Source organism: Grampus griseus (assembly GCF_964374135.1).
Source record: "Grampus griseus genome assembly, chromosome: 19".
NCBI classification, from domain to species: domain Eukaryota; kingdom Metazoa; phylum Chordata; class Mammalia; order Artiodactyla; family Delphinidae; genus Grampus; species Grampus griseus.
The window spans coordinates 44,573,439-45,116,945 of record NC_139013.1 but is presented as its reverse complement, the minus strand read 5'-3'; the positions used below and the strand labels follow the sequence as shown (position 1 = coordinate 45,116,945).

At 40.9% G+C, this 543,507-nt stretch overlaps 3 protein-coding genes and 1 pseudogene across 4 annotated transcripts in view; all 4 read right to left on the bottom strand.

Annotated features, from left to right (window-relative positions):
- Nucleotides 1–25,767: 25,767 nt before the first annotated feature.
- On the bottom strand, nucleotides 25,768–66,102 carry LOC309837368 (TBC1 domain family member 14-like; annotated as a pseudogene). Its single transcript has 3 exons — nucleotides 66,090–66,102; nucleotides 26,147–27,023; nucleotides 25,768–25,938 (listed from the first exon to the last, which is right to left on the bottom strand). The product of its transcript is annotated as a TBC1 domain family member 14-like (transcript).
- A 6,569-nt stretch (nucleotides 66,103–72,671) lies between these two features.
- Nucleotides 72,672–79,438, bottom strand: LOC309837367 (protein VAC14 homolog; the record flags this gene model as incomplete). Its single annotated transcript, XM_082677829.1, has 6 exons — nucleotides 72,672–73,074; nucleotides 75,989–76,213; nucleotides 76,501–76,610; nucleotides 77,159–77,266; nucleotides 77,876–78,026; nucleotides 79,434–79,438. The coding sequence occupies 5 exons, from the start codon at nucleotides 79,436–79,438 to the stop codon at nucleotides 76,006–76,008; spliced, it is 582 nt and encodes a 193-aa protein (XP_082533955.1). The 3' UTR covers nucleotides 72,672–73,074; nucleotides 75,989–76,005.
- Nucleotides 79,439–113,940: 34,502 nt separating this feature from the next.
- HYDIN (HYDIN axonemal central pair apparatus protein) lies at nucleotides 113,941–456,190 on the bottom strand (the record flags this gene model as incomplete). The annotated part of the gene is made up of 85 exons (XM_082677828.1): nucleotides 113,941–114,634; nucleotides 116,233–116,457; nucleotides 125,655–125,885; nucleotides 130,287–130,437; nucleotides 131,282–131,445; nucleotides 132,304–132,516; nucleotides 134,491–134,710; nucleotides 135,458–135,735; nucleotides 138,374–138,532; nucleotides 140,300–140,498; nucleotides 142,352–142,521; nucleotides 142,968–143,189; nucleotides 143,662–143,869; nucleotides 144,299–144,446; nucleotides 146,954–147,119; nucleotides 148,167–148,305; nucleotides 148,764–148,976; nucleotides 150,147–150,354; nucleotides 151,108–151,205; nucleotides 153,522–153,682; nucleotides 155,881–156,099; nucleotides 158,367–158,509; nucleotides 159,991–160,269; nucleotides 160,496–160,598; nucleotides 164,215–164,404; nucleotides 164,517–164,668; nucleotides 166,572–166,807; nucleotides 167,505–167,709; nucleotides 174,358–174,475; nucleotides 176,097–176,335; nucleotides 176,853–177,021; nucleotides 178,609–178,708; nucleotides 180,393–180,492; nucleotides 184,288–184,473; nucleotides 185,089–185,274; nucleotides 185,379–185,538; nucleotides 188,629–188,748; nucleotides 189,633–189,815; nucleotides 190,009–190,217; nucleotides 192,104–192,325; nucleotides 194,377–194,997; nucleotides 197,386–197,544; nucleotides 199,430–199,575; nucleotides 201,799–201,982; nucleotides 203,676–203,813; nucleotides 214,556–214,773; nucleotides 218,187–218,357; nucleotides 221,231–221,404; nucleotides 221,876–222,055; nucleotides 224,829–224,997; nucleotides 229,255–229,494; nucleotides 233,458–233,607; nucleotides 233,923–234,114; nucleotides 234,265–234,392; nucleotides 234,612–234,748; nucleotides 235,174–235,301; nucleotides 236,948–237,066; nucleotides 238,737–238,914; nucleotides 247,986–248,123; nucleotides 250,324–250,533; nucleotides 250,777–250,896; nucleotides 252,510–252,591; nucleotides 253,251–253,388; nucleotides 282,362–282,675; nucleotides 292,326–292,469; nucleotides 297,051–297,194; nucleotides 299,033–299,306; nucleotides 302,429–302,667; nucleotides 327,437–327,589; nucleotides 328,986–329,150; nucleotides 332,041–332,176; nucleotides 334,559–334,659; nucleotides 337,158–337,393; nucleotides 344,649–344,716; nucleotides 349,436–349,659; nucleotides 360,598–360,716; nucleotides 376,749–376,848; nucleotides 392,662–392,845; nucleotides 399,390–399,591; nucleotides 418,641–418,765; nucleotides 427,465–427,664; nucleotides 440,926–441,060; nucleotides 444,293–444,412; nucleotides 454,145–454,270; nucleotides 456,056–456,190. 85 exons carry the CDS (start codon nucleotides 456,188–456,190, stop codon nucleotides 114,152–114,154), a joined length of 15,339 nt encoding a protein of 5,112 aa, XP_082533954.1. The 3' UTR covers nucleotides 113,941–114,151.
- An 84,400-nt stretch (nucleotides 456,191–540,590) lies between these two features.
- Nucleotides 540,591–543,507, bottom strand: part of CMTR2 (cap methyltransferase 2) — a gene marked incomplete at its 5' end in the record, with an annotated part of 3,485 nt that continues 568 nt past the window's right edge. Inside the window, one exon of the mRNA XM_082677595.1 lies at nucleotides 540,591–543,507. This exon is cut by the window's right edge and continues 568 nt beyond it. Within this exon, the coding sequence (XP_082533721.1) occupies nucleotides 541,775–543,507 (1,733 nt within the window). The 3' untranslated portion in view covers nucleotides 540,591–541,774.

The following is a 543,507-nucleotide window of genomic DNA, read 5'->3' as shown; positions in this document are numbered from 1 at the left end:
GTTTGAATTGCAATTAAAAACAGAATAATCTGTCTATTGTGACCCCAAAAGTGGGTTCACCTCTTGGTGGGTATTGAGCCAAAAGTCACAACCAAGCCAAAGTTAGGGAGAAGGAAGCATTTATTATTTCTTGCAGCAAGTAAGGAGAACACCAGTGATCTCTGCCAAAGCAGTGTCTCTCCCAACAGCAAATTTGGGGAAGTTTTAAGCTAAAGGTACATGGGTATTCATGAAGGGGCTTGAGCAGTGGAGAATTCAGCATAGAATTCGGGCCACAGTCGACCGAGTCCAAGCTTTAGTTGATTGAAGTCACGAGGGTCAACGTCATCATTCCATCCTCCTCCTAGGTGGGGGCCTTAGTTCTTGCAGGACTCAAAGACCGTATCAGATTGTTATGTACATCCCTTGAGGAGGAACTAGGACTCTGTTTTATAGTTGAACTGTTTTACTTGACTGCTTTTCCTTTGTTCTTGCATTCCCTTACTTCCCTTAATGATTACTGAGACCTGTACCAGGGCAGGCATTGTGGCCAGATTTAGGTCACAAAACAGCTTAGGCCACTTCTCTTATGTCAAGAAAGCCTTGCCTGGTACTCTTTCTCCAGGGACCCCCTACTCTACCTGCTTATACTACCACCTAAAATCTCAGGTACCAACAGTGGTTGTCACCCCACCATTTGGGACTCAGGATGTGTTATCATGCTCTGCTACCTTGGAGGGCTGGGTTACAGACAGCAGAAGCCCCAAATGTGTTGCTTGCAGGCCTCCAGATGGATCCACTAGAAAGCAGCCCCTCCAAGTGCTTTGAAGTGTCACATTAAATCCTGAAACAGAAATTGAAGTTATGTGCTAAAAATTTTAAAAGCACTTTATTGATTCAGTGTGGCTAAAGATACAGTAACAGGGAGATGCATCAGAGTTCCTTATCATAAGCTTCCGCAGCGGACAGGAACTTAGGACAAGGCTATATCACAGTGGAACCCAATGAGGACTAATATTGTTAAAAAACAAAATTCAGCTGAGTAAATTTGAGGATATAATTGGATTTATTCAACAATTTATGACTCTGGCAGCATCCCATCTAGCAGACAGGAGTTTCAAAGAGCTTCAAAGACTTTTATACGCAGAAGGGGGAGGGGGCTGGGAAGGAAGTGGATGGGTTCAGGTATGTCACCATCCTTTGGAGAAGGGGGGTGTTTATCATGCAGATTACCTCACCAGAGCTGATCAGGTAATTTCAGATAAACTAGTTAAAAGTCACATTCCTGGGAGAAGCTGAAACTACAATTAGGTTAGATATTAAGTCTTGATTTGCTGATGTGGGTTTAGCACAAGTGAGTGACTCAGTTTGGGCTTGTTCTTTTTTTTTTTTAACAATGTGAACATAACACTGGTGGTACTTTTTTCTGAGTGAAAAGCACTCACTTAAAGCTTATAACAGTTTTGAAAATGGAGTGTTATTCTCAATCCGCAGATCAGAATCTATGGGACACAAGTGAGGGGCTATAGGTGGGTGGAATTCTGAGATGGCCCCTAAGAATCCCTCCCTTTTAGGTATATGCCCTAAAACCCCTCCCTTCAATTGTGATTGAGTCTTGTAAATATGATGGACTGTCATTCTAACAAGTATTACGTTATATAGAAGAGATTTTGCAGATGTAATTGAGGTCCCTAATCATCTGACTGTGAGTTACTAAAAAGGGAGATTATTCTGACTGGGTCTGACCTAATCATGTGTGGAGTTAAAAGCCATTAGAAGAGATTTTAAGTGGGAGGGAGATTCTCCTGCTGACCTTGAGAAGTCAACAGTAAGATGCAGCTGGCTGGTTCATTAGCAGGGGGTTTTGAAGATGGAATTTTAAGAAAAGGATTGGCAGGTATCTAAACACATATAGATCTAAGCTTTCATAAATGCTTCTCTGCCTTAAGTGTAGAGGAAGAAATTCTACTTGATAAGCCAGTAAGTTCTGCTGAAGTTTTCTTTTAGATTTTGGAGACAAGAATTTAACAACAACTTTGTGGTTTGTTACAAGATGTGTTTCAAAGCTGTAAGGTTTTTTTTTTCTAAGAACTACTTGTCTGTAGAAAGCCTTATTTCTCCCCCATCATTTCAACAATGTTTACTTTCTTTCATAAATGAGACCTCTGTGAGACCATCAGCATTGAATGAGATACACATTGAACCATGTTCGGCATCTGGTTTATTTTAGATTCAAGTGATGATCTAAGAAAGGAGGAGCCTCAGCTGAATTAGTTTGATTCTTCTAACGGTTTGGACTCAAAGCACCTGCCCATTTTACCATCCGCCTTCAGATTTAGGTGAGATTAAGAACTTAAGGTAGAGAATCTTTGAGACTGTTACAGAAAATTTAAAAATTCAGGTCTTTGTTCGTTAACCGGTCAGATGGAATTTTGGGGTCAGAAAGAACTAGAATGGTAAATTTAATTGTAACTCAAGTTGCACCCAATATTTAAAGACTACTAAATGTGCACGATACAGTAAAAATTCACAAGGTAAGAAATTACTAAATGTTTAGAAATCCACATTTTCACCCTTTTCTGTTTTTAGTACTCGCTCCCCGGGAGACAAAGTGGACTCAAGTTTCCGTTACCCCTTACCCAACAAGGGGTGGTGGTACTACACGCTTACCTTGGGGAAATAGCTTTCACTTTATAACTGGACAGGAAAGTCGTTTGGTGAGAGAGAAGGCTAAAGGAAACGGAGGCCGGTGGCGTGACCGTAGCACAGGCCCACGGTTACTCTTGAGGAGACGGCCTCAACCCCAAACCACCTGGACCACCTAACAGGACCGCTTTTCGCGCCGAGTCTCGCCCTCTGGCCATTATCACCACAGCCCGCCCACCCGAAGCCGTCGTCGTGGTAACGCTGTTTGGTCCCACCCCATCCCTTAGCCCCGCCCACCTCCTTTTATATTTATAGCCAGCCGGGCTTCGATTGGTCTATTCGTCCTTCACTCTGGGAGAATTTCCGGGCTGCGGGACTCCGGAACTCATATTTGAATTTGTGGCGCCGGGAGTGCGTGAGGTGCGGAGTGGAGCTGGGCGTCTTGCTGGAGCCGACAAACTCGGTGGTGAGTGACCTTGAGGGGAGAAGGACGATAAGGGCGGCCGAGGTGCAGGGACGCTGAATCAAACAAGCCGCCTCGAGATGGGGGGCTTCAGCCGGGCTGCTTCCCTCCCTGAGGCAGCCCCTCTGTTCGCTTCCTCGCAGCCTCTAGGTTCTTCTATCACGTCGTTTTCCTCGCGTCTCAGAGACAACGCGCCCGCCCCTCTTTTGTCGCCCCTGGAGGGAGGCTCCTCCTGACGCTCCCTTTTCCTCTTCTTTCGCGGTGTCTCTCAGTTCCTTCCCTCCCCAGTAGCAACCCTCCGACCCTGCCATGCTTACACCTCCCCCAAGCGTACTCGACTCTCCCGACCTCCATCCGGCTTCCTGCTCCGGCTCTCCATCACCAACACTATCAGAAACTTTTTACCTGCCCTTGACAGTGTGGAAAAGACTCCTGAGCAACTTGAAGCGCGGTATAAAGCGCTACAAAAATGTAAGCTCTTGTCTCAGTTGTTGACTCGAATATGACGCATAGAAATTTTATACCGATTTCAGGGAGTTTTAAAGTCCACTTTGAAGTATGGATATCCGAAGGACTTCAGTCCAGTTCTAGAGGTTTATTTCTATTTTTCTAAAAAGTAGAAGTAGTTAAACAGCCAAAGTAGCTAAGTGTCTTACTTGTAAAAAATGGCCGTCGTTTAATTTGAGTTCTTTTAAGATTTGTACTTCTCAAGGAAGTGGGGATTGAGAAGGCTGAAGCAGTTGTATTAGTGTTGCCAAAGCAAACTTGTATTTGCTCCACCGTGCATAGTAAAGCCAATCTACTGACACTGGGTTGTGGTGAAGGAAAGTGCAGCATTTATTGCACGCACCAAGCAAGCAGTCAAGGTAGGTAATGCTCAAAAGGCCCAAATTCGCTGATGGCTTTCAGGGAAAGGTTTTTAAAGACAGGATGAGAGAGAGGGTTGCGGGGTGTATGATCAGCTCATGGACATTCTTCTAATTGGTTGTTGGTGAGGTAATTGGGAGTCGATATCATTAAATCTTCTGCTTCCAACTGGTCTGGGTCATCATGCAGTTAACTTCTTCCACCTGGTGTGTGTTTCAGCATCTGCAAAAGAGCGCGAAGGATATAGCTCAGAACATTATCTGAGTTCCTCCCTTGAGGAGCTAAAGGTCCTTGACTTTGTTTTATGGCTGAACTATTATTATTTTGTCTTGCTTGATTGTTATCCTTTGTTTCTGTTTTTTCTCACTTCTGATTAAATTTTGTTCTTTGGGACTTGGGGAAGGCCTAGGAGGCTGAAGCTTTTCTACAAACTAGAGGCAGGTGGAGGACATGGGGGAGGGGAGAATCTGTGCTGGGAAGGCCCCATAGAATCCTACTCAGATACATTAGTAGCATAGCTTCAAAATGAGCACTGAGTTAAGAATTTTAGGGAAGACACTGAAAAGCTTTCTAAAGTTACAGGAAGGTCATTCACAGTTGAGGGTATGGGCACACAGGCATACAGGAAGAACATTGGTAAGATTTTATATCTTTTTGAGTTAACATAAAAAGTAGGAAAATTCTTTTTTTATTTCAGAGTTCAATTTGATATTCAATTTTTACAAATTTTTTATTGGAGTATAGTTGATTTAGTTTCAGGTGTACAGCAAAGTGAATCAGTTATACATATAAAACTCTTGATCAACAGGGAGTTAAAATAATTTATGTGGCTTAATTTTTTGGATGTTTTATATTAAAATAATTTTTTTTTTTTTTTTTTGCGGTATGCGGGCCTCTCACCGCTGTGGCCTCTCCCGCCGCAGAGCACAGGCTCTGGACGCGCAGGCCCAGCGGCCACGGCCCACGGGCCCAGCCGCCCCGCGGCACGCGGGATCCCCCCGGACCGGGGCACGAACCCACGCCCCCTGCATTGGCAGGCGGACCCCCTACCACTGCACCACCAGGGAAGCCCCCTCAAATAATTTTTATAAGAAAATACAAAGGACACAACAAAATGGAGGTAGAACCTGGAAGGAATAAATAAGGTAAAATTTTTCTCCTTACAAAAGAGCACAGGGACTTCCCTGGCAGTCCAGTGGTTAAGACTCCATGCTTCCAGTGCAGGGGAGGCGGGTTCAATCCCTGGTTGGGGAACGAAGATGCGGCATGCGCGGCCAAAAAAATAAAATAAAATGAAATAAAATAAGCCCTGACGACTCTAATAAAAAAAAAAGCACAATAGCTAATGTACCACTGAGGATAGATAACGACCACTTGAGAAAAGGATATTGGGGGAAGACTGATTTGCATTCACGAAGTCGTAATCATATAACTTCTTTTAAAGAAGTTGTGGTTTCCTTTGGAAATACTACACCAAGCAAAAACGCAAAGCATGATGACCTGAACGCAATTTCACAGGCTCTGGACGCGCAGGCCCAGCGCGTCCAATATTTTAGAATATTTCAAATAATTTTATTTTATTTTATTTTTTTTCGCGGTACGCAGGCACGAACCTGCATCCCCTGCATCGGCAGGCGGACCCTCAACCACTGCGCCACCAGGGAAACCCTAAAATAATTTTTATTGTGAAAAAATAACGTGTCCTGAATATAATTTCTATTGTCAAGCATTATTTTTTTCACAGTAGAACTTTAGTTCACCTGAAACTTAGTTTGTGTATGATGTGATAAATAGCTTTTACCAGAACCCTTTCATTGTTCCGTTGCTGTTGAGAAAACCTTGGCTCATGGGCCAAATCTGGCTCACCATCTGTTTTTGTAAATAAAATTCTGTTGGAACACAGGCACATCCATTTGTTTACTTGTTGTCTGGCTGTTTTTGTGCTACAACGTCAGAGTTGAGTAGTTGTGACAGAGACTTACTATATGGGCTTCAAAGCTTAATATATTACTGTCTGGCCCTTAACAGAAAAACTTTGCCAACCCCTGAAATATGACATCCTTTCCTCACCAATTGGATAATGTCATGTTCCCATATAGCTTCAATATATATGTGTTTTGTTTTTGACCTTTTCTAGTCTATCACATGTGTCTAGCTCTGCACATATAGCAGTGTTTTAAGTACTTTAGTGCTAAAATAAGTCAATATCCAATAGGTTAACTGCTTCCCTTACTCCCTATACCAAGTTGTTCTTTGCCTTATTTATTCTTGGCCCTTGGATCCTTCATACTTTTTTTTTTAATTTATTTTTTTAAATTCATTGATTTATTTTTGCGGTACGCGGGCCTCTCACTGTTGTGGCCTCTCCCGTTGCAGAGCACAGGCTCCAGACGCGCAGGCTCAGCAGCCATGGCTCACGGGCCCAGCCGCTCTGCGGCATGTGGGATCTTCCCAGACCAGGGCACGAACCCGTGTCCCCTGCATCGGCAGGTGGACTGTCAACCACCGCACCACCAGAGAATCCCTGTAAGTGTTTTTTTAACTTGAAAATGTTTTTAGTTAATATATATTCCTTTAAAGGTGTGACTCATGTTTTGTATTATGGCCGACTTGGCCCTTTCCTTCCTTACCTCTGTCACATCCAGTTCCTTGCCTAGATGTTTGGAATCTTGTCTCTTCTTCCACATCTTTCAAAGCATCAATCCCCACTACTCCACTCCTCTTTAGAGTCAGCTCTGACCTCAGCCTCACTTGGGGCTTAAGGTTAAGTGTTTTGAGAACAGTGGGAGTAGCGGCATGTGACCGTAGAAGGAGGGGCCTGAGAACTGGACCCAAAATGACAATCAGTTTTGGACAGGGAAACGTAGGAGATGAGTAGGAAAAGACAGACAAAGAAACAGAACACATGGGAGAAGCCCATGAGGGCATTTGTGTGCACCCAAAAGAAAATGTGTGGGAATGTACCTGCAAAATTAATCTTAAAGGAACCATGTTTTGTGCCAAAAAAATATTAATTCCCTATGTGACCTCAGGCAGTTTTTTTCATCTAGAACATAAGCTTCTCCTTAAGATGAAGGGGTAAACCAAGTTGATTTCTGAGAACCTTCCAGAGCTAAGATACTGTGACAACGACTGTGGGTCACAGAATTGATGTGAGTGAATGGACTGCCTTTAATGAGTCTAAACCCTCAGCCCAGGGAGCAGAGATCCAGGGATGAACTGGAGGGTAGGGAAGTGGAGGAGAGAGGAACTTGAGTACAAAACTTTGTGTACATGTGCACTTCTCTGACAAAGGGTCCAGAACTATCAGCGAGGTCGGTGGCTCAAAGGGTCTGAAGACCTGGATCTTGGAGACTTTTCTGTTTTGGAAACTGCATGGCTCCAAGACCACCAAACGCAGCCCTCACCTTCCCTTCCAGCTCCCAGTAAGTCAAAATCTATTGATCCAGGGAGAGAGGAGGTTTTTCGTTAGATATTTGGAGTCATTCTTATCTTTGTTCTCCTGTATGTAATGTCTTTTATTTTTTTTCCTGGCTGCTGCTTTTTTAAAAAAGTCGGTTTTATTGAAGCTTAATTTACATATGGTAAAATTCACTTTTATTAGGAATATAGTTCTTAGAGCTTTGATAAATGTAAACAGTTGTAAACTACCACCATAATCAAGATATAGAAATCTGTAAGTTTATAAAGTTCTGTCATGCTCCTTTATCAATTCTCAGACCCCATACCTATCCTCTAGCAATTGCTGATCTGATATCTGCCACTATAGGTTTGCATTTTGAGAGCATCATGTTAATGGAATTCTGTATGCCTTTTATGTCTGGCTTCTTTAACTTAGCATAATGAATTTAAGATTCATCCACGTTGTTGCATGTATCAGTAGTTTATTCCTTCTTATGTGTGAGTAGTACTCCATTATACATATGTACCATAATCTGTTTATCCATTAGCCAGTTAATGGACATTTGGGTTGTTTCCAGGCTTTGGCTATTAGCAATATAGCTGCTCTAACCATTTGCCTACAGGTCGTAGATCTTTATTTTTGCTGGGTGACTACGTAGGAATGAAACTACTAGGTCATATGATAAGTGTATGTTTAACATTCTAAAATACTGCCAAACTTTTTTCCAAAGTGGCTATTCCATTTGTTTTCCTATCCACAGCACATGACAGTTCTAGTTATTCTACATTCACATCAGCTCTTGATGATGTTAGTAGTTTAAATTTAACTCTTCCATTCTATCAGTGTATATTGATGTTTCACTGTAGTTTAAAAAAATTTTTTTTAAAAAATTTTGGCTCTGCTGGGTCTCTGTTGTGGCACAAGGGCTTCTCTAGTTGCGGCACACAGGCTTAGTTGCCCCCCCCCCCCCCCCCCCCCCCGGCATGTGGGATCTTAGTTCCCCAGCCAGGGATCCAACCCACATCCCCTACATTGGAAGGCGAATTCTTAACCACTGGACCACAAGGGAATTCCCTCATTGTAGTTTTAATTGCATTTCTCTGAGGACCAATGATGTAGAGCATCTTTCATGTATTTATTTTCTATATGTATGTCTCCTTTGGTGGAGCATTATTAAAATCTTTTGCCTATTTTTTGGACAGCTTTATTGTGTTATAATTAACTACAGCAAATTACATATAATTAATTCATAGTTTGATATGTTTTGGCATATGGATACACCCATTAAATCATCACTACAATCAGATTAATGTACATGCTACAACATGGATGGACCTTGAAGACGTATGCTTAGCGAAAGAAGCCAGTCACAAAAGGCCACATACTGTATGAGTCTGGTTACATAAAATATCCAGAATAGGCAATCCATAGAGACAGAATGTAAATTAGTGGTTGCCAGGCACTGGGACAGGGGAGAATGGGGAGTGGGTATGGGGTTTTTTTTTTTTTGGAGTAGACATGGGGTTTTGGGGTCATGATGAAAATATTTGGAATTAGATACTTGTGATGGCTGCATAGGTTGTGAATATTCTAAAACTACTGAACTGTGCAATTTAAAAGGCAAATTTTCTGGTATGTGAATTATATCTCAATAAGGCTGTTCAAAGAAAGGGAAAAAACTACTAGTTGTGATCCATTTATGGGTTATTCAAATAGCATTGTTTATAATTGCAAATACATGGAAACTAACTTAATGTCCATCAGTAGACGAATGAATATAGGAATGGTTGCATACTCTCAGAATGAAAAAGTGAAGAAGGTATTAAAATAATGAAGTGAAATATGTATCAGTATGATGAACCTCACAGTCATAGTTTGAGCAAAAAAAAGATTGCAGAGTAATCTCTAACAGGTATAATACCAAATTAAAGTTTAAAAATATGTTGTAGAACACAATATAATTTATTAAAAGTATAAAATTGAACGTGGGGATCATAAACATCAGTTTCCAGGTAGTAATTAGTTGTGGAGATAACTAGTGGCATTTACTTGTAGTGGAGGAGGGCAAGAGAGGAAGAATGTCATTAAGGAAGAATTTATAGTGTGTTTAAGCTGTATTTGGCAATGTGTTATTTCTTAAGCTGTATGATAGGTATATAGGAGTTAGTTTTACTTGATTTTTGCTTTTAGAATATTTCAAATAATTTTTATTTTATTTTATTTTTTTTTGCGGTACGCGGGCCTCTCACTGTTGTGGCCTCTCCCGCCGCGGAGCACAGGCTCTGGACGCGCAGGCCCAGCGGCCACGGCCCACGGGCCCAGCCGCCCCGCGGCACGCGGGATCCCCCCGGACCGGGGCACGAACCCACGCCCCCTGCATTGGCAGGCGGACCCCCTACCACTGCACCACCAGGGAAGCCCCCTCAAATAATTTTTATAAGAAAATACAAAGGACACAACAAAATGGAGGTAGAACCTGGAAGGAATAAATAAGGTAAAATTTTTCTCCTTACAAAAGAGCACAGGGACTTCCCTGGCAGTCCAGTGGTTAAGACTCCATGCTTCCAGTGCAGGGGAGGCGGGTTCAATCCCTGGTCGGGGAACGAAGATGCGGCATGCGCGGCCAAAAAAATAAAATAAAATGAAATAAAATAAGCCCTGACGACTCTAATAAAAAAAAAAGCACAATAGCTAATGTACCACTGAGGATAGATAACGACCACTTGAGAAAAGGATATTGGGGGAAGACTGATTTGCATTCACGAAGTCGTAATCATATAACTTCTTTTAAAGAAGTTGTGGTTTCCTTTGGAAATACTACACCAAGCAAAAATGTAAAGCATGATGACCTGAATGCAATTTCACTAATGCATATTTTGTAAAGTGGTTCTGCTCTCAGAAGTCAATCAAGTAGTCTCGGAGGAAAACAAGGATGTGGGGTGTGAGGAAAAGCCATAAGGAGATCTTTCTTACATGGCAGAGGAGCTCAGTTAAAAGGTAATCACCTAATCAGGAGGTCCCATGAAAAACAGATAACACAGCTGAAACGAGGGTAACTTGAATGGTTTCTAGTTTATTGGTATCAGTCCCTATTCTGGTTTTAGGGAATTATAAAGGTTTGATCCCTGCCCTCAAGGAGGATAGGAATTTATTCTAACTACACCATCAAGCCTGTTACCTGGAAAGATAAATTTTTGTAGAGAGAGCTTTATAGGAGTTGTAAATTCAGAGTGCTAGGGTCATTTAAAAAGCACTACTCACAGAGAAATGAAGCAAACAGGAGGCCCAAGGGACTTCCAGAAACCCAGACCTGCAGAATATGGATAGAAATTATTAGAACTCTGTACAGCTTCTTAAATTTAGAGACAGTCTCTGGTGTGGGTTGAATTGTGTCCCCCCCCGCCCCAAAACATGTTTAAGTCTTTGACCCTTGTTATTTGTGAATATGATTTTATTTGGAAATAAGGTTTTTGAAGATTTTATCCAAGTTAAGATGAGGTCATACTGGATTAGGGTGGGTCCTGATCCGGTGTCTGGTATCTTTATAAGAGAAAGAAGAAGGAGATTTGAATAGAGACACAGAGAGCACACACACACTGAGGGAAGATTCTGGCCATGTGATGATGGAAACAGATTGGAATTATGCAGCTGCAAACCAAAGAACACAAAGGATTTTCGGCAACCACTAGAAACTAAGAAGAGGGAAAGAGGGAGCCTTCTCTCAAGTCCTCAGAGGGAGCATGGCCCTGCTGCTACCTTGATTTCAGACTTCTAATCTCCAGAACTGAGAGAGGATAAATTTCTGTTGTTTTAAACCTCTCAGTTTGTATGGTAATTTGTCATTGCTGTCCTAATACATTCTTCATCTTCATTACTTTTGCTAGTCACTGCCTAGTTCCCTACAGCAATTAGCAATAAAATACTTTAAAATGCAAATGACTACTGTGCTTGCTTGGTGAGACATAAATTAAAAGAAGAACACTGGGCAGGTAAGATTTTTTGTTTTTGCATAATGGAGGAAAAGATAACGTAAAATACCCTCTCCTACAAACATATATATAAAAAAGTAAAGTCCCCAGGGTCCAGAAACAAAGTGCTGGAAGAAAAGAGCAGTAAGCCTGCAGGCTGATCAAATTGCTATACTGAGAGTAAGGAGATACAGGTCTCAGTAATAAAGAGGCTTGAGTTTTGTTTTTTTTTAATTAATTTATTTTTGGCTGCATTGGGTCTTCGTTGCTGTGCACGGGCTTTCTCTAGCTGTGGCAAGCGGTGGCTTCTCTTGTTGCGGAGCACAGGCTCTAGGGGCGCAGGCTTCAGTAGTCGTGGCTCGTGGGCTCTAGAGTGCAGGCTCAGTAGTTGGGCCGAATGGGCTTAGTTGCTTCACGGCATGTGGGATCTTTCTGGACCAGGGATCGAACCCGTGTCCCCTGCATTGGCAGGCGGATTCTTAACCACTGTGCCACCAGGCAAGTCCCGAGGCTTGAGTTTTAGAGGCATACAGCCTCAAGAGATGAGGTCTTGGGGTCCTGAAGAGTCAAGTGGTTAGAAATCAGATCCCTGCAATTGGCCCTTCTTTTTTTTTTTTTAAATTTATTTATTTATTTATTTATTTTGGGTGTGCCAGGTCTTAGTTGCGGCATGCGGGATCTTTTAGTTGTGGCATGCAGACTCTTAGTTGTGGCATGCATGTGGGATCTTGTTCCCCGACCAGGGATAGAACCTGGGCCCCCTGCATTGGGAACGCCGAGTCTTACCCACTGGACCACCAGGGAAGTCCCTGGCCCTTCTTTTTTTAATATAATTACTAACATATTAACAATTAAAAATATGTTGATTTGATATTTACCATCTTATTATTTGTCTCATTTTTTTTCTTTTTTGCTTTTTGTTGGATTGATTTTTAAAATAATTTCATTTCCCCCCTCTGTTCTATATTCTTGATTTATCAAATCTATCATTGCCTTACATTTACACTCATGTTTTCATATTTTGCTATTATTTTATATTTTAATTTTCTAGATGTTTAAAATCCCCTATGACGTTACCGTTATTGTAGATTCACCTTTTTTTTGTGACTTTTCATTCCTTCCTCTCCTACCTTCCATTGGTGGGATCATTTTCCTTCTGCCTGAAGAATGCCCTTCAGTATTTATTTGAATATGGATTTGTTGAGGACAGAGTCTCATAATTTTTCATATATCTGAAAAAAGTCTTCATTTCACCTCCATTGATGAAGGGTAGTTTTGTCAGTTATGGATCGATAGTTGGAATTACACCCTCAAAGGGATGGGAAAACCAATAGTCTTCTGGTCTCTACTGTTTTTCCTTACAAGTTAGCTATCAGACTTACTTCTACACCTTTAAAAGGAACTTACCTCTTGGACTCCGTTTAAGCCTTTCTCTTTTAGATTTTCAGTAGTTTTATTATGATGTGCCTAGGCTTATATATTTTTTATAATGCATACTGTTTATCCTTTTGTAGGGTTGAATCATGGCTTGATATATTTTTACCAGTTTTGTAAAATTCTTGATCAGTTCTTCTCAGATATAGCTTCTTCCCCATTCTCTCCCTTTACCCCAGTAAGTTCTCTTGTCCCATTTTCAGTCATTTTCTATCCCTTCCCCTCCAACCCTAGGCAACCACTATTGTGCTTTTTGACTTTATAGATTTGTTTTGACTTTCTCTAATGTCATATAAATGAAATTATACAGTATGTACTGTTTTGTATCTGGTTTCTTAGTATTATGTTTTTGACATTAACTCCTATTTTAGTGTGCATCAGTATTATGGTATTTCTATGGAATGAAATTCTTTTTTTTTTTTTTTTTGCTGCGCCGCATGTGTTGCGGGATATTAGTTCCCCACCCAGGGATGGAACCTGTGCCCCCTGCAGTGGAAGCGCAGAGTCCTAACCACTGGACCACCAAGGAATTCCCTGGTGTTTCTGTATCTATATTTATATATTATAATTTATCCATTCATACGTTGATTGACATTTGGATTGTTTCCAGTTTGAAGCCATTATAAATAAAGCTGCTGTGAACATTTGTATGCAATCTTTGGGTTAAGTATCTAGGAAGTGGAATTGCTGGATCACACAGTAATTGTTCAATTTTATAAGAAACTGTGAAACTGTTTTCCAAAGTATTTATATGATTTTATGTTCCCTTTGGGAATGTATGAGAGTTGCAATTCTCCATACCCTTGTCAACACTTGGAACTATTAATTATTTGAATTTTAACTGTTCTAGTGGATATTTACATCTCTTTGTGGTTTTAATTTGTACTTTACTGGTGTCTAATGACATTGACCATTTTTTTATGTGTTCATTGGGTATTCAGGTAGTGTTCAGGATGTGTCTTTCCAAATCTTTTGCCAATTTAAGAACTGGCTTGTCTTCTTTTTATTGAGATATAAAAGTTCCTTAGGGGCTTCCCTGGTGGCGCAGTGGTTGAGAGTCCGCCTGCCGATGCAGGGGACGCGGGTTCGTGCCCCGGTCCGGGAGGATCCCACATGCCGCGGAGTGGCTGGGCCCGTGGGCCATGGCTGCTGGGCCTGCGCGTCCGGAGCCTGTGCTCCGCAACGGGAGAGGCCACAGCAGTGAGAGGCCCACGTACCGCCAAAAAAAAAAAAAAAAAGTGCCTTATATATTCTGTATAAAAGTACTTGGTCAATTACACATGTTCAGAATATCTTCTAGTCTGAGACTTGCATTTTCATTGTTTAATGATGTCTGTTCTAGAGGAGAAGTTTTTAATTTTGATGAAGTCCAGTTTATCCGTTTATAATTTCATGATTGATGCATTTTGTGTCATAAGAAATCTTTGTCTACCTCAAGGTCACAAAGATTTTCTTTCTGGGATTTATAGTTTCAGCTTTTGTATTTAGATCTCTGATCTATTTTGTGTTAATTTTTTTTTTTTTTTTGCGGTACGCGGGCCTCTCACTGTTGTGGACTCTCCCGTTGCAGAGCACAGGCTCTGGACACGCAGGCTCAGACATCAGACATCAGAAGCAGACATCAGAAGTATGCTCAATAATATAAAGGGAAATTTGTTGTGATAAATTAAGAAATAGGAAATCTCACCAGAGAAGTAGAAACTATTTTTAAGAAGTGGTGTGGGACTTCCCTGGTGGCGCAGTGGTTAAGAACCTGCCTGCCAATGTAGGGGACACAGGTTTGAACCCTGGTCTAGGAAGATCCCACATGCTGTGGAGCAGTTAAGTCTGTGCACCACAACTACTGAAGCCTGTGCACCTAGAACCCGTGCTTCGCAACAAGAGAAGCCACCACAATGAGAAGCCTGCGCACCACAACGAAGGGTAGCCCCCGCTCAGGGCAACTAGAGAAAGCCTGCGCTCAGCAACAAAGACCCAATTCAGGCAAAGATAGATAAATAAATACATTTATTAAAAAAAAAAAAGTGGTGGGGAATTCTAGAGTTGAAAAAAACAGCACCCCCCACCCCCCAAATCAGTAGATGTGCTTAACAGCAGATTCACGTAACAGGAGAGTTAGTGAACTTGGAGACAGACCAATAGATCCAATGTGAAGACAACAGAAAAAAGACTAATCAAAAGTGAACAGATGGGAACTATACTCAGTATTTTGTATAAGGGAAAAGAATCTGAAAAAGAAATGTATACACATATATATGTATGTATATTAATCTGAATCACTGTGCTGTATACCTGAAACTAACATGACATTGTAAATCAACTATACTCCAATTAAAAAAAAAGTGAACAGAGCCTCAGTGACACATGGAACAATATCAAGATATCTAATACACACCTAATTTGAGTGCCAGAATAAGAAGCCAAAAGAGGGGCAAAACAATAATAAGAATATGAAGAGACAATGAAAATTTACTAAATGAGGTGAAAGACATAAATTTACAGAGTGCAACAAAAAGCAGGGCAAATACAAAGAAAATGACAGCAAGGCTTGAGATTGTAGTCAAACTGTTTGAAAACCAAGATTAAGAGAAAATATTTAAAGCATCTAGGGTAAAATGACACATTACTTATAGAACAGAACAGTATGAATTGGCATTCATTTTTCTCATAAACAGCAGAGGCCAGAAACCAAAGGAATGATGTCTTTAAAGTATTGAGAAGGAAAAAAAAAAAACCAAACCAAACCCTTGTAAACCTTCATTCTCTCTTCAGCAAAAATATCTTTTGAGAATGAAGGTCAAATAAAGCATGCTTTATTTATTTTTTTGGCTGTGCCACATAGCATATGGGATCTTAGTTCCCTCACCAGGGATTGAACCCGTGCCCCCTGCAGGGTAAGCACAGAGTCTTAACCACTGGACCACCAGCGAAGTCCCCAAATAAAGCATGTTTTAGATAAGTAAAAACTTAGAGAATTTTCTGCCTGCAGGTCTTCACTATAAGGAATGCTGAAGGAAGTTCTGAAATACCTCGGCACCTTTCTTGAGAATCAATCAACCTAATGTGCATTATTCTATTCCTGGACTCACTATTCTGCTGATTTATATGGCTATCCCTTATGCTGCTGCCATATACTGTTTTGAAATTAGGTATAATAATTCTCTAAGTCTGTAATACTTAATATCTAGTAGTGTCCCTCTTTTATTTATTATTAGTCATCCATTTTATACACATCAGTGTATACATGTCAATCCCTGTCTCCCAGTTCATCACACCACCACTCCCACCCGCCACTGCTTTCCCCCCTTGGTGTTTATACGTTTGTTCTCTACATCTGTGTCTCAATTTTTGCCCTGCAAACCGGTTCATCTGTACCATTTTTCTAGGTTCCACATATATGCGTTAATATATGATATTTGTTTTTCTCTTTCTGACTTACTTCACTCTGTATGACAGTCTCTAGATTCATCCACATCTATACAAATGACCCAATTTCATTCCTTTTTATGGTTGAGTAATATTCCATTGTATATATGCACCATATCTTCTTTATCTATTTGTCTGTTGATGGGCATTTAGGTTGCTTCCATGACTTGGTTATTGTAAATAGTGCTGCAATGAACACTAGGGTGCATGTGTCTTTTTGAATTATGGTTTTCTCTGGGTATATGCCCAGTAGTAGGATTGCTGGGTCATACGGTAATTCTATTTTTAGTTTTTTAAGGAGTCTCCATACTGTTCTCCACAGTGGCTGTATCAATTGACATTCCCACCAACAGTGCAAGAGGGTTCCCTTTTCTCCACACCCTCTCCAGCATTTGTTGTTTGTAGATTTCCTGATGATGTCCATTCTAACTGGTGTGAAGTGAGACCTCATTGTAGTTTTGATTTGCATTTCTCTAATAATTAGTAATGTTGAGCAGCTTTTCATGTACTTCTTGGCCATCTGTATGTCCTGTTCGGAGAAATGTCTATTTAGGTCTTCTGCCCATTTTTTGATTGGGTTGTTTGTTTTTTTAATATTGAGCTGCATGAGCTGTTTATATATTTTGGAGATTAATCCTTTGTCCGTTGATTCATTTGCAAATATTTTCTCCCATTCTGAGGGTTGTCTTTTCGTCTTGTCTGTAGTTTCCTTTGCTTTGCAAAAGCTTTTAAGTTTCATTAGGTCCCGTTTATTCTTGGTTTTATTTCCATTACTCTAGGAGGTGGATCAAAAAAGATCTTGCTGTGATTTATGTCAAAAAGTGGTTTTCCTATGGTCTTCTCTTAGAGTTTTATAGTGTCCAGTCTAACATTTAGGTCTGTAATTCATTTTGAGTTTATTTTTATGTATGGTGTTAGGGAGTGTTCTAATTTCATTCTTTTACATGTAGCTGTCCAGTTTTCCCAGCACCACTATTGAAGAGACTGTCTTTTCTCCATTGTATATCCTTGCCTCCTTTGTCATAGATTAGTTGACCACAGGTGCATGGGTCTATCTCTGGGCTTTCTATCCTTTTCTATTGATCTATGTTTCTGTTTTTGTGTCAGTACCGTATTGTCTTGATTACTGTATCTTTGTAGTAGAGCCTGAAGTCAGGCAGTCTGATTCCTCCAGCTTCGTTTTTTTCCCTCAAGACTGCTTTGGCTATTTGGGGTCTTTTGTGTCTCCATACAAATTTTAAGATTTTTTGTTCTAATTATGTAAATAATGCCATTGGTAACTTGATAGGGATTGCATTGAATCTGTAGATTGCTTTGGGTAGTATAGTCATTTTCACAATATTGAGTCTTCCAATTCAAGAACATGGTATATCTCTCCATCTGTTGGTATCATCTTTAATTTCTTTCAACAGAGTCTTATAGTTTTCTGCATACAGGTCTTTTGTCTCCATAGGTAGGTTTATTCCTAGGTATTTTATTCTTTTTGTTACAATGGTAAATGGCAGTGTTTTCTTAATTTCTCTTTCAGATTTTTCATCATTAATGTATAGGAATGCAAGAGATTTCTGTGCATTTTTTTTTTTTGCGGTACGCGGGCCTCTCACTACTGTGGCCTCTCCCATTGTGGAGCACATGCTCCGGACGCGCTATGTTGAGGTAGGTTCCCTCTATGCCCACTTTCTGGAGAGTTTTTATAATAAATGGGGGTTGAATTTTGTCAAAAGTTTTTTCTGCATCTACTGAGATGATCATATGGTTTTTAATTCTTCAGTTTGTTAATACGGTGTATCACATTGATTGATTTGCGTATGTTGAAGAATCCCTGCATCCCTGGGATAAATCCCCCTTGATCATGGTGTATGATCTTTTTAGTGTGTTGTTGGATTCTGTTTGCTAGTATTTTGTTGAGGATTTTTGCGTCTATATTCATCAGTGATATTGGTCTGTAATTTTCTTTTTCTGTAGTGTCTTTGTCTGGTTTTGGTATCAGGGTGATGGTGGCCTCATAGAATGAGTTTGGGAGTGTTCCTTCCTCTAAAATTTTTTGGAAGAGTTTGAGAAGGATGGGTGTTAGCTCTTCTGTAAATGTTTGATAGAATTCACCTGTGAAGCCATCTGGTCCTGGACTTTTGTTTGTTGGAAGATTTTTAATCACAGTTTCAATTTCATTATTTGTCATTAGTCTGTTTCTTCCTGTTCAGTCTTGGGAGGTTATACCTTTCTAAGGATTTGTCCATTTCTTCCAGGTTGTCCATTTTATTGTCATAGAGTTGCTTGTAGTAATCTCTTAGGGTGCTTTGTATTTCTGCGGTGTCTGTTGTAACTTCTTCTCTTTCATTTCTAATTTTATTGATTTGAGTCCTCTCCCTCTTTTTCTTTTTTTTCCTTTTCTTTTTTTTTTTTTTTTTTTGCCGTACGTGGGCCTCTCACTGTTGTGGCCTCTCGCGTTGCGGAGCACAGGCTCTGGACGCGCAGGCTCAGCGGCCATGGCTCATGGGTGCAGCCGCTCTGCGGCATGTGGGATCTTCCTGGACCGGGGCACGAACCCATGTCCCCTGCATCGGCAGGTGGACTCTCAACCACTGCGCCACCAGGGAAGCCCTCCCTCTTTTTCTTGATGAGTCTGACTAATGGTTTATGAATTTTGTTTATCTTCTCAAAGAACCATCTTTTAGTTTTATTGATCTTTGCTATTGTTTTCTTTATTTCTATTTCTTTTATTTCTGCTCTAATCTTTATGATTTCTTTCCTTCTGCTTACTTTGGGTTTTGTTTGTTCTTCTTTCTCTAGGTGCTTTCGGTGTAAGGTTAGATTGTTTATTTGAGATTTTTCTTGTTTCTTGAGGTGGACTTGTATAGCTATAAACTTCCCTCTTAGCACTGCTTTTGCTGCATCCCATAGATTTTGGATCGTCGTGTTTTCATTGTCATTTGTCTCTAGGTATTTTTTGATTTCCTCTTTGATTTCTTCAGTGATCTCTTGGTTATTTAGTAACGTATTGTTTAGGCTCCATGTGTTTGTGTTTTTTACGTTTTTTTCCCTGTAATTGATTTCTAGTCTCATAGCATTGTGGTCAGAAAAGATGCTTGATATGATTTCAATTTTCTTAAATTTACTGAGGCTTGATTTGTGACCCAAGATGTGATCTGTCCTGGAGAATATTCTGTGCGCACTTGAGAAAAAAGTGTAGTCTGCTGTTTTTGGATGGAATGTCCTATAAATATCAATTACATCTTATCTGGTCTATTGTGTCATGAAAGCCTATGTTTCCTTATTAATTTTCTGTTTGGATGATCTGTCCATTGGTGTAAGTGAGGTGTTAAAATCTCCCACTATTATTGTGTTACTGTCGATTTCCTCTTTTATAGCTGTTAGCAGTTGCCTTATGTATTGAGGTGCTCCTATGTTGGGTGCATATATATTTATAATTGTTATATCTTCTTCTTGGATTGATCCCTGATCATTATTTAGTGTCCTTTCTTGTCTCTTATAACATTCTTTATTTTAAAGTCTATTTTATTTGATATGAGTATTGCTACTCAAGCCTTCTTTCGATTTCCATTTGCATGGAATATTTTTTTCATCCCCTCACTTTCAGTCTGTATGTGTCCCTAGGTCTGAAGTGGGTCTCTTGTAGACAGCATATATATGGGTCTTGTTTTTTTTTTGTTTTTGCGGTACGCGGGCCTCTCACTGTTGTGGCCTCTCCCGTTGCGGAGCACAGGCTCCAGACGCGCAGGCTCAGCGGCCATGGCTCATGGGCCCAGCCGCTCTGCGGCATGTGGGATCTTCCCGGACTGTGGCATGAACCTGTGTCCCCTGCATCGGCAGGTGGACTCTCAACCCCTGCGCCACCAGGGAAGCCCGGGTCTTGTTTTTCTATGCATTCACTGAGCCTGTGTCTTTTGGTTGGAGCATTGAATCCATTCACTTTTAAGGTAATTACCGATATGTATGTTCCTATTACCATTTTCTTTATTGTTTTGGGTTTGTTTTCGTAAGTCCTTTTATTCTCTTGTGTTTGCCACTTAGAGAAGTTCCTTTAACATTTGTTGTAGAGTTGGTTTGGTGGTGCTGAATTCTCTTAGCTTTTGCTTGTCTGTAAAGCTTTTGATTTCTCCATTGACTCTGAATGAGATCCTTGCCAGGTAGAGTAATCTTGGTTGTAGGTTCTTCTCTTTCATCACTTTAAGTATATCATGCCACTCTCTTCTGGCTTGTAGACTTTCTGCTGAGAAATCAGCTGTTAACCTTATGGGAGTTCCCTTCTATGTTATTTGTCGATTTTCCCTTGCTGCTTTCAATAATTTTTCTTTGTCTTTAATTTTTGTCAATTTGATTTGTATGTGTCTCGTTGTGTTTCTCCTTGTGTTTATCCTGTATGGGACTCTGCACTTCCTGGACTTGGGTGTCTATTTCCTTTCCCATGTTAGGGAAGTTTTCGACTATAATCTCTTCAAATATTTTCTTGGGTCCTTTCTCTCTCTTCTCCTTCTGTGACCCCTATAATGCGAATGTTGTTGGCTTTAATGTTGTCCCAGAGGTTTCTTAGGCTGTCTTCATTTATTTTCATTCTTTTTTATTTATTCTGTTCCGCAGCAGTGAATTCCACCAACCTGTCTTCCAGGTCTCTTATCTGTTCTCTGCCTCAGTTATTCTGCTATTGATTCCTTCTAGTGTATTTTTCATTTCATTATTGTATTGTTCATCTCTGTTTGTTTGTTCTTTAATTCTTGTAGATCTTTGTTAAACACTTCTTGCATCTTCTCGATCTTTGCCTCCATTCTTTTTCCAAGGTCCTGGATCATCTTCACTATCATTATTCTGAATACTTTTTCTGGTAGGTTACCTATTTCCACTTCATTTAGTTGTTTTTCTGGGGTTTTATTTTGTTCCTTCATCTGGTACATAGCCCTCTGCCTTTTCATCTTGTCTTTCTGTGAATGTGGTTTTCCTTCCACAGGCTGCAGGATGGTAGTTCTTGCTTCTGCTCTCTGTCCTCTGGTGGATGAGGCTATCTAAGAGGCTTGTGCAAGTTTCCTGGTGGGAGGGACTGGTGGTGGGTAGAGCTGGGTGTTGCTCTGGTGGGCAGAGCTCAGTAAAACTTTATCCTCTTGTCTGCTGATGGGTGGGGCTGGGTTTCCTCCCTGTTGGTTGTTTGGCCTGAAGCGAGCCAACACTGGAGCCTACCCAGGCTCTTTGGTGGGGCTAATGGTGGACTCTGGGAGGGCTCACGCCAAGGAGTACTTTCCAGAACTTCTGCTGCCAGTGTCCTTGTCCTCACAGTGAGCCACAGCCACCCCCTGACTCTGCAGGAGACCCTCCAACAGCAGCAGGTAGGTGTGGTTCAGTCTCCTATGGAGTCACCACTCCTTCCCCTGCGTCCCAATGCGCACACTACTTTGTGTGTGCCCCCCAAGAGTGGAGTCTCTGTTTCCCCCAGTCCTGTCAAAGTGCTGCAATCAAATCCCACTAGTCTTCAAAGTCTGATACTCTAGGAATTTCTCCTCCTGTTGCCGGACCCTCAGGTTGGGCAGCTTGATGTGAGGCTCAGGACCTTCACTCCAGTGGGTGGAGTTCTGTGGTCTGAGTGTTCTCCAGTTTGTGAGTCATACAGCCATCAGTTACGGGTTTTGATTTTATTGTGATTGCGCCCCTCCTACCGTCTTACGTGGCTTCTCCTTGTCTTTGGATGTGGGGTATCTTTCTTCGTGAGTTCCAGTGTCTTCTTGTCGATGATTGTTCAGCAGTTAGTTGTGATTGTGGTGTTCTCACAAGAGGGAGTGAAAGCATGTCCTTCTACTCCACCATCTAGATCCTTTCAGTGTCACTCTTTTAGCTTTTTATGTTTCTTTAAGACATCTTGGTGATTGTTGGCCCTTTCCCTTGTAAGTTTTAGAATCAACTTGTCAATTTCTACAAAAACCTGTTTGGGAGTACCCTGAATCTGTGTTAGACCAATAAGTTGGTAATTATCTCAGTAAGAAATATGAGTTTTTCAGTCATGTGGTATCTTTGATTTGTTTGCATCATCTTTAAATTCTCTCAGTAGTGTTTTGTAGTTTTTCTTGTATAGGTCTTGCAGAAATTTTGTTAAATTCATCCCAGAGTAGTTCATTTTTCTTGATAATATTGCAAATTTTGTTTTCCTTTAATTTTTTGCTAATTGCTAGTATTTAAGAATGCTTTCAGGTTTCCCTGGTGGCGCAGTGGTTGAGAGTCTGCCTGCCAATGCAGGGGACACGGGTTGTGCCCCGGTCCGGGAAGATCCCACATGCCGTGGAGCAGCTAGGCCCGTGAGCCATGGCCGCTGAGCCTGCATGTGCAGAGCCTGTGCTCCGCAACGGGAGAGGCCCACAACAGTGAGAGGCATGCGTACCGCAAAAAAGAAAAAAAAAAATTTATCTGTGATGTTTTACTTCTTTCTTTCCAATATATATGTCTTTTATCTATCTATCTATCTACCTTTATTGCATCATCTTGGACCTTCAATATGATGTTTAATAGAAGTGACGGTACATCTTTGCCTTATTCCTGGTCTTGGCGATAAAATGTTCAGTCTGTCTCCATTAAGTATGATGAAAACTACAGCTGTTTCATAGTTGTTCTTCATCAGGTTGAGGAAATTCCCTTTCATTCCCTATTTTGCTGAGAGTTTTCATCACTAAGAGATGTTGAATTCTGTTGAGTGGTTTTCTGTATCAGTTGAGGTTATCATATGATTTTCTTCTTTATTCCATTAATATGGAGAATTACATTGATTTTTAACTGTGAAGCCTACTTTGCATAGCTGGAATAAACTCCATTATTATGTGTTATTATTACTATAATTATTTTTATATTGCCAAGTCAGATTTCCTATGTTTTGTTAAGAATGTTTATGGCTAATTTTGGGAGAATATTGTGGTTCTCTAATTTTCTTTTCCCCTGTAGTGGCTTTGTATGATTTTGGTATTGTTGGTGTCATAAAGTGAGATGGAAAGTGTTTCGTCCTTTTTATTAAAAAAAAAAAAAGTCTGTGAGGAGTTAATGCTACTTCTTCCTTAATTGTTTGGTATTATTAACTGAGTGGAACATACAGAGTTCCCATATACCCTGTGTTTCCACATATGCACAGCCTCCTCACTGTCAACATCCTGCACCCAGCGTACATTTGCTTTGATTGATGAACCTACATTGACTCATCATTATCACTCAAAGTCCATAGTTTACAGTTTGTGTCCACTCTTTTTTTTTTTAAGTTATTTTTGATGTGGACCGTTTTTAAAGTCTTTATTGAATTTGTTACAATATTGTTCTATTTTATGTTTTGGTTTTTTGGCCAGGAGGCATGTGGGATCTTAGCTTCCTGACCAGGGATCAAATCCACACCCCCTGCATTGGAAAGTGAAGTCTTAACCATTGTACTGCCAGGGAAGTCCTGGTGTTCACTCTTGGCGTTTTGTATTTCATGGGTTTTGACACAAGGACAATGACATATATTCACCATTTTAGTATCATACAGAATAGTTTCACGGCCCTAAAAATCCTCTGTGCTCTGTTGATTCATCCTTCTCACCCCATCCCCCAACCTCTGGCAACTTCTGATCTTTTTATTGTCTTCATAGTTTTACCTCTGCAGAATATCATATGGTTGAAATCATATAGTATGTAGCCTTTTCACATTGGTTTCTTTCACTTAGTAATATGCATTTAAGGTTTCAACATGAGCTGTCATGCTATGAAAAGACATTTCGTTTAAGCCTTGAATAAAATTTCATTGTATTGATGTACCACAATTCATCTGTCCACCTGCTGAAGCGCATCTTGCTTGCTTCCAAGTTTTGGCAATTGTGAATCAAGCTGCTATGAGCATCCATGTGCAAGCTTTGTGTGGATGTGAGTTTTCAGTTCCTTTGGGTAAATATCAAGGAGCACAACTGCTGGGTCTTATGGTACGAGTATTTTAGTTTTGTAAAAAGAAAAACTGCCGAAGTATCTTCCAAAGTTGCTGTGCCATTTTGCATTTCTACCAGCAACGAATGAACGTTCCTGTTGCTCCACATCTACACCAGCATTTGGTGTTATTAATGTTTTGGATTTTTGGCATTCTTATAGGTATATAGTGATTTCTAATTGTTTTCATTTGCAATTCCCTAATGCATTATCATGTTAAGCATCTTCTCATATGCTTTTATTCCATCTGTTTATTTTCTTTGGTGAGATATCTGTTAAGATCTTTTGCCTGTCTATTAATGGGTTCCTTTTTTTATTGTTGAGTTTTAAGAGTTATGTTCAACAACTGTCTCTGGTTGGTATTGATAGATTGTCTTGGGGGGGGGAGACCACTTTTTGTACTGGTGAGCTCTGAGTAAGTTCAATAATAACAGCCTTACATGTGAAGTCTTTCATGTCCAATAATGACCCTTCTCTGGGAACTCCAACTTCTTGGACTGCCAGACTTGGTTGTGGCTGTTGTTTTTCAAGATTCCTGTGTACCTGGGGATGGGCAGATGAGCACAGGGAAATTAAAATGCCACAAAGCTCATTGTTTTTACTGGGATTCAGCTCTTTTCCTTGAATAATCATTCCCTAGATGGCTGCAAGTCATTGGTTAATTTCTAGCATTTTGAGAAAGTTGATTTTGACAGTTTTTGCTAGTGTTCTCATTGCTTTTGTGGAGGAAAGTGTTTTCAGAACTTTTTACTCTGAGATTTTCAATGATGTCCATTGTCCTTTTGTGAGCAGTAACCTAAATTTGTAAGGTAGTGTTGTGAGAACTGGACGAAATTCCTTGCCTGTAGAACAGGAGGACAAGAGCTCAATTAAATGACCAGGGAAAGTAATATATGCACATCATGTCACATCATGTCAGTTTTTAATATATTTTATAGGTGCTGGATCTAGATGAGTCAAATTTTACTCGGTTAATAGTGAGTAGTTAAATCTCATCACCGTATAACATGTAATGGTTTGTATCCTTTAAAATGAAATGAGGAATTACTATTTTTTTTGCAGGGGGGTCACAACATAAAATGTATTTCCTTTTTCAAGTCAGGGTGAAAAAAGTTTAAAAGACACTATTCTAGGACAGTGTTTTCCAAACTTCCCTTTAGCCTGGAATCATAAGAATCTAACTTGGGGGCCTAAAATAGATAAGGTAGAAGCTGAAGACTCTGGTCCCATGTGATCCTCTCCTAACACCCCCTCCCCAGGGGTCACAGGCCCCAGGCCTGGGAGTCTGCGAGTTCAGGGTTCACAGTCAAATTACAGCACAGGTGCACCAACAGGGGTGCAGAGGGACAGCCTATGCAAGAGTTGAGTGTTCCTGTTGTGGAGAAATCATTTTTTGGTTAAATTAAGGTGGCCTTTAAGGCAGGCCCCAAACACTCCTGCCTGGCACAGCTAGACAGGCCAGCCCAGCACCCCCGCCAGCAGCCACTTCATGGCCTGATGTGTGTACTATTCCACAGTGACACCAGCACTTGTGGCCTCAGCTATGAGCTCTCACCTCCAAAACCTTGTTCCCAGCGAGAATTCAGCAGTGTCAGAACAGTCTCAGGGTTTGGGACAGAAGCAACAAACGCCGAGAGTCCCAAAGGCTTGCTCCCAAGATTTGTCTATAGTGCAGACAAATCGGCTTTATTTAAGGGACTGAGCCTTGTTTCAGATGACGTTCGGACTTTACCTTCTAGAAGTAAGCCTTTTGTCGCCAATCAATTAGGTAGATGTTTGGAGTTAAGTTGTTTTTCTTGAAATGAGCAAATAATTTTGTTGTTTATTTTTTTAATTTTTTTTTTGCGGTACGCGGGCCTCTCACTGTTGTGGCCTCTCTCGTCGCGGAGCACAGCCTCCGGACGCGCAGGCTTAGCAGCCATGGCTCACGGGCCCAGCCGCTCCGCAGCATGTGGGATCTTCCCAGACCGGGGCACGACCCCGTGTCCCCTGCATCGGCAGGCAGACTCCCAACCACTGCGCTACCAGGGAAGCCCATGAGCAAATAATTTTGGCAAATTTTCTTCAACAAATACCTCAAACGCAGCAGAATAAGTCAACATAAGGCCGTGGTCCACTTGGAAAAAAGCCATTTGACAGGGTTTATTCAAAAGATTGGAAAAAGCAATGAAGGCATCTACAGTAAGTTCAAGATCAACACGGCTGCTATGAAGGCCATTCCCTGAACATAACCCACATCCGGTCGGTAACAAGTGTAAGCTTCCAAAATGCTGTGCAACATGTTTTGATACGGGCCACCTTGCTGGAAAATGCAGAGATTAGGGAATGTTCTGGAAATGTCTAGTTTAATAAACTCCAGACTGGCTTCTCTGTCTTCTGCTGAAAAACCAGCATCTTCATTCTCCACTTCAGAGCCTCCCGTACTAAAGGACCACCCCTGCTCCTTGGCTTGGGCAAGACAGATGTCAGAGAGCTCCGGGGTGATGTTTAACTCATTGCCAATGGCTAAGCTCCAGACTTTGCCTCTCACACTGGGAGGGATTCCCTGCCACCGGTTAGGCAAAATCTCATTATTCCAAGTGAGGACGGCGTTTCCAATACTTTCTTCTAATCTGCATCTTTCTTCTAGCTGCTTTTTCCTTCTCTGAGCTTCTTTCAACTCTCATTTTTTTGGCTGGAACCACCGTTTCTTCATACTGTTGCCTGTGTTACTGAGCTTCTTCAGCTGGCTTTGCTGAGAGATTTGCTGGTCTGTCTTCCAGGATGAGTGTGATGGTGGAGAGAGGCTCAAAGTCAATATTCTTCCTCACATTCTGCTTTGGTGAGGGTGGCCTGCTAGGTCGTCCAGGCTTGTTTTCATATTCCAAGAACGCCGAGGGGCTCAGAGGCGTGCGGCCGGCGGCTCCAGGCCCGAGTCAGCGAGCGAGTGGGGCTCCATGGCGGGACCTTGGGCTTGGCTCTGGTGGCCGGGTGGGGCGAGGAATTACTATTTAAATCATAATCTAATATTCTCTTCCACCTGAAACTTTTTGCCATCTGAAATATCTCTTGATAGAAAAGGTACATATCTTGTTTCTTTCTTTTCCCTGAATATAAATAGTGTTATATTTAAGATTACAATCAGGTTTTCATTTGAATTTCCTGAATGTATAGCAGGGACTTCTGATTCTTTATTACTAGATATTTTTTTTCTCCCTAGTTGTTGCTGCTTATGGAGTATTATGGGGAGAGAAGAGGGGAGGATTGATTTGTGAAAGATAGGTTGTCTTGGCTAGACAAGTCATGTGTAGGTCAAGTTGTTTGAGGGTGACCTGCTAATGTTGTAGAAGGATTTCATTGTAGTTTTATATTTTATTGAATTTAATTATACACACAGGGCAAATGAAAGGTGTAATGCAGTTGGTTTTGTGGTGTTTCATTCAATGTGATGGACATTTTGTAAGTACACTGAAAATACTGGGGAGAGGATTTTAAATCTGTCTACTTTTGATCATCTATGAATTTTACACAGAACTACGGTATAGTTAATCATTTAAAATTCTAGATTTGTTTTGCTCTATTGAATTTGATTGAGTTATATTTGAGATTTAAAAGTTAGAATGGAGCTTCTCTGGTGGTGCAGTGGTTAAGAATCCACCTGCAAATGCAGGGGACACAGGTTTGAGTCCTGGCCTGGTAAGATCCTATATGCCACAGAGCGTGTGTGTATATATATATATATATATAATCTCCAGATCAAGATATAAAACATTTTCAGGGATTTCCCTGGCATTCCAGTGGTAAGGATCCATGCTTCCAATGCAGGGAGCGTGCCCTGGTTGGGAAACTAAGATCCCACATGCCACCATATTTACAAACGAAGCAACTGACAAGGGCTTAATTTCCAAAATATACAAACAGCTCATACAGCTCAATAACAGAAAAACAAACAAACCAATCGAAAAATGGGCAGAAGACCTAAACAGACATTTCTCCAAAGAATACATACAGATGGCCAACAGGCATATGAAAAATGCTCAACATTGCTAATTATTAGAAAATGCAAATCAGAACTACAGTGAGGAGTCTTATCACCTCACACCTGCCAGAATGGCCATCATCAAAAAATCTACAAAGAATGAATGCTGGAGAGGGTGTAGGGAAAAGGGGACCCTCCTACACTGTTGGTGGGAATGTAAATTGGTGAAGCCACTATGGAGAACAGTATGGAAGTTCCTTGAAAAACTAAAAATAGAGCTACCATATGATCCAGCAATCCCACTCCTGGGGCATATATCCAGAGAAAACCATACTTAGAAAAGATACATGCACCGCAGTATTCATTGCAGTACTATTTACAATAGCCAATACATGGAAGCAACCTAAGTATCCATCAACAGATGAATGGATAAGGAAGATGTGGTATATATGTACAATGGAATATTACTCAGCCATAAAAACACGAAATAATGCCATTTACAGCAACATGGATGGATGTAAAGATATCACACTAGCGCGAAGTGAGTCAGAGAAAGACAAATAGCATATGATATCACTTATATGTGGAATCTTAAAAAGTGATACAAATGAGCTTATTTACAAAAGAGAAACAGATTCACAGACAGAAAACAAACTTATGGTTATCAAGTGGGAAAGCGGGAAGAGGGATAAATTAGGAGTTCGGGATTAACAGATACATGCTGCTATATATAAAACAGATAAACAAGGACCTACTGTAGAGTAAGGGAACTATATTCAATGTCTTATAACAACCTATAATGGAAAAGAATCTGAAAAAGAATATATATATATATGTAAAGAATATATATATGTAAAGAATATATATATGTAAAGAATATATATATGTAAAGAATATATATATGTAAAGAATATATATATGTAAAGAATATATATATGTAAAGAATATATATATGTAAAGAATATATATATGTAAAGAATATATATATATATATATACATATATATAACTGAATCACTTTGCTGTGAAACTAACACAATATTGTATATCGACTATACTTCAATTTAAAAAAGACCTGTAGTGGGCTTTCCTGGTGGCACAGTGGTTGAGAGTCCGCCTGCTGATGTGGGGGACACGGGTTTGTGCCCTGGTCCGGGAGGATCCCACATGCCGCGGAGCGGCTGGGCCCGTGAGCCATGGCCGCTGAGCCTGCGCGTCCGGAGCCTGTGCTCCGCGACGGGAGAGGCCACAGCAGTGAGAGGCCCGCGTACCGCAAAAAAAAAAAAAAACCTGTAGTACCAAGGAACCAAGAAAAAAATTTTTTTCAGCTACTGTATATTTACTTCATATAAATGTCTTGTGAACATTTTACATCATGAGTTTAAATTTTCTGTTCTGTGGATTTATTTTTACACTTTAAAAATTATTTTAAACATATTAAACATGGTTACCAAATAATCTGTGTTTGATAATTCCAAAAAATGAACTCGTATTTTGTTTTTGCTAGTTTCTTCCATAATGCATAGTTTGTTCCACCAGATAACATTTGTGTTCATTGCAATCTGGCTTTTTTCAGTGTGACTAGTCGCATACAACTAAAAAAAACTTTTTTTTATTGGAGTATAATTGCTTTACAATGTTGTGTTAGTTTCTGCTGTACAATGCAGTGAATCAGCTATATGTATACCTATATTCCCTCCCTCTTTGACCTCCCTCTTCCCACCCCATCCCACCCAACTAGGTCGTCAGAGAGCACCGGGCTGCGCTTCCTGTGCTTTATAGCTTGTTCCCACTAGCTATCTGTTTTACGCATGGTAGTGTATATATGCCCATCCTAATCTCCCAATTCAACTGACCATCCCCTTCCCACCCCGTTTCCACATGTCCGTTCTCTATGTCTACATCTACCTCTCTATTCCTGCCCTGCAAATAGGTTCATCTGTACCATTTTTCTAGGTTCCACATACATGCGTTAATATATGATATTTGTTTTTCACTTTCTGGCTTACTTCACTCTGTATGACAGACTCTAGGTCCATCAACATCTCTACAAATGACCTAATTTCGTTCCTTTTTATGGCTGAGTAATATTCCATTGTATATATGTACCACATTTTCTTTATCCATTCATCTGATGATGGACACTTAGGTTGTTTCCATCTCCAGGCTATTGTAAATAGAGCTGCAATGAACATTTTGGTACATGACTCTTTTTGAATTATGGTTTTCTCAGGGTATATGCCCAGCAGTGGGATTGCTGGGTCATATGGTAGTTCTATTTTTAGTTTTTTAAGGAACCTCCAATACTGTTCTCCATAGTGGCTGTATCAATTTACATTCCCACCAATACTGCAGGAGGGTTCCCTTTACTCCACACCCTCTCCAGCATTTATTGTTTGTAGATTTTTTGATGATGGCCATTCTGACTGGTGTGAGGTGATACCTCATTGCAGTTTTGATTTGCATTTCTCTAATAATTAGTGGTGTTGAACATCTTTTCATGTGCCTCTTGGCCATCTGTATCTCTTCTTTGGTGAAATTCTATTTAGGTCTTACACCCATTTTTTAATTGGGTTGCTTGTTTTCTTGATATTGAGCTGCATGTACTGTTTGTATATTTTGGAGATTAATTCGTTGTCTGTAGCTTCGTTTGCAAATATTTTCTCCCATTCTGAGGGTTGTCTCTCCGTCTTCTTTATGGTTTCCTTTGCTGTGCAGAAGCTTTTAAGTTTTATTGGGTCCCATTTGTTTACTTTGTTTTCATTTTCATTACTCTAGGAGGTGGTCAAAAAAGATCTTGCTGTAATTTATGTCAAAGAGTGTTCTTCCTGTGTTTTCCTCTAAGTTTTATAGTGTTTGGTCTTACATTTAGGTCTTTAATCCATTTTGAGTTTATTTCTGTGCGTGGTATTAGGGGGTGTTCTAATTTCATTCTTTTACATGTAGCTGTCCAGTTTTTCCAGAAACACCTATTGAAGAGACTGTCCTTTCTCCATTGTATGTTCTTGCCTCTTTTGCCGTAAATGAGGTGACGATAGGTGCATGGGTTTATCTCTGGGCTTTCTCTTGTACCATTGATCTATATTTCCGTTTTTTAAAAAAATAATTTTATTTATTATTTTTGGCTGCGTTGGGTCTTTGTTGCTGTGTGTGGGTTTCTCTAGTTGTGGCGAGCGGGGCTACCCTTCATTGCGGTGTGCGGGCTTCTCATTGTGGTGGCTTCTCGTTGCAGAGCACAGGTTTTAGGCATGCGGGCTTCAGTAGTTGCAGCATGTGGGCTCAGTAGTTGCGACACGCGGGCTGAGAGCTCATGGGCTTCAGTAGTTGTGGTGCACGGGCTCAGTAGTAGAGACTGTTTCACGGTCTCTAGAGTGCAGGCTCAGTAGCTGTGGCGCATAGGCTTAGTTGCTCTGTGGCATGGGGGATCTTCCTGGACTAGGGATCAAACCCATGTCCCCTGCATTGGCAGGCGGATTCTTACCCACTGCACCACCAGGGAAGTTCTATATATTTCTGTTTTTGTGCCAGTACCATACTGTCTTGATTACTGTAGCTTTGTAGTATAGTCTGAAGTCTGGGAGCCTGATTCCTCCAGCTCCATTTTTCTTTCTCAAGATTGCTTTGGCTATTCAGGTCTTTTTTGTTTCCATACAAATTGTAAAAATTTTTGTTCTAATTCTGTGAAGAATGCCATTGGTAATTTGATAGGGATTGCACTGACCTTGTAGATTGCTTTGGGTAGTATAGTCATTTTCACAATATTGATTTTTCCAATCCAAGAACATGTTCTGTTTCTCCATCTGTTTGTGTCACCTTTGATTTCTTTCTTCAGTGTTTTATAGTTTCTGAGTACAGGTCTTTTGCATCCTTAGGTAGGTTTATTCCTAGGTATTTTATTCTTTATGTTACGATGGTAAATGGGATTGTTTCCTTAATTTCTCTTAGCGTATAGGAATGCAAGAGATTTCTGCGCGTTAATTTTGCACCCTACAACCTTACCAAATTCATTGATTTGTTCTCATCGTTTTCTGGTGGCATCTTTAGGATTTCCTAGGTATAGTATCATGCCATCAGCAAACAGTGACAGTTTTACTTCTTCTTTTCCAATTTGTATTCCTTTTATTTCTTTTTCTTCTCTAATTGCCATGGCTAGGACTTCCAAAACTGTTGAATAAGAGTGGCGAGAGTGGACATCCTTGTCTTGTTCCTGATCTTAGAGATTTCCTCTAAGATTTCCTTTCAGTTTTTCACCATTGAGAATGAAGTTTGCTGTGGGTTTGTCATATATGGCCTTTATTATGTTGAGGTAGGTTCCCGCTGTGCCCATGTTCTGGAGAGTTTTTATCATAAATGGGGGTTGAATTTTGTCAAAAGCTTTTCCCGCATCTATTGAGATCATATGTTTTTTATTCTTTAATTTGTTAATGTGGTGTATCACATTGATTGATTTGCATATATTGAAGAATCCTTGCATTCCTGGGATAAATCCCACTTGGTCCGTGGTGTATAATCCTTTTAATATGTTGTTGGATTCAGTTTGCTAGTATTTTGTTGAGGATTTTTGTGTGTATGTTCATCAGTGATATTGGTCTGTAATTTTCTTTTTTTGTGATACCTTTGTCTGGTTTTGGTATCAGTGATGGTGGCCTTGTAGAACGAATTTGGGAGTGTTCCGTCCTCTGCAATGTTTTCTAAGAGTTTGAGAAGGATAGGTATTAGCTCTTCTCTAATGTTTGATAGAATTCGCCTGTGAAGCCATCTGCCTGGACTTTGTTGGAAGATTTTTAATTACAGTTTCAATTTCATTGCTTGCTATATGTCTGTTTATATATTCTAATTTTTCCTGGTTCAGTCTTGGAAAATTGTACCTTTCCAAGAATTTGTCAGTATCTTTGAGGTTGTCCGTTTTATTGGCATATAGTTGTTTGTAGCGGTCTCTTACAGTCCTTTGTATTTCTGTGGTGTCAGTTGTGATTTCCCCTTTTTCATTTCTAATTTTATTGGTTTATGTCCTCTCCCTTTTTTTCTTGATGAGTCTGGCTAAAGGTTTATCAATTTTGTTTATCTTTTCAAAGAACCAGCTTTCAGTTTTATTGATCTTTGCTATTGTTTCCTTCATTTCTTTTTCATTTATTTCTGCTCTGATCTTTATGATTTCTTTCCTTCTACTGACTTTGGGTTTTCTTTGTTCTTCTTTCTCTAGATGCTTTAGGTGTAAGCTTAGATTGTTTGAGATTTTTCTTATTTCTTGAGGTGAGAATGAATTGCTATAAACTTCCCTCTTAGAACCGCTTTTTCTGCATCCCATAGGTTTTGGGTCATCGTGTTTTCATTGTCATTTGTTTCTGTGTATTTTTTTTTGGTTTATTTCTTCTTTGGTTTCTTCAGTGATCTCTTGGTTACTTAGTAGTGCACTGTTTAGCCTCCGTGTATTTGTGTTTTTTTACAGGTTTTTTTCCCTTTAATTTATTTCTAATCTCATAGCATTGTGGTTAGAAAAGATGCTTGATATGATTTCAGTTTTCTTAAATTTATTGAGGCTTGATTTGTGACCCAAGATGTGATCTATCCTGGAGAATGTTCTCTGTGCACTTGAGAAGAAAGCGTATTCTGCTACTTTCGGGTGGATGTCCTATAAATATCAGTTAAGTTTGTCTGGTCTGTTGTGTCATTTAAAGCTTGTGTTTCCTTATTTTCTGTTTGGATGATCTGTCCATTGGTGTAAGTGGGGTGTTAAAGTCCCGTACTATTATTGTGTTACTGTCAATTTCTCCTTTTATGATTGTTAGCATTTGCCTTATATGTTGTGGTACTCCTATGTTGGGTGCATAAATATTTATAATTGTTATATCTTCTTCTTGGATTGATCCCGTGATCATTATGTAGTGTTGTTCCTTATCTCTTGTAACTGTCTTTATTTTAAAGTGTATTTTATCTGATACGAGTATTACTACTCCAGCTTTCCTTTGATTTCCATTTGTGTGGAATATCTTTTTCCATCCCCTCACTTTCAGTCTGTATGTGTCCCTAGGTCTGAAGTGCGTCTGTTGTAGACAGCATATATATGGGTCTTGTTTTTGTATCCATTCAGCCAGTCTGTGTCTTTTGGTTGGGGCATTTAATCCATTTACATTCAAGGTTATTATTGATATGTATGTTCCTATCACCATTTTCTTAATTGTTTTGGGTTTGTTTTTGTGGGTCTTTTTCTTCTCTTGTGTTTCCCACCTAGGGAAGTTCCTTTAGCATTTGTTGTAAATATGGTTTGGTGGTGCTGAATTCTCTTAGCTTTTGCTTGTCTGTAAAGCTTTTGATTTCTCAGCTGAATCTGAATGAGATCCTTGCTGTGTAGAGTAATCTTGGTTGTAGGTTTTTCTCCATCACTTTAAGTATATCCTGCCACTCCCTTCTGGCTTGCAGAGTTTCTGCTGAAAAATCAGCTGATAACCTTATGGGGATTCCCTTGTATGTTATTTGTTGCTTTTCCCTTGCTGCTTTTAATGTTTTTTCTTTGAATTGAATTTTTGTTAGTTTGATTAATATGTGTCTCGGTGTGTTTCTCCTTGGGTTTATCCTGTATGGGACTCTGCACTTCCTGGACTTAGGTGGCTATTTCCTTTCCCATGTTAGGAAAGTTTTCGACTATAATTTCTTTAAATATTTTCTCAGACTCTTTCTCTTCTTCTTCTGGGACCCCTATAATTCAACTGTTGGTGTCTTTAATGTTGTCCCAGAGGTCTCTGAGACTGTCCTCATTTCTTTTCATTCTTTTTTCTGTATTCTGTCGTGCAGCAGTTATTTACACCATTCTGTCCTCCAGCTCACTACTTGTTCTTCTGCCTCAGTTATTCTGTTACTGATTCCTTCTAGTGTATTTTTCATTTCATTTATTGTGTTGTTCATCTCTGTCTGTTTGTTCTTTAGTTCTTCTAGATCTTTGTTAAACACTCATTGTATTTTCTCAATCCATGCCACAATTCTATTTCCAAGATTCTGGATCATCTTTACTATCATTACTCTGAATTCTTTTTCAGGTAGCTTGCCTATTTCCTCTTCATTTATTTGGTCTTGGAGGTTTTTACCTTGCCTTTTCATCTGTGACATATTTTTTTGTCATCTCATTTTCTTCTTGATGGGTGGGATTGTGTTCCTGTCTTACTGGCTGTTTGGCCTGAGGCTTCCAGCACTGGAATTTGTAGGCTGTTAGGTAGAGCCACGTCTTGGTGCCAAGGTGAGGACCTCCAGGAGACCTCACTCTGATGAATATTTCTTGGGGTCCGTGGTTCTCTGTTAGTCCAGTGGTTCTGACTCAGAGTTCCCACCACAGGAGCATAGGCCTGAACACCAGCTCTTGAACCAAGATCCTGCAAGCTCTGTAGGGGGGAAGAAAAAAGAGCAGAACAATAATAAAGAGTAAAAACTAAGATTAGAAAACTAATAGATATGTTAGAAAAAATAAAAATATAAATGAAACAACCTTTTACCAAAAGGTAAAATAGAATCACAGTAGCAAAAAAAAAAAAAGCCAGAAAAGGCCTTGGCTGTGGGGGATGGGGCTTAGGCAGGGGTGGGATTTAGGTAGGAGGCAGCCCTATTATTAGGATCCAGAGGGCCAGAAAAGGCCCCAGGGGTGGGGCTGGGGTGGGGACGGGGCTTAGGCTCAGTGCCTCACCCAGGCAACCCACCCAGGAGAGGCCCAGGAGTGCCTGTGGCCCAGGAGGGTGGAGCACCAGGTCTGGGACCCCAGCAGGCTCCCTGGGCCCGAGTGGACAGGGGAAACTAGTCTCCCCTGGTCCTCCGATCCCGGAGGGCCCTCCACCTCACCTTTTCTATTCTTGGCCCCTCCCCACCCATGCCCCTACGACCCATGGGGCTGTAGGGAGCCCTGGAGGGCGAAGGAAGGGATCTCAGCAGGCTTTCCAGGACCTGAGTGTGGTGTGTGTGTGTGTGTGTGTGTGTGTGTGTGTGTTGTGGAAACGCCCACTGTGCCTCCCCTGATTCTCTGATCCCAGAGGGGGTCCCTTTACCTCAACCTCTCCTCTTCTTCCCACCCCTCCCTCCTACGCCCCAAGGACCAGTGCAGCTGGAGGGGCATTGGAGGGGGAGGACCTAGCCTGGGAGCCCAGCAGGCTTCCTGGGGCCGATTGGGCAGGGGAAACGCTAGCTACACTGCCCCCTGATCCTGCAAGCCCCCAAGGGTCCCTTCAGATGTGGGAACCCCTCCCCTCTCCCAGCCACCCCTCAGGGGCACTGGTCCTGTCTGGCCTCCACTTCTCCTCCCCCCTCAGTCCCCCCATGTCCTACTGGGTAGCTCGGGGGTTCCTCCCATCTCCTCGGGCGTGGAGGACCTCCATCAGTGTCCCGTAGGTGCCCTAGTTGTGGGGAGATGCAAACTCCGCATCCTCCCACTCTGCCATCTTGACTCTGCCCTTCCAGTCACATACAACTTTATTTATTTATTTGGACCCATTTGGGTGATGTGAATTTGGCGTGTATATTTATTTGACTGCTAGGTTATGTTTACAACTTGTGTTTTATGTTTTCTTCTGTTTTGTTCATCGCCAAGATAGATTTCCTTACAGTCCCTTAAGCCCAGACTCCTGGATTACCATTACTTTGTGGGCCTAACTCGTTGAGTTCCCAGCTTCATGGGAGGAGAGCCTCTTGTTAGACTCTTAGATGGTGTTTGTGTTTGTTTTCTATCCTTCATTCCAAACCAGATCTGTACATTTTAACTTTGGTCAGAATGGTTGACCAAATATACTTAGGGCAAAAGCAGGTTTAGCAGTACACTTACCTTCTCTGATTTCCCAGTTTCCTTTAGATTTTATATTAATAATTTCTTACTATTTTTATCAACTGGGATGCTTTTAAGATGTTTTTGTATATTACCTTGCATTTTTAGTTGTTTTCAGTGATGGAGTTGGTTCAGATGCTCTGTTTCTCTGCTTTGCCTGAAACAATATTGTTTGATAATAAAATTTGGAAAGCCATTCGTAGGAACTTGCTTCTCTTAACATTTTCCTCCCACTACACACCCACATACCCCACACCCAAACTCACACCTTTAAAAGGAGTTAGATTCTTGTACTTTAAAAAAAATAATAATTTTTTGATGTTCCTACTACCTGGTTTCTTTTATAAATTTATTCATTTATTTATTTTTGGCTGAGTTGGGTCTTTGTTGCTGTGTGCAGGCTTTCTCTAGTTTCAGCGAGTGGGGGCTACTCTTTGTTGCGGTACATGGGCTTCTTATTGCGGTGGCTTCTCTTGTTTCAGAGGACGGGCTCTAGGCACGTGGGCTTCAGTAGCTGTGGTTCGAAGCGTCTAGAGCGCAGGCTCAGTAGTTGTGGCGGACGGGCTTAGGTGCTCCGCGGCATGTGGGATCTTCCCAGACCAGGGCTCGAACCTGTGTCTCCTGCATTGGCAGGCAGATTCTTAGCCACTGTGCCACCAGGGAAGCCCAGAGTCTTCTACTTTTAAAACTTAACTTTTAGGGAAAAGGTTTATGAAGTGCATCTGGTGTTGTCTGTAAAGTTGAGTTTTATTTTTTGATGCAAGACTATAATTATTATTGGTAACATTCCTTAGACTCTATGAGGCCCTTAAATAGTTTGCAAAAGGTAGACATTTAGGCTGCAATCAACGTATCTGCGATATTTGTGTAATTCTGTACTCAAGTCATATTTTCTTTAACAGTGAAAAATAAGTAAATGTTTTGCATGAAAAGCAGGAACAGTCTCCCTTTCTATTTTTGTTCCACCCTTAGCTCTATTTGCTGAATGGTTAGAAATGTGGTGAATTGATGGAAGTGTTTTATGAGTTTGTATACTCATGTGATTAAGTTTTATAAGTAGTTTCGGAATTTATTTTATCTTTTTTTTGAATTTTATTTAATTTATTATACAGCAGGTTTTTATTAGTTATCCATTTTATACATATTAGTATATATATGTCAATCTCAATCTCCCAGTTCATCACACCACCACCACCTTCCCCCACCACTTTCCCCACTTTGTGTCCATACGTTTGATCTCTACATCTGTGTCTCAATTTTTGCCCAGCAAACCGGTTCATCTGTACCATTTTTCTAGGTTCCAAATATATGCATTAATATATACTTATTTTTTTCTCTTTCTGACTTACTTCACTCTGTGTGACAGTCTCTAGATTCATCCACATCTCAACAAATGACCCAATTTCATTCCTTTTTATGGCTGAGTAATATTCCATTGTATATATGCACCACATCTTCTTTATCCATTCATCTGTCAATAGACATTTAGGTTGCTTCCATGACCTGGCTCTTGTAAATACTGCTGCAGTGAACATTGGGGTGCATGACTCTTTTTGAATTACAGTTTTCTCAGGGTATATGCCCAGTATTGGGATTGCTGGGTCATATGGTAGTTCTATTTTTAGTTTATTAAGGAACCTCCATACTGTTCTCCATAGTGGCTGTATCAATTTACATTCCCCCCAACAGTGCAAGAGGGTTCCGTTTTCTGCACACCCTCTCCAGCATTTATTGTTTGCAGATTTTCTGATGATGCCCATTCTAACTGTGTGAGGTGATACCTCATTGTAGTTTTGATTTGCATTTCTCTACTAATTAGTGATGGTGAGCTGCTTTTCATGTGCTTCTTGGCCATCTGTATGTCTTCTTTGGAGAAATGTCTATTTAGGTCTTCTGCCCATTTTTTGATTGGGTTGTTTGTTTTTTTAATACTGAGCTGCATGAGTTGTTTATATATTTTGGAGATTAATCCTTTGTCCGTTGATTCATCTGCAAATATTTTCTCCCATTTTAAGGGTTGTCTTTTTGTCTTGTTTGTAGTTTCCTTTGCTTTGCAAAAGCTTTTAAGTTTCATTAGGTCCCATTTGGTTCTTTTTTGTTTTTTTTAAAATTTCCATTACTCTAGGAGGTGGATCAAAAAAGATCTTGCCGTGATTTATGTCAGAGTGTTCTTCCTATGTTTTCCTCTAAGAGTTTTATAGTGTCCACTCTTAAATTTAGGTCTCTAACCCATTTTGAGTTTATTTTTGTGTATAGTGTTAGGGAGTGTTCTAATTTCATTCTTTTACAGGTAGCTGTCCAGTTTCCCGAGCACCACTTATTGAAGAGACTGTCTTTTCTCCATTGTATATCCTTGCCTCCTTTGTCATAGATTAGTTGACCACAGGTGTTGGGTTTATCTCTGGGCTTTCTATCCTGCTCCATTGATCTATATTTCTGTTTTTATGCCTGTACCATACTGTCTTCATTATTGTAGCTTTGTAGTATAGTCTGAAGTCAGGGAGTCTGATTCCTACAGCTGTGTTTTTTTCCCTCAAGAATGCTTTGGCTGTTTGGGGTCTTTTGTGTCTCCAGACAAATTTTAAGATTTTTGGTTCTAGTTCGTGACAAAATGCCATTGGTAATTTCATAAGGATTGAATTGAATCTGTAGATTGCTTTGGGTAGTATAGTCATTTTCACAATATTGATTCTTCCAATCCAAGAACATGATATGTCTCTCCATCTGTTTGTATCATCTTTAATTTGTTTCATCAGTGTCTTATAGTTTTCTGCATACAGGTCTTTTGTCTCTGTAGGTAGGTTTATTCCTAGGTATTTTATTCTTTATGTTGCAGTGGTAAATGGGAGTGTTTCCTTAATTGCTGTTTCAGATTTTTCATCATTAATGTATAGGAATGCAAGAGATTTCTGTGCATTAATTTTGTATCCTGCAACTTAACCAAATTCATTGGTTAGCGCTAGTAGTTTTCTGGTGGCATCTTTAGGATTCCCTATGTATAGTATCATGTCATTTGCTAACAGTGACAGTTTTCCTTCTTCTTTTCCAATTTGTATTCCTTTTATTTCTTTTTCTTCTTGATTGCCATGGCTAGGGCTTCCAAAACTATGTTGAATAATAGTGGTGAGAGTGGACATCCTTGTCTTGTTCCTGATCTTAGAGGAAATGCTTTCAGTTTTTCACCATTGAGAGTGAAGTTTGCTGTGGGTTTGTCATATATGGCCTTTATTATGTCGAGGTAGGTTCCCTGTATGCCCACTTTCTGGAGAGTTTTTATCATAAATGGGTGTTGAATTTTGTCGAAAGGTTTTTCTGCATCTATTGAGATGATCATATGGTTTTTCTTCTTCCATTTTTTAATATGGTATATCACATTGATTGATTTGAGTATATTGAAGAATCCTTACATCCCTGGGATAAATCCCCCTTCATCATGGTGTATGATCCTTTTCATGTGTTGTTGGATTCTGTTTGGTGGTATTCTGTTGAGAATTTTTGCATCTATATTCATCAGTAATATTGGTCTGTAATTTTCTCTTTTTGTCGTATCTTTGTCTGGTTTTGGTATCAAGGTGATGGTGGCCTCATAGAATGAGTTTGTGGGTGTTCCTTCCTCTGCAGTTTTTTGGAAGAGTTTGAGAAGGATGGGTGTTAGCTCTTCTCTAAATGTTTGATATAATTTACCTGTGAGTCCATCTGGTCCTGGGCTTTTGTTTGTTGAAAGATTTTTGTTTTGTTTTTTTTTTTTGCGGTATGCGGGCCTCTCACTGTTGTGGCCCCTCCTGTTGCGGAACACAGGCTCTGGACGCGCAGGGTCAGTGGCCATGGCTCACGGGCCTAGCCGCTCGGCGGCATGTGGGATCTTCCCGGACTGGCTCACGAACCCGTGTCCCCTGCATCGGCAGGCAGACTCTCAACCACTGCGCCACCAGGGAAGCCCCTGTTGAAAGATTTTTAATCACAGTTTCAATATCAGTGCTTGTGATTGGTCTGTTTATATTTTCTATTTCTTCCTGGTTCAGTCTCAGGAGGTTGTGCTTTTCTAAGAATTTGTCCATTTCCAGGTTGTCCATTTTATTGGCATATAGTTGCTTGTAGTAATCTCTTACGATTCTTTGTTTCTGCTGTGTCCGTTGTTATCCTTTTTCATTTTTAATACTGTTGATTTGAGTCTTCTTTTTTTTCTTGATGAGTCTGGCTAATGGTTTAACAGTTTTATCTTCTTAAAGAACCATCTTTTAGTTTTATTGATCTTAGCTCTTGTTTCCTTCATTTCTTTTTCATTTGTTTCTGCTCTGATCTTTATGATTTCTTTCCTTCTGCTAACTTTGGGGTTTTTTTTGTTCTTCTTTCTCTAATAGCTTTAGGTGTAATGTTAGCTTGTTTATTTGAGATGTTTCTTGTTTCTTGAGGTAGGATTGTATTGCTTTAAACTTCCCTCTTAGAACTGCTTTTGTTGCATCCCATAGGTTTTGGGTTGTCGTGTTTTGGGTTCTCATATGTTTCTAGGTATTTTTTGATTTCCTCTTTGATTTCTGCAGTGATCTCTTGGTTATTTAGTAGTGTATTGTTTAGCCTCCATGTGGTTGTGTTTTTTACAGTGTTTTCCCTGTAATTGATTTCTAATTTCTTAGTGTTGTGGTCAGAAAAAATGCTTGATATAATTTCAGTTTTCTTAAATTTACTGAGGCTTGATTTGTGACCCAAGGTGTGTGACCTATCCTGGAGAATGTTCCGTGCACACTTGAGAAGAAAGTGTAATCTGCTGTTTTTGGATGGAATGTCCTATAAATACCAATTAAATCTGTCTGGTCTATTGTGTCATTTAAAGCTTGTGTTTTCTTAATTTCTGTTTGGATGATCTGTCCATTTGTGTAAGTGAGGTGTTAAAGTGCCCCACTATTATTGTGTTAATGTCGATTTCTTCTTTTATAGCTGTTAGTAGTTGTCTTATGTATTGAGGTGCTCCTGTGTTCGGTGCATGTATATTTATATATAATTGTTACATCTTCTTCTTGGTTTGATCCCTTGATCATTATGTAGTGTTCTCCCTTGTCTCTTGTAACATTCTTTATTTTAAATCCATTTTATCTGATACGAGTATTGCTACTCCAGCTTTCTTTCGATTTCCATTTGCATGGAATATCTTTTTCCATCCCCTCACTTTCAGTCTGTATGTGTCCCTAGGTCTGAAGTGGATCTGTTGTAGACAGCATATGTATGGGTCTTGTTTTTGTATCCATTTAGGGAGCCTATGTCTTTTTGTTGGAGCCTTTAATCCATTCACGTTTAAGGTAATTATCAATATGTATGTTCCTGTTACCCTTTTCTTTATTGTAATGGGTAAGTTTTTGTAGGTCCTTTTCTTCTCTTGTGCTTCCCACTTAGACAAGTTCCTTTAGCATTTGTTGTAGAGCTGGTGTGGTGGTGCTGAATTCTCTTAGCTTTTGCTTGTCTGTAAAAGCTTTTGACTTCTTTGTCGAATCTGAATGAGATCCTTGCTGGGTAGAGTAATCTTGGTTGTAGGTTCTTCCCTTTCATCACTTTAAATATGTCATGCTACTCCCTTCTGGCTTGTAGAGTTTCTGCTGAGAAATCAGCTGTTAACCTTATGGGAGTTCCCTTCTATGTTGTCATTTTTCCCTTGCTACTTTCAATAATTTTTCTTTGTCGTTAATTTTTGCCAGTTTGATTATTATGTGTCTAGGCGTGTTTCTCCTTGGGTTTATCCTGCCTGGGACTCTCTGCGCTTCCTGGACTTGAGTGGCTATTTCCTTTCCATGTTAGGGAAATTTTTGAGTATAATCTCTTCAGATATTTTCTCGGGTCCTTTCTCTCTCTCTTCTCCTTCTGGGACTGCTGTAATGCGAATGTTGTTGCGTTTAATGTTTTCCCAGAAGTCTCTTAGGCTGTCTTCATTTCTTTTCATTCTTTTTCCTTTGTTCTGTTGCACGGCAGTGAATTCCACCATCCTGTCTTCCAGGTCACTTGTCTGGTTTTCTGCCTCAGTTATTCTGCTATTGACTCCTAGTGTAGTTTTCATTTCAGTTATTGTATTGTTCATCTCTGTTTGTTCCTTAATTCTCCTAGGTGTCCGTTAAACATTTCTTGCATCTTCTCGATCTTTGCCTCCATTCTTTTTCTGAGGTTCTGGATCATCTTCACTATCATTATTATGAATTCTTTTTCTGGAAGGTTGCCTATCTCCACTTCATTTAGTTGTTTTTCTGGCATTTTATCTTGTTCCTTCATCTGGTACATAGCCCTCTGCCTTTTCATCTTGTCTATCGTTCTGTGAATGTGGTTTTTGTTCCACAGGCTGCAGGATTGTAGTTCTTCTTGCTTCTGTTGTCTGCCGTCTGGTGGATGAGGCTTTCTAGGAGGCTTGTGCAAGTTTCCTGGTGGGAGGGACTGGTGGTGGGTAGAGCTGGGTGTTGCTCTGGTGGGCAGAGCTCAGTAAAACTTTATCCACTTGTCTGCTGATGGGTGGGGCGGGTTCCCTTCCTGTTGATTGTTTGGCCTGAGGCGACTCAACACTGGAGCCTACCCGGGCTCTTTGGTGGGGCTAATGGCGGACTTTGGGAGGGCTCACGCCAAGGAGTACTTCCCAGAACTGCTGCTGCCAGTGTCCTTGTTCTCTCAGTGAGCCAAAGCCACCCCCTGACTCTGCAGGAGACCCTCCAACAGCAGCAGGTAGGTGTGGTTCAGTCTCCTATGGAGTCACCGCTCCTTCCCCTGGGTCCCAATGCCCACACTACTTTGTGTGTGCTCTCCAAGAGTGTAGTTTCCGTTTCCCCCAGTCCTGTCGAAGTTCTGCTATCAAATTCCCCTAGGCTTCAAAGTCTGATTCTCTAGGAATTCCTCCTCCTGTTGCCGGACCCCCAGGTTGGGAAGCCTGTCATGGGGCTCAGAACCTTCCCTCCAGTGAGTGGACTTATGTGGTATGTGTTCTCCATTTTGTGAGTCACCCATCCAGCAGTTATGGGACTTGATAATATTGTGATCGTGCCCGTCCTACCGTCTCATTGTAGCTTCTCCTTTGTCTTTGGATGTGGGGTATCTTTTTTGGTGAGTTCCAGTGTCTTCCTGTCGATGATTCTCCAGCAGTTAGTTGTGATTCTGGCGCTCTCACAAGAGGGAGTGAGAGCACGTCTTTCTACTCCGCCATCTTGAACCAATCACTCTATTTTATCTTTCTTAAAGCATGAGTACCCCAACAAAAAGGACTTGTTTTAAGATGATTTTTAAATAGTTCCCCATTATGAAAGATTACCTAATCAGTGTTAGTTGACAGAGTTATTTTATGGTAGAGTAATAGGTAATTTTAATGTTCTTTTAGTATTTGGCTTTTTCAGTAAATATGAACAGTGATTATCTGAAAACTTTCTTAAAATACACTTTCTTCTTTCCCCAGAGAGTAGCAAAGTAAATAAAACCATCATTCTTTTCTAATCTTCATGAATAATTTCTCACTGGCCCTGTCTGAGAGGATGTTTCCAAGGCCATACTGTAATATCTACAGAGATACAGCTGAGATCTTGCAGTTTAGGCCTCTGTGAAAATGCTTCTAAATTACGGAAGTAAAGAGATCTTACACTTAATCTTTGGATAATGTCAGTTGTGGACTTCAGAATGAAGTAGCTAGGGAGGAAAAGGTTTCTTATTAGAAGCATGAAACCTACTGACTGTATCTTGGCCACTGTTCCCTTTTTTCCAATAAGATGTCTGCTCTACAGAGGTGTATAACCCTAGTGCCTTGTTGTATTCCTTTAAAAGGTATTGTACAGTCATTGAAGAATGACACTTTGATCAATGCTATTAAAAGAATAATTGTCTTGACACAGAAAAGCTTTCCTGCTGCAAGTTTAAAAATATGCCTTTAAAAGCTGTTTATTGTATATCTTTGCATCCCTCAGAAATGTGTCGCCTTGGCATGAGGTTACTCTGAAGTATTCCACATTGTAACTTAAATGTAAAACCTCCTATTTAACTTTAGAAGTAGCAGACAAACAGGTATTTCCCGACAAAATGGAGCTTAAAGACATGGTAGCATCTTAAGCCACTGTATCTGATCTAAAAAACAGAATTATTGTAAAGAGAAAGATGAAACCTAAATTATTCCTTTTTATTTTGTGATGTATTGATTTTTTCCATGCTGCTATGTTTAAACTTTGTGGTTTTAATTTCGCTTTGGATTTAGGAATTATACCCTTCCACCCGGTTCAGAGATCTTTTCTAATCACCTGGGAACTGGTTCTTTTAAATGGTGATATGTTCGATGTGTTTTTCTACTTTCTTTTTCTTTTATTATATTTTTGATTAGGAGTTTATATAAACCATGTCATATTAGAAAGTCTTCCAAAGTTGATGGTTTCTTCTATGCACAGTGGGTCTTTTACAGATTTTCTAATGTACTAATGCTGTAATTTTAGCTTTATTTCATTCTTTGTAACACTTCTAATATTACCTAACTTCTGACTTTATACCATACTTTTCTGACTTGTGAACTGAGTCCAATACCCTGAAAACCACAATTTTCTTAAATATCTCACTATAGAATGATTATTTACTTAAAAGATTTTAAATTTTGTACTTTAAAATTTGACATTTAACCCCAATCTAATGAACTTTACTTACATGGGTATATTTTAAGATAGGTGGCATTGGTTTTTATCGCATGTTGCCTTTGTCATCTGTTTTACTTGTAAAAGCAGGTGTTTTGTTTTTGCTGTTGGTTGTGGTGGTGGTTTTTATTATTCACTATCCACTAAGTGACAGGTAATTGATATGTAGTATTTTTTTGAATTTTATTTTATTTTTTTATACAGCAGGTTCTCATTAGTTATTCATTTTATACGTATTAGTGTATATATGTCAATCCCAATCTCCCAATTCATCACAGCACCACCACCCACCCCCTGCCACTTTGGTTGGTGTCCATACGTTTGTTCTCTACGTCTGTGTCTCAATTTCTGCCCTGCAAACCAGTTCATCTGTATCATTTTTCTAGGTTCCACTTACATGCGTTAATATATGATATTTGTTTCTCTTTTTCTGACTTACTTCACTCTATATGACAGTCTCTAGATCCATCCACGTGTCTACACATGACCCAATTTCGTTCCTTTTTATGGCTGAGTAATATTCCATTGTATATATTTACCACATCTTCTTTATCCATTCATCTGTTGATGGGCATTTAGGTTGCTTCATGTCCTGGCTATTGTAAATAGTGCTGCAATGAACATTGGGGTTCATGTGTCTTTTTTTTTTTTTTAACTTTTTTGCATTTTATTTTTTAATTAATTTTTAAAAAAAATTTTTTAATGTTTTTTGGCTGCATTGGGTCTTCGTTGCTGTGCGTGGGCTTTCTCTAGCGCGGCAAGCAGGGGCTACTCTTCATTGTGGTGCACAGGCTTCTCATTGTGGCTTCTGGCTTCTCTTGCTGCAGAGCTCTGGGTGTGGGGGCTTCAGTAGTTGAGGGTGCGTGGGCTCAGGAGTTGTGGTGCATGGGCTTAGTTGCTCTGCTGCATGTTGGATCTTTTTTTTTTATTGTGAACATTTACATATAATTAAAGTTCTTCAAAATCAGAATTTTTCAGAATCATACTGTACCATTCCAATACAATTTTTTGTTGAACTTATATCCAGTTTTTTACATTATAAATAGAAAGTAAAGAATATTCCTGTGCAAAAAGCATTGTCCACATCTGTTTTTCATTTCATTTTTCTTTTTTTCTGGCGGTACGCGGGCCTCTTACTGTTGTGGCCTCTCCTGTTGCAGAGCGCAGGCTCCGGACGTGCAGGCTCAGCGGCCATGGCTCATGGGCCCAGGCGCTCCACGGCATGTGGGATCTTCCCGGACTGGGGTGCGAACCTGTGTCCCCTGCATAGGCAGGCGGACTCTCAACCACTGCACCACCAGGGAAGCCCTCATTTTTCTTTTTTTATTCAAACAGAAAGTCACAAAAATTATAATCATCCTCATCTGTTCACTCAGTCCCATGTAATTAATTTTTTTATCTTGATCTTTTGTCAGCACTTTTATGAATTCATCACTTTTCCATTACAGTTCTGAAAACGCTTATTCATTCAGTTCAGCAGTATAGTCAGTTACCAGAAACCTGTACTTGTCAGAGTCTTTTCCATGAATTCCTTGAAGATGAAACCCTTTTATAGGAACATTTTTGCAAAAGCATCAGAGTACACCCAGAACTCTCTATAAATGACAAAAGATTTAAAAGTGACCACAGTTAAAGATTTGATGAAAGTTCATAATAATGCAGCTGACAAGGAAATTCAGTCATTTCTGAGATACACATTTTAAGGTAATAACTAGAATTATGACTTATAACATTATACCAGAACATATAAGATTTTTAGGAATTTCTTGTAATGTCTGAAACATTTATATTAACATATTTCCATACAAGTAACCCAAAGAAAGTTTAGTATTAGTTTTTTTGTTTTTAAAAAATTTTTGAATTTTATTTTATTTTTTTATACAGCATGTTCTTATTAGTCATCAATTTTATACACATCAGTGTATACATGTCAATCCCAATTGCCCAATTCAGCACACCACCATCCAGACCTCCCGCAGCTTTCCCCACTTGGTGTCCATACGTTTGTTCTCTACATCTGTGTCTCAACTTCTGCCCTGCAAACTGGTTCATCTGTACCATTTTTCTAGTTTCTACAAAAATGCATTAATATACGATATTTGTTTTTCTGTTTTTGACTTACTTCACTCTGTATGACAGTCTGTAGATCCATCCACGTCTCAGTGACTCAATTTCATTCCTTTTTATGGCTGAGTAATATTCCATTGTATATATGTACCACATCTTTATCCATTCGTCTGTCGATGGGCATTTAGGTTGCTTCCATGACCTGGCTATTGTAAATAGTGCTGCAATGAACACTGGGATGCATGTGTCTTTTTGAGTTATGGTATTCTTTGGCTATATGCCCAGTAGTGGGATTACTGGGTCATACAGTAATTCTATTTTTAGTTTTTTAAGGAACCTCCATACTGTTCTCCATAGTGGCTGTATCAATTTACATTCCCATCAACAGTGCAAGAGGGTTCCCTTTTCTCCACACCCTCTCCAATATTTGTTGTTTGTAGATTTCCTGATGATGTCCATTCTGACTGGTGTGAGGTGAGACCTCATTGTAGTTTTGATTTGCATTTCTCTAATAATTAGTGATGTTGAGCTGCTTTTTGTGTGCTTCTTGGCCATCTGTATGTCTTCTTTGGAGAAATGTCTATTTAGGTCTTCTGCCCATTTTTGGATTGGGTTGTTTTTTTTAATACTGAGCTGCATGAGCTGTTTATATATTTTGGAGATTAATCCTTTGTCCGTTGATTCATTTGCAAATATTTTCTCCCATTCTGAAGGTTGTCTTTTCATATTGTTTGTAGTTTCCTTTGCTTTGCAAAAGCTTTTTAGTTTCATTAGATCCCATTTGTTTACGTTTGTTTTTATTTCCATTACTCTAGGAGGTGGATCAAAAAAGATCTTGCTGTTTTTTATGTAAAAGAGTGTTTTTCCTATGTTTTCCTCTAAGAGTTTTATAGTGTCTGGTCTTACACTTAGGTCTCTAATACATTTTGAGTTTAGTTTTGTGTATGGTGTTAGGGGGTGTTCTAATTTCAGTCTTTTACATATAGCTGTCCTCTTTTCCCAGCACCACTTATTGAAGAGACTGTCTTTTCTCCATTGTATATCCTTGCCTCCTTTGTCATAGATTAGTTGACCACAGGTGTGCAGGTTTATATCTGGGCTTCCTATCCTGTTCCATTGATCTATATTTCTGTTTTTGTGCCAGTACCATATTGTCTTGATTACAGTAGCTTTATAGTGCAGTCTGAAGTCAGGGAGTCTGATTCCTCCAGCTCTGTTTTTTTCCCCTCAAGATCGCTTTGGCTATTCAGGTCTTTTGTGTCTCAATACAAATTTTAAGATTTTTTTGTTCTAGTTCTGTAAAAGATGCCATTGGGAATTTGATAGGGATTGCATTTAATCTGTAGATTTCTTTGGGTAATATAGTCATTTTCACAATATTGATTCTTCCAATCCAAGAACATGGGAACTCTATCTCTTGGTATCATCTTAAATTTCTTTCATCAGTGTCTCATAGTTTTCTGCGTACAGGTCTTTTGTCTCCTTATGTAGGTTTATTCCTAGGTATTTTATTCTTTTTGTTGCAATAGTAAATGGGGGTGTTTCCTTAATTTCTCTTTCAGATTTTTCATCATTAGTGTATAGGAATGCAAGAGATTTCTGTGCATTAATTTTGTATCCTGCAACTTAACCAAATTCATTGATTAGCTCTAGTAATTTTCTGATGGCATCTTTAGGATTCTCTATGTATAGTATCCTGTCATCTGCAAACAGTTATAGTTTTACTTTTTCTTTTCCAGTTGGTATTCCTTTTTCTTCTCTGATTGCAGTGGCTAGGACTTCCAAAGCTATGTTGAATAATAGTGGTGAGAGTGGACATCCTTGTCTTGTTCCTGATCTTAGAGGAAATGCTTTCAGCTTTTCACCATTGAGAATGATGTTTCCTGTGGGTTTGTCATATATGACCTTTATTATGATGAGGCAGTTTCCCTCTCTGCCCACTTTCTGGAGATTTTTTTATCATAAATGGGTGTTGAATTTTCTCAGAAGCTTTTTCTACATCTATTGAGATGATCATATGGTTTTTATTCTTCAATTTGTTAATGTGGTATATCACATTGATTGATTTGTGTATATTGAAGAATCCTTGCATCCCTGGAATAAATCCCACTTGATCATGGTGTATGATCCTTTACATGTGTTGTTGGATTCTGTTTGCTAGTATTTTGTTGAGAATTTTTGCATCTATATTCATCAGTGATAATGGTCTGTAATTTTCTTTTCTTTTCTTTTTTTTTTTTTTGCGGTAAGTGGGCCTCTCACTGTTGTGGCCTCTCCTGTTGTGGAGCACAGGGTCCGGACGCGCAGGGCCAATGGCCACGGCTCACGGGCCCAGCTGCTCTGCGGCATGTGGGATCCTCCTGGACCAGGGCACGAACCCGTGTCCCCTGCATCGGCAGGCAGACTCTCAACCACTGCGCCACCAGGGAAGCCCTATAATTTTCTTTTTTTGTGGTATCTTTTTCTGGTTTTGGTATCAGGGTGATGGTGGCCTCATAGAATGAGTTTGGGAGTGTTCCTTCCTCTGCAGTTTCTTGGTAGAGTCTGAGAAGGATGGGTGTAAGCTCTTCTCTAAATGTTTAAGAGAATTCACCTGTGAAGCCATCTGGTCCTGGACTTTTGTTTGTTGGAAGATTTTTAATCACAGTTTCAATTTCATTACTTGTGATTCTTTTGTTTATATTTTCTATTTCTTCCTGGTTCAGTCTTGGAAGGTTATACCTTTCTAAGAATTTGTCCATTCCTTCCAGGTTGTCCATTTTATTGTCATATAGAGTTGCTTGTAGTAGTCTCTTAGGATGCTTTGTATTTCTGTGGTGTTTGTTGTAATTTCTTATTTTTCATTTCTAGTTTTATTGATTTGAGTCTTCTCCCTCTCTTTCTTGATGAGTCTGGCTAATGGTTTATCAATTTTGTTTATCTTCTCAAAGAACCAGTTTTTAGTTTTATTGATCTTTGCTATTGTTTTCTCTGTTTCTATTTCATTTATTTCTGCTCTGATCTTTATGATTTCTTTCCTTCTGCTAACTTTGAGTTTTGTTTGTTCTTCTTTCTCTAGTTCCTTTAGGTGTAAGGTTAGTTTGTTTGAGATGTTTATTGTTTCTTGAGGTAGGATGTATTGCTATAAACTTCCCTCTTAGAACTGCTTTTGCTGCATCCCATAGGTTTTGTATCATCGTGTTTTCATTGTCATTTGTCTCTAGATATGTTTGGATTTCCTCTTTGATTTCTTCAGTGAGCTCTTGGTTAGTTACTAACGTATTGTTTAACCTCCATGTATTTGTGTTTTTTACGTTTTTTTCCCTGTAATTGATTTCTAGTCTAATAGCATTGTGGTCAGAAAAGATGCTTGATATGATTTTAATTTTCTTAAATTTAGTGAGTCTTGATTTGTAGCCCGAAATGTGATCTATCCTGGAGAATGTGCCGTGCGCACTTGAGAAGAAAGTGTAATCTGCTGTTTTCGGATGGAATGTCCTATAAATATCAATTAAATATCTGGTCTGTTGTGTCATTTAAAGCTTGTGTTTCCTTATTAATTTTCTGTTTGGATGATCTGTCCATTGGTGTAAGTGAGGTGTTAACATACCCCACTATTATTGTGTTACTGTTGATTTCCTCTTTTATAGGTGTTAGCAGTTGCCTTATGTATTGAGGTGCTCCTATGTTGGATGTATATACATTTATAATTGTTATATCATCTTCTGGCTTGATCCCTTGATTATTATGTAGTGTCCTTCCTTGTCTCTTGTAACATTCTTTATTTTAAAGTTTATGTTATCTGGTGTTAGTAATGCTATTCCAGCTTTCTTTTGATTTCCATTTGCATGGAATATCTTTTTCCATCCCCTTACTTTCAGTCTGTATGTGTCCCTAGGTCTGAAGTGGGTCTCTTGTAGACAGCTTATATATGGGTCTTGTTTTCGTATGCATTCAGTGAGCCTGTGTCTTTTGGTTGGAGCATTTAATCCATTGATGTTTAAGGGAATTTTCAATATGTATGTTCCTACTACCAATTACTTAATTGTTTTGGGTTTGTTCTTGTAGGTCCTTATCTTCTGTTGTGTTTCCCACTTAGAGAAGTTCTGGTAGCATTTGTTGTTGAGCTGGTTTGGTGGTGCTGAATTCTCTTAGCTTTTGCTTGTCTGCAAAGCTTTTGATTTTCTGTCGAATCTGAATGAGATCCTTGCTGTGTAGAGTAATCTTGGTTGTAGGTTCTTGCCTTTCATCACTTGAAATATGTCATGCCACTCCCTTTTGGCTTGTAGATTTTCTGCTGAGAAATCAGCTGTTAACCTTATGGGAGTTCCCTTGTATGTTATTTGTCGTTTTTCCCTTGCTGCTTTCAGTAATTTTTCTTTGTCTTTAATTTTTGCCAATTTGATTACTATGTGTCTCGGTGTGTTTCTCCTTGGGTTTCTCCTGCCTGGGACTCTCTGCACTTCCTGGACATGGGTGGCTATTTAGTTTTCCATGGTAGGGAAGTTTTTGACTATAATCTCTTCAAGTATTTTCTCGGGCCCTTTCTTTCTCTCTTCTCATTCTGGGACCCCTATAATGCAAATGTTGTTGCGTTTAATGTTGTCCCAGAGGTCTCTTAGGCTGTCTTCATTTATTTTCATTCTTTTTTCTTTATTTTGTTCTGCAGCAGTGAATTCCACTATTCTGTCTTCCAGGTCACTTATCTGTTCTTCTGCCTCAGTTATTCTGCTATTGATTCCTTTAAATGTATTTTTCATTTCAGTTATTGTGTTGTTCATCTCTGTTTTTTCTTTAATTCTTCTAGATCTTTGTTAAATTTTTCTTGCATCTTCTCGATCTTTGCCTCCATTATTTTTCCAAGGTCCTGGATCATCTTCACTATCATTAATCTGAATTCTTTTTCTGGAAGGCTGCCTATCTCCACTTCATTTAGTCATTTTCCTGGGGTTTTGTCTTGTTCCTTCATCTGGTACATAGTCCTCTGCGTTTTCATCTTGTCTATCTTTCTGTGAATGTGGTTTTTGTTCCACAGGCTGCAGGATTGTATAGTTCTTCTTGCTTCTGCTGTCCGCCCTCTGGTGGATGTGGCTATCTAAGAGGCTTGTGCAAGTTTCCTGGTGGGAGGGACTGGTGGTGGGTAGAGCTGGGTGTTGCTCTGGTTGGCAGAGCTCAGTAAAACTTTATCCACTTGTCTGCTGATGGGTGGGGCTGGGTTCCCTACCTGTTGGTTGTTTGGCCTGAAGTGAGCCAACACTGGAGCCTACCCAGGCTCTTTGGTGGGGCTAATGGTGGACTCTGGGAGGGCTCACGCCAAGGAGTACTTTCCAGAACTTCTGCTGCCAGTGTCCTTGTCCTCACAGTGAGCCACAGCCACCCCCTGACTCTGCAGGAGACCCTCCAACAGCAGCAGGTAGGTGTGGTTCAGTCTCCTATGGAGTCACTGCTCCTTCTCCTGGTTCCCAGTGCGCACACTACTTTGTGTGTGCTCTCCAAGAGTGTAGTGTGTGTTTCCCCCAGTCCTGTGATGTCCTGCAATTAAATCCTGCTAGACTTCTAAGTCTGATTCTCTAGGAATTCTTCCTACCGTTGCTGGACCTCCAGGTTGGGAATCCTGACGTGGGGCTCAGAACCTTCACTCCAGTGAGTGGACTTCTGTGGTATACGTGTTCTCCAGTTCGTGAGTCACCCACCCAGCAGTTATGGGATTTGATTTTATTGTGATTACGCCCCTTCTACCATCTCATTGTGGCTTCTCCTTTGTCTTTGGATGTGGGGTATCTTTTTTGATGAATTCCATTGTCTTCCTGTCGAAGATTGTTCAGCAGGTAGTTGTGATCTATACGTAGTATTGATAAAAGTAAAATCTGTTGCCATTATTATGTGCCATGTTCTGTGCTAAAGTCCTTTCTATGGCTCAGAGAAGTTATATAACTTGGTCAAATGGTAAGTAAGTTGTTAGGTTGGGATTCAGAGGTTGGTTGTGTGACTGCCAGCTATTGTGGTATTCTAACCCTTTTTATATGTTATTTATTTGTCCTAGGTGGTTTTACCCCCATTTTACAAGTGAGGAGCCTGAATTCAGAGTCAGTACTTTGCCCATTGACACATAGGGAGGGAGTGACAGAGCTGGCTCTGTTAGACTTCAAAGTATATTTTCTACTACATACTACTAGTTATTTTTCCTTTATCCTTTTCAACACATCTCCTGGTTTTTGTTAGAAATTTTGGAATAGGAATTTGTCTCATGATTTTCCCTTATGATTTTGGAGAAAAGCATGTTGAATAGATAACTGGAGTAGGTATCAGGAGACTTGAATTCCTATATTATCTCTGATACTGGCCATATGACATTGGACAAATCAGCTTTTTAGGTCTTATTTATAAAATGAGGGGATTGGATTGGATGATTTTAAAGGTTTCCTCAAACTCTAAAATCTAATTTAACTCTATTTTGATTTAATTTTTATACTTGTTCTTTTTAGCACAGATAGAAGTTTACCACCTATATTTCCACATATTAAATATTATATTTTATTAAAGTTAGGGGTCAAGGAGCTCTTGTATTCTTTACTTGCACTATTGTATCCAATGTTGAAATTCAATAATGGGAAGAAATTCCATATAAAGTAGTAATTAGGACTTCCCTGGTGGCACAGTGGTTAAGAATCTGTCTATCAGTGAAGGGGATATGGGTTTGAGCCCTGGTCCGGGAAGATCTCACATGCCATGGAGCAGCTAAGCCCATGTGCCACAACTACTGAGCCCACGTTCTACAACTACTGAAGCCTGCATGCCTAGAGCCCGTGCTCCGCAACAAGAGAGGGCACCGCAATGAGAAGCCCACACACGGCAACGAAGAGTAGCCTCCGCTCACCACAACTAGAGAATGCCCGCTCAGAGCAACGAAGATGCAACACAGCCATAAATGAACAAACAAACATAAATAATAAGAAAAAAAGAAGTAATTAATCTCATATAAGGACACTCTTTCTTTTAAACTATTCAAGATTGTCTTAGTTTTTACAGTCAGAAAGAGAGGACACGCAATGAGAAGCCCGCGCATGGCAAGAAATAGTAGCCCCCAATCGCCACAACTAGAGAAGGCCCGCGCACAGCCACAAAGACCCAACACAGCCATAAATAAATAAATAAATAAATAAGGAAGGAAGAAAGAAAGAAAGGCAGGAAGGAAAAAAAGAAGTAATTAATCTCATATAAGGACACTCTTTTTTTAAAAACTATTCAAGATTCTCTTAGTTTTTACAGTCAGAAAGTATAATCCTGGAAATCTTAATATTATAAAAGGAAATAAATGATTTTTAATAGAAAATGTGTCCACCAAAGAAGGCAGGAATGGGTGACTGCCACTTTCAAAGCACTTGCAAGTTCTTACCTGTACAATATACTAATAGCAATTATAGTATAAGTAACATTTATTGAGAATTAATTTTATGCTACGTATTGTACTAAGTATTGGATTGGCCAAAAAGTTCATTCGGGGTTTTCCATAACATGTTAGGTAACATTATATATAATTAATATATATATACATTGCATCATTTAGTACTCATGAAAACCATATGATGTAGGTACTATTTTTTTTTGATGTAGGTACTATTATTGCTCCCATTTTACATAGTAGGAAAAAGAGAATTAATGAGGTCAAGCAATTTCTTCTAAAGCTACGTTGTTTATAAGTGGTGAAACTGAGATTTGAACCTATATAGTGCCACAGAGTTTGTCCTCATATTTACAAAATGGAGCGTTAATTGTAAGAAGTGACCAATTCTAATGCTTGTCAACACATGAAACTTTTTGGGAAAGAGTGGGTCTGATGATTTGTGATGAATGGTAGTTTCCATGTTCTCAGATTTGATCACGGCCAGTTACATATTTTATACAGTCATAAAACAAGTAATAACTTTTGGATAATTTTATAACAGCACTTCTGAAGAGTTAATAAATTTCTTATAAGTTATAGGAAACATTCTTTGGAGTTTGGGATGTAGATTGGTGTGTGGGGGGGTGTATGCACCCAAGCACACGCATGTGCACGGATTGGGATCTGTACATCAGGGTAGCTAATCATCCCAGTTTGCCTAGGCTTGGGTTTCTAGATCATGGAACTTTCAGTGCTAAACTAGGAACCTTGCAAAAACAGGTTAATAGGCAATTATGTATCTTCATATACTTGTGTGTGTGTGTGTGTGTGTGTCTGTCTGTCTGTCTGTCTGTCTGTCTGTCTGTCTAAAGTGATGGTAGTAGAGCTACAAGGAATTCAGATCTGGCAGAGCATAAAACAGCTCTGAATTCAGTGCCTAGACTGTTACCTGTCTGTTTTATTAGCAGAAAGTTCCGCCTCCTGTGTTTTCCCCATTTCAGATAACCTTTTCTTGTCATGAAGAAATTAATTTCTTTGTTGGAATCGTTGCAAGTAAACTTGATAGCAGTAGTATTATTGAGGCAGCTTACTCAGTGATTTACTAAGTACAGCCTCTTCATAAAAGGTGAAGCAGAAATAAATTTATTGATCATTACCAGGATTTCAATAACCTGTTGAACTACCTGATTTTTTCCCCTTCTCATAAAGCCCACTATTTTTATTTCTCTTTATACCTTTGCGTTAGTTGTTTCTTTTGAAAACATTTTTACATGTATTTTCACATCATGTAAACAGTTTTTTGTGTGTATTTGCTTTCTTCTAGAGTATAGTTTGAATGTCTAAAAAGCTGTTATTAGATTAAACTACATGAAATTGCCAAGATTTGACTGTTTTGACCTATAGCAATGGCATCTTCATATGGATCAACTAATAGTTAATTCATCTTTTGGTCATTTGAAAATATTAGGCTACTAACTTAAGTCTAAGCAGAATATTCCATTGAAACCCTGGTTAATGTTATGGAGGAACTGAGATGAACTTTGGGCTTATGACTCTGTGCTGCCCATTTGCTACAAATACATTTTGAAAGGTATAACTCATGTGGAAAAACTGAGCATTGCACAGCCATTAGTACTAGTAGAGATTTAAAAATTTATTTTAACCAAAGGTTAAGACCAAATTTAACGACTATTCTTTCTCTGTTTAAAAAAATTGGAATATAATTGCTTTACAATGTTGTGTTTAGTTTCTGTTGTACAGTGAAGTGAATCAGCTATATGTATACATATATCCCCTCCCTCTTGGACCTCCCCCCGTCCGCCATCCCACCCCTCTAGGTCATCATTAAATGTGGTAGTATGTGTACTACACGTGGTAGTATATATATATGTCAAAGCTAATCTCTCAATTCATCCCACCCTCCCCTTCCCCCTCTGTGTCCACACGGCCATTCTCTACATCTGTGTTTCTATTCCTGCCCTGCAAATAGGTTCATCTGTACCATTTATCTATATTCCAGGTATATGCGTTAATATACAATATTTGCTTTTCTCTTTTTGGCTTACTTCACTCTGTATGACAGACTCTAGGTCCATCCATATCTCTACAAATGACCCAATTTCATTTCTTTTTATGGCTGAGTAATATTCCATTGTATATATGTACCACATCTTCTTTATCCATTCATCTGTCAATGGATATTTAGGTTGTTTCCATGTCCTGGCTATTGTAAATAGTGCTGCAGTGAACATTGGGGTACATATGTCTTTTTGAATTATGGTTTTCTCAGGGTATATGTCCAGTACTGGGACTGCTGGGTCATATGGTAATTCTTTTAGTTTTTTAAGGAACCTCCATACTGTTCTCCACAGTGGCTGTATCAATTTACATTCCCAGCAACAGTGCAAGAGGATTCCCTTTTTTCCGCATCCTCTCCAGCATTTATTGTTTGTAGATTTTTTGATGATGCCTATTCTGACCAGTGTGAGGTGATACCTCATTGTAGTTTTGATTTGCATTTCTCTAATAATTAGTGATGTTGAGCAGCTTTTCATGTGCCTTTTGGCCATCTGTATGTCTTCTCTGGTGAAATGTCTATTTAAGAGTTCCGCCCATTTTTTGATCGGGTTGTTTGTTTTTTTGATATTGCGTTGCATGAGCTGTTCGTATATTTTGGAGATTAATCCTTTGTCCATAGTTTCGTTTGCAAATATTTTCTCCTATTCTTTGGGTTGTCTTTCCATCTTGTTTATGGTTTCCTTTGCTGTGCAAAAGCTTTTAAGCTTAATTAGATCCCATTTGTTTATTTTTGTCTTTATTTTCATTACTCTAGGAGGTGGGTCACAAAAGATCTGGCTGTGATTTATGTCAAAGAGTGTTTTTCCTATGTTTTCCTCTAAGAGTTTTATAGTGTCTGGTCTTACATTTAGGTTTTTAATACATTTTGAGTTTATTTTTGTGTATGGTGTTAGGGGGTGTTCTAATTTCATTCTTTTATATGTAGCTGTCCAGTTTTCCCAGCACCACTTATTGAAGATGCTGTCTCTTCTCCATTGTATATTCTTGCCTCCTTTGTCGTAGATTAAGTGACCATAGCTGCGTGGGTATATCTCTGGGCTTTCTATCCTGTACCATTGATCTATATTTCTGTTTTTGTGTCAGTACCATACTGTCTTGATTACTGTAGCTTTGTAGTATAGTCTGAAGTCTGGGAGCCTGATTCCTCCAGCTCCATTTTTCTTTCTCAAGATTGCTTTGGCTATTGAAAAATTTTTTGTTCCAGTTCTGTGAAAAATGGCATTGGTAATTTAATAGCAATTGCATTGAACCTGTAGATTGCTTTGGACAGTATAGTCATTTTCACAATATTGATTCTTCCAATCCAGGAGCATGGTATATCTCTCCATCTGTTTGTGTCATCTTTGATTTCTTTCATCAGTGTTTTATTGTCTTCTGAGTACAGTCTTTTGCCTCTGTAGGTAGGTTTATTCCTAGGTATTTTATTCTTTTTGTTGCCATCGTAAATATGATTGTTTCCTTAATTTCCCTTTCTGATTTTTCGTTGTTAGTGTATAGGAATGCAAGAGATTTCTATGCATTAATTTTGTATCCTGCAACCTCACCAAATTCATTGATTAGTTCTAGTAATTTTCTGGTGGCATCTTTAGGATTTTCTAGGTATAGTATCATGTCATCTGCAGACAGTGACAGCTTTACTTCTTCTTTTCCAATTTGTATTCCTTTTATTTCTTTTTCTTCTCTGATTTTCATGGCTAGGTCTTCCAAAACTATTTTGAATAATAGTGGCCAGAGTGGACATCCTTGTTTTGTTCCTGATCTTAGAGGAAATGCTTTCAGTTTTTTACCATTGAGAATGATGTTTGCTATGGGTTTGTCATATATGGCCTTTATTATGTTAAGGTAGGTTCCCTCTCAGCCCACTTTCTGGAGAGTTTTTATCATAAATGGGTGTTGAATTTTGTCAAAAGCTTTTTCTGCATCTACTGAGATGATTATATGGTTTTTATTCTTTAATTTGTTAATATGGTGTATCACGTTGATTGATTTGCGTATATTGAAGAATCCTTGCATCCCTGGGGTAAATCCCACTTGCTTACGGTGTATGGTCTTTTTAGTGTGTTGTTGGATAATGTTTGCTAGTATTTTGTTGAGGATTTTTGGGTCTATGGTCATCATTGATATTGGTCTTTAATTTTCTTTTTTTGTGATATCTTTGTCTGGTTTTGGTATCAGGGTGATGCTGGCTGCATATAATGAGTTCAGAAATGTTCTTTCTTCTGTAATTATTTGGAATAGTTTGAGAAGGATAGGTATGAACTCTTCTCTAAATGTTTGGTAGAATTCACCTGTGAAGCCATCTGGTCCTGGACTTTGTTTGTTGGGAGTATTTTTTTTTTTAAACATCTTTATTGGAGTATAATTGCTTTACAATGGTGTGTTAGTTTCTGCTTTATAACAAAGTGAATCAGCTATACATATACATATATCCCCATATCTCCTCCCTTTTGCATCTCCCTCCCATCTTCCCTATCCCACCCCTCTACGTGGTAACAAAGCATCGAGCTGATCTCCTGTGCTATGCAGCTGCTTCCCAGTAGCTATCTGTTTTACATTTGGTAGTGTATATATGTCCATGTCACTCTCTCACTTTGTCCCAGCTTACCCTTACCCCTCCCTGTGTTCTCAAGTCCATTCTCTACGTCTGTGTCTTTATTCCTGTCCTGCCCCTAGGTTCTTCAGAACCTTTTTTTTTTTTGATTCCATATATATAGGTATTAGCATACGGTATTTGTTTTTGTTTTTCTGACTTACTTCACTCTGTATGACAGTCTCTAGGTCCACCCACCTTGCTAATGTTCGGAGTTTTTAAATTACTGATTCAATTCCATTACTGGTGATTGATCTGTTCATATTTTCTATTTCTTCCTGGTTCAGTCTTGTTTCCTGAGATAGGCTTGTATTGCTTTAAACTTCCCACTTAGAAATGCTTTTGCTGTGTTCCATAGGTTTTGGATTGCTGTGTTTTTGTTTTCATTTGTCTCCAGGTATTTTTTGATTTCCTCTTTGATTTCTTCAGTGATCCAGTGGTTTTTTTTTTTTTTTTTTTGCGATACGCAGGCCTCTCACGTTGCGGAGCACAGGCTCTGGACGCGCAGGCCCTGCGGCCATGGCTCACGGGCCCAGCCGCTCCGCGGCACGTGGGATCCTCCCGAACCGGGGCACGAACCCGTGTCCCCTGCATCGGCAGGCGGACTCTCAACCACTGCGCCACCAGGGAAGCCCGATCCAGTGGTTTTTTAGTAGCATATTGTTTAGCCTTTACCTGTTTGTGGTTTTTTGTTTGTTTTTTCTTGTAGTTGATTTCTACATTGTGGTCGGGAAAGTGCTTGATACGATTTCAATTTTCTTCAATTTACTGAGACTGGTTTTGTGGCCTAGCGTGTGATCTATCCCAGAGAATGTTCCATGTCACTTGAAAAGAATGTGTATTCTGCTGCTTTCAGATGGAATGCTCTATAAATTTCTGCTGCTTTCAGATGGAATGCTCTATAAATATCAATCAAGTCCATCTGGTCTAATGTGTCACTTAAGGTCAGTGTTTCCTTATTGATTTTCTGGCTGGATGATTTGTTCATTGATGTAAGTGGGGTGTTGAAGTCCCCTACTATTATCGTGTTACTGTTAATTTGGCCTTTTATGTCTGTTAGCATTTGCCTTATATATTCAGGTGCTTGTATGTTGGGTGCATGTGTATTTACAATTGTTATATCTTTTCTTGGGTTGATTCCTTGATCATTATGTAGTGTCTTTCTTTGTCTTTTGTAACATTCTTTATTTTAAAGCCTATTTTGTCTGATATAAATATTGCTACTCTGGCTTTCTTTTGATTTCCATTTGCATGGAATACTTTTTTCCATCCTCTCACTTTCAGTCTCTGTGTGTCTTTAGATCTGAAGTGAGTCTCTTGTAGGTAGCATATATATGTGTTTTGTTTTAGTAACCATTCAGCCAGTCTGTGTCTTTTGATTGGAGCATTTAGTCAATTTACATTTAAGGGAATTATAGTATGTTCTTATTGCCATTTTGTTAATTGCTTGGGGGTTATTTTCATAGCTCATCGTTTCCCCCTTTTTTTTGTTGTCTTGTGAGTTGATGACTATATTCAGTGTTATGTTTACATTCCTTTTTATTTTTTGTATGTGTATCTTTTATAGATTTTTGGCTTTTGGTTACCATAAGGTTTTTATGTAGCAGTCTTTATATATATGTGATTGTTTTGAGTTGCTGATCTCTTAATTTCAAATGCATTTTTTAAAAACCCCTGCATTTGTACTCTCTTCTCACAATTACTGTTTTTGATATCATATTTTACATAGAATAGTTTTATGTATCCCTTCACTACTTATTGTGAATATAGATGATTTTACTACTTTTGTCTTTTAATCTTCCTGCTAGGGACTTTGCTGTTGATGAGGTACACCTGTAACGTATTGTACATCAACTATACTTCAGTTTAAAAATTAAGGGGACTTCCCTGGTGGCACAGTGCTTAAGAAACCTCCTGCCAATGCAGGGGACACGGGTTTGAGCCCTGGTCTGGGAAGATCCCACATGCTGTGGAGCAACTAAGCCCGTGTGCCACAACTACTGAGCCTACGTGCCATAACTACTGAAGCCCACTGGCCTAGAGCCTGTGCTCCACAACAAGAGAAGCCACTGCAATAAGAAGCCTGCGCACTGCAGCAAAGAGTAGCCCCTGCTCGCTGCAACTAGAGAAAGCCCACATGCAGCAATGAAGAACCAATGCAGCCATAAAAACAAACGAAAAAAAGCAAACAATCTTCCTCCTAAATTTCTGCATGGGTGATTTTATTTTTTAACTTTTATTGTATGTTTGCCTTTACCATTGAGCCTTTTTATTTTGTAATTTTCTTTTTTTAAAAAATTTATTTTATTTTTATTTATTTATTTTTGGCTGCATTGGGTCTTTGTTGCTGTGCGTGGGCTTTCTCTAGTTGTGGCGAGCAGGGGCTATACTTGGTTGTGGTGCATGGGTTTCTCATTGCGGTGGCTTCTCTTGTTGCAGAGTATGGGTTTTAGGCGTGTGGGCTTCAGTAGTTGTGGCATGTGGGCTCAGTAGTTGTGGCGCATGGACGGGCTTAGTTGCTCTGCGGCATGTGGGATCTTCCTGGAGCAGGGCTCGAACCTGTGTCCCCTGCATTGGCAGGTGGATTCTTAACCACTGTGCTACCAGGGAAGTCCCACATTTTGTAATTTTCTTGTTTCTAGTTGTGTTCTTTTCTTTTTTGCCTAGAGAAGTTTCTTTTAAAAAATAAATTATTTATTTGGTTGCACCGGGTCTCAGTTGCGGCAGACAGCCTCCTTAGTTGTGGCTCGTGGACTCCTTAGTTGTAGTACATGGGCTCCTTACTTGCGGCATGCGGGCTCCTTAGTTGTGGCATGCGAACTCTTAGTTGCAGCATGCATGTGGGATCTAGTTCCCTGACTAGGGACTGAACCCGGGCCCCCTGCATTGGGAGTGTGGAGTCTTATCCACTACACCACCAGGGAAGTCCCTTTAAAAAAAAAAAAAATTATTTTTTATTTTTGGCTGTGTCGGGTCTTAGTTGTGGTGTGCAGGCTCTTTGTTGTGGTGTGCGGGCTTTTCTCTAGTTGTGGCACCTGGGTTTTCTGTCTCTAGTTGTGGTGTGCGGACTCCAGAGCACGTGGGCTCTGTAGTTGTGGCACGTGGGCTGCAGAGTGCATGGGATCTGTGGTTTGCGGTACGTGGGCTCTCTAGTTGAGGTGCGTGGGCTCAGTAGTTGCCCCACGGTATGTGGGATCTTAGTTCTCCGACCAGGGATCAAGCCCACGTTCCCTGCATTGGAAAGTGGATTCTTTACCACTGGATCACCAGGGAAGTCCCTAGAGAAGTTTCTTTAACATTTGTTGTAAAGTTGGTTTAGTGGTGCTGAAATGTTTCAGCTTTTGCTTGTCCTAAAGGTTTTGATTTCTCCATCAAATCTGAACAAGAGCCTTGCTGGCTAGAGTATTTTGGCTGTAGGTTTTTCCCTTTCATCAGTTTAGATACATCATGCCACTACCTTCTTTCCTGCAGAGTTTCTGCTAAAAAATCACTTGATAGCCTTACGTGAGTTCTCTTGTGTATGATGTGTTGCTTTTCCGTTACTGCTTTTAATATTCTTTTAATTTTTGTCATTGTAATTCCACTGTGTCTTGATATGTTCCTCTTTGGGTTCATCCTGTATGGGACTCTCTGCACTTCCTGGACTTGGGTGACTGTTTCCTTTCCCAGGTTAGGAAAGATTTCAGCTGTTATGTCTTCAAATATGTTCTCAGCCCCTTTCTCTCTCTCTTCTCCTTCTTGTACCTCTATGATATGAATATTTTGCACTTGATATTGTCCCAGAGGTCTCTTAAACTGTCCTCATTTCTTTTTGTTCTTTTTTCTTTTCTTTGTTCGGCATCAGGGATTTCCACTACTCTTGTCTTCCAGATCATTGGTTTGTTCCTCTGTGTCATTTAGTATACTGTTGATTCCTTCTAGTGTAGTTTTCATTTGTTTTATTGTAATCTTTTTCTCTGGTTCTTTATATTTTCTAACGCTTTGTTAAAAACTTCTAACTTCTCCCTCTGTGCATCCATTCTTCTGCCGAGTTCTTTAATCAACTTTACAGTCATTACCCTGAATTCTTTCTTGGGTAGATTGCCTATCTCCACTTCACTTTGTTCTTCTTCTGGGCTTTTATCTTGTTCCTTTGTCTGGAAGTTGTTCCTCTGCTGCCTCATTTTGCCTAGGTTGCTATTTGTATTTTAATGTATCTGATAGGTTAGTTATGGTTTTCTGACCTTGGAGAAGTAGACTTCTGTAGGATACATCTTCTGTGTCCCAGCAGCACGTTCCCCACTTGTTACCCAAGCTATATGCTCTTGGGGTTCCCCCTCTGAGGGCTGTGTGGGTCCTTCTGTTGTGGTGGGATGACTATATGGGTGGTCTGGTAGGCTTTGTTGGCCCCTAGCCCTGTTGGTTGCCAGGCCCTGCCTTGTGCAGAGGATGCCGGCTACTGGTTACCAGGGACTGGTCCAAAGCAGCTGACTGCAGAACCCCAGGGGGCCCTGGGGTAGTGCTGGCTCACTGGCGGGCAGAGTCAGGGTCCAGAAGACGCTGGGGCTGTTGCCCGCCTGTTGGTGGGTGAAGCCATGGCTTGGGGTTAGTGCTGAACTACTGGCAGGCAGAGCTGAGTCCTAGAGTCTGGGTGCAGGGCCCTGGGATCCCAGAGCTGGTGTCACACAGCTCACGGGGGGAGAACAGTTCCTGACACAGATGGGTCAGGGTCCAGGGTGTCCCAAAGCCTGTGTTGACCTGCTAGTGGACATGACTAAGGCCCAGCTGGTCATAGGGTAGGGTCTGTCCTGTGGGCAGGTGGTGTCTGCAGTCTGCAGGACTGTGGTTTCCTTGTGTCTGGTGTCTCACCTGTGGTGGGTGACGCTGGTCTAGAGGCTTGTGCAGGCTTCCTGGAGGGCTGGGCCGCTGCCTGCCCACTGGTGGGTGGAGCTGTGCCTTGGCCCTCTGGTGGGCAGGGCCGAGTCTAGAGGCATGTCTAGAGGTGGCTGTGGGCTTAGGAAGTGTTTAGACAGCCTTTCTGCTGATGGATGGCTCTGTGTCCCCCCGTCACCCACCAGTTAGTTATTGGCCTGAGTCATCCCAGCATTAGCACCTACAGGATGTTGGGTGGAGCCAGGACTTGGCATTAATGAGTTAGAGGGAGGATCCCACGGTGGCACCTGCGCACATGAGTGTCCATGCAGTAGAGAGCTCCTAAGAATGCTGCTGCCAGTGTCTGTGTCCCCAGGGTGAGCTGCAGCTCCCCTCCTGCCTCTCTGAGAGGCTCTTCAAGACCAGTAGGCTCCTATCAAATTATTGCTTTTGCCCTGGGTCCTGGTGTTAGTGAGATTTTGTGTGTGCCCTTTAAGAGTGAAGTCTCTATTTCCCCCAGTCCTGCGGGACTCCTGAAATTAAGCCCTGCTGCCCTTCAAAGCCAAATGCTCTGCGGGCTCATCTTCTTGGTCCAGGACCTCCAGGGTGGGGAGCCCAATGTGGGGCTCAGAACTCTCATTCCTGTGGGAGAACCTCTGCTCTATAATTATTCTCCAGGTTATGGGTCACCCACCCTGGGGGCATGGGACTTGATTATATCACAAGTCCACCCCTCTTACCCGTCTTGTGTGGGTCCTTCTTTATGTCTTTAGTTGTAGAAGCTCTTTTCTGGTAGGTTCTGGTCTTTTTCATCGATGGCTGTTCTGCAGATAATTGTGATTCTGGGGTGCTTGTGAGAGGTGAGCTCTCAGGGTCTTTCTACTCCTCCATCTTCGCCCATCTCCCATGTATTCTATTTATAATACGAAAAAAACCCTGGATACTGACATAGTCTTTGCTGCTTCTCTCGTCTTTGTAGCCTCTTCAATGCAGCAGTCTGACTGGCCTTTTTACAACACAAAGTTACATCACTCTTCTCCGTTGGCCATTGCAGAGGAAACGCTCTGGCTCCTACAGTGGCCTATGGAACCTATACAACATGCCCCTTTGCCTTATTTGGCCTTTTCTGCTACTTGCCTCCCTCTGACAGGGCTCTGCTCCAGCACACAGGCCTCAGTTGTTCATATTTAAGAGGAAGGAAATTATGTAATACTGCACTCTACAGTGTGGATCATATATATTGATCTTTTCTTCTTGGATGATCGGGTTCTTCATATACAAGTGGGCATACCATGATATGGGAATAAACTGTACTGCATGGAATCACATGACAGAGTGTGGTGGACTTGTGGTTCAGTGGCTAACCCAGTATATAAGCACAGTTATACCCATGGATTAGGGTTACAACCTCAGGTATTTCTGTTACTCTGAGAATGGACAGTGATCTCTTATAATTCTCAAGTAGAAAAGTAACTAACCATTTTCTCTAAGCCCTTATAAGGTAAGTATTTCATCTCAAGGTTGAAAGAACCCCTGTTTATGGGCTCAGATAATGGTATTTTATTAATTTAACTAAACTGCTTTAATGTATCAGTTTTAGGGAGGTGTTTTCTTTGAAATGAAAAGACTTGATCACTCACTCAAAGGTGGCATTGGCGGCTATTCAGTTGATCATTTTCATATCAACTATAGGAAAGCTTCAAGCCAAACCTTGCCTGGCCTTCTAATTTGTAAGCATAGCTACCTAGTGACCTCTGACATGCAGGTTTTCCTCTGCTATGGTATTTGGATAAAGGGGATGTCATTGCTCTTGAGAAAGAGGATGCAGGTGAAAAGAAGTACAGAGAGCTCATTCAGTAACATTGTACAGATCAGGGGAGTCACTACTGGGCACTGTAATAGTTACAACTATAAAACAGAACAAAAATTCTTTGAATTTAATATGAGAATCTTGATACAAGGAGGCAAGAATTTTACATAGGCTCTTATGGCACATGGAATGATTCAGGTCATATAGAGAATCAGCACACAATACAGAATAAGGGTGACAAAACATGAGCATCTAAAACAGGATCAGGATGGGAACGTTCCTTTCATCCATACTTACTCTTTAGTAAAGAGCAGAGGGAGTTAACATTGGAATCACATTCTATGTTATTTATAATTTATGGAGTAAGTTTGTTGTATATGTTGTATGTGTATACTGATTGATTAGTAAACTAAGAAACAGGAAAGAGGTGGGAAGTTGTGACTTTTCCAAGAGCAGAATCTATAAAAAGCTAGAGTAGAGGAAAGAAGGAGGAAAGTAGTAGGCATTAAGGAAGAATCTTCATTAAGATCATAAGATGCCCCCCGGCCTCATTTCATCCTAGTATTTAATCAGATCCTCCTCTCATTGCCTTCTCTTTGTGACCTGGTTTTCTTTTAACAACTTTATTGAGATATAATTCAATACCATACAATTCACTCATTTAAAATGTACAGTGCAATGAATTTTTTGTTATTCACAAAGTTGTGCAACCATCACCACAATCGATTTTAGAACATTTTTTATTTTCCCAAAAGGAAACCCCATACTCATTATCAGTCACTCTCTATTCTTCCCCAATATTCCAGCCCTAGGCAACCATGTGATCCAAGTTTTACAAGTTATTGATTTGAAATTCTCTGCTGCCTTCCAAGGACATTCTACTTCAAACCATTTGATTGATCACACAGGTACAGTCAGAAAACTGTAACTAATCTTTGTTGATAAAAGTCTTGTAAATCAAAGAGAGTGACATATAACCGCATTCTTAGATATATCTCATTATATACAGCTTCTTAATCATGATTTTCAAGTGTTTTTTTTTTTTTTTTTTATCATAGATGTAGACCTGTTAAATATACCCTCAACCTCAACCCCTGACTGATCCTATAAGTAAGCTGTAGGGGAAGCTAAAGTGTCCTCAGTAAGTTGCCTGGCACATATGGAACCAGAATAAGGAGGCTAGTTAGATGGTTCAAACATGGAGTGGCACCACTCTCTTAGTCAGAATGTGGTTGGCAGAATAATGCCCCCACCAACCCCCATAGATACCTGTGTCCTAATCCCTACAACCTGTTACCTTACACAGCAGAGAGGACTTTGCAGATGTGATTAAGTTAAAGTCCTTGAGATGGGGAGATTAGATTGGACACGCCTAGATAATCCACTGTAATCACATTTCTTTATAATGGGAGAACCTTTCTGTGGTGAAAGGGTGATGGGATTATGGAAGAACAAGAGATAGGGCAGTATGGGAAGAGCTCAACCCACCACTGCTGGCTTTGAAGATGATGGCGAGAGGCCACGTGCCAAGGAGTGCTGGTGGCCTCTAGCAGCTGGAAAAGGCAAGGGAGTAGATTCTCTCCTAGAGTTCTCAGAAGGGAATACAGCCCTGCTGACACCTTGATCTTAGACCAGTGAGACTCATGTCAGACTTCTGACCTATAAAACTGTACAACAATAAATCTGTATTGTTTTACGCCACTAAATTTGTGGAAATTGGTTACAGCAGCAATGAAAAACTAAAACACAGACCTTATAATGTGGATCTAGGCAGTTAAGCCTTGGGCAAGCACACCTTCTCCTAGAACAGTGCAGGTGGGCCTTGCCCATGTTTGCCTCAGTGGCTCTTCTTTCTTTGTATCTCAGGTGTCTTCCTTGAAGCCCTTTCTTGAATGACTTATTTATTAAAATGCATTTAATGAGAACATAAACTTAAGAGTTAGGTGGGCCTGTGTTAAATTCGGGCTCTGCCATTTTACTAGCTGGATAACCTTGGACAGGTGATAATATTCTAAGCCTTGGTTTTTATGAACAAAGTGAGAATAATAATACCTACCCTTTGGGGATATTTGGAGGATAAAATGATATAATATATGTAAAATAGCACGATGCTTGATATATAGTGAGCCCCTAATATATGATAGCTGTTACTATCTTCTCCTAAAGCCTAGAAGGAATTTGCCAATAGCATGCATTCTAACACTTGCTCAGATACAAATATATTAAGAACTATTCGTACAGCTGTTGTGTTTCGGTGACTGTGCCACAGGATTCTGTTCATAGCCCTAAGGGTCCTGATATTGAGCCTTTTAACTGAAAAAGGCTTACTTTTGGAAACTTCAGTAAGTTAAAACCACCTTTGGTTTATAGTGCAGTATGTAACACCTTTTAATATTTCCTTTATTCTTCAAGCTAAGGTGAAATAGAATGTTAAAGAAAACCTGGAATTGTTTCTACAGTTAAAAAAAAAATTCCTAATGACTGGAATAATTTCTTCACTTTAAATCCCTACTGCCCAGCAAATGGCTGACACATAATAGGCAGCAATAAGTGTTTACTGAACTGAACTAACCTGGCCTCTAAGCATTATTCTTTCACAACCTGTTTTATCTCGTTTGTTGCTAGTCTAATTTAGGCCTGTTTTTTGGGCCTTGCCTATTAACAGCAGTTTTGAATGGCTCTTTTTGCTCCTTGTCTTTTCCCTCTTGATTTTCCACAGTACCAGCAAACTAGGCAATGACTGTTGCACAGTATATCCTCTTCTATTTAGTCTTCTTTTTCTTTGACCCATCACATACTGCCTAATAGTCATATTTTAAACTCAATGTTTCCCAACTTTTTATGGCATGGTACACTTAGAAAATGATGATATTTGTGTGGTACACTGGGGTAGGAAGCAAGCCGTCTTATGACTGGAGGTTTTGGATTCTAAGGGCTGAGTCACCCTCTCAGTACAGCCGTCACCTAATTTGGGCACACCAGTATGCCTTGGTATACTTACTGGGAAGCTCTGCTTAATCTAGCATTTTAGACTAGCTGCAGTTGGAATTCATTCTGTCTTTTACATAGATAATTAATGAGCACTGTTTGTGTCCACGCTAAGCTCTAGGGGAAAGGAATTGAGAGCACTGTATCAGGCATTCTCCTACATGAGCTCTTAGTTCCAGGCAGACAAATCTGTTTACTGGCCTCCAAATGGGCCTTCAATATTCCTCTCATACATTTGCTTATGTCTTTTTTGTTTTTGAATAACCTGTATTTCCTTTGTCATCTCTGAATCTTCCTCCTGTCTTCTCCATGATGCTGTCCCTAATACAGTTAAAGTATGGCAGTTTTGTTTGTTGTATTCTGTTACATTTATTAACTCACTCAAGTTTGGTGCCCTCTGTAAAGCCCGTATTCTTTCTTTGTATTAATTCTTATTCACTTACTTTCTATCTTATATTTGTCAGCATTTTCCCTTTATAAATGTTCCTATTGTTCTTATGCTGATATTTATCCTGCTCACTCTTCCTACAACTTTGTGTCATATAAATTCTGAGGAATATTTAATACTATTACAATAAATATAAAATAATATTCATTGTGCGTATATATTTATCAGGTAATAGCAAATGTTTTTTGTGCTCTTATTTGGACCAGGCATTATTCTAATAGCTTTATGTATATTTAACATATTTAGTCTTCACAGCAGCCCTATAAATATAAAATATTTTTACATCTCCATCTTACAGATGAGGAAGTTTGAGACATAGGTTAGTTAAGTAACTTGCCAAAAGTTGTACACTATTAAGTATCAACGCCAGGATTGAAATGTAATCAGTTACAGTGGGCAGTGTTGACAATGAGCCCATACTAATAAAACATTCTGTAATACTGTGCTGCAAAAAAGCCAAGTTATAGACGTATGAGCAGACCAGTAGGTATTTAGTACTAAACATGCCCGCTAAGGTGAGTTAGGCTATATTACAGGAAGAAAGAGAAGTTGCAGTCATAAGAAATATACAATCTGGAGAGTACGATAACATGTAATACCAGCAAATGGTCAGTGATATAGAAATCAATAGTTAATATTATTTATGGAGGATCAACTGTATATGCCAAGAAATGAACAGAGTACTTTGCATATATTATCCTATCGAAGCATTATCATAACACTATTGAGTAGTTGCTATCAACCCTATTTTATAGATGAGGGAAAAGAGGGACTTCCCTGGTGGTGCAGTGGTTAAGAATCTGCCTTCCAGTGCAGGGGACATGGGTTCTATCCCTGGTCAGGGAACTAGATCCCACATGCATGCCGCAACTAAGAGTTCCCATGCCACAACTAAGGAGCACATATGCTGCAACTAAAGGAGTTGGTGAGCTGCAACTAAGACCTGGTGCAATCAAAATAAATCTCAAATAGGTAACCTGCCCAGAAGTTACTGAGCTGGGAAGTGGTAGAGCTGAGGCTGGAATCTGGGCCCATCTGCCCTGTTTTCTTTTCACTGTGCTGTCCTGCCTCTCTGATGGTAGGTGCCCTGGCAGAAGGGCAGAGACATGCAGGCGAGCCACTGTTAGAATGTAGTTAGAGCTGTGCTTAACTTTGGAAAACAGTAGTGATAATGGTACTTTTTTTCTTCAAATTAGAATTTGAGGAAGGAATATAACCAACATTCTGGAATAAACCCAGTAAAAGTATTATTCATTTTTGTTAAACCATTACCTTGTGATCTTGGCTAAGCTTCTTTCTCTTTTTGTACTTCAGCTCTATCTTTTATAACATATATGTGGTTAATAGGTATCTACTTATATCCAAAGATGTTTTATGATGTTAGGAGTACTGTTCAAACTCTGGAAGTAAGTAGTAAGTACTACACAAATACTAAGTTTTAGTACTTAGTTTGAATATTGACATTTGATACCACCATGTTTTTCCTTTATAGCATCACACCTTTTTTTTTTCATTCCTAGGCAATATGCACATAGTTTATCAACATGATCACAATTTTTAGAGAAGCTAAAGTTTTAATGGAAAATGGGGAGAAAACTTAAGGGGTACATTTTTTACCATGCTTTATATTATTGTCCTGCCCATTTCCTTTAGAATACAAACCAATTCAAAATGCCCTACAGAGCATTTTAAATTTACAGAGCCTGTGGAACACTGCCCATTTTTGCAAATGGAAGGTCAGAAACAGTTATTTGCTATACAGCAAGCCCCACACAGGCAGCATCTGCATCTCGGTCATATTTGTATTTCCCAAGAGGCTTTGCACGAGGGGGGTACTTAATAAATATTGGTTGAATAATTGAGTTGTTGTTTTCTACCTTTCTTTAACCTTCACAGTTCAATTTGTTTGCTTAAAAGAACTTCTCATCACAATTTTTGAAAGCTTAAACACTAAGGTTTATGTTTATATAGGTATGTAAAATGACAATTACAAAATACTGTTTTATGTTTTAGCTAGTGAAAAATGATGGCCTCTCTTTTATGACTTCTATAAACCAGTAAGAGATCTGAGCACCCAAAGGCTTATGTTATTGTTTAAAGATTCCTTTGAATTTTCTAATAAACGTTAGAAAAAAAAAAAACCCTCACAATTGCACAGAAAGTCTGATGTTTTATTTTTTATAAATTTATTTATTTATTTTTGGTTGTGTTGGGCCTTTGTTGCTGTGCATGGGCTTTCTCTAGTTGCGGCGAGCAGGGGCTACTCTTCGTTGCAGTGCATGGGCTTCTCATTGTGGTGGCTTCTCTTGTCGTGGAGCACGGGCTCTAGGTGCACGGGCTTCTGTAGTTGTGGCACGTCAGCTTCAATAGTTGTGGTGCGTGGACTTAGCTGCTCCGCAGTATGTGGGATCTTCCTGGACCAGGGATCGAACCCGTGTCCCCTGCATTGGTAGGCAGATTCTTAACCACTGCACCACCGGGAAAGTACCCTTAATTTTTTCATTGAAGTATAGTTGATGTACAATATTATATGTTACAGGTGTAAAATATAGTGATTCACAATTTTTAAAGGTTATGCTCCATTTATAGTTATTGTAAAGTATTGACTATACTCCCTCTGTTGTAAAATATATCCTTGTAGCTTATTTATTTTATACCTGATAGTTTGTACCTCTTAATTCCCTACCCCTATCTTGCCCCTCTCCCCCCCTCCATTGGTAACCACTTGTCTGCTCTCTGTATCTGTGAGTCTGTTTCTTTGTTATATTCACTAGTTCATTGTATTTTTTTAGATTCCACATATAAGTGATATCATACAGTGTTTGTCTTTCTCTGACTTATTTCATAATAAGAATATGAACTGTATAATACCCTCCAGGTCCATCCCTCTTGCTGCAAGTGGCAAGTTTTCATTCTTTTTTACAGCTGAGTAGTACTCCACTGTATATATACACACCACATCTTTATCCATTCACCTGTTTTTAAAAAATTTTTATTTTATATTGGAGTATAGTTGATTAACAATGTTGTGTTAGTTTCAGGTGTACAGCAAACTGATTCAGTTATACATATACATGTATCTATTCTTTTTCAAATTCTTTTCCCATTTAGGTTATTACAGAATATTGAGCAGTTTCCTGTGGTATACAGCACACCTTTACTTTGCTGTCTTTTTTTTCCCTCCTGATACTGACAAAAGAGATTTGTTCATAGAGAACTGACTCTGAAGATGACTCTCAATGGCTTAGGCTCCATATGCAGTTTCTTCTCTGTCTTTAATTAAACTTGTTTTTTTCAGTGCTGTAGCTGGGAGCACTGTGTTGACACAACTCATTCTTGTACAGAACAGATTAAAATGTCAGTGTTCCAATGTTCTCATCTGTGAGAAAAAGAAAATATTTGGGATATTTTATTTATAACTTTTAAAAGACTCCTCTGTGAAGAAAGATTACTTGTAGGTTGGAAAACCATTTGACAGTTAAAGGACAGAACTCTAATATTAGTCTAACAAAAAAGGGGAAAAAGACTGAAAGTTTACTAGAACCCTTTTCTAGGGATTTAGAACACATCTTTCTATTTCCTTCTTAATTTTCACTTAATTTTATCTTTTAATTCCCTAGAGTTCTGCTTAATCCTTCTAGATGCTGTGTATGCAGAATATTGACAGTTTCCGCAAAAGGCAGTTAGTCAGTCATTACAGTAAACACACATATTATGTGGATGGAGGGCTACTAGTCAAGGGAAATGGAGTTGGCGTATTGAGGCTTTAACCTTCATATCGTAAGTCTAAATGTATCTGTTTTTACAATGGAGTCTTTAATATTTGTTAGCTAGTTACTGGTGAATAGGTCCGCAAGTTCACCTTGCTACAGCTTGAGACTCTTTTCTGCCTATCAGGTGTTCACAGGATATAAGCTACATCAGTTAATGCTGGGTGCTGTGCAAATTTTAGAAGTCACGGTAAAGAGACAGGCTTGCTGCAAATTGATAAGGTAGGGACTTAATAAGAGGAGCCAATACTAATGGAACACTTGCATGCATCTAGAATATTTAAAAGTGTCTCTGTATTGATGTATCGACTGTCTAATCCGCACAGCTCTATGAATAGGTGATATTATCTTTGCTGTACAGATGGGAAATGGAGGCCTGCAAATGTAAAGTAACTTGTGCAAGGCAACACAAGAAATGGAGAAGCTGGATTTGAATCCAGGGAGTCTGGTTCTGTAGCCTATTCTATTAGAGAGTTTCTGGAAGTTTATTAACTCTTGATATTGTACGGTTTGGGAGCTTTTACTCTGGTGATGTTGCCTGAGTGGCGTCCTGAGAAGTAGGAGCTTGCTGTGACTCCCCTCTTGCCCTTTTCTTTTGTCCTCCATTACTTGCTGAGGCCCATTAATTCTAGACAACATCTCTCAAATTTGTCCCATCTTTCCTATCACACTGCTGCTACCTTAGTTCAGGCATCTTTGGGACATAGCAGCAATCTCCGGATGTCCCTCCTGTCTCCATTCTAAGTGTCTCCCTGTCTACCCCCGCAACTGATTATCCGCATTGATCCCATAGTAAATCTTTATAAGAAACCAATCTGATCAGGTCCTTCACAGGATTAAATGTAAAATAATACCTAGTTATAGGCATATATCACATTTTACTCATCCATTCTACCAGTTGATAGAAGTCTGGGTAGCTTCTACTTTTTGGCTATTACGAATAACGTTGTTATGAACATTCATGTAAAAGGTTTTGCGTGGACATAGGTTTTCATTTCTCCTGGATATATACCTAGGAGTGGAGTTGCTGGGTCAAATGTTTTTTTTGAGGAACTGCCAGACTGTTTTCCAAAGCAGCTGTCCCATTTTACATTCCCACCAGCAGTGTATAAGGTTTCTAATTACCCCACGTTCTTGCCAACATGTTATTTTCCTTTTTATTTTATTTGATACTTGCCATTGATACTAATGGATGTAAAGTGGTATCTCATAGTGTCTTTGATTTGCATTTCCATGATGGCTAAGGATGTTGAGCACCTTTTTATGTGCTTTTTGGCCATCTGTATATCTTCTCTCGAGAAATGTTTATTCAGATCTCATTTTTTAAAACTGAGTTTGAGTAATGAGAGTTCTTTATATATTCTAGATACAAGCCCCATATCAGATATATGATTTACAAATATTCTCTTCCCTTTTGTGGAACTGTCTTTTCACTTTCTTGATAGTGTCTTTTGCTTTTTTCCTTCTGTTTTTTGGCTGTGCAGTGTGGCATGTGGGATCTTAGTTCCTGGACCAGGGATCAAACCTGTGCCCCCTGCAGTGGAAGCACGGTGTCTTAACCACTGGACCACCAGGGAAGTCCCTTGATAGTGTCTTTTGAAGCATAAAAGTTTTTAATTTTGATGAATCCCCAAATACCTATTTTTTCCTTTTGTCTTCTCCCATGTGCTTTTGCTGTCATATTTTAGAAGCCATGGCTCAACCGAAAGTCATAAAGATTTACCCCTAAATAGAATTATATAGTTCTAAATATAGTACTTAGGCTTGTGATCTATTTGGAGTTTTTCTTTGTGTGTGTATGGTGGCAGGAGGGGGTCCAACTTCATTTTTCTGCATGCAGGTATTCAGTTGTTCCAGTGCTATTTGTTGAAAAGACTAATTCCCCCACTGAATTGTTTCGGCACCTCTTAAGAAAAATATCTGACCATAAAGGTTTATTTATGGATTCTCAGTTCTGTTTGATCTATCCACATATTACTGTAGCTTTGTACTAAGTTCTGAAATTGGGACGTATGAATTTTCCAATATTTTTCCTCTTTTGAAAGGTACTTTTGCCTATTCTGGATCCTTTGCATTTCCATATGAATTTTAGGATCTGAAACATTTCTGAAAAAAATGCAGCTGTTATTTTGATATCGACTGAATTGAATATGGAGATCAATTTGGGAAGTATTGTCATCTTAAGTCATCTAATCCATAAATGTGGGATGTCTTTACATTTATGTTGGTATTCTCTAATTTTTCAATGTTTTGTAGTTTACATTCTATAAGAATTGAGGAACACTTTTGCCTAAGTTGTGGGACTGTATTTTATTTGGGTATCTGTTTTTCTAAATTATATACTCAAGTATCATAGCTTGTTTATATAGTAAAAAGTTATGCCATAAGGAGAACACTGTTAGTATTACTATGGATTGCTAAATCATGAATTAGGATATATAGTAAGGTCCCCCATTTTTAATTCCTGAACTTGGTTAGTTATGCCTTTGTTAGAGAATTGGAATCTCTCCCACAAAGACTCACCGCTCCAGGACCCGCTGTCACATTGATTCACACTCCCAGGAGGACTCTCTCTGAGATGGGGAGACAGAAAGGTGCTTCTGAGGAGGTGGTGGTGGCCTTGGGGCCTTTACACACTCACCCGTGGTCTGGCAGTGGATCACCAGGATGTTGGCCATCTCAGCAAACTTAACACTGGAAGGGTTCTTTTTAATTTCCTTCAAGAATTCTCCAAGGACCACCTCACACCTACCAATGAGCAAAGGAGAAAGGAGACAGCTCATGCAGCTAGAGCCAGAGGAGTCTCCACCAGTGGTGCCACGTCTGCTGTGCTCTGTGGGACACACTTGTCACATGGACATTTTTCCGAGGCTGGGGGTGGATGATCTCCTAGCTCCTCAAAGCAGGAAGCACACGAGCCAGGAAGAGGATGGTGAATTTTGTGCTCTCCTGCCGCCGCCTGTCTGTTGGGTGTGGGGTATGCGTACGCGCCGAGGGGCCCCTGCAGCCGCCTGCCCCTCTCCTCCTCCACTCACATTTTCCGAATCTCTTTGCCGTTGTCGCCCAGGATCTGGAAGAGTCCATCCAGGATCTCCGGCAAATAATCCAGCAGGTTAATGTCTGGCACGGACTCCAGAACCAGGATCTGCCCCAGGGGAGGAAACCATCAGGGAAAGTCACCAGCCAGAGAACCTGCATCTCCTCGCCCATCCTCTGGACTGGCCAGCGAGAAGGGGCCCTGCTGAGGCATCTTTTCACGGCAGTGTCCCGTGGGGGAGCAGGTGCTAGTAGCTGTTGTTTCTGTTCAATGGGCAGGGGAACGGCAATTTAACCCCAGGGCAGTTCAGATGCCCGGGGGCGGGGTGTGGGGTGTGGGAGGGAACCCATGGGAAAGGTGGGCAAGGCTAGAAGAGGTGTGACAGCTGGAGGAGCACAGCTGGCTTCAAAGGTAAATCTGGGTGTTTCCGGAGACAAGGAAGGAACCACATCCTCTGCAGAGGCAAACGTGATGGGCTTTGGGGGCAAAGCTGAATACATGTGTCTTCGGATGATCTGATGTCATTGGCTCCTAGAGGGATAACAGTGAGGCACCCCCGCAGCCACAGGAAGTGCCCAGGTGAGCCAGAGAGCAGACCTCACTCAACTAGAGGCTCCCTACAGCTGGAAAAGGAGCGTCGCGGGGCCGGACCTTACCCAGGAGATGATGAACTGCCGGGCGTACTGGTTGTTGGAATAAATCCTCTCCCGCAACAAGGGGATGAAGCCCACCAGGTCGAACTTGTTGCTCTCCGTCACGATGTCCTGTGGGTCAAAGGCATGAGAGCTGCCTGCTGGGGGCGGGGCTGCCTGACCTGGCTGAATCCCCGGCCCGGGCTGGCTCCAGGGGTCAGGCGGACACAGAGGAAGATGACGGAGCCTGAGTCAGGCAGGAGAGGCCCCCGGAGCATCCCTCCTCACACAGGCCGAAGGACCAGCAAAAAGGATGCACTGAAAGCAGGAATCAAGGTCGAGAGAACTAATCAAAAGGCAAAACCCTGCATCTCTGTGGTCTGGCTCGAATGCCCTGGTGAGCTGAGCATAAACTGCCCTGTCACTGGGGGCAGGGTGGGGTCGGCATGAGGGGCCATTAGGGGGACAGAATGGTTCTGTATTTTGATCCTGCTGTTGACATAACTCTATACTCTCATCATAGAGCTGTACACTATTCCATTAACTGTTAAGTGAAACATTTTTTTTTAATTACCAAGAGCATCAAGACCCACGGTGCAAGGCCACAGAGCCAGCCTTCAGGTCTGAGATGTGGAGAGAATGACAATAAAGAAATCACAAGTCTGCAACACCCTGCTGGGGCTCGGGGGTCAGGGTCAAGGCCCTGGCTAGTGTGTAGGTCCCTCCAGGAGAAGGGCTCACCTTGCCCAGCGCGATGGAGCAGGCAGCCAGGCCGATGAGGCCCCTTTTCTGGCTGTGTGGGTGCTGGGACAGGGCAAACTCCTGTGACAGCGTCTGGATCACATGCTTGATCTGCACTGTGTTGTTCTGGGCCACGAACTCCCAGACCAGCCTGGAGAGGGAGCAGAGAGGGGCTGCAGGACCAGCGGGATCAGGCTGCTCCTGCTACTGCCGGCTCTGGGGCCCGGGGCTGGGGTGAGGGAGGGAGATGACCTGTTTAGAAAGTGGAATTGGGAGTCAGGCATCTCAGGGCAGGGCTTTCCCAGTTCTGCTGCTGACTGGGAGGCGTTGGCTGGGTCACGGTCCTTTCCCTTTTCTGGGTCTCCGTTTCCCTTTGTCTATGACAGAATGAAGAACAGTGGTGAACAGTGTCACTTCTGGGAATCTGAGAGAATGCAAGTGAATGTCCTGCTGGGGCCTCAAAACTGTAGTGATCCATCGTCTTCATTCAATACTTGCTCAGTGTTGCAAACAGCTCATGCACCCAAGTGGTTCTCTGTGTCTGTGTCATTGTTTCTGGGGATCCACAAACAATCAAGGATGTGTAGCAACATGACACAAGCAACACCACAGAAGCAAGAACGCCGCAGGTAAGTCTCCCTGGGCTGACGGGGAAGCGCCATCTGAGTCGGATCTTAGTACCATTACCAGGCCTTTTCCAGGTAAAGAAAGGAAGGCAGGGAACCTCAGGCACAGGGAAGAGCCTGGCTAAAGGCGGGGGCCCCGAAAAGACATGGTGTATTTAGGGAAGGGTGAGGAGTCCGGTGTGTGGAAGGGGTGGCTGGGAACAGTTAAAGAAAAAGACGAGCTGGTGAAAGGTTTCCAACAATGGGGTGACATACTTATGTCTGTGTTTTGACCAGAGAGGCTGCCTCAGGTGGAGGTGGCCTGGTTTGACAGAGGGAGACTGCAATATCTCCAAGGGAGAACACTGCAGTGCTCAGGGTCAGGAAGGGAGGCCTGAAATACAGCTGAGGCAGTGGGAAGCAGCAGGGAGAGGGCAGGAAGGGTAGAGACGCCTGCAAGGTGCCCACCTGGGGGGTGATGCTAGCAGGGAGAGGGGGTCTGAGGGAGGCAGCGCCTGTGGTCACCCTGGGGGGATGCTCCCAAGGCAGGCCCTGCCCGAATGGAGGCGAGCACAGGGAGGCCCAGCTCCGTCAGGCACCAGGGTCTCCTTTCAGAGCCCAGTGGACGTGAAGACACTCTGCCCTTCGGAGGCTCACAGCATCTCTGCAGTGAGAAGCCTCCTGAGGGCCAACGGTGGCATGAGGGGCCCAGATAACCACTGGGGAGCTGCGGCCTGGGGGTCAGGGACATCTTCCCAGGAGTGGGAACTGAGCTGGACCTCGGAGGAGGCAGAGACCCTGAGAGAAGGAAACAGGTGTTCCGGGCAGGAGGAAATGTGTGGGCAAAGGCAAGGAGAGAAAAATAGCCAAATTTGCCTGGGGTCCAGAGAACAGCAGGAAATCAACTGGGATGAGCTGGCCCGGCAGCTCAGATTCAGGAGAAGGGATCTCACATCATGGGTGACAGGGAAGCTGCTCATGGGTTTTGAAGAGATGGTCAGAGTGTTTTAAGAAAAACCCCATGATCATCTCATTAGATGCAGAAAAAGCTTTTGGCAAAATTCAACACCCATTTATGATAAAAACTCTCCAGAAAGTGGGCACAGAAGGAACCCACCTCAACATAATAAACCCACCTCAACATAATAACATCATTGTCAATGATGAACAATTGAAAGCATTTCCTCTAAGATCAGGAACAAGACAAGGATGTCCACTCTCACCACTATTATTCCACATAGTTTTGGGAGTCCTGGCCATGGCAATCAGAGAAGAAAAAGAAACAAAGGCATACAAAGAAGGAGGGGATATAGGTATACATACAGCTGATTCATTGTACAGAAGAAACTAACATTGTAAAGCAATTATACTCCAAAAAAAAAAAGCTGTGAGATGGATGGGAAGGGGGAGACTGTCTCATCATCAGGTGGGAGGGACTAGGACCCGTGTAGCAGCTGAAGTTGTGACGAGGGAGGCCTAGAGATAACAGACTTTTCAAAGTAGTTGCCTGGACTCATTGCCTAATTGCTCTGTGCCCATCACAGCAGGTACACTGCTCGCCTATGGCATAAATGGGGGTCTCAAGCTGGCTCAAAGAATTTTAAGGACAGTCAAGTCCAAAAGGTATGAACTGGTTTGTGTGGTTTCAGATCAGTATCAGGAACCTGCTAGTAATTAGCGTTGTTTAACTAAATGTGCTGTCCTGTGAGGCTGTGACCACTCCTGTAAAAAGGCTGTTCAGACTTCTGGGAAGATGGCAGAAGAGTAAGACTCAGAGATCACCTTCCTCCCCACAGATACACCAGAAATACATCTATGCGTGGAACAACTCCTACGGAGCACCTACTGAACGCTGGCAGAAGACCTCAGACCTCCCAAAAGGCAAGGAACCCCCCAAGTACCTGGTTAGGGCAAAAGAAAAAAATAGAGACAAAAGGATAGGGACGGGTCCTGCACCAGCGGGAGGGAGCTGAGAAGGAGGAAAAGTGTCCACACACTAGGAAGCCCCTTTGCGGGCGGAGACTGCAGGTGGCGGAGTGGGGGAGCTTCGGAGCCACGGAGGAGAGCACAGCAACAGGGGTGCGGAGGGCAAAGCGGAGAGATTCCAGCACAGAGGATCAGGGCCGACCGGCACTCACCAGCCGAGAGGCTTGTCTGCTCGCCGGACGGGGTGGGCGGGGCTGGGAGCTGAGGCTCCCGCTTCTTCACAGGTCAGACCCCAGGGAGAGGACTGAGGTTGGCGGCGTGAACACAGCCTGCAGGGCGTTAGTGCACCATGGCTAGCCGGGAGGGAGTCGGGGGAAAAGTCTGGACCTGCTTAAGAGGCAAGAGACTTTTTCTTCCCTCTTTGTTTCCTGGTGCACGAGGAGAGGGGATTAAAAGCGCGGCTTAAAGTAGCTCCAGAGACGGGCGCAAGCCGCGGCTAACAGCGCGGACCCCAGAGACAGACATGAGACGCTAAGGCTGCTGCTGCCGCCACCAAGAAGCCTGTGTGCGAACACAGGTCACTATCCACACCCCCTTCTGGGGAGCCTGTGCAGCCCGTCACTGCCAGGGTCCCGGGATCCAGGGACAACTCCCCCGGGAGAACGCACAGCGTGCCTCAGGCTAGCAATGTCATGCTGGCCTGTGCTGCCGTAGGCCTGCCCCGCACTCCGTGACCCTCCCTACACCCCCGGCCTGAGTGAGCCAGAACCTCCGAATCAGCAGCTCCTTTAACCCCATCCTGTCTGAGCAAAGAACAGACGCCCTCCGGCAACCTACATGCACAGGCGGGGCCAAATCCAAAGCTGAGCCCCTGGGAGCTGTGAGAACAAAGAAGAGAAAGGGAAATCTCTCCCAGCAGCCTCAGAAGCAGCGGATTAAAGCTCCACAATCAACTTGATGTACCCTGCATCTGTGGAATACATGAATAGACAATGAATCATCCCAAATTAAGGAGCGGTGTGGATGAAAGGCTCTTGGTGCTGCAGCCAGGAGTTACTGCTGTGCCTCTGAGGTGGGAGAGCCAACTTCAGGACACTGGTCCACAAGAGACCTCCCAGCTCCACATAATATCAAACGGCAAAAATCTCCCAAAGATCTCCATCTCAACACCAGCACCCAGCTTCACTCAACGACCAGCAAGCTACAGTGCTGGACATCTTATGCCAAACAACTAGCAAGACAGGAACACAACCCCACCCATTAGCAGAGAGGCTGCCCAAAATCATAATAAGTCTACAGACACCCCAAAACACACCACCAGACGTGGACCTGCCCACCAGAGAGACAAGATCCAGCCTCATCCACCAGAACACAGGCACTAGTCCCCTCCACCAGGAAGCCTACACAACCCACTGAACCAACCTTAGCCACTGGGGACAGACACAAAAAAACAACAGGAACTACGAACCTGCAGTCTGCAAAAAGGAGACCCCAAACACAGTAAGATAAGCAAAAGGAAAAGACAGAAAAACACACAGCAGATGAAGGAGCAAGATAAAAACCCACCAGACCTAACAAATGAAGAGGAAATAGGCAGTCTACCTGAAAAAGAACTCAGAATAATGATAGTAAAGATGATCCAAAATCTTGGAAATAGAATAGACAAAATGCAAGAATCAGTTAACAAGGACCTAGAAGAACTAAAGAGGAAACAAACAATGATGAACAACACAATAAATGAAATGAAAAATACTCTAGATGGGATCAATAGCAGAATAACTGAGGCAGAAGAATGGATAAGTGACCTGGAAGATAAAATAGTGGAAATAACGACTGCAGAGCAGAATAAAGAAAAAAGAATGAAAAAAACTGAGGACAGTCTCAGAGACCTCTGGGACAACATTAAATGCACCAACATTCGAATTATAGGGGTTCCAGAAGAAGAAGAGAAAAAGAAAGGGACTGAGAAAATATTTGAAGAGATTATAGTTGAAAACTTCCCTAATATGGGAAAGGAAATAGTTAATCAAGTCCAGGAAGCACAGAGAGTCCCATACAGGGTAAATCCAAGGAGAAATACGCCAAGACACATATTAATCAAACTGTCAAAATTAAATACAAAGAAAACATCAAAAGCAGCAAGGGAAAAACAACAAATAACACACATGGGAATCCCCATAAGGTTAACAGCTGATCTTTCAGCAGAAACAAGGGAGTGGCAGGACATATTGAAAGCGTTGAAGGAGAAAAACCTGCAACCAAGATTACTCTACCCAGCAAGGATCTCATTCAGATTTGATGGAGAAATTAAAACCTTTACAGACAAGCAAAAGCTGAGAGAGTTCAGCACCACCAAACCAGCTCTACAACAACTGCTAAATGAACTTCTCTAGGCAAGAAACACAAAAGAAGGAAAAGACCTACAATAACGAACCCAAAACAATTAAGAAAATGGGAATGGGAACACACATATCGATAATTACCTTAAATGTAAATGGACTAAATGCTCCCACCAAAAGACACAGATTGGCTGAATGGATACAAAAACAAGACGCATATATTTGCTGTCTACAAGAGACCCACTTCAGACCTAGAGACACATACAGACTGAAAGTAAGGGGATGGAAAAAGGTATTTCATACAAATGGAAACCAAAAGAAAGCTGGAGTAGCAATTCTCATATGAGACAAAATAGACTTTAAAATAAAGACTATTAGAAGAGACAAAGAAGGCCACTACATAATGATCAAGGGATCGATCCAAGAAGAAGATATAACAATTGTAAATATTTATGCACCCAACATAGGAGCACCTCAATACATAAGGCAAATACTGACAGCCATAAAAGGGGAAATTGACAGTAACACATGTATAGTAGGGGACTTTATCACCCCACTTTCACCAATGGACAGATCATTCAAAATGAAAATAAATAAGGAAACACAAGCTTTAAATGATACATTAAACGAGATGGACTTAATTGATATTTATAGGACATTCCATCCAGAAACAACAAAATACACATTTTTCTCAAGTGCTCATGGAACATTCTCCAGGATAGATCATATCTTGGGTCACAAATCAAGCCTTGGTAAATTTAAGAAAATTGAAATTGTATCAAGTATCTTTTCCGACCACAACGCCATGAAACTAGATATCAATTACAGGAAAAGATCTGTAAAAAAAACAAACACATGGAGGCTAAACAATACACTACTTAATAACCAAGTGATCACTGAAGAATCAAAGAGGAAATCAAAAAAATACCTAGAAACAAATGACAATGGAGACACGACGACTCAAAATCTATGGGATGCAGCAAAAGCAGTTCTAAGAGGGAAGTTTATAGCAATACAATCCTACCTTAAGAAACAGGAAACATCTCGAATAAACAACCTAACCTTGCACGTAAAGCAATTAGAGAAAGAAGAACAAAAAAACCCCAAAGTTAGCAGAAGGAAAGAAATCATAAAAATCAGATCAGAAAGAAATGAAAAAGAAATGAAGGAAACAATAGCAAAGATCAATAAAACTAAAAGCTGGTTCTTTGAAAGGATAAACAAAATTGATAAACCATTAGCCAGACTCATCAAGAAAAAAAGGGAGAAGACTCAAATCAATAGAATTAGAAATGAAAAAGGAGAAGTAACAACTGACACTGCAGAAATACAAAAGATCATGAGAGATTACAACAAGCAACTCTATGCCAATAAAATGGACAACCTGGAAGAAATGGACAAATTGTTAGAAATGCACAACCTGCCAAGACTGAATCAGGAAGAAATAGAAAATATGAACAGACCAATCACAAGCACTGAAATTCAAACTGTGATTAAAAATCTTCCAACAAACAAAAGCTCAGGACCAGATGGCTTCACAGGCGAATTCTATCAAACATTTAGAGAAGAGCTAACACCTATCCTTCTCAAACTCTTCCAAAATATAGCAGAGGGAGGAACACTCCCCAACTCATTGTACAAGGCCACCATCACCCTGATACCAAAACCAGACAAGGATGTCACAAAGAAAGAAAACTACAGGCCAATATCACTGATGAACATAGCTGCAAAAATCCTCAACAAAATACTAGCAAACAGAATCCAACAGCACATTAAACGGATCATACACCATTATCAAGTGGGGTTTATTCCAGGAATGCAAGGATTCTTCAATATACGCAAATCAATCAACGTGATACACCATATTAACAAATTGAAGGAGAAAAACCATATGATCATCTCAATAGATGCAGAGAAAGCTTTTGACAAAATTCAACACCCATTTATGATAAAAACCCTGCAGAAAGTAGGCATAGAGGGAACTTTCCTCAACATAATAAAGGCCATATATGACACACCCACAGCCAACATCATCCTCAATGGTGAAAAACTGAAAGCATTTCCACTAAGATTAGGAACAAGACAAGGTTGCCCACTCTCACCACTTTTATTCAACATAGTTCTGGAAGTTTTAGCCACAGCAATCAGAGAACAAAAGGAAATAAAAGGAATCCAAATTGGAAAAGAAGAAGTAAAGCTGTCACTGTTTGCAGATGACATGATCCTATACATAGTGAATCCTAAAGATGCTACCAGAAAACTACTAGAGCTAATCAATGAATTTGGTAAAGTAGCAGGATACAAAATTAATGCACAGAAATCTCTGGCATTCCTATACACTAAGGATGAAAAATCTGAAAGTGAAATCAAGAAAACACTCCCATTTACCATTGCAACAAAAAGAATAAAATATCAGGAATAAACCTACCTAAGGAGACAAAAGACCTGTATGCAGAAAATTATAAGACACTGATGAAAGAAATTAAAGATGATACAAATAGATGGAGAGATATACCATGTTCTTGGATTGGAAGAATCAACATTGTGAAAATGACTCTACTACCCAAAGCAATCTACAGATTCAGTGCAATCCCTATCAAACTACCAATGGCATTTTTCACAGAACTAGAACAAAAAATTTCACAATTTGTATGGAAACACAAAAGACCCCGAATAGCCAAAGCAATCTTGAGAACGAAAAACGGAGCTGGAGGAATCAGGCTCCCTGACTTCAGACTATACTACAAAGCTACAGTAATCAAGACAGTATGGTACTGGCACAAAAACAGAAAGATGGATCAATGGAACAGGATAGAAAGCCCAGAGATAAACCCATGCACATATGGTCACCTTATCTTTGATAAAGGAGGCAGGAATGTACAGTGGAGAAAGGACAGCCTCTTCAATAAGTGGTGCTGGGAAAACTGGACAGCTACATGTAAAAGACTGAAATTAGAACACTCCCTAACACCATACACAAAAATAAACTCAAAATGGGTTAGAGCCCTAAATGTAAGGCCAGAAACTATCAAACTCTTAGAGGAAAACATAGGCAGAACACTCTATGACATAAATCACAGCAAGGTCCTTTTTGACCCACCTCCTAGAGAAATGGAAATAAAAACAAAAGTAAACAAATGGGACCTAATGAAACTTAAAAGCTTTTGTGCAGCAAAGGAAACCATAAACAAGACCAAAAGACAACCCTCAGAATGGGAGAAAATATTTGCAAATGAAGCAACCGACAAAGGATTAATCTCCAAAATTTATAAGCAGCTCATGCAGCTCAGTAACAAAAAAACAAACAACCCAATCCAAAAATGGGCAGAAGACCTAAACAGACATTTCTCCAAAGAAGATATACATAGTGCCAACAAACACATGAAAGAATGCTCAACACCACTAATCATTGGAGAAATGCAAATCAAAACTACAATGAGATATCATCTCACACCAGTCAGAATGGCCATCATCAAAAAATCTAGAAACAATAAATGCTGGAGAGGGTGTGGAGAAAAGGGAACCCTCTTACACTGTTGGTGGGAATGTAAATTGATACAGCCACTGTGGAGAACAGTATGGAGGTTCCTTAAAAAACTACAAATAGAACTACCATATGACCCAGCAATCCCACTGGGCATATACCCTGAGAAAACCAGAATTCGAAAAGAGTCACATACCAAAATGTTCATTGCAGCTCTATTTACAATAGCCCAGAGATGGAAACAGCCTAAGTGTCCATCATCGGATGAATGGATAAAGAAGATGTGGCACATATATACAATGGAATATTACTCAGCCATAAAAGGAAACGAAATTGAGCTATTTGTAATGAGGTGGATAGATCTAGAGTCTGTCATACAGAGTGAAGTAAGTCAGAAAGAGAGAGACAAATACCGTATGCTAACACATATATATGGAATTCAAGAAAAAAAATGTCATGAAAAACCTAGGGGTGAAACAGGAATAAAGACACAGACTTACTAGAGAATGGACTTGAGGCTATGGGGAGGGGAAAGGGTAAACGGTGACAAAGCAAGAGAGAGGCATGGACATATATACACTACCAAACGTAAGGTAGATAGCTAGTGGGAAGCAGCCACATAGCACAGGGAGATCAGCTCGGTGCTTTGTGACCGCCTGGAGGGGTGGGATAGGGAGGGAGGGAGACGCAAGCGGGAAGAGATATGGGAACATATGTATATATATAACTGATTCATTTTGTTGTGAAGCTGAAACTAACATCCCATTGTAAAGCAATTATACTCCAATAAAGATGTTAAAATGAAAAAGAAAAAAAAAAACGGCTGTTCAATGGGGATTACAGGGCTTGATAAAGATTCAATCCCGCAAGTCATAAGGGGCATCTATTCTGTGCCTGGGACTGTGGCCACAGGTGAATCAAACAGGCCTGACTCCTGAGCTGGCGGATGTGGGAGCAGAAACAGGGATTCCAGGAAGGGGCTATGCAGATGGTCTGTGAGGGCCCTCTTGCTTTGATCTTTATAGGGTGTGATTCCACCAAGCCCACCCCAGGGGGCTGAGGGCTGTGGATGAACCAAGGGCCTCGGGAGGAAGCCAGTTCCATAAGCGCCCCCTCCCTAAGCAGTGTAACAAGGCGCAGCAAGGATGGCTCTACATAAACCCGCTGTATTCTCATACAGGACAAACCAGCCAGACGGGGCCCAGTGATGTGTCAGAGCTCTCTGACTGTCATGACAGACACAGCCTCTTGAGAAAAGCCCTGCAGGTGTGCCAGAGAACAGCCAGAGCATTGGTGGTTCAGTGGTAGAATTCTCGCCTGCCACGCGGGAGGCCCGGGTTCGATTCCCGGCCAATGCAGTGCTGCTTTTTGGCCTCTTCCTGGCAAGCTCCCCCAGAGATGCTGCTGCAGGATCCAGCTCCTCAGTCACGCCCAGCCTGCAGCAGCCAAGGGTGCTGCGAATCTCCGAGCGCACTTCCCTGCTTCGTGAGCACGAACAGCAGCTGGCTTCTCCACAGAGGCACCACTGGCTGCAGGACCCTTCCCCCCATAAAGGGACTCCTGCTGCACCCCCTCAGCCTTGGCCAGTCTCCAGCAGGAAGCTGTGCTGAAGCCTGTGAGCTGTAAAACAGCTCAACACACCACGTGAATGTGGGATGGGAGGACCCACACTTCAGAGAGGAGGAAGTCCCCAGAGTCTCAGTGGGCTTTTTGCTACTGAGAAGGAACGACTTGAGCTCTACTTCCTGTCCTGACGTCTGAAGGCAAATCAACTTCTCACGCACACACATAACGCACACACATGCGCGCTTGTGCGCGCACACACACAGCCTCCTCCTGCCTTCTCTCCTGCTCTGGAGGCTAAGCCTCTGCCGTTGCAGCTGTGCTGATGTGGCCTTCCATTCTGTGAATCAGCGTACAGACAAGAGGACTGGGGTTAAAGGGAGGTGCTCACACAGCTGTTCACAGCTGGAGCACTGGTGGTTCAGTGGTAGAATTCTCGCCTGCCACGCGGGAGGCCTGGGTTCGATTCCCAGCCAATGCAGCAGCAAACTTTTTTTTTTATCATCCTAAGAGACTGGATTTGACATTTCACACTGCCTACAGCATTGGTGATACAGTCTGAAAAACCTAGAATGACTTTTTTCTAGCCTGAGTTTTCCACGACTGTTTCCTAACCACAGAGACCTAGATCTTGCATCCCCTTGTTCTTGAGGAGTCCAGGATGTGGGGATCACCAAAGCCGCTGCAAGCAGCTGTGCCTCCCCTCCTGCCCAGACAGGCTGCCCGGGGACGCTAACTGCAATGCCCCTGGGGAAGCCAGGCCGTGTGTGTTTCTGCTCCATCGGTGTTAGAGCAGCCCTGAGAGTGGGAGTAACGACATTCATGAGGCTCCAGCAGGGCAGCAAAGACCCAGCCCTGCCAGCAGGGCAGCCGGTCCTGGAACCACCTCCTCGCCTGTCTCCTTGTTTCAGGTCACAAACGGTCCCTGAGCCACCGGAAAGGGCCCTCCTCCCCACTTGAGAGACAGCAAAGGGGATGCATTCCCTGCCCCTGAGGGGCTCTCTGCCAGAATCCCATGGAGGGGAAACAAGAGAGGCCTCAAGGACTTTCATGCAAAACAGAGAAAAAAAATCTGGTGAGGACAGTGCAAGGTGAGGAGGGGGCAGGCGAGAAAGAGCACAAGCGGCAGCTTTCGTGGGGAGGGAGTGAGGTGTGGCTTCATGAGGGTCAGCTTTTGAAAGGGGTTCTGAAAGATCAGTAGGTGTTCATTCAGGGTGAGGAAGCCCAGACAGAGGGAACAGCATGAACAAAGGCTCAGAGGAAGGAGAGGCACTTGGATTGGCAGCACAAAGGACACAGGTGGAGGAGACGTGGGTGACAGGGCCAGAGAGGCTGCGCCCACTCACGTGCTTGGCAAAGGAAGTGGCCTTTGCTTCTGGTGGCCGTCAGCAGCCACGGAAGGTACGAGTGATCTGCAGCGGTGGGTGGTAGGGATTCGAACAGCGTTTAGGGAACTCTGAAGACTGCAAAGGCTGACAGAGACCAAACGGTGGGAGAGCGTGAGGAATGGGGCACTAACGACGGGTGACAGTGGGCAAGTGTAACAGGGTCTCCTGAAGGGGGAGGAGATGGGCAAGGGGAATATCTGTGTTCAGCACCCCCCGACATTCCCGTTCGCTCTACACCAGCTGCAAGGTCCCCCCACCCCGAATCTTACCAGGACGCAACTCAGGGCACCCCAGGCCACTACAAATACAATGGCCCATTCAGTTCCCGAGGGCCTGGAACCCCAAGTCTCTATCTGCTCTCGGAGGAAGAATATTATCAGTGTCCAGGAGAGCGAGACAATGACAAACAGTGGTTCCCTGTGGAGGGAAACCCTGAGAACATGTTCTCACCAAAACCACCAGTTCTCAGAGCACTGGGCCTGGCCCTGTGGCCCCCTGTGGGGCCACAGCAGGAAGACCTGTCCCACGACCCGAGCCCACGCTCTCTACCTGACAGTCAGGGTGATCAAGACAGGGCCGGCTGACCTCTGCAGTCTCACTGCTCAGCTGCCCAGCACAACTTTCCTCTCCAGTAAGGGCTTCTTACTGGGCCCTGCTATGCTACTCCTTGGACACTTCCTGTGGGGAAGCTCCCACTCCCGTCCACATCCTAGCCAGCCTTAAGTCCAGTTCACATCCAACCCCCTGCTTTTCCCGACCATCCCAGGAAGGACCACCACTCCTCTGAACGCTGAAGGACTCGGCCACCCCGCAGTCTGTGCCCAGCACTGCACCATGGAATGTCACGGGTTCTTTCTCACGTGTTTTATGTTTCTAGCTCCACAGCTCCAGGCCAGAGTCCCTGAAGACAGACTGGTGGCACGATTCTCTGCCTCTTGAGCGCCAGCCCTCTCCCCGCGTCTAGAGCTCCCCACACAGTAAGTGAGGAATCAGTAAGCATCTGCCCAGGGACCCATCTGTGCCGGTGGGCGGGGCCGCAGGGCAAGCTGTAGGGAAACACGGGCAAAGCCCCACGCTGCCGTACTGGTGACAAGGGGTGGCCTGCTCATCTACACCTAACCTGTTGGGTAAATCAGAACTGTACTTGGACGGGCCTAACCCCTAGTTTACTATTCAAGTTAGGAGGGACAAAGGGCACCACTACCAGGATCTCAGAACGCACACTGAGAAGGACCAGGTACCCAGGGCTGTGGCTGGGGACAGATGCCGATGCCAGGATGTGACTTGACATGCGTTTGCCTAGGGGTGAACCAACCCCTTGGGGGCGCCCCAAATAGCCCCCGTCAGCAGGACCTGGTCTCTCCACAGGGCACAGGCAGAGAGAAAAAGCAACTACAAAGGGAAGCAGAGGAAGTGAAGTTTGAAATCCGGGCGTCCCCAGTTCCAGGCTAGTGTCTCTTCAAAAGAACACCCCGTCTCCTCTTTCATCTCCACGTTGTGAGCCACAGCTGGGGGATCTCAACTAGTTCTGAAGTTAATATTTGGCCCAGATCACAAGTCCCAGTGACCTTTGCTGACATTAGGGTCACACGCATCGCTGTTCTGTGCCACAGAGAAGAGATCTGCTTCTGCTTCATTTCTCTAAAAACTCTGGCTGACGAAGTATCCTCTAGAGATTGCTCAGAGCCTCCATTCTCAACTAGTCAGAGGTGTCGCAGGATGGCAGCAACACCCATTCCCCAGGAGGCACAACGCCCAATGCTGGCCAACTCCAAGCTCTCTACCCTGCTCTCAACTTCACAAAGTGCCACACCGACTACCTTGTCCCTGATTGAGAAGGAGCCACAGACAGGCCAGGATGTGTCTTTCACCCAAGGAGAACCTGGGGCCTCGTCTCAGCAACACAAATGAGACAGGAACGGGGCAGGGCACAACCTTTACAAGAATGCCATAGCCATTGAGGACACGACATAAACTGGTTAGAAACAACTAGGTTCAAGATGACAGATGATTGACTTCTACTAACCTTGAGCCTCAGTACAGGTTCACTGTAACACATCAGCAAGCTAAATGACACACCCACAGGCGCCATGTCAATTCCGAGGCGGACAGTAAAAGGCCAGAAGTGGGCGGTGGCTCCATTCCTGGAATAAGCCTCTCACTCCTTAGCCTATGAAATTACCCACCCCTATAAAAACTGACAATCCCATACCTGGGGCCTCTCTCACCTTCCGAGATGGCTCACACTCTGTCTGTGGAGTGTGTATCTCCCTGAATAAACCTTCTTTCACTTTACTATGGCTCGCTCTTGAATTCTTTCCTCCATGAAGACAAGAACCCACATTCGGCGGCCGTCCCAGGGACTCACCTGAGACCTGGGATGTGACCATCCTCTTGCGCCCCACTTCCTTTCTTGCAACAAAACCACAGCCCCACACTGGGACCCTCGGCCTCTGTAACGCAGCCCGGGGACAACCACAGGCTGCATGAGGACTGGGGAGCTGACCACTTCCCAGGAACACACTCTAAGTATTCCAGGGGTTGGTTATTCCTCACAGCAACCTCCTTCTGTAGTTATTATCATCTCATCATTTAGATTTGAAACAGAGCCTCAGGGAAACCAAGTCCCTTTCTTGAGGTCACAGAGGATCTGAACCTTGGCACCTACAAAGCCCAGGCCCCCTCAACTGTACACCAGTTCCTCCCGCCCATCTTCTTAAAGCACGTCAGCTGCAAAGTGCACACACCCAATTACAGAGGGTGCTTCCCTCGTGCAGAACTCAGGCCCCAACTGAAGTGCAGCTTTCTCCATGCATTTTCGCCACTGTCTAGTGTTAGACATCTCTGAAGCATTCCTCCTCCACACACGGGTGTACATACAGATGAGGTACACATTTGAGATGCTGAAATGAAGGTCTAGGGCTGGTTTTCTACCATTAAGACAGGAAAGAAGTAACCATTTCCTGAGCACTTACTACATGCTAGTAATGTGGTGGATGCTTTACACGTGTTATCTCATTTAAACCTTAAAATAAGCCACGGAGCTAGGCACTATAATACCCATTTTACAGATGGGGGGAAATGAGGCTCAGAGATGTTACGAAACATACAAGGTCACACAACTTATGGATGGGAGGTGCAGAAATCAAACCTAGATTTTTCTGACAGCAGGTCTGAAATCTACCAGGTTACATTATCCTCTCTTCAAACATCAAAGCTCCCACCTGTTGGATGCCTCCTGGGTGCCAGGCACTTTACATGCATTATTCCGTTTAGCCCTATCTCGTTTCATGTGTTGATGTCCAAATGGCCCGGCCAGGAGGTGGCAGAGGTTTCAGCCACTGCATGCACATTTCTGTGTCTTTAGCGGAGACAGCCCTGGCTGTGACTTTGCACTGTTTTTAGAGAATTACATAAGATAATGCATGCAATGTGTTCTGCACTGCATATACTCATGTAACAGTATTAGTGCAAAGTCACAATCAGACAAACTGTGATCTTAAACACACCATACAAGATCATATTCATTCATTAACTGCTGACTGAGAACCTGCTTTGCTCCTGGCTCCAAGTAGGACAGAAAGGTAATCCAGAGTTGTGTTTGTCCCTGTGCTGTAAAAATTTCAGCCTGGACTTTGGGCTGCCTTTTTTACCCTGGCAAGTCCAATGACCCACCTCAGTTCTGTATGTGACACGCTGTAATCGGGCAACATATCCAGGCAGTGATTTCCCAAACAGAAGCTGGCAGGCAAACATCTCCTCCATCTGCTTTGCTGAGTATTTAAGTAATGTGGTTTCCACTTGCTCACTAGTCTCCAATAACTGAACAGGAAAAGCGGAACATCTGCCTCTGAGGAAAGGCCCAAGAGCTTCTGAAAAAGCCCAAGAGTGAGTTAAGTAACAAAATATACTAAGCATCCACTGGGTATAATCAGTGGAAAAACTGTAAAGAAGGAACGAGTCCGAGACAGCAGGAGGCATGTTTGGATCTCAGGTGACAGTAACTGTGACCACTGAATAAGCACTGTCCTCACACTGTAACACAACCTACAGGTACTCTTATTTTTTAAAATTGAGATATTATTCACATGCCATAAATTCACGTGTACAATTCAGTGGGTTTTAGTATGTTCACAAAGTTGTGCGACTGTCACCACAATCAATTTTACGACATTTTCATCATCCCACAAAGATTATCTCATTAGTAGTCACTACCCATATCCCCCAATCCCTTCCCTAAGCCCTAGGCAACCACTACTCTACTTCCTGTCTCTGTGGATTTGCCTATTCTAGGCATTTCACATAAGTGAAATCATACAATACATGGCCTTTTGCGACTGGCTTCTTTCACTCAGCATGTTTTCAATGTGCATTTTTTTCTTTTTAAGATGAGTTAACTGAGGCAGAGAGAGGTTAAACCCAAGGTCACAAACTCAAATGCTTACAGGGGCCAAGAAAGAGACACAAGTGAGAAGGCCAAGGGAGGTAAGACAGGCTGTGCTGAACTTGTCAACACAGGAAGCAAACTGGGGAGCCCAAGTCTCGGCTGGGGTAGGAGGTTGGACCCCTGGGTCCCCTGATCTTCTATGTGGGAATGTGGGCCCCACAGAGCCACATCTTCCCATTCCTTAAGAGAACCCAGAAACTCAAATTTTACTATGAAATTTGTCAGTTTAAAAGACCCTGGGATCCAGGCCAAACCAAACAGGTCTGTTGGCCGGACACAGCCCCTGGATACCAGTCTGTGATCCCTGAATGAAGCAATTTGCTGAGGTCCCACTGCTGGTAAAGAGCAGAGCTGTGTGGAATTCTGACCCACACTGTAAAAACTGCCTTAAGCCAGTTGGTAATAAATAGTGTCTCCCTGCAGAGGTGGTAGGCTCCAAAGAGCTAGGTCAAACTCAGCAGTTCAACCTTGATCTGATCACAAAGCCCCAGGGTTCCCTTAAGAGATGCCAGAAACCTGAAATTCACTGTGAAATTTCTCAATTTATAATACCCTTCAGGGGCTTCCCTGGTGGTGCAGTGGTTAAGAATCTGCCTGCCAGTGCGGGGGACATGGGTTCGACCCCTGGCCCGGGAAGATGCCACATGCTGCGGAGCAACTAAGCCCGTGCGCCACAACTACTGAGCCTGCACTCTAGAGCCCATGAGCCACAACTACTGAAGCCCGCGTGCCTTAAGCCCGTGCTCTGCAATAAGAGAAGCCACCGCAATGAGAAGCCCGTGCACCACAACAAAGAGTACCCCCGCTTACCGCAATTAGAGAAAGCCTGCGCACAGCAACGAAGACCCAACACAGCCAAAAATAAATAAATAAAATAAATGTTTTAAAAAATTAAATACCCTATAAAAAGTCAGCAGAAGGAAGGAAATAATAAAGATCAGAGAGGAAATAAAATAGAAATTTAAAAAAATTCTAAAAATCAATAAAACCAAGAGCTGGTTGTTTGAAAGGGTAAACAAGATGGAGAAACAGGGAACCCTCCTACACTGTTGGTGGGACTGTAAATTGGTACAACCACTATGGAGAACAGTATGGAGATTCCTTTAAAAACTTAAAATAGAACTACCATATGATCCAGCAATCTCACTCCTGGGCATATATCCAGAGAAAACCATAATCTGAAAGGATACATGCACCCCAGTGTGCACTGCAGCACTATGCACAATAGCCAAGGCATGGAAGCAGCCTAAATGTCCATCAACAGAGAGGTGGATAAAGAAGATGTGGTACACATACACAATGGAATATTACTCGGCCATAAAAAACAACAAAATAGTGCCATTTGCAGCAACATGTCTGGACCTAGATAGAGATTATTATACTAAGTGAAGTAAGTCAGACAGATAAATTTCACGTGATATCATTCATATGTGGAATTTAATTTAAAAAAAGATACAAATGATCTTATTTACAAAACAGAAGCAGACTTATAGATATCAAAAACAAACTTATGGTTACCAAAGGGGAAACATGGTGGGGAGGGATAAATCAGGAGCTTGGGATGAACACACGCACATATAAGATAGATGACCAATGGGGACCTACGGTACACCACAGGGAACTCTACTCAATATTCTGTGATAAGCTATATGAGAAAAGAATCTGAAAAAGAATGAATATATGTATATGCATAACTGAATCACTTTGCTGTACACCTGAAACTAACACAACTGTATATCAACTATACTCCAATAAAAAATTTTTTTAATAAATATATTTTTGGCTGCGTTTGGGTCTTCATTGCTGTGCACAGGCTTCCTCTAGTTGCAGCGAGCAGGGGCTACACTTCATTGCGGTGTGCGGGCTTCTCATTGTGGTGGCTTCTCTTGTTGCAGAGCACGGGCTCTAGGCGCACGGGCTTCAGTAGTTGTGGCACGTGGGCTCAGTAGTTGTGGCTCACGGGCTCTAGAGTGCAGGCTTAGTAGTTGTGGTGCACGGGCTTAGTTGCTCTGCAGCATGTGGGATCTTCCCAGACAGGGCTCGAACCTGTGTCCCCTGCACTGGCAGGTGGATTCCTAACCACTACACCACCAGGGAAGTCCCAATAAAATTTTTTTTAAAAGATGCTCAAAATCGCTAATTATTAGAGAAATTCAAATCAAAAGTACAATGAGGTACCACCTCACAACAGTCAGAATGGCCATGATTGGACGAGGGGAAGATGGCGTAAGAGTAAGACGCAGAGATCACCATCCTCCCCATAGATACACCACAAATACATCTACATGTGGAACAACTCCTACAGAACACCTACTGAATGCTGGTAGAAGACCTCAGACCTCCCAAAAGGCAAGAAACTCCCCACGTACCTGGGTAGGGCAAAAGAAAAAACAGACAAAAGACAAAACAGACAAAAGACAAAACAGACAAAAGACGGGACCTGCACCAGTGGGAGGGAGCTGTGAAGGAGGAAAGGTTTCCACACACTAGGAAGCCCCTTCACGGGCGGAGACTGCGGGTGGCGGAGCGGGGGAGCTTCGGAGCCGCGGAGGAGAGCACATTAACAGGGGTGCGGAGGGCAAAGCGGAGAGATTCCCGCACAGAGGATCGGTGCCGACCAGCACTCACCAGCCCGAGAGGCTTGTCTGGTCCCCCACCGGGGCAGGCGGGGCTGGGAGCTGAGGCTTGGGCTTCGGTCGAGCGCTGGGAGAGGACTGGGGTTGGCGGCGTGAACACAGCCTGAAGGGGTTAGTGCACCACGGCTAGCTGGGAGGGAGTCTGGGAAAAGGTCTGGAGCTGCTGAAGAGGCAAGAGACTTTTTCTTCCCTCTTTGTTTCCTGGTGCGCGAGGAAAGGGGATTGAGAGCGCTGCTTAAAGGAGCTCCAGAGACGGGCGTGAGCCGCGGCTAAAGCGCAGACCCCAGAGACGGGCATGAGACGCTAAGGCTGCTGCTGCCGCCACCAAGAAGCCTGTGTGCGAGCACAGGTCACTATCCACACCCCTCTTCCGGGGAGCCTGTGCAGCCCGCCACTGCCAGGGTCCCGGGATCCAGGGACAGCTTCTCCGGGAGAACTCACGGCGCGCCTCACGCTGGTGCAACGTCATGCTGGCCTCTGCCGCCGCAGGCTCGCCCCGCACTCCGTGCCCCTCCCTCCCCCCCCCGGCCTGAGTGCGCCAGAGCCCCCGAATCAGCGGCTCCTTTAACCCCGTCCTGAGTGAAAAACAGACGCCCTCCAGCGACCTACACGCAGAGGTGGGGCCAAATCCAAAGCTGAGCCCCTGGGAGCTGTGAGAACAAAGAAGAGAAAGGGAAATCTCTCGCAGCAGCCTCAGAAGCAGCGGATTAAAGCTCCACAATCAACTTGATGTACCTGCATCTGTGGAATACCTGAATAGACAACGAATCATCCCAAATTGAGGAGGTGGGCTTTGAGAGCAAGATTTATGATTTTATCCCCTTTTCCTCTTTTTGTGAGTGTGTATGTGTATGCTTCTGTGTGAGATTTTGTCTGTATAGCTTTGCTTCCACCATTTGTCCTAGGGTACTATCCGTCCGTTTTTTTTGTTTGTTTTTTAATATTTTTTCTTAATAATTAATTTTAATCATTTTATTTTATTTTATTTTATTTCCTCCCTCCCTCCCTCCTTCCCTCCCTCCCTTCCTTCCCTCCCTCCCTCGTTTAGACAATGAGTCACCCCAAATTGAGGAAGTGGACTTTGAGAGCAAGATTTATGATTTTTACCCTTTTCCTCTTTTTGTGAGGGTGTAGGTGTATGCTTCTATATGGGATTTTGTCTGTAGAGCTTTGCTTCCACCATTTGTCCTAAGGTTCTATCTGTCCATTTTTTAAAAAATTTTTTTCTTAATAATTATTTTTTAATTTAACCACTTTATATTTTACTTTATTTTATTTTACTTTATCTTCTTTCTTTCTTTTTTCCTTCCTTCCCTTCCTTCCTTCCTTCCTCCCACCATCCCTCCCTCCCTCCTTTCTTTCTTTCTTTCTTCCTTCCTTCTTCCCTCCTTCCTTCCCTTCCTTCCTTCCTTCCTTTCTTTCTTTCTTCCTACTTCTACTAATTCTTTCTCTCTACTTTTTCTCCGTTTTATTCTGAGCCGTGTGGATGAAAGGCTCTTGGTGCTGCAGCCAGGAGTCAATGCTGTGCCTCTGAGGTGGGAGAGCCAACTTCAGGACACTGGTCCACAAGAGACCTCCCAGCTCCACATAATATCAAACGGCGAAAATCTCCCAGAGACCTCCATCTCCACACCAGCACCCAGCTTCACTCAACGACCAGCAAGCTACAGTGTGGGACACCCTATGCCAAACAACTAGCAAAACAGGAACACAACCCCACCCATTAGCAGAGAGGCTGCCTAAAATCATAATAAGTCCACAGACACCCCGAAACACACCACCAGACGTGGACCTGCCCACCAGAGAGACAAGATCCAGCCTCATCCACCAGAACACAGGCACTAGTCCCCTCCACCAGGAAGCCTACACAACCCACTGAACCAACCTTAGCCACTGGGGACAGACACCAAAAACAATGGGAACTACGAACCTGCAGTCTGCAAAAAGGCGACCCCAAACACAGTAAGATAAGCAAAATGAGAAAACAGAAAAACACACCACAGATGAAGGAGCAGATAAAAACCCACCAGACCTAACAAATGAAGAGGAAATAGGCAGTCTACCTGAAAAAGAATTCAGAATAATGATAGTAAAGATGATCCAAAATCTTGTAAATAGAATAGACAAAATGCAAGAAACATTTAACAAGGACCTAGAAGAACTAAAGAGGAAACAAACAATGATGAACAACACAATAAATGAAATGAAAAATACTCTAGATGGGATCAACAGCAGAATAACTGAGGCAGAAGAACGGATAAGTGACCTGGAAGATAAAATAGTGGAAATAATGACTGCAGAGCAGAATAAAGAAAAAAGAATGAAAAGAACTGAGGACAGTCTCAGAGACCTCTGGGACAACATTAAATGCACCAACATTCGAATTATAGGGGTTGCAGAAGAAGAAGAGAAAAAGAAAGGGACTGAGAAAATATTTGAAGAGATTATAGTTGAAAACTTCCCTAATATGGGAAAGGAAATAGTTAATCAATCCACGAAGCACAGAGAGTCCCATACAGGATAAATCCAAGGAGAAATACGCCAAGACACATATTAATCAAACTGTCAAAAATTAAATACAAAGAAAGCATATTAAAAGCAGCAAGGGAAAAACAACAAATAACACACAAGGGAATCCCCATAAGGTTAACAGCTGATCTCTCAGCAGAAACTCTGCAAGCCAGAAGAGAGTGGCAGGACATATTGAAAGTGATGAAGGAAAAAAACCTGCAACCAAGATTACTCTACCCAGCAAGGATCTCATTCAGATTTGATGGAGAAATTAAAACCTTTACAGACAAGCAAAAGCTGAGAGAGTTCAGCACCACTAAACCAACTTTACAACAAATGCTAAATGAACTTCTCTAGGCAAGAAACACAAGAGAAGGAGAAGACCTACAATAACGAACCCAAAACAATTTAGAAAATGGGAATAGGAACATACATATCAATAATTACCTTAAATGTAAATGGACTAAATGCTCCCACCAAAAGACACAGATTGGCTGAATGGATACAAAAACAAGACCCATATATATGCTGTCTACAAGAGACCCACTTCAGACCTAGAGATACATACAGACTGAAAGTAAGGGGATGGAAAAAGATATTCCATGCAAATGGAAACCAAAAGAGAGCTGGAGTAGACTTTAAAATAGACTTTAAAATAAAGACTATTAGAAGAGACAAAGAAGGCCACTACATAATGATCAAGGGATCGATCCAAGAAGAAGATATAACAATTGTAAATATTTATGCACCCAACATAGGAGCACCTCAATACATAAGGCAAATACTGACAGCCATAAAAGGGGAAATCGACAGTAACACATGTATAGTAGGGGACTTTAACACCCCACTTCCACCAATGGACAGATCATCCAAAATGAAAATAAATAAGGAAACACAAGCTTTAAATGATACATTAAACAAGATGGACTTAATTGATATTTATAGGACACTCAATCTAAAAACAACAGAATACACATTTTTCTCAAGTGCTCATGGAACATTCTCCAGGATAGATCATATCTTGGGTCACAAATCAAGCCTTGGTAAATTTAAGAAAATTGAAATTGTATCAAGTATCTTTTCCGACCACAACGCCATGAAACTAGATATCAATTACAGGAAAAGATCTGTAAAAAAAACAAACACATGGAGGCTAAACAATACACTACTTAATAACGAAGTGATCACTGAAGAAATCAAAGAGGAAATAAAAAAATACCTAGAAACAAGTGACAATGGAGACACGATGACCCAAAACCTATGGGATGCAGCAAAAGCAGTTCTAAGAGGGAAGTTTATAGCAATACAAGCCCACCTTAAGAAACAGGAAACATCTCGAATAAACAACCTAACCTTGCACCTAAAGCAATTAGAGAAAGAAGAACAAAAAAACCCCAAAGTTAGCAGAAGGAAAGAAATCATAAAAATCAGATCAGAAATAAATGAAGGAAACGATAGCAAAGATCAATAAAACTAAAAGCTGGTTCTTTGAGAAGATAAACAAAATAGATAAACCATTAGCCAGACTCATCAAGAAAACAAGGGAAAACACTCAAATCAATGAATTAGAAATGAAAAAGGAGAAGTAACAACTGACACTGCAGAAATACAAAAGATCATGAGAGATTACTACAAGCAACTCTATGCCAATAAAATGGACAACCTGGAAGAAATGGACAAATTCTTAGAAATGCACAACCTGCCAAGACTGAGTCAGGAAGAAATAGAAAATATGAACAGACCAATCACAAGCACTGAAACTGAAACTGAAACTGAAACTGTGATTAAAAATCTTCCAACAAGCAAAAGCCCAGGACCAGATGGCTTCACAGGCAAATTCTATCAAACATTTAGAGAAGAGCTAACACCTATCCTTCTCAAACTCTTCCAAAATATAGCAGAGGGAGGAACACTCCCAAACTCCTTCTACGAGGCCATCATCACCTTGATACCAAAACCAGACAAGGATGTCACAAAGAAAGAAAACTACAGGCCAATATCACTGATGAACATAGATGCAAAAATCCTCAACAAAATACTAGCAAACAGAATCCAACAGCACATTAAAAGGATCATACACCTTGATCAAGTGGGGTTTATTCCAGGAATGCAAGGATTCGTCAATATATGCAAATCAATGTGATAAACCATATTAACAAATTGAAGGAGAAAAACCATATGATCATCTCAATAGATGCAGAGAAAGCTTTTGACAAAATTCAACACCCATTTATGATAAAAACCCTGCAGAAAGTAGGCATAGAGGGAACTTTCCTCAACATGATAAAGGCCATATATGACACACCCACAGCCAACATCATCCTCAATGGTGAAAAATTGAAAGCATTTCCACTAAGATCAGGAACAAGACAAGGTTGCCCACTCTCACCACTCTTATTCAACATACTTTTGGAAGTTTTAGCCACAGCAATCAGAGAAGTAAAGGAAATAAAAGGAATCCAAATCGGAAAAGAAGAAGTAAAGCTGTCACTGTTTGCAGATGACATGATCCTATACATAGAGGATCCTAAAGATGCTACCAGAAAACTACTAGAGCTAATCAATGAATTTGGTAAAGTTGCAGGATACAAAATTAATGCACAGAAATCTCTTGCATTCCTATACACTAATGATGAAAAATCTGAAAGTGAAATCAAGAAAACACTCCCATTTACCACTGCAACAGAAAGAATAAAATATCTAGGCATAAACCAATCTAGGAGACAAAAGACCTGTATGCAGAAAATTATAAGACACTGATGAAAGAAATTAAAGATGATACAAATAGATGGAGAGATATACCATGTTCTTGGATTGGAAGAATCAACATTGTGAAAATGACTCTACTACCCAAAGCAATCTACAGATTCAGTGCAATCCCTATCAAACTACCACTGGCATTTTTCACAGAACTAGAACAAAAAACTGCACAATTTGTATGGAAACACAAAAGACCCCGAATAGCTAAAGCAATCTTGAGAACGAAAAAAGGAGCTGGAGGAATCAGGCTCCCTGACTTCAGACTATACTACAAAGTTACAGTAATCAAGACAGTATGGTACTGGCACAAAAACAGAAAGATAGATCAATGGAACAGGATAGAAAGCCCAGAGATAAACCCATGCACATATGGTCACCTTATCTTTGATAAAGGAGGCAGGAATGTACAGTGGAGAAAGGACAGCCTCTTCAATAAGTGGTGCTGGGAAAACTGGACAGGTACATGTAGAAGTATGAGATTAGATCACTCCATAACACCATATACAAAAATAAGCTCAAAATGGATTAGAGACCTAAATGTAAGGCCAGAAACTATCAAACTCTTAGAGGAAAACATAGGCAGAACACTCTATGACATAAATCACAGCAAGATCCTTTTTGACCCACCTCCTAGAGAAATGGAAATAAAAACAAACAAAAAAAAACAAATGGAACCTAACGAAACTTCAAAGCTTTTGCACAGCAAAGGAAACCATAAACAAGACCAAAGGACAACCCTCAGAATGGGAGAAAATATTTGCAAATGAAGCAACTGACAAAGGATTGATTGCCAAAAATTACAAGCAGCTCATGCAGCTCAATAACAAAAAAACAAACAACCCAATCCAAAAATGGGCAGAAGACCTAAACAGACATTTCTCCAAAGAAGATATACAGACTGCCAACAAACACATGAAAGAATGCTCAACATCATTAATCATTAGAGAAATGCAAATCAAAACTACAATGAGATATCATCTCACACCAGTCAGAATGGCCATTATCAAAAAATCTAGAAACAATAAATGCTGGAGAGGGTATGGAGAAAAGGGAACACTCCTGCACTGCTGGTGGGAATGTGAATTGGTTCAGCCACTATGGAGAACAGTATGGAGGTTCCTTAAAAAACTACAAATAGAACTACCATATGACCCAGCAATCCCACTACTGGGCATATACCCTGAGAAAACCATAATTCAAAAAGAATCATGTACCAAAATGTTCATTGCAGCTCTATTTACAATAGCCCGGAGATGGAAACAACCTAAGTGCCCATCATTGGATGAATGGATAAAGAAGATGTGGCACATATATACAATGGAATATTACTCAGCCATAAAAAGAAACGAAATTGAGCTATTTGTAATGAGGTGGATAGACCTAGAGTCTGTCATACAGAGTGAAGTAAGTCAGAAAGAGAGAGACAAATACCGTATGCTAACACATATATATGGAATTTAAGAAAAAAAATGTCATGAAGAACCTAGGGGTAAGACAGGAATAAAGACACAGACCTACTGGAGAACGGACTTGAGGATATGGGGAGGGGGAAGGGTGAGCTGTGACAAAGCGAGAGAGAGGCATGGACATATATACACTACCAAACGTAAGGTAGATAGCTAGTGGGAAGCAGCCGCATAGCACAAGGAGATCAGCTCGGTGCTTTGTGACCGCCTGGAGGGGTGGGATAGGGAGGGAGGGAGACGCAAGCGGGAAGAGATATGGGAACATATGTATATGTATAACTGATTCACTTTGTTATAAAGCAGAAACTAACACACCATTGTAAAGAAATTATACCCCAATAAAGATGTTAAAAAAAAGAATGGCCATGATTAAAAACTACAAATAACAAATTCTGGAGAGGGTGTGGAAATAAGGTAACCCTCCTGCACTGTTGGTGGGAATGTAAGTTGGTGCAGCCACTGTGGAAAAACAGTATGGAGGTTCTCAGAAAACTGAAAATAGAACTACCATATGATCCAGCAATGCCATTCCTTGGCATATATCCAGACAAAACTCTAATCTGCACCCCTATGTTCACAGCAGCACTGTTCACAATAGCCAAGACATGGAAACAACCTAAATGTCCATCCACAGATGAATGGATAAAGAAGATGTGGTACATATATACCATGGAATAATACTCAGCCATAAAAAAGAATGAATTAATGCCATTTGCAGCAACATGGATGCAACTAGAGATTATCATACTAAGTGAAGTCAGAAAGAGAAAGACAAATACCATATGATATCACTTATATGTGGAATCTAAAATATGACACAATGAACCTATCTACGAAATGGAAAGAGACTCAGGGACACAGAGAACAAACCTGTGGTTGCCAAGGGGGGGAGGGATGGAGTGGAAGGTTGGGATTAGCAGACGTAAACTATTATTTATGAAATGGATAAACAACAAGATCCAACTGTATAGTGCAGAGGACTATATTCAGTATCCTATGATAAACCATAGGATATTTTAAAAAAAGAATATTTAAAAAATATTTTTAAAAGAATATTAAAAAAGAATGTATATTTATGTATAAATGAATCACTTTGCTGCACAGCAGAAATGAACACTGTAAATCAACTACACTTCAAAAAAATAAATTAAAAAAAAAGCAACACCCCCACCCCCAAAATAAAACAAACAAAAAAAGACAATAGCAAAATCACGCTTACCTCAAACAATGAAAACATGCCAACCCTTCTACAAGAGAGGCAGGAAAAAAAATATTATTAAAAAAAATACCCTGGGATCCAGGCCAAACCGAACAGGTCTGCCGGCAGGACATGGCCCCTGGCTGCCACTCTGTGACCCCTGGATGAAGCAATCTGTCGGGTGGAATTCTGACCCACACTCCAAAATCTGCCTGAAGTCACTTGGTAATAAACAGTGTCTCCCTACAGAGATGGCAGGCTGCAAAAGGCCAGGTCAAACTCAGCAGTTCAACCCTGATCTGATCACAGAGCCCCAGGGATCCCGGCTCCCCATGCCACCCTCCCCACCCTGCCTTCCCCAGGAGGCAGGGACTCATCCCTCAGGAGCTCTGATCCTGGAGCCCCTCCTTGAGCTTCGGTGTTCTCAGGGCGCAGGGCCTGGGCACCTCCACTTGCTGGCTTTAGGAACTCAAAGTTCAGGAACACCAGAGACTTGCCAGTGAGCCCATCCCTGGTCACCACGAAGGGCATCATCTCTCCCAGCCTGCAGTGAGGGCCCTGTCACCGCAGTGAGGGAGCACCCACCACACTTATCAGAGCGCCTGCTGGCATTTCTCCCCCACGCTAGACTCTCCCGGAGGGCAGGGCCTAGGGTCTCACCATCCCTGTCCTCGGGACTCATCAGGGACTATAACCCCTGACGCCCAGGGCCCGCAAAACCTGCCACAGCCATTCTAAAATCTTAGCCTCAGGGCCTTATCCTTGAGAAAGCTGTGTGGGTGTGCTGGAGCCAGGCTGTGGGGTAAAGGCTCTCCAGGACTGTGCACAACAGGCTCACACATTTCGCCATCAGATCCTGGTCACCTACCACAGCCCGGTCTTGAGAGTCTAGAGTCTGGGGTCCTTCAGTCGAGCCAAGCATCCATCTCTGCGTTTTCAGTGTCTGAGAGGCCTGTCATCAAGATAAAACACCCTCCTCTTATTAGGAATTTTAATCCCTCACTCCAGCACCCCATGCAGTACTGGTTCTGCCACTCCAGCAGACACATGGTTTCCAGAATACAGAAAGTGGCAGTTAAAACTACCATGGGGGCGTTCAAGTATGAAACTTACTAAGTATATGTTCAGCTTTCGGAAGGGAAAACGATTCATGTAGTGGGGAAGCCTTTTGAGACAGAAGAACCTGAGTTTTTAGATCCAGGTTCTAGCTGTGAAAGCTTGGGATGATTCCTTACCCTCAAGGAGCCTCTGTTTCCTCATCTGTGAAATGGGGTAACACTACCTAGCTCGTAGGGCAGCTGGGCAAAATAAATGAGATGAGGGATGTACAAGGGCCAAATCCTCCTCCCCCCAAATGAGGCAGACAGCGTTTTACACGTGATCACTTTTTAAAATGATCAATGGTATGGACTGAATTTTTCCACCCTGCCCCCTAATTCATACAACCCTGGTGGCAGTATTTGGAGAGAGGGCCTATAGGGAAGTAATTAAGGTTAAGTGAGGTCATAAAGGTGTGGCCCTGATCCAATAGGATCAGTGTCCTTATAAGCAGAGACACTAGAAAGCTCCCAGGTGAAGCACAAGTCCCTCTGTCCCTGATATCAAACAGGACACTCCTCATCCCAAACATGTCTGAAGAAGGCTCCAAACTGAGTGCAGAGTCTTCTAGGCCAGTGCTCCTCCAACTCTAATGTGCACCAGGGATCATGTTAAATATGCAGATTCTGATCCACAGGTTTGGGGTGAGGCTGGAGAATCTGTTCCTAACAAGTCCCCAGGGGATCCTGATGCTGCTGGTCTGCGGGCTACACTTTTGAGTAGCAAGGTCCTTAGACTGCAATGTTATTTCCCCACCAAAAATGTATGAACATTCATTCATTTAGATGCCAACCGTCAAATGCTGCCAGGCACTGTGCTAAATGCTGAGGATAAATAAAACAGGGTCTATGCTCTTAAGGAGTTTATAGTCCAGTGAAGGCCCTAAGGGGTTTCCCTGATTCCACAAGCCAAGGGCAATGTCAAACACAAAATGAACCCCATTAAAGACAAAGCCCTTCTAGAACAGCCTGCAGAGTGAGAGCACTTACACAAGATGTGTTGGAGGCAACAATAATGCTGAGATGAACACCCCTATTCAAGGACTCAACCGATGACTCAAGCTATGATAAAACTGAACACTCCTGAGAAACAGAGTGGGTGATGGACAAAACAGGTGTCACTGTCGCGTCAGCTGATAAAACCACGGCTATGGAGCCAAGTCTATACATCAGCTCTGGGTCTCCTACTCATTATAGCAATACTTATCATTACGACTTGCTGGCACTGGCGAGAGTCAGGGTAACCACCACTAGTGGTGGGAAAAGAGAGCATTCAAGAAAGTGGTGCTTGATGAGAGAAGCAGCTAGGTGGTTCTGGACATACTGGATGTTAGAGCTGAATGTGAGGGTCCTCTTAGCAAAATCCAAACCCTTTAGCCGAGGAGGAAACTAAAACCCAAAGCAGTTAAAGCAGTGGTTCTCAACCGGGGTGACTGTCCATCCCCACGGGACATTAGGCAGTGTTTCTGGAGAGATTTTTGGTTGTACAACTGATGGAAAGCTACTGGTGTCTAGTGGACAGAGACCTGGGATGCTGCTAAAAATCCTCTAGTGCACAGGACAGCCCACCACAACCAAGAATTATCTGTCCCAAAATGTCAACATTGCTGAGATTAAGAAACCCTGAGTTAAGGAATTTGCTGGAGGTCAAAGAATGTCACACCACAGACTAGATTAGAGGGGTCCAAGAGAGCATTCGGTAGAGCCGGAAGTGTTCCAAACTCTACACTGTCCATTATGGTCTCTGACAGCCACATGTGGCTGCTGAACATGTCAGATATGGGTAGTGTGACTGAAGAACTCGATTTAAATTTTTTATTTTGTCTTTAATAATTTAAATGTAAACAGCCAAGCATGGCCAGTGGCTACCCTATTGGACAGGGCAGGACTACAGTCCGTATTTCCTGACGCCCAGACCGGCATTCTTTCAGTTTCACAGCCTGCTCTTTTCTACTCTTCTGCAATGACCCACCCACCAGACTTTATCACAACGATTTGGCTGGAAAAAATACAAAAGTAAGATAACAGCAGACAAATCTTAAAATGTTCACAAACATTTTGTTTTGTAGATTGCGAAAAAAGCAAAACGTCAGATCATGGTTACACATACAGTGGTCCCCCGTCATCCGAGGTTTCAGTTACCAGTGGTCAACCGCAGGTCCAAAATATTAAATGGAGAATTCCAGAAATAAACAATTTCTAAGTTTTAAACTATATGCTGTTCTGAGTGGTGAGATGAAATCTCCTGCTGTCCCACCAGAACATGAATCATCCGTTTCTCCAGCACATCTATGCTGTATATGATATGTACCCATCTAGTAGGGTTATCAGATCGACTGTCAGTATCGCAGTGCTTATGTTCAAATAGCCCTTATTTTACTTAATAATGGCCCTAAAGTGCAAGGCTAGTGATGCTGGCCATTGGGTTATTCTCTTACTGTGCCTAATTTATAAATTAAACTTTATCATACATATGTATGTATAGGAAAAAACAGTATATAGAGAGTTTGCTACCATGCAAGGTTTCAGGCATCCACTGGGTGTCTGGGGACGTATCTCCCACAGATAAGAGGGTCCTACTGAACACGTAATAAGACTGCAGAAACAAGAAAGGTCAAATTATTCCTACTTCCGCTTGCACGGAAGCGTGATATGACACAGGTAAAACAAACAGCCCTCTGAGCCTTGAGGTTTTGGCTTATTTCTCCACTTGGTCAACTAACTATCCCCTTCACTTCTCAGAAGCTGGGTAAGAAATGAGGCAGGTCAACATCCTTAGCAAATTCTCACGCTTCCCATCTCCCTCGCATCAGAGGCCAGTCTCTGATTTGCTCGTTTTGATGGAGACCACACTGAGGACGCAGCTGTGTTAAGCACCAGATATACGTTACGGCGCTACATTCTCACCGCAGCCCTAAGCAGCACACATACATTACGTCGCTTCATTCTCACGGCAGCCCCTTCGGGGTACCAGGAGGTTAAATAATTTGGCCCACGTCACACAGTCAGAAGCAAAGCTGGGACTGCCAATCTCCTGCTCTTAAGCACGGCCCTAAGGGCCTGAAACCTGGAGTACCAACACTGGCTGCAAAGGCGTGAGGAGCTGCCCGGAGGAGCGGGACCCCTGCAGAACCAGGACGGAGTCCCGGCTCCGCTCTCCACGCCTATCCCGGGTGCCCGCGGCTCTTACCTGTCTATCTCCAGCGCTGCCACCACCTTCAGCTTTCGTAGAGCTTGTCACTGAAGGCGCGCATGGTGTTGGGCGTGAGCAGCGCGAAATCCTTCTCGGGGTTCATGGTGGCAGCTCGGGGCGTTCCCCGGAGCCCCGCGACTCCTCAGCCCGCGGCAGCCCGGGCCGCGCCGGGGCTAGGGGAGTCTGCGGCTCCGCGCTGCCTCCGGCGCCGGCTCACGGACCACGCCGCCCCGGGCCGCCTGACTCGCTCCGCCGCCGCCGCCGCCGCGCGCCGCCTCGGAACCGGGGCCAGGTCCCCGTCTCAGCACACCTGCCCTCGACCGCCCAACCGGTCAGGAGTCCCACTTGGAACCCGTACCGCAGCTCTTAAAGGGTAACAGCCATCTTACTTGAATCAGGTGACTCTGCAGCGCCTTCCGCCTTCCGGCGCTAGGACCCGCCCCTCTCCAGCCACGCTTCCGCACGCACCTGCAGGGTGTTTGGCCACGCCCCACACGGCTTCACCTTCTACCCTCACACTCCAGCTTTCGACCCCAACAGCCTGAGTCTGGTTTGAGACCTGCTTAATTGGGCCTGTATTACATGCAGTCAACTGCCCGCACGTGGTAGGCTTGGCACTTGGTGGGCTTCTGTAGATGTTCGTGAGAACGAAGGGGCTCCTGGAGCCTGACTCGCTTAGGATAATTTATTCTATACTTGCTGAATCTGCTAGTTCATTCACTACTTAGTCACCAGTCAATATCTCATATGCCAAAGTTTCCCGCATTGGAGTAACACCATCTTGATTTTCGCTATGTCCTAGCCACTTGTACTGTTATTTTAAAAGTACTTGCTAATCAACTCACTTTAAAAAAATCTTAAATTCATTCTTTAGCCTTGCTTATGCCTTAAAATCATGGGTTTGAGTAGTGACATATTTTTCTAAAACATATAAATTGCAATTAAAAACAACTATCTGCCTACCATCTAAAATCTCAGGTACCAGCAGTGGCTGTCACCTCACCATTTGGGACTCAGGATGTGTTTATCATGCTCTGATACCTTGCAGGGCTGGGTTACAGACAGCAGAAGCCCCAAATGTGTTGATTGCAGGCCTCCAGGTGCAGCCACTATAAAGTGGCCCCTCCAAGTGCTTTGAAGTTTCACACAAAATGGTGGAACAGAAGTTGAAGCTGTGTGAGAAAAACCACTTTATGGATGCAGTGTGGCTAAAGATACAGTAACAGGGAGATGCATCAGCGTTCCTTATCATAAGCTTCCATAGTGAACAGGGACTTAGGGCAAAGCTATAATACCACAGTGGAACCCAATAAGGATTAATACTGTTAAAAAACAAAATTCACCTGAGTAAATTTGAGGATCTAATTGGCTTTATTCAACAATTCATGACTCTGGCAGCATCCCATCTAGCAGACAGGAGCTTCAAGGAGCTCAACAAAATGGAAGGCTTTTATAGGCAGAAGGGGGTGGCAGCTAGGAATGAAGTAGATTGTTTCAGGCATGTCACCTTCCTTTGGGGAAGGGGGGTGTTTATCATGCAGATTACTTCACCAGAGCTGATCAGGTAATTCCAGATTAACTAGTTAAAGGTCATATTGCTGGGAGAAGCTGAAACTACAAGTAGGTTAGATATTAAGTCTTGGTTTGCTGACATGAGTTTAGCACAAGTGAATCAATTTGGGGCCTGTTTCTTTTTTTTAACAATATGAAATAACACTGGTCGTACTTTTTTCTAATGAGTGAAAAGCAGTCCTGTAAAGCTTATAACAGTCTTGAAAATGGAGTGTTATCCTCAATCAACAGATCAGAATCTATGGGACACAAGTGAGGGGCTATGGTACATAGAATTCGAAGATGGTCCCTAAGAGTCCCACCCTTTTTGCTATACACCCTGGGCAATCCCCTCCCTTCAACTGTGATTAAGTCTTGTAAATATGATGGACTGTCATTCTAACAATTGTCATGTTACATAGCAGAAGATATTTTGCAGATCTAATTAATGTCCCTACTCAGTTGACTCTGAGTTACTAAAAAGGGAGATTATCCTGGGTGGGCCTGACCTAATCAGCAGAGGCCTTAAATGAAGTTAGGAGAGATTTTAAATGGGAGAGATATTCTTCTGCTGGCCCTGAGGAGTCGATAATAACAACAGTGAACTGTCTATGATGGATCACTTGGTAAGGACCTGAGAGTGGTCTTTTGTTGCTAAAATTGGTCCCCTGTTGTCAGTTGCCAAGAAAATGATACGTCAGTGAAATGGCTGCCAGGAAATGAATACTGTCAACACACTGAGGGAGTTTGGAAGATCATCTTTCCCCAGTTCAGCCTCCAGATGAGGATGCAGCTGGCTGGCATGTTGATTTCAGCCCGTGGGAGCCTGAACCAAGAACCCAATTTAGTACCTTTTGGACTCCTAACCCATGGCAACTGAGATAAGACATTTGTGTTGTTTTAAGCTGCTAGATTTGTGATAATCTGTTATGCAGCCATAGAAAACAAATACAGGAGCCATCCCCCAACTCAGCAAGTCATGGAGTAATTGTGTCTAGAAAAATCTGTGAAAAATGTGCTTTCCTTTACTGGTGGGATTTTCACAGCTTTTAAAACCCTTGCCAACACAATCTGACAAATGAAGGTGGGTGCACCGACAACCTGAAAACTGCCCCCAATACAGATTCATCTCCAGAAGAAAATGTATTGCTTAATAGGTTCCTCCCCTTACCTTGATACCAAGTAGCACTGATAAGGACATTTCTAAATGTCTTGCAAAGTTTATGTCTTTAGAATTTTGATGATGGTTGAGGTAAAACAATGCAAAAAAAAAATCAATGGGAATGATTTGGATCTATTTCTTTAGTGTGTATTCATTTCCACTAGATCCATATCTAACATAATATTTCATCTGTTTCTTTTGCTGTTTGGTTTGGCTTTTTCTTAAAGGTGAACTGAATTTCCCATGGGTCATAATGTGATACAATTTTTTAACAATTGAAACAGTAAGGAAATGTTTTTTTACCAGAAGGAACTCTTTTCTTCTGTAATCATATTCTGGCCTAGGTTGCTAAGAAACCAGTTTCTCATTCAAGGCTAAAACCAATGCTTTGTCCTACCTTTAGTTCAGAAGTTCCTGAAAATAACGGTTATTTTTTTTTCTGACATCTTGGAAAATGTCAGCTAGTTAAGGTTATTTATGCATAATTGGACTGGCGTTGGTACTGAGAATAAAGCCCAAGGGCCACCATTGCCTTCTCTATGTGCTCACTTCTCCTCTGTCCCTGGTGGCCAGGCCTGCCGTGCTCAGACTCTTCCAGACTAGTGGATAATTAGTATGTCTGGTTGCACAGTGGCCATCATGTCACAGTTATAACTCATCTGCACATACGTGTGATGAGGCCTGGTTGGTGTTACATAACTTATGGGCATTGTTGCAAGAGGGTGCTGGTGACACTGTAAGAAACTGAACCCGAATCTTGAATTGCACAAAGCAGTTTCTCCAACAGCAGTGTGGTTTTGCTGCAGTGTCAGGGCAACATGTTGAGGCCCAGTATGAGAGGTTTGGGAGATCCCAAACTTGGGATTTCTTCAGATCCAGCAGGCCCTCATGACGTCACAGTATCATCACCTCTGACCTGAGGCAGGACTCGCCCAAAGAAGTGGTTAGACTTAGGATGCCACACTCACCAGGGCCTCTGTGTCGAACAGTGTCAGGGGCCTCATTCACGTTGTTTTCCGTGCACAATGGTCTCTGGGATTGTGCCACCTGGGCCCTGATATTTTCTGAACACCCCCCAGTGAGATGTCTCCTGGTTTCCTTTGCTGAGAATGCGTTCTTTCAAATGTAACTTCTATTAGCTTTCGTCAGAATGCTTGTTTTCACTAAGCCTCCCCTTCAGCTCTCTGCTGAGCGACATTCCAAACTTGCCAATATGAAACGATTTTGTCATTGCCTTTTTTGAGGCCAAGAAAACATAAGAACCACCTATAGGAAAGCGATGTACCCCATCTCAAGTCATCCGGGAAGGGGGTTCATGCTGGGGCAGGGTCTGAGCTGGTTGCTTGGTCCCAGGGAGGCCGGTCTGCCTCCTCACTCCAGGCCTGACTGAGGCTTGGGCTCTAGACTCAGTGGCTTGGGGGGAGCTGGAGCGGGGCTGAAGGAGGGGAGCTGCCCCTGGCCACCTAAAGGCACCATTTTGCAGGTGGTGACACTGGGAAGTGGCCAGTTTCTGTAGCAGCCAGTGTCTGGGGTGGTGGCTGGAGCCCTGCAGCCCCAAGGGAACATATCTGAGTCCTGACCTTCACAGTTAGAGGAATCTTTTTTTTAAAATTAATTAATTTTTGGCTGCGTGGGGTCTTCGTTGCTGCGTGTGGGCTTTCTTTAGTTGCGGTGAGCGGGGGCTACTCTTCGTTGCGGTGTGTGGGCTTCTCATTGCGGTGGCTTCTCTTGTTGTGGAGCACAGACTTCTAGGTGAGCGGGCTTCAGTAGTTGTGGCTCGCGGGCTCAGCAGTTGCGGCCTGCAGGCTCTAGAGCGCAGGCTCAGTAGTTGTGGTGCACAGGCTTAGTTGCTCCGTGGCACGTGGGATCTTCCCGGACCAGGGCTCGAACCCGTGTCCCCTGCATTGGCAGGCGGATTCCTAACCACTGCGCCACCAGGGAAGTCCTAGTTAGAGGAATCTTGAGTCTCATCACGCTCCGACTGTGACCGTGGGTGCTTTAGCCAACTTCTTCACGGCTTCCTCCGTCTTTCCTGCAGTCTTAACGATTGTTTATCATACTAGGTTTAGAAGTGTTGAAAAGGCACCCGTTTAGAAGAAGGTGGTGGTGGGCCAACTGCTCCCCTCCCCCCAGCTCTGCCTCTGGGGAGTGGGCGGGAGGAGGGACTTTGCGGGGCGGGCAACCATTTCATTCACTTCGTCTGAAAGCAGAGTTGGTGAGATCCTCTCCAGGGCTCTAATGAAGAGCGTTAGGGCTGTGGATTCAGCAAAGTCTCAAGTTCTGCTGGTGCCTTTAAAGCAGTGCTCTGCACTGCAGTGTGCACACAACCCCCCTGGAGGTGTCATTAAAATGCAGATTCTGGGGCTTCCCTGTTGGCGCAGTGGTTGAGAGTCCTCCTGCTGATGCAGGGGACACGGGTTCGTGCCCCGGTCTGGGAAGATCCCACATGCCACGGAGCGGCTGGGTCCGTGAGCCATGGCCGCTGAGCCTGCGTGTCCAGAGCCTGTGCTCCACAACGGGAGAGGCCACAGCAGTGAGAGGCCCGCGTACCGCAAAAAAAAAAGGGGCCCCAGAGTCATACACTGCTAAGTGCTGTATGATGGAAGGTCATGAGTGTAAGACCTGTGTCATCTTATTAAACATGAGCATTATTACATAGTGCTTGGGCTTTGGAGATATATTAAGAGACTAAATGAAGAGACTTGTCCTTGTCAAGTAAAATATAGCTGTTTCGTGTAGTTACCATGTTTAATATGGAATATCTATATTTCATACAGATATCTGGAATTCATATAATGCAGAAATAAGTGCCCCTGTAATTGAACTGGAGGATAAAACAGTACCTTTAGAATTCTGATTATTTTCTCTATTCTTCGCAGGGCTAGAACCACACATAGGTATTAAGGCTGAGGAGACGGCTTTTCCATGATGCCGCGGGCCCTGGTTCCCACTAGGGGGTGATCCCCTTCAGGTAATAAACCCATTTAATTCCAGTGTCGCTGCCTTCGCCGGGAGGGCAGGCTACAATCAGCTTGCTGGTGATGGGTGTTTTGCTGCCTGATGGGTTTCCTCCAAAGTAGACCGTGATGTTGTTGATCTTCTTGGGCTTCACGGAGTCTATGGCGCGGACAGAGAAGGCCGGGTTCTCCACCGTGAAGGAGAAGGTGACCGGGTGGTAGAAGACGTTCTTGAAGGAGATGACTATGTTGCACCCGGCTCGGATCAGGAAGGGGCCTTGCGGCTTGGGCGGCAGAGCCACTCCGAAGAGGGGGATGATGTACTCGCCACCCACGAGCGATGACAGGCTCAGGATGCCCTTGCTCTCGCCCAGGCGGCTGGGCTCGAAGTATACCTCCACACTCGCCTCGGTGCCGCCCTGCACCCCGGGGGCCGCGGAGATGAACTTTTCCGTGTGGAAGTCTGGACAGTCGGTCTGAAAGGAGAACAAACGCGCTCAGCTCACCCAGGACTCTGAAGAGCAAACCAGCAGTTCATGTCCGTCCCCAGCCCTCCACCCTCCGCCATGAGCAACCTACGCTTGCGTGAGGACGGGCAGGTTACACAAAAGCTGTGCCCTTAAAACTCCCTTGAAGAGTAGGTGTTACTAGTTTATCCCCGTTTTACTACAGAGAAACCAAGGCCAAGAGATGTTAAACAGACACACAGCGGGATGATATGGGCGGCAGTCCTGGGTGCTGCCCCCCCGTATCCCGTGCTTCTTTCCTTCCACTGCCCCTGGAGGACCGGAGACTCTGGCTCCTCGTGGACGGGTGGGACTAGTTCTGGACAATAAGTTGAGAGGAGAAGTGCAAAGTGTCCCTTCCACACTAGAGCATTTATTTGCCAGAGCAAGTCCCTCTGGGGTCTTTTCACCCCTCTGCTGCTATGACTGGAAACATCTGAGATAGTGGTTGCCCCTCAGCCTGGATCCCCGGGTGGCTGTGATGAGCAGAGTCCCCTGCTGACCTTCCCTGGATAGAGAAGCACGAATGGGAGGCAAACCTTTGTTGTTTTAAGCTACTGAGATGTTGGGGCTGTTTGTTACTACAGAATAACCAGGCTTCTCCTGACGGATGGGGATGATCAAGAGCCTATGCCTCTTTAAAAATCGTGAATCACTACGTTGTACACCTGAAACTTACAAAATCCTGTACATCAACTCTACCTCAGTTAAAAATAGAGCCTATGCCTTGTGACCATGGCCATGGGACTCTGATGATAACTGGGCACACGGCCACCCAGTGTAAGGCTACACTCCTAGCTCCCCTTGTTGCTGGGTGTTGTCACATGAAGTTTTCTTCAGTGGAATGTGAGTGGCAGTGATGTATGCAGCTTCCCCGTTTTCCCCAGGTAGCTGGCTGCAATGTGGATGTCACAGTAAACCATCTTGGTCTGTGTGCACCGCAGCAACTCCCTATAGAGGGAAGAGCATCAGGAAAGAAGGGTCTGGGTGCCTGATGTCACGGAGCTGCCATTCCAGCCCAAACTGCTTTTGCGCACACTGCTATCTGAGAGAGGAATAAACTACTATTTTGTTGGTTTGCGGGGCTTTCTGTTTCAGTAGTTAATCCTATATTCACACTGATTTAATAGCTAACACATATGGAACACTTACTATGGGCCAGGATTAGTTTTATATACCTATTTAAAAATCCTGACAGCTATCCTGTGAGAGTGTTAGTAAACTATTCATACAAAGAGTAAACGGTGAAGCCAGGATTCAAATCCAGGTCTGCTGGATTCCACAGCCGGTACTCATGACCACTAAGCTCTATTGTCTCACTGTACTGACCACTGAGTATGTTGTGGGAAGCAAAACTCCCCCTACCCCAACCCCAGCTTGTTACGCTAGAAAGTCTGTGAGGAAGAACCCAGGCCTGGTATTCTTTGTTTCTAGCTGGGAGTTTCCAACTAGATAAAGCACTTGAGTCTGAGTTTCACATTTCTGCACCCGCCGTGTCCCCCTCCCATTATTTTGGAGCCCAGACTTCTGGAAAGCATAGGGCAGAGGGTGAGGCAGGGGCTGCTCACCCTGCAGTAGTATTCTGTCTTCTGCCGGGCGTAATTGGTGAACTTGGCAAAGATGCTCTGGCCACTGCCGAGAACAGCCTGGAAGTGGACAGGCTTTTCAGGCAGTGCTGGCGTGGTCTTCAAACTGAGCTCATATGGGTAGTAACCCAAATCACTGTTGTGCAGTGTTAGTTTCCCGGAGGTTTCTCCAGCTTTCAAGGGCTGGAATTCAAATGAGAATGTGCCCTGCAATAGAAGATGAAGGCTCGGGTGACGCTGAACGTCTGACCCATCCTCTGCCCCCCGGTGACCTCACAGCAGGTTGGTAGCAGATGCTCATACTGACCTTGAGCCTGGGGGACCTCTGTCCAAACCAGCCCACTTTTCCTCCTATGGACCCCTTCTACCTTTCCCTAGTCTGGGTATTTCTATATCTGGAATCTCTTTGAATCTAAAAAAAGGTACTGGATCCTCTCTTGAGAAGCATAATTATGGAGATGGGGGTGGGTGGGCTGGAGGGGCAGGAGGGCTGAAGGTCAGGCAGTTCTTTCTTTGCTCGTAGCCCATCTCTGAACAGTTTCCTGGGTTCTATCATCATTTGGGGGAGGCCTTCTCCTTCCTCTATTATCATCCAAAGCAAAACAAAACAAGAACCAAGGAGTACTGCTTATAATAGCAAAACAAGGGAAACAATTCAAATGCATTAGCAGTAAGAGACTGGGTAAATAAAGTATTCTTTATTCACGTCAGTGGAATATTACGTAGCCATTACAAAGGAAGAGGCAAAGCTCTAAGCGTTGAAATAAAAGGTGCTGGTAATATTTTAAGTGGAAGAAAGAAGGTTCTAGAAATGTATATAAAGCTCTAGAAATGTATATGAGCTTATTTTTGTGAAGAAGATTATGTCTATGTATGTACAGAAAAGAGACAAGGGTATGTCGAATTGTTACCAGTAGTTATCTTAGGATGGGGGAAATGGGACTGTGGGGACTTTTACTTTCTATTTCATGTACTTTTGTAGGGTTAAAATTTTGTTTTTATCATGAGTAGGTATTGTTTTTGTTTTTTTTTAAAAAAAAACTACTTCTGGGCTTCCCTGGTGGCGCAGTGGTTAAGAATCTACCTGTCAATGCAGGGGACATGGTTTGAGCCCTGGTCTGGGAAGATCCCACACGCCACGGAGCAGCTAAGCCCGTGAGCCACAACTACTGAAGCCCGTGTACCTAGAGCCCGTGTTCCGCAACAAGAGAAGCCACTGCAATGAGGAGCCCGTGCACTGCAATGAAGTGTAGCCCCTGCTCGCCACAACTAGAGAAAGTCCGCACGCAGCAATGAAGACCCAGTGCAGCCAAAAATAAAATAAATTAAATTTATAAAAAAAAAAAAAAAGAAAACTACTTCTTCCTGAACAATAAAATAAAGAGGATATCACTAAAATTACTGTAGATGTTTAACAGAGAATACAGTACAAAAATTTACATGATCTTACCACAATTAAAAAAATTTGGATGAAAATGGACAAATGTATAAACAAATATAAATTACAGAAACAGACTCAAAAAGATAAAGAAAACCCATATAGTCCTATAACCATGAAAGATATTTAATCAATAATAAAACAAAAAATTTCCCTTAACAAAATTCCAGATCACAAAGCTTTACTTTTAAGTTCTACCAATCTAATATTCCACAAGTTCTTCCAGAGAAAAGAAAAAGAGGAAACCTACCTCAACTTGACATCAGAATCCAACAAGGAGAAAGGAAAATTGGATGCTAGTTTCCCTACTGAACATATATACAAAATGTCTAATAAAAATGTTATCCAACTGATCCAGCAACATATAAAAAAGAGAATACTACATGACTAAGTTGGGCTTATTCCATGAATGAAAAGTTGGTTTAACACTGGAAAAACCAATCAGTTGCCACATTAACAAATTAAAAGGAAAACAATCAAATGAGCATCTCAATAGATGCAGTAAAAGTATTTGATAAAACTCAGCATCCATTCATAGTGTTTTTAAAAAAGCTCTTAGCAAACTAGGGATAGAAGGAGATACCCTTAATCTGATAAAGGGTACCTATAAGAAACCCAAAACAAACATCATAATAAATGGTGAAACTTTGAAAGCTTTCCCTTCAAGATCAGGAACAAGATAATGCCTTCTGTTGCCTTTCTGGTCAACATTGTTCTGGAGGTCCTAGATAGCCCTATAAGGCATGAAAAAGTACTTAAAGGAAAAGGTTTAGAACGGAAGAAACAAAATTGTAATTACTTACAGATGATATGGTTGTACATGTACAAAATACAAGAATCTACAATTTAAATTATTATTAAGTGAATTTTATTTATAAGCTGTTTGGGTAAAAGGTGATATACAAAAATCAGTTACATTTCTAAATGATTGCAACAAATATTTAGAATATGAAAATTTAAAAAGATGCTATTTATAATAGCATCAAAATATACAAAACCTAGAAATAAATCTAACAAAAGATGAGTAAAGCCTCTACGTAGAAAACAAAAAACATTATTGAGAGAAATTAAAGAAGACTTAATGGAGATTTGCTCATGGATTGGAAATCTCAATACTATAAAGATTCAAATTCTCCCCTATGACAGACAGGCTCCAAGATGGCCCCCAGTAACCCCTACTTCCTGGTATTCACACCCTTGTATAGTCCTCTCCCACACTGAACCAGGTTGGTCTATGTGACCACAAGTATGTGGCAGAAGAGATGGCGTGTCACTTTTGGGATTAAGAGGAAAAGACTGTGGTTTCTGTCTTGTGCATGCTCTTTCTTCTTTGCTGCCTCACTTTCTTTTATTTTTTTAATTTTTAATATTTTTGGCTGCGTTGGGTCTTCGTTGCTGCGCGCGGGCTTTCTCTGGTTGCGGTGAGCGGGGGCTACTCTTCGTTGCGGTGTGCGGGCTTCTTATTGCGGTGGCTTCTCTTGCTGCAGAGCACGGGCTCTAGGCATGCAGGCTTCAGTAGTTGTGGTACGCGGGCTCAGTAGTTGTGCCGTGCGGGCTCAGTAGTTGTGGTGCATGGGCCTAGTTGCTCCGTGGCATGTGGGATCTTCCTGGCCCAGGATCAAACCTGGGTCCCCTGCATTGGCAGGTGGATTCTTAACCACTGCGCCACCAGGGAAGTCCCCTCACTTTCTTTTAGATCGTTCACTCTTAGGTACGTGAGCTGCCTCGTTGAAAGCAGCTCGCGGGAGAGGCCACACGGTGAGGAACTGAAGCCTCCAGCTAACAGCCAGCAAGGAACTAGGACCTTTCCAACAACCAACCACATGAGTGAGTTTGGAAGCAGATTATCCAGCCCCAGTCAAGCCTAGGGATGCCTAGAGTCCTGGCTGACAACTGACATCCTCATGAAAGCCCCTGAGCCAAAACCACCCGGTTAGGCGGCTGCTCTTCGATTCCTGATCCTCAGAAACTGTGGAGGTAATAAATGTCTGTTGTTTTAAGTTGCTGAGTTTTGGAATAATTTGTTGTGGATCAACAGAAAACTTATACATTCTTTTTTTTTTTCCTTCTGCACCACGCAACTTGTGGGATCTTAATTCCCCGACCAGGGATTGAACCCAGGCCCTTGACAGTGAAAGCGTGGAGTTTTAACCACTGGACCACCAGGGAATACCCCAGAAAACTTATACATTCTTAAAATAATCTATAGACTTAATTTAATCCCAATCAAAATCCCAACAGAGTTTTTTTTTTTTTAAGGAACTTGACAAGCTGATTTAAATATATATATGGAAATGCAAAGGGCCAAAAATGCAATGCTATTCTTGCCAAGGTACCCTTGAAAAAAAAGAATATAAGAGATTATTAAGTCTTAATATAAAGCTAGAGTGATTGCTTGCTTGGCCATATATCAAACTATACTATAAAACTGTGATAATTAGGATGCCGTGGTATTGGTACAAGTTCAGAAATTGAGTCATTATTATATTATAGGAAACCTAGAACAGATCCATGCATATATGGACACTTGATTTATTTCACAAATGGCCGTGTAAATCAGTGCGGAAAAGACGGTCTTTGTAGTAACACAGTCTGAGATGATTATATTCACTTGGAGAAAAAGGAAACTTGACTCTTGCCTCACGTCATACATTAAAACCAGTCAGGTTTTGAGCAAGCCGCTGCACAGTCTTCCCAAACCCCCACAAAACACTCAGACCAACCAGCTTAACGACAACATCTATAACATAACTAAGAGAAAAGATAAGCTACCAACTCCAAAAGATGGGTGAGTAGGGCTGATTACTCACAGCCATGAGACTGGTGTGAGTAAGCCACTGTCTGAGAGGAGTGGGAGAGAGAGCAAAGGAACATCAGTCTGAGAGCCAGAGAATCACCCTAGATGGAGGGTCCCACTCAACCTGGGAAACTCGACGGGACAACTGACAACAGCAGCCTAAGCTGGAAGGATGATCTCAGGCTCTAGTTTATCGCTAACTGCAAACATGTCACAATAAGATTGGGTGACGTGGGGCAGCTTAAAACCAAGTTACTTTAACTACCTTCTAAGACAAAACCTTGTGCTGAGAGAAACCTCTGAGAGTAGAATCTATTTGACTGTGACTGAGACACTTAGGGCAAAGGAAAGATAAAGCTCAGATAAAGGTGGGGAGAAAAAAGAAAAAAAACCCTAAAAAGTACAAAGCTGTATTTTAAAAAATATTTGTGGTAACAACAGAAGAGAGAATGTTAGTTACGTGAAGCTACAAAAGGTATCCAGGGCCACCTTTTCCTTCTAAAAGCATGGAAAAAGTTAGAATGAACAACAGAAAAGGAATAAAAAAGGTGAATGATGAGCAGAATAATATTGCTATAGACAATGAAGACATGCCAGGAAGAGATCACTACAAAACAAAGAGAAAAAGAAAACATAGAACAGATAAGATAAACAGAAAGTACAGATTTGCATGTACACCTGAATACGTCACTATTTACACTCAATATAAATGATGTGAATGCTCAAGTGAAAAGGAAGCCTTGCTAGACTGGGTTAAAAAACCAAATCCATCTCATCTGTACACCGTTTATAAGAGACACGTTTAGATTATACGGATAGAGAAAGATTGAAAGTATGATTAAAAAAAACCCACACCATGCAAATGCTAACCAAAAGAAACCTATATTAATATTAGACAAAATAGATTTTAAGGCAAAAAGTGTTACTACAGACAAGGAAGATCACTTTATAATGAAAAGAGTTTCAAGTCACCAGAAAGATACTATAATTTTTATTTAACTAGTAATATAGCTTCAAAGTATATACATAAAGCAAAACATGACTGAACTACAAAGATAGACAGATACACAATCATAGTAGTATATGTTAATATACTCTCCTAAAACTGATTAAACAAGCAGACAAAACTATCAGTAAGGGTAAAGAAAACTGAACAACAAAACAGCAAATACATTCTTTTCAAAAAGAGAAGGAGGATTTTAAAAAAAGACTATATTGGGCCATAGAGCATGTCTAAAAAAATTCTAGAGTACGGAAATAATATGGAATATATTCTCTGACCACAAAATAATTTTAAAAAGTGGTAACTAGAAAAATCCACATCTTTGAAAATTAAGAAACTTCTAATAAACCAGGAGTCAAAAAAGAAGTATTAATAATAGTGAAAATTAGAACACTTTTGAACTTAATGATAAAAAATACTACATATAAATATAAAAACTTGTATGCTGCAGCTAAAGCAGTACTTAGTGGGAGATTTATAATCTTAAGTGTGTATATTAGAAAATAAAGAAGACTACAAGTTAATTCCCTAAGTGTTTATCTTTGAAATTAGTTAAAGCAACACTAACCCAAAGGAAGCAGAAGGAAGGGAATAACAAAGATAAGAGTGGAAATCAATCAACTAGAAAGCAACCATACAATAGAGCGTAACAACAAAGCCCAAAGATGCTTTTTTGGAAAAAAACAGTTGAGAAACCTCTAGCAAGGTTGATCAAGAAACAAAGAGAGAAGGCACAATAACCAATATTAGAAATGAAAAGGGGACGTCACATAAAAAAGGTAGTAAGATTCGTGCTGTGAGACCTAAAGTTCTTATGAGGTTGTCTAAAATGAAAAAACACGTCAGCCGGGCCTCTGGTAGCTCCCTGTGTGCTAAATGTGTCAGTGACAGGATCAAACATGCTCTCCTTATTGAGGAGAAGAAAATCGTTGAGAAAGTATTGAAGGCAAAAGCACAGAGTCAGAAAGCTAAATTAAAAATGAAGCTTTTTTTGACACTCTCTTCAATAAGTGGTGCTGGGAAAACTGGACAGCTACATGTAAAAGAATGAAATCAGAACACCTCCTAGCACCATACACAAAAATAAACTCAAAATAGATTAAAGACCTAAAAGTAAGGCTGGACACTATAAAACGTCTTAGAGGAAAACATAGGCAGAACACTCTTTGACATAAATCACAGTAAGATCTTTTCCGACCCACCTCCTAGAGTAGTGAAAATAAAAACAAAAATAAACAAATGGGACCTAATTAAACTTAAAAGCTTTTGCACAGCAAAGGAAACCATAAAACGAGAAGACAACCCTTAGAATGGGAGAAAATATTTGCAAGCAAAGCAAATGACAAGGGATCAATCTCCAAAATATACCAACAGCTCATGCAGCTCAATATCAAGAAAAACAAACAACTCAATCGAAGAATGGGTGGAAGACCTAAATAGACATTTCTCCAAAGAAGACATACAGATGGCCAACAAACACACAAAAAGATGCTCAGCATCACTAATTATTAGAGAACTCCAAATCACAACTACAATGAGGTATGACCTCACACCAGTCAGAATGGCCATTATCAAACACTCTACAAACAATAAATGCTGGAGAGGGTGTGGAGAAAAGGGAACCCTCTTGCTCTGTTGGTGGGGATGTAAATTGATACAGCCACTATGGAGAACAGTATGGAGGTTCCTTAAAAAACTAAAAATAGAGCTACCATATGATCCAGCAATCCCACTACTGGGCATATACCTTGAGAAAAACCATTCAAAAAGACACATGCACCCCAATGTGCATTGCAGCTCTATTAACAATAGCCAGGACATGGAAGCAACCTAAATGTCCATCAACAGAAGAATGGATAAAGAAGACGTGGTACATATATACAATTGAATATTACTCAGCCATAAAAAGGAACGGAATTGTGCAACTTGCAGAGAAATGGATGGACCTAGAGAATGAGTGAAGTAAGTCAGAAAGAGGAAAACAAATATATAATATCACTTATTTGTGGAATCTGGAAAAATGATACAGATGAACTTATTTGCAAAGCAGAAATAGAGACACAGATGTAGAGAACGGATGTATGGATAGCGGGGGTGGGATGAATTGGGAGACTGGGATTGACATATATACACTACTATGTATACGACAGATAATTAATGAGAAGCAGAGGAACTCTGCTTGATGCTCTGTGGTGACCTAAATGGGAAGGAAATCCAAAAAAGAGGGGATATACGTATATGTATAGCTAATTCACTTTACTGTACAGCAGAAACTAACACAACATTGTAAAGCAACTATACTCCAATAAAAATTAATTTTAAAAAATGAGGGTTTTTTGAGTACCAAAAAAATCAAAAAACAAAAAAAAAGGTAATAAGAGGATAGTAACAATGTTATACCAATATTTTCAGTATATCGATGAAATGGAAGGGCTCTTATTACTGACTCAAGAAGAAACAGAACATCTAAATAGTCCAATAACCCACTGAAAGAATTGAATCAGTAGTAGACGATCTTCCCACAAAGAAAACACCAGTTCTCAGTGGCTTCACCAGTGAGTTCAAAGAAGACATAATTTCAATCTTTTATAAACTCTTTCACAGAATTGAGAAAGTGAGAAAATTAGCAAAAGTGACACCCAAACTGAACAAAGAGTATGAGGAAGGAAAACTGTGGTCCATTCTCATTCATGAGCACAGAGGCAAATCTCCTACACAGACTATTACCCAACTAAAATCAATCTGTATGTAAAAAGGGAGTTATCAGTTTATGAAGAGTCTATCAGATTGGTAAACTTTAAAAAATTCTGACAATACCAAGGGTTGGTGAACTCGCATTGCTGATTGGCAGTTATCTACTGATTGGCAGTTAGAGGCAGGCGCATCCTATGACCCAGGGATTCCACTCCCGGGTGTACACTGTGGAGAGATACAGGCGCATGTGCATCAAGAGGGCGCTTGTGCAAAAAGAACCATAGCAGCATTTTCCACGATAGCCAAATGTTGAAACCAACACAAATGTCTGGCCATAGTAGGATGGAGATCTAAATTGTGGTCTAGTCATTTAGGATAGTCTACAGCGGTGAGGATGAATGAACCTCAGCTGTGGGCAACGGCATGGAGGACCGTCACAGTTCACAACTCTGAGCGAAAGAAATAAAACATTACAGAATGTATATAGTATGATTTCTTTTGCATAAAGTTCAAAAACAGGCAAAACTAAACTATATTGCTTAAAAGCAAGACATGATCATTACAAAATAAGGATAGTGGCAACTTTTAGGAGTCAGGGAGAGAGGGGTGTCTGGGGAGGTGGCAAGTTTTAATTTCTTGGCCTGGGTATTGGTTTAACTGATATTTATTTCATAATTTTTTGTTTAAACAAACATGTTTGCATGCATATACATGTTTATATGTACACATACATATATGTATATGTATGTTTTATATACTTTTCTGTATCGTTCACAGTGAAAAATATAAAAATACAATAAAATAAAGGGCATGGAGACTCTCTCTGAAGAACAAAACAGATAACTAGATTCTGAAAGTGAAGGAAGAGACGGAGTGGGAGTGCAGGGAACAGGCCTGGTGGGCTGAAGCTGGGGAAACAGAAGAGATTTTGATGGAATCCGGACAGTGAGAGTTTGGAGTGACAAACTGATGAAAAGAGCATTTATCTTCCCACCAGTTCATAACTCCGGGCCATGTCTGCCCAACCACTGTCAAAGTCTTCTTGGGCCACCTCCCTGAAGTGGTCTGCGCATAAACAAGCACATAGACAAATGTGTGTGTTGTACACTTGATACACTATTATGTGTCCCTTGCTGTCCTTTTCACCACATATATTCTATGTGACTTTTGTAATTAGGAAAACCAAGAAGAATATTTTAAATTTGAGCAAGGCAAACAAACACATAATAGAGACAAGTCCCTTTTACATGCCTGAACCGAAGCTCTATGTGGCCCTGGTTTATGTGAGGACTTGGGCAGCAGAGGAAAGGAGAGAACAGGAGCGCTGTCGACCAGTCGATCATCCCCTGCCCTCCCGACCACCGCCAAGGCTGGCCCAACTAAGGGATGCAGAACGTGGATCCAGAGGCCCCCTGGGCGGAGCCTCCAGCACGGATATGGGGGCGGGGAGCCCCTGGCAGGCAGGGCCATACCTCAGAGTTGGCCGGCACCACAAACTGGGAGGGCAGGCTGATGTCGGGCACCCTGCATTCCGTGGAGAAGGTCACCGAGTAGGGCAGGGGGTTCTCCACCTTGATGGAGGCCGACGTGCTTTGCCGGACAGGGCTCACCATCTCGATGGTTTTGATGATGCCTGAAGGGATGACCTTGAAACTCACCACGTAGTATAGGAACTCGTTGGTCACCTCGTTTCGGAAGATCACCTGGGTTCACAGAGAGAGTGGGAGGAAGTGGGGCAGAGCAGAGGGGTTAGCCCAGGGTCCTCCGCCGTCTACACGATCCTTCTCCCTGTTCGCAGTGCGTGAAGCACAGGGACCAGGCTGACACAGGCCCTCCCAGCCCCTGTGAACCCTGCCAGCCAGCCCTTCTCTTCAGGTATTCCGCTCTGGCTTCTCCCAGGTGAGAGAGCATGAAGAAGCCTGGGTTGCTTTAGGAGAGGCTAGAGCAGCACCATCTAGTGCTGAAGATGGTGTCCCCAGTGGGGACAGCTGAGTGGCCCTGGAGAACAAGCAAGACCTCAAGAGGTTCATGTTGTGGTGGGCTTCACTCCAATTCCTGCTGCTGCTGGAATAGTTAATAATAACAATAATGATAATGATAGCATCTAACACTTGATTACTGTGTACTAGGCACTGGAAGTACTTATTTAATTCATACAGCTTGTAGGCAACATGACTATTCCCCTCACTGGTTTTTCTAAACATGAGCAAACGGGCTTAGCAAGTTATTATCTTGTCACCTGCAGAGTGGTATCAGAACCAGGATGAGAACCCAGGCTGGCCTGACTCCAGAGCTCACACTTGTAACTGCAGTGCGTTGTCCCCTCACCCCTGTGTCTGACCTGTTGATAAGCTGCTCCCCTTTTTCAGTTCTTTCCCTGGATGACTGATGATGTTGAGCATTTTCTCATGCGCTTCTTGGTCATTCACATATTTACTTCTGTGACCTAGAGTCTACTCCAGTTTTTTGCTTTTTTTAATGCCTTGAGCTATTTATCTTATTACAGTAGGTGGTAATAGTTCTTTACATACCTGCCTTTTTACTTGCAATCTCTTCCTGTCTTTAAATTGAGAGTGCTCTGATACCCTCTGTATTTTAATTGGAGTGTTTAGTCTTTTACATTTAAAGCAATCATTTATGTGTTTGGGTTGAAGCCAGCCCTTTTGCTATTTCTTTTCCATTTGTCTCTTATTTTTTCATTCCTTGCTTGCTACTTTCCTGCCTTCTTTTGGATCAATGTGTAATCTTTTGTAATATATTTCATTTCCTCTACTGGCTTCTTACCTATATTTTTAAATAATAGATTTTTAGTAGTTGCTCTAGAGCTGACAACACAGCAGTCAGGAAATTGTCACAAGCCAGAGAGGACAATCACAGGACTCACTGCATAGGTTTCTCTTCTCTCTGATGGACTGCAGTATTGTGCTGCCTGCTGTCCGATGCTTAAGAAGAGTTACCTCAGATATTTTGTCCAGTTTTATGGTTGTTCATCGTGAGGGTCTAGTTACTCCAACATAACCAGAAGTAAAAGTGTTTTTGACTTTTAAAACACTTTTAGGTTGTTATTGTTCATTTCAGTATATATGTTACTGTAAAGAGATCCTGTGATCTGGGTTTGTTGTCATTTTTACCCAAAATTTTACTTGTATTTTATTTATTTTTTAAAAAATAAATTTATTTCTTTATTTATATTTTTGGCTGCGTTGGGTCTTCATTGCTGTGCATGGGCTTTCTCTAGTTGCGGCGAGCTGGGGCTACTTTTCGTTGTGGTGCACGGGCTTCTTATTGCAGTGGCTTCTCTTGTTGCAGAGCACGGGCTCTAGGCGCACAGACTCTAGAGCGCAGGCTCAGTAGTTGTGGCGCACGGTTGCTCCGCGGCAATGTGGGATCTTCCCGGACCAGGGATCGATCCCGTGTCCTCTGCATTGGCAGGTGGATTCTTAACCACTGCACCACCAGGGAAGTCCCTTCACTTGTATTTTAATAAATATATTTACTGGTATTTTTCTGTTCATACCTACAGTTTACAAATAGCTCTAATTCTCTTCCTACCCTTCTCTATGAATGAGAAAATCTCTTATCTCCCCATTTGCTTCCAAACGAAAGAAAATTTTTTTCATTGCCTTATTTTATCCCTCCCCTTGCTATTTCCTATATTGAGGTCACATGAAATATTAATTTCAGATTTCTTTTCAACAATTATTTGAAATTACCTATCAACTTAATTTTGATTCTTTGTTCATTGTATCCTATACTTTCCTCTTGGATTCATTTACAAGAGGAATCATTTTGCTAATTAGAATTAATGTTTCATATTTTCCACTGTATCTGTTAACGTAAACATAAATTGTGTACAAATTATAAAAAGAGAAAAAGAAAATTTTTAAATTTTGTAGCACTTCTTTCAGATAGGGATTGTGTATATGGGTTGGTTACTTTGAGTCTCTGCATGTTTAAAAGTGTCTTTATTTTGCTCTCATGATAGTCTTGTCTGGAAAAAGCATTCGAAATTGAAAGTCATTCTAAACAGTTTGAATAGCTTACCCTATTGCTTTTGGTATTCAGTGTTTCCATGAGAAATCTAATGTTATTGTGAATATTACTTCCATCTATTTTCTCTAGAATTATTTAGGACTTTCTCTTTTATCCCAGTTTTCTGAAATTTTGTTCTCATGTACTTAGATGTGAGTCTGTTTTTCCTTGGTTGGCAACTTGGTGGGTTCCTTCAGTTAAAGACTCAGACTTTGTCAAATAGCTCTGGACATTTTTTTTCTTCAATTATTTCATAGAGTATTTTCTTCCTTTTATTATCTTGTTTTTCTGTTTCGGGAGCTCCTATTAGATGGGTATTAGAACCTCTTGATATATATTTTATGTCTCATATTTCCTTTCAGCTTTATTGAGGTACAATTCACATGCTATACAATTCACCCATTTAAAGTGTACAATTTAGTGCTTTTTTAATATATTCACAAAGTGATCCAACCATCCCCACACTCAATTTTAGAACATTTTCGCCACCCCCAAAAGAAGCCCTGTCCCCAGTAACAATCATTCCCACTTCCCCCTAATCCATCCCTTATAGTCCTACGCACCACTAGTCTACTTTCTGTTCCTATAGATTTGCCTATTCTGGACATTTCATTTAAACAAAATCATATAATATGTGGCCATTTGTGACTGACTTCGTTCACTTAGCATAATGTTTTCAGCATTCATTTCAGTGTTGCATGAATCAGTACTTTGTTCCCATTACCTTTTTTTTTTTTTTTTTTTGCGGTTCGCGGGCCTCTCACTGTTGTGGCCTCTCCCGTTGCGGAGCACAGGCTCCGGCCGCACAGACTCAGCGGCCATGGCTCACGGGCCCAACCACTCCACGGCACGTGGGATCTTCCTGGACCGGGGCACGAACCCGTGTCCCCTGCATCGGCAGGCGGACTCTCAACCACTGCGCCACCAGGGAAGCCCCCCATTACTTTTTATTGCCAAATAATATTCCATTGTATTTATCTATTCAGTAAATTGATGGAAATTTAGGTTGTTTCCATTTTTTGGCTTTTATGAATAATGATGCTATGAACATTTATGTACAGGTTTTTGTGTGGACGTATGTTTTCACCTATTTTGGGTATAAATTGCTGAATTCTATGGTGACTCTACGTTTATCCATTTGAGGAACTGCCTGACTTTCTTCTAAAGCAGCTGCACTATTTACACTCCCACCAGCACTGCGTGAAGGATTCATGTTCTGCACACCCTTGCCAGTACTTGTTATTATTGCCTTTTATTCTTGCCGTTTCTTTGTGCTCACGTGCTACTTTTTCACTTTAAAATCTTTCCCTAGGTGGTTCCATCCTCCATCTTGGCTTCAAGTACCACCTGTAAGCGGGTAATTCCTCTGTAATTCTCTTCAGCCCTGACCTCTCAGTGAGCCACTGACCCATATGCTCCTTTTCTTTACAGCACTTAGGCCATTTTATAAGTATGCATTCATAGTGCAATTATTTGATGAATGTCCATCTCCCTCCACTGGACTGTGTGTTCCAGGAGAACAGAGACTGTGCCTACTTTTGATCATTGCTGCATTACCAGCACATAGTGTATAGCATATGGCGCATGTGCTCAAGAGATGCTTGTTCAATTGACGAATGAATTAGGACAAACCGCTCACGTGTGAAAGACCCTGAGGAGTCTTAGAGTCGATGGCTCTAAGCTGAATCCTGGCTCTGATGTTACTAGCTGTGTCAAGGGCTCAGCATGATGCTGGACACTCTATAAGCCCTCAGAAAAGGGATCTTTTGTTACTATTTTTGTGGTCTGGTGTTTGCTGGTCCACTGTTACCTACTGCTTAGAGATTTTCATGATTCTGCCACCTTGAAGGCTTGGAATGGACCTACACGTTGGCTGGCTAGCCCTGCAATCTGGTCTCATCTTGAAGAGTCTGGGAATCCTGAATGCCTTTGCCTGGTCCCTCTAAATGGTCAGCCTAACAGGATGACGCTAGGCTGGCTGTGAGAGGGCATCTTCACTCCCAACACGGGGATCATCAGCCTCAGGGTCAAACCTCTGGGGTCCCAGGGCAGTGCCCTTAACAGGTGGATACCTTTGCTGTGTACAGTCCCTCCTTGTGGGAAAAGAAGTTCAGCTTGTAGTCTTTCTTGGAGGCAGACAGCACATCAATATAATCAAGGCCCTTTAAGGTGACACCTAGGTCGGGCTTCTCCGGTTTCAACATTTCCACAATGACCTGGAATCTGGGGGAGCACAAGGGTGCAAGAAGAGAGGACAGACAAAATGAGACAGTTTGCCCAAAGGAAAGAAGGCAAGGTGCCATCTCCACTCTTGATTTCATGGAAAGCACACGGGTCCAGGGTTCTAGTCTTCACTCTGTCACTAACAATAACAGTAACTACCATTTACTAACCGCCTATTTTGTGCCAGAACTGAGTTGGTGCACCACGCGTGTTACATTACAGGCTTTTAGTCCTCACAGTGCCTGTCGGAGGTACCTCTCGTTATCCTCTCCATCTTACTAGGGAAGAAATTGAGGCTGAGAGAAGGAAGATGACAGCTCATTTAACAAGGCCTAGTTACTGGCAGAACTAGCATTTCAGCTTGGGTCTGGGCCTTCATCCACTATGCTGAGCAGGCAGTTCTCTTCTCCCAGCCTTTGGCTTCTTTTCCATAAAAGAAGGGGACCAGGCTGGTTGGCCTCAAGCTCCTCTAGGTCTTCTGTTCTCCTCCACTCTCACTGCAAGTACAAGACCCAAGGGACGTCCTTCTCTGGCCAGTGGCTTAGGTGATAAGACAGGGCTTTCAATAATAACAACCACAATTATCGTTTTGATAATAATAATGACAGCTAACATTTACTGAGCACTTATTTTGTGCCAGGCTCTGTTCTAGGAGATTTTCAAGTTATCAGCTGCTCACAGAGAGCGCTGAACAGGAGACTCTCTCTGGGGCTCAGTTGAGCAATGCCTGGCCGCAGCACAGAACTTTGACTCTTTAGCCCCCACTGTCCTCTAGGGGCCCTGACCAGGGGAGGGGCTAGGCTCGACGGTGCAAGTCCTCCCCCCGTCTCCCCCACTTCCTCACCTCTGGGGCTTGTTCAGCCAGTTGGTTATTGGCAGGAGCTCAGTGTAGGGCGTCTTACATGGCACTTCACGGTAGATATTGGCCACGGCTTTGGGGAGCTCGGGAGTCCCATGCAGTACATACAGCCAGCCGGTCCCATCTGGGAGGGGGAAGAAGAGGGTGCCCTAAGAGAAGAAGAAATGTGGTCAGAATGACACAGAGGGTCCTTTATTAGCTACCTCTCAGGCATGGCAGTAGCACAGGATTAGTGGAGACTCTGCAAATAAGCATAACACTTTTGGAAAGCAGCTTGGGGATATGTTCCCAAGAGTCATAAAAATGTTCATGTGTATTTGAACCAGGGATCCCATCCCAAGGAACTTACTGAAGAAAAACCCCTACAGCAGAAAAAGTTACATGTATACATACATGTGTATATTAGAACCACTTATATTGATGAAAATTTAGAGATAACTTAAACATCCAACAACTGGGGGATGTTAAATAAATTATGAAACTGTCATTCAATGAAATATTAGTCGGTCGTTAAAAATGATTATCACAAAGATTACATAGTTAAATAGAAAAATGCTCATGATATAATGTAAAGTAAAAGTAAACAGGATGCAAAACTGAGGATGCTGTGATGGTAGCTATGGCTGTATTTGAATAAGGACTGGTAGTGAAGACGGAAGAAAACAGCTCTTTTTGGGGAGGGGAGGTGGAAGACTGTGGCTTCTTTTTTTTTTTCATTTTTATTACAGTCACTATGATGCTATTTGTGCACTTAAACTAAGTATCAATTGCTTGATGCTTAGTTGAGGACTCCATTTTAGAACTGAGCCCCTGGTTCCAAGAGAATCCCCTAAACATGAAAATACATGGACGAAAAGGGAAGCTGTGGACTTGATAAGCTTTGGACATGATTCCCCGTGGATCCAATATCATTTGTGGGGTCCCCTCTTGTTTTAACATTCTCTCTCACACAACTCCTTCCTCCAACCATGCCAGGAAAACAGTGGGGGAGGTGGGGCTCAACCTACCTGATGCTTGCGGTTCTCCACATTCAAGGTGCGGGGCCGGTAGGTAATCTCATAGGGCTTGCTTTGCTGATGGGGCTCCAGGGTGATGAAATCGGGCCCCTCCCAGTGCTCGCCTTCAAAGATGGGGTGCAGATTCCAGGTTTGGTTGGTGTGGTTTGAAAGCATGATGGTCTGTGTGTGCTTGGAGCGTACCTGGCAGGTGAAATTCACCACCTGGAAGAAAACAGGCACCTTAAGCAGGCAGTGGAATTTACAAATCTGGAGTTCAAGGAAAGGTTCAGGCCATATATATATATATAGATATCTATATATCTATATCTATATCTATAGATATATAGATATCTATCTATATCTATCTATCTATCTATCTATATCTACCTCTCTCTATATATATTTGGGTGTTGTCAGTATAGCAATGTTTTTTTCAGGCCAAGAAACTGGATGAAATTATCAAGAAGTAAGTGTATTTAGGAAAAAAGAAGGAATTTCAGGACTAATTCCTGACTGGCGTGTTCCAATGTTAAGAAAAATCAGAAGAAGAGACAAGAAGCGGCAGCTAATAAGGTGGGTGGAAAGCCAGGAGAGGGTGGTACCCTGGAGGCCATGTAATGAAGGAAGTGCGTGAAAGAGGAGGGGCTTGTTCAAGGTGTCAAATGCTATCGACAGGTCAAGTAAGATGAGCCATGAGAACTAGCCATTGAGCTTAGCAACGTGGACAATGTCGCAGTGGTGTGAAGAGAGTTAAAGAGATCACCAGTGGGACGAGAACAGAGTTTAGCAAGAGACCCACACATATATTATCAATTGGTTTCTGACCAAAGTACAAAGGCAGTTCGGTGGAGAAAGGATAATCGATTAAATAAATGCTGCTGGAACTGGATATCCATGTACAAAAAAAAAATGAATTTTGATTCCTGTCTTACACTACATATGAAAATGAACTCTAAACAGACTGAGGATCTAAATTTAAAACTTGTGTCCTGAATATACAGAGAGCTCTCAAAACTCAATAGTAAGAAAACAAACAACCCAAATAAAAATAGGAGATCTGAACAGACACTTCAACAAAGAAGATATATGGATGGCAAATAAGTACCTGAAAAGATGCTTAACATCATTAGTCGTTAGGAAAATGCAAATTAAAAACCACAATGAGATATCACCACGTACCTGTTAGAATGACTAAAATTAAAAAAAACTGACCATATCAAGTATTGGCAGGGATGCGGCACAAGTGGAAATGTCAGACGTGGCTGATGGGAATGTAAAAAATGACACAACCACTTTGGAAAACAATTTGGTAGGTTCTTAAAAAGGTAAACATATACCTACCCTATGACCCAGCCATTCCACTATTACATACTTACCCAAGGAAATGAAAGCATGTATTCTTGCCAAGACTTGTACATACACATTTATAGCATACTGCATGATTCCATTTATATAACATTGTTGAAACAACAGGAGATGGAGATCAGGTGTCTATGACCATAAGCAGTGTTGCCAGGAACTATCAGGTTTCCACTGTTAGGTTTCCAGGAACAGGGCTAGCAGAGGATTAACCCAAGCCCATTTTTTTCTTCCTTCCTCCCTTCCTCCCTTCCTCCCTTCCTTCTTTCGTTCTTTCTTTCTGTACGCGGGCCTCTTACTGTTGTGGCCTCTCCCGTTGCGGAGCACAGGCTCCGGGTACACAGGCTCAGCGGCCATGGCTCACCGGCCCAGCTGCTCCGCGGCATGTGGGATCCTCCCGGACTGGGGCATGAACCCATGTCCCCTGCATCGGCAGGTGGACTCTCAACCACTGCGCCACCAGGGAAGCCCCCCAAGCCCACTTTTTAACCATAGAGAAAGCGAAAGGTGTTCACCCCTTACTTAAAGAGCTTATCACAGAATTTGATCTAGCCCAAGATGTCAATACAACCTTCCCTGAGAATGAGATGCTTGAGTTGAGAGCTGAAGAATAAATAGGAATTAACTAGATGAAGAGGGGGAAATGAATATATCAGCGGTGGGAACAGCATGTGCGAAGGCCCTATGGTAGGAGGGAGCAGGTCTACATGTTTGATGTGGGCACCAAGGACTGTTTGAACAGGGCCACTTGTTTCTAGAAGGCCTGACTGAGTTCTCCTGTGGGGCTTGCTGGGCCCACTCTGGCCACTGGCCCATCTGTGGGCAGCACCTACTGACCTCTTTTACCGAAGGTGGTCCCACGCAGACTCCAGACAGGGTTAGGCTCAGAGGACTGCCACCCTGGATGAAGCAGAGCAAGTTTTTACGGAGGGTCTCCTTGCCCACCTCAGTAGGATGGTAAGTCACTTCGAAAGAAACCTCCATGCCTGCGGTGATATAGCCCTCTTCCGGGCTGATGGAGAAATGAGGCTCAAATTTTCTGGCATCCCATTTAAACCTTTTCCAAGACAAAAGGAGACAAAGTAGTTTACTAATATCCTTGGGGTGTCCTCAATCCTGCTGAGAAAAGAGATTTTGCCTGTGCTTTTAGCTGGGAGGTTCAGACTACTGGGCAAAGCAGAGGCAGTGGGACAAAGGCCAGGTCATTCCTGGGTGGGATCTCCAGGCTCTCCCTTGGGGCTGAGCAGGGTGGGAAGTGGCACACTGAGGGGCATGTGCGTGAACACGCTTACACGTGTACCCGAGGTCACACAGCTAGGATGTGGTCGGGCCAGGACTGGAACCCTCCTGAGACTGTGGCCATAGCTGCTCCCTGCACTGCCTCTCAGGTCTGACCAGGGGGGTGGAGATGATCCCTTCACATGACAGTTGCCCCTATTCTTGGTGGCACTGGGATCCGATGGCCCTGTGTGGTCACCCCCTCTGTGGTCTGGCACTTGGTCCAGGTAGGACACAGAGGGTGGATGGTGCAGACCAGTGCTTCCAGTGCCAAGGCTGCCATACCACAGCCTCAGGGCACTGTTCAACTGAGGTCGGTGTGAAGGGTGCCCCCTGCAGGTGTGTGGTGTGCAGCGGGCACGGCGATGGCAGCATTCCCCAAGTAGTGCCTGGGTGGGTCCCTGCTGGCAAGTCATATAACCACTTTGAGCCTCAACTTCATCTGTGAAATGGGGACAATATCTTAACCACTTTAGAGGGTCCTGGGATAGTTAAATGGGAATCCAGGCCCAGAGGGCTCTCCTACCTCGCACCCACGTCGCCTGTGTTCAACATGAGGACGTGACGCGTGGCTTGTGTCTGACACACGACTGTTCCGAAGGGAAGATGTTTCTGGTCCAGGGAGATCTCCAGGGCCTGGCAGCAGCCGCTGAGGAGGAAGAGGGGCCGCAGGAGCCCCATGCACTCCATGAACACCTCTTCGGAGAAGGGAGGGACACGCTTCTTCGGGGCGAAGTTGACTTCCAGCTTCCGGACCTCTTTGGGCTTCAGGGTGATGTTGCGGGATGGTGTCAAGGTGATGACCTGGATAAAATGACAACGAGCCTCAGCAGCTGAGGGTGGGGTGCTCCTGAGGCTCCGTTTCAGGGGGTCCTGCTGCTGGGACCGTATCAGGCCAGGTGTAATATCATTCTGCCCTCTCACCAGCTGTGTCACCTGTGGTGAGTTACTGAAACTTTCTGTGATTTACTCTACGGTGAAGACCCAGACCACCCGTACAAAACGTGTGGCACGTAACAGGCATTCAATCAGTGTTAATTCTCTTTCCAACCCCTGTTCTCTGGTGGAGGAAACAGTAAGAGCAAGTACAAAAGACTCAGTGCTCCGGTGGTTTTCAAGGCGCGCTCCCTGGGCTCCCTGCATCACATTTCCCAGTGTGCTGGTTAAAAGGCAGACTCTTGGGTCCTGCCCCAGCCCAAGAGAACCAGTCTCCTTAGGAGAGCTTGGAACCTGCATTTGAGGACTCATGTGTTCTAAAGTTTGAGAACCGCTGTTGGAACTTGAATATAAGGGGCTGCTCTCTCCCCTTGGTCCTGGTAAAAATCAAATCAAAATCAGCTTGAAGGAAGTCAAGCCCTTTTCATCCTTGAGCTCCCTTCCGTACCACCGGAAGTGGATTGTGGCGGGCAGGGAGGGGGGCGGGGGGAGTGAGATAACGGCTGAGAATCACAATAGGAAAGTGACCTTAGAGATTTCTCAAAACACAATGATGGAAGTGACCCCCCGGGGTGACAGTGCCGGTCCAGGCCATTCTGGCAGCTTTCGTCTCACCACCTCAAGAGGCAGAACTGGTGCAGCCGAACTGTGAGGGGCCCTGACCCACTGGAATGAGGAATTTACTTTGGATTAATGAAGAAAGGGAAGCAGCAAGTTTTCCCTCTTTCTCTGGATGGCAAAGTGGGTGATGTGGGGTCCAAGGACGAGATGCCCACTGGGTCTCCTGCTTTGGTTGGCCTCTCACAGCCAGTGTTCCTGTATCCTGCAATCCTCAGATGGTCCACAACACTCCTACCACATTGAATCACACCTAGGATTCCAAAAGCATCAACCCCTTTGAGCCTATATAATCTTCCCTGCCAGAAACACTCTTCCTCAACCTGTCTGCCTGGGAGATACCTCTTCATCCTGTAAGACGCAGTTCAGACCTCTCTCCACTGTGAGGCCCTCCTCTGAGCAGCCCTGGTCCTGAATCGCACCCTGCTTCTGCAGCTTCTAGGCTTTCCTGGGACTGTTCATGTGTCTGTGACCCCAAAAGACTGTGAACTCCACCAGACCAAAGTCTATGTCATATTCACCTTACTATGGACTGAATTGTGTCCTCCCAAGTCCATATGTGAGTAGTGTTTGGAGATGGGGCCTTTGGGAGGTAATTAGGTTTAGAATGAGGTCAAGAGAGTGGGACCCTAATGATGAGATTAGCGCCCTTATAAAAAGGGACACCGGAGAGCTGGAGCTTGCCGTCTCTCTGACATGTGGGGACACAGCAAGAAGGTGGTCGTCTGCAAGCCAGGAGGAGCGTCCTCACCAGAAACTATGTTGGCACCCTGATGTCAGACTTCCAGCCTCCAGAACTGTAAGAAAATAAATGTCTGTTGTTTAAGCCACCCAGTCTGTGGTGTTCTGTTATGGCAGCCCAAGCTGACTAAGCCACGCCTTTGTATTTCCAGCACGTAGCACTGACTTACTGAGTAAATGTAAGAATGAATTGAATGAAGGAATGGATATAGTCCATCCTCAAAATGAAATACACCTGGTCCATCTTCAAAGGGCCACCCAAACACTGTGAGATGGGTAGACGGCAGCCAGGACTGTAGCTTCTCTATTTAGGGAGCTCGAGGACATGGATTTGGCAACAAGCATGCTTCTTTCACACAGCGGATTGAAGTGGAAGGAGGGACAAGCTTTCGGGGGCAGATGAGTGACGTATATCGAAACATACTCTTCCTTTTGGTCCAAGGAGCCCACTCCTAGGAGTATGTATTAAGCAGAAGGTCATGGATTCACACAAAGTTTTGTTTACATGGATATTACAATGCTGCTTATAAAAATAAAAAATCAGGAACACCTGAGATGAGCAGAAACAGAGGATTGGTCCATCTGCATAATGGAGGTATAGAGGCACAAATGACATTGAATGTTTAGGAGCTATTTCAATTTGGGAAAAGCAGGTTTCAAAACAATCTGAATGTTAATATTTTATTTTAAAAATGTGTAGGAAAAACAGGGGAAAGATAGGTACCAAAATGTTAAGTGATTATTTCTGGGTATGAGATTATAGGCGAAATGTTCTGCTTTGTGATTTTCCGTATTTTTCAAATTTTCTGCTGTGATGATATATGTATATTCATTAGAGCCCAGATCTTCTGAATCCAGCAAGGGCACTTCTCTTTCTACATCACTGTTGCCCTCTAGAGGCATGCAGCCTCTCCAAGCCTTGGTTTCCTTACATGTAAAATGAGAATCGTAGAAGCACCACCCTACACTGTTTCTGTGAAGGTGACCAGAGGCAGCACAGGGAGAGCTCTCAGAACTGCCCGGCACACTGAAGGTGCACGAGAACCGTGAGGTGTCAGTGTTGCTACTGTGGCCATCCCTGTCATCGGGGCAGGGGGTGGGGGGAGGGATGGGGCATGAAGATGCCACTAGGGGCCCGAGCACCAACCTTGGGGTCCTGGAGTTCTGGAATCGAGAACAGGGCTGACAGGTCAAATGTGAGCTGGGCTTGGCTGTCGTTCATGATGGAAATCGTTTTCTTCGCCACCTGTCCAGGCAGGACAGCTCCTAACTTCACAGTCCTATTGGCTGGATTGAGGACTAAAATCTGTGGGACAAGAAAGAGCGCAGGGAAGGAGGGTTCATCAGTTAATGAGAAAAAGAAATATGATATGGGTACCCTGGTGAGGCAAGGCTGCTTCCTTCTCTTTCTGTGTCCCTCATTCTTCACATTGGATGGGCATTCGCCCACTCAACAAACATTTATGTGCTTAAAATGCCCACTAAACAACTTGTTGCACAATCACATAATTACGGCTGGGTTCAGAGATGTTAGGAAGGAAAAGCTCAGGGTACAAGGGGCTGAGGCAGCCTGGGGGTGAGGGAGGCTTCCCTGAGGAAGGCATGTTCCTACTGAGAGCTAAAGGAAGGGTGGGATCCTGTGGGTTTGCGTCAGGGGGGTGTGGGGCTGGATCCCGAGGGAGGAGACAAGCTGTGGCGAGGCCCTGAGCTGGAGGGAGTGGACTGGACTCCCAGCCCGTGGCTGGGAGCGAGAGGGAGACACGGGAAGACAGTTCGCAGAGGGGTCAGGCTTTCTTCTGGGAGAAGTGGGAAGCCAGTGCAGCCTGGAGCAGCCCCATCAAGTGTGTGTCTTGGGAGGGTGCCCTGGCTCACTCCTCTGTGGAGATGGACTGGAAGAGGGCAGGAGAGAGAGCCTTTAGGAGTGAGAGGTGATGGTGGCAGCGGAGGTGGGAGAAGCACGTACATTTCAAAGTCCTCATCTGAAGTACTGATCAAAATGCTGACCTGGATCAGGCCAAGGTCAGGCTGGGCCTTGTCCTCCAGGATGACGTGACCCACACGAATAGCACCCACTGGTCACTGTCATTTGACCAGTCACTAAACTGCACCCCTCCCCTACACGCTCTTTCTATCCTGCCCATATGTTTCCATTTTGTGTACAAAGGCAAGGGTCTCCAGCCCCACCCTGTGAACTCCTGGAGGTGAGAGAACACGCTTAAGCCTCCTCTGCAGGATTTCTGCAAGCACCTGACACAATGGGTGCTGAATGAGTGATGAAAGAATGAACACTCGAATGAATCAATGACATCAGAAGAGACCCCATCACTGGCGCGGGTGCAGACACACCAGGTGGCCTGGTCCTGTTGCTCTCCGGCTTGATGGGAAGGCTGCCGGAATACACCCCTCCCATTTTCTCTTGGCTGCTGAAACGTCCCATGCATTGCCGAGGATCTTGGAAGGTCTTCAGTTTTCCAAAACTCCCTATGAAACGCAAATACTCCTACCAGACAGACACTTTAAATGTTAACCAGACACTGGGAAGAAAGGGATTAGCAGCAGGACAGGACCAGTCCCTTCCTAGTAGGAGCACCTGGTTAGAAGGAAGGCCCTCAGTCAAATAGGATCCTGGGAGTTGTGGCTGGCTGGAGAATGTCAGTCTGTGTGGTGTTAAGGAAAAATGTCCCATGACTGAAAGGTTTGTCTGCATACAGAGCTTAAAACAAGTCTTACCTCGTAACCTGAAAACACTACACGCCCTAATGTGGGACGAAGAGGACATGCTCGGGATGCTGCATCTGATAGTCTCAAACTTCTCCAAGAAAAAGAGTGTTTCTCCAGTGACCTCCTGTGATTACTTGTATCCTTTGATACAGTAAAGTTTGGTATTGAATGAGATCTATGTGATTCACTTGGGTCTGATCTGACGATTCACCCCTTGGTGGGACTGGTTGACCCCCTGACAGAGCAGCTTGGGGGCAGGAGACTTGGAGGGGGTGGAAGGTGGGCTCAGGTGGGCAAAGAAGGGCAAGAAGGAGGGGCGCCCAGCCCGAGGATCTCCCCAACTGGCTCTTACCTTCATTTCAGTGCCTTTCCCTTTGATTTCAACTACTTGTTGTGAGAGCCCATTGATTTCAAAGGGGATGAGTTCTCGATAATTGATACTTTCTCGAGGATAAAAGATGATGGGAATCTCCAGTGTCTTTCCTGGCTTCACCACATCAACTCGGAAGTTCACCTCGAGGTGGCTGGTGTTGGTATACAAACACTCTAAGCTGGAGAAGATCAGGAGGAAGGTGTGTAAGCTCTCGGATGCCTGACCCAGTGGGGGAGATTTTGTCCCTTGTTTCTCTGAGCTGGATCCACTGCTTGATGTCCTGCCCAGTTTTCCTGGAGTCCAAATGTAAGGGCTGGAAGGGACTTCAGCAGTGATCCAGCCCGTGGTCTCCCGGGCACTGTCGAGTTACTTCCCCCAGATCACATCCAGAGGTCCTGGCAGAGCCAGGCCTCAAATGCAAAGTCTCATGACCTTTTGCCCGGTGCTCTTTTCACTTTCTTTATCCTCTCTTCCTTCATAATGCAGCTCATGGTTTTGTACCCTTTCATAAGAAGGGGGGGCTTCCTGAAGTAACTGGGTGGTAAAGCACAGTGGGGAGGAGTATGTGTCCAGAGTCAGACAGACAGGAGTGTGGATCCGGGTTCTATCCCTAACTAGCCATGTGACCTGAGAACAGTTTACTCAGCCCATCTGGGTCTCTGTTTCCTCCTCTGTAAAATGCGGGTAGTGATGGCTACCTCATAAAATTGTTGTGAGGATTAAATGAGATAAAGTGACCAAATCAGTCACTAGACAGGGTACAGAGGAAACATTCCATAAAGGTGAGCTCTTATTATTATTGCTAATTGCTCAACTAGAAGGGACCTTCAAAGATCATGTCCACCCCCCTTCACGTGTGGGCAGGAAGCACGTAGACCTCCATTACAGCCCCTCCTCATCTGCCTTCCGGGTATTTAGAGAAGGACTCTGGCTGAGGCAATAAAATAGAGCGCCACGCCTTAAGCAAAGCAAGACTCAGATTAAATCAGGCAAGGAGGAGTGTAGGTAGATAAGATTTTAAATTAGTATTTAAAAGTACATGACACTCTTGTAATTTAACATTCAGGAGAATCATCATCACCAGCACCATCACCACCATCACCGCCACAACAGTAGCAGCAGATAAAAAAAACTGAGCATTTCCTATGTTCCGGGCACTGTTCTAAGTACTCTCTCTAAAGGAACTAATTTAATCCTTTTAATAGCCCTGTGGGGAGGTACGACTATCCCCCACTTCAGGCAAGGAGACAGAGGCACAGAGAGTTTAAAAATTTTGCCCAAGGTCACATAGCTAGGGAAGTGCTGGGATCTGAACCTAGACCTGTGCTATGTGATATGGTAGCCACTAGACACACGTGGCTCTTAAAGTTAAAATTAATTAAAATAAAATAAAATGAAGTTCTGTTCTGCAGTGGCACTAGCCACATTTCAAGTGCCCCACAGTCACGTGCAGCTGTAGGCTACCGCACTGGACATTGCAGACATACAACATTTCTGACGCTGAAGCAAGTTCACTTGCAGAGTACTAACCTGGAGAACTTTGAATAAACATAGGTCTCTGGGCCAGTTTTGTTTTCTTAGGTCTGGAATAGGGCCCAGAAACCTGGACTGGAACATTCTACACAGGGATGGCAAAGAGAGGCTGGATTTGAATCAGTTTAGATCTCAGTTTAGATCTGCCATTTACTGCAAGGTCACTTGCCTGAGAAATTAACTTTTTAACTCTCCAAACCTCAGTTCCCACATCTATTACATGCGGAAAATAAATGGAAGCCATCGAACCTCTTGTCAGGTCACTCGGCATTGCCCTCCTCATTTCCAGAAGAGGATTTTTTTTTAGCAGAGTAGCTCATGGCTATCCAAGTATGAGTGTTAGCGGCGGGGAAAGGAGACTCAGGATTCACGCCCACCTGTGTCTGAGGCTTTCCCAGAATCCTTCCTTTTCTGTCCTGGCAGGACCCCACCTGTGTGGAGGCTGTAGGACCCACAGGAGTGGCAGAATCATCTGGAAGCTCTGGGAAGTCTGCTTACCTCATAGACGTCTCTTCCTTGCTGGAGACAACTAGGATTTGTTTGTATGGGGGCATCCCAGCTTGGTAGATGAAGCAGGTCCCAAAGTTGTAGCTGGTGAAGGAGAAATGGACGGCTGGGCTCACGGCACAGCCCGAGATGCTGCACAAAAATGTTGGACCGTGGCTGATCTGTGGGAAGGGAATGGCAGGTGGAGTGTGATTACAAGTGAGAGGAAAGGGCCCTTACGCCCTCAGGTGAAGGAGGGGAACAGTCGAGTGCTTAAAAAAAATTCAGGTCTCAGGGCTCCATCTGCAGAGATTCTGATAAACAGTTTACATGTTTATTTAAGGAAAGCAAGGTGGACTACTCTGCACCTGGGCCCGACATTGGCTCTTGCTTTGCTCCTGCAGCGATGATTCAGCCTGAAGGCGGAGGGGTGTGCAGAGACTGCCAGTCCTTACCCAACAGCTGCCTCCCAGGGCCTCCTCATTAGCAGGACTCTGGCTGCCAATGTGCCTGGGAAACATGCTTGACTTCCCATCCTTCCTTGCAGCTAAGGGTGGCCATCAGACATAGTTCTCAAGACAGAATGCTGTGAATGTGTTCAGTGTTGGACAATGTTAAATGGTCTCACCTTGATTTTGAGTTCCAGGCCCTTCAAGACACATTTCTTAAATGGCTGGAAAGACAGGGAGGCCTGTGCACTCTGCCCCACATCCACACTGCCATCCATGGGTGAAAATTCCAAGTACTGCAGCAGGGACTTGGGGCCGGATAGCTCTGCCTGGAAGCTGAAGTTGAACTTGCCGGTGTTGATGAAGCTGAATTCACACTGGACACATTCATTCAACGCCACCTGAGAGAGAACAGAGTTGAATGTTGAGTGAATGCAAACCATGCTTCCCTTCTGTGGGGTCAGGATACGCAACACGTTGGGGGAAAACACCCTGTGGGAAATAGTGAAGGCAGATGATTTTCGCGAGTTGAGTTTCATTAGCTCAGAGAGTAGTCAGAGAGCCCAGCAAGAGCTACTAGGTGAGAAGAGTGAGATGACAATTTAATTCCTAGATCTCACTTGGTAGCAAAACATCCTTCTGTAGGTTTAAGACAAGCATTTCCCCCTTCTCTCCCATCTCTCCACCCTCTGGAAAGTAAAATAAGCTTTCACATCAGAACCATACACATTCTGGGGGTGGAGCTGCTCCTGGCCTGTTTCTGTTCTCCTGGTCTCCCCGGCATTTGAAACAGAGATTCAGCGACTATTCACTTGTACTGCTTTTCCCAGCCAGTGTGGAAACAGAGAGAGCGAGGCCCTCTCTCATCTTTACCTCATAGAAGTTGAGAGTCGTGGTCTGGTTGGGAGTCAAGAGAGTGACGGTGCCAGTCTTGTCCTTGCACTTGACCTCTACATTCATAGAGTAGCCCTGAGCCTTGACATTTAAGGTCAGAGGGTGGGCTTTCTTTTCCACATTGCAGATCAAATTGAAGTTCACTTCTCCTTCCTGCTTCGGTGTGAAGAAAATATCAATTGGGAACCTGGTTGGGGACGAAGACAGCAGATTAGATGACTAGACCAACCTGTTAAAGAAGGCTAATACTAAACTATTACACACTAGGAGGAAAAGGCATCCTAACTCCAAATCACGATGAATTTTGAAGATTTGCCAGGCACGGCAGGCCACTGCTTTATGGATTTGCAAACACAGTGGATAGCAAGGAGAAGAATATAAACATAAGAAAATACTGAGAACAAGAGCTTAAAGTTCTCAATGCTCTACAATTCACTAGGAAAATTGACAACAGGGAATAAGTAGGACAGAGATGGAATTGTAATATCTAAATTTTAGAGTGGGGAGAGACTTCAGGGACGGGGCACTCGAAGGGAAACCGATTCTCCTGGCTGGTGGGCCTGGGACCCTGCCATGTTGGGCGAGTGCAGTCCTGGGGGCCTTCCTTTCTGTTTACCTGGACAGCGGTGGGACCCAGCCTTCCATGGGACACACGACCAGGCTGCTGCTGAAACCTTCAGAATATCGGGAGGTGTCCTGGAAGGCAAAATGGAACCTCTGCTCCTCCTTGTTGATGATCTTCACGGTCTCCCTGGCCTCTCTGCCTGGAGGGGGAAACACTGCCCTCAGGGAGGCCTCGTGCCTGCTCCTGGTCCACCTCAGGAGGCACGAGGAAGCCTTCGTAGAAGAGGCTCCGCAGCTTCTTTCCCTTCCTCTTCCCAGCTCCTCGGCCTTTGGCCTCCTCTCTTCCTTCTTTTTGCTCTACAAGGATCCTTCCTCCCAAAGGGACTCTACCTCTTCCTTCTAGAACTTTACCCCATCAACTGCCTGTTCCTCTTAGGTGGCTGCTCTGCCTGGGTCACAGCTCTCCTGGGATCCTCCTTGTTCCTTCAGACCCGATGCCTTCCTGCTTTTGTTAATGGGGGCTGGTAGGCCCCTCAGCCCTGCCCATATCTCTGTAAACAACCCCTGCGTCGGACTCTTTCGAATTAGGCTTTGGGTATGTCACCAGCGTGCTGACAGGGCCCTGACTAATACATCTCCTATCACTGTTTTGCTTTTTCTTACTTTCCTTGACTATTGTAGAGCATTTATTTTTCCACATGAACTTCAGAATCATTTTTTCCAACTCCTCCCTCACCCCAATCATTTTGGAACTAAGGTTGCCAGATTTAGCAAATAATTTTTTAGTATAAGTATGTCCCAAATATTGCATATTGCTTGGCATTCTGAACTACTATTCATTGTTATCTGAAATTCAGATTTAACTGTGCATCTTGTATTTTACCTGACAACCCTAGTTGGGATTTTAATTGAAACTCGGTTAAATTTGCATTTAATTTTGGGAGAATTGACAAATGTTCAGATCTTGTTTGGGGGCATTTTAATAAGATTTTATAGTTTTATTCACATAGGTCCTGTGCTTTTCTCGTTACATTTATCCTTAGCTATCATATAGGTCTTATGAATGGAATTTTTTGTTTGTTTCTAGGTGCTTACTGCTAAAAGAAAGAGAAACCATTGATTTTTGCACACGTCTTGCATCCAGTCATTCCTACATTATCTTGTTGATTCTAGTAGTTTGTTTTGCTTTTCTCTAGAGTCTCTTGAGGTTATCTATGTATGCAGTCATCAGCAACAGCATAATGAGATAATTTTGCCTCTTTTTTCCCCAATGTTTGTCAATTATTTAATTTTCTTGTTCTATTGTATTTGCTAAAATCACTAAGAAAGTGTTCAATAATGACGGTGATAATGAACATCCTTGCCTAATTCCTGACTTTAATTGAAGTGACTTTAGTAGTTTATTACCAGATAATATCTGCCCCTTGACTTTGGTTAATCTCCTTTATTCACGGTTTCCCCTCTATTTCTATTTTACTATTAGAGTTTTTGTTGAGAATGTCTGCTGAATTTTAGAAATGACTTTTCAGTATGTATCAGTATGATCACCTGGTTCTTCTTTAATCTGTTGATGTAACAATTATATTGAAATGCACCATCATTGCATTCCTAGATTAAACCCTGTTTGTCTTATTATTCTTATGCTACCTTGCTCATTTATTTGTTCAAAACCTTACTAAATGCCACAATCTCCTCCTATCTGTTTATATGTATCAGTATAAGAAATGTATGGAAGTAATACACATCACATTGTTAACACTGGCTTCCTTTGACAGAAAGGAAAGGATGAGATAGAATGGGGGGGAATGATTATTACATTTTTCCTTATACAACACCATATTGATTGATGTATAAAGAATATTACTTTTATAAATAATAAAATCTAATGAATTACTAAAAAATCCTCTGACTTTAGTTGTATTTTACACACACACACACACACACACACACACACACACAAAACATCACATCCATGTGATAGATTCACAGTGTTATAAGGGACTTGCCAATCACTTCCTTTATGTCCTTCAAGTCTCACCTCAAATGTCACCTTCCCACTGCCCACTAGCATTCCTTATTCCCCTACCCTGCTTTATTCTTCTCTGGAACACTTATCAACATCTGACATGCTATACATTTTGCTTTGTCATGTTTTGGTAGTCTGCTTCCTGCTACTAGAATGTAACCATCATGACGGTCGGTACTTGGGCTTTGTCCATCGCATTCCCAGCTCACAGAAGAGTGCCTGGCTCACACAAGGGGCTCGGTAATATTTGTTGAGCTGGATAAAAGTGTGAAAAGGTGGCAGAGAAATGTGATCACTTTGGCACAGAACAAGAAGCAAACAGATACAGCCATAATCTGGGGGCACGTGCAAGCAGGATGGGGCTGACGTGGGGATCTGGAAATAAACATAGTCAGTCCAGGCCCCAAAGGAATCTTCCAAGTAGGCTCTGTAGCAAGCCTCCTAAATTTCCTTAGGTTATTGGTGTGTGGGTTTAGAAGACACTTGATGGAAATTAGATTGAGAGGTTGAATATTTTGTGGCCCTGTGAATAGTGATAGAGGCCCTCTGACATGCTTCTGGAAGGCACCAGGAAGAGCTCCCTGCCCATGTCTGCTCCTGCAGCGCATTGCTGGGGTGGTCCCACGCCCCTTCCCCACAGGTCATGCCAATTCTAAATATAAACCAACAGGGCAGCCTTACCAATGAGGAGACAACTGAAGTTGAGATGTGACTGGTCCAGATTGATGAGAGGGTCAGTGGCTTTGCCTACCAGCAGGAAAGGGACTGTGATGTTGTGTTCGGGGATTAAGAAAGTCCAGAATGCTTCCGAGATGTCCAGATGGAAAGGTGTGAACTGGAAGATAATCTGAGAAGACAGGTTGGAGCAGAGCAGTTAGAGGCACTTCTGTGTGTTTACTCCATGTGCCCTTAGAGGCTTGCCAGCCCTGGGGTTATGCGGGTGGACACTACCAGGTCATCACTTCCTTTCTACCCTCTTTGTAAGGGCACGTAAGTTTAGCTGTAACAGCAACATCAATCTCTGTTTGCCCAGCCCACCAAGTATTTCTCAGGGGGTCTACCCCACTCACAGGCTCTGCTGGCTAGGCTACCATATTTCATGCCATGTCTCTGGATGGCATGTAAAAATGGAAAGATTCAAGGTGGAAGCTTGTAATTTGGGCTTTTCCTGAAAAGTCTGGGAGAACCAGCAATGCTGAGCCCATTGCTCTGTATGGTGACCTTCCAGAGAAGCACTGTGGCCAGCCAGCCCTGGTGCCCATCATTCCCTATCACTGTCCCCTTGGCCTGCGTCATTCATTTGTATGGTCTTCCTGAAGGCAACTGAATTCGGAATTTCTGTTTCATGGATTTATTTCTGCCTCCAAGATTCTCTGTGGAATTTACAGGATATAGAGTCCACAGATCTGTTTTGGCCAGCAAGTTCGTATTTCTTTAAGTCTGTCCCTCTGCTCCAAATCACTGTGTGGACATTAGGACTAAACCATGGAACATGACTCCACTTTTCTGTTTTGCCCTTTGGCCTGACCAAGTAAAAATACATCTGTGTCCTTTCATTGCTGTCAGTCCCTTGGACAAAAATAACTCTTTACTTCTTATTCTTGTATGAGTCCTAGTAGAGTCTCCAGGCATTGGTGTCCAACTCTCCTTTCCTTGCTTTAATAATCTCAATTTTTAAAACTTCTGTTTCTCCATGGCCAACCAAGAGAGCTCGGGTTTGTCTTGTCCATGAGGACTGCCTAACACATAGAGTAGCCACTCAAGAAACACTTGTTGATGGACACACCCTTAGGCTGTTCTCCCTAACTCTACCCATGCTCTACCGCAGACCTGCTATGCAGAGGGGCATAGAATTAATAAAGTCCTGGGTCAAGCGGTCCCCATTCATACACACCTCAGCTTTCTTTTCAGGGAGGATGAGGCCCTTTTCTGTAAGGCATGTGAAGGCTGGAGGGTTCTGGAGACTTTCAGTTTCTTCAGAGACCCAGCAGAAGGAGTAGGTGCTATTGGTCGGGTTCAGTATTGTAAAAGTCCTGGCCGAGGGGGGAAGAATCGATAGCAGAGAGTGAGAGAGGGGCTTGAGGATTAAGAGAAACTTTTCTAGACTGTTCCCTAGCACACTTCCTTTATGTGGGAATCAGAACTGTTCTGAGCACTTCGTTGCTGCAGAAACAAAAACTGCATCTCACTTGGGGATCCCAAGTGTGGCTAGAGTTCTGGACTTTGGAATAATAATGACACCAAGGGCTCTTCTGTTCCAGTGATCCTCTGTGGTCAAGGCAGTGGTCAGGGATCCTATTTTTATGTCTTCCAAGTTTTCCAGAGTGTCAAAACCAGGGAGACAGAAGACAGCTTCCTCACGGAGGCAGTTCTCTGAAGTCAGACCCCAGGACAGCAAGCGTGCTTCTACGTGTCAGTGTAGCTTGCTACTCTGAGTTTTTAGAAGGACTGACGGATATGAACTCAACTAGTGCAAACCTAAATGACTCACCGGAGATACTTCTCTCCTATGCCCACGCTGGTGAACTCAATCACCCGGGTGTTTGGATCCAGAGCCCCACCACGAGGCCCTGGGAGATCTGGGTTGCGCCGATGACCGCTGATGTAGTCTGAGTCTTTCAGGTCAAAATGGCAGAAGGGCAGGGAGCTCCGCCCTTTTGCTGACAGGACTGGGCCTTGCTCTCCAGGTGGCAGGTTAGGAATCCTGAGGGGATAAGGTTATTTTGATCTATTTTTAACTTTTTAATCGATTTTTGCTTTCGTGGTTGTAAATGAATATGACACCCATCAGAATGTGAACTCCATGAGAGCAGAGGCTGGGTCTGTCTCGGTCAGCAATATAACCTCAGTGCCTTGAACAGTACATGGTACATAGTAGGTGGTCACTAATTAATTGTGGAGTGGATGGATGCATGAATGGGCTGAGTATGAGAGGCCTGAATTCTGGTTCCTTCTGTGTACCTTACTATGGCCTCAAGTTACTTCCTTTGCCAATGGTGAGAAAACCTCCCTGCTGTAAGGTCAGCACAGAGTTTTTCCCTCTGGGCTCTTTCATAGGCATCTAGTGGGATACAGAAAAGGACTCAGACATCCTTACAAAACTACCCTGAGCTCCTTGGAGAAAGCACACTAGATGTGAGCAGACCTCGAGCCCCAGCACCAAGCTTAGGTGGCCCAGGTGTGGGAAAGGTCCCTGCAGTGTGATTGCAGGGTTTCTATAGGTCTTATTGTTCACATAGGTCTCTGCCACCCTATGCCATGGATCACAGACTTCCTCTAAGGTAGGTGTTCTCCATGGAGCTGGCCGGGGAGTGGGTACCACATCAGGGACTTTCAATGCCAGATGTTACTGGATTGACTCTCCTCTATCTGGACCTGGGTCCCATCTGTCCCTCGCTTACTATGTACCAGGTCCACCTCCTCCATCGCCACCACCACCTAATGTTTATTGTACTTATTGCGTGCCAGGCACTGTTCAAAGCTCTTCACTTGAATTAGCTCATTTAGTCTTCACAACTCTACAAGGTGGGTATTGTCATTTGCATTTTACATAGGAGGAAACTGAGTCTCAGAAAAGGTACAAGAAAGCTTTCCCAAGTTCATGCTTGCCCCAGGACTGGAACCCAGCTGGCTGCCCACCATCCTGTTGCCCAGTGGAATCCTGTACGTGGCCGGGAAGGGGAGGTGGGCGGGAGGCAGGGTCTACAGAGGGTTGATGAGCTATACAAAAGAATGGATTCTCCTTGTCCTCCAAAGGGAAATGTGGCAATGTGGGGCTGAGGAGGGGTCTGGGGCTGGAAAGAATGGTGGGAGTGGTGGGACAGAAGAGGGGCTAGGAGCTGCAGTGCTTTGTGCTGGGAGATCATCTCCTTACTGGCAGAGAAGATTGCTCTCGAAGTCTCCAACCTCCATTGGGGAGAATTTCACTTTGAGCTTCTGGGTCTTCCCCACGGGCACCATGCCTGAGACGGGCTCCACAGAGAAGGGTGGCAGGGAAGCTTCGTTCCAGTGGTCCATGGCACTGTCCAGGGTGCTGCCTGTGTGCAGCGTGCCCTGGCTAAGCTGGTCATTTTGGGAGAAACCTGGGGGCAGATAGAGCGCCAGTGATATTCTGCACCTGCCATGGGAGAGCAGGTATAGGGCAGCCCACTCACAGGCCCTAGGCACCCTCTGTGGGCTCACCTCTGCTAGCAGGTATACTTTGGGCCCCAGGGCCCAAAGAATGGGCTCCCATCTCTCACATGAGACTCATGAAAAACACTTCCATTAATTACATCAAGTTTTCATGTTTGTTTTCTTTTGGCTCAAGGGGGTGGGTCAAGTAGATGTCTGTGGGTCACGTGCCTCAAGAATAATGGGCTGTGAACATAATCTTTGGAGAATCATTGCTTTAAAGTAGGGGTTCATAATCTGGGGGCCCATAGAAAAGGGCTCATTAGGAAGGTCTGGGAAACTCCAAGTTGAAAGAGAATTAATGGATAATTGCCCACTAAGTGTTGGGCTCTTTTTAAAGTGCAAATTGGGCATGGGTGTGTATTTTCCTGGGGAGACAGTTCATAGCTTTCATCAGTTTCTCCAAGAGTCTGTAATCTTCCAGAAGGTTAAGATCTAAAAGAAAAGATTCCTAGGGATCTGTGTGGGCCCCAGGAAGGCAGATCTCAGCTCTTGAGTTTCTCAGGCCCTTTTGGCTCTGCAGATGCCAGGAGGCCTCTGCTCTGCTTCTCCTTTGCTTCTTAGGGGGCCGTTGGAGCAGTGCTTGCTTCTCCATGAACAAGCCTCTTGTAATAACTGGGGACCCAGTTCAAGCCCTGGGTTTTACCCGTCACTGCACTTACCTTGGTTGTCTGGCATTGCAAAGCTGACAGCCTTTGCCGTCTCTTCTGAGATCCAGCTGAATTCCAGCTGCACATTTCCTGAATTAATCAGTTCAAACCTGCAAACAGATCAGGGAATGGAATTCAGAAACGTGCTTCAGATTTTTGTCCTGTCTGCACATCATCTGTACCGTTAACTTTTTTAAGTCACTTGGTTTCTTAAATATTTCTTCAAAGACAAGTTTTAAGCAATTTTATCTGAAGTCATGCATGCGATATACTTGTTACATTTCCTTCTAAAACACACACACAAAATATATATATAGCTATTAAAAGTAAAAGTATGCAGATGTTTAGCACTTAAATCATCTTGCATACTACTGGCAGCCTGTGCAATGAGCTCTCAGCCTGCATCATGGTAATCCTGAAAAATTCCCATGAGAGAGGAAACAAACTCTATTTCACAAGACAGCACCTTCCTCGGGTGCAAATTCCAAAGCCTCTCCTTTCCTGAATCACTTTCCACCAGAAACAATGTCCTTGTGGTCAGAAACCATTTGACCCCTGCCTCAGATGTCTTCACTGGCTGAGACACATACTTGTCTCAAATTCTCAATTAGTGGAGACTTTTCTTGTCTCAAGTTTCCCTGCTCTAAGACAAGAACTGGGAGATAGAAGCTTTTTCTGGAATCACGATTAAACTTGATCACAGTCACAGCAAGAGGATGAGGCCCTGATGTAAGAAAATGGTTGTGCAAGAGAAAGAAACACACACGCTCTTCCCAGTTTTAGGGGAGAAGTAGGAGCTGAGAGTTGCGGTGGGGCAGTAGGTCTAAAGGTGGGGTTTAGGGGTTAGATTCCCATTATCCGGTCCAGGTAGACCATGTAGCTGTGCCTGAAGTCAAGGTGCTTTGGCCTCAGGGGCTTGTGTGAATTTATGGATTGTGTGAATTTATGAGCACTGGTCTTTATCCTAAAGTAAATTTTTATAAAGAGGAGAAATCTCAGCGGAACAGAATACTTTTAGTAAAAACGCATTCTTGGTTTAGGTCCAGGAGTGAACAAATGCTCTGTAAAGGGCCAGAGAGTAAGGTTTTTGGCTTCGCGTGCCAGAGATTTCTGCAGCAACTGCTCCCTCTGCTGTGGAAGTGCAGAAGCAGCCGTGGACGATAATAAACAGACGGGCACAGCTGTGTGTCCACATAACTGTATCTGTAAAAATAAGCAGCTGGCTGGGTTTGGTCCACGGGCCAGAGTCTGCTGACCCCTGCTGTAGGTGAAATGGCCGTCAGCAGAAGATACCACTTCCTGCTTCCTACCTTTTGGTTCTATACTAATTTGAGAGGACGCCTTAAGTGCCACAAATGCAGAATGAGTTGAACAAGTTAATTACTAATTTTTACAATGCAGAAATGTCAGTGGCTTACGCTTTTGTGTTTGTAATTCTCAAAGAACAGTCACAGGCTTTCTCTCTGTCTGTGTTGCTCTCTCTGCCTGAAGGCCCTTTTTCTCACTTCCTCACCTGGCCACCTCCTATTTCTCCTCCAAAGTTCAGCTGGGCCACCACTTTGTCCACACTTGTCTCTCCCTATATCTTGGTCTGCTTTAGGTATGCTTCCTGCAAACCCAGAGCACTGTACTGCAACCATCAGTTGAACTATTTTCACCCATTCCCCCAACACCCACTACGAGCTCTTTGAGAGCAGGACCCACAGCATCCTTGTATCACCTGAGTGTGGATAAAGGGTTAACATAACCCTTTCTCCTTCTAAGGACAATTTCAACTTTGAATTAATTTTCTAGTTCTGTTTCCGTGGAAGCCTGGTAAGAGAGAAATGTCAGCCATATTATTAGACAACTTTGTTTATAGTAAAAATGACGCCTGATTGGTAACTTGCTTTGGGCTGGACTGCGAAGAATCGTGATTCCCTGGAGGGAGGCCATAGCACTGGGGTTCTCTGAGTGTAGTGACTCTTGTAACTGGGCACGTCCCCTGCAGGGATCCTGGAAGCTATAGCCATGGAGTGGTTACGAGAAATGTTGGCTTCTGTTGGTCACGGCCTTCTAAGCTAAGATGGACCCCATGCCCGCTAGCGTAGGTATTGTCCGAGCTGTCACCTGGGGCAGGGGCAACAGGAATAGTTCCTGGGTGGTGATACGGGCTGTTGCAAGGACTCTTCCCACCGAAGCCCACTGCCTGATGCCACCTTCCCGGTAAGACTGTGTTTCCAGGTCTACACCTTGATTTCAAGTGTGAACTTCAATAGTTTTGTGGGTCTGAATGTTTCATTGGACCTACAAAGACCCTCTGGTGCGCAGATGTGATGTCTGGTCTACGCTGTTGTGGACACTAAATAAATGTTTGATGAAGGAGCCAGTGAATGATGGAGTTAAAGAACTTCTCTGAGAGTGTCAGGAGGCTTTTGATGACTCACTCAAACACTCGGGTCTGGTGAACCAGTGTCTCCTTAAAGTGCACATCGCTCGTCTGGCACTTGTATGAAGCGAAATTCACGTGGGCACTGATCTGCAGCTGCAGTTCTTGGTAGTTTTCTTCTAGTACTGAGTAAGCAGGCTCAGGATCCGTCTCTATCACCTGTAACAAAGGCAGCCGTGTCCTCAGTGATGCAGAGACACCTGCCTCACAGGAATAATGGGGAGATAAAACAGTGCTTCCTACCCAGGCAAATGAGAACCAACTCACAGATTCAAGTTCCAGAAGAAATGATGAGGCCAAACCTAAAATGACTCAGAAATAGGAAAGGAAGAAATTGAACAAGAAATTACTGAGAGCATCACGACTGCACAGGCATGAGTTTTGGGGTCAGATACACTCCAAGAAGGTAGAATAAAGGAAATCATAAAGGTAGGAATAGATATTAATGAAACAGAAAATAAATCTAAAACAGAGAGAACCAATGAAACTAAAAGCTGTTTATTTGAAAAGATTTAGAAAACCTGTGGTGAGAATGATCAAGAAGAAAAAAAGAGAAAATACACATCAATATCATAAATGAAAAGGGAGATATCACCATCCATCCTACAGACATTTAAACAGACGATAAGAAAATACTGTGAATAATTTTATGAAGATGCATATGAAAACTTAGTTGAAGGGAAAATTCCTAGAAGAATAATTTAATAAAATGGACTCAAAAACAAATTTAAAAAACCTAAAGAGTCTTATTTCTATTAAAGAAAATGAATGGTAGTAAAAAAAAAAAATCTTTAAGAAGACCTAAATAGAGAGATATACCTTGCTAGTGGAAAGGATGAATTATGTTATAAAATTATCAATCCTTCCTAAACTGATATATAGATACAATCCAATTCCAATCAAGTGTCTATCAGGGTTTTCACAGTACTTGTTTAAATGGATTAAAAAATTATTTAGAAAAGTAAAGGGCAAAGAATAAGCAAAATACTTCAGAATAAAACAATATGGAGATAATCATGAAAAGATTCATTAAAGTCAAAATATGAGTGATAAATATGGCAAGCACGTTTGCAGACAAAGACAGGAATAAAAGAGTGTATCAAAAATAAAATGACTAATACTCTTATTTTTCTAAGATAATACCCAAGTGCTTTCCAAAGTGGGCTGTACCAATTTATACTCCTACTAGCAAAGAACCACTTTGGAAATGCTTGGGCATTTTCTTGGGAAGCTGAGCATTCACACATCCTGTGACTCAGCAATTCCACTTCCTGTGACGCAGTTTAGGAATATAAACTCCTGCAAATGAACACCGTGTGGCATGAACTATAATGCTCACAGAAACACTGTCCACAGTAGCAAACCCCAACTAATTTTCAAAAGAAGAATGGGTAAATAATAATGCACTTCTATATAGCAGGGACACGGGTGTGCTACAGCCGCCTGCCACGATACAGATGACCACACGCAATGACCTTTAAAGAAAATAAAGTTAAAAACTACACCTAAACAATATGCTTTTTAGAATGCATAGGTTAATTTTAAAAAGAAATAAAAACAAAAATCAAGGGAATGAGATCCCAGGGTAGCGACCACGTCTTAGAGACAGGCAGGGGTGGGATGGCTGAGAACCACCCAGGTAATCCTGGTTATACTTCCTGTGTTGGGTGTGGGTTCGTCCCTGTTTATTATATTATTAAAAAGAAACCAACGAAGGGATAATTAAAGGAGGGGCACGCATGGACCAAAGATGGGATTCTGACACAAGAAATAGATTATAATTAACTTAATTCTGGACACTGAGGGGAAAAAGGAAGTAGCTAAAAGAATAGCCATGAGGTTTCTGAAGAAGAAAGAGGTGGGAGGAATTTGCTCAACTAGAAACTAGATATCAAGACTTAAATGAGAGGGACTTCCCTGGTGGTCCAGTGACTAAGACTCTGAGCTCCCAATGCAGGGCGCCTGGGTTCAATCCCTGTTCAGGAAACTAGATCCTGCACACCACAAATGAAGATCCCACAAGCCACAACAAAGATCCTGCATGCGGCAACGAAGATCTTGCATGATGCAACTAAGACCCGGTGCAGCCAAATAAATAAATAATTAATTAATTAAAAAAAAATCCTTCAATGAAAGCTCTACCAATTAAGGTGTGTGGTTTGTGTGGTCCATGTAGTGTGGATGGCAGGTGGCTTGCTTGGAAGTTCAGTTCACCGCTTTGGAAACCCAGGTCAGGTGGAACAGGGACCATTTCCTTTATCCATGAAAGAAGGAAATGATGAGACACTGAGCTTGAGGGCAGAAGGCATCCAAGCATGGCAGGCCTGGCCAGACTGGGGCTTGGTGTCCCTACTCACTTTTTGTTTTGTAGTGAAAGTCCCGGGCGTGTTTCTGAGCACATCCACCCACTTGACCGTGCGCATGCGGTCGTCCCAGTCGGGGACCTGGTCTGCAGGGAGCTGAAACATGATCTTGGAGAGCTTGCACTCGATCCCCATCTTCTTCAGGTTGATGGGCACGTCTGACTTCATGGTCACCGCTATGTCCTTGGCACAGCCAGGGTGGAGGTGGCCCAGCTGGGGAAGAGCCTTGCGTTAGTATTTTGGGGAGTTCAATCCTGAGGACTCTTGATGCCTCATGGTCCCACTCTAGGGGCAGGGTCAAAAGTCTTGGCAAAAAATAATGCATCATTCAAGCCCGTATACGTAGACCATCTTAAATAGGTACAAGACGTTCTTAGATAGAAATTTAATCATAAGAACAACAGCAGCTGGGCTTCCCTGGTGGCGCAGTGGTTGAGAGTCCGCCTGCCGATGCAGGGGACGTGGGTTCGTGCCCCGGTCCAGGAAGATCCCACGTGCCGCGGAGCGGCTGGGCCCGTGAGCCATGGCCGCTGAGTCTGTGTGGCCGGAGCCTGTGCTCCGCAACGGGAGAGGCCACAACAGTGAGAGGCCCGCGTACCGCAAAAAAAAAAAAAAGAGCAGCTAATATTTACCAAACTGTTACATGCTTCAGGCACTATACTAAACCTTCACAAAATTCTACTAACCCCCACGACAGCCCTATGGGATGTACAGCTACCACCCCTATTTGATAGACAAGGAAACTTGTAACTTGCTCAAGGTCATACCATTAATGTTAGAAGATCTGGATTCAGACCCAGGCAGTATGGCTCCAGGTACCACACTCTTAACCACCTGTACTTCTCAACCATATGACCTATACAAATTATGGACCGATGTACACAGTACCTTAGCAGTTCTCAGAGTGTGATCTAGTGACCCTTGGGGGCCCCGAGGTCTTTTCAGGAGTTCACAAGGTCAAAACTATTTTCATCATAATACTAAGATGACATTTGACTTTTTCATTCTCATTTTCTCGTGAGTATATAATGGAGCTTCCTAGAGGTTACATGACATATGATATTGCATCAGATTGAATGCAGAAGCAAATATGAGAATCCAGCTCTCTTCTACTAGGCCAGATATTAAAGGGACTTGTAAAAATGTAGAACATTGCTACTCTTCTCGCACAATTTTGTTTTGGAAAATAAAGCCGTTTTCATAAAAATATGGTATTTATATTAACATGTAATGGGTTTGTTATTATATTTTAAATGAACAAATACATGTTTTTAAAGATTCTCAGTTTTAACTTCTAATGTAAATATTGATAGACATAACCCACATAAACAAAAGCTCTTTGAGGGTCCTCAGTAATGTTTAAGAGTATTAAGGAGTCCTGAGACCAAAAAGGCTGAGATTTGCTGAAGTGTTCCAGATATATGGGAAATCCAATTTGGTTTGTAGAATAAAATCATTTGTGATTGAACATGCATAAATGCACATACACATACCAAATATATACTATATATAGTCCTATATATAGAGTCCTTTCATGTTTCTAATAGATAAGAAACCCCTCCTCCTCTGGAAAGTGAAGGGAGAAGAAAGTTTAATACTTCTCAAGGCTACAACTATGAGTGTGTGTGTGTGTGTGTGTGTGTGTGTACACACGTGGGTGTATACCCGAGTGTGTGCCCGTGGGTGTGTAAATGGACCATAAGAAGCTTATCTCTACCTTCTTTGACTATCACTTCATATCTCTCCAGGAAGCAAAACACTTCTTCCTGAGAGCACCCTAATTTACAGGTGACAAAGTAGGGTCCCCAACCCTCCTCGCTCCAACCCCCTAGAGTTCTGTGCTTGAACAAACTCAGTGGCTGAAACAGAGCAAGAGGCCATGGATACATCCGGTGTCCAGGGAACTCAGAAGTGAGCTGTCTATGAAAAACAAGTGCTGGCCAGAGGTGAGGCTCTGCTGCCACGTGGTCCTAGGCCTTGTTCGAGGTCGAGCTTTGGTTAGCAAATCGTAAAATGTGTGCTGTGAGACACTCAAAGAAGGGGTTAGAAAATTCCAGGTAAAACAAAGTTGACTAGGTTTTAATATGCTGAAGGGCATCTAGAATCTGTAGGAGAAAGATGTAACATTTTCTAAATCTCTGTTGTCCACAAAACCCACCACCCCCGTTTTAGCTTTTGGTGAACCACTTTTGCAGGAAAAATGCTCCAAAGAACACACACCATGGGGGACACAGGTCTACACGTGGGGATGGGAAGACTGGGACCTGTCTTCATCCATGGAGGTCTCCATGGAATTCCTCAACATCAGTCTTGGTGACCTCATTCTCTGCTCTTAGGCCAGAGGGGACATTTCTGGTACCAGGTCGGAGTGAGGGATGCATCCATCCCATCCTATGTATCTGTGGGAATGGGCCGACAATCAAACTGGGGTTGGCTCAGGCCTAAGGGAGTGCAGAAAACAAGGACTGGTTTTCACTTACCTGTGGGGAGAAAGAAACTGTGGCTAAAAGGGGCCATTCGAACCGTATCACATTCACTTGGCTGTGATTAGTGATTGTGAAGCTCACGTTATAGCTGTTTCCAATGTGGCAGTCCCCAAACTGGATGTGGTTCACCAGAGCAGCTAAGGGACAGAAGCAGGGGGCAGTGAGTCCCCTCTTGCCTCCTCTGCAGGCTCACTTCCCCACGGAGGCAGGTCCTAAAAGACATTGTGCCTCACCCTCATGCAACTCCACCTTCCTTGGATGGTTATACTGGAAACGCCTGGAGTCCTTCACCAGCAAGCTTTCTCTCCTATAGTCTACTTATCCACCCATCCATCCACCCACCCACCCACTCTGGCCCTCACCTCCATTTGTACAAAGGAAAACATAGCTCCCCACTGCCCGCCCGCCAACTCCATTTGTTTGGTGAAACAGTACTATTAAGGGCTGGAATTGCCACACAGAATACACAAGCCCCCATTAAATTTGAATTACAAGTAAATGATGAGTAATTTTTAGTATAAGTATGTCCCATGCAAAATTTTGGGACACAAATACACTAAAAAAATGGGGACTGCTGTGTTCTGACTTTCTAAATCTGGTAACCCTATTGTAAGTATGAAATCTGATGTCTGAACTCGGGTTCACTGCTGGCTCCTGCTTGACCCCTGATAAGAAAGTTGCCACCCTGTAGCTACAAACAGGTGAAACACCAGATACATGAGGAGCACTGATTTTAACCCATGTTGTACGGACTGCCTAGGGCTACACTCCAGGACTATAATTAAGCTCCTAGAGAAACTGTGAGACTGTGTTTATAACTCACTTCATAGCAGTCAGCCACACAATTAGGGTGTTTAGCAAATGCATTTTGATAATAATGAAGAAGTAAATATTCTCCTACCCAAAGAATATCATCAACCAAATGAAGCCGCAGTGCTTGATAAACTGCAGAGCAGCATGTCTTAAGCTCTAATGTTCACACAGATCACCTGGGGATCTTGTTAAACGCAAATTCTGATTCAGTAGGTCTGAGGTGCTGGGGAGGCGTGTGAAATTCGCATTTCTAGCAACTCCCAGGTGATGCTGATGCTGTAGGTTCTCAGCGCATTGAGTAGTGAGGCTGCGGAGAACGGTCTTCTAGAGGTGGCACAAACCTACACCTTCTCTAATTAAACCAGCCCGCCATTTCTCTTAGAATGTCTAGGGTACATGATACAGATGAAACAGAGGATGCCAATGCAAGCCAGCTAAAAGATACAGACAGGGAAAACTACAGAGAGACATGTATTCACTTTTCAGCTAATCTGGAACTTGAATTTCTCTTATTAGCTAAATGGGAGTTTGAGCTCAAAGAATAAGCTCCCTAAGGGACAGACTCTCTCATTAATTACTCTTTGGAACTCCAGGCACATGCACACTGATGCTCCACAACTGTTCTTTGAGGGAACACGTGGATGAATGCAGTGACTGAGTCAGGCATGAGGGAGCATACGGTAACAAAGAGGAGATTCAGTCCTAAATTCCCAGGAAGCTAGCCAACCTGTTATTTAAATTTCATTCTTATTTAAAATGAACCACAAGCCAACAGGTGTCAACACCTCACTGCTGCTTCTCTCACCTGCCACGAAGTCTTCCATCATGTTTTCCTCGATGATCTCAGAGATATCTGAGGCCTCCTGGCTGGAGGAAGCCACCAGCCCGTGGATGTTGTCCAAGGTGATGTCATCCTCGTACCCCTCTCCCACCATGTGGATGACTGTCTCCTCGTACCGGTTGTTGATCACTGACAAGTGGATGTTGCCTGCCATTCTCCCAACCTTCTGGGAGTGGAAAACAACATCAAATTCAGCTGTGTCTCCAGGAGGAACAACCAGGGAGGCTGTGTGAGCCTTCTTTGCTGCAAGGAGAAGAGAGAGACATGATCTAGAACCAGATTAAAGGAAGATGTATCCATAAAGACCTGGACTCAAGGGATAGCAGCCCTCATGTGGGAATGTGCCTCGCCTAGAGAGGCCATTGGTGACGAGACTGGGCATCTGACTCTGGCTGGGTATACGTTAGTCCTCTAACAAAAGAGCTACTGGGACCCATTGCTCTCTAGAAGATATACTTGCCCTACTTACATTTTGCTTGTGGTTTGTTTTCCTCTATGATGTAGATGTAGGAGGTGGACGGCTTCCCCTTCAGGGAGAAGACTCCTAGTTGGTCCTGCAGGTCAACATGCAACTGGCATAAGGGAAATAAGATTGAGTGTTAAGCTTACAGGCTGCTCATGAGTTCTGAACTGCAGTGAGATACTGTGCTGTTGGGGGAGTACCCCAAAAAATCATTGAGCCTAGTGCCCACTTTTTCGAGTTTCTTACTAAGAGAGATATAATAAATATTATACCTGGAGAGGACAAACAAAAATTTAGCTCAGCCCTTGCTATTCAAATAAGGAACCAGAGGTCCAGAGAGTATAGGTGACTTTGGGATTACCCAGTCAAAATGGGGTTGCCAAGGCCTCCGTTATTGACAGAGGCAGTTGTGAAATATACACTAGACTAGTAAAATGGAAATGAATATTCGTCATTCTGTGAGGGCCTGCATGAATGTGAGTTCCTAAAAACCAGTATCTGCTAGGTACTAACACATTAGTTGCCTGAGAGTGTCATGCTGAGTGTCCTACCAAGATAAGAAGAAAACCAAGGTGGACATCTGACGTACCTGTAGAAAAGGGATGCTTTATAGCCCACTGGAAGCCATGTAGCTGATTCAAAAAACCTAAAGCCATATATCATATTTTATGTATGAGGAACCAGCAGACATTTTTAGAAGATAGTAATGCTGGCACCGTCATGAATAAGATTGAACAATATAAAAAATGAGGCACGAAGAAGGAAGAAATAGTGACATCACACAGGAAGCTTCTGAGATAAAAATATATACATTTAGAAATAAACTTAATAAGAAACTATACAGAGGAATCATATGAAAAAATATTGACATAAAAGAAGATGTAAATAAATGGGCTGGAATCCTACATGTTGTTCCTGGTGGAGAGCCTAAATACTCTAAAAGTAGCAATTCCCTCCTAAATAATGCATAGGAATCCCAATAGGATTTTGTGAGGAACATTATAAAATGATGTCTAACGTTCATCTGAGAGACTGTTAAAAAATCGCTAAGATTAGAAAAACAGGGAATGGGTGCTAATACCTTTTATAAAGCTACAATAATGGAAACCATGCAGGGTAATGGTAAACTAGGAAATATTGACTCAAGACAATAAAGAAATGCAAAACAAAAACCAAACAAACAGCCCCCCCATCCCCCCCCCCCCCCCCCCCCGATTTCAGAAGCATCACAGAGCTAAGAAGATAATGAAGAGTAACCAGACCAAGATCTGGAATGTCTAGAGAGGCCAGCCTAACTTTCTGGGCTGTTTTTTTTTTTTTTTTTTTTTTTTTTTTTTGCGGTACGCAGGCCTCTCACTGCTGTGGCCTCTCCCGTTGCGGAGCACAGGCTCCGGACACGCAGGCTCAGCGGCCATGGCTCACGGACCCAGCCGCTCCGTGGCATGTGGGATCTTCCCGGACCGGGGCACGAACCCGTGTCGCCTGCATCGGCAGGCGGACTCTCAACCACTGTGCCACCAGGGAAGCCCTCTGGGCTGTTTTTGACCTGGGTCATTTGCCAGTCGGGAAGAGGCAGATGGGAGGCTGAACTGTGCTTTTCTGACGGTCTCTTGGTGTTAAGAGGGCAAAAGTCCTGTGAGGGGTGGGAGTGTTTTCTTTGCTCTAGACTAGGACCCCAAAGGTCTGCACAGTAAGACAAAAGTTAGGCTGGATATAAAGCAGCTCTTGCAAGGATAGCAATCCTGCTCAGAGTTGTCTGTCTAACACAGAAAATCTCAAGCTCTAAAACCAGTTTAAGGTGATCCTGTATTTCTAGTGCCCCCAAGTGCTAGGCAGAAGCAAATGCAAATTGCCTCTGAATAAAAATACATCCTTAGCCTAATTATTTCTAGATTAACTTTTCAAATAATACAACACATGATAAAAAATAACCAGGCACATGAGGAGACAAGACAACATGGGCAAAAATGAACAGAAGCAGCAGATATCAGAATTAGACCCACTGGGCCTTCAGATTTTGGAATTATCAGGTATAGACTGCAAAATGGCTGTGATTACTGTGTTCAAGAAATAAAAGTGACAATTTTGGCATGAAACTAGAAATCATAGAAACTGGTTATACAGACTTGAAAAACAATCGAATAAAAATTCTAGAACTGAAAAATATAATAACTTAAGAACTGAATGGAAGGTTTAATAGAAAACTAGATATAGCCAAAGGGAGAGTTAATGACCTGAAGGCAGAACAAAAGAAATCATGCAAAATGAAGCCCAGAGAAAAATGGATGGAAAATATAGTGAGGTTGTGAGACACAGAGGATATAATGAGAAGACCTTCCATACATTGACGTGGCTTCCCACAAGGAGAGACGAAACAGAATGGAATAGAAACAATATTTGAAAATACATATAGGAATTTTCCAAAATTGACTCAGAACATCAACTGCAGAGTCCAGAAGCCTGGTGAATTCCAAGAAAAATCAATTAAAAGAAATCCATACCTAGACACATCATAGTAAAACTGCAGAAAACAAATACAAAGGTACAAAGCCAGGGGAAAAAGACTGCCTTAGAGGAACATTTTTGACTTATAAGCTGACACCTCAGCCATAACAATGGAAACCAGAATACACTGGAATAATATCTCCCACTTGCTGAAAGAAAACAACTGCCAACCCAGAGTTCTACAGCCAGCAAAATTTACGTTAAAAATAAAGGATACATTGAGATTTTCAAATAAAAACTGAGAGAATTCACCACTAGCAGACTTGCATTAAGGAAATATTGAAGAGTATTCTTCAGTAGGTAGAAAAAGGATCTCAGATGGTAGGTTGGAGATGCAGGAATGGAGAGCAATAAAAATGGTAACTTCTGGGTGAAGCTAAATGGGTCCTAACCACATCGACAACAACAGTAATAATGTCTGGTAGAATCCAAAGCCCTCCACAAACTGTCCCCTCACTCTACCCTTCTATTTTTTTTTTTTTTTTTTTACCCTTCTATTTTTATCTCTCACTGTTCTTCAACCTATACCCTATGCTCTCACAAAGCTGGTGTTTACTAGTTCCTATTTGTACCTTATATATATATATATTTTTTGCTTCTGTGCCTTTGTCTTTGCAGTTTTCTTTCTCCGCCTAGGCTTCACTCACCGCAGTGCCCACTTACGAAGCCCAGCTATACCCTTCGACGCCCAGCTCAAATGTCATTTTATAGTGAAATTTTCCTGGATTCCCCTAGATGGGAGTAGATTATTTTCAAAAGTCCTACAGTTCTTTGTATAACACTTACACAATTTATCACTCTTTTTTTTTTTGTAAAATAAAAACATAATTGCTGAACCAAAAGTCCCTTCTGATGTTATATCTCTCACCCCTGATGGAGTTCCTTTCTTTTTTCCTTATTACAAATGCAATGTTCATTACAGAAAAAAAGTGAAAAAATAAGGAAGACACTCAGAACACCCATAATCCTACCCACTCAGCTTGGTGTATCATCATTGCTCACTGCCTTGCACAGTAATTATCAGTGTACCATGTATCAGTGTACTATGTAATCAGACCACGCCTAATTCCCCTCTGAATGTCCCATGTTTTACCCAGGTTAACGTATGAGGAACATCAAAGAAGTCCTCATGAGTTAGGGATGGCAGAAACCCCAAAGTCAGAAGTCTTGCTTCTAAATGATTCTCCCTTTTCACCCCATGCTTCGCCCTCCAGCAGTACCTTGGCAGGGATGGTGCCACTGTTCTTGAGGACAAGAGGCAGCGTCTCTGAATGACCAAGCAGAAGCCTCTTAAAGAGGAGCAAGGGGTTTCCATGTTGGTTGTAGAGAATCGGCCGCACAACGGTCACTCGAGGGAGGTTCCCCTCTCCAACAATGTCAAACGTGAGGCTTTGATTCTTGGCCAGGTTGCTGCAGGGAACAGAAAGATCAAGGCCTGTCAGCCTAGCACGGCAGGAATGACATTGCACAGAGAGTGTGGCCTGCTGCCCTGCTGGAGGAGGGGGAGCTGGGGAGCTGGTACCTGGGCAAGCCGTCCAAGGTGGCCTCAAAGATACACTGGTAGGTCTGCATGGTCTGTGGGGTGAAGGACACCGTGGCAAAGGCATGTGAGCGGCTGGCAACACACATCTTGTTGGGTTCCACTTCAAAGATCTCAGTGATGCGGGCAAAGATCTGGATGGGGGCGGGGAGGAAGCAGGGATCGGGGTGTGTGCCCCTTTGCATTTGCACAAGGCTTGCTGCTCACCTCTACAAGCCCTGCTGTGACATCTCCCTCCTCTAAGCTCTGCAGTAGGCATGTCCCACTGCTGGCACAGTCATGATTCTGGAAGGAGCGGCCTGGGTACTCAGGGACCCGCCCCTGAGCAATAATCGGCCAGACCTGTGATCTTGGACTCAAACAGATGAACTAAACCATATCTCAGATAGTCAGATGCCCTGGCCACTCCACCACCACCCCCACACAAATAGATTAAGATGCCAGAGACCCCTGGTGGCTGCTGACGTGGGGCTGAGGTGGAAGCCAGACTAGAGAAAGGAGCAGTGGAGACACCATGTGTGAGAAACCCGTGGCTCCTGGCAGATGGGGAGCCACGGCTGGTCTTCTGAAAGCTGGATTTCGGGTGACAGTTCCAGTCCCACAGACCTCTGGCTACACGCTGTGTTCTGCCCTGCGTGTGAGGTCTCGGATTCACTGAAGCAAACCTTGCTATGCTGGGGCCATCTTGAGTGGGTCTCTGCTCCTTCTAACTCCAAGAGCTTTGGCTTCTGCAGCACTTTCTCTGCTCCTGTCTTAGGCCAGTGTTTGGGGAAGACTGTAGGGACTGTAGGGACCCCTGGAACGGCCTCAAAAGGATTTTTTATTCTCACGGGAGGCAGGTGGGATTCAAGACTGACTATTCCTTCTTGTGCTTAAGCTGAGAGCATAAGGTTTCTTTCCTCTTTCCAAGGAATAATCTGCAAATTAAGGAGGAAGATGACAACATGATGCCTGCAAATCCCTGTTAAAAACCGACCTTTGTTTAGAAATCAGGCTTGCTCACTTTTTATGTTTTTAGAACAGAATAGGGAGAAAGCTGCCCTTTCCTGTCCCCAAAAGGTCAGAAAGTGATAACAGTCTCTCAAGCCGTCTCTCAACTGTCTGCGGTGACAGTCTCCCGGAAATGCACACTACTTTTGGCTCTAGACTAGACCAGCCCTCTTGGCCATCTCCCTACCGCCATCAGCCATGAGAACAAGACCAACTCTGGGGCACAAGGGCCACCTGGGCCGAGATTCTACCTTCGGGCAGAGAACTGACGTGGCTGAGCTGACACTAGGCAGTGTTTGCAGTACATCGACTGGAAATTACGGGTGAGTGAAACCCACTGACTTAGCCCTCTCTTTTGGTACCCTGAATTTTCTGTTCCACTGCGAGGGAAAAGGGTCTCAGTATGGTCTGACTTAGATAGGGAAGGCAGTTTTGGTCTGGAAGACCCTGAGATGGACACTTATTATTTACCTTGCATGTAGATGAAGCCTGGCTTTAAACCCAGCCTTATATCCCTAGGCTCTGGGACCTAGGGGAAGAATTCAGCATTTCTGAGCCTCAATTTCCCCAACTATAAAATGGGGATAATAATACAAAATCTGATACTACAAACTTCTGAGGATGAAATGAGATAATAAATGAAAATCACTTAGCACAGTGCTCGACATACAGCAGGAGGTCAATAAATGCTCACCATTTCACCTTACACTTCTAGTCTGACACCCCCCAAATCTCCCTCGCCACCAACATGCCACCTGAGCAGGCTTCATGACCCGATCTTTGGCTCTCCCCACAGTGCTTTGTCCTGTAGACACGTGAGTGTCTGATGGAGGAGTGCACTGCTCCGTCGCGTGAACCAGTTTATCAGAGAGGTACCCAGAGGAGACGCCCACTGGGATAAACATATGCCCCCTCATATAAATTCCAGGGGGCCTGAGAGCCAGATAATCCCCATTCACAATACAGGCTCCAGAGCAGGGGTTTCCAAGAGCTCTTGCCCTGGCTTTATGCCAACCATGGTGGGCCGGGGCCACTGGGGCTACTCACCTTGTTGGAGACGGGCTTAACCACAATGTTCACGTCACAGGCGATCTTTCCCATGTTGCAGATCTTGAACCGAGCCTTGGCCTGATGGCCCACCAGGACATTGCAGAAGATGAACTTGTTCTCGTCCTCCACAAACAGTCCCCCGCTCTCTATGGTCTGCAGGATGCTGTACAGGTTGGCGCTGCTCCAGATTTGGTGCTCCTCAAATATCAAGGTGGTGTTGTCGGTCACGAAAGCTGGGGAGTGGAGGGAAGGCTGTGAGATGAAGGCTGAGAGCTCGATTCCTGCTCTCTGCAATTCCTAATTTGGAGGTTTAGACTCCAGCAAAGGGCAATCACAGAGGGGAATTCACACAAGAAGGTGTGAGGGATGGGACAAATTCTGTCTTCTCTTCCTCTTTTGGACTGCTTTTGCTTCCCAATGGTAAGGAGGATAAGATCCGGGGTGAGCTGAGGAAGGGAGGAGGCATTTGGCCCACTTTGGTGAGAGGCTGCAGGGGACCTACAGCCAGAGCAAGAGGAGCTGTCTCCGTGCTTCATCTGAGCTCTTTCTGGGTTAAAGTTGTAATACACTCAGTCATTGACCACTGTTCTCTGTGCATATGTTACAGGGAGTGGCCTGGCCATGAGCAGGATTCAGTGTTTCTGGGTTCTGTGCCATATCCCATTGCACTATCATTCCCAGGTAACAATATCCATCTGAGAATCCCAGACCAAACTCAGGAAGACCAGGAGTTTAAAGCTGCACATCCCCTTCTAGGTGTGCATGCCCTGTAAGTCTATAAGGAAAAATATGGCTGAAGACACCACAGGAAGATCTAAGGTCCCAAAGGAAGAAGCCCAGCCACGTCTATTAGGCATCTGCAAGGGAGGGGGTTCTTACAGAGGAAGGAAGGTCTTTTAAGGGGTGCTGTCCCATCTGAGTGCCCAGTACCTGGCTGACAGGCTTCGGCCAACAGGCTGTAAGGAATGCCAGTGGGCTGGTCTCTTGGGTCTCGGTCAGAGATATCAATCGCTAGAGATTCCTCACATCTTCCCACAGGGTCAGCCACACAGTCAACGGTCACGACCTGCATTCCTCCGGAAGGGATGGAGCCAAACCCAGGGTACACGGTGAACATGCCGAGGGTGCAGCGAGCCTGCAGGAAGGGTGGGAGGGGCAGGAGGGGCAGAGGCAGAGTGGGTGGCAGAGTCTGAGCCCTTCCACCAGAGTCATGAGATGGTGTCAAGAGGGACTGGATGTGGGGGGGGGGGTTGGGGGGCTCTCGCCACAGGCTCTCTCTGGGCCCAGCTCTTCTCCTGGAGGCAGGGAGAGTCTGGGGGGTCTCCAGGGACAGGCTTTCTCGGCACTTCTTTCTATGCACATTCCTTCTGAACAGTCATGGTTAAGTGGGGGTCTAAGGGAACAGACACATTCTACATAGTACAACACTTACCCAGATGGGAAACAGGGGTTAGGATTATGGACTTTTGAGTCAGATGCTCCTGGGTTTGAATCGCAGCCCTGCTGCGTATTAACTGTTTGACCTTGGACAAGTGACTTCTCTGAGTCTTAGTTTATCAGTAAAATGAAGCTAAACACTTTACCCTGAGAGCACCAGAGGCTTCAATAAAAGAATGTGTATGAAGCAATTAGCAAAGCATCTGTGCTCAAAACATGGGGTGTTATCATATACTTCTCTGGTTCTTAGGAGCTTCCTTCCTTTCTTATTTTTTTGCCCTCAGGCTTATTGAGATATAATTGACATATAACATTGTATAAGTTTAAGGTGTATGACATGATGATTTGATACCTGTATATATTACAAAATGATTACGTCAATGACTTTTAACAGCTACCAGGAACAGCAGGATTTCATTCCTCCATCTTTCTGGAGCCCCTCCCTCCATACACACCTTAATTGTAGTGTTCAGCATGTTGCTTGTCAATTGCTTATTTACCCTCTGCTTTTTATAAGTGTTTAAAATATTTCCTCTACATCCTTTTAGAACCACATCAGACAATGTTATAACTTTTTCTTTGATAGACGTAATTTAGAAAATTCAAGAGGAGAAGGAAAGTCTATTGAATTTACCCACATAATTGCTTGCCATGTTTTTTCTTCCTTCTTGATGCTCCATGATTCCTTCTTTTATTGTTTACTTTTTGTTTAGAGAACTTCCTTTAGCCATTCTTTTAGGAGAGATCTGCTGGTGACAAATTTAGTTTTCCTTCATCTGAGAAGATTTTGATTTTCCATTCATTTCTGAGGGATATCTTTGCTGGATATAAGATTCCGGGTTCACAGTGATTTGCTTTCCACACTTGCAAAATGTTGTGCCATTTCCTTTTGGCCCCTCTGGTGTTTGGTAAGAAACCTGCTGTCATTTAAATAGTTTCCCCCCCTATATGTAAGTATGTAAGGAGTCAGTCCTCCCTCATTGCTTTCAAGATTTTTTGTCTTTAGTTTTTAGAAATCTGACTATGATGTGTGTTGGTGTGGATTTCTTTGGGTTTGTCCTGTTAGAGATTTTCCCAGATTCTTGTATTTGTAGGTTTAAAAATTTGCCAAATGTGGGAAGCTTTTAGCCATTTTTTTCCTTGAGTACCTTTTCAGCCCTACCTACTTCTTTTTCTTTTCTTTTCTCTCCTTTTTATTTATTTATTTGTTTTTTTGGTGTCATGATCTTTATTTATTTGTGGATTTATGTTATTAGTTATGTTTTAGGACAAACATGAATTTCCATTCTTTGAAAACAAAACAGCTTTGTAGAGGTTTATTCTGAATTATTTTACACAAAATAAAAATAAGGAAATATTTTTGTACATTCACATGATAGGACATTTCATAGGAATCAAAATTATATTTATGAAAGGTTTTAATGACTTAGGAAAATGCTTATGAGAAAGGTAGGTGAAAAAATAGTATAAAGTTATTAATATATTACCTCAATTGTGCACATATGCCAAATATTATCAGTAACTAACTCAGGGTGATGGGATTAGGCATTGTTTATGCTTCTTTCTATCAATATTTTACTTTTCAACTAGAGTAAGAAAAGACTATTTTCCTTTTATAACAACACTAAAAAAACACTAAATGAAGGAAATAGATAATCAACAAGGACACATTACATAGCACAGGGAACTCCACTTAATACTCTCCAATAACCTACATGGGAAAAGAATCCGAAAAAGAACAGACACACATGTAGGTACAACCAAATCACCTTGCTGCACACCGAAACCAACACAACACTGCAAATCAACCATACTCCAATATTAAACAAAACAGAACGAAACACTAAATGAGAGATTCACAAGGAAAAGCCTCCATCTATGGTTGCTTTCCATTTATCCAAAGAGATGAGACGGAGAAGGCAACGTACCAGGTTTATTCAGGCTGATCAGTCCCACCAAAGGGAAGAGAGGCAGCACGCTCAACTCTCCCCACATATGCCTTCCTAGTTTGGCTCCTAACCCTTCTCCAAAGAATCTCACTCCTTCTTTCTCTCCTTTCAATATCCCCTACCCTGACCCCCCCACCACCACAAATTCCATCAGACTTTTCTCCAGGGTAGAATGAGCTAGTCCACCATTGCTCGATGACCAGTTATCATTTTTCTTCATTTGCATATGCTTTTAAAATAGCGTATTATACATCCTCCGCATTATATGTACATATATCCTATAAGGACATTATAATATCCTTAAACTAAGTGGAGACTCTGTAACAGAGTTTGGGCTGAATCCTCTGCTCCATTTGCTTGAATGCCAACTGTGTTCTTTCCTCACTTCACTGGTGAAGTAGTAGCTAGACTGTAAACAGCCATCCACGAGCACCGCCTCCTTACCCTACCTGTGTCTATACAGGGACTTTCTGACCTTATTCTCTCAAATGCACTAATGTAGTATATTTCTAATAACATGGCATACACATTTTTACATGATCATAGCTCTACAAACACTGTAACCCAATAAAGGTTATTTCTTGAACTATTAAGCAACTTAAGTAGTGTAATTACTAATACATTTCCCTCTTTAATACAGTACACTTTCTTTCTGAAGGTAAGAGTGGAGAAGTAGAGCAGAGAGGAAGGAAGGAAGAAAAGAAGAAAGAGGAACCATGGAGAGCGTCCCGAAGTTGTAACTAATTTGGGAAAGTAGCATAAAATAAAGCCTCTCCAAAGTGACATAAAAAATAGAATGCTTCTATTCTCTTTGTGTCACTCATCACCCAGTAGTCCTGGGAGGCCCTGAACTGCAGGGTAGGAACCCCTGCTTGAAGCAAAATAAGAAAGAGTATTGCTACACCTTCTGATCAATTTTAATTAGTGCTGTTCATCATATATTTTTAGCTTTTTGAACACACGGTTATTACATTAAACTATGTGACTTCTTTAGTCAATGAATTGTGAGCAGAAGTAAAGGGCGTCACTTTCAAGAGGTAATTTTAAGAGACAATGTGTAATTTATCACACTGTCCCCTTCTGTCTGCCATGGCAACCCAAAAGCCTGGGTCTGAGTGTAAGGGCAACCCAGCGCAGTGTCCTCCTTCCTCCCCCATAGACATTAGTGAGAAATACTGAATAGAATTTTGTTGTTTAAAGCTATTGATAACTTTTAGGGTTGCCTGTTACCATGAGAATAGCAGACCCTGACTGATACTAATGCCGGTTTAAGTTAATAGCAAACGCTGGCTTGCTCCGCAGCCCTACCTATTTCCTACCTCTTTCTGGAACTCTGATGACAGGGTTGTTAGATTTTTTGTTATAGTTCCACAGGTCCCTGAGGGTCTGTTCACTCTTTTCCCATTAGACTAAACAGACTTTCAGTAGACTCAAAACAGTCTATTTTCTCTTTTTCTTTATATTGGGCATCCTAAGACACCTAAGATTGGACATCTCTTGTAAAGATGTCAACATCCTAATCCCTGGAACCTGTGAATATATTACCTTACATGGCAAAGGGACTTTGTTGATATGATTGAATTAAGAACCTTGAGATGGGGATAGTATCCTGTACTATCCTCGGCCCAATGTAATCACAAGAGTCCTTAGAAATGGAAGAAGCAGACATAAGAGAGTTAGAGGAAGATGTGACTATGGAAGAGGCTGGAGTAATGTGATATGAGAAGGACCCGATCCACCATTGTTGGTTTTGAAGATGGAGGAAGGGAATCATGAACCAAGGAATGCAGGTATCCTCTAGAACATGGAAAAGGGAAGAAAGTGGATTCTCTCCTAAAGTCTCTAGAAAAGAATGCAGGTATCTTGCCAATACCTTGACTTTAACCTAGTGAGACCTGTATCAGACTTCTGACCTACAGAACAATTTAAACAAGGGAAACAATTTGTATTGCTTTCAGCCACCAAGTTTCAGGTGATGTGTTATGGGAGCAATAGGAAGCAGACACAGGAATTTCTATTTTTCTGGCTTCAAGTTCACTGAGTCTTTCATTTCCTCCATTCTGTTGTTGAATCCATCCACTGAGTTGTTTTTGTTTGTTTGTTTGTTTGTTTGTTTTTTTGTGGTACGCGGGGCCTCTCACTCTTGTGACCTCTCCCGTTGCGGAGCACAGGCTCCAGAAGCGCAGGCTCAGCGGCCATGGCTCACGGGCCCAGCCGCTCCGAGGCATGTGGGATCTTCCCAGACCGGGGCACGAACTCGTGTCCCCTGCATCGGCAGGCGGACTCTCAACCACTGCGCCACCAGGGAAGCCCTATCCACTGAGTTTTAAACTTTGGTGATTCATCTTTTTCAATTCCAAAATTTCCATTTGGTTCTTCTTTATATTTTCTCTTTCTTTGCTGAGACTTACTGTATTTTTATTTCTTCCAAGTATATTTGTAATGGCTTTTTGAAACATTATGCTGGTTGCTTTAACATCTTTGTCAGATAATTCTAACATCTTGGGCATCTCGGTGTCAGCATCTATTGCTTATCTATTTTCACTTAGTTTGAGATCTTCCAGGTTCTTGGTATGCTGAGTGATTTTCAGTTGAAACCTGGATATTTTGGGTATTATATTATGAGACTCTGGATCTTATTTAACTTCTGTTTGAGCTGGCTTTCTCTGACACCACTCTGGCAGGGGAGGGGGGTAACACTGCCTTGTTACTGCCAGGTGGGGATAGTAGTCCAGATTCTCCACTCGGACTTCTTAGGGTGGGAGTTCCAGTTCCCCACTAGTCTTTGACTAATATTTCCCTTGTGGGGAGGGGTAAGAGTGTCTCATTACTGTTCTGCTGATTCCATGGGTTAGGAGGTCCCCTGGGGGGGATGAGAAGGATGTCTCATTACCACTGGGTTGGAGTGGAAGTCAAGGCTCCCCATGTGGTGTTGCTATTGACAATGGTGGAGGTGATGGTGGGTAATGAATGTCTGGCTCCCTACTGAGTGTTCTTGGACATCACTTTGGCAGGGGGTCAGGGCACCTCATTATAGCCTGGATTGAGTGAGAAGTCTCGGCTCCCCACTGGCCTTTGCTTGAAATATGTGGGGTAGGACCACAGATTTCTCTGTCATGTTTGACTGTAATATTACAGTTCTTATCTGAAAGTTTTCTGTCTTGCTAGGCTACCTTTTCCTGGTCCTTTGGCTAGTGGGAGAAGGCTTTTGTTGGGGCCTTTTTTGGTCCGTGCTTGTTGATGTTTCTGGATTGCTGGCTCCCTCAGCACCCGATCTAGGGTATACGAAGCAAAAAGAAGTCAGGGAACTCATCACTGTGATGTCTATTGGGTCCCAAGGACCCTAGCTGGTGTGATTTTTTCTCTCCATTTTTCAGTCTTCTGTGTTTGTTTTATACATAATGTCCATGGTTTTTAGTTGTACTTAGTTGGAAGACTAGGGAAAAAGATGTCTACTTCATCTTACCAGATGTAAAAGTCTTCAAATCTCCTTTTATTTTTTTGACAGGGAAAAGAAAGTAGAGTTTATTGGTGGGCATGGGTAGGGAGGGGGCGGCTCCAAGGCTCTTATGAGTGCAGGGCTCGCCATTTGTCCAGGGGGCCACGATTAGGGATGTACTTGACCCCACAGCCAACTGGAATGAGCCGCTTTTCTGCCACCATGTTTTCAAATTCATCTGCATTAAACTTAGTAAATCCCCACTTCTTGGAGATGTGGATCTTCTGGCGGCCAGGGAACTTGAACGTGGCCCTGCGGAGGGCCTCAATCACATGCTCCTTGTTCTGCAGCTTGGTGCGGATGGACATTATGACCTTGCCAATGTGGACCCTGGTCACTGTGCCCTGGGGCTTTCCAGAGGCACCACGCATACCTGTCTGGAGCCTAGATTGGGGACAGCATGCCAGTCATTAATGTCCACTGGAAAGGGCTGTCTCCAAGGTCCCTTAGGGCAACCCGTACAGGCAACAGGCCGCATACACTACCGAGGAGGCTGCTGTTTGCAGCCCTTGTGCACCGGGCCCCCATGGGGAAAAGAGCACAGTCGGCTTAACTGGCTGCAATCTCCTTTTATTTAAGCCAATCTGAATGGGCTTCTATTTCATATCAACAAATGATTCTTGATTGAAATACTTATGAAGAGTAGAAACTAATTTTAAAGCAATGAGGAGCCAATGAAGGTTTTAAAGCAAAAGAGGATATCCAAATTAAAAGCCATAACTCCTTATTTCAAGAGGAAAGTGATATTTCATTATAACTATTTAATATTCCTGCCATAGTAGGAATATTCAAAATTCAAATCCCACTATCCTAGGGAGGTATTTGTTGCTAGAACTAGTTGGCAGGTTTCTGTTGCTAGAACACAGGGGTTTCTGTGAAAAAGGAAAAGGGTGCTCACCTGGTTTGTGGCATTTACGTCTTTCTGAACAGAGTCAGAGAACTTGGTTGCCTTAGAAGGTCCAGTCCTGTAGAGGCTCTCTCTTTCCCGGGATCTTGCATGTCTAACACGGCTGACGCTGCTTAAAGAAGCAAGAGCATACCCTCAGGTTGGGGTGGTCATTAAATACCACCTGCCTGTCTGCTTGCAAGGTCCCTTCTCCTTGGAATGGAGGAAAGGGCCTTTCCTTGCCCAAGAGGGCATCGGGGAGCATAGCCGGCTTATTCATCATCAGCCAAACTCATTGAACAGTTGTGAAAGAAGTAGGCAGAAATTATACTTATTAACTATGATTCATAAGGACATTGACGTTTACTGCAAGTAAATAATAATTTTAAACGTTTACTTGAGTTCACTGGAAAGTTGTGTGTGGAAATTATTTGTAGACCTCAAATCTTTTATCACTTAAAAAGTGCAACGGCAAATAGATTAAATTCTGTCCCTCTTCTTCACATTTAGAGTCACGGTGTTTTTAAGACTTAGTGTAAACAATAGCACAAACACAGGTTTTGGTAGGTGTTCACTTCACTCGAAACTAGTTTACCCAATAATTGGTTTTTTAGAGGCCAGTTCACCTAAAATATTCAAATGTATTTGAGGTACAATTTTAAACTTTTGAGAGTTTTATATATTTGAGAATTCACTTGCTTAATGACCAGAACAACTGGAGTTTGAGTGCTTTGCATGAATTTGTGTATGCTAAGATGAAAAATAAATTAAAATTAAAACCAATTTAAAGCAAAACAAAATTATAATACCTATAAATAAACATTATTAAATTATAAAATAAGTAATAAAAAATTAGGTTGAAATTATATTTGGAAGAAAGAGACTTTAGACAGTTTAATTAAAAATGTCTTAATATGTTCAAACTTTGCCAAAATGGAAGAGGAGATCGACAAAAATATAAAACAATTACGAACAATGTAAAACTGTATGTCTGATTTAAAACAATTAATTAGGAAGTCAATCTTAAATTACTAATTATTTAGAAAGTCAATTCATTTGAAAGTCAAGACAAAGTACCTGGGAACTGGTAAAAACAATCCCTAATTTGTCAAAAAGGAATATGACAAATAAAAGCCAAAAGCACTCAGAAAGGTAAATGGTTTTGATTAATTGATTGACAGCCACCTTTTGAAGAATACAGAGTTTTGCTGTTGGAACAATTACTAAGTTAGCTGTTGTGATAAAGTGTCTTCATGGGGAGAAGGTAAAAACAGTCCCGGGAAAGAAGGCCCTCACCAGGCTTTCTCTAGTCCAAATTTCCAGGGTACCCTTTGCCATCCCCCATGATGAAGCACAGCTATGATTCCTTTTGATTTAGCTTGCTGTTATAAATCCTACAGAATGACAGATAGGACAATGACTTACTGGTAAGTAATGCAGCACACTAGGAGCACCAGGACAACAGACACAATCCCATGCAGAAGATTTTACATTTGTTCAATTAAAATGTATCATATATTGGACAGCAGTTGGAAAGCATGTGAAGTTTGGAGTCAGACATGTGGGTTCAGAACTGAGATCCACTGATGATTTCTTCCATAATCTTGCAGGAGTCACTTCTAAACCTTAGTAACCTTACCCACAAAAGGGGATTGGGGGTGAATTTAGATTAACTATATGAAAGCTCATTGTAAAATATGAAGTACTGATTAACCAGGGAACGGTGTGAGTTAAGAAAATACTTGTCTTACATTTTCTTCTGATGGAGGGCGCTCTCCCCTGTCAGCCTATAGAGGGTGTATTTGAAATCGATCACACCTCGATTTTCTATGGTGAAGGAGGAGCTTTTGCGCGTGCCACAGATCAAAGCCCCGAAGTTGATGATGGAGGAGGGGATGATGCTGTATCTGGAGAACACGGCATTCACAGAGATCTTAATTGGGATGCTGGAAATGACTTTACCTCCTTCTGAGATACTGGGCTCAATAATCTAGAAAGGGAAAAAGGATTGGGAAGATGTCAGCCACCAGCATAACTCCAGAATTTCCATGACTGTCCACTTCATTCCGTATTTCCTTCATTGACATGAAGCCAAGTTCTCTGTATCATTCTCTTCATATTATTGCATCATCAATACGAGTAAATGCTAACATAAAACTTAACGTGTACCAGCCGTGGGTCAAAATGCACCACGTGTGTCTCCCATTTTCACTTCCCTTCTCTTCACTTTGACTTGAAACTCAGTTTCCCTATCTCTGGTCTTGTCTCTTCCGAAGACCAGGGGTCACATTTCTGCTCTGGGGTTGTCAATTTCTGATGACTCTGCATACCTCCCACCCGACCTACCCGTGCCTATAGTTCCCTAAGCCCTGGTGTATCCTCTCTGGTTGCCACCAGGCCAGCACTCCCTTTCCCCCCCGGAGCATGGGTTAGACTGCGTACGCTTCCTTTAGGCGTGAGTCCCATGAGCCTGCCACCGTGTGAGTCCTCCCTTTGAGCTCGCTTACCTGACAGCGCAGAACTGGCTGGTGCTCCATCTTCACTTCCTTTTTTGCACGGAAGAGCACCTGGACATTTGTGGGTTTTTCCACTGCGGTCAGTGAGCCCTTCTTGGGTTGGACTGAGATCATGGAACTTATATTCGTTGCTGAAATCCCTAAGGAGTCCACAGAAAAGCTGAGAGGCAAGAATAAAAAGTCAGTTTTAGTCATTATCTAGGGAACCCAAGACACTAGAGATGAGACTCTAGACGGTTAAGTGCCTGCCATGTCCCCAGCCCTGTTTAACCACTATGCGTAGCAGTGTTCACTGTGCTTTGTACTCTGTGACCACCCCTCCTTAGCCAGGATTGACCAGGCCAAGCATTGGTGCTTGAGGCAAAGACAGCCATCTCTGGCCTGCGGTTAAGAGGGGTCCTTGCAGGAGAGCTGTGTCTAATAGGAACATGTGATGCTGGATAAGGACCAACTAAATCAATTCATTTCTCTCCCTCCCTGTCTCCCTCTCTCTCTTTGTCCCCCTTCCTTCCTCCCTCCCTGCTCTGAGACTGAATGCAGCACACACAGAGGCAACAGTGATGCAGAAGCCAGAGGATCTAAGGGAGGAGAGAAAAGGCGGGGGCAGAAGTCATGCAACAGAGGTGTTCAGAAGTGAGGCCACGGCCCAATGCAGGTGAGGTGAAGGGTCACAGAGAAAAGCTGACTCACGAGATGCCAGGGGGACTGGAGCTGGAGCAAGAAACTGAAGCTGAGGCGAGACACCTGCAGTTGCCGTGGGGACCCACATGTTATCCCCAGTAGGGTCCAGGAGACCTGGCCCTTCGTTGCTATGTGCATGGTGCCTGTGCTTCCTCACTCCCCTGCACATCCCTTCAGTGAACCCTGATCACTTACTCCAACCCAAGGGTGCCTCTGTTCCATGAAGCCTAAAAGAGCAGAGCTAACGCACTGTCATAATCTAAAACAAAACTCACGACGGGCAGGATTCCAGTTTAGCTTTTATTTATATTTATTTATTTCAATTTAGGGTTCTAAGGAACGGTAGTATTGAGGTGGGACTGTTCTAATTTCGGCAATATTTGAACTAAAGCGAAATTATCATGAATAGGCTGAATGCCTCCAGGTCTGCCGGGGGAAGTTCCTTTATCAACTCTGAATTCTTCTGGGGGACGGAGGACCTTCCATAAAATCGATTGGCCATAGGTGCTGGCACTGCCTGAGGGACCTCCTCCCCCCCTGCACCCAGCGTCACGCTTTCCTCTCTGAGGAATCTCCCTTATTTAGTGTTTCATTTTTAATCTCAAGGATGAGCACAAGCTGGAGCTCTATTCCACCAGGCCACCACTTGGAGTCTATAATACAGTAGTTCTTAAAATTAAAAAAGAAAACTGGAAAATCCCTCGGTCTTTACATGAAATCCTATGTAGACTGCCAACTTACGAAACAGAGAGGAGCTGAGAGGAGGGCAGGATGGCTTAAGGCCAGGGCCGCCACCTCCGGTCTCTCACTCCACCCCTAAGACCATACCTCACCCCAGTATCTCCTCCTCCCAACCTCCCCCTGAGGCTCTCCCCCGACCCCCAGACCCCTGTGGCTCCAGGCTATAGAGCAGTTGGGATTCTATTCACCTGAAGCCAAGAGGGGCTAACAGCAGAGATGGTTCTTATGATTTCCCTGATCGACTTTTTAAAAATATCTCTCAGGCAACACACTTCTTGCCGTGAGTGGATGTGGATGACCACATGCTGTCTGATTTTTAGGTTACCTGAACATGACCTCGTGTTTCCCACGGTTCTTCAGTTGCAGGGGCTGTTTCACCTCCTCCATGACCCTCACAATCCCAAAATCGAGGCCTCCTTCAGTTCCTGCAGAAGCCAGGGGCCGGGGTGGGAAAGGGTGGGATGAGTGGGCATGGCAGTGAGAAGCAGGGGAGCTTCCAGTTGAAGTTCACACGGAAAATCCACGGCGACAATTTCAGAGAATCTGTTTTCTGAAAACACTGTGCCTAGAAAAGCCTCTTGTAATTGAGCCTTAGTAAACAAACAACAGACACTGCTCTTGCGCCCAGTTCAGTGGGGTGGCTCCCTCTGGCTTCTATCCTAGGACTACTGTTCTTCCTTTCACGTCTCTCATTAGCTAAAACTCCCAGTGTTGAAAAAGATTTTTGAATCATGTGTATAATATTCAGAATTGGGATATAACGTATACATCTGTATTGTTATACTTTGCATTATGTCATAAACATTTCCCCAAACAATTAAAAACTCCCAATAAGTGTGATTTTTTTTTTTTTTTTTTTGTGGTATGCGGGCCTCTCACTGTTGTGGCCTCTCCCGTTGAGGAGCACAGGCTCCGGATGCGCAGGCCCAGCGGCCACGGCTCACAGGCCCAGCCGCTCCACGGCATGTGGGATCTTCCCGGACCGGGGCACGAACCCACGTCCCCTGCCTCGGCAGGTGGATTCTCAACCACTGCGCCACCAGGGAAGCCCCATAAGTGTGCTTTTAATGGCTGTATAATATGGCTGTTTCATAATTTACAATATTATTCCTATAATAATAATATTTCATTATAGATAGACATTTAGGGTATTCCTAATCTTCCATTATTATAAATAATTCTGCAGTAAGTGTTGTTGTACATAAGACTAATGACATCCAGGCAAATATGTAGCTTTAACATTCTACGAGTCTTGCTGAGTAGGAGACCTATCGGAGGAAGGAGGGCCCTAACCTGGGTGTTGGCGCAGTGTGGTAGGCAGGATAATGCCCTGTACCACCCCCACTCCCTCCCCTGCAAGATGTCCACGTCCTAGTCCCTGGAACCTGTAAATATGCTAGCCTACATGGCAAAGGGGAATTACGGTATTAGATGGAATTAAGATTGCTAATCATCTGACTAAAATAATGGAGATTATACTCGATTCTCTGGGTGGGCTCCAAGTAATCACAAAGGTCCTTAAAAGTAGAAGAGGGAGACAGAAGTGGGCGAAGCAGAGAGATGGCAGCGTGAGAAGAACCTGACCCAACATTGCTGGCTTTGAAGATGGAGGAAGGGGACCATGAGCTGAGGGACGTGTGTGGCTTCCAGAAGGTGGAGAAGGCAAGGAAACGGGTTCGCCCCCAGAGACTCCAGAAGGGGACGCAGCCCTGCCAACACTTTGCTTTTAGCCCAGTGAGATCCATTTCGGACTGCTGACCTAAAGAACTGTAAGATAATAAATATGTATTGTTTTAAGCCATAAAGTTTGTGGTAATTTGTTAGGGCAGTGATAGAAAAACAACACAGGCAGGCAGATAAGAGCTCACTCTCAGATGACTGTTCAGAAGAGAGCTCTGCAAATTTTATATTTTGACCACGCCTTGTTGTCTCCAGTTGGAGAAATTAAGATTCATAGTAACATTGCTAACATCACTTGAACTTGCGTGATTACTATTTACCTAAATTCCACCTCTCTCCCCAATAACCACTGATCTTTCTCTACACAAGAAACATACTGCCTAAAAGATGTGACCTCTAAACACCCTTTCCTTGAAGGGGTCAACAGACCTTTGGGGAAGCTGATGTCCAAGGCAACGTCATAGGACTCTGCAAAGATCAGGATGTTTTCAATCTGAACGACACCAACGAGGTTGTCTGGATCTAAAACCTGTCGGGGTAAGAGAAATTCTTTTGTAAAAGCAAGACCCACAAGGTGCTTGGAGCCTGAACTATGGAACATGCAGGAGGAATCATGAAGAAGGGGCTATGGTAAGGAACATTTTTGAAATGTATTCAGCTTTTGTTTTCACTGAGCATTTGGTAGGATGAGTGTTCTTCGTAACACCCTTTGGGGAAGGCTGGTGTAGACAATCAATACAAGGATGGGGAAATGGGACTGCATTTTCCAACCTGTCCACTTACTGGGTTTCAATTATTTGCATGATTGTCACGACCTTACTGAAGTTTGGGTTGTGAGTGTACATTGCAGGAAAGTGTTCTTTGAACTTTCAAGTCAAATAAACCTGAAGAGCATTTTTCTGACAGTTGAAATGAAAAACACTTATATTCTAAATTATCCTTGCTTTACTAATTTTATAAATCTGAACCGTTCTGTTCTGTCTCTGATTCAACCTGTGAGTCAGATTTTTCATATAAAATAAGTGCTAGATTTTTCATACAAAGTAAGCGTTTAATGTTTCTCTTTTGGAAATTTCAGATTTTAAAAAAACGAACATCATTACTATTGGAAATGTGAAAAAAAAGCAAGACTCCTAGCCTCCATCGCCTCCCTGTCCCTTCTGCTGTCACCCCTGGTGGTAGCACCTCCCTCACTGTCCTGAAGAACGTCTGAACTGGTATCAGCTCTCAGCTGGATCCAACTGTTGACTTTTGAGACTAATGATGGGCAATAAAGGGTCTATGTGTCAAGGGGAAGAGCCACTGGGCAGTGGGTGTGGCCCTCCTGCATCCGCCTGGACACCACCTGCCTCTCTGCTGAAGCCTCAATTTGAAAAACTAAGCAACTAAGTCACCAGCTCCCCATTGCTTGTGTTTTAGGTGCCAACGGGGATATCTGTAGCTGTCACCAAAAATGTTTTAATGCAGAGTTTCCATCTTATCTTCCATCAAGCATTTTGCCAGTGCTTCACAGAGCAAATCTGACTGCTTAAGTTCACCTTCCTTCTTTTGATGCTCAAACTCTGACAGAGATGACAAGAAGGGCTGGCAGCAGGAGGGAAAAATAAGACAAAGAACTTGGTTTATCAGATCCAGAATTTATATAGTTCTTTTCTACTGATAGATACCAAGTACCCAGAGCATTCTATTTCCTTTGCTTCCCTGCTTGGGAGTGGGGGGCAATTAAATTTTGTAATTGAGGAAAATAAGAAGGAAAATTTAAGAGGTGCAAAAATCAATTAGAGTTCACCAGAGCGCTTTTCAAAGGGACCAGAAAGCAAGGCATTTCCTCGTGTAGATGTTGAAGGAATGTAACCTGGGGAAGGGAAGCCTTAGACCACTTTGGGGGCCTGAGGGGAGATCCACTATGGCTGCTTTGGTTGGAACATACGGGAATGTGACGTCAGTTGTTAAATTACACAGATGTTTCCATACCAGTTGATAAATAGCTGTCATGAGGACTTCTCCAAGTGTCCCCTTGACGCTTGCCTCCTGCACTCTCACACTTCACCATGGGAAGCCCTGGGATCCATTAACTAAAGGATGAAGGTGGCACAGCTGGGACCCTACACCTGCTGTGTGGCCTGGATTCATTGTGCAGAGACCCCCGTCTGTGTAGAGACGTGTTAAAAATGCTGACTGTCGGGCTTCCCTGGTGGCGCAGTGGTTGAGAGTCCGCCTGCCGATGCAGAGGACGCGGGTTCGTGCCCCGGTCCGGGAAGATCCCACGTGCCGCGGAGCGGCTGGGCCCGTGAGCCGTGGCCGCTGAGCCTGCGCGTCCGGAGCCTGTGCTCCATGACGGGAGAGGCCACAACAGTGAGAGGCCCGCGTACCGCAAAAAAAAAAAAAAAAAAAAAAAAAAAATGCTGACTGTCACCTCTGGGATTCATATACATTTGCGGATTGAACGAATCTATCAATATCTGTTTTCAGCTATAGGAAGGGCTGTCAGGGGTAGGTGATAAGACAGATTAATGCGATCCATTGACTGGCCCCAAAAAGTAGAAACAGGATTAATGTGTGTAAATTACAGGGAGAAATCTGAGTGCAACCGAACAAGGCATCAATAGTCAGACATGTTCAAAGGAAGATCAGGCTACTTGGAGATACCTGGTAAGTCTTCTATCCCTGGGGGTATTCAAAGAGAAGCTTGGGCGACTTCTTGCTTGTTGCATCATCAGCTCAGCCATCAAAAGTCAGTGACATTCATTCATTCATTCGTTCATTCATTCAACAGATTTTACTGAGTGCCTTTTACATCCAGGCCTGTGCTAGACACTGGGGATATGATAGGGTAGTGAGTTGAATGATGGCCTCCAAAAGGTATGTCCATGTCTTAACCCCTGGAACCTGTGAATGTGACTTCATTTGGAAAAAGAGTCTTGGCAGATGTGATTAAGTTAAAGATCTCTAGACGAGATCATCTTGGATTATCCAGGTGGGCCCTAAATTCAATGACAGTGTCCTTATAAGAGACAGAAGAGGAGAAGACACAGACGGAGGGAAAGGCCATGCAAAGACTGAGGCAGAGATTGCAGTGATGCAGCCACAAGCCAAGGAACATCTGGAGCCACCAGAAGCTGGAAGAGGCAAGGAAGGGTTATCCTCTGGAGCCTTTAGAGGGAGCATGGCCTTGCAGATACCTTGACTTTGAATTTCTGGCCTCCAGAACTGTGAGAGAATAAATGCCTGTTGTTTCAAGCCACTCGTTTGTGGTCATTTGTTACAGCAGCCCTAGGAAACTAATACAGATGATGAGCAATTCAGGCAAGATCTTGCTCCAGTGGAGTTCACGTAAGGAAGTAAAGAAAGAAACAGGATAATGTCCGAATGGGGTGGGTGCTCTGAAGGACAGAAGACAGGGTGAGCGATTGCACATAATGAGATTTCCTCAGTGGGATGATTAGGAAAAGCCAGCTGAGGCTGTGCTGTTGAGCAGACCCTAGGGCAGAAGCCAACCCCCACAGAGCATAGGGACAACATTCCTGGCAAGGGTGCTGCAATGCCAGGGCGCTGACGCAGGAAAAACCTGATGTGGATACAGAGGCAGGCAGGTACTCAGAAGTAGGTGAGGACCCTGGGCTTTATTCTTAGTACAATGGGAAGGCAGCCTAGTGCTTTAGGAAGGAGTGACCTGGTTTGACGGACATTGTAAAGATCCCTCTGGACACCTGCGGGGAGTGGGAAGAGGCAAGCCGGCTAGGAAGCCTCTGTGGAAGTCCAGGTGAGCGACACAGCAAGTGGCCTGCATGAGGGTGGTGGTGGCAGTGCAGACAGGGAAGGGCATGGGCAGGAGATACACTGGGAGACAGAACTGACAAGACTTGTTGGAGGACTGGGATGGAGGGGGAGGCCAACAGGAAAACGGAGGAATCAAGGATGACTCCTGGGTGTCTGCTGGGAGCAACTGGGTGGAGGCTGATGTTTACTGAGTTAGGACTCTGAGGGGTGACTGGGTTTGGGGGTCTTAAATCAGAAATCGAATGCTTCTCGAGGAATAGTAACACCATTCATTCATTCATTTACTCATTCATCCACTCTGCACTGATTGAGTGCTCCGTTCTTGCCACTGGGAAATCAGCCATGAACAAGACTGCCTTTATGGAGCTTACAGTTGTGAGCAGAGCAGGATATTGTGGGTTGGGGGGCGTCAAACGGGGATCAGATGGGACCGTGTAACACGGAGACCTGGCTTGGTGGGTATGTGTGTGTCGGTGTGTGTGTGTCAGGGAACCCAGTGTGTACATACTTTGGTGACCAAGTCTGAAGACGTATGAAGCCTTACCTCCAACCGAATCGCCTTCTTGATGTTGATGGGTTTGGAGGGTTGGAAGCGCACTTGTAGGCTCTCCTCAGCCTTGGGGGCTATGGTCCCCTGCATCGCGGACACGGTGACGTCTTCGCCCAGGTGCTCCAGGCTGGTGATCCTCCAGGTCAGGGGAAGTAGTGTGATGTTGCGGAGAAGAACTACCTTGAAGTCTTTCCTGCAGAGACCAAGAGAAATTTTGCCAGTTTCAAATGATTTTGATTTATTACGGCAGGTCAGAAAAAGCACGTCTGGTTATTCTATTACTGCTAGTTCACTAATAAGTATTTATCAGGGAATGGGGCCTACCTGTGATGATCAAGGAATGCAGGATACATTATCAACATTCTCTCCCAGCTTCCTCAGAAATAAACATTCTCTATTTAGAGTAATACAATTCCAGTGAATGAATATGTAAGTTCTAGGTTTGGTCTAGTGTTCTGTGTTTGTCCTCTAATTTCTAGAACCAAGATTCTTAACCTTTTAGGGTAATGGACTGAAAATCTGGAAAAAGGTAGTCCTTCTTCTGAGAAAAATTCACATATGCACACACTTGGATCTTAGGGGAGTCCTTAACCATTCTGAAGTCCATTCACTGAACCCAAGGTGACAACCTGTGAACTCAGAGGGTTACTAACTATTCTGATTTGCACAGGACCAGAAGTCTCCCAGCATGCAGGACTTCAAATACTAAAACCAGGCAAGTCCCGAGCAAATCAGGATGAGCTGGTCACCTTAGAACTAAAAGTTCTTTAAACGTCATTCCGGTCCTGGTATCACCCAGAACTCTGACCTGTGCAGCAAGAGCCGGTCAAAATGCAATTGTCTGGGGTCCAGCTCCAGTTCTGGGCGGACCCCCTGGCAGCTTAATTTGAAGACGGCTGGCTTGGGGTTCTCCTTGATGCAGCAGACAATGCTGTCTTCAAAGACACCAACTGCAGTAGGGTAGGCCCAAACGTTCAGCTGCTAATGGGAGAGTCCAAACAAAGTACGTTTATACCGAGGATACCAAGGCCTCAAATTTCCCAAGAAAGCCTTGCCCTGGTAGACTTGTATCCATGTGACTGTACCTGCTTCTCACTGGGTTCCAGAATCATGTTGACAGGCTCCAGGAAGTAGGTGTTTGCTTTGACATCGTTCTGAAAACAGAAGGACACCTCCACGACCATTGGGGAACTGTTGAGGATTGTCAGTGTCTCCATGTTTTCTGGGAACAAGGATGACTTGTACCTGGAAACAAACAAAAATTAGGGATGTGGATGTGAGGACTGGCTGAGAATTCAGGTGGAAAAGGAGACTGTGAGGCGTAAGGCAATTTCAAAGGATGATGTGGCTACACAGAGGCAGTGTCATGGAGGCTAGGAACACAAGCTTTGTAGTTGTGAAGACTTAGAGCTGTGATGTGACCAGCCCCCGCTCCCATCCCAAGCCTTGGTATCCTCATCTCTAAGATGGGATGATAATATCCCTTAGGATTTCCATGACTATTAAATGAAATAGTGCACCTAACGCTCTGAGGACAGCTGCAGATATCAAATACCCAATAAATGGTTGTTATTACTATTGCAAAGATTTCTGACTGAAAAATCTGTAGCTCTCTCCTTCCCAGAGCTTATACTTCCAGGAGAGATGATAATCTGAGCAACGTGTTATTTCGTATCTGTCTTAGAGATGACCTCATTTACCACCTTCTTCTACACCTGTGCGGGATGCTACTGTTCCGACACGGATTGTAACTGTTCACTGTTACAAGGTTGTTTCTGTTCCCTTAGTGCCTTAGGGAGAGATCCATGGAGTGGAGCACTTTAAGCATTGGAAGCTGCCCAGTTAATGGAACCAAACAGGAAAGGAGCCACAGAAGGCACAAGGAAGATTAATGAACACACACATCGTAGGAGGTCATAGCACAGGTCAGGAAAGCAGGGCACCATAGTACCCACTGGTGCCCAGAAACAGTCTGAAAAGCTCTCTGGACAGACTAAGATGGAGGAAGGAAGGAGAGGGCATTGCAGAGACTAAATCAAAGTCCGAGAGACAGAGCACTGTCTGTGTAACTGCCAGAGTGGTGGTGGCCTCCACACCTCGCTGGTAATCACCACGACTGAACACTCTGCTACAAGTTCCATATGTACTAACCAGTTCAGTCTTCCCCAAACTGTGCAGTAGGTGCTATTATTTTCCCACTTTGCAGATGAGGACATTGAGGCTCAGTAAGACTTAAAAGAATAGATGAAGAGGGCTTCCCTGGTGGCATAGTGGTTGAGAATCCGCCTGCCAATGCAGGGGACACGGGCTGGAACCCTGGTCCGGGAAAATCCCACATGCCATGGAGCAACTAAGCCCGTGCGCCACAACTACTGAGCCTGCGCTCTAGAGCCCGCGAGCCAGAACTACTGAGCCTGCGTGCCGCAACTACTGAAGCCCACGTGCCTAGAGCCTGTGCTCCGCAACAAGAGAAGTCACCACAATGAGAAGTCCGCACACTGCCATGAAAAGTAGCCCCTGCTCGCTGCAACTAGAGAAAGCCCACACGCAGAAACGAAGACTCAATGCAGCCAAAAAAAGAAAAAGAAAAAAAAATAGATGAATAATACTTGTTTCTGGACCACTGTAATTGCCCTCCTGGATCCCCGCTGTCTGGCCCCATATCCTGGTTAATTCCAGTGCAGCTCTGAATACATGCCTCTCTGAATGGCCATCATTTCCCTGAATCCGACCTCCAGGCTGCTCTGTACATCATGTCCATCAACCTGACTCCCACTCCTTCTCTCGCCTAAGTCCTTCTACTGGGCTTTGAAGATCCTCTCCATCAACAGTCAACACCCTTCACCTTCATTTACTAGTTCAGCACCTTAGGAAATAAACTGGTGGTTATGAAGGGAATGGAGAACTAAGTTGGCTCATTAGTTTCACCAAGTAGGCATAGAAATAATCATTCTCTACTTATCACAATAAATGCTAGGCTGAGACCCTGGTTCTATTTTTAGTCTTACCTCCCTGCCTATACACTAAAAAACTTATATATAACTGAAAAAACTAGTATTACTAAATATTTCTGGTCACTGACCTTACCTGGGCCCCTGGTTCTACCTGATAATCTTAATCTATTTCTCTAATATTGTCCCTCTCCCACTTTGCACAAAACCTGTTTCATACCTTCTCCATTTTCTCAACATTTTAAACTTCCTTCCACTTGCCTCACTGTTAGGGATGACCTCACATCATTCATCATGGAGAAAACAGTTCCATGGGAACCTCCTCACCATGCCAGCCAAATCTGTAAACCTACCTGCACCTGAAGCCGTCTCACCTCCCTCCAACCTAGCATGAGATGATGGTCCCTCTTCCTGGCAAAGGCCATCATCTCCACATCTCGTTGTGTTGTTTCAGGGAGCTGCACCACTGTTGGCCCTTACGTGCTCTGGAAACTCTAGCCGCTTCCTTGCTACTTCCCCTTGACATCCAAACCTCGTAAGAACAAGAGCGAACGAACAGCCTTCCCTGCACTCCACGTCTCCCTCCCGTCCTCAACTCCCTCCATCTCCCTTCACAGCCAGGCTTTCCCAAAGAGCTATCTCCACACTCTGTCTCCATTCTCTTACTTCCCACTGACTCCTCAACTCACGTTACCTGGGCTTCATCCTCAGAAATCCCCCACAAAGGGCTCTTGCTGAGCCTCCTATGGCTTCCATGTTGTTGAACCCTGTGGACGCTGATGTTCTCATCTTTCCGCCCTCTCTGCCGCAATCAACATAGCTGACCACACCCTCTTCTCATGGCTCCATGACACCACCCTTTCTTGGTTTCCACCCATAGCTCTGGCCCTCTTTCTTATCTTCTTTGCTGGCCTCTCCTCTTGTGAGCGGTGGAGTCCTTTGAGGCTCCAACCATGGTCCTTCTCTCCTTACTGTGTCCTCTCATCTTAGGTGGTCTCATCCACACCTGTGGCTTTTGTTGTCTTGAAGATAGGCTCTCCTCTGAGAACCAAAACCGTATAGACTATGCCCTGCTTTACGTGGCTACTGGCTGTATCTCCCAAGCATCTCAAACTTAACATATCCCAAAGTGCACACTTGACCCTACCTTCCCCTACCAAAACCTGGTCTTCTTCCAGCTTCCCCATCTGGGAAAATGGCACCCCCATTCATTTGGGACCTTAGCAGAAACTTGGGGCACAAGAACCCAGTTCTCCTGATTTGTGGTTCTGGGCTAACTGAGACAATGTTAGTAAAAGCTACGTCTCCATAGGAACCCTGCTTGTCCTATTCATAAGTCCAACCCAGGGGTCTGAAATCTGCTTTGAAATAATGGAACACTTACTTATCTCTTGGTTTTCCACAAAGCAGTGGCCCGAAGTAAAACCTCTCCAGGCTCACAATATACTTCTTAAAGATGACCTCATTCGGCTTCATGTCCCTCTTGTGCTGAGGGAAGACCACTCTGAACACAGGGGAGGAAGAGGAGAGGAGAGCTGTCTGAATTGCCTCCACACGAGGTACACATGAACCCAACACTCTTTGTTCAGCAAAGGGTCCAGGTGTCTGGAGACAGAACGACTCTTAATTTGAGGACATTTATTGAGCCTTTATTCCTGTACCCTCACATCCCCAACCCCGAGTGAAGATAGTACAGTGTGAACTTGAGAAAAAAGATTCCCAGCGGTGTCTTTCACCGCTGATGATGGGTGAGCTGGATCCTTTATCAGCTGATGGGGCTGATGATGGAGCTGAGCTGGATTTCCTGTTCTAGTGTGCCCAGCTAGAAAAAGTCCTGAGAAACCCTATGGAAAACTAGTTCTGGTGGATCTTAACCAGCTTCTGAATTCGCTGTCCAACGTGGTCCCTTGGCGAGAACTGCAAAAAAGCTCCTCTCGGTGGACAAGCTATAAAAGGCCCCACTAGCTTGCTCAGTCAGGTGCATTTATGTGGTGCATAAGGGACTCAGTGTTTGGTAGCTCAGGGAAAAATCTCCTGCCTGTGGAGATTCACACATATATGGATATTACAGGATAAAAAGTCCTACAGTAAACACAAAATCTGTTTACATTTGCTATATAGTTAAATAAGCAAACTAACTTGTCACAGGAAGACTTTTCCCCCCTCTTCACTCCTATTAACTTTCTCTTTATTTCAGTCTCATGGTACCATATCATTCCTGTGACTTAGTCAATGTCACAGGACTTTGACTTTGGAGCCCAGTACAAGAGGGCCTGAGATGCTGTCCCAGTTCCACATTTGTATTAAGAGGCATCTGGTTCAGGGCATCATGGGGGAAAATGAAAATGTATCTGTCAACCTTTTCTTTTCAAAACAAAGTACACTTACTTTGGGTCTTGGCAAATGTATGGGTAAGTGCAGACACCTCGGCAATAAAGCTGGTATTGGCGGTGAGTTCCAAGGATCTCAAAGTTAAACATTTGGTCAAAGATCCCAAGATCATTGGAAGAGAAGTGCACTTGCAATGTCACCTCACCATTCGCTGGTACGATCCACCGGAAATGGTTCAGCCTGAAAATGAACACAGGCTTTTAAAGTGAGAACGCTTCCTTCGGGCCAAGAGAAGACAGGATTGGTGCCTGGGAGGAGTCTGGTCCTGCTGGGGTTATAGGCATGACCGCCCTGTTCCCATCTGGTGCTGTGACAGCCACACCCTCCATCTGGGGCTTCAGCCTTCCCCTCCCTGGGCTGCTCCGAGGCCCACCTGGGGAATTTCTCCTGTGAATGCTGCTCAGAGAGGTTGTTCTCCTCTATGTCTGACAGGGGAGCAGTGGTTCCAGAGGTTCCCCCAGAAAGGCCCTTCCTGTCGGAGGCCGTGCGACGTTTCTCCTTCTGAGTCTCGCGGGTCTGATCTGTTTTTTCTTTAGTTTTCTGTCTGCTCCCCTTAGATGAGGTGGTCTGCTCCTCCTGGGTCTTAATTAAAAATGAGCACCGGGTCTTAAACATTCATCTTATGAACACAGGAGCAGGAGACAGAGACGCCCATGCCATATGCCTACAGTCTGCGGTGACTGCGCTGCAGGTTCAGGAGGCTGGAGGCTGCCTAGAGCAGCAGGGCCCAGCCTATGACACTAGGGTACAAGGGAAGAGGTAGAGTGGAGAGAGTCTAGTGCTTTCCTTGGCACCTCATTCCCTGAGGAGGAGGCCAAAACTCCAGAGAACGCTTGAAGCTGGCAGGGAGTATGTTCCTATATTGCATTTTGTTGTTGCGTTTCCTTAATATCTTTTAATCTAGACCCCTCCCTCCCTCCCAATCACACTGACTTTTGGCAGAGACCAGATCCGTATTCTTACAGAATACTCCATAGCCTGCAAATTTCCTAACTATTCTCAGAGTGTCATTTAACTTATTCCTTTATTTGCCGCATTTCATGTAAACTGAAAATTAGATTTAAAAGCTTGATTAGATTCAGAGATGATGCTGTGTACACCGCACTCCATCACGATGGGAGACAAATAATGTCAGGCTGACCCCTGATTATAGACGCAAAGTGTGTCTGTGTGGCTGCAGCGGTGCCCGCCAGATCGTGGCCATGGCAAAGTGGACCTTCCCCTTTGTAACCAGCCGGTCACCTGTGGGGTGATGCTCTGGCTCAGAGTGAGAGTCTTGTTCCCTGACAAACCAGCACTGTGGGTATCCACTGGCGCTCCTTAATCAATTATGTCCTTGGGTACACCAGTACTTTTTAAATTCTACCATGCCTCCTATAGTTTTAGCTGCCATTCTTCTAGAAAGAAGCGCTTTCCTTCATCCGTTGGAGATGAACTAGAGTTCCTCCTAAAACCGTAAGTTAAAGAATGCTAAACTCTTGCCTCTTAGTGGTCAGTTTTCAGAAAAGAGGTTGGTGTAATAGTCACCTCTGATGGTGGCAATATTTTCTTCTTTATCTTTTTTATTGGACTCTGCTCAAGTAAGGCCTGCCCACCAATGCTGGGACCTCAGATGTTGATTTCCGACTTACTTATTAAACTGAAGTTTGGGGCTCTCTGTTACCTAACTGAGCTGTAGGCAGGGGCTAGAGGTGACTTTATTTGCTGCTGATTTTATTTGTTTTTTGCTGACATGCATGGTTTATACGAAGGAGGCTGTGTGGGGAGATTCAAATTTTGGGCCCCCATACTCCTCTGGGAATAAAAAGCCCCTCCCTAATTTTTAATATCCATGCATTCTGCATATGATCGGTCAAATCTATTTTCGCTTTGTGATTTATTCCACTAATTGTATATGTAATATATATTTTCTACTTTTACATGATTTCATTTTGATCGCTTATATTTTTAATCCAGGTGGAATTAATCTTACTGTATTGTGTCAGGCAAGGAGATTAAAAAGCAACTTTATCCAAAATATCCAATCTTCCCCATATAATTTCTTTAATAATCTGTCCTTTCTCTAATGGTGCGTGTTGCCTTAACTTGTATCTGTTGATGCTTGTATTCTTATGCACTGTGTAAATTACCTTGGATTCACAATACATTCTGATATCTCTTTAAAAGAGATAGTCTTGCTGCTTACTTTTTCTTGTAGATGAGCTGCAGAGTGATTCGGCAAGTTCCCTAAACCATCCACAGGAATTGCAAAGGTTGGAAGGTAAGAATCGGTCATTTTCAGTCTCTTCTTAGGGGAGTAGGAAGAGTCAGACCTGGGGAAGGTGCAGCTTAGGGAGTTTCAGGCAGAATCCCCAGAGAGTAGAGGGAAACACCCCAGTGAGTACGACACCCAACACTGCTTTTTCTGGCCACGTGGAGGGCCCGACTGAACTCCCGCCAAGGTCAGGAGGACAAGCTGCTCCCTTTACCTTTGAGGAGGTTGGGGTGGCTGAAAGCTCTGCTTCTGCTTCCACTTCTCTTTTCTCCTCCATCAGGGAGAGCTCTTTGGACGGTAGAGTTACAAACATGAAATGCTCCAGGATTTCTGTCATGGCCAAAGGCAGCCGCTTCACAGGGTAGGAGATGAGTGAGAATAAGGTAGGCGGCGGGATGGGTGGTCCAGAGGACCCCAGGCCCAAGAGGTCTAGGATCTAAAGGAAAAGCCCAAGATTAATTTCCTGTGCAGAGGGTGGGCTACCCCTAACTGCCTCCCTGAGTGAGCACAGGACGCTCAGACTCTCCCTCCTTTCTGTCAACTTTCTGATGCCCTGAGATGGGCTTGGGTCAGGGACAGCATGTAAAGGGTCTCTGACACAGCTCTGCAGGTCCTTCCAGATCCCTACGCCCCCAGACCCGGCTGGGGCTCTTGCTGTGGGCTGCGGGCTCCCTCTCTTATCATAACACTTGTCATTTTATTATAACTGTCTGTCTTTGCAACTGGACTGTAAAGCCCATTAGGACCGGAACCAGGGCGATATAGCACATGGCCTAGCACACAGTAGGCACTCAAAAACAATCTCCGTTTAAAGAGACCAGCTCCTCAGGTTCTGATGTCTATAGCATAGAGTTGTTTCATTTATTTTCAGATCCCCTGTTAATTTTTCTTTTACCTTTAAGTGTTCTTTCTTTCCAAAGGTGAAAGAGAGTTAGGGCTGGAGCAGGTCATATACAGAAAAGAAGAAAAAAAAAAAAACCCACCAAAGGTTCTGGGAATGGGTTAAAAGATGGGAATGAAGAGAAAAGTAAAAAAAGAGACTTGAGAGAGAGACAACTTATCCCTATAGCATTTTCCTATTCTACTCTGATATATGATAAATGAGCGCATTCTCCAGAGCAGATGGCTTGAAAATCTAGTAGTAACTTCCCTCTCAGCTTGTAAAACCCTGCGAATAAGGATGCTATCCCCTGATTAATTGTTGTCATCACAACAATTAGGCCATCTGAGTGCCCATTCTATGGACTAAATGGGCTGTTAGGCCTAGCAAGTAACTACCTTCATGTAATCTTGTGTTTCTAATTCTCTGGGTCAGACAGCAGAAGACACTTCCTGACTAACATGTAGCTAGAGTTAACTCCCAGGATTTAGAACGTCTGTGAGGAAAGGGATGAATAATTTGTACCACTTATTAAATTAACAGAGGCAGGGAGTTCTTTAAGCTACAGTCTGACCTAGGACTCCTCTCTGGCTCCACTCCCTACCTTTTAAGGTTGCATCTAGTTTCTGATAAAATCTAAACCAGAGGGACTTCCCTGGTGGTGCAGTGGTTAAGAATCCGCCTGCCAATGCAGGGGACACGGGTTCGAGCCCTGGTCTGGGAAGATCTCACATGCTGCGGAGCAACAAATAAGCCCGTGTGCCACAACTACTGAGCCTGCACTCTAGCTCCCATAAGCCACAACTACTGAGCCTGTGTGCCACAGCTACCAAAGCCCACGTGCCTAGAGCCCGTACTCCGCAATAAGAGAAGCCACCGCAATGAGAGGCCCGTGCACCACAACGAAGACCCAACACAGCCAAAAAAAATTTATTAAAAACAAAGACAAAAACAAAAAAACTAAACTAGAGGTGGGCAAACTGTGGCCCTCTGGTGAAATCTCACTTGCTACCTGCTTTTGTAAATCAAGTTGTATTGGAACAGAGTCACGCCCATTCATTTACATATTGTTGGGGATCAAGACAGAGACTGTATGACTTGCAGCCTCAAATATTTGCTTTCTGGCGTTTCACAGAAAAAGTCTGTCCCTGGACAAAAGGCTATCGTAATCATCCCCTCCAAACCACTGCCAAAGGGGCTTCTAGATATGCAATGGTTTTGTTTCTAGCAACAAAAAGCTGTCTGGTAGTATAATTTCTGTCACTGGAGGAAGCCTGTGGGAAAGAAATTTTAGAATAGTTGAGCCACTTGCGTCACCCCAAAGTATACCTGCCTTGCCAACCCCCAACATAAGACTGTCAATGTTAAAAATCAACTTTACAGGTGGCTTTTTACGAGGCTAGATGGAATAGCTGAGATCTGTGGAACCCTCTGTGGATGTTTCACCACATAGAAAAAGGTCCTTTTAGGCATTATTGTCTTATATCCAAAGGGGCATCAGAGATTAATGGAATAAAGGGGATACGGATTTTGTGTTGAAAGCAACACTTTTACGAGGATTAGCACCGCACAGCTCCCTGGCTCCCATCCTGGAGAAGAGCCTGTACCTGCTCCGCTTTGGGAAGCCTGTCATTCTCCAGGGCCTGCTTCCAGCTCGAGCCTTTGGAGTCGGGCATCTGGATGTTTATGAAGGGCACACCGAGATCCTTCTTCCCTTCGTGGTCCTCCTCCTTGCTCTCGCCCCCCTCGCTGCGCTCCTCCTGCGTGCGGAGCTTCTCTAGCCGCTCCCTCTCGGCCCTCGCCCGCTCCAGGCGCTCCCTCTCTGCGCGCTCCCTCTCCCGGTCCTTGCGGCCTCGGCGACCACCCGACGACGACGGCGGAACCTGGCGCTGGTCGGTTCCGGACTCATGGCTCGCATCCTCGGCCGCGGTATGATGCAGCAGAACTCCTTCCTTCCGGTCCCAGTACGTGAGGATGTTCTGGATATCCTTCAGAGACAACTCATAGGTCTTAAACTTCTGGGCCACGTTCTTGTCAGTGTCCTTCCAGAAGTCCCCTTCGCTGTCCTCGTGTTCCTGTGCAAGAGGAAACCCAAGCATGCTGATATCTGACAGCTGGTTCTTCTTCTTCTTGCTCAATTCTTCCTTCTCCGCAGCCACCTGCTCCCTAACAGAGACTTTTCTTTCTATTGCGTCATTCTTCAGCTCTAGTTTGGAAAAAGTAAGAATCTAGGAGGCAAAACACATAAATTATTCTTAAAAGAGTTCTTTAAGGGAGAGCAAATCGCATAAAGAAGAGCAAGAGGGTGTTTAGTTTTGTAAGAAGGCCTCATACAATTCCAGGCACCTCGTATTCACACTAGGGCTGTGCCTAAGAATCGCCTGGGGGCCTTTCTCAAAATAGCCGTTCTGTGGTCCTTCCTTGTCATACAGCTGGCTGGGGCCTGGCATTATGCACTTGGTAAAAGGTGCACAGCAACTGTGATGTGCACTTGTGGTTGAGAGCTGCTGTTTTGAAGGATCAGCGGGAAAGGATCCCCAAAATGATCCTCTCTTCGGGAGAGGCCAGAGTGTAGAGGTCCAATCCTGGTCGCACGGCCTGCTAGCTGTGTGATCTTGGGTGAGCAATTCACATCTCTGTCCTATCTGTATAATGTTGATAGTAATATGAATAAGTACCTCACAGGACTACTGAAGATTAAATGTGTGAATACATGTAAAAAGCTTATAATAGCGTCAATCCCAATTCCTCCCACCCCACCCCTCTCCCCCTTGGTATCCATACATTTGTTCTCTACGCCAGTGTCTCTATTTCCGCTTGGTAAATAAGGTCATCTGTACCATTTTTCTAAATTCACATATATATGTTAATATATGATATCTGTTTTTCTCTTTTTGACTTACTTCACTCTGTATGACTCTAATTGACACATATACGCTGTTGATACTATGTATAAAATAGACAACTGATGGGAACATACCGTACAGCACTGGGAACTCTGCTTATGCACTGTGGTGTCCTAAATGGGATGGAAATCCCAAAGGGAAGGGATATATGTATACGCATGGCTGATTCGTTTTGCTATGCAGTAGAAGCTAACACAACGTTGTAAAGCAACTATACTCCAGTAAAAATAATTTTAAAAAAGCTTATAATAGTGTCTGCCACAGAGTAAAGGGTCTCTTAATGTCAAGTTATTAAAATTATACAGGTTATGTATATAATCAGTATTGTTGGGAACAGATGAGGGTTTAGAATCTGGCTGCACTCCAGCCTTTTAAACAAACCTGCATTTATATAATGAAGCTGGCATAGAGAAGCCAACCTTATTCTCTTTCTTACTGCCCTTTTAAACCTGCTTTGTGGGCTCTGATTTTCTCTTCTCCAATGAACTCCTCTGGGAGGCTTCAAAGGCTTTTGGGTCATTCTTTGATGACATAAAGTCCAGTTCAGTCTAATGATCACTGTCTGCAGTACAGCCCAGTGACAGCTCTGTTCCTGCCTAAGTTCAGGCTTGGAGGCAGCGGCCCAGGTTGGCTACTCACCTCACCGCACTGCATCAACTCCTCCTCCACCTGGCCCTCTCTACAGCCTTGAGAGAACCGCTGGCAAGGCTGTCTGCCGGCGGGGTGGGGGTGTCTCACCTTAGTTGTGTAGGGAGGGGAGGGGCTTGGCGCCTACTGTATTATTCCCCATCTGTAGGTCACTGCCAAGACACTGAGAGTTCTGTTTGGACACCCTGTTCTAAGCAGAAGTGGATTTTGCATGGACGAATAGGCCTGCCGAGGGGAGGACTTGTACCTGGAAGGTTGCGGGAGTCTGAACTCCAGGTCTGCTTGTTTCTTGTGCCTGTTTTGGTGCCGAAGTTCTGTGCACTCAGACCCTGCTCCTTCCTGAGCTCTACCTGATGGGGATCCCTGGACACGGAGTCCTTTGCCCTTATGTCTACCTCCTGGGATCGGTCTGCACCTCGTCTGGGAGTCTGGCTTTAGTTTCACCCTCAGAACTCCCGATGCTGGCATGGCCGCTGTGCACACCAGCTAGCCACACCCCTTGGCCACCAGCGCCATCCTGGGCACAGCTCTGGCCATTCTGCCCTTCCCGTATCACGGAGGGCAGAGACGTGACAGCTGAGCTTGGCAGGCTGATAAACGCAAGGACAGCTTATGCTGGAGCATCTCCCTTGACTGTTGGCAAGGATCAGCCCTTGGTTGAACACACTGACTTGGTGGCTCACTGGAGGCAACTCTTTCCTACTAGCCTATTTAGCACCATCCAGGGGACTGCAGGGGACAGTGGAAAGAGCCAGGTCTGTGCTCACACACAACCGGTATGGCTTTATCCTGTTCAACCTCAGATGGGGTTCATGTCTATGAAGCTCCGAGGGACAGCAGGACGCAAAAGGGCAGGATTAGGCGAAGCATAAGACAGCCCTGGAGGCAGAGTCAGTGATCAACAATTGTTGGTCCCTTTCCTCCTACCTTCTGCACCACCACAACATCTACACAGTCTCCGGTCAGTTCTTTGGAGGGGAAGTGTGCTGGGCTGACTGGCCGGGTGCAGTGGTGGACCCCTCTGTGCCTGCCCTTTGCTAAGGGACGAGTGAGGGCTGCTACCTGCCGACTTGGTGTCTGAGATTTCTTCACGGGCTGCTCCTCCTTCACGGGTCCCTGCTTTGGCTTTTTGTTCCTCCGTTTTAGCTCATCTTCTTCCTTCTGCCGCTCAAGCTCCTGCTGTAGCTTCTTTTCCAGCATCTCCTTTGACAGTCTCTCCAGCTCCCTTCATCAAGCCAGGCAGAGAAAACAGAGTCCAGAGGCCCTCCTGCCCAAGCCCCTCCCCTGCCTGGGATCACGTGGTGGGAGGACATGGGGCAGAGCTTTCTCGGGCATAAAAAGAAGGAACAAAGAAAGCTGGGTATACAGGAAGGAAGGAAGAAGGAAGGGAGGGAAGAGAAGGAAAGAAGGAAAGAAAGGAGGAGAGGACGGCTCACGTCTATCTTTGAATGGTCATTCAGCAAAACTGATAATTGAAGCTCAACTAAGTGGAATTCTCAACTAATCTGTATTTCTATTCCAAACTCCTTTCACAGGAGAGTGAGGCAAGGGCTGGAAATAAGCTTGATGTTAGCACTTTTAAAAAGCAACTTTCAAAGATCGTTCTGATATCGGTACAGATGAGGCCCAGCTTCCTTCCTACACTCACGTCGTAGGTTTAGATAAGAAGAAATGGTGTTTTTAAGAGCAGTCCCCACCCTGGCTAGCTCGGAGCCATGGTGCTGGAGCTGAAGGCCACATTCCTCTCTTTCCTTCTCTTTCTTTCCTTTCCAGCTATGGATTCAAACGTGTTTGCCCTGCTGCTAATGGCAGAGAGGGCACCAAGCCTGGGCACCAAGTACAAACAAGAGTGGAGGGGATAGCATTTCTGAAGATATGAAATCCATCTATTTTCATCTCTGGGAATCCCTAGTTGTCCCCAGCTGCTGTGGCTCTCTGTCCACTGAAGCTGACTCATCATGACTTCATTACTTCGCGTGTGTGTGTGTGTGTGTGTGTGTGTGTGTGTGTGTGTGTGTGAGAGACAAACAAGTCACTGCTGACCTTGGAGGATCAGATTTGCATTTCCTAAGTCCACTGTGAGATGAACGCCTGAAAGTAATGAACTGGATGAGAAAGAAAAGCGACTCCTTTGAAATCCCAAAGCTGGGATTTGCATACCTCTGGAGGACTGGCCATATTTACAGTAGACCATGCAGGAGAAGAGATGAGGGTATATGTACTGCATACTGCAGAGGACATGAAAGCTCTTTTGGGGCCAGTGGGAGGAGTCTGGAGGTGGAGGGAGAGGACAGAAGGGGGTTAAATTGTAGGCAGGCATCTTGGCCTTCCCCCTCCAATGTTTGGAATCCTAAGGAGGGATAGGAAATAGGACCCCCTCCCTTGGCATGTGTGAAGACCTGAGGGCAGAAAGGACGTATTTCTCGCTGTCCACCTGTATCTGAGATGGCCCGAGATAGTGGCCTAAGTGTCTTGGGTGGTGTGGAGGGGATCCAGTCGTTCCTGTGTGGTCCCCAGGGATAGGCACAGAAGGTGGCTGAGAGGACTGGCTTGGGAGCCTGCCCAGGGTCTCTGATGAACTGCCCAGGCTGAGGATCAAGTGAGAGAGGCGGTCAGACCTCAGGGAATGGACAGCACCACCAAAGGCCAAGATGGTAGCCAGGGAAGGAGGAGAAATGGCTGAGTTATGCAGGGGCAACCACCATGCCCATGTCACAAGAATGTCCCCTGGGTCACCAGCTGTGGACACCTGAGCACAGAAGTTGATGAGCCACAATTGTCACGGGGAGCCAGCAGGAGCCCCAGGACAGCACAGGGGCCAGAAGCCCCTCCCCTCATCAAATTACATAACCTTTCCCTGAGTCCCAGCTGTCCCCAAGAAAGAAGGAAGGAGAGGAGAATGGAGACCTGGCAAGGCTGCAGCAACCAGCACCCTGGATGTGTAAGATATGTGTCTCTGCTCTCAGCAATTCATCCTCCTGGGTCTCCTGTGGCCACTGCTCCCCCGCTCCTCCACCCCGGATGACCACGGTCTCTGGGATGGGCCGCGTGCCTGACGGAAGTTGCTCCCCGGGGCTGCGCTTCCGTTCTGACAAGCCCCTGACACTGACCTTCTCTTCCTCTCCCGGAGGGCCTGCTGAACCTCTAGATTGAACACTATTTTCTCCTCCTCCGTCAAGGCATCATATTCTTCCTCATCCATGTTTTGCAGACGCTCCTTCTCTCTCTGAAGCGCTTCCCTGCGTTTGTGTTCTGTCGGGGGAACAAACAGGAAGGTGGGGAAAACTCACTCAGCAGCTTTGGCTGCAGGGTTCCCCTGTGGTTTAGCTCTCAGCCTAAACAGGCTGCGGAGGGTGTGTGACAGTGAGAGGTGGCTGGTGCCACAGGCGGCATTCCTAATCGCTGGTGGGGTTTCCTGCATTCACACAGTTCCCAAATTGGTTTCCATCTGTGGCAGGCTGAATAGAGGCCCCAGAGAGGTCCCCGTCCTAATACCCAGAACCTGTGAATATGCTAGCTTACATGGCAGAAAGGACTCTGCAGATGTGATTATATTAAGGACCTTGAGTTGGGGAGATTATCCTGGATTATCTGAGTGGGCCCAATACAATCAAAGAGGCCCACTAGAGGGAGGCAGGAGGGTCAGGCTCAAGAAGATGTGACGAAGAAGCAGAGGGAGAGAAGCAGATGTGACGATGGAGGCAGGGGTCAGAGAGCTGCGAGGCAGGGACCACGAGCCAAGAAATACAGGCAGCCTCTAGAAGCTGGAAAAGGCAAGGGAAAGGAGTCTCCCCTAGAGCCTCCACAGGAACGTGGCTCTACTGACACCTCAATTTTAGGACTTCTGACCTCCAGGACTGTAAGATAATAAATCTGTGTTAAGTCACCAAGTTTGAAGTAATTTGTTATAGGAGCAAAGTAACATACCACGCACTGACTTTACCTATTATTAACATATGCCCCCAAAGTGCTCAGGGCGAAACAACCACTTGCAGACCAAGGGGAACCGCCTTCCACACCCTACAGGTCCTGAAGTGTGGCTCACCCTCGGCACGAAGGCACTCAGCTTCTTCTGCACCTTCACCAGCACCACATTCTCACCTGACATTTCTGTAAGGTTGAGCTTTGGCCTCGGAGATCTACATCCTGAGTTCTTTCTCTGACACTTACCGAGGGATAGTAACAAGTCAGAATGATAATTCCTCCTTCATAGGGCTGTTGTGGAGATCAAATAAGCAATCGTGTAAGGTACCTAGCCCAGCGCCTGGCACATTCATAAATGTTCAATAAAAATTAGATTTTAATATAATAATATTGCTACTGTACGCTCCCTCTGGATTTTTAAAAATGATTCAGGGACTAGGAGCCCATATGGAAACTGTGAAAAACTAAAACTTCAATCTACAGATGATTGAGAAAATGAAAAGAGATACTTTTTTCTAAAAGTTGATCACTGAGGGGAAATGAGCTTTCTGGAAAACTAGGAATCTAGATGTTGAAATACTGCCGAGAGATGCCTGGTCGTTCCTTCTAATTTTTCTCTGCATGAGAATAAAAGGAAGCAATCTTTGAGTTCTGTTTAAGAACTAAGAGAGCTCAGTGTTTGCAAATGTCTCCTTAAATGGAAAAGCATTATGATTGGTGTAGATTGTTCTAGAAGAGAGAAGTAAGGCTGAGTTAGGAAGGGCAGTGATGCGGCCAGCTGGGTCTGCTTCCGACTCAACCAGGAACTTAAGCTAACATTACTTTCTTTGTGTGTGTGTATGTACTTTTCAATCGTTGAAAACTTCTTCCAGGCCACTGATGTAATGACAAAAAAGAAAAGGTTCAGAGTTACACAGATCTTACTGATTTGCGATGTGACCTTACACAAGACTTTGGATACCTCTGAGCCTCATTTTCCTCATCTGTAGAACTGGGGCAGCAATCTTCATAGGGTTGTTGTGAGCATTAAATGACCCAAAGTGTCATTTAAAGACATTTACAGTGTACACCCTGTCTGCTGCAGTGCCTGGTACACGGTAGGCTAAGATGTAGAAATTGTTTCATAAAGTGATCAGCACCGCTGGTCTTACAGGAAATGCACAGTTGACTTAAAACCGACAAGCTAATGCGTCAACTGAGTCAGGATGGGACCTGTGATCGCGTCCCCTCAGCTAGGCTGTAATTACAGAGAAGATGAAGGGATGCAGTGTGATGGGGGAAAGAGGAAGGTGCCTGCAGTCAGAAGATCTGGGTTCATCCTTCCTTCTATAATCTCTCAAAAGGTCACTTGTGTCTCAGTTCGTTCACATGAAAAGTAGAAATAAGAACTCCCAGCCACCTTCCAGGGCAGAGGCGGGGTGCCAATGAGATGGCAAATGTAATAGTTTCATGTAAACCATGGCATGGAAGGACTGTAAAAAGCCTAGAGCTCTGTTTAAAGGAAAGACCTGTAGGGCTTGGGACGGACAGCCTAGGAGGGTATGGGCTTGCCTTCTTGCTCCTTTTTGGCCTTCTCCTCTGCCTTCATGGCTGCATAATCTTGGGCCACGTTGATGACATAGATATGCTCCCGGGTGCCAATGGCCTTCAGCAGGCAGAGGAGAGCCGAAGCCGCATTCTGAGCAAAGAGCGTCTCCAGGCTGTCAAACACCACTCCTCGGTAGCAGTCACTCAGCTGAAACCAGAGAGCAGAGACAGTTACTGTGGCCACAAGATCATCTGTTCTCTAAGGAGAAAAGTTGCTTGTTCTTTTGTTGGTGCTTTTACTGGTGCTGCAATTGGTTCTGCAGACCTACTGGGTCTGGATGAAAATCCCATTCAACTGCCCTTCCACCTGCTAGATTCCAGGGGCTGTAATTAAATAAGAGAGAAAAATAAAAACATTTTAGCAGTCATGAAAGATCTTTACCATACATATTTGTAGAGTAAAGGATTTATTCTGTCTCTATAGAGATAAAGAAGACAAACTAAATGTTAAAGCGAGGGTCTGGGAAGATCCATGAAGTACAGGGAAGGAAGATGCAAAGGAAAGGTGTCCCCATGCAGCAAGGGCAGCTGTAGCAGATGGGCCATTTGTATCTTCCTTAGTGGTATTCCTGCCTTGGAGTGTAATGGTTTTGATAACATTAGCTATTGTAGAACAGTCTTGGCTGTGCAGCAGTGTTACTTAAAGTGTAGTGCACAGACTAGCCACCATTGGCTAGGAACTGAATACTACCAGTTTTTGACGAGACAAGAATCTTGTGTCAGAAAATCAACTACTACAATCAGTAAATACACTATTTAGTTTAGCTGCTGGTTTTCTTTGCCTTGTAGGAAGGCTTTGTCAATAAAGGAAGCAGGGCCAGCTCCGAATCTCATCAGAGGCCAGTACTTTGAGTAGCACGGCTCTCCTGGCTTACTGTGGGCTTTACCAATGATTCTCAGCCTTTATCTGGGTGCAGGAAACACCTGCACACTTACTAGACCGCTTAGCTCAAATCACCTGAGAGCAACAGTACCTTTAATGCAGTAGTGAGTTCAAACCTTAACACGAATCACTTCTGGTGATGACATTCCTCCTCTTCCGGGAAACTCAAGTCTAATTTTGTTATATTTAAATGCGCAATTAATAGTGTGGCCCATTTTCGAAAACCAAAGCAAACACAGAACTCTAGGACACGGTGAACAATTTAGTTCTCTGTAAGCCATAAGCAGCAAACACTCCCAAATCCTGCTGATCTAGTTTTCTTTTAACTGTACACCACTTATGAAAAATCAAAGCAAAAAGAAACAGTTATTGTGCTTCTGATTTTAACAGCAATATATCATTATAAAATAATTCAGAAATGTATGAAGGTTATAAACCTATAATCTTGCTATTCAAAGATAACCACAGTTAACATGTACTTTAAGTGTTTTTACTATGTGTATGATATACATTTGTAAATATTTTTAGAGAAATATAATTGTGCTTTACATACTACTTCATAATCTGCTTTTTTCAGTTAACAACATATTGAAAACTTACCTTTACCACAATTAACATAGCTCCAAATTCTAACTTTTCATGGCTCCACGTTATAATTTTTAACATACCACTGTAGGGCTGTACCATGAGTCTGTCTTTGTGTGTGTATGTTTTGAAGGTGCTACCTTCTGCCCACTGGTCCTTTAAGGTGAGTGGCTTCAGGTAGCAGACTGAGCCAGGGTCAGAGACTGACAAGGGCTGTGTCAAAAGGACAAAAGAGGGTGAAGAAACCCATCTTTCCTCTCCAAGACCCCTGGGTTCTGAGCTGCTGTGGGTGGGTGATGGCTCAGAATCTCAGCTCACAGCATGGGGACGATGTGTGAGCCCTGCATCTCTGTGCAGGTGGGTGTGGACGTACCTGAATACGCTCGGCCAGGATCTGAGTGAAGAGCTCCTCAGGGAGCACGCAGCTCACAAGCCCGGTATCACCTCCAATACTGGTGCTGAGGCTGAGCCGGCGCTGTGCGGGTCCTGAGGGGAGAGGGCTGGAGGAAATCTGTTCAGAGAAAGAAGGATCAAGAGTTAGAACCCAGCTTGGTGTTCCAACAACTCGTACACTTACGAGCCATGTTACCTCGGGAAAATCATCTCATCTCTCTGGGTCTCATTTCCTCATCTGTAAAATGGGGATTGCACTGTAAAATGGAAGATTCCTATCTCACTTAAAAGAACTGCTGTAACCTTCAAGCAGGAACACTGTGGAAGGTGCTTTATACGTGTACCGAACAGCAAACATTTGTTCGTGCATTCAACAAATATTCATTGAACACTTTTGATGCACCAGGGACCCCTCTAGTACCAGGGATACAACCACAAACGAGGCTGGCAGTGTTGCTGCCCACGTGGTCCTTGTGTTCAAATGGGGGGCGGGAGACAGAAAAGGAGCACATGAATATACAGATCACTGATATAATATCAGATAGTGATGAGTGCAAGGAAGAAAACAATCAGTTAAGGGAATAAAGAACCATGACAGGGTTTAACAACGGCTATTTAGAGACCAGATCCTGAGAGATGGGTCTTTGTGAAAGGGAACAGCAAGGTCCCTCATCATGAGTGTGCTGTGGGTGTGTGGGAAGCACACAGGAGCCCAGGGCGACTGCAGCTGAGTGAGCAATGGGGAAGATGGTCAGGCTTAAAGTCGAAGATACAGTCAGGCCAGAACATGCAGGGCTTGCAGGACGGTAAGGAATTTGGATTTTATTCCAAGTATTATGGGAAGTTGTTGGCAAGTTTGAGGCAGATAAATGATCCTGTTTTGCTTTTTAAAAGACCACTCTACCTGCACAGGATAACAAGAGTGAAGCAGGAAGATTAGTTAGTTAGATATCTCTGTGGTCAAGGCAGCAGATGATGGCAGCAGGGACAAGGACAGTCATGATGGAAGTGGCTGATACAGGGTATATTCTGGAAGTAGAGCCAATAGGATTTGGCAAGGGATATGAAAGAAAGAGAGGCATCAAGCATGACTCCTTGAGTTTTGACCTGAGCAAGTTGGAAAGTGGTGAAGTTATTTATTAAGACAGGAAAGACTGAAGGAAGAACATTTGCCTTCTCTTGTTTTGTTTTTTTGGGGTAAATAAGTGTTTTGTTTTTTTGGGGGTAAATAAGTGTCAATTTTTGGACATATAAATTTTGAGACATCTTGAAGCCATTCAGTAGAGATATTTAATGTGAGTTTGGATATATGAACCTGAGCGTGGGGAGAAATTAGAGCTGGAGATAGAAATTTAAGAGTCATAAGGATACTGAAAATATCTTTAAGAAATGAAGTGGATGAGATCATCTATAAAGAAAAGAGTAGATAACTTAGTCCTAGCCTACTCTGAAAACCTAGGAATCTGGAGGAGATGGAGAAACTGGGGGAGTGGAGAGAGTCATTAATGAGGCAGATGGGAAAGTAGAAGCGCATGGTGTTCTGAAATCCAAGTAAAGAAAGCGTTTCCCGGAGGAGGGGGTTATCAGCTGCCAAAGAGGTCACGTGAGGTGAGGACAGAAAACTGGCCACTGGATTGGACAAGATGAAGGTCAATGACCTTGAGAAGAGTAGCCAGTGCAGTGGTGAGGACAAAGGCTCACTGGAATAGGTGGAAGAGACAATGGTGGTGAGGACAAGGACGCAATCATCCAGCAACCCTTTGGAGGAATAGCTATGGAGAGGAGCTGAGAGATGAGGTAATACCTGTAGGGGGATCTGGGGCTGTAGGAAAGTATTTTAAAGTTGGGAGGTAATGCAGCATGCATAGATGATGACAGGAAGGATTCAACAGACAGGGGAGATAAACAAATGAGAGAGAGGACACAACTGCAGGGATTGAGCCCTTGAATGAGAGAGAAGGGGTGGAGTCCAGTGCTCATGTGTAGGGGTAGGATTTGGATGAGAGCAGGGGCAGGCTTTGGATGAGAGCAGGGGCAGTTACTCTGGGGCAGGGAAGGCATAGCACCAGGTGAGAATGAAGGTTGGCTGGTAGGTTTGGTGGTTGGAGGATAAGGTGGTTGTCTTCTGGTTGTTGCTGTGCCCTCCATGAAGCCAGAAGAGAGATCAGTAGCTGAGAATGAGAAAGAGGAAAGTGTCTCAGAGGTTTGGAGAGGGGTAACGGCAATAAAACAGCTATCTTGAAGAGATGGAGGGCAAATATACTAGGGCAGATCTGAGAGTCCACTTGAGATTTGTGGTCTTAAATTTATTTATTTATTTAATTTTTAATTTAATTTATTTTTTTATACAGCAGGTTCTTATTAGTCACCAATTTTACACACATCAGTGTATACATGTCAATCCCAATCGCCCAGTTCATCACACCACCACCACCAACCCCCCTGCCGCTTTCCACCCTGGATGTCCATACGTTTGTTCTCTACATCTGTGTCTCTATTTCTGCCCTGCAAACCAGTTCATCTGTACCATTTTCTAGGTTCCACATATATGCGTTAATATACGATATTTTTTTTCTCTTTCTGACTTACATCACTCTGTATGACAGTCTCTAGATCCATCCACGTCTCAACAAATGACCTAATTTCGTTCCTTTTTATGGCTGAGTAATATTCCACTGTATATATGTACCACATCTTCTTTATCCATTCCTCTGTCGATGGGCATTCAGGTTGCTTCCATGACCTGGCTACTGTAAATAGTGCTGCAATGAACACTGGGGTGCATGTGTCTTTTTGAATTATGGTTTTCTCTGGGTATATATGCCCAGTAGTGGGATTGCTGGATCATATGGTAGCTCTATTTTTAGTTTTTTAAGGAACCTCCATGCTGTTCTCCATAGTGGCAGAATCAATTGACATTTTAACCAACAGGGCAAGAGGGTTCCCTTTTCTCCACACCCTCTCCAGCATTTGTTGTTTGTAGATTTCCTGATGATGCCCATTCTAACTGGTGTGAGGTGATACCTCATTGTAGTTTTGATTTGCATTTCTCTAACAATTAGTGATGTTGAGCAGCTTTTCATGTGCTTCTTGGCCATCTGTATGTCTTCTTTGGAGAAATCTCTATTTAGGTCTTCTGCCCATTTTTGGATTGGGTTGTTTGTTTTATTAATATTGAGCTGCATGAGCTGTTTATATATTTTGGAGATTAATCCTTTGTCCGTTGATTCGTTTCCAAATATTTTCTCCCATTCTGAGGGCTGTCTTTTCGTATTGTTTATGGCTTCCTTTGCTGTGCAAAAGCTTTGAAGTTTCATTAGGTCTCATTTGTTTATTTTTGTTTTTATTTCCATTACTCTAGGAGGTGGGTCAAAAAAGATATTGCTGTGATTTATGTCAAAGAGTTTTCTTCCTATGTTTTCCTCTAAGAGTTTTATAGTGTCCAGTCTTACACTTAGGTCTCTAATCCATTTTGAGTTTATTTTTGTGTATGGTGTTAGGGAGTGTTCTAATTTCATTCTTTTACATGTAGCTGTCCAGTTTTCCCAGCACCACTTATGGAAGAGACTGTCTTTTCTACATTGTATATCCTTGCTTCCTTTGTCATAGGTTAGTTGACCATAGCTGCGTGGGTCTATCTCTGGGCTTTCTATGCTGTTCCATTGATCTATGTCTCTGTTTTTGTGCCAGTACCATATTGTCTTGATTACTGTAGCTTTATAGTATAGTCTGAAGTCAGGGAGTCTGATTCCTCCAGCTCCGTTTTTTTCCCTCAAGATTGCTTTGGCTATTCGGGGTCTTTTGTGTCTCCATACAAATTTTAAGATTTTTTGTTCTAGTTCCGCAAAAAAATGTCATTGGTAATTTCATAGGGATTGCATTGAATCTGTAGATTGCTTTGGGTAATAGAGTCATTTTCACAATATTGATTCTTCCAATCCAAGAACATGGTATATCTCTCCATCTGTTGGTATCATCTTTAATTTCTTTCATCAGTGTCTTATAGTTTTCTGCATACAGGTCTTTTGTCTCCCTAGGTAGATTTATTCCTAGGTATTTTATTCTTTTTGTTGCAATGGTAAATGGGAGTGTTTCCTTAATTTCTCTTTCAGACTTTTCATCATTAGTGTATAGGAATGCAAGAGATTTCTCTGCATTAATTTTGTATCCTGCAACTTTACCAAATTCATTGATTAGCGCTAGTAGTTTTCTGGTGGCATCTTTAGGATTCTCTATGTATAGTATCATGTCATCTGCAGACAGTGACAGTTTTACTTCTTCTTTTACAATTTGTATTCCTTTTATTTCTTTTTCTCCTCTGATTGCCGTGGCTAGGACTTCCAAAACTATGTTGAATAATAGTGGCGAGAGTGGACAACCTTGTCTTTTTCCTCATCTTAGAGGAAATGCTCTCAGTTTTTCACGTTTGAGGATGATGTTTGCTGTGGGTTGCTCGGATTTGGCCTTTATTATGTTGAAGTAGGTTCCCTCTATGCCCACTTTCTGGAGAGTTTTTATCATAAATGGGGGTTGAATTTTGTCAAAAGCTTTTTCTGCATCTATTGAGATGATCATATGGTTTTTATTCTTCAATTTGTTAATATAGTGTATCACGTTGATTGATTTGCGTATATTGAAGAATCCTTGCATCCCTGGGATAAATCCCACTTGATCGTGGTGTATGATCCTTTTAATGTGTTGTTGAATTCTGTTTGCTAGTATTTTGCTGAGGATTTTTGCATCTATATTCATCAGTGATATTGGTCTGTAATTTTCTTTTTTTGTAGTATCTTTGTGTGGTTTTGGTATCAGGGTGATGGTGGCCTCATAGAATGAGTTTGGGAGTGTTCCTTCCTCTCCAATTTTTGGGAAGAGTTTGAGAAGGATGGGTGTTAGCTCTTCTGTAAATGTTTGATAGAATTCACCTGTGAAGCCATCTGGTCCTGGACTTTTGTCTGTTGGAAGATTTTTAATCCAGTTTCAATTTCATTACTTGTGATTGGTCTGTTCATATTTTCTTTTTCTTCATGGTTCAGTCTCGGAAGGTTATACCTTTCTAAGAATTTGTCCATTTCTTCCAGGTTGTCCATTTTATTGGCATAGAGTTGCTTGTAGTAGTCTCTTAGGATGCTTTGTATTTCTGCAGTGTCTGTTGTAACTTCTCCTTTTTCATTTCTAATTTTATTGATTTGAGTCCTCTCCCTCTTTTTCTTGATGAGTCTGGATAATGGTTTATCAATTTTGTTTATCTTCTCAAAGAACCAGCTTTTAGTTTTATTGATCTTTGTTATTGTTTTCTTTGTCTCTATTTCATTTACTTCTGATCTGATCTTTATGATTTCTTTCCTTCTGTTTACTTTGGGTTTTGTTTGTTCTTCTTTCTCTAGTTCCTTTAGGTGTAAGGTTAGATTGTTTGAGATTTTTCTTGTTTCTTGATGTAGGCTTGTATAGCCATAAACTTCCTTCTTAGAACTGCTTTTGCTGCATCCAATAGCTTTTGGGTCATCATGTTTTCATTGTCACTTGTCTCTAGGTATTTTTTGATTTCCTCTTTGATTTCTTCAGTGGTCTCTTGGTTATTTAGTAGTGTATTGTTTAGCTTCCATGTGTTTGTTTTTTTTACGTTTTTTTCCTTGTAATTCATTTCTAATCTCATAGCGCTGTGGTCAGAAAAGATGCTTGATATGATTTCAATTTTCTTAAATTTACTGAGGCTTGATTTGTGACCCAAGATGTGATCTATCTTGGAGAATGTTCCATGCACACTTGAGAAGAAAGTGTAATCTGCTGTTTTTGGATTGAATGTCCTATAAATATCAATTAAATCTATCTGGTCTATTGTGTCATTTAAAGCTTCTGTTTCCTTATTTATTTTCATTTTGTATGATCTGTCCATTAGTGTAAGTGAGGTGTTAAAGTCCCCCATTATTATTGTGTTACTGTCGAATTCCTCTTTTATAGCTGTTAGCAGTTGCCTTACGTATTGAGATGCTCCTATGTTGGGTGCATATATATTTATAATTGTTATATCTTCTTCTTGGATCGATCCCTTGATCATTATGTAGTGTCCTTCCTTGTCTCTTGTAACATTCTTTATTTTAAAGTCTATTTTGTCTGATATGAGTATTGCTACTCCAGCTTTCTTTTGATTTCCATTTGCATGGAATATCTTTTTCCACCCCCTCACTTTCAGTCTGTATGTGTCTCTAGGTCTCAAGTGGGTCTCTTGTAGACAGCATATATATATGGGTCTTGTTTTTGTATCCATTCAGCAAGCCCATGTCTTTTGGTTGGAGCATTTAATCCATTCATGTTTAAGGTGATTATCAATATGTATGCTCCTATTACCATTTTCTTAATTGTTTTGGGTTTGTTTTTGTAGGTCCTTTTCTTCTCTTGTGTTTCCCACTTAGAGAAGTTCCTTTAGCATTTGTTGTAGAGCTGGTTTGGTGGTGCTGAATTCTCTTAGCTTTTGCTTGTCTGTAAAGCTTTTCATTTCTCCATCGATTCTGAATGAGATCCTTGCCAGGTAGAGGAATCTTGGTCGTAGGTTCTTCCCTTTCATCACTTTAAGTATATCATGCCCTCCTTTCTGGTTTATAGAGTTTCTGCTGAGAAATCAGCTGTTAACCTTACAGGAGTTTCCTTGTATGTTACTTTTTCATTTTTCCCTTGCTGCTTTCAATAATTTTTCTTTGTCTTTAATTTTTGCCAGTTTGATTACTATGTGTCTCAGCGTGTTTCTCCTTGGGTTTATCCTGTGTGGGACTCTGTGCTTCCTGGACTTGGTGGCTATTTCCTTTACCATGTTAGGGAAGTTTTCGACTATAATCTCTTCACGTATTTTCTCTGGTCATTTCTCTCTCTCTTGTCCTTCTGGGACCCCTATAATGCGAATGTTGTTGCACTTAATGTTGTCCCAGAGGACTCTTAGGCTGTCTTCACTTCTTTTCATTCTTTTTTCTTTATTCTGTTCTGCAGCAGTGAATTCTACCATTGTGTCTTCCAGGTCACTTATCCGTTCTTCCGCCTCAGTTATTCTGCTATTGATTCCTTCTAGTGTATTTTTCATTTCAGTTATTGTATTGTTCATCTCTTTTTGTTTGTTCTTTAATTCTTCTAGGTCTTTGTTAAACATTTCTTACATCTTCTCGATCTTTGCCTCCATTCTTTTTCCGAGGTCCTGGATCATCTTCACTATCATTATTCTGAATTCTTTTTCTGGAAGGTTGCCTATCTCCACTTCATTTAGTTGTTTTTCTGGCGTTTTATCTTGTTCCTTCATCTGGTACATAGCCCTCTGCCTTTTCATCTTGTCTATCATTCTGTGAATGTGGTTTTTGTTCCATAGGCTACAGGATTGTAGTTTTTCTTGCTTCTGCTGTCTGCCCTCTGGTGGATGAGGCTATCGAAGAGGCTTATGCACGTTTCCTGATGGGAGGGACTGGCGGTGGGTAGAGCTGACTGTTGCTCTGGTGGGCGGAGCTCAGTAAAACTTTAATCCACTTGTCTACTGATTGGTGGGGCTGGGTTCCCTCCCTGTTGGTTGTTTGGCCTGAAGTGAGCCAACACTGGAGCCTACCCAGGCTCTTTGGTGGGGCTAATGGCGGACTCTGGGAGGGCTCGCGCCAAGCAGTACTTCCCAGAACTTCTGCTGCCAGTGTCCTTGTCCTCATTGTGAACCACATCTAGCCCCTGCCTCTGCAGGAGACCCTCCAACACCAGCAGGTAGGTCTGGTTCAGTCTCCCCTGGGGTCACTGCTCCTTCCCCTGGGTCCTGATGCGCACACTACTTTGTGGGTGCCCACCAAGAGTGGAGTCTCTGTTTCCCCCAGTTCTGTCGAAGTCCTGCAATCAAATCCCAGTGGCCTTCAAATTCTGATTCTCTAGGAATTCTTCCTCCCGTTGCCGGACCCCCAGGTTGGGAAGCCTGATGTGGGGCTCAGAACCTTCACTCCAGTGTGTGGACTTCTGTGGTATAAGTGTTCTCCAATCTGTGAGTCACCCACCCAGCAGTTATGTGATTTGATTTTACTGTGATTGTGCCCCTCCTACTGTCTCATTGTGGCTTCTTTGTCTTTGGATGTGGGGTATCATTTTGGTGAGTTCCAGTGTCCTCCTGTCGATGACTGTCCAGCAGCTAGTTGTGATTCTGGTGTTCTCGCAAGAGGGAGTGAGAGCATGTCCTTCTACTCCACCATCTTGGTTCCAATCCCTGTGGTCTTAAATTTAAATTAAGACCATTCAGGAAAGATGACAGTTTTTTCTAGCTACGTTCAACTGCCCTACATGGAGGAGGTGGAGAATTGAGAGTACGATGAAGGGGAAGGGGAAAGGGAGCACCTATAGTGATGGACCGTGAATCCAAACTGAGTAAGAAAGGAAATGAAGGGGTCGGTAGGCAGTGAAGATGTGAACTGGAGGTTTCATTGGGACCCATTATTTACCAGAATAGGTCATCTGGAAAGTTAGAAGATGGTTGTCAAAAAGTAGGATGTGTGATGTAGAGATCACAAGTCTACAGGCCACAGTGAATAAGGTCTAGAATATGACCACGGTAGTGAGTAGATGAGGAGGCCGTGGAATTGAAGAGTCAGGGTGTTGGATTAAATATTCAAAAGATTAGGATTTCAAACTGGTGAATGACCTTATATTACAGGTCATTTCTTCATCATGTGACATAGTACACATTTCTTCCCATTTGCACCATGACTAAAATTTCCATCATTGAAGAGTTCATGCTTTAGGAGAGCTTCAAGAAAACCAAAGAGCCATCTCTAGGAAAAGCACTCTGACAAGGCAACAGCTGTCCAAACCACTTGATCCTGTAACACTGGAGCAATGCTGGCAGACACATGAGCAGTGCGGGTGGGGGAAGGTCTTTGAACTCTGATTTCTACTGTGATATTGAACAGGTTTTAAGTTGCTATTTAGATAGGAGTCAGAATTGGGATTTTCTGCTGCCTTTGATATGTTCTAAAAAGCTTCACTTTACTATCCAGATTGGCAGAAACAAACCAAAGAAACTCATTTCCCATGATACCTATTTAATAGAAATATATGGGTTCAGTTCATCCATAAACATCTAAGTAAAGAATATTCTATTAGATCTTGGAGAAGAGGATTAAAAGGATGATGCTCCAAAAGAAACTGAGTCAACGGTTTCAGTTTTCAAGGTGCTAGAAGAACATACAACTGAAGTGAAGATCATGTGACATCATCTGGCATAAATCCCACCCCATGGATGCCCCATCCAACCAGCATACCTCCTCTTACATGAAGACCTTCACCTCCACTCTGTCCACATGCCCCATCCAGTGCTCTACTTGCCCCACCAACCCGCCATTGACCTGCCCCACCAACACGTGTGATTCTCCTCTCCTCTGCTCCATTCACCTCAGCAACCTTCTCTGAAATGTCTACCTCTCCCATTCCCCCTATACAGCACTCTCAGACTGAAGCAAGACCCACAGACCCTTTTACTCTTCCTATTTCTCCCATTCTATTGTCCTTCTTTTAATTCCTTCTCTACCTAGGCCAGATTTCCTATACTGATGCAACTCTCAACTCCCTTGACGCTTGTTCCGAGCACACCCCCACACCTGCAATGATGACATCTTCTCTCTCTGCCTCTGAATAAGGGCTGCCAGGGGCTGCTTAGGGAAATCTTACAAGCGTGAAGTTATGGCTTCACATCTTGCCTGGGCCATCAGCACTCTCAACTATCTTTTCTTTTGTCCACCACCAATTTCTGGTTCTGTCTTTACAGTGGACACATCAGTGCTTTCTTTATCATTCTTCTCAAGCATGCTATGCAACCCAACTTCCTCAACACTGCCCACAAAGACCATGCATCCTGCACACATCTTAGGGCCATTCAGCAAGACCTTCTCCAACCTCCATTTTGTTACCCCTACAAGTAGCTGTATCTACTTTCACCTTTATTGACTCTAGAGGAAGATGGCTCCCAACTTCCTCAACTATGCTTAATCCTGCCCTCCCTGTTTCTTCCTGGAATCTCATTCCCTCTTGGGTAGATCATCACCTTATACTTCTCCAGGAGCTATCTTAATAGACCTCGTTGTGCCTCCACCTCCTTTCAGAGAAAGAACTCACTGACTCTGGGTTTGCTCCTCTAATGACTACTTGATCTTTTTTCCCTTTTCTTCAAATATCTTAGAAGCCTATACTCATTTGACTCGGCTTTCCCACTCACAACTCATTACCCACCTGTCTCTCACTGTGCCACCCACTGTCTCTGACTTCAGCACCTGCTATTCATCTCACCTGCTGAGATTGTTTTTGAAGTCCCTCGGCATGTGACTCAAACTCTCTGGCTTCTTTATGACTTTCCAAGACTCCCCTGCTGCTCTCCCACAACTTATATTCATGGTTCCATCCTTCACATGCCTTTAGTAGTAGTTTGAGCCATATGAAATTGCTGCAATAGAGTTCCCGAGTGGTTGAATACTGGCAGTTTCATATGGTTCAACCTAATTCTTTTTACACACCTCTTTTGTCACCAATCTCTTTTTATTGCATATATTTGAATGTGTGGTTATCACCCTTATCAGACTCTTAGTTCAGCTTGAGTGAAAGAATTTTGCTTTATTTATCTTCACTTTGCCAGCACCTAACCCAATGCCTATAACGTTAAAGGTACTTGGTTCACACCTGCTAGATGAACACTCCGTTCAGGAGTGGTACAGGGACAGTACTCAGGCCTTCCTGGCAAGGGCACCTGTAGGAATGAAGTTGTGCTAACCTGGATGCAAGATGCCGAGGAAGAGGAGAAAAAAGAGAAGAGGGGGAGAGGGAAGGAAAAACCCCAACCTTCCTCCTGGGAGCCCTGATTTGTACCTGTGGTGTTTCGGACGAGGGCTGGTGATGCTGCTTCTGAGACACAGAGCTGTGGCTGTCTGCTTTGCCTTTGGTGAGGAGCACACTCCCACGCACAGGCTTGGCAGGTTTAATTTCGGGAGTTACCAGAGTGGATTCTGAAGTTAACTTCCCCAGGGTCTCACTGCTCAGTCGCATCTGTCCCATGGCATTTTGGCTCAAAGCAGCAGCCTCCTGGGCTACACAGAGAGAGAGGGTTTATATTAAAAGTCACCTTAGGGGACTTCCCTGGTGGCGCAGTGGTTGAGAGTCTGCCTGCTAATGCAGGGGACACGGGTTTGAGCCCTGGTCTGGGAGGATCCCACATGCCACGGAGCAACTAGGCCCGTGAGCCACAACTACTGAGCCTGCACATCTGGAGCCTGTGCTCCGCAACAAGAGAGGCCGCGATAGTGAGAGGCCTGCACACTGCGATGAAGAGTGGCCCCCGCTTGCCGCAACTAGAGAAAGCCCTAACACAGAAACAAAGACCCAACACAGCAAAAATAAATAAATAAATTAAAAAAAAAAAGTCACCTTAGGATAATAAGGAAATAATAGCAAGGATGGCAAGTTGAAACGTAGTGTGATTCTTTTGAAGACTACAAAGCCATCTCCACCTGCAGCTGGCTTAGCAGGGCTGAGAGAAGAGGCTCCACCCACTGAGGACAGATGATGATGACGGTTGTGTGCAGAGCCTGGCCTGGTGCCCCGGGCTCTTCACTGCTCATCTTCCCAGGGGATCCCACGATACTCTCCCCCACTTTCTCTTCCAACCCAGAGGGTAATCATCTCTGAAACTGCTGGTACACTACAGTCCTGACTGCCCTGGAAACCTACCACAATGATTACTGTGTTGTTTTACAGTCTTTTTTCTTACTACATCTTCAAAACCCAGCATGTATTGTATACTGAGAGCACATCTCAGTTTGGACTAGGCACATTTCAAGGGGCCGGTGGGTCCTGCGTGGGACAGACAGGTTTAGACTGGTCACTTCCACTTCAGTACAGCCTGCTGACTCCACAGCAAACAGCAAATGCAGGTCTGGGTTTAACCCCATCACTGAGAGGGTTTTCTCCAAAGTCACCAGTGACCTCCGAACTGTGAACTACAGCGGCTCTCTTCTCAGGGCTCATTCTATCTGAACCTTCAGCCACCTCTGATTATATTCACTTACTGATTTCACACATTTTTACAAATCTTTACTCTGTGTCTACTATGTGCCAAGCACTAGTCTAGATGCCGGGAATACATTAGTGATGAAAACTAACACAAATCTCTGCCCTCTGAAGCTCACATTCTTGGCTGGGGCGGGGGTGGCGTGGAGGAGGCAGACAATAAAATAAGTAAATAAAATAAATAGTTTGTTAACTAGGGGTAAGGGCTATGAGGAAAATAAAGCGGGAAGGGTCTCCCAGACTCCAACCAGGGCTCCGCAGAGATGCGAAAGTCCTTCTGGCCCCGTCCCGCCTGTAGCTCTCCTGACTGCCCACCCTTCTGACCCTCACTCTGCCTTCTCCGCCTCCCCTGGCTTCTCCCCCTGCCCCCACCTCCTCCTAAAATGTGAAGTGTTCCCCAAGCTCCCATCCTGCCCTATCCATCCCTCTCCTCTCTTTCTGGAACTTTCTGGGCTGATTTCCTCTACTCCAGCGGCTGCACCCCTCACCTTGTTGAGGAAGTCTCCCCCAGTTATTAAGCCTTTAGCTTGACATTACTTTCTCAGGGAGCTCAAATTCATGATTTGTCACGAGATGTCAACACAGCTCCAAAGACTTCTGTGAAAGGCAGTTTATTTGACAGAAAAGGAAACAAAAAATCTAAGAGAACTGGAATTGTGATGCAGCCTGGGGTTCCCACTAAGTGGTATCAGAATATGCCACCCCAAAATATGACTACAGGAGTTCAGGATATGCCACCTTAAAATATGCTGCGTTGGCATATTGGTTATTTTGAGCTGTAGGCACCTGAAACACAGTAAATGCAGGGAGTGGCTTTCCTTGACCTCCCCTTATTTGCTCAAAGACAGAACCTCCAAAAGAAGCTCCACTGTCACAAGTCCCCTTCCAGAGAGTTTCACCAACTAGGGAGATGGACTCTTATCACAGGAGAGGAGACTCAAGTCCATACCACACCCAGAAAGACTTTATCACAAACAGCCACACCTCCCATCCATTCTTGTAAGGGTCCCTCATCTTTCCTAAAAACCATCTTCCCTCCCCTAAGAGGACTACATCCCCCTTCCCTTTCCCTATTAAGGTGGCATCTACTTCTGAATTCTAAAGCCATCCATTTTCCCCTGAGTATCTCCCACGGTACATGAAGTATACATGTTAATAAACTTGTTTGTTTTTCTCTTGTTAATCTGTCTTTTATTGCAGGGGGGCTCAGTCAAGAACTCAGAAGAGTAGAGAGAAAATTATTCTTTCTCCCCTAGACCACTAAAGAGCTGTTTCTCTTATCTTCCCAGCAAAGAATCTTCCATTTCTCTAAGCATCCCATGCAGAGGTATCAAGGGGAGGGGACACCCCTGAAAGCCCCAGCCAGTTTTATCATCTAGCAGGCATGGGACACTATCAGGAATGACGGCATGCTGTTCTAAGTATTTATATAAAAAAGATTCTACTCTGAGCAGGTATTCTCATTATATTTGATAGATTTTCCCACTGAGCAGCCACCCTCCTGCCCTGTATGTCTTTAGAGAATCCGGGAGAGCCAGGATTCTTAACCTCTGGTAGGTAAGGCCTCACTACTATGGGGTTTAAAAACTCAATTAATTTTCCTTTCCAGTAAACTTTCTCCTCCTCCCATGTTCCCTGTCTTGGTAAATGACATTGCTCTCTTCCTGGTTTCTGTGACCAGAAATCTTGGTGTGAACATCATCTTGAATGCCTCCCCCTCCTTCAATTCCCTGCCATGCATGCGGCTATCAGGTCAGCCAGCCCAGCCCCACTCATATTCAGCTTCACCTCTCTTCCATTACAAGACATCACTAGAGCTCCTTTCCTACTGCAACTTTCGGACCATTTCTCCCATAGGGTGAAAACTGCCCAACTCCTCTTTTCCTTCAAAATAAAATTGAAATTCCTAATCTTGGCATTAAATTCAACTATGATTGGCCTTAACCTGCCTTCCCACCTTTAATTTACTGTCAGCTTCCCTGCTTTCTTGGCCTGGAATATCCTTATCTTCATCTTTGCCTGTCAACATTCTCCTCCTCCTTCAAAGCCCACTTCCATGAAAACTTCCCCAAATCATGCTTGTTGGAACCCAACTATCCCAAAGTTGGTCTTTCACAGAAGCTGGTAGTTCTGTTACATTATTTTCCTCTGCCCTGAATGAGCACATGTCTGCTCCCCTCCAGGGGTCACTCCCAAAGGTGTGGGCCACATCTCTTCCATCGCCCTGCTCCCTGCAGTGCCAAGTGCATTGGGCAGTCAGGAGAGCCACAGGTGTCTGGTGGAGAGAATTCTCTGGGATGTTAACTGGCAGCATGTTATAAGTCAGCCTTCAATGGGGCTGTGGAGAAAAGCTCGGTGGGGGAAACTGAGAAGGTGCATTACCAGTGGGGTAAGGGCCACTTGGCCACAAAGAGTCAGGGGAAATGGCTCTCACCATACTCCTCTTCCTTCATGGACTGCTCTAGGGCGGCCCTGATGCAGAGCTCACGGGCCCGGATCCCTGCGACGTTGCTGCCATCGGAGATGGCTTGCAGCACAATGGAGTCGAAGTTCAGGCAGGCTGCACTGTAGTACCTGGCCATGCTGACTGCAGTGGCTGACTTTCCTATTAAAAAAGGTCAGGAGGTTGAATTTCACAGCTCTCATTTCCTCAGTGTCCTAGACAGAAGAAGCTTCTATAACAGAGGCTACTGGAAAGTCATCTCTCCAAGGTCTCTGCCTCTAAGTCTCTCGTGTGGCCAGAGGTGGCAGCAGAAAAGAGAGGCAAGACCTGAGCCAGGAGTTAGGACCGTGGATTCTGGTCCTAATTCTACCCCTGATGAGCTCTGTGCTATGGCAACCCACGTCCCCTCTGGATTTTCTCCTCGGCTTAAAAAGTGATTCTATCAGATGAGCTTTAAAAATTTTGTAGCTCTTACTGTCTCTGATTCTAATGGGAAGAGACTTTTTTGGTTTAAAGAATAACTTGTGTTGATTTTTTTTCTCATTCAAAATACCTGCTTATTAAAAAGAAAGCAGAAAATTCAGAAATAACAGCAGGGATAAAAGAAATTTGATCTTCCAGAGAGACTACAGTTAGCATATGGCTGCCCAGTATGCATATGTAACTATTTTATTCGTATTTCTTATTAAAAAAGAATGGGTTATGTGGTAGGTTGAATAATGCCTCCCCCACTCAGATGTCCACATTCTAATCCCTGGAACCTGTGAATATGTTAAAGGGACTTCGCAGGTATGATTAAGAATCTTGATGTTGGAGATTGCCCTGGAGTATCTGGGTGGGCCCAATGTAATAACAAGGGTCCTTATAAGAGAAGCAGGATGCTCAGAGTAAGAACAGGTGATGCGATGATGAAAGCAAAGAGAGAGACAGACAGAGAGTGAGAGAGAGAGAGACGAGACAGATAGACAGACAGACTACAAGATGTTATGATGCTGGTTCTGAAGACGGAGGAAGGGGCCATGACCCAGGGAATGCAGATAATGTTTCTAGAAGCAAGAAAAGGCAAGGAAATGGATTCTTCGCTATAGCCTTGAGAAAGGATGAAGCCCTGTTGACCCATTTTAGACTTCTGACCTCCAGAATTCTAAGAAAGTAAATTTGCATTTTTTTAAGTCACTAAATTTGTAGTTATTTGTTACAGTAGCAATAGGATATTAATACAGATAACAAATTGTAAGCATGGCATTTTTTTTCTCACTTAAAACGATATATATCATGAGCATTTTTCTATTCATTCAATACACTTCTATGGTACTTTTTTTATTGTGATAGTATACATGCAAAATTTACCATTTTAACTGTTTTTAAGTGTACAGCTCAGCTGCTAAGGATATTCACATTGTTGTGCAACCATCACCACCATCCATCTCCAGCACGTTTTCATCTTCCCAAGTGGAAACTCTTTACCCAGTAAACAATAACCTCTCATTCCTCCCTTTTCTCAGCCCCTGGAAACCACCATTCTACTTCATGTCTCTATGAATATGACTACTCTAGGTACCTTATGTAAATGGAATCATATAGTAGTTGTTCTTTTATGTCTAGCTTATTTCACTTAGCATAATGTCTTCAAGGTTCATCTATGTTGTAGCATGTGTGAGGATTTCCTTCCTTTTGTAGGTGAAAAATATCCCATTATACCACATTTAGTTTATCCACTCATCCATCAATGGATACTTGGGCTGTTTCTACCTTTTCGTTATTGTGAATAATGCTGCTATGAAAATGGGTGTACAAGACACTGTTTATAATGGCGATATAATTCACTGCGTGAATATACTATGGCTTAATTAACTAGTCCCGCATATTGAATGCTTCAAGTGCTCCCAGATTCTTAGTATGGTCACCAATGCTGCAGTGAACACTCATGCAGTTAATCTTTGTCGACGTGATTATTTTCCTAAGATAAATTTTTAGAAGTAATACAGCCAAGCCAAAGAGTTTGCACATATTCTTCCCCTCTCTCTCTCTTTTTTAAAAATATTGGCATATGTCATGAATTTTTAAATTTATTTATGGCTGTGTTGGGTCTTCATTTCTGTGCCAGGGCTTTCTCTAGTTGTGGCAAGCGGGGGCCACTCTTCATCGCGGTGTGCAGGCCTCTCACTATCGCGGCCTCTCTTGTTGCGGAGCACAGGCTCCAGACGCGCAAGCTCAGTAACTGTATGCGCAGGCTCAGTAATTGTGGCTCACGGGCCCAGTTGCTCCACGGCATGTGGGATCTTCCCAGACCAGGGCTCGAACCCATGTCCCCTGCATTGGCAGGCAGATTCTCAACCACTGTGCCACCAGGGAAGCCCCCCCTTCTCTTTTTAAATAACTTAATGTCTTGGATTTTTCTTTAATATTTTAATGTTATTAAATTATTGAAAGAATGCAAGCTCCAACAATTCAGAGATGTATTAATTAAGAATGAGGTGTCCCTGCTCTTTCTCTAACTCCATATCTCTGAAGTTGGCAATTAAACAATTTGGGGATAATCCTTTGGTATATAAATTTCAAACAGAAGGGTCTTTTACTGCCTCAAAAATTACACATGCAGGACTTCCCTGGTGGCGCAGTGCTTAAGAATACGCCTACCACCGCAGGGGACATGGGTTCAAGCCCTGGTCCGGGAAGATCCCACATGCCGCAGCGCAACTAAGCCCACGCGCCACAACTACTGAGCCTGCGCTCTAGAGCATGCAAGCCACAACTACTGAGCCCACATGTCACAATTACTGAAGCCCATGCACCTAGAGCCTGCGCTCTGCAACAAGAGAAGCCACCGCAATGAGAAGCCCGTGCACCACAACAGAGAGCAGCCCCCACTCGCCGCAACTAGAGATAGCCCGCATGCAGCAACGAAGACCCAATGCAGCCAAAAATAAATAAATAAATAAAATAAATAAATAAAGAAAAGGCATCACTCAGAGGTTAAAAAAAAAAAATTACATGTGCAAACTTCACCATAAACCCCTCAGGGCTGTGCATACCTGACAAGGGCGTCCCATGGATGACGACAGCGATGCCTTTCCGGTTCTTGGCCATGCGGCCTTCTGCAGAAATGTCAATGCCCAGGTGGCGAGCAATGGCCTTGCTCACTGGGTTGTTCTCTACTTCCCCAACCTCCTCTGAAGAGTGGCTGTCAATGTTGTGAAGCTTGTCAGCTGCAAATTAAATATGCATGGGTGTGTGTGTGCATGCACATACATGCGGACACACCCAGAACTCACCTGGGTTCTGAAGGAAGTGGGGACGACTTTTTCTTAGTAAACATCCTATTTTAAAATAACAAACGTAATCTGCTGCAGATGTTGCCTCACTCCCCCTGTAGTGCACGAAAGTGCCCGTTTTGGCTAATAATCTGTCCATAGCTACTACAATTGAAAATACAGATACTCTTTGACTCTTAATCCCACTTTGGGGAATCTCTTCTCCTGAAAAATAATATTGGAAACTAGCTGAATATGCAACAGTAAGGGAAATGACTAAATAAATGATGGCATATTCATATTGTAGAATTAATATATAATAGTGCTAGAAAGATGCATTTTATGGAGAAAGGTGAAAGGCACTGAACAGCCTTCCCACTTTTGCTTAGAGAGAACAGGTACCCCAACATTAAAATGCTTGGTTACTTTGAATCATGATTTTTTCCAGGCTTTCTTCATCCTCCTCTTCATCTGGGTAGGTCTCGGACTTGACCATTGGGATATGCTGCTCTTCCAGGTAGGATGTGACAGAGATCCCTCGGCTAAGCGAGGTCCTCTTCGTGCTGTCAGAGGTTTCCTGTTCTGACAAGGGACTATCGTCCTCTTCTGCCAGGGAGCAAAGGATGGAAACACACAGGAAGAGTTGGGAGGAGGACAAGGGAGATAGGGCAGAAGAGGGAAGAGAGACAAAGAGGAGAATCACTGAACTGGTTACCATCACCCTGGACTATCTGACCCCAATAAACAAGAACTGCAGTCAGTCTGCTGTTAAATTTCTCTGCCCAGAGTGTTTTCTACATTTTAACATTAAAAAATACACACCAAAATTATACATTTGGTTTAGAAAATTTGGGAAATTCAAAAGAGCAAAAATGATAAAATTTAGCTACAGAAATAAATATAGATAGACAAAGAAATGGTGATAGAGGAACAGCAGCTTCATTTTATGATACCAGTATAGGAGAGTGGCAACCTCTCAGATTTTTTTTTTTTTTTTTTTTTTTGGTACGCGGGCCTCTCACTGTTGCGGCCTCTCCCATTGTGGAGCACAGGCTCCGGATGTGCAGACTCAGCGGCCATGGCTCGTGGGCCCAGCCGCTCCGCGGCATGTGGGATCTTCCCGGACTGGGGCACAAACTCGTGTCCCCTGCATCGGCAGGTGGACTCTCAACCACTGCGCCACCAGGGAAGCCCCCTCTCAGATTTTTAATTTTTAATTTTTCAAAACTTTTCAAAAATTTTTCAAAACTGAAGTTGGGATCATACTATACACATACCAATTTGTAGCCTGCATTCCCCCTTTATCATGAACATTTCTCCATGTCATTGTTGAGCACATCTACTACTTTATCTGCCCCGCACCATCATCAATGCCCCTATTCCACAGAGTTTCAGTGGGTGCATTGGGATGTCATTGTACAAGGTGACCCAGCTCTACCCTGGAGCCAAGACACCTTCTTTGTTTAATTTTGAATTTGAGTCAGAGAGGTTGTAGCTCTCCTGGGAATGGCAACAACACGACTTGTAGCTGCTGGCCTTCCCTGGATGTGGTTTGGAAGCAGAGAAGGACGTGTACTCTGTGACAGCAGAGTAAGCAGATGCTCAGAGAGGTGCTGGTGAGAAGCAGAGGGAGCGCCTCCCTGGACTTCTACTGACCCTCAGGTCCTGGCTCTAGATCACCTTTCCATGGGCCAAATGGAAAAATGAACCCACAACCAAGGCGTGTAGGACAGGGATGAGAGCGATGGGCCCTTCTCAGCTCTCACTAAGTCCTCTTTACATTGCAGACCCTCGTGACTCTCTGCCTCAGGCCACTAGGCAGTCCTGAGTTTAAATGTCTATCCCCCCACCCCTCCCTGACTTTGAGCTCTCAAAGGTAGGGGCTGATTTCATTGATCTTTCTTCTAGCACTTCAGCTCAGTGCTTGGAACATAGTGGGTGCTTGTTATGGGCTGAACTGGTTCCCATAAAGTTCATTTGCTGAAGTCCTAAGCACCACCCCCGTGCCACACTCCACTCCCTGCCCCAGTATCCCAGAATGTGACTATTTGAAGTTAGGGCCTTTCAAGAGGTAGTTAAGTTAAAATGAGTGTCCTAAGCCATCCACAGTCCAATATCACTGGTGTTCTTATAGGAAGAGATTAGGACACAGACACACAGAGGGAAGTCCTTGTGAACACACAGGGGGAAGACAGGCATCTACAAGCCACGGAGGGAGGTTCAGTAGAAAACAATTCCACCAACACCTTGATCTTGGATTTCTAGCCTCCAGAATTATGAGAAAATAAGTTTTGCTTGGTTAAGCCCCCCAGTCTGTGGTATTTGCAGTGGCAGTTCTAGTGAACTAATATGCTCAATAAATACAACCAGGAGACTGGGTGGACAGGCAGCCTTCTTCTCTCATCTTCTCCTTTTAGGGCAGATTAGTGTTCTCCGACTACCTACTGTCTTGAGAGACATCAAGACAGGTCCAAGGGCAGGAGAAATGGACTTCATTCATTCATTCATTAACTCTTACAGAAACATTTATCAGGTGCTGGTCCATGCACTGGGTATACATTGCGGAATACATGATCACTGCCTTTATGGGGGCTTGTCTAGAGGGGAGACAAGTGTGAAGAAAATACATGTGATGACTATTATGCAGAAGAAGAGGGCAAGTAAGAACGGAGGGCAAATTTCCAGGGTGAGGGCACAGGGAAGCAGAGAAGTGAGCACCCCAACAAGCTACACGATCCCATAGGTCTCCCTGGAACCTTGATGCTCAAATACACACAAGGGGGGATCCTGGGTGGATGATGGATAACTCTGGGGTGCTGGGCAAGAAAGGGCAAGATCGTAAGAGCACAGTCCAGCTTTGTGATTGAGTTTTGGCCTTGAGGACCATCGAGGGTCTTTCCTCATGTGAACTCCCACCCCTACCTCTCGTAGGGCACCAATATCTACCATGCATGATGGATTACCTTGCATCACCTAGGCACAGATGTGGAGGCTGTGGAGTGGTTACTGTCGTGGACTCCAGAGTCAGAGAGACCTGGGCTTGAGTCCTGATTCTGCCACTTAAATCTGTGGACCTGGCTTCTCAGTGCTTCCTCTCTCTGTACGTGTGAAGCCCTCAACACAGGGCTTGGTATCTAGCAAGTGTCCTTCTATATCTGAATTAGCTGTTTTTAAGTCTTAACTCCCCACCAGACTCTAGTGAGAGCAGAATGTGTCCCCATCTCTGCATCCCTACAATGGGGACAACAGGACCATTTTGCAAGGGTTAGAAATGAAATCCATAAGGTGCTCCGTAACTGGTTTGTCTCCCAGCAGAGATAATTCAAAGAAGCCAGGGGAGTGGCTGGAGCCACGGGCTCCAGAACTGTTGAGTTCTCACCGTTCTCCTGTGCCAGACTCTGCAGATATTTCACCTTCATCTGCTCCTCTTTTGACCTCTTCATCTCCTTAAAGTATTCATACACCTCTGGGGGCAGGTTTTCCCCCGGAAGGCGGGGAGGCAGCAGCAGGGAGTTGTAGGAATCATAGCCCTTCAGCGTTCGCAAGATCTGCTCAAGGAGAATGGGAACTGCTGTTGGTCCCACTGGAAGTTTCCTCCCCACAGTCCCAGGTGGGTCTGCCATCCATCTCATAAAAACCCTGCCCCTGACCAAGGCTGGGGTGTATACAAATACTTTCTGGATCTCAAAGGGTAGGGTCCTTTGCAGAGGTCTAAAGTGTAAGGCTGAGCCCTGGATCTGTGGGGATATCAAATTTTTATTTTGCCCCATTTGTGCCTGGGCATTTCCCGTGTGGAAAAAATTTTCCCCTTGTTTAATAAATAACATATACTGTTTTTTTTTGTTGTTGTTTTCCATTGACAAAAGTACAGAACTCAATTATCCACTTTGAGTGACATGTTATTGAAAAATATTGTGGATAGCAATGTTGTCTTGGTAAGGTGGTTGTCTCATATATAGAGGATCCAGAGAAAAGTAGGCAAAATGGCTGTTTAGGTATGTGTATGGGTGTGTGTGTATATTTGAGAGAGAGACAGACAGAGAGGGATGTATATTAGGCTTGTCAGATGAAGTACAAGATGCCTAGTTAAATTTAAATTTCAGATAAAAAAATGAATAATTTTTAAAGTATAAATGTGTCCCATGTTGTTTATCTGGAATTCAAATTTAATTGTGGCAACCTGTTTTTCTTTCTGCTAAATCCAGCAACACTAGTGTGTATGTATATTTATAAAAGACAGTAAAATCAACTCCTAGAAAGCAATTACTTTCTATGCAACCTAATTTACTGGTGTGAAAAATCAGTTAGGTAACCCTTCTCCAAGATCACCAATTTTAGTTGTTTGAAAACCAATATTAATGAGCTTACTCTAAAATTTATATGGAAGAACAAAGGGCTAAGAATAGTTGAAACGCTAATGAAGAAAAATAGAGAGGACTGTCCTACCAGATATCAGGAATTATGAAGTTGGAGCAATAGACAGGGTGGTACTGATGCTGAATAGAGAAACTGACCAATGAAATGGAGGTGAGAGCATAGAATAGACCCACGTGTATATGGAGCTTTGACACAGGACAGAGGTGGCATGGCAGATCAGTGGGGAAAGGAAGGCCTATTCCAAAGGCTGGCTGATGTAGAGACACAAAGGCCTGGCCAACTTGCTTCATCTGAGGTGACTGTAAACAGCCAACCCAGCTGCAGAGTGTCCTGTGGGATCAGCTGAAGTCTCTGTGCAATGTCATCACAGCTTACCTTCTCTGTCTGCCTAGGTCTAATGTTCCTTATCCTTTACAGGTGTCGTCCCTGAGAGTACTCTCTGATAAACCTTCTGTATGCAAATCTCAGAGTCTTGGATTCTGCTTTCCACTGACCCTGACCCACAGCAGAGGATGCTGTGGCAACACAAGCCATTGAACATCTAATAAATACCTAATGAAAAGACTCAAATCCAGAGGGACAGAATCCAAACCGGGCAGAGCACAAACACTGGATGTAAAGAAGATAGAAGATTCAAAGGCCAAGTTGATGGAGAGTCCAGAGGAAGCAGACCATCTTATCTAAGCCATTCCTAAATTCCTGACCCAGAGCAAACATGAGATGACAAATGTTTATTGTTTTATGTGACTAAGCTTGGGAGTAAGTTATTTTGCAGCAATAGATAGCTAATATAACATCACACTTCATGAACAGCAAGACCTTATGAGAAAACAATGGAGCAATGTATGTAAGATATACGAGTGCAGAAAATGTGAGCCAAGGATACTGTATCCAATCAAACTGATCTTCAAGCACAAAAGCCAAGGGAAAACAGTTATGAACACAGGAGTACTCAGGAAATATTGTTCCCACGGTCCCTTCCTGAGGAATCCACTAGAGAATGATCTTCTGACAACCCAGTAGCGAATGGAGAAGCCTCATCACAAGGACTGGTGTTGAGCATTAAATATGTTCAAGTGTAGAACTAAGACTAAATGATGGAAATTAGCAGAACTAAGACTAAATAATGGAAATTAAAATTACTTAATTAGCATTAAATATGTTCAAGTGTAGAACTAAGACTAAATGATGGAAATTAGATGATTACCCAGTAGGCATTAACTGGAAGTAAAGAAATATCATTTTAAATTAGAGGGTGGTGAGGAGAGGTAAAAAGAGATTTTTAGCTAATTTCATTATTGCTCATAGTAGGGAACTAAGAGGCAGTTTCTAAAAAGTAGGGTACTAAGGGTATTAGATAAAGGCATAGTTTATACAGATCAGCCTCAAGGTAGGACAGCAGGGTAGAGACAGTAAAAATGGACCTGAATAGATCAATGGAAAAGAACAGAGATTCCAGAAATAGACCCAAATAAACATAGTCAACTGATCTTTCCTAAAGGAGCAAATGCAATACAATGGAGCAAAGAGTTTTTTTCAACAAATGATGCTGGAATTGGACATCCACTGTCAAAAAAATAAATCTGAGTGGATCTTAACTTCATAAAAATTAACTCAAATGAATTGTAGACCTAAATAAAAAACATAAAACTATAAAATTTCTAGAAGATAGCATAACAGAAAATTTAGATGACCTAGAGTATGGTGATGACTTTTTAGACACAACTCCAAAGGCACAGTCTATGAAAAAAGTAATTGATAAGCTGGACTTCATTAAAATGAAAAACTTCTGCTCTGCAAAAGATAATGTCAAGAGAATGAAAAGACAAGCCACAGACTGGGAGAAAATATTTGAAAAAGACACATCTGATAAAGGACTATTATTCAAAATATGTAAAGAACTCTTAAAGCTCAACAATAAGGAAACAGATAACTTGATTAAAAATTGGGCCAAAGACCTTAACAGATACCTCACCAAAGAAAATATACAGATGGCAAATAGGCGTATGTATGGATATTCCACATTATATATGCCTTCAGGGAAATGCAAATTAAAACAACAATGAGATACCACTACACACCTATTAGAACAGCCAAAATCCAAAACCCTGACAATATCAAAAGCTAGTGAGGATAAGGAGCAACAGGAACTCTCATTTACTGCTAGTAGGAATGCAAAATGTTACAACCATTTTGGAAGACAGTTTGACAGTTTCTTACAAAACTAAACATACACTTACCATAGAATCCAGCAATCATACTCCTTGGCATTTACCTAAAGAGTTGAAAACTTATGTTCACACAAAAACCTGCACACAGATGTTTATAGCAGCTTTATTCATAATTGCCAAAACTTGGAAACAACCAAGATGTCTTTCAGTAGGTGAATGGATAAATAAACTGTGGTATTTCCAGACAACGGAATATCATTCAGCACTAAAAAGAAATGAGCTATCAAGCCATGAAAAGATATGGAGGAACCTTAAATGCATATTACTAAGTGAAAGAAGCCAATTTGAACATCTACATACTCTATGATTCCAACTATATGGCATTCTGGAAAAGGCAAAACTACAGAGACAGCAAAAAAGATTAATGGTTGCCAGGGGTTGGGAGGAGGGATGGATGAATATGTGGAGCACAGAGGATATTTAGGGCAATGAAAATACTTTGACACTATAATGATTGCTACATGTTGTTATACATTTGTCTAAACCCATAGAATGCACCAAGAGTGAACTGTAATGTAAACTATGGACTTTGGGTGATTATGATGTCACATAGGTTTATCAATTGTAAAAAATATACCATTCTAGTGAGGGATGTTGATAATGGGGGAGGCTGTGCATGTGTGGGGGCAGGGGTTATTATGAAAAATCTCTGCATCTTCCCCTCAATTTTGCTGTGAATCTAAAACTGCTCTAAAGAATAAAGTTTAAAAAAAAATGGACAAGGAGGAGCAATTGTAAAATATACAAGCCAGAGCAAATAGGAAAAAAAAAAAAAAGGCAGATTTAAGCCCTAACGTGATTACATTAAATGTAAATGGTCTAAATACACCAATTAAAAACAAAGACTGCCAGAGTATATTAAAAAGATGACCCAAATATATGCCATCTACAAGAAACTCATTTCAAATATAATGACTATGGCATACATTCTTTACTGTTTGAATTTTAACATGAGCATGTATTAGTTTTTAAATTAGTTGTTTCAAATGTATAATGAGATCACAAAGAAGAATGAATTCTGCTTAGGGCAAGGGAAGTAGGTCAGGAAAGCCTGCAAAGTGATCTTTAAATTGACAGGGAAGGGTTCACAGGAAGAAGGAGCAAAGGTGAGGAGGAAGTTGTCCAAGCAGAGAGAAGAGTACCTGGCAAGGCCCAGCATGTGTAGGAAAATGGAGTTTGGTTTTGGTCTCTGCTCACCTTCTCTTCTACAAGATATTGCTGGTCAAATTCTAAGGAGTAAAACTCAATGGGAAAGTTGCAGGGATTCTTCACCACCACCTCGGCCTCATCTCCAGGTGCATAAGGCAGCAGTGGCCCCAGCTCCAGAACTGAGGGACTAAATTCCAAGCACGGCTCTAGACCTTGCCCCTGTGCCAGTAGAGTAAGCTTTTGATCACTCTGGGCAATCTGGAACACCAAGGTTTGGCTGTAGAATTTCTGGAAAATATAAAAACAAAACAAGCAACTAAATTTTTTTCTGTTATGTGACATGTAAAACGGATAGCCACTGGGGGACAAAATTGATCCTGTTTAGATTAAGAGAGAAAAGTTTTCTTATAAAATTGCATGAGAGCAACTTATATTAGAGTGTTAATACTGGGTATCTAGCATGCCAGGCACTGTACCAAGTGCTTCATCACAGTCCTGTGAATGCTGTTCTCATAACCCTCAGATCCTCCAATGTGCTCAGATGTCCCACTGCCACTATCTGCACCTCTGGGTCTGTACCTCTGGGCTCTCATTTCATGGGCCCTGCTGCCCATGGGTAGGGCAGGGCAAGGCAGAAGTGTCACAGAAGTAACACCTTCTGGGGACAATCCTTAACCAACGACTCTCAGGAGTTACTGTATAAAGACTCCTGAGAGGGATAATTCTGAAATGTGCATTTTGTATATTTTCTCCGAGTTTCCAGTGGGATTAAGATCCAGTGTCCAGGACTTCCCTGGTGGCGCAGTGGTTAAGAATCTGCCTGCCAATGCAGGGGACACAGGTTTGAGCCCTGGTCTGGGAAGATCCCACATGCCGTGGAGCAACTAAGCCCATGTGCCACAACTACCTAGCCTGCGCTCTAGAGCCCGCGAGCCACAACTATTGAGCCCACATGCCACAACTACTGAAGCCCATGCAACTAGAGCCTGTGCTCCGCAACAAGAGAAGCCACCGCAACGAGAAGCCTGTGTGCCGCAACGAAGAGTAGCCCCCGCTAGCCACAACTAGAGAAAGTCCGCATGCAGCAACAAAGACCCAAGGCAGCCAAAAATAAATAAATCAATAAATCAGTCCAGTGTCCAAGGTAGCTGACTCACTTGCACACCCTATTAGCTGCCTTCCTTTTCCTTATCACCTTCTACTTCTCTTTTAGTATTCCCTACACTTCCTAAATAATCTGCTTGCACTCAAATTCTTGACTCCAGGTCTGTTTCTTGGAGAATCTGAATGATCATATTTCCATTATTTAAAGATACAGTTAAGCAGCTAGTCAGAGATGATCAGCTAGCTCAATCAGTTCGTCTGATACAATTACAATCCAAATACCAGTTGATAATGATACGAATTATTCTAATCTGGTTTCACTTAGGAACCTATTAAAATGCATATTCACAGGCCCATTCCTAGAGATCCTGACTTGGTAGGGGCAGGATAAGGCTGGGGATTCTGTAGTTTTAACCAGATGCCCAGGTTGTTCTGAAACTGTTGGGCTCATGGCTTGGGTTTGGAAAGCATGATTGGCTGAGCGATTTGGAGAGCTCTTAACTACCTTAGCTCAGAGGGAAGGAAAATCAGATGGAAAGAATGTGTAAGGACATAGATACAAGTTCAGAAAAATACCTGTTGTTGGAGATAGTAAGAGAACAAATTATTGGCTAAGAAGGTTTTCTATATAGTTATGGGTTTAGCACCTTATGTGATCCAAACTTCTATATTTTAACTGCTTTTTAGGGAAATATTTCTTACTTTTTTTTTTTTTTTTTGGCTGCATTGGGTCTTTGTTGGTGAACGTGGGCTTTCTCTAGTAGCGATGAGCAGGGTCTACTCTTCGTTGTAGTGCATGGGCTTCTCATTGCGGTGGCTTCTCTTGCTGCGGAGCACTGGCTCTAGGTGCGTGGGCTCAGTAGTTGTGGCTCACGGGCTCTAGAGCACAGGCTCAGTAGTTGTGGTGCATGGGCTTAGTTGCTCCATGGCATGTGGGATCTTCCCAGACCAGGGATTGAACCCATGTTCCCTGCACTGGCAGGTGGATTCTTAACCACTACACCACCAGGGAAGTCCCAGGGAAATATTTCTAAAACATTTCATTCATCTTGTTTTCTAACACAAAGTATTCTGAACGCATGTTATAATGTCTAGGAGTTGTTAATGTGGACATCAGTGTTTCTCTGTGCTGCTGATGCTGGTGAAGATATAGGTGTGGACTGTATGGGTTGCAAGGCTAACCAGTTCCTTGTATACGGCCAATAAATTCCTCTCCCAAACTCTAATTTGAAAAGATACATGCACCTCAATGTGCATAGAAGTACCGTTTACAACAGCCAAGACATGGAAGCAACCTAAATGTCCATCAACAGAAGAATGAACAAAGAAGATGTGGTATATATGTACAATGGAGTAAAAAAGAATGGAATAATACCATTTGCAGCAACATGGATGGACCTAGAGATTCTCATACTAAGTGAAGTAAGCCAGATAGAGAAAGACAAATATCATATGATATCGCTTATATGTGGAATCTAAAAAAGTGATACAAGTGAACTTATTTACAAAACAGAAATAAACTCAGACATAGAAAACAAACTTATGGTTACCAAAGGGGATAGTGGGGTGGGGGGGAGAGATAAATGAGGAGTTTGGGATTAATATATACACACTACTATATATAAAATAGGTAAACAATAAGGACCTACTGTATAGCATAGGGAACTATACTCAATATCTTATAATAGCCTACAATGGAAAAGAGTCTGAAAAAAATATATGTATTCATTGTAAATTAACTATACTTCAGTAAAAAATGATACTTAAAAAAATTCCTATCCCATTTGGTGGAAACATTTTATTAATTTTGACCAATGCTAACTCAACACTTATGGAACTGCCCAAACAAATCTTTTTTTTTTTTTACTATATTTACTGGTATTTTTTTCAGTAAAACATCCAAAATCTTGAGTAAACCTGCTGGCAGTCTTAAGACTCTCTAAGAATGACAAACACATTAGTTTTCTTTTCTTTTAAAAGGGTTGGGGAGATTTTGATAATGACAGAAACAGGGACTCTATTTTAGAATCAGATATGAAGTCATTCTCTTTTCTTTCTTCTCATTGTAGATTCTGAAGCACTTCCTCAAAGCCGTTACCAGGAAAACGGGAGTTAACCATGGGTATTTTATAAAACTCACATCGATTTCTTCTTTTAAAAGAATAAAGAAAAACATCTCCCAAATGCCTTAGGCTTTCAGCAAAAGTCTTTACAGTGTAACCTCTTGAGATCCTCTCTGGTTCTAGGATTTTTATTATTTTTTTACTGTATTCTTTGTCAGGAGTAGCTTTGTGCTCATGGTGTTTGCAAAAGAAACACTTGTGAGGCCCAGGGAGTATGTCTACCAGAAAGTACTTATTATTATCACAACTACTGATGATAATAGTAAATAGATATTGAGACACTACATACAGAGCAGTATGCTATGCATTTTATTCACATTAATTCATTTAATCTTCAAAATGACCCTTAGGAGGTAGCTACTGCAGGTTGATAATTTCTTACCTGAAACCCTAGGGGCCAGATGCTTTCAAATTCAGAGTTTTAAAAAGGTAAACACAGAGCATATACCCTATGTTACATAGTAGCCTTAGCAGCATCCCCTGTAATCAAACACATTAATATTTCTGCAGTTGCAGTGTTTGAGTCTGCAAACCAAGGGGGATAAATAAAGGTTAAGTAGTCTCATGTCAGTTCAGATAGGTTTTTCTGCCAAATTAGTTTGGGTCCGAAACTTAAAAAAATTTTTCCCCCAGTTTTTAGAACTTATTGGATTTTGGAATTGCAATAAGGGATTTTGGACATGTGATATTATTATTTTTCATTTTATCTATGAGCAAACTGAGGTTTAGCGAGGCTGAATAATTTGCCCAAAGCCATGCAGCCTCTTAGTCAGAGGCAGAAGGCCACTAAGCCAGGTCTGTTGGTAAAAGTCAAAGTGTTAGATAGATCTGCCGATTCCAGAGCCGGTGCTCCTAACCACCAGGACACAGCTCCTGCATGAACCAGAGCACTGAATGTCATAATCAGAATAGTGAGGGACAGGTCACTCAAAGTTTCCCTGGAGACCCAATCAAGCATGGACTTCGAGTACAGCTCAAAGAGATCCAGAGAGTCTGAATGAGACTGCATTTCTTTAAAGCTTACCTCTTCTTTGGGCATGAATTTCACTTGCATGTTGGACTTCTCACCAGGATCCAAGACCCCAGAAGTGGGCTGAATCTCAAAGATCCGTGTCTTTGGCTTGAATTCAGCACATAGTTTCCGTCTTAAGTACTTTGGCATGTGTTTCTCCAGCTGGCAAATAAATAGTAGACAATTAGACCATTTTCTTTGGAAAATGCCTCCACCGTCCACCCACTCAATCTATGTTTACTGATTACTTCCCAGGTGTCAGGGCACAAAGATAAATACGACATGACATTCGCGAGATAGCATGGCCTGATAGTCCTTGAGTGCTGGGCTGAGGGCCTACATTTTATTCAGGGGGCAATGGTTGTCGCTGAAAGTCTTTGAGCAGAAGGGTGAAATGAAGAGAGTGACGGATTAGAATTATAAATCTGACTTAAATGGAGATGGAAAAAAGGGGACAATGGGCCACAATTCATTTACCTTGCTAACTTGCTTAGGGGTGTGGATAAACCATTCACAAGGGACTTGGAGGTGATTGGAAAGCTGAATAGTTTCCACGAGGCACTGTCCACACTGAATTGTAGCAAACTCCACTTTTCCACAAGACAGTGTCATACTGGGAATGGTCACCTTGGCTTGGAGACAGATGTGAACTGCTGGCCCTCCAACCACCTAGAGTGGGCATAAAATTGTTGTTACCGTGTCGCATGGGATAGGAGAAAGAATCACGGCTCTGAAATAGTAACTGGATCATCACAGGGGTGATCAGCAAGCAGAGATGGAAGCTGGGGAGGATCAGCTGGGCCTCGTGATGCATCTTACCTTGATGGGCAGAATGACATTTTTGTTTCCAACAGAAAGGCTGGCCCCTTGTGCATCAAATCTCACTTCAAATGTTTCCGTTTCACAGTAAGGCAGATTCTTCACACGATCTAGCTCAATACTGAAGCCTGGACCAAGACAAACAAAATTTCTTTGAGGAAAAGAAAAGTAGCAATCAAGAGCTGCTCTAGATACAGCCCATCGGAGGCAGGATGACCACTCAAAGTATCAATTAATGGCCCAACAATTCTTTCAGCTGATCCCAGAAGAAGCACTCCAGGACAGTACAGATGGGCATCGTGTTAGAAATGACAGAGTGCAATAGGAAGGGTCTCCATCCTGGTTACCTGTGTCGTGAAGGACATGCTTTTCTGCATGGAAGGACACTGGGAAGTGACTGGTGTTGGTGATCTTGATGATGTGGGTTCGGACGTCACCAAGGGTGATGTAACCAAAGTCTAGGATATATTCTGGCAGCTGGACTCTGAAACAGTTAACAAGGTCTTCTTACCACTCACATTTCCAAATGTGCAAGAGTGTGAGGCTTTCTTCCATCTCCTCTGCACAATTCTATTCTCTGGAGTAGAGAACCACCACTCTCCAGAATGGAGACTAGGAACAAGACACTTCCCCCAGAAGACCACATTGCTGCGTTAGCCATCATCTCTAAACACCTTCAGTGCTGGTCCTTAAGGACCTGAAACCGGCCCATCTATTAGACAAAGTGGGAGGTTTCTGACTAAGAGGCAGAGACCTGCCTGGTTGGCTGGCTGCTAGAGAACGGCAGACATGTAAGGCGAGTGGATTTCATCCGTACATAGTCAATCATTAATTCATGGAGCACTCTGGTGGAGGGCACCGCTGGCTCTGCCACACTCTGAAACAAACACGACATGGAAGGGCGCTCACTTGATCGGTTTGCGGTGACTCTGATGGCAGAAGTTGTCCACGGAACCAAGGACAATTGATTTCTGATGTTCTGTGGCATAGTTTTGGACTATAAGCCGCTCTACTTCCATCTGGAGTTGAGTATTTAACTGGAGCAAGAGAGAAGAGCAAGTAAGCAAATTCTTTGAGAACATGCATTCTCAATGGGGGCAAAACCACCCCTAAGGGGGCGAAAGTTGCTTCATGGAGGAGAGAGTGAGAAAATCTTAGATATTACAATGGCTTGTGGCCCTCCAAAGGGCCACAGTAAATAAATAGATATACAGTATATCTGTGGTGTTAAAATTTTTGTTGGGGTTCAAGGTGGTTAAACAAACTGTACATCTGTGCCATGGAGTATTACTGAGCAATGGAGTAAGGAATGAACTATTTATGTTGATGGATCTCAAGGGCATTATGCTGAATGAAAAAAAAATAATCTCAAAAGGTTACATACTGTATGATTCCATTTACATAACTCTTCTATACTCATAACAAGATTATAGAGATGGAGAACTATAGTGGCTGCCAGGGGAAAGGGGTGGGGAGATTGGGGATGGCTATAAGCGAGAAGCATGTAAAGGCAAAAACAAAATGTATTTCCTGAAATAAATGTTCCAAATGCAAAAAAAAAAAAAAAACAAATTAAAAATAAGAGACTCAAGGGAGTTCCCTGGTGGCCTAGTGGTTAGGATTCCGGGCTTTCACTGCTGCGGCCCCGGTTCAATCCCTGGTCAGGAACTGAGATCCTGTAAGCCATGAGGTGTGGCAAAAAAAAAGAGGCTCAATTCTCCCTGTTGAAAATAAGGGTAGAGACTTCTTCCAGCTTCATTTTCAAGAAAACTTGTAAGATCTTTCTCTGTCTCTTGGAAATATATATAAATCTTTTCATAGGCTAAGACTTTTTATCAGCTTCACAACCCAGGAACATCTTCCTTAAGGACCTGGGAACCATCTCTTTGACATGTCATCGTCAAGGAAGATAGAGCCCCATCTCCTATCCTGCCATTTCTGTGGGAGGATAGGAGCTCAACTTCAGAGGACCCTGTCATAAAAACACAAAAGGTTTGTTTTCCCTTTGGGTAAAGCCAATTAGCTAACACAGATGGTCACCCCAATTACCATGTGAATTTAGCATGAACTAAGTGTGACAAATGGTGCTGTCAAGTCCTCTTACTTGAGGACTAGTTATAGTTTTTACTTAAGGACTAGTTACTGTTTACCTTGAGAACATGTATATAATAGGTTGTATCTGCTTGGCTTTACGAAAGACTGAGATTTCTTTCTGTCTTTGCAATCTCCTAGCAGACTGACAGAGACACGGAACACTTTCTGCTTTAATGCTTATCAATAATAAAGTTGGATTCTTTCTCTTCCACCTTTGTGGAGAGATTTTGTGGGTTGGAAAGAGATTTTTGCTTATAATTCTATTTCCCCAGTGAGCACAAGGGATACTTACGGAGATGGAACACTTCTGTATCTTAACTGTGGTGGTGGATACACAAAACTACACGTGAAAAAATTGGATTAGAACCACACACAGACGCAGATATGCATACATACAGAGACATGCAGAGACAGACCCACGAGTACATATAACACTGATGAAATCTGAATAAGCTCTATGGCTTGTACCAATGTCAATTTCCTGGTTTTGATACTGTTCTATAGTTATGCAAGATGTTACCACTGGGAAAAACATTTTTTTGCAGCTTCCTGTGAATCTACTTCCTGTGCAGAGCGAAGCCAATCTTACCTCAGAAGATTCATCCTCAGGCACTTCCTCAGGTCTCTCTAAGTGGTCAAACATTTCATTTTTGGTTTCTTCTAGGTTTTTTCTGGCCTGATTTAAGAAGATTTCATACTTCTCACATCCTGTGGGGGTTGGAAGGAGAAGGAAATCTGAATGGCTAGAAATATATGAATTATGCCTAAAACACAGACTCTAAGCTCAGGGTAAATAAAGTGAGAAGGGAAGTGAACTTTGTGAAACTTAGCCTGCCATGTTTTCTCTGCTTCAGAGGATAATTTGTGAATGAGTAGAATTTGTAAAAGAGAACTCACTGAGTTTTATGAGATTATGCTTTAGTGGGATACCAACTGTTTCTCAAGAACTTAATGACAGTAACATCCTGAGCCACTCATAGGGTGACCAACTGGATCCCAGCCTACTTGGTACTTTCCCAGTTCTAGCACTGATGGCTGCACCACTTGGGAAACCCCTCCATGCTGGACAAACCCAGGTGGATGGTCACCCTTTAGGTTGGTCTTCATGTTTATTAATTCTCTGTTAACAAAAAGAATATATTTGGTTCAAGTTGCTTTAACTACGACTAAATAAGCTACAGTCCCCTGAATCAGGCAGGCTGGGCAATGGGGAGAGAGATTTCACCAGTTCACCAGTAAGCCAGCGCAAATTCAAATGCTTGAGGGGCAAGGTAAGCAAAGTCATTAAAGTGCCTTCTATGAAACCATAGGAAGTGCTGGGACTGTGGTGAACTGGAGTACAGAAGACCCAACTAGTATTCAGATTTAAATTATTTTAAAGCCCTGTATTGGGCAAACATGTCTACTGCCATCATGAGGCCAGCTGGGCACCCAGTTTTCAACCGTGTGGCAAAGGCTTTTCTTCTTGACAATTATACGTAGAGTTGGACTAACCTCCGGCTGGCTGGAACTCTAGATACTAGAGTGTAACATGGTCTTAGATTTATTAATATTTGTCTTCATATTATCAGGGAGCAGACAATTAGGATTTAATGCATGACCATCAACAGGTGAGTTAGTGACTTTGGGGAGTGGGGTAGGAGGAAAGGCCGAGGTGGGAGGGCTTAGTCTGAAGCTGCTTAGGGAATGTAGATTTCAAAGAGCTTGAAGAGGGTTCATGAAGAAGAGTGAGAAGTTTCTCTTGACTCTTCATCCTGTAGTCCATGTCAGGAAGAAAGAGCCAGAGTCAGTCTGTGGCTAAAAGAGCTGCTGGGGTGAGCTTCAGGATCTGCCAAGACAGAAATATTCTGATACAGAGGGATGGCTCTGGGTGCCAGATGTTACCCAGAAAAGCCTTGGCTAAGGATGTGGGCAGACAACTGATAAGTCTAAATTAGCCTCCAAACTGTACTGCCAGCATAAGGGGTTGGAACCTTAGCTGCCTTTCTGTACAGTTCATATTGATATTCTGAGAACTGTATTCCTTGCAGTACAATCAGCCTTTGCCTTCTCAATGGCCATCTGTGAGTGACAACTCCACATGATGGAGGAAAAGGCTTTTGGAAGTACAATGTCCTGATCTCTCTTTAAGTAATTTAATGATGGCAAAATTGGCCAGGGGTCTTAATTTGGAACTACCATGGACCCTATCTTGTCTTACTCATCTCAGGTCACCAAGTCAATTTCAACTCTTGACGTTTTCTGCAATTCAGGAATAACACAAAAGGGAACTTGTGAGGACTGCCAAACAAATAATGCGAGTTGCCATCAACCTTATAATAAGCAGCTAAAACACATCTTGTCATCCAGTGGGGAAATACTATAGAGGGCAGAAGTACCTTTGAGGTTCCTGGGGAGATCGACGCAGATTCGGGGAAAGATTCCCTCTCCACTCAGAGTAATATTTTCTGGGTCCAAGTGGGCAATCTGTATCTGGAAGCTCCTTTGAAAGATCTCAGGTACTCCAGGCAAGTAGTAAACCTTCAACACCTGCTCTTTATGGGAACCGATAAAACCCTATACAGCAGAAAGATGGGAGAGGATTTTAAGATTTACGTAAAATTTATGTAAAATTTACAATGGACTCTTGCTTCTGGCAGTTTGATGGACTAGATAATCCCAAGGGCCTAGTGTGCTAAACTGTCCACTCACATTCCTCCTCCAAGATTCATTCCTATGAAGGTACGAGAAAATGACAAACAATAGAAAAATAGGCAGCATATGTGGGCACACATTTCATAAAAGAGGAAACAGAATGGCAAGCAAACAGTAAAGCTGCTTATCCTTATAAGTAACCAGGGAAATGCAAATTAAGATCATACTGAAAACAATTTTAAACCATAAGATTGGTAAAGTTTGCCAAATTTGGTAAGACTATGCATCAAAAGAAACTCACATTTCAACACATCTGGTGGGAATGTCAACGGGAAAAATCACTCCACTAACTGCTTTAGTGGAGATAGCTTCAAAATGGTGGAGGCGCAAGACGTGGAGATCACCTTCCTCCCCAAAAATACATTAAAAATACATCTATGTGAGGACCAGCTCCTACAGAACACCTACTGAACGCTGGCAGAAGACCTCAGACTTCCCAAAGGCAAAAAACTGCCCACGTACCTGGGTAGGGCAAAAGAAAAAAGAAAAACAGAGACCCATCCCAGGGATGGGACCTGCAGCTCTGGGAGGGAGCTGTGAAGAAGAAGTTTCCACACACTAGGAAGCCCCTTCACTGGTGGAGATGGTGGGTGGGCAGGGGGAAGCTTTGGAGCCACGGAGGAGAGCGCAGGTGCAGAGGGCAAAGCAGAGAAATTCCCGCACATAGGATCGCTGCTGACCAGCACTCACCAGCCTGAGAGGCTTGTCTGCTCACCCGCCAGGGCAGGCGGGGGCTGGGAGCTGAGGCTCGGGCTTTAGAGTTCAGACCCCAGGGAGAGGACTGGGCTTGGCTGCCTGAACACAGCCTGAAGGGGGCTAGTGTGCCACAGCTAGCCGGGAGGGAGTCTGGGAAAAAGTCTGGACCTGCCTAAGAGGCAAGAGACCATTGTTTTGGGGTGCGCGAGGAGAGGGGATTCAGAGCACCGCCTAAATGAGCTCCAGAGATGGGTGTGAGCTGCGGCTATCAGCACAGACCCCAGAGACGGGCATGAGACGCTAAGGCTGCTGCTGCAGCCCCCAAGAAGCCTGTTGCAAGCACAGGTCACTATCCACACCTCCCCTCCCGGGAGCCTGTGCAGCCCGCCACTGCCAGGGTCCCGTGATCCAGGGACAACTTGACCAGGAGAACACACATCGTGCCTCAGGCTGGTGCAACATCACGCCGGCCTCTGCCGCTGCAGGCTCACCCCGCATTCTGTACCCCTCCCTCCCCTGGTCTGAGTGAGCCAAAGCCCCTTAATCCGCGGCTCCTTTAACCCCCTCCTGTCTGGGTGAAGAACAGACGCCCTCTGGCAACCTACATGCAGAGGCAGGGCCGAATCCAAAGCTGAGCCCCTGGAGCTGTGAGAACAAAGAAGAGAAAGGGAAATCTCTCCCAGCAGCCTCAGGAGCAGAGGATTAAATCTCCACAGTCAACTTGATGTACCCTGCATTTGTGGAATACCTGAGTAGACAAGAATCATCCCAAAATTGAGGCGGTGGACTTTGGGAGCAACTGTAGACTTGGGGTTTGCTTCCTGCATCTAAGTTGTTTTTGGTTTTATGTTTATCTTAGTTTATTATTTAGAGCTTATTATCATTGGTAGATTTGTTTATTGATTTGGTTGCTCTCTTCCTTTATTTTTTTTAATATATATATTTTTCCTTTTTCTCCTTCTGTGAGTGTGTATGTGTATGCTTCTTTGTGTGATTTTGTCTGTATAGCTTTGCTTTCACCATTTGTCCTAGGGTTCTGTCTGTCTGTTTTTTATTGTTGTTGTTGTTTTTTAGTATAGTTTTTAGCACTTGTTATCATTGGTGGATTTGTTTTTTGGTTTGGTTGCTCTCTTCTTTCTTTCTTTCTTTCTTTTTTTTTGTTACTTTTAAAAAAATAATATATTTTTTATTTTAATTATTTTATTTTATTTTTCTTCCTTCCTCCCTCCCTCCCTCCCTCTCTCTCTCTCTCTCTCTCTTCCTTTCTTTCTTTCTTTTCCTCCCTTTTCTTCTGAGCCGTGTGGCTGACAGGGTCTTGGTGCTCTGCCCGGGTGCCAGGCCTGAGCCTCTGAGGTAGGAGAGCCGAGTTCAGGACACTGGTCCACCAGAGACCTCCTGGCCTCAAATAATATCAAACGGCAAAAGCTCTCTCAGAGATCTCCATCTCAATGCTAAGACTCAGCTCCACTCAATGACCAGCAAGCTACAGTGCTGGACACTCTATGCCAAACAACTAGCAACACAAGAACACAACCCCACCCATTAGCAGAGAGGCTGCCTAAAATCAAAATAAGGGCACAGACACCCCAAAACATACCACCGGAGGCAGTCCTACCCACCAGAAAGACAAGATCCAGCCTCATCCACCAGAACACAGGCACCAGTCCCCTCCACCAGGAAGCCTACATGACCCACTGAACCAACCTTAGCCACTGGGGGTAGACACCAAAAACAACAGGAACTACGAACCTGCAGGCTGTGAAAAGGAGACCTCCAAACATAGTAAGTTAGGCAAAATGAGAAGACAGAGAAACACAGCAGATGATGGAGCAAGGTAAAAACCCACCAGACCAAACAAATGAAGAGGAAATAGGCAGTCTACCTGAAAAAGAATTCAGAGTAATGATAGTAAAGATGACCCAAAATCTTGGAAACAGAATAGACAAAATGCAAGAAACGTTTAACAAGGACCCAGAAGAACTAAAGAGCAAACAAACAATGATGAACAACACAATAAATGAAATTAAAAATTCTCTAGAAGGAATCAATAACAGAATAACTGAGGCAAAGAACAGATAAGTGACCTGGAAGATAAAATAGTGGAAATAACTACCACAGAGCAGAATAAAGAAAAAAGAATGAAAAGAACTGAGGACAGTCTCAGAGACCTCTGGGACAACATTAAATGCACCAACATTCGAATTACAGGGGTCCCAGAAGGAGAAGAGAAAAAAGAAAGGGACTGAGAAAATATCTGAATTGATTACAGTTGAAAACTTCCCTAATATGGGAAAGGAACTAGTCAGTCAAGTCCGCGAAGCACAGAGAGTCCCATACAGGATAAATCCAAGGAGAAACATGCCAAGACACATATTAATGAAACTATCAAAACTTAAGTACAAACAAAAAATATTAAAAGCAGCAAGGGAAAAACAGCAAATAACATACAAGGGAATCCCCATAAGGTTAACAGCTGATCTTTCAGCAGAAACTCTGCAAGCCAGAAGGGAGTGGCAGGACATATTTAAAGTGATGGAAGGGAAAAACCTACAACCAAGATCACTCTACCCAGCAAGGATCTCATGCAGATTTGATGGAGAAATTAAAACCTTTACAGACAAGCAAAAGCTAAGAGAATTCAGCACCACCAAACCAGGTTTACAACAAATGCTAAAGGACTTTCTCTAGGCAGGAAACACAAGAGAAGGAAAAGACCTACAATAACAAACTCAAAACAATTAAGAAAATGGTAATAGGAACATACATATCGATAACTACCTTAAATGTAAATGGATTAAATGCTCCAACCAAAAGACACAGACTGGCTGAATGGATACATAAACAAGACCCGTACATATGCTGTCTAGAAGAGACCCACTTCAGACCTAAGGACACATACAGACTGAAAGTGAGGGGATGGAAAAAGATATTCCATGCAAATGGAAATCAAAAGAAAGCTGGAGTAGCAATTCTCATATCAGACAAAATAGACTTTAAAATAAATGCTATTACAAGAGACAAAGAAGGACACTACAGAATGATCAAGGGATCAATCCAAGAAGATGTAACAATTGTAAATATTTATGCACCCAACATAGGAGCACCTCAATACATAAGGCAAATGCTAACAACCATAAAAGGGGAAATTGACAGTAACACAATCATAGTAGGGGACTTTAACACCCCTTTCAACAATGGACAGATCATCCAAATTGAAAACAAATAAGGAAACACAAGTTTTAAATGATACATTAAACAAGATGGACTCAACTGATATTTATAGGGATAAATTGGGAGACTGGGATTGACATATACATCCTACTATACATAAAACAGATAACTAATACAGACCTATTGTATAGCACAGGGAACTCTACTCAGTACTCTGTAATGGCCTATATGGGAAAAGAATCTAAAAAAGAGTGGATATATGTATATGTATAACAGAATCACTTTGCTGTACACCTGAAACTAACACAACATTGTAAATCAACTATACCCCAATAAAATTTTTTTTTAAATTCCAAAAAGGAGCCAACATTGAAAAAAAAAACTAGGGGAAAATGCTAGTATAGGTTCAAGCTATTTAGAAGTGTTTTAAAAGTCATTTTTGAAGGGACCTCATAATTTTGAACATATTTTATTGTTTTTTGATGTTACAAGTAATATATATTCTTTGAAGAAAAATTAGAGCATGAAGACAAGAAAAAATTTAATGAAGATCACTAGTGCTTACTACTGACACATAAATAATGATTAACACTGATTGGTGGATATCAATCCATATTTTATTTAAATACATACCCACACACACCATGGGGGTCCATGAGCCCACTAGTGTTAATAAACTTATCTCTAACCCTCAAAGTGCCTGTGACAGTTAAAAATCATTGCCATCATTTCTATGAGAAGCCATTGCCTCATTCTCTTGCTTCCCTTGGCCTCCACTCTCTCACTTCCTTACACGCTATCTGCTTCACTGAACAGAACTGAGCCTTGTCACCAAATTTCACAATGCACTCACTCACATGAAGCATTTTATGAAATTTTGCACATTTTATGGAATGTGTGAGTGTGAGTGTGTATGTGGGGAGTGTTATAAGGTGGAGTCAAATTGCAGTGTGCAGTGTTTCCCAGAATTCACCTTCCCACGCTCATTCTCTCTTCTCCTCACCCCTGTCTTGAGCAATCCACAAAATTCTCTTGTTTCCTACAAAATTCTCTTTCTTCCTGCACTCAGTGCCCTGGAGGGTAGTGGGGTGGGTCTCAGCTTTTATCTTGAGCAGTAACAATGTATTTTTCCAATAACCAATAGTTCTCTCATGTTATTCTGGTGGAAAATTTTTCTCTATCTAGTTATATGTTCAAGCATTTATGTACACTGCAGGACTCTGTAAACATTTGTTTTCATTTTAAGAATCTGGCCTTATAGCAGGAAATCTGGTAAATATAGAAAAGAAAAAACATACAGAGAAAAAAATCCCATTCGGAACCATAAAAACAACGTCCAGTTCAAAAGAAGGGGGAAGTACAAAAAAGAGTTAACATAGCAGTCCTAAAACTGCTACTCTTAGAAAGGCCTGCTTGCAAAGTTGGTAAGAATGGCTCACTGTGCCTCAACTTTTTTGTGCAAACAACTATGGTTTATGCTGAACACCTGTTTTCTTTCTGGGAGACTGGAATTTTGGTATGTGCCAGGCAGAGGGTGTCTGTGTGACTGGGCCCCACTGGCACTGAGTCTCCAGTGGGCTTCTGTGGTAGCTCTCATATTGTGTAGTCACAGCTCATTGCTGGGGGATTAGGAGCATCTTGCGTTGACTCCACTGGGAGAGAATTCTTGGATGCCTGCGCCGGGTTTCTTCTGAACTTTGCTCTATGTGCTTCTTCCCTTTGCTGATTTTGCTTGTATTCTTTGGCTGGAATAAATCATAGTCACCAGTACAACTTATTGGTGAGTCCCCCTAGAGAATCGTTAAACCTGGGGGATGATCCTGGGGACCCATGACACAGTGATGATTCTGAGGAATAAGAGCAAATATATTCTATGAGTTCCTATAAGAAAGAAGAAAAAATAAGATAATATCTAATCCATTGTATCAATGAGATTCAAGAAGCCACCGTGTGTAAACAGCAGGAGCAGAGAGTCAGGGACAGGGAGTAACCCCAAACCAGGAAAAAGTATATGGGGATGAAAAATCCTCCTACTTCTGGTTCTGAAAATGCTGGTGACTGCACTGTTATAGCTCCCTCTCATGCTACAAGTGTAAGGATATTCTGTATAAGGCCCAACAACAACAAAGGCAACAACAAAACTCTCTTTCAATATATAGTGAGCTTGAAAGAAAATAGATCCTCTGATGTGAAAAAGAAACAGATGGAACCTAGCCAGTGTGGTTAAGTTCAGAGCCTTTACTTGGTGACCATGGGTGACATCAGACCCAACTACAGTTCCTACCACCCAAGGACTGAAATAGAGAGATGCAGCCTGGACCCATGTGAGGTGGGCACACAGGGCAAATCCCTGCACGAGGCTGGAGCCATGAAGGGCGGCCACTCCTGTTATTTCTCTGCACTTCAGGGGAGAATCAAGGAAGCTTGTATCTCTCTGGGATCCCAGGTGGGGAAAATATGTATCCCATGGGATACAGAATGCTCAAGCCTGTATCATGCATGTGCATGGAGTCTTCACACACACTGACAGATCACTGTGGTTAATCCAGGTCAAAACATTAACTCAAGTAAAGCAACTATACTCCAATAAGAAAGAAAACAAACAAACAAACAAAACATTAACTCAAAATCTGACCCCTTGGGGTACCTGGCAAAAACAACTGCAACACTACTGTAGCACCACCCTGCAATCCAGGGTGAATGAGGTTGTCACAGAGAAAACGGTGTCAGTGGAAGATGATCCCAAGTCAAAAATTACATGTCATACAGGGAAAGCACTGATAATGAAAGAGAGTTAACAGTCACACAAATAGGAATAATGGCATCCCTAATAACTCAATTAGAATAACTTAAAAGAATCTACAAAATCATTAGTGATAAATGAAGAAATTAAAATCCCAGTGAAAGAGGTGAATAACAGGTGGAATTTTTGAAATGAAAAATATGATCACTGAAATTAGGAATGCAGAATAGGGTTAGGAATGCAGAGTAGGGTTAGGAATGCGGAGTATAAACAGTAGATCATACTCAGTTGAAAAGAAAATTAGTTAACTGAAAGAGCTGAGGTAATTATCTTGAATGCAGTTTAGAGAGATAAAGAGTAAAGAGATACACATGTGACATATAGGTTTAGAAACATGGACAGAATGAGAAGGTCCAACATATGTCTAAAAGTTGCTTTAGCAGAAAGGACTGGAGAAAATAGGGGAGAAGCAATACTTGAAGATATAATAAATGAAAGACATATCCTCAGAGTGAACCCACAGCCAAAGAAAAAGATATACTTGTGATTACTATGAAATGTATAGAACTGAACCACAATAAAAACACAATATACCAAACCTTGTGAAAGATAGCTAATATGGTACTTTGAAAGACACAATATTAATACCAAAGAAGAATTCAAAGTAAAAAGCATTAAAAGGGAAGAAAGTGGCAATTTAAAATAGATAAAATATACAGTGCAGGACGAACACTTAATAGTCATTAAATCTTGTGTGTTAAATAAGACAGAAATGAAAATGGATAAAACAAAAATTTATATATTTTTTATATACCATTTTTAGTCTTTTATATACCAAAACCCTTTATAAACCATTCTTAGTCTTAGAAAACTTTTTATATACCATTCTTAGTCTTAGAATAATTAAACAGAAAAAGGGATACAAGATTTGGATAATATAATTTAATAGAGGTTAATTTAATAAAGATTCATCATAATCTGCATTCTACAGTCCAGACAACATTGTTTCCAAACATTCACTGGTATTAAAAAATCATTTTAGACCACTAAAATATATTAACAAACTAATAAAAGTAGGAATTCAGAAGGTCATATTACCTGGCCATGATATGAAAAACTCAGTATTAACTTCACATTAACAAGAGTTTCAATAACAAAAAGAAAAAGCTGAGTCATTTGGAAATTTGAAAAAGAGAAAAATATACTTTAAAATTACACTTGTAGATAAAACTACAATTCTAGACAACTTAGAAAATAATTAAAATTATAATGGTTGATATTAAAATGTATGAAATATGCAAAGTTAACTTCCTTTTTTCAATCTATAATTTTCTTTAAAATTATGAGATGGAGCTAAAGGTATACTGAGGCAAATGTGTACTCACATTTTTTCATTATTAATTAAGAAAGAAAGAAAAGTAGGCATTCAACTTAGAAAGAACATAAAAGTAAAATTCAAAAGAATATCTAAGACAAATTGGAAAAAGAAGAATTAAAAGGGAGTTGACTTAATAGACATTAAGATGTATTTTAAAGCTGTAACACTTAAAATAGTATATTATGGATGTAGGTACTGGCAAACAGATCAATAAAGAACAGAGAAACTAGCAATAGACCCAAATATATGTGATAATTTAGGGGAAGAATAGACTCTATCATCCAAGATGACAGCACTTTTATCTGTGGATTGTAAGATGATGAACAATTATGATTTCATTCTTTATCCTTTTTCATATCTTTCAATTTTTCTATAACAATTATGTATTATTTTCATGATGAGATGAACTCGACAAAAATTCCTTAAAACTGTTAGATTAACATAATATGTACAAGGAACCATCTCTTCCATTTGCTTCTAAAACCAATATGGCTCACTGCAGTCTACTGGTGTTTTCACTACTGCTAACAAAAAGCTGCTTTTATTTGTTGTAGTCAGAGTAGAGCAGGCCCTCGGCTTCAAGGAATTACAAGGGAAGTGTGAAGACATAAGTGGAAATAAACTATTCTTATAATCATGAAAAAAAAATCCATGGGATTGTATATCTTGTTCATTGTTTAACCCCTGGTGCCTGAACAGTGCCTGGCTAATGGAGGACACACTAAATAGTTGTTTAATGAATGAAGGAAGGGCTTGGATATATTTATTTTTCTTGTCTCTGAGAGCTTGTTAGTTTTAATTAAAAAAAAAAAATCACACCCATAATCCAGGCAGTGAATGTTTAGCACAATCTCAGCTCCTGGGGTGTGGCTTGCAGGTTTGGGTTTGGGCCCCTCCTACCATCATCAGGTGGCCGTCATGGGTTGGGGGGGATGGGCTACTTACTGAGAGAGGCTGGATGAGTGGCACTCCAGGCAGAAGGTTGTCTGGCGAAGACTGGGGGTCAGTCAGAACGCTGAACTCAAAGCCAACTTTCCCAGTGTTCTTGAGTGTGATTTCACTCTCTGTGACATGGTCGAACAGCTTGAGAGGAGAAGAAGGAGAAGAGTGACTCCACCCTCTGGGATGCTGCTGTCATCCTGACAAAGGCAGGGAGACAAGCATGTCTCACAGACACGGATTTCGTTTTCCATGAGGTAGATGCTGGCCAATCCACATTTCAGTATCACAACCAGGTGCCTACTGGGCGGGAGGAGCACTAGACCCTGGAGACTGGCTCTGTCTTAGGTCTTCTAACAACTAATTTAGTTTAGTACGGCTGTGGGGTGAGCATTTCACCTTCCTGAACCTCTGATTTCTTCCCCACAAAGAACTCATATTAGAGGATCTTAAAGTAAGCTTTTTTATATTACGAAGATTTGCTTTCTTAGATAAGATTTGAGTTCAGAATTTTCTAGAATGAATTTTTCTACTTTTATGGAGAGACAGGGGAGTAATAGGCCAGCCATATTCTTTTTCCTGAGATTTTGCTAACATAATTCAGAGGGTCCAATAACCACAAACTGAAGCCACTTCGGGGGCTCTTAGGACAAACTAGGGGAAGAACTAGTTGCTACAAAGGAAGCACTCTGAGCTGAGCCAAAACCAATTGCCCAGAAGACCCTGGAGATAAGGAGTGAAAGAAAATTCTATTTGGTCAAAGTAACGTACAAGGTGTCAATAGGTGTTAGGTGAATTTGATTTTAGGCACAATCTTTAACCTGTAAACATATATGTACACACACAATTCAGTAATAATACTGAATAATTAAAAAAAATTAATGCAGTGGCTATATAATGGGGGGTCTAATTCCCATTCATATTTGGTAGGAGATATGGTATCTGAATACATAACACAAATTCTAATTGGGGAGAGAAGTTGTACACACATGGAATTAACTGACAATTATTCCAAAGCAAGATTTAGAAAGTACATTATATTATGGCAAAGACTCTAAGTGCCAAGAGAATATAGTGTAAGAGGAAGACAACTGAGGGATGGAGTTGAGCTGGGTCTTACAGTATGTGTGACTTTGGAGTTGACAGAGCGGAGGATGAGATAGATAATATAATAGGAAAAATGGAAGCAGAAAGGGCTGGGCTGCATTAGGGCCAGTGGGTAAACCAGCTTGGCCATAAATGTATGAGCAGTTTATAATGGGAAATTATGAGAAACAAAGTTTAATATGTAAGGAGCATCAGTTAATAGAGGGGTTTAGGCCACCCTTACTCAGGTGGAGGAAACTGGCTCTGATCCACAGTGACTCATGATTGAAGGCCTTCTCTGACTCAGGCACAGTACTGACCAGACACTTTACTTAGGTAACCATAACCATCTGGTGAAATAGGAATTGCTGCCCCAATCCCGTTTTAGAGATGAGGGATACTGAGACTTGGAGAGGTTAGGTTATGTGCCCAAGGTCATAGTCAGTAGGGAGTAAAAGCAGGATAACATCGCAGTTCTTCTGACTACAAAACAATACCCTTTTCTCTATGCAATCATTTTTGCTCTTTTCCCAAGGTAATTTTGGGAAATCTACCTGGCAATGATATTTAGATCAGTTTTTGATAGAAGCCAGAAATGCACTGTAATCCCTTGCTTCCATGGGTCCGTGGACCAGCAGCATCAACATCACCTGGAAGCTTGTCAGAAATGCGGACTCTCAGGCTCCACCCTGGACCTACTGAATCAGAATCTGCACTTGAACAAGATTCCCAGGTGATTCGTATGCACATCACAGCTTGAGAAGAACTGCTGTAATAATTTAGGCATGGCTTGAGATCCCGCAGTGTGATGATCGCAGTGGTGATGGGAAGGGAAAACCAACTCAGAGGAATTATGCTTGATGAATTAGCAAACCCCGGGCCTGTAAGGATGTGGGGAGCTGAAGGGCAGAATGCAGTGGAAAATTCCTTGGAGTTCGTAAACTCAAGGGACTGAGAAGGGAGTAGTCCTATTGAAAGAAACAAAGAGGGTGGAATGGGCTTTTGGACTGAGAATAAAGATGCAAATTTTAGTGTCTAACATGCAGAATTTGAGGAGACAATGAGAAAAGCAAGTGAAAATGTCTGGCAAATGGTTGGCAGTGGGGGGATGATCAGGCTTAGGAAGCAGCTTAGGGGTCAGGGATAGGGGTGATGGTGAGACTATGCTGACTGGGGTTCCAGGAGAGATGAGGGCACAAAGACTATGACCGATGTTTAAGGCAAACCCAGAAAATCTCCTCCCAATGGCTGGCAATACCTGTAATCCACAGTTAATGTCCTTGGTGTCAAAGGAATAGTTGACCAGGGAGGCCTCTCCCCTTAGTATTATCTCATAGGTGGGCCCTCCATCCACTTCACACAGAGCTTTAGCCTGTGCAATGATGTCACAGTGTCCATAGAAGGTGAATGATATCTGGTGGCTACTGTGTGGCCGCAGCACTCCATAGAGAGGCAAAATATCAAACACCTGCAGAGAACGTCATTCCATATGAGAGTCTGCAAAGGGCAAGCTAAAGTTCAGCCAATTTACAGATTGATTCCTGCCTTTACCTTGTTTGACTCCATGAAAGGTGACTAGCCTAGCACCCTGAAAATACATGATGATAAGGCAGTAACAGTGCTCGGGCAAATTTAAATTTCTAACTTGGGGCAGGGGTTCAGTAAGAAGAATTGTATCAGATGACTCTAGGGCTCATGAGGTGTTACTTACTTCTTCTATCCCAATGGAAAACATTTCATCCCGTTTAAAGATCCATGGCGGTTCCTGAAACTCCGCCTGACTCTGGTTTGTGTCTATTCTTTCTGTTTCAGCAGAGTTCATTTTTAATCCCTGGGAATTAGAAGTGTGAGGAAAAACTTGCAAACATTCATAATTTGTCATCAACGTGCTCCTCCCCCTAGCTGATAGAAAAATGAAGTATGTTGTATATATTTTTTAAATAGCACTTTTTTTTTTCCCTACGGAGATAACTGGGGAGGTGTCCAAGATGTATGTACAAGGATGTTTACTTCAGTGTTTTCTGTAATAGCAAAACTTTGGAAGTAAACTAAATACCTATCACTAGGGGGTCCCTTTAAGTGAAGTGTGTGTGGTACTGCTATCCATGGAGGAGGATGCAGTGTATATTTATAAACCAGGGATGATGTGCACAACATATTACTGAGTAAAAAGGCAGTTCCACTTATGTAATATTACACAGGCCTATGTACCACACCTGCAAGTGTGAGTGTGCATAAATTCACTCAGAGATCTGCATATGCAAATAGAGATATCTAGGAGGTTATTTGCTGAAATTTTTCTATGAATGGTGGGATTTTGAGAATTTTTGCTTTCATGTTTCTGTATTCTTGAATTTTCTATGACATCTTTCAAAATATATACAAAAGAAAAGAATTAACATTTAAAAGATAAGTGTTTTATATGCACACACATACTTATTCTAAAAAATGTGGAAAATACAGAAAGCTTCAAAGGAAGAAATACAAATCCATCATCAGATTATTCTGCAGATATAACAGTGTGTGTGTATAGTGTGAGTATATATATTTGTATTCTGATTTTTTCAGTTAACATTATAGCATGAATGATACCTTCCCATATGACTAAATATTCTTTACAAGCATCATTTAAAATACTTTAAAAAACAGAACATGTAGTATTTTTTACTTAATATATCAGAGATTGCTCCAAATCAGTAAAGAGAGAACTTTTTCATTTTCTAAAATGCATTTCATAGTACTGCCTTGTGCAGATGCAATTTAGTTTATCTGACCAATCTCCTACTGGGGGAATTAAGTCGTTTCTAATTTTTCTTGCTTTTACCAACAAAGCTGCAGTGTACAAGGGTAGTTACACGTCTTTATGTAAACGTAAAGGTGTATCTGGAGAATAATATTTTAGCAGAGGAATTGTGCATTTTAAATTTTGATACACCTGCCAGATTGCATGTCAGAGAGGCTACACCAATTCATACTCCTACCTACGAAGTGTGAAAATGCTTGCTTTCCCCGACTCTGCCAATATTGAGACAAACCTTATTTAAAAGATTGCATATTATCATGGACATACAGTAATTTTCCTAATTTTTTGCTATTTCTAAACTGTTTTAACACACACCTTTGTACATACATCTTTGTATTTCTGATGATTTCCTTAGGTCATCATTCTAAAAGGAGAATTTAAGAGTATGAATTTGTAAACTCTCTCAATCTACTCTTTGTTTTTACTGTGGAAGACAGTTCTCCTTTTGTAGCCTCTATCTAGGGGCTGGGAAGAGCACAAGATCGCCAAGGTTAGAGGTAAATGGCTTTTCCATTACAGAGAAAATCTATTTGCTGAGGTGTCTGGGTTCTCACTGAGGTGTTGGTTCTGTCGGTGTTTGGTTGGGAAGGAACCCGGATAAAGATGTGCAGCCCACCCACCCCAGGGAAAGGAAACCATACATCTGAGACCGCCATGATGGACACCTGTGCTTTTTTGGTCTCTCTTTCTTCAGATCCAACTTCTTCATCCACAAGGATAGTCCTGGGGAGTTCAATGAAATGTGGAGAATCACTCATTTGGCAAGCATCACAACACAGTTTTCAGCTGCATGATGGCCCTGTCTTCCTCTCCCTTCTACGGCGCCCCAAAGAATAAGTGGGGTTCTCATTCTAGGGACACGTTTCTCAAGGGTCAGCTGGTCAGTGCTCTGTTACTACCTGCCCCCAAACATGCAGTCTAGGGCATCAAACTCGTCCATTTTCCATAGGCCCCAACCCTTCTTTTCCTGGGCTATCAAGCCCTTGTCTGACTTACAGAAAGTTCTCAGAAGCTCTGGCAGTTCTTCAGACAACTTGGGTGTGTCCCCAAGGCCGGAACATTTTATTGTGAGCATATAACACATGGCCAATTGTCATATCCTTTTCTGCTTTCTACCCTTGACCTGACCCTGGCTTGGCAGATGGAGAGGGCAATATGATCAGAAGGGCTCAGTCCCTCAGGACTCAGGAGGCTATGATTCCCTGAGAGCAGAGATGACTTTCAACTCTGTATCCCAGATGCCCCCTCCAGGGCCTAACACAGAGAAGGCACTCATTAAACTGCTGGAAGAATACATGAAAGACGAGTTTGAGAATGTAAGTCAGTGTAGAGAAAAGAATGCTATTTAAAGAAATCCATTCTGGCTTTGCCTTTGCACTTACTTAACAAAATCACTCAGATCCATCTCAGGGGACTCTATTGCTGGGACTGCTGCCAAGCTGACAGATGCCGAGGTTACTGGGATGGATTCCACCTGGGACAGGGGGGCACTGTAGGGCTTCCTTGGCCACATCACAAACCTACAGAGGCATGGGGATGGAGGGAAAGAGTCACATCAGCTGTTGCAAGTCAGTGCCAGGGTAGGCTCTTGGTTTCTAAGGCCAAACTCCAAATCCTAGACGAGGCCGGTTGAGAAGGGACTGCCCTACACCCTCTCTTGGATTTACCTTCTTCAAATCATAACTGAGGTTTCAGTTTTTCCAAAAGTTTGCTGACCACCCTCTCCCAGTCTGGGTCCAGTGTCTTTCCTCTGAGAACCCACGGCCACCGGGTTTCTCCTCTCACACTTGTTTTTCCCCTTCCTGCTAGACTGCGAGCCCCCTGAGGACTTGTATCTAATACGCCATCTAACACAGTGCCTGGCCTGCAGGGGGCACTCAGCATGGCTAGGAAAGAATGAGTCACCAGGGCTCCTGCTCCCAGATAACCAGAAAGCAGGATGAGGATGCGAGGCACTCACTCTCGGGGCCTGTTAGTGAGGGCTCAGCCTTTGTGGGACCCTGCCTCCCATCATGCTTGCTCTGGGTGCCTGGACTGCTCCACCCTGGTCCTGGCCCTGCGTTTGCTTTGCTGCCACTCCAATTCTCAGAGCAGAGGGCTGAGGGGGAAATTGGTGACTGCACCAGCTGGTGCTGAAGCCCTTATGTCCAGGTTTCACTGAATTGACGTCATAAAGGCCAAAGTGGTGGGGTCGCCCCCATTCTTCCTGTTTCCCCAGGGTGCATGTGGCTTTTTTAGGGACTCCTCCCCTCCCCCATCTTAGGCCCCTTATATTAATTTCAACCCAATTTCACTTTGATACATTCTTGCCCCACATGCTCTCTACTTTTTCTCAGAGGCTCAGCAGAAATGTTACCTATTATATGAAGGTCCCACCACTCTCTCCCTTCTTCCCATTTGAAGAACTTTTTCCTCCCTCTGAAGTTTCACAGCATTTCATGTGCACATCTTTTAGGATACTGTCCACTGTCTACCACGTACCTGAGTACCACTACCAGGCATTCGACTACCAACTTCATGAGTTCTGCCCTGTTGAGTATCACTTAATAAATCTATTTTATTGAGGTATAATTAACATACACTCATTTTAAGCATACAGTTTGATGAGTTTTTGCAAATACATATATACCAGTGTAACCACTACCATATTAATATACAGAACACTTAAAAAGTTTATCATCAGGCTTCCCTGATGGCACAGTGGTTAAGAGTCTATCTGACAATGCAGGGGACATGGGTTCGAGCCCTTGCCCAGGAAGATCCCACATGCCATGGAGCAACTAAGCCTGAGCATGACAACTACTGAGCCTGCACTCTAGAGCTCGCGAGCCAAAACTACTGAGCCCACGTGCCACAACTACTGAAGCCTGGGTTCCTGGAGCCCGTGCTCCGCAACAAGAGAAGCCACCGTGATGAGAAGCCTGCGCACTGCAACGAAGAGTAGCCCCCACTCGCCACAACTAGAGAAAGTCCGCATGCAGCAACAAAGACCTAACGCAGCCAAAAATAAATAAATAAAAAACATTAAAAAAAAGAGAAATGTATTTGAAAAAAAAGTTTATCATCTTAAAAAGTTCCCTTGTAGCTGGAGGAATCAGACTCCCTGACTTCAGACTATACTACAAAGCTACAGTAATCAAGACAATATGGTACTGGCACAAAAACAGAAACAAAGATCAATGGAACAGGATAGAGAGCCCAGAGAGAAACCCATGCACCTATGGTCAACTAATCTATGACAAAGGAGGCAAGGATATACAATGGAGAAAAGACAGTCTCTTCAATAAGTGGTGCTGGGAAAACTGGACAACTACATGTATAAGAATGAAATTAGAACACTCTCTAACACCATACACAAAAATAAACTCAAAATGGATTAGAGACCTAAATGTTAGACTGGGCACTATAAAACTCTTAGAGGAAAACATAGGAAGAACATTCTTTGACATAAATCACAGCAAAATCTTTTTTGATCCACCCCCTAGAGTAATGGAAATAAAATCAAAAATTAACAAATGGGACCTAATGAAACTTCAAAGCTTTTTGCACAGCAAAGGAAACCATAAACAAGACGAAAAGACAGCCCTCAGAATGGGAGAAAATATTTGGAAACGGATCAACGGACAAAGGATTAATCTCCAAAATATATAAACAGCTCATGCAGCTCAATATTAAAAAAACAAACAATCCAATCAAAAAATGGGCAGCAGACCTAAATAGACATTTCTCCAAAGAAGGCATACAGATGGCCAAGAGGCACATGAAAAGCTGCTCAACATCACTAATTGTTAGAGAAATGCAAATCAAAACTACAATGAGGTATCACCTCACATCAGTTAGAATGGGCATCATCAGAAAATCTACAAACAACAAATGCTGGAGAGGGTGTGGAGAAAAGGGAACCCTCTTGCACTGTTGGTGGGAATGTAAATTGATACAGCCACTATGGAAAACAGTATGGAGGTTCCTTAAAAAACTAAAAATAGAATTACCGTATGATCCAGCAATCCCACTACTGGGCATATACCCAGAGAAAACTATAATTCAAAAAGACACATGCACCCCAATGTTCATTGCAGCACTATTTACAATAGCCAGGTCATGGAAGCAACCTGAATGCCCATCGACAGACGAATGGATAAAGAAGATGTGGTACATAGATACAATGGAATATTACTCAGCCATAAAAAGGAACAAAACTGGGTCATTTGTAGAGAGGCGGATGCATCTAGAGTCTGTCATACAGAGTGAAGTAAGTCAGAAAGAGAAAAACAAATATTGTATATTAATGCATATATGTGGAATCGAGAAAAATGGTACAGATGAACTGGTTTGCAGGGCAGAAATAGAGACACAGATGTAGAGAACAAACGTATGGACACCAAGGGGGGAAAGCAGTGGGGGGTGGGGGTGGTGGTGTGATGAATTGGACTATTGGGATTGACATGTATACACTGATGTGTATAAAATTGATGACTAATAAGAACCTGCTGTATAAAAAATTAAATTAAATTAAAAAAATAAAATGCACACACACACACAAAAGTTCCCTTGTGCCCCTACCAGTCAATTCCTCCCCCTCCCCCACCCCTAGCTCCAGACGAACACTCATCTGCTTTCTATCACTATAGATTAAGCTATGCCTACAGTTTCATATAAGTGGAATCCAAAATATGTACTCTTTTGTGTCTGACTTCTTTTGCTCAGCATTTTTGAGAATCATCTATATTGTAGCAAGGAGCAGTAGCCTCTTCTCTTTTTTTTTTTTTAACACTGAGCAGTATTCCAGAGTATGGATGATGACTAGCGTGTTTAACTATCTTCTTGTTGATGGACACCTTGGCTTTTTCCAGCTTTTAATAACATGAATAAAGTTGCTAAGAACAATTGTGTAGAAGTTTGTGTGGACATATGTTTTCATTCCTCTTAGGTAAATTCTGAGGAAGGGAAATGCTGGATTGTATAGTATTTGTATAACATTATAGGAAACTGCCAGTTTTCCAACGTGGCTTTACACCAATTTACACTACCACCCACAGTGATGAGAGCTCCGGCTGGTCCACATCCTCACCCACACTTGGTATTCAGTCTTTTAAATTATAACTATTCAAATGATTATGTAGTGATAGCACATTGTGGTGTTAATCAGTAGGCTTACTTTAAAGGAAAATTTTATATCATTACTATAAGTTAAAAACCAATTTTATCTACCATATTTAGGAAAATCAATATGATGGGGAAAATTAATGTTACTATTTTCTCGCCTGGTGAAGACTCTGCGCTGACTCCCGCTTGCTCTTTTTAAGAAGTGAGATCAGTTCAGATTCCCCTTGGGGAATCACTGGGCTAGCACCGTCTAAGAACTGTGAGCTCTTGGAGGGCAGGGTCCAAGGTATTCCCTCTTTACAGCTCACATAGGACAGGGTCTTATAAATAGGGCATGAGCTCAATATCTGAGCATCTGATTGAATGGATGGATGGATGGTTGAATGAGAACAGGTAAGCAGCATGCAGGGTAATTTGGCTATTCTGCACCTCCACCTCCACCCCATCCCCACCTGGGATGGCCTCAGAGAAGAGTAGAAAAGCTCTTTTCATCTTCTTGCACAAACTTCCATTTGTCTTCTTCCAGGTCAGGTGCCTCTAGTTCACATTATCTTAGGCTGAAATCACACCATTCTGGGCAGAGGACACAGGGGCTGGGTGCTGGGAAGCTCATTAAAGATTCCTGAACCTCATCCTTGGGTAAATTCTGATTTGGCAGGTCTCAAGTAGGGCCCAGGAGTTAGGTTTTTAACAGTCTTCCCAGGTAATTCTACTGTACAGCCAAATTTAGGACCCGCCATGGGTAGGAAGGGCCAGAGGACGGCTAAGGGCTGAAGCTGGTAATTAATCTGGGGCATTCACTCAGCCTTACCAGCTAGGGACCGAGAAGATCAGCAGAGGATGATTCGGAGCACTTATTAAATCACCCCAGGGCAGCAGAGACACCTGGGGAGACTCTGCCAGATCACTGCCCCACATAACTGCACTCTCATCCAACACTTGCACCCCCCTGGGATGTTGTGCTGAATGAAAAAAAAAAAGCAAATGGGGAATATCTGGAAAAGGAAAAATACGAAGCTGTAGAGTGCCTTCAGACCTGAGGAAAAACAACACCTCAGCTGACAATGACACCTGGACAATGGGGAAGCGAGAGGTCTTTTGGAAGCAAAGGAGACCAGTAAAGCAGCCCAGCTGCTAATAGGCGGCAGACAGAGAAACCTTCACCATAACGAAGGCTTTAACTTATCAGTAAAATGGAAAACCTGCTCCAAAGAATTGAAATAGAATGTTGGTAGAGTTTTTTGGATCAGATTTTATTTTACTCTCAGGAACAGATGATTACTTTCCTGTTATGCTAACCCAAACGGGATTAGATTCGGTTATTTTTAAAAGAATGCATAGCAAACAAGGAAAATCAATACTGCTCCAGTTCCAGAGCTGCCCATATCAGAATCACAGGAGGAACCAGCAAAGAAACCCTCCCTTAAGCTGTGACAGAACTGCGTGAATGTCAGACACACTGCCCATCAGCCACACTGGTTTGGGCTCAGCAGTTTCCCTCCCCATAGTTTATTTTCAATTCTTGGGTAAGGATCAATACAATCTTTTGTGTTAAAAATTAAAAGAAGTCCACCACTCTTGTTTCCGGGTCTCCCTTCACTGGAAGCAGTGTTGCATCAAAATAAAACCCCAAAGAACAGGCTTGTGTTCCAGTTAATGTTGTGTGTTGTGTTTCAGACCACACTTGGAGATGGAATGGTTTATGTCGCACATCTGCTGAATTCTCTGCAGTGCAGCCAAGGTCTCAAAAAAAAGGTGGGGGCAGCCTTGTAGTAAACATTTTTAATTCGTTGATTCATTGCACCTGGATTCTGGGAATATCCATACAGAGGGTGCAAATGGCCACTGGCTGGATAAAAAGGTCCTTCAGGTATGTTTTGTTTGGCTCATATGTTGTTTAATATTTTTTTGAAATTACTGACAGCAGCAGATGCTGTTGGTGCACAGACTAGGTCCCCTTCACTAAGACGACGCACCCATCCCCTAGGTGCTGTGGGTGTTGGCTGCACCTTTCTCTGGAGCACTGCCCTGGCTCAGCAGGAGCTGCCTCACCCACCCTGAGCTGCCTGGGAGCTGTTTTTCGCCCCCCTACAGTCTGAGTAACTTGAGTCTCAGCTACTCCGTGTGTCCCACCAACTTCCACCTCAGCACGGGTGGCCAGTTGGAAGCATTCTGGGACATAATAAAGGGCTAAGGCAGGCTGTCTTCCATGTGTGTATGTCTGCAGTTCGCTCCTCCTGTTCATGTGGCAGAGCTGGAACGTGCTGATGGGGAAGGCGCTGAGCCAGTCCCATCTGTTTCATCTGTCATTTGCTTCCCGAAGGGGGAAGATCAGCAAGTGTAAGACCACAAATATGGAAAAGTGGCTGGAACTTTGTGTTTGTGCTCAGAGAGGCTCAAGCATTTGCCTACTTTTAACATGATTTAAAGTGATGATTATAATCTGCCCCCTTTAGAAGCGCGAACTGGGGGGCCTATCTAATCTGGAGGAGGCTTATGATGTGTAGAGTCAGAGGAAGGGAGGGAGGGAAAGCGGTAGAGAGAGAGGGGTTTGAGAAAATTAGAGAAGCAGAGGTTAGACAGCTGAGAGGAAGAATGGCAATGTAAAAAACCACCTGATAAGGTCTAACAGGTAAAGACGTGTGGTTTGCTGAACGTGGCACACAGATTAAACATTAAAAGCAATGGAAGTAGGGGGTGTAACTGTAGGAGAAAATATCTCGACAATGAAATCGGTCATACTGAATAGCACACATTCATAACCTTGAACTGCTGAAACTCAAACTGGACCTCTGAACCATGCTAAGACCCCTGATAGGAGACCAGTAGCTGCTGTGGGTCATTTTCTCATTTTGATATCCAAATAGGGGGAGGCTGGGGAGCAGGAGGCTTGACCTTGAAGGGCCTTGTAAGCCTCACTAAGGAGTTGGCTTTATCCTCAGGAAAATGGAGAGTCTTCCCAGAGGTTTTAAATGGGGAAGGGAAATGATCTGAAAAGTTCACTTGGGCTGCAGAAGGGAGCATGGATTAGAAGGGGACAACCCTAGAATGACCAAAACTCTGAACCATGCTGTAAACAGCGATGGAAAGCATAACCTAATGGGATGCTCTGTTTTTTTATGATTTTTTAAAAAATAAAAATCAGCAAGCCCACATAGAAAACAGTGTTAGAAATCCAGAAAAAAGATAATGGCAGCCTTGGTCAAGGAGGTCAAAGGGGAGATGGAGATGGAGTGGGAAGTTCCAGTGCATATTAGCAGGTGGAATGGCAGGACCATGGCCCTGGGGTGAGGAGCCCATCCTGAGAGACGACAGCCCGAGGTCTATCCCCATCTACTGCCACCTCCCCAGCCTGTCCATGAGCAAGGTTGGGTGGCTGGCTAGCCAGAAGGGATGGAAATAAGAGAGAACAGTGGAGCAGAGAGTAGGGGTCACCACAATCACTCGGGCACCTATGCTCCCCCTACATTTGCTGTTTGTGCCTGTCAACCTCCCGTGCCCAATGCCAGCAGGAAGAGGTGTGCGAAAACAGTAAAAATAAAGTGGCAGGAGGAGGATGGGCACCTCTCCTGTCCCCGTGGCTGCTAGGCCCCTGTCCTGCCACGCCTGCCTCCACCGCTGGATAGCCCTGACTGCCACCCACCACTTCTCTAGTCGTCTTCTTCTCCATCCTCCTCCTCTCCCTCATCACTGTCAACATCACTGTCAACACCATCATCTGCTTCCGTTTGGCACGCACATGCTTCCTCACATGGAAAGCAGCCTGCCTTAGCTCTTTATTATATCCCAGAATGCTTCCAACTGGCCACCCGTACTGCAAGTTGGTGGGACATAACTGAGCAGCTGAGACTCAAGTTACTCAGACTGTAGGGGGGTGAAAACTGTATTTTTAAAGGTTCTCAAAAGGAGATGCAGTTGGAGCTTTTAGAACAATAGTTCTCACTGCAGCTGTCCATTGGAACCACCTGTGGAACTTTAAGAACCACTTCCCAACGTCCAAAACTGTAAGAAATAAATGTTTACTGTTTTAAGCCACCCAGTCTCTGGTATTTGTTATAGCCGTCCGAACAGACTGAGACAGGCCCTAATAAAGTAACTGCAGCCAACAATTCTTCATCACTTACTCTCTACCAGGTATTATATTAAGCACTTACTAAGGACTGCCTAGTTAAATCTTCACCACAGCTTGATGAGGTAGGTCCTATGATGGTCTCAGTCTTCAGATGACAAAACTCAGAAAGCAAGTAAGTGGCTGAGCTAAGTTAGCCTGGCTCCAAATCTCATGCTCTTAACAGCTTTACTGGACAGTCTACCTGGTCAACAAGAGAAGCCTTCTCCTTGGTTACTTCATGCCATGCCATGCCAAAGGCAGTGACTCAAAAAGTAGTTTTTTCTCATCCTAAAAGTAACTGGAAGCCGCAACATAAGGAACATACAATGTATTTTCTAGAAGCTTTCTTTGTTAGAAAAGGGACCCATCCTGATTGTATCTAGATAAGGAAAAGCAAGACATAGTTGACCTTGTCCCTCAAGTGACTTCCTACAGAGAGTTTTGCTGCAAGGTGAGTAGTAGAGGGATGTGCCCAGAATTTACCTCGAAGCTCTCCAGAGGGATTTCTGTGAGAAACGACCACTTCTATAAAAGTTCCAGAAGGTGTCTCCACTGCTACATGCTCTTAGAAAGGCTGCCGAACAGGTGGGCTGTGAAATCTCCCTTATAATCAGCTTCAAAGCTCTTCAGAAATATTTTCAACACAGGACAGTTTTTAAAGTCAATTTCTTTCAATGTCTGGCCTTCAGTAGACAGAGCTAGCTTTGGGGGGGCGGTTAATTAATACAAACATGTGGATAAATCAGATCACTATACAAAGCAAGCAGACATCATCCTAACTCAGGTTCAGATATGCACTGATAACTTTCCACTGATTTCCTTAGAAGCCAGCTTAGTTCACAGTGAATATCTAAAAGCCTGATGCCCTCCACTGAATTTTGAGACATTGGGAAGATGCCTTAAAAAGAATGAATCTTATAATAAGGTAACTAGAGTTCTATAATAACATAAAAGCTGTATAAGAAGTTTTATAACACTCAAAATTGAAATGAAAAACAGCCCAATTCATTTCTCTAGGGGGTAACAAATATCTCAGGAAATTGGACTAAACTGAACTGCAAATAGAAGCAGACTACGTGATCCCTAACATGGTGATCACTTTTTTTTTTTGGTGGTACGTGGGCCTCTCACTGTTGTGGCCTCTCCTGTTGCAGAGCACAGGCTCCGGACGCGCAGGCTCAGCGGCCATGGCTCATGGGCCCAGCCGCTCAGCGGCATATGGGATCTTCCCGGACCGGGGCACGAACCCGTGTCCCCTGCATCGGCAGGCGGACTCTCAACCACTGCGCCACCAGGGAAGCCCATGGTGATCACTTTTAAGTTAAATATGAAGAGAGTGAAAGGTCTCCCTCTTCTTGGATTTAAGTCACTTGAAGGCTCACTACAAAGACAGGAACTTGTTTCTGGAAGCTCAGACTTGAGACATGGTGTGCAGCCCTCCCATTAGTCCCAGAGGCTAATCTGATCCCCTGGTCAGATAAATTAGCTGGCCTATCACAGCAGGAGAGGAGATTCTAGATGAATGGGCTATGGGAGGCCTGGGTGATGGAGGGCCTGGGGGGCTTCCAGGGGCATCAGCATGGAGGATAAGCAGGTCTGCTGGGGGTCAACTTCACACTGTTCTCTTTCATAAGGGGCTTCAAATTTACCATAATGTTACATTTATAATGGGGGTGATAAGACGTGGATGTTCAATTCATTATTATTCTTAAGCTATGCACATGTGTTATACACACTTTTGCCTGCATGATGTAATTTCACAACGAAACAAGAGTGGATGTCAAGGAACACTGTGGAGTGAGAAAGGGCCTCAATTCGGTAATGAAATCATCACTGAACTTCCAGAGAGGCAGTTTCAGCTAAGTGAGGGGCCAAAAGCCAGCTTAAGTCAAATTAGGGAGTGAGAGGGGTGACTAGTGTATTGTTTTCTTCTGTTTCCTTGTACAGAGATGGTGATGATGCAAGAGGATTAAGAGAAGGGCTATCAAAGATGTGGAGCACTTGTACCGAGGGCAAAGGTCTAGAGAGCTTATATCCCAAAAGATATATATATATATTTTTTCCTTTTTCTCTCTTTGTGAGTGTGTATGTGTATGCTTCTGTGTGTGATTTTGTCTCTATACCTTTGCTTTTACCATTTGTTCTAGGGTTACCATTTGTTCTAGGGTTACCATTCGTTCTAGGGTTCTGTCTGTCCTTTTTTTTTTTTTTAAGTATAGTTCTTAGCACTTGTTATCATTGGTGGATTTGTTTTTTGGTTTGGTTGCTCTTTTCTTTCTTTTTTTAATTACTTTTAAATTTTTAACAATTTTTAATTTTAATAACTTTATACCCTTCCTCCTTCCTTCCTCCATCCCTCCCTCCCTCCTTCCCTCCCTCCCTTCCTCTCCCCCTCTCTCTCAGTCTCTCTCTCCCCACCCCCGCTCTCTCTTTCTTTCTCCCTTTTCTTCTGAGCCATGTGTCTGACAGGGTCTTGGTGCTCTGGCTGGTGTCTGGCCTGTGCCTCTGAGGTGGGAGAGCTGAGTTCAGGATATTGGTCCACAAGAGACCTCCTGGCTCCACGTAATATCAAATGACAAAAGCTCGCCTAGAGATCTCCATCTCAATGCTAAGACCCAGCTCCACTGAATGACCAGCAAGCTACAGTGCCGGACACCCTATGCCAAACAACTAGAAGGACAGGAACACAAGACCACCATTAGCAGAGAGGCTGCCTAAAATCATAATAAGGGCACAGACATCAAAAACAAACCACTGGATGTGGTCCTCCCCCCAGAAAGACAAGATCCATCCTCACCCACCAGAACACAGGGACCAGTCCCTTCCACCAGGAAGCCTACAAAACCCACTGAACCACCCTTACCCACTGGTGGCAGACACCTAAAACAATGAGAACTATGAACCTGCAGCCTATGAAAAGAAGACCCCAAACACAGTAAGTTAAGCAAAATGAGAAGACAGAGAAACACACAGCAGGTGAAGGAGCAAGGTAAAAACCCACCAGACCAAACAAATGAAGAGGAAATAGCCAGTCTACCTGAAAAAGAATTTTGTAATGATAGTAATGATAGAGTAATGATAGCTAATGATAGAGTAATGATATCATTACAGAGTAATGATAGTAAAGATGATCCAAAATCTTGGAAATAGAATGGAGAAAATACAAGAAATGTTTAACAAGGACCTAGAAGAATTAAAGAGCAAACAAACAATGATGAACAATACAATAAATGAAACTAAAAATTCCCTAGAAGGAATCAATAGCAGAATAACTGAGGCAGAAGAACAGATAAGGACCTGGAAGATAAAATAGTGGAAATAACTACCACAGATCAGAAAAAAGAAAAAAGAATGAAAAGAATTGAGGACAGTCTCAGAGACCTCTGGGACAACATTAAATGCAGCAACATTCGAATTATAGGGGTCGCAGAAGAAGAAGAGAAAAAGCAAGGGAGTGAGAAAATACTTGAAGAGATTAGAGTTGAAAACTTCCCTAATATGGGAAAGTAACTAGTCAATCAAGTCCTAGAAGCACAGAGAGTCCCATACAGGATAAATCCAAGGAGGAACACACCAAGACACATGTTAATCAAACTACCAAAAATTAAATACAAAGAAAAAATGTTAAAAGCAGCAAGGGAAAAGCAACAAATAACATACAAGGGAATCCCCATAAGGTTAATGGCTGATCTTTCAGCAGAAACTCTGTGCGCCAGAAGGGAGTGGCAGGACATATTTAAAGTGATGAAAGGGAAAAACCTACAACCAAGATCACTCTACCCAGCAAGGATCTCATTCAGATTCAACGGAGAACTTAAAACCTTTACAGATAAGCAAAAGCTAAGAGAATTCAGCACCACCAAACCAGCTTTACAATAAATGCTGAAGAAACTTCTCTAGGCAGGAAACACAAGAGAAGGAAAACACCTACAACAACAAACCCAAAACAATTAAGAAAATGGTAATAGGAACACACATATTGATAACTACTGTAAATGTAAATGAATTAAATGCTCCAACCTAAAGACATAGACTGCCTGAACGGATACAAAAACAAGACCCATATATATGCTGTCTACAAGAGACCCACATCAGACCTAGGGACACATACAGACTGAAAGTGAGGGGATGGAAAGAGATATTCCATGCAAATGGAAATCAAAAGAAAGCTGGAGCAGAAATTCTCATATCAAACAAAATAGACTTTAAAATAAAGACTATTACAAGAGACAAAGAAGGACACTACAAAATGATCAAGGGATCAATCCAAGAAGAAGATATAACAATTGTAAACATTTATGCACCACCCAACATAGGAGCACCTCAATACATAAGGCAAATGCTAACAGCCATAAAAGGGGAAATCGACAGTAATACAGTAATAGTAGGGGACTTTAACACCCCACTTTCACCAATGGACAGATCATCCAAAGTGAAAATAAATAAGGAAAATAAAGCTTTAAATGATACATTAAACAAGATGGACTTAACTGATATTTATAGGACATTCCATCCAAGAACAACAGTGTACACTTTCTTGTCAAGTGCTTATGGACCATTCTCCAGGATAGATCACATCTTGGGTCACATATCATGCCTCCGTAAATTTAAGAAAACTGAAATTGTATCAAGTATCTTTTCCAACCACAACACTATGAGACTAGATATCAATTACAGGAAATAATCTGTGAAAAATACAAACACATGGAGGCTAAACAATACACTACTAAAATAACCAAGAGATCACTGAAGAAATCAAAGATGAAATAAAAAAAATACCTAGAAACAAATGACAATGAAAACACGACAACCCAAAACCTATGGGATGCAGCAAAAGCAGTTCTAAGAGGGAAGTTTATAGCAATACAATCCTACCTGAAGAAACAAGAAACATCTTAAATAAACAACCTAACCTTACACCTAAAGCAATTAGAGAAAGAAAAACCCAAAGTTAGCAGAAGGAAAGAAATCATAAAGATCAGATCAGAAATAAATGAAAAAGAAATGAAGGAAACAATAGCTAAGATCAATAAAACAAAAAGCTGGTTTTTTGAGAAGATAAACAAAATTGATAAACCATTACCGGACTCATCAAGAAAAAAAGGGAGAAGACTCAAATCAACAGAATTAGAAATGAAAAAGGAGAAGTAATAACTGACACTGCGGAAATACAAAGGATCATGAGAGACTACTACAAGCAACTCTATGCCAATAAAATGGACAACCTGGAAGAAATGGACAAATTCTTAGAAAAGCACAACCTTCCGAGACTGAACCAGGAAGAAATAGAAAATATAAGCAGACCAATCACAAGCACTGAAATTGAAACTGCGATTAAAAATCTTCCACCAAACAAAAACCCAGGACCACACGGCTTCACAGGAGAATTCTAAACATGAAAACATTCAGAGAAGAGCTAACATCTATCCTTCTCAAACTCTTCCAAAATATAGCAGAGGGAGGAACACTCCCAAACTCATTCTATGAGGCCACCATCACCCTGATACCAAACCAGACAAAGACGTCACATAAAAAGAAAACTACAGGCCAGTAACACTGATGAATAAAGATGCAAAAATCCTCAACAAAATACTAGCAAACAGAATCCAACAACACATGAAAAGGATCATACACCATGATCAAGTGGGGTTTATTCCAGGAATGCAAGGATTCTTCAATATACGCAAATCGATCAATGTGATACACCATATTAACAAATTGAGGAATAAAAACCACATGATCATCTCAACAGATGCAGAGAAAGCTTTTGACAAAATTCAACACCCATTTATGATGAAAACCCTCCAGAAAGTGGGCAAAGAGGGAACTTACCTCAACATAATAAAGGCCATATATGACAAACCCACAGCCAACATCATTCTCAATGGTGAAAAACTGAGACCATTTCCACTAAGATCAGGAACAAGACAAGGTTACCCACTCTCACCACTATTACTCAACATAGTTTTGGAAGTTTTAGCCACAGCAATCAGAGAAGAAAAAGAAATAAAAGGAATCCAAATCGGAAAAGAAGAAGTAAAGCTGTCACTATTTGCAGATGACATGATACTATACATAGAGAATCCTAAAGATGCTACCAGAAAACTACTAGAGCTAATCAATGAATCTGGTAAAGTAGCAGGATACAAAATGAATGCACAGAAATCTCTTGCATTCCTATACACTAATGATGAAAAATATGAAAGAGAAATTAAGGAAACACTCCCATTTACCACTGCAACAAAAAGAATAAAAAAGCTAGGAATAAACCTACCTAAGGAGGGTAAAGACCTGTACTCAGAAAACTATAAGATACTGATGAAAGAAATTAAAGATGATACAAACAGATGGAGAGATATACCATGTTCTTGGATTGGAAAAATCAACATTCTGAAAATGACTATATTACCCAAAGCAATGTACAGATTCAGAGCAATTCCTATCAAACTACCAATGGCATTTTTCACAGAACTAGAACAAAAAATTTCACAATTTGTATGGAAACACAAATGACCCCGAATAGCCAAAGCAATCTTGAGAAAGAAAAACGGAGCTGGAGGATTCAGGCTCCCAGACTTCAGACTATACTACAAAGCTATAGTAATCAAGACAGTATGGTACCGGCACAAAAACAGGAATATAGATCAATGGAACAGGATAGAAAGCCCAAAGACAAACGCATGCACATACAGTCACCTTATTTTTTTAATTAAAAAAAATTTTTTTTCTGCGGTACGTGGGCCTCTCACTGTTGTGGCCTCTCCTGTTGTGCAGCACAGGCTCTGGACGCGCAGGCCTTGCGACCATGGCTCACGGGCCCAGCCGCTCCGCGGCATGTGGGATCTTCCCAGACCAGGGCACAAACCCATGTCCCCTGCATCGGCAGGCGGACTCCCAACCACTGCGCCACCAGGGAAGCCCCAGTCACGTTATTTTTGATAAAGGAGGCAAGAATATGCAATGGAGAAGACAGCCTCTTCAATAAGTGTTGCTGGGAAAACTGGACAGTTACATGTGAAAGAATGAAATTAGAACACTCCCTAAAACCATACACAAAAATAAACTCAAAATGGATCAAAGACCTAAATGTAAGGCCAGACACTATCAAACTCTTAGAGGAAAACATAGGCAGAACATTCCATGACATAAATCACAGCATGATCCTTTTGGACCCACCTCCTAGAGAGATGGAAATAAAAACAAACATAAACAAATGGGATCTAATGAAATGTAAAAGCTTTTGCACAGCAAAGGAAAACATAAACAAGATGAAAAGATAAGCCTCAGAATGGGAGAAAATATTTGCAAATGAAGCAACTGGCAAAGGATTAATCTCCAAAATTTACAAGCAGCTCATGAAGCTCAATATCAAACAAATAAACAACCCAATCCAAAAATGGGCAGAATACCTAAATAGACATTTCTCCAGAGAAGATATATGGATTGCCAACAAACACACGAAAGGATGCTCAACATCACTAATCATCAGAGAAATGCAAAGCAAAACTACAATGAGGTATCACCTCCCACCAGTCAGAATGGCCATCATCAAAAAATCTACAAACAATAAATCCTGGATTGGGTGTGGAGAAAAGGGAACCCTCTTGTACTGCTGGTGGGAATGTAAATTGATACAGCCACTATGGAGAACAGTATGGAGGTTCCTTAAAAAAACTAAAAATAGAACTACCATACGATCCAGCAATCGCCCTACTGGGCATATACCCTGAGAAAATCATAATTCAAAAAGAGTCATGTACCACAATGTTCATTGTAGCTCTATTTACAATAGCCAGGACATGGAAGCAACCTAAGTGTCCATCGACAGATGAATGGATAAAGAAGATGTAGCACATATATACAGTGGAATATTATTCAGCCATAAAAAGAAACGAAATTGAGTTATTTCTAGTGAGGTGGACGGACTTAGAGTCTGTCATACAGAGTGAAGTAAGTCAGAAAGAGAGAAACAGATACTGTATGCTAAAACATACATATGGAATCAAAAAAAAAAAAGGTTCTGAAGAACCTAGGGGGAGGACAGGAATAAAGATGCAGACGTAGAGAATGCACTTGAGGACACAAGGAGGGGGAAGGGTGAGCTGGGAAAAAGTGAGAGAGTGGCATGGACATATATACACTACCAAATGTAAAACAGATAGCTAGTGGGAAGCAGCCACATAGCACAGGGATATCAGTTCAATGCTTTGTGAGCACCTAAAAGGGTGGGATAGGGAGGGTGGGAGCGAGAGGCAGGAGCGAGGAGATATGGGGATATATGTATATGTATAATTGATTCACTTTGTTATAAAGCAGAAACTAACAGACCATTGTAAAGCAATTATACTCCAATAAAGCTATTAAAAAAGAAATGGGCAGAATACCTGAATAGACGTTTTTCCAACGAAGACATGCAGATGGCCAACAGGCAGATGAGAAGATGCTCAACATCACTAATCATTAGGGAAATTCAAATCAAAACCACAATGAGATATCACCTCACACCTGTCAGAATGGTTATCATTAAAAAAGAACACAAATAACAAATGTTGCAAAGGATGTGAAGAAAAGGGAACCTTCAAATACTGTTGGTGGGAACATAAATTGGTGCAGCCACTGCAAAAAACAGTATGGAGGTTTCTCAAGAAATTAAAAATAGAACTATCATATGACCCAGCAATTCCATTCTTGGGTATATATAGAAAAAAACCCCATTAACTTGAAAAGATACATGCACCCCAATGTTCATAGCAGCATTATTTATAACTGCCAAGATATGGAAGCAACCTAAGTATCCATCAACAGATTATTGGATAAAGAAGATGTGGTATATGTGTACAATGGAATATTACTCAGCAATAGAAAAAGAAGGAAATTTTGCTATTTTCAACAACATGGATGGACTTGGAGAACATTATGCTACATGAAATAAGTCACACAGAGAAAGACAAATGCTGTATGACATCACATATGTGGAATGTAAAGAATACAACAAACTAGTGAATATAACAAAAAAGAAACAGACTCACAGATGTACAGAACAAATTAGTGGTTACCAGTGGGGAGAGGGGAGAGGGGAGGGGCAATATTGGGGTAGGGGATTAAGAGGTAGAAACTATTATGCTATAAAATAAGAATAAAAAATAACAAAAATAAGAAACTGTTACAAAATAAGCTAAAAGGATATATTGTACAACATGGAAAATATAGCTAATATTTTATAATAACTATAAATGGAGTATAACCTTTAAAATTGTGAATCACTATATTATACACCTGTAACTTACACAATAATGTACATCAACTATACTCCAATAAAAAATAAGTAATATAAAAAAAAGAATTTGTGTAAGTTTGGAATAATTATTTGTTCCTTGAATACTTGGAAAAACTTGCCTTTGTCTATCAGAACTAGTGTTTTATTATAGAAGGACTTGAAGCTATTTATTCAATTTCTTCAGTGATTAAAAGACCATTTGGATTTTTTTTAAACATCTTTATTGGAGTATAATTGCTTTACAATGGTGTGTTACTTTCTGCTTTATAACAAAGTGAATCAGCTATACATATACATATATCCCCATATCTCTTCCCTCTTACATCTCCCTCCCTCCCACCCTCCCTATCCCACCCCTCTAGGTGGTCACAAAGCACCAAGCTGATCTCCCTGTGCTATGCAGTCGCTTCCCACTAGCTATCGGTTTTACATTTGGTAGTGTATATATGTCCATGCCACTTGGGATAAAGATGCAGACCTACTAGAGAATGGACTTGAGGACACGGGGAGGGGGAAGGGTAAGCTGGGATTTCTTTTTTTTTTTTAAGTTAGTTTTGGTAAGTTGTATTTTTCTAAGATTTTATTCGTTTTATCCAATTTTTCAAATTTTTGCCATAAAGTTACTCATGAAAATTTCATCTTTTTAATATCTGCTGCAACTGTAGTTATATAACTGTATTCCTAGTAATGGTTGTGTCTTTTTTTTTTTTCTTTATCAGTCTTGCCTGAATTTGTTGATTTTATTAATAGTCTCTTCAAATAGTCAACTCCTGGCTTTGTTGATTCTTTGTATTTTATTTAATTTTCTCTTTCATTAATTTCTGGTCATACATTCAATATTTCCTTCTGTCTATTTTCTTTGGCTATATTTGTTTATTTACTTACCCAACTTTTATAGCTGTGAAGGTTCAACTCAATTTTCAGCCTCCTTTCTTCTGTAACATAAGCATCTAAAGTAGGGCTTGTCAATGATAGCGCTATCAATATTTCGAATGGATAATTCTTTGTTGTTGGGGGCTGTCCTGTGTATTGAAAAATACTTAGTAGCATCCCTGGCCTCTACGCACTAGAAGCCAGTAGCTCCCCCTGGTTATGATGATGCTGATGCTGATAATAATAATAATAATAATAATAATAATGTCTCCAGACATTGCCAAATGTCCCCTGGGGGGCAAAATTGCCTTCAGTTGGGAACCACTGACTTAAGACTACAGATTTTCATTTAAGTCCACTTTAGCTTCTGCTGAGAAAACTGGACAGCTACATGTAAAAGACTGAAATTAGAACATTCTCTAACACCATACTCAAAAATAAACTCAAAATGGATCAAAGACCTAAATGTAAGGCCAGACACTATAAAACTCTTAGAAGAAAACGTAGGCAGGACACACTCTCTGACATAAATCACAGCAATATCTTTTTGCACACACCTCCTAGAGTAATGAAAATAAAAACAAAAGTAAACAAATGGGAGCTTGTTAAACTTAAAAGCTTCTGCACAACAAAGGAAACCATAAACAAAACGAAAAGACAACCCACAGAATGGGAGAAAATATTTGACAACAAAGTGACCAACAAGGGATTAATCTCCAAAATATACAAACAGCTCATGCTGTTTGTATGTCAAAAAAACAAACAATCCAACCAAAACATGGGCAGGAGATCTAAATAGACATTTCTCCAAAGAAGACATACAGATGGCCAAAAAAAGCACATGAAAAGGTGCTCAACATCACTAACTAGTAGAGAAACGCAAATCAAAACTACAGTGAGGTATCATCTCACACCAGTCAGAATGGTCATTATCAAAAAGTCTACAAACAATAAATGCTGGAGACGGTGTGGAGGAAAGGGAACCCTCCTACACTGTTGGTGGGAATGTAAATTGGTACAACCACTATGGAGAACAGTATGGAGGTTCCTTAAAAAACTAAAAATAGAACTACTGAACTTCCCTGGTGTACAGTGGTTAAGAATCCGCCTGCCAATGCAGGGGGCACGGGTTCAACCCCTGGTCCAGGAAGATTCCACATGCCACGGAGCAACTAAGCCCCGTGCACCACAACTACTGAGCCTGTGCTCTAGAGCCCGTGAGCCACAAATGCTGAGCCCACATGCCACAACTACTGAAGCCTGCACACCTAAAGCCTGCGCTCCACAACAAGAGAAGCCACCGCAATGAGAAGCCCGCACACCGCAACAAAGAGTAGCCGACGCTCGCCGCAACTAGAGAAAGCCTGTGTGTAGCAACGAAGACCCAGCACAGCCAAAAATAAATAAATTTATTTAAAAAAAAAAGTATATGCCAATAGACGATTATAAAATTACCAAATAAATTCATAACTAAAAATAAATAAATAAAAATAGAACTACTATATGATACAGCAGTCCCACTCCTAGGCATATATCTGGAGAAAACCATATTTCGAAAAGATACATGCACCTCAATGTTCATTGCAGCACTACTTACAACAGCCAAGACATGGAAGCAACCTAAATATCCATCAACAGAGGAATGGATAAAGAAGATGTGGTACATATATACAATGGAATACTACTCAGCCATAAAAAAGAACAAAATAATGCCATTTGCAACAACATGGATGGACCCAGAGATTATCATACTAAGTGAAGTCAGACAGAGAAAGACATATCATATGATATCACTCATATGTGGAATCTAATTTTAAAAAATGATACAAATGAACTCATTTACAAAACAGAAATAGACTTACAGATATTGAAACCAAACTTACGGCTACCAAAGGGGAAGCATGGGGTGGTGGGGGGGAGGGATAAACCAGGAGCTTGGGATTAACATACAGAAACTAGTATACATAAGATAGATAACCAACGAGGACCTGCTGTATAGCACAGGAAACTCTACTCAATATTTTGTGATAGCCTATATGAGAAAAGAATCTGAAAAAGAATGAAAATATGTATATGTATAACGGAATCACTTTGCTGTATACCTGAAATTAACACAACATTGTAAATCAACTATAATCCAATAAAAATTTTTAGAAGTCCACTTCAGCTTCACTACCACTGATTTTTTTCATTCAATCTTAAGTATTTCCTAATTTTCATTGTGATTTTTTTCACCCATAGGTTATTCAGAAGTGTGTTTTAAAATGTCTATGTTCTTCTTGTTTGTTTTTAAATATATATTTGTTATTGATTTCTAACATAACAGATTTGCTTTAAGCCCTAGTATATGGTAATTTTTCATAAGTGTTCCATAGGGCTGGAAGAGTATTTTCTTAATGGGGTGTTCTACATATATTATATGGAGCCTGTTAATTGTGTTCGAATTGTCTGTAGGAGAGCTGTCCAACAGAACTTTCTACAGTGACTGACATGGCCTATATCTGTGCTGTTCAATACAACAGCCACAAGCCACACGGGGTTACTGGGCACTTAAAATATGGCTAGTGTGCCTAAGGAGCTACATTTTTAATTTAAAAAGTTAAAAAAAAAATTAAATAGCTACATGAGGTTTGGTGGCTACTACATGCAGCAATGTAAGCTATATAGTCTTGCTGATTTTCTGTCTGCTCGAGAGAGTGTTATTAAAGATAGGGGATTTGATTTGCTTTATGTATTTTGAAGTTATGTTTTGAGATGTATGAAGTTTAGGATTATTATATCTTTCTGGTGAACTGACCTAGTAACCTTCTTGACCTCTGGTAATGCTTTTTTGTTTTAAAGTCCATTTTTGGTTACTGGGGGGGAAAGGTGGGAGAGGGATAAGCTGGGAGACTGGGATTGACATACACGCACTACTATATAGAAAACAGATAACTAATAAGGACCTACTGTATAGCACAGGGATCTCTACTCAGTACTCTGTAATAACCTATATGGGAAAAGAATCTAAAAAAAGTGTATAAATAAATATATATATATATGTATGTATATGTATAACTGATTCACTTTGCTGTACAGCAGAAAATAACACAACATTGTAAATCAACTATACTCCGATAAAAAATTTTTTAAAATGAAGTCTATTTTAACTGATGTTTCATAGTTTCCTCAGAACTTCCTCCATTATATGCCTGTTCTATCTTTCCCCATCCTTTTATATTACTGTATCCTTATTTTTCAGGTATCTCTTTTTAAAATAATTGTGAGTAAAATCCAGAAGCACAATCATTTTCTTAGTTTTATTTATAGTGATTTCAATTACCGATACATTCGGATTTATTTTATCATTTTATTTTGTAATTTTTGTTTATTTATTTTTGTGTTTATTTTCCATGTCACTCCTTCCCCTAATTTTTTATTTATTTTGGATTGACTATATTTTTCCCTTTCACTTTTTTTCTTCTTCTAGTAATAAAGTACTTCTACTTCTTTTCTTTACTTAAATTTATGTTTAAAGCTTACCTTTTCCCTCTTCTGGAACAACTCAAAGACCTAAAATCTTTCATTTCTCCCCTTCCATACTATATAGTATTTCAGTCCTATATTAATATTTTACATTATTATTTTATGTAGTTAATGGTATTTTAATTTTACCCATAATAATACCATTTTCTTAGTTCAGAAATCCTTCTTGCATCTCAGATATATGTCTGAGATAATTTTCCTTCTTCCTTAAGTATACCCAGTAGAAGTGCCTTTAATGAGCCTGCTCCCCCTTTGATAATGACCTGCTCTTCTGTTGATAATGACCTCTCGCAGTTCTGTTAGTCTAAGGACTACCGTTTCTGTTGACTCTGGTCCATGGTAGCCCATGTCACTCTCTCTTAATCACTTACTTTAAACCCTTCCATGGCTTTTCACTACATTTTGAAAAAAATCAAACTCCTCAGCATGGCCTACAGCACTGGACCTGACCTGGCCCTGCAGAATTTTCCAGTCATATTGCTACCATTTCCCTGACTCATGGGCTTCTGATACCATGACCTTTTTACTCTTAAAATGTTTATTCACATATTTACTGATTTAATTTTTTTAAATTAAAGACTGTTATGCGCTGAATCGGTCCCCTTTGAAATACTATGTTGAAGTTCTAACCCCCAGTACTTCTGCACTACTGCTCAGTGAATATTCTTAAGGTCTACTTCCCCTCAACCCTCAGCCATACATGACTCAGAAAAGCAGGTCACATAACACCTTGAGTTGGTAAGGGAGGCCACAGAGGTTCTGGTTAAGACTCTCATCCCTTGTCCCTTCAGGCCTCTGCTACCTTTCTTCATCTCATCTAGACTAATCCTTTAGGCGTGCTGTCTACTTCCTGCCAGCATCAGCTTATGGTGATTTGTTACAGCAGCAATAGGAAACCAATACAGGCGAGGGGGCTAGCTCCTGTTTGCACTGGGTTCATTCTTTGGGCTGTTAAACTGTCATTCTGGCTCAAGTACAAGCAGGGGGAGAGTTAGGGAAGAAAGGGGATGGGAGGGGCATAAGAACTTGACTTGGCACTTTGCCTGAGGACAGCTGTGGCCACTTCTGTTCCCTCTTTTGACCCTTTTTGCTCCCTCATCAGAACTGCTTTCCCTCTAGACCCCAGGCTCCACGCTCACTTTTGTCTCTTATCCAAACTTCTCTGGGAGGTGGAAAAAAAAAAATACAACTGCAGAAGCTTGAAGGATTCTGAGAGGTGCAGGGCCTGTGGGGAAGACAGAGGGATATTTATTGAAGGAACAGAAGCTCAAGCTAGCAAGAGACACCTGTGGCCCTCAGACCCCGTGAGGCCTCTCTGTGTCCTGAAATGGCTTCTGACTGATTCCAGGAGATGTTTCCAAGCCACCTCCAGGATTCTGCTTCTCAAATAGGTCCTGTATTAGCATTACAGGGGTGCCAATCCACTCAATTTCCTCAATAAAGGAATGGCCGTAACACCTGACACTTACTGAGCACTTATTATGTGACACACAGATCCAAGAGCTCTGCAGTAGGGGCTGAGACAATCCTCACCACAACCATTATGTGGGAGATGCTGTTATAATCACCCTCATTTCAGACAAGGAAGCCGAGGCTCAGGGACCCTCAGGCATCCATCAAGGTCACATGGGGCAGGTGGCTGAGTAGAAGGCTGCCTTAGAGGCCAGGCTCTTAGCACACTGAGCAGCCCTGGAAGGCTGGGGTGCAAGGATGCCCAGTGCCTGACCCATGGGATTTGATAAAATTATTATTTTTTTTGAAAGAAAAATAAAGAACCATGTTTTATTTTCCCCCTAAACATTTTTGTTTCCTTGATTGGGCCCTTGGGCAAAGCAGGGGCAGGTCCTTGATCATGGGTCTGGGCTTACCTGGCTGCAGGGAGGAGTGGTGGGGAAGGCAGAGGGCACTCTGGGCCTGGCCCTCCTGACCACACATGGAGTGTGGCCTTTGAGGGCCTGGCTTCAGCCTTGATGAATGTGGCCTGGTACAGGAAAGGAATTTTCTAACCTTCAGAAGGAAAAGGGGCTGAGTCCATCATGTTGGTGTCTAAGGACCCTATGGTTCCAACACTTTAGGATCCTGGGGAGTGCTTCACTTAGCAGCACTTGGTGGGAAGGAATGGAGAAGAAGGGACCCTTTGAGACCTGAAAACAGCCACCAAGTTCAGATTTTTCTTTCATGTGTTATCTCAAAGACACATGCACTTTATAAATATTTAGTGCTCACAGCAAGTCTTTTCGGTTTCTGCATTATCCCCATTTTACAGGTAAGTAAGCCAGGGCACGGGGTCATGTGTTTAGGACAGAGCTGGGATTCTAACCAGCCATGTCTGATTCCACAGCCCAGGACCTCAACTACCACTGATACCATGTCTTTAAGAAGTTCCACTTTCAAAGCAAGAGAAGTTGAGGGGTGATGAAGAGACAGACAGAAGCATCCAGGCGATAAGGACCCTCCACCCCACTTCCAGCCCTTCCACCCTCCTCTTCCAATCACAATATTGGACAACTGATGCTCATCACAAAAAAATCAGTGTGAGAACAACACACGTTCCTTTGCTGTCAGGCTGGGCTCCCTTAGGCTCTTGAATTTGGTTTATTTATAATCTGATTCGGAAGCAAAAAGGCAAAGCTGTCCTTGGGGATCATGCGGCCCACATGCTCCAAGTTCTAACACTGCCTCAGCTTGCAGCTCTGAGTCTGGGCATAGACGCCAGCTGAGCCAGCATCTGCTTGGTTCTCTCTCTGGTCTCTTAAAAGCAAAGCCTGGTTTCAGTGTTGGCTTCCCTGTGCTCCCCTTTCACAGAGATGCCACAAAGCATCGTGCTCTTATCCGGCTAAGCAGTTAGGCCGAAGAAAGGGCATGTTTCTGCAGTGCTGTTGTGCCGGCAGCCATGCCCAGGCCTGATATGTCCTCCCAGCTTCCTCATTACTTGCGTACTGTGAGCGCGTGGACTGTTATCTATCAAACTCAGTCTAGAACTCTGTCATGCACGTGGACTCACATGGATGAGTGGGTTTCTAAGGCAATGACTGGCTTAGGGAGTGCTTACCTAACACCCTTGCCCACTTTACTTCTCTCTTTGTTCTTATGTGTGACATGAGGGCCAACTTGGAACCAAAAATATGCTCAAACAAGAGAGATGCTTTGAATGTCTGAGTCAGAATTCCCTACAAAATCACACACACACACACACAAACACGCACACTCATTCCCAAATGCACAGACATGCATGTACACATGCACGTGCACACACACGCTCCCACATGTGCACGCACACACACACGTGTGATGTATGTGTTGTGACAGGCAGGAATGTTGAGAGTCTAGGCCTCCTCATATCCTGCCTAATAAAAGAAGAAGAAAACTTCTTTTATGCTTTTGTTTCTTTTACTGGTTGTGAGGCTTAGAAGAATTCTGATTGGAAAAGAAAGGTTTGTGTTGGTATATCTGATAAAAGTGACCTTTAGCCAATGAGTGGTTCATGTTTTTCTGACGGGCTGCACAGACAGAGCATGTCTAGACAGCAAGTGGCATTGTTTTTTCTCTTCAAGGTGATATTTATGCCTTGAACCTTTCCATTTGGCAGGTGCCAGGAAGCCAACAGAAAAGAATGTTAAACCAGTTATGAAATGACTCTCCTCTCACTACAAACACCAGGGGCAGGGAGAGCAGTTGATTAACTAGAAAATACCTTTTGAGGACTGTGCTATGGACTGTGCTGGGCTCTGGGATCCAGAGGCAACAGAACAGATGTGCTCCCTAGTCTCATGGGGATTAAGCACCAGCTAGGAAGTTGACCATTAGCCATAGCTGCAAATGTGATGAGTCACCAAGGAGATAGGCTACTGGTGCCTGTAACAGGGGACCTTGGGTAGGGCAGGGTCTCGGAGAAGGCTTCCTGGGGAAGGAGGTTTAAGCTGAAGACTTAGTGAGGCAGCAGGGCTAACTAGGTGAGGAGAGGCGAGAGCGTCCAGTAGAGAGAGGGCAGTTAGACAGCAAACCACCACTGGGCAGGGAAAGAGGCCGGCATGGTGGGTAAACAGAAAGAAGTCAGTGTGGTAAGGGGAGAGCAAAGTGAGAAGAAGTTGGAGAGGAATTCAGGGGCAGCATAGGGGCAGCTGAGCCTTGAAGAACACAGTGAATATTTTGTACTTTATCCCAAGAAGCATGGGCGTCCTTCAAAGCTGAAAAGCAGGGCAGTGACATGCTCATCGCTTGTCTGCTGAGGGGGTGATGGACTGTGGCACAGGAGTGGAGGCAGAGAGCCCAGTCAGGGGCTGTCACAACTGTCCAGGCAGGAGCAATCGGGGCTTCAACTAGGGTAACCACCATGGAGATGGGAATGAAAGGTTTTTAGAAGGTGTAATAGGTAGAACTTGGTGATGGATTTGATGCGTGGGGTAAGGGAGAGGAGGGAATCTGGATGCCTCCCAGGACAGTGATGTCATTTACTGGGACAAGGGCCCTGTAGGAGAGGCAGGGAGGGGGCAGGGGAGAGCCTGAGACTGGAGTGGGGTACGCTGGACACGAGCCACCTGCGAGACATCCAGGAGGAGATGTCAAGAGGGTGATGCACTTGGAACTCCGAGGGGTCACGGTGGAGAAACGCATTCAGAAGCCTCTGCAACCAGGGCTAAGTGAAGCTGTCGGTAAATGCAACTCCAGGAAGAGCAGACGGCCTAGAAGGGAGCCCTGCGTCCTACAACTGCAGCAGAGTTGCTGCTGGCCGAGTGCTGAGAAGTAGTCAGTCGAGGGGACAAGAGGAAAAGCAGGAGAGTATGGTGCTATTCAAGCCATGAAAGGAATGTGTTTCAGGAAGGAGAGGTTGGACAACTGTGCTGAATGCTGCTAAGGGTTATCTTTCTGAAAAAACCTGACTCTGTCACTCTCCTGATTACAAATCTCACCACTGCCTCCAAGAAAGAGTCTAAGTGCCTTATCATGGAATACCAGGCCTCTCACACACTGCTGCCAACCTACCTGCCCAGACTCGCCTCCCCAGACTGCCCCCCACTGATGAAGTCTGCACTGTGGCTGCACTGACGGGTCCCCTGTGGACACTGATAGGGGCGTGCCACCTGCCTCTCCCGCATTCCTTCTCCTATATTGCAGTTTTTTGCCTGGAGATCTGCCCCACTCCCACCCCTTCAGTCCATGTGGTTCTGAGATCATCACTGCAGCGCTTGGCGTGGGGCACACGGCCAGGCCAATGCTAATCAAGAGCTTCGCCCTCCCCTGATGGTGACCGGTGAGGGGAGGGGACAGGAAAGGTGATTAAGATGGTCCCATCAGAGTGCATCTCCTGGAAGTTCTGGGACCAAGGCTCATGTTCCTTTTCAGTGGCTCAGAATCTGCACAGACATGGCCCCAGGAGTGCTGGCAGCACTTGGTGACCATGGGAGAAAAGCTGATCTGAGAACGCGGCTAACTCATGACGGAGAGCAGAGCTGAGACAGGGACCCTGGCTCCAGCAACACTGTTTGAGTCCTTGCTTTAAGCCAGGCCAGAAGCCAGAATGAACTTGAACTTTTGAGTTGTGGGAACCAGTGAATGAACTTTGCTTTTCATTTTTTTTTTTTTAGAAAACAATTTTTAAAAAATTTTATTTATTTGTTTTTTGGCTGCATTGGGTCGTCATTGCTGTGTGCAGGCTTTCTCTAGTTGTGGTGAGCGGGGGCTACTCTTTGTTACGGTGTGTGGGCTTCTCATTGCGGTGGCTTCTCTTGTTGTGGAGCACGGGTTCTAGGCACGCGGGCTCAGTAGTTGTTGGTCGTGGGCCCTAGAGTGCAGGCTCAGTAGTTGTGGCTCACGGTCTTAGTTGCTCTGCGGCCTGTGGGATCTTCCCGGACCAGGGCTCAAACCTGTGTCCCCTGCATTGGCAGGCAGATTCTTAACCACTGCACCACCAGGGAAGTCCCTGCTTTTCATTTTTACTTAGGGTCAGGTTTCTTGTCACTTGCAACAGAATCCATGAATCCGAACTTATATACATGCTATTCCTGTTACTGAGAATGTTTCCCTGCTTCTCCATCTGGAGCATTTAACCGTGCCTCTCAGTGCAGCCTTCTCTGACTCCTGCAAGCATTCATTCCCCCGGCATCCCTCAGAGGCTGGCACTATCATGTGTCATGGTTTACACATCCGTTTCCCCAATAGCCTCAGTCCAGTGATCATGTCTTACTCACTTCTGTATCCCTGATACCTCACCCATTATCTGGTGCATAAGAGCCACTTATCAAATGGTTTCTGAGTGACTCTCTGAATGAATGAATGAATGAACAAATGAAATATAAGCAGAGGCTCAGTATCAAGATATTAGAAGATAAAGAAGAAAGGAAACATATGGTTAAATGAGTGCTTAAGCCAATGAAAAATTAAGTGTATCATCTCCAGTACTGGCCAAGAACATTTTCAAAATGTCATCATTTTAATTATGGAAATGGCCTCTCGAAAATAAAAAAAAAAATAAATAAAGCATGTCCCTTGCTCCCAGATAGAAAAATCTCATTTAGCTGTGTTCCATCAGAATAACTTCACACAATCTGGTGTTCGAAACTCATTAGGTCAGGTTGGCTGATTTTTCCATAATTATTTTAAATGTTCACCATCTACAGAATTTCATCCCACACCTCAACAGTCATTGGCACCTAATGAGCAGGCTCCATCACTCAGGCCCAGAACTGGCTTCGGTGCTACACCGGGTCATCATCAGATGTTTATGGAAGACATCCAGAGCAAGCCATAGTTACCATGGAAACAGGCACAGGAAAGAAAGGATGGCTATCATACACAAGATGAGGATAGTGTACAGGAAGCATCGACCAGCCTAGAAATAACATGAGACTCTCCTAGTTAAGAATGGCCATTCAAAATTCAGGTGTTGAAAACCGAGCTGTCCAAACATCCAATAAGGAAATATGCACAAGCCCGTCCACCCTGGCCAACAACATGGCTTTTGACCCACATGAAACTTATTGAGGCTTGACTGAAATAGGCTGTTCCTAGTTCTTTAAGGGAGTGTTTTCCAAATTAAGTTGGCTTTAGCTTCTAATTGAACAGGAAAGACTCTTCTAAACCCAAATATTGTAAAGACAGCTTTTCCCTTCCGGCGCTCACCACCTCCCACTATTTTGTACATAAGTATATATCTATATACATACGTACATATATGGGCCATAATGGAACCCACTGAAATATGCAGAAGGTAGAGCTCAGGGCAGCACACATCTCATGTATCACCCTGCTCAATTCGTACTTTGGGTTTCAAATGCTTATTAAGGAAACTCTATGAAGACTATTTTTAGTGATAAATTTCTAATGATCCAACCACTAGATTCAAAATTAGAGCAGGCTTAGGGATATCACTTTGTTAATTTGGTGGCAATTGGGGCTTTCAAAGATGTTTTATCTGCTTTTCCTGTTTGGAAACCTAGGATGGACCATGGCTCTTTGTTCCTTCTGTCAATGATTAGTTGTTGGAAGTGAAAGTATTCATGAGAGACCAGTACTCAGAATACAGGAAACAAAGTGCAAAGCCCGAAGGAGAAAAAAATGAAGAGCAGGGGAGAGCTCTGCAGGATTGCCACGCAAGTTGGTACCTTATCTGATTTTCCTCATCATCCACCAGGAAGAACCAGCGAAACTTCACAACCAGGGGGCTGCAGTTGGTGACTGTGATGTAGCGGATCACCTCAGTATCGTTCAGGATACAGCCAAAATCCAGCTCCATGGTCTCAAAGGTGAGGTTGGGGTAATTCACTTCTCCACGCAGGTGCAGGCTGTCCACTTGGGGATGCTCCACATACTTGATTTCTAGAACTTCTTCTGCCACCCAGGTATTCAAATCGTTTTTATAGAAAGGGTTGAATTTGACTAGCAGGTCTTTTTCTTCACCCATCTCCAGTTTAATAGGCTACAAACAAGATAATGGGGAATTACCAACCTCCATACTGTGCATTTCCAACCTGATACATGAAATAGGACAACCAAAGTTATATACATATATATATATATATATATATATGCACACACATATACATACAGACACACAGATTAGTAGGAAATACGTATATATACACTTTATCCATAACTATGTAACCACACTTTACATAGTTAAACAGCTAGTATATCGCTATCGATATCTATATCTACCCATATCTATCTATCTCTATGCACTTACACACACATATATTTTTTAATAGTTGAAAATGAAAGCAAGAAAAATTTGAAGAAAAATGATTTGAAAAAAGAGATGTTGATAAGCGTTGTGAGGTTGTAAGGATTGAGGAGTTGTAAAAGGAAAATCTGCAATGAATAATTATTATGAAATATTCTTAACTGAAAATAAATTAGATTGTAAAACGTTCTTCCTAGATAAGTGGGAAAAGTTCTTTGCTTAAGAAAATTTTAAAAAGACTTTCTAAAGGACCCCATGGTGGAGGGGCTCTGTAGAGGGTGACCCAGAAAGGGATGGATTAGGTAATTTAATTTCTTTTCTAACGTCTCCAATTCTAACTCTTCAGCATAGTGGTATCCACTTTCCACTGCTTTCTATTCAACTTAAAATGACACTCCAGAGCCGTACAGAGTTTGTTCGGTAGATTGTGTTTGTTCTTTTCTCTCTTTGATTCAAATCCCCATGTGTTCCTTGATGCCAAGGCCACAGAAAGTGGCCTTCCCATAGAAAGCCTGGCTCTGAGTTGGCTTTTTTAGGAATCGCTTAATCCCCACATTTAATAGGCATGAAAGCCACCTCCTGGTTTTGCAGAAAGTGCCCTGAGGCAGTAAGGAAGAATGCGCACAGTAACAAATCTGTTTACAGAGCACTTTCCTCTCCACTGAGTTTGAAGGTTCAGGTATTTAACTGTGCACTTCAGTGACACGATCAGATGGTTTCAGCTGATAAAGCGAATCACCGGATTCAAGAGTCAGAGGGTAATGACTCCTCGGTTGGCTAATCCCCTCTGAAAGGCTCGCTGGCCACTTGGCCCAGGTAGCTTGCCACAATTTAGAAGTCATTCTTGTAGACCATGGTATCTGCAGCAGCACTAGGCATCGCAATGCTTGGTGTTTAAATATCTTGGAGATTGACTTAAACACTTCTTCCCCCAGAGGAATGACTTTGCTGTTTTGTGGAAATGATACATGTCCACAACATTTTATATTATATACAAAAGCACAAAGAAGAAGTTAGAAATTCATTCAAAACTTCACAAGATATTATTTCTCAGAGTTCACATTTGGTAAAACATTAGTCCAAGCATGACAGATAGATAAATAAAATTTTACAAAAATGGAATTAGACTAATTTATTTTAAAAAATCATGTTTGAAATAAAAAAAAAACTGAAGAAAATTTCTTATACAAGAGATATTAATTGTAAGATCGTGGACTCTGAAGCCAGACTGCTTGGGTTCAAATCCTCACTCTGCCAGTTTCTAGCTCTGTGAACTTGGGCAAACTTGCTTGGCCTTCCTAGCCCCCAGTTTCTCCATCTGTAAAACAGGGGCAATAATAGTACCTAACTTTTTTTAAGAGGATGAAATGAGTTAATATATTTGTGATGCGTTCAGAGCAGTGCCTAGCACATAGTGTATGGTATATAAATGCCAATTATTACTACAATCCCTTTATGATCAAGAGAATTGATCAAAAAGTGTGGAGAAGTCCAAGGTTAGTCTAAAATCCTCCTTTGGTGGGTCTCTTCTTTACTGCTTAGAAGCCATAGAATTCTTTGGACATCAATAAGGCTGGTAACTTCACTAAGGTATGTCTCCCCGTTGAATATTCTATATCATTTTGTCCCAGGACAAGGTGTGGCCTTAATTTTTAAAAAAATATTTCATTTTTATTTTTGAATAGATAGGACAATGAAAAGCATGTTACCCTTGTGCCCATCTCCCCTCCCCTCAAGCCAACTGTTCCCCTCCCCTGAGGTAACCAAGGTTACACAAGTATCTTACCTGTCCTTGTATGAATATAAAGATAATGCATGAATCTAAACCCACGTTCATATATGTGTTATTGTTTACACACAGGCACTCCTGTTCTGTACTTTTTCCACTGGAGGATAATTAATCAGTGCATATGGAGTTGCCTCATTCTTTTTAACAACTGCATTTTACTCCATCATTGAATTCTGCCATCATTTATTTAACCAATCTCCTATTGATAGATATTAGCTCCCAGTCTTTTGTTCTTATAATCAATGTTGCAATGAATATCCTTGTATATTGTGTCTATGTCTATAGGATAAATTCCTAGGAGTCGAATGACTAGGTCAAAGGGTAGGGGCATTTAAAATGTTGATGGCATCAGGAAACTTGCAAAACCCTCTTAGATACCCTTATCCACCAGAGGGCAGACAGCAGAAGCAAGAAGAACTACAATCCTGCAGCCTGTGGAAGGAAAACCACATTCACAAAAAGACAGACAAGATGAAAAGGCAGAGGGCTATGTACCAGATGAAGGAACAAGATAAAACCCCAGAAAAACAACTAAATGAAGTGGAGATGGGTAACCTTCCAGAAAAAGAATTCAGAATAACGACAGTGAAGATGATTCAGGACCTCGGAAAGAGAATGGAGGCAAAGATCGAGAAGATGTAAGAAATGTTTAACAAAGACCTAGAAGAATTAAAGAACAAAAAAGAGAGATGAACAATACAATAACTGAAATGAAAAATACACTAGAAGGAATCAATAGCAGAATAACTGAGGCAGAAGAACGGATAAGTGACCTGGAAGACACAATGGTGGAATTCACTGCTGCAGAACAGAATAAAGAAAAAAGAATGAAAAGAAATGAAGACAGCCTAAGAGACCTCTGGGACAACATTAAACGCAACAACATTCACATTATAGGGGTCCCAGAAGGACAAGAGAGAGAGAAAGGACCAGAGAAAATATGTGAAGAGATTATAGTCGAAAACTTCCCTAACATGGGAAAGGAAATAGCCACCTAAGTCCAGGAATCGCAGCGAGTCCCATACAGGATAAACCCAAGGAGAAACACGCTGAGACACATAGTAATCAAACTGGCAAAAATTAAAGACAAAGAAAAATTATTGAAAGCAGCAAGGGAAAATGACAAATAACATACAAGGGAACTCCCGTAAGGTTAACAGCTGATTTCTCAGCAGAAACTCTACAAACCAGAAGAGAGTGGCATGATATACTTAAAGTGATGAAAGGGAAGAACCTACAACCAAGATTACTCTTCCTGGTAAGGATCTCATTCAGAATCAATGGAGAAATGAAAAGCTTTACAGACAAGCAAAAGTTAAGAGAATTCAGCACCACCAAAACAGCTCTACAACAAATGCTAAAGGAACTTCTCTAAGTGGGAAACACAAGAGAAAAAAGGACCTACAAAAACAAACCCAAAACAATTGAGAAAATGGTCACAGGAACATACATATCGATAATTACCTTAAACGTGAATGGATTAAATGCTCCAACAAAAAGACATAGGCTCCCTGAATGGATACAAAAACAAGACCCATATACGTGCTGTCTACAAGAGACCAACTTCAGACCTAGGGACACATACAGACTGAAAGTGAGGCGATGGAAAAGGATATTGCATGCAAATGGAAATCAAAAGAAAACTGGAGTAGCAATACTCATATCAGATAAAATAGACTTTAAAATAAAGAATGTTACAAGACACAAGGAAGGACACTACATAATGATCAAGGGATCGATCCAAGAAGAAGATATAACAATTATAAATATATATGCACCCAACATAGGAGCACCTCAATACATAAGGCAACTGCTAACAGCTATAAAAGAGGAAACTGACGGTAACACAATAATAGTGGGGGACTTTAACACCTCACTTACACCAATGGACAGATCATCCAAAATGAAAATAAATAAGGAAACAGAAGCTTTAAATGACATAATAGACCAGATAGATTTAATTGATATTTATAGGACATTCAATCCAAAAACAGCAGATTACACTTTCTTCTCAAGTGTGCATGGAACATTCTCCAGGATAGATCACATCTTGGGTCACAAATCAAGCCTCAGTAAATTTAAGAAAATTGAAATCATATCAAGCATCTTTTCTGACAACAATGGTATGAGATTAGAAATCAATTACAGGGAAAAAAACCATAAAAAACACAAACACATGGAAGCTAAACAATACGCTACTAAATAACCAAGAGATCCCTGAAGAAATCAAAGAGGAAATTAAAAAATATAGAGAGACAAATGACAATGAAAACACGACAATCCAAAACCTATGGGATGCAGCAAAAGCAGTTCTAAGAGGGAAGTTTACAGCTATACAAGCTTACCTCAAGAAACAAGAAAAATCTCAAATAAACAATCTAACCTTACACCTAAAGGAACTAGAGCAAGAAGAAGAAACAAAACCCAAAGTTAGCAGAAGGAAAGAAATCATAAAAATCAGAGCAGAAGTAAATGAAATAAAAATGAAGAAAACAATAGCAAAGATCAATAAAACTAAAAGCTGGTTCTTTGAGAAGATAAACAAAATTGATAAACCATTGGCCAGACTCAACAAGAAAAAGAGGGAGAGGACTCAAATCAATAAAATTAGAAATGAAAAAGAAGTTACAACAGACACTGCAGAAATACAAAGCATCCTCGGAGACTACTACAAACAACTCTATGCCAATAAAATGAACGATCTGGAAGAAATGGACAAATTCTTAGAAAGGTATAACCTTCTAAGACTGAACCAGGAAGAAATAGAAAATATGAACAGACCAATCACAAGTAATGAAATTGAAACTGCGATTTAAAATCTTCCAACAAACAAAAGTCCAGGACCAGATGGCTTCACAGGTGAATTCTATCAAACATTTACACAAGAGCTAACACCCATCCTTCTCAAACTCTTCCAAAAAATTGGAGAGGAAGGAACACTCCCAAACTCATTCTATGAGGCCACCATCACCCTGATACCAAAACCACACAAAGATACTACAAAAAAAGAAAATTACAGACCAATATCACTGATGAATATAGATGCAAAAATCCTCAGCAAAATACTAGCAAACAGAATTCAACAACACATTAAAAGGATCATACACCATGATCAAGTGGGATTTATCCCAGGGATGCGAGGATTCTTCAATATACGCAAATCAATCAACGTGATACACCATATTAACAAATTGAAGAATAAAAACCATATGATCATCTCAATAGATGCAGAAAAAGCTTTTGACAAAATTCAACCCCCATTTATGATAAAAACTCTCCAGAAAGTGCGCATAGAGGGAACCTACCTCAACATAATAAAGGCCAAATCCGAGCAACCCACAGCAAACATCATTCTCAAACGTGAAAAACTGAGAGCATTTCCTCTAAGATGAGGAAAAAGACAAGGTTGTCCACTCTCACCACTATTATTCAACATAGTTTTGGAAGTCCAAGCCACGGCAATCAGAGGAGAAAAAGAAATAAAAGGAATACAAATTGTAAAAGAAGAAGTAAAACTGTCACTGTCTGCAGATGACATGATACTATACATAGAGAATCCTAAAGATGCCACCAGAAAACCACCAGAGCAATCAATGAATTTGGTAAAGTTGCAGGATACAAAATTAAAGCACAGAAATCTCTTGCATTCCTATACACTAATGATGAAAAATCTGAAAGAGCAATTAAGGAAACACTCCCATTTACCACTGCAACAAAAAGAGTAAAATACCTAGGAATAAACCTACCTAGGGAGACAAAAGACCTGTATGCAGAAAACTATAAGACACTGATGAAAGAAATTAAAGATGATACCTACAGATGGAGAGATATACCATGTTCTTGGATTGGAAGAATCAATATTGTGAAAATGACTCTATTACCCAAAGCAATCTACAGATTCAATGCAATCCCTAAGAAATTAAAAATGGCATTTTTTACAGAACTAGAACAAAAAATCTTAAAATTTGTATGGAGACACAAAAGACCCCAAATAGCCAAAGTGGTCTTGAGGGATAAAAACTCAAGAGGAATCAGACTCCCTGACTTCAGACTATACTACAAAGCTACAGTAATCAGGACAATATGGTACTGACACAAAAACAGGAATATAGATCAATGGAACAAGATAGAAAGCCCAGAGATAAACCCACGAACCTATGGTTAACTAATCTATGACAAAGGAGGCAAGAATATACAATGGAAAAAAGACAGTCTCTTCAGTAAGTGGTGCTGGGAAAACTGGACAGCTACAGGTAAAAGAATGAAATTAGAACACTCCCTAACACCATACACAAAAATAAACTCAAAATGGGTTAGAGCCCTAAATGTAAGATCGGACACTATCAAACTCTTAGAGAAAAACACAGGAAGAACACTCTTTGACATTAATCATAGCAAGATCTTCTTTGATCCACCTCGTAGAGTAATGGAAATAAAAACAAAAATTAAAAAATGGGACTTCATGAAACTTAAATGCTTTTGCACAGCAAAGGAAACCATAAACAAGACGAAAAGACAACCCTCAGGATGGGAGAAAATATTTGGAAATGAATCAACGGACAAAGGATTAATCTCCATAATGTATAAACAGGTTATGCAGCTCAATATTAAAAAAACAAACAACCCAATCCAAAAATGGGCTGAAAACCTAAATAGACATTTCTCCAAAGAAGACATACAGATGGTCAAGAGGCACATGAAAAGCTGCTCAGCATCACTAATTATTAGAGAAACGCAAATCAAAACTACATTGTCACCTCACACCAGTTAGAATGGGCATCATCAGAAAATCTACAAACAACAAATGCTGGAGAGGGTATGGAGAAAAGGGAACCCTCCTGCACTGTTGGTGGGAATGTAAATTGATACAGCCACTATGGAGAACAGTACGGAGGTTCCTTAAAAAACTAAAAATAGAATTACCATATGATCCAGCAATCCCATTACTAGGCATATACCCAGAGAAAACCATAATTCAAAAAGACACATGCACCCCAATGTTCACTGCAGCAGTATTTACAAGAGCCAGGTCATGGAAGCAACCTAAATGTCTACTGACAGATGAATGGATAAAGAAGATGTGGTACATATATATAATGGAATATTACTCAGCCATAAAAAGGAATGAAATTGGGTCATTTGTTGAGATGTGGATGGATCTAGAGACTGTCATACAGAGTGAAGTAAGTCAGAGAGAGAAGAACAAATATCGTATATTAACGCATATGTGGAACCTAGAAAAATGGTACAGATGATCCAGTTTGCAGGGCAGAAGTTGAGACAAAGATGTAGAGAACAAACGTATAGACACCAAGGGGGGAAAGCTGTGGGGGGCTGGGGTTGGTGGTATGATGAACTGGGCGATTGGGATTGACATGTATACACTGATGTGTATAAAACTGATGACTAAAAAAAAAAAAATGTTGACGGCTACTGCCATACTATCTTCCAATGTACACTTCCTCAATACCTTAGGGGATGCCTGTTTCCACATGCCCTCCCTAACACAAAGCATTATCCAATTTTTGCTCTTTGCCAATCTTATAGGAAAAATAATGTGTTTCATAGTAATTTTAATTTGCATTTCTTCCAACATGAGTAAAGTTGGGCATATTCTCATATATTTAAAAGCTATTTTCTTTTTCTTTTTGTGAACTCTCTGTTCATTTCCTTTGCCTATTTTTCTATTGGGTTGTTGGTATTTTTCCTGTTGATTTGTAGAAGTTCTTTATTTTTAAAATTATATGTATGCTTTTTATTAAAGTTATATGTGCAAGTAATATAAAAGGTCAAAATGTACTACAAGAGTTATTACAAGAAACAGCAGTTCCTGACCCACCGTGGCATCCCGACAATCCTGAGGCCACAGTTTCTCAATTCCTGTAGCACAGCAGGTCTATGGAACAGTTTTTTTGGGCAGAGAGGGGAAAATCAGGTGACGCACACAACTCAGACACCAGGGATTATTCTGGGGTATCGACACTGACACAGGAAACATTAAATTTCCCCGAACGTCTTGATGAGTTTCTCTGGGGAAGAGCATTTATCTTTATGTCTTGGGATAAGAGTCAGCTGCCCAAGTCTTTTAAGTGGGGTCAGCAGGGACAGCAGGCTGGTGCACAGACAGAATCCCTCTGTTTTCAGCCCTCTGCTCCACTCGTTGCCTCTAAGCCCAGGCTACTTGGGCTGAATGACTCCCACTTCTTTGCAGCCTCACTGGTGAATTTTCTATGCTTCAGGTCTTTATGCCTTTTTGTCCACCCACTCCCTTCCTCATTCTATCTTCTAGAATTTGTTTAAATCTCTCATTATTTGGTTATACCCTCCTCTTCCCCTTTTATTTTATTGCTCTGGGTGTCTTTCCTGTTGAACATTTCTACTTTTATTAAGATTTCAGGAGGGACAAGAGTGGGTCTAACCTCCCACCCAGACAGAGAAAGCTGCTCATATCTGAATTTTCATTTTCTCATCCATTTGTTTTCCTCTGCTCTTGAGTTCACTCTTCATCTCCTCTTTGAACACTTGTATCTTGTCCCTGAGCTCTTTTTAAAGACAGGTTGTATCATCTGTAATTTCTGTGAGACTGTAGAGAACTCCCTGTTTGTACTGTGGGTTTTCTTCCTGGCATAGGTTCCCTTGCAGGAGGTTTTCAGCTGCCTCTTGCTTATGATCATCTCCTCCTTTTATTTCTCTGTTCAAAGATCTTAGCTATTTTTTTCCCCCAAATCATGTTTGAATGAGACCCACTAAAGAATCAGTGAGGAAGGAAGGGCAGGGGAGGGTGGCAGTGCAGTACTGTCTGCAACACGCTCTCACCCAGTGGCTCTATCCCCCATCTTCCACAAAGATCCGTCTCCCCAAGTGTGGCTCATAGCAGATGTCCTTAAGTCCCAGGCTCCCTCTTCTGAGATCCTGCGATTGCTGCCTGCCCTCACTTCCTCCTCTATATCACTTCTCCATTAGCTATCTCCCTGGACCGGGAGGCCGAACACCATGGGGTGTGGGGCTGGTCTCTCCTTCAATCCTCCTTCCCTACCGCTCTGCAGTGCCACCTGCCCCAGGGCCCAGCCATTCCCACTGGTGTGCTCATGCCCAGCCAAGGATCACAGGGATGATCTTGTGGGAATCTTCAGAGAACACTGTATCCTGCCCCAGACTGGTGGCCAGGGGAGCTCACCGCCTCCTGCTTCAGCCTGGTTCACATTTCTCACTATCTGGAGATGGGCTGGCTGGTTTAGGGTTGGGGCTTTGAGTTTTGGTCAAATTTGAGTTCTAGTCAGACTTGAGGGGGATTAAAAGATCTTTCCTCTCATTAGTGGGAAGTCACTGTTTTCTAAAGTTGGGCTTCGTTATAATGGGCAGGAAGGAAAGGGTCATAATAATGAGCAAGAAGCTCTCACATTGTAAATAATGGTTTTCCTACCAATTGATATCAGAATTTATTGATATTATGACTCATTTTAGATTTTTCCTCTCTGTTTCCTGGATTCTTTATATTTTTCTCGACTGAAATTAGGCAGTGTACCAGTACTATTCTCTTCTTTTATCACACACACAGCACCCCCCCTAGGAGTTAGGACACCCTCTGTCCAGTTACCTCAGGAATTGAGGGCAGTGGGGATTTATCAGCCTTGCAGATAAAGAAGGGTCCACTTGTTGAGAGCAACACGTTCACAGGCAGGTTGGAAATGTTCTTCATGACCAAGGGCTGGTAATCAGGTTCCAGGATAGTGTTAGGTTTCTGCAAAAAAGAGAAAAGAGGAAACAAACCAGCTTATGGTAAACACAGTAAGCCTTTAGCAACAAATGTCTGATATTCATTGTTAACAGCAGAATTAGCATTCTCTCTATTTATATCTATAGATGTATGGATTTATATTATATCTGTCATCTATCTATCAAGATATAGATAATTTATATCTATATATTATATAGGTTCACTTCTCAGTAGTCTACCATACATTCCAAATGATTTATCTAAATCTCTACGAGGGATTAATATAGATGTAGATATATGTATAGATATTTTCTATGTATCTATGTATCCATTTCACTAGAAGAGATCCTACTTAAGCCAGAAAACAGATTAGATTTTCTTACTTTCTTGTTGCCTGGTTTAAAAAAACCTATATAAGCCATGCCTCTGGGTAGAACTGTTACTACAGAAGTTTCCACAGCATCATAAAACAAAGTTTAATAAATGAATGATATGTTATGGAAGAACCCATGTATCATTACAGTGAATAAAACATTTTTTCCTTACACAATATTCTTTTCATGCTTAAAATACCCAATTTGCAAATATATTTATCTTGCTATATTGACAAACGCTCATAACTATTTCCTGAAAATTTTCTTGATAACACTGGGAGAGTTGATTTAGAAGCATGGTTCACTCTGTTAGATCAAATTTCATTTTTCAGCTGTAGAAAACATCATAAATGGATCTTAAGCTGGAAGTTTCCGGTCAGACTGGATTTTTCTCACTCTGACATTGGGATCCACATTGTTCATTGTGTGCCTTGGAAAGGGGGTCCTTTAATATCACTAGGAAGTGACTGGAAACCTCAGTCTCTGGCCTCCAAAAAGAATCTCCCTCCCATTCCCTGGCCCTTCCAACAACTCTAGCCTATTTTTCCCAGACCTATTTGTTTTGATTTGCTTTTCTCCCTGTTCCAATTTCAGTTAAGTCCTCCTGATTCCATGCTTTGCTCTGCCTCTGCTTCTTTGTCCAGCATAGTCTTTCTTCCACTGTGGTTCCTGGAGCCACTGGCTCTGAGCGAGCTTGGGTGACCAGTGTCCATGGTGTCTTAGTCAGTTCAGGCTGCTATAACAAATATCACAGACTGAGTGGTTTAAACAACAGCCATTGACGTCTCATAGTTCTGGAGGCTGGGGAGTCCAAGATCAAGGTGCCAGCACATCCAGTGTCTGGTGAGAGCCCACTTCTTGGTTTGTAGATAGCTGTCTTCTCACTGTGTCCTCACATGCCTGAGAGAAAGATCACCTCTCTTGTCTTTTCTTATAAGGGCACTAATCCCATTCATGAGGGCTCCACCTCCACGACCCTATCCCTTCCCAAAGCCCCCACTTACAACATGATCATATACGGAATTAGGGCTTTGGTGTATGAATTTTGGGGGGACACAGACATTCAGTCCATAAAGTTGGCTTGAGCCACCTGCCTCGGTTGTACCTCATTAGCCCCTTGTGCACTCCCAAAGTTCTTTCGGAGGTTCGGTCTGGCACTTAACACGAGAAGCTGCCACTGTTCCCTTCCCTCTAACATGGTAATATAGGTACTGGGTTCACCTTGCACTTGCAGATTTCATACTACCGTTTGGAGAGGGATGAAGCAGCACTTTCGACCTTCCCCCCAGGCTGCTGTGTCACTGCAGGTAGCTTTGAAGTGAAGAAGCCACACTCGGTTGGTTTTGGCAAGAGGCCATTTAGAGGTTAGTGATGAGAAAGAGCCGATGGACAGAGAACCCGTTCTATTTTAAAATGACCCTTTCTCTCTGGCTTGTCTCGCCAAATATCAGGAGACAGGATTTGCTTCTGGACTTCATGAAGCAAACTGACTGCTAGTTTCAATTGACCTTTTCAATTCCACAGAGATGTGGTTTTATCTCTTCTGAACGGTACAATAGTACCGTGGCTTCTGAACGGTACAATAGTTATAGAGCAGATCAAATCTGAGGAAATGGTTATAGAAAAATTCTTCCCATAGGCAGGCTTGGTATCATTAAAGTCTAAGGTACTAAATCAGATACACTGCCCTGAGCCAAAAACAAGGAGACAGAATGGATAATTGGGTGTACCAAGACAGGTCTCCTGCACACCCTGGGTAATGAAGTCGCATTTCTTCATTGTCCCTGATATGGAGTGAAATGTGAGCAGGAAATGAACAATGAAGAATACAGTAGTAGGACAGATTTCAAACCTGCGATATTTGGGAGGAAGGAGAGAAGGACAAAAACAAATAGGGCGTAATGACTGAATTCATTTTTTAAATTCAACAAGTCACTGTCATATTCAAAATATTTGCTATTTTATTCTAGTGATAAATTCAAAAAGTAGACATTTAAACAAGAATATGCTTTTTTTTTTTAAAAAAAAGGATATAAACAGAGGAAAAGGAACACTACCCACACATTTTTATGAGTGTTTATGTACTTTGGGAAAAAAATCTAATAGGAAACTAAGCTGCATATTTATCATATACTGTAATGTCTTGCACAGAATAGCTATTCAATAAATCTTCACTGAATGTTCTCTGAATGGCTACATTTAGAGAGAATATGATGCAACCAACTTTGGCACAGCTGTTGTCAGTAAATATCTTTCCTGATTACTTGAAAAAGGAAGAATTTAAAACAGCAATGAAAGCTTAACAACTGTAGAAGGAATTCTGGTAGTATTTTCTTTTTATATGTCTCATGGAGATTGTCACAGTTAGTTTAGCATCCTGTAACTGAAACCTTTATCCTACTTCTTCAGTGTCTACATTCCCCACCAGTTTGTTAGGTTAGGGTTTTTGCTGTGTCTTTACTGCCTAATACACTGCAGGTGCTCAAAAATTATTTGTTGATTGAATTGAACTTGTACATCTCACCTCCTGTACTAGCCTATAAGTTCCCTTATTCATCTTCTGGCAGAGCACCTTATCCATGGTGGGTGTTCGACAGATATTTATTTAATATGAACAATATATATAGAATGCACCAGAACAAATGGTCTTGAACATTCTCTTGCTAGCCTCCGTTAACAGAAGGAACCCTGGTTTGTTCTCCCATGACCGGTTAGGCACTGCCACACCCAGTCCTTTCGTGTGACAGCACAGATCACACCACGGGATCTTCCTTAATGCTTGGTCTTCCCAGTTGGTTGTGAAGTTCATCATGGAGGGAATATTCTCACTGTTGTATCTCTACGACCCGACACAGTGCCTGGCACATGGTAGGTGTTGATAAATACTCCACTCCGCAGCCAGCGTGACTGTTTCAATGAATACATCTGACCACGTCACTCCCTTCCCTGAAGCCCTCCAATGGTCACCCAAAACAAAACCCGAAGTTCACAACATGTGTCCCAGTCATGCCACACACACCTGGCCCCTGCCCACTTCTCTAGATGGACTTCATTGTCATTCTTGGCATAATCTCTGTCTGAGGTGGCCCTTCAGGTTTTATGCTGACCAAGCTCTCTCGTGACTCAGGCCCTTGGCATATGCTGTTCCCTACCTCTCTCTCCCCCACTTGTCACCAGATCGACTTCTATTTGTCCTCCCAGTCCCAACTTGAGGCATTTGCTCAAGGAAGCCATCTATGACCTCATGTACAAATAAGGTCACGTCTCCTGATACATACTCTCACTGCAACTTATACCTCTTCTTCATAGCGCTGTTTAGAATTATAATTTAAACAATTAAATTTTAATAGTTTGTTGACAGTTTGTAATCTCAACCAGTCTCTTAGTTGTGACTATGTCAGATTTTTAGCACCCACACAGCCCTTGACCTAGAGGAAATGTTCCACACATACCTGTCCTGAACAGTAAATAATTCTCTGCTGGAAACCTGCCTAGGACTAGGTCAAGTCCTGCTGTGATATTTCCCCTCCTCTTCACCACCCAGCCCACTGCCCTGAGCAGCAGTCATCCCCATCTCTCCCCTGTTCTGGGCCTCCCCCACTTACCACTCACCCTTAACGGCACATAAAGTTATAGACAGTTATGGGCATATACATCAAAGAATGTGAATCAAATAGTTTAAGTTGTTTATTCCCAAGCAGTGTTAGGTGATCTACAAAATAGCTTAACTTGTGTCTCAGTTTCCTCCTGTGTATCATGGGAAAGAGAAGCTCCTGCAGAGATTGCTATGAGGGACAAATGGGAAAATGTATGTAATGAACATGGCTCAATGCCCAGCACGTACCAATCAATGGTGGTAGCTATTCTTACTGGTTACTGTAATTATCAATAATTCTTCTCCAACCATTTCTATACTGTGATGTTTATTTTACCTAGTTAGAGTAAAATGATGGACTGAAATGCATTTTCAGTGCACTGGAATACCCCTTCACTTTGGTCTTATACATCAGGGATGATGGAAGTAGAATTTCTATGGCAATTCACTTTTCAAAAGAATGTAGGTTTAGATTCAGAATTTTTAGTTGAATGTGTATTGGCCTCTGAAGCTTAAAAAACATTGGCTGGGTGTGGGTGTAACAGGATTCCCATTAATTTAGCTTCCGAAATGAAAGCGTGAACATGCGCACCCCTAGCTGGAGCACCCGGCCCTCCCCAGCACAGCCCCACTGACCTTCTCCAGTCGGTATACGAGCTGCTTGGTGGAGAGCTGGATGAACGGTGCCACGAACTCACAGATGATGTTCACCGTCATCAGCAGGCTCTTCCCCTTTTGTGTCCCGATGATGGTGTGGCACACCAGCTTTTCTTTGACTATCTGCAGACAAGATATACCAGCGTTTGTGGAACCTCTATAGCTTGGAAGACCTAATTCTCAACAATCAGCAAAATGATTCTCAACTATCTGCCTGGGGACACCAGGGAGGAACACATTTTTCTGAGCAGTGCATGTCAGGGATGGGTCTCTGTCACACAAAGTCTGATTGGTTAGATGTGTCCAGGATGGGTCCTGTGTCTACTGCTGACTGTCCCTGAGGACACAATCAATTTACATTCAGCTCATCCAGTGTACTTATGGAAGATTTATCAGGGCTGTTAGGGACTGGATACACAAGACAGTGATGGAAGATGCAGATAAAAATCCTTCATGGTCTATCACTGTGCTGTACACCTGAAACTAACACGACATTGTAACTCAACTACAGTTGAACAAAAATATTCAATGGTAGTTACACACAATTTCTTATCAAGGTAGTTGGAAGCTGGCTGGAAAAATTTCGCCTTTCACATTTGAATATTTAAAAATCGTGTACGGTAATTAACACTTCTTTGGACCTAAGAGCCTTAGATTTTTATAGAGTAGAAAGGACTCAAAGTGAATTTATAACATGAATAGCCTTTATTGAAGATTGCTCAGGTGTCAGATGTTAATGAATTCAAGTCTTCTCAATTATGTAGCAGAACTTGGAATACAGGGGAGATTTTAGTAAAGCTGCAACTGAATTTAGAACCCCAGCAGCTCAGATTTAATGCCTTTAAAATACAGTCAACTGTTGAGAACAACACTGTAAACATGCCTGCAACAGACTGTCAGTGTCTTGAGATGAGGGTCTGCATTCTATTCATCTTTGCATCCTTGGTGCCTAGCACGGTGTGTGTCATGTGGTACATACTCAGTGAAAGTTGGCTGAACCCCTCAGTAACAGAGAGAAAAAACATATTATACACTCCATAATGGGAAATAACCTTCTTTTTTAAACTAAGGATGTGTTTTTCCTGAAAATGTTCTGTGAAGAAACAACGTAAGTGAAGCAAAGTGCCATCCATGACCCTCGAGGAACTAAGCAGAGAACCAGCTTTCCCGTCTCAGTCTGCTGGGACGCAATTTCTTGCTGTTTCCTATTTTTATGAGGAGAAAGTTCAGCATCACATCCTAATTTGGTGACACCAGCAGGAGCTCACGTAACCATCATTCCTCATTCACAAAGTCTGCCTTTGTGAAGAGGCTTGTAAGTGATTTCAGAAGTCTTTCTTTTAGGTTGTTAATGGTTTCCAGCCTCCATGAGGAAATAGGAATAAACAGACACATGGTTGGATCTGACTAAATGTCTTAAGCAGAATGGTGATAATGTGAATAAGAGCAGAACATCAGAGTTGCTGAAGATAAATGCAGCTCTTTCATTGTTACATAAAAAGATGATGATTATAAATGTGATGCTGTTGAGTCAAGCTGAGAGGGAAGGAACTAAGGATATCCCAATACCTGGATAGGAGAGGCAGCCGAGAAATTTTAAGAAAAACATTTTCTTAAAAATAAATATTAAGTGAATACTGCTAAGTATTAATCAGAGGCTTAGCTTTGGCTGGACAGTGGATGTCCCTCTACCAGAGACTTACTGGCTCTGTTGACTCTGGGGATGAGAACCTGCTTTAAACAGTATTTTAAGACTGGGTTCATGGTAGCTGTAGAAACAAACAGAAAACTCAGCAGAGCTGAACCTTGAATGCAATGGGTGCTGCCATGGTAACTCAGTGCTGTATGCAATCCTTGAGAAACCACAGCCTTTCTTCAGATAAATGTCAAGGGACTCTCCTAAGAAATAGAGCAAAGATTTATTTAGGAGAATAATAGCTCCTAAATGTGTGTCCTCTTACCCTGGGAGTGGCAGAATAGCCTTCAAGTATCACGTCAATCGTCTGGCCTGGGTACAGCTCCATCCTGATGGGGTGGAGTTGAAACACGGGGCTTTGAGGATCCCTGGGTGCCCGGGAGCACTGGGATTGGCAGTGGCTCTTAGCACTCCTCTTCTTAGCCAGTCTCTTCTTACCCAGCTTTTCTTGGGGACAGAAATCTTCATTCATCCAAAACAACTGTTGGACCCGACGTCCCTTGTTGGTCAACTTGAAGCGGTAATAACAGGTGTCCAGGCTGGAAAAGAGGAGGCAAGGATTGAGAGGATTCAGCTTTGAGTTGTTCCGTTCAGCTCTACAGCCTTGGGATTTACTCCTCCGGAAGTATTTAAAAAGTGAGCAACAAAATAGACATTTTTTTTTTTTTTTTTTAATGTAGGAAGGCTAAATGGTGATACTGCTAGGAACTACTAGGACAAGGTAACATCTATTCGTTGGGTCATTAGACTTGAGTCAGTGACTTGAGTTTGGTCCCTGAGTTGTCATCACCAGGAAAGGGGCCGTGGGGAAGTGGCCCACCCATCCCCAGTCTTTCTCAGCAGGTTAAGCTGCCACATAACACACAGATACAGTTCATGTGAAAATCACTTCAATTTACGAGAAATGGTACTGAGAAGTGAAAGCAAAACAGCTACTGAAGGAGAAGTATATTTCAAATTGTGTTGAGTAAATTTCTAGTAACTAGTTAAATGTCTTGTGATGGACTCCATTTGAAGGGAACTTTAAAGAGAAACAACACATACCCTCTAAACCTTACCAAAGGTCAAGGGGACTATAATGCATCAGAACACCACCTGGATCGGTCATTTATCTCAGACTAATGTGCTTTAAAGATGCTACTACGCATGCATGCATGCATGCATTCATTCATCTATTCTGCAAATATTTACTAAAGACCTCTTTATTGTCTGTCTCTTTGCTAGACACTGAAATTTCTAAGATCTTGGAGGTGGTTCAAATGTGTTTTTGTTTGAGTTTTTTTTTTTTTAAACTGATTTATAAGCTTACTTTAAAATATTCTCTTCAGGGAAAAAACTCATCTCAGGACTTTTAAGATTTATTTTTTATTTTGGGGGGCTTTGAGTTTTCATCCCATCTGTCCCTCCTTTGGAAAGACACCATGTCTAATAAGCAAGTTGAAGCTTGCTAAATAATAAGGAGTGTTTGCCAGTTGTCAGGTATAACCATTATTAGCTAAATATATGTCCAATGGGGCATGCTCATTGGAGTCTTCACTTTGTAGTTTGACTTCAGGGCTAAATGTAGGTTTTGGGGAAAATAATAAATAACATATACTATTTTATAAACTAGGCAGGGTCTCTGTCACTTATTCACAGTGTATCCTTCAGTCATCATAGCATCCCAGTAATACTAAGCATATTGATTAATTTTATTGATGAAGAAACAGAAGCTCTGAAAATTTAAAGGAGTTGTCCAAAAATATGCCATCAGAAGAGGTGGCATACGGGTATTTCTTTAGATCCCTGTGCCCCCAAAATTGGCAAACTTTTCCTGTAAAGGACTGAATAATAAATATTTTAGACCTTTTGGGACACGTGGTCCATCACAACTACTCAACTCTCCACTGTAGTGTGAAAGAAGCTGTAGACAATATATGTACATGAATGGGCGTGGCTGTCTTCCAATAACAGTTTGTTTATAGAAACAGGCAATGGGCTGCAGTTTTCCCACCCCTGCTTTTGATGATTCTTCTGGAGATTGCTGGCATCAAGATTTTATGTCAAAAAGAAGAACAACAGCGTTTAGGCAGAGCAGAAATTGGCAGCTAAAAGATACAGGTTTCTTCTATATTTGTTGAAAACTATCAGCTATCCCTCCAATTCTAGGCAAGTGTCAGAATATCCTTTGGGGCCATTTGACACTATTTGTAGATTAAGGAGAACATGTAATTAAGTCTGGTTTGCAGTATATTGTTTTTTATAATTATATTTGAATGCACTTAACAAATAAATTTGGAAACAGGAATAGTATGCAATGACAAAATGCCCTATCATATGGTCAATGGATAGGAGGAGAGGAGCATTTTTCGTATCTAGTTGACACAAAAACTGTAATTGGATGCCTCTCTGAAAACATATGCAATTAACGATCTCACTTGCCTATTACTTAACTCCTATTGGTTTATGGTATTTTCAATTAAGTGCCATATTTTGTAGATGAAGCAGAGGAAAGGAGGTATGGATGGGTTTGGGGGGAGGGTTCCTAACAGTATTTTGTCAGGTACATCTCTAAACACACTGTGTCCATCTTGGTTTCAGGGCCTTAGGCCAAAAGGCAGGAGCATCCCCTTGAGATCTGTTCACAGCACTGAAACAAACAGGCACCAATTCAGCTGGCTCCTGAGCGTCAACTAGTGACAATGCATGACTCTTCTGAGGAACCATAAACAAACCCTCACACATGTCCTCCATGGTTAGTATTCTAACCCCATACATTTTTAGAGTCACATTTAGATCGTTCTGCTCAGAGATGTCTACACTGTACCACCTGTTATTTAAATATTTAGACTCTCTAGCTTTTCCTGAGTGATCAGGTGGAGCCAACTACAACCACCTCAGTTGCTGGTGCTACGGTGGGGAGGCAAGCAGAGAACATATACGAAAAAAAAAAATTACTGGCTTTGCAATACCTGGTAAGATACATTTGAGATATATATATATATATATATATATATATATATATATATATATATATATATATAAAATTTTTAAAAAATATTTATTTATTTGGCTGCGCCGGGTCTTTAGTTGCAGCACGTGGGATCTTCATTGCCACATATGGGATCTTTAGTTGTGGCACATGGGCTCTTAGTTGCGGCATGCATGCGGGATCTAGTTTCCTGACCAGGGATCGAACCGCGGCCCCCTGCATTGGGAGCATGGAATCTTAACCGCTGAACCAGCAGGGAAGTCCCTGCAATATATTTTTACCTTCCTAGTTATACTCTACTTAGGTTATCACTAAGGTCCATTTGTATTTTCTACATTCATGGAGAGGAATTAACAATATATTGGAATCAAAGAAGAGAAATCATGTTCAAGATTCTGAATTTGTCACAGAGAAGCCACTGTAAGTTTCAGAGAAGAATATACTTCCTGTGAACCATCTCTTCTCTAGTGTAGAGGGACACAGCTTGGAGAATGTAACCAAACTATGACTAGGAAATGTCTTCTTGTGGCTGATGAACCCATCTGGAGGGGGAAAAGTGAAGATAGGGAAGGGAGGGGGCTGACGAGGCTAGCTCTGTTTACTTAAAAATAATTTTCCAAAGTAGGAGTGATGCTCAGCTTATAGAATATAAGTGATATGCATAAAACTTGGTCCATGATATTTCCTTACCTAAAATGTGCTCCCAAATTGAGTTCTGGTGCAAAGGGCTTATCTGAAACAATGGTGGAGCCAATTCCTGAAGCCTGGACAGGTATCCGGTATGTGTTGCTATTTTCAAAGTCCAAAATGACTGTGTCTTTGAATGTCAGTATGTCGTTCAGGTTGGCAGTCAGTGTCAGTTCAACATCACTTTCTGGGGGAACTGTGCCTTCCTTGGGTTCAACCGTCCAGAGGGACTTTTTGTGTGCCTGTAACACAAGACTGCAAGTTAACAGTGAAGATATTCTTGGCTTTTCATTCTGCACATGTCAAAGCCCTCTGTATTTCAAATGCCTGGCACTGCAGAACTCAACATCAGAGACAAACATTATTTTTTTGAATCAAAGCAGCTGGGTGTTTGTTGGCTTTTCTTTTTTTTTCTTCAAAAAGCAATATGATTCTGAAGAGCAAACCTACAATTCTACTTTTGAATGCGCTGTGAAGATTCTTTACATCTCTTTCTTAAGACGACAGCCCAGTTCTCTAACAAGCTTATACTAATTATCTGCTCTAATCTCCAAATTCTGAGATACCAACAGAAGGTACAACATCCTTCCTGGAATTTGGAAGTTTTAAAAGAAATGTTTTTCCAATGCAGAGTTTCCATGATGTTATAGTAGGGATGAACAGCTTTCATTAATAAACACAATATAGGAAGTCATCTTCGTTCCTATTATTTCATCATAATCAATAGAATTTCATTTGCTAAAATTCCAAACTTATTTTGAAATGTGTGATAGGACTAAATTATAGAGTTGGAAGTGACTCCCACCAACCTGTTCCCTTTAACTGCTTAGATCCTCATAGCTCACTCTCTTTCCTCCCTAAGGTCTTTGACCAAACAATACCTCTCAATGAAGCCTACTCTGACCATCACATTTTAAGTTGCAAGCCTTCCCCCCAGTATTCCTGATCCCCTTTACCCTGCTCTATGTTTTCCCCTGAGCATTCACCATCTTCTAACATTGTGCATGATTGATTTATCATGCTTCTGTCTCTTTGCACTACCATATAAGCTCTCCAAAGAAGGGATTTTTGTCTTTTTTGTTATTGTTGTTCACTGATACATCCCTAGGATCTATAACTATGCCTGGTACATAGGAGATGCTTAATAAATATTTGTTAAATGAATTCATATATCTGCCTTTTAATCAAATCCTTTGATGTTAGAGATCTTACTTATCATCTAAGGTAACTTATCCCTGGTTTTAATAACTCAAACTATTTGATATGTCTTCCTTATATTAGAGATATGTTTGTTTGTTTTTGACCTTCCAAACACTGGCATTTGGTCCACTCCCTTGGAGCTAAATAGAATAAATCAAATCTCCCTCTTTTGTTCAACAGCCCTTCAAATTCTACATCCAGCTTTAGAAGAAAACCCCATATGGCTCCAAAGTAAGTTGAAAATTTGGTTAAAGTGTCAAATAATAAAAAATGACTCATGCTATAAGCATCTTATTTAATTTAAAAATATAATTCTGTTTCTTTGGTGGTAATCTACTTTCCCAGGCTGCTTCTAAGATTTTTATCCTTGTATTTGATTGATTATAGTTCAGGTTCACTACAATGTCTCTAGTTATGGGTTTATTTGTATATCCTGCTTGGAATTTGCTACACTTCCAGAATCTGTGGTTTGATATGTTTATTTCTGAAAAATTCTCAGCCATTATGTTTTTAGATATTGTTTCTGCCTCATTCCTTCTCCTTTCCTTGTATTACTCCATTACACATGGGTATGACTTTCCTAGTGTGTCCTCTCTGTCTCAGCCTTCATCTGCATTTTCCATTCTTTCTCTGCCTGTGCTTCATTTTGGATGACTTCCTCTGAGCTATCTTCCAGTTCATTATTCTTTCTTCAGCTGTGTGTAATTCACTGTTAAACACATTTATTATGTTATTAATTTCAGTGTTTTTTGTGTGTTTTTGAATTCAGGTTTTATTATTTACTTTTCTTTTTATACATTTTTCAGCCTTTTGAGATTTTTAAAAATTCTGATTATGACATTCGACTTATTAGCTACTTTTCCTATCCTTCCTAGTCAACTGTAAATTTTATAAGCAAATTGTTCTTAGGATTTTTCAATACATATAGCAAATATACATTCAGTGGTTCTAAGGTCCAGGTGTTGTGGGAGACACAAAAATGTCCAAAGCACCATTCCTGCCCCCAAGAAGCTGATAGTAATGACATTCAGAGAGACCACCGTGTAAACAACAAAAATGCAAGTCAGAAGGAGGTTGGGGTGAAAGTGCCTCAGGGAAATCTAAAGAACAAGGTGCATTTCCAGAGCAGAAGATATTGAAATTCTTTGACTGTACGACAAATTTCCAGACACATTTCTTTTCTGTCTAAATGTGAAATTGAGCATAATTTTCAGGTAGTGTGATCCCTAACTACATATATATATATATATATATATATATTAGTTAGTTAGTTAATTAATTGGCTGCATTGGGTCTTCGTTGCAGCGTGCGGGCTTTCTCTAGTTGGCGGTGAGCGGGGGCTACTCTTTGTTGCGGTATGCGGGCTTCTCATTGCAGTGGCTTCTCTTGTTGCAGAGCGTGGGCTGTAGGAGCCCAGGCTTCAGTAGTTGCAGCATGTGGGCTCACTAGTTGTGGCTCACGGGCTCCAGAGCACAGGCTCAGTAGCTGTGGCGCACGGGCTTAGTTGCTCCACAGCATGTGGGATCTTCCCGGACCAGGGCTTAAACCTGTGTCCCCTGCATTGGCAGACGGATTCTTAACCACTGCGCCACCAGGGAAGTCCCCCTAACTGTATTATACTATTGCTTGATAAAATTCAAATTTATTCTACTCTAATTTTATATATAAACAATTATCTCAAAATGAACACAAAGCACCATATCCCTATTTTGATTGCTGTATCATTTAAATCATTTCTAACAGTCCTGTTTTGAGGAAGAAATTACTCAGAAATATTTATATGGATAGATATTCATAGAAAATATTTAGTGATGACTAACAATGCACTGGGAAAAGGCTGAAAAAAGAACTGGTATAGAGATCATTTCGAAACTTCCAGGATAATAATGGAGAGGCAAAGCCAAACTCTCCACTTCACTGAGGAGGAGTCTCATCACTCCCTTGTGAATCTTTCTTGGCTCCCCGTACTCTTCTGAGCAGGGAAGCTCAGAATAAGCCCTCTGAAGAAAAGCACAGAGAAGAAAACAACGACTTAAAAACAAATGTAAAATATACTCTATGGGCTGGATTTGAGAGGGCACTCCAGTCCGGAATTATCCGGCCTCTATTTAGTTCCTATGGTGTATTTCTCCTAGCAAATGTACAAACACATGTAGGTCTATGAGGGCTCAGGTACAATGTAAAGCTGCGGATCAGAAACTTCCTGACAAGCACAGATTGGGTTTGGAATAGAGTTGCTCTGCTTGATGATGGTTGTAAATAAGAAGAATGTATGTTGCAATTTGCAGGCAAGAGTTAGAAATTTCAGCCAGGCAGTATCTCACAGGATGGCAGTGCTTTGGAATGTCACCAAAATCCAGGTCTGGCCCCAAAGCAGATTCAGAGACTGGATTTGTTCAGTGGGCCCTGCACGGACACTCTCTTGGGGACAGGCTCACAGGCACTTAAATAAGGAGAATCTAAGATTTAAACTCAAATGCCAATTTCCCAATTAACAACTGAGGAAAATTCTGTTCCACAGACCACAGTGCTAATTATATTTCCTCCTGGTTTGAAAGTCTGAATGGGAACTAATAAATACATTGCATGTTAAAATTCAAATAAATTAAGCAAAGCACAGAACAGTTCTCAAGATTATAAGTTGTTTATAAAGAGGATGTAGATGAATGATGATGTGGAAATTTTATTTTAATTTTGGTATTAATGGAAATTATAGGTTTAACTCTTAAGTCCAGATGCCTGTTATTATTCATAACCTTTTAATATGGGCCATCTCTAGAGACACAGATATAAAAGAAAACAAACATTAAATACCACACTAGTTAAACTAGGGCTGAGATAAGATATTTGTATGAGAATTTTCTCTATTCAGAGGACACTTGCCAAAAGAAATGTTGATGCTTGTATGACTCAAATTGTTTTTCCAAAATTTCTCTCTAACTTTTCTACTCACAGTAAATTAGCCCTAGTGGAGTACGAAAATATTAAGAAGACAGTAAGCAAAGTCTGTCTTTCCAGAACATTAACCTGTATTTGTATGTAGTTTTATCTTAAAATATTAGTAACAAAAAGATAATAATCCCCATAAATTCAATTTTGGGGACTATAGATCAATTATTACTGGCAAGAGAAACTACAAGATTGAATGTCACTGTATTTTGCTCATGTTGAGGGTCAAAGAAATAACTTCTTTGCATCTTAATTTATCCACTTTTCAAAAACAGTCTGTGATAGCCCAGTCACAGCAATGTAGGGTTCTCTGGCATGCACTTCAAAACTCTTATGTGTGTAACTGATTCACTTTGCTGTATAGCAGAAACTAACACAACATTGTAAATCAACCATATTCCAATAAAAATTTTTAAAAAATAACTAACAAGGACCTACTGTATAGCACAGGGAACTATACTCAACATTATGTAATAATGTACAAGGGAAAAGAACCTGACAAAGAATAAATATTTTTATATATATATATATATATAACTGAATCGCTGTGCTGTATACCTGAAACTTACATGATACTGTAATCAACTATACTTTAATAAAAAAAATTAGAAACAAAAAACAAAACTCATAGCCTCGACCCATTTCCCAGTTCCAAAGCCACTGTCACATTTGTAGGCAGCTGTTACAGCAGTACCCACTCTCAGCACCAATATCTGTCTTAGTCAGCTGGGACTGCTACAACAAAGTACCGTAGACTGACTGGGTGGCTTATAAACTACAGAAATTTGTTTCTCACAATTCCAGAGGCTCTAAGTCTGAGATCAGAGTGCCAGCATGGTTGAGTTCTGCTGAGAGCCCTCTTTCAGACTGAAGACTGTTGCCTTTTCCTTGTATCCTCACATGGAAGAGAGCAGAGCAGAGGAAGCAAGCTATCTTCTGACCCTTAGTAGGGCACTAACCCCATCATGAGGACTCTACCCTTGTGACCTCATCTAATCCTAATTACCTCCCAAAGGCCCCACCTCCTAACACTATCACATTGGAGGGTAGGGTTTCAGCATATGAATTTTGGAGGAATACAAACATTCAGTTCCTGACATTCTGCCCCAGGCCCCCCAAATTCATGCCCTTCGCATATGTAAAATATATCCATTTCATCTAAACAGCTCCCAAAGCACATAACTTGTTTGGTTTCACAGGTTCACAGCTAGAGAGGAATTTTACCTCAGGATAAACGTACCTTGAGTCTCACTCATACCTGATCTAATTGATATTTAGATGAGACTCTAGAGTTGATACTGGAATAAGTTAAGACTGCTGGGACTGTTGGGATGGAATGCATGTATTTTGCATGTGAGAAGGACATCAATGTGGAGGGGCCAGGATGGAATGTTATGAACTGAATGTTTGTGTTCCTCCCGAATTAATGTTGAAACCCTATCCTCAATGTGATGGTACCAGGAGGTGAGGCCTTTGGGAGGTAATGAGAGTTAGATGAGGTCTTGAGGTGGAGCCCTCATGACCAGGATTAGTATCCTTGTTAAGAGTCATGAAAGACTCACTTCCTCTGCTCTGCTCTCTGTCATGTGAGGATACAGTGAGAAGTTATCAGTCTTCAGTCTGATCCAGCCTAGTGGTACTTTGTTATAGCAGCCTGAACTAAGACACAGTCCCAAAGTGAAAATACTAATATCCTCTAACATATTAACCACAGAAAATAACACAAAAGTGAGTTCTAAAGAGCTATAAATGCAAATGCAACTTCCTATAGATATTTTTAAGTGAGTCATTATAGCATCATTTCATTGGAGTTTTTATTACAGTAAACAGGAATCTCTGACATATCATTTTCAGTCTGACCTACATAATCAAAGTAACACATGGAAATAGATTTCCCATGCTTGAGTAACTAGCCCCTCTCTTTACTTAGAACTATCTGTCTTACTTTCAGTTGTTTTTATTCTAGGCTTTTATTTTATTTTGTCAGATTTCTCTCTTTAATGAAAAAAATCAGTAGATAATAAAGCTGGTTCCAAGGAGAATACAGAGACTGGTTTATATAGCCAGTGAAAGAAAAAAAAATGCTGAAATATAATTGCTATGTTAGATATTTGTTTCATTTCCTATAGAACAATAAAATCACAACATTTGATGTAATCTTTTGCATTTCTAGAAGTCTTTTAGAATTTAAATTTTAATGTCCTGATTGACTTTGAAAGACATACAGTAATCATTTTAGGCTATTATTTTAGATAAAGTAATGCCAGCTGCTATAATGGAAAGATTCCTGATACTCAATGGCTTAATAATACAGAAGCTTATTTCTGGCTCACATGCATTCCAGTTGGTGGCAGGAGTGAGGACGGGCTTCTGTTCCATTCAGGCATTCAAGGGCCCCAGCTAAACAGATACTGACATGTTTATTAATTCATGGCTTCTAAGCCAGTGTGGACATTGACATCTGCCTGGCCAATAAGAGAATGGAGGGTCATATGCCAAGGTTTTATGCACAAGCCTGGAAGTGGCACACATCACTTCCGCTCACTTCCACTGGCCAGAGCTCAGTCACGCAGCCACACCTAACTCCAAAGGAGGCTGGGAAATGTCATCTGCTCTGGCCCAAGAGTAAAGGAGGACAGGCGTGGTGAACTGCTAGCTACTCTCTGCTCTAGCTACCTTGTTGGTTCCATATACTGTCACATCCTTAAGTCTTCCCCCAACTCAGCTTTTGGAAGGTGAAGAGTTCACTCTATCAGAACACAGAAGTAGGAGTATAATTTGGTATTTCAACTTCTATGGGAATTGCAGGCCTGGAGTTCATATCTATCTGCTGTTAGGACAAATGGAGGGGCAGCTAGAAGATATAATAAAAACGTTCTAGGCAGGATCATCTCATTCTGTTGGCCCTTCTTCCCAAATATATGGCCTTTGAACACTCTACACAGTTTTACTCATTTATGAGGTTCAGCTTACAATCAAAACATAAGTCAATGCCATTTTTGTCCTTCTTTTATCAAAAAAACAAATGCCTTTCAAAAGAGGGTATTGGCAATGTCAGCTTTCCTGTTCTAACCATTTATTTTCCTCGTCTAGCCAGTAGCACAGGTCAACCCTCTGTCTACAATAAAGAGAGGGTGTCACCAGCCTAAGTGCTATTTCAAGTCTGGGGACATTAGTTTTCAACGGATGGGTACCATTTCTATTCTGATTCCTGCTGACACGGGTTGGCTGTTCCGGAAAGAAGACCTGAAGTTGCTCTCCAGGGCTGAAGTGGTCAGTTTTCTTTTTGATGAAGCTTATTAATCAATGTTTGGCATAAAACCAGGCAGCAAAGTACATCCTAGAATCCAAGAACAAGGCACATTAAAATGCCAGCTGCTGGGACTTCCCTGGTGGTCCAGTGGCTAAGACTCTGCACTCCCAATGCAGGGGGCCTGGGTTCGATCCCTGGTCATGGAACTAGATCCCACATGCCGCAACTAAGAGTTCATATGCTGCAACTAAAGATCCCACATGCCACAACTACAAGATCCCACATGCGGCAACTAAAGATCTCGCATGCTGCAACTAAAAAAAAAAAAAAAAAAGATCCCACACGTGGCAACGAAGATCCCATGTGCTGCAACTAAGACCCGGTGAAGCCAAATAAATATATATATTAAAAAATAATAATAAAAAAATAAAATAAAATGCCAGCTGCTAAGGTACTGGACTATCCTTACCAAAAGTTAGGCTCTAAACCACTCTCACCTTATGTCTCTTTGGTATTTGGCTTTTAGGGGTATCCTTTGTTTTTAGGGAGGACTTGGCCTATGTGACATTTTATGTTATTAGATGGCAAATTTGACTAAAGGAGGGATGGATGAATGATAATCATAGCTATGGAGAACATTTAGTAACCCTTTCAAAATAACAATACAGGAAGACAACGACTGATAGGTTAGGAAGGAAGGCTCTAAAGGAAAAGAGACATTGTGGTTTGAGTCCCAGATCTGCCACATTGCAGCTGTTGGACATTGGGCATGTCACTTAACCGTGTCCAGCCTCAGCTTTCCCACCTGCAGCTCATGAGACTGACTGCACCTTCTGCATAGAGTTGATGGTTAAATGAGGTGATGCATATAAAACTCAGAATAGTGTCTGGCACACAGTTAAGTCTCCATAAATGACAGCTATTGTCATCATTTTACCAAGAGCTGAAATGTCCCACATGACACAATTATGGGCTCAATAGTATTTGTCCCTGAAATATATTACAAAACTGAGACAGTAAGGATGGATGCTAAGAAAGCATTAACATACAATACTCTTGCCAGAAGAGAAGCATCTCATAAGGGTTTACAGTACGCAGAAGTCTAAGATGGCTACTCCTACTCCATCTCCTGGTGTCCGGTTATCTTCTCCTAGTTATTAAATCAAACACTAGTCTAGGCACTGCTGTGAGGGGATTTTGCAGACGGAGAGATTACCCCAGTGCTCCTGACTTACGCCGGAACACAGAGCCCTTAGAAAGGATCGGGCTCTTCCTAATGAGGAGATTCTAAGCATGTGAGGGTCTATGGAAGGGGTACATGGTGGGGAACTGTGGGGGGCTTGACGGCTGACAGCAGTCCCTGGCTGACAGCTAGCAAGAAAATGGGGCCTCAGTTATTCAACTGAGAGAAAACAAACTTTGCCAAACCTGAGGGGGCCTAGAAGTGGATCTTTCCCTAGTCAAGCCTCCAGAAGGGAATGCAGCTCAGTCAGCATCTCGATCTCAGCCTTCTGAGATCCTAAAGGCAGGATCCAGCCAAGTCATTTCTGGACTTCTGACCCATGGAAACTGAGGTAATACATTTGTAGTGTATTAAGCCACTAAGTTTGGAGTAATTGTTTATGTAGCAATAGAAAACTAATACAGGGTTCCAAAGATGAAAAAAATTAGCTTTCCTAAGCCTTCTACCAAAATCTCAGCAACAGCTGCCTCTGTTTCTTCTATGAATTGGGGCTAGAATGCCTGAGTCATTCCAGTAGCCCATGAACAACACATACAGGAGGTTGGTATGTGTATGTGCATATGACTGTGCAAAGGATGGAAAAATTGTGATCTTTTGCAATTCAGAATTCCATGCCCGCTGGTGATAAGTGTTAAACCCTCCTCCTTAGATATGAGGGTACACATATCTAAGGCTAACATTTGCTTTTTATTTGACAATAGGGCATTAGCACACTTAGGCAGTGATCAGGTCCCAAGGTAAAACAGTCAGAGCTTTTATAAATTACCCTATCATGTACTTAATATTTGCCATAAAAGACAAAAGTGTTTGCACATGTCAGGCAGACCTCCTATCCTGCAGTGCTAATGACTATGAAGCTTGAAGAAAACAGCACTGTGCCCTTTTCTCTAAAATGACTCCCTTGCCAGTTGAAATCTGCAGGAATTTCCTTCCATGGAATGAGAGGACACAAATGACAACAGGAACCAAGGTGCAGAGTCAGGGATTTCTCTGGATTTATACTATTATCTCAGCAGATGACCAATTCTTTGTGGAACAAGAACAATGAACAGTCACTGAGGCCTTTCTCTTTTTTGTCCTCTAAATGATATCTGTAGTCATATGGTTCTCTGCCCTGAAGTGAGTCACTTTGCTGCTTAAAATAATTAACTGAACGTTAGGAGATGAAGTACAAAAGAAATGATGCCGGAGCTTTATAAGAGAAGCAGAGAGGGTCATCATTAAAAGAGGGGGCTTTAAAGTCACATGGAGACCTGTCGGTCAACTGTGGACTCTGCCCATTTGTAGCCAGGTGGCTCTGTATTAATTTTTAAAATCTAGGTTTCAGTTTTCTCATCTGTTAAATGTATTACTTGAAGATGAAATAAAATGGGTGCCAAGCACCTAGTACTTTGTCTACCACAAAATAAATACTCAATAATTGGTGGTTATTATTAACGTTATCATTCAAAACCTCACGTCCTGTTCTCCTTCCTGCTTGCACCCTCCCCAATCTAGTTGACAGGAATCTCTTTCACAGGCCTGATCCTATGCCTCTCTTGCTGGAAATTCTGGATGGCTCTCCAGTGTCTGGACCAGTGGTGCTGAATTTTTTTCCCCTTTGAGAAAGCTATGGAACCCCTCCACAGAAAAAGTACACACACACACACCCCACATATCCCAAACTTTACATATAATTTCCAGGGTTCATGGACCCCCAAACATGGTGGGTGTTTCTCATCTTTTCTGTTTGAAACAGAGGCAGCCTGCAATCAAGACTGGTGCACCAGATAAGAACCTATGGCCTGGAGGATTTGTTCCAAATCCTTTGTTAGCCCCAATGCACTTTTCCAGGCTTACTTCCCAGGCGCTGTCAATTTCCAACACACACCCTCAGTTTCAGCCACACCAGATCTTCCCGAGTGTGCTGTACATCATCACTGCATTTGACTATGCTGTTCTCTGGAAATGTACACCCCATTTCCCTGTCCTTCTCCTCCTTATGCCTCAAGTCTCCACTCAAATGTGCCTACCTCTGAACATTTTTAATTTTATGGAAGAATTAGCCACTTCCTCCTCTGTGCTTATATATAACATAGCAGCACACTGTAATACTGTGTTATTTTTGTATCCATTTCTTTTTTTTGACACTGTAAACTCTTTGAAGAAAGAGATCATTCTTATGATTTTATGAAGAAAGATCATTTTTATGTCTCTCCCTTCAGCTAGCAGAGTTCATCCCAGGCATGAGGAAGATGCTTAAAAATACTTATTTATTGGTCAATAAATATATGAAAAATGTTCAGCATCACCAGTAAGCCAAAGAAACACAGACTTAACTAATGACACAACACTTTTTTTCATCTGCCAGTTCAGTAAAACAAACAAAATGTTAGCAAGGGTCTCGGAGAGGGTGACATTCTTTAACACTGACGGGGGTAGGGTGGGTAGGATACAAACTGGTACAAACTTTCTGAGACACCATATCAAAAGATGTATCAATACTCTTAGTTATGTTCATGCCATTTGACCCAGCAATTGCATTTCTAGGTATTTAGTCTAAGGAAACAGTTAAAGATGGGAGCAGCAATTAAGATGTGAGCATTGTTTACAGTGGTGAAAACCTGGAAACCACCTATCAGCAGGGGATTAGTTAGTTAAACAACTGTCGTGGAGCCAAATGATGCAATAAAGTCAGTCACTGAACATGATCTGAACAGGAATACTCCTTAATAATTCATATCAAAATTGACTATACTACATTGCTGAATGAAAATAGCTGGTAATGAAATAGTATTATTTGACGGTGGGGGGTAGGAATACACAGTCAGACACACAAACACAGTAAAGTTTTGGAAGATGTACACCAAAGATTTTATAATGGTTATCTTCAGGGTGGCATACAGTGATTTTTTTCTCTATCCTTATAGAATAAACAGAAGTTAAGGAAACGTTATTTGTGTAACAAGAAGACACACGTATACTTCTTGAATAAATAACTCATTCTAAAAGGATACGATCACTCTTCTCTTTAGAGAGCATTTAATTTTAACTCTGCTCTCTTGCTTCAGATTCATTCCCAGTTTCTTTCTTTCTTAGAAGCTCTTTCTTTAAAAATAAATAATACACGTCACAGTGTTAAATTCAAATGGATTCAAGGATGAGTGTCTCTCTCTCTCTCTCTCATGCCTGTGCATGATCACTAGTTACCATCCCCCGAGGCAGCCACTGTTTGCTGTTTTCTGCCTGGCTTTTCAGAGAAACTTTATAAGTAAAATTAGACATATATGTATTTATATTATTACATATATACTTTTCTTGCATAAATGGTAGCATACTTACACACTCTGTCCTGAAGCATGACGTAAATTTTTAAATTTTATTTGTATTAAATGTATACACATACACAATTTCCAAAGTTAAATGGTTCTAGAAAAGTTATATTGTGAGAATTTGGTAAAGTTGCAGGATACAAAATTAATACACAGAAATCTCTTGCATTCCTATACACTAACAACGAAAGATCAGAAAGAGAAATTAAGGAAACAATCCCATTTACCATTGCAACAAAAAGAATAAAATACCTAGGAATAAACCTACCTAAGGAGGGAAAAGACCTGTACTCAGAAAACTATAAGATACTGATGAAAGAAGTCAAAGACAACACAAACAGAGGGAGAGATATACCATGTTCTTGGATCAGAAGAATCAATATTGTGAAAATAACTATACTACCGAAAGCAATCTACAGACTCAATGCAATGGCATTTTCCACAGAATTAGAACAAAAAATTTTACAGTTTGTATGGAAACACAAAAGACCCTGAATAGCCAAATCAATCTTGAGAAAGAAAAACTGAGCTGGAGGAATCAGGCTACCAGACTTCAGACTATACTACAAAGCTACAGTAATCAAGACAGTATGGTACTGGCACAAAAACAGAAATATAGATCAATGGAAAAGGATAGAAAGCCCAGAGATAAACCCACACACCTATAGTTACCTAATCTATGACAAAGGAGGCAAGAATATACAATGGAGAAAAGACAGCCTCTTCTATAAGTGGTGCTGGGAAAACTGGATAGCTACATGTAAAAGAATGAAATTAGAACACTCCCTAACACCATACACAAAAATAAACTCAAAACAGATCAAAGACCTAAATGTAAGGCCAGACACTATAAAACCATTAGAGGAGAACATAGGCAGAACACCCTTTGACATAAATCACAGCAAGATCTTTTTTGACTCACTTCCTAGAGTAATGAAAATAAAAACAAAAATAAACAAATGGGATCTTATGAAACTTCAAAGTTTTGTGCAGCAAAGGAAGCCATAAACAAAACAAAACAAAACAAAACAAAGACATTTCTCCAAAGAAAATATACTGGTTGCCAACAAACACACAAAAGAATGCTCAACATCACTAATCATTAGAGAAATGCAAATCAAAACTACAATGAGGTATCACCTCACACTGGTCAGAATGGCCATCATCAAAAAATCTACAAACAGTAAATGCTGGAGAGGGTGTGGAGAAAAGGGAACCCTCCTACACTGTTGATGGGAATGTAAATTGGTACAGTCACTATGCAGAACGGTATGGAGGTTCTTTTAAAAACTAACACAGAGCTACCATATGACCCAACAATCCCACTCTTAGGCATATATCCAGAGGGAACCATAATTCGAAAGGATGCATGCACCCTGATGTTCATTGCAGCACTCTTTACAATAGCCAGGACATGGAAGCAACATAAATGTCCATCAACAGAGGAATGGATAAAGAAGATGTGATACATATATACAATGGAATATTACTCAGTCATAAAAAGGAACAAAATAGTGCCATTTGCAGAGACATGGATGGATAGAGATTGTCATACACAGTGAAGTAAGTCAGAGAGAGAAAAACAAATATCATATAATATTGCTTATATATGGAATCTAGAAAAATGATACAGAGGAACTTATTGGCAAAACAGAAATAGAGTCACAGATGTAGAGAATAAACTTATGGTTACCAAGGGGGATAAGAGGGGGTGGGATGAATTGGGAGATCGGGATTGACATATATACACTACCACGTTAAAAACAGATAACTAATGAGAACCTACTGTGTAGCACAGGGAACTCTACTCCATGATCTGTGGTGACCTAAACGGGAAGGGAATCTCAGAAAGAGTGGATATATGCATATGTATAACTGATTCACTTTGCTGTACAGCAGAAACTAACACAACATCATAAAGCAACTATGCTCCAATAGAAATTAATTTAAAAATATTTTTAAGAAGGTATACTGTGAAAAACACTTGTCTCTTGAACCCACTCTCCCACCCTTCTCATTCTCATTCTCATTGTTGCACATTAATGAGGGCAACCCCTTTAATTTTTAGCATTTTCTTTTGGTGTTTACCTTCACATCTGTAAGTAATCTACTGCTACTTCTTAATTTTTCAGTTTGAGCCTTATCCATTTGCTTCTATGGAAGATAATGAAAGCTTTCTTCCTCTCCCTCTCTCTGTGCATTTGTTTTACCAACTCTTCTACATTTGCATTTTGGGTAGTTTCATCTGATGGTTCACTTCCACAGTTTTCATCTGTATGTAATACGCAGTTAAACCCATCTATTGAGTTCCTAATTTCAATTGTATTTTTTAGGTCTTCAATTCCCATTTTTTCTCTTTTATACTTTCTAGATCTCTACCAAAATTTTAAATCTTGCCTTTTATTTCCTTCAGTATATTAAGCATATTGTAGTTTTATATTAATTTGTCTCCCGTATGCCTGGTAATTTTTAAATTAACTGTTTGACGTTGTGTATGAAAACTGTAGAGATACTTTGAGGCTTAGAACAATGTTGTCTTCCTCTGGTGAGACTATATATTTGCTTCTAGGAAAGATGTTGGGGAAAACTAGCAATCCTGGAACTCCTTTATATAGGCAGAGATTAAAATGATGGTCCGTACTAGCTTACTTTTGTTCCCAGAATGTAGCTTTTCCTAGTACTAACCAAAAGTTTGGGAGTCTTACCAAGTCCATTCTTCTCCAATTTTTCTCTCTCTAGCCTGTCCTGATTCCAATGTTTACCTTCTTAGACCAGTGAGTTTTCTGAAAGCTCCTTTCAGTTTTTCAGCCTCTTCTGGTACTATATGGGAAAAGCAGTCACAAACGCTGGACATATATTTCTCAATTTCCTTTTTCTTTTGGGTTGTCATTGGCTTTGTTTGCTCCATCATTCCCTGAAACTCATGATTTTTCGTATCTTGCCCAGCTTTTCTCTCTGTTCTTAGAGGGAAGTAGTTCAGAATGATATATTGAATTGAAAGGGCTTGGTCTGAGCTTGGTATGCTGAGAGTTCCGGTTGGTCAAGCAATTGCCCTACCTCTTAATTTCCCCATTAAGTCTGAGAATTTTAAGGCCAGCAGACTTTGATTGTATGAGGGAGGCAGGTATCTGTAATTTACACAGCTCTTAAGTAATATGTACCAAAAATTTTTTTTTAATTTTTATTTTATATTGGAGCATAGTTGATTAACAATGTTGGGTTAGTTTCAGGTGTACAGCAAAGTGATTCAGTTATACACATACATGTATCTATTCTTTTTCAACAATCTTTTAAGGCTACAAGGAGGTATCTTTGAACAAGGACAATAATGTTCTTTCTGAAAGTCACTGCCTTCTCAAGACAGATTAAAAATTTTAATTAAAAAATTTACAAAATTAAAAAAAATTTTTAAGATAAAAAAATTTTTAAAGAGACAGTGAAAAGTGTCATATCAAACACAAGTCATGATGATAGTTAAATAAAAGGAAATAGGACTGCTCTGAGCACATAGGCATGATTTTCACAGTGCCAGGAAGCATCTGTACAAATACATGAATAAATAAGCCCCAAGGAGCTAAAGAATTAGAAAGCTAATGAACCTGAAATTTCTAAAGTAAGTTATTTGCTAATAAACCTTTTTTTCTTTGATGTGGAAGAACACATATGGATTCATCAATAAAAATGTTTTATATTTTATAAGATGGCTTCACTGTCAAAAATTATAGAAACAAGTGAAGAGTAAGGAAAAAGGCAGCATTAGAGTTCCCATTTGACAGAGCACTGTACTACGTGGATCAGTTAAATTTGAAACCTTGGGGCCTCTCTGAGTGTGCCTTATTTCTTTTTCTTTCTTACCTAAGAAAAATATAAAAGATCTTAAGATACAGTGTCATAAAAATTTAAGTCTTTCCATAAGCCATTTCACCTAGATCTTCTTGTCTGTCAACACTAATAATCAAAGCTACCATCTATTGAATGCTGAGTGCTAATTTTTTACCAGGCACTTTCTACATAGATTATCATGTTTAATCTTCTAGATGCCATTACTAGTTCCATTTAAAGAGAAGGAACCAAAGGCTCTGAAAGATTAAATAACGTGCCCAGAATCAGTGCACGCACAGTTAAGGCTTGATTCCGGATCTGTTTGAATACAGTACCTACACTGCCGATAGTACAGAATACTACTTCAGCACTGACACACTTAACCACTCTTTGTTGAGTGACTACCATATGTAAGATAACTGTGCATGACACATGACCATGCCCACCCTCAGATAATGTTGTCCTCCCCTCCCAGACACACCCCAGTTTAATGTCCTAACATCTCAGAGGAGGATTTTTTTTCTTCCAAAGCATGAAACAATGCTGCATACAACTTCATCGCAACTGACATTTAAAAAAATACCCCAAGTGTCACCCTATGGAGAGCTCTACTATGTTATATATGCCTGTCCAGTCTCTTTCCTTTTACTTGAGACAGGGAAGATGAAATGTGACTACGGAAGAATATGATCTGCTCCCTGATCAACATCATATAATATTGACGTATGTGTGTTGGGGATTTCATACCATTAATAAACTTTTACACCATGCATCTCTTCTTGTCTTTTCTCATTATATAAAAGTGTTTATTTCATTTTGTACTAGCTTATTATTGAAGATGACTGTCTACTGTCAGTGCACAAACAGGCAGAATAAATTCTTTAGTTGATAATGACAATAATAGGCATCCCTTAAAAGTGACATGAGTTGGTGTCTTAGTCAATGTGGGTTGCTATAACAGAATACTATACTGGGTGGTTTATTAACAACAGAAATTCATTTCTCGCAGTTCTGGTGGATGGCAGTCTGAGATCAGAGTGCCAACATGATCAGGTTCTGGCATGAGCGAGCTCGCTTCTGGGTTGCAGACAACCATTTTTCTCATTGTATCCTCACGTGATGGAGAGGGTGAGAAAGCTCTCTGGGGTCTCTTTTATGAGGGCACTAATCTCATTCATGAGGACTCTACCTTCATGACTTAATTACCTCCCAAAGGTCTCATCTCCTAATACCATCACTTGGGGGGTTAGGATTTCAATATATGAATTTGGAGGGCAGGGCACAAACATTTAGCCCATTGCAGTTGGGTTGATGATGATGATGGTAATAGGGAAGAAGTTATAGATTTTTATGGAGGAGGGAAATTAGAACTTGAAAAAAAAAGCACATTTGATCCATATGAAGGAAGTTTTGCCTTAATCTCCCTCTGTGGTGACAAGTATTAACTGTATGCCTGAATAATAATTAATTAACATAAACAATTTGCTAAAGCTAAGTAAGAGCTGGAATAGGCAGAATGAAGATGGAAAGGTTTACAAAGCATGCAGGAAACCAAGACATTTTTCTTTTATTTTCTGGCTAGCTCTTTAGTGACTAGGAAATCAAATCTCCTTTCATTTTGGCTCTAGCTTATACTGGAACTAATCATATTCAATCAGTAGAGCTGTCGCTCTAAATTCAGGGAAGGTGCTGACCCATCATGTTACCTAACATTCAATCAGTAGCTTTCCTTCTCTCAGGGTGGTTTATAATCAATATGACCTATTGGAATCTGTCTTTTGAGTTTCACATTTAGCTATGCCAAAGTAAAAGAGGTCTCAAGTGAGGGTGGGGGTGAGAGGCTTACAGCTCTCTGTCAAGTACAAACCTTTGCTTCTGGAAGTCTCTTGATATCACTGCCACTGGTATCCTCTTGTCACTGAATGAGTCACTTGGTATGGCTTAGGAAAAGCACAGTCCATTCTGGAATGGCTATGACTTTTATGTGGTGAAAGAAAAGATGCCCACCATGATAAACTAGAATGTTATTCTCTTCTTATCTCCTTATTACTGTGAATTTATTTTATAGATTTTTCACAATTAAGGCTAAGACATAAGAACTCTGCTCTCTCATGCCAGCTGAAGATACATTTCATCATCCTTTTGTCAGTGCTCACTGATAATATATAAAGCACTATAAAAAGCAGTTAAGAGGACTGACAATAGATCAATGAGCTTAAGCTTTAAAACATGTCTTTTACTCTAACACACAGAAAAAAGAGATAATGTTTTGAAAAATGAAAAGCCAGGCATAGTTGTTTCCATATCTTGGCAACTGGAAATAATGCTGCTGTGAACACCAGGGTGTGTGTATTTTTTTGAATTAGTGTTTATGTTTTTTTCAGAGATATACCCAGGAGTGGAATTGCTGGGTCACATGGTAGTTCTATTTTTAGTTTTTTAAAAAAACTTCCATATTGTTTTCCACAGTGGCTGCACCAGTTTACAGTCTCACCAACAGTGTACAAGGGTCTCCTTTTCTCCACATCCTTGCCAGCATTTGTTATTTGGGACTTTTTGATGATAGCAATTCTGACAGGTGTGAGGTGGTAACTCATTGTGGTTTTGATTTGCATTTTCCTGATGATTAGCGATGTTGAGCATCTTTTCATGTGCCTGTTGGCCATCTGCATTTCCTCTTTGGAAAAACGTCTATTCAGTTCTTCTGCCCATTTTTTAATTGTGCTTTTTTTTGATGTTGAGTTGTATGAGCTGTTTATATATGTTGGATATTAATCTCTTATCAATCCTACCATTTGCAAATATTTTCTCCCATTCAGTAGGTTGTCTTTTTGATTTGATGCTGGTTTCCAGGCAAAGTTGTACTCAAAAACAAGGTAAACATCATATGGGCCAGAAGTGGAAGAGAAACAATAACCTTCTAGTAAAGGAAGCTCAAGGGAGAAAAACGGAAACCAAAAAGAGCTTCCAGGAAGTAAAGGATAAGGGTCAAGGTCCCAAGCTAAGAGAGATTCCTTGTATTTGAAAGAAGGCTAAACAAAGCTGTGATGTTCCTGAGGCTACAGTCTACACACAGGCTTGTGCCAGTGGTGGTGGACATTATGGTGGTGAAATAGAGACTGTCATGTAGATAGGCTCCAGGCCAAGCCACTGCCCAGTGTGATGACTGAATCTACATCCCCATGGAAAAAAGGCTCAACACTTGATTCTGGACTAGTGATTTGCTCAGGGTGAAGACAAATGGAAAAAATGCTAGACAGGGAGATAAGAGGCACTGAGAATGAGAGAAAAAATACCCCACACCTGATTAATTTATCATTTAAAATTCCAAATGCAACCTCAAACAACAGGTTAATGAATTCATTCTTGAGCATCAATAGAGCTAAATGAAATTGATTAGAAAATGTGCCGAGACCCTTGTAGAGGTTCAGGATACGATAATATATATAAAACAAGGATTATGAAACAAAAACATGAAGATATGAAATGAGAATTGTAGATATGAATAACCAATTATAAATCTTGGAATTGAAAAGTACAGTCACCGAAATTAAATTTAAAAAGTAAGGATTCCCAGGTGGTGCAGTGGTTAAGAATCCAGCTGCCAATGCAGGGGACATGGGTTCAAGACCTGGTCTGGGAAGATCCCACATGCCGCAGCGCAACTAAGTCCATGCACCACAACTACTGAGACTGCGCTCTAGAGCCCGCGAACCACAACTACTGAGCCCACGTGCTGCAGCTACTGAAGCCCGCACATCCTAGAGTCCGTGCTCTGCAACAAGAGAAGCCACCACAATGAGAAGCCCGCACACCGCAATGAAGAGTAGCCCCTGCTCGCCACAACTAGAGAAAGCCCGCGTGCAGCAACGAAGACTCAACGCAGCATAAATAAATAAATAAATAAATAAATGTATTTAAAAAAGTAAGTAGATAAGATAAACTTGATTTGCCAAAAGCAAAAAGAGAATTTGGAAACTGGAACATACCACTGAGGAGGCACCACAGAGAGATGAAGAGATGGATGAAGAGATGAAAGATATGGATGGAAATAAAATTAAGCTTGTAGAATTGCACAGAAACATTTGCGTGTGTGTGTGTGTGTGTGTGTGTGTGCATGTGCATATATGTGTATTGTTTTCCTCAGAGTAGAAAATAGAAGGACCGGTAGAGAAGAAACATTTGAAGAGATGATGGCAAAAAACTTTCCAGTATTTAAGGGTCAAATCTTCAGATACAGTAAAGAGAAATTTAAGAAAATAAAAAATGAAAACACAGTCTTAAAAGCAACTAGTGAGAAAGACAAATTACCAATAAAGGAATAATAATCAGGCTAACAGCAAAATTTTATCAGCAACAATTGATGCCAGAGATCAATGTACAAAGGAAAAAAAATCTTGTCAAATAGATTCTTATACTCAGCTAAACTAGCATGCAAGACTGAAGGTGAAATCAAGATATAGTCAAATATACATAAACTATGAAACCTCTAGCATAGAACTTAAAGGGATATAATTCACCAAGAAGAAATACAAACCAAGAAGGAAGCAGAGAGATACAAGAAATAAAAGAAGAATAAAGAGAAATTCACGAAATATTTTGATAACTAGTGAGTAGTTACTGAATGACAAAATTCAGCAACTTTGTGGAAAGAAGAGAAGATCCAAAATTCTACACAATAATTACAAATGACAGGTGTGAAGAAAGGTTAAGAGATAATAAATGTGTGATAGGGTCCTTGTCTTATCTTGAGGAGGACCAAGATACTGATTTCTTTCATTATTGTTAGAAAAAGATAACATTTATTTGTTAGGGTTAATAACAAATAAAATAAATAAATAAAATCTATAGCCTCCAAACGAGTATGGGAAAAATGTACATAAGATAGCAGTGGTTGGAGGGGGGCTTGGAGAAAATTTATCAATCCAGTACAAAGCAGAAAAGGAGAAAACTAAAGTAGAAAACAGTATAGTATATAGGAAAGACATGGTAGAAGTAAGTCCATATATTTCAATAATCACAATAAATTTTAAAAGGTTAGTCTTGGTATGGTTGATTGAATAATAGCCCTCCAAGGATGTCCATATCCTAATCCCTGATATCTGTGAATATGTTGTTTTACATGTCAAAAGGGACTTTCAGATATGATTGAGGATCTTGAGATGAAGGGATCATCTTGGATTATTGGTGTGGTCCCAATGTAACCACAAAGTTCCTTATAAGAAGGAGGCAAGAGGGTCACAGTCAGAGAAGAAGTAAGAATGCAAACAGAGGTCAGAGAGCAAAGATGTTATGCTGCTGCTGGCTTTGAAGGTGCAGGAAGGAGCCATGAGCCAAGGTATGCAGGTGGCCTCCAAAGATGGCAAAGGCAAGGAAGTAGTTTCTCCTCCAGAGTCTCAAAAAGGCACACAGCCTTATAGACACATTTTAGACTACCTTCAGAACTGTAAGATAACAAATTTGTTACAGCAGCAATAGAAAACTAATGTACTCACCAATTAAAAGACAGAGTCTATCATTAGCGTTTAAAAAATTCAGTCATGTGGTGTTTTAAGAGAGTCTAAACAAATCAGCACACAAAACAAACCAATACATACCAAAAAATCCTGAAAATTAGGGAATGAAAAAGATATATCATGCAAATGCTAGCTAAAAGAAAGCTGATGTAGCATTATCTCTATCAGGCAAAATAGAATTTAAGTCAAAAAGCATAAATAGGGGCTAAAATGGACAACTTACTATGAAAAAAGGAATAATATATTGTGATATATAAGTCATGAATTTATATGCACCTACCAACATAGCTTTTAAATATATGGAGTGAAAGTTGACATAATTACAAGGAGAAATGGAAAAGTGGGAGATTTTGATAAAATTATATCAGAAACTATTATATCATACAAATAATTAAGGCAGTAAAATATTTGAACAATACAGTACATAAGCTTGATTTAACACAAACATGTGCCAGAAATTCAAAGCAGAGACCCTTGTCACTTGAAGGAGACAGGCATATAAATAAGTAAATATAAAAAGGGGGATCCCTACTTACACAAGAAAATAACCCGATGGCTTAGGATCAGAAGGAGATGTGAAAGCCTGATGGTTCCCTTGATGCCACATCACTGTGTATTTCTATGGCAAATGACCAAAAAAATGTTTAAAAAGAACTGCTTGAATGAGACATCAGAATTACTGCTTCCTGGATCCTGGAAACTCTATAAAGACCTAACTGCAAGGGGCTCTCTTGCAGATCACAGAGGCAAAGGACGCTGTGAAAATGTTTTAGTGCCAGCTGAATCCCAAGGTGTCACTGACACCTGTACACAAGTTCTCGAGTTAACGGTACACCTGAGGTTGAATTAGAGCCAAGAGTAAATGAAAAAGAATTCCAAATGCTTCCAAACAAGTGCTGAGCAATGCACTTGCTCCACCTAGCAAGGGGCACCCATGCAAAGAAGGCATCTATCTTCCAGCCGAGAGCTGAGGTCCCAGTGGCCAGGGACCACATCCTCGCCCTCATTTCTGCTGTCATCCCGACAGGAGCACCGTGTGCACAAGCAGAGCCCACACACTCTTGCCAAAAGGGTCTTTCTATGGTCTGCTCTCACATTCTGATATTTTTTACCCCACGCAAACCAGAGGTGACTTACTCTATTGTTTGGAGTCCTTCACCTTAATCCAAGTAAGTTGGCCCATTCAAAACCTCAAGGGGAGGCTGATATTTCAAACATTCCAAAGCAAAGCATGACAGACGGCTGGCAGTGGGTGCCGCATCTGGGGAGGGTGGACTTTTTGACTGGCAGTCAAAAGAGGGGAGAGAATGACCCCTCCTTTTAGGGCACCCAGCAGAAAAGAGAAGAACTTCCAGACATGGATTTGTAGTGATAACATAAGAAATGAAGACTGTGCCCTTGGCCCTACTTATTTCTGAGTGAGCAAGAAATTAAATGCAATAATTATCTGACCACGACTTACAGGGGCACTGAGCGCTGGGGTTAGGGAACAAACAACTATTAACTGAAACTCTCCTAATGTTTAGTGATTCCTGTAAGGATGAATTTGTAGATTCAGTATGGTATATCAAGTTGAAATTTAATAAACGGTATTTCAATTTCTTTCTCCACTGTAGTTAATTTCTAAGTTAGTGTAATTCAATTTCTATATTAACACACATAGTATTTACTAGGAAATCCATCAAAAATCCCAGCCGAAATATGAAAGGAGTTTAATTTTCACCTATGAGAAATACAGTTGAAACTACTTTTATGCTATAAAGGTAATCAACTCAATAAACGCCAGTTTTCCACGAAGAGCCTGAGGGAAGAACATCACACTTTTGTCGCCTTGGAAATGGAGCTTGCTGTTTTAAGATGATACTAAACAATCAAAAGATGGAATCATGAAAACCTTTATGGAAAAGAAAAAGTCCCATTTTAACAACCATATGGGTCATTCAACATATATACTATATTAGTAAAACACAACAGATCCTTGATGTGCTTTTGTTTCTTAAAATGTACCAAAAGTTACCACAAATTGTGAAATCTGGAGATATCTGAAAATGAAAGGGGAGGCAGTGAGGAAGGGAATCCTTGCTGTATTTGTATGTAAGCATTCTTGTGGTTTCTGCCCATCTCCTTCCTCTGTAATCCACTGGGACCCTCTCATTCCCCCTCTCATCATCTCAGACAGGTTGGATGACTCCTCCTATCCACTGTGAACTCCGCACATACAAAACTGGACCGGAAGCCACATTTCCTAGGCAATACCCCATGCTTCCACCAAACACACCAACGGCGACTCACTGGATAAAGACTAGAGAAGGTGTCCTTTTCTGTAGGATTTTTCTTTCAACATTATTCATTATACAAGATCAACAAGGCACTAGATCAAGAGTGGGCTTGTGTCTGAATCGCATGTTCAAAAGAGCAGTGACTGTACCGGAAATCACTATCTTTACAAGGAGTAATGACAAATGATAATATAATAATAATGATAATGATAAATGGCTCCTAGTTGGGACCAATGACTCTGAGGAGCCATTACAAGTCGATAGAAAACTATGATCCTATTCCCTCTGATATTTTATAAAATTAACAATAATTGATTTTTCCGAAATATCTGACACAGTGGCACAGTGGTTGAGAATCTGCCTGCCAATGCAGGGGACACGGGTTCGAGCCCTGGTCTGGGAGGATCCCACGTGCCGCGGAGCAACTAGGCCCGTGAGCCACAACTACTGAGCCTGCGTGTCTGGAGCTTGTGCTCCGCAACAAGAGAGGCCGTGACAGTGAGAGGCCCGCGCACCATGATGAAGAGTGGCCCCCGCTCGCCACAACTAGAGAAAGCCCTCGCACAGAAACGAAGACCCAACACAGCCAAAAACAAACGAATAAATAAATAAATAAAATTAAAAAAAAGAAATATCTGACAAATGCTGAAACCAAATGTCAGCACTCATTCAAGTGTCAATTAATTTGGAAATAGGAGAAAGGCTAAACTATTTTAAATTTTATATTTAAATTTAGAAAACTTCTTTTAAAATCAAGAATAGTTTCAATTACTGAATTAGAAATTCCTAAATTCTGCAAAAAATTGGTATCTCTGTTTAAAAAATTAGCTTATAGAAGACTAGTGGATCTAAATGTCATTATAAAATACACAGAAATAAGACAGACTCATTTCTAGAACCAATTTATATCTATTTTTCTATCTATCTTTGTTTTGCTGTGTTCTTTAATTTCTACTTTTGGAAACTACCATCTTGTTGTATTTCCTACATCCTTAAAAACTACATTAAAATATTGCCAGAAGGAAGAGAGAATAAAAATAGAATAAGCATACTAACAAGTCTGTAGCCAAATGGCTTCAAATTAAATACAAGGAAGCATTTCCAGTTATAGAGACATTTAAAAAGCGTTTTCTGGAAGTGCGGGGCTGAGCTCAGGAACAGTTCAGTAAGGAGGTGTCTGAAGCATCTCCCTGAACTGGGATTATAGTCAATACATTGGCTTGTTTACCAAACTACCTGTATATTGTGTTTCTAAATCAACAAAAAGATTATAATAAAGAGGAAGTGGGGATGAGAATAACATAGTTTAATGCAGTTGAACCATTTAAATCTCTGCTTCTGGTGATCGTTTTCAAAGGCATGTTGCCAAAATAAGGCCACTGCCTATTAACATATAGGCAGAGCTGTGTTTTCAGTGACAGTTCCACAATCTACTCACCATGCATGCCTTGAATAATGCGGGGATTAAGGACTGGTTAGACAGGTTGAGAATCCTGAGGGAATCCTTCAGGACGTAGATATTGCCAAAATCAACCTGAGTGGGATGTACGTAGATAACTGGGCCTTCTCCAATGCTCCTTAAGTGACATACCTGCGTTCCATGTAAGAGAAAGAACACAGGAATGGCTGAAAATGGCTGGCCTTTAAAATCAAATTAAAACAGAAGCTTTTAAGCATCCCTTTATAAAAAGCAGGGACATAAAAGGGTGCTTATTAGAACTGACATCCCTTCTCCCTGGTACTCTGCAGTCAAAGGTCACAGGGATGGCCATGCTGATCAGACCTGGAATTCCTCCCTTAAAAGAATGATCCACTTCCCTGGGTCAGTCCAGAGCCGTGCACCCGAGGGGAAACCAGAATAATGGTCCTTGATATGCCACCCAGCACTACAGCCTCAAGAACACTTAGAGGTTAAGGACCAGCACTTCAGAGTTGGATGTGGCTGGACTGAGTCTCAGTTCTGCTGTTGTATTAGCAACACAATAGGGCCATCCACTGAGCAAAGTTGTGCAGGCTGGGGACTGAAACCCACCTTGCTCTCCTCCCCTTGCCCTGTGCCCTTGGCCAGGCACTGTGTCTGCCCAAGGAAGGGGGTCTTTCTCTTTCATAAAGTGCTTCCTGCTCAGCAAGCTACCGTCTCATGTGCTGCATCTGTGCAATGCAGGCACACTGTAGGCTAGAAGGGTACCTGGAAGGTGGCACATTTCAGTTGGCCTGCCTTAGTGATGTTGCTTTATAAGTCAGGTGGCTTACCTATGGCATCTTATATGGAAGACATAAAAGCAAAATCTAGGTTTATTATACTCTCTGAGCAATCAGAATCACTTCAAACAAATGTATGTTGACATCACCCAGCTTCCAAGTAAACCCGATGTCTAGGAATTCACAGTCTGTTGGGCAACTTCCTTCAAGATTCAAGATTCATCCATCGATTCAGCTCAAGCAGCAGAGAGATTTCCATGTCTCTCTCTTCCCAGGCTTGGAGAAAGACTAAGACTTTCAGTAGGCTAATTTGGGATATAAGTCCAATTATAGAATACGTTATAGCATATAGTTGTATATATATCCAATAACCTACAGGAAAAGATCTGGTGAGCAGTGAGTAAAACCAATCTCAGAGTCCACATGTAGCAAGCTAGGGATACCCAGCTTTGTACTAGGAACAACTCAGGAGCGTGTTAAACATACAGATGTGCTTGTCCTCTTCCCTCAGAGATTCTGATTTAATAGGTCTGGAGAGGGGTCAAGTGTGTCTCTGTGTGTGAGAAAAATCAATTGCTATAAAGCACCACTTTTAGATGTAACCACAAACAGATTCCCGAAGTAACAGCCCTGGTATTTTACCACTGCAGAGTGAAAATGAAAAACTCTAGAACTACCAACAACTAGAGGATATGCAAATATGTTGAGTGCCTTACATACGAAGGCTGGAATGTCCGGCAAGAAGTATGGCAATTATAACTACAATTCTGAAAATTGGCTCTCACCAGAGGGGGGTCCTGGCTCCCGACGGTCGAGATGTACACTGTGGACCTGTACTCCCCAAGGACTTGGGTCTCCAGGGCCAGAGGTATGTGAACGGTGCTGTTGGGGGAGATGATCCCGCAGGGGGTGGGACTAGACAGCAACACAGCTGGTGCATCCTGATATACCTGGTGGGACAGAGAAGCCAGAAGGAAAAGCAAGCCCCAGGCTCAGTATGAAATCAACAGCACGTTAGATCATTTTCAAACAAGCGTTGTCCTGAGTCTGTGGAGGGCTTTTAGAATTGAATCATCATTAAAGCAGGTGAATGGAGATGAGCACCCCAATTCAGCCAGAAGGAACTTTGGCTAAGTGAGGTGTGCAAGGCCCCAAATGCAAAGTGTGCAACCCAGCAAAGTGCAGAAATCATCCACAATGTGAGTTAGTTCAGGGCAACAGCTTCCCATGGCCAAATTTCTTAAACTGGCCTTCCGCACCTTCATGCTTTATTCCCCATCCACTTCACCCCTTTGCGCTTCATTGGTAGAGGCCACTGGCATTTCCTGAACACATGACACTGTTTCCACCTCCAACCCTTTGCACTTGTGGTTGCTCTTCCTGGAGTGCCCACACCCTCTGACCTGCCTGCACACTCATCCTTATACCCCCAGGGATGCCCAGTGCCCCAGAGTCTGGGCGCTTGCTCTGTCCTCAGGGAGCATCCTGCAGTCCCTTCCCTCACCACGCACTATCAACGCGTCCATCTTCTCCAAGGACTGTAAACTTCTTAGGGCACGACCTGGGTCTCTCCTCATTATGTGCCCACTTTCTGGCCCAAAATACATGCTCAATACACGTTTGTTTTTGGTTTGTTTTTTAATATTTATTTATTTGGCTGTGCCGGGTCTTAGTTGTGGCATGCAGGATCTTTTTAGTTGTGGCATGCAGGATCTAGTTCCTGACCAGGGATCTAACCCAGGCCCCCTGCATTGGGAGCACAGAGTCTTAACCACTGGACCACCAGGGAAGCCCCAGTACATGTTTTTTAAATGGGGAAACAGTTAGGTGAATGAATGAAGGAATGTCGTCCACTGTTTACGAACATACGTTCCTAAGAACTCTGTTCTGCAGCATATTACTAAGCATTTATGCAACAACAACAACAAATAAAACTTTAAAACTCCCACGGTCAAATAAGTTAGAGTAACTGGGAAACACTTCTCAGAGCGTCGGCTCCTGGAGGGAAGGACAGAGCGTGCCGGTTTCACTAGTCCGGGACACCCCATGGTCTTTCCGCACCTGGTCTGGTCCAGCTTCGCCTAATCTAACTCAGCCTCCCTCAGCAGCAGTGCTCCGCCCGGCCTTCCTGGACCCCGAGGCCAAAGGAAAACCAGTAATACTGATTCCACCTTTATCTAATATTTTGATATCTTACTTATCATGGATTTTTTGTATTAGTTTTGATTTCTTCAAGTGTAGCATGAAAACATTATCATAGATTATCTTGATTACTGAGTGTTTTGGCTCTCCCCTAAATTTTGTGCTTGAGGCAAGTGCCTCACCCTTTTCCCAGCCCAGCTGTGCACAAACAGCTTCCCTATCACCCTGGGTGACTCAGGCTCTGCTCTGAGCTCTTGAGGTGACCGTGCATTCTGCAGGGCGAGCCTGTTCGGCTGCTGAACACTTGAAAGTTAGAAAAGTTGTCTCCTGTCACCCCCATTCTTGGCTTCTGGTTTTGTCTGAGAGACATCCACAGAATGACTCGAATTCCCTTTTTTACACAGTAGACCTTTGACTTAGACCTTTGACTAGTGGGAACTATTTCATCCCAGCTACTTCTCTGTTCCAGATTAGACTTCGTGCTTGCTCCTCATATGACTTGGATTTCCAGATGACAGAGACTGACATTCTCGTTACTCCAAACAGAATTCTTTTTTTTTTTTAAGTTGCCATTAAAAAATACCCTGTCAAGATCTGAAGACAACATTCCAGCCCTGCTTTGATGTGTGGCTCTCTCCTTCCTTTAGCTGTGGAACACTGTGTTTCTCCGATGCAGCCCAAACCTGCCTTGGTTCTGTGGCCTCAACACCGGTCTTTTGGAAGGCCAATGGCACTATCCATTGCTCCGCGGAGTCACCTCACTGGTCTTTTAACTTATTTTGAACTTACAGCCAAATGAAACCCCCATTTGATTTTTTGCATGTATTTTTATTAGAGTACTACTTACAGAAATGAATTTTAAACCCAAATTCATCCTTGGTAAAGTGCCCCTCATTAGTCACCTTTCATTACGCTAGTCTATACAGATCTTTTTGAATCTTTTTTCCATCTGTGTTTAATGGCTTAGTCTCCCACCTAGCTAGATGTAATGGCACGTGGGCAGATCCATTTCATAAAACATTAAGAAACAGTTCCTCCTTTCTCCTTCCTATATTATCTCTAGCCTTCCAGTCAAACAAGTTCATTTATAAATATTGCATTACCATATCTTAGTGATTCTGTTCAAGTCACAGCCGTAGACATAAATGAAAACTTCTAGCTCTGCCTCATTTCCCATGCATGGTTAATGCACAGGCAATAATTTGCAGGTGCAACTTCTGCATGTTGCCCTAATTGACCCTTTCTCCTCTTTATAGAAGGCAATTTCCCTGGGAAATTAACAACTGTTTCCACCTGCAGCTGCTCACTCATACAGGTGGCAATCCAGCTATAGCTTTATAACCCCATCTCCAGGTTATCCCACAGTTAAAAATTAGAATTACACACAGTCATGTGCTCAGGAATATGGCTCTTTCAAAGGTCTTCTCTTTCTCACTGAAGGAATCCAACTGAAGAAAAATCAACACTGAAAAAGGATAGAGGGGCTTCCCTGGTGGCGCAGTGGTTGAGAGTCCGCCTACTGATACAGGGGACACGGGTTCGTGCCCTGGTCCGGGAAGATCCCACATGCCGCGGAGCGGCTGGGCCCGTGAGCCATGGCCGCTGAGCCTGGGCTCCGCAAAGGGAGAAGCCACCAACAGTGAGAGGCCCGCGTACGGCCCAAAAAAAAAAAAAAAAAAAATGGGTAGAGTAACTCACCTGAGGCAGGACCTGATAGCACGCTGGGAGGTCGTTATGATTGACAAGCTGGATCGTTTTCTCATATGGATACTTCAGGAAGCAGCGCCCAAAGTTCACCTCCGTATTAACCACGTGGAGAGGAGGTACAATACACCTGCTCGAAGGAAGGAGTCCATTAAAGAATTCAAAAGGATGGAGGGAGAGCTTGTTTACATATGGAGGACACAGAGTCCCAAGTTAAACACATTTGTCACTGTCACACAGTAGTTTTCCTCTAATAACTACATTAATCATTTTCAAATCTTCTCTCCTGTCATCCCTCTCCCTAAGCCCCCAATCACCACTTTTTAATCAAAAAAGGGCTAGAAGGAGGACTCCTTAAACACTGTCTTCTGTGGGTAATGACTAACGTTTCCATTGTTTTTCATATTTGGCCTTCCTTTGGCAAAGAGACCCCACAGCGCAAATTCCTTAGGGCTGTGGATCTGTTTCCATGACAAACAGGGCCAATGCCACCAGCATGAGGTCCTGACTAGCTGTGACACTTTGGACCAGTCAGAGTCCCCTGAAGACTAGCAACAGCTCACACCATCTAACTAATGGTAATAATTCTAATTCCTACGCAGAACAGCTGCCTTGGATCAGTAGGCTCAGGCAGCTGCTCGACCCAAAACTGGCACTGTGACAGTGGTGCTCAGTGTGGAGGGGGTGTGATGGGGGAGAGGGAGGGAGGAGTGGAAGGCCTGTGTGTGCAGCTCGCCTATTACTAGGTGACTTGGGTTTTATGTTGTGTCTGTTAAGTCTTGAAGTCTGCCCTGCCCTACTGCACTATCACAATATAGTGCAATGCTGAGGGGTGCTAGCGTTTGAATCTGTCAGAGCCAGGTTCAAGTACTGACCTTACCAAGTACAGCCTTGAGCAAGCTGCTCTCCCTCCCAGAGTCCTATTCTGCTCATAGGTAAAATGAAGGTAATTTTAGAGATTGATGTTAGCATCATTAACTCTTCTTAGGGAAACACAGAAGACGGTGTGAATGAAGGGTATGGCACGGAGCCGCATGATGGCTCGGGAAGAGATGATGAGCCTGTGGTAGTGGGTGTCGCCAGCCATACTGCTGGCTCTCTGGGAGAATTACCTTAGGGAGCACATTCTAAAAGCAGCTCTTCTGTTGAGAGTCTCTGAGCAGTTCTTACAGACTGCACCAAAAGCAGTGACATGAAAGAGAGTCTTGTTGACCTCAAAGTTTGGGTTTAGCACAAGATGAGTGTTCATTTTTAGCTAGAGTGGAAGTTGTCAGTTGACCCAATGATTTTGGTAAAGCTTATCCTTTACTACTTGAAACACTGTGGCTGAGAGGACTGATAGTATTTGACTGGGTCACAGAGAATACATGGTAGGAAACCCGTAGCCTCCTAGAACCACCCCTCCCCTTTTTCTTAAAAATTCAGGATTTTCTACTGAGAGCTGCAGGGAAGAGGGGCTGGAAAGTATCAGAATAAACCCACATAGAAAATACACACAAGACTAGACAAAAAGTAAAACTTCGGGATAGAGAGGACCAGATGAAAGAGTTTTCACTGTTTTTAAACAAACAATTAGGTCTCTGGAGGGAATACTAAGAAGAATTTGACCTTATTTTAGGGCTGCCCTGTGACTTCACTCAAACCCAAGACACAGGAAATGGTGCCGGTTATGATGGCCCCACCAACCAGCTCGGCTGCACACTCTTTAAGGCGCATCTTCCTAAGATTCATGGAAGTGCTAAATTCTAGGGATTGGAATACTGTCAGAGTTTTAGTAAGTACCTTTCTCTATTTCCTTCAGATGGTATTTTCATACACATTCTCAAGTTCCAGATCTGGGTATTTGTTTGCTTTGGCAAGAGTGTGGCCAATGATTTTATTTAGGATCACTGTCATCATCAGTAAGTGACATACCACCCTCGGAAAGGCTGTAACTTAGTTGAGGAGACCCAGTCCACAAATGGCAGAGCCAGGATCTTAACCTGACTCCAGAGCCCACTGCTGCCTCTACTAAAACGGAGAGACAAGTTGGTGATGGTTCTGAGGAGTTTATGATGTTAGCGGGGGCCTCATTTTGGGGGCCGCCTGCAGCCTCCCTTAAAGTCATAATGACAGAGTCCAGGAGCAGGATCTTCCACTGCAGGGCTGCGAGCCTCACCCTTTCAGCTGCAGAACTCTGGGGTACTATCTTTAAAGATAACAATAAGAAACAGCAACTGTTCACCTCTTCCTGCTAAAACCTTGTCAGTTATACACACAGCAAGTCAGACCCATTAAAGAGCACTATTATTCTTAACACTGCAAAACACACGCATCCCTCCTCTTATTTCCACCAAAGGTGCATTTGCTGTTCTAAAGCTTTGTCACTCAAATATCAGATTTAGCTTCCTCTCCCAGGAAAGCAGAACAAACGCAGTGTGAACTGCTTGTAGGCGTGCTGCCTTCTAGAGAAAGAGCCCATTACTGGCGGCTCAGGGAAGACTGGGGAAGAGAAAGCAGGTGAGTGCAATACCTCGCTGTAATTAAGAGCGCCAGCACTTCTTCCCCGATGCCCTCCACGTCCACCACCAGGGCCAGCTCATATTTCTGCAGAGTGTTGGAGCATAAGGTCACCTGGAAAGAACAAGGTGAAAAACTGCTCTTCTCAAAGGCCAGCTCTCCCTCCGCACAGGGGAAAAAGGGGCCAAGGGAGGATCACATTGATGAATGTAGTTTCTAACTACTTTATTAGGGGATGTGTGGCATTTTACATTTTTAGTTAAACAAGCTATGTTTTGGGGTTACTGCATGCTGAGTTTTTTTCAAAGGCCAGGTTAGAAACCACCGAATGGCTTTTGGTACAATAGGTTTGCTGATTTCCAAGGGGGTTGTATCAAAGGAGTCGTACACCTGCACGAGGGGAAACAGGGCCCTGAAGGATATGCAACATCAAACAAACTTTAATTACTGCAATTTAAATTGATCTCTACAACTCTGGGCTATATAAATTATGAAAATTCAACACACCAATAAAACACTACAGCTAGATTTCTCTTATGGCAAAATAAATGTCAGTTATAGAAATGGCATAAGAAATCAACTAGATAGCCTTTTTTTTTTTTTTTAACCAAAATCTTGTTGTTCCTCCCCACCTCCCATATTCATTATTAGAGAAGAAAATAAGAAGCTCCAAAGAAAGGTTAATCCAAGGACAGTATCTGGCCAGTATATTTTACCCTATGTTTTTATTTACTGTTGTGACACTTGACATTTAGGCTTTTGAAGCATTGTTGCAATTTTTAATTGTCTTAAAATGATTTGTACTGGAAGAGATACTTGTAAGTGTAGAAAACAGCTTCTGGCGTAGGTTACAGCTTTTCTATCTATAAATTATGCATCAGGTACTAATTAAAATTGTTTTGGTTGGAAAGGGAATTGTTGGATGCAAATTTTTAAGTCCACACAGACGTGGTTAAAGTGCAGATCAGGAGGGAAAACTGAGGCTTGGAGAAAGCTTTTCAAAATACAAAGGAAAAATAAAGTAAAGAGGGGGGTCATTGATTTGGAAGGAAAACTTGTCAGATTTGGAGACAAGCAGCTGCCCCAGTGCACAGATTCCTGGAGTGACTCTAACCCTTGTTTATGTCTCTGAGCTATGGTTAGAACAAGTGGTTCTGGCAGAAGGCTCCTAGATAGATGCTCTGTCTTCTAAAATCTTCCTGTACTAATCTGGGAGAAGCCCCCAAAAAGGGGGGGAATGGTAGGTAATACGTAAGCTAAGCATTACTAAGTAAAAAATAAATTAACTCATTGCAGCTGCACTTCTTCCTGGGCAAGTCACAGTTAGCAACTGCTCTGATCTGAATGATTGCGTCCCCACCTCTGGCCCCAAATTCACATGCTGAAATCTTAACTCACAATGTGATGGTATTAGGAGGTGAGGCCCTTGGGAGGTGATGAGGTCATGAGGGTGGGGCCCTCGTGAGCAGGATGAGCGCCTTTATAAAATAGGCCCCGGAGAGCTCCCTTGTCCCTTCATCATGTGAGGATACAAGGAGATGTCGGCAGTCTGCCACCTGAAAAAGGGCCTTCACCAGAACCCTACCATGCTGGCACCCTGACCTTGGACTTCCAGCTTCCAGATTGTAAAGAATAAATTTCTGATGTTTACAAGCTACCCAGTCTCTGGTATTTTGTAGTAGCAGCCCAAACAGACTGAGAGAGCAACACTGGGAAATTACAACGATGTGTGAGATCAAACCTCACTGGATCCGTGGAGAAGCCCTTAGAAGAGCTGAAAACTCCCAGAATAGATTTAGGATGAGTAGATTCATGGTGAGATATTATGAAGCATTAAAAGCAAATCTGGGGGATAAAACCATAGCTGAATTAAATATTCAAAGGTAATGACTAAAGAGAAAACTATAACCTTAGCTATGAAGTCTTATTTTTTTCCTTTTCCAGAAAAGATCAAATCATTTAAATTTAGCAGCCTTCAGTATTGCTAGACCTAACTGTTTGGAGAAGCAAAAGTAAGTGAGGGAAGACAGCTAAAATCTTTCTCAGTTAGCTGTGAAATAATTCTGCTGGTGGCACTGTGAGGCCATAAGCAAAGCATCACACTGTGGACCTTAATATAAAGCACTGTTAGGAATATCACATCCACATTCGCCATGAAGCTCAGATTCAGATTAAAAATATGAATAAACTGGATATCATCTGTGGCATAAATCTGGATACTTAGTGGTATAAATGATGTGAGTCTAACGCAGGACCTAATTATCAACGAGTTATTAAATATTTTTATGTTAGTACTGATAGGCATACTATCTGTTTAGAGCAGTGGTTTCAGCAGAAATTGCTAGAATCCACTGTTTTGGTAAAGGCAATGCATTTAGATCGATGGAAACCCACTGGAGCAGTGTCAGCGCTTTTGCCCAATATATTTGGTCTGGTTTCTTTTGCTACAGTAGTTTTATTTCCTTATAGAAATAGACTCACTTTTCTATGTGAATTAGAGGCACTCCCTCCCATTGACACCGGGCATATAAAGCAAACTCTAGATGTGGTCCCAATAACTATTTGACAGTTCAGCTGCTTGGCCACATGTGCTGGAAGGCTGTGCACTTTACCCTGATAGCAGCAAATCCTTGGGAGCGAATGGTGCCACAGTTGGGGGTGACAGTGAATTCCTTTGGTCTCATTACAGGTACTTCATCCTTGTTCCAACATGATTTTTTGTTGTCTGAATACTGCTCACAAATTGAAATGCTTTTATGGCCAACACCATCCCCAGGCACACGCAGTTTGAAGGTCATGGGGACCAAGGAGGTATTATTGAGGGAACATATCAAGGTATGAGGAAACCCTGGAAAACAAAATGTAAGGTGAGAAATAAAAGCCCCACAAGACCTTCCCTTTAACTTCAACCTCCCCTTGCACTGCCAAACCTCTTAAATGAATTGTCTATGCACTTCAACACTACTTGCTTAATTCCAACTCTCCCCAGTATTGTTTTCAGTTGCACAATCAATAAATGTATTTCACTCATTCATTCACTCAGTGAATACTTACTATGCATTTACTATGTAACAACAATAGACATGAAACAAACCCCTCCATCAACATCCAGACCCCTCTCTAGAGGCAGTCTCTATAATCAGTTTGCTAAGTAATATTCTAGAAGCACATTGTACAATTAATTTTCATATAGAAATACAGATTTTTTCCCAAAGAACAGAGTTATATTTGCTCTTTTTATTTGCCAGTGTGTGAAAGGAGAAGCCTCTGTAGTTTTGCCCGCGTGTGACCCAGAGCCTGCCAAGACATTATATAATTCATCCTAGACTTGTCTGAGGCTCATGTTCTCAGAGTCGATGACACAAAATAGAATAATAGCCTCTCCTGAGAGAGACTTTACGATCTACTTTTGAGCCAGCCAGAGACTAATACATCGGCTTTTGCCTCCCTTAGACAAAGCTGCTTTTTAATGTTATTTCTAGCCCTCCTACATTCAGTTCAGGGAGACTCATGTTCCTTTCCTAGAGATGTGGATCCTACTTGCCTGGTAAACAATAAACTGAACTCTGATTTTGGATTCCCTAGGTGGCCAATGTATCTGCTACCATTTTCAGAACAAGAATGATCTACACCCATAAGAGAATAAATACGCGTATTTCTACTGGATGTAAACACTTCTCTTTCTATGTTGAACACTACTGTGATAAAACACAATTGGTCTCCTGGAGTAATTATTGCAGTACTGCTGGGGATATTTTGAACTGATCTACTTCACCCCATGTCTGAGCTTTTGTCTACACATTAGGACTGTTGGAAGAAACACATTCATGTCTCCTTTGTGATTCTGCACCTGCCAATCTACTTGGAAGAGATCTTTTATGGAAAAAGAACTGTCTGATTAAGGGCACTTGAAAGATTATTCTTGGAAATTCCAGAGGTATTTCTAGAAAGTCAGTTTCACAATCACGTGATCGCTACATTTGACTTTTCTGAACTTTCCCAACAATGACTCTTGTTTTACCTGACCATTTATGGGATAAATATTGTTCAAACATAGAGTGTATTATGGAAGTGGATCCTATAAAGATTCAGACAGGTCTTTCCAAACCATTGCCCAGACTACTTCCCTGAAGCTAGAAGTTTTTCTGAGAATAAAGCCAACTACAACCTCCTAACTAGAATAGTTCCTTGTACAACTACTTGTAATATCCCATATTGCTTATCCAGGAGCCTGAAGAAAAGGGATATTATTTTATTAAAGCCTGAAGGCTCATTAACCCAAATGTTATTCCTAGGTTTCTGGTTGCACCAAATCTGAATTACTACCCTATCTGTAGTCCAACTGAATGCAAGTAATTTACAGCGTAGACCTCTATACTCCCTTCTTTAGCACCTAGTACATAAAAAAAAAAAAAAAAAAAAAAACACGTATGTGCCTTTTCTTGGAATAATTAACAACATGCTTGGCCAGAATGCCTCAAAGATACAAAGAGACGCCTTCCTACCTCTCCTGGTACTTAAATAATGATTTAAAAGATGATAGTCTCATTGATTCTCATTCAATATGTGTATTGTCACCTGACCTGGAAAGCCCCTAAAAAGAAAGTAAACTTAAGGAAACTAGGGGCAAAAGATCACAAGGCTGCAAAGGAAAAATTCCATTTCTGACAAAAGGTGGTACATTATTTGGAACATTATCTCTCTACGAAGAATGGACCCCAGCTAAGATGAGTGTTAAACTGATACAGCAACACTCAAGACCAAAAATTAAATTACAATTGATAAGACTTTTGGGGATTCACAGGCTCTTTTAGACAATGGATTCCTAATTTTTCTAGTAAAATAAAAATCTCCACAAAGCAAAGGGAAATGTGTTAGCAGAGCATTGTGCAAAACAGATGGTACTTTTGTAGCTGTCTACAGAAATAATTCACAATATGGGAGATCAATAAGCACAATTTTCACAATCTATTCTGAACATAAAAAATTCAGACTTAGAAAACAAACATTACCTAAAATTGGGATCCTCTGTTCGTGTCAATGGTCTCTGGCACACCAACTTATGACGTGCCCCAAAGAATGAGCTGGTCTTTGACAAAAATCTTATACCACAGGTCCCATCATAAAAGAGATGAGATAGTTTCTGAATAAGAGTTGATAGCAAAATTTCTCCTCTGTAACTGGGGATGTGGCTGGCTTCCACCTTACATTCTGCTATCATATTCCAGGAAAACTGTGCAGTGAGTTGTGGGTCTAAATCATACTCCAAAGAACCTTTCAAATACAGATGGGCTGTGCCGAAATTATACAGTTAAAATATGTTGTTGTAATTGTAAATTCTTGATACGGATTTGAGCCTTCCTATACAGAAAGGCCGCTGCCATAAATGTGACTAAGACATTGTACTCTATAACTTTCCCACCTAGGGAATACCAGCCTTACATAGAAGAGTTATAAAGAATCTTACAGTGCATCAACCATGTGATAAAAAAATTCACAATTACAATCCTTGGGAAATGTAGAACACAAAAATAGTATTTTTGATCTTAAACTGGCCAAGTTCTCTGAGGCTCTTGGAGTTCTTTGGTGAAGAGTTTTACCTTTGGTTCTAATGTCTTATCAGACCAGGTTAGCTCCCTCTACAACTCAGACTATTCACCCTAGGAAATAATAATTAGGGATTACAAGTCTTTTATCAATCTGAATCAAGCTTGCTTAATACAGACATAACTAAACATTGTCAAGAACCAGCTCATCTATAAGTTCAAGAAATCTTCCCCAAAAACTCACCCTCAGAAACTCTCCCTCTTTCAACCTCAAAAATCAAAAAATATATATCAATAGTCTTCTTTAGAGCCTTCTAACAACTGACCCTGCAGTTAATTAAGAGGTGAGCCTGGGCTTCCCTGGTGGCACAGTGGTTGAGAGTCCACCTGCCAATGCAGGGGACATGGGTTCGTGCCCCGGTCTGGGAGGATCCCACATGCCGCGGAGCGGCTGGGCCCGTGAGCCACAGCCGCTAAGCCTGCGCGTCCGGAGCCTGTGCTCCGCAATGGGAGAGGCCACAACAGTAAGAGGCCCACGTATGGCAAAAAAAAAAAAAAAAAAAGAGGTGAGCTTTTGGGTAAAAAGACACCCAAAGAAACTGAATTACTTGCTGAAGACGTAGAAAATGACTCTTACTGGAGATCTTAAATGGAAGTTTGCTAAAAAAAAAAAAAACTGCCAGAAATTGATGACCTTCAGCAACAGATTGCTATTCCAAGCTCCTCAGAACAAGCAGACTCTACATGAAATAGAAAGACTCTGCTCAAGTGTGATGGTACAAGATTTTGCTACATACCGGGCATTACTGATTCTCATACTTTTCCTTGTATACTTTCCTTCTTTATCATTCTGCCATATTATTCTCTATTTACTTTCATAAAGTCATAACAACTCTGATATCCCCTATTGTGTCTCCCTTACTGTTAATGATAACTTATTCGGGTCTAGGCTTTGCCCATGCCTACTATAATATCTTCTGCCAACCCTTCTATGAACTTTCTATGATCATGACAATTAAGCTTTGGCCCTGACTCTCCACTTTACACTCTCCTAAAGTCAATTTAAATACTTCCCCTTGAGTAAAATACTGCTAGTTCATACCTGGCCATGGAAGAGACAACTATCATGTATATTTTTTGATGCTTATATTTATTTATCCCAACAACTCTAACCTCAAACTCTAACTTCTCTGTCCAAATTATCCAATGGTCAAGTTCACTGAAAGCCTGGAGCCTTCCAAATTCCTTATTCTCATTCAGCAAATTCTTGTGCCTCCTGAAAAACAGTGACTTTGCAGATACTTATCCGGCCCATTTTGGTCTATCACCTGGCATAATACCAGTTATGACTTGGTCCGTTTTATTCTTTGACCAATCTGAGGAGTTATCAAAGCCTCAGTGTTCCTTCAGGGACAATCACCACCCAAATTCTGTAATTTAACTCTCTCATGATACTGTAGCTTCAGTCAAACTAATTAATTATTAGACAGGTCATCCAACAGCCATTCACAGCCATACTTTAAATATTTTAGATGCCAACCAACAGTACTATTACCTCTCACCTACTTTATGGTATTTATAATATCCTAACATCATTGATCCCCACAGACCCTGATGCCAGATCTAGATCTTCATCTCTAAGCAAGTAAATGCCATGTCTCCAACACTAGCCTGTAACAGATGCCTCTCCAGGAATGGGCCTTCTTGCCAATATGGGGACAATACTACCAACTTTAGTTAGCTTAACCTACTCCCCAGCTCTACAACAGTCTCTGAAGACCTCGTTTAACTCCACACAATATATCTATCATCCTGAAATAACTAAAAAAGTCCTCCAGTTTCTGGCTGACTCCTGTAACAGTTGATTTCTCTTTTGAATCTGGAACTAACTATATACACTTCTTAGAGTATAGTTTCAAATAAATAACTCTCCTAAGAACCATGTTTCTTTGTGATAGGAGGCCAATCTACCTGGAGAAATAAGTGATACTTTGTGTTGGAGTCATGAGGACTTTAGTTCCAACTCTGGAATTTGAAAATATACCATAAGACAATTTTGAAAGATTATTACAAAACTGCCCCTAACTTTGGCCATTATAGTGAAGAATCCAGAAGCGCAGCAAAGTAGCTTGAATTTACTGAACGAGGTGTTTTGAAAACCTTAGATTTCCTATTGGCAAGAAAAAGGGTATGTTTTTATTAACATTTCCTGTCATAATGCAGAGAAGATTAAGGAATCCACATCCAAACTAAAAGAAAAGGCAACTTGGGTTTTGAAGGTGGACTCAGGAGGGTAAGTTCTCATATCTCAGACTTGGGAAATCTTGGGTCATGGCTCTGTAGTGTCTTCTAGCCTCTTATGTCATAAGAGTCTAGCTGCTGTATCATCAAATAGTTCAGTAAGATATTATACAAAAGGAAAATAAACTATTTCTAATTTTCACCTAAGCTAGTTACCAAAACTTCTAGTTTTACCAACTATGAGGAACAGCTGTTGATTATTATCTCTATAGCGAAAGAAAACTATGAATAAATTACCCAGTGATGGCCCTTCCTGTATCCTTAGGGATAAGAGAGGACCAAATGGAAGACTGTTACTGGAAAAACCTAACTAGCCTTGGAGCATGCATACATGGTTTTACCCATTGTGTGACCAAGAGCTTGCCAATATCAAATACAGCATTTTGAGTAAATCAGTGGCATCTTGGGGATATACATTTGCCATATTCCATGGAAATGTACTATTAGGGGCTTTGATGTTTTAAAATGTTTGGATTTTAGATAAAAGCATTTCAGATATTCACGGGGTTCGATAATTGGCTTATCATTGGCACAGTATTTACATTAACATGTCAGAGCTCAGCAATAGGGCACATTCTAGACAATAAGTCAGTGGAGATTTCTTGGAGTAACTGATTTGAGGTGCTTACTTTGACTTGTTTTTTCCCTCCAGGGCATACGACATAGGGCACATCTTCCAAATGTACTTGGACTGGACTTTGTGTTTAAATGCCTGTGGAAGGGTATGCTGCTGTGGGCACCAGTTGCTCAGAGCTCTCCATGGACTCAGTTTGAAGTGTTTGGAGTACACTGCATAGGTCTTTGGGTACACAAACTCCCCTCTTATTGTGCATCAGTCACAGTTACCCTTAAGTTGTAGGTCACTTTCATTTTCCTTCAAAAGAGTCTATCATTCAAATATGCCCTACAAATCTGTAACATCTCTCCAGCCATTTTCACATTCTATATGAACAGACATTCAACTTCATTTATATAGATTTTCCTATGGTATGTGCCTTACCCAATATAATGTAGATCAGGGTGGGAGCATTGTATAAATAAATATATTCTGAGTTTTAGAAACTTTCATAACACCCAAATGTTAAAGCAACTGATAAAGGCATTATGAATCAGCTTTTTCTAAAGAACTATTTTTCCCCAAGTTAGACAGGCCTACTTGAAATGAAGCAAGAAAACTGAAAGTTAAAATGGGAAACAATAGAACAAAATGGAAAGAATTATGGAATAAAGATTTAGACTAGGGTTTCTCAATTTTTTAAAGTCATCACCTCCTAAAAAGAACCGCTGTGATAAATGAATTTTATATCAAGTCAAATCAGTTAATTAAATATGATTTAAATTAGACAATTTCTACCTAACAAGAGAAATTAAATACTGAGGAATAAGATTCTGTTGGGCAGGGTGGAACTTTGAAGGAACACAAACCATTGTTATATCTAAGTTTTTTCAACACCCAAGAGCCAATTTTTGCCTCTCTGGGGGCAACTCTCAACACCCAAGTTGCCAGTATATGATTTAGACAGATCTCAATTGAAATACTAATTCTGCCACTGCTGTGTGACCTTTGGGAGTTATTTAACTGTTCCAATGCTCAGTTCGTCCAGCTCTAAAATGGGGACCTTAAAGAGTGCCTTCTCCTAGGATTGCTAAAATGTTTAAATGTAGTACCGCATGTAATTACTTAGCAGTAATTGGACTACAAGAAAGAATCATTTAATGGGTAATTTTGCTGCCACTGTTGTTATTATCATTTTTATTATTGGGGAAGTTTAGATGGGAGAAAATGACTCAGGGAAGCAACTGAGTAAAAAGACTATACAAACATATAGAAGAGTCATCAATTTGCAGTGATAAAACACCTGAATTAAACCACCACCGAGCTCACAGGTATACTGAGAGCATCTCTGTGGAAAGGTTGCTGTGTAGCCAAAGTGGCAAACCAGAATCTGCATATAAATAGAATGTTCAGAATGTTAAGACAGTGGAATAAAGCATAAAGCTTTCTGTTGTTCCACTGCAGGAAGAGGGGGGACAGCCATGGCCTGACAACTACTAGTATCCAGGAGACACGGCTATAACATTCACCTATAAACTAGGAAACAGCACCAAAATTCTGCAGAGGAAGAACAATTCTAGACCCTCTTAGCTATTACCCACACAAAATGGTAAGAGACGTTCTTTGTAAACTTTCCTCCTTCCATGTGGAGGGAAAAGTAATTCTTCTCAATTTCTAATTTAAAATGGAAAAGTACTCACCAAAGGAAACATCACCAAAATGCAGAGCAGGAACATTAAAATGGAAGGTAGGTCCAATGACACAGCCTCTGAAAGTAGGAATACAAGTTAAGGGAGTGGAAAGAGAAGCCAGTGAATTCAAGGTAACAATCACGAAGTGGGTAGAGGTAAGTACTGAAAACCATAATTTAGCATTAACTCAATTACAGCATCATCTAGGACTTAAGGAAACTGTGAGATAATGGTCTATCCCAATGGTTCTGAAAATTCCTTTTCCACTCTCAAACCTTTGGGTTTTAGCAAACGACGCTACGGTTAACTTACCACCATACTGCTATCAATGATGAGGCAGAGCAGACACATCACTGAACTAATGGCACAAAATGTTAATGTGGATGAGACACATATCATGAAAATTTATTAACTCAGGCAAGAAAAAATTATAGGTCTAATCATATGATAGACATCAAAGACTATCAATGATACCAGTATTCCTTGGCCCACACTTTTATAAAACTGTTTTAATCCAGTTCCTACCACCAACTAGCTGTGATCTTGGCCAATCACTTTACCTCTGTAGGCCTCAGTTTCTTTTCCTAACGTACAAAAGAGAAGACTGGAACAGGTGGCCTTTAAAGACTCTTTCACTGTTGTTGTTTTGTTTCCCTCTCATACAAGGCTCATGATCTTGGAGTGACACTCTAGCTTAAAATAAACAATGGGGAGATTCTACAGCTTCTAACTGACTTCAGTTGTGGTAGATAGCATAATGGTCCCCAAAGATGTCTATGTGCTAATCCCCGCAATCTGTGAATATATTAGGTTACATGGCAAAGGGTAATTAAGGTGGCAGAAGGAATTAAGTTTGCTAATTAACTGATCTTAAGATAAGGGGATTAGCCTGAATTATCCAGGTGGGCTCAATGTAATCACAAAGGTCTTTAAAATTAGAACACAGGGACAGAAGAGGAGGTAGGAGTGAGGCAATGTGAGAAGGACTCAACCAGCCTTTGCTGGCTTTGAACATAGAGGAGGCAGACCATGAGCCAAAGACCGTGGGCAGCTTCAAGAAGCTGAACAAGGTTAGGAGATGAATTCTCCCCTAGAGCTTCCAGAAAGAAAGACAGCCCTGGCCAACACCTTGATTTTAGCGCAGTAAGACCTGTGTTGGACTTTAGATCTATAGAACTGTAAAATAATAAATCTGTATTGTTTTAAGCTACTATGTTTGTGGTAATTTATTAAGCAGCAATAGAAAACCAATATATCAGATATTAGTTTATTCTTGTCTTTCTCCGTGGTCCATGTCCCTAAAATCTCTAGACCAAAGGTAAGAACTGAAATAATTCCCCATCTATGTGCCAAGCTTTTAAAAGTTATAGACACACAAATACCAGAAACCTCACTAAGCATGAGTCTCCTAATTCACCCAGACCCTGATGTTGGTGATGTAGGTGTGTCACACCATGCTGAACGCACTTGGTGCCCTAGTGATACTTCGGGCTGCTAGAGATCTGATGATAATGTGGTGAGAGGCTGTTGAAAGCCTGGGAGGAGAGATGACAACAAAGAATCAATGCAGCAAGTTTCAATTCTAAAAGCTTTTCCCAGGACCATCTATTCTATTTCATGCTAATGATCCAAAGTGGTTTCAAAAGGAGCAGCTGGTACCTAGCAAGGAATTAGGATCCAGCTGAGATAAGTCAAAGGAGCCTACAGATTAGATACTTGGCTTGTAAAAGAAGTTTGGGCCGGGCCAAAGTAACAAATAGATCAAAAGTGTCTGATATGCACAAAAGCCTACAGAAATAAGAAAGATCACAACAATGCACAAAGCAGTCATTTAATCAGTGTAGAAGTAGAAAAAAAACTAGAGTTAAATCACATTTGTTCAAAGGCACATGTAACTAGGGGAACTGCAGCTGAATACCAACCGGGCTTAGATACTGTCACATTCATTCAAACAGGGATCCTGAACATTAGGATAGTCTCTGCCAAGACGGTGGGTGCCCTCCATCAAAGCAATGGTCTGTTAAAATTAGAATTTTAAAGACTAAGAGAGTGACTGAATTATGATGTTATGTGAAACGGGTTGAATGCGAAATATACTACAGTTAAACTGTATAAAGTCACATATGTAAAAATAGGAGGGAACAAAACTGTTCATGGGTAATTTTAAAAATCACATTAACTTTACAGTGCTGTTTATCCAACCACTTAAAATACGGTGTCATGCAGCTGGAGAAATCAATAGAAACAGCAACTGTTCTGATCTTTCAAGGCATACTGGCCAAAATTATGTGGTACTAAGGAAAGAAGATTACCCAACAATAAAAGAATAAGAAACATAATTACAGAATCCACAATATTAACTTTATAGAGACTTCTTGGACCATAAGGCTCAAGAAAGAGTTCCTGGCAAAGTCGTAAGTAAAATCAGTATTACTGTGTGGAGCTGGAAATAAATAATAAATTATACATGTATTTCACCCTTTATCATTAGACATTTATTTGTGACACTAGATATTTGCCAAGTTTCCAAAATTGCTGTTTGTGGTTTGAAGCGCTAGAACACTTTGGACAAATGCAATTTAGACAAGAATATTTCTCTTAGCAATTTGTGATTAGTTTTAGGATGAACATAAGCATTCTCTCCACAGTCAGACTTTCCTTTCCTTTGAAAGAAACAAGGAATGAACATCCAAAATAAGAAAGTGGCATGGGAGTGGTGTGAATGGTAAGGTGCAGAGGATAAAACAAGAGACTTAACCTCCACAGAGCACCTGGAGTATTAACTAGTCCAAGTTTACTTGTAAGTTCCTAGGAGATTCCTAATTCCTATTATTCACAGTGGAAAAACCAAGTAGACCCTAACCTATTCAGACATTGCTAGTGACATGCATTACTAGTTTGGGATCTTCAGGAGAAGAGATCAGAGGTTTAAAAAATTCACCCATGAAATGAATGAATTACAGGCTCCTGGAAATTAAAAAAAATAACAGCCTCATTGAAATGTAATTCACATGCTATACAATTCACCCATTTAAAGTGTATAAGTCAATGGTTTTTGTATAGTATTCACATATATATGCAACCACCACCTGGGTTAACTTTAGAACATTCCCGTCACCTCAAAAAGAAACCCCATACCCTTTAACTATCACTCTCTATCTCCCACCTCCACCCCTGGCCCTAAGCAACCACTAATCTACTTCCTATCCATATACAGATTTACTCTCTCTGGACGTTTCACATAAATGGAATCATACAATATATGGTCTTTTGTGACTGGCTTCTTTCACTTGTCATTGCATTTTCAAGGTTCATTCATTGTACCATGTTGTAGCATGTACATCCTTTCTTTCTTTTTTCATTCCTTTTTATGGTCTTAATAACATTCCATTGTGTGGAAAGACCACATTTTGTTTATCCATTCATCAGTTGGTAGACACTTGGATTTTTTGGCTACTATGAATAATGCTGTAATAAACATTCGTGTACAAGTTTTTGTATGGATTTATATTTTCACTTTTCTTGGGTATGTATCTGGGAGTGGAATTGCTGGGTCATATGGTAACTCAACGTTTACTTGAGAAAACCTGTCAGACTGTTTTCCAAAGTGGCTGTACATTTTACATTCCCATCATCAGTGTATGAAGGTTCTGATTTCTCTACGTTCTCCCCATCACTTATTTTCCATTTTTTAAATTATAGCCACCCACGTGGGTGTGAAGTGGAAGTTGTATCTCATTATGGTTTTGATTTGCACCTCCCTGATGATTAATGATGTTGAGAGTCTTTTCATGTTATTAATCATTTGTATATCTTCTTTAGAGAAATGTCTGCTCAGATGGTTTGTTCAATTTTTGATTGGTTGCCTTTTTATTACTGAGTGTAAATGTTCTCTATATGTCTTAGATATAAGTCCCTTTTCAGATATATGATTTACAAATACTTTCTCCCATATTGTGGTTTGTTTTTTCACTTTCTTAATAGTATCCCTTAAGGCACAAAATTTTTAAATTTTGATGAAGTCTAATTTATTTATTTTTTCTTTGATTGCTTATACTTAGGTGTCATCTTTAAAAAACCTTTGCCTAATCCAAGGTCATGCATATTTGCACTTATGTTTTATTTAAACAGTTGTACAGTTTTAGTTGTTACATTTGGGTCTTTGGCCCATATTATGTTAATTTTGTATATGGTCTGAGGTTTGGGGGGGGTCCAACTTTTATCCTTTTGCATGTGGATATCCAGTTGTTCCAGCAACATCGGTTGAAAAAACTTTTCAATTTTATCCAGGTGTTAACAACCTACTTTCCCTAAACACACTAAAACAGAGAGTAAGTAGAAACTAATATAGTGTTTAAGTTCTTATTTTATAAGGTTAGAGCTTACAGAAAAACTAGATTCCAAAATACCATCTGCATCCATACTACAGTAATAAGTTAAACATGTTCACTAGAGAAACACTGGTGGAAATTTAAAACACCCCAGTATGTTGATGTGGTCATATCAACAAAGACAGTTATGGACATTCAAGACATGATCTAGTTTTGGTTTTTTAAAGTAAGTTTATGAAAGGATTTTATTTTTACATTTTACTTCTGTGCCTGGATTTTAAAAAGTAAACAGTAGGGAATCAAATTGTTGCTACTTTCAGGCAGGTATCAATATTGTTAACAAAAGAATAAATATTTTGGCAACCTAGTAATTCTCCATTAATGTGTAAAGTGCTCTAGTTTTGAAGTTTAAGAAAGCATTAGGTAAAAACTTCAGTTTCCACATTACCTGTAGAAGTAACTTACATAATGGTCAATTTCACAGGCTCTGGTGATCCATTGACATTGACCAGGAACTCTTCTTCAAAGTGTCCCAGGATAGGAGAACTGAAGGATATCTGGACAGCCTGGACTCCACTTGGTTCGATGATGCCTTCCTTGGGACTGAAAACAAAGCAGGTCCCCACAGCCGAAGTTGGAGGGATCATGTTGAAGAGGGCATCAATGCTGCCTTTGTTGGATAGTACTGCCTATATCAAAAAGACAAGAATGAAAAGGTAGGCAATGGGCCTCTGATTTATTTTCATATAAGCACCAACACAGAAACAGCTGCAGGAAGTAGAACCACAGAAAAACTCCAGGGGAAAAATAATCAGTCTTCTGTCTTGAATGTTTGAAGACAGGAATCCCAAGCCAGAAAGTAATTTTGTGTTTTTTAATCTCCTCTTTAAAATAGAGTTAGTCATATGCATTATATTCATGCTATAAAGATTGATCATAATCACATCTATTGAAGAAGACCCTTAAAAGACCTTTGTTTTTGATTCTATCTCTGAAGTAACCAAGGGAAGGTAGGTCTTTCTCTTATACACATGAGAAGGCTGGGATTAAGTGACATGCTGAAAAATAAAAAGCAAGCTACAATAGAGGATCAAGAAATATCTAAGCCTATGTTTATAACATAGCTTGAAGAATGTAGAATAAGCTATTATTGTGGATTCCGGATTGCAAGGATTCTCTTTGTTGTACCATCAGATTTCATCCTATTGTGATATTTTCATCTCAAACTGTAATGGATGGATAACTGTTTTGGGATGCTTATGTAAGCCACTGATTTACTACAGAAAAGTTTTTTGTTCATTTGTCTGGTTTCGGGTTTTTGTTTTTATTTTTTGGCTGCGCAGTGCTGTGTGAGGCATCTTAATTCCCCGACCAGGGATGGAACCCGTGTCCCCTCGACAGTGGAAGCATGGAGTCTTAACCACTGGACTGCCAGGGAAGTCCCATACAGAAAAGTTTTATTCCTATATACTAATGTTCTGGAACCAAGTCATTGCCCATATTTGATTGCACACGAGGTGTGTGTACAAAGCTCATGCCTGGCATTCAGAGGCCTCCACAGCTGGCTCCGTCTACCACTCCCACTGTCACTTTCCACAAGTCTGTCCATGAACTTGTACTAGAGCCACACAGTCCTATTCCTCGGCTTCTAAAATACAATCTCTATTCCTTGCCAATGCTTATACCTGAATGGGTGAACAGTCATTCTCTCTACTTAGAAAGTACCTTCAACCTACATCAAGGCACTGGAGGAAAAAAAGAGGAGATGATGAAGAAAGATTCAGAAAAGTATGGGGGGCATGGCAGGAACCGAGAAATCCAAGAGAGAACTTTCAAAAGGGGTTGAATGGGGATAGAGGTTAAGGAGAATAAGCTTTGAGAAAATTCTATAGATTTTAAATTTTTAATTAGAGGCCATCCCTGCCCTTGAAGAAGAAAGTAATTTCAATAGAGTGTGACTGTAGAATCCGGAGTACAAATGTTTAGGGAGTGAGTAGGTGCAGAGGAAATAGTGGCTGACTATTCTAGATTCCTGTTTTGAGAAGATTAGTAGTAAAAAAGAGAAAATGAGGGTGGCAAAGCTGCAGGAAGGTATGGTAGGTGAGACCTAGTCTATTTATACTATTAAATGAGATAATGCACACTTAAGGCCCAGCCTACATGTTTGTTTTTGTAATAAGAAAAGGGGACTGGGTAACCAAGGTAATAGGGTCTGGGTGGATGTAGGGGGTCCACTAGATCAGGGTGCCTCCTCAGGAGCAGAGAAGAAGGAATCAAGAGCATAAGCAGGATACAGTCAGGGGCTCTTGCAAAGGAAGACAACCACTCCTGCCAAGAGAAGATGGATGATGTACCAAAAGAGGTACATAACTAAGTGTTACTTGATATGTTGTTCATCTTTTTACATTTATTTCCCATCTCCCTCATCCTATGTTCCCTGGTCATAGGAGTTATGCTTCATCCTTTATTCCTCTTAAAAAGACCACGTAGAAAAGTGATTATGACCAGGATCTCAGAAGCCAAATGCCTGGGTTCAAGTCCCAGCTATTCCACTGACTTGACTAGCTGTGTGACCTTGCAGAACCTGCTTGGCTTCTCTGTGCCCATTTTCCCATCTGTAAAATGTAAGTACTACTGAGAAACCAGGGAACCCGGGCAGCAGTCGTAGTTGCCGCCTGGGGCCAAGCACCACAGTGCATCTTGTTCGCCGTGTAGCTGACAGGGTCTTGGTGCTCCGGCTGGGTGTCAGGCCTGTGCCTCTAAGATGAGAGAGCCGAGTTCAGGACACTGGTCTACCAGAGACCTCCTGGCTCCACATAATATCAAACAGCAAAAGCTTTTACAGAGATCTCCATCTCAATGCTAAGACCCAGCTCCACTCAACGACCAGCAAGCTACAGTGCTCGACAACCTATGTCAAACAACTAGCAAGGCAGGAACACAACCCCACCCATTAGCAGAGAGGCTGCCTAAAATCATAATAAGGTCACAGACACCCAAAAACACACCACCAGACGCCGTCCTGCCCACCAGAAAGACAAGATCCAGCCTCATCCACCAGAATGCAGGCACCAGTCCCCTGCGCCAGGAAGCCTACACAACCCACTGAACCAACCTTAGCCACTGGGGGCAGACACCAAAAACAATGGAAACTACAAACCTGCAGCCTCAAAAAGGACACCCCAAACGCAGTAAGTTAAGCAAAATGAGAAGACAGAGAAACACACTGCAGATGAAGGAGCAAGGTAAAAACCCACCAGACCAAACAAATGAAGAGGAAATAGGCAGTCTACCTGAAAAAGAATTCAGAGTAATGATAGTAAAGATGATCCAAAATCTTGGAAATAGAATGTAGGAAATACAAGAAATGTTTAACAAGGACTTAGAAGAACTAAAGAGCAAACAAACAATGATGAACTACACAATAAATGAAATTAAAAATTCTCTAGAAGGAATCAATAGCAGAATAACTGAAGCAGAAGAACGGATAAGTGACCTGGAAGATAAAATAGTTGAAATAACTACCACAGAGCAGAATAAAGCACAAAGAATGAAAAGAATTTAGGACAGTCTCAGAGACCTCTGGGACAATATTAAATGCACCAACATTCAAATTATAGGGGTTCCAGAAGAGGAAGAGAAAAAGAAAGGGACTGAGAAAACATTTGAAGAGATTATAATTAAAAACCTCCTTAATATGGGAAAGGAACTAGTCAATCAAGAACAGGAAGCACAGAGAGTCCCATACAGGATAAATCCAAGGAGACACACACCAAAACACATTAATTGAACTATCAAAAATTAAATACAAAGAAAAAATATTAAAAGCAGCAAGGGAAAAACAACAAATAACACAGAAGGGAATCCCCATAAGGTTAACAGGTGATTTGTCAGCAGAAACTCTGCAAGCCAGAAGAGAGTGGCAGGACATATTTAAAGTGATGAAAGGGAAAAACCTACAACCAAGATCACTCTACCCAGCAAGGATCTCATGCAGATTTGACGGAGAAATTAAAACCTTTACAGACAAGCAAAAGCTAAGAGAATTCAGCACCACCAAAACAGCTCTACAACAAATGCTAAAGGAACTTCTCTAGGCAGGAAACACAAGAGAAGGAAAACACCTACAATAACAAACCCAAAACAATTAAGAAAATGGTATTAGGAACATACATATTGATAACTACCTTAAATGTAAAAGGATTAAATGCTCCAACCAAAAGACATAGACTGTGAATGGATACAAAAACAAGACCCATATATATGCTGTCTACAAGAGACCCACTTCAGATCTAGGGACACATACAGACTGAAAGTGAGGGGATGGAAAAAGATATTCCACGCAAATGGAAATCAAAAGAAAGCTGGAGTAGCAATTCTCATATCAGACAAAATAGACTTTAAAATAAAGGCTATTACAAGAGACAAAGAAGGACATTACAGAATGTTCAAGGGATCAATCCAAGAAGATATAACAATTGTAAGTATTTATGCACCCAACATAGGAGCACCTCAATACATAAGGCAAATGCTAACAACCATAAAAGGGGAAATCAACAGTAACACAATCATAGTAGGGGACTTTAACACCCCACTTTCACCAATGGACAGATCATCCAAATTGAAAATAAATAAGGAAACACAAGCTTTAAATGATACATTAAACAAGACGGACTTAATTGATATTTATAGGACATTCCATCCCAAAACAACAGAATACACTTTCTTCTCAAATGCTCATGAAACATTCTCCAGGATAGATTATATCTTGGGTCACAAATCAAGCCTTGGTAAATCTAAGAAAATTGAAATCATACCAAGTATTATTTCCGACCACAATGCTATGAGACTAGATACCAATTACAGGAAAAAATCTGTAAAAAAATACAAACACATGGAGGCTAAAAAATACACTGCTAAATAACCAAGAGACCACTGAAGAAATCAAAGAGGAAATCAAAAAATACCTAGGTAGAAATGACCATGAAAACACGACGACCCAAGACCTATGGGATGCAGCAAAAGGAGTTCTAAGAGGGAAGTTTATAGCATTACAATCCTACCTCAAGAAACAAGCAACATCTCAAATAAACAACCTAACCTTACACCTAAAGCAATTAGAGAAAGAAGAACAAAAAACTCCAAAGTTAGCAGAAGGAAAGAAATCATAAAGATCAGATCAGAAATAAATGAAAAAGAAATGAAGGAAACAATAGCTAAGATCAATAAAACAAAAAGCTGGTTCTTTGAGAAGATAAACAAAATTGATAAACCATTAGCCAGACTCATCAAGAAAAAAAGGGAGAAGACTCAGATCATCAGAATTAGAAATGAAAAAGGAGAAGCAACAACTGACACTGCATAAATACAAAGGATCATGAGAGATTACTACAAGCAACTATATGCCAATAAAATGGACCACCTGGAAGAAATGGACAAATTCTTAGATAAGCACAAACTTCTGAGACGGAACCAGGAAGATATAGAAAATATGAACAGACCAATCACAAGCACTGAAATTGAGACTGTGATTAAAAATCTTCCAACAAACAAAAGCCCAGGACCAGATGGCTTCACAGGCGAATTCTAGCAAACATTTATAGAAGAGTTAACACCTATCCATCTCAACTTCTTCCAAAATACAGCAGGGGGAAGAACACCCCAAACTCCTTCTACGAGGCCACCATCACCCTGATAACAAAACCAGATAAAGATGTCACAAAGAAAGAAAACTACAGGCCAGTATCACTGATGAACACAGATGCAAGAATCCTCAACAAAATACTAGCAAACGGAATCAAGCAGCACATTAAAAGGATCATACACCATGATCTAGTGAGGTTTATCCCAGCATGCAAGGATTCTTCAGTATATGCAAATCAATCAATGTGATACACCATATTAACAAACTGAAGGATAAAAACCGTATGATCGATAATCTTAATAGATGCTGAGAAAGGTTTTGACAAAATTCAACACCGATTTATGATAAAAACCCTCCACAAAGTAGGCATAGAGGGAACTTACCTCAACATAATAAAGGCCATATATGACAAACCCACAGGCAACACTGTTCTCAATGGTGAAAAACTGAAACCATTTCCACTAAGATCAGGAATAAGACAAGGTTGCCCACTCTCACCACTATTATTCAACATAGTTTTGGAAGTTTTAGCCACAGCAATCATGGAAGAAAAAGAAATAAAAGCAATCCAAATCGGAAAAGAAGAAGTAAAGCTGTTACTGTTTGCAGATGACATGATACTATACATAGAGATTCCTAAAGACACTACTAGAAAACTACTAGAGCTAATCAATGAAATTGGTAAAGTAGCAGGATACAAAACTAATGCACAGAAATCTCTTGCATTCCTATACACCAATGATGAAAAATCTGAAAGAGAAACTATGGAAACACTCCCATTTACCACTGCAACAAAAAGAATAAAATACCTAGGAATAAACCTACCTAAGGAGACAAAACACCTGTATGCAGAAAACTATAAGACACTGATGAAAGAAATTAAAGATGATACAAACAGATGGAGAGATACACCATGTTCTTGGATTGGAAGAATCAACATTGTGAAAATGACTCTACTACCCAAAGCCATCTACAGATTCAGTGCAATCCCTATCAAACTACCACTGGCATTTTTCACAGAACTAGAACAAAAAATTTCACAATTTGTATGGAAACACAAAAGACCCCGAATAGCCAAAGCAATCTTTAGAAAGAAAAATGCAGCTGGAGGAATCAGGTTCCCTGACTTCAGACTATACTACAAAGCTACAGTAATCAAGACAGTATGGTACAGGCACAAAAACAGAAATATAGATCAATGGAACAGGATATATAGCCCAGAGATAAACCCACACACATATGGTCACCTTATCTTTGATAAAGGAGGCAAGAATATACGATGGAGAAAAGACATCCTCTTTAATAAGTGGTGCTGGAAAACTGGACAGCTACATGTAAAAGAATGAAATTAGAACACTCCCTAACACCATACACAAAAATAAGCTCAAAATGGATGAAAGACCTAAATGTAAGGCAAGATACTATAAAACTCTTAGAGGAAAACATCAGCAGAACACTCTATGACATAAATCACAGGAAGATCCTTTTTGACCCACCTCTTAGAGAAATGGAAATAAAAATAAACAAATGGGACCTAATGAAAGTTAAAAGCTTTTGCACAGCAAAGGAAACCATAAACAAGACGAAAAGACAACCCTCAGAATGGGAGATAATATTTGCAACTGACAAAGTATTAATCTCCAAAATTTACAAGCAGCTCATGAAGCTCAATATCGAAAAAACAAACAACCCAATCCAAAGATGGGCAGAAGACCTAAACAGACATTTCTCCAAAGAAGATATACAGATTGTCAACAAACACATGAAAGGACGCTCAACATAACTAATCATCAGAGAAATGCAAATCAAAACTACAATAAGGTATCACCTCACACCAGTCAGAAAGGCCATCATCAAGAAACCTACAAACAATAAAGGCTGGAGAGGGTGTGGAGTAAGGGAACCCTCTTGCACTGTTGGTGAGAATGTAAATTGATACGGCCACTACGGAGAACAGTATGGAGGTTCTTTAAAAAACTAAAAATAGAATGTTCAGAAGTAAGACAGAAAGAGAAAAACAAATACTGTATGCTAACACATATATATGGAATCAAAAAAAAAATGTTCTGAAGAACCTAGGGGCAGGACAGGAATAAAGACACAGCTGTAGAGAATGGACTTGAGGACATGGGGAGGGGGAAGCGTAAGCTGGGACGAAGTGAGAGAGTGGCATGGACATATATACACTACCAAATGTAAAACAGATAGCTAGTGGTAACAGCCGCATAGCACAAGGAGATCAGCTCGGTGCTTTGTGACCATCTAGAGGGGTGGGATAGGGAGAGTGGGAGGGAGACACAAGAGGAAGGAGATATGGGGATATATGTACAGCTGATTCACTTTGTTATGACACACCATTGTAAAGCAATTATACTGCAATAAAGATGTTTAAAAAAATGTAAGTATTACTAACTTCTCAGATGCTGTGAAAATGACATTTATTAAATTGCATAGCTTTTAGAATAGTGCATGACAAAGAGTGCTCATAAAAGACAGTGATTGCTATTTATGTCCCCAGTGCTAAGCAGAATGGGTTTAAGATTTACCTGTGCTTAAGAAGCAACTGATATGCACTAGTGATAACTTGAAGGCAACTCAAAGGTGTTAATGGTAACTGAAGGACAGATGTACTTCTCTCTGAGCTGGTGCATGGATTGCCTTTTTTCTTGTTTTACCCAGATCTTCTATAAGTTGCCAGTTCCTCTATTTTCGAGAATATGCATTTCATTCTTCTCCCGACAAACCAGCAACTACTTATGTATACGGAATCCAGCAAATTGTTTGACAATACAGTTCTGACACCTTGTGATTACTAGTAATGCCCTTACCCTTGCAGTTCAACTCCTTGGAGTGGGGAAAATTTATAGTAGAACTTCATCTCTCATTTGTTTTCCTTCAAATTACACTGGGGAATAGCATACTCTTGGGGGTTAGTCTTCATGTATCTGCTAAGCTCAGCAATGACTAACAGCAATAGCTAGTTACTCAAATTTGTTTCAAGTAGGTAATGTAATAAATTGAAAGAGAGATGCAATGAGGCATCAGCATTAAATACGCAGAGAGTGCAAAATATTCCCCTAAGAAGCACCTTACTATGTCCTTCTCTGCCACTGCACAGCTCTCAAAACTGTCCAGTCTGATGCAGCACCTCATTTAACACTTACTTAACTGGCTGTGGTTTGCTTTACTGTTCAATTATGGGAGGGTGGGAAGTGATGGTCTCAAGGACACTTCTGTTAAAATTTGTAAGAAATTATTATTACATTCAGAGAAACCCTATCCATTTTGTAACAGGGAAGAGCAAAATCTGACTCCATGTTGGATCTGTTTCTTTTATTTAACCTTTGCTTTTCATTGCTTTTGTTATTATAATCATACATAATGGCTTGCCTCAGGGCACCCTGCCCTTCTGCCTGAATGTTAAACTAAAGTGCCTTTGTTCAGCTCACAGGGAGACAATCTGACCCTTCCCACCTGTGAATGGCTGCCGAAAAGAGGAAATTAACAGATCCCCTCCCTGATGCTGGCCAAGCCCAACCAGAGATATTTTGCAAAACTAATGGCCTTTTTACTTTACTTCCTCACCTCCTCCCCTTTTCTGCCCTATAAAAGAAACTGGCATCCAGACCCCAATAAGATGTTTTTTGCAGACACTAGTCTGCCTTCTTCTCAGTCTATCGGCTTTCTGAATAAAGTCACTATTCCTTGCCTCAACACCTTGTCTCCCAATTTATTGCCTTGTTGCATAGCCAGCAGAGCGAGCTTGGGCTCGATAACAATTCTGCACCAGAACTAAAGGTTCTTTTCCAATGTGGCATCCATAAGACACAGTCTATAAGGTGTGAGGGAAATTTGCACTGGATAAAGTACAGGCAGAGCATCAACTTAATAAGAACAATTTAGTTTAATAAGAACTCTTATACCTTTTTTTCCCTCTCTAAGTGACCATTTTTTTCAGAATGCAATACAGGACAATGCAACATAGTAGCTGTGCCACTTTTCACTTTATGTTAGTCATGTGAGTGATTACTTCATTTAAGTTATGCTCTTCCGTATATTCCATCTCATCTTATGTATATTCCATGACATTAACATCTCTATTTACCTTTCAAATCATCCCATTTGGCCCATAGTTAAGTCTAATGAATGTGAGGACAAATGACACTCCAGGAAGCTCTCAACATCAATTGGGCACTTACCTCCCATGCTTAGGCTGAGCTGAATTGGTTGTAGACCAGATTTGCCCATAATGAGAGCCCAAGGGATTGAAAAGCCAGCAAAGGGCTTTCTCTTCCCACACAATGTAGGGCCCTACTACCCTGGGGCTCACTAACATTTACAGGCTGTGTGACCTTGCCAAGTTACTTAACAAATGTGGCAGAGTCAGGTTGGCCATTCACTGAACCCATATCCTCTTCTTCCTGTGCCTATAGCTAGACTACATTTCCCAGCCAGCCTTGCAGTTACAGACCCTAACAGGATATGAACAAAAGTGATACATGCCACCTCCATTACTACCTCCTATAAAAACCTCTCATGTGGGGCTTCCCTGGTGGCACAGTGGTTGGGAGTCCACCTGCCAATGCGGGGGATGCAGGTTCCTGCCCCAGTCTGGGGGGATCCCGCATGCCGCGGGGCGGCTGGGCCTGTGGGCTATGGCCGCTGGGCCTGCGCGTCCGGAGCCTGTGCTCCACAGCGGGAGAGGCCGCAGCAGTGAGAGGCCCGTGTACCGCAAAAAAAAACAAAACAAAACCTCTCATGTGCATCCCTCCATGCCTTTCTCCTACTGCCAGTGTGATACATGTGAGACTACAATCTTGCAACTCAGATGTTAGGGGTTGGAGCGCCATGAGATAGAATGAGGCTGAGTTCTTGATCCTCTGCGGTAGGAGAGCCATCTGCTGATGACCAAGCTTGTCTGAGACTTTATGTTAGGAACAAAATACTATTGTATTTATTTGTTACAGTATGTAGGGTTACCTTAACTAGTAAAACTCCTCTAGCCCCAGCTTCCTCAGCTATAAAATGGGGATAGTCGTTGTGCCTTCTTCATAGGGTTTTTGTGAGGACCAAGTGAACTAATGCATATGTGCTCAACATACATGAAGGGTGAGGATGTTGACTGAATTAACCACTATGTGCCTCATACTTCTCATGTGTAGAAACAGGTACAGTAAAACCCACCACTCATAGTTCTGTAAGAGTTAGAAATCACACACACATACGTAGGCATGCACACATAATAAGGCATGGAACCTGACACCTATTTGTCACTCATTAAATAAATGCTTTTATTGTTACCTCTATAGAAATATAAACACTTACAATTTAGGAATCTTTCTACAATAAACTTTCAATGGTTATAGTTTGATATAGTGTAAACAAGTGTCCTGGATATGAATTTAGTGATGAAGTGACACTGAAGTAACTTTGATCCTCACGAACCCATGGGTACATCATGTAAAAAATCATTTTCTATTTAACTGGAAAGACAAAGCAGGGAGATCTCTTCCAGAAATCAGGACGATTGGTTTTTAAATCAGAGAAAATTAATTAAAATTTTAAATTAGAGAAACTTCTGAAGTGTGAAAACAGCTACCCTCATTAGGACATTCTGGAAAATGTAAAAGGTTCTCTATCCTCTGATCTGTAGGATTTATGTTGTCAGAGATCAAGCATTAAATAGATGGGGAGACGTATTTATAGTGTCCCCCTTTGCAATTTACAAAATGATGATGATAAAACCAATTAACTTATGACTTTGATGCTTTTTATAAAGCTAGAGAGGCTGAAAAGGATGGAAAAAGTCGCTTCCCTCAACAAGGCTGGGAGGGAGGAGGAGGAGTTCGATTGTTTGGGGTCTGAATAGGTATGAGTAATGGAAAAAAACGTGATGTCACAAATTTTCTATCAATAAAAACACACACATAAAACAAAAAAAGCCAAGTACTTTTGCGTCTCAATGCACAATTCTAGTGCTTACCTCATAACAATGTACAGATCCAACAAAAACTTTTCCAATATCCAGCAACTCAAAGTTGAAGTGGATCTTTGGTCCCATTCCTTCCCCTTTGATTCGCAGGGGCAGACGGATCTCTCGGCCTGTAAAAACAATTCAGACTTTATTACCCTCAGTGATGCTTTATTACCCCAGATTACCCACAACCTCTTATTAATGTAAGCAGTCAAGATTATTGCAACAACTCCCTACAATGGACTGAGGGAGTGTAATTTAACCAATGCTGAAGATTTAGCTTATCTTTAAGAAACAAGAATACTGGTTAGTTTCTTAACTTTAGGGAAAAGCTTATATTGCAATCTAGGCTGACATTTTAGCAGAAAAAAAACAATTAAAAAAATTTAACCCAATCTTAACTGTATCCTTAAGTTTTTTATAAAGGAAAATAATTTCTCTAAATCAGAGAAGAATGACATAAGATGAGCGCTGCCACGGGGCTCCAAGAGACCTTGTTCACACTGATCTTCCCTAGATTTAGGAAAAGCCAGGGCATTAAGGGATCTGAGTCTAGGAGTCTTACCTGACCCTCACTTTGCAGCTTCTTTCATACAGAGGAAATGGAATCCACTAAACAGTATCCTTTACTACACAGCCACAACGCACCCAGGGTCAATACAGAGCACAAGCCTTTAAAGTACTGACTGCTTTTGTCTCCCTTTTAAAATGGGGTATGTATCTGCATCTGATAATATGTGATCATTATAAAAATATTAAAAGGAAAGTAGAAATTTTATCATAATTCCACCACCCAAAGATAACTACTGTTAGCATTTTGGTGCCAATCCTTCCACATTTAATCATATTTAAGAATTGTTAATGTAAATGAGAGCATCTGCTATAAATTATATTTAGCCTGCTTTTTTTCACTTAACAATACATCTGGAACATTTGTACGTATCATCACCTAAAGATGTAGTAAATATTTTTAACCAGTCCTTCTTATTGGATATTTAAGTGGCTTCCAAATTTTCATTACAACAAATTACAATGTAATTAATATCCTTTAGTACATTTATGATCAATTTTCCTATGTTTTCTTTAAGCACTTTGAAGATACCATTCTATTGTTTCTTGTCTTCCACCATTTCTGTTGAGAGCTTAGTTTATAGTCTTATTGCTCATTTGAGATAATACATCTTTTCCTCTGACTGCATGAAGATTTTCCTTTTGTCTTTGTTTTTCAGCAGTTTTACTATAATGTTCCCAAGTGTGGTTTGCATTTATCCTTCTTAGGGTTTATTGAACTTTTTGAATCTGTGGATGAATGTATTTCATCAAATTTGGAAATTTTTTTAGTCATTATCTCTTCAAATATTGCTTATGCTCAATTTTCCCATTTCTTTATATATATATATATATATATAGTGTATATATATACACACACACACATGTATATGAGCTTTTTACCACATTCCACTCAGTTCTTATGTTCTTTCCTGCATTTTGTCCCTATATGCTTTAGTGTAGCTATTTTCTTTGATTTATCTTATTTCCAGTTTACAATTCTACCTCTAGGCATACCTAACAGGCTATTAAATTCATCTACTGAGTTCTTAATTTGTCATCATAACTTTTCCATGCTAGACTTCCTATTGGATTTTTTTGTAGTTTCCAGGTCTCTGCTCAATATTATCTTTAGTAAGAACATTTTAAAAAATCTGTGTCTGGAAATTCTATCACCTGGCTCTCTATGGGTTTGCTCCTATTGTTTATCTTGGTGTTCTATCAGACTGTGCTACCTCCTCATATACTTGGTTATTTCTGATTGAGTGCTGATCAGTGTATATAAAAAACTGTAGATTTAATTTGAAACACTAAGATGTTATCTTCTTCCAGGTTCTGGCTGGTGACTAGGGGATATTAGTGATCCCAGATAAGCTAATCTAACCATTGAAGATTCTGTGACGGAATTAAGCCCTGCAGCAAATCACTGGAGTGACTATTTTCTCAATTCTCCCAAGAAGGGTGTGTAGCTAGTACTATCCTACATATAGAAGAGAAGTTAATTCCTCATATATAAGAGATACCTTAGAACATTAGGGATTAAATACTCTTGGAACCCCAGTGGAGAACAGTCTTAATCAAATCTATGCTTGAAAAATGATCCAAAGCTGAGCTCTAGTTCTTATAAGGACTTACTTCTAGTCTTATTTCTAGTCCCCACTTTACTGGGTCCCACCCTCAAGCATGGGGGATTTCTAGGGCCCTTTCTCCTTGGGCATCCCATGAACTTCTATGTTTTCTTCCTTAACTCTGCTTAATTTTTCAGTCTCTGCAGTATCTCCCAAAAAGTCAGTGTCACTAAGGATAAAGAAGCCCCCCAAATCTGATTGTTTTGGTTTCTTTCTTCTCCTGGATCTTGGCCCCCAAATCCTTCACTGTCCTGGAAGCTCTCTTTTGCTTTCTAACGAGTTTAAAAAATATATTTTGTCTCGTTCTTTTATTCTTTTAGTTGCTCTGTGTGTGTGTGTGTGTGTGTGTGTGTGTGTGTGTATGAGAGAGAGAGAGAGAGAGAGAGAGAAAGGGAGTTAAATTACCCAGCCCACCACTATAGGAAGTAGAATGCCAGAACAAAAGGATATACATTTGACAGTTTGACAGCTATGGCCATATTGTCTTCTAGAATGGTTGTACTAATTTACACAAAAACATCAACAGTTTTAATGGTTTCTGTCTTTCCATGTTCTCCTTCAAAAATCAATACTCGAAAATATTTGATAATTTAATAGGTTTTCCTTAAATTTGCACCACTAAAATTTCAAGTTATTTAGGGAAAAATTGTGTATTTGCTCTGTGTGTAACATTTTGAACATTCAAAATTATTTTGATGCTCTGTTAGATGTAATTTTCAGTATTAGAGCAAATACATTTTGAACAACCAAGTGATATTATTGGTTGTTATTAATAATATTAATTTATTATCATCATAATAATGCCTTGTGACATTTTATGTTCCACTGTCTTCTATTGCTATTCAGCGTCTGTATCTTTAATGCTTCCTCTCCATGACTGTCCTTTTAAAGACAAGAATACTTGTCTCTGGGTCCCTTCTAGTGCTTGGCAACACAGTGGTCATTAGGCAAGTATTGCTTTGATTACAAGAAACAAGAGCAATCTTAGCAATATCTGGAAACAGCTCATTTATTCAAAGGGTTCTCCCAATCCATGTGATCCCTGGGAAAGAAGTTCCTCTAAAGATCAGTGTTGGTTTGACAACACTCTAGAGCATCAGTAAAATTCTCAGAGAGCCCAAACCTTATCAACCTACTCCATTATTTTAGAGTTTTAATCTTCAAACCTGTTTTGAAGGCAATGATTTGTACTCCTTGGTCAAGAGAAAAGTATTCTGACAGAGATCCAACTTTCAGAACGGCAAAGGAAGAGAACTGCAAATACATTGTGGAATAAACTGCAAGACTATTTATAACTGTCAGGCTTAAAGCTTTCCCAATCTGTTATCTTGACTGCCTTCCTTAATAAAAAAAAAAAAAAAGAGAGAAAAGGAGATGTGTTGTACAAAAGCAGTGAGCCAATGTTTCTTTGGGAATTATTAATTACTTCAAAGGAGACTTTCTTATTTGTAGCTAGCCATTTCCCTAACCCAGGACAGAATAGGAGTAAAGTAATACCCAGGCTTGTGTTTGTAAGAGTTAGTCTAAATTTTAGTGTTACATTACAAATGCTATGTTTCCACAAAATTTTTGAAGCAGGGATTTTGGCAAAAGGCAGCAAGATGGACAAGCTTGAAAGAACTAGTAAGCTCTAAGGTCAGATTCCTTATTAGAAAAGCAAAATATTAAAATGTTTTTAAAATAGGGAAGCTTCTCATCTATGATTACAGTGTCCTGGTTTCACACATGAGAAGCAGGGAGATGTACTATAGAACCCCTTTCACAGCCCTAAAATCTGTGAATGCAATAGATCATATTGCATTAAATACCAGAAAATGTAACCATGGGCTTTCAAAAACTTGCCATCTAAGATATATATATTAGATGTTCAATATGATACTTGAGCTCCATTCCTGTGCAGTAAGACAAGAAAAAGGGGGGGGAGGATGTATAAATAGGAAGAACAAATGGTCATAATTCACAGATTTTATGACTACCTACCTGAAAAATCCTAAAGAACCTATAAATACTTTTTAAAATTAATAAGATAAAGAATGATGGTTACCAAATCAAATACAAAAGTCAACTGCATTTCTATACACAGCAAGTCAAAAAATTAATTTTCAAGATATTAATTTTACAATAGCAACAAAAATATAAAGTACCTATAAGTAAATCTAACAAAATATACTTAAGACTTTCAAGGAACAAACTGTAAAACTTTACTGAAAGATATTAGGAAAGATCTAAATAAATGGAGAACTAGGTTATGTTCTTGAAATGGGAGACTCAATATTATAAAATTGTCAATTTTCCTCAAACTGATCTATATAATTTTAATGCTCTACTAAACAAAATGCCAGCAGGTAAAATTTGGAGGAATTTGATGGTTCATTATAAAATTTAAGTGTAAAATCAAAGGGCCAGTAACAACCAAGACGTTACTAAAGAAAAATAAACTGAGGGGACTTGCCCTTTCATATATTAAAGTCTGTTGTAAATCTATTGTAATTATGATAGTGTGGTCTTGGGGCAGAAAGTGCAAAATGACTAAGGAAACAGAATACAGAACTCAGAATAAATGCACACATATGCAGATTTGACTTATGACAGAGCAGGTGTTGAAAATCAGTACAGAAAGGTGGACCACACAGTATAAAGAGCTAAAACAACTGGGCGCCCACATAGGATCTGTGGTAGGCTGAATAATGGCCCCCAAAGATATCCACGTCCTAATTCCTGTAACCTATAAGTATTATTTCATATGGCAAAAAAGGTGAATATTATATGACAAAAGACGTGATTAAGTTAAGAATTTTTAGTTGGGGATATTATGCTGGATTATCTTGACTACCGTAGCTTAGAAGTTGTCTTGAAATCAGGTCACAGTAGTCTTCCAATTTTGTTCTTCTATTCCAAAGTTGTTTGGATTATTCTAAACTCTTTGCATTTCCATATGAATTTTAGAATGAGCTTGTCAATTTCTACCAAGAAAAAGCTGTTTGGATTTTTATTGGAATTGCATTGAATCTAAAGATGAATTTTGGGGGGAAATAACATCTTAATATTTAATTTACCCACCTATTAACAAGGTACAGTTCTCCATTTATTTAGGTTTTTAATTTCTCTCAGCAATGTGGTTTTTTTTTTCTTTTTTTTTTCAGTACACGGGCCTCTCACTGTTGTGGCCTCTCCCGTTGCGGAGCACAGGCTCCGGACGCGCAGGCCCAGCGGCCATGGCTCACGGGCCCAGCCGCTCCGCGGCACATGGGATCTTCCCGGACTGGGGCACGAACCCGTGTCCCCTGCATCGGCAGGCAGACTCTCAACCACTGTGCCACCAGGGAAGCCCTCTCAGCAATGTTTTATAGTTTTCAGTGTACAGGTCTTCCACAACTTTTGTCAAATTTATCTTTAAGTAGTTCACATTTCTTAATGCTATTGTATTATAAGTAATATTGCTTTTTAAAAATTCAATTTCCATTGTTCATTGTCTAGAAACATAACTGATTTCTCTCTATATAAATCTTGTATCCTGCAACCTTGTTACACACTTAATTTTCAGTCCTTGTCAAAATATTCTTTAGCACTATCTCCACAGATTTTAATTCAAAAAACATAGGTGAAACCCAAGAACCTACATTTTTAATGAGCAGCCAGAGTGACTCTATGCAGATTCTCTAAGGATATTACCTCAAGAAAGATATGAACATTGTTAACTATATTAACTTCTGACAACAGGGCAGGGTAAGCTGACTCAACACATCCTTCCACTTCAAATACAAAAAAATTATTAAAAGTATGACAAACATATAGTTTTAATACTTATCCAAGCCCAAAAGAAAGAAAGGAAAACACCAGGTGCTAGAAATAAAAAGGGAACTCAGAGATTTTTAAAGTACATACAGCCTTATGGTCTAATGGCTTCAGTTTAAACACCCTCATAGAAATAGGGCATATGGCTTTGTTCCTATCTGGGAATGAGGAACTGAACTTCGATCCCTGCATAAATTTAGGACCTTGGAAAGGATGCCTCTTTCCAAAAAGGAAACTAGAAAAATTCTACCTATGGTCTAAGGGAGCAGTGATGAAGCTTGTCCTCTACCTTGCAATCTGAATAGGGGGAAAAGGCCCCTATGAGAAATCCAAGTCCCATGTATAGGTATGGGATCCAAATTTATATTATATTATAGGTGAAAGAATCAGAAGCTGTGAAAATAAAAGTTGTAAAGTCTTGAAGAAATAAAAAATTGTTCTGAAGGAACACCTCCATGAATCCAGTACCCATACTGTCTTAGTCTGTTTGGGTTGCTGTAATAAAATACCACAGACTGGGTGGCTTAAACAACAAACATTTATTTCTCACAGTTCTGGAGGCCGGGAAGTCCAAGATCAAGGTGCTGGCAGATCCAATGTCTGGTGAGAGCCCTCTTCCTGCTTCACAGATGCTGTCTTCTCACTCACATGGAAGAATGGGCAATGGAGCTTTCCGGGGTCTCTTTTATAAAGGGCACTAACCACATTCATGAACGCTCTGCCCTCTACCTAATCACCTCCAAAGTTCCCACCTCCAAATACCATCACATTGAGTATTATGTTTCAAAATAGGAATTTTGGGGCAAGGGGGCAGGGCCACAAACATTCATTCCATAGCACATGCTAAAGATGAGCTAACAACACAAACATTTCAAGCCATCTGAAGAATCAACATGAGGAAAATCAGTGGTTACCGAAAACATGCAAATTAGTACCCCAAGAGCTTGAGATAATAGAATAGTCTTAAATAAACTCTAACATAGCATTCTCAAAATCTTTAAAGAGGTAAATGAAGAAAGAGAAACCATTTGAAGGAGACAAAAATGAAAGTATTAAAACCAAACAGAATTTCTAAAACTGAAAAATCAAGTTGATGAAATAAAAACTGAATAGATAAATATACCAGAGTAGAAATAGCTGAAGAATTAGTCAACTAGAAGAAAGATCTTGGGAAAAAAAAAAACCAGAATGTATCATACAGAGATGAAGAAATCAAAAATATATTAGGAGAAGTTAAAAGACTCTGCAATTCCATGGGAAAGACATATATCTAAAAGAATTTACAGAAGGAAAAAATTGAGATAATGAGATGAAAATAACACTGAAGAGATAATTGCTGAGAATTTTCCAGAATCGATTAAAGGTTCTTAAATTAAAAAAGCATATCAAGTAGGATAAAGGCAAATCCATCTCAGTGAAACTGTAGAACATCAAAGCATAAAGTAATTCTTAATATCAATCTGACAGAAAGACAGATAACCTAAAGAAATTAAAATTAGACTGCAGTAGATTTCTCATCTCAACAATTCAGTCCATTGTTCACGCTATGAGGAAGCAAGCAGCCACATGGAGAGGCCACTGATAGGTTCCAGCAAACAGAACCTGCTGAGGTCCCTGCCAACAGCCAGGATCAAATGCCAGATATATAGATGGATGAGCTAAAAAATGAAATCAGCTTCTACCTTCAAGCGTGTCCAGCTGTCTTCATGTGGAGCAAAGAGAGCTGTCCTTGCTGAATCCTGAATCACAGATCTGTGCAAAATAAGTGATTGCTCGTTGTTTGAAGCCACTAAATTTAGGATGGTTTGTTATGCATCAAAAGATAAACAGAACAAAGTGACTTAAGCAAATTAGGGTTTTTATTTTGCTCACATAGGATATATTAGGACCTTGGAAAGGATGCCTCTTTCTAAAAAGGAAACTAGAAAAATTCTACCTATTGGTCTAAGGGAGCAGTGAAGAAGCTTGTCCTCTACCTTGCAATCTGAATAGGGGGAAAAGGCCCCTATGAGAAATCCAAGTCCCATGTATAGGTATGGGATCAAAATTTATATTATATTATAGGAAATGGGAAATAATATATATTATGGGAAATAAGGATTTGGGGGAGGGTAGGATTTAGGGGATTAGGACATGCTGCTGCTGCTGCTGCTGATGATGGTTGAAAAGAAAAATAAATATTGATTTGATGGCTACTTTCTCTTCATGTTCATAAACCATACATACAACTGTATTTACTATAGGTTTTAATGTTTTAATATATGGTGGAGCTAGTCCTCCCACAGTATTCTTGTTGAATTTTCTAGGCAACCCTACTTTCATTTATTTCTTCCATAAGAATTTTAGAATCCACCCAATTAAAAAAAACAACCTTACTGATATTACCATTGGGATCACATTGCATTTACAGGGAGAATTGACCTATTTATAATATTGATTTTCCTGACCAAAAACATGGGTGTTTCTATTTGTTCAAGTTTTCCTAAATTTGGGTATGTATAAAAGACACTGGTATATTATTCCCTGTATTTTTCTTTATGTTTGAAATATTTGATAACTGAAAATGCAATTTAAAGTAAATATAATCTAAAGTAGTTGATCCAGAAAATAATTTCTCATTCATAGGACTAAGATACTTTATATTATTATCAGGTTGCAATCTGATGAGTTTTGAGAAAGACAGCTTATAAATATGTAGAGTATTACTCACTTATTACTCTGAAAATCCAAAAATGTTTTTAATGATTGGGGTGATTTAGCTTTTCCTTTCCTAAATCTCCATTCTTTAGTTTAATTAGGATTAAACTCAAAAGCCTCAAATTGTGCTAAAAACTCAGATGTTTCTCTTATGATGCACAGAATGAAAATGGACAATAAGGTTCATATTAATTGGGTCTTTAAAGGAAGCGGGTATGTCTGGAGTCATTTCCAACATGCTGCTTTTCTGCATTTGACTCTGAAGCACCCATTAACGAGGTTATCTAGCAATATATTTCACAATTGAAATCAGAAAGTGTTACTTCCTTTGAAGTTCCCATATGGTGATCCAAACCAAATATGTGTAGTTTCCCTTTGAGTTTCATTTTTTTTAAAGGCAATCTTCATGATTAAATCAGGTGTTTACACATTCCATTGTTAAGTCAAGATACATGAAAGATCAGTTTTGAGACCTAGATCAAACTATCAGCAAGTCTTTATAAATATCTAACAAACAGGTTTAACTACTTCTAAGGAAATATGAAAATTTTAAATGAAGAAACAAATTCAGTTTCAGATTAACTGAAAAGATTTTAATGATGTTGTATTTGCCATATTCAATGTCTGAGCAGATCACTCCCCTGCTTAGAGCCCTTCAGTGATTCCTTACTCACTCTGGGTGAAGGCTGAGGTTCTTAGTCGGGCAGACAAGGGCAGCCCTCCAAGAACTGGTTCCCACCTACTACACCAGCCTCCAGCTTCATTTCCTGCCCCCGCCTGTCCCCTCCCAAGTTTCTCTGTCTCTCTCTGTTTCACACCCCAGGAACTTGCAGTTACTTGTCATTTCATGCTCATGGTATATTTTTACATAGTATTTCTCTATGTGTTTTCACAAGTGTTTCCCTGCTTCTTGTGCCCAGCCCCTCCTTTTTTTCACTTGACTAACATATATTTCAAGACTAAGCTGTGTGTCCTGTATTCTTTTCAACTATTATCATTCATTCACTGTATGGCATTACGTAACTGTTGATTTATGTGTCAGTTTCTCCCCACTCAATTCTATGCCTTTCTGAGGGCAATTCTATGCCTTTCTGTGCATCTCTGTACTCATGGTGCCTAGATATAAAAGCTTTCAAAAGAAGAAAAGGTTGTAGTTGGAGATGTGGGTTAAATTTCATGCATCCCGAGCGGCCTCCCCAAAACCAATGACACTGGCCTTCCCTGCTACTTCCTGTCTCTGAACATACATTCACACAATGGAACACTATACAACAATGAAAATGAAATGCAACTAGAGCTACAAGCAACAACGTGGATGAGACACGCAGATTGATTCCAATTATGTACATTCCAAAGGCAGGCAGTACTAAATTGTAATGTTTAGTTATACACACATGGGAGTATAAGCTATAAATGAAAGCAAGGAAATAATGATCATGAAGGATAGAATGGTGATTATCTCAGGGAGAGGTTGGGGTGAAGGGAGTGTGATTGGGAAGGAATACACAGGGGGGCTTATTGAGGCTGGAATTATTCTATTATTGATCTTGGTGGCAATTACATAATGCCTGCCTATAATTATTTGTTATACTGTACATGTGTGTGTATTAGTTCCCCATTGCTGCTAGAACAAATTACCACAAACGTAGTGGCTTAACATACAAACTTACTATCTTAAAAGTTCTAGAGGTCCAAATCCAAAATGGGTCTCACTGGGCTAAAATCAAGGTGTTGGCAGGGCTGCGTTCCTTTCTGGATGGTCTAGGAGAAAATCCATTTTCTTGCCTTTTCCTTTCCTAGAGGCTGCTTGAATTCTTTGGCCCTCTAGCTTCAAAGCCAGAAATGGCTGGTGGAGTCTTTCTCATAGGGCATCATTCCGACACTGAGACTGATCCTTCTGCCTCCCTCTTGAACATTTAAGGACCCTTGTGATTATTATTGAGCCACCCAGGACATTGTCCTTATCTTAAGGTAAGCTCATTAGTAACCTAAATTCCATTTTCTGCCCTAATTCCCCTTTGCCATGCAATGTAACATATACACAGTAACATATCCACAGATGCTGGGGACATGGACATCTTGGGGAGGCCATTACTCTGCCTACCACAGCACACGTTATGTACATTTCTGAATCTGTGTTCTATTTCTCAGTGACAAAAGGTGAGAAGTCAAACTGTGGTATGTAAATACAAAGAATTCCTATACAACCATGAAAAAGAATGGCCCCTTTTTATTTAGCGTTATGGAATAATCTCTAAGAAATATTTAAAAAGCAGTGTTAGAACTACTGTGTAAAGTATGCTGTCATTTATGTAAAATGGTATGAGGAAAAGCATATCTATATGTATTTGCTTTTATATGCTCAAAGCATATAGGAAAACAAAAGCAAAGCAAAACAAAACGAGGGAAGGAGCTTTTCTATTTGCCTACGAAGTATTTCTTAGTGGCCTAAAACCAGGAGGTTTTACCAACCTTTGAAGATAATAGTAAGGAATCAGCACCAGCCCTTGAAAAGACACAGAATTGCACAGAATTTACAGGGAAGACAATATGGAATTACTATGTAAACAAAACCCTTCCCTGGCAATCCTATCTTTTAATAAACCACTAACAAAATAAAGAAGAATGTCATGGAGATGGAAAATTACACCGTTCAGTTTACCCAGGATGTGAATTCTGTGGCAGAATTCAGAATTGCAAAGGAAACAATAGATAAATGCAATTAGTTATGTAATGTTTGGGAACCTCCTGGAGAGCAGCCAGCCCCCTGGAATATGGCCAAGCACAACATCCCAGGGAAGCCATTGTTGGGAGGGAGGTCCCAGCACCTGTGATGTGGGGGCCACTGGACCATTTCCAGCCTATGTCTGAACACTGATATACCAACATTTCCTCCAGATCCATTAAGAAGTCCAGGGAAGGGGCTTCCCTGGTGGGGCAGTGGTTAAGAATCTGCCTGCCAGTGCAGGGGACACAGGTTTGAGCCCTGGTCCAGGAAAATCCCACATGCCATGGAGCAACTAAGCCCATGCACCACAACTACTGAGCCTGCGCTCTAGAGCCTGCGAGCCACAACTACTGAGCCCATGTACCACAACTACTGAAGCCCGTGCACCTAGAGCCCGTGCTCTGCAACAAGAGAAGCCACCACAATGAGAAGCCTGCGCACAGCAACGAAGAGTAGCCCCCGCTCACCTCAACTACAGAAAGCCCACACACAGCAACGAAGACCCAACATAGCCAAAAATAAATATAAATAAAATAAATAAATTTATTTAAAAAAAAAAAAAAAAGAAGTCCGGGCTAGATGATGCTGGTCTGAAGTGTGAAAACAGACCTGTCAATCCAGAAACTCCTAGTCCATTCTTCATTCATTCTAGGGCCATCTTGAGAATCTAGCATCCATGGGCAAGGGAGAGAGCAGACCAAACTAGGATTCATTCACTCATTCCTTAATTTTTTTCATTTATTTGCTCATTCATTTAATGAGTATTTATTGAATGGCTTTATCTTCCTAGTGCTAACAGCTTAAGACATAGAGTATGATTTCAACATATAAATTTTTAAAATAGGTAAAACTACACTATTTTGCTTAGGGATGAATACATAGGTGGTAAAATTATATATGAAAACAAGAAAATGACTATCATAAAAGTCAAGGTGATGGTTACATCCAGGGAAGGTGCAGGAAATATCATCAGGAAGGGATACATACCTGGGGTGGGTGGAGGGTGGCAGAGTCTTGGGTTAAGCAGCCCCCTGTAGACTGCCTGACTCCTTTACACAAAGAGAAAAGTAACTGCACAGATATGGACTGAAAACAGTCCATAGATATGGACTGAAAACAAGATATTGCAGAATAGTGGAATTTTTGCACTTGGGGATACTAATGATTGTGTACTCTTATTACTCTCCCCCCAAGTTTAAAATCACCACAGTTATATTCCTGGGAGACCTACACATTAAACAGCAGAAGTAAGTAGCACTAGCTACCCTAAAAATTAAACTCATTTTCTTATTCTTATATACAAACAGATAACCACAGACCAGAAGACATTGGAAGTAACCCTATGAATGCACACCTGCTACCCTGGATTTTTCTGACTAATAAATGTCAGTAATTCTCTGGGCATCCTTATTTAATTGCTTTAAATGGCATTTAATATTATTTATTATTCATGTTTGAGGATTAAAATCTTGTTGTTTGACAACAGACAATCAATCCTGTAGGTCTAACTTTGGAATGTTAAGATTTCCAGAAGAATAAAATGAAAAGAAAAAAAAAGAAAGAAAAAGGAGGGAAGTATGTAAAAAAAAAATTTCCCAGAGCTGGAAGGGACACATGAGTAACCAGACTCAAATGGCCCATAGAAAGCTGAAGAAAACGAACTAGGAAAACTCACTCTTGGACACAGCTTCATGACATTTCAGACCCCAAGTACAAAAAAAGGAAAAAAACGAAAACAAAAACCCTAGAAAAGATGAGAAAGAAATACAAGGCCACCTATAAAGCAAGGAGAATTGGGTGGCCTTCAAACTTCTGGATTTTTACAATAAAGTTGGCACTATGGCTTCGAAGTTCTGAGGAGAAATTATTTTGAACCTAGAATTCTACAGTCAGCTAAACTCTCAAGTTGGTATGGAGGCAGAATAAGACATTTTCCTGCAGGCAAGGGTCAAAGTTTCCCACCTAGATACACTTTTTCTGAGGAAGTTACTTGAGCAAAGTGAGAGTCAAAAGATATAATGGAACACACATGGAAATCAAAGAAAAATTCCTGGATAAAAACTGTGCAGGAGGTAACTGATCTAAATTAGAATAAAAAGCTGGTGGGCTCTGAGGAAATGTCTTCAAGGAGAAGAAGAACATGAATTCTGAAATTAGATAGGAATAAAGAAATGAGGAATTAGAAACCACAGGGGGGAAAAATACCAAAAGCTGTACAAAAGAGTCAAGTCAATTATGAAGTAAGCTAAAACAAGGTATAGTTAAGTGGTGGACAGTAAAGAAAGAGAATCTACAAGATACAGACCTTAAGGACATTCTTTGAGTGTCTAAGGGTCAGAACAGTCAACCAACAGAATATAAAATGTAATCTCAGAATACAATTTGACCCTTCAGTGTATAAAATTTATGTAGACAAAATAGAAGACTTGAATGTGGTTATCAACCATGACAACAAAAGCAGAATAACTCACAGAAGAGGGAGAAATAGGGTTAACTGCAGTGGGCAGGTTAGGGGTTCCAATATCTTTATACATCCAGAGATGCTGTAGAGCTGATGGATCCAAAAATATAGTTTTAAGTATATCAATAAAAGTTATTTAAGGCTATAAATAAAACTCATAAAATAAAATAAATATAATAAAAATAATTGGGTTGCCAGGGGCTAAGGTGGGGGATAGAATTGCCTGTAAAGGGGCATGAGGAAATGTTATGGGGTGATGGAGATATTCTACACTTGCTTTTGGTGGTGGTTACATCCCTGTTTAGGTTTGCCAAAGTTCACAGAACTGTACACCAAAAAAGGGTGAATTTCATTGCATGTAAATTATAAACCAATAAGCCCAGGAAGCGGTAGAGGAGACAGAGGTGAACTAAATCTTCATCTTTCATAATGAGGACTCAAAAGTAGTATATAAAATGGATAAATCAACAAATAGCCATACAAGCATAGAATCAGCAAGGGACATTACCACCACAAGAAACACGTAAAGGCACTTCTTGGAAGCAGTACTGGAGAAACAGACTGTTATTTAGCTTCATATTACTATATGCATGTTTTACTTATTTACTGGCATCAGCTTTTCTAAAAATTCTGAAACATTTTTAAAATACAGAAAAGCCTCCAGAGTAGTGCAAAGAACTTCTATACATCCTTTGCCCAATAATCCCCTTTGTAGCAAAGGATCCAATCCATGCTCACATGTTGCATCCAGATATCATGTCTCCCAGGTCTCCTTCAATCTGGAGCAGTTGTTCAGTCTTTTCTTCTTAAATTTTTTGATATTTTTTGAAGATTACAAGCCGGTCATCTCGTTTTGTCCTTCAATTTGGGTTAGTCTGATGCTTCCTTGTTATTAGACTCAAGTTAGGTATTTTGGTCCTAATATCATTGAAGACATGCTGTGTTTTCTTTGCATTCTAGCGGGTGATACACAATATTGATTTGCTCTATTTGCTGGTAGTAACTAAAATGACATCTACCAGGTCTGTTTAGTGTAAAGTTAATTTTCTCCTCTTTATGATTAGTAAGTATTTTGAGGGAGAATATTTTGAGACTATGTTAAAGCCTGTTCCACACCTCCCTTTCACCTATTAGTTTTTAAGCCATTGGTGATTTTCACCAGAATTGGTTATTACTATGATTGCCAAATGGCAAATTTTATTGAGTAGATTCATAGATTCCTGTTTATTCAATTGATTATAATCTATTAGTGTCATTATTTATTTTGATTCTCGACTTGTTCCAAATTTGGTCAGGGAGAGTCTCTTTGCCGGCTTCTGTGTCATTTTGACATATCTGTCTTTCTTTACACATTTCCTTATTTTCCAGCACAAAAGGATGTTCCAGGCTCATCTTGCTCTTTCTCTGCCTCAGTTCTAGAATCAATCAATTCTTCAAGGTTCCTTCTGAGTGGAGGGTGGGATTTAGAAACCAGCCTTCGGGTGCTAGCTGTGCTCATTGCTATTAGGGTCTCAAAGCTTCCATGACATCTCAATGAACATAGCTAGGAATTAAGCATATGTATGTACATACACATATACATATATTTATATTTATTTCTATATCCATGCATATCAGCAACCCTGAGTTCACAGTGATAACTCCAATTCCATTCCAATACCAAAGGGCTCATCTTAGGCTTCCTCCTTCCCATATTTGTATCTCCTCCCTTCGAGAGTGAAAAATACTGGCTCTTGTTATCCTCAATATATTTACTTTTTTGCTTAACTCCTCTATATGTATCCAACCTCCTGAAGCCATCAGGTTGTCACCCTACTAGTACACCCTCCTTGTGGCTCTGGCCACTGCCAGGCTGCCTTCCCATCTCACTTGGCATGCATTATTATGATAAAAACTTAAAAAGGAAAATATTAAGTAGCCAAATACTATAAAAAGAACAAAATATAACATTGTGATATAACACTGTGAGAATTGGTGTCAAGTAATATTCTTACTGCTCTAAAAATCAAAGGGTAACCCAGACCCATGGTTTCCCATCCCCACCCACCACACCACAATTGTAATGTACTTCAAAGTTTGATCTGTACTAGAAAGAAGTGTGACATGCCTAGCTTGACTCCATCATTCCCCTATTGATATCATACACTGCACATAGCCCGAACATTCTCTCTCTCTCTCTCTCTCTCTCTCTCTCTCTCTCTCTCACACACACACACACACACACACACACACACACACACTTTATCACTTCATGCTCTAGGTACTTGGTAACCTGAGTTTACCACACGGAAGAAGTCTTTACCTGAAATGTCACAGTAAACAGTCTGCTGGTAGAGTTTGGCTTCCCGAGGGTTAAAGTACACAGTGATTTCAGCTGATGAATTGGGCCAGACATCACCTTCCTAAAAACGTGAAAGAATCATTAAAAAACAATATGATGGAGGGAATGCACTGCTTTTAAATGCTGTTGTTGTAACTCCAGGAAATTTGAAGGAAATATTTTGACAACAAATAAAAGAAAGCACAATTTTACCCAACAGATAGGAAATTTCTACTATTTGTTAAAAGGTGGTACAAGCTGGAAACAAGCTTCAAAGATCATTTCAGTGAGTTTATGAATATATAATTAGTTACTAAAGGAAACTAGGGTGTTTAGGGCATTTTTAAAATTTGTGGATTCAATTAACATTCATTTTATGCCACTGTGTGTCCAGCATTGGGCTTCAGAGAAGAAGAAAGGTATGGTCTAAGATTGCATGGAGCTCACACCTCAGAGAGATGATAAAAATGTACACAAATATCTTGAAATATACGTGATAAGTGCTGCGCCTTATCTATATAAGGTCCAGAAAGGCCACAGGGAAAGAAGTATCTAACTCACCTGATGGAAAAACCATTCCTAACTTTTGAGTGACAGCATAAGGAAATACTCTTATTCTGTGAAAACAGCAATGGCCCGAGGCAGAACAACGGCCAAATCAAACTCTGGTTCTGATCCAGTGTGATATTATTTCTCGTTTTAACTCAAACTACTCAAAAGTCACAATAAGAAAACCAAGTTTTGAAATTGTAATGCAACATACCACATATCAGAATCCCCTTGAGATATCTTTTGAAAAATATTTTTGTACTAACCATGTAACTTTTCAGGGCTGTAAAAGGAGATGCTATAGCACCTGCCCCAAAGAGTTTCCTACGGTCTGACGAGGGATCATGCAGGTCAAATGCTTTCTGACCCACATTCAGTACACAGTAAGAGCTCAGCAAATAACTGTTTGCTATGACTGATGTCATTCTTATGCCACTTGGAAAGACTAAGATGAAAGTATCAGAAAAATTAGGGGGAAAATGTGGTTTTTTCCTATGGTTTCTGTAAATAAGGCCAAGAACATCAGTGATAAGCACATCTAAAAATGTATAAATGGTCCTACCAACTGAATAGAAAACTAAGGAAAGGCAACTTGATAAACAATTAGGATCCAGTTTCAGACAGTCCCACATGCATGTTCTATTTCCAGTTTGGCTGGAACTGAACATAGTGCTGGAGTAAAGAATCAAGCAGAGAGCAAAGTGGTTTAAAATGCAGACGTCAAACAAGATGGGGAAAACAGAAAACTAGAGCCAATTTGGGTTTGCTCACGAAGGTAACAGCCTGGTGAGTGTGCTTCTCAGGCAACGTCGCCCTGCTTCAGAAGCATGAAGGGCACAGAGTCTCCAAGAAGCAGCAGTGAGGGGGACTTCCCTGGTGGCCCAGTGGTTAAGACTCTGCACTCCCAATGCAGGGGGCCTGGGTTCGATCCCTGGTCAGGACACTAGATCCCACATGCTGCAATGAAGATCCCGCACGTGGCAACAAAGATCCTGTGTGCCGCAGCTAAGACCTGGCATGGCCAAATAAATAAATAAAAAAAAAAAAAAAAAAAAAAAAGAAGTAGCAGTGAGGGCTGTGGGTGTCATGTGGGTCCCAGGAGCTCTCACTTCCACATCAGCCCACTAGCATGAAGGCTCCATGAGGGTGGGTGCTGCTCTATCTCCAGCACCTAAACCAGAAGTGGCTCATAGTAAGTGTTCAACGTATTTATTGAATCATTCGTATCACTCAGTTTGCACACTGTGTAGTTATTGGTAAATGCCTATTCATCTTTGCAGTCTACTTCTGCCATTTTCTCCTCAACTGGAACCACAAAAGTCATACAATTTTAGAGCTGACATGGACTTCTGAGATCATTCAGGGCATAGGGAAGTCCTAAGCACTTTTGCTTATCTGCACATTTCACCGTGGCGCTTTTCCAAACCTTGAAATGGGTATCTGTTTTATTCTGATAAACAGCGGCTACCTGGCCCATTTTGATTTGTGGGGGTTTTTAGTGATATGAAGTGCTATGAACACTCGTGGCCAGAATGAGCAGAGAGGCCAGGCAGAAAAAGTGGCTCATCCATTCACTGGTGTATCAGTGGGTACTCCATCTCAGAATGTCTAAAGACCTGGCCTTACTCCTAACCCATGAGACAAATGTATTCCCCTGCTGGGTTTAGGCTCTGCTTTGTTTAGAAGTGTAGAATGGACACAGCTAACCTGTTCCTATCCAAACTGACCACTGGGGCCATCTTGGATCCCTACAAATCCTCTGCTAGAAAAGTCTCACCAGAGTGGTAAGAAATGCCCCAAAAAGGATATGCTGGGAATCAGATAAGCTCGGTACATGTGTGAAAATTCAAGGGCCTTACGGTTTGAGCTGGGCCAGACCACTTTCAAACACAAGAAAATTCAGGGTCCATGTGCATACAAGAAGGCCACAAACTTAAGTTCTATCCCAGAAGCACTCTTGCACATCCCATCATCAAAGAAGTCTGATTATCAGACTGGTGGGTTGGAAAATGGTGGGACAGACATGCTACAGAGAAGCAACCAGAACCTCCAAGAGGAGGGAGCAGTGGATCCAGGAGCGGACTGTCTGATACGGAGCCCCCTGGAGGCTGAGAAGCCCTTCCTCCACGGGGTTCTTCAGACTGGGAGAATGGGACCGTGGGTGCCGTGCTTTCTTATCCTGGGCTGCAGCTGTTTTGTTGTGCTTACGACGTAGTAATTTACGGCTTTTACTGAGCCCCTGGAGACAATTCAAGGACAAATCCTATGCTAAAACCTCTCCTGGGCTTGTATCAGGTAATGTGCATTAAGAGGGCTGAGTGTATCTACAAAAACAGAAGTGTGGTCATTCAGTTTCCTCCCACAGAGGGATGTTTTCAATATTAGGTCATTTGAAGTGAGCTAGGAACATGCAGAAGGACACTTTTATTTTTCAGTTGGGATTAAAATAAAAGTTAAAGAACTTCAATTTCTTTACAGCAAAAACGCACTATAGCATTTGCTACCAAATCAGAGAGAGCAAACTCCAGTAACAGGCAACCAGCCTAACATGACCCCACTGCTACTTATATATCTTTGATACATTTCATATTACTTTTCCCACACTTCTGAAGTTAACTTCCATGTCATCTATGTCTCTGAAAATAATTTTTCTTTCTTTATTGCTCAGTTCTAAAGTTTCTTTCTGAAAGCCAAAACATTCAGAATGTTCCCTACTGGCTCTGACATCAATATCCTTTCCTCCCGGTCCTGTGAAACCAGCCTCATCGTACAGAACCCCCTGCTGTTCTGCTTTCCTTCCATATATGACTCCTTTCCCATCACTGTCCATTTTCCTGCTCCAGATGAGAGATGAGTCTGGAGAATATAATCTGTAAATGACCATTATCTTGTTTGTTGAAAATAATTGTCCAAATGGCCTTCACTTTTACTGTAATTATCTTCCTTCTTGGTCTTAATGTTTCGTTTTTCCCTCAGACCCATGACTGCCTTTCACTTATTAATCAAGTGACCTGCTAGAAGGAATCAACTTTAAATTTTCAGGTCTAAAGTTAATTCCCATGTTTGCAGTTTTTGCCCCAATATTAAATATTTCTGGAAATGGAATTTCTGGAACACGAATAACCAAGTGACTCGACAGGTACAGTTCTGAGACTTTCTGAAAGCTGTCTATGAACATGTCACCACTAGTTCATGACAGGTCATTAATACTATCATGAGAAAGGTGTCTATTAAAATGATCTCCTTTAAAATTATATGGGCAATGATTAAAGAGGCTCTTTAAAAATTCTCTATTGAAAATCTTTAAATAAAAATAAAATATTTTAAAAATCACCTTTCTTCCCCCCCCCCAACCTATTACCCATCTCCTTCCTTCCTTCCAATGAAGAATTATTTCTGAAAATTTTGCAAAATCAAAACCCAAAGTGCAAGAACAGAGGGTTATGTACACATTTAATTTACTTGGTTTATCTGGAAAGTAGTTTACAACATGACTCAAGGCCTAAATTTATCATATAAAATAGCTGCATTTTAATTCCCAACTTACACTTAGAAGAGTAATCTAAACGTCTGCCCACTCAAATGTTATACTTTCCGATCATACTTTCTAATCTGACAAGAGATTAGACACAATACAAGACTGAACTGTATATAACTCCAAACTATAATATTTGCAGCCATTAACTGAGAGCTCATGTTCCCAGCACTGTGTTAAAATGCTGATATACATTATCTAGTTCAATCTTTACAACCTTGTGAAGTAGTACTATCCCCATTTTAAAGATGAGAAAACCAAGGCAAGGGGAAGTTAAGTATCTCACCCAAGGCCACATCAATAGTAAGTGGCAGAGCTGGGATTCTATAATACTTTTTTCTTTAACTTCCTGAACCCTACTGCAATTATAACAAAATGTCAGGTCTCACCTTTCTCATATTGTTTTTAAAAAATGCCAGGAGAAATTTAAAAACCCTATAACCGACAATCAGGCTTCATTGAAGCCAGCATGACCTGGTGTTCCTGTCTAGTGAACATAGTAGGACACTCTTCATACTCAAACATTCAGGTAACTTGGAAGGTGACTCACAGGAAGTTCTTGTGGATGATACAGTCAACACTGGAGGATCTTTATCAAGCTATCCTGGTGGGGTAGGGTACAGCCAGCTCAGAACAAGCTCAGTGAATAATGACTTCAAGAGCAGCTATAATGTGTAATGAGTTCCATCATGTTCCACCAAAATGGAAACATTCTTGACTATATAATCAAATATCTTCAGCTATCTTATCATATTTAAGAAAAATTTAAAGAATTTCTCTTGGGAAATAAAAACATCCTCTTAAAGTCAAATTTCTATCAATCAATAAGAGAAAAAAATAAAAGCACTGATTAGAAGCTATAATCTGTGTCACTACCCACAATTCTCTTGTAGCACCTTTCCGATCAATGGGAGGCTCTCTATTGTCACTTGGGGCAAAGAGAAGTGTCTCAAAGAGACACAGGGAAAAAACAGAAGCTAAAAAACTGAAGGTAAACTATCCTAATTATCATGGAGAGAAAAGATTGAATTGGCACATGACATGCAAGGAGATTTTTCTCGTCCAGTATATCTCCTAGGACTAGAAACTGTGAATTTAGTAAAGTTTTGATTCTTAACATAATGACCAGAAAAGTTTCTAAGAGAGGGGTTTAAGATTTGGCCATTTGTCAGAGAAAGTTTCACAAAAGGTGTGTTCTATCTGGGGTGAGATACTCCAACCCATGTATGGTGAAAATTCCAGTGGAGTTTTGCAGAGCTGAGGTAGTTGTGCATGAATGATGCTCATGCCTTTCTCTGGAAGACAGCAGACATGCGTTTCTTCCAACAACGAAGGGTCTTAATTTATTTAATAAGCCATAAGGAACCTTGCTGTTTCTAAGACTTCCCTAGGCCTCCCTCCACCTCCAATGGTTCTCTAATCTGAGCACAAAGATCTGAGAGGACAAACAATAATAAAGAGAGGGTGAAGAATGGGAAAACCACACAGACAGAAGAGCCGTGACTTGTCAAGGACAGTCTGCTCTCAGCAGATCCCTGTCCTCCTTTCTCCTTTCCAGTGTCCTTTTCCAAGGAGTCAGCGCCCACATGTTTGCAATGTGACTCACGACTAATGGTACAAGAAGTGGAAGGGGGTTGCAGTAAAAAGCTAGATCTTTCCTCTTTGGTAGCCATCTGGGCTCCCACCCAACCTGGTTCTGCTGAGCTCACATGCTATGCCGATTTGGGAAAAATAAATTAATTTGAGCTGTGCTTTCAAAGTCTGAATTGCTGAACCACATGTTTTCCGCAGGCTTAGGTGATGACAAAGCATAGTTTACTGTTACTTACATGGTAATAAAGAAATTATCAAGTTTCTCTCCCTTTTTAAGCCTTAGTTACATTAAGCTGAAGCTTCCCTAGGGATTCTGGATAAAGGAGCAGAAATGTCTTCCCTGCTCACTGATGTCAGTCAGCCAATCATTTAGGGCCAGTTTGGCCAAAGATCTTTAAATTCTCAGACCCTTATTTCTGAGAAAATATCAAGTGTTCAACATTCAGAAAATTGCTGCATCTTAAAAGTGTGACCTGAGCCAGCAGTACCAGAGTTCAGAAACAAGGCTAGCACAACTGTGCTGTGATTTCTCAGAGGACTCCTAGATGCCCATGGAAACCGAAAGCTTAATTCTCTCTTTTTGCCCTGTAATATTCTTCTGCCTCTCAATTCTCGCGATTGTGTTTTTTATCTCTGACTCTCTCTCACTCAGGGCACCCAAGAGACCTAAGCAGAGGAAATAACAGAATGAGACTGTCAAAATTCTGTACAGCCAAAGTCCATCTAGTAAAATAGAATATTGTATTTCTGAAGGTAGTCAATTCCACTTGTTTTTCTGGAAGGCACAAAACATGCCTAATAGACTAAATTTCACAATTCTTTTCCAAAGGGGGAAGAAAACTATATGGATGCAAGTGGCTTGAGAAATGATCAGTATTCTGTAGAACGTACTACCTTCCCTAGGTCAGGAATAAATGGGAAATTTTAGGTTAATTACATTAATATTTCAAGACATTATCAAAAGAATGGACATGAGGAACTTGATAAAAATGGTAGTAATACAGCACATGCTTTAATGACTAGAACAACAATTATGGTTACTATTAAAATATCAATAAACTACCAAGTAAAAAAAATTCCTTCCAGCCCATTTTCTTGTATCTGCCCAGGAATGCCTTCTCGCTGGGTCTTTGCCCACCCACTTCATCTTCAATGAACATGTCTGGGGTCTCTCAAAAGACAAACTCCCACTTCTGCACTCTGTGACCACATCAGTACCAAAGATGCCCCAGCATAACTCCTCAAGGTTCTTCCAACAGACTCCATGGCAATGGTAGGCAATGAGCATGATGAGAAGACAGTGGAATTAACCAGTGGCCAAGTGGTGGTAGAACAGAGTAAGAACTTGAAGTTCTAGAGTTTTGGATCAGACATTCCTACAGCATTGAGTCAAACTACTTCTCACATGATCACATAAATAAAATGTGATTTAAATTCAAACCCATCACCACTTTTTGACAATTTAAGGACAGTGATCTCTTAATCTTGAATCTACTTGCTTTAAATTGAAAGAGCCTCTAAAATAGGAACAGCGTTCCCATAAAACACTCAATACACAGAGAACACAATAAGGGCTAAACTAAACTTTGTTTTGGCTGACGCATTTAAAGAACCAGATATATAGACATAGGTCTGAGAATATAAGCATATCATTTCTTACTTCCTTTCAGACCCTAAGGTAACATGGGTTTTTTTTGTTTTTGTTTACTTTTTAAGTTTACCTCAGTTGAAGACAATACCCTTCCTGGTGGACACAGAGGCTGAAGGGCCCATCAGAAAGCAAGGTAGTCTCTAAACCCCTGCATCAACCTTCAATTTTATTTTTATTGTTTGAACAGGACGTCAATTAGAGATTGACTGTTAGATCAGTAGGTGGCACTGCTAGGTTTTAATCATCTCTGCTTCTACTATGAACTCAGCTCATATCAAGAAGCTAATCAAAAGGAATCACATCCTAATAAAAAAACTAATCGATGATGCATAGCTCAACTGTCAGAAATTAAATAGTGGCTATTTGGTGTAACTGATCTTCTATGTGAGCAAGATTCAGAAGATCCTTCAGTAGAAAATGGTGATGAACAAGGTCTAATAGGGTAGAAAGACATGTAGGATAGGCTGGCGAGTTCTCAGCTGTCTGGTTCTCCTCTTGGCCATCCTTCTCTGTGAATTCACAGCCTCTCCTCTCTTTGCAGGGCCTCTAAAAATGAGCACCTGGGGGCTGTCCTGGGCCCACGGCAAGTTTCCTTCTTTGCTCTGCTCTTAAAATTTCCATCCGCTTTTCACGCCTTCCATGAAGACCTCTAAAGGATACTCACCTCCAGTCCTGATTCCCATCCCACAAGTACTGCAATCCCAAAATTATTTGGACATCTAGTGTCATCTCAAATTCAACATGTTCAGAAACAAAATCATCATCATTAATTGATTTCCATTTGTTCGTTCGTTCCTTCCTTCCTTCAGCCACCCATTAATTGGTACTGTGCTAGGCCTGGGATACAGATAAAGATAAGGCACTCCTTGATGTTGACAATCTCGGAGTCTGTTCTCAAACTGGAGAATCATAACCTACCAGCTAAAAAGGATCAACATGCCCGAATATCCTTATTTTGTGTAAAAGGCAACTGATGCCAAAGGAGACCAAACTGCTTGTTTAAGGTCACACTCGCCATTGGCAAAGCTAGGAGTTAAACCCAGGACTCCTGACTTGCTAGTTCCTATCAAAGACATCATAATTCTCCCAGTCATGCTAGTTCAGATCTGAGAAGACATATGATTCCTCACCATGTCTCACCATCAACGGCCAGTCAGTCAAAAAGCACTCTAGTGTCTTTCCTTTGAGCGTCTCTCACATCTGCCATTTCCTTTGCTTTCCGACCATCACCAGGCTGTTCCAGGTCAGTGTCACCCTCACACGTTACCCTCCACTTGCCTGCAGAGATGTTCAGTTTCCCTGACCCTCGCTGCACTAGTGAATTTCCCCTGCCTGACCTGCACTACCCATCCCACCCTCTAACCATCCTCTTCCAATTTGATCCACAAGCTGATGCTATGATAATCTTTCTAAGACACCCCGAACACATCCTGTTCCTGATCCAAACCTTACAGTGAGTCTCAGATACCCTCAGCACCAGTGACCAAACTAAGATCCACACAACACTGACTCCGGTGGATACTGTGTGGGAAAAGGGGTCTCTCATCCTGGGGAAATACTGTTTGCACTTTTCCCTTTGAGAGTCACCTTCTCTTGAACCAGTATTTCCCAAACTTATTTGAGCACAAAATTCCCCTTGGCAAGGAACACACACTACCACCCCTCAGATCCAGTATTTACAGAAAACATAATGTGGGAGACAGTCGGCTATAGTGTAACGGGTTGCCAGGGCAGCCCAGATATGCCAACTCTCCTTCTCAATCTCACTTCTTATATTCTCCATGACCACCTGCTCCAGAAAAATCCATCATTTCATTGTTGTTTAATATGCTATGAACCTATTATTAAAAGTTTCCCTTTTCTTTGTTTTCAAAATTTCTCCAGTTGGAAACATCCTTCTTCTTCTTTTCTATTTAATTAAGTCTTACCCTTCCTCCAACATTCAGTTCAGATCTCATCTCTTCTATAAACCCTTTCCCAACTCTATCATCCAAAAATACTACAGAATTTATTTACCTGTATCAGAAAACCAAAATCTCAATAGTGGAAAATACCCATAGTTCACATTAGAGTCAAGAAGCTAATGAAATTACAGAATTTTCCCATCAAATACCTTCAAAACTAATTTACAAGGTAAGATTATGTTACACTCACAAGAACTATATTTCTATAAAACTATCAGGATCTTTAAGTAGGAAAAAAGGAAATTAAAGATCAATAAATATATCAGTATAACTGACACTGAGTTCTGTTATTCTGACCAGAAAAACACTACGGATAACACTAGGAAAAATTCATGCCTTCATTTTTCATTTTGCAAAAATGATCAAGAATCAGCTAATGAATACTATCATGAGAAGAAAACCTGAATACTGTACAGAAAAGACAAAATTATTACAGATGCCATAAACATCACTTAGGTACTAAGCAAATATTATCCCCTTCCTGGGTATTTTTTTCACATAATATAAATGAAATTAGTCTCATTTATTTAAAAAGGTATCATTTCTGTGTATCATTATTCTACAGAATGTTTTTCTTCCTAATAGTGAAAAAATGCCTGTGATAAGAATGCCCAATTCAGTTCCTATCTAGAATTCAAAAGGAATCATATTAAGTGCCACATTTTAACACATATATCTGCAGCAAGAAGCTCTGGGTTTCGTGCATGAGGAGAAGAAAATCTGAGGTAAGCCCAGTCTTCCTACTTCTGAATTTGAAATATACAAGCCTTACCTGCAGGCCTCCCACCTCCTTCTCACCACCAATGTTTGCCATCCCAGAGTCACCCACTCCCAGAAGGCTATGAGAAAAGGACAGCAGTCATCAGTCTGGATTCTCCGTACCAGCTAGGAAGAATCTCGGACTGCCTACACTCTGGACCTTACCAGCCATGTCTAAGATTGCCATGACTGACTGCTCCTCCCTGCCTCTGCCTCACTCAGCAACTTACTTGCTTGGACTTGTCATGCCTTCCTGATCTTTTCAGCATCTTTGGGCATGACCTACTTTTATCGGTGCATGTCCTGTCCTTCCAAGACTATATGCTCACCTTGATTTAACCTCTTTCTGGGCTAACTCATTATATATGAAGATCCCTTTGATCAATTGAGCCCTGGATAGTCTTCTGACAGGAGAGAAGATTCAGCCTCAACCCACATCTCCAACCTTGTTTCCCTACATGAACCCTTTACTTCAAGCAAACTGATCCACTAATGGAACCTTGAATGAACCATGCCATGCACACCCCCAATTTTGTTTGCCAAAAGTTCCATCCTGCAAGACCCAGTTCAAGGCTCTGCTCTCAAAAAGCCTACTCTAACTTCTTAGCCTATGATAATCACCTCAGCCTCTGAACTAGTGTCCTGATTGTCTGTCTTTACCTGTGATTCACACAGCAAGTCCCACTAAATATTAGTTCCAAAGGATATCTCCAAGGGGAAGGCTCCCTCTTAAGAGATTTATAATGCTCATTATCATATGAAAGACTTTTATAAGTCTAACAGCAAATAAACCTGTCAAGCAATATTGAACCCAGTGTTTCTCAAACTTATTTAGCCATGGACTCCCTTTTCTATGTTATATACTGTAATAATTTGGAAGTACAGACATAAGGAAAACTGGTACGTACAGGTCAATGGCACGTCTCACAAGTGAGTTTTTATTCTAATGTGTCCTTCTGCCCATGTCTTCTCTCCAACAGGTTTGAATGGCAGCTCTAACTAGCTGTGGGTTTTCTCAACTCCTATTGCTGTCTTTACCCTCACAGCACTCTATGCTTGCTAAGTTTAAGGTAATGTACAGTGCCTAGCAGATAGTAAACACAGAAGATGCTGGTTTCTTTCATTTTGAGGCAGTGGGGCAGAGGGGTCAGGAGTTTGGTCTGTGAAAGAAGCACATAAATATATAAAGCAAATATTAACAGACATAAAGGGAAGAATTTACAATAATATGATAATAGTAGGGGACTTTAACACCTCACTTATATCAATGAACAAATCATCCAGACAGAAAATCAATAAAGGAACTGTGACCTTAACTGACACATCAGACCAGCTGGACTTAATAGATACCTACAGGACATTCCACTCAAAAACAGCAGAATACACATTCTTTTCAAGTGCACATGGAACATTGTCCAGAATAAATCACATGCTAGGCCACAAAACAAGTCTCAACAAATTTAAGAGATAGAAATTATATCAAGCATCCTGTCCAACTGCAACAGTATGAAATTAGAAATCAATCACAGGAAGAAAAACGGGTAAAACACAAACACATGGAGACTAAACAAAATGCTATTAAAAATCAATGGATCAAAGAAGAAATCAAAAAGGAAAGCAAAAATACACCAAAATGAATGACAATAAAAGCACAACTTTCCAAAATCTATGGGACACAGCAAAAGCAGTTCTAAAAGGGACATTTACAGCGATACAGTCCTACCTCAAGAAACAAGAAAAATTTCAAGTAAACAACATAACCTGCTATCTAAAGGAATTAGAAAAACAACGAAGCCCAAAATCAGCAGAAGGAAGGAAATAATAAATATAAGAGAGGAAGTAAATAAAATAGAGACCAAAAAAAGAAAAAAACCCAATAGAAAAGATCAGTGAAACCAAGATAAATAAAACTGATAAGCCTTTAGCCAGGCTCACTAAGAGAAAAAGAGACAGAACCCAAATAAACAAAATAAGAAATGAAAGAGGAGAAATTACAACTGATATCGCAGAAATACAAACAATTATAAGAGAATATTATGAATGGTCATATGCCAACAAATTGGACAACCTAGAAGAAATGGATAAATTCCCAGAAACACACAATCTTCCAAGACTGAATCAGGAAAAAATAGATAATCTGAATGTACCAATTACTAGTATTGAAATTGAATCAGTAATCAAAAAACGTCTAAGAGAAAAAAGTCCCGGACTGCCCAGCTTCACAGGGGAATTCTACCAAACATATAAAGAAGAGTTAATACTTATCCTTCTCAAACTATTGCAAAAAACTGAACAGGAGGGAACACTCTCAAACTCATTCTATGAGTCCATTTCCCTGATACCAAAACCAAACAAAGGTACTACCAAAAAAAGAGAAGATTACAGGCCAGTATCTCTGATGGATACAGATGCAAAAATCCTCAACAAAATATTAGCAAGCCAAATTCAACAATATATAAAAAGGATCATACATAATGATCAAGTGGGATTTATTCCAGGGATGCAGGGATGGTTCAATATACACAAATCAATTGCTGTGATATGCCACATTAACAAAACAAATGGTAAAAATCATATGATCATCTCTCAATAGATGCAGAAAAAGCATTCAACAAAATTCAATACCCATTCATGATAAAATTCTCAACCAAGTTGGTATAAAGGGAACATACGCCAACATAATAAAGGCCATTTACAATAAATATACAGCTAATATAATACTCAGTGGTGAAAAGCTAAAAGCTATTTCTCTAAAATCAGGAACAAGACAAGACTCTTGACAATTCTATTTAACATACTATTGGAAGTCCTAGCCACAGCAATCATACAAGAAGAGGAAACAAAAGCATCTAAATTGGAAGGGAAAATTGAAACTGTCAGTATTTGCAGATGACATGATACTATATAGAGAGAACCATAAAGTCTCCAACAAAAAACTACTAGAGCTAATAAATGAACTCAGTAATGTTGCAGAATATAAGACTAATATGCAGAAACCTGTAGATTTTCTATACACTAATAATGAACTATTAGAAAGAGAAAGCAAGAAAACAATCCCATTTACAATTGCATTAAAAAGAATAAAATACCTAGGAAAACTTAACCAATGAGTTGAAAGACCTGTGCTCTGAAAACTATAAGACACTGATGAATGAAATAGAAGATGAAACAAATAACTGGAAAGATATCCCGCATTCATGGATTGGAAGAATTAATACTGTTAAAATGTCCATACTACCCAAAACAATCTACAGATTTAATATAATCCCTATCGAAATACCCATGACATTTTTCAAAGAACTAGAACGAGTAAACCTAAAATTTGTATGGGACCACAAAAGACCCCCTAAAAGCCAAAGCAATCTTGAGAAAAAAGAACAAAGCTGGAGGTATCAGGCTCCCTGACCTCAGACTATACTACAAAGCTACAGTAATCAAAAGAGTGTGGTACTGGTACAAAAGCAGACACATAGATCAATTGAACAGAATACACAGCCCAGAAATAAACCCACACACATACGGTCAATTAATCTATGACAAAGGAGGCAAAAATATACAATGGGGGAAAGACAGTCTCTTCAATAAGTGGTGCTGGGAAAACTGGACAGCTACACGTAAAAGAGTGAAACTAAAAGACTTCCTTACACCATGTAAACTCAAAATGAATTAGAGACCTAAAGGTAAGACCGGAAACCAAAAAACTCCTAGAAGAGAACATAGGGAGAACACTCTTTGACATAAATCATAGCAATATTTTTTTTTAATCTGTCTCCTAAGGCAAAAGAAATAAAAGCAAAAAATAAACAAATGGGACCTAATGAAACTTAAAAGCTTTTGCATAGCAAAGGAAACCATTAACAAAATGAAAAGACAACCTACTGAATGAAGAAAACATTTGCAAATGGCATGACAGATAAGGAGTTAATATCCAAAATACAAAAACAACTCATAGAACTCAATATCAAAAAAAACAATCTGATTAAAAATGGGCAGAAGGGGCTTCCCTGGTGGTGCAGTGGTTGAGAGTCCGCCTGCTGAGGCAGCGGACACAGGTTTGTGCCCCAGTCTGGGAAGATCCCACATGCCGTGGAGTGGCTAGGCCCGTGAGCCGTGGCGGCTGGGCCTGCGTGCCCGGAGACTGTGCTCTGCAATGGAAGAGGCCACAACAGTGAGAGGCCCACGTATTGCAAAAAAAAAAAAATGGGCAGAAGATCTGAACAGACATTTTTCCAAAGAACACATACAGATGGCTAACAGGCACATGAAAAGATGCTCATCATCACTAATTATTAGAGAAATGCAAAGCAAAAAATAAAAAAACAATGAGATATCACCTCACACCTGTCAGAATGGCTATCATCACAAAGCCTACATATTACAAATGTTAGAGAGGATGTGGAGAAAAGGAAACCCTTGTACATTGTTGGTGGAAATATAAATTGAAGCTGCCACTATGGAAAACAGTATGGAGGTTCCTCAGAACCCTAAAAATAGAACTACTGTATGATCCAGCAATTCCACTCCTGGGTACATAATCCGAAAAAAAGGAAAACACTAATTCGAAAAGATACTTGCACCTCAATGTTCATAGCAGCATTATTTACAATAGCCAAGATATGGAAGCAACCCAAATGTCCATGAATAGATGAACAGATAAAGAAGATGTGATACACACACACACACACACACACACACACAAAATGAAATATTACTTTGCCATAAAAAAGAATGAAATTCTGCCATGTGCAACAAGTGTATGGACCTAGAGAGCATTATGCTTAGTGAAATAGGTCAGATGGAGAAAGACAAATACTATATGTTATTATCTAAAAGACAAAAGAAACAAATGTATACAGCAAAACAGAAACAGACCCATAGATATAGAAAACAAACTAGTGTATACCAATGGGAAGAGAGAAGGGGGAGGGGCAAGATAGGGTTATGAAATTAAGAGATACAAACTACTATGTATAAAAAAGATAAGCAACAAGGATATATTGTATAGCACAGGGGATAATAGTCATTATTTTGTAATAACTTTAAATGGAGTATAATCTATAAAAATATCAAATCACTATGTTGTACACCTAAAAAAAAAAGTTTCATCTCTGACAGATCCTGTTCTAACTCTGGCTCAGGTCTCACTAGATAGACATTGAGGTCAAGGACTATGTCTGTTTTGTTCATTGATGCCTGGTACATACGCAGTGCCTGGTACAGAACATGCACTCAATAACTATTTATTGAGCGAATTAAGGACAAAGCAGTTTTCAACCCGAGTGATTTTGCCCACCAGAGGACATCTGACATCTGGACAGAGTTTGGGTTGTCACAACTAGCATCCGATGGGTAAAAGTCAGGGCTGCTATTAAATATGCTACAATGTACAGGACAAAGAATTATCCAGCCCCAAATGTCAATAGTGCAGAGGTTGAGAAACCCTGCTCTACAGTGAGGCTAATCAGGGATAAATTTCTAACTACTGACACTAATCGTTTGGGCTCGAGTAAGTCATCAAATTTCTCTAAGTCTTAATTTCCTCATCTGTAGAATGGGGGACTGATTAAAACTGATAATATATATACAAACAAGATAAAGTATGTAATATATATGAAGTGTTTAACAGTGACTGGTACATATAAAGTGTGACCTATAAATGTAACCTCTGAGTGTTCTTACTATTAATCTTCATTCACTGTCTCATAATGACAATGAGGCTCCTCAGATGGACTCTTTATGCTCTTGGAACTCACCCTATCAATCTCAGAGAGAGTAATCCCATCAAATTAAGCCCTGCATCCCCACTACATTTACTGTAAGGTCAGACTGTATTTATGTGCTTACCAGAGGCTCAACACTGAAAATGTTATTCGAGAAGAGCATGCTATCTGCCTGAACCAGCTTTCTCTGATTCTCAAAGGTGTGGGACAGAAAGGAAAGACACTGTTGTAGTGAAGGATCAGTAATGCACTCCTCAAGAAACCCGTCGATCTCATTCTTTTCCTCTTTGGTAAGATCATCACAGACCCTAAAAAAAAGCAAGAAACGTGAGATTCATTTTGATACTCCCATGAAGAACATTGTAAAGGGTTCCCCACCAGCCCATCCTCTTGGGAATAGTCTCACCCATGACCTTGGGGTGGTCCTTCCTTGCCCTGAATCTATAATATACCAGCTGAGTGACCTTGTATTTTAACCTCTCAAGAACCTCAGCTTGCTTCCTTCAAGAAGCGCTCCCAGGCTTCCTGTCCTACTCAATGCCCATTTGCTTACTCCTGAGCCCTTAGTATATTTGGACAAATATTTTCTTTTAGGTAATTGTGTTTTCCAGGCTGCTTTTTCAATATTTAACATATACCCTGCCTCTCACACTTTAAGTGCAATTTCATTTCTTCTACACTTGCTTAGCTTGAATTCCTTCCTAGCTGTTATTACCTAGAGAACAGAAGCTGGAGCCAGCAAGGCCTAGAGCTTTTTTTGTTTTTGTTTTTTTAATTAATTAATTAATTTTTGGCTGTATTGGGTCTTCGTTGCTGGGCACAGGCTTTCTCTAGTTGCAGCGAGTGGGGGCTACTCTTTGTAGCAGTGCATGGGTTTCTCATTGTGGTGGCATCTCTTGTTCTGGAGCACGGGTTCTAGGCGCACGGGCTTCAGTAGTTGTGGCATGCGGGCTCAGGAGTTGTGGCTCGTGGGCTCTAGAGCGCAGGCTCAGTAGTTGTGGCACACGGGCTTAGCTGCTCCGCGGCATGTGGGATCTTCCTGGACCAGGGCTGCATTGGCAGGTGGATTCTCAACCACTGCGCCACCAGGGAAGTCCCAACGCCTAGGTTTTGTTACTGACTCTACTATCTATTTACTCACTCTGTGACTTCAGGAGTTACTTAAATCCTCTAAGCCTCAGTGCCTTCATCAATAAAATGGAAAGAACAGGAGCTCCTCCATCATAAAGATATGTTGAGAATTAAATGTGATCAAGGACCTGGTATAGTTCCTGGGACAAAACAGTTGCTCAATAAATGCCAGTTTTCTCCTTGTATCAACCGCAGGCAATTACCAAGTTGTCAAGCTTATAAAATGCTCAGACTACACCTGGAGACACGTCCTTTTTTTCTCTCTCTTTCTAGATCTTCATATCCCTTGTGATAAGTCAGAAAAGCAGCCTTCCCGACATTCTACTCGTTACTCAGGCTATGCTCACTTTACTCCTGGTGTCTGTTACTTCACCTGAACTTTGAAGACTGAATTTCATCTCCTCCCAGGATACATGACTATTTTCCCAGCATTTTACTGGTATTACCAGTGGTGAGAGATAAATTATTTAGTAATGTGAGTACTGACTGAGAGGCTAGGGTCACTGAATTCCAGTCCCAGCCCTATTTTCTAAATGACTTCACACAAACCACATGCTCAGCAATGTCAAATAACTCTTTTTTAAATAACTTTTGTGTTCAGGATCCTTTGGTCACATAGCATAAAGAAGTCAAAGAAATAGGTTCAGTATGTTCTGGTCCCAAGGAAGAAAGCATTCTGTGCTCCCTTTTTATTGCTAGATGGGAAGCAGTGTACAAGGTAGCCAGAGCAGCTGTCCTTTTATATTGCTGGGCAGGGCAGGGCAAATTAAAGACAGCTCAGTCCACAGAAAGAAAGGAAACCATGTATTCCTGCAAGTGGAATTTATTGATATCTATTCCTTAGGAATAAGTTCTCAAAAAAAACAATCATGGATGTAAATAAAGAGCAACAAAGAGGTTCATCAAAGTTCTAGCAATAATACTAAAAAAAGTGGGTAAATTCGATGTAACGGATTGAAGTATTGGTTAAATAAATAATGGGAGTCATATACATTACATTTACTTAGGGGGGTTAATGGAAATGGGGTGTGGGGATAAAATGCTTTATGTGGACCAAGGATGATAATGCTCTATGAATTGAGGAGTATGATTAACTCAGCCCTTACACCAGAAAACAAAAGAGGACAAAACAAAAATTCCCAAATGATGCTCTTCTCCCACGCTGTTGGGACTCCTGTATCAGTGACAGCTGTATAATGCATGGGGGGTGGACACCAGATGTCATCATCTTTGCCCTCTATGCAGAATTAGAGCCAAGGCTGAGAGTCTAAGAAGGGAACGTGCAATACCACCTTAAGCTGGGCTGACTCCAACAAGGACTTCTATATACCTCAGTCTATTGTTTTGCCATCTTGTTGTGCTGATACTCATGGTCTCTTGAATTCAGAGGTGGTTCTGTTTTACAGACGAAGAGACCTCTCATCAGAGAGTGTAATATCACACAACCTTCTCTTTCAGTAAAACCATGGATTTAACCCATTTTGCAAATCGTCTGCTAGCCCGAATACCCATCACCTTCAGGCAGCAGCTACATTCCAGCTAATGGACTATACTCAATGGGGAACCCTTGTGTCTCAAGTACAGTAGCATTGAACTAGTATTGCCCCTTATCTTGAGTTCCTAGAGACCTGCACCCTGCTCCTTTACAACACCCCTAAGAGGTGGTAACTGGATGCTGAGATTAAAAACTAAGAACCTTGGCCATCATGGTTGGCAGAAATACTCCCATGTCCACACCTGGCAAGGAAAGGATGGAGCCATCCACCTTCAGATGGACTGTGTGACCCTGGACACACAACAACTCTGATGCCTGTTATAAAATGAGGACTAGAGGTCCTCTTCCTGTTTATCAGGTACCACTCAAGTCTTCAGATTCTTTTATGATTAGGAAAGGGAAGGGCTCCCCAACCACAACTGAGATTAAGTTGGAGCCTGGGTGGCAGGCTCAAAGCTCAAATAAAACTGATTTATTTAGAGAAACATGTCATTTCCAACACTGGAATGTTTTGGAACACATCTATGCTGATCACTTTGTGGGGGGGCTCCACTGAGGATTCTACAGTTCTTCCACAGAGCAGATCTAGAATTAGAGCAGTTGCTATTGAGACAATGGTCATAACCTTGATGGAGAAATAGGGAGCAGAAATCCTCAAACGCCCATGCCAAGTCTCTGAATATAATAAACTGTGATGAAAATGAGGATGAAAGAATCTTGTAGGATGTTTTATAATCCCTCAGGCCAAGACAGAAGAAGTAAGGAGGAAAGAATTCAGCACCAGTTTTTGAAGAGATTAATTTCTGCAACTCTCAGAAAAGTATCAGGAGAGACCTAAAAGATGATTTTTAAAGGTTCTTATATCTGATTCCTAAGGTTTAAAAAAAATGGAAAAAAATTTTAAGCCCAGAACTTCTTCCTAGGGGAAATAACATCTTCATTGTCAGAGTCTGGAGCCTGAGATTAGCCCGAGGCCCCCAAATCTGGACATGTGCCCTAAAGTTTGTACCAACGTGTTTTGGTAGGCAGAGAGGAAGTCATCCTTCCTAGAATGGAAAGTATAAACTGCCAGAAAGGAATAGGACTCAGTAGGGCTGAAATTCCCCCACTGGGAGAAGAGACGTCCAAGTCTTTGCTCAGGAACATCATCAAGATGCTGGAGAACAAGAAACCATGAAGAGGCATGGACATATATACACTACCAAACGTAAGGTAGATAGCTAGTGGGAAGCAGCCGCATAGCACAGGGAGATCAGCTCGGTGCTTTGTGACCGCCTGGAGGGGTGGGATAGGGAGGGTGGGAGGGAGGGAGACACAAGCGGCAAGAGATATGGGAATATATGTATATATATAACTGATTCATTTTGTTGTGAAGCTGAAACTAACATACCATTGTAAAGCAATTATACTCCAATAAAGATGTTAAAAAAAAAGTGAAGGGAAAAAAAATAAAAAGAAAAGAAAAGGAAAAAAAAAAAAAGAAACCATGATGGCTGGAATAGGGTCTTGAGGACATCCATAATACTAAAGCAATTAGAATTCTTGAAACCACTATGGAGCAACTTTCAGCCCCTGTAGCTGAATGCCTTGGGACGAGTTTTAAGCCATGTTATAACTGGAAAGCAGTGGGCAGGCTCTTGAGTCTCACTTAAAAATATACACTGACGTTTTAAAATCTTAGGTCATTTGGGTGCTGCAAAGGGAAACTTTAATCTATCAAAGTATACATGAGCCCATTTAGATCATCTCTGTTCCAAGTTCAGGACAAATGTGGACCTTTCGCTCTGCACATTAACTACAGAGGCTGCTGAGGGAAGAGGAGAAAAGGAAGAGGTTGCTCACCATTAGGAGCAGGAGAGTCAAACATTAAAAAGATTATTCCAGGGATTCCTGCACTGGCCTTGCTGGGGAGCTCAAGAGAGAGTTTATACCATTAGCTAAAGAGCTCACTGCTGCTTCCCAGGGATGAGCAAACCTCTGCCCACAAGAAAGCTATCCAAGAACATTCTGCTTTATCTGCCACTGATGTGAGCCTAAGAGACAACCTAAGGGTTTGTGAGAGGGAGGAGGAGAGGGCCTACACCCACAGCAAGAGCACAGCCACCCACCAAAGGGGCAGCTATCCAAAGACAGGAACCAAATGTTCAGTAAAGAGCAAACCTCTTTCTTTGCTTTGCTTTCTGAGAGGATGGGCGTTTCATGGCTAGTTGCATCCAGGACAAGAATCCATGGCTAATAATATGAAACTTGTGGCATGCTTGGGAATGTATCAAGAAACAAGAGAGGCATGGGAGAGAAGACACACCTGGTCAAATAAGAGATTAGGCATCTGGCCCTAAGAGAGGGGTAGGGAGAGGGCATGGAACAGAATATTCAATAGACTCTTCACTTAGATCAACCAATCCAGTTTGCAGGAACATGAGTTATGTCGCCGTGTGTCACCCACACACAGCAAGGTATTCTTATTTAGCCATCTGAAGTCACTCTTCAACTTCATTGTTTAAGGGAGGGGCATGATCCAAAATGATAAAATTGGGCTTCCAATTATGGTTATGAAAGTGCTCTTCAATATTGTTCCCTTGCTACAAAAAAACTGCTAGGGGAACTAATAGAAAGAGCAAAAGAGACAGTGAAAGAAAGACAATGCAAGAGAAAAGGAAGAATAAGACTCAAGGATAATATTAGAGATAGAGCCATGAGTGTTGGAGGAGGTGAAGTGGGGAGGGGGCGAAAGTCCATCCACGTGTGTTTGAAATTATATTCTCTATACCTTAAGCATTTCTGATAGCAACTGGTTTGAATTTTTCCTGAGTTTCACTGTTGAAATTAACTTCTGTAAATATTTTTTGGACATAGGCGTGGCATCAATCACGTGCTATGCATTTGGTCAAACACAAAGACATACTTGAAATTAAAGCTGGCTTTCCCTCTGATAGTATATACTCATTCTCCCCAAAAGATTATGCCCACAGCACAAGTAGGATGTTGAAACACTACTTTTATTGCTGTTTCTTTATTTGTACCTGCTCTCCTATCTTATCTTTAAACACGCCTGGACCATTCTGATTGTTGGTACATACGTGTCAGCTGAAGAATCAGGACAGATGAAACCGTGGATAAGTAGTCTCCTCTTACCTTTTTAAACTACTGGTATCTATACCATGAGGCAAAATGAAGTTTTTAGGCAGGAAAGGCTTTTCTTTTCTCACTTTTTAAAGATGGCACAGGGGCAATCTGGTGATTAAAGCTCATTGTCTGAATGATAAAGCTTCTGGTCCACTGTGTCCTATCACTGTCACAGCTCCTTCTGATTCAATTACGGACAGCACACTGGGGGATTTCTGCCTGGTTTCCCTAGACCTAAGACTTTTATTTTTATCACATACTAACTTGGTTTTAAACAAAGCTTTGAAGCTTCCCAGGGCTAATCTTTAATGAAAATGGAGAGGCAAATTAAAAAGGCTGAAATAAATTCCAATGAAAGCAGCAAAAGAGCTAATTCAGGGAGGATGGAAGAAGATAAAATTGCAAATGGAATTACAGTAATCAAGGACAGATTCAGTAAAAAGAAATATTCAAAATTTAACAGTGATGAGATTAATTAAAACAGTTTGGTTTTCCATTTTATTAATTTTCTCCACTGCCTGAAGTATCATTTGAAAAAGCAGTAGATTAAAGATAGCAACAAGAAATCACTATTAAATTATATGGTTAGCAGGGATTGAGAATGCTACTAAAACTGAAAATATAAAAGCCATTATATCTAAGCCCTCGTTTTCCCCATTCTTCATATTTTCTGAAAGTACCTTTTCACTGAAGAAAAAAAATAAAAAGGCCACATTGATCCCAATCCAAAAGAGATTATTTTTAGAATCCCTATGAAAACTGATCGATCTAGTTAGGGTTATGGAAAGAAATAAAGACATATAGATTAGTTTTGAGAGAATAGTGAAGAATGATGTATTTGGTCTTTAAAATCCAGGAGTTTAGCTACTGATAAATTAAAACTGGGATAAGATTAACTGAGGATGGACGATGTTGTGTTCCACATAGCTCAGCTCCAGTTCTTTAAATGAAAAAGGGAGCATTGTACACTGGACCCAAGTTATAATAAATTTGACACTGAGTGAGTTAGAAACCACAAAGGTCACAGAATTTTCATAACTAAGTTTCATGTTCCCCCAAATTATACAGATAGCGTATAGATAGTGATTTTTCTTACAAACCTATACTTTTCTCGGTCTTCCTCTTCCTGTGTAGCAAATATCTTCCACTGGAAATGGGCAATGATGTTACTGCGGTTGTGAATAGTTAGAGTTCGCTGATTGGCCAGAGATAGGTAAGTTTTCTCAAGGATCAAGGAATTCTTGTCCAGCCTTATGTTCATGTCTATAGCAGCTCCATACAGAGATATAAACACTTTTTCACCTAGAAATTAACAAAGTATAAATACACTTTGAGATTTATTCTAGAACTATGCTACTAGGCTATTTTTCCCCCAAGGTGACATTAGGGAATATAGCACAAGCATTAGACATTTCATACTACCCCCACCACCCCCAACATCAGTCAGAGATCAGACATGATCAGAAACCTGAAATGTTATGTTTGGTACAGTTATAGAGAAAAACTATCTTGCTTGGTTATTGTAAAAAATACATAAAATATGAATTGTTGTGGTGAGTGCTACCAGTCTTTTTCTTCTTTGTAGTAGTTTAAAATCCGACAACCTGACCATGGGGGCACCTGAGTTGCAGAATTATAACCATTAGCCTCATCTTTATTGCAAGCATGAGCTGGATTTCTTAAATTAACTGCACCCAGTACATCTGGGAAGAGCTGCTCAGCATGAGAGGATCTAAGTCCAAACAAAGGGGATCAGGAAGGAAGCATTAATAACTTCATTAATAGAAAATCAAATATTTAAAATGAACCACATCCCTAGGGAGGGCGGATGGGAGATGCTAAAGGGAGGGGATATAGGGATATATGCATAGATATAGCTGATTCACTTTGTTATACAGCAGAAACTAACACAACATTGTAAAGCAATTATACTCCAAAAAAGATGTTAAAAATAATAATAATAAATGACAGTTTAAACTCAAAGGAAAAAAAAAGGGAACCCACATTCCTAAACAACAGCAATTAAAACAAAACAACGCTATCTCTGGATAGTGGTTACAAAGAAAGAAAAACACAGAAAGACAAAAGTTATGTTTAAATTTTTAAATGTTAAGAACACCTTTGTTCAGCATAGTAATTTAAGGCCTTGACTTCATTCAGGATGCACCAATTGCCTTGATTCTAGGTATATAAATGAGGCCCCTGGGACTTCCAAGAAGACACAAAGCTACAAACTATATTCTATCTGATCTCTGCAATGTCACAGCAGGTGCCTCAGTCTGACGTCAAAGTAGAAAAAGGAAATACTTAAATATCATCAATGTTCTGTTGATCTGTGCTGTTACCATTTTAATCAGAACCAGAAAGCCTAATCACTTGGACTTTATTTTTTAGCAAATATTTCTGCTATATTCATGACTATATGAACTGAGCACCACTTAGTAAATTGATAATCCTTTATACAGTACAAATGTTTTCTAGGCCCAGTCACTTTGAACACAGCAACATCTTCCCCAAAGTTTAAATAAAAAGTAAGTATCTAGGGGACTTCCTGGTGGTGCAGTGGTTAAGAATCCACCTGCCAATGCAGAGGACACGGGTTCAAGCCCTGGTCTGGGAAGATCCCTCATGCCACGGAGCAACTAAGCCTGTACACCACAACTACTGAGCCTGAGCTCTAGAGCCTGCGAGCCACAACTACTGAGCCCACGTGCCACAACTACTGAAGCCCGCATGCCTAGAGCCTGTGCTCCGCAACAAGAGAAGCCACCGCAATGAGAAGCCTGCGCGCAGCAATGAAGAATAAGCCCCGCTTTCCGCAACTAGAGAAAGCCCGTGCCCAGCAATGAAAACCCAATGCAGCCAATAAATAAATAAATATATTTTTTTAAAAAGTAAGTATCTAGGCATTTTAAATTTTTATTAAAAAATATGTACATGAAGTAAAAACTTTAAGTACTATAAGAGCATATACCATGAAAAGAAAACATCTTCCTCTCCTTCACTCAATCCCAGGCCTGCTTTTTAGAGTTAAGAATTGTTAATATTTTCATGTACTTCCTTCCCAAATAAAGGTATGCACTCTTGTCAACTTTTAAGCTTTCTGATGAGTTAAATTTAACAGTCTGATGAGTGAAAACTTGCTGCTTTAATTTGCATACTCTTAATTATAGATGATGTTAAACATTTTTTCATGTATTAATTGATTTTATACACACACACATGTGTGTGTGTTATATCGTTCTTTGATCATTCATCAAAGAAGCTATCATTCGTGTGGGGTCAAGAGAGATAGAAATCAAAGCCCTAAGCCTACCAACCAAAGGGGGAGGTTAAGGCAAAAAAAGGGATGTCCCCACAACAAGTTGATCCTCAAAGGACTGTGCCCTCAAAATGAGGGTAAATGGGAAGTAGACTAGCCCTAGTTCAGAGTTAAATATTATGCTGGCATTACCTAAGTCTTTCAGAGAACTTTGCGCCTTGAATTTGGTGGTCATGGACTAGTTTTGCCTTCAGAAACCTGGAAGAAGGAACCCACTTCTCTTTGGAGTAAGGTACCTCCATCCAAAGTTTCAAATTGTTCAACATTTTTTTAAAAAAGCCAAACATAACCAGGCATGCAAAGAAACAAAACTCCATATGCTAGAACCTGCATATACAAGAAAAATAGAAGCAGACCCACAAAGAATCAGATACTAGAACCAACTATGCTTAGTAGTCGAAAGAAACAAAGGATGCACTTGAAGCTCTATCCAAGGAATAGGAAATTTTAAAAAGATCTAGAAAATCTGAAAAAGAGCTACACTCTAGGCTCTAATAGAAATAAAACAACTTAAATTTTTAAAAACTCTAAGAATATACTCAATAAGATAATGTTATCAATTTTCTGAAAAAATAGTGAAACGGTTCAGAAAATACAAAAGTCAATATGAAGAATTAAAAATAAATGGAAATGCAAAATGAATGGGTAAAAGATGAGGCAGATTAAGTGAGAAGGTGTAGAAGTGTTTAACTGAAAGCTCAGAAGAAAAGGAAAGAGATAATGAAGCAAAGACAATATTTCAAGAGATGATGGTTAAGAGTTTTCTAGGATTGATTAATGACATCAGTTTACAATTCAAAAAGTGCAATGAACATCAACTGGAATAAATGAAAAGAAATTCATACATAAACATATTGCAATGAAACTAAAGAAAATCAAAGACAAAGAGAAAATACTAAAAGCAGCGAGAGGGAAAAAGATTATCTCAGAGGACCCATGGTTAGGATTACAGCCAATTTTTCAACTGAAATAATGGAAACTAAAAAAACAACAGGATGGCTTCTTCAAAATGATGAAGGGGAAATCAATGCCAACGAAGAATTCTATAGTTCTTCAGCATTTTTTGGTCTACAAATGTCTTTGTTTTGTCTTCACTTTTAAAGGATATTTTCAACGGGGTAAAGGATTCTTAATTAGCTTTTTTTCTTTTCAGCACTTGCATAATGCCATTTTACTATAATCTGGCTTCCATAATTTCAGCTGAAAAGTTTGCCATCAGTATTATTAGTGTTCCTTTTAAGGTAATGTGTTTTTCTTTCTCTAGCTACTTTTATGATATTCCCTTTGCTTTGGTTTTCAGCAGGATTTGTATCACTAAGGGTTTGCTGAGCTTTGTTTAATTAAATGGATTTGTTAATTAATGGATTTGTTAATCCATTAAACCATGGATTAATGTCATTCATCATTTCTGGAAAACTCTCAGCCATTATCTCTTAAATATCTTTGTACCCCATTCTTTACCCTATTTCTAGGACTCGTATTACATGTATGCTGACCTTTTGACTGTGTCCCACATGGCTTTTTCTGTTTTGTTTCTCCCTACCGCATCTCATCCCCATTCTTCTTTGTTTTTCTCTGTACTTCAGTTTGGGTATTTCCTGTTGACCTGTCTTCAGGTTCACTAATCCTGTCTTCTGCTCTGTCTACTCTACTGGTAAACTAACATGATTATTTTTTAATTTCCAATATTGTATTTTCAGTATAACATTGTTATCAAAACCTGACAAAGATAAAATAAATAGGCCAAGATACAGGCCGATTACACTTACAGATATTAATGTAAAATCCTAAATAAAAAATTAGCAATCATAATCCATGAGCACATTAAAAGAATGAGACTTCACAATCAAGTGGACATTATTTCAGGAATGTGAAGATGGCTCACTATTAGAAACCCTACTGATATAGAATATATCTAAGAAGAAAAAATATATGCTCTTCTCCACTGATGCTGAAAAGGAATTTGACAAAATTCAAAATATATTTTTTTATTTAAAAACTCAATAAAATAGGAACTGATAGAATTAAAAGTAGTATAAGTAATAAGACATAGTATAAGTAATTAAGACAGCATAAAGAGACAGATCAATGGAATAGAATAAAGTCAAAAAAGACCCAAATACACATTGGAATTCATTATATTATAAAGGCAGCATCTTGAATCACTGGTGTATTGACAAACTTTGTTTTTTAAAAAAGTGCTATTGGAACAACTTGGTAACCATACGGAAAAACATACCTCACATCTAACATCAGATAAAGCCAAGTGAATAAAATATTTAAATGTTCAATATGAAACTGCAAAAGTAGAAGAGTACACAGAAAAACTTCTTCATTGCTTTCAGGGGGAAAGTTTTCTAACTGTGGCTCAAAATCCAGATCCCTCCTAAAAAATTAAGAAATTTGATTACATAAAAATGAAAACAGAAATTCTGCATGGCACAAAAAGTCATAAGCAAAAACAAAAGAAAACTAGGTAAAATACTTAATTCATATCTTAGACATGGAGACTAAATCACCCATTACATAAATAGCTCTTAGAAATCAGTAAGACAATCCAATAGAAGAATGGGATAGAGTTGCAAAAAAAGAAACATAAAGGCCCCCTATATGTACTAAAAGATGCTCAATTTGAGCATCAACTCATAATAAAAGAAATACAACTAAAGATGTATTTACATACCATTTCTCCCCATCAGACTGTAAAACAAAAGTTTTAGATCATAATTTATAGTCAAGACTGTGGGGAGAAGGCATTCTTATACACCCTGTGGGAATGCAATTCACTCCATGGACTCCCCAGTCCATGGAGTGAATTTGGTGGCACGGATCAAAATATCTATCAAAATTATAAAACTATCCTATGGCCCACTTCTAGGAATTTATCCTATAGATAAGTCAGAACAAGATGAAGGGTATTCATTACAGCATTGTTCTTAATAACAAGAGAGTGGAAAAGGCCAGAGCACTCATCAAGAGAAGGCTGGTTACATAATCTGTGCTACACCTAGAAGCAGAATACTGTGCAGGTATAAAAAAGTACCCAGTAATATGGAAAGATCCCCAATATATATGATTAAGTGTAAAAAGCAAGGTTTAGAACAATTTACATAGTATTTTATTTTTGTGTAAGGTGGGAAAGTAAGAATATACATTTACGTTTGCATTTATTTGTATAAAAGCACTGGAAAAGTATACAAGAAAGCAATAAAATGAAAGAAGGGTCAGGTGAATGAGGTAGGATGGAAATAGCACCTTTCCATATATACCTTTAAAATACTGCTTTAATTTTTGACCACATGATTACATTACTCATCCAAAACTTTAATGTTAAAAGGACTATAGGGCATCCAGAAAACATGTAAAGGTGCTAGATAGTACTAGTAATGAGAGAAATGAAATAAATAAAAATAGAATAAAATACCATTTCATAACCATCAGATTAACCAATATCAAAGCGTTTGACAATGCTGTTTTGGCAGTATATTGGCAAGCACATAGAAAAACAAGAATTTTCATATACTACTGATGGAAATACAGATTGGTACAACCACTTGACCAATCAATTTAGTATCCAGTAAAGCTCAAGATACATTTGCCTTATAACTCAGCAATTTCACTTCTAGCTATTTATCCCTAAGAACAATCTCACACAGCTACACAGGACATACACAAAGACACTCACTGCAGCATGGTGTGTAATTGCAAAAAACTAGGAACATCCTAATATTTAATAGGAGAATAGATAAATTACAGTATTTTCACATGCTGGAGCGTGTCGCATTAGTTAAAATGAATCACAGCTATATATCCACATGTTAAAATCCTTAAAACATAATGTTGAATGAAAAAGTCAAGATGGGAAATGGTATATACAGTATAATACCATTTATGTGAAGTTTAAAACTATTCAAGACAATGGTATGTATTGTTTACGGATAAGTAAATATGTAGGAATGGCATTAAAATGCACCCAATACAGCTCCCCTGAGGATTAATACATGGGAGTTAAATCAGGAAAGAATAACAAAGCGACTCCAAATCTATAATCAATTTAGTTATCCATAAAATAAAACATCTGAAAGAAACATATATAGCAAAATGTTGAGATGTGTTAAAATACAATGGTTGGGCTTCCCTGGTGGCGCAGTGGTTGAGAGTCCGCCTGCTGATGCAGGGGACGCGGGTTCGTGCCGGTCTGGGAGGATCCCACATGCCGCGGAGCGGCTGGGCCCGTGAGCCATGGCCGTTGAGCCTGCGCGTCTGGAGCCTGTGCTCCGCAACGAGAGAGGCCACAACAGTGAGAGGCCCGCGTACCGGAAAAAAAAAAAAAAACAATGGTTGTTGATTACCTTATTTCTGTGCTTTTGCACATATTTGAAATATTTCATTGTTTAAAAAACTAATCAAGGGGCTTCCCTGGTGGCGCAGTGGTTGAGAGTCCGCCTGCCGATGCAGGGGACGTGGGTTCGTGCCCCGTTCCGGGAGGATCCTACGTGCCGCGGAGCAGCTGGGCCCGTGAGCCATGGCCGCTGAGCCTGCGCATCCGGAGCTTGTGCTCCGCAGCGGGAGAGGCCGCGACAGTGAGGCCCGCATACCGCAAAAAAAAAAAAAAAAAAAAAAAAAAAAAAAAACTAATCAAGGAAAAGGATTCAAGGGCTTAACTTATTTCATAAAAATCTAGGGGTCAGAGAGACTAATGTCATCAATTTGAGTTGCACACTGCAAAACGTTCCTTCCCAGAAATATAACAAGAGCCACTGTCTTCTTTTCAAGAACCATTTAATATTGATTTTTTCACTACTATCTTCCAAAAGTCATCAGGTCACAAAGTGAAGGAAGCAATAACTCTTGTCTTCCCCCATAGCTGTTGAAGAACTTGCTTTTCTCACCCACTGTCATGAAGACAATCTTAAATAGGGTCCCTCTCCGCCGCTACTTAGACGACTGATAGGATGGAAAGGGTATTATGCCTGCGAGAATGGATGAATTTGCTGTGCCTCATCATTAGTATTTTCTGTGCCCTTGAAGTGCCAGTTACCACTATAGTTCCTTTTCAGTTTCTGAGGTTGAATTCTGCAGTCCCTGTAGATGAGGTTAGCCACAGTCATTTATTATGTTTTAATAAAGACACATTTTGTGGAAGGTCTCATTACTTCTTGCAAGTTTTGCTACTATCAGTCAAGCAAAAACCAATATGAACAAAACTAATTTTACCCAGAAAATGTGAAGCTAGCTATATACACAATACATTTCATACTGTGGTTTCAGTTATTTTCAGACAACAGAGGACACAGTAAATAAAATATATGAGTAGAGCCATAGATTCTCTAGGGAACTGGCAAGTTGATGGAAAGAGTGTTTCTCCTCTCCTGGTCACAGCAGGGTCAAACTCACCACTCAAGTGAATTGCTGAATCAAACTTCTTTGGAAGTGCTCCTTCTCTAAAGGGTTCAGGAAAGAAATTAAGCAACTTGACTGGGCTTAGCCAGCACACCAGTGGCAATGCCAAAATCGGTATTCTTAATCTGCACAGAAAGGAGTTTAGGATTATAGAAAGCATGCTGGCCTCAGAGGGGGCCAAAGACCTGTACTTCGGTGTATAGTCATTTAAGCCTCTGGGCCTCAGTTTACTCATCTCTAAAATGAAGGGAGTTACAGAGATGGGCTCTAATGTCCCTTTAAGTACTAACACCTAATAACTTGAGAGTCTTCCCTTGTTATGTAATTTTCGAAAACATTCCACTTCCCTAAACAATCTCTGACCATCAGTATATCTTCTGCCATTCCCTAACCTAAACTGTTGAATAAGAGACAAAGAAAAGAAAACTAGGTCAAGGAATATTTGCATTGGCTCTAAAGCCATTTTAAAAACATTTGGGTCTTTTACGACAACTATGTTTTGCTAGATTTTGTAATTATAATGGCACATGTTTGTAATTCATTATAATAATCGCACAATTGACAAAAAGCTCATACAGGTAAATTTGCATGGGTATATTCAGATACATATTATTTAACAGTTTCAACTGCAAGATATCATATCATGCTCAATTACTATATTATATTTTGGTACTTGTTTATCAGCCTTTAGGAGGAAAAAAAGAATTTCTTCACGGTTTATTAGAGTAAAATATATAATTACCATAAAGCTGCTCTGTGAAGTACTAATATTATGATTGCTTGTATATTTAATAACAATACATCATCACACCTTTGGGGAAAAGAGCCTATTTGCCAACTTCTGATCCATGAATTGAAATATCTCCCCTTCAGTAAGAGACCTAATACTTTAAAAAAAATACTGAATAAGTACATTAGCTCTATTTCCTAATTATACCAGTAGTTAATGTCACCTCTAAGTGACAGCAACTTCACCTGGTATTAAAGAAAAAACATTGCTATGCTCCTACTTCTAGTGCTCATTCAAGTAACCGAAATTTCAGTAAGAATGTCTTTTTTTAAAGCCTATTCTAAATATTAATATTTGCTTGAATTCTTAGATTATATAAAGTTTCTCAATACCCGGTTAAAAAGTGTAAAACTTAAGCAACTAACCATTTATTTGTCTCCTAATAGTCAATATTTTCACCTCTCAGTTTTAATGAAATGATAGAACTAATTTACTCGTTCTGATTTTGTTTTAGTTTGGTTTTCGTTTTGTTTCACTGTTAATCAACGTAGCCTTGAGAAATTGTATCCTTAATCTCTTCTGGACAGATTAGTTTGTAAAAGGTACCAAGTTACTTCAGCTTTTTCTCTGGAAGTTTTAGACTATAATAAAAAGGTAACTAAATCATTCCTGGGGTAAAATCGATTGCTTGAATAAGCTTGATTTTACTACAGAAGGGCATACACAGGAGGAAAGGAGGGGAGAGTTCTGGTTTAGGAAAATGCTAATGAGTAAAGTATTAGATATTGGTGAAATTTACACTTGACCTCCTTAATTACTAGAGCACTGGTTCAAACTCTGGTTGTCAAGAAAGCAAAATCTCCCAGCTGCATTTAATCAAGAATATATCCAGTGGAGGACCAGCAATGGAAGGGCATAAACACAATTGTTAGAAATGTGATTGAGTACTTCCTGTTGAGGAGTATCAATGTTCCTCCTTCTGGAACATTGAAGAAGTATGAAGAAAAACCGATGCTAAATTTCCCTCCTCAAATCAATTCATACTTCAAACAGCTGCAGAAATTTCAGTAAGATGCTTATTTAGTGAAATGAGAAGCCAATGGTCAAGGCTGCTTGGAAAAGCTCTGTGATTAACTGGGTTTAGGTAGTCATTAATGTTTTTCACTAATAAAAGGTTATAGGTCCTGGTCATTGATAAGGCACAATAAAGATGAAAGCATATCCTTATCAGTAGTTTATTTCATGTAAGGAAAAATGCTACAAGACAGTTTACCTCTATCTGCAATCTTTAGAAAATGACTTTATTCATAAATCAAATTTGACACCAGCACCTCAGGGTATGGAAATCAACTTTTCCATGCATGATTAAATTTTAATACACAAATACTCATTTCCTTTAGCACAGGACTATAAATGTAAGTATGGATGTCAATCCAAATATTTCCATAAAAGTAAAATCCAGATTGAGGGCCACTGGGAGAACGTGGCTGCATTTCAAAGTCAACAGATTAAGGGAGTAAAAATGCACATGTAGTAATACAAGAGATTAGGGAGATGATCCACTATAGAGGAAAAAGCACTACACGTGAGTTGAGAGTCTGAGTGTGGGTTCTTTTTTTTTTTCTTTTAATTTACTTTTTTGGCTACGTTGGGTCTTTGTTGCTGTACATGGGCTTTCTCTAGTTGTGGCAAGCAGGGGCTACTCTTCGTTGTGGTGTGGGGGCTTCTCATTGCAGTGGCTTCTCTTGTTGCACAGCACGGGCTCTAGGTGCGCAGGCTCAGTAGTTGTGGCGCATGGGCTTAGCTGCTCCACGGCATGTGGGATCTTCCAGGACCAGGGATCAAACCCGTATCCCCTGCATTGGCAGGCGGATTCTTAACTACTGCGCCACCAGGGAAGTCCCTGAGCGTGGGTTCTAACTGTGCTTCTGACTAGTTATATGAGTCATGGGCAAACCACTTAATTTCTTAGGGCTTCAGTTTTACACATGCAAACAAATCTAAGGACTAGATTATCATTGAAGTCTCCTTTCAAGTTTTGATTCTATTGATCCATGGGCAATCTAAGCCTGTTGGTCTCAAAACTCAACCAAGTAAAATATTTTGACATTATACCCCCAACATATATAAACTTGTTTGTTTATAAATTATACCCATATACTAGAATAGTCACATGTCAATTGTATTAAAAATACAACCAAAAATATTAAAAAAGGATGATGATAATATTTTAAAGATAATTTATTTGATATATTTACCAATTTACCAACAATTAATTATTTTAGTGAGAGCTAAAACATTGACTAACTTTTTTAAACTTTTTAAAAAAGTTTAAAAACTTTTTTAAACTCCCGGTCTAAAATGTTGTGATACAGTCATCTGAAAAAGGTAATTCTTTTTTAAACTTTTTTAAACTCCCGGTTTAAAATGTTGTGAGACAGTCATCCGAAAAAGGTAATTCTAAGGCCACAAATTTTTCCAATACTTCATTTTAGGGGCTGACATAAACAAAAAATGATACCTCACAAAGACATGGAGATCCAGATGGAAGAAATATATCACTGACTGAGTTTATTAACAGTCATATTTTTTTCACTTTCATCCACTAGTAACACTAATAACACAAAGGTCTTTGTTGAAATTCAGCTAATAATTTTTCCATAAAGGTAACAGTTACTTCACAGTCAAACAGAAGATTCAAACTCAAATATATCAGAAATTGCATTCAACATAAAAGGACTGAAGAGTACTATTAAAAGACAAAGATTCTCAGACTGGATTAAAAAACAACCTGGTGATACTCCCAAGTGTCACACTTTAAATATGAGGACACCGAAAAGTTGAAATAAAGAGGATGAATAGAATATACTACGTACACACTAATCAAAAGAAAGCTGCTGTACTAAACAAATATCAGATCAAGCAGTCTTTGATGTCAGAAATCTTATAAATGATTGAGAAACATTTCATAATGATAAAATAGTTAATTCAGCAGTAAGTTATAACAAACCTAAATGTATATACACCAAGCATCATAGCCTCAAAACATACAAAATGAAAACTGATATCACCAAAAAAAGAGAAATAGAAAATTCTCAATCATAGTTGTGGATTTTAATGACATCTTCCAATAACTAATAAAATAAGAAGAAAAACATTAGTAGAGATACAGACTGAACAATATGATTATTAACAAACTTGACCTAATTGATATCTGAGGAACTTGTACTCTTTTCAAGTACACAGGGCTCATTTACCAAAATGGAACACATTCTGGGCTATAATGTTAAGTCTCAACTATTTTCAAAGATAGAAATCATACAGAATTTGTTTTCTGTCACTAGTGGAACTCAGCTGGAAATCAATAACAAAAAGAAAACTAGAAAAATTCCCAAATGTTTAAATACTAAGCAACACACTGCTAAGTAGCCCATGGATCAAAGAAGAAGTAAAAATGGAAATTCTAAAATACTGTCAATTATGTGTTAATGTAAATGAAACATATAAAAACATATGGGCTGAAGATATAGTCAGGTTTGGAGGAAAATTTATTGACTTAAATGCATATATTAGATAAGATGAAAGGTTAAAAATCAGTGCTCTAAGCATCTCTCCTAAGGTTTAGAAAAAGTACAACAAATTAAACCTACAGAAAGTAGAAAGAATGAAATAATAAAGAGTAGAAATCAATGATATTGAAAAGAAATGAACAATAGAGAAAATCATCAAAAGTTGGTTCTCTGAATAAAGCCCTAACAATACAGATCAAGAAATAAAAAGATACAAATTACCAATATCAATAATGAAAGAGGAGATATCACTATAGGTCCTAAAGACATTATACAGATTATAGTTATTATAAACAATTTTATGCCAGCAAATTTAAAATTTTAGATTAAATGGGAAAATTCTTTGAAAAAGTTTACCAAAAATTACATAAGAAAAAATAGAAACATCTCAGTAGATCTATATCTACTAAAGAAACTGAATCCATTTTTAAAAGGCTCTAGACCCGAATGGCTTGAACAATGAATTTTTCAATCATTTAAGGAAGAAATAACACGAATCTTAAAAAAATTTTTCCAGAGAGAGTTTTAAAAGAGAATAATTCTCAACTTGTTTTATGAGACCAATTTGTTTTTTCAGACCAAAGACAAAGGCATTTCATGAAAACAAAATTACAGGCAGGCCAATCTTTCTCATGAATTTGGATGCCAAACTTTCAAAGAAAATATTAGCAAATCTAATCCAGGGATTTATTTAAATGATAATGGTTAAAACTTACATTTACCCCAGAATATAGCAGGGATTTAGTATTTGAAATTCAATCTGTGCATTAGAAGAATAAAAGTGAAATAATACATAATCATCTCAACAAAAGCAGAAGTAATTGATAAAATTCAAAACACATTCAAGATTGAAAGTCTTAGAAACCTAGAGATAGAAGGGAATTCACTTAATCTGATAAAGAGTATCCACTAAAGTCATCATACTAATTCATGAAACACTGAGCACTTCCCCTCTGAGACTGAGAACAAGAAAAGGATGTTTGGGGCTCCCCTGGTGGTGCAGTGGTTGAGGGTCTGCCTGCCGATGTGGGGGACGCAGGTTCATGCCCCGGTCTGGGGGGGATCCCGCGTGCTGCGGAGCGGCTGGGCCCGTGGGCCGTGCCCGCTGGGCCTGCGTGTCCGGGGCCTGTGCTCCGCGGCAGGAGAGGCCGCAGCGGTGAGAGGCCGGCATACCGCAAAAAAAAAAAAAAAAGAAAAAAGAAAAGGATGTTCATTCACTATCATCATTTCCATTGATCACTGTACTGAAGGCCTAGCCTATGCAAGAAATAATAGGAAACAAAAGGCTAAAAATTTAAAAAGAAGAAAACTATGATTATTTGCAGATGACTGATTGTATATAAACAAAATCTAATATCATCTACAGATAAATCATGAGCTAATAAGTAAATTTATCAAGCTCTGTAGATAAATGATCAACATACAAAATTCAATATTTTGATACATTCACAAAAACTTAAAAAATGAAATTAGAAAAAAACACACTAGTTATAAAAGAAAAAAATGATAAACTGTATTTCATCAAAATTAAATTACTTTGCTAATGAAAAGACCCTGTTAAGAAATTAGAAAGATAATTCACTGATTGTGAGAAAATATTAACAATAATAATTTCTGAAAGACTTGTATGGAGAATATACAAAAACTACAGGCCAATAACAAAATGATAAATAACCCAATAAAGATTGGGCAAAAACCTTGAATACACACCTGAGAGTAGAAGATAAAAATAGAAGCACATGAAAAGTTATTCAACATTACAAGTCATTAGGGAAATGCAAATTTAAACCAGAAGAGATACCACTTCACTTCCACTAGAATGACTCAAATTAAAACAAAACAAATGAACAAACACAACAAAACAGAAATAGACTCAAAGATACAGAGAACAAACTGGTGGTTGCCAGAGGGGAGGGGACAGATGGGCAAAATAGGGACAGAGGATTAAAAGGTACAAACCTCCAGCTATAAAGTCAATGTCACAGCTCATGCAGCTCAGTATCAAAAAAACAAACAACCCAATCAAAAAATGGGTGGAAGAACTAGACATTTCTCCAAAGAAGATATACAGATGGCCAACAAACACATGAAAAGATGCTCGACATCACTAATTATTAGAGAAATGCAAATCAAAACTACGATAAGGTATCACCTCACACTGGTCAGAATGGCCATCAGCAAAATATCTACAAACAATAAATGCTGGAGAGGGTGTGGAGAAAAGGGAACCCTCCTGCACAGCTGGTGGGAATGCAAATTGATACAGCCACTATGGAGAACAGTATGGAGGTTCCTTAAAAAAATAAAAATAAAACTACCATATGACCCAGCAATCCCACTACTGGGCGTATACCCCGAAAAAAACGTAATTCAAAAAGACACATGCACCCTATGTTCATTGCGGCACTATTTATAATAGCCAGGACATGGAAGCAAACTAAATGTCCATCGACAGATGAATGGATAAAGATGTGGTATATATATACAATGGACTATTACTCAGCCATAAAAAGGAACGAAACTGGGTCATTTGTAGAGATATGGATGGACCTAAAGTCTGTCATACAGAGTGAAGTAAGTCAGAAAGAGAAAAACAAATATCGTATAATATCGCTTATATATGGAATCCAGAAAAACGATACGGATGAACTTATTTGCAAAACAGAAATAGAGACACAGACGTGAGAACGGACGTATGGATATGTGGGGGGGGAATGAATTGGGAGAATGGGATTGACATATACACACTACTATGTATAAAATAGATAACTAATGAGAACCTACTGTATAGCACAGGGAACTCTACTCAGTGCTCTGTGGTGACCTAAATGGGAAGGAAATCCAAAAAAGAGGGGATATATGTATACATAGAGCATATGTATACATATACCATATGTATACGTATAGCTGATTCACTATACATATCAGGAACTAACACAACATTGTAAAACAACTATATTCCAATAAAAATTATTTTAAAAAATAAAAATAAAAAAGCCAATGTCACAGGGATTAATGTACAACATAGTGAATATAGTCAATAATATTGTAATAACTTTGTATGGTGACAGATGGTCACCTGACTTACCGTGGTGATCATTTTGCAATACATAAAAATATCAAATCACTATGTTGTACACCCGAAACTAATATTAATATTGTAAGTCAATTCAATTTTTAAAAAAACACATGACCAAGAGCTGGTGAGGATGTGGAGTAAATGGAACCCTTAAACATTGCTGGCGGGAATGTAAAATGCTTCAACCACTTTAGAAAACTTTTTGGAAGTTTCTTATAAAGTTAAGCATATAACTACTCTATGATCCCGCAATTCTACTCCCAAATATTTACCCAAGAGAAATAAGCGCATATGTACACACACACACACGACTTGTACAATAATGGTTATTAAAGCTTTATTCATAATAGCCCCAAACTTCAAACAATTCAGTTACATTATCAGAAGAATGGATAAACTATGTATAACCAAACAGTGGAATACTGCTCAGGAGTAAAAAGGGAATTGCCAATACACACAACAATATGAATAAATTTCAAAAACATTATGTTGAATGAAAGAAACCAGACTCAAAAGCGTATATACTGTATGAGTACATTTATCTGAAGTCCAAGAACAAGCAAAACTAATATAAGATGATAGGAATCAGAATCTCTGGGATGGCAGATGGAGGGATTGACTGGAAAGGGGCATGAGGGAACTTTGTGAGGTGATAGATGTTTTATATCTTGAATGTGTTACACAGGCATTTACATTTGTCAAAATGAATCAAACTGTACATTTAAGATCTGTGCATCTTATATCTAAATCATACCTCAATTTAAAAAGTCATAGAAGAATCACTTACAGGATCCTCAAACATGAATGAATATATAGGAATAAATCTAATCAAAATGTTCAAGACTTATACCCAGAAAACTGCTGCTGAGAGAAATTAAATGAAACCTAACTACATGCAGGGATAAACTGTGTTTATGATATACACAAAGGATTGAAAACTAGTGGGAAAGGATGAACTACTGCATAAGTATTGCTGAATAATGTGAAAAAAGACATACATTAAAAGCAGCTTTAAGTAGCACATTAAACTGGAGATTGAAATAACTAAAATACTCAATAAAACATTTTTCAAACTACTTTAAAACTGATCACTAACCTGATAGGAAAATAAGGACATTAAAGCAAAATGAAGAATACCAGGAAATAATCTAGTGCCAAGGTTGTCTTTTGCCCTAGTGGACTTTGTTAACCCTTGAACTTCTGTTTTAACTATTGCATTGGGTGCCTAGGACAGGACATAAAGTCCAGGGCCTGCCCAAAGTAACGATGCTAAATCCAGAAACTACAAAACGCAAAGAGGCATAAGATAATGATGGGGTTCAGAACACACTACCACAAAATATGGCACCTTGGCATATTAAATATTTCAAGCTGAAGGAACATAAGAAATGGCAGGTGCAAGAGGGATTTTCTTAACTTCTCCTGAAGCAGGTCACAGATCCCCCATGTGAGAGGTGCCCTCCAAGACCAGGTAGAAAGAAGCATGCATATCTTCAAATATAAAGGGACATCAAGAGGAGCCTGAATAAACAGGCCTTACTGTGTCCCCCAGTTTGCTACTCTTAGCTCATGTCATTTTATTGTCCTGTCACGTTTTCCCACAACTCTCCATCCTTCATCAAACCAGCATAAAGGAATTCAGATTTTACTACTTCTTCAGATCTTCATTTCCTTATGAAGCCTCCCATATCATGTAAAACTTACATTAAATAAATTTTTATGTTCTTCTGTTGTTAATCTGTCTTTTGTTACAGGGGCCCCATCTTAAAAACCTAAATGGGTAGAGGAAAAAGACATTTTTCCTCCTCTACAGATACCATGATTGAAAAACCATAAGAAACAACAAACAGCAAAATAAATAAATAGATGAGCAGACTTAATATGTTTGAATTACCACATACACAATATAAATATGTTTAATATATTTAAGAAATAAAAGGGAAACATGAAAAATAAAAGAGTAGACAGCAATCAGATTTGACAAGAACCAAATAAAACTTTCAGAAATTAAAATAATTATAATAATTGAAAAATTAAAACTCAGCAGGTGGGTCTTCACTGAAGAGGGAGTTATTGAATGGGACAGTAGATAGGAAGAAAGTATCCAGAGAAGTCTACAAAAAAAATGGAAAACATAAAATAGAGGTTAAAAGTAATAAATAACAGACTAATAGTAGAGTAAGTAATAGAATAATAAAGTAGTTGGAATACCAGAATAAGATAATAGAATGGAGACGAGCCAGTAACCCACATGGAGAAAAAAAAAAGAAACATGGTCCGCACCTGACACATATGCAAAACTGAAATCAAAGACAAATCATTAACTTAAACTAGCAGCTAAAACTACTGCCCTTCTAAAAGTAAACACAGGAGAACATATTCATGATCTTGGAAAAGGCAAAGATTTCTTAGCAAGAAGGCAAAAGCATTAATCTTGAAAGGAAAAAGGGCTTCCCTGGTGACGCAGTGGTTAAGAATCCACCTGCCAATGCAGTGGACACGGGTTTGAGCCCTGGTCCGGGAAGATCCCACGTGCCGTGGGGCAACTAAGCCTGTGCGCCACAACTACTGAGCCCGCACGCCACAACTACTGAAGTTCACGTGCCTAGAGCCCGTGCTCCACAACAAGAGAAGCCACTGCAATGAGAAGCCTGCCCCCGCTCGCCGCAACTAGAGAAAGCCCACATGCAGCAACGAAGACCCAACACAGCCGAAAATAAATAAATTTTTAAAAGTTATTACATTTAAAAAAATGATAATACAGATTTCATAAAAATTTAAAATGTCAGCTCATCAAGAAATACCATTAAGGAAATGAAAAGGCAATCTACAGACTGATAGAGAAAATTAACAACACATATACTTGACAAATGACTAGTATTCAGAATAACAAGTTGTAAAGTACTCTTACAAATTAATGATAAAAGGAAAAACAACTCAAAAATGAGCAAAAGACTTCAACACTTAAATTTCAAAGATACATGAAAAGCCAGCAAGCACATGAAAAGGTGTTGAACATCATTAATCATTAGAGAAATAAAAATTAAAACCACCAGAAGACATCACTTTATACATCCAGTATACCTAAAATGAACAATACAACACTATGGGTAGGCGAGGGTGTGAAGCAACTGGAACTCCCAAGCTTGGCTGGTGGGAGTGTAAAATGGCACTACTTTGAAAAACTGACATCCCTGGTGGGTTATGTACTGTGCTTTTAATCTTCCACTGTTGGGTTACATGGGCCAAAACTTCCCCCTTTTGCTTAAGCTAGTCCAGGTTAGGTTTTTCTTACTAGCAGCCAGTGAATTGTGGACAACACTAAAAGATAAATATAGATTGTGCCACTGATTATGAATTGTTGTTATGCTGGGCAGTGTGGAGCCAGGACCACTTAACCACACGTCCTTATTCAAGGGCTTGATTGATCCTGCTCAGATAAGCATCCACAAAGTCAGCAACTCTGAACTATGACCTAGGTATCATTTGTTGCTTTTTCCCTGACTGTGCACTTCTGTTTTCTCCCTACAGTGACCTTCTGATGCAGACAATCTGGATCAATCAACACAAATGGGTAAAAAAGAAGTGAGAAGGAAATGAGAAAAATCATGAAATAATAAATAGTAGTAATAAATATTAATTTGAAAACCAACTTCAGAGACTCGCGTAATGTACATGCAGTCTACATGACCATAGATTAAATATTTGCAAAAACAATAAGTGAATTTTCATTACTATCCTGGGTGGGGCCTTCAAGAAAATGCTAGCAGCAATAGACAAAGTCCTAGATTTAAGTAAGACATTTGTATATTCTAAGGATTAAAGTAACCGGATCTTACATCCAGTTAGAGGACACACACGAGAACATTCTGAACTCGGGTCTGTATTTTTTAAATGTTAGACTAATGCAGCAGTAACTGGAAAACCCATGTGTTATTACGTTACCTTCAAGTTTCCATCTACATATAAATAACCTCAACCTACCAGTGTAACTTCTGGGTATGGGTTTCTTCCGTTCCTTCTGAGCCCTATATTTCTCAGGCTTTCAAGCACAGGAGAAACTGGTAGGTGGGATTTATACGTGGCTCAGCATCATTTCTGCTGGAGGCGTTCAGTCTTTAGTTCTTTACCTTGTGGGTCTTAGCTTACTCTAACGCAGCCAAAATAACCATTTCCTGTTTTGCCTCATCATGTTTTCCACCTGACCTTTCTTAAAATGTAGAACTTTTAACAAAGAATAACACATACCTGTGTCGTAACACACAATAAGTTTTTCGCTGTGATTGCCCACGGTTTGTGGCTCAAAATCCACTTCCAGTTGCATGGACTCTCCTACATTAAGGGTTCCAATAGATGGCTCTACAGAGAAGGGCCTGCAACACACGTGGAGACACATCATCAGAACACATTCCTATATGTACACATATAGCTGATTCACTTCCTTGTACAGCAGAAACTAATGCAACACTGTAAAGCAATTATACTCCAATAAAAAAAAAAAAAGAACACATTCCCGACTAGTGTGAGGGGAAAGGGGAGAGGAGACATGAGTTCCAGTTCTGCAGACAACACAGACCCGACACCACAATTCAGTGATTCATAAGGATACCTTCCCGTTAATGTGAAAGAACTTTAGTATTAATGTTAAAATAACAGTAATAGAACAACAAATGTAAGAAAAACTTAAATGATGCATAATATTCTTGTTTGTATCCTTGCCATTTAGCCTTTCTTTTAACATTCACTGAGTGATTCCGGTAAAGGACAGACTTATAACATGTACGTAAATAGTGTAATTTGCAAAAGAACAGTACCTTCAAAGGGATAAAAATCAAGTTTTGCGAGAGTTCAGCGAAGAGAGGGTTTTATGACGGAAAAACATACCAGAGTCTCAAAAGTAAAGTGATCACACAATCACACAAGGATAAGGTGAGGGCAGTCTAACAAGGGGTCTTTTTAAAAGGGGGGAAGGGGTGTAGGGAAACTACAAGAGATGATGCAATTGCCCAGGGTTGTTAACAGTAGAACTGTTACCACCTCTAGGCCCAAAGAGCCAAGGAGAAGGAGTGGTTTTGAAACCCACCAGAGTCCTAAGAGAAGGCTGCCTTATGAGGCTCAAAGGGCTTTAGTTAAGAGAGACAGTCAGCCCAGGAGACCTCACACATAGGACACTAGGGGGAAAAGTGCCTTGACCTCACATCCTTTGCCTGATTGCCTGCTGGGACTCCCACTGGCTGAACCCAACCAGAAGCCAACGGCATGGGGAGCCTAACGACCTCTGCCATATAGGTTAGCCTCCTGGGTGAGAGTAAGCTGGAGAAGGGTGGAGAGCATTTGGAAAGGCAAACTGGGGACATCTGTGTCTTGAAAATAGAATTTGGGCATGCAGAACTTATGGGGAGGTAGGGTGGATCTGCGAACAGGAAACAGTTGACTTTAATTGTCCTGGAAAGGAAGAGTAAGAGAGAAGCTGGATCTGATCATGAAGTACCTTAAATAACTTACAGAGCTCTTCCTTCTAAACAGGAAACCCAGCCCTTTTAATTATTTTCATGGTCCATTTCACTTCTTTAAATTGCCAGTTTTTCAAAATAATGTGTTGGACAATGTATCTGGCAGGCTAAGCTGTTTCTGATTATTTACTTCTATCGCAACTGTTTTTAGTTTTCAGTCCTTAAACCTTCCCTTAGATAATGAACTTAATTTCAGAAAACCTAACCTTTCTTCTATGAGGGTACGGAGCTTACAGCATGGGTAGCACTTGGTGGTACCTGAGATTATCACTGCAGGACCTCGAGTGCTTCCTACCACGGGCACTTGTTTATTTTCTCTGGTGCCCTCTATTTGGATTGCCCTCTCCTTTCACTACTTTCCCATTTCTTTGTCTGTCCTTTTCCCATACCTTCAGCACCGAACCTCCAATGAACTCCAGGCACTGTTGTAGGGGCACCAAGAGGTAGTAGTTACTAGCCTGGAGCCAACTGAATAAGTTCAAAACCCAGATCAGCCATGAGCTTGGGTAAGTCACTGAACATTCAGTTTCCTCAACTGTAAAATGAGGATAAACACAGCACCCATTTCACAGGGTTGTAGTGAGAATTAAAGGAGTTGATACAGGTAAAAGCATAGAATAATGTCTGGCATGTAGGAAATGCTAAACAAATGTTTATTATTATTTTTGTTATTGCTGTTGTTATCTCCCTCGTTGGCAGCCGGAGGATGATCTTGGGTATTCAGGTTTTTATCATCCTCCTCTCAATCCTTCACACTGCTCTAGAGACATTGTAAAAAATCACACACAGGATATAACACATCAATCTCTTGTTCAAACACCTTCAGTGGCCCCCATAACTTATGTAATAAAGTTCAAAGTCCTCGACATTTGAGGTCCCACACAATCTACTCCCAACTAGTTTTGGCCTTCTCATTAAACAGATACATCTGTCCAAATACATTATACACCTGTCACATTCTATGTCAGACTGGGGTGGGACGGAATGGGAGGGCTTTAGTCTCTACACCCATAACCTTCCCCAGCACTGCACCTACTCTTCCTTCCAACCAGACAGTGCCCCCTACATAGTTCCAGAACTGCTTGGGTCAGATAGGAACATTCACCGTTTCCATGTCATACTCCTTCCAAAGTCACCCATCATAGCCTAGACTCAAAGTTACCTTTTAAATAGAATCTTTCCTGATTCTCTCTCTTATTAATAATGTCTCCTTCCTCTCAGAGGCCATAACTTTATTTTTACTTCTTACATTAGCTCACCTTGTACAATAATAAGTTTTCATGCCTGTCTCTCCCAATAGCTAGAGACTCTTGAGATGAAAGGAAAGAGAAAGCAAACAAAATTTCATTAGCACATACTCTATGCTGGGTACTACAGTAGGCATTTTACATATGTCAATTCTTTTAATCCTCACAAAATCTTGAGAAAGTAGGTCTTGTTATTTGCATTTTAGATACGAGAAAGCAGATGCTCTAAAAGGGCAGGCAACTGGCCCAAAGCTACCCAACTAGGTAGTGGTAGAGCAGGGATGGAAGCCTGCCTTCAAGTTTTTTTCTCTCTCCCCAAACCATCCCTAAATGTGGAAGCCACCTGGTTAGATTCATCTTTGTGTCTCTCACTACCCCATGCATAGCTCTTTACTCATAGGAGCCTCTCAAAAGAGGTTGTTAAATTGAATTATAATCAACTTTTAAAGGGAAATTAAAAATATCTCTAATCTTTATTTAATCTTTATAACAACGTGGCGGAACAGAAAAGGAGCAGACTTTTGGTATCACAAGAATCTCTGCTTGATGGGAGATGAAGGTGAGTCTCAGCGTCTTTAAAGTTCTTTCCTTCCTTATGGCCTCAGGAAGAATCTGAAGAATTGAGAACTGGCCTCAGTTTCCTGGCTTTGGGAACAACATCGTAACATTCTCTTCTACCTCCGCTTCCCCAGTTTCTAATATTTTTCTCCCTACACTGTGCTTTCATTTTTTTCCCCAAACATTTCTTAGTAGCAAAATAACAGTTTTGAAATGAATTGGATAGTATTACATTACAGAACGTAAGCTGATTTTCTATGGACAAAGGGACTCTTCTTAGGACCTCCAGAAATCCTAATTCCATACAGTGGTAACAGATTCTTCCCTTTCGTGCTAATTGTTGGGTTTATATTACACTAAACTTCTTCAGTGGTTAGAAAATCACCTGGGATAGCCATATGCTACTTAGAGCCGCCTAAGCTTTCTCTATAAGTCAGACATTAATTGGATAGAGTGTGTTAAGTTCTGGTGCTTAAACATTGTCTATAATTTGATTTTGTATTCATTTTACTAGAGGCAGACAGGCTGAAAAGGCTAGAGAATACCAAGTACCAGAAAATGATCTTACAGAGAGGTAAAAGGTGCTGTTCCTCCAGGGTATAAAGCTGCCTCTGTCTACCAGAATGTCTGGTTTCGATATCACATCCTCATTAATACCGAATACTTGATTAGGGAGGGAACTCGGGTTTGTGTAAAATCATGAGCCACAAGAAAGATTTTGAGTTTTTGTTCAATCCACTATGAACTGCTCTTAAGAACTAAAACTATTCCATTCAAATGATTCAATATTTTAGCAGAAGACTAAATACTGGTTCTATTATATTAAACATTGAATATAAAATTAGTATTTTTCCTTCAGATAATCTTTCTTATTAACTGATTCCTAAACTGAGATTTTAGATTTTGAAAGTGCTCCTTAATTCTTTCTATTTCACCTTCCAAGATTAATCCTACTTTAATAGTCAAAGTTATTCTGGTACCTACTCGAGTTTTAGGTCAAATCTGTAATAAAGGTGAAGAGTAATTGTTTATGTTCTCTGTATACTTTATAGCACATTGAGGCTCCTTTTATTAGTGTAAAAAAACACTATGCCTCTTTTATAGTACTTGGAGCATGATTTTTTATTTTAAATTATTGTAGAGGTTTATAGTTGTAGCTCTGCTGTTGTGATATATTGTTGGTTAGGCATCCTATAAACATTTATTAAGCACTTATTTATTCTAGACACTTTGCTAGATGCTGGGGACATACAAATGAAAAGAGATACAATCCTTGCATTTGAGATCATATTCTGATGGGAGCAACAGACACATAAAGTTTTATTTTTTATAATTTATATGAACCTGACCACTTATAAACTTCACCATTAATTAAATCATTATTTCAATGAAAAGAATATGATTTGTTTTTTAAACAATTTCCTGTGAGATATTATTTCTAACTGTATAATGCCTATAAAAGCAGCAAGACCAAGAGTATAGACCCTATGTTTTTGACTCCAAATTCTCAAACTACATATACTGCTCCACTCTGTCTATTGACAATCATGTTGTCAATGAAAGAGTGGTCCTCAGCCCTGTCTGGGCAACACAATCACCTGTGCACTTTTCAGAATGGATAGTCATCAGGGAATCCCCCCAGACATTCTGATTCAATAAAATGTGACCGCAAATTCAACTGCATTCTTTCTCATTGTAGTCGTTAGGGTTTTCAGTTGCAAACAATAGAAACCAATTCTGGCCAACTTAGACAGAAAAGGGATTTATTGGAAGGATTTGAGGTAGCTCACAGAATTGACATCATGGTTGGAATACATGCATTTTGTGGAAAGAACCATTTTGTGCATAAAAGTACCATTTTGTGCAGAGTCTAAACAGGAAAACAAAAATAAACAGGAAATTTAATTGAAAGACTTGGTTACACAGAAGATGAAAGCTATGAAAAGCCCAACTTAAGATGGTGAGATAGCTCAGGGATTGGTAATAGCAGTAAGCCATTTCCACCACTGGGCTGGAAACCAAAGGAGAGGAGGAAGTATTAGCAGATCCTGGGGACCTGGCAGAAGTTGGAACCATAGCAGGTCTGTCTGACAGGAGCTAGAACCACAGAGGAGATACAGCTGCTTGCTGGGGACTCTACTGAAGTTAGACAGGGAGGAAGAGAAATACTCTGACTTCTTCCTACTCTCCAACCTCCTTCTAGTGCCCCCCACTGGTCAAACCCAGGTGGAATCCAGCAGGTCGTGGAGGCTAGAGGGGCTAACACAGCCCAACATAGATACTGAGCAAAGCCTGGGAAGGGCAAGGAATGGATCTTGAGGTAAACAAGGCCAGAACTGGCCCATGTTTGTTTTAATCCAAGTTTTGCTCCTAACTTACTGGGGGAACTTGGCTAAGTCATTTACCTTCTCAGACCTTACTTCTTTCATCTGTAAAATGGGAATGTTGGACTAGAGTTTCTAATGTCATTATGATTGCTGGCTAGTCCTTGAGTTAGCTCACCATTTTACCTTAGAAGTGTTTCTACATTAGGAAAAGATGATTCACATTCACAGTTACATGGATATAAAAGTTTTAGATCTTTTCCCGCAACTTCACACTATTAAATCTGTGATTTTGTTTCACTTTACATGAATGTATTGCCAATTATGTGTAGTCTTTAAGATTCAGCCAAACAGTTCAGGAAGATGTGCTGCCTGTGCTTGTTTTTCCACCTTAGGTGGACTCTCTTTTTCATTGGAACAATACCAATGTCACAGGAAGTTTTTAATGTGTATTATGGATGGTGGTTATGAAAGTTCTTTTTTTTTTTTAACCAAAAGAGATTGGTTCTTTCTAAGTCATGGTGAGCCAGTTGAACAACTTGCTTTCTTCCCTTCAATCAAAATATGAGTCTCACCACGAAATGACAAAAGAAGCCTTTATAAGCACTTTGACAATGTCAGGAGACACTGATTTTCAAAAGAATTTTTCCTTTGCCTCTGACGGTTGATTTATCTAAAGTGGGTCAGAGTCCTGCTTCCACCCAGGATGTAGAGAGCTGAAAAGAGTGTTTCTTTTACCCTAACAACAACAACAACAACCAAAAAAAACAGATAAACAACAAAATCACAATTTTTCTCAAACCCATTAGAGAGCTGAGATTGCAGGGCAAACAAAAATGGACAATCCCCTGCCCCTAAAGAAGACAAGACATGTGCAGAGTATTTCACCTGTGGCAGATAGAACATTCCTACAAGCAGAAGAAATGGTGAGAGAGGATGGAGAAAAGAAATATTTGAAGAAATAATGGCTGATGTTTTCCAAAAATAATGACAGATCCAAGAAGCTCAGAGAACTTCATGCAGAATTGAAACGAAAACCAAATAAAAGCAAAATAAGATCCTTAAACAAAAAAACAACCAAAAACAAAATCCACATCTAGACACATCACATTCAAACTGCTAAAAACCAAATATAAAGACAAAATCTTGAGGCAGCCCAAGAAAAAGACATAATTACCTACAGAAGAACAAAGCTAGGAATTACAGCAGAATTCTCATTAGAAAAATGTAAGCCAAAAGACAATGAAGTGACATCTTTAAAGTACTAAAAAAAAATGTATATAAAACTGCCATTTCACAATTCTATACTGTAGAGAAAAAATCTTTCAAAAAATGAAGGCAAAATACTTTTTTTCAAGTAGACAAAAACTGAGATAATATCCACTAGATCTGTGCTACAGGAAATATTAAAGTAGTTTTTCAGCCAGGAAAAAATGATACCAAACAGAAACTTGAATCTACATGAAATGGTTTAGAGCTAGTGATGCTCCTGGGACACATGTAAGAATAAACACATTTTCCCTCCTGAGGGATGTGCCTCAACCCACATTATGGCATCCCTGCTACCTACAATATGGCAGACCAAGTAACCCGAAAACTCTTCCACCAGAAAATACCTAGAAAGTCTGGATAAAATATAACTTACATAAATGTGTAGCTGAGCATGCAAAAAAAAAGAGGCAAATCCACAGGATTCAAAAACAAGAGGAAATAAGAACCAGAGCAGTAAGCCACTGAGCCCTTGAAGCCTGGGTTTTAACAGCCCTGCTAATAGCAGCAGGATACAAGGTCTTGGGATGGTTAAGTCAGGGGAATGGTAACAAAATCCCCATATAAACCTGGGAAACTTCAAAGGTTACCAAAACATTCTCCCATTAGCACAAGGAAAGATGTCTATCGTGGTCTTGAATGAGGGAAACAAGGATTCTCTAGGGAATTCATACTTTGGACATGTGTATTCTACCAGTTTAGGGTTTAGATATGCATGATCAGTCCAGGAACCCGTAAGCCGAGAAATTACCAGAGAGGCATGTAGTCTAATCTATGTAGTAGAGTCCATGTAGTCTAATCTTTGGGAACCAGGCAGAAGTAAATGCTAATCCTTACTGGAGAGATGTGTCCTTAAACTAGAGATTGTCCTTAAACTAGCGAAGGATTCCACAGGTAAAGCCCTTATGAAAATGACCCAGCTCAATACCTGCCTTATTTTTAAAAAGTCATAGAAAAAGAACTTGACCTTCTGTCTCCCGTGTTCCCAACCTGGCCATTCTTGTTATGGCCCTGCTAATCAGCCAGCATCTTCACGTAACAACCATAACAACCATTCTTCCCCATCTTATAAGAGAGATCATTGAGGGCAAGGATTGTCCCATAATATTTATATTGTCCCATAATGTCTACTGCACTATAGCTACACCATAAATTATCAGATTAAAATCAAACAGCTTCACTTACTAGCTATGTGCTCTTGAGCAAGTTATACAACCTCTCTATTGCTCAGCTTTCTCATCTTCAAAGCAGGCTGAGTTCTTCTCATATCTCATCACTTCAAACTCTTCTTCTGCCTCCTTCTATTTTTAAAGATGTTTGTGATTACACCTGGCCCACCCAGATCATCCAGGATAATCTGCCCATTTTTAAGGTCAGCTGATTAGCAACCTTAATTACATCTACAGCCCTAGTCCCCTCTGTCACGTGACACTACACATTTCCAGGTTCTGGGGATTAGGACATGCACATATTTGAGGAGCCGTTATTCTGCCCACCACACTGGCAGTAGGTCATTTAAAGAAACAATAAAAGAAGAAACACTCACTATACAGTACTTGCTATATACCAGCAGTTTATGTTTATTAATTCATCTATTCCTCACAACAACCCCATAAGGTGGCTACTTTCCCCCGTTTTTCAGATAAGAAAATTGTGGGTGGCCTGTAAAGCTGGACAAGGCAAAGAAATGGATCCTCCCATCAAGCCTCCAGAAAAGAACACAGCCCTGCCCACACTGGGAGTTTAGCCCAGTGACGATTCTGATCTACTGAAAGGTCAGGTAATAGATTCGTGTTGTTTCAAGCCATGAAGTTTGCGGTAATTTATTACAATAGGAGTAGAAAACTAATACAGCCAGTTATAAAAGTCTCAGTCACAACAAATATGTTTATTAATATATTCCCATGAGCCATTCGCTATGCTAAATAGAAAGGCTCTTATCCAGCATTTCAGAAAACCACCCGTACCCAAACAGGTAACCTTGAATTTTGGGTTCCTCGTGGGATGAAGAAGTAGTCTGCCCCACATCATTGAGGTCTCCCATCCTTGCAAGTGAAGACTGTAATAAGCAGTTGCATCTTGACTGCTATTCTAGGAGACTACATGTGCTGACTAGATTTAGTTATAATCAATCAAAAACAAAAGCTGAAGGAATGCGTACCTATGAGTTTTGAGGTGAAACACAGCATCTTTGTTGCCAATGTTTCGCACCAGCAGAATCTTCTGAGTGCTGTATTTAACAGGGCAAGCAGAAAAATTCAGCTTGTCAGGAAAATCTAGGATGGCTCGTGCACCTCTAGCTTTGATGGGCACAATAAACTTTTCTCTTTCAGTGACACAGGTCAACATATGGGCATAGTCCTACAAGAGAAGGGTACAATCATTACTTGTGGAAACACCAACATGACCAAGATAACTGCAAGAAATATGGCTGTATGCCAAGCATCTTGCAAAACAACTTAATATATATATATATTCTATGAAACCTTCTCAAGACAATTATGGATGCACCTTCAATGAGATACTCTTTTCTAAGAAAAAGAACAGTTCAAGTATTAAAACCTACAAGCCAATAGAGAAGCTTATGCTTCTTGTGTTTCCTGGATATTAGGGAGGTGGGATGTGGGACAGTTGAGGCTCATTCTTCTTTAGATCAGAGGAGGTTCACACCAGTAACTTCACGTCCTCCTTCTAAACCCTACCTACTTATCCTTCATGCCATGTGTTAGACTGATAGCTCCGAATAATGGTCTCTCTATGACCACACTCTTTGAAATATGACTGTCCAGCTTCTCCATCATGAGTGGAGTCTATTTCTTTACCCTGTGCTTTGACCACTGGAATGTGGCAGACGTTATGCTATGCCAGTTCCAAGCTAAGGCCTCAAGAAGCTTTGGGCATTTCCATTCTTGCTCTTGAAACTCTGCCATGTAAACAAGCCTGGTCTAGCCTACGGCAGGATGGGAGCCCAGATGTCCCATGCTAGACCAGCCTACTGCCCCAGATATGTGAGAGAGCCCAGCCAAGTTAAGCAGAGTTGCCTACCCAACTCATGGGTGGGCCCAGCCAAGATTAGCTAAACCACAGTCTGGTGAGCCATAATATCCATAACTGAATTTGGGAGTGGTCTGTCGTTATACAACAATCGCTAACCTATTCAAAGCCCATTGTAAACCTCACCTCTCGGGCAAAGCCATTACTGACCATTCCAAATAAAAATGCTGAGGCCCTAGGCATCCATCGTCCCCAATCTTGAGTCTAAATGCAACAGAAATGCTGAATTAAGTCACCCTTTATCTCCTCTCATAAGATAGGAAAATGGAAATCTCATCCTCAATGCAACGAAGAAAAAGTTAAAAGTAAACCATCACCAACAAGCAAACCTAAATGTGAAAGGAAAGCATTAACAGTCTCCTCAAGAATAGGCTCAGGGGGCTTCCCTGTGGCTCAGTGGTTAAGAATCCGCCTGCCAATGCAGGGGACACAGGTTCAAGCCCTGGCCCAGGAAGATCCCACATGCCACGGAGCAACTAAGCCCGTGCGCCACAACTACTGAGCCCGTGAGCCACAACTACTGAGCCCACATGCCACAACTACTGAAGCCCACGCGCCTAAAGCCCATGCTCCGCAACAAGAGAAGCCACGACAATGAGAAGCCCGCGCACCGCCACAAAGAGTAGCCCCCGCTCCCCACAAGTAGGGAAAGCCTGCATGCAGCAACGAAGACCCAATGCAGCCAAAAATAAATAAAATAAAATAAAATAAAAAAGAACAGGCTCAGAAGTCACTGTGAAAGGAATTTGCTATCTAAACCAGGTTCATTTTCCTTCATTTTAAGTTTCCCCATCATTTTAGTGTGTGTTTTGGCTGCAAGGCAATCTTTATAAGTATAAAGGCCTCTTGGAACTTAAGTTTCCTTTTGGTAATCATGCAGTAAATGGTTTTCAGTGGTGGAGGTTTAAAACCTCTCTTTGGACTTTAGGCACAGAGCAGGAATGGGAGTGTCTGACATACTGACTGACATTTAGACCTGGCCATGCACTCAATTTCACGAAACCCACAGGACAAGTAGAAACCAGTGGTATCCCCAATTCGTTTATTCATACAACCATGTTTATTAAGTGTCCAGGTGCCAGGCACCGAGCTGGGTCTGGGTATGCAACTGAGTAGTAAACGCAGACGTGGATCACTTCAAGCTTACATAGTGACGGAAGAGACAGTGAGCAGGTAAATAAAGCATATCTAATGTACAATGTAATACATACACAAATATATTAAATAAATATAAAGAGAAAATAGCCAGGAATGTTCCCACGACAGAGCTTTACACCTGCAGTCTCTCTGCCTCCCTGAACTCCAAACTCATACCCAGCAGCCAGATCAACATCTCACTGGATACAAACTTACCATGGCCCAAAGCGAAGCTGCTGACTAACGCCACTGCCTGCAACTGTGCATAAAGATACCCTACCCAGGGAAGGAACGGGGCCTGAAATCCAGTCCACTCTGCTGGCTCCAACTGAAACGGCCTAGAGGGGCAGCCTTTTTCTCATGCCCACAAAAGCTCCACAATGCCAACTGAGGTCCTGCTCATGACCTTCCTTCCACCCTAAATCTGTCCCCTCACTGCCTCTCCATCTTGGTACATGAATCTCCATCCTTCCACTGGCCTGGATTTAATATCCTGGCATGAGGCATCCTTGATCACTCTGTTTCTCAATTTCTTAGTAAATCTCGTAGGACTGACCTCCAAAATATATCCAGACCACAAATATGTCTCACTACTTCCACCCTGCCACCCTGACCCTAGCCACTCCAATCTTTCCTGGGCTAACTGGACTCTATTTCAACCCTTGCTCCCTAAAGTCTATTTCCACACAAGGGCCAGAGGGATCCAGTTAAAATATAAGTCAGCTCAGGAGGCTCCTCCATTCAAAATCTCCCAAGCAGAGAGCTGGGGGGCTCTGAGTGCTAGGGTCTGGCACCCCTGTCATTTCTCTGGCCACACACCCCCTCCCCCACTTGCGTCTGTGCTCCAGCTACAGGTTTCCTTGCTGTCTCTTGAGTATTCTAGAGATGCTCTCCCTTCAGAGCCTTCAAACTCGATGTTCGTTCCATCCAGAACATGCTTTCCTGTAATTATTCACATTGCTTACTCCCTCACTTCCTTCAGGACTTTGCACAATGTCCATTTTCTCCCTGAGGCCTCCCCTGATTGCCCTATTGTAAACTTAACTCTCCCTCTCCTGTCCCATCACTCCCTAGCCTTTCGTTTGCTTTAGTTTTCCCAAAGCCATCTAATATATTATATATGTTACCTATTTATTGAGTCTATTGTATGCCTCCCCCCATATCTCCATGTCAACAGGGATTCTGCCCATCGTACTGACTTCACATATCCAGCTCCTAGAACAGGGCGTGGTACTTAGTAAACATTCAACAAATATTTGCTGAAGACAGGCAAATGAGTACTATAATGCTGAGTGAAGAGAAATAAAGCATAAGGGAATAAAGAGTGAGTGGGGGGGCTTCCCTGGTGGGGCAGTGGTTGAGAGTCCGCCTGCCAATGCAGGGGACACGGGTTCATTCCCCAGTCCGGGAAGATCCCACATGCCGCGGAGCGGCTGGGCCCGTGAGCCATGGCCGCTGAGCCTGTGCGTCCGGAGCCTGTGCTCCGCAACGGGAGAGGCCACAGCAGTGAGAGGCCCGCGTACCGCAAGAAAAAAAAAAAAGAATGAGTGGGAAAAGGCCTCTATGAGGAGGTGACATTCCAGCAGAAATCTAAGTGAAAGGAGAAATGACGTCATGGGGGTGGGTGGTAATCTGGGCGAAGCATGATTCAGAGACTGTGGTCATAGGGGAATAAGGTAAGGAGACGTTAGAGATGCAGCAAAGAGGTTGTGGGAAGCCAGATCACACAGGAGCTTGTAAGCCATTGTTAGGACCTGAGGATGGCCAAAAACATTAATGATGCTGAAAGTGGATCATGATGTACCTGATTTATGTTTTAGAAGAATTACTAGCTGCTATGTAGGCAACGAACTGTAAGGAGGCTAAGATGAAAAAAGGGTGGCCAGTTAGGCAGCCACTGCAGTAGTCCAGGCAAGAGATGAAACTGACCTGGCCTAGTGCAATAAATGCTTAGCCTAGAGCTTGGCGAGTAGTTAAGTACTCAATAAATGTTAGCTGTCATTACTAAAGTGTTGCATAAAATACAATGTTTTGTGTAAGGCACGTAGGAAAACTCAATTTGTGTACTTGTTGTTAGGATAATAATGATAATCCTGGTAATGATGATAATAATGGAACAAGATAATTTCAAAAAACAACAAGGACTTTGAAGAAAATAAAACATGGTAAAGTGATAATATGGGAAGCGGCTGCTTTAGGTTAGAACAACCAAGGAGGCCTCCCTGAGGAGGTGGCCTTCGAATAGAGACCTGAATAGCCAAAGCATCCAGTCAGGCAAGATATAGGAATGGAGCGTTCCTGGCAAGGAGAGGTGCAAACATGAAAGTCCTAAGGTAGGAGCAAGTAATAACAATTAATGGACAGTATTCATGAAATTTATTTAAATTGAGTTGTTGGACTCTTAGCTCTTGAAGTGATTCTGGTTTCTGCATGGTAATGCCAGGCTCAAAAATTATGCCATTCAGGTATAAGAAAGTACAAATTACACGAAGCATACTTGATCCTAGAAAACTCCACAGCATTCAACAACAAAACAGTCTAGTCTGATTACATCAGAATCCTAAAGAGATAAGTACTGTTTTCATTTTTTCTTAGGAGATCAAACCCAGCAAGCAAAGGTTTTGTTGGGAATTAGAAACTGGAAAGCTGCTGGCACATGTGGAAACTTAATTAACTGAGGCTTTGAGAGAAAGAACAAAAGATGCTGCTGAATCCACGGTGAGAGGGGATCTCCAAGTAATCTATTCTATGTTTACATATTCTCTGCCTTGTTCTATAAGGAATTGAAGACAGCTGAAAATACTTTAGGAGGCTAACTGAAATATTCAAATTTCCAAATGAGGAAGATTTGAAGTTTGATCAGAATTATATATTTTTTCATAATCAAGTCATATAAAAGAATACGAAGAAATTCTTTAAACTCCTTAAAAATGTATTCCAATCTCTTAAGCTCTGTATTTAATATGACTATATTAGACTATATAATATACAATTATATATTGCTCTACTGGCTTAAAATTAATTCAGATGTTATGACTTGGGGGGCTTTGTCAGTCTGCAAGCTAAGCAATTACTTCAGTTGATGTACTTCCTTCCTCTGTACTTAAATTCAGAGCAATCAGGTCACCATTCAGAGCCAAAATATTTATTCCAAACTCTCTCCCATCTACTATGAGACTTAGCAATGAATTACTTCATATCCCAAAATGTTATTCTATATAACAATGGCCTCCAGATGAAACTGCCTATCCATTCTTTTTTCTGTGCATTAGCCTTCCTTCCAACCTGCCTATCCTCCAAACTTAAAAAAAAAAAAAAAAAAAAAAAAGGCAGTGGAAGATGCAAGTGGCAGATTTGACTCTGAGAAGTGAAAAGAATGAATCTTGATTTTATATTAGCTCCATGATAGAAAGCAAACGTGGCAATAATTCTGTCCTTTAACAACTCAGGCAAAGGAAAATGATGTCTTCTACTGCAGCAAACGACTCCCCAGGCATTCAAGTGCAAGCACAGCCAGTGCGGTTAAGCCGTCACAATCCTCTTTCTCCCTTTTCTCCACTCCTAAACTTGATGGTGGAATGGCTAACACAGAGTAAAACCAGATTTGATTAGGACTCAGCACATTTAATACTCACTGTCCCTGAAAAACGTTATAAATTCCCTAACCAGTTAAAAGTACTCAATCTGAAATTCACCTCTCTAAAGGGAAGAATTAGTTCTCAAGTCCTCATCAGTTTAAAAACAAGACTGATCAGGTCTCTCGGGCCTTATCCTCTACCACTCTGACTCTTCATATGATTTACCTGGGGTCTCAGCTTCCTAGGGGCATCTATACTTCTCCACCTATTAAAAAGGAATGACCTCTGATCTTTGGCTTGTAAAGTGACCCGAGGACTTCCAAATTTACTTTGAGCATTTTTATCATTAGTATACAACGATAATGTGGTTACTTCATGATTCATGTACAAATCATCCACTTAAGGTAATTAATTTCCTATTTAGCTTTTTTGCTTTCTAAGTTACCTTAAATCTACCAATCTACCTGTATCTATACCCATATACTCTGCCTTCATTCCTGTTCTTATCTAAGACCAAACCCTTTCCTTGCGTACTAGATTTCAATCCTTCTCACTTACCTTAGGATTTTCCTGAAGCATCAATTTCCCTCTTTACTGAACATTCACAGCTTATAACAATGCTTAAGTAACTTAAACATCAGCTTACAACAATGCTTAAATAGCCTCAACTTAAATATTAAATAAACTACCCTCAATCTCAACATCCACCTCCAGCTACTGCCCCATTTTTCCAATTACCCTTTACAGCAAAACTCCTCAAAGGTGTTATTTATACTCAATATTACCACCTCCTCACTTTCTCTTTTCTCTTCTACCCACCCCATCAGACTTCTCTACCCAACATTCCACAGAAACTGTTCTCACCAAGGTCACTAATGACTTTGCCAAATCTAATGGCTAAGTCCACATCCTTGTTTTATCCTATAGCTTTGGACACAGTTGATCTCTCCTTCTTTTTTAAAAATACTTTATCCACCTGGACTCCAGAGCACTGCAGTCTCCTGGCCTTCCTCCTACTTCACGACTACCCCTTCTTAGTGTCATCCTCTGTTGGCATCTCCTCCTCTTTCCACCCTCTTCTTTATCTCCACTCACTCCCAGCATCATCTCCTCCACCCTTGGTGGTAAGTAGCATCATTACACTATGACTTTTAAATATTTGTCTGTAGACCCAACATTTCCCCTTTATTGCAGACAACTGTGTCCAACTGCTTCCTTGATATTTCCACTTGGATGTCTAAAGGGAAGTTCAAACTTAACATATAAAAAAACAGAGCTCCTGAGTCCCTACCTCACTCCTACCCAGACTCGTTAACCTGTTTTTCTTCCACTTTCCATATCTCAGCAAATGGTGGCACCATTCGGTCAGCTGCTGGCCAAAATACTATGAGAAACTAGACTCCTGTTTCTTCACACCCTTTATCTAATTCATCAGCAAACCCTGACAGCTCTACCATAAAAATATATATCCTTTGTCCACCTACTTCTCATCACCTCACTGTTACCACCCTCATCCAAATCATCCTCATCTTTTTCTCGCAAACTATTACAATAGGCTCTTGTCTCTATATTCATCAGGGTTCAGTTCTGCTACATATAACAGGGAACAGAAGAAAATAAGAGCAACTTAAACTAGGCAGCTAGAAGTTTATTTCTCTCCTAGAAAGTCCAGAGGTAGTTGGGCCAGGTTGGTATGGTGACTCCACAGTGTCATGAGAGACACAAATTCCTAAATTCCTGCTCTACCAGTCTAGCACAGGGTCCATCCTCAATGTCGCCGGATGGGGCAGAGTGATTCCTGGGATGCCAGCTATTCTCACAGCCAAGCTGCAGGCAGGAGAAGGCAGAATAGAGCACTTTCCACTGTGTCAGCTTCCGTCAAGTACATGCGTTTGGAAGTCCTGCTCACATCTCACAGGCCAACATTTAGACAACATGCAGCTGCAAAGGAGGCTGGGGAAATGCAACATTTTGTTTCTGGCAGCAACGAATCCAATCAAAACATGTGATTCTCTTACCAATGAGGAAAGAGAAAATGGATGTTAAGAGTAGACAACTAGCCATTATGCCTCACACCCTCTTCAGTCTATTCTCCACACAGCAACCAGAGTGATCTTAAAAATGTAAGCCAGATACGTCATTCCTAATCAAAACTCACCAGGGCAGATAAAGGGAAAGAAACAAGCATTTTTCCTATCTTTCCTGTATGAACTGTACCTCAGGATCCTTATTAACTCATTACAAAAATAAAGTGTAACAACACACATTTTGTGCCTCTCGATGTGATGTAATAGGAAATACCATGTTACCTAAGAATTCTGGCCCCTCCAAATCAAACATGAATCTAAACAAGGCTCTAGACCTAATTACCAGTCTATAGGAAACAGAGGGGATGGAGGATCATTCTATGGAATCTGGTGGAGTTGCACTCAGTACCTTGTATGGATCCCAGTTTAAGCAAACCAACTTACACATATACATATGATTGATTTAAGCAACTTAAAATGCACATATATCATTGATTTATGTGATATTTATATACATATATACACACACCTCTACATATACATATATGTTTTCATATTACTCAACTGGGGAGATGTGAGTACTAACAGATATCTGATGATATTAAGGAGTTCCTGTCATTTTTTAGGTGTGGTAATGGTACTGTGGTTACGTTAACTTTTAGAAAGGACCTTATCATTTAGAGACAAACAATGAAGTATTTACAATGAAATGATGTATGGGACTTGCTGCAAAATCCTCTGAGGCAGGCGACAGGATGATGAAGCAAGATTGGTCATGCACTGATAGCTTGAAAATCTGGGGGATGACAGTTCACTATATCATTCTCTATATTTTTACATATGAGTGAAAGCTTCCATAATAGAAATATTTTAAATAACTTATGGTGGCTTCCTATTCTACTTTGCATGATTTCTAAGACGCTTCATGGTCTTACCCTCTACAAACCTTGTCTCCTACCATTTTCCCAGCAGCTTCCTCTGCTCCAGCCACACTGGCCTTGCACTTCCCTGACCTGTTGCCAGACATATTTCTGTCACAGGGCCTTTGTAAGTGCTGTTCCTGCTCCCACACAAATATCCTCCCCGTTTAGCTCTCTGCCCAAATGCTACCTCATCAGAGAAGTCTCCCCTGATCTTCCTACTGAAAGGAAACAGTCCCCATTCTCTATCACTCTCTGTTCTCTATCATGTCAATATCTGACATTAAATGACCTGTTTGCTTATTCATTGTGGAACATAAGCTCCATGAAGGCCAAGCTTCTTCTATTCTCCACTGGATCCTGGCTGACAGAACTGGGCCTGGTGCAGAGTGAGTGAAATAATATTCATCTTAATATCTTTATTTGGATACTACATTATCAAGAGTTCTTCATAAAGAGAATGCCTGAGATCCTCATTAGCCGTATTATAAAATGATATTTGTCAAATCCAGAAAGCTAGAAAGTAGTGATGTGGCTCACTGAAGATATGAAACAAAATGGGAAGAAACACCTTTAAATAAGCCTTCTTAGATATCTTTCTCCTGGTTGAAATGATGGGAAAAAAAGTTAACATCTAATACATTCATGGCACAAAAAGATATTTGAGCCCCTTTTTTATATGCCTTTGCTTTTATCATCTTCAGGCCATCCTCAAGTTGAAGAAACTACCTTATATTTTCTTGAGATTAACTTCCTTATCTTACTTGGCAAATATTTATTGCACACTTCCTATATGTTAGGCCCCGTACTAGGCACCTGGATTACAGGGGAAACCCAGACAGAACTAGGGAGGGTGAATGCTAGGCAGGAAGAAAACTAAATCTCTATCATTATTTCTGTCAACAAGAATCACTGATTGTAGAAAATCTTATGACATCTATACTTTAATTCAAAGTGCTGGCACTATAGTTCATTAATGTTACACACCTGGGTAACAAATTATGTCAACGTTTTTCTACTTTTCTTGGGCCATGTTCTTTAAATTTCATAGTAACAAATCACGAAAACTATTTTGACAACAAACTAGATATTTTCTCAACACATAACTGAGCAATAAGATTACATCACTTCATATTTTCTTCAGACCACTGCTGCCATTTCCATATGCCAACACTATTACAAAGAGATGCTTTCTTAAGTCCAAGAAAGTACCCAGTTTTGCTTTCCTACATAAGCCTAATATTTTTATACTCCTTTTAATAGTAAAGATACAGATTTAAGAGGTCAAGAAAAATGCCTGTCTCCAGAATTTTATAGTGTTATGATAACATTGATTACTATATTTCTACCATCCATGACATGTACACTAGGATTATTAGATAAATAACATATCCAATCTTTTTTTTTTTTCCAAGTCCATGTGAAAAGAAGAGATAAGGAAAGCCAAAGTGAATTTCCTGCACCTGTTATCTGGGTATTTGGCATTCTAAACAAGTTAAATCTCCAGGAAGCTAGATTAATAGATGACAGGAAAAAATATAAATTGCATTATCATCTTCGACATGCTAATATACATGGGTGCTGAAAATCCAATTGAAAGGGGACTGGCTTATTAAACTGTGGCATGCTGCAATTTACATATCTCACCCTCCAGGTGTGAGGAGGGTAAATGAGAATGGAGTGTGTTCAGATCAGCAGGGGATAAGGAGGAAAAATACATATGCACATTGGCTATCAATTTGGCCAACTGGAGAAAAAGTGACACAGTGAAAAGACTGACTTTTATTCTTCCTGAAATAAATCTGGCTCTAGTACTCCTCTGCTACATTCTGGAGCAGCACAACTAACAGCACAACAGCACAACTAACCCTAGCTGGTCATTCTGTGCATGGCCCTGTTGGTTTTCCAACAGTAAGAGTGAATGTAGATGCCCAGACGACTGGAAAAACTACTGGAATGGAGCCCTGCTGATGGTGCAAGGGTGGCAGGATCTTTGCAGATAAAGGGAACCAAAACTAGCAGCAGGAGCTTCCCCAAAAACCCACCATCAGTCTTAGACAGTCAGCAGAAGGAGAAATCACTACGTCCTTAGAAAAACGTATTATGTCAATTATTTCATAGCTTAGAGCCCAATCCAACATAAAATCCTAATGTGTCCAAAATTAGATAAGTTTCTCATAGGTAGCCATTATACTCACTCTCTCTCTCCTCATACATGCATGTAACCATTGATAACTTTCAAATACTTAGAAGAAGAAACAGTAAAACAACATTTAACTTATTTTTTTTAATTAAGGCTTTCCCCATAGGGCATAGGCAATGTTCGTGAAATGGAATGCTAAGAGGGAATAAAAAAACTAGGAGTGGGCTTTCCTGGTGGCGCAGTGGTTAAGAATCTGCCTGCCAGTGCAGGGGACACAGGTTCGAGCCCTGGTCCAGGAAGATCCCACATGCCGCGGAGCAACTAAGCCCGTGCGCCACAACTACTGAGCCTGCGCTCTAGAGCCCGCAAGCCACAACTACTGAGTCCGCGTGCCACAGCTACTGAAGCCCGTGTGCCTAGAACCCGTGCTCTGCAACAAGAGAAGCTACCGCAATGATAAGCAACGAAGAGTAGCCCCCGCTCACCGCAACTAGAGAAAGCCGAAGACCCAACACAGCCAAAAACAAATTCATAAAATGAATTTATTAAAAAAAAAAAACTAGGAGTAAGACAAGCTTCCACGAAATATAGCCAAGTAATAAGCCTCAATGGGAATGCTGGCATTTCATACTTAAAGTAAATACAAACTCACCTAAAATATATTTCAGTTATTTATTTGCTGTATAGATAAGCAGTAATAAAATCTCTCCCCCTTTGCTTTTAACATTTGATGAGGTAAAATTTTAAATATACACAAATAAAACAGAATAGTATAACAAATCCCATGTATCCATCACCCAGATTCAACAGTTATTAACATTCTGTCATTCTGGTTTCATCTGTACCTCCATCCATTCACCTTTCTATTGCTTTTATACTTTAAAAGTTTTTAAGGTAAAGTTTAGATATTTTGGAGTGCACAAATATTAAATATACAATTTTGATGAATGAATTCATCCATGTAACCCACACATCTATCATGACATAGAACATTCCACCTCTTCAGAAACTTCTGTGTATCCCTTTCTCAGCCAGACTACCTACAGGTAGAATAATACTTATTCAACAGAAGACATTTTTTTCTCCAGCACAGAAAAAAATTAAGGAAAGCCAACTCCTCAAATCCAGCAAGCTTAGTATTTCAGGCTGCACAAAAGCTTATTATATTCAGCTTTTATAATTAATTGACAGTGTAGGAAAATTTGACACCCAAACTAAATCCAAGTACTGTTCTCTTCACAGAGAGCATTCAGATATAGAGCCTGGAGAAAAAAATAAGGACTTCAATAACGTATAACAAAAAGCACTACTTCTGGAACTATTTATCTTTCTGTTTATTTCAATAATACCCCAAACAAAATGATAAGTTCATAAACACAGCCCAAGAAACAAACAGTAATACTACAGAGTGGAAAAATAACAGCAGTATAATAGTAATGAAATTTCTAACCACTTGCTCCAGTGATGTATGCTTGGCAGACCACATTAAATTCTCTATCCCTGCTCTCCAGAAAAGCAGAAACAGTAGCACCAGCACCAGGAATACTGGTAATGACATTTACAACAGCTAATAAGTATTAGTGATGGAGAAGCAGGGATTCAAAGCTAGTTCTCTGTGTCTCCATTATGCTCTTTTGATTCCAACCATAACGGCACAATACAGATAAGCAAACACACTATTTAACATTATATATAACCTGACATTTTGTTATGCCTATTTTAGCCTTGTTTTTTGTCCTCGCTCTTTCAGTCATGCTGGTAAAAGCCCTTTCCTCCTCCACACAAGTCCCCACTTTGGCCCTTACAGAGGAAAACTCAACCCACAATTCTGCAGTCTTGGAGAAGGGCTGGGGAGAAGCCTCCTCCCTCAGTCGCCCAAGCTAGATTTTCCTTCCAGAAGTAACTGGAATTTATACAACTGAGGAGAGCCTGAGAATAGGCTAGATTCCTGACAGCTGTGGTGATGCTGGAGGGAAACGGCCTCTTTTTGAACTCAGGCTCTTTCTAGCCGGTCTGTGTGCGGACAAGGATAAGCAGACAGGGCAGGTCTCTGCTTTTGGCTCTAGCCTCTCCACTCGTGCTCAGGAAGAGCTACTGGTGAGGTCACCCCTTCACGGAGGACTGGTTATCTACCGGTCATTGAGGAGCAGAATATGGCCTCAGGTCCTGGCCATATTCTTTGCCATTAGTGAGGCTGATACTGTGATCAATATTGGATCTTAGGACTCTTTCCTAAACTAGTTAGAGTGTGGGGAGGAGGGATGCAACTAACAAGAATCCCAAACTTCCAAGAAGGCATAATCTCTACCCTTTGTCTCAGCTCATTGCACCCGGGCCACATCTTTTCCTTTTTGGTGTACAATCCAACATAAATATGCTGAAGTAGGTCCCATGGGAGCATCCAGGATTACCCTTCTTTACACTCTGGCTACTTGCAGCTCATATAAGCCCTCATCACTGTTTGACAATTCTCTCCGTATTCCCAGTGGTGCACCATCCCCTCCTCTCATCCACCCTCACCATTCCTCTCCTCACCACCACCACCAGCAACACCACCATCAACACCACCACCACCGATACCATCAACGACACCAACAACACTGTCGACGACACAGCTACCACCACCACCACACCACCACCACAACCAATACCACTAAAACCACCACCAACAATACCACCACCAACACCACCTCCTCGAATGCTCAGAATTGCAAACTGCTAGTGACGCGCATTCAACCAGTTTGTTGCCAGCGCTGCTGTTACCTTGTTCTCCTCTGGACTAAAGAGGATTCGGAAAACGGACGGCACTCCTGGTGCTACTTTGTGGCCAATATCTTTGGGGCTGATTACTTTAAAGTAAGGTGAACTTTCCTCAACAACTTTCACCATCCTTGGAACCTGCAAGAAAAACACAATAATGGGCACTGTACATGTGAAAGCAGAAGAAAAAGGACAGGCCTTGCAGTTAAATGTGAAATCTCCATCTACTACTTACTAGCCATGTGACTTTGGTTAGGTCTGAACTTCCGTTTCCTCGAGTGTAAAAGGAGATGACAGTACTTACCTTTACCCCAGGACCTCACACAAAGTAAGCACTCAATGTACTTTAGCTTTAATTTTTATTAACATTATTATTATTACTCAATTTGTTATTGCAAATCTTTATTTTATTATTTAAATGTGACTATTTTCGAAGACTAACTGCTTAATCATCTAAAACCCCACCCACACGGTGGAGCTGCACTGGACTTCCCAACATTTGAGAACTGCTCTGGGAGAAGAAATCACACTTACTGCACTCCCGCTATGGATCATCCACTGTACACGAGATGCCACTTGATCCTCACAATAACCTTTGAGCTTCATTACAATTCATTCTACAGATGAGGAAACAGACACTTGCCATAAGTGCTACAGCTTTACCAAGCAATGGTGTTCCGGATCAAGTCCCGGCCTAACTCCACCTTCCCTCCCTATAGGACTGTCCTACCTAAACACCACTGTGAAGCAAGAAAACAGAGGGCAGTACAATCCCCAAGGCCAGTCTCAGAGCAGCTTCAAACAGTCCCATCCTTTTACAGTCTTATTCCTCTGCTCTGCTTGCCTCATCCAGAGTACATATTTCTATCTCAGATAGCCCCAAGCAGTAAAAGAAATGTAAATGTGAGAAGGGGGTTGGTCAGGAGTGGAGGTTCTAGAGACACAGGAATGGGAGAGGACTGTTTTTTTAAAAACTCAAAGGGGGCAGAAGAAAGTTAACTATAGTTAAGTATGTCCTAGGAGTCTCAGGTGAAATATGAGGAAACAGGAACTCCCACAACCTCTCAAAGCTGAAACCCAGATGCAGAAGGGAAGAAGAAATGCAGAGAGAATTCAGACAGATCTCAAGACTAGAGAGTGGGGAGGTAAGAAAGAGATGTGTACAAATCTGGTAGGAATAGAATTGGCTTTGCTGGTAAGAGAAATGTGCAGTGGTGTTCATGAATGATGCCATATAAGCTTGCTGGGAATACTTTAGTAAGAGCCTAACTGTGGATTAAAAACTAGAAAGGAAAACAACAGCAACACTAATAAGAAGAAGAATAGTAACATTGCTTTAGTGCTTATTATAGGACAGACACTGAGCTGAGTACTTTACATCCATTATCTCATTTAATATTCCAAACAACCTATTGAAATGGGTGCTATTCTTATCCCCATAGCTTGGAGAAGTGAAGCGACTTGCCCAAAGTCTACAGCTGGGAGACAGTTCACCTAGAATCTGAACCCAGATTAGTCTGACTCTGGAGTCTGGGTGTTTATAATTATACCCCAAGTGAATTGTGTTGTGGCTTGTCGAGTGTTCATGGCTTACTTTCAACTTGTGTGTTTGAGAGAGGTAGAGAAACAAAGACCAAACAGGCTCTGTCTTTTGCACTCCATGGCAGTCAGGAAGCAAATAAAAGGTAAATGACACAGAAAGCATTTCTCAGTGCCCCAAATGCATCTCAGTGGTTCCTTGCATATCCATGAACCAAGAAGTAGAGAAGCAGGCTTACATCAGCCACCTCGTATGAAGGTCCTGGGAGTAACTCACCAAGAACAAGCCCGCCTAGCCTACAGAATCTGTCTGCTTGCTGATAGCTGAACTTTCCTTAGATGAGGACCATCCTTTCATGGGATCCAATACTCTAGCAGCATCTTACCAAGAAGTGTGGGTTTTATACATGAGAACTGAATGCCCTTTGGCAGACAAGACTCACACATGCCTCTTATCCTTGACGTGCACATATACACTCAGTGACAAGCATTTCTTGCTTATGGCTGGGGAGGAGTACCCAAAGTACCCTTTGGACTAGCTCCTCTCTGCCTTTAATAGCCTAAAAGAACTTGAACAAGAGTCAAAAAGTAATGGAGAAAGGGAAAACAAGAACTCGAAGTGAGAAACTAAATTGGTTGGCAGCCCTGCATGAAAAGAGAGAGTTCTAATGTCTATGTAACTCACCTCTTCCTGAGGTCTAGGAACATAACCCTGAACACCTCGGGGTTTTTCTGCTCTCTGCCTACCTTTTAGCTTCCAACCCATGAGCTTCTCTTGCTAACACGCCTTCAGCGAAGAACTAAATGTTCCATTTTCTCCAAAGTCTGACTTTGCTGTCACTAAATCACCCCATTGATCTCTGAAAGGCATCACTGATTCCTTTAATGAGCTACTGTACTGAATATAACTGCAAGTCTTCCCATTTGCCTTGAATTCTTGCATAGTCTTCACTTATTTTCCCTACTTTATTATAGCTAGAATTTTTGTCTCAACATTCTAAGACTCCCATAAGTATTTCTACTTGTCCTTAACACCTGATGCTTAGCATCTCTCTAATGCCTTCCTTCCTACCTGATTACTTTTCACACTTAACTGTGCTTCATACTGACCTTCTGCATTATTCTTCCTTTCATTATTGTTACGTGTCAAGGAACTCTTCAGTCATTTAATACTCTTTCTTGAAATATACCCTAATATATCTCTGAAAGAAAAGGCATAAGGATGGAGAAGAAATCCTCAGTTGCAAGCACAAAGAAACAAGGTACAGACAGTGGGAGAAGCCATCCAAAACTATCTGTAAACAAAATCTGAAGGCTATCTGAGGTAGAAGGGAGGAGATGGAAGAGAGAAAAGGGGATCTTCTTTTTTGTTTTGTTTTTTTTAATACAATTTGCAGAATCTAAATGCATTGGCTCAACAACTGCAATTCATGAGTAGAGTTGATACCTTCAATTGGGGAAACAGTGGCTCTAACGTGGAGTATGTAAACATGAACAGTAATCATCTTGTATTAAATGAAAATCTAGCCCAAATGGTCACTCATGAGAACTTCATGACACTGATCTAGCCAATCTCTTATTCAACAAAATGTCAGTGCACACACTGGGAGTTTACCAGTTGTTGGGTACTGCCCTGGGACTGAGCATTTAGCAACAAACCAGCCAACACAGTCTTGTCTTCATTAAGCTTATAGTCAAAGGGCATGTTTTTATCTGCCTTCCTAGGCCTATCAAGTTCAAGAGCTTATCTAAGACCCTACAGGATCCCATTTTATCTAATCCCTTCTTATAGATCCATGAAAGGTACAGTCATCCCAGCAAACATACTCACTATGTCATTGTTCCTCAAAACCAGTGGAACTTCATAGACTTCACAGGGAGTGTAGTTCTGAAATACAATTTCTGATGGAAAGGGCTGGAATAAGGCCTGATCCAGGTCAATTCCTGGAAACTGCAGTTGAAAGAATAAAATCATATAGTCACACAATGGCAGAAACAACTGGGGAAGATAAGAAATTACTACATATACCTATGAATATTAACACCAAGAACAAAGGAAACATTCAAAGAGGGGAAAGTACTATAAACACTATTATAATCAGTAAGGTTATTGTCATCAACTTCTTTAATACAAAAGAAAGTAGGTTTTGGTCCTCAATTTAAAAAATAGGCTAGTTAGAACAACAACTCAAAACTTCCATTTCCAGTAATGGTGAATAAGGTAATTTGAACCAACTCCCCTATGAGAATAAGAAGAAAAGCTGTAACAACAAAAACCTGTTTGGAGGCACTGAGGGATTAAAAAAACAGTATTATCTAATGTTAAAACTGAATTATCTCAAGCTAATAGCTTATGTAGTATCCAACAGGTTTTGAGTACTGCCATGTTTCCCTTAAAAATTCAGAATACCCCACGATGCTGTGTTGAGTTCACGGTTGTATCCTGGGAGCACCCCAGCAGAGAGTTTGGAAATTGAAGATGTAAGTATCCACCTCAATAATTTAGAACAACAATAGCAAACATAAAAAACACATTAAAACCCAAACAAAAAACCAAAAACGACACAACAAAAACAGCAGAAATTAATGAAATACAAAGTAACTGTCCCACAGAATCAACAAAGCCAAAAGTTGAGTCTTTAAAGACTAATAAAAATAATAAAATACCTGAGTCTGATCAAGAAAAGAAGACACAGCCAATTATAAAAGAGCCAATTATAAAAAATAGGAACATTACTACAGAACCCAAACTAAGTAAAACGATAACAAATGCGAAAATTTAGATTAAAATTATAAATTCCTAAAAGATACAATTTGTAAAAACTAGCACAAAAAGAAATCGAAAATATGAAGTGTTCCCTAACTATTAGAGAAATTGAATCTGTAAAGTAAAAACTTTTCATGGATAAAACTCTGGCCCAAATAGCTCTACAAGCAAATTCTGGCAAACATTTAAAGAAAATACAACTTGGGGCTTCCCTGGTGGCACAGTGGTTAAGAATCCACCTGCCAGTGCAGAGGACACGGGTTCGAGCCCTGGTCCAGGAAGATCCCACATGCCGCGGAGCAACTAAGCCCGTGCGCCACAACTACTGAGCCTGCACTCTAGAGCCCATGAGCCACAACTACTGAAGCCCGTGTGCCACAACTACTGAAGCCCATGTGCCCTAGAGCCCATGCTCTGCAAAAGGAGAAGCCACCACAGTGAGGAGCCCATGCACCACAATGAAGAGTAGCCCCCACTCGCCACAACTAGAGAAAGCCCACGCGCAGCAACGAAGACCCAACACAGCCAAAAATTAATTAATTAATTAATTTTTTAAAAAGTGTGGCACTGCCATTTAAAGAAAATACAACTCAAACATTATAGGAACTCTCCCAAAGGAAAGAAAAACAAAAAATTAGGGGTTGCCAAATCAAGATGACAGAATAGAAGGATGAGGAGCTTACCTCCTCTCACAAATACAACAAAAGTACATCTACATGTGGAATAATTCTCACAGAATACCTGCTCAGTGCTGGCAGAAGATCTCATTAAACCAAAATAGCAAGAAAGATTACCACATAACCAGGTAGGATGAAAGAAAAAAAATAAATGAATCAGGACAGGACCTGCGCCCCTGGGAGGGAGCTGTGAAAGAGGAAAGGTTCCCTCATCCTGGGAAGCCCCTTCACTGGCGTGGTGATCAGCTGGGACAGAAAGGAAGCTTCAGAGGCTCGGAGGAGAGTGCAGCAGTCAGTTTGCAACAGGCAGAACAGAGAGCACACAGCAAAAGCAGTCCTAAGAGGGAAGTTCATAGCAATACAGGCCTTCCTGTAAAAAACAAGAAAAATCTCAAATAAACAACCTAACCTACCACCTAAAAGAATCAGAAAAAGAACAAACAAAACCTAAAGTTAGCAGAAAGAAGGGAATAATAAAGATCAGAAAGGAAATAAATAAAATAGAGATTTTTAGAAAGTAGAAAAAAACCAATAAAACCAACAGCTGTTTTATTTAAAGGATAAACAAAATCAACAAACCTCTGTTCAGGTTCACCAAGAAGAGAAGACTCACATAAACAAAATAAGAAATGAAAGAGGAGAAATAACAACCAATACCACAGAAACACAAAAAACCATAAGAGAATACTATGAACAATTATATGCCAACAAATTGGACAACCTAGAATAAATGGATAAGTTTCTAGAAACATACAGCCCACCAAAACTGAATCAAGAAGGAATAGGTAATTTGAACAGATCGATCACTAGAGATGAAATAGAACCTGTAATTTAAAAACTCCCTGCAAACAAAAGTCCAGGACCAGATGGCTTCACTAGGGAATTCTACCAAACATACAAAGAACTTACACCAAAACTCTTATATCAAACTCTTCCAAAAGACTGAAGAGGAAAGAACACTCCCAAAGTCATCCCATGAAGCCACCATTGCCCTGATACCAAAACCAGACAAAGACAATACCAAAAAAGAAAATTACAAGTCAATTACAAGCCAAATCTAACAACACATAAAAAAAGATCACACACCACGATCAAGTTGGATTCATCCCAGGGTCACAAGGATAAGCAAATCAATCAATGTGATATACCACATCAACAAAAGAAAAGACAAAAACCACATGATCATCTCAATAGATGCAGAAAAAACATTTGATAAAATTCAACATCCATTCATGATAAAAAAAAATTCTTATCAAAGTGGATATAGAGGGAACATATCTCAACATAATAAAAGCTATTTATGATAAACCCACAGCCAACATAATACTCAACAGTGAAAAGCCGAAAGCCTTCCCACTAAAATCTGGAACAAGACAAGGATGCTCACTGTCACCAATTCTATTCAACATAATATTGGAAGGCCTAGCCATAGCAATCAGATAAGAAAAAGAAATAAAATTTGTCCACATTGGAAGAGGTAAAACTGTCATTATATGCAGATGACATGATACTATATATAGAAAACTCTAAAGACTCCACACAAAAACTACGAGAACTGATAGGTAAATTCAGCAAGGTAGCAGGATACAAGATTAACATACAGAAATCTGCTGCATTTCTTTACACTAACAATGAAATACTGGAAAGGGAAAGTAAAAAACAATTCACTTTAAAATCACATATGGGCTTCCCTGGTGGCGCAGTAGATAAGAAACTGCCTGCCAATGCAGGGGACACAGGTTCGATCCCTGGTCCAGGAAGATTCCACATGCCATGGAGCAACTAAGCCCGTGCACCACAACTACTGAGCCTGCGCTCTAGAGCCCACGAGCCACAACTACTGAAGCCCACGTGCCTAGAGCCCATGCTCCATAACAAGAGAAGCCACCACAATGAAAAGCCAGTGCACCACAACGAAGAGTAGCCCCCGCTCGCCGCAACTAGAGAGAGCCCACATGCAGCAATGAAGACTCAATGCAGCCAAAAATAAATAAATAAATAATGTTTTTTAAATCACATACAAAATACAAATAAACCTGATGAAGCAGATGAAAGGCATATGCTGAGAACTATAAAACATTTATAAAAGAAACTGAAGATGATTCAAAGAAATGGAAAGATAGCTTATGCTCTTGGATTGGAAGAATTAAACTGTTAAAATGCCCACACTACCCAAAGCAATCTACAGATTTAATGTGATCCCTATCAAATTACCTATGACATTTTTCACAGAACTAGATCAATTAATCCTAAAATTTATATGGAACCATAAAAGACTCAGAATTGCCAAAGCCATCCTGAGGAAAAAGAACAAAGCTAGAGGCATAACCCTACCAGACTTCAGACAATACTACAAAGCTACAGTAATCAAAACAGCAAGGTTTTGGTACAAAGACAGACATATGGATCAATGGAACAGAACAGAGCTCAGAAATAAACCCACACACTTATGGTCAATTCATCTTTGACAAAGGAGGTAAGAATACACAATGGAGAAAAGACAGTCTCTTCAGCAAGCAGTGCTGGGAAAGCTGGACAGCCACATGTAAATCAATGAAATTAGAACACACCCTTACACCATACACAAAAATAAACTCAAAATGGTTTAAAGACTTAAGCATAAGATATGACACCATAAAACTCCTAGAAGAGACCATAGGAAAAACATTCTCTGACATAAATTGTACCAATATTTTCATAGGTCAGTCTCCCAAGGCAACAGAAATAAAAGCAAAAATAAACAAATAGGAGCTAATCAAACTTATAAGCTTTTGCACAGTAAAGGAAACAATAAACAAAATGAAAAGACGACCTACAGACTGGGAGAAATTATCTGCAAATGATGCAACAGACAAGGGCTTAATTTCCAAAATATACAAATAGCTCATACAACTCAATAACAAGAAAAGAAACAATCAAAGAATGGGCAGAAGATCTAAATAGACATTTCTCCAAAGAAGAAATACAGATAACCAATAGGCACATGAAAAAGTGCTCAACACCACTAATTATGCAAACCAAAACCACAATGAGTTACCACCTCACAGTGGTCAGAATGGCCATCATTAAAAGTCTATAAATAACAAATGGTGGAGACGGTGTGGAGAAAAAGGAATCTTCTACACTGTTGGTGGTAATGTAAATTGGTGCAGCCACTGTGGAGAACAGTATGGAGGTTCTTTAAAAAAAACTAAAAACAGAGTTACCATATGATCCTGCAATCCCACTCCTAGGCATATATCTGGATAAAACTTTAATTCAAAAAGATACATGCAACCCAATATTCATAGCAGCTCTATTTACAATAGCCAAGACATGGAAACAACCTAAATGTCCATTGACAGATGAATGGCTAAAGGAGACATGGTATATATACACAATGTAATACTACTCAGCCATAAAAAAGAATGAAATAATGCCATTTGTAGCAACATGAATGGACCTAAAGGTTATCATACTAAGTAAAGTAAGTGAGAAGGACAAATACCATATGATATCACTTACATGTGGAATCTAAAATATGACAGAAATGAACTTATTTATGAAACAGAAACAGACTCACAGACATAGAAAACAAACTTATGGTTACCAAAGGGGAAAGAGGGTGGGAAAGGGAGAAATTAGGAGTTTGGGATTAGCAGATACAAACTACTATATATGAAATAGATAAACAACAAGGTCCTACTGTATAGCACAGGGAACTATAATGTCCTATAGTAAACTACAATGAAAAAGAAAAACAAAAAATTAAATGTCTTCCATTTAATGATGATGTTGTTAGCATAACTTTCATATATTTCAGAAAGACAGTAGGAGACAGGAAAATTATAGGTCATGAACCATAGATCAAAACAAAAAAAGCAAATCATTAGCAAACTGAAACCTACAATATATAAAAAAGATAATACATGACCAAGTTGAGTCTATCTCAGAAATACAAGGCTATTTTAACACTAGAAGTTTTGATCAAGAAGAAACAAAACTGACATTTTCCCCAGAACAAAAACTTGTTTATTTAGAAAGTTCAAAATAACCTATAGATAAATTAGAATTAACAAGTGATTTATCAAGGTCACTGAGTACAAGGTCAACATAAAAAATCAATTATATTTCTTTGTACTAGCAATGAACATTTAGGAAATGAAATTTATAAACAATATCATTTAAAATCACATCCTAAAACATAAAATACATAGGAATAAATCCAATGAAAGATGTGCAAGAACTTTACCTGGAAAAACTACAAACCATTATCGACAGAAATTAAAGAAGATCTACACTGAACTACTGACAATTGCGTGGAAAATACACAAAATGCATATTTATAGGAAGAGTCCATCATTTAGACAGGGTAAAAGAATCATAAGAATCCCTAAGTTAGAACTCTGGGGAGAAGAAAAGGCTAACATAACTCAGTTACTCCTCCTCCCTTCCTCTCATTTCCCTTCCAAATAAACACATACATATGATCTGCTTTCATAAAGAGCTGCCCTTAGACTCATGGAGAATTCCTGCTGGTCTGTAACCCTACCGAGCTCCGCCTCAACATTAACTACCTGCAAACAGCAAGTCCAGGAAGAATTCCCTTCTTTATTTCAAAGATGAGTGATAATAATAATCACAATGACAAAGAGATGAAAAATTCATGTGTTCATTCAATAAATGCTAATTGAGTTTCTAATATTTTCCATATGTTGAGCATAGAGTAGTGAACAAAGCCAATAAAGCCCCTGCCTCATGAAGTTGAAATGCTTAAGGAAATGGATAAAAAATAAAGAAATAGGGACTTCCCTGGTGGTCCAGGGGCTAAGACTCCACAATCCCAATGCAGGAGGTCCAGGTTCAATTGCTAGTCAGGGAACTAGATCCCGTATGCCGTAACTAAAGATCCCACACACGGCAACGAAAATCCCACGGGCCTCAACTAAGACTCAGCACAGCCACATAAATAAATAAATATTTTTTTAAAAAAAGAAATACATAATATGAGGTCAGGCAGTGATAAGGCTATGAAGAAAACCAAAGTAGGACAAGGAGACAGAGTGAATGGGGGATGGCCTCTCTGAGGAAATGATCTGAAGCAAGTCACGCAAAGATCTGAGAGAACAGCATTCCAGTTAGAAGGAATAACAAATGCAAAGGCCCTAGGGTGAGAATTATCCTTGAGTGTTTGGAGAGCAGCAAGAGGGGAGAGCAGCTAGAGGAGAATGAGCTGGGGGAGAGAGGAAGGAAAAGACTATTAAGGGCTCAGGATCAGATAATGCAGGACCTTATAACTATGAGGGTAACAGGAAGCTACTAGGTGGTTTTCAACACGGAAGTAACATGTTCTGATTCACATTTGTAAAAACCACTCTTGGGACTTCCCTGGTGGCGCAGTGGTTAAGAATCTGCCTGCCAATGCAGGGGACATGGGTTCAAGCCCTGGTCCGGGAAGATCCTACATGCCACGGAGCAACTAAGCCCGTGTGCCACAACTACTGACCCCGCGAGCCACAACTACTGAAGCCCACGCACCTAGAGCCCATGCTCTGCAACAAGAGAAGCCACCACAGTGAGGAGCCTGTGCAACACAATGAAGAGTAGCCCCCGCTCACTGCAACTAGAGAAAGCCCACGTGCAACGGAGACTCAACACAGCCATAAATAAATAAATATTTTAAATAAATAAATAAATAATAAAATAAAAATCACTCTTACTTCTTTGTGGAGAATTGATAACGGGGCGATGAGTTGGAAACAGGGAGGCTATTTCAGGAGTCTAGATGATGGTGGGTTGAACTGGGATGGCAGTGGTGGAGGTGGTGAGAAGTGGTTGGATTAAAGACATATTTGTGATTATTAGCCCTTGTTTTGGATTTCATATAAGACATGAGAAAAACAGAGGCATCAGAGATAACACCAAGGTTTTTGGCCTGAGAAAATAGATAAATGGGGGTATTACACGGTGGAGGGAGGAAAGACAAAAGAGGAAAGATCATGCCTTTAGGGAAAGAATGTAATGCAAAAATTAGCTCTTAAGGATTTTAAGTTTGAGCTGCCAATCACACATTGAGCTGAATATATGATCCAGAGTTCAGGGGCTAGGCCATAGCAGGAGATATAATTATGAAAGCAATCACTTAAAAGGTGAAATTTAAAGCCTTGTTCCTGGAAGGAGTCACCTAAGGAATGAGTTCAGAAGAGAAAGAAGTTTAAGGACCAAGTACTGGGGAACTCCAATATTTAGCCAACAGGAAGAGGAGAAAGATCCAACAAATAAGAAAAAAGCAACCAGTGAAGTAGGAAGAAAGCCAAAGAAGAGTGATATCTGAGACACAAGTGAATTAAAAAGTACAAAAAAAGAAACTAACTGTAAAATGCTGTGAGACAACCCAGGTGTGTTGAACTGGTCAAGCTTAAGAATGAATTTTTAGAGAAACACACACACACACACACAACTCAAAGTAAGGGATACAGAGGTTAAGTTGATGAATGTAATTACAATGAAATGGGAATGAACAGAAAGTTTAAGATGGATTAGGGAGGAAATGCAAGGTGTAGAAGGGCAGACAAAGAAGATCCAGCATGTTCACAATTGATATTTCTAAAAAACATAAAAACAAAAATGGCCTGGACAAATACTTGATAATTCAAGAAAAACTTTCTAAAAATAAAATAATGGTATGTAGTGTCTTAGGAAAAATTTAGTCACATCCTAATAAAATCACTGGACATCAAATAAGAATAAACAATCTTTGGGCAAACAAGCTAAAATATTAGGCTGCATACTTCCGCATATCGTCATTTAAAGCCAGAAGGTAGTGAAGAAAATGCCTGCAAATCTCTTATGGGGATAATGTGTGACCCAAGAATTTTACATCTAACAAATCTGCAGTTCACCTATAAAGGCAATAGGCAAATATTATCAAATTTATAAAATCAAGGAAATATAGTTTCCATAATCTCTTCTTGAGGAAATGAGAAGAGTACGACTATCTACCAAAAAACAAATGAAACTCCGGAAAACAAAGGAAAAAATAACCGACTGAGTTGACAGAGGACAGAGGCAAGAAGATGAGATGTGGTACACTAATTTCTTCATCCTTCATAGCAGGAATCAAAATACATTAAAACACACACACAAGCAGTACACACAGAACAATACACATAGTCTGGTCTTAGTTATGCTCTGGGAAAGGAGCATTTAGCCCTTAATTAGGATGAATTAGCTTTGGAGAAAGCTGTGTTCCCTGCTCTCAAAGTTAGAGGGTGTTATGGGAAAGAGAGGAAACAATGAATAGCTAAAGCTAGAAGTGCTCAGAAGAAGAGCAAATTTTATGGGATGGCAATGGCATGCCAAGGAGAGCAAAAAAGCCTGAGGGACTCACTTGTCTTGTGGGAAATCACTCTGAAAAACCCTCAGGAATAGCTGGGAACCCTTTGAGAGGAGGCTAATCTCCAGCAGTTTAACTGATGGAGGCTCATACCATAATTTGTGCAAAAAGTGAAGCATATAATTCAAGAAATTAATTAAAATGTAGGAAATAAGAACTACTTTATAAACATATACTCCTAAAGCCTGGAATGTATGGTTTACATGAGAATACAGAAACATGTTAAAATAGCTATTCTTTAGAGACTAAAAGGATACATTTGTTATTGGAAATCAGCCAGAATAGACAAAAATGCCTATTTTAATAAACAGTTCCTCCTTCTTCCTTTCTAGTTATGACAGCTCAGGTAAGGAGGGATTTCTTACACTAGGAGGATAACCTAATTTGGCTTGGTTAATATAATTCTTGGGATTACTCCTAATCTGTAAACAATGGTGTCCAGAAGTAGCTAAGGAAGAAATGTGACTAGTCAAAAGTTAGTTGAGGACTTCCCTGGTGGTCCAGTGGGTAAGACTCCATGCTCCCTATGCAGGGGGCCCAGGTTCGATCCCTGGTTGGGGAACTAGATCCCACATGCATGCCACAACTAAGAGTCCGCATGCCACAACTAAGACCCAGCACAGCCAAAAATAAATAAATAAAAATAATAAATAAATATTTTTTAAGTTATTGTATTGTGTAATTCTTTTTGTATCAAATTATAGATATCAAGATCAACAGAGGTAGAAAAAGAACACATAAAACAAATCTAATAAGGGATTAGTTAGCCCAGGAACAATAAGTACTGCTTAGTTCTTATTGTTCTAGAATATTCACATTATTCCAGGACCTACTTTATATGCAAGTATGACAGAAAGCAGCTACCTTTTGATATGTTGTTTCCCTCATATCTAAAAGTTCAGTGATCTGTGGTCGGCACGTCACACGTGTATTGGCAAGTCTCTGCTCTGTGGTGAGGGACATTTCCTTCAGGAACTCTGAGGGAGTCAGCTAGAATTTAAAGCAACAGGAGCCAAAGATTCATAAATGGTAATACTGAAAAAGTGCTTTCATAAGTGCCAGTAATGAATAATTTGTGTTTGCAGCTTTCAGAATAATTCTGGAATGCCACTAAGTTCCCCTATAAAACGTTTAAAATAACTGAATAATACAAGCGAAGTACCCGTGCACTTCTGAGCTCTTTGCACAATAATTTGAAAGGATATGTGGTTGCTGTTTCCTTATGATTTTGAAGGAATCACACAAAAGAACCTGGGGTAGGGGAGAGGAAGGTCAAGAAATTGCACGGGAACATGACCAAAGAGCTTATATATGCTCAGAAGAGCATAAAACTCTAGGTTTCTAAAATCACTTAAGGGCTTCAGAGCTAAGGAGGCTAATCCTCCTTGAAATATTTCTATTTCTCAAATGAAGTTACAACATGCAAGTAAAGCTTTTGGGTGTTTATCATGTTATATCAGGTTAAAGAGAAATCTTATAAAGTAAAGGATCTGGGAAGTATGACTGTGCTGCTTAGGAACGAGTTTGAACTTTTTAGAAATCGTAAGAGCACATTTAGACCTTGTTTTAAAAGAGCTCTAAGTCAATCATCAGATCCAGCAGCCAGTCACATCCACATACCCAAACAAGAACACAAAATTCTTTAACACTTTCTACTGTTTTGAGAAAAAAATGTAACCTATCATTTAAATAAAATCATTTAAATAAACCAGCAAGGGCTTACCCAAGACCAATCACTATTAATCGTTGTTCTGGAATGTTCACTTTGTTCTAGGGCTACTTTATATGCAAAGAGATTATGATCACTGGCAGCAACATAATGCTTAAGTATGTGCCAAGACTTCTTAAAACATTCGGGGCATATAATTTAGCTGATTCATTTCGCCTTGGGTTAAAATCAATGCTCTTCAAATTCCCTACACATTTAATTTTTGTGATTGAATCCATTTAAATGAAGGCATATTTCTAATATAGCTTTTAAGATTCCTTTTGATTGGAACACAGATTAGAATGTTAAAATGTTATGAGGTATCAGCTGTGTTGTAATTTAAATAAAAATAAACTCTTACAAGCAAAAAGTAAGGAGTTACTTTAAAGCTGAAACAAGAACAATCACAAAAGAAAATGATGATAGATTTTATTTTTCTAATTGGAACATAACCTGAGACTAGTTTTTAAAATGCAGTGAACACAATGTTTAACACTTTAAATTGTTACTGATATTTCCATAGCATGTAGTTTATAATTCAATTCTCACCAAATCATTATAATTCATTAAAAATGTAATTGTTTTCTATCATAAAGGACAGAAAAAGTTATGCATTTTTCCTAGATATTATACAGTCATCATTTTAATGCATTATGTTCTACAAATACACAAACAAAAATAACTCTTGCCAATCAACAGGTAATTGATTATATATGTTAAACCTATGAAATTCTGATATTTGACTGTTTTTGAACTACATAAATGACAGTTTCTTAAGGTTCTAGCTAATATTTAGAAAATCTTAATAATTTGCTTGCATAGTCTTAGTTCAACTGATTAACTTAAGCAATTTAATTTAAGCCTCTACTTTGATGTATATAATTTCAAAAATTTCCCAAGCTTTAAAAGGTAACTATGCTCTGCAGCAATCTACCCGTGTTAACTAAACTGATATTATCAGCCAGTAATTCTGTTTGATATTCTGAGAATGTCAAGTAGCAACTGTCATTCTCCTGAGGAGAAAGACTGCATTAAGTATTTTACTCTGAAATTCTCTTATACATTACCATTCGATTTACTTCTTCTTCTGTAACCACCTTCGAACTCAGGGGTGGCAAAATCTTGCTTTGGAATCCTTTAAGCGTTCTGACTAACCCCATATGAACAGCCCCCATGGACTCCTCAAGACTTCTACTTGTCATTTTTAGTTATTTCCTTTGTATACCTAAGAGTGAAAAAGAAATAGTTTTAGAACAAATACAGTTAACTCCTGAATAGAGGTCACATTTTTTGAAGCTTTTTCCAATATACGAAGGTTTAGAAAATACCGATTTTCAAAAATACATCCAATGCTTGGAACAAATGCCTTAACTGTAGGAGCCTATTCCATGAATCTGTCTAGATTTAGCCTTATCCCGAAGTCTAGGATCACTTTTAGAAAAAGCAAGTGATTCTGGACTAAGCTCAGGGAAGACATGAAAACATAAGCAGTTACTATATTTTGGTACTTTTATCTTCTCCAGATAAATAAACAAAAACTGCTCAATAACTATACTTCATAGTTTGCTACTTTATCTGCTTATCTGACAATTCTCTCTCATGGCACCCTTCAAACACAATAAATATAAGGCTTCAAAAACCTTCACACCTAGGCAGAGAATTGAAAAAGGCAGTATGAGATGATACGTGGAAAAAGAAGTTTGTGAAAATTTTTTGAAGTTTATAGTAATAAACAAGGCATTCAACAGCCACCCAATACCTCCAAAGCAAAGAAATAGGACATCTCCCCTTTGCATATATTTCCTTATACTTCTAGGAGGACACTTGCAACTTTGGAAGTCCATTTATGACTAAGTAGGGATTTCTACTTTTAATAATAGCAGGCTAGGTTGTTCAACCCTGTGCAGGGAAAAAAAAAAAAAAAAAAGCTTGATTCAATGTCAAATAAAAAACCTTAAAATTGTTAAAAGCTCAAAAGACAATAAGGCACTACCAGACCAAAATGGAGGGGAAAGCAGTGCATAAAGGAAAATAGATACGATGAATATGTAATAAGGTACACTGAAATAAAACAGTAAAACACCCAAAGAAATGAATATGAAATCTTAAAATAAGAGAAAAGATCAGAGAAAGAAATGATTGAAATAGAAGACAGTGAAAGAAGTTCTAACATGCTATAATTGGAGCCCATGAAGAAGAAAAAGTACTGGAGGGAAATTAATATTTAAAGCCATAATCCAAGAAAAATTCCAGAAAAAAAACCAATGAAAAGGGACTAGTAGGTACCCAGGAAAACTGACCCAAAATGATCAACTATGAGTCATATCTTAGAAGAACTACTAGGCTTTAAAGAATTTTAAAAATTAGCATCCAGGCAAAAAGTCAAAATAACGTACAAGGGCAAGAGAATTAGATGTCATTGGACTTTGTAAAAGCAAGCCATGCAGTGGGAAAACAGAGGAGCAGCATTTTTCAAAGACTTTACAAAGCAGGAGCCAAGGATTTTACAAGGAACCAAGCTCTCCTTCAGTCACTGAGGCTACAGAAAAGGAGTTCTGAACATGCAAAAGCCCAGGGAATATTATAAACATGTTCCCTTCCTGAAGAATATACTAGAGGATGGGCTTCATCCAACCAAAAGCTGACTGGGGAATTTCAGCAAAAGGACTGATGATGAGCATTTCATATATTTAGTTGTACAGGTATTAAAATAATGTTGAAGACATAAGGAGAAGAATAGAATTTAAACGTTATATTTTCTGACAAAGTAGAAAGGATGCAATTTTAAATGAAAAGAAAAAAGAAAGACAGCCGAAAAGTAGAAAAGATTAACAACTGTGTAAGTACTAGGTAGGAATCAAACCATTTAACGAGATAGAATAAAGGAGAATTAAGGGAATTATGGTAGAAAGCCCCTATGATGGCAGTCAATGATACCTGTTTCCAAGCATTCATATATTTATATGATCCTCTCCCCTTGAGTGTGGGCTGTGCTTAGGTATTCTAACAAATATAATACAGCACAAGTGATGGATGTCACATCTGAGATCAGTTATAAAGAAAATTAGTTCCATCTTGGGCACTGCCTGGCTCTCTCGAATCACCAGTTACCACCTTGTAAGGACACTCAGGAAACCTATAGAGAGGCCCATGTGGTGAGGAACCAAGCCTTGACAGCAATGACATGAGTGAGCTTGGCAGTGGATCTTCTGAAGCCTGCCAACAACCATGTGAATGAAAGCAGAGTTGCCAGACCCAGTTGAGCCTTAAGATGACTGCAGTCTGGACAACAGCTTGACGGGAGATGCATGAGAGACCCTGAGTAGGAAGCACCCAGCTAAGCCTGACCTACAGAAACTGAGAAAACAAATATTCAGTGTTTTAAGCTATTAATCTGGGGGTAATTTGTTATACAGTAATAGATAACAATACAGGCCACTATAAACGGTTTATATACAAAGAAACTACTGAATATAAAGATAAACCTTCCTAAATACTAAAAGTAATTTTAGAAAAAGCAAAGAAGACATACTAAATAAAGAAAAACAATAAATCATATACAATCACAGTATACAATATTCAATACACATAAGTATTACAGTGTAAAATAATATAGGCAGCGTGATGTCACCATCATGGAATAGGTGGTTGCCAACTTCAATCCCCCTCACAAAAAGACCAGCTAGCAATCCTCCATAGACAAGACACCTTTGTGAAAATCCCAGAACCCAGGATGAGACTGAAGCATCCTCTTGGATCACAGAAACAGGGAAAAACCTCAAAAACATTTTGTTAAGTAACATAAGCCAGTCACAAAAAACTACATATTGTATGAGTCTGTTCACATGAAGTGACCAGAACAGGAAAATCTCTAGAGAGAAAGTAATAGATTAGTCGTTGCAAAGGGCTGGGAGAAATGAAGGAATAGAAGGGTGTTAACTAAAAGGTATGGGATTGCTTTCTGAGATGATGAAAATGTTTAAAGTTGCCTGTGGTGACGATTGCACGTGTTCGTGAATATACTAAAAACTGTGGATTGTATGTACACTTTAAATGGGTGAATTGTATCCTGAACTGAATGTGAATTATATCTCAATAAAGTTGTTAAAATATATATTTTTAAACATTTTGAAAAATCAATTATTAAAAGTTGAAAAGTGAAACAAATAAACCTTGCTGTATATCAAATTGGTGTTGTAACACCAAATAATTATTCCAACCAACTTTAAAACATGGTTTTTGACTATATATCTTCATTGTATAGTAGTCTTATTGTTGGTCATAATATCAATAATAATATTTTAAAAACACGCAGCTACATCAATATTGCTAGGAACCAAGCATTTCAGCATTTTAAAAATATAAAACAAAAAAAGTTCTTATATTAAGAAACCCTATAATCTTAAATTTAAATAGAAAATCTGAGTTTTAGCTCTTGATTATTCTCTCCTTTTAAATAACCTCCCTACTGAAAGACCCCAGAAGCAAAGAAAGCTAAGTAAGCAATGACAGTCCAGGGACATAATGTGGTCTTTAAACACCATTTCCCACTAAAAGAAACCATAACTCCTTAGAGAAATGGGTAATTCAAGGTCTGGGGCATGAAATGTATAAGATGAACTTGGAACATTCTATTATACTGTAAAATAAGTACATTATCAAAGGCTACTAGGGTTGTATCTAAGGAGCCCAGAGCCACTTGAAGGACTTTCCATTCACCAAAGACAGGACAATTTGGGGAAAACAAAAACAAAAACAAAAGTCTGCAATGGATTAGTCTTTAAAACTCGGAGTTCAAAAGATACTAAAAAAAAAATCGTTGGTCACCTTTGGAAGTTGCTAAGGCACCAGACTAATTATTTTGGAAATAATAACTGGGAAGAATCAACCATTTATTCTGTACCATTTTTGTACAAATTGCATTGCAAGTTAACCAAATAGTTGATGATGGAAAATCATTCTTCATAGAAGAACTCCAGCTAATAAATGCAGAAGAAATGACTGAAAAATAATCACCATTTGCAGCCCCTAATGAAACGAAGGTTCATCAATGTTAAAACCATTAGAAAGGATGTTGCTGAAGAACTTTACAATGGCTCAATCAGGCTAACAACACCAGAGCCCTCTAAATCAGTCTTAACACTAAAAGAGTGAAAACCAGACATATTATGTGCCTCCTGACGTGATGCAGTACACAGCACCACCTGTGCAGAACTATGAACAACAATCTAAACCTAAATCTAATTAAGTCTCTAGACCTACCAGCTAGGTTGCAGGAGATCAAGAAATGCAGGAACATGTGTATTCTGTAAGAATAAAATTAAGCCAAATCTAGAATGTGGAAAATGTTATAGGAAAATGACCTACTTCACTCAAGTAATAAAGAGCGTGTGTGTGCAAACATGAACACACAAGCGAGAGAGAGAGAGAGGAAGGACAGTTATGAATTAAGAGAATCACTTCAATGATAATGATATAGGTAGATTATAAGCAAAAGGATGGAAGAGGTATACCATGCAAAAGTTGGTCAAAAGAAAGCCAGAAGGGCTACAGTAATATTAGATAAAGTTGACTTCAAAAAAAAAAAAAAAAAAGATCAGGAACAAAGAGGGACACTATATAATGTAAAAGGCTGAATCTACCAAAAGGACATAGCAATCATAATTATAAGTGCACCAAACAACTTTTAAAATATGTGATTTGAACCAAGCTTCAAACTATATAATGCAAAAAATGAAAAGAACTATACAAATCCACAACTGTAGCTGGAGACTTCAACATCTCTTTCTCAACAATTGATATAAGCACTAAACAGAAAATTAACAAGATATAGACGAACTTAACACAACCAACATGATTTAATCAATATTTATGGAACAGTCCACCCAACAGCAGAATGCATGCGCTTTTCATGTGTCCAAGGAACATATACTAAGATAGACCATTTCCTAGGCCAAGAAATAAAATTCAACAAAGTTAAAAGAATTGGAATCATACAGAGGGCGCTGGTTGACCACTGTGAAATCAGAAACACACAACAGAAAGATAACACAAAATTCTCCAAACACTTGGAAACTAAACAACACACTTGTAAATAAATACATAAGTCAAAGAGGGAAATCCACAAGCACACTGAATTGAATGAAAATGAAAACACAGCATTTCAAAATATTGAAAAGGTAGCTAAAACAGTGTTGAAATTTATAACACTAAATATTTAGATTAGAAAGCAGTAAAAGTCAAATGTGTCATCTAAGCTCCTAAGTTCAGAAAAAAGAACACCAAATAAAATGAAAGCAAACAGAAGGAAATAATAAAGATAGGAGCAGAAATCAATAAAATTAAAAACAGAAAAGCAATAGAGAAAATTAATTCAACAAAGATCTGATTCTCTGGAGAAATCAATAATATTGACAAACCTCTAGCAAAGAAAGAAGACACAAATCACCAATACTAGGAATTTAACAGGAGAGGACAAACCATACAGATATCAAAAGGATAATAAGGGAACACTATAAACAACTCCACATTCATAAATTTGACAACTTAGATGTACTGCTTCAATTCCTCAAAGAACACATACTACAACAATTTAATATGAATAGATAATTTGAATAACTCTAACTATTAAAGAAATTGAATTCATAATTTTATAACTCAAAAAAAGAAATATCGGGCTTCCCTGGTGGCGCAGTGGTTGAGAGTCCGCCTGTCGATGCAGGGGACACGGGTTCGTGCCCCGGTCTGGGAAGATCCCACATGCCGCGGAGCGGCTGGGCCCATGAGCCATGGCCGCTGAGCATGCGCGTCCAGAGCCTGTGCTCTGCAACGGGAGAGGCCACAGCAGTGAGAGGCCCGCATACCACACACAAAAAAAAGAAATACCTAGGTCTAGATGGTTTCACTGGAGAATGACAGCAAACATGCAAAGAAGAATTAACACCAATACTACCAATCTTTTCCAGAAAATGGAAAAGAGGGGAACACTTGACAATTCGTTTTATGAAGCCTAAGACAAACCCAGATGAAGAAAGTACAAAAAAAAACCCCAAAACCCTAAAAACCAATATCCTTCATGAATATAAATTTAAAAATTTTAACGAAATTTTATCAGAATCTTAACAAGTTATTTAGCAATATGTAAAAAAAATTATATACCATGACCAAATAGGTTAAGTCCAGGAATGTAAGGCAAGTTCAATACTCAAATATCAATCAATGTAATCCATAATATTAGCAGGCTAAAGAAGAAACATCATATGATCATGTCAATTTATGCAGAAAAAGCATCTGACAAAATTCAATATCATTCATGATAAAAATTCCCAGAAAACTAAGGAATATAGAGGAACACAATAAAGAAAGTATACAAAAAACTTACAGGTGACATCATACTAAATGGTAAAAGACTGAATGCTTTCCCCCTAAAGACTGGGAACAAGGCAAGAAGGTCCATTCTCAACATGGCTATCAGACACAGTACTGCAAGTTCTAGTCAGTGTTATAAGAAGAAAAAAAGAAAGAAAAAGCATACAGAGCAGAAAACAAGAAATAAAATTGTCCTTATACGCAGATGGGATAAGTGTCTACACAGATATTCCCTAAGAATCTACAACAAACCTCCTAGAACTAACAAGTGAGTACAGCAAGGTCACAGGATATAAGATAAACATACAAATATCATTCATATTTCTATATACTAACAATGAAGATGTGGAAACCAAAATTTAAGATACGATACCATTTATAACTGCCACTCCTTCAAAAAAGAAGTAGGTGTAAATTGATCAAAACATATACAGGACTTATATGCTAAAAACGACAAAGTACTGATTAAAAAAATCAAAGAATATCTAATTAAAAGGAGATCTATGTTCACGGATTGGAAGACTCAACATAGCAAAGATGTCAATTCTCCTCAAATTAATACACAAGTTTAAACTAATTCCTATCAAATACCAGCAAAGTTTTTATTTAAACAAAGATAAATTTATTTAAAAATTTATATGGAAGGTTACAGGCCCTAGAACAACTAAAACAAACTTACAAAGAAGAAGAAAATGAGAAGAATTATTCTAACTGATTTCAAGGCTTATTACATAAGCTATAGTAATCAAGACTATGTTGTATTGGCAGAGGGATAGATATAGATCAATAGAAGAGAACAGAGAACTCAGAAATAGACCTACACAAATATTCCAAATTGATTTTTGACAAAGGTGCAAAAGCAATTCAATGTAAGAGCAAGAGCCTTTAAACAAATGGTGCTGGGGCCATTGGAGCTCAATAGGCAAAAAGTAAGCCTCAATCCAAATCTCACATCTTACACAAAAGTTAATTCAAAGTGGGGCATATATTTAAATGTAAAATATAAAACTACAGAGTTTTTAGGAAAAAAAGGAAGAAAATTTTCTAGACTAGGGTTCGGTGAAGGGTTCTTAGACATGACACCAAAATCATAATGCAGAAAAGAAAAAGTCAATAAAGAGGACTTCATCAAAATAAAAAAACTTTTGTACTTGGAAAGAATCTTCTAAGTGGATGAAAGAAACCAACTGGAAGAAAATATTTGTAAACTTCATGTCTGACAAAGGACTCATATCTAGAGTACATTTTTTTTAAAAAACCGCTCAAAACCAAACAGTGAAAAAAAAAACAAACCTGTATTAGTTTCTTCTTGCTGCTACAACAAATTACCACAAATTTGTGGCTTGAAACAACACAAATTTATTATCTTAAAATTCTGAAAGTTAGAAGTGTAACAGAGGTCTCATTGGCCTAAAATCAAGGTTCTGCAGGGCCGTGTTCCTTTCTGAAGCTCTAGGAGAATCCATTTCCTTGTCGTATGGGCTCCTTCCTCCATCTTCAAAGCCAATTATGGCAGGTTGAATCTTTCTCACACAACATCACTCTGACCTCCTCTCCTGCCTCCCACTTACACCTTTAAGGAACCTTGTTATTACATTAGAGCCAGCTGGATAATCCAGGATAATCTCCCTTTCTCACAGTCACCTGCCTAGCAATGTTAATTCCATCTGCAACCTTAACTCTCCTCTCCCATGTAATTAACATATTCACAGGGTTGGGGGATTGGGACATGGACATATTCGGCAGAAAAGTGACATTATTCTGCCTAACACACAATCCAATTAGAAAATGGGTAAAGGACATGGAGACATTTCACTAACGATATATCAATAGCAAAAAGCATATGAGGGGCTTCCCTGGTGGCCCAGTGGTTGGGAATCCACCTGACAATGCAGGGGACACAGGTTTGAGCCCTGGTCCAGGAAGACCCCACTTGCCATGGAGCAACTAAGCCCGCGAGCCACAACTGCTGAACCCAAGCACCACAATTACTGAAGCCCACACGCCTAGAGCCCATGCTCCGCAACAAGAGAAGCCACCACAGGGAGAGGCTCGCACACCACAACAAAGAGTAGCCTCCACTCGCCGCAGCTAGAGAAAGCCCACATGCAGCAACAAAGACCCAACGCAGCCAAAAATAAATAAATAAAATAAATTTTTTTTAAAAAGCATATGAGGGCTTCCCTGGTGGTGCAGTGGTTAAGAGTCCGCCTGCCAATGCAGGGGACACGGGTTTGTGCCCCGGTCCGGGAGGATCCCGCATGCCACAGAGCGGCTGGGCCCGTGAGCCATGGCCGCTGAGCCTGCACGTCCAGAGCCTGTGCTCCGCAGCGGGAGCGGCCACAGCAGTGAGAGGCCAGCGTACCGCAAAAAAAAAAAAAAAAAAAAAAAAGTATATGAAAAGATGTTCAACATCTCTAGCCACCAGGGGACTGCAAATTAATACCATGTAAATAATACCACTTACTTATCAAAACAGCTAAAGTAAACAGATATGTAAGATGAATAAATTCTAGTGATCTGCTGTACAACATAGTGCCTATAGGTAACAACCTATAGGTAACAATATGATATTGTGCCCTTAAAAATGTGTTAAGAGGGTAGATCTCATGTTAAGTGTGGGACACAAGGAAACTTTTGGAAGTGTTGGATATGCTTATTGCCTTGACTGTTATGGTATCACAGGTCTATGCATATATCCAAACTCATCAAATTATATACATAAAATACGTGCAGGGGTTTTTTTGGTGGGTTGTTTTTGGTTTTTTTTTTTTTACCAATTATACCTTAGTAAAGCTACAAAAGGTTCATCATAGAATGATAGAATTCCTATTCTCTTAAGCATATGGATCAAAATAGTATTAGTAACTTCAAATTTTTCTGGTAGTATAATCAGACCTCTAACTTAACAAAAAAGTCCAGCAAGCAGTTCTTGAAACTAATGATAATGAGTTGTTATAATAATTTTGTAAAACTTTGCTGTTTATTTAAAGATAAGGTTTACATTGAGATATTTTTAATGAGCATTATATGGATATATAATATAATGTTCCAGGAATTTTTTTAAAAAATAGTGAAAATATCAAATGCTGGTAAGGATGCAGAGAAACTGGTTCTCTTATTGCTGGAAAATAGTTTGACAGTTTCTTGGAAAAGTAAACCTATGAGTAAACCCAACAATCATATTCTGGGGCACTTATCCCAGAGAACACGTATGGCCATACAAAAACCTGTGCATGATTATTCTTAGCAACTTAAAAAACCAAAGTGTCCCTCGGTAGGTGAATGGTGAAACTAACTGTGGTACATCCATACCATGGAATATTACCAGCAATAAAAAGAAACAAACTATCAATATATACAACAAATTGTACGGATCTCAGGGAAAAAAAGAAGTGATAAAAGACATTCTTAACAGCTCACATACTGTGTGATTCCATTTATATAATATTCTCAAATGGCAAAATTACAGAGATAACGAATCAGGGGTTGCCAGTGGTTGGCAGGGGGTGGGGAAAAATGACTATAAAGGAGATGTTTGAGGTGATAGAATACACATAAAGAAGAAATAAAATGGGTAAAATCTTGAGGTTTACAAAGTTGGGATAAATAAGAGGTAACCTGCTAACAGCAAGTTTTTCACTTCTTATAAGCTATGAGTTCAATTTCTAGTGCTATCACTGAAGCTAATAAATGAATTTTCTGTATCTTGATCGTGGTGGAAGTTACACAAATTTACATATGCAATAGGTTGACATATAACTATACACATACATTGTACCAATGATGATTTTCTGGTTTTGATATTATACTATGGTTATATAAGGTGTAACCACTGAGGGAAACAGGAGGTCAAAGGTATATGAAACCTCTCTGTACTTTCTTTGCAACTTCCTGTGAATGTATAATTATAATTATATTTTGTTTAGTTTTGCAAGAAAAAGACTGACAAAACTCATTATTTATGCTCATGCAGCTCAATATCAAAAAAACAAACAATCCAATCCAAAAATGGGCAGAAGACCTAAACAGACATTTCTCCAAAGAAGATATACAGATTGCCAACAAACAAATGAAAGGATGCTCAACATCACTAATCATTAGAGAAATTCAAATCAAAACCACAACGAGGTATCACCTCACACCAGTCAGAATGGCCATCATCAGAAAATCTACAAACAATAAATGCTGGAGAGGGTGTGGAGAAAAGGGAACCCTCCTGCACTGTTGGTGGGTATGTAAACTGATAGAGCGACTATGGAGAACAGTATGGAGGTTCCTTAAAAAACTAAAAATAGAACTAGCATATGATCCAGCTATCCCACTACTGGGCATGTACCCTGAGAAAACCATAATTCAAAAAGAGACATGTACCACAATGTTCACTGCAGCACTATTTACAACAGCCAGGACATGGAAGCAACCTAAGTGTCCATCGACAGATGAATGAATAAAGAAGATGTGGCACATATATACAATGGAATATTACTCAGCCATAAAAAGAAACAAAATTGAGTTATTTGTAGTGAGGTGGATGGACCTAGAGTCTGTCATACAGAGTGAAGTTGGATCTAGAGTCTGTTATACAGAGTGAAGTAAGTCAGAAAGAGAAAAACAAATACCATATGCTAACACATATATATGGAATCTAAAAAAAAAAAAAAATGGTCCTGATGAACCTAGGGGCAGGACAAGAATAAAGACGCAGACATAAAGAATGGATTGAGGACCCGGGGAGGGGGAAGGGTAAGCTGGGACGAAGTAAGAGAGTAGCACTGACATATATACACTACCAAATGTAAAATAGATAGCTAGTGGGAAGCAGCTGCATAGCACAGGGAGATCAGCTCGGTGCTTTGTGACCACCCAGAGGTGTGGAATAGGGAGGGTGGGAGGGAGGCGCAAGAGGGAGGGGATATAGGGATATATGTATACATATAGCAGATTCACTTCATTATACAGCAGAAACTAACACAACATTGTAATGTAATTATACTCCAATAAAGATGTTAAAAAAAACCTCATTATTTATGAAGATGTTGTGAAGATGGGCACTCTCATACACTACAGGTAGAATGTAAATCAGTAACTTCATTAGGCAATTTTTTTAAACTGTACATATCCTTTGATGCTGGAGAATTTACCCCAAGTATGAAAAGATGTATTCATAAGCTATGCTGTAACTTAAATTGGCCACTCTATCTCAACAAAATAGAAATAGCATGTCCTTTTATCATACCAGAATACAGAGTAGTTATTGCATTAAAATCTGATTACCCAGGTATTTTTTATTAAAACTCATTTATTTCTGTAACTGATGTAATTACTTTAAAAATCTTGACCACTTTCCTTTTTTGTTCCTGATAAATAGCACTATATTACAACTCCAGCCTATAGTATACTTGGATCATGCTTTTACAGCTCTGTATCTACAATGGTTAAGGTATGTTTCCCTAAAACTCTGTTCACACTGCACCTTCTGTCTGCAATGTCCTCTCTTTACCTCTGCACAGATTACTTCCTGATTCAAATGTCATTTCCTTATCGAAGCAATTTCTAATCCTACCAGCAGTAGTGATTGTTCAGCCTCTTTGACCTTCCAGTACCTTACTTCTTCCCTCTCTTGTAACATCTAAAACATTCTACTTTGCAATTATGTACGTGCTTATTCCAATATTAATACAAGCTCCTTGAGGTAGAGACTGTAATGTATAGTGCCTTGTGTATAATGGATGCTTGTGAATTTCTAATGAACCATCGTCTAGTAAATTAGACAGAGTCAATATTCAGGAGTGTCATGAAAAATGATAATCACCTAGCCCACTGCTCCAATATCTAACACAGGACTAAATCCATGCATTAATGTCCCTGGAATGCCTTGAGTCATGTAATTCATGGGTTAACTTAACATCCTGCTTTTAAAGACCTCCCTCCAGTCAAAGTACGGTAAAAGAACCCATGAACCAAAGAACTTTTTAACTAAAAAGGTCTGGACAACAATACTTTTACTAGGGCATTTACTATCTCATCTAGGCATATCTTCAAATCTTCAGTTTCAATCTAGAATAAATTTTTATTTTTTAAAATTAACTTCACAAACTCATGGAATTATGTTTTAATTAAATAGTCATTATATTTCTTTCCACCCTGCACACATACACGTACACATAAGTCCTTGTTTTTCCTCATCCTCTGTTTCTTATCATCTTAGTTTTCACTGTCATTTTCTCAAACCAGTAGTTGGAGAATCACCCTCAACTCTCCTGCCCCCTCACGCCAGTGCTATCAGTCACTAGGTCCTGTCGGCCCTGCAAACATCTCTCTTATCCACATCCCCAAGCTCTGCTATTTTTTCCAGGACCACAATAGTCTCCCAGCAGGGCTACCTGCCTTCAGTCTTTCAATTCTTACCAAATAAAATCTTTAAAATATATAAATTGCATCTTTTATTCTCCCTGATTCCCACTCCTTGTAAGTTCACACTTTCCCTGCCTGGTTCCCATCTGCTTTGCAGACTGACCCATGCTGCTCCACTGTGGCTCAAATCATGCCCCACTATACTCACTTCCCTGCCTTCATCTCTTCTGTCTACTCACATTCTCATACTCACACACTGAGGATTCTGCCAACCGGGTCACTGTCCTCCCTTTCTTCCCAACTCCTGCCATCATTCTGGATGACTGCAACATCCATAGAGCTGGAAACCCATTCAAAACACTCACCTCCGTTATACTTCAATCTGCATTTCCATGAATGCCCTTCCAGACCTTATCATCACCAGATACTGCTCTATATCCGAATAAAATCTTGAGTTTAAATATCCCACTCTCTGGAATGGTGGTTGTCAGGGGCTAGGGGGAAATATTAGTCAATGGGTACAAAGTTTCAAGTACTAAGAGGGCAAGAGTTAAGTGTTCTTGTCTCTCTCTCTCTCTCTCTCTCTCTCTCTCTCTCTCTCTCTCTCTCTCTCTCTCTCTCTCACACACACACACACACACACACACACACACACACACACATAATAATAATAATAAAGAACAAGAGGGCCAGAGGAAACTTTTGGAGGTGATGGATAGGTCTATGGCATAGATTGTGGTAATGGTTTCATGGGTGTATACTTATCTACATATGTATCAAGTAGTATACACTAATTATGTACAGATTTCTGTATGTTAAAAAAAAATTCTTAGGAAAAAAGAAGAAAGAAAAGCCTCTCAATCTACCCAAAAGTCATAACAGGGAAAATTTTTGAACAGTAATTAAAATCACTGTGGACAATGAATAAATAAATAACCCATTCTCAAAGATTAAATGTACAAGAAATTATTATAGCCAAGGTATATTAGAAGAAAAGCAAGTTTCAGAACAATACGTATAATATGATTCCATTTCTGAAACAATACTAAGAAATAATGCACAGAAAAATACGGAAGAGTATATACTAAACTGTTAACAATACATTTAAAATAATGAACACCAAAAATTATAAGAAACTATTAGAATAAGGGACTTCCACTTCCTAAATGGATTTGTCTAAAGTGTTCGAACTTTTTACAAAAAACATGTACTACTTTTTAAATCTAAAAATAATAACAAACACCATGGTGGGGGGTGGAGAGGGCACCCTCTCTCCATAGGATCACTCTCTCTCATTCTGATACTCCCAATATACCTGGTTCCAGCATCCTATGCTCTTTCATCTCCTAGCCTCTCTATGGCTCTCTCTACCCTCTCATGTCATCTTCACTCTTCCCCCTCCAGCCTAGACCTCACAGTTGATCCTATCCTCCAGTTTCTTAGTAATATCGTCAATGTCCTGATTCCAAGTTTTGCCATCACAGCCAGTAAAAGCCCAACACTGGGTCAGTCTAGCTGTTCAACTCTTCTCTCATACTAACAGGCTGTTAGGATTGCTGGAGAAAACCACACAATGGTCCAGATCATGTGACTGCAAATTCGGGGTCTCCAGCCTCCACTGGGGCCTCTACCTCCCGATCTCTTTCCCTTGTCAGCTGTCATCTCAACAACTATTTCAGTCCTTCTCTCTATTTCTCACGCCCCTGCTCATGCCCTCCCTGCAGTTCTAGAGGATTTATCCCACCCAGATCCCTTCTGAGCTCCACTCCATAGACTCCAACGCCTACAAGATGTCTCCATTTGGGTGTCCACAAGCACCTCAAGCCCAGCATGCCCCCCAGGCCTGCTCTCTTCTGTATCCCTCTGTGAATGGAATCATGATTCACACAATTGCCCATGCCCAGAGTCACCTATGACTTCTCTCTCCTCCTATCAATCATATAATAACTAAATGTTTATGGAACACTTACTATGTGCCGTACTTATACATTATAAGTATTCATTTAGTCGCCACAACAACCCTAGATGTGGGTAGTATTATTCTCCCCATATCACGGATAAGGAAACAGAGGCACAGAGAGGGTAAGTAACCTGCTCCAGTTTCCACACTAGTAAAGGGTAGAAGTGGGAGGAGAACCAGTCACTCTGGTTCCAGAGTCCACACTCTTGATGGTGACATTATTCTGCCTCCACCTTGAGGATCAACCTCCTGACATCTCACAAATGCATCTACTCCTTTTCATCCCTGCTGCCTTCCTTTGTTAATGTCACTCTCATGTCTTGCCTGGGTGACTGCAACAGCTTTTTTTTTTTTTTTTTTTTTTGCGGTACGTGGGCCTCTCACTGTTGTGGCCTCTTCCATTGCGGAGCACAGGCTCCGGACGCGCAGGCTCAGCGGCTATGGCTCACGGGCCTAGCCGCTCCGCGGCATGTGGGCTCTTCCCGGACCGGGGCACGAACCCATGTGCCCTGCATTGGCAGGCGGACTCTCAACCACTGCGCCACCAGGGAAGCCCTGCAACAGCTTCTTAACTGACCTCCCTGACTCCAGAATTGTGTCCCCACTCCCACCCCACCCCCATAGCCTGGCCATTCTCTACCCAGCAGCCACAGTGACTATTATAAAGGGAAAATCTGGTCATGTCATTTCCCTACCTAAAATCCTTTAGTCCAGAATACTCTGTAAGCTTCTCAGCACGACATCCATCTCAGGAACCTGCCCTTCTTGCACTTTATGCTCAACTCGCAATTCACAAAGTCTCAGGGGCTCACACACCTCCAGACTTGTACATAACACCTGGAATGCCTTTCTTCTCCCCTCCTCCCCTTCTCTCCCCAACTAACTCCCATTTGTCTTTCCAGACTCAGATGTGACCTCTTTCAGAAAGGCTTCCCTGACTACCCAAGGCTGCCCCTTCTTTATGAACTCACAGGTCCTCACGCTCACCCCATCATGGTTATTTATTCATCTCCTTCTGCCTTGAGACTGTAAGTTCCTTGAGCACAGGAATTTTGTGTTTCTTATCACTGTATTTCCCATATCCGGCACAGGGCCTCATATATATGCATATTTAATAAATGTTTGTAATTAATTAAATGACTTTCACAATCCCCAAATGTGCCAGGCTATTTCACACCTCTATACCTTTATAGACTCATACTTTCTTCTCACATCCCTATCCTTGTCTGCCTTGCAAACTTCTATTCATCCTACAAAACTCATCTCAAGGGTCCCCAGAAGTAAGGCTTTCCCTAATGCATTCAAAGAGTGACAATCACTTTGTCCTTTGCACATGCCTCTATTATTGAATGCAATACACTGTACAGTAATTATTTGCTTACCAGCCTGCATCTACCTCCAGAATGTAAGCTTCTTTGCTGTACAGACCACGCGTGATTGGCACATAGAAGGGGCTCAGTTAACATTCGTTGAATTGAATTTAATATTAAATTGCACTCAATAAAAGAGAATTTTCACTAGGCTAAAACATTTCACAGAGGAACTATTTTCCTCTTTTTCCTTCATTTAAATGTCAACCTCCAGCTCCTTCTAGTGTTTCTACCTAAGAATCTAGTTAAATAAGTGTTCAGTATGTATGACAGAGTACCTTCTTTCAGAGGAAAATGTATTCCCACATAACTCAGGAAAGAGAACCTTGCTTGGGGTCTCTGATGAGGTTGCAGTCAGAGATGGTAGCAAAGGCTACAGTCATCTGAAGGCTTGACTAGGGCTAGAAAATCCACTTCCAAGATAGCTCACTCACACAGCTAGCAAGCTGTTCCTGGTTGTTGGTGGGAGGCTTCAGTTCCTCCCCTCATGGGCCTCTCAACAGGGATGCTTGAGTGTCCTCATGGCGTGATGACTGGCTACTTTCAGAGCAAGCAGTCTGAGAGACCATGGGAGAAGCTGCAATGTAGTTTGTGCCCCAGAAGTCACACACCATCATTTATGCAAGATCTATTAGTCACACAGATCAGCCCTATTCAGTGTGGGAGAGGCCACACAGGGACGTAAATACCAGGAAGTGAGGATCATTGGAAGCTATCTATCACATCCACCTCATATGTTTATTATGAGGATTAAATGAGATAATATTTGTAAAGTACTTCACTTTGCACAGTACCTGGCATATAATTGTTCTTAGTGTTATTAGCAAAAAGTTTGGTTTAAAAAAACTGAAAAGATGGAAATTCCATTCAATTAAATCTTGCTTGCTGGAAATAAATAAGAGCATATGAAACTGTTCACATGTCTTCAAGTTCTGCTACTGCTAAAGTGAGGGCAAGGGCAATTATACTCTGGGATGTTGATAAATATTTCTTTATCCCAAAGAACCATTTTAGCAGGAAAATATCAAAGAAAAAAAATTACAGAAAATGCTCAAGTAAATGCAACATGACTTTTGTTGTCAGTGACAGGTTCTCTAGGCACTTGGAGTAAAAGGATTAATTTTCATATTTTAATCTTGCGCTTCTTCTGGTTTTCTACTGTTTCTAAAGCTGTTATGCTCCTTGGTTTTCTATTTGTTTGATCTCTTTTAAATTGGATGACTTCAGATTTCATAGGTTTCACATTGGCCTCTGCTCTTTTCTCCCTGAACTACTTCCTGAAAACATCTGTCTGCAGAATGTGTGACATATATCTGAGGTAGATAAAAGAGAGAAATTTCAGAAAGAATCCTCTTATTTGACCCAGGTTGAAGAAAAGAAAAATAAATATGTATTTTGTATTTTGTTCTGGTCACCAATTCCAACATGCATGCGTGTTTCTGTGTGCATGTTTGTGGCAGGGGCAGGAGGGGTGTTCCCCAAAACAGCAAGTAATTTATCTACACGGAGATGGCATCAAATTCCACAGGCTAAGTGTTCCACTGGTTAAGACTGCCCCCAAACTTCAAACACCAGTCACAAGCCCAGCTTGTTACCTGTGCTCTGACCCACTGGCTATAAATCAGAGTATCCCAAGACCCCGGCCTCAGTTTCAATTAATTTGCTACAGCGGCTCCTAGAACTCAGAGAAACATTTTACTCACTAGGTCACCAGTTTACTATAAAAGGATATAACTCAGCAACAACCAAATGGAAGAGATGCATAGGGTAAGGTATGGGGAAGAGGAACAGAGCTTCCGTGCCCTCTCCAAAGGCAACACTCTCCCCAAATCTCTAGAGCCCACGCATCACAACTACTGAGCCCACGCACCACAACTACTGAGCCCATGCACCGCAACTACTGAGACTGTGTGCTGCAACTACCGAAGCCCTCACATCTACAGCCCCTGCTCCGCAACAAGAGAAGCCACCGCAATGAGAAGCCCGCGCACTGCAACAAAGAGTAGCACCCACTCGCTGTAACTAGAGAAAGTCTGTGTGCAGCAACAAACACCCAATGCAGCCAAAAATAAAATTTTAAAAATACTTAAATAATAGAGTGTCTACTATACGCTAAGCCACTGTATTATTAGTTAATTATAAGTAAAATCGTAAGGAAAGAAAATGAAAGTTAGTAATAAACACCCAGAAATCAAACTCGATTTTGACTTTGACTTTGCCTGTCTGCCCACATTCAGGCTTTGTCACATCTCTAAGTGAAAAGCACTGCTGCAATCTGATTGAGTACGTCATAAATTCTGCTTTTAGTTTCACTGAGATGGATAAAAGATAAAGTGATATGGTCTTTTAAAAGATTTTATTGTGAAATATTATATGCATGTAGAAAAATGTCTCCAAAATGTACAGCTGAATTAATTATTACAAAGTGAACATTTGTGTAATGATCATCCAACTAAAGAAACAGAACACTGCCAGCACCCCCTCAAACCCCCTCTTAATCACTAAGCCCTCCCTCCCCACTAAAGGTAAGCACTGTCCTCACTTTTGTAGAAATCACTCCCTTGATTTTCATTTATAACCTAAGCATGTACCCCTAAACACTATAGTTTTGCCTGGCTTTTAACATTTAGAACAATGGAATCACACAGCATGTAATATTTTGTGTCTGGATTCTTTTGCTCTATTTATGTATCTGTTTTGTCGCGTTTAGCTATAGGCTGTTCATTTTCATTTAAGTATAATAGTTCACTGTTTGAATATGCTATTATTTATTAATCCATTCTACTACTGGTTAACATTTGGGTTGTTCCCAGCCCAAATGAATAATGGGTTCACAAGGCTATCATGAATAATGCAGCTATGAACACCCTTGTATACGTCTGTGCACAAGGACCAGCAGCATATATATCTAGGATTGGAATTGCTGGATCATAGGGTATGCATATCTTAAACTATGGTAGATAATGCTAAACAGTTTTCCAAAGTTGTTGTGCCTATTTATACTCCCACCAGCAGTGTATGAGAGATCTGGTTGCCCCCTGACCTTGCTACCACTTGCTATTGGCAACCTAAATTTCAGCTATCTGGTGGGTGTGTCATGATAGCTCACTGTGGTATTAATTTGCATTTCCTTGATTACTAATGAGATTAAGTACCTTTTCACATGTTTACTGGCCATTTGGATGTCCCTTTTGTAACAGTTCATACTTGTGAACTGTTCAGTTCTCTTGACTTTTTTCTATTGGGTGGTCTTCTTCTTATTGATTGATGAAAGTCCTTCTAGATGCAAGCCCTTTGTTCAGTTACAGGCTTTTACAAATGTCTTGGCCCAGGCTTATTTTTTCATTTCATCTGGCTTCATGGGCTGACTTCTAGTTCATCCCTACTCCTTTGAGGCAGCCCTTTAAGGTCCAAACCCAAAGGGAAAGGATTCACCAGGCTCCCTGTATCCTTGCAGACCCTGGGCACCAATCCTCATTGCATTAGCCCACAAAGATTGCCCAGCCTCTTAGTCTCTCAGCTTCTTCCTTGGAATTTGCATGTGCTCTCAGGGGCGCCAAGTTTGGGGCTCACTTCCCTGGGTTGCTGTTCCCCCAGGATCTGGTCTGATAGCTTTTTTTTTTTTTTTAACATCTTTATTGGATGATACCTCTTCACTATTTGTTAGCCTTCTAGTGCCTTGAAGCAGGCCTTTGTTTATAATCTGTCCAGTTTTTCTACTTGCCCTCAGCAAGAGGGTAGACCTGTATTACCTAGTCTACCATTCTTAGGAGCAGATATCCTCATTTACTGAGTGTAGACGGTATAAGGGGAGAAATCCTAACCCAGGCCGAAAGAATTTTCCAAAAGTCCAACTTTTTTGAAACTTTGAAGATAAAATGCAAGAATTAAGCAAAATACAAAGAGTGTCCAGGACTGGTAGAAGTCTACTTAGATGCTCAGATGTCTGTAATTACCTGGATAACCCATTCATGCCACTAATCTAAGATATACAGAGCTGATGTCTCAATATCATTTCATTTCAGGTAAAAGGTTGAGATACAATCACTGTTAGCTTAGATGGACACTTAGTGTATTAACACTGAATAGCTACTTGCAGAACTTTAATGGTCAAAAGTAAACATTTTTGTCTGTCAAGCAGCCAAGGGCATATTTTCCAGCCTCTTCTCACTTGAAGAACCCAGAAAAGCAAAACTTTTTGAAAAGGTGTATTAAAATTGAGACTCTCTGAGCTTTAGCCAGATCTTCTTTCAGGAAGTCTTGACCCATGTATGGATCTGGATTATGAGACTCACTTATCACAGACACCCGCAGATGACATAGTGAAATGCGTAGCTCTTGTCTCTGGAACACTCAGCCTCTCCTTCCAAGTCCGTTAGCCCTACTGGTACACTCTGTCCCCATTTTGTCTAGGTTCTCAGGTTTCCCCAGTTCCTCTGATCAAACTACAGGGTTACTTAGAGGTAAAAATCTCTGAAACTCTCTCCTTCCATCCTACCCCCTTTCCCTTGCTTAGACTCATCCTACAGGTCTCAGTTGAAACAACACTGCCTCTAGAAAGCCTTTCCTGACCTCCCTGAAGGCTCCTTGTTATATGTTCCCATAGCAATTGCACTTTTCACATAATAAGTAAATTGTTTGTGTAACTAGATTTTTACGTCTGCCTTCTCCACCAGAGAGCAACTTCCATGTGTTCTGAGACCTCGACCATTGTGCTCACCACTAGCATATATGCCTAATATAGTGACAGGCATGGAGACAATAAATACTTGTTGAATGATTAATGGGCATCTGAATCACTGAATCATTTATTCTGTTTTCTTTCTCAAGGATATCTTCATTTTAAAAAAGAATCATTTGGCAAATATTTATTGATTTTTAATACCCTGCATCCATTCACCCTTCTTCTAGGATCAATATCATTTTTGCTTACGAAAACACCCCACTCCTTACTCCAATCCGGGAGTGGCCTACCCCAATATCATACCTCCCTGGCCGTAGTGACTGGTTCAGGACAGGGCAAATGACCCCAGTCAAACCAATCAGTCAATGAGGCTTAATTCTGACTTTACTGCAACTGCTGAAAAAGAGGCATGCTTTCTTTCCACTGAGGTTGCTGAGAAGTGAGATATGAGCTTAATCCTGCTGGCAGCCCTCTAGCACCCAATGAGGGGGGAAGCTGAGAACGAAGCCACACAAATAAAAGCAGTGCCGAGAGACTGAGTTCTGATGACATCACTTGAATCCTCAGATCCAGCCAGGAACTTTTGAGTTATCTGAGCCAATTAATGTTCTTTGACACAAGTGTCATCTGAGTTGTATGCTGTGGCCACAGTCTCCTGACAAAGTGAATTCCTTATAAATAATTGCAGTCCACCTATTATTTGTAATGTATTACTATAGCATAAACAACTTGAGAGTTACGTTTCCAGACCATAACTTGTAAAAGCAGTTTTGTTTTGTTCATTTTGTCAGATATACTAATTTAAATATAGCAGATGAGCTATTTTAAATCCATGTTTGCCTTACTAAAATATAATAACTTCTAATTTATATGCCATTGATTCTGTTACCACCAGAGTCTAAAAACCAGTAGGCTTGCAAAAGCACAGTGAGAATGTTTTTGGTTTCTACAGATATTACACATGATGAATGTTCATTTGGAGAATTTGCTTCAACTCACACGCACATACATCACTCAAGGTAATCTATTTTTATATCCGTATTAATGCTAGTCAATTCATATTATTTTCATTGCAGAATATTCATAAACAAATGCATATTTATGAATTTGCTGCAATGAAGAACTGATACTGAAATTACCACTTATTGATAACTAAAATTCCTTATTTTGGATCTAACCATTAAATCAATGAGGGCTTATTTTAATAACAACAGATGAAATGGCTCACTCTTGCTGGCTTAGCAAAACTAAAAAATAATTTTTAAAAAAGCTACAGTCTATCATTTCTTAGTGACTTCTTTGTGGAAGAAATGTAAGCAAAGGAAAATCTTGGGTGTATTAATTTCTTTTCTAACACAACAATCCCTAATTCAAGTGTCCTCTCCTCTAGTGTGCTGTATCAGTTCCTCTAATCTATGGAATTTTCCTTTTGTGTGCGTGTGTGTGCGACTTTTTTTTAAATTATATAATTCATTTATACAAAGGAATTATTTGGATTTAACTATTTACAGTCTTTTTCAATTTTCATTTCCACTGGCCAAATATAGTTCACATAATAGTCAACATTTCTATGGAATTTTCTAACATGAGAAAATATCTTCTCATATGAGTATAAAGGGTTTGTGGATCCCCTTATAGTGGATTATTTTCTCAAATCTGTTTATCTTACTTGTATTCAAGAATGCGTACTCAATAAGGAATACTCTTTAACAGTATTTAACGCTTTTTAACAATCTATTTTTGTAAAGGATTTCTTTGGGATCTCCAGTATAATTCCCCCCATCCCATTCTCTGTCTTCCTATAAGAACCCACTGTCCTGTCCAGAAGGGGTAAGCAGACCTGGCCAATCATAGTATCCTGTTCTCCTATACTCTGACTGTTCTTGGGTATGAACATGTGACCCTGATAATGCCAATTGGAATTCTTCCCTTGAATGATAGCTGAACACTGGGAAAGAGAAGTTCTTTCTTTGGACCTTCTAGGTTGAAAATGAATTTAAAGATATTAGCAGGCATCTTTCCCACCACATGGAGAAGGCTTTCTGAAGAACAAAGCCATGGAGGTAAAAGCAGAAATGTGAGCAGGATGGATGGATGACAGGAGGCAAGAAAGATGAATATAAGTGAATCATAATCATACTGACAGCAGTTCTAAACCTTGAGTTCCTGGTATCTGCAGCTCATCTTTTGACCCTATGAGCCATTCTAGTGTCTTAGTGTCCCAACTACATGATCTAATAAATTTCTTATTTTGTTTAAGCAGTACTGAAGTTGGAAGTAAGATTCTGTCACTTGAAATCTAACACTCTCTAATGATAACTGCTATATTTTTAGGAACCATACATTTACCTGAAAATTATTCCTAGCGTTTAGGAGGAAGATTTGCAAACAACTACTATGCAAAGGCATAAGTTATTATTTCCAAAGCAAGTTAAAAATGCCTCATTTCTATTAGGAGAGAATAAGTTTATACATTTTGTATTTACATATAATGTAAAGACTAATTCATTTGCACCATCAGATGTACTATAAACCTGGAAATCATGAAAAATCACTGCATGTTTGGATTAGGTAACCCAGGACAGGTAATTCCATATACAAATTATTCTGCTCTTACCAAGCCCACATTTGAATATGATCAGCACATAGCAAGGTCTCTGCAGAAGCTCACATGGATACAAATATTCCAGTCATCCAGAAAGTATGAGTCCAGAAGAGAAGACTGAAAATACTTCATTTTCAGACTTTAAAGATGAAAGTCTATAGAGGGTTACAGAGAAAATCCTTTACAGAAAACTGACACATTTTGCATCATTTTTTTCCAACTACTACCAACTTAGAGTTATTAGCAAACATTATTTAAAAGTGATCTTATTTGTTAACCAAATCCTTCTGACAAAAATAATGACTGGGAATCAGAGTTCCTTTCACAGAATCTCTTTAATAAAGCCAGCCATTCACATAAGATCAAATATGGATTCACGCAGTGACCCTTGCATAGTTCCAACTGACATGAGTGAAGAAAGGGACCTGCTTTCATCAATCTCCACCAGCCATTAGGCATGTGGCAAACCCCAGAAGAAAGTGAACACCAACCCTGCCTGACCCTGCTCAAGTGAGTGCTTTCAACACTGATCACTGTCTCATACACCCTCACTGGCAGCTTTTGTTAAATGCTGCATGTCTACCTTTTATTAAAATGTCAAATGTCAAATGGAATTCTTTTAATTCATACTGGATGGCTGTCATAACAGAATTCAGTAACGAAAAACCAATGACAGAGATTGATTACAAACTAAAACACTGTACTTGAGCTGTCTAGCATGTAACAGGGCCATTTTTCTTCTTTCAGTTATCACACTGCTAAAGGTTGACTAGGAAATTCTGACTGTGGTGCTTTCACAGGGCTTGGCCAGATCAATTCCCATTAAAAGTATGAAAAACATCTGTATCCAGCCCATATCTCTAATAAGGACAACAAAAACTTTTCTCCTAAAATTAAAGAGGACCTCCATTTCCACTAACAGCAGGTAACAGTTACATTAACCAACAAGTCATGTGAATACAACTAAAAATTCCAGGTGAAAAAAAAATTTTTTTATCTCCTTAAAAGTATTAAAGAGCTTTCAAGATAGTCAGAATTACCAGACCAAAATCTAAAGGAAATCAAACACCAGAGAAGTCAGCAAAGCATTAGAACCCATAGCCACTTTTGCCCTACAGCATTTGCTAGTACAGAAAAATCTGGGCTTTGGTTTAGCTGGCCTTGCTGGGCAAAGAGAGAGAAGTTAATGATTAGAGTCCACTCAAGATGGGAAGTATAATGAGAGATCTTTTTCACTTTAGGCTGGGGCCCACAGTTAAAACTGGCCACTCCATCACCATCCCCAGAAAGCCAAAGTAAAATTTGTCATGGTGCTAATCAGAGAAAGAGAATAAAAAGAAAAAGAAGGGGGAAAAATACCCCAAAAGGTGGGGTCATTTCTGACTCAGATTTGCAGCCCAGTTCCCTACCACTTAAACCATCTACAGAACTTCAAGCCATGAGCTACGTACTTTAGTCCCAGACTAACAAATCCTGAGGTGTCTGGCAGAAGCAAATATAAATCTACTATGGAGTAAGGCACCACCCCACCAGACCTCAAAAAATAAAAATCCCTACAAATAATATTTCAAAGATAATGAGGAACAAAAACAAGCAAACACACAAGAAAACAAGACACCATGAGCAAAATTAACAGAAACTACAGACGGGAGAAAGATCATCAAAGATTTCATAGAGGGGACTTAATGGATACAGACTATAAAACAACTATGCTTACTGGGTTTGAAGTACTAACAGATAAGCTTGAAGATCTCTTCAGGACACAGGAATCTATAACGAAAAATGATACAGCGGCTTTCCCAGGTGGTGCAGTGGTTAAGAATCTGCCTGCCAATGCAGGGGACACGGGTTCAAGTTCTGGTCCAGGAAGATCCCACATGCTGCGAAGCAACTAAGCCCGTGCGCCACAACTACTGAGCCTGCGCTCTAGAGCCTGCGAGCCACAACTACTGAGCCCATGTGCCACAACTATTGAAGCCCGCGTGCCTAGAGCCCATGCTCTGCAACAAGAGAAGCCACTGCAATGAGACGCCCACGCACCACAACGAAGAGCAGCCCCCGCCCGCCACAACTAGAGAAAAGCCCGCACGCAGCAACAAAGGCCCAACACAGCCAAAAATAAATAAATAAAAATAAATTTTAAAAAAATGATACAGCAATTCTGTAAAAACAGACACTTCAAAAATGTTAATGTCCTGAAAAGCAAAAATCAACAAAACCCCCGCAAAATGTCAAGGGAAGTGTTCTACACTAAAGGAGACTACAAAGCTTAAAAATTCAATGAAGCATATGATCCTTGACTGGATCCTGAATTTAACTTAAAAAAAAAAAAAAACAACAAGGTGCATTATTGAAAACTGGGGGAAATATGAATATGGAATATATTAGATAATACTGTAACAATTTTATGTTTATGGACTGTGAAAACAATACTGTGATTATGTGAAAGAATGTTCTTCTTCTTAGGAAATACCTGCTAATGTATTTAAAGGAGCAGTGTCATGATCTCTCTCTTCCGGAAGTTATAAACTTGCTCCCAAGTAGTTTTAAAAAAAGAGACAGAGGAGAAAAAAAATGAATCAAAAGCAAATGTGGCAGAATGTTAACAACTGATGACTCTAAGTAAAGGATATTTAGGTACTATTATTTCGAGTTTTCTTTGGATTCAGAAATATTTTTTTTACATTTTTATTGGAGTATAACTGCTTTAGAATGGTGTGTTAGTTTCTGCTTTATAACAAAGTGAATCAGTTACACATATACATATATCCCCATATATCTTCCCTCTTGTGTCTCCCTCCCTCCCATCCTCCCTATCCCATCCTTCTAGCTGGTCACAAAGCACCGAGCTGATCTCCCTGTGCTATGCGACTGCTTCCCACTAGCTAGCTATTTTACATTTGGTAGTGTATATATGTCTGTGCCACTCTCTCACTTTGTCCCAGCTTACTCTTCCCTCTCCCCGTATCCTCAAGTCCATTCTCTAGGAGGTCTGCGTCTTTATTCCTGTCTTGCCCCTAGGTTCTTCATGACCATTTTTTTTTCTTTTAGATTCCATATACATGTGCTAGCATATGGCATTTGTTTTTCTCTTTCTGACTTACTTCACTCTGTATACAGACTCTAGATCCAACTTCACTCTGTATGACAGACTCTAGGTCCATCCACCTCACTACAAATAACTCAATTTCGTTTCTTTTTATGGCTGAGTAATATTCCATTCTATATATGTGCCACATCTTTTTTATCTATTCATCTGTCAATGGACACATTGGTTACTTCCAACTCCTGGCTATTGTAAACAGAGCTGCAATGAATATTGTGGTACATGTCTCTTTTTGAATTATGGTTTTCTCAGGGTATATGCTCAGTAGTGGGATTGCTGGGTCGTATGGTAGTTCTGTTTTTAGCTTTTCAAGGAGCCTCCGTACTGTTCTCCATAGAGGCTGTATCAATTTACATTTCCACCAACAGTGTATGAGGGTTTCCTTTTCTCCACACCCTCTCCAGAATTTATTGTTTATAGATTTTTTGATGATGGCCATTCTGACCGGTGTGAGATGATATCACATTGTAGTTTTGATTTGCATTTCTCTAATGATTAATGATGTTGCGCATCCTTTCACGTGTTTGTTGGCAATCTGTATATCTTCTTTGGAGAAATGTCTATTTAGGTCTTCTGCCCATTTTTGGATTGGGTTGTTTTTTTCATATTGAGCTGCATGAGCTGCTTGTAAATTCTGGAGATTAATCCTTTGTCAGTTGCTTCATTTGCAAATACTTTCTCCCATTCTGAGGGTTGTCTTTTCATTTTGTTTATGGTTTCCTTTGCTGTGCAAAAGCTTTTAAGTTTCATTAGGTCCCATTTGTTTATTTTTGTTTTTATTTCCATTTCTCTAGGAGGTGGGTCAAAAAGGATCTTGCTGTGATTTATATCATAGAGTGTTCTTCCTATGTTTTCCTCTAAGAGTTTTATAGTGTCTGGCCTTACATTTAGGTCTTTAATCCATTTTGCATTTATTTTTGTGTATGGTTTTAGGGAGTGTTCTAATTTCATTCCTTTACATGTAGCTGTCCAGTTTTCCCAGCACCACTTATTGAAGAGACTGTCTTTTCTACATTGTATATTCTTGTCTCCTTTATCAAAGATAAGGTGACCATATGTGAGTGGGTTTATCTCTGGGCTCTCTATCCTGTTCCATTGATCTATATTTCTGTTTTTGTGCCAGTACCATACTGTCTTGATTACTGTAGCATTGTAGTATAGTCTGAAGTCCAGAAGCCTGAATCCCCCAGCTCCATTTTTCTTTCTCAAGATTGCTTTGGCTATTTGGGGTCTTTTGTGTTTCCATACAAATTGTGAAACTTTTTGTTGTAGTTCTGTGAAAAATGCCAGTGGTAGTTTGATAGGGATTGCATTGAATCTGTAGATTGCTTTGGGTAGTAGAGTCATTTTCACAATGTTGTGATTGGATTCTTGGATTCTTCCAATCCAAGAACATGGTATCTCTCTCCATCTATTTGTATCATCTTTCTTTCATCAGTGTCTTATAGTTTTCTGCATACAGGTCTTTTGTCTCCTTAGGTAGGTTTCTTCCTAGATATTTTATTCTTTTTGTTGTAATGGTAAATGGGAGTGTTTTCTTAATTTCACTTTCAGATTTTTCATCATTACTGTATAGGAATGCAAGACATTTCTGTGCATTAATTTTGTACCCTGCTTCTTTACCAAATTCATTGATTAGCTCTAGTAGTTTTCTGGTAGCATCTTTAGGATTCTCTATGTATAGTATCATGTCATCTGCAAACAGTGACAGCTTTACTTCTTCTTTTCTGATTTGGATTCCTTTTATTTCTTGTTCTTCTCTGATTGCTGTGGCTAAAACTTCCAAAACTATGTTGAATAATAGTGGTGAGAGTGGGCAACCTTGTCTTGTTCCTGATCTTAGTGGAAATGGTTTCAGTTTTTCACCATTGAAGACGATGTTGGCTGTGGGTTTGTCATATATGGTCTTTATTAGGTTGAGGATAGTTCCCTCTATGCCTACTTTTTGCAGGGTTTTTATCATAAATGGGTGTTGAATTTTGTCGAAAGCTTTCTCTGCATCTATTGAGATGATCATACGGTTTTTCTACTTCAACTTGTTAATACGGTGTGTCACATTGATTGATTTGCGTATACTGAAGAATCCTTGCATTCCTGAGATAAACCCCCCTTGATCATGGTGTATGATCCTTTTCATGTGCTGTTGGATTCTGTTTGCTAATATTCTGTTGAGGATTTTTGCATCTATGTTCATCAGTGATATTGGCCTATAGTTTTCTTTTTTTGTGACATCCTTGTCTGGTTTTGGTATCAGGGTGATGGTGGCCTCGTACAATGAGTTTGGGAGTGTTCCTCACTCTGCTATATTTTGGAAGAGTTTTAGAAGGATAGGTGTTAGCTCTTCTCTAAATGTCTAATAGAATTCGCCTATGAAGCCATCTGGTCCTGGGCTTTTGTTTGCTGGAAGATTTTTAATCACAGTGTCAATTTCAGTGCTTCTGATTGGTCTGTTCATATTGTCTGTTTCTTCCTGGTTCGGTCTTGGAAGTCTCTGTATTTCTAAGAATTTGTCCATTTCTTCCATGTTGTCCATTTTATTGGCATAGAGCTGCTTGTAGTAATCTCTCATGATCCTTTGAATTTCTGCAGTGTCAGTTGCTACCTCCCCTTTTTCGTTTCTAATTCTATTGATTTGAGTATTCTCCCTTTTTTTCCTGATGAGTCCAGCTAATGGTTTATTAATTTTGCTTATCTTCTCAAAGAACCAGCTTTTAGTTTTATTGAATTTTGCTATTGTTTCCTTCGTTTCTTTTTCAGTTATTTCTGATCTGATTTTTATGATTTCTTTCCTTCTTCTAACTTTGGGGTTATTTTTTTCTTCTCTCTCTAATTGCTTTAGGTATAAGGTTAGGTTGTTTATTTGAGATGTTTCTTGTTTCTTAAGGTACGATTGTATTGCTATAAACTGCTCTCTTAGAACAGCTTTTGCTCCAGCCCATAAGTTTTGGGTTGTCATGTTTTCACTGTTATTTCTTTCCAGGTATTTTTTGATTTCCTCTTTGATTTCTTCAGTGATCTCTTGGGTATTAAGTAGTGTATTGTTTAGCCCCCATGTGTTTGTATTTTCTACAGATTTTCTCCTGTAATTGATATCTAGTCTCATGGTGTTGTGGTCAGAAAAGATATTTGATATGATTTTAATTTTCTTAAATTTACCAAGGCTTGATTTGTGACCCAAGATATGATCTATCCTGGAGAATGTTCCATGAGCACTTGAGAAGAAAGTGTATTCTGTTGTTTTGGGATGGAATGTCCTATAAATATCAATTAAGCCCATCTTGTTTAATGTATCATTTAAAGCTTGTGTTTCCTTATTTATTTTCATTTTGGATGATCTGTCCATTGGTGAAAGTGGGGTGTTAAAGTCCCCTACTATGATTGTGTTACTGTCGATTTCCCGTTTTATGGCTGTTAGTATTTGCCTTATGTATTGAGGTGCTCCTATGTTGGGTGCATAAATATGTACAATTGTTATATCTTCTTCTTGGATTGATCCGTTGATCATTATGTAGTATCTTTGTCTCTTGTAATAGTCTTTGTTTTAAAGTCTATTTTGTCTGATAGGAGAATTGCTACTCCAGCTTTCTTTTGATTTCCATTTGCATGGAATATCTTTTCCCATACCCTCACTTTCAGTCTCTATGTGTCCCTAGGTCTGAAGTTGGTGTTTTGTAGGCAGCATATATACGGCTCTTGTTTATGTATCCATTCAAGCAAGTCTATGTCTTTTGGTTGGAGCATTTAATCCATTTACATTTAAGGTAATTATCGATATGTATGTTCCTAATACCATTTTCTTAATTGTTTTGAGTTTGTCACTGTAGGTCTTTTCCTTCTCTTGTGTTGCATGCCTAGAGAAGTTCTTTAGCATTTGTTGTAAAGCTGGTTCGGTTGTGAATTCTCTTAGCTTTTGCTTGCCTGTAAAGCTTTTAATTTCTCCATCAAATTTGAATGAGATCCTTGCTGGATAGTTATCTTGGTTGTAGGTTTTTCCCTTTCATCACTTTAAATATATCCTGCCACTCCCTTCTGGCTTGCAGAGTTTCTGCTGAAAGATCAGCTGTTAACTTCATGGGGATTCCTTGTATGTTATTTGTTGTTTTTCCCTTGCTGCTTTTAATATTTTTTCATTGTATTTAATTTTTGATAGTTTGATTAACATGTGTCTCGGTGTGTTTCTCCTTGGATTTATCCTGTATGGAACTCTCTGTGCTTCCTGGACTTGATTAACTATTTCCTTTCCCATATTAGGGAAGCTTTCAACTATAATCTCTACAAATATTTTCTCAGTCCCTTTCTTTTTCTCTTCTTCTTCTGGGACCCCTATAATTCGAATGTTGGTGCATTTAATATCGTCCCAGAGGTCTGTGAGACTGTCCTCAAGTCTTTTCATTCTTTGTTCTTTATTCTTCTCTGTGGTAGTTATTTCCACTATTTTATCTTCCAGGTCACTTATCCGTTCTTCTGTCTCAGTTATTCTGCTATTGATTCCTTCTAGAGAATTTTTAATTTCATTTATTGTGTTGTTCGTCATTGTTTGTTTGCTCTTTAGTTCTTCTAGGTCCTTTTTAAACGTTCCTTGTATTTTCTCCATTCTATTTCCAAGATTTTGGATCATCTTTACTATCATTACTCTGAATTCTTTTTCAGGTAGACTGCCTATTTCCTCTTCATTTGTTCGGTCTGGTGGGTTTTTACCTTGCTCCTTCATCTGCAGTGTGTTTCTCTGTCTTCTCATTTTGCTTAACTTACTGTTTTTGGGGTCTCCTTTTTGCAGGCTGCAGGTGTGTGGTTCCCGTTGTTTTTGGTTTCTGCCCCCAGTGGCTAAGGTTAGTTCAATGGGTTGTGTAGGCTTCCTGGTGGAGGGAACTAGTGCCTGTGTTCTGGTCGATAAGGCTGGATCTTGTCTTTCTGGTGGGCAGGACGGCGTCTGGTGGTGTGTTTTGGGGTGTCTGTGGCCTTATTATGATTTTAGGCAGCCTCTCTGCTAATGGATGGGGCTGTGTTCCTGTCTTGCCAGTTGTTTGGCATAGGGTGTCCAGCACTGTAGCTTGCTAGTCGTTGAGTGGAGCTGGGTCTTGGCTTTGAGATGGAGATCTCTGGGAGATTTTTGCCATTTGATATTACATGGAGCTGGGAGGTCTCTGGTGGACCAATGTCCTGAACTTGGCTCTCCTATCTCAGAGGCACAGCCCTGATGCCTGGCTGGAGCACCAAGAGCCTGTCATCCACACAGCTCAAAATAAAAGGGAGTAAAGAAAGAAAGAAAGAAAAAGATAAAATAAAATAAAAAGTTATTAAAATAAAAAACAAAAAATAATTATTAAAAATTTTTTTAAGTAATTAAAAAAAAGAAAGAACAACCAAACCAAAAAACAAATTCACCAATGATAACAAGCACTGAAAACTATACTAAAAAAGAAAAACAAAACAAAAAAAAACGGACAGAACCCTAGGACAAATGGTAAAAGCAAACCTATACAGACAAAATCACACCCAGAAGCATACGCATACACGCTCACAAAAAGAGAAAAAGGGGAAAAAATCATAAATCTTGCTCTCAAAGTCCACCTCCTCAATTTGGGATGATTCTTTGTCTATTCATGTATTCCACAGATGCAGGGTACATCAAGTTGATTGTGTAGCTTTAATCTGCTGCTTCTGAGGCTGCTGGGAGAGATTTCTCTTTCTCTTCTTTGTTCTCACAGCTCCCAGGGGCTCAGCTTTGGATTTGGCCCCGCCTCTGCGTGTAGGTCGCTGGAGGGCGTCTGTTTTTCGCTCAGACAGGACGGGGTTAAAGAAGCTGCTGATTCGGGGGCTCTGGCTCACTCAGGCTGGGGGGAGGGAGGGGTACGGAGTGTGGGGCGAGCCTGCGGCAGCAGAGCCCAGAATGACATTGCACCAGCCTGAGGCGCGCCGTGCGTTCTGCCGGGGAAGTTGTCCCTGGATCACAGGACCCTGGCAGTGGCGGGCTGCACAGGCTCCCAGGAGGGGAGGTGTGGACAGTGATGTGTGCTTGCACACAGGCTTCTTGGTGGTTGCAGCAGCAGCCGTAGCGTCTCATGCCCGTCTCTGGGGTCCGCGCTGATAGCCGCAGCTCGCGCCCATCTCTGGAGCTCCTTTAAGTGGCGCTCTTAATCCCCTCTCCTTGCGTACCAGGAAACAAAGAGGGAAGAAACGGTCTCTTGCCTCTTCGGCAGTTCCAGACCCTTTCCCGGACTCCCTCCCCGCTAGCTGTGGCACACTGGTCCCCTTCAGGCTGTGTTCACGCAGCCAACCCCAGTCCTCTCCCTGGGGTCTGACCTGTGAAGAAGCCGGAGCCTCAGCTCCCAGCCCCCACCCGCCCCGGCGGGTGAGCAGACAAGCCTCTTGGACTGGTAAGTGCTGGTTGGCACGGATCCTCTGTGCAGGAATCTCTCCGATTTGCATTCCGCACCCCTGTGGATGCGCTCTCCTCCGTGGCTCTGAAGCTTCCCCCCTCCGCCACCGGCAGTCTCCGCCCACGTAGGGGCTTCCTAGTGTGTGGAAACCTTTCCTCCTTCACAGCTCCCTCCCACTGGTGCAGGTCCCGTCCCTATTCTTTTGTCTCTGATTTTTCTTTTTTCTTTTGCCCTACCCAGGTACGTGGGGGAGTTTCTTGCCTTTAGGGAGGTCTGAGGTCTTCTGCCAGCGTTCAGTAGGTGTTCTGTAGGAGTTGTTCCACATGTAGATGTATTTCTGATGTATTTGTGGGGAGGAAGGTGACCTACACGTCTTACTCTTCCACCATCTTGAAGCTCCTCCCCCGGAAATTTTTAAGAACAGAATGTTGTAAGGGGGAAGTTGTATAGAAGATTTCGAAAGATCCAAATAGAACATCTAGCAATGAAAGATAGAGTAACAAAATTTAGAAATTTCTTGGGTATACAAGTGACTTAAGAGAGAGAGGAGAGAGATCTGATGTCACTGGAGCCCTGAGAGAAAAGAGGTGAGCCAGAGGCAATATCTAAAAAACGACAGCTGAGAATTTTACTGAAATGTTGAAAAAGAACAATATATAGATTCAAGAAGTCCAACAAATCCCAAGCTTGACAGATGGGGGAAAAATCCATACCTAGACTCACCTTAGAGATGGTAAAGAAAACCAAAAATAAACAGATAAATCATTAAAAAGGCCAATAAAAAAGACATTATCTTCAAAGGAGCCATGGTTCGATTGAGAGCTAATTTCTCAATATAATGGAAGACAGAAAATGGTAGAATGATGCATTCAAATGTGTTGGAAGAAAAAACTGCCATCTATTAATTCTGAAAGAAAAAAACGCCATCTTTTAATTCTATAACCAGCAAAAGTATCTTTCAAGAGTAAGAGTAGATTAAAGACAATTTGGGACAAACACATGTGGGAAGATTCACCAGAGCAGACCTACTTCACACATGGTTAATTGGCATTGACTGTGAATTTAACCAACACTGATATGTTAGATTGTGCTCTCCAGTATTCTGCTATTGTCTCAAACAATCCATCCAATAAGTCACAAGAATAATGAACTATTGCTGAAAATGATTTTGAAATGGTTCATACACAAATTACCCCATTTGAAGTCTCAATGATGGTCCAAGTTGTCATTCATACAAGTTCATGAATACTAAATCCACACTGATGTACGACTTTTCCAAAATGAGAAACCAAAATAATTTGAACTCAGCAGGGATATCATTTGTCCCTGACTCATAATAATATGTCTGTCCTATGGCTCTGTATTCATTACTTTACAAATAGAAACATCATTACCCATACATAAGTTTCTCTACTAAGCGAAACAAAACAAAACAAAAATCCATGAGTGGTGACCTCAAACTGAACTGGTTAAATTTAGGGACTCATTTATAAAGGTCAGTGTCCTTTACTGCAAATCCACTTCTTATGCAGATGAGAAGTTTAACCTGCCCTACAGGCGCTGGGCATAATTAGCCAGCTGCACCCTCATAATAAGGTGCAGATGGTTAATTATACCAGCAAATAACTGCTTACTTGTGGGCACAAAAGCCTGTACCTAAAAATCATTCAAAGTATACTTGGGTGTATTTATGCTCTTGCAAACAAAACACGTATTTCCAAGGTTTCATCTGTGAGCAGACCACCACGGGCTCCAACCCCACTGCTCTAGAGGAGACCCATTAACACTGCTGAGGTCTGGGTCAAGGAAGGGACACTGGCCACCAAGCCATATATCAACTAGTGAAATATATCATGGGGTGCTGACTCCTTGCTGAAAAATCTTCTCAAGTTAATTTGTTGTAAAAGGGATCTTAAATAAGGTAGAATTTGGTTTCCCTAGAACCCAAAGTAAATTCTACATTCTTTAGATTAAAAACTCTGAAATGAGAGAATTTTTTTTTCCACAAGCAAACGTCAACATTAGTTGTCTGGCAAAGAAAAAAAGGACAAATTATCCTGTGCCCTTGAGGAATTTCATGGGCTAGCTGAGCTCCCAGAATTTAGAAAACCATATTGGAAACAACACATCCAATGGTTGTTAGAGGTTGTTCCAAAGATCCCATTTAAAAACGTGTTCTATTAATCCCCATATGGCAAGAACAGGACTTGGGAAGAAGGCAGAGAGGGGTAACTACTTCCTAAAACCCAAGTTTGGAAGTTCTCTGCCAGCTTTAATGTTCTCAGTTTGCAGGGGTCAAGCTGTCAGGGCTGGGGAAGAGAATGCTAATCTACTTGAATCTGCACAGAACCTTTTCTCTGAGGAACCCACAGAGTGTGTGATTCTATTCAGTTTAATTGTATGTTGGGGAAGAGGAAAAGCTGCTTGCCATGATTTTAATTGCTAAGAACACACTATCTTTTTAGGAACCATCTGTGTAATTGTAATTACAAACAGCGATGCAAAAAAAAAAGATTAACAAGTACAAAACTTCCCTACCACTAACAGTTTTAACATAACAAGCCATGTTGTGAAAGGGTATGTCGCCTTTTTCCTGTCTGCAATATTTCATGATTTAGCAACTGACAGCCTACCATTTATTACAGAATCTCATTCTGGTGGAGCTAAAGTTATTAATTAGTATTCTTAGATTACATTTCTCTGTTATTCCTTTTTTATTAAACTTTAATTCCCTCTGAGAGTGACAGGGTATATCAGAAATGAAATACCTAAGGCTCCTGTTTTCTACCTCCTGCTAAAATCTTTGAGGTTTCATATAATAGACATCACCTATAATTAATTACCAGGGACATTCCAAAGTATTGCAAGACTAATTTTTTGGCTTTCATAAACACAAATTTCTGCCTTCTTGGTTTTGAAATATGCTTACCACACTGTTATTATTTTAAAAGCCACAAGTATTGGTAATTGTTCTGAGGCATGAATAAAAATAGCTTAACCTTGAAATTTATTCTAATTAAGGATTTTTCAAAGCCATTGCCGCAAACATGGGTGGATTGTTTAAAATAAAAACAAGCATCAACAACATAGTACAGAACACAGAATTAGGCAAAGTTTTTTAACTTGGACTTACAATAGTAGTTTAAAGAAATAAAACAAGACAGATGCAGTGAGATCATAATGTTACTAAAGCAATTTAAATCCTCAAAGATGTAAAAAGCCTGACTGCACAGCTTTTAAAATTAAATTGCAGTAGAGGCATTTTGTGATATGCCAATTCCTCACTTATGCTCTGCCCAACACAAATCCATGATTTTTGCCTTATTGCAAGCCTAGTTCCCCCTTGCAAGGTGTTTTATATGAAGAACAGCCAAATGCTAAGTGCCTCTGCAGTGTTAATGAGGAAATAGATCTTGTGAGAAATTATGTGAGAGAAAGAAACTGCCCTCAGGAAACGGCTGTTTCTTCACTTTTAACAACAGCAACTGTGATGGAGCGTATCACAGTGCCCTGCATTCTGAAATGTGCTGTCCTAAACCAGTGATCTTTAACCTTTGAGGTCCAAGTCCCATTGGGAATCAGTTAAAAGCTATGAACACTGTCCCTCAAAAGATGAACATAAGCATAAAATCTAAAATCTAAACATAAATATAAACCCAGGGTCAAGCATCTCTACTCTACACGGATCCCTAAGTGTACCAGTTAAAACATGGTTTCAATACTCACAGGCTATGTGGGCTTCTGATGAGTTTTCATCTTCTAAAAATTTTTGATGTTAACGTGGAAAAACATTCTCAAAGCTATTTTGAAGCTTGTGAAACTATACCACTAATTAATAAGAAATAATAACTTCCCCTCTACTTTGTGATTACATGAATCATTCTCACACACAAGCCAGAGGTATTGATATGCCTTCCCCCGAATAATTCTAAGTTTGCTCATACACAAAATGTGAAATAAAATGTAAAACTAAATCTATAAAATTCCAAGAAGAAAACATAGAAGAAAATCTGCGGTAAATTCTTTACCTTGGGTTAGGCAAAGAATTCTAGATAGCATAATCCATAAGAGAAAAAAATAATAAACTGGACTTCATCAAAATTTAAAACTTTTGACTCCAAAAGGCAACTCAATAAGAAGACAACTGAATAAGACATGGGCAAAAGATATGAACAGAAACTTCACCACCAAAGAGATAGAATAATCCATAAGCTCATGTTGTTCAACATCATTAGTCATCAGGGAAATGCAAATTTGAAACAGAATGAGAAACCATTACACATCTACAAAAATAACTAAAATTAACAAAACTCTCACCTGCTGGCAAGGATGTGGAGCAGATTAAACTCTCATACTAGGCTGGTGGAAATGCAAAAGGCTACAGTTACTGTAGAAAACAGTGTGGCAGTTTCTTATAAAAGTAAACATACCATAGAACCTAGCAATCCCACTCCCAGGTATTTATCCAAAAATTATAATAACATATGTTGATACAAAGACCTGTCTGTGAATGTTTATTGAAGCTTTATTTATTTATAATCACCAAGTACTGGAAGCAATCCAAATGCCCATCAGCTGGTGATACATCCATTCAGTTGAAGAGTACTCAGCAATAATAAGGAATGAACTACTGTTACATGTAACAACATGGATAAATCTCAAAAGCAATATGTTAAATAAAACAAGCCAGACAAAAGTGCTGTGTATTTTATGATTCCATGTATATGATATTCTGGAAAACACACAAAACGAGTTAGATCATTGGTTGCCAGGGGCTGGAGGTGGGGAAAGGGATTGATTGACTACAACCAGCAACAAGAAAACTTTTTCAGCTAATGGAATCATTCCATACATTTATATGGATACATGACTATATATTTTTCAAAACTCATGGAACTGTACATCTAAAAGGGATGAATTTTGGAAAAGTATCTATTCAGATCCTCTGCCCATTTTTTGGTATCACTTATATGTGGAATCTAAAAAAAGGCTACAAAGGAATGTATCTACAAAACAGAAATAGAGTTACAGATGTAGAAAATAAACTTATGGTTACTGGGTGGTAAGGGATAAACTGAAAGATTGGGACTGACATGTACATACTACAATATATAAAAGAGATGGCTAATGGGGACCTGCTGTGTAGTACATGGAACTCTACTCAGTGCTCTGTGGTGGCCTATATGGGAGGAGAGTCTAGAAAAGAGTGGATATATGTATATATATGGCAGATACATTTTGCTGTACACCTGAAGCTAGCACAACACTGTAAATCAACTATATCTAATAAAAATTTAAAAAAAAAGGTCCTCTGCCCATTTTTAATTGGGTTGTTTGTTTGATGTTGAGTTGTATGAGTTCTTTGTATATTTTGATATTAATTCCATATCAGACATATCATTTGCAAATATCTTCTCCCATTCTGTAGGCGGCCTTTTTGTTTTGTTGATAGTTTCCTTCACTGTGCGAAAGCTTTTTAGTTTAAACTAGCTTTGTTTAGTTTGTAGGTCAATTATACTTCAAAAACAAACAAACAAACAAACTCATAGAAAAAGAGATCAGATTTGTGGTTACCAGAGGTGAGGAGTGGGGGGAGGGGGAACTGGATGAAGGTAGTCAAAAGGTACAAACTTCCAGTTGTAAGATAAGTAAGTTCCAGGGATGTAATGTACAACATGACAAATATAATTAACACTGCTGTATGTTATATATGAAAGTTGTTCAAACATATGGACACCAAGGGGGGAAAGCTGGAGTGGAGCGGTTGAATTGGGAGATTGGGATTGACATATATACACTACTATGTATAAAATAGATAACTAATAAAAAAAAGTTGTTAAGAAAATAAACCCTGAGTTCTCATCCCAAGTAAAACAAATTTTTATATTTCTTCAATTTTGTATCTACATGAGATGATGGATGATGACTAAACTTACTGTGATAATCATTTAATTATGTATATAAGTCAAATCATTATGCTGTACACCTTAAACTTATATAGTGCTGTATGTCCATTATCTCTCAATAAAACTGGAAGAAAAAAATAAAAGAGGTGAATTTTACAGTATGTAAGTTACACCTCATAAACCTGACTTTTTAAAAATAGCTAAGAACATACTGGGAGAAAATATTAATTTAAATTATACCTCAATATATTATCAGCATCTCAAAGTATCAATACCCACAGTATGTACAATACCCCTACAAATCAATATAAAAAGGACAGCCAAATTTAAACTGGGCAAAGAGAGGCAACCCACAGAAGATCAATTATCAACAGTCAATAATCATAAATTGCTTGATCTCACTACTAAGCTGGCAAATGTAAATTACAACAAAGTGGTAAACATTATTTTCCCGTAAGAAAGACAAAGTTTTAAAAGGCTGATAATATCAAGTGTTGATGCCTATGCAGGACAAGTACAATCTCTACAATAAGACCTCAAGAGAGTTACATCAATGTGGATGATGGAACTTCAGTTTATTCATATTTAGCTAAATCAAAAAAACAAAAATATAACCTTTAAAATAGTTGGGTGATTGTCTTTGCTGTTCCAGTCAGTGGGCTGTAGAATGAGGTGAGATGGTAGTCCTGATAATGCTAGTGTGTCAATTTCAAGAATGCTTAAAAGTCAGTCCAGTGCAGACTGGGGAGACTGAGAAGGATGCATGAGTAATTCCAAGGCTTTAACAGCCCCCCAAGCAAAGAGTGATGTCCAGGTAGCCACGTAAATGGTGATAGCCTCGTCAACATTCTCAAGGAAGAAACTCAAGAATGAAATGAGGGCCACAGCAAAATTTAGATGACAATGACACAATGGAAGAGATTAATTTATCCTTCCACTAATTTATGGTGACAAAAAGGAAAGGTCTATAAATTAGAACTGTGTGAAATGTGTTTAAATGTTCCCAGAATTAAAGCTTTTCAATGATTCAATTTCTGAATTAGGTTGCTCAGAGTTGATTTAAAGAATCTTCCAGGGATGTTTTTGACTGCGTTCAACTTTGACGTTAGGACTGACTCCAAACCTAATACAGTAAAACATGACTCCACTATATAAGTTCATCAAGGGCACAGATCCTGTCTTAACATTTTTTTCCTGTAAACACCTAGGTTACTACTAAACATGAAGTAGGATCTCAATTACTTTAAGGAGTAAAGAAAAGGAGAGGGGGAAAGAATCATCTTGATAAAATACATACTGGTTGAAGTATTCTGAAGTGAAAAGGCCAAGACCCAATACAGGCAGGGAGCAAGAAACCTAAGCTAAACAGGTGAGCACACGTAGAGGACAGGACACCAGGTGGTCAGCATAGGTGGTGGTTAAGAGTCATATCAACAGCCCTGATCATGGAACACTTTCTGAACCTAGACTGCTGAACTCTAAAGGGCAGTTAATCATCACAGTCACTTCACAGGTGTGGCTATGAAACAAGACCACACAGGTAAAGCACATCTGAGGGTATACTAGCCATGCATTTGATCCTCAGTCATCCTGAGAAAAGGGGAGGAGGCAGAGGAGGGGAGCATGGCACCCCATTTTTCTGGTAAGGAAATACAGAAAATGACTTGCCCAAGGCCTCACGGCTAATTAGAAGTTAGAAGGAAGGTGAACTCCTAAGTCTCTGTCCAGGGTGATGCCTGCCCCTACCCAAACAGGTAGTCTGGCTGGGGAATCCCAAGAACAGAAATTTGAGGTTCCGCTATTTTAATGGGGGTGAGGAGAAAGGGCCAGAGGAGGCTGGGGAGGGATGGGATCTGGAAAACTTGGTGAACCCCTGGGACAAACGGCTGGAACACGAGGGGACGCCCCAGCCAGGCCCCAGGCCCCTCATATTGTGACCCCCACAATCACTGCGAGGACCCCCCGACCCCGTTCAACCCCCAGCCCCTGTCCATTCCGCGCCCCGTTCCCCACCAAGACCCCGCGTCCAACTCACAGACGCAGCAGCAAGGGCTTCCCCAACCGGCTCCAAGCAGCGGGCTCTCCTCGGGTGCAGCCTGGTCGCACAGCTGTTGCCATCCGTTGCCACAGCAACCACGGAGCGCCGCACAGCTTAGCAAGCCGCTCGATGATTGGAGAAGGCAAGCGTCCATAGCAACCGCCAGGCAGCGATACTTGGAAAGCATTTGGTTTCTAGAAATTCTTCGGACACCCTCTCTCCCCAAAGGCACCCTTCACCAGGCACCTGTCCTAGTTCTTTAAATACATCATGCATTATCTTATTTAACATTTTTCTGCCGGTGTTGCTGTGAGGGTCCTCATTTCTACAGGAATTTTTAACTTAAGGGTCCTTTTACCTCTTCAGGAGGTCTGTGAACCATTAAGTTACACGCAAAAATTTATGTCCATTTACCCAGGATGCTCCATAACTGTAGAGTCTTAAAGGAGCCAGAACCAGAAACCAGGTTACCGGATGCCCAAGAAAGTCCAAAAGAATAACTGCTGTATGCATTTACCCCCATCTTCCTTCTCAGAGACTTAAGATAAAAAATAGTGCCGTTCTTCCCAGATTCCATTGAGACTGTGGCCTCATTCAAATGCCTTGAGACAGCTCCCAAAGACTTTAACTCTTGACCTTTATTCATTCATTCAATAAATTATCTATTGATCACTAATTATGGGTCGTACATTTACCACAGAGACACTTTTCTAGCCACTGGAAGATAGAAATTGTCAAGACAGAGTCGCTAATTTCTTAGAGCTCTCCTTATGGCGTGGGAGACAGCAGATGAACAGACAAGATCATTTCAGAATATGGCAATAAACAAAATTTGGGACATGGAGAGTGTCTAAGGTGATGAGCCCTTTAGAAAGGATGGTCAGGGAAGTTCACACTGAGGAGATGGTATTTGAGCTGAGACATGAGAAGACAACACCTATACAAGAGCAAGGAAGACAGCAACACAGGCAAAGGAAACAGAAAGTTAAAATAAATGAATATGGGGTGTTAGAGAAAATGAATGGCCAATATGGCTGAAAAGGAGAGAGCCTGTAGGACTGTGGTAAGACACAGTCAGATGGCCCTTCCCCTAGCTCTTTGAAGGACTGGCTACTTCTCCCTACTCCCTTGCTCTTCTGCCCCTTAGTTACACCCTATCACATAACCCGAGTTATTTCCTTCTCAGTCCTTGTTACATTTTATTGTCTGTGAGCTCCATGAAGGCAAAGACTGTGTCTACGTTGTTCAAGAAGGTATCCCAGCACCTAAAATAACTAGCCCAGCATGGACACTAAATAAGTATCTGTTGACTACATGAATCTTCATTTTACAATACTAGGAACTGGGATAGATGGTGAAGACAAGACAAAGACACCTCTGCCTTCATAGAGCTTAAATGCTTGCGGGATAAATGACTTACAAACTACGTGGGCAAACTAAATGTGTGCAGACTTGAATGATTTAGACTTTAAGTGCTGTGGGAAGCTGCTGAACAATTTCCTTGACAATTTCTTCATTTAATATATTTTAGTTCAATTTCACAGATTTGAACACCTACTATATACCAAGCACTGTGGTGTATGTAGTAGGTGTATACAGTAGCAATGACAAGGCAAGGACAACACCAGTCTTGCCTGTGGAGCTTACAGTCTACTGCCATGCTGTCTATTACAGTAGCCACTAGACACCTGTGACCACTGACCACTTGATATGTGGTTGGCCTGAATCGGAATGTGGGGCAAGCATAAACTCTGGATTTCAAAGACTGCGCAAAAAGAGAATGTAAAATATCTCAATAATTTTCAACACTGATTTCATGTTGAAATGACAACATTTTGGATATATTGGATTAAATAAGATTATTATTAAAATTAATCTCACTGTTCCTTTTTTTAATCTGCTAGAAAACATATGTTTTCTAAAACATAAATTACGTATGTGGCTTGCATTATTTTTCTATTGGACAGCACTGGTCTAGTGAGAGCTTAATGCTAGTTGACTAAACAAGTGCTATCTTATTACAGATGTTAAAATAGACTTTTCAGTGGAGGCATGGTAAGTAGCAAATTTCAAATAGAGGAACTAGAACAAGAACTTACAAAGAAAACAGGATAGACAACTCTTAAGCCTTTCACACATGGAGTGTATAAAAGAGGCAAGAGTAGGTGATTAAGGAGGATTTCTTCAAAGAGACCTGAGCTGTGAGCCCCACTTCCTAAACTCTAGTCCAAAAAAATAGGAGTTTGAGGGCACCACTCAGTAAGTTTAAGATACTAGGGCGCACAGTGGGCTTGTGTCTGAATCCCACCTAATTGTTCTAAAGAGCAAGACATGAGCGGACTAGCAGGCAGACAGCAGAGCAAAGGAAGAATTGCTTGGTTGGGAACAACCCATCACCTTACCTCAGGGTTTATCAAGGGTAAAAAATGCATGAGTGCTTTCTATGGTGCTACAGATCTCTCTTGAGAAATGTGTAGGGTTATTCTGCATCCTTTCTAAGAGAGACAAAGACACCTCAGCGCAGGGAAGCTAATGGTACTGTCAGGTTCCTAGGGGCCAAGGAAAAGCAAAGATCCAGCTAAAACAGAGATGCATTTGACCCCCACTAAGAGAACTGCAGGGTACAGATGCCCAGCGATGAGGGTAAGTTTTCTGACTCTTGAAAGTGCCCCACAAGAGGAAGTATTCTAATCACAGCAGTATCAGACAAGTAACAACTTCCTTAATGCCTTTTCCTCTCTTCCCTCCTCCTAATCTAATCCCAGAGGAGCCAGAAAACAGTTAGTTACCCAACTGGGGGCACAGGTATAGCAGCTGGCAATAAACCCAATTAGCAGACAATAGGAAAGAAAGCAGAAAGCGATGATGCTTTCATTTCCCAACTGCAGGTTTCCTGCTTGCAGCAGGGCCCAAACTAAAAAAGGAGGGAGCCATAATTTTAAGGTAAAAGTTTTGATTATCACCTTGAACAGAACATATTGAGACTGTGTTTTGACACCCAAGAGCGTCCACAAAAGTCTTGGCACCTGACTGAGTTAACCCAGAGGCTGGAAAGCTATTTGCCCCACAGAGACATTTTAAAGAGACTAGAAGAAACAAATTAAGCTGCTTTATGACTGCGGCCCACAGTTACATACAAATATGAGACAGGCTATAAATATAGGCAGCGACATGTGTTACACTTGAAGAGTACAGAACAGCAGAAGATGTATAAAGTTAAGGATTAAAGTGCACACTATCATAGGAAAATAGATTATCTAGTCACACAGCATCTCAGCCTCAGACCTAAGACTAGCATCTAAGCCCCCGTCCCCAGAGGCCTTGCCAGGGCTGCTGAGACCTGAAGCCAGTGACCATGGCCGCTACTCCCTCAGGGCCCATTTGCAGCTGGTGCACAATGATGGAAGCCTACTTTGTTCTCAGTGCCAGAGAGACGGGCATGCAGGCAAACACAGGGAAAAACAAACAAACAAAAACTATCCAGAAATGGATATCCAACTAAACGCTAATTATAATATTAAAAAGTAGATCAAATTTAGGAATCATTTTTGTTAACTTACATGTCCCTTCAACCAAAAAGGCTAACAGGAAGCATGAAGACTTCTCCATTCCTAAGCTACCTGACCCCCAAGGAAACTCACATTTGGATCGGGTATGAGAGGTGAGGTCAGGGCCTTGTCCTTTCCAAGGTGTGAGCAGATAATTGGGTCAATGAGCAGATAAGACTGTGAAGACAGAGACTTCTTCAGACTTCAGAATGAAGTATGCCAGTAACCCTGAAGGCCCCAAGACACCAAGCCCACCTCAGCAATCCTGGTCCATGGGACCCATGCAGAGGAGGGCCCTGGGAAAGAAGCTGAGAGGCAGATACCCAGAAATCATCGACTCACCATTGTAAAAAGCCTTAGAGCTCAATGTGTATAAAACTCTTAGAACATAGTAGTTGCTCAATACATGAGCAGTAATTTTTCTTACTAGTATGAGATGACTCCAGTTCTGAACTTATTCCTTGTGTGGAGATTGCTACTTAACCTCTCTGTGTTTCATGCAGCTCCCACATCTATAAAATAGGGGCAACCACCCCACAGAATTGCTGAAGATTAGATAAGATAATAACATAAACCAAGGGCCTAACAAATGAAAGTTATCATTCTTGCTAATATTGTCACCATCCTTCAGTCTGTCTTCTTTTTGACATCACCTCTCAATAGTCATCCAGTACTAGAGACAGAATGTTTGTGTCATTACTCAAAATTCAAAATACACTAATCCCCAGTGTGATGGTATTAGGAGGTGGGCCTTTGAGAGGTGATTAGGTCATGAAGGTGAAGCCTTCATGAATGGGATTAATGCCTTTGTAAAAAGAGACCTCAGCAAGTTCCCTCACCCCTTCCTCCAGTGTCTTCACACAGTGAAGTGTCTTTCCTTATGAAAAAGGAAGTGGGCTCTCACCAGACACTGAACCTGCCAGCACCTTGATCTTGGACTTCCCAGCCTCCAGAACTGTGAAAAATGAATGTCTGTTGTTTAAGCCACCAGTCTCTGGTGTTTTTGTTATAGCGGCTCAAATGAACTAAGACACTCAGTCTCTGTTGAAACTCCTGCTCTTCATTCTCCCATTTATCAAGCTTTGACTGAGAACTCACTAAGCACTAAACATTATGTTAGGTACTGAGTACACCCAGAAAATAAAATGCAGTCCCTACTCTCAACGGGCTCAGAGTCTTTTTTAGGATGCTTACTTCTCACACCTTCTCAAACCTAAGATCAAGCATCATGCCAATCCATTTTTGAAGAGTTAAAATTTTTTGGAAATCTCTTCCTGAATTAACCCAGAATGTGACTCCCAATAATAGTTTCTCTTTTACATGACAATCCTTCCAGTTTAAAAACCACCCACCATGGCCTTCTAAATTCTCCATTTTTCAGACTAACCTGCCTAAGTCCCATAAGCAGTTTCTCATGTGGTATGATTTCTAGTCCCTTTACATCCTAGTCATGCTTCATAGGACAAATGCCATTGGGCCAATGTCCTCCTTCATCATTGCTCAAAATGGAACACACGGGGTGGGATGGGGAGGGTGGGAGGGAGGGAGACACAAGAGGGAAGACATATGGGAGCATATGTTTATGTATGACTGATTCACTTTGTTGTAAAGCAGAAACTAACACACCATTGTAAAGCAATTATATCCCAATAAAGATGTTAAAAAAAAAAAAAAAGGAACACACGGTTCTTTCAAGTGCTGTGAGTAGTGTGTAGAGTGGAATTATTGTAAGAAAAAAATTTTACTTCTTCACACTCTGAGACAGTGAGGTAAATAAACCTTCTCCTGATTTACATTTAAAAAAATCTAATCAGCCTCATCTTGTGAGTAGCCACCATCAGAATTTCCTGTTGACGTTGGGTGGGGTGGCATAAATCACTGCCTTAAGAAGACCGAAGGTCTGCCAAAATTGAGACTCACTTCCCCTCCCTTCTGCTGTTTGGCCTTTGTCAAGGCTCCTGGCTGCAAATTAGAGAAATCTACTCTGACTAGCGTAAGCAAATAGGAGAATCTGTTGAAGAATTCAACTAAGTCATAGAACCTGAGGGCGGCTGGACTTCCTGGGCAACAGGAACCAAGGAGTGGAAAGTTAAGCCAAAGCAGGGCTGGTTCCTCTGTCTACATATCTCTCTCTGGGCCCAAACATCCCTTTGTTTCTGCTTCTCTCTCTACATCTATGTCATTTTTCTCCTTTACCGTAGACCTATCTTTCTCTACTTTTCCACCCAAATCTTACAAAATAGTCATCCCAGTGCCCCACGTATCCATCCTCTCAGTTCACATGCATCTCTAAGTCTCTAAGTGTGGTGGGTTAAATGGTGGCTCCAAAAACGATGTGTCTGTATCCCAAAACCCAGATCCTGTAAATATTACCTTATTTAGAAAAAGGGTGTTTGCAGCTGTAATTAAGAGTCTTAAGATATCATGAATTACCCAGGTGGACCCTAAATCCACTGACCTTGTAAGAGACAGAACAGGAGAAGACACAGACACATAAAGGGCAAACAGCAATGAGACCACAAAGGCAATGCTTGAAGAGATATGGCCAAGGAAGCCAAGGACTGCCAACAACCACCAGAAACTGGAAGAGGCAAGGAAGGATTCTCCCCCAGAGCCTCCAAAGCAAGTGCGGCCCTGCCTATGCCTTGATTTCAGACGTCTGGCCTCCAGACTGTGAGAGAATAAATTTCTATCATTGGAAGCCACACAGTTGGTGGTGATTTGTTGCAGCAGCCATAAGAAACAAGAACACTAGGTTTTCATTTCAAATTCTTGGGAGAGAAAATCTGATTGGTTTAGGCTGACTCATGGACAAAAACATATCCCCTGCGCCCATTCACTTCTGCCAGAGAGATGAGTCACAGTGGATGAACATGGCTGCTAGGGCCACTCCGGTATGGAGGGTGGTTGTCAGTTCTCAAGAAAGTGAAGGTGGGCTGGGCAGAGTCCCCAGAAGCCATCTACTACATGGGAGTTCTTCAAGTATCCAGGCGCCAGACTTCATTTTTCAGACCTTTCCTCCACATCCTGTTCGTTTACCATTTTTGGATCAGCTCTCTTTGCCTCTAATTTTTCACTTCTTCGTCTCTGCAAATCTTCCCACTTCTTCCCAACTGCCCTGCCACCACTCCATCTCAAGCCAGCATCATATCTTGCCTTGGTCTACTGCCACAGTTCCCAAACTATATGCTGAGGCACTTCAGGGTGCCACAGTGAACTCAGAGGGGCGTCTCAGGTTATTTTATATTGTCATGGGAATCACAGCAATGTCTGTCAGAAACTACTAGCTTGAGGTGGTTCAGTTTTAATATTAGATTATTATACTGCTTCCAATGACCAAATCTTTTCAGAGTTGGCCTTTTAGTAATTGCTGTGATGAAGTCAAGCACCACGTGAAAGTCAGTGTGGAACAGGAAATGAGACTCATGGTATCTGATAAGATTCCAAGGCTTGAAAAGGTGTGCACTGTTCAACAGGCACTAAATTGTTAGAACAGAAGTGCTTATTAAGGTATTTGGACCTGCTTACTTAGTAAACGGAGTTGTTTGTTATTTCTTTCTGCCCAGGGATGCACTGAAACAATTACTAAGACACTAAAAATATTGCTCACCTTTGCATTCTTATTTTACCAAGAGTCGGAGATGGAACCAACTCCCACTTCAAAGATTAGCCAAGCATCATTAATGCCCCCAGAGAAGAAGGTTATTGGGACCTTTCTGCACAGAATGACTTTCTGAGATCACCTGTTGGGTCACTTAGGAAATATGTTTGCTTTGCTTCCTCTTGTGGGAATGTCTAGTATGTTCAAGTTAACTCAAAAAAGCATATATTGAGCATTTAGAATAAAAAGCACGAGACCCAGGAAACCTAGGTTGGAGACTCAATTCTACCATCTATCACCTTCATGTCCTGAGGCTAGCTACTTCACCTCTCTGAACCTGTTTCTGCAGCTATTTAAGGGCGTAATGCAGTCACTCAAAAAAATGTTATTTATGAGCCTACTCTGTGCTCAGCATTGTTCTATACTGTGAAGCAACGTTCTCAACCTTTTATTTCAGTATTGCTCCTCTAAGGAGACTTCTTAGACATTTTTGGTCCTAATTCTGCCTCCCAAATTTTAATACCATGTATATACTGTATATCTGTTGGTGTATCATATATAAATCTGTATAAAAAGAGTAAGATTTTTTGCCCCCTCAAGAACTACTTTTTGCCCCCTAGGGATATTATCGCCCCTGTTGAAAATGCACACTGTAAGGAGAGAGAGGATATTTCTGCTCTCACAAAACCTATATTCTAGCATGAGAAGTTGGATTAAAAATAAACAAACAAGTATCAGATGGGAAAAGTGCTTGAAATAGTAAAATAGGATGTGCTGATGGAGAATGACTGAGGTGATGAGCCAGAGGCCTCTCTGAAGAGGTGACCTCCGTGGTAAGATCTGAATGACAACAAGGGCAGCCAGGCATCTTCAAAGGAGGAGCCTCTAGTGTGGTGGCCCTCTGCTGGGCACCAGCTGGATGAGAGGCAGCAGAAGGGCTGAGCACGGTGAGCTCAGCTGACACCGCCACAGCCATCGGAGCATGGTTTTCAAGACTGAGTGATACAGCACTTTTAGGCACGATGGGCAGAAAATGACTAAGCCCTGGCCCCTGCTGTCAAAAGAGTTGTTTCTGAAAAATGGCTAAAGAAGCTGGATTCTGGGAAAAGGTTTAAACAACCGAATATATGAGATATCTATCTATCTAGATAGATAGAACTAGAAGAGAGAGAAACATTAGAAGTAAATAAATGGTACCCAACATTTCTGAAGTGCTTACTGTGTGCTTCTGCGCAGAGTGCTTTACACATGAATCCTCACGACTCCATGGGGTTATTCTCTTCGTTTCACAAGTGAGGAACAGAAGCTCACAAAGCATAAGTGACTTGCCCCAAATCACACAGGCAGTAAGTGGCAGGACTTAGGTCTGTCTGACTTGAGTCTAAGGTCTTAACCAAGATGACACAACTCCCAGTTTCCCCACCTGGTTCTTTGTGGCACTCCATCTTCCATGCCTGCCCCTCTGATATCAGTGATTTATATTTATTCAATTTGTAGAACTGAACTTCTCCTGCTAGGACACCAAACTCAGCTCAACAATTAAAGACTAATTACAATGCTATTACAGGGCCTAGGAACAAAAACTGTCCACACCATGTTTAATTACCCACTGTTTTGCTTGTAGGGGGAAAATATATCTTATCTCAGGCCCTAAGGATGACCTCATGTCCTTAGTCAACAGAGTCAATGTCTGGGTTGGAAGAGAGTTTAAAATCAGATTTTGTTCTGTCTTGGACTTCCTAAAAATGCAAATCCAAGAACGGCCAATGGGAATATACTGCCAGTGATTCACAGTCAAGAGGAGCCCCAGAGAGAAACACTTGTCAAGAGGTGACACCAGACACTTGCTGTGTCTGTTGGCCTTGAGACACAATTTAAAGAATAGTAGATGTGAACACCCAGGATCTGGGATTGATTCATGATACAAAAGTGTCATGCGGCTCTGGAACCGAAAGTATGTAGTAGAGAAGACCTACAGTTTAAAAGAGGTGGAGCCAGAGCTAGTGCGTGAAAAATTCTTCCAGTCATCAGGCCTGCACAATTAATTGTCGGCAGAGGACTTGGTTCTTGTCAATATCCCGGCAAAGTAAAAATCATCTCCTATTAGGAAAATACTTGATAATGCAGTATACAATTACAGAGGCACTATGTTTGTTCTCCTTTTTTTTGATGAAAATCTCACAAAATAGAATCCCTGTGTTTGTAGGGCCCAAAGGTGTAGCAGTACCACAAAGAGGGAATATGTCTGTTTGTGAGGTAGCAGACGAAGATATATATGCAACTATCAATAATAAATACACCAATTTACATCAACCATGCTAGAGCAAAAAAACCCTGAACTATCTATTCTCTCTAGAAAATGATACTATAAAAGCACTGGGAGAGAAGGCACATAGACATGCAAATATTAATGTGTAAGACATCACAAAATAGCACTGTAATAACCTACATTATTACATTCAACAAATACAAGGGTGGTTAAGAAGGGCAAGACCGTCGTTGGCTGCAGTTGTGAGGAAAGCTTCAGGAGAGGTTGAACTTAAAGTGGCCATTGAAGGACCAGTAAAATTCTGATTCACTTACTAATATGCCTCTGATGGATTCATCAAATATTGTATCGAATCTTCACTCTAGAACAGATCATGCCAGTCACTGGGGGGCCACTGAAAGCTCACAACCCCATCATCTATTCATTTAACATATTCACAGCTATTCATGAGTATGTACTCCATGCCAGGCACTGGTGATGCTGCTGTGAACGAGCAAGAGCCCTAGAGAGCAGAGGAAAAGGAGGGGTGAGGCTTCCACATGGGGGCCACAACATCCCCATAAACAGCTCATCAGGGCTTCACCACAGTGAAGATGACAAATTCTGAGATAAAACTTAGTCTTAGATACTTGGAACAAAAGAACTGAAAGCAACAGAGCCAGAACTACATAGAGGAGAAAATGGAGATGGGCTATAACTTTGATTTTAAAGGGAAAGGGTTGCAAAAAATCTCATACTCTCTTTTCTGGCAAAATGAGGAAGGTTCTGCAAAATGCCCAGATGACCTAGAAGAGAAGAAAGGAAGGTCTGATTTGAGTCCATATAATAATTTTGCTCTGATAATTATATCCTGTTATAGAAATGGAGAGGAATATATAAGAACTCATCCATTCATTCATTTAAGCACAAATTTCTCAAACACCTATATATTCAAGACTGTATCAACTGTGTCAGATACTAGGGATAAGAGAGGAAAATTCTCAGTTGTTCATTTTCCAGCTAGACTAAACATAAAAGGGTACAACCTCCATGACAATGACATGGGAAGGGGGCCAGTAGGAAGCAGACACTGAGCCAGTGGTCTTTCATTAGCTGTCCAGCCTGAATGTTAGGAGGAAACAAGCAAGTCCAATTTGAAAGTACCCCATTGTCCTTGTCGTCTCATTAGACCAACTCTGAGGCTTCAGAGAGTCCTCAGCCCCAGGCCTCATTAGAAAAGCAGATGGACATATCAGAGGGGTTAATGGCAGCCAAGGATGACCCCAATATGATTTGGTCCTAGCTTCTGACCCTCTAGAGATGGTTACGACTTTGAAAACTGAGGGCAACAACTTTTGGTGGGGAATGAACAACAAGGTAAAATCTAAAATTATGCTAGAATTTAAGAAAATAATCCTCCCGACAGAAACAGAAAAAAAAAAGGAGAAATAAAAATTAAAATAGAGTAGTAGCAACATGGCTATTTATACAATCAAATATTGCCCACTTGCACTAATAAAGGTAGTCGTGGCATGGATAATACACCAAAAAGGAATACTTCAAAATATTCTTAGCTATTCTACTAATGAGGGCAAAATTGGGAACCTAGCAGAGGAACATGGCTGATATATACATGGGTGGATAGTGCTGTGTGTGTGTGTGTGTGTGTGTGTGTGTGTGTGTGTGTGTGTGTGTGTGTGTGTGTGTGTGTATTTCTTGAGAGCCAAAATGAAGATGAGGACATAAAGTCGAAGTCCACATGGATAGAGTGGAATTATATGATGTGTTCTGTCCATGTGTTCTTCCTGTTCCTCACCAACTGTCTTGGTCTGCCAGTGTCTGCACTTTACCACCTAAACCCTTAATAAACAGGCTTTACCTCTGCAGCTGGCAACAGAGTTATCAAAGTAACGTGAGATTGAAGCACTCTATACCATGGATAAATGGGATTCCCAAAGAGTGCAAAAACACCAGTTGCGGCTCTTATCAGATGAGCTGTGGATGTTTCCCATCCCAAAATAACAGTTCTTGTTCCACTCTCAGTAAAACAATTTCATTATTTAGGAGCTCAGGAAATAAAAAATTTCCAAATCAGTGGTGACGATATCTGCACAGTCTCTGCCTTTTCCCCATAACACAGCTTCAATGAGCTGTTAACAGTTCAATATGCATAACTATGCAAAGAGAGCATTGGTCTTCCTGATTTATTAAGCCAATGACTTATCCAAAGTCTTGCTCGTGAGCACTCTCGGACCCGTGGTTCCTGCTCTCCCCACTCTTGTTTCCGCACCTCTGTTAGCCCTTCTCTTTGTCTAGTGTTGGGCACGAAAATGGTCCCTGGTCTAGAATGCCTTATGCATTCCTCACCAGGCTGCCCAAGAGACTTTTCACAAATTGCTCGTGCACTTTAAACTTTAATAATGAAGACTGTGGACTTATATGAATAATACGCAGATGGAATTTGAAAGCCAATTTCTTTTGCTCATTAAAATTTAGGACAGCCATATTATACAATCAAGCACAACAGACTCATTTCACATCTTGTGACATGGACAACTGGCTCTCCTAGGCAAGAAGGAATTCAATTTACATTTAAATGCTATTCCCGGAGTATGACAAAAGCTCTCTGCATTAAAGTTTGAAGTACTTGAGGTTTTAGCCAGTGCATTTTAGAAAGTGTTTGTGATTGAAGTGCAAAAAAATGAGTGAAGAAGCTAATACCTTGATTGCAGCCTGTGAGAAACCCTGAGCCAGGGGAGCTGGGATTCCTGCCCCACAGAAACTGTGAGGGAAGAGATGCTGCTGTTTTAAGCCACTAAAAAAAGGAAAATGAGTGCATGCTTTGTTAAACACCTACACACACTTCTGGGAAAGTGTATTTTATTTTCGCCTCACCTTCTTTTCCCCTCTCATCTTTTCTAACTTGATAGAAACTATGCAGCAAGTGGACTGGTCCTATTCATACCAGACTTTAAGCCATGGGTAGCTCTTTTTCCCAGATAAACCATGACCAGGAGAGGTACACATCCCCAGTGAGGTGTACACATCACTCATGTGCACGTGAGCACACATACACACCCACACACACACACATGCACACATCATTTCATTTACTCTTCTGGGAGAAAAATTACTTTAAGAAAACACCCATTTATTTTTGAGATAAATTAATTCCCCCAAACCAATAAATATAGAGTAAGGGAACTAATATTTACTATGGCAAACAAGGTCATTTGGTGCTAGCACCAGAATAGCCTTGAATTCCACATCTAGAAATTTAAAATTACTGTGTGTGAGGAATCATTCTGAGATTTCTGAAGATGGAGCTGACGTAAACCAACAGTTAACTGACAGTAATAGGAATAATGAAGTGGAGAGGAAAGGAAATGGAATCAGGGAGACTAGTTAGAGAACAACGGTTATAGTTTGTGGAAAAAACAGCGCAGAATAAACCAGAGACAGTGTGAATGAGAGAAGGGGGAAAGCACAGAGCTACTGGGGCAGAAGCACCTTAGTAACTGATGGCTAGTCGGATGGAGGATGGAGAAGAAAGAGTAGATGCAGTTTCTAGTCTTCATGACTGTGTGTGTGATGATGCCATTAATCGAGATAGGAAATACAGAAGGGAATACAAGTTTGGGGACAGGGAAGGGTAATTATATGCTCACATTTTTTAAAGTTTGCTTATACTATTGATATGACATGATGAAAATGACACTTTACCTCTGTGATCTTCCTCCCCAAAACCCATAACCCCAGTCTAACATGAGAAAAAACCTCAAATTCCAATAGAGGGACACACTACGATACACATGACCAGTGCTTCTCAAAATTGTCAAGGTCATCCAAAACAAAGTCTGAGAAACTGTCACAACAGAGAGAAGCCCACATAAACAGGATTACTAAAAGTAATGTGCTATCCTGGGTAGCATGCTGGAACAGAAAGTGACATTACATAAAAACTAAGAAAATCTGAGTAAGTGATACACTTTAGTTAACTGTTCTAAAAAATACAATCTGTTTTTTTAAAAGTTTACTTATTAAAGCTTTTCTTTTCGAATTAATTAATTAATTTATTTATGGCTGCATTGGGTCTTCCTTGCTGCACACAGGCTTTCTCTAGTTGTGGCGAGCAGGGGCTACTCTTCTTTGTGTTGTGCGGGCTTCTCATCGCAGTGGCTTCTCTTATGGAGCAGGGGCTCTAAGTGCACAGGTCTCAGTAGTTGTGGCACATGGGCTCAGTAGTTGTGGCTCATGGGCTCTAGAGCGCAGGCTCGGTAGTTGTGGCTCACGGGCTTAGCTGCAACACGGCATGTGGGATCCTCCCGGCCCAGGGCTCGAACCCATGTCCCCTGCATTGGCAGACAGATTCCCAACCACTGCACCACCAGGGAAGTTCCTTATTAAAGCTTTTGATGTATGCTAACCCATCATGGGAGCTGGGGGCACAGGGAACTAAGTTCTTGTTCCCCACTCACAAATACTCCATTATATTAGACCTCATCCCTGCTAACTCTGTCACCTCCCCACCACCCACCTGAATGAGAAAATTGACATGAAGGAAAGCAACTCATTGCCTACCCTTAAAAGCTAGAGTTTCTGGCACTAATGTTGAAATTAAGAAGGGGCACATATGGGCGAGATAGCAATGTGACAGCAGAGGGGAAAGCTGACCTGAGAAGAGCATTTTTTTTTCCAGTGACTGTGTCAGGGCTGTAAACACTATGATCATATACCTCAAAGCTCTGTGCTTTCGGATTTCATCCAACAAACGTTTACTCAGCACTTAGACAAGCTGTGTACTGTGAGGTGCTAGCGATACGGGGAGGAATACACCACAGCTCCTGCCCATAAGACGCCCACAGTCTACACTAGAGACAGGATGGCAAATGATTACAGTACATGGTTAGAGCAGGGATGTTATGTATTAAAATGCAAAAAAAAAAATCATTTTGGGAGTGGCTAAGGAGTTAACAGTGACTTCCTTTTATCTAGGAAGGTGGTCACGGAGGGCCACATCAAAGACTGAGCTTTGAACTGGTGCTTCAGAGATAAGTAGGCTCGGACTTCCCTGGTGGTCCAGTGGTTAAGACGCAGCACTTCCCATGCAGGGGATGTGGGTTTGATCCCTGGCTGGAGAACTAAGATCCCACATGGCGCGCAGCACGGCCAAAAAAAAAAAAAGTTAAGTAGGCTCATGCCATGTTAAGTGGGAGGATTCAGCATTTGCAAAGACATGGCAACATTCAACTGCACGGTGTACTTGGGGAAGTGGCAGCCAGAGTTTCAGGTATGGACTTACTACCTGCGGGCTGTGAGAAAGGTCAATCAGGGAGGAGAAAGGCTAGAGTTAGGGAGACCAGGTAAGAAGCTACTGTAATGATTCCAGCTGGTGATGATGAAACTCTACACTCAGGAAGAAATATAAAAAATACCCCAAGTCTCCTACCCTCTCACTCTTCCATCAACACATTCAAGCAAAAGAACCTGAGTCCCCGATGTCTTCTGCTCTTGGCAATGCAGGAAGGCCTGGCATCTGTTTCTTGGCTAGAGGTTGCCAATGTTCAGGCCTCCTCTCATTAGAGAACCCTGGGGTGCAGGCCCATGCCTGTTTCAGAATTCACCAAGGAATTCCACACGCACCCATCTGCTAAGTAACCCTTCCTTTCTCCCCAGTACAAGTCCTCTCAGCTCTGGATGTTAAAAGGGGGCCATGCTCAGTGCCTGCCTGGGAGCACTTTGGCATAACTTCAAAAGCTGCAGAGATTTCTATCTATGTTTTTTGTTTCCAGGAAGATGTGGTCAAAGCCATGGAAATGCAGGCTTCTTTTTCCCTTGAAGGTGGGTGAAAATAACCTATGGCAGATACTTTGCTTAACAAAGTCAAATGGCCTCATGAAACTTCAGGGTTTGGTCTCAAATTCTCATTGTTGTTGTCAGTTGATATAGCTCAAAGAGCTCAAGCTCTGTAACCAGGAGCAGCGGTTCCTGTTAGGATGTAGGCCCTGCAGCTTTGCTTTCCTGGTTGTTGCTGAAGAAAGGCACGTGGTGGGATAGTGAAGGGCACAGACTCTGTAGCACACAGACTTGGCTTGGGATCCTGGCTCCATCACATACCAGTGATATGACCTTAGTCAACTGGTTTACCTCTCCATATCTGTTTCCCCATTTGTAAAAATGGGCACAATAAGAGTACCCACTATGAAGGCTGCTGTGAGGATTAAACATTATACTCTAGGTGAAGCACTTGTACACGGCCTGGCACATGGTAATTACAGTTAGCTGGTAGATGCCTTTTGCAGGGCCCACCTGTACCAGCTCCTGTGCCTCTGGGTGTGTTACACTAAAGCAGCACACACACAAAGTACCTGCCGCTTGTACAGCCAGAGGTTAGGGGTAGTGGTACATGTAGTTAAGGGTTGGAATTCAACTGCCAGGGTTTGAATCCCAGCTACTCCTCTTCCTAGTTGTGTGGTCTTAGGCAATAACTTACCCTCCCTGTGCTTCAGTTTTCTTACCTGTAAAATGGAAGTAATAATAATAACTACCTCACAGAGTTACTGTGAGGCGCAAATGAGATTCATACATAGTGCTACACATAGTTAGAGTTCATTCATTCCCACTGCTGTATACTAGCCCATTTTGCAAATATTCTGATTCATTTATCCATTCTACTCTTGATGGAGATTTCAGTTGTTTCCATTTGGGGGCTATTGTAAGTAGTGCCGCTATAAAAATTCTTGTACGTCTTTTGGTGCAACTATGTATACAATTGTGGGTCAAGTGGAATTTCTGGGTCAGAGGGTATCAGTTTTAGCAGATGTGCCAATCAGTTTTCCAAAGTGGTTGTTCCAATTTAAATCCCTGCTCGCAGCGTATGAGAGTTCAGTCGCTCCACATCCTCAACGACATTTGGTATTTTCTGACATTTTCATTTTACATATTCTAGTGGATTTGTAGCACTATCACACTGCAGTGTCAATTTGCATTTCCCTGGTTGAACACCTTTCTGTGTGTGCATTAAACACCATGTCTAGCATATAGTAAGTATGCAACTACTACTACTACTACTATTATTATTATTATTATTATTATTATTCTCTGGTCACCAAAGCACAACTTTTCAAATAGGGACATGGACAGAGACTTCTAGAAGTTTCTAGACATTTTATACTCTCTTGACCCACCTTTTATATCTCCCATGTGTGCCCTTCCCCATGTCTCCCACTTCTCTTGGTTAATTTCCCTATTAATAACACTCCGTGACTTTCCCACAGTCCAGACATAATGAATAAGAGGAACTAGAAACCAGGCGAGACTTCTGACCTCCACCCCAAACAGGTTCCCATCCCTGCTCAGGTGTGTCATTTCCAAGAAGAGCAAAACAGTCCTCACTCAGAGGCTCTAGACCACCCAGAATCTCATCCATCTGACCTCACTTCCCTCTAGACCCTTCCTGATGAATGGTTTTGACAACTTCCTCATTATTACTGCCTCTGGTCCAAGCCAGAATTGAATCTTTTTTTTTTTTTTTTTACATCTTTATTGGAGTATAATTGCTTTACGTTGGGGTGTTAGTTTCTGCTTTATAACAAAGTGAATCAGTTATACATATACATATGTTCCCATATCTCTTCCCTCTTGCGTCTCCCTCCCTCCCACCCTCCCTATCCCACCCCTCCAGGCGGTCACAAAGCACCGAGCTGATCTCCCTGTGCTATGCGGCTGCTTCCGGTGTGGAGAAAAGGGAACACTCTTGCACTGCTGGTGGGAATGTGAATTGGTACAGCCACTATGGAGAACAGAATTGAATCTTTAATGCCTTCCATTAGGAACGATGCATCACTTGATTTTTAAGATGCACACTCAATTCCCCCTCGCATAGCCAGTATCCTTTACGCATTTGTTAATGCATAAAGCCACATACCTCTGAGGAAAATTCCATGATGTCCCTAAAACAAGAAGACAGTTAAGCTCTATCCTCAGTTTAGTCCTTACTGGTAAGCTCCAGGAGAGAAGAAAAAAATGGCATTGTATAATTGGGGGTAGAGTTGCATCTTACAAGATCTTAGCAAAGAGGAAAAAAGGAAGGCAGCTTTATAATCCCAAATCAGGTCAAAACTTTTTGCCCATGTTTGTATAAAATATTCTTCATTATGTAATGTAATGGACACGATTTTATTCTCTAAGTAGTTGGGTAAAGACTTCCTCTTAGATGAGACCCACATTTCTTGAAAAAATTTCTTGGTGTACCCTATGCAATAAAATGTGGGACCCCTGCCACCAAGGACCTTGAGAGGCAGAAATACTCTGGATAAGACAAGAGAACAAATTTGCTGCTTTGTTGAAGGCAACAGAAAGAAAGAGACGGATGCTAAAATGCCAAAGACATGGTTAAAGGCCACTCCGTGTAATATTTGACCCTTTAAGTCTTCAGGAAAGGTGCTTACTTCTTTAAATGCATAGTGCCAAGTGCATCTTTTGTGGAAATCCACGAAGGAACTGAGATTTGGATGCAGGTCCTCCCGGGGTAGAATTGAGAAAGTCTGAATAGAGGAGTCACAACAAGGAGGCAGAAAAAATTAAGCAAGGGCTCTGGACTCAGTCAAGCTCAGAGTAACCAACCTGTTGTGATTTGTGTAGGATTTTTCCAACGTTAGCATTGGAAAGCTCGCATTCCAGGAACCCCCTCTGTCCCAAGCAAACTCTAATCAGGCTGGAAAATTGAGGATTTGAATTAAGTTTACCAAAATTTCCTAAGGTCAGGGAGGTCCCAGTTGACAACTAAATTCTAACTAAAATAGCACATATACTGCTCAGCTTTTGTTTTCTAAGTATGACTTCTTCTTATACAAAAACGTATACACAGAAACACAAATACCGAAAGTGTACACTAAAATTAAAATCAAATCTCCTGACAAGCTAAATCCCCCTTCTGATCAGTAATTTAAGTTTTTCACCATGGTTTACTTAAGAGTTTGCATTCCTTTGTGCGTGGAGAAAGATCCACAGCTTTGCCTCAGCTCCTGCTTAAACCCCCCAAATCAGCTGCCTTTCCACTGGAAGACCTTCATTCTGATCCTGTACTTTTGCGAGGGAGAGAATAAGCAGCAGAGCAAGAGGTTCCTTTCTGGGACTCCTCTCATCCCCATTTTTCTTCCCCCAACATGTATGCATGAAATGTGGAAGAACTAACCTAGGAAGGACTTGTTTGTTTTTAAAAATCTGGGCCCAGTGATCTCCTGAGCTAAGATTAATTATGTTTTCAATAAGTTTAACGCAGATTTTCAACTATTTTAGTCTTAGAAACCAGGAGAAATAATTTATTAAGAACATGATCTCATGTCTAAACATTCACTCAGTCCATGGACTCCTAAACTAGAGTACAAATCCCAAGAGTCAAATCAGAACTACACTTCAGGCTAATGGGATTAGAATAAAGCAGTATAATCTAGGTGTGTTTTAAAGCAAGGCATGCCTGGATTTTAATTACAAACCTGGTAGGAACTGGCAGTCTGGCCTTGGTTCTATTCTCTGAGAATGAGGGGTATGAGAGAATGAAAGGAATCAAGAATTTGGGCCTGAACGTTTGTAGCAAACCGGATGAACCCAGAGGTTACCATATTAAATGAAGTTAGGTCAGACAGAGAAAGACAAATATCATATGATATCACTTATATGTGGGATCTAAAATATGATATAAATGAACTTATTTACAAAACAGAAACAAACTCACAGACATAAAAAACAAATTTATGGTTGCCAAAGGGGAAAGCGGGGGGAGAGATAAATTAGGAGTTTAGGATTAAAGGATACAAACTACTATATATTAAACAGATAAGTAACAAGGTCCTACTGTATAGCATAGGGAACTATATTCAGTATCTTGTAATAAACTATAATGGAAAAGAATATGAAATAGAATATATATAATTGAATCACTTTGCTGTGTTCCAGAAACTAACACAACATTGTAAATTAACTATACTTCAATTAAAAAAAAAAAGAATTTGGGCCTGAAGAACTAAAAGGATGAGGTAGTAGCCAATTGAGATGGCTATAGGTAGAGCAAGTTTAGGAGGAAAGATCAAGAGTTCCATATAGGATATGTTAAGGAGAGAGTTCTAGATTGGAAATATAAAGTTTAGGACTCGCTGACATACAGTGAGGTATTTAAAAGCTGTGACCAAATAACATCACCAAGGAAGTGATGGCAGAGAGAGAAAAGTCTGTTATGTCCACGGGTACGCCTCAGGGGTTAGCTGACCAATATTCCCTCCACGCTCCCTCTCCCCTGCACCTATGCTCAGTCAATCCACCACAGCAGAAGGTTTGGCGCTCCTCCATGAGAAGCCAGCAGTGCTGTAGGACAAAGAATTTCAGGCTTGGAGATAAAAGATGGACTCGGGCTCGGATCTGCCACCCAAGTGTACTGTCTTAGGCAAATCACTTAATTTTGATGAGCCTCTGTTTCTTCACCTGTAAATTGGAGATAACATTATCTCCCTATAGAATATCTGTGAGTGTTAAATAAGTTGAATAAAAATACTTCATAAGATGCTTTACACGCTACAAATTAATATCATTTATCTCATAACCTCTGATAACTGAAGGAAGAAAATGCTGTGCTTCTGTTAGTGATTACATATAAAGTTTAGGATGGTATCTACCCATGTTTAAAATGCATAACCCTTTTGTTTTTGTTTTTGCTTTTGTTTTGGTACGCGGGCCTCTCACTGTTGTGGCCTCTCCTGCTGCGGAGCACAGGCTCAGGACGCGCAGGCTCAGCGGCCATGGCTCACGGGCCCAGCCGTTCCGCAGCATGTGGGATCTTCCCGGACCGGGGCACGAACCCGTGTCCCCTGCATCGGCAGGCGGACTCTCAACCACTGCACCACCAGGGAAGCCCCACATAACCCTTTTAAAGATATCTTTTATCCTTATCAACATTCAAAATGCACATACCCTTTGATGCAGCAATTCCAACTATCCTAGAGAATATAGCTGCACAAGCGTAAAGATAAATGTGTTAGGCACTAGTAATAATAATAAGATATTAGAAATTATATCAGTAATGGGTTGGGTAAATAAATCATGGTACATTCATACAGTGGAATACTAGTTGTTAAATGTAATGAGAAAATGTATGTGTACTGACATGAGAAGATGCCCATGCTATTTATGTAAAATAACAGCAAGCAAGTTGCAGACAATATGTACAGCATAATCCAACTTGTTTTACATGTCTATGTATTCATATTACACATTTTGATACACACATAGCAAAAGAGACTAGAAGGACATGGGCCGCACTGTTGAGAGCAGTCACAGGGTCACTGAGTGTGGCTGAGGAGTTCATGGCCCTCTGAGGAATGTGAATGGCAGACATTGGAAAGAATTACTTTCACTTTCTCCTTTTGATACTTTGGAATTCTTTGAAGTTTTATAACAAAGGAAAGCTATCTTAAAGACATACCACAGGGCTTCCCTGGTGGCGCAGTGGTTGAGAGTCCACCTGCCGATGCAGGGGACGCGGGTTCGTGCCCCGGTCGGGGAAGATCCCACATGCCGCAGAGCAGCTGGGCCCGTGAGCCATGGCCGCTGAGCCTGCGCGTCCGGAGCCTGTGCTCCGCAGCGGGAGAGGCCACAACAATGAGAGGCCCGCATACCGCAAAAAAAACAAACAAAAAAAAAGGACATACCACAAACCAATCCCTGTACTCTGAGGTCCTTAAGAGGGTGGGTGCATATTTCCAAGTCCAGAAGAATGTCTCTGTTGGGTTCCTGGTTATATTTCAACTCGGCAAGCCACAGCTTTCCTTCCCACCAAGGCATGGGGTAACATAGTGGAAGCAGTCCATTGAGGGGAAAACATAGGCCCCAAAGTAGGGCTACTTTGGGAAGGAAAAAGAAAATACAAATATATTCTGAAAACAGATGGTGTCTGGAAGAGAACGTGTGTTTGGCAACAAGAAGGGAAAATCACAGGGGGAGGAGAGAAAAGCAGTAAAAGAGAAACAGCCAAAGGAGGTGGTAATTAAGTGTGAAGCTGAAGATTTCCAAGGGAGTTTTCAGCTTTGGCAAAAGTCAGGCCTCTGGACAATTCTGCTGAAGTGTGTAGACATTGCTTTACATTTCTTTTATTTATTAAAAGTATTCCAAGAGAGCAGTAGCTCTGAACCATGATATCCTGAAACTAGTTTGTCACCAATGTTTCAAGTATTAAAATTTTCAAATAACGTACTTTTAGTCACAGTTAAAGAGGCCCCAAAGTTAGCCCTCTCACTCAGTGGCATCCTAATATGCTTCCTGGGGTGGGAGACAAAGGGTGGAGTCACTGCTAATGTTGAGGGAGTTGTGTATAACCCACAGGCTACCTGTCTCACCATCTCCTAACACTGTCCCTATTCTTCTCTGGGCTCTGGAAGTCCCCACGGGTCACTGGTGGGACAGGCAGGACAACCATACGTTGGGAGATTTGTGACAATCAAGAGTCATGCCACATCCCACCTCATTTATAGTATGAACTAAGGCACAAGCATCTGAAATGTCCAATAACAAAGAGATTAATTGATGAATTATTTTGCACTAAATTGCTTGCTATTGCAGCTGCTCAGAATGTCAAAGAGCACCTAGGAACTATGACCGTTCCAGCAGGGAACAGCTGTGGGGGCCAGAGGCCAGCTCCCCTAACAGTGAGGGAAGGAAGACCTTATGTCTGTATTGACCCCTCCTGTCATACCAGTGACGCTTCACAGACAGGATTACAAAGGATAGGTTTTGCACTTGGTCCTAAATAATCTTTTAATGTCACAAAAAGCTGAGCCACAGACAAGAATACATTATGAGGTCTCAAATTATCAGTTCTACCTTTGGGATAAGATGTATTCCATGCATCAAACTGAAGGTCAAGAGATGAGTCTTTTCCTCCAGACATGGTCAAAACCTTTCTGGGTCTTATAAAATGGGGCTTGGAATACAAGTTCACTCTAGCAGGGAGCTTTTGGATTGCATGAACTCTAGACGTTGGATGTCGAGGGCTGAGATTCCATACCAATCTCAAGTTTAACCTCAAATTATATATATACATATATGTGTGTATATGTATGTATGTATGTACATATAGTATATGCCTATGTATGTTGCCCAGGGGCTCAGTTTTGGACAAATTAGGTTTGAGATGTCTATTAAACATCCAAACAGAGATGTCAAGTAGGTGATTGAATATATGGTCCTAGAGTTAAGGAGAATGGTCTAGGCTGGAGACATATATTTGGGCATTGTGGAAGGCAGAACAATGTCCTCCCAAGGATGTCCATGACCCCGTCTTCAGAACCTGTGAATATATTACCTTACATGGCAAAAAACTTTGTAGATGTGATTAAGGGTATGGACCTTGAGGTGGGGAGATTATCCTGGATTATATGAGTGAGCCCAATCTCATCAGATGGGATCTTAAAATCAGAGAATTCTTCTCAGCTGTGGTGAGAGAGAGAGACGATGAAGGAAGAAAGTTCAGGGAGATATGACGTTGCTAAGGAATAAGACAAGCTAAGGAACGTAGGAGGCCTCTAGAAGCTGGAAAAGATGAAGAAACGAATTCTCCCTAGAGATTCCAGAAAGGAATACAGCCCTGCTGACAGGCTATTGTAGCCCAGTGAGACTGTGTCAAACTTCTAACCTAAAAAGCTGTAAAATAATAAATCAGTGTTGTTTTAAGCCACTAAGTTTGTGGTAATTTGTTACAGCAGCAAGGGAAAACTAATGCCAGCACCATAAATATATAGATGGTATTTAAATCCATACAAATGGGATAAATAGAGACAGAAAAGATAAGAGGTCTTGGGACTGAGCTTTGGTAAATTTGAATATTAAGTCAGGGAAATGAGAAAGACCCAACCGGGATGACAGAAAAGGAGTGGACATGAGGTAGAACAAGAAAGTGGTATTCTAGAAGCCAAAGGAAGAGTCTGCATCATCTGCTGCTGAAGGGTGAGGTAAAATGAGGGCAGAATTAGCAAACAAGACAGACAGAATAGGGAGAGCACACGTGCTCAGGCCAGTTGATACACAGAAGGAAAAGAGTGAACCCTGGTCCTCAGCACTCAAGCCACAACGATGGGAGAGACACAACAATGGTACCCACTCAGAATGCAGACGTTTTCACATACAGGGACTCTAGTCACCAGCAAACATGGCCCAGCTACAATCCTGGGACATTTCCCAACAGATCAGCACTCTTTCCCCATGGGGGAGAGTAGGTGTGAAAGTCAGTAGCAAGAGGAGGAGAAAGGAGCAAGAAGACTTTCAACTTTCCTTTACAGACCTACACTACGGTCTCTCCTTTTACCATATGATGTAGTCTGAGCCGTCCAAGGCCCTAACTTGTTAAACAGCATATACCCTAAGTCCAAGAAAGTTAACATAATATCTCAAGAGCAGGAAATAGTTTTTTCTTAGGAAAAAACATGAGATCATCAAAATAAAAATACACAACCTTCCAAGACCTGACATTCCACGTCAGTCATAGCTTCAGACCTTTTATGTTTTGCCTTTCTTCACCTCAAAACTCATGTTAGGTAATCATCTACAAACGAACGACTGAAATCATGCATGGAGGACCTTGTAGCCTGAGACGAATATAGCCCATGTAACACTGCCTCACACTGACTTATAATGATTTGTTTACGTGTTTATCTTCTCCACTAGACTTACAAGTCCTCAAAGAGGTGAGACTGTGCCCTTTCGTCACTGAATAGTAAAAACAATAATCCATTAACTTCCCATTCCTTGAACTAGTAATATGTGTCAGACACAATGCTAATTATTTTCAGGCATTTGATCTTCACACAAGCCTATAAGATGGGTATTACTTACTCCATTTCTCAGATAAGAAGCTTGAGATTCAGAGAGGTGAAGAAACTTACTTCATAGTCAAACTAAGAGAGTAGCAGAGCTGTCCAATGCCAAATTCTTGCTGAATAATGCTGCCTCCAAAGACGTTCACATCCTAATTCCTGGAACCCCTTATGTGGAAAATACTACTTTGCAGATGTGATTAAATTAAGGGTTTTAAGGTGAGGAGATTATGCTGGACTATCCTGGGCTCAATGTTATCACAAGAATCCTTATAAGAGGGAGCAGGAGATATGTTGAATAGTAGGAGATGCGACAGCAGAAGCAGGAGTTGAAGTGATTTGAGGTAGGAGCCATGAACCAAGGAATGCAGGCAGCCTCTAGAAGCTGGAAAAGGCAAGGAAACAGACTTCCCCCTAGAGCCTCCAGAAGGACACAGACCTGCCAATACCTTGATTTTAGATTTCTGACCTTCAGAGCAGGAAGATAATAAATTGTGTGGTTTAAATCACTAAGTTTGTGGTAATTTGTTACAGTAGCAGTAGGCAACTGATACAGTGCTCTTTGCCTCTGTCCTTGTTTGTCCTTACATCCCCATGACCTAAGGGAGTCAATGGATGTTTGCTAGGCGAATACGAAGGAGGAAGAGATTTTCCTCTAAGGCTTCTCCCACCTGGCCCAACCTGAACTCCTGACCAGGAGAATATAGCCTTCCTCAAAGAGAGGCAGGCAGAAGCAGCCAAAGTATATCTGGGGTGATATTATGTGTTTTCCTAATTGCTAAGTCGAATGGATATGCTAGTTGAAGCGTGAATCTCATTCTATGCCAGTCAGTGTGCCCTTGGAAGACATGACAAAATGCAACCTTAATTTACAGCTGTGAGCCACAGGGCTGAAGGAAGGTAGAAGGATGAGGGGGAATTGGATATTTTTATGTTCTACTTCCTATAATAGTACATTAAACATCGCAATGATTCAGCTGAAATTATAAGCAGCATTAGTAAAAAGACGAACAGAAATCATACTTTATAATCTAATTTCATTATAAAAATTATTTCATAGCAAATTAGAGCAATGAATACACTTGTACATACAGCAAATGCATATAATTCTACCTTCCTCTTTCTCTGAGACCATTATGGTCCATTCTTTAAACAAGGAAGATGATATCTTCTCTATTAGTATCAATAAGGAGACAGTTTTTCAAATTAATAAATTCAATACACCCCATAGCTTAGCTCCTTAAGAAACAAAGAGCTGGAAGACTGAACACAGTTTAGATTTCACAAGTGGCTCATCGTGCCATGAAGGATTTTTTCCCCTTTCTGTATCCCAGTTTCTCGAGCCAGGTTAAAATCCTACACTTAGTAAAAACTTCAAAACAGCTTTTGATCTTTTAAGAACAAGTATTAACATAAGCAGAACTAAGCCAAAGCAAAAACTAAAAGCAATTGTTTAGAACTGGATCTCAAATTCACATACACTTGTATTCCATAATCTATTTGTAGTCGACATAGAAAGTGAAATAAATTATTGGGTAGATCTAAGGTAAAATCAGTCACTGCCCTCGGTCTAGACCTTCTGATTGGATTGGCAATTCCCATGGTGTTCCCAGCTTGCATGGTTTTGCAGCCAAGGTTCCCAGGGGTCTTCAGTGGCTTTGGAATCTGAATAAATCACACATACTAGGGGTCTATTAAGACCATCAGAAACTCAATTTATTTGTGATCTGAGACAAGATTTTATTACTTCTCAGATTAATAATTAAAAATGTTTTGCTTTTCTACATCAGGGGTATTAGTTTGATAGATGAGACAGGGAGATTATTAGATCTTCAGTGCCTTCCAAAGATGTAAATTAAACCACAGCATCTCCTTATAGCCACCTCCCCTGTATGAGCTGGAGATTCATTATTAACTTGTCACTCTTGCATGCTCATCAAAACAAACAGCACCATGATTAATCACACCTGTTTATTTAAGGGTACCTGTCATACCAACTTTTTGTGGACAGGATATTACAATCTCCTGATTTCTTGGCAGAACTATAGCTAAGGACTTTTAGAGGGGAGGAGAGAATCACTGTCCTCTCCTAATCATTCCCATAAATACATTTGAAAGAAAGGTGGCCTATATGCAACTGCATAATGTTCTTTTTATTTTCAACGAAGCTGCACTTCATTTGATTTCCCCTGCCTATTCACAGACATCACGCTGGCTAATTCTGTTCATCTGGACATCTTTCGAACACTTGAAGAGGTCCAGCACTAAATGCACATAAAACTCTAAAATTCTCTTTTCAGTTCTGTCACTCACAAGTCAATTGAACAAATACAATATTTAGTAGGTCCCTTCCATGTGGCAAGCAGCAAATGTGAATTTATTCATTCATTTCTTCATCCAATATTTATTTAATGTCTTTCATGTGCCAGTAATGGTACTAGGTATACCATTCACTGTTCAAAACAGTGAACAGTCCTTGGTCCCTCAGAGTTTATAACCTTGCTACCCACTTCCCAAGGCATTTGTCTCTCCAAATTATGAAAACAGGAGAGAATGGAGGGACAGTGAGAACCTGGATAAAGGGAAGAATAGCAGAGCGTATCCTTAAGGTAAGGTTGCACGAAATAGACACTGAATTGAACCAGGATTAGTAAGACATCTGCAAGGTTCATTCCCTCCTCCTGGTCCAGTGTGGGTCTGCAGGACTGAACTACATTGAAACCATGGCATTTCACTTCTTTTTCTTCTCCCTGTACCTGTCATATCACAGATTATCTGGTTTGCTAAATAATCACTGAAGCACAGGAAGTTTTCAAATGAAATTTTAGGCAGGGCTGCCTGACCTCTGATCTGCCACAAGAAAAGTTCACCTTTACCACTTTAAATTTTAGGATAATTACCTTTTTTTTTTAAAGAAATAGATTCCTGATTATATTCTTATCTCTCTTTTTAAAAGTTTTTATTATGGAAACTGACAAAAAATACAATAAAGATGAGATAATAAAATAACTACCTATCACCTAGCTTCAGTAATTATCAATATTTTGTCATTCTCGTTTTTATCTATCACATTTCTCTCACCCTTCACCTTTATTTTTGTTTTTGAGCATTTTAAAATAAATTCCCACTATCATACCATTTCACCTCCAAATACATCAGAATTTATCTATAACAAATAAGATTTTTAAAAAACATAACTATAATATCATTGTAATACTTAACCAAATAACAAAAATTTTTTAATATCTTCTCATACCTAAGCCCATGTTCAAATGACTCTGATTGTTGAAAAAAAATTGTTTTGGATTGAAACAGGATCCAAACAAAGTCTACACATTGGATTTGGTTGATGTCTTTCATTTACACCTTTTCTCCTCATGTCCTTTTGAATATTACCAAAATGACCTTCAATATTTGATTTTTATCCAAAATAAATCCATCCAAACTTAACATATGTTCCTAGTGAAACCTCATTATGTAATATTTTCAAGGACAGGCTGATCATACAATTTATCTTCCAAATGAAGAAACTCTTGAATGTAAGGGGGATGCTATTAATAATTAGACTGGTGTAAATCAGGACAAAGAGTCATCCTAGCAGTAGAGATATTAGGGGGTAAAAGGAAGGATCGGGTTTTGGGTTTTGGGTTTTGGGTTTCTGCTTGGCTATTGAGAGCTGGAAAAGACCTTATAATAGAAAAAAAAAGTTGAACTAATTAGTTAATGACTTTTCCTGGATCCATCACAGAGCTGAAGTTGAAGAAACGCCAACTAGCCCCAAATATGAGAGACAAATGCCTACAGGGAGACATGAAATGCAAGCACTTGTTTACTTGGGGCACTTGAACACTGGTAAGAAGAATTCACCTAGAATTGTTAAGAAATTGGCGAAGGCTAGTGACAGAGTATGGAGCTCTAAAGGCTGCAGATAAAGGGGACTTCACACCACTCACCGGCCTCTCTCTCTGCAGACTCCAATGGATACTCACAAAAAATGATGGCAAGAGTCCTGAGAAAGCACTCCTCATGGTACAGGCTTAGGGGAGTGGAAGAGCAGCTGCTTCAGGAAAGGCATGGAGCCCTGCCCAGATCCTTCTTCTCTATCTCCCCTATTAAAAAAAAAAAATTACCAGTAATGTGGTGTGCAAAAAAAGCAAGAGAAAGAACCCACAATGCCAAGAGACAAAACAATCAACAGAACCAGACTCATACATGACACAGAAATTGGTGCTATCAGACAGGGAATTTAAAATAACTATGAAAAATATGTCAAAGGCTCCAGTGGAAAAATTAGACAACACTCATTGTCAAATGAGGAATTTCAGCAGAGAGAGAGAAACTATAAGAAAAAAAAAGAGAGGCTAGAAAAAAAAAAACACAGTAATAGAGATCAAGACTGTTATTGAGAAGCTCATTAGTAGACTTAACAAAGCTAAGGGAAGAATCAGTGAACTTGCTAAACATACAAACTGAACAACAAGGAAAAAAATATTTAAAAATAAAAACAGAATACAGCATCCAGGAACTGTAAGACAACAACAAATGATCTAATAGATGTTCAATTAGAATTCCAGAAGGAAAAAAAGAGACTGCGATAAAATAAATAGTTGAAGGGATAATGGCTAAGAATTTCCAAAATTAATGGCATATATCAAACCACAGATCTAAACCACCAACCAAGATAAATACCCAAGCAAGATGGAGACATATCAAATTCAACCTCTGAAAACACAGAACAAAGAGAAAATCTTGAAGGCAAAGGGGAAAAAAAGACACATTACTAAAGAGAAATAATGTAACAATTGTAACAGCCATCTTGTTAGAAACCATGCACCTAAAAGACAATAGTGTGACATTTTTAAAGGACTGGACAAGGGTGACATCATCAAGATGGTGGAGTAGGAGACCCACACACACACACAATGAATAACAATTAGACACCTATCCATGAATGAAATTAGCTCTGGGAGAGCTCAGGAGTCCACTTAAGAAGCTTCAGCAACACAATGGAGACAAAAAACTGAAAATAACCACAAAAAAAAGGTAGGAAGAATAGTTTCATTTTGTCTGTATCATCCCACCCCCCAGGCTGGCACTGCTCAGTGCTAAGAGGAAACTCCTCAGCCTGAAGTTTCCCTCATCAGTGAAAGGAAAGTGGGGTGAGCAACCAGCTTCCCCAGCCTTTCAGAGCACTGCACAAAGAACCCAATTCACTTTCACCCTGCCCAGAGACCAGCAAGGCTGAGATACCTAGAGATGGCTAGGAACAGAGAAGGGCAGGAGCTACCAGTATCAGTCCTGAATGAAGCATGAGCAAATGTGGTTCCCAGTAGCCGGCTCTGCAGAGGACCACAGAAGTCTTCACTGCTGAGGACCACAATGGCCCTTGCGGACACTGTAGACCGCCTTTCCAGCTTTTATCACTGAAGATCTCATTGCAGATCCCAGCAGACTGCTCGCAGAGTACCCTAACAGCTTTTGCTGCTGAGGAAACCAACAGCAAGCATACTCACTGCAGGCCCCTGAAGATTTTGCTGCTGAGATTTTCACCTCACAGGTTTTCATGTTCAAAGACACCATCTGCACAAGTCCCTCCCACCAAAGCCCAGGATCCACACTGGCTACTAGTAAGTCTCTGCAGCCTAGGTCCCCAAAACGGATCCCCATTGCTGTGCATGCACCCATTGCTGTGCATACACCCATGGCCAGTTACTGCAGCCACAAGAGTACACAGAGACAGCCAAGGCCCCCTCAGCAGCTTGTGGACCCAGAGATGGCCCTGATTCCTGTCACTGGCCTGTACTGCTACATGGGCCTGACGCAAGCCCCTGCAAGTGTGTGCCCGCAAGCTGCCTGCCCCAGCTCCTATCACTAGCCTCCACTGCCTTGCACTCACCTAAGGCTTGCCCCTTTAGTCAAACGAGTACATACCAACAGCCAGGGTCTCCACAGCTGTTCGTGCAGCCACAGCAGTTGGTCCTGGCCCCTGCTGCTGGCTCTGGCCTTTGCCACTGCACGGGTGTCTGCAGCCAGCCCCTGCCACCATGCAGGCACCTGCAGCTGCCCCCACAACCAAGTATGTGTATACCCTGACTCCAACCACCACTACCACATGCCCTGGTCCCTAGCCACTAGACCTAGAGGCACCACTGAGGACCAGGAGCCCTTGCAGCCACTGTAGACCCCTGTAGCTCTTTCCAAGGATCATGCAATTGTCAATGTCGTGGAACCCAGCCGCCTGAGCTAACAAGACACCATGTACTCCTGGACCCAGAACCACAACACACCCTCACACTTGGTGCCCCACACCACTAGACTTAGAATCACAAAATGCTCCAGCATGCCACCACCCAAAGGTGAAGGTCTTTCCTTACCAAAGTCAGTCCATAAAGTTTGGAAGAGGTGACTGATCCTTCAAATGTGCAAATGCGTACACAAGGCTACAGGGATTATGGAGAATCAGGGAAACATGACACCACCAAAGAAACACAGTAAACTTCCAGTAATTGACCCCAAAGAAATAGAGATCCACAGATTACCCAAAAAAGAATTCAAAATAATTGTTCTAAAGATGGTCAGACTGCTACAAGAGACTATGGATACACATCTTAATGAAATTGGGAAAATAATATAAGAGCAAGATGAGAATTTCAACACAGAGATAGAAAATATAAATAAAAACCAAACAGAAACTTTGGAGGTGAAGAATTCAACAACTGCACTGAAGAATTCAATAAAGAACTTCAACAGCAGACTCGATCAAGTGGAAGAAAAAAATAATCAGTGAGCTTGAAGACAGATTATTTTAAATGATCCAGTCAGAAGGGTAGAAAGAAAAAATAATGAAAGGGAATGAAGAAACCCTAAGGGACTTAAGGGGCACCAAAATCACCATCATCATCATTATCTATGCATTATGGAAGTCCCAGATTGAAAAGAGAGGGAGATAGGGGCAAAAAGCTTATTTAAAGAAATAATGAATAAAAATTTCCCATATCTGGGGAGAGATTTAGACATCAAGATCATGAAGCTCAGAGGTCCCCAAACAAATTCAACCCAAAGAGATCTTCTCCAAAACACATTATAACAAAACTGCAAAAAATAAAAATAAAAAAAGAGCAAATCTTGTAAGTAGCAAGAGAAGGAAGCTTGGCACTTACAAGAGAACTCCCACAAGACTATCACTGAATATCTCAGCAGAAACCTTGCAGTCCAAGAGAGAATGTGATGTGATTATATATTCAAACTTCCAAAAGAAAAAAAAAAAACAAATCTGCCAACCAAGAAACCTTTACCAGACTAAGCTGTCCCTCAGAAAAGAATGAAAGATATTTACACGCTCAACAAAAGAGCACCTAAATATATAAAGCAAATATTAACAGACATAAAGGGAGAAATAGATAGCAACACAAGAATAATAGGGGACTCTAATACTCCATTTTCATTAATGGATAGATCATTCAGACAGAAAATCAAAAGGAAACACTGACCTTTAATAACACGTTATACTAGAAGGACTTGTCAAATGTATCTGAACATTCCATGCAAAAACAACAGAATACACATTCTTCTCGAGTGCACATGGAACATTCTCCAGGATAGATTATATGTTAGCCACAAAACAAGTATTAATAAATTTAAGAAGACAGAAATCATATTAAGCAACTTCTCCAACCACAATGGTATGCAACTAGAAATCAATTATAAGAAGAAAACTAGAAAATTCACAAATATGGAGAGATTAAACAACATGCTACTGAACAACCAGTGAGTTAAAAAAGAAATTAAACGAGGAATCAAAATATACCTTAAGGCAAATAAAAATGGAAATGCAACATACAAAAACATGGGATGCCTTAAGGCAAATAAATATACCTTAAGGCAAATAAAAATGGAAATGCAACATACAAAAACATGGGATGCCACAAAAGCAGTTCTAAGAGGGAAGTTCATAGTAATAAATGCCTACCTCAAGAAATAAGAAAATCTCAAAAAAATAATCTAACTTTATACCTCAAGCATCTAGAAAAAGAGGAAGAAATGAAGCCCAAAGTTAGTAGAAGGAAGGGAATAACAAAGATCAGAGTGGAAATAAATGAAATAGAGACTAAAAACACAATAGAAAAGATTAATGAAATCAAGAGCTGGTTTTTGAAAAGATAAAATTGATAAACCTTTAGCTAGACTCATCAAGATAAAAAAAGAGAGGACTCAAATAAATAAAATCAGAAATAAAAGAGGAGACGTTATAATTGATATCACAGAAATACAAAGGATTATAAGAGACTACTATAAACAATTGTACACCAACAAATTTAACAATGTAGAAGAAATAGGTAAATTCCTAAAAACACTACCAAGACCGAATCACAAAAATAGAAAATCTGAACAGACAGATTACTAGTGAGGAGATTGAATGAGTAATCAAAAACATTCTAATAAACAAAAGTCCAGGAGCAAACGGCTTCACTAGTGATTTTTACCAAACATTTAAAGAAGAAATAATACCAGTCCTCAAACTCTTCCAAAACAACAGAACAGAAACACTTCCAAACTCATTTTATGAGGCCAACATTACCCTGATACCAAACCAGACAAGGATGCCACAAGAAAAGAAAATTATAGGCCAATATCCCTGATAATCATAGATGCAAAAACCTCAATAAACCAAATTCAGTAATACATTAAAAGTGATCATACACCATGATCAAGTAGGATTTATTCCAGGGATGCAAAGATGGTTCAACATCTGCAAATCAATCAATGTGATACACCACACTCACAAAATGGATAAAAAATCATATGATCATCTCAATAGATGATCACAAAACCACAGGGACATATCACCTCCCACCTATCAGAATGGCTGTTATCAAAAAGACAACAAAAAACAAGTGTTGGAAAGGATGTGGAGATAAGGGGACCCTTGTGCACTGTTGGTGAGATTGTAAATTGGTGCAGCCACTATGGAAAACACTATGGAGTTTCCTCAAAAAATTAAAAATAGAACTGCCATATGATCCAGCAATTTCCCTTCAGGGTATATACTCGAAGAAAACAGAAACACTATTTCAAAAAGATATATGTATTCACTCCAGTGTTCACTGCAGCATTATTTAGAATAGCCAAGATATGGAAGCAAGCTAAGTGTCCATCAACAGATGAATGGATAAAGAATATGTGGTATATATATACAATGGAATATTACTAAGCCATAAAAAAACCTTGCAGGGGGCTTCCCTGGTGGCGCAGTGGTTGAGAGTCCGCCTGCCGAGGCAGGGGACACGGGTTCGTGCCCCGGTCCGGGAAGATCCCACATGATGCAGAGCGGCTGGGCCCGTGAGCCATGGCCGCTGAGCCTGTGCATCCAGAGCCTGTGCGCTGCAACGGGAGAGGCCACAACAGTGAGAGGCCCCTGTACCGTAAAAAAAAAAAAAAAAAAAAACCTTGCCATTTGAGACAACACGGATGGATCTAGAGGGTATTAAATAAGCTAAGTAAAGTAAGTAAGTCAGAGAAAAACAAATACCTCATGATCTCAGTTCTATGTGGAATCTAAAATAACAAAACAAACAAAACAAAATGAAAACAGACTCATAGATAAAGAGAACAAACAGGTGGCTGCCAGAAATAGAAGTGAGGGTGAAATAGGTATAGGGGATTAAAAAGTATAAACCTCGGGCTTCCCTGGTGGCGCAGTGATTGGGAGTCTGCCTGCCAATGCAGGGGACGCGGGTTCGTGCCCCAGTCCAGGAGGATCCCATGTGCCGCGGAGCGGCTGGGCCCGTGAGCCATGGCCACTGAGCCTGCGCGTCCGAAGCCTGTGCTCCGCGCCGGGAGAGGCCACAGCAGTGAGAGGCCCACGTACCGCAAAAAAAAAAAAGTATAAACCTCCAGTTATATAATAAATAAGTCATGAGGATGTAATATACAGCATAAGGAATATGGTCAATAATATTGTGAGAACTTTGCATATGGACAGTTACAAGACTAGACTTATTGTGGTGATCATTTCATAGTGTATGCAAATGTAAAGTCATTATGTAATACAACTGAAACTAACATATTATACATTAAATATATTTCAATTTAAAAAAAAGAAAGAAAAAGAAAATGCAGTATGCATTATGCGATATTATTCACCCATAAAAAAGGAAGGAAATCCTACCATTTGTGACAACATGGATGGACCTTGAGAGCATTGTGCTAATTGAAGTAAGTCAGACAGAGAAAGACAGATACCGTATGATCTTACTTACATGTAGAATATAAAAAATTAAAATTTAAAAAGTGAGATCATGGATACAGAGAATAGGTTGGTGGTTGGCAGAGGTGGAGGTTAATACATATACAGTTGACCCTTGAACAAGTCAGGGATTAGGGGCACCAATGCTCGATGCAGTCAAATATTCAAGTATAACTTTATATTCAGCCTTCCTTATACACACTTCCACATCCATGGATTCAACCAACTACGGACAGTATAGTGTATGTATATAATACACATTTAGTGAAAGAAATCCACATGTAAGTGAACCTGCACAGTTCAAACCCCTGTTGGTCAAGAGTCAACTGTCTGTAATTAAAAATACTCTACTGTATACTTGAAAGTTGCTAGGAGAGTAGATCTTCAAAGTTCTCATCGTAAGAAATAGAAAATTTGTAACTTACGTATGTGGATGAATGTTAACCAGTCTTATTGTGGTGATCATTTTGCAATATATACATATACTGAACCATTATGTTGTACACCTGAAACTAATACAATGTTATATGCCAATTTTAAAAAATAAAGCAGAAATTGATGAGTTAGAAACAGAAAAAACAAAAAGTAAACCAAAAAAGCTGGTTCTTTGAAAATTAATCAACAAAGTAGAAATAGTTAACCTGATTTTGAAAAGAAAGTACAAACACACAAAAGAAACTAACCCAAAACAGGAAATTTTTTTAAATCATGAGACTACCCTGTACAATTTTATGGAAAAAAAATTTTTAATAAAATTTAGATGAAGTAAGTAACACTCTAAGTAAATATACCAAAACTGACACGAATAGAAACAAAAGCTCTAAACAAATGAATTTTGTAAAAAGAAATAAAGGAAATCATAAATGAGTTCCCCTGCCAAAAATACACCAGGCTCAGCTTGTTTCACAAAGCAGTCTACCAAAGCTTAAAGATCAGATGATGCAAATGCAATTTACACTCCTTCAGTGCACAGGGGAAAAAAAGAAAACATCCAAATTATTTTTATAAAGCAAATATAAAATTGATTCCAAAACCAGATAAATACTGCTCAATAAAACTACAGACCAATTTCACTTATAAATATTAATGCAAATATTGTAACTACTATTAGCAAACAGAGTCCAATAATCCATCAAGATCAAGCAGTGCTTATTTCAGAAATGTTAAGAGGAGTTCAATATTGGGAAATCCACTAATACAACTAATCATATTAACAGAGCTAAAGAGAAAAATATGCTTATCTTCACAGATTTAAAAAAATGGAAAATTGAACACTCATTTATGTTTTTAAAAGCCTCAAAAATAGGAACACCTCATTAATATAAATAAAAACAATGAAATAAACTTTTAAAAGCTCAGCAGCTGATATAATGGGGAAACACCTGAGCTCCAGCTCTCAAAGTGTGGTATGTGGACCCAACCAAGACATTATTTCCCCTTTTCACTATGTTACTAGTGAATGTTATGCAAAAGCAGTGGGCAAAATTGCTGGTGTCTTAGCACAAATCATGGTAGTGGCAACAAACTATACTAGTAGTCATTCTTCATCACACATATCATAGTGGGGGGAGGGGAAGCCATTTTTACCTATGAATACCTTTGATGAAGTAGTAAACACGAGGAATTTTATTGTCTCAATCCTTGAGTATGTCTTTAATATTCTAGGTGAAGAAATGGGAACTACACATGAAGCACTTCTGCTGCATATCCAAGTAGGATGGCTGTCTCCAGGAAGCATTTGTGGACTGAGTTGTAAACCGAAGTGGTGCATTTTTCATGGAACACCATTGTCACTTTAAAGAACCACCAGCAGACAAACTATAGTTATTCAGACTTGAGTATTTTTGACAGATATTTTCTCAAAAATTGATAAAGTGAGCTGTCACTTCAAGGAAAACAACTGACAATATTTGCTGCCATGATAAAATTCAAGCACTCAAGTGAAAATCAGAATTTTAGAAAAATTTTGTCCACCACTGTGAGCGTGACAGCTTCTCAGTACTTAGATTTCTCTGATGAGATTAGTGGGGATGTTTAAAAATGTGATTTATTTTTGATACCATATAATCAAATGTGTCAACATTTGCAAGATGTACAAAATTCAATGAACTGATATTTTCCAAATGACAAATTCACGGTGTTACAAAACCACGTGGGTAAGTGACCCTCTCAAAGTGCAAGACAGACCAGTGGATGTTAGTGTAACAGAGTATAAAATGTTATTAATATAGTTTAAGATTCTTCATTGCAACCAACTTTTAAGAAACTATTACCTGTCACATTCTAGAGTAGCATCAAAGAATATCCATAATTACATAAAGAGGTTGTTAAATACTCCTCCATTTCTCAATCACATAGTCATGTGAGGCCAGATTTTAAGTACTTCAATCAAAACTGTGTCACAACAGACTGAATGTAAGAACAGATATGAGATTCTAGCCATCTTCTATTATAAAGACAAAAAAAAAGATTTGCAAAAATGTAAACAATGCCATGCTTCTCACTAAATTTTGTTTTTTAAGTTATTTTTCATAAAAATATTTATATTGACATATAATGGTTTTATCATTATTTTTGAATTAACAAACAAAATTTTTCTCAGTTTTAATTTCTGATATGGAAAATATCAACAGATAAACTCCCATAAACTAAAGTTCTTTGGATTACTCAATAATTTTTAAGAGCATAAAGGGGTCTTGACACCAAAAATCTTGAGAACCACAGCACTGCAGACATTCCCACTAAGGTCAGGATGACATCAGGTCTAGGCAGAAAATATAAAAGATGAAACTGGCACATGCTGTGCCAGAAAGTATCAAAGACTGTTTGAATTATGTAAAAAATGACATAGTATCAACTTGAAGGAGTCTCTCTCCCACACACCCATGTCAAATAGGATAATTCAAGCATCAAGTGAGAACAATAATGGTAATTGATTAAGATACATCAAATAGGGTTTCCCTGGTGGCGCAGTGGTTGAGAGTCCGCCTGCCAATGCAGGAGACACGGGTTCGTGCCCTGGTCCGGGAGGATCCTACATACCGCGGAGCAGCTGGGCCTCTGAGCCATGGCCACTGAGCCTGCGCGTCCAGAGCCTGTGCTCCGCAACGGGAGGGGCCACAACAGTGAGAGGCCCGCATACCGCAAAAAAAAAAAAAAAAAAAAAAGATACATCAAATATATAACCACCCATGAGGTCCTAGAGATAGTTTAAAAAAACAACTGCAAAAAAAATTTTTGTCACCCCTGGAGGTTGCTAAGACACCAACTTACTTATCTGAAAACTGACAAAGTGTTTTTTAAAATTAAGCATTTATAAGACCAGAAACCATAAAACTCCTAGAAGAAAATATAAGCAGAACACTCTTTGATATAAACTGTAGCAATATATATTTTTTGATCTGTCTCCTACTGCAAAGGAAACAGAAGCAAACAAATGGGACCTAATTAAACTTAAAAGCTTTTACACAGCAAAGGTAACCATCAACAAAATAAAAAACAACCTACTGAATGGGAGAAGGTATTTGCAAATGATATGACCAATAAGGGATTAATATCTGAAATATGTAACTCGATACCAAAACAAACCCAACCAACCTAATTTTAAAATGGGCAGAAGATCTGAACAGGCATTTTTCCAAAGACATACAGATGGCCAACAGGCACATGGAAAGATGCCAAACATGGCTAATCATCAGAGAAACGCAAATCAAAACCACAACGAGATCTCAGGTACCTCACATCTGTCAGAATGGCTATCATCAAAACGACCACATGTAACAAATATTGGCAAGGACGTGGAGAAAAGGGAACCATTGTACGTTGTTGGTAGGAATGTAAATTGGTGTAGCCACTATGAAAAACAGTATGGAGGGTTCTCAAAAACTAAATATAGAACTATCATGTGATCCATCAATTCCACTCCTAGGTATTTATCTAAAGAAAACAAAAACACTAATTTAAAAATATGCATGCACCCCAAAGTCCATAGCAGCATTATTTACAATAGCCAAGAATATGGAAGCAACCTAAGTGCCCATCAATATGAGTGGGTAAAGAAGATGTGGTATACATATACAATGGAATACTACTCAGCCATAAAAAAGACTGAAATTTTGCCATTTGCAGCAACATGGATGAACCTAGAGAATATTATGCTTAGTGAAATAAGTCAGGCAGAGAAAGACAAATACCGAATGTTATCATTTATATGTAGACTCCAAAATTAAACTAGTGAATATAATAAAAAAGAAACTGAGTGACAGATATAGAGAATAAACTAGTGGTTACCAGTGGGGAAAGGAAAGAGGGGAGGGGGAAATAGGGGTAGGGGATTAAGAGATACAGACTACTATGTATAAAATAAATAAGCTACAAGGATATATTGTACAGCACAGGGAATATAGCCAATATTTTATAATAACTATAAATGGAGTATATAAACTATAAAAATTTTGAATCACTATGTTGTATACCTGAAACTAATACAATATTGCAAATCAACTATACCTCAATAAAAAAATTAAATTTTTTAAAACTTAAGCATTTCTCCAGCTTTTTCTGAACAAACTGCTTCAGGAAGAAACAAATAGTTGGATGACCTCAAGAACATATTATAAAGTCCAATTAGTACAGAAGAAATGTGGTCAGAAAACCACTAATTTGCAACCCCTAATAGAGCTAAAAATCAATATTCAATAGAAGCTAATGCTATTAAGTGAAAGATTGATAGAAAACTTAGTAGTGTAAAAATAAAATTGATATCTGAATCTCTGACTAACCCTAATGTCACTGAGAGGGGGCAACCAGCCATTTTGTGCTTTGTGGCATGATAGAAAAGGAAGTACACAACACCACTTATGAAGTATCCTTGCCAAAAGCAATCAATTCTCTAGATCTAACTACCATTTTATAGACAATGTGTGGCATATATACAAGTTAAAAGATAAAATAATCAGCCAAACCCAGAATGTGGAAAACTACAGGCCAGTTAAATTAGCATGGAAAAGAAAATGTTGGGAGAGGGACTCAATAGATGGAGAGACTTTGGAGACATATTAAGTAAATGCAATGTGTGAGCCTTATTTGGATCCTTATTTGAGTCAACTGTAAAAAGCCATTTTTGAGACAATCTGGAAAAATTAAACACAGACTAAGTATTGGATGATATTTTGTTAGGTGTGATATCTGTTAGAGATATTTCATGAATTTGCTTCAAAATACTCCAAAAAAAAAAGTGGAGGATAAAATTAGTTCAGAAAAATGTGGATAGTTATGGTAACTGGGTGAGGGTATGGGGGGGGCTGTTATCTAATTTTAATGTTGTATATGTTTGAAAGTTTTCTATAATAAAAACACAAAATCAAATAGTATTCTATAGACGCCTATATTGACAATATTAGATACAAAATAAGTATATGTCATAGTGCCTTGCCCTTGAGTTTATAATTCTGGCAAGAAAATGAGAGAATGGAGAAAAAAAAGAAAGAACAATGTAAGTAATGTTCAAATGGAATATAATCTTTAAAAATTCTCAACTATGTTGTACACCTGAAACTTATATAATATTGTACATCAACTATACCTCAATAAAATATATATATATATAATACTGCAAATAAAATGTTCCAGAGAGCAGAAAAATCAATCAAAAATTTTCAAATTGAATGACCCAAGCAGTAAGTGAAATAAAAACAGCTCCAGGACGAGATTAACATTACTTGAGTTACAGGATAGTTGCAGGAATGATGTTTACGCTAACAAAAAAAAAAAAGAAATTCATTAGGATATCTGTGCTTGTTTTGAATTTTCTCAGCTAGTCTAGTATAAAAACTAAATTTTCAGTCCTGGAGTTCACTGGAAACAGAATAGAACTCCCAAAAGTCTAGACAGTAAAAGCACATCTGTCTTGCCCAGTAAATTAATTTGGTGTTGATGCACACAATCTTAAATCCTAAACCCTTAAAGAGAAAAAAGATGTAGATATACATGTAAACAAAATAGGTTTATCCACAAAGATATGTAGACTTTTCAAAATAAAAGTATCTTTTTAGCATAGTGTACATAGAGAAAAAGAACAATCTCTACAAATGTGTTCCTTAACTATATCATAACAAATTTAAGCCACAAATCAACAATGTGGCTGCAATATTAAATATTATTAAATCCCTGGTAACAGGCTAAACTGATGCTCCTGCACTTGGTATAAATGAATATAGAATGATTACACCTAGTTAATCTATTAAGACACTCTGTAAAAACACAACGGTCAAGATCTTGAGAAAATTAGAAAAACACTATTATGGGTACAATTTGTAAATGAGTATGCAACCTATATATGAACATAAGCAGATTACACTTTTAAATAAAATTTTCAATTGAGTGAAATTAAATGCAAACCTATGCTCAGTGACAGATAATTTCTAAATATTTTCACTAGTAAAGAACAGTTGGCATCTTCCATATCTGTGGCTATAAAGCAGCTTCACCTCTTCCCAAAACATTCCAGTATAAACTTGTACTTATCCAAAGATAAATTACCTTCATTTTCTGTATTGACCAAAACTAAGAAAAAACAAATAACAGAATGGGGGGGGAGGGCAGGGGAATCCCTTCTTATTCAAAAATTTTATATAAACTATTTTATATAAACTAAAGAATGCATTGATTGGAAGCACAAAATAATAAATAACTTATTACAAATTTATTGAGGATTATTGTTTTAATTACATGCCCTAAAACATACCAACATATTATAAGTGACTATATGTAGTATCAAGTTTTTAGTTTTTTGCTACTTGGCCATTAGGCCAACCGGAAAAACATTTACCATCCAAATAGAAATTTATTAGGAAATATTGAAATTTTTGTTTTATAGTTAGTTCTACTAAGATCATCCAGAAATAAGTTTTAATCCAACTTAAAAAAAAAAAAAAAGGTGGGGAGGCCTATTATCAAATAATTGAGTCTCTCTTTTCAATAGTAACTATATTGTAAACAAATTTTCAGCCAGGCCTTGGCTATCTGTACCATCTAAGTATAATAATTTTTCATCATTTTAATAAAGGATAATATCTATATTAAGTCTAAGTTTTGTTCAAATTGTATTAAACAGATTACAAAGGAAATTTAAGACGTAATTGTACCAGTGTAATTAGTAAATGTTTTTATTTTTTTAGAACATAAAAATTAACAGAAAACCTCTCATGCTTTGGTTAAAATCTTTGTAAGGAGGTACTGGTTTTATAAAAAGTAATAATCATTTACTGCTTGAGACAATTTTAAAAACTGAAACAAAACTAAAAATCTCCTTTTTCGTACTTTCACCTTCAAAAGCAAAAATACACTAAACGAAATATGTTGCCCTTTTTAAAAAATCAATGAAAAGTATTAAATATTTAAACATGGAAAATAAGATTTTGATTGGGTTTATAATCAATATTTTCATTTCTAAAAATGTGAGGTATTAACTGATTTCATATACCCATACCACATATAACAGTACCGTAACTAACGTTAAAACTATTCAATTAATGATCTCATCTGGAAATAAAAGATAAGGTTTAAATATTTAAAAGACCCAGTATTCTCATCAAAGATAAGTAAAATAACAAAAGCATAATAAACATGCTTTTTCCAACTATCCTAATATCTTGCTTCTTTCATTACACTCCAAGATCTTTGGAGTAGAAAAAAAATTTTAATGCAAATCTTTTTAAACAAAATAATTAAAGATAGAGAAAGTCCACAAATTTGGATTTTAAATTTATTCAGAAAAGATACTTTTAACACATTTAAATATTTATGTGACATTAGGGTAATATATAAAAGCCCTCACTAAAATACAAAACTGACTTTTCTCTTAGGGAGAACAAAAATCAATACTGAAGAAAGTAAATGTGCAAGACCTCTTTCTCTAAGTTTGTTAGGAAACACATTTGTGATGTTTAAATTTTCTGGCTGTTAAAAATTCCTTTCATAAAGCATCACAATTGGGACTTCCCCGGTGGTGCAGTGGTTAAGAATCCGCCTGCCAATGCAGGGGACACGGGTTTGATCCCTGGTCTGGGAAGATCACACATGCCGCGGAGCAACTAAGGCCGCATGCCACAACTTCTGAGCCGGCGCTCTAGAGCCCGTGAGCCTCAACTACTGAGCCTGCATGCCATAACTACTGAAGCCCACGCACCTAGAGCCTGTGCTCCGCAACAAGAGAAGCCACCGCAATGAGAAGCCCGCACAACGCAACAAAGAGTAGCTCCCCCCGCCGCCACAACTAGAGAAAGCCCACACGAAGGAACGAAGACCCAACGCAGCCATAAATAAATAAATAAATAAACAGCATCACAATTAAGTTAAAAATCTCAAAATCTACTAAAAAGAATTTTTTTAAGAACAGTAACTAACTTGATAAACTATACAAATCATCTCTCATCTTATGGTCCTCCTCTATTTTTTTATTCATTTTTCAGACAGCATTTTTCCTTCCCTTTTTCTTAAAGAGAAATTCTTATAAATCATTGGTACCCGTCAGCTACATCCGGTTCAATATGAACTTTCCTCCAGTTGTATCTCACCTCTAGAGCAAATCTGAATCCAATAAACCAGATGAACAGCAACTGATCCCAAACACTGGATTAAAAACCAAAATACACTCTAACATACACCAGGTATGTTACGTATTCCAACACAGGTTAATGTTAAAAACAACTAAGCATTCAATACTTATTTGAGGGGCTTAAAAGAAAGTGTTAGTACCAGAACCTGGACCTAGGCTTTCAACTTCATTCTAATCAAATAGTTAAAACAAGTAAAAACAAACTGAGTCATTGTACTGGACCAAATCAACCAAGGCATAAAGACTATTTAAGCGCAAAATGGTTTCCCCAGAGTGGTTTTTGATTCTCTCTTGGTAACCAATTTTTCTATCAGACTTCTACCATTATACAACTATAAAAGCTTCCATAAAGTCACAAGAAGAAAATCACATTTCTTTCAGAAATCTACCTCTAGTACTCCACACCCTCCCTGACAAGAAGTACATCTACCCTCTTCCTCCCTCCCTTAAGTATTCAATTTCTTTCCTGAAGCAGAGCTTCCATAAATATTGCAATATTAAGGACTAAATTTTAATGAATACAAATCAGAGGAAATGAAGGAACATTAACTCCCATTCAAACCTTCCTTTAAAAAAATGTGTTTCCAAGTTATATTTTTAACTTCCCCATGATTCTCTTTAAAAAACTGAACACAAAATCTCTCTGCTAATGACTTTATTCATAAATCTATAATGGAACTCAAAATAGCAAAGAACATGAAAAAATTCAGGTTAATATTTGTCAACCAAATACATCAAAGAATATGTTTACTTTTCATATAACTAACAAAAATGTCTAAAATGCACATGTGACAATACACATATTCTTCACTGTGCAGAATTTCAAAGTAACAAAGATCTGCTTAATTCAGTTGGCCAGAATAGCCCATTTATACTGACAAATACATATAATTCAAAAGAAATCAAACATAATTGATAAAGTAACGATCTCATGGTTAATCTTCTGGTAAAGTGCTACTTTCATACTGAAAAAAAGAATTAATGAAAATTAAAAAAATTTTAATGTTATACCATCATTCTGAAAGTGTTAAAATTTCTCTTCAGTACTCACTACATTCATCACATTCACATGTCCACATTATGAGACCATAAACATTACTTTGCAATTTAAAAAAATCTTTCTGTTCACAGATTATTTCCCAGAAGTTAAAAATTACATACCATTGCTAAGTGAAACTTTTTACTCATATAGGAGTGTTTTAGACACAATAATTTTTCATTTTTTTAAACATGATCTTTGGTTCGAAGCTGTCTTGATATCCTTTCTAGTTGGATGGTTGTGGTTAAGTAAAATATTTATAAAACAGCACAGTAGCTTCATTTAAACCACAGAAGTAAACTGGATCGATGGCCTAAAGGCAATGAATGGCATGTATCAAGATGTCTGGCATGATGAATTCCACATATCCATAACTGACATGGTCAGTATTAAAGGAAATTACTGTTGCTGAGTAGTGGCTCACCTCCTTTCATCAAAGACCTCTATCAATTCAGTAACAGTATTAGCCACTGAAAGAAAATTAGTTGGAAAAAAAAATCTAATCTGAATGAAGGCACACAGGTGCAAATCTTAAGCAGATAAATAAGACCAACTGCATAAACTGCATATGCAAGCATGGGTGTGTCCACCCCAAGCTCATACACACTTCTCATGTTTGAGGTTGAATATCATCACTGCATATATTCTACCACATAGAAAACTCTATGTCTGTGAGTGTATATACCCTAGAGGTTAGAACTAGCTGATGGCTTTCCAGAAAAAATGAAACTTTAAATGATGCAAAAGTTGTCCTTTCCTCAAAATAAAAGGTTTTAAATCAATACAAAGGGATGCAATACCAGTGGAAACTGAAAGATGCCATGAAGTTAAATCTCAGAAAGGACAAGTTCAACTTCATAACTGAAGGCTGCTGATGATTTCTTCTCTCTCTCCTTGAATAATCAAATGCAAATGCCTTTTAGCAATGGTAGCATTCAAATCCCACAAAAAATCAAGTAGTGTGCCCTTAAGGAGCACCTCCATTGGCACAAACTGTAAAACCTGCTGGGGTGCATCAGAGTTAACCAAAGCGCTCAACAATTCATTCACATTCTGTAGATACTGGAAAACTGGGTTTGGAAGGTCTTGATAACCAACACAAAGCAGAACTGCACAAGTCTTCAGGGGCTCGGAAGAGGTAGGACAAGAAAACGTGATGAATCTAAAACAGCTGTGGAGTACAAAGATCAAACCAGCCATAAATCTTGTAAAACAAGAAAGTACAGGCAAAATCATAATATCTCCTGTATGAAGCTGCTGCAATGAATGTAGAAGGCAGTCCAAAAATAACTGCTGGTAAGCTGGGTCTCCATCATGAAGCAATGAACAGCTAAAAGTCATGAGTTCAGCTGATTCCAAGAGCTGAACTTCCAATGGTATATGTATTTTGACATGTTGGAGAGCTGGAAAACCCACAAGCAGGCACTTTACTTGGTTGCTGGGTTCTACATCCTGCTCATCCTGAAGGCATTTTGTAAGGCTAAACACCTCAGAAAATACCAATTCTTCAGAAAAAATGTGACAAGAACAACAATACTGCTGTTTTGGCCTAAACTTGGAATCCAAATTCAAGGCTCCTCCCAATGACTTTTCAATTGCTTCATTAAGAGCCTTTAAAATTTCACCATCACAGAAAGGAGAACAGTTTACCCTTGGCAGTTTCTTTCCCTGTAAAATCTGCCATAAGTGACACTCAAGATTGGAAGCTGTCCCTTCTAAAAGAGCACTTTGCCCAGGATGATATGCAGCATGTTCTTCAGCCCAACTATTAAAGTACCCTTTGGCCACCTTATCTTTCCATGAAAGGGTTTCCAGCATTTTCCTTTCATTGTAGGTTTTAAAATATCTGTTCCTCTGCCCAAACCATTTTGTATTTGTACTACAACCAATATTAGATTTTTTCACTAGCCAATTATTTCTGGAAAGAGGCTTCAATTGAAACTTTTGCATGAAATACTGAACAGCATAGTCCCTTAAACTATTCAGCTTTGCTTTTTCCCCTTCTGCCATGCACTCAAACAGACGAATGTTCTCGGAAATAGTCTCTAGCTGGTATTTATGAAAGAACACACAACATTCTTCATGTCTTTTAAGAAAAGATTCCGGAATCATGTGATGGGGAAAGAGAGCTTTCCTGGTCATTTCAGGCCCAAAATTCAGCACCATCTTAGATAAAAGAGGATAGATTGCCTCTCTTCCCTTATAGTAGAGACATACCACATAGACTTCTGAGTTTCCTGCCTTGCTGGTAGCAGGTTTGAAAACATGGACTTTGTCAAAAGAACAGTTTAGCAGGTACATCAGGTTTATGGAACAATGTTCAAACAAAGTAAACATCTTCAGAACAAAAGAGCCACCACTTCCAAGAGTCATCAGAGCAGTGACAGCTTCACAGTAATGCAAAGAAGAGACTAAAGCTTCTTGTTCACCTGGGTTTCCTTGGCAATCAAAACTTCCATCTGCAGTGATCAAGTGAATGGTATCCATGCTGCTTATGAAATTCTGAAGTCCAGTCAGATATTTCAAGGTCATGATATCGCCGGTGTTATCTGGACCAAAGTACCAGCAACGTAAGGTATTTGCAATAA